At 38.9% G+C, this 576,716-nt stretch overlaps 7 protein-coding genes and 1 non-coding gene across 15 annotated transcripts; 5 read left to right on the top strand and 3 right to left on the bottom strand.

Annotated features, from left to right (window-relative positions):
- Positions 1-21,655: 21,655 nt before the first annotated feature.
- On the top strand, positions 21,656-84,442 carry PDLIM3 (PDZ and LIM domain 3). Of its 3 annotated transcripts, XM_036764917.1 has the most exons (8): positions 21,683-21,943; positions 38,805-38,956; positions 47,233-47,317; positions 63,736-63,803; positions 71,741-72,004; positions 78,402-78,529; positions 81,289-81,400; positions 83,803-84,442. In XM_036764917.1, the coding sequence occupies exons 1-8, from the start codon at positions 21,851-21,853 to the stop codon at positions 83,990-83,992; spliced, it is 1,092 nt and encodes a 363-aa protein (XP_036620812.1). In that variant the 5' UTR covers positions 21,683-21,850; the 3' UTR covers positions 83,993-84,442. The 3 variants fall into 3 exon arrangements, with proteins under 3 accessions (XP_036620813.1, XP_036620812.1, XP_036620814.1); XM_036764918.1 differs by lacking the exons at positions 63,736-63,803; positions 71,741-72,004 and adding an exon at positions 63,129-63,316 and having other exon boundaries at positions 21,656-21,943; XM_036764919.1 differs by lacking the exon at positions 71,741-72,004.
- A 35,675-nt stretch (positions 84,443-120,117) lies between these two features.
- On the top strand, positions 120,118-136,587 carry CCDC110 (coiled-coil domain containing 110). The gene is made up of 7 exons (XM_036762454.1): positions 120,118-120,198; positions 120,692-120,741; positions 125,988-126,043; positions 128,747-128,812; positions 129,681-129,785; positions 129,895-129,954; positions 133,797-136,587. The coding sequence occupies exons 1-7, from the start codon at positions 120,143-120,145 to the stop codon at positions 135,870-135,872; spliced, it is 2,469 nt and encodes an 822-aa protein (XP_036618349.1). The 5' UTR covers positions 120,118-120,142; the 3' UTR covers positions 135,873-136,587.
- Positions 136,588-159,235: 22,648 nt separating this feature from the next.
- C6H4orf47 (chromosome 6 C4orf47 homolog) lies at positions 159,236-211,434 on the bottom strand. The gene is made up of 8 exons (XM_036763619.1): positions 211,237-211,434; positions 202,323-202,520; positions 191,245-191,464; positions 171,636-171,773; positions 171,464-171,539; positions 166,429-166,608; positions 162,509-162,678; positions 159,236-159,388 (listed from the first exon to the last, which is right to left on the bottom strand). The coding sequence occupies exons 2-8, from the start codon at positions 202,420-202,422 to the stop codon at positions 159,340-159,342; spliced, it is 933 nt and encodes a 310-aa protein (XP_036619514.1). The 5' UTR covers positions 202,423-202,520; positions 211,237-211,434; the 3' UTR covers positions 159,236-159,339.
- On the top strand, positions 190,606-190,688 carry LOC118855582. Its single transcript, XR_005010757.1, has one exon. It is a non-coding gene; the product is annotated as a small nucleolar RNA U2-19 (small nucleolar RNA).
- Positions 211,435-211,842: 408 nt separating the features above from the next.
- Positions 211,843-250,422, top strand: UFSP2 (UFM1 specific peptidase 2). 2 transcript variants are annotated; one of them, XM_036763617.1, is made up of 13 exons: positions 211,887-211,921; positions 216,379-216,556; positions 221,112-221,190; positions 224,733-224,916; positions 225,956-226,022; positions 226,337-226,494; positions 226,896-227,088; positions 229,267-229,413; positions 239,145-239,309; positions 239,806-239,930; positions 241,875-241,951; positions 245,381-245,505; positions 248,305-250,403. In XM_036763617.1, the coding sequence occupies exons 3-13, from the start codon at positions 221,127-221,129 to the stop codon at positions 248,389-248,391; spliced, it is 1,392 nt and encodes a 463-aa protein (XP_036619512.1). In that variant the 5' UTR covers positions 211,887-211,921; positions 216,379-216,556; positions 221,112-221,126; the 3' UTR covers positions 248,392-250,403. The 2 variants fall into 2 exon arrangements, with proteins under 2 accessions (XP_036619511.1, XP_036619512.1); XM_036763616.1 differs by lacking the exon at positions 216,379-216,556 and having other exon boundaries at positions 211,843-211,921; positions 248,305-250,422.
- Positions 248,473-252,835, bottom strand: ANKRD37 (ankyrin repeat domain 37). The gene is made up of 5 exons (XM_036763620.1): positions 252,718-252,835; positions 252,411-252,563; positions 251,092-251,183; positions 249,947-250,167; positions 248,473-248,924 (listed from the first exon to the last, which is right to left on the bottom strand). The coding sequence occupies exons 1-5, from the start codon at positions 252,742-252,744 to the stop codon at positions 248,911-248,913; spliced, it is 507 nt and encodes a 168-aa protein (XP_036619515.1). The 5' UTR covers positions 252,745-252,835; the 3' UTR covers positions 248,473-248,910.
- A 4,860-nt stretch (positions 252,836-257,695) lies between these two features.
- LOC118854408 (LRP2 binding protein) lies at positions 257,696-298,266 on the top strand. Of its 5 annotated transcripts, XM_036764770.1 has the most exons (10): positions 257,715-257,764; positions 258,055-258,181; positions 261,027-261,139; positions 272,315-272,428; positions 288,230-288,372; positions 288,459-288,564; positions 291,009-291,232; positions 294,316-294,490; positions 295,630-295,736; positions 297,735-298,266. In XM_036764770.1, exons 2-9 carry the CDS (start codon positions 258,076-258,078, stop codon positions 295,693-295,695), a joined length of 1,047 nt encoding a protein of 348 aa, XP_036620665.1. In that variant the 5' UTR covers positions 257,715-257,764; positions 258,055-258,075; the 3' UTR covers positions 295,696-295,736; positions 297,735-298,266. The 5 variants fall into 5 exon arrangements, with proteins under 5 accessions (XP_036620666.1, XP_036620663.1, XP_036620664.1 ...); XM_036764771.1 differs by lacking the exon at positions 297,735-298,266 and having other exon boundaries at positions 257,696-257,755; positions 295,630-295,731; XM_036764769.1 differs by lacking the exon at positions 297,735-298,266 and having other exon boundaries at positions 257,701-257,775; positions 295,630-296,119.
- A 2,519-nt stretch (positions 298,267-300,785) lies between these two features.
- On the bottom strand, positions 300,786-553,593 carry SNX25 (sorting nexin 25). Its single transcript, XM_036765361.1, has 19 exons — positions 553,312-553,593; positions 506,351-506,435; positions 469,954-470,170; positions 462,779-462,951; positions 460,274-460,460; positions 405,053-405,123; positions 371,822-372,003; positions 358,659-358,790; positions 355,157-355,429; positions 351,407-351,571; positions 343,909-344,040; positions 340,794-340,934; positions 331,259-331,372; positions 327,993-328,157; positions 323,865-323,982; positions 316,778-316,844; positions 305,530-305,711; positions 301,802-301,902; positions 300,786-301,119 (listed from the first exon to the last, which is right to left on the bottom strand). The coding sequence occupies exons 2-19, from the start codon at positions 506,370-506,372 to the stop codon at positions 301,039-301,041; spliced, it is 2,523 nt and encodes an 840-aa protein (XP_036621256.1). The 5' UTR covers positions 506,373-506,435; positions 553,312-553,593; the 3' UTR covers positions 300,786-301,038.
- Between the last annotated feature and the right edge of the window lie 23,123 nt (positions 553,594-576,716).

Genomic DNA, 576,716 nt, shown 5'->3' with positions numbered 1-576,716 from the left:
AAAATATCAATTCCACATTTCTAATAGTTTATTCAAAACAGCAGTCAAACTTCTGTCCTATTTTGAACTGGATAATTAAGTTCATGAGAATCAGACTCTTAAGAATTCATTTGACTATTATTAGAGGAGAATGTTAGAAGGTATTTCCTTTAAAAATCACAACATACCTGACTTTCACTCAAGACATGACTGTAAATCAATGGGACCGTTAAAAAAAATTATGATTCTGACACTAATTAACTATGTGATGTTGGGTAAGTCACTGCTTCCTTCAGGACCTACGTTTCATCTCCTGAAAAATGAGGGGGTCGAGGCAGATAATGTCTCAAGTTCCTTCATATTCAAACAATCTAGGAATCTTTGAATCTATACGACTTCCCTTCAGAACCTTTTTATGAGCTTTATATGAAAGACTCTGTATAGGAGAGTCAATGATTAAAATCAATTTTGTGTTTATAATAGGTTTGCTCGAATGTTAGGGTACAAATATTAACTTCTTTTGATTTTAAAAAAGCATGTAAATAATTGAGAGGCAATATGGAACAGAGGACAGAGAGACCACCTTGAAATCAGGAAAAACGGGGTCCAAGCCCTGCCACTGCCACACATTGCCTGTGTGAATCTGGGCAGGTCATTGAACTTTCAGTGCTTCAAAGTAACACACTAAGGCTAGCTGTCCATCTGCCTTGGTAGAGGAGTGCTTCTGACCAGGCACTCCCTACATGAATGAAATCATAGGTCTAATTTTATTTCTGTTTGTTTACTTTAAGTAAAGGCAATCCTAAGGATGAGTTCCCAAATATTCCAAGTGATATCAGTGTCTCTGAAATGAGTGTACTCAACTATTATAGAGAGGACAACCTTTATTTATATAGATGTAAGTTCTGGACTGTTTATTGAAAAATCAGTCATATTACTTTAGCGTCATACCTTCTATATGTACCAGACAGGTTTATAAAGAATTAATATAGATGACCCATTAGATGACCAAATATATGTTGCCTTTCCCTAAGGATTTTTGGTGCCCTTCAATATAAATTTATTTTGTTTTTTCCAAAGACATTAAATCTATCAGGTAAATTTTTAGCATAGTTCTCTTTGATCTAGCTCAAATCTACTTTTATAACCCAGTACCAAACACTTCCTCTTCATGAACTTTCTGCCCAAGGCCACCTAGAATATTCTGATAACACTCTCTATGTTTTTCTACTTCCATCAATCCACCAATGAATCAACATGCATTTGTTAACCACCTACTAGGTATTGAGGTGGAAGAGTATATAGATTATGTGGTGGTATACGCCTGTTTCTACGGAAGGAAGCTTAGTCTGGCAGATCTCTTGAGTTCTGGGTTCTGAGCTATAGTGGTCTAAAGCTTATTGGGTATCCACACTAAGTCTTGCACCAACATAGGGGTAAGGAGAACCAGGGTGCCTAAAGAGGGACAAACCAGCCAAACAAAATTCTCCTATTTGCGACAAAGCGATTGTGTTTACCAATCTAAGAATATAGCAAATAAAATGGATTGGAAAAAGTGTTGAAACCCAAATGGAAGCTCTTTCAGCTGTTCCTCAGGGACACTAAGGGCAAGAACCTCTCTTCCTCGTCTTCTTTTTCTCCTCCTCCTTCTCCTCCCTCCTCCTCTTCCTCGTCCTTCTTCTTCTTCTTCTTCTTCTTGTCTCTCTCTCTCTCTCTCTCTCTCTCTCTCTCTGCTTCTTTGAAAAGTTATACTACCAAGGAAAGAAAGTATAATTAGATATTTGTTTTACTGGTGAAATGCCAATAAACCTCTGACTTGTTTTTTTTCCAGGAAGCAAACATCAATACAATTTTCAAGATTTGTGGCATCACAGATGAGCTTTCATGTCATTATGGAGTTTAATTTTCAGCACATTTATATAACCTGTAGGTGGGTGCTTAGAGAATGGAACCTAATCAAGTCTAAGCCAGGAGTTGTATATCCACATGGATAGCACTTTCTGGTCACTGGTCTTGTGCCTTAACCCTGTTGGACATCTTACAAATGTATACTTTTGGTCACAGGAATATTGATAATGGAGTGTGGATAGATCAGCAACTCATCACCTCTACTGGAAAAAAAAAAACACTCAAATAACCATTTACATCTATGAAGCCCTTTACAATTTACAAAGGGCTTCCATCCCAACAATCCTTCCATTAGAAGTATTATTTTCCCCATAAAATATGGAAATGGAAACTCAGAGAGGTTAAGTTGCTCACTCATTGTCACATATCTAAGAAATATAGGAGCAAGGATTTCAACCCAGGTCTCCGGCTGCCAATTTTGGAACTAGCTCAATCAATCAATAGACGTTTTTGAAATGCCTGTATGGATTAGGTGCTAGAGATACAAAAACAAAGCAAAATAAAATAATCCCTACTCTCAAGAAGGCAACATGTATAAATATAAGTGTATGTAGAATAAGATATTCAGAATAAAAACAAAATATATCTCCCCTTTGCAGAAAGCTTATCCCAATTATGTATAACTTTTATAATTTTTTGGTATATGATGAATGACATAAACCAGCTCAATTTACTCCAATGACTTCCAGGCAAACAGAAATAAGAAGATATCGCTCAACGAGTGTGAGCAATCAGCAAATCCTCAACGAAGGCTACAAATACCAAATGAATATCACAATCGTAAGTTCACCAAAGACCTGAATGGACTCCAGTTGCCTTGCTGGGCACCTTCTGTAAGTAAAATAAATAAGTAGTGATTTATTGATCCAAATTATCCCATGGGCTAAGCTACTACATGGTAGTAGACACCTTTGGATTCTGTGTAAGCTTTGTCAGCCTTATCCATAAGGAAAGTAGTTTTGCACATATAAGAACCATTGGCAGCATATACATAACCTCTGCTGATATTTATTTTAAATGGTTAAATATTGAGTTTCATGAAGAGTCAATTCTAAGATTTGGGAATTTAGTTGGATGTGAGTAAGTGCATACTTTTTTTGAATTAATGGCTTTTCAACATGTATATGTACTTTCCCTTGGCCAAACAAATATTCAAAGAAGCCAGTTTTGCCCTGAATAACTTGGATCTGCTAGGAATGGGAGCCAGGGATGAGGTATTTGAGTAGGATGGCTAAAAGTGCTCCAAAAAAACAAGTGAGACAGATTTCGTGGAATGGTATGTAAAGTCATAGAATATTCAAATGATGGCTGGTCAGAAGCGAAAGCGTATGTCCCTGTAACCTACAGTAAAAGGGACCATAGAGAGCTTCCTATGTGAGAATGAAAATCAAAATTAAAAAAATAGCCTCTCAGGGTTAGAATCTCTTTCTTAATTTATTTTTTCAATTAACTTGCATTTGTTTTCTCTCTCTCTCCCAAATTGTGTCCCCCTCATTAAACAAAACGAGAAAATAAATTCCAGTACAAATGTCAAGCAAAGCAATATCTCATATTTGCCATGTCCGAGTTGATTAATACTTTGAAACCCCATTTGGGATTTTCTTGGCAAAGATATTGGAGTCGTTTGCTATTTCCTTTGCTAGCTAATTTTACAGATGGGGAAACTGAGGCAAACAGTGTTAAGTGATTTGCCCAGGGTCATAGAGCTAGGAAGTGTCTGATGCTAGATTTGAACTCATAAAGATGAGTTCTCCTGACTCCAGGACCAGCACTCTGTCCACTATGTCACCTAGCCCTAAATGCTTAATAAAAATGCTTGTTAATTAACATCTATGAAGTCAAACTTGCCTGCCCAAATTAATATATCTACTTTACCCTGTTTATTACCCACATGCTGTATATTTGTACATAGATATCTACAACTGTGAACTTAATTGCTGGATCCTTTCTTGGATTTTGTCCTCTGTGAATATTTGTGCATCTTTACTACTATTCACCTTCCTACATCATTGGTTCTTAAAGTGTTGTCCTGCAGGTTCCCAGGACCTTTCTTGCAGTCCACAATGTCAAAACTCTTCAAAATAGTACTAAGGTTTTATTTGCCTTTTTCACCCTCATCTTCTCATGCTTGTATAGTGTTTTTCAGAGACTACATGACCTGTGAGTTAAAGATTTGGCTACAAACATGAAGACTGAGTTAATATCTAGTCTGCAGAACTGTGTACCTGCCTTACAAACTGATGAATCTACAGACTGGACTGGACGTGATGTTTTGTTTGCTATCAGGACCATCCAGTCATCGAAGATCTTCTTTTGTGTGAATGCTTGGCAACAAACACAAGTGCTGCTGAATTATTCAGAGTGTTGAATTACTCTTTTTTGAATTTCACCATTTGTCCTGCAACAACTGTGTTGACATTTGCACCAACGGTAGTGGCTAAAATTAGCATAAGTCAAGGCAGAGGCACCAAATTGTACTTGTAGTCATTGTACTCTTCACCAACACACAGAGACACACACACACACACACATACCACTAGTTTCACTCAAGAATGTCTTGATGAAACAATAAAAATTAATAATCTTATTAAATCTTGACCCTAAATACATATATTTTTAATAATCTGTAGGACAAAATAGGGAGTATACACAATACATTTCTGCTTCATACCAAAGTATGATGGCAGCTTAAAGAAAAACACTTATGTAATAGTTTGTCTTGTGAGCTGAACTAGCCACTTTTTTTCATAGAACATTATTTTTACTTGAAAGAATCATAGACAAACTATGGTTATTCTGACTTTAGTGTCTGACAAATATTTTCTCAAAAATGAAGTAAACTTGTCACTTCAAGGATAACAACCAGCAGTATTTGTTGACAATGATAAAATTCAAGTTTTCAAGTGAAAATTAGAATTTTGGAAAACTTGCATCTGTTGCTATGAGCTTAACAGCTTTACAATACTTAAAGACTTTTGATGATATCAGTGTTGATATTAATGAATGTGATTTTTAATATGGTATAATGAAATATGTCTGGTTTTGGAAGACATGTCTAACTCAGTCAGCCAATATTTTCCAATGACCAATGTATGACAAAATGCATGGATGAAAGATCCATTCAAAGTACAAGACAGACCAATGGATTTTAATGTAACAGAATATGCAAAGTTCATTGATCTGGTTTCAGATTCTATACTGCAACTAACCTTTAAAAAATCTACCATTTTTCGAGGTGTGGTATAGTATTAAAGAAAAATATCCATAATTATCTAAAAAGGCTATGAAAATACTCCTCCCTTTTCCAACTTCATATGTGTGTGAAGCCAGATTTTCTTCATATACTTCAACCAAAATATATCACAACAGACTGAAAGCAGAAGCATATAGGAGTTGTCTTCTACTAAGCCAGACATTTGAGATATTTGCAAAAGTATATAAAACAATGCCACTCTTCTCACTACTTTTTCTTTTGGCAAATATAGTTATTTTTCATTAAAATTATATTTATGTTAAGATGTAATGGGTTTGTTATTATAAATGAAAGAATAAATACATATTTTAAATTTTACCAGTATTAATAACTAATATGGTAAATGTCTATTGGTATAGACATAAACAAAAGCTTTTTGAAGTTCTCGATTTTTCAAGCATACAAAGAGGTCTTAAAACCAAATAGTTTGAAAGCTGCTCCCCTACATCATAGCTTCTTTCTATGGTGATACGGTAAGGATATTTAGTCAACTCTCTCCCTCTACCTTCCTTCTCTGTTAAAAAACCCTTTTGATTAGATTTCCAAAACTCCAAGAAAATACTTCCTTTTGAGCCCTTTGTACATGTACTCCATTCCTGCCCAGGTGCCTGTCATTCCTTTATGTTAAACCATGAACTAGAAATCCAAATCTCATCCTCAGCCACTACCATAACCAGCTGTCCACTTCTCAGCCCTGCCTTTGTCTTCTGACTCCCTTACCCTCAATCAGCAGCAGTCTTGAAAATAACCCATACACCCCTAAGATTTTCAGTTTCCTATCTAAGACTTCATAAACTTCAGCAATGCTTTCTATATTTCTTCTGCCAGGATCATTTATGCCCATATAACTCACCAGAATTGGGCTGTACCTCAAACCTGGAATGTTCTCACTCCTCTTCTCTGCCTGTTGGTTTCTCTGGCTTACCTTAAGTCCCAAACAAAATCCTTTCTTCTACAAGAAGCACCTCCCAACCCCTTTTAATTCTAATGCCTTCTTTCTTTTAAGTCCACCTCCCCCCATTTATTCTGTACACAGGTTTTGTACATATTTGTTTACTTCCCCCTCCCAATTAGATTGTAAGCTTGAGGGCAGGGACTGTCTTTTGCCTTTTTTTTTGTATCCCCAGCTCTTAGCACAGTGCCTGGTACATAGTAGCTATTTAATGTTTATTGACTGACAATTTGACAAGTCTTGGGAGGTTCTCTGCCCAGTCCCAAGGAAATAGTAGACCTCTTCATTGTTATCCAGTGAATAAAAAAATGTCTTAGTACCACTCAACATGGTGTCAACAATTCCTCACCTGTTCTCACCATTCCTCATCTGTTCTTTCTCGAGCTCTCTCTGGATGATCCCTTCTCTGACACCACCTCTAGATCCGCATCAGTATTCCCTGGAGGACAATGAACTGCTTCCTCCTCAGAGGGATAAGTTCTCTCCTCTTTATGAAGTGCCCCATATCTCTTTCTTCCATCCATGTGCTCTGTGACCCTTCTTCCCTTCCCGTCTCCTCTATATCATATTCTTCCACCCTCCAACTTTTTCTCTTCCCTCTGCCTCTTAAGATATCTTTTCTTCTTTGTTTTCTCATTGGAATCCTTCATCTGTTTTTTTGTTAGGAACGTTTTTGTTAGAAACATTAATTTGATTGTCTCTAATGCTCTAGATAGTGGAGAGGCCTTTTTTCACTTTCTTCACCTAATTTTAGGGAGGGAGACAAGTCTGCATTTTGAACATAATTAAGAATCACTTGGTTGAGACAGAAATAGAAATGGAGGTCATTACATAATTCTTCCAGTTTCCATACTTGAAATGAGTGCTACATTTTAGAGTCAAAAGATGCAATTTTGAATCCTAACTCTGTCACTTGCTCCCTGGGTAACATTAGGCAAGTAACAGCCTCATTCTTCCCATCCAGAAAATGAGAAAGGGTTGTACTAGATAACATGAGATCCCTTTTAATTCTAAATCTATGTTCCTGTGATGCTATGAGAAATAAGATCCTGAGTCCCTTACCATCCTTGGAAATGGGAAACCAGTATGACAAAAAACAAGGCAGGTGAAAAGAAAGGACCCCAAGCAATAGCAAAGAGCATGGTACAAACTGTGGAATGGGGCACTTGGAGCAATCTGTTGACCTCCAAACCCATTAAGGGGATCTTCAATAATTAGGACCACCTTGGTTTTGGGGGGAGTTTTGTGCTAGTGTGGGGAGCACACCTGCCTTCAAAATGCCTTTATGACAGGCAGCTGGTACAAGTGATGCCTGCATACCTTCCTATTCCACCCAAACGGCAAGCAGCTGCTTTAAGACCAATGGCAGTAGGTACTAGTGCTGGCTACTAGTTCCCATAGGTGAAAGTCTCCTTCTCCAGAATCGGGCCATCTGTTGTTGTCTCCCAAGACCAGGAGAAAAAAAGAAAACTGAGCAGATGTCACATATAAATAAAATAAATGTCATATAGCAAATTCACTTCCAATAATTATCTCTTTTTTAAAAAGTCTTAAGTAGAAGCTTTTCAGAAAACAAATTGAGGAAAATGTGAATATATGATTTAGTGGGGTTTCTTTTCATTTTTATTGACCACTATTTTATTAAAACTTTGATAAAAACAAAGTCTCGAAAAGTGCCGTATTTTGTCTTTGGGTATATATACAAGGGGTACATTGAGCAGACATCACTTATTTATTTGGGAGATATTCTTTTGCTCCAGTTCTAGAGCAGGTGGAATATTCAGCTATAAAAGGTGGGAGGAAGGTGGAAACACTGTTACAATAATAAAAATTCTAGTTCCACATGGAAAGACTTACATGTACTGATTGTGACTGAAGTAAGCAGAGCCAAGGGAGCAATACACAAAATGACTACAACATTATAAATGAAAAGAACAACCACGAGACAATCAAAAGTGAGTATTTTTAAAATTACATAAAATAAGCTTGATCTCAAAGAAGAGATATGAGAAGAGGCTTCTCCTGCTCATTCACAGAGGTGCCCACAGATGTGGGATGTTGGATATAACATCAGCTTTTTTTCAATATATTAATCAACTTTGCCACTTTTTTCCTTCCTTTTTATTTTTTTTAAATTTTTTGTTATAAAATAGCTGTATGGGAGGAGAAGCCAATCTAGGGGATATACAGAACAAAAAGATATCCATAAAATCCATTAAGAAATTCTAAGTTCACCTATTGAAAGTTAGGCTGACTCAGTGACCCACTGTTCCAAGACCTGCTTGTCAATCAGTGTGGAGAGGAGGGCATTGACCAGTCTGCAGTTTTCTATTACATGATATTCATCAACCAGTACGTCTACGTGTTTGTACTTAGACATTGTCACATACTTGCTACCTTAGGGAGGAACTGAGATGCAATGGCCCATCCACTTTCACTGACATGGATCTATCAGAATTGCCTTTATCTCATTACCAAAGTTATTAATAAAAGCCAGCTCCATCTTGAAGCTATTGCTGATCCTCGCTGATCAGCCTGTCAATGCATTGCTACCTTGATGTATTTAATAAACTCCTTTAATTTTCTTTGTCCTGAGTTTTGCCTCTTTAAATCAGAATTTTCCTTTTAACACACTCTTTCCTTCTATCTTTTATGAGGGATTGACCTGTGGGATTGCACTGTCAAGCCTTAAATTTAGCAACACATGGAAGGAATCTGGGATGTAGAGGCAGGAGACTTTGGGTTTGAACCCTGAGTCCTACACTTATTAACTCAGGACAAATTATTTTACTTTTCTAAGTCTCAGTCTCTTCACTTGTAAAATGGAAAATTGGAATAATAATGGAAAATAAAATAAAATTGAAATTGGAAATACTAACCTTAAAGGGTCAATATAAGGAAAGCACCTGTAAATCTAAATAAGAGCCATTTCTGAGTGTCTCTCCAGTGTTTCTATCTACCTCTGTCCTCCTTCATATTCTTATAGCAATGTTAAGCTAAATCAGATCCACACGGTGTTCTCAATAGATGAAACCAAACAGCATCGAGGAATAACAACTAAATGGAGATAATGACTCAAGCTAAAAATGAATAAAGAGTCAGTAGAATTGATTTCATCACATAGCAAAGGGCAGCAAAAAGTCATTTAATGGGGGAATTTGTTTATGTTGCCTTGAAAATGTTTTCTCTGAGGATGGGCAAAAGGATAATTGTAGCTTATGTCTGGATTTGTGTTGCTGGAGACAAATTGAATGAAGAATTTCACAAGAGTCTCCAATTTAAGAACTGAAAGGGACTTGAGAGGCAATCTTGTAATCCTCTCTATAACACAGAGCCATAGACCTGGAGCTGGAAGAGACCTCACAAGCCATCCAATCCAACCCTTTCTTTTCTTTTTATTTTGGAGGCAATTGGGGTGTGGTTAAGTGACTTTTCCAGGGTCACACAACTAGTAAGTGTCTAAGGCTGAATTTGAACTCAGGTCCTCCTGACTCCAAAGCCTATATTGTCTCCACTGCACCACCTAGCCGCCCCTCTATAAACATCCTTCTTAAAATATGAGGCAGAGGAGTGAGCACAACAGTCCAGATGAGGTTTAATTGGAGCAGAATACAGCAGGCACAGCCACCTCCCTAGTTCTGGCTCCCTTGATACAGCCTCAGATCATGTTAACTTTTTCTTGGCAAACCTATCTCAACATATACTTTGATCCTCAGAGCCTTCTGTGAAAAGGTGGGCAGAAGCGAAGATGATACGTGACGTAATAAAATATGACATGGGATTTAAAAATGGGACAGATCAAAAGTTTGCAGATGGCTCAGATGCCTCATGCCTGTGTCATGAATACTTTGTTTAGGAAGAGAGCTGGGAGGTATTGAACAGGGCAAGAAGGAATAACATCTGCTCCTTCCCCCAACGAAATTAGCTATAGCTTAACAGTCAGGAAATATTTGGCTACCAGTATGGAAATTATTTCAGAATTAGCTGTCTTGTGTGTAGTTAGAACCGAGACGAATCAGAGCAAAGGTCAAAATTAGCACCAGTTTAGAAGATAAAGACGAAAGTTATAATAATTAGCTCCAACATGACCTATTTAAATGAACAATTAATTGCAAAATGGGAAATGGATAAAAATTGACTTTGATCGTTGCTCTTTTTTAAAAGAGAAGCTGAACAGATGTTAAGCAATCACAACAAGGGGACAAATATCCTAGAAACTGACTTCCTCAATAAATGCTTCATCTGCTTGCCAAGCAGAGAACGATAGCAGCTAAGGCCAACGCTGATTTAGAAGACAAGCTCATTTGCAAAAGGTAATGTTGGAAGAATATGGCATCACCTCAGGAAACAAACACAGTGAAAAGCAATGAAGGAGGAATCAAGCTTTCAGAAACCTTAGGATGATGTCCCACAAAGTCAAATCTCCCCAAGAATATTAATAGATAAAACTTAGAAAGTTAACAGGGGAACAGATTTGTCAGGAATTCTATTGCAACGTATCCTCAAGATTAAGAGGACAACAGCTGTACTTGGACAGTTGCACCGGTATCCACAAAATGTTAGAAGATTTAAAGGTGGGCCCCTAGTGCCCTGGGTAATTCTACTACAGAGGATTTATGGAAAGTGATGTTCTTCCAAGAATTGCACAGGATGAAAGGATGTGGATTGATGAAATAATATGTTCATGGAAACATCCAAGACAAGCTAAATCCAAACAGAAACCCAAAGCACAAGTGTACTGTGCTTCCTGTATTGCCCCCCGAAGCACGCACAGATATTCTCTGTCTGTTTCCAGTAGACTATATGAGAAGCTCTTACATAATGGTAGAGCACATAGACTCATAACTGAAAATCCCCTAATTGGGGGCTTAGTTGGAAGAACTTAGTGATGACACTGGGGTACAAGAAGAAGAAACAATATCTGCCTGATTCTCTTGGATGCAACCCTATAGGTGACAAGATGTAAATTTAGAAAGGGGGTAGGGAAGGACTTTCTTTTAGCAAGTTACTCTCAGTAGTTCTTCTGATTGACCAAGCAATTAGAGGACTTCCAGAATACATGGCCAAAAGCTATTCTCCAACCCCACCCCCATATCAAGCTCCCATATTGTCCATTAAAAGCATGAAAAAATTATAAATGTTTTATAAAATGATACATTGTTATACAAAGTTATACACGCTGAAGATGTGTGGTTTGATGCTTGAAGAGACTCTTCACACAAGGAATCTTCTCAAAGAACAAGGTCTGACATTTATTTTATGTAAACATATGCCCCAACTGATCTCTCTGCCCAGAAAAGATATGAAGGTATAGCTCTATGCCCCTAACTTGAACCTGGGTATGTCTGAGGCTTCCTACAAGCATAGTTGAATCGTACGCTCTGAAAAGATTAGGTTTTTCCTGTTGCCCATGGCTCAGTAAGACTAGCAGAGCTATGTAGATAAGTATTATTTGGCAAACACAAATCATGGAATTCAATGTGACTAATTCCCTGAGAAAAGCTACAAGCAGAAACTAGTCTACCAAAATATGAAATTCACATGGACTCTAGAGATTAGTTATAAACATTGCTCTTAACTGAATCAGTCCTAATTAACTATGCACATATAGACGCTGTCTTAGATATCATATGCTGGCATAGCATAGCTGTGCCCCAACGCCAACCTAATGATGTTTGAACAGGGAAACAAAATGACAACTATTTAAAGAAAACCATGACTTTCACACAATGATGGACAATGGAGCTAGCTGTCCAAACAAAACAAAACAAAACAAAACCGCATGAGCTCAGGGAAAGTCTCATTCCTTGGGTATCATACACAGCAGAATAGTCAAAACATTGACAAGGAAGAAAGGAAAGTCCTGCCTGATGATTGGGGAAAGGGAAGAAGCTGCAGTTGCAGAGTCTGAATGGATGATTCATCTGTAGTTGGTATAATCCTGATGGCAGGGGATTCAGGTAGCCCAGCAACTGGCAAGACCTGATGCTGGTGATATGACTTGTAACTTTTCTCCATTCTTTCAGGGCAAGTTAGCATTAAGAAATGCAGGGCAGCTAGGGGGCACAGTGAGTAGAGCACCAGCCCTGGAGTCAGGAGGACCTGATTTCAAATCTGACCTCGGACACTTGACACACTTACTAGTTGTATGACCTTGGGCAAGTCACTTAACCCCAATTGCCCTGCCTTCCCCCCTCCAAAAAAAAAAAGAAATACAGTGATTTCCTCAAGAGAAACATTCACAGAACCATGTGAACCACAGTTCTTACAAATCAGAATATGCCTCAATCTTTCCATTATAATAATATCTTGGTATCTCTAGCAGTCCTGTTCATTTGTATGTCATGGAACCAGCCCATTTAGAGTTATGTTCTCATCATGATATTCCCTGGAAGAGTAGTGATCAGAGCTGGAATTTGTTTGAATCTCACTGTATGTAACTAGAAGAAACTGGAAAGAAGGTTACAGTTGGCCAAACTGAGGGGAGAAATAACCACCTTTCCTGAATTCTGGACCTTGGGATCAACCCTAGTCTAGGCTGGTTTGCCTTTAGTCTGAGATGAAGCTCTTCCTTATTTGTATGGTACCCGGGGAGGGGGTAAAGAAGGAAATAAGCCCCAAAGTGAAAATCTGGAACTAGTTGGAATAGTATGGAATGCACTGGAAGCACAAAAGGAGATGTTATTACCTTTCCCAAACCCTTCTGTGCAGTAGAGCATAGTCAGTAAAGCGCTCTTCTGAAGGTAAAGGAGGTGAAAGGGGCAGCAATGTATGTCACCGAATACACCTCCTAATCAAGTTCATTTTTGTAGGGCAAAGGGAGCAAAGACAGATGGTCAATAGGAAATAAGGAAGAGCCCTTGTAGACTTACTAGTAATAGGAAGATATAAACATCCATCCAACCCAAAGGTCAAGCAGGAGCCATCTCTGCAGGGACAGAGAAGCCCCAGGAAATTCCCTGAAGTGGGATAGCATATCGTAGTGTAGGGAAAGTTTTCAAAGAAAAATATTGTGTAAGGCAAATGGAGATTTTTTTTAAAACCTCAAAGAATAGCCAGGATGTTGCTATTCTCATTTTTAGAAAAGATAGACTTCTCCCCATAGAATTCTGTAAAATGATATGTCTCTCCCCTTTCATCTTCCTGATTCTGCGAATAACCAAAAACAATGGTGGTTTCCCACAGCAGCATAGAGGTACTTTGAAAGAAGGTCCTATTTGGACCCAATATACTCTTCACCCATAATACTAGTCATTCTCTTGTATGGCAACAGTCTATTCATATTGAATGCTGGTGAAAAATTCCAGGATAAACCATAAGAGGAATATACAAGTGAGTTTGATCGGTATGTTCTCATCAGGTTCAAAGACAAGGATCTGGGGAATGAAATAGCGTAGTTCGCTGTGCCAGCACAAAGGGCAGACACAAGAAAAGGAATTTTATATAGCTAATTCCTCAACAAAGCTTTTGCCACAACCCAATCAACCAAAGCATGAAAATCACATGGGCTCTAGAGACAACAAACTTGGCTCTTACCCAAGAGGACGTCAAAACCCAGTGCTTGGAAGGGTTCAGTAGAAATGAATGGATGCTTGCCCAGGAATTATCCAATATGGTCCTCATCAGCAGCGTAACCATACAGAACAGCATCTGCAACATGAAATGAGGTAAATGTTAAGATGAAGGGAATGGACATGATAACAGTTGTCAAAAAGCATACTTCTTGGTTAGCTCAGTGATGAGTGAAGAAAGGAATCAGAAGGAAATAACTCACACTTGCCTAAATTCAAAAGATTAGATTGTTACAACATGCCTATATTAACTGATGTACTCAGAACTGTACTAGGGGTTGTGTAAGAAACAATAGTTGTTTAAGATATGTGCCCTAAGCCTCAAAAAGCTTATAATATGATTGGTAAAATTAACACCAATGTTAAACTTTGGTGATGTGTGGTAATGACAAAACGTAATAGGAATCCAGAGAAAGGATCCTGGATTTAGAACTGGAAAGGGCCCTAGAGGACATCTACTATGTCTAACTCTCATTCTAAAAATGAGGAAATGGGGGCTGGAGAAGTTAAATGACTTAAGATCACACATGTAGTAAGGAACATCCAAATGGGTTGGAACTGTCATGGAAGGCTTCAAGGAGAAAGCGGATAAACACTTCCCTGGTTTCTGTCCATTCATGGAGTCCTCCTACATCTCAACCAATTGAAATCTTTTTTCCTTTAAGGTATAGCTCAAATGGTAGCTCTTTCATATGATGTCCCAAACTAGAAGTAATCTCTTCCTTATCAAAATTTTCTGGAGTTTCTTTGGATTTCTTCTTTGTTCTTATAACATTTACATGTTTACATCCCTTCCTTGTATCCATCTTAATTATCTTAGATAATAAAGAATATCTAAGGGAATAAAATTGATAATTTTGATTATATGAAATTTAAAAGCGTTTGCACAAACAAAACCAATGCAACCAAAATTAGAAGGAAAGCAGACGATTGGGGAAAATATTTACAGTAAATTTCTCTGATAAAGGTCTCACTTCTCAAATACATAGGGACCTGGGCCAAATTTATAAAAATAAGAACCATTCCCCAATTGATAAATGGTCAAAGGCTATGAACAGGTAGTTTTCAGAAGAAAAAAATCAAAGCTATTAAAAGTCACATGAAAAAATGCTCTACATCACTATTGATTAGAGAAACAACTCTGAAGCACCACCTCACATTTATCAGATTAGCTAACATGACAGAAAAGGAAAATGATAAATGCTGGAGAGGATGTAGAAAAATAGGTACATTAATACACTGTTGGTGGAGTTGTGAACTGGTCCAACCATTCTGCAGAACAATTTGGAACTATGTCCAAAGGGCTATAAAATTGTTCATACCCTTTGATCCAGTAATGCCAGCACTAGGTCTATATCCCAAAGAGGTTAAAAAAAGGACCTATTTGTACAAAAATATTTAAAGCAGCAGTTCAAGTATGGCTGAACAAGTTGTAGTATATGATTGTGATGGAATACTACTATTCTATAAGAAATGATGAGCAGAGTGATTTCAGAAAAACCTGGGAAAACTTATATGAACGTGTGGGAGGGGCAGGAAGGAAAATTTGGAATTCAAAAATTTTTTAAAAGAATGTTAAAAATAAATAAGGTTTTGAAAAGTTTGGAAAAAAAGAAAGAATGTAGAATGGGTTTAAGTGTATACAATTCCATAGCAATTAAAACTTTGAAGATTACAAAAGTCAAGTGCGTAATGGGCAAAGCATGCCCATAAACCAATCCTGTTTATTCAGTTAAGAATGTCCTTCCTAATTTCAGAATGCAAATACTTCTTATCTTTAGCATGTACTACTTAGCTGGAGGCCTCAAAACAGATTTTTTAGTGAGCACACATTAAACTAGTGGGGAACAAAAAACAATCTTTATATCCATTTTGTTCTGAAAAGAGCAATAATCAAAAGTTTACAAAGCAATTTCATGATAATGAACTGGTGAGACAAGTAGTCAAACCAAATCAACAAGCATTTATTAACCCCCTACTAGGAGCCTGACCCTGTGCTAAACACGACGCATACAAAGAAAGGCAAAAAGTCATCCCTACTCTGAAGGTAAGTGGGAAAGACAACAGGCAGATAATCATATGCAAAGATAAATTGGAGATAATCAGCAGAGGGAAAGCACTAGAATTAAGGGGATTGTGAAAGACTTCTGGTAGGTTGGATCTCAGTTAACACTTGAAAAAAGAAGCCAGGGAAGCCAGAAGAGAGAGATGAAAAGTGAGAGAGTTCCAAGCATCGAGGATAGCTAGTGAAATGACCAGAGTCAACAGACATAGTGATCTATGGGAGGAACAGCAAGGATCCAGTGTCACTGGATTAAAGAGAACTTAGGGAAGAGTAAAATGTAAGTAGATTAGAAAGACAGAAAGTGACTAGGTTGTGAAGGATTTTAAAATCAAATATAGGATTTTATATTTGATCCTGGAGGTAAAGGGGAACCATTGCAGTTAATTGAATGGGAGGTGAAGGGGGTGTAGGGACATGGTCAGACATATACTTTAAGATCAATTTGCCAACTGAATTGATCATGGGAAAGAGGCAGAGAGGCCAACTAGAAAGCTATTGTAATAGTCCAGGCATGAGGTGATAAGACCTATCACCAAGGTGGCGGCAGTGTCAGGAGAGAAGGGGGAATATATGACAAATGTTATGAAAGTAGAATCAATCAATAAAACTTGGCAATTCATGGGATAAAGAGGGGAGGGGTGAAAGAGAGTGAGATATCATCAATATTTTCTATATTGTAATCCTAAGGGAACTGGGAAGATGGTGGTGCCCTCCAAGGTAATAGGGAAGTTTGGGAGAGGAAAGTTAATGAGTTTGGTTTTGGACATGTTGAGTCTTTGGGACGTCCAATTCAAGACATCCATTAAGCAGCTGGACATAGAAGTAGAAGTCAGGGCCAGATATATGGATTTGAGAATCATCAGCAAAAATCTGATCACCAAGCAAAATAGTATAGAGAAGAGAATAGGACCCAGACAAGAACTCAAGATGGGGAGATGGGGACACCCACAGTTAGCAGGCATGACCTGGATGAAGATGCAACAAAGAAGACTAAGAAATAATGGTCAGACCAGTAGGAAGAGAAGCAGGAGAGACTAGCATCATGAAAATCTGGAGAGAAGAGACCTCAAGGAGAATGATCAATAGTGGAAAAGGCCGAAGAGAAGTCAAGAAGGATGAGGATTGAGAAAAGGCCATTAGACTTGGCAATTAAGAGATCACTAATAACTCTGGAGAGAGCCATTTTGGTTAAATGATGAATTCCAGAGCCAGACTACAAAGAGTTATGAGGAAAGGGAAAGAAAATTAAGTGAGGACATCAATTGTTGGTGGCCTTCTCAAAGACCAGAGCCCCCAAAGGAAGGGGAGATATAGGAAGACAGACAAGATAGAAAGGACAAACATATCAAAGTGGGGCAAGTATTATTCTCCTTGTTTAAAAGATAAGGAAACTGAGGCTCAGAGAAGATAACTGAATCAGGACTTGAACCTGTTATTTGAATCCAGATTTAGTACTTTTCCCATTATATAACAAGTCCTCTCCCATAACACTCAAGTAAAGAGTCAAGATACACCTTCCTATGTATATCCAGATCCTAGAAATGTCTACCTAACCCTAAACTATTTCCTTTGGTTAGTCCTACATGAAATTTTGTCTCTAAAACAGCTTCCACCAGGTATCCCAACGCCAACACAAATTTAAAATCATGGGAACCTAACCATTCATCCATCTACTACATTCTTTCCCTAGTGCAGCCCTTCTCCCAGTGGGCAATGTCACTATACCTTTTGGTGTCTTGGACTGTCCAAATCTATGGACATCATGTTTCTAAATGCATAAGACAGATGGCACGGGAAGCAAAACATTAGTGAAAATGAAGATTTATTTTTTCCCAGTCTAATTCATGGACCTGCTGAAACCTATCCCCAAATCCCCAGGTTAAGAACTCCTTTCATTACAGCTTTGTGACTCTTTTGGTTCATTGCTTCCACCAAGGGAACCTGAAACCCAATAGTATACTAAAACATACTCTCCACTTACAAGCACTGATCATAGTACTGCAAAGGAATTCTACTATAAGAAGGAACACTAAATAGAAATCATGGAATGAGCCACCATTAGTCCCGATGATAAATAGATGTTCCCCAGAATCACTTTTAGTCTCAAACATAACATCCTCTCTGGCCAACACCCTTCCCCATAAGTACTATTATGGCTGGCTGCTTCTTAACTATTACTTTCTGCCACTCAAAGTAGGTAGAGAGCCAGAGGTAAAGTTCATCTCTCTTTTTCTTTCTTTTCTTCCTGCTATTCTAAAAGACTGTGGCGTAATTATCTAGTCCCTAGTTTCTCATGACAAGATGGTAAGTCCTTATAAATGTACACACACACATACACACACACACTCACTCACTCTTTTTTGAGGCTTAGTCTCTCTCTCTCTCTCTCTCTCTCTCTCTCTCTCTCTCTCTCTCTCTCATAGAAACCATTCATGAAACCTGGAAGCATGACCACCATCCATGGAACCAATCCCCCTACTGGTCTGCATGGAAGCATTGACCTACTTTATTTCCAACCTAAGACAGTTTGGTCTCCTTAGGCAGCCCTGTGGCCTCCCACTCCTGGGATTTCACAATACTGTTGTCAGACAATGCAGAAATTCGATAATTTTTAACCCTAGTGTAACTCAAAACTCCCAAACTCAAGCAATCTACCATTCTTTGCCTCCCTAATAGCCAGTATAATAGTTCTACTTCACTATCCCTGGCTAAAAAGTATCCCTCCTAATGTTTCAATGCTAATAGAATGTAAGCATGTTGAGCTCAGGGACTGTCATATTTTTGTATTTGTATCTTCAGTGACTGGCACACAACACTTAATATATGTTTATTAATCATCTGACGTCTCCAAGGAGGGCAAGAATGTCTCCTAAGTCCTCTGCTCTGTGGTCGGTGTGTGTATGTTCTCTATCACCACCAACTTCATCATGCATATCCCTTGGAACAATTTATTTTCACCAATTATTCAAATGGAAGAGGAAAGGGGAGAGAATAACTATTCCAGCCACCCCATTAAGTCTAATCCCATTCCCACTGGACCCTGGAAGTAAGAGAGGGGCATGGCTGGAACCATAGAAAAAAATGTATAATTTAGAGTCAGAGGACCTGAGTTTGAATCCCAGCTCTACTACTTACTAGTCACGTGACCTTGGGAAACTCACCACCACTCTGATTCCTTGATTAGTGAAATGAAAGGGCTTGACTGGACAATCTCTAAAATCCATTGAAACTTTTAATGTATAAGCCTATGATCCAAAGGGCACTCAGGACAGTGACATTTCTGGAAATGCAAGAAGTCACTGGATGACAATAGCAACCCACATTTATGTAATGCTTTATGGTTTACAAAGTACATTTCTTACAATGACTTTGGAGGTAGATAATGTTAATATTCTTACCCCCATTTTATAGATAAGAAAACCGAGGGCCATTGAGGTAAAGTGGTGATATAAGAAAGTGTTGGTGATAAGATAAAAAACTAACTCTAAGTCTCCAAACTCCAAGTGCAGAATTAGTTCTAGTCTATCATGTTCTTTCAGTTTTCTATAATCATCTGGGGATACAGAAATGATGCACACAGTATCCCCTTCCACCAAACCACCTTGGACTTCTTAGTAATGTCTGCAAAGCAGGTCTCCTCTTTCCTCGTGCCTTACCCCCATCACCTCCACACCCTCTTATTTTTTCCATCTACCTGCAACCCCATATTTTCACCCAGCAGCCACATTTGCAGAGAATGTCATTCTTCCCTGATTTATGGCCACAACCTCTCTTTCATTTTTCAGAGACCACCTTAAACCCATTTTTAATGCTTCAACCTGCATTTAGACTCCATCAGTTCTTTCTCTTGGCATGGATAGCATTTTTCATGATAAGTCCTTCCGAGTTGTCTTGGATCACTGTATTGCTGAGAATAGCCAAGTAATTCATAGTTGATCATCTTACCAGATTGCTGTTACTGTGCATGATGTACTCTTGGTTCAATTTATTTCACTTTGCATCCAGTGCAAGTTTTTCTTCAAGTTTTTCTGAGAACATCTAGTTCATCATTTCTTATATTGTAATAGTATTCCATCGTAATCACATACCATAAATTGTTCAGCTATTCCTCAATTGATGGGCACCCCCTCAATGTCCAATTCTTTGCCTCCAGAAAAGAGCTGCTATAAATATTTGGGCATCGTTCCAAATTGCTCTATATAACATAAACTCATTACTTTATAAAATGAGAAAATTAAATTTCACAATTCTCCTTTTGGGGACAGCAAAAGGTTTTGAATAAACAGACTAAGGAATATGGAGCTTGGGTTCAAAAGCTACTTATTATTTGTGTCACCTTGGGCAAATCATAACCTTTCTGGTCCTCCATTCCCTCATATGTAAATGCAAGGACTTGGATTATATGACTTCAAAAAATCCCTTCCAACTTTAAACTTATGATCTTATGGTCCTATTCTCTGACCAGTGACTAACGTCTTAACACTCCGCTCAGGAACCTCTAAAAGAAAGCCGTCAATAGAGCATTAATATCGTTTACTCAAACCAAACCATAGCTCTTGATGGTGTCATCTCTGTCATATTTCACTATTATGTTTTTGTGGGTATATACTCCTATGTTAATAAAGGGCAAGAATCAGGTAGGCTATGCAGAGCGTCTCAAAAGTCTTAGTACAGTTTAAGGGCTTAACAACTTTGGAACACCCTGCGTATAGACACAACCATCATACTTGTGTATGTGTCCTCAATTTTTATTACAATGCCTGGTGTGTAGTTGGCATTTAATAAATCTTTCTTAATTATATGTGTGTATGTATGTGTGCAGAGAAAGGGAGAGACAAGGGGGGGAAGGAGAGAGAGGAAGGGAGGGGGGAGGGAGAAAGAGGGAGGGAGGGAATGGGAGGGGGAGAGAGAGAGAGAGAGAGAGAGAGAGAGAGAGAGAGAGAGAGAGAGAGAGAGAGAGAGGAAGAGAGAGAGAATAGAAAAATACAGACAGAGAAAGAGAATAATAGAGACAGAGAGACACAGGAGGGAGGTAACGGGGGGGGGGGAGAGGACAGCAAAGACAGAAAGAAGAATAACAGCAAAGAGAGAAGCAGAGATAGAAAAAAAAGTAGAGATAGAGAGGAAAACAAAGACAAAGTGACAGATCCAACATCATAGTGAATAGAGAGCTAGCCTTAAAGCCAGAGAAACATGGGTTTCTCTGATATATACTGATATAGCTACAGTATAGAAACATCTATAGCTATATCCGCCTATATGTGTGTATCAGTGTATATCTATGTGTGACTCAAAGCAAATCGCTCAACTTCTCAATGTCCCAGGCAATTCTCTAAAACTGAATCGCTAAGCAATTATCAGTCTGCATGAATAGAGCGAATCTCCCACCCAGGAGTCCTCTATGGTGAAAATATCCATTATACATAATATATATGTATATCATACATATATAGACATATATTATATAGATAAACACATATGTGTGTATATCACACACATATATTATGTATAATGTATACATCTCATATAGATGGATAAACACACAGTTAAATGGACAGAGTTGTTGCCATATGCTCAATAACACATTCTAATTACAATGTCTTTCCCATAAAGCTCTCCAGGATGTGCACCCAGCCCTTCCTACCTTCGCTCGTGCCTAAAGTACCTAGCTGTGTATCAAACAAGGAGGTAAGTAAGGAAAACAACAAGGGGCCAGGTGCTGCTTTAAGAAAGCCCTAGGAAGTGGTAACCTGAAGCCTCCTCCTTTCTGTGCCCAGGAATGGGCAGAGGGAGAGTGCACGGAGCAAATGCATTTCTTGTAAACTCCCTGGCGTCCAGACTTTCTCTTACTACCAAAGTTGGAGCTCTCCTTTCCGGGGGTGGGGGGGGGGGGTAGCGGGGGTGGGGGGGGTAGGGCTTGTGACGTCACTCCCTAACAGGGATAAAGTGGAGAGGCTGCAAGGCTGCCACTGTGGGACGAGAAGGGAAGCTATCTCAAGACTTAGATTGTTAGCTGTCCTTTTGGGAAGAGGTGCTGTTGGCAGGACCTTCTTCCACACCACCCCTATCCATAGGGGGGACAGGAAAGGTGCCACTCGTGGGAGCCCAAACGAAAGGACATCATGCCACAGAATGTCATTCTCCCAGGCCCTGCGCCCTGGGGATTCAGGCTTTCAGGAGGGATAGATTTTAATCAACCTTTAATCATCACCAGGGTAGGTGTTTGTTTCCCTCTCTTACTTTCTCCGCAAGGGAGGCGTTTCTGCTTCACTTCTTGGTCTTTCGGCTTTCTAAGAGCTGCAGAAGTCTGTCCAGTGAGCACTGAATGGAACCTAACCTGGGGAGGGTGGGAGGGAACTATTGTTTCCTGGACATCAGAGCGCAGAGGTAGGAAGATAGTGGAAATCAGGAAAGTTTGGCTTTGGCTGATGACGGAAAAGGGAAGAAGAGCAGGAGCTTGCTAAATAGTTTACACTGTCAGAGTGAAATGATCTCTTCAAACTTGGCTCCTGTTTGCTGGAAGGCAAGGAAGGGAAATTCACTGGTTTGAAGTCAAGACCCTGGGGAGGGACAGTAGTGATGGGGTGGTTTCCCAAAGTTCAGGAAAGGTGAATATGGCAAGTCCAAGAAGCTGTGACGCCCTGCCCCTCACTCCTCAGCCTTTAACTCCCTTTCCTTTTAATTGCATGTTTATGTGATCTCTGACAGGGAGAAAAAAGGGGAGAAAAGAGCAGAGATTTGGCAGCTGTTCCTTTGGGTTAGGCATGTTTATCTTCTCCTGATGTAAATTTCATCTGGGAGATACAGGCAATGCATAGCCTAGGTTGGCCAACTCAAGTTTGGAGAATTATCAGCACAGATAGGAAAGATAATGCTAACGTGTGTTCCTGTTTTTCTAGGCATTTTGAATAATTTTCCAAGACTAAAATTGTTAAGTTGAACTTCCAAGAAAACCTGTCGGATAAGTGATAGTGAGTCAGTAATATGCCTGCCTAATAACATAATATTTTTAAATTTTTTCTATAAAATTCCATCTTTCTTTTGCTTAGAAATACTTCAAGTATTTTCTCATAAGTAAAAGATTTTAGAAGTGGAGAGAGTACTGGACTCAGATCCAGGAAGACCTAGGTTTAAATGCCTCCTCAGACATCCAAGGGGAGAGTCAAACCTGGCATTTCTTCTGCATGGTGAACTCTAAAGCTGGGTGACCCTCAACCAGTCACTTAATGTCCCTTACATCAGTTTCCCTATCTGTACAAGGAAGAAGTTGGTCTCAATGGCTTCTAATGTCCCTTCCAACTCTGCCTCTATGATATTATGACTCATAGCTATGACAAATAATCTAGAACTTATGAATTATAAAATATATCCTGAGCTAATTGGCTTTTTATAACAATATGATGCTTTACCTTACTAGAAAATTATGTGTATATTTTAGTTACAAACTCTTAAAGAAACTTCCTTGAACTCTTGAAACACTAGAAAAACTAGAAACACTGTCTTAGTTTTTGTCTCTATGCATTCTTTATGCTACAAATGTGCTTAACAACTTGGGGATAATTTAATTTGAAATTCATTGCACAGTGCCTTTGTACAAAGAAAAAACTTCTGTGTTCTATTTCTGTCCTATTCATGCGCTTTCCTGAGAGTGAACAAGAAAATGCCTTCCTCAGATATCTTAAAGAAGCAATGTTTTATACAGAAGCATATTAAGGACCATGTTTCACACATTTCAAAAAATATATTAACATGCTAATGCAAGTTTGTGGTACTAAACAAGCAAAGTTGATTGAAACCAAGAAATGTTCTTAAGCAAATTAAGCAGAAAATACTCTGATGCTTTAGGCCAAGCAATGCCTTTTATGGATTTACAAAGGGGGAAAGTTTCCATTATCTCTTCTCAAAGCTATTTTAGTAGTTTCTAAATCAGTTTTCCTTTACTTATATTAATGAAATAGGTTTCTAAACTTAACAAAGGACAAATTATGTTTGCGTTAACTCCTGAAGAAATAAAGGATTGCATCATAGGCATTGCTCTTGACATGAAACTGACAAGTTCCTGCTGGTATGTAAGGTACCAATTCCTTTTATTCATACAGTTGAAAGATTACCATGACGTTATAATATATTTTTTATTCCAAGGAAACATTTCCATTTGGTTGATTTGAAAGGCTAACGGTAAGAGATTACTTTGCCAGTAACAGTAATAATCGTAACTATTCCTATCTTTTCTGAACTCCTATAGAAGTTCATTACTATATATGCCTTTTACTACTGGTATATTATTTTATGTGCATATCTTGTCTTTCTAACTAGAACATAAGTTTCTAAAGGGTAAGACCCACATCTTCCATCTGCTTTGTACCTTCCCCACACCCCTTCTCCCAAAACCAGGGATACCATTGCATAGAGTAGGCAGTAAAGAAATTTTCAATAATTTTTCAAGGCTTAAGTCAACAATTATTTTTGTGTCTATTCCCATTGAAATTATAAGAAAGACTACAACAGCTCCATTGAACTAGCATCTAAACAAGAAAAATTGTTATCCATATATTTCCAAACATTTGGTGTTGTATAGACAAAATCTGGTTTTGTTTTTCGGTTTTTTCATTTTTTCTACATTATGGAATCACAAGGGATAGGGCGGTTTAAGGAAACCTGTTGAGGTTGAAAACTGTTATTAGTTTTTGGGGAGGGGGAAGCCAAATCTATGATTTCACCAGCATAGGGAGCTTTAATGTAGAAATCCCCTCCGTTGTGTATATCAGCAACTTATCTGTAAATTATAATCTCCAATGGCTGCGTGAGGGACTGAGATATTAAGCAATTTGCCCATGGTCATACAGCTAGCATAATTCAGAGGTAAGATTTAAACCAGGTCTTCCTAATTCCATGGTCAACCTTCTGTTCATTATGCCACATTGCCTCTCAGACATGGCTTAAATTGTCAAAAGTATTATCTATTTAAATGGGAATCATTCAGTGACAAGTTTCCTGTTCGTATGTAAGAATTCACTGGAGGTCTGCTTGTCTGGCTCTCAAAAAAGTTGGGCTTTACAATCAGTTTACAGATTCAATTTGGGGCTAGAGACATCTGTATTGTTTGGCAGTTTTTTAGTTGTTGAATTCAGTAACAGCTCAGGGGCAGTTGCATCTATGTGATACCAAATGATTGAACAATTTTCTTTGCCATTTTTCAACTGCTTGTTTTCTGTGATGCCCAGCATAGCCTGAATATTTTGTGGACCTACTTTGACAATCTGGAAAGCCCATGGATCCCTTCTCAGAATAAAGCTTTTAAATAATTGAAGGAAATGCCAAATGTTATTTAGAAGTTCATGAAAATAAAGATGTATTTTTTTTTCTTTTAAGTTCACAGACCCTCTGAAATTTGTCCATGGATACCTTAGATGTCCTTGGACCCTGAGTTAAGAGACCCCTATCCCACTCCCCAATCTAAGACATCTAGGAGTGGGAAAGCACATCCACCTCAAAAGACTCCACGTCTTCACCATTCAAAGACAAAGGGGCAGGTAAAAGAACCAATACACCATTGATATACCAAAAGCCCAGCCCCTGACCAAAATATTTTTACTGCTGCTGTTGCTATTTCTTTGAGCCATGTTGGCTCAGCTATTAACTTGGCTAAAAAATTGTGTAGTCAGTAGATTCACTAAAAGGAAAAGCTGGATGTTTGGGGTGCCTTAGCGATCACACAATCACCAACTCCATAATTGATTTAAACTTTGAAAAGTATTTTGGAACTGCCACACAGATGCAACCACAATAAAATCATTGTCATGAATATTTGCTCTAGACCAAAATTTAATTATTAGAAATACTTCGACACAAAAGCTAAAAAAAAATTTTCCAAGGTTATTTTGATATACTGAATTTACTTGCATACTCGTCACTTTTTTCCCCTCTAAAATGGAGGGAGGAGGACTTATGCAAACAAGTACATGGGTCATGATCCATTCTGATGTAGTGGAAAGAAGATTTGAAATAGACTATCTAAGATATAGTACAGGTGACTTGGCTTCAACCTCCCCTTGTTGAAAAATAAGGGAGTTGGTCTAGTTCAGTGGGGTCAAACTCAAATAGAATCCCTGAAGATTGCATATTGACTCAGAAAACTACATGTTTGTATATTTCTTTTTTATTAATACATGGACACACTAAAATCAGATTGGAACTATCCTTTAATTCTACATTCAAGAATGTTGAGGGCCACATGTTTAATATCTCTGGTCTATGACCTCCAAGGTTCCATCCAGCTCTAAATTTGTGGATGATCTTACACTGGCAGCTAGGTAGCGCAGTGCATGGAGGGCAGGGCCTGGAATCAGGAAGACTCATCTTCCTGAGTTTAAATCTGACCTCAGACATTTACTAATAGTGTGACCCTGTTTGCCTCAGTTTCCTCATTTGTAAAATGATCTGGAAAAGGAAATGGTAAACCACTCCAGTATCTTTGCCAAGAAAACCCCAAATGGGGTCGAGAAAAATCGGACATGAATGAAAAACAACTGAATGATCTTATATGATGATCACCTCCCATGACTTTAAGGTCACTCTCCATGATCTTAAATCTTGAGATTCTTTTCCACCTTCCATTTACAGTGACCAAGAAAATCAGTGGTGAAATTATTCATTGCTACATAGTGCAGCTCTTCTAAAAAGTATTTCTTTCCTCATGTTCCTGAAAAAAACAAGGCTTTCAAGATGGTTTGATTGTATTTTGTAAGGGAAAAGTGAGGAAAACAGAATGGTTTTCAAATAACAAAAAGGTTTGTTTTCATGTAAGATTTCCTTTCCTGCATTAGGTTTGGGATTTAAATGTCTTTGATTCCAGAGGAAGAAGGATCAGGCAGTTGCTTCACCCTCAGTGTGCTAGTGACCTTTCCCTCAACAGATCCAGGGATGCATTTCAAGAAATAGGCAGCTCTACACTTCTCATCCAATGGACAGAGGAAGAAGATAGATCCAGTAGTGAGGGAGAAAGTAACTAAAAATTATCCATTGAGATACAGAAATGAATCATGACTCTCCCTTTCCTTCCCCACTCTAACAGTAGCTGACTGTTCTTTTAATTTAATTCATTATCAGCATGGATAGATGGCAAGAATTCTATTTAGACTGACCTCTGTTTGTAACATGGTTGCTGTTTCAGAGTAGAGGGGGAAAACACTATGGGGACATGCATCACATAGGGAAAATATTTTTCTAAGATTTTCTGCTCAAAATAAGGGAGGAAAAAATAAAAGGGAAAACAGCCCAGTAAATTTAAAAAATCAGGTAAATGAATAAAGCAATATGGAAAGTAATTATTAATATAATATAAATATCAATTATGCATGTTTTTATGCTCGTATGTATTTATTTTAGGGGCCATAAGAAATTAAATAACTCATTTAAATAACCATTCAGGACATGACTGTCACAGAAGAGATTAAAATTCTATCTACACTACTCAAAAGAAACCAAAATTTACATACCTTTCACAAAGATCACCCCACTGCCACCCACTCTAAATCAGGACATTATTTCTTCTCATCTACATTTTTAATTGATTTCCTAACAGTTTTCTCAAGCCCCACCCCTACCCCATCTCAAATCCATATTTCACACTGCTTCCAGTATAATTAATTCCAATATAACTCTCTAATCATGTCACTCCAGAAACTTCATTGACCCCTGAGGCTGATGTTTAAGATTCTTTATTATCTTCGCATCTCTGTGTCCAGCCTCGTCTCATGCCACTCACCTTGATAGGATTGTAAAATTTTAGAGTTGGAAGGAACTTTAAAGTGGTGAACTGACTTGTCAAGGTCACACAGGTAACAATCACGGGACTCTTATCCAGGTCTTCTGATTCCAAAATCTGGTGAGCCTCCGACTACTTCTACTACAAAATAAACTCTATATTCCTCCCTCCCCTCCTTCCTTCCTCCCTGGTCACATGGTATGGAAGAGGGATAATCAATAGACAACCTATATGTTGCATTGGTATCCTTACCGTGTTGAGAGGACCTGAGAAAGGACTCCAGTGCATGAACATGAACAAGAGTTGCCTAGAATAGTCAGTCAAGGATGGGTTGTGTCCCCCATCCTTGGAGAGAATGCCCACATTGACAACATAGATCCATTTGAGAATTTCAGTATTTTGAATCAGCATTCAAAATAATTACCTGACGTCTTTAGCCTGAAAGAAGTCATGTGGAGATTAAAGTAGATGTAAGGAAGAAGGGAATATAGAGTTTATATTCCCCTCTATTCTCTGCTCTCACTCTGCCCGCCTCTTTATCCAAGTTTTCCTGATGCCTGAAATGGATTAATCCCTTACTTTCCCATTGCTAGATTCCTTCCGTTCCTTCAAAAAGCCAGCTCAGGTGACCCTGTTCCACCGAAGGCTTCCTTAGCTCCCCCAGCTAAAAGGCATCTCTTCTCATACTCCTCAGAGTACTTGTACTTGCCACGTGCTCTCTGCTATCACTGGTAGACTTGCCTTTTCCACCACCAGAGTGAAGGTTCCTTGACAGCAGTTTCAGTATTATAAATCTTTTTTGTGTCCTAAGTGCCTTGTAATTTATACATGCTTAGTAAATGTTGAATATTTAATCCCATAATATTTATTATTAGACTATTTAGAGCCAATGTCACTCATCAAAACAAAAAAGAAGAAATGGCTTCCTTAGCACAACGAAAAGGCTTTGTTAAGGAAAGAATAATACTAAGAATTGACACGCACGTAGTGCTTTACACACATTATCTTGCTTGAGTCTCTTCAGCATCCCTGTGAGGGAGGGATAACAGGTATCACTATCCCCATTTTAACTGGAGACTGAGGAAACAGGCTCAGAGAGTTTAACTGCTGTCTCCATGGTTACACAGTTACTGTGTCAAAGGCAGGATTCAAATCCAGCTCTCTCCTGACTCCAATCTAAATTTTTTTTCACTCTACAACACGACTACTTTCAGGCTAAAGATGTCAGGTAATTAGTTTGAATGCTGATTCAAAATACTGAAATTCCCAATGAACCTACGATGTCAATGTGGGCATTCTCTCCAATGATGAGGGACACAAGCCATCCTTGCCTATCTATCCTAGGCAACTCCTGTTCATGTCCTTCTGTGGGTTACAGCCAATGCACTGGAGTCCTTTCCCACCTTCTCTTGACATGGTAAGGATACCAGTGGAACACAGAGGCTGTCTGTTGACTATCCTTCTTTCACATCATGTGACCAGAGAGGAAGAAAAGCAGGATGGAAAGAAAGAAGGAAATCAGGAGGGAAGGAAGGAAACAAGAATTTATTAAGCATCTACTACATACCGGTCAGTATACTAAGCACTTTGTTGTTGTAAGTCGTGTCCAAATCTTCATGACTCTGCGGACTATGTTATCCATGGGTTTTTCTGGCAAAGATACTGGGATGGTTTGCCATTTCCTCCTCCAGTGGATTAAGGCAAACAGAGGTCAAGTGACTTGCCCAGGGTCACACAGCTAGTAAGTGTTTGAGGCTAGATTTGAACTCAGTTCTTCCCGACTCCAGGCCTGGTGCTCTAGCCACAGAGACTTCTAGCTACCCACTTTAATACTGCACTAAGTGATTTACAAATATTATCTCATTTGGTCTTCATAACAATTTCAAGCTAGTGACATCTCTCCTATGTGTTTCTCAAAGACAGTGAGAAACCATCTCCACAATTTATTTCAGGACATAGGTTGTGGTTCATCCAGGCCTTGTGACTTGGACTTTTGGAGGGCAGATAAGAGTGTTCTTACCATCTCCTCATTTATACTAGGCTACAATTCCTTCATGTCTATTTTCAGTCTATCCTCCCCAGTCTATCCTATCCCCTCTGAATATTGTTTTACTTGGGAGAGAAAACAGAAACAAAATAGGGACAAATTAGTTCTTCCTCCTCTCCATTACCATCTTCCCACCCAAGCCACACATGGGTCCAGTTCTTTCCTCGGTCTTTTTCTGGGATCATTGCTGTAAGTGGGGAAGAAAGAGAGACCCAGAGAGGCTAGTTTTCTTAAGGCCCCACTGTAACAGAGATGGTATTTGAATCCCTGTCTTACTCCAGAGCTAGTGTGTGTTTGTGTATGTATATATGTGTATATGTATACATACATACATATATATATACTGCTATAGCATGCCTCTCTCTCTCTCTCTATCTATCTATCTATCTATCTATCTATCTATCTATCTATCTATCTATTCTGCTATACTATGCCTCCTTGTTTTTATTCATCCATCCAAAAACCCTGTTTCAGGCTCTCATCACCTCTGAACTTCTGTAATAATCTCACAGGAGTGGTGGACCTGCAGCGTCAAGGTCACAGTCACATGTGGTCCTCTAGGTCCTTCTGTTAAACTTGAACTCAGTCAAAAGACCTCATCCAAGGACCTGGAAAGCTACATGTGGCCTTGAAGCCGTGGGTCCCCTGCTCCTGTATCTAACAGATCACCTGCTTCCCATTTCCCCCTTTCCAATTCATTTTTAAAGAGTTGCCAATCAGTACAGCTGTTAATTGCCTGTCGTAAGGCAACTGCTTATAGAAAGCCTCATACCCAGTTTTAATTAGTCGTCTTGATGTTGTTCTTACAAAGCTGAGCCACTCGTTTGCATTCGTCTGCAATTACCTGCCTTCGCTTCCACCTATGGTACCTATCCAAATCCATTATTTTAAGATACGAATTAATGGAAATGTTAGCTCTCTGTCCCACCAAACTGGGCTCCACAGACACCCACCTCCTTTACTGCCTCATTGGAACAACTATGTCACTGGTGACTGTGTCACCAAAATTCCATTCTTGAAAATCTCCAGTCCTTCTTTATCTGGCTTCCCTTTGAGAGTCCCTCTAGGCCGTCTCACTGAACTCCTTGAAATCTGCTTTCCCCAAATCTAGAGTACACGTCAGACTCCGTCTGGTGTTTCACTCCTTATCTGTCAAAAATTCTAAGATAACACGGTCGCTGCCTTCAAGTTTTCCATCATCTCTCCTCTGCCAACTCTGCTCTTCCTTACTGGCCAGACCCAGGTCCAGAACAAGATTTTTCTTTGTCATTTCCTCTCTACCTTCCTGGAGATAAAATTTTCAGTGAAGCAAGTCAAGAATGTCTTAGCTGTTCTGCTTTTAGCACAGAGAAAAATTCTCTCCAGCTGATGTCAGGAGAGTTCCCCATCACAATTATTTTGTATGACAGTTATGTCTGTGTGTACTATTGCCCCCTACTAACTCTTAGCAGGGCATAAAAGAGGCAATGTGATATAATGGCAAGAAAACTATAGCTATGTTCAAAGTTCTGCCTCTGACTCACATAGACTGCATGATCCTGGACCAATCATTTAACCTCTTGGTGCTCTATATAACTCTGTAAGATGCCAATTTGTAAAAGTAGGAGTTTCCACATCTGAAAGTTCCCAATACCAATCAAATTACGAGTCTAGTCTCTATCCTACTAAATTGCAATACTGTGAAGGTTGGTTGAGCTATTTTTTACATCTGATATTGATTGCATCAGCCCTGCACAAATAGGCACCTAATTATATTTATAATTGAATAGACTCACCTATTTTTTTCCATTTAATGTGATTTTAGAAAGAGAAACAGAAAGAGAGGGGAAAAAAGAGAGAAGAAGGAAGGAGGAAGAGAAAGGAAGGAAGGAAGGAAGGAAGGAAGGAAGGGGCAAAGCCATCTTTAAATCAGGGAAACAAACATACTATTAACTCTTACCTAACCATTGGAAATAACCAGGTGCCATCACCTATCACAGATGGCTATGGAATTTAGGTACAAGGGAAGTATCTAAAGTGGGGGAGGGGGAGAAATCTTGATGGTAAAAATTGCAAATCAAATGTTTTAAAACATCAAATTCCACAAAAAGAAATGGAAATTATTACATAACTAGAGCACTGAATTGGCATCTGTATTTTTTGATTACAGCACTGATTAAGGCAGTCAACCTTTGCATCTCAATTTCTCTATTTTAACAATGGAAGATGCATTTTACGTATCATAGGATGAGGACTATAACATAATGGCTAAATTATCATTAGTTAATTTTAGGGGTAACTGGTGTGTCAAGTTGAGTAAATCTGACTTGAGATTATGGACACACTGTACCTGTTTTATATTTCCTTCTTCCCTCAGGGAGGGGGAGGTCACTTAGCAATTAATTTCATAGGAATGGGGGGCAGAGTATCCATGACCCAAGAGGTTGCTTGAGGACTGAGTGGTCCTCAGAATAGATAATAGAATTCAAGCCAGACTGTGTGTGTTGTTTGTGAGGGGACTTGTGAAAGGGATTTGGGAATCCCATTCTGGAATGAGGGGGGATAGGTTTCTGTCTGCTGAGAATCTGCCATAAAGGAACTAGGCACTTAGTTTTTAATTATCTATGATATTTTAGATTAGAGAAGGCCTAGATAATTAAAAACCTATCTCATTTTAGCCTTCTGCCTCCAGCACTCCGTTGTACCCAGGAAAAACTGCAAGTATAGATTGTGTCAATGTGTAGCCTACCCACTTATTGGGGGAAAGAAATGACTCTATTCACATAGAGAACATTAGATCTATGAACATTTTTGTACTCAGCTACCTATTTTAAGGTAAGCTGGTAGAAATTATCAATCAATCCACAAGCATTTATTTAGTGCATATTTGTGCCAGGCACTAGGAATATCAGTATGAAAACAGATCAATCCCTTCCCTCAAGGAGCTTATATTCTTTGGGGAGAGACATATATGTAGATATGTTTTATACAAAGTAATTCAGTAGGGGTCTGGAATGCACTAAAAGTTGGTTGAGCTTGAGCTAAGTGTAAGCTAACAAGAAATTCCAACAAGGAATTTTAAATTATGCTGATAATTTCTTCATCTTTCTATTACTCATTTGGCTCATCTGTTGCTATGGCTTAATTTAAGCTTGAATATGTGATGGTCTCATGACAGCCTCATTGCATTACTTTAAAAGCCTTTTTTCTTCAATTTTTAAAACTAGAAGGGACCTTATCTAGTGTGCTCTCTTCATTGTACAGAAGAAAGAGGCTCAGAAAGGTTCAAAAACTTACCCTAAGTAACTCAGTTCATTAGGGATATATTGTATAATAACTGGTACATACTGCACTATATGTCTAAGGTCACTTACTACTAAGCTATAAAGGGAGTTGCTGCATTGTTTACTTCCAACCATTGACATAGTGCTATTAAAATTAGGCAATGTGATGGCCAGCCTTAGATCAAAAGCCAAGAAAAGAAGGGAGCAAGATGATTTTTCCTCCCTCCATCCTCACTCTCTTTCTGAAGCATTTTCTCTTCCCAACCAACAACTCCAATCCTGGAAGAAATGTTCTACTCAATTCCCTAAATGACAAGATAAAATCAAGGCAAAGGTCTCTCCCAACAAACTCCAGTGTCTTCAGAGTCATTCAATAATGAGATTAACAATAAAAGCCACTTAGTGTCAATTTGAGTCACCTGGAGTCAAGATGTTGGATGTTGGTGCCAACTTTCTTCATTTGTCAAAGGATGGTCTTTATGGTCCCTTCCAGCTCTCACATTCTAAGAAAAATCCATATGTCTATCACCAACTCTCCATTTGCACAAATGGATTTATCATTTTCCACAAATTATATATGCAAGCCCAACTGATTTCCAAAATCCGGATTGTATATTTACAATTAGTGTTTGTTTTAAAATGTCAGAAAAGTTAAATATTTAAAAGAGAAAAGATCACACTTTCCCATGTTTAGACTACCAGGAATAAAGGTATACCCTTGCACATTTAAAAATAGAAAAAGCTTACTGTTTCACCAAATATGTCTAAGGAATATCGAAATCTTAGAATTTATTCTTATCCCTATAAAACAGTTTATATCAGAGGTTCTTAACTTGGAGTTCACAGGCAGACAAGGGCACCATGGAAAGATTTTACGAGGTCTGTAAACTTGGATGGGAAAAAAATGACATCATTATTTTCACTGACATCTAACTGGAATTTAGCATTTCCTACAACTACTGAAAAATATTATTCTGAGAAAGGGTCCATAGGCTACCTCAGAACGCCAAGGGTCCATCTAACACTGCGCCCCCCCCCACACACACACACAACTTCTGGTTTTGATCAGAATTGTTCTCCAGGATGTCCTAGACCCAGGAACACGCTGCTATGGATATAAGAAATACCTAGTATGGAAGTAAGAAAGTTTTTCAATGGCAATAGTCAATAAAATAACTTGACTTGCATAAGGAATAAAGTGCTGTCCTTGGAGCAGAAAATCCTCAATTCAAATCTTCCCTCAGTCTTTCGTGATCAATGGGATTCTAGGCAAGTCAATTAACTACTAGTAACCTTGGTTTCCTAGTCTGTAGAACAAGAATAAGAATAGCTTTTGAATCATAATATTGTCTGAAGACCAAATTAAATTATAAATGTAAAGTTCTTTGCAAATCTTAAAGCGCTAATTATTCCCAGAGGTTTAGGAGTACTTATCTTCTCACAGTACGTGCTGATTCTAATGCAAAATGGGAGTACATTTTGGAGAGCAAAATATATTTCATGTTGTAAAGGTTCATATGAGTCACAAGAAAGCATTTCCTTTGCAAGGATGCACAGTTTCATCTGGGTAAGTATTCTTTCTACCTGTGCTAAACACAGTGTCCTGGTAGATGGTCTTCGCAAGCTGCTGTTCAAAAAAAGATCGTAACCTGAGAGCCAACCTTCCGGTCATGAGTCTCTGTGAACTTAACTAGACTTGGGAAAACCATTTATTGCCAGACTCGCTACTGAAGTCTTTCTAAGAAGGGGTCCATAGGCTTCCTCAGGCTGCCAAAGGGGTCCATGAAAATATGCATGTATGTATATACACATATATGTGTATATGTTACGTATCCATATATGTATATATATATATATATGCATATATATATATATTGTTGTGGTCGTTGTGTTTGTCCTTCATTCTCAAAGAGTTCCACGACATCAGGGAAATGATGATGTGACTTGCAGTTGACTTTGATTTGAGTGAGGGAGGGCCATGCAGTGTCACCAGCCCCGCTTTCTACTCCAGAGCCATCTGGGTCCAGTGGTCTGATATTCACCAGGACAGCTGGAGATGGCCGAGGATGCATTGTGAGACCCTGGCCCTTTCAGGCTAAGGCCTTTTCAGGTTCTCACTTTGAGTGAGGTAAAGCTTATTCAGTGAATAGGCTTCTTTAAGAAGTTAATCAAGAGATGGCCCCTTTAATCAAAACTAAAAAAGAATTTAAATAGGTATATATGTGTATATATGTATATATGTATACGTATACATATATACATATGTGAAGAAGCTTTGTTTTTGATAAAAACTTTTGTTCTTCAGAATGTCCTGTACTCAGGAACACACGGCTACGGATATAAGACCCAGGAACACGCTGCTGTGGATATACCAACAGAATGTAAGCCCTTAGTGGGTTTGCATCCTGCTGATATAACCTTCAAGAATCAATTATACTCAACTACAAGCATATATTAAGGGCCTACAACATTCCAGGCACTAGAAAAAGAGAAATGAAACAATCTCTCTCCTCAAGGACCTTTCATTCTATTGATGGATACCATACATAAGTATATGCAAAACTTATGCAAAATATATTTAAAGTAACTTGTTTGGGGGAAGGCACTAGCAGATGGGGAGGGGGGGCGGTCAGGAGGCAGAAGTGAGGGAGGAGGAAGTCCATTCCAGGCACGGTGATAACCAGGGCCAAGATAGCAAAACGGGAGGCGGAGAAGTGACCTCCATCTTCCAGATTCCATATCATTATGAAGGTCCATATGATCATGAGCCATCAGAGTAAAATGTTAATAGAAGAGTTATTGTATGTGAAACTAAAAAATAAGACAAGTGGATGTGATGGAAAGAGCACCAGACTTAGAGTTAACGAGACTGGCTTCAAATGCCTGGTGTCCTTCTTACTGCTTGTGAGAATAGGGACTAGTTTTCGTCCTTCTTTGTTTCACTAGCTCTTAGCACGGTGACTGGCACATAGTAGGTACCTAATAAGTGTTGGATGACTGACTGACAACCTCTTTGGGTCTCAATTTTCTACTCTATGAAATAGGATTAGACTAGATGATGGTTTTAAACTTAGGAATCTAGAAAGAATTACACGGTAATAATAATTAATTATTATAATTAATGTAGATGGTTTCTTTATTCAGTATAACTTAGTTTCAGGATTAGATGGGAACAAATTATCTCCCACTCACTTCATATGTGTCTTTTATGTACCATTGTGCATACATGTTATTCTTCACACACACACCCTCCCCCACCCACGCACACACCATTAGAATGTAAGCTCTCTGAAGATAGGATTTTCCCCCTTTTCTTCATATCCCTAATGCTTACCACTTTTCTAGTAACGTAGTAAGTACTTAATAAATGTTTATAGATTAATGAGTTGATTGATTGTAAGACAATTTGCACAGATGAACATGATAAACTGGTTTCTATAGTCAGTCCTTCATATATCCAAGGACTCATTTCCCAAGAAGTATAGAATTAAAGACAAACCCTATGTATTATTTTGCCCTGATGTAACAGGTATGTCCAGGCACCTACGTACAACCAACTCAAATTGGCATCAATAGCTAGAGGGTGTTTCTATATGGGAACAAGCTTTTATTGTGTCAAGCTATGAATTGGAATACCTATTCAGAGAGAAGATGTCAGTGGGGCAATCATGTGAGTGTGGTGCCATGGCTGATTGCTCAAGTTAAAAAACCAACAGTCTCTACTACTTCTTGTTCTAAAACATTTTATCCCTTGAATCACTACTGCCACACCCCTAAATATAATCCTTTAACTTTATGCAAGATGTGAGTTTTAAAGATAAAGCAGCATCATGCTGACTAAAAGGTTTCAAACAAAACCTGAAAACATTTTTGCACTTGACCTTATATAAATAAGATACTTTCATATAATACAAATTAACGAATCAATCAATAGATAAATAAATGAAGGAAGGAAGGAACTGGGCTAAATGCTGGGAAAGCATACAGAAAGATAATCTCTTCCCTAAAGAAGATTACATTCTTTTAGATTTTGTTTTCATTTTGGGGGGAGGGAGAGTTTCTCATCTCTCCCACCTCCTAAACTTTATACTGGCTGTCTCCCATATTTGAAATACTTTGCCTTCTTACCCCTGCCTCTTTTTTCCTGGCTTCCTTTAAGACTCAGCTCAAGTGATATTTTCTGCAGGGAGCCTTTCTCAGTCCCCCCAAATTATTAGTTCTTAAATCCTCTCAGATTATCTTCCATCTACTCCGTCTGTCTCTCTTTTATGTCTGTCTCTCTCCATCTTCTCTCTCTCTCTCTCTCTCTCACTCTCTCTCTCTCTCTCTCTCTCTGTCTCTCTCGCTCTCTATCTCTCTCCCTCTCTAACAAGGATTTAAAAAAAATCAATTCGTCCCTCTAACTACTCCTCCTTGAGCAAGTTTTTAAAAAATCTTAAAAAAAAATCCTTCAATACATATCCATGTAGTCCGGCAAAACAGATTCCCACATTAACCATGTCCAAAATTATGTTTCTTTCTACGTTTTGAGTTCATCGGGAGGTAAACAGTATGTTTCATCTTCACTCTTTTGGACTTGTGGTTTGTCATGGCATTGATCAAAGTTCCAAAGTGTTTCAAAGTTGTTTTTCTCTATAATTTTGTTATCATTGTATAAATTGTTTTCCTAGATCTACTCATCTCATTCTAGTTGTTCGTAAAGTTCTTTATGAACTTTATCAGGTTTCGTCTGAAAATGTCCATTCCATTATTTATAGTACAATATCCTATTGTATTCACATGCCTGAATTTGTTTAGCCATTCCTCAATATAATGACACTCCCCTAATTTTCAAATTTTGGCTATGTTGGAAAGCACTGATGTATGTGTGCTTGTGTCTATTTGTACATATGGGTACTTTTACTCTTTCTTTCATTTCTTTAGGGTATAGGCCAAATTATAGTATATAGATGGGTCAAGGGGTATGTACAGTTTGGTGATTTTTTTTGGCTATAGTTCCAAATTGCTTTCCAAGATGTCTGTCAGACATATATTACTTATATGACTCTTAGCCACTATAATTATAAATTGCAAAACATTGGGGGATTTGTATTGATAGAGGTACTTTTCTTGTGAGGAGATCCCTACACAGAACAAATCATAGAATCACAGTAATTATCTAATACAATTACTTCATTTTGCAAATGAGGAAACTGAAGTCTGACGTCATTAAATGACTTGCCCAAGGTTGCTCAGCTTGTATATGAGAGCTAGAATTCAGGCCTCCTGAATCCTAGCCCACTGTTAATTACATCTCACCCCATGTCTGCCTTCATACTGAATTGAAATACAAATGCATGCATAAAAGCCTCAACATTACTGAATATTAATTTTTTTCTGAACTGGAACACCAACCCAAAGAAAGCATTTCCATATTCTGATATAACATAAAAAGAGAATTATATATAAAACCATGATTATCCATTTCACACCATTCGCTTGTTTTTAAATATGTTAAACTCCACACATTACTTTCAAAGCTTTCCTGCTTGTCTGTGCTTCCTTCTGAACATTGCTGTGTTCTCTTGCGTAAATTTTTAAAATGTTACAGCAGCCCTCATTGGGTGGGGGTGGGGGGGCATTACTGTTGCTCATACCCACTTGTCCCAACCCCAACCCCTTAAAAACCAAGAAAAAGAGAAGAAAAAAAACTCATTAAAAAAATAAGTACAGTATAAAGTAAAAGAAATCCGCTCTTTGGCTATATCCATTGCCTCACTGCCAGGAGGTTGTCTTCTGTTTCATCATAGGTTCCCGTGGACATTTTTGGTCACTGTATTGATCAGAGTTCTAAAGTCTTACCAAGCTGTTGTTTTCTTCTTTACTATGCTGTGATTGTGTAAATTGTTCTCCTGGTTCTGCTCACTTTACTATGTATCAGTTCATACTATGCAGAATACTCTAATTATTTCTTCCATCACCCTGGATATCAATTTTAAGACTATCGTGATTTCTTACAGATTACTCCAGGAAGCAAGGCCGCAGCCGCCAACCTGTGTCCTGGAGATTTCATTCTGGCCATAGACGGCTTTGGAACAGAGAGCATGACTCATGCTGATGCCCAGGACAGAATTAAGGCAGCAGGCCATCAACTGTGTCTCAAAATTGAAAGGTATCCATTAATAATGGAATCCAAATTTGATCTGTTTCAGGAGAAAATCTGAAATGGACCCATACTTGTGTGTGTGTGTGTGTGTGTGTGTGTGTGTGTGTGTGTGTGTCAGTGTGCAGAGAGAAAGGCCTGGTAGCCAGCTGAGGTAGATGCATGAAAGTGCCATCACTCTAACATTCTAATTAGAAACTTGAGGCTGATTAATTGTATATCTTCCTTTCTACTCAGTACTCTCCCTGCTTCATGCCATGGCTAGCAACATCCTCTGTTCCCCTGCCCCAGCTTATGTCCCAGCCTTCTGCTCACCACATCACCCCCATCATTCAAAACATCACACACACACACACACACACACACACACACACACACACTCCAAAACACGTTAACTGAGGTAACATTTAAATATGAAAAAAAAACAATGGAGAGAGAAAGGAATGTGCCTAGGTATCTAGGCAAAGAAAGGAACTGGGCTTTCTGGGACAGAGAGGGGAAAAGATGTTCCCCAGCCTTCACACAGGAGTATAGGACTGGGGTCCAAGGCTCACCCAGTGAGTTTGCAGTGATACAGCTCCTTCCAGATTTGCCCAAGTAGTTTAGGCAAGTACTGCTATGTAAAGGGCAAGGCCACTTATCCCCCCACTCTTATCCCTAGCTTGGGGATATTTGCTTTTCTTTCCTCCTTCCACTGTAATCTTTAGAAACCTTAAATCAATCAATAAGCATTTATTAAGTGCCTACTATGTGCCAGTCACTGAGATAAGCACTGGGGATACAGAAAGAAACAAAAGATAGTCCTTGCCCTCAAGGAGCTTACAATCTAATACGGAAAACAAAATGCATACAAATATATACAAAGTGAGCTATATACAGGAAAAATAGGAAGTAATCAACAGAGGGAATGCACTAGAATTAATGCCAACAAACTCCCTTCAATCCTCTTACGCTCCTGCTTCTTAGCATCACAGAAAGGGGGCTTTCCTTAAGTGACATTTCTTACCGATCTCTCCAATACTCTCATTCTTTTTCTCCCCTCTCCTCCACCCACTCACTGGGCCAAGAGGGAGAACTGACCTATCTCTTACTCCCCATTGTAACTTCTAGACTAGAATTTCTTAACCTGAGGTCTACAGACCCCAACTGACCTTCAGGGAGTCAAAGTCTGTGAATAGATTTCAGGGTATCCACGAACTTAGATGGAACAAAGTTGTATCTTTATTTTTCATTAACCTTTAACAAAAATTTGGCATTTCCTTAAATTACAAATGATTTTTTAAAAAGGATTATCCTGAGAAGAGATCCATAGGTATGTCCCCAGATTGCCCAAGGACTCTATGACAGAAAAAGTTAAGAACCACTACATTAGACCCTTGCTCCACCACAATTACCTGCCAGTACTTGTGTTTAAAGCCTCAGCTCCACAAGTACAAGATGGAGGAGGCATGATTAGGTAGCCATTCATCTGGAAAAGAATCTGTGGTTCTTAGTGAACTACAAGTTCAATGAGTCAACAGTGTTCTTTGGCAGCTAATGTGAATCTAAACTGTATTAATAGAGGCAAAGCTTCCAAAAACTAATTGATTTTTGTCCTGCTGTACCCTGACTTATTCAGACCACATCTGGAATATTGTGTTGAGTTCCAGGTGTGACATTTTAGGCATGACATTGATATACTCAAGAGTATCCAGAGGAGGGAAATCAGCATGGTAACATCTCAAGTGCGAACCCTATGAGAATCACTTGAAGGAACTAGGGATGCGTAGCCTGGAAGACTTAAGCGGGGACAGGATATCTTTCTCCAAGTATCTGAAGTGCTGTTATAGAGAAGGATTAGATTTATTCTTTTTGATCCCATTGGGCAGAGCTGGGAACAATGAGCGGAAGTTGAAAAGATATAAAATTAAGTTTGATTGAAGGAAAAGCTTCCCTTACAATTAAACCATCCAAAAGAGGACTGGGCTTGCTCAGGAGGTGGTGAGGGCATCCTCAATCTTTAAGCAAAGACTGGATGAGAACTTTGTTGAGTATATAATAGACATTCTTATTCTGGTATAGGATGACTTCAATGATCACTGAGAGCCCTTGTAATCCTGAAATTCTATATTTCTATAACCTCTCTTCTATAGCTCCTTCCAGAATTATCTCCAATTTATCTCGTTTATAGATTAAACATGATTATTTGTGTGTTGTCTTTCCCATTAAATTGTGGTTTTAGATTGGTTTTGGCTTTAATTGTAGCCCTGGCACTTAGCACAGGGCCTGGTACACAGTAGGTGCTTAATACATGCTTGCTGACTTGAAGTTCATGTCATTTGATGCTACAGCCCTCTTTACATGTTGGTGCCTAGCACCTGCTGATTTTTTTTCTACAATGGAAGCTTGAAGCTATATATAGGAGACACGAGACACTTCATTGATTCATGGTTCTTTTAATTGCCCAAAAGGAGAAAAGAGAGAGAGAGAGAGAGAGAGAGAGAGAGAGAGAGAGAGAGAGGGAGGAGAAGAGGAAGAGAAGAGAGGAGAGAAGAGGTCATACCTTAGATCTCATGATCAGAAACTGCTCAGCCCTTAAGATCTTGAATTCTGACATTCCTCTTTCAGACCATGGCTTCCTATCCTTCCATCTTCCCCATATATTCACTCTTCTGAATGTCTCATTTGCCCTAAACCTGACCTCTGACCCCTTGATCCTTTTTTGTTTTCCCCGTTTTCTATTGCCACTTTTCTAGAATTGCTTCCTTTCCCTCACGGTCTTGACCCTCCTGATTTTCCACCTGACTGCCCTACTTTGGGATTTCTCTGACTCTTCTACCATGCCCCAGGAACTTCATCAATTGGAAACTTCATTCTTCAAGATTGTATTAGCCTTGGTTCTCACACTTCATCACTACTCTCTGCCCCTCTGATTGGAAGGCAGAGCCATGAACCCCCAAATCTCCATTCCAGGAGGGAGCTCAGAACAAATATCTCTTCCTTTCCCACCTGGCTGCACTACTCTGGGACCTCTCCGACTTCTCTACCCTCACAGATACCTTCTACCCTCCCATCCCCCACTCTGCAGCTTCTGTGTGTGCACGCGCGCACGCGCACTCGCATACACACATGGGTGCACACCTATGTGTTATCTTCTCTATAAGATTATAAGTTTGTTGAGAGCAGGAACTGTCTTTCTTTTTTCCCATTTCATATTTACATATTACTATCCCCAGTACTCAGCACATTGCCTAGCACATAGTAAGTGCTTAATAACTGATTAAAGTCAACCATTCAATGATGCACTATCCTCCATTTTAAAAATCCCTTTCTCCTTTGACCTTTTGGTGCTCCCACCCTGGTAATCCCCAACCCTGAGTCACCCCCACCATGTTCTTTCTCTACTTCTTTACTCAAGAGGTGAAGCACTGCTAGAGAAAGTCATGAAACTTCCCTCTGAGTCTCCAACAATTTTATGCTGCCAAATGTGAAATGACAAATAGCAATCCTTTTATTCAGCACTGATTAACTCCATACCACATTCCCTCCTGCAGCTGTTCCAAAGCTTCTCAGGTCTCCTCCAGCCCCGAATTCCATCTCCACCCTGATCTCTCTCAAATGATGAGCTTACCTTCTACTTTAATGAAAAGACTGAGGCCATCCTAAATAGGAGGTGTCCTGGAAAAAGCCCTCGATTTGGAATCAGAAAATGACGGTTCAAGTTTTGACTTCATTGTTTACTAGCTCTGTGACCTTGGCCAAGCAACTTAATCTCTCCTGGACCCCTGTAAAGTAAAATATCACAGAATTTAGAAGCTCATTTTGCAAAAGAGGAAACTGGTGATTTCTATAGTCCTTTCTAACTTTAAAGATCTACAATTCTGTGGTCCCAATATTCTTACCTTTCCTTCTCCATACTTCAAAATCTCTGTCTTCTCCCATCTTCTTCACCCTCCATTCAGACTCCAAGGATGACGCAGACATCCTTGTCAAAATAACCCTTCCATCTTGATCTCATCTTCTCCTTCTTATCTTTCTCATCCTCAATTCATTGTCAATCTCTCCCTCTCTAACTGGTTCTTATATTCTGCCTACAAATAAAACCCAATCTTTGACCTTTAAGTTACTCCCCCTTAAGCTATCATCTTATATTTCTCAGCTGGTCACTGACAAATTCTAAAAAGAGTAGCCTCTATCCATTGCCTCCATTTCTTCAACACTCGACCCCTGAGGACTCCACAATGGCTCTGTCCTTACCACTATACTGAGACTACTTTCTCTGAAGTCACCAGTGACTTCTTAATTGACAAATGCAATGACGTAGTCTCAATTTTTGTCCTCTGTGGCCTTTTTATAGCATTTGACGCAGTGGATCACCTTCTCCTTCTTGGTACTGTCTTTGTCCTTAGCTTCCATGTCACCTTCCCTTTCTCCTCCTCCTCCTACCTTTCCTACTTTTCTCTTTGTCCTTCACGAACTCTTCACCTTTTATACATCCCACAAATGTAGGTTCTGCCACTAGCCTTTCCCTCCTTTTCATAATCTCTCTACATTCTTCTCATTAATTATCTCATCACTTTTAATGGCCTTCATCACCATTCCTTCTCCAAATCTATATTTGGCTCCAGCCTTTCCAGAGCTCGGTTTGGCATTCACGTGCCTATAGTCTATGACCATGGGATGTCCTGTTGACATCTCAAACTCAACAGATCCAATCCTGTTGATTAATTGATTGGAGGTTTGATTTACCACTACATATACTTTCCCTCCTTTCTTCTCTATATCATGAAAATTCAAAACCTCAGAATTCATTTCTGAGTCTTTCCTCTTATTTACCTTGTATATCAATTGGTAAGTCCTACTGATTCTCTTTCTGCAATGCCTCTTGAATCTGTGCTATCCTTTCCACTCTCACTACTACCATGACAATTCATATACTAGTTATTAATTCTAACCCGGATTGTAGTCGCCCTAATTTCTATCTCTTTCTCTAGTCTCTAGTCTCTCCTCTCTCCAATTCCTCTTTCACACAGCTGCCATAATAATCTTATGAATGTGTAGGTCCGATTATGTCCCTTGAGAGAAATAATTATTTTTCTCTTGTATTGATAGCCAGTTGTTGAATTGAGACTGGGGTTTTTCCCCTTTCTATTTCATCATTTGGAGATCAGACCTGGTGGGTTGTTTGGCCAGTTTTTGAAGGGCAGGGCTGATGATGAGATGAAATTTTGGGAGAGACTTGCCCAACTGGGAAAGTTTAGATCTGATCAAAAGGTAAAGAGATTTTAGTCTAGGTGAATTCTGGCCCATTGTCTTTTAGTCAGACAGGTCTGAGTGGAAGTGGGTTCTCCCTTTTGTCTAGATTGCCCTAGAAGGCAGTGGTCTGGGTGGAGATAAGTCTATTTGTCCAAGACTGAGTGTTTCAAAGTCCCTCAGCCTCTCATTAGAATAATCCCATCTCTTGTAATATTCATTCTCTCATTACTTGTTAATCAGAGTTGATTGCCACTCTCAGGTACACCTCCTTTTTGAAAGGCTTTATAAGTATTCAAGGTCTCCCCTGAGAGTTCTTTTTGGTCCCCCAGCTCATTTTATTATTTGCTGGCTGTAATTAATAAAATTGATTATAATTTACCCAGAAACTCTGTCTCTCAGAAATTTTCATTTGCCACACCCTTCCCTTGCTGAAAACCTATCAGGGACTGCTGATAAAACAACATTAAGTACTTATTCTGTTATTCATAACTACCTTCTGGGTTCAACCCATTCTTGCAGCCTTATTCCATGGCACTGCCCTTCACCCATTCCACAGGCTGGTCAAACTGGGCTACTAATTATTTCTTGACTTTATCCTTTACTTTTTCACTTTCATACATTCTCACAGGTGTGGGCTATACACAAATCTTGGCCTGTTGAAGTTATTCTTGTCCTTCAAGCTTGAACTCTTCTGTGAAGTCTTTATTAATTCCTTCCAGATAGTAGTGATATCTCCCTCCTCAAGTTTCTCATACTCCTCTGTGTGACTTCTCCTATGCACATGATAATATAACCTGTTACCATAGTTACTTGGGAGGATGGTGGCTTAGTGGGGAGATCATTGGAATTGGAGGAAGGAAGACCTGCCATCTCGTTAATTTGCTGAGTGACCTTGGACAAGTCACTAAACTATCTCCACTTCACTTTCCTCATCTGTGAAACGGAGATAATAGTAATTTACGATCTACTTCACAAGGCTGTATAAGGAAAGTGTTTTTTAAAACCCAAAGTGGGTCAGTCATGGTAGCTTACACCTGCAATCCCTGCTGCTGGGGAGGCTGAGGTTGGTGAATTGCTTAGACTCAGGAGTTCCAAATTTCAGCGGGCTAAAACATCTAGGTATCTACAGTAAGTCTGGCATCAAGATGGTGAGCCCCCAGGAGCAGGGTGGCACCAGGCTGCCTAAGGAATAGCGAACCAGTCCAGGTCAGAGACAGAGAAGGCCAAAGCTTCCATGTACCTCAGCAGTGAGTCCATGATTGGCCACCAGGCCTTCAAGTCTAGGTGAGCCTCCTAGTCTCAGAAATTAAAATAAAATTAAACCTATCTATATATAAATATAAGCTATAATGTCTCTTACCCCACTAATCTATAAATTCTTTGAAATTAGGAATGGCATTGTTCTCCGTCTTCATATTCTCATTGCTTGACAATGTTGAATTCTATTAGTTTGCAGACAAAAAAAAGTTTTCCTTCCAACAAATCTTTTGTCATCTGAGAAATCAATTTGATGTGATTTAATCCAACCAATATTTATTAAGCACAATGTATGCGAGGTACTGGGGGATAAAAACAAAACAATCCTTCCCTGTTAAAGGATCTCTTCATTCTATGGGTGTAGATATGTTCACAAAGAAACATAGTACAAGGAAATTTGAGGTGGAAGAAGGCACTAAAAACAGAAAATGTCAATGAAGGCTTAACAGGGTACATATCACTTGAGCTTGAAGATAAAGATTCTAGGAGCTAAGAGTAAAAAGAGTATTTCAGGAGTGAAGGTGCTAATTATGTGTGTGCATAGAGGCATGAGATGGGATGTAGAATTTAGGGCAAAGGTAGTGAACCAGTTTGACTGGAACTTGGAGATTCTGAAGAGCAGTAGTATGAAATAAGGCTGGAATCACAGGTAGGAGCTGGATTGTAGAGGGCTTTAAATGACAGCTTGAAAAGTTTAATTTTATCCTGTAAGCCAGAGCCGTCCAAAATGCAGCCAGCGGGCCTCATGCCGCCTTCAGTAAGATTTATACGGCCCGCCTACAAGCATAGAAATTTATATAAATGCTTTAGTAAAGGAAGTCGAGCTACCACAGAGGTCTCACTAAAATGGCAAATCGAAATATATTGTCTATTGTTTCAATAAAACCTAAGATTCGACAGCCCTACTGTAAGCAACAGGGAGCAACAGAAGGTCTTTCAGAAGGAGTAGGATAATTCCAGAACTGGAATAATGAATATAATGTGGGCTTGAAGTCATGAAGAGTTCAATTCAAATTCTACCTCTGACATTTATTAGCTGTGTGATAATAGGCAAACCATTTAACTTTTTTGAGCCTTAAGTGGCCTTGAATTTCTCTTCTGGCTGTAAATGTGTGATCTTATAATCTTGCCTTAGGAAAATTATTTTGGCAGCTTTGCAGAGGACAAATTGGAAAAGGTAGAGGCTAGAAGCAAGGAGACAATGAAAAGGCTATTAGAGTAGTCCAAGAAAAATCTGATAGATCCTAGATTAGAGTATTGGCCATTTAAGTAGGACAAGTGATGTATGAAGTGAATAGTAGGGTTAAGCAAGCTCCAGAATGGAGGCCAAGCAAATTCCCATAATGCTAGACCACTAAGCAGTAACTTATCTACTAGCAAATGGTTGAGTGCCCATGCATGGATTCAACTCCAGACCATGAACAACACAACAAGATGAACAATACGGAGGCAGTGTGCACATACCGTTTCAGTGAAAACTCAAGACTTACTCTTCTAGGCCTTTCTATACATCCACACAACTTAAAATGTGCAATTAGTAACTAGTTACCCCAGAATTTACACAAGAGCCTCAAGGGAACTCGATGTATTCCAGATGACAGAAAACAGACGTAGCATTGTTTGTATAGGACTAAACAGAGTGAGGATATAGGGAAAATCATTTTTATTCAATCCTTGGAGGTTATATTGTTCATATTCAACTGTAGGGAAGAAAAACCTGTCTGATCATTGGGCTAGAAGGGGAGATGTAACTTCTAAAAGCTTGAGGTTCAATTATTTCATTTTATTAACAGGGCAGAAGCTCGCTTATGGTCTCCCCAAGTTTCAGAAGATGGGAAAGCACATCCTTTCAAAATCAACCTAGAATCTGAACCCCAGGTATGAACTATAGGATAAATTATTCTAGCATTTTGCTACCCTCCCCACCCCATGTGGTTTTTTATACTTTAAAATTGACATTGTTCATTTGCTATTGGTTTTCCATTTATCTTAAGTTCTTTCCTATAAATCACTTCCTACACTAATACCTGATGACTGATTGTGAGTTTTAACCAAAGTTTGCATGCTTAAAAATGGGTTTTAAATTAAGCATACTCTAAGTATTTTGTCATTAATAGAGTCTATAGGTGTATTCTACTTTCCTTGAAACTGTTTACCTCATTCATGATACTGAATGAGTGAAAATGTTTCCCTTATTTTAAACCTTTCAAATGCTCCCCTCTGATCACATCAATCCATACTGGGGATTCCTTTGAAGTGGAATAAAACATCAGAAACCACCCCCACATCCCACAAAAACCTATTACTCCAATGTTTTGCCATGATATGGAATTGACCTGGGCTTCTTGAAGACTACACCACTAGATGTAAGCTCTGTAAGCTTCAACCAAACTGGAAGGCTTTCAATATAGTACTGGCTATAGACTGCGTCTGTTATCCTAGGATCAGCCTGGCGAAGTACAGAAATGCTCATCACCAGAAGGTCAGCCACTATGGCCACGACAATCTATCAAACACAAAAATACAAATGGCCCAACATTGGATGTGGCCTCCCTCTACTACTACAATAACAAAAAGCAGGGAAGGGGAACACAGAGTGCTAAGAAAATCAATTTTTAAAGTATATATGTGTGTATGTGTGAGTATAGAGAAAGGGAGATGATAAATAGAGACAGAGAAATGATAGATGACAGATGATAGATATTGATGATAGATGGATAGATATAGAAGATGGATATAGATGATAGATAAATAAAGATAGATATAGATGATCGGTTGATAGATAGGTAGAGATGGTAGGTAGATAGATAGATAGATGCAACAGACGGTACTCCACTAAATGTGAGCTTTTTGTCTAACGACCAACAATTCAGCATGCAACTAGAAGAATTACATCAATATCAACATTCTTACTATAAATTAAGTCAGAAGACAAAAGGAAGTTGAAGCTATAGAAAAGAATGGCTTATAAATTCTTCTTGAAAACATCAATAAAGGAGGAGAGTGGAAACAGTAGCCTTTGTAGAGATGATAATTGAAGCCTTTGAAGCAGATGGGAGCACAAGATCCTAGATGGAGACTTGGAATATGCTTTAGAGGTCATCAGTCTACCAAAAGCAAGTGTAGGGAGAAGAGAGAAGACTCACAGCAAAGCCTATAGAGCAGGGTTTCCAATGTGGGTTGCATGAACCTTTTTAAAAAATGCATTTTGATAACCATATTTTAATATATTTGGTTTCCTTTCTAAAACATTAGGTTTTATTGTATGCATTTAAAAACATTATTCTGAGAAGGGAGGGGGGGATCTGTAGGCTTCACCAGACTACCAAGAGTGTCCATGACACACAAAAAAATTTAAAAATCATGGATTAGTTGAATTTGGTTTAATCATTTGCACAAAGACAACAATTAAGAGGAAGTATTTGGTCATCTGGCTGTACAATATTTATTTGGGGAATAATCAAAAAGACCACCATGAAGTCTGAGCACCAACATCTGTTGTAGAGAATGTCAAAGTAGAGAAAGTCTAAAAAAATTTTCAGGAGATCGCCCAAGTCAAGTCAGTGTATATTTTGATACTTGTTAGCTATGAGGTGAAGGTAGGCACATGTTGGAAAATAAGACTCAAAATAAGGAATAAAAAGAGGCCAAAGTTTTATAGACTACCATGGAATATCGTGAATAATTTCCTCAGTTGTAGAGTTAGAAAGTTCCAGATGTGGCAAACACCTAGCAACATCACAACCAAAAAAAGCTAAAATTAAATATATCTGGGTGGTCCAGAAATGACTAATTGGTGATACAGGAGTGGTTTCAGACTCTTTTATCTATGTTCAGTCAGATCATTGTCCAGAATCATAGAATCACAGATCTAGGACTAAAAGGGATCTCAAACACCATCAGTTAGAACAGAAGTGCAAATCAACACCAAAATCGAAGGAAGAAGAAAAATGAAAGGACAATGCATGAAACTATAACAGCCCAAAACCCATATATCCAAGCAAGTCATTGATTTAAAAAATGGGAAATAGACAAAGGTAAAAATATTAGATATTATTATCATCATGTCTTATAGAAGTTTAGACCATGTAAGGAAGAAGTCAAAATGGGATTAGAAGGACCTGAAAATCACTTCAGCCAGCAAATACTTGATCTCCTTATCAAACAGAAAGCTATGGCACCCAAAGGCAGCACTGATTTATAAAACAAACTCATCTGAGAAATATTATAGAGGAGGGTGAAAAAAAAAACAAGACTGGTATGGTTTAACAATTGAAGATAAATAGAAAGAAAATAAGTGCAGAAAACTTTCATAAAACTCAGCCACTCCAGATCATCTCAAGAGCATTTATAAATGAAATTTGGAAGAGGCAATAAGTAGATGCAAAATGGAACACGGGACTGAAATATATTCTCGTAATTGGAGTCAATGGAACCACCATATTTGGACTCAATACCTCATCACTACCTAAGAAAGAGGAAATGGTACTTAAAAAAGAGAAATTCTTGAAGAGAAGTGGAATCAAACAAAATAATCAAAATACAAAACAAACAAAAAAATCAAACAAAATAAAAGAGAAGAAATTCATACTGAAAGCAAACATCCTTTGAAGCAATGAAATGGAATTTTTAAAGACTGAGTGACAGATACCAAAAGAATGGGGGGAAAAATAACAGATGATATTGTCATTCTCCAAAACAGGCAAACATGAAGACATGAGCAACCACTGTATCATATGCCTTCACATCTCTATAAAAAAAATATTTAAAGAATGAATCTATCAAAGGCATTCTTGATGAAAATATGATAGGGAAACAGGTTGGTTTTTGCAGATGATTTTCTACACCGGAAGACTTCTTCACAGTCATGCAATTGGCTGTAAAATACAAAGAATACAAAATCCCATTGCATTTAATATTTGCTGATTTTTTTTTAAAAACCAACCTTTTTGATTCAAGAAAATAAAATGCAGCCTTAAAGGCCTCTTCCAACAGATGTTTCTCATCCATATATTGACTGTACAAGATTCCTTGATACATGCAATCACAGAAGTGATTCAGTCAACCTCTGATTACAAATATTGCATTGTAAAACACTATTAGAGAATAGTCTGTGCAGACTCCAAATGGAAAGGGGATTCCCTAAAGATGATGAGGTCTTCCAGGTATTCGTGTTTGTAAATGACATGCTGATTGCAATACAGTCCCAAGACACTATAAAGTTACTTCAATGAAAGCCAGGGCCACTTAAAAAAGATAAATATAGCAATTTATGTAAGAAAAACCAAGGATACCAACAATGCCTGCCTATAGTCCTGATCTTAAGGTACAACTAGGTAGAAAGCCTACAGAATTATTCCATTAGTTTTTATTCCTTGGACAGGCACAATAGATTAACTACTTTTAAAAATTATATAGATGGACAACAAGGTGGGCTCAGAGTTGAAGACGAAACAAAAAGATTGTATTTAGGAAATTTGTTGTATCTTCAACAATTGCCACCTGCTCCCTCTCCAAACATAAACATTTTCAATCATAATATTCTCCTAGAGATTCCATCTGGCTGAAAATTTTAGAACACCATTCTCCCATAGAATTAAAATTGTGGGTTATCTAAGGGCAATGGGGAGACACATGGTGAGTGTTGAGTTGGTTGTGACTTGCTGCTAATGATCTCATTTATGCACAAAAAAGTATTGTTGTTGTTCAGTCATATCCAACTCTCCATGACCCCATTTTGGGATTTTCTTGGCAAAGACACTGGAATGGTTTGCCATTTCCTGCTCCAACTTATTTTATAGATTAGGAAACTGAGGCAAATGGCATTAAGTACTTCCCAGGGTCAACACAGTTAGCAAGTATCTGAGTCCAGATTTGAACTCAGGAAGGTGTCTTTCTGACTCCAGGTCTGGCTCTCTCTCCCCTGAGCCACCTTGCAAAATATATCAGCAAAGAAATGCATGATCAGAAAGAGTGTTGGGTTGATCATGTACTTAGACTGAAGAAGAACAGATGGACGTTTCTAGTGCTGTGCTGGTATCAAAGAAATGTTAAAAGGTCCCAGCAAGGCTTTCAGTTGGGTAGAGCCTCTTAGGAGGACTTACGAGAGAACATGAACAAGAACCACACAGACATAGGTAGCTTTCCATCTGTACCAGTGGAAGGAGTCCCCCAAGAGCCACTGAAGTAACAAAGTAAGTTTAAAAAAATATTGGAACAAATCATCTAACCAGGAAGCAGGTATCTGTCTTTCCTTTCTGATCTAAACTATCTGTATTTTACCATGTCATACCAGAATGGAGCCTATAGCCACAAAACTGTTCTGGCTAGGAAGTCATCATGTCTACATGTAGCTATATATTTTTAAAATTTATCTAGATTTTTAAGTCGTCTTTAGTTCAATTTAACAAGCATTTATTGATTGTTTATGGTATACAAGACTTGCTGTACAGGGCTTATGAAAAGCAAACTAAAGGAATTTGTGCCTTCAGTGGGCTTCTATTCTGATAGGAGCATAAAATGCATATAAGCTGTGAATATTTTAAAGAAAAAAAGGAGAAAATATCAAATCTACAATTTTATTATGGTGTTTTAAACAGACAATTATAGTTCTTGTGAAGTACAAACATGTAGAGACCTTCAATCAGCTTCTCATTTCACTTTGTAACTCTCATTCCAGGCATTCATGTAGTTACTTAGGTGCAGATGCCAGTAAACATGATTATAAAAATTACATTCTGCCCTTCTCTGTGCAGCTGAATTATAAAAGACAAAGAATTTTCATTTAAATCTACTCTTGCTAAATGGAATAAATGAGTCAAATAATCTGATGCTTATCTGAATATTTCTGTACAGAATTGCCATAACCAAGTGAAATCAACCCAAATCTAGCTTGTAGCATTCTGTATAAATCACATTTAAAAAGATTTTCTGAGCCAGCTCTTCTCAAGCTAGAAAGAAGGGGATAAATATTGCATATCCTTTATTAAAAAATGCTCTCAAAAGGCATTAGTTATTGTCAAAAATTATATAGATTAGCATGTCAGGCTTAGAGATAGGAAGTATCAAGTTCAAATACTACCTTGTCATCTGTAACACCAATGCTACTTGCAGCTGCTGTGAAGGTGTAAGGCCAATAACACCAGCACACAGGAGGACTGCCAGCACAGATTCTTTGGTCTGCTTTTCTAAGGAAAGCAACTTTAAAGGGTTTACAATCTCACTTTAATTAAACATACACGTATCATTCATTTAGTTCAGGGGAAAAAGTCAGTACCCTGAACTTCAGAGAAAACACAAACAGAAATTATAAGCAGAAATTATATGAACAGAGCAAATGACACAAATCAGCAGACAGCTTCTGTCTTTCCATAGCAATACATACATAGTCACCAGAGAGAGAAGCACCAACATCTGGGTTTTCAATGTCAAGGATGGAGGCGGCAGGGCTCCTTAACAGCTACCCAGAGTCTTGTCTGGCAAAATCACAGGAATGCTCTTCCAATGAGTGAGCCCCCCAAAACAAAACACTAACCTCAGAATATATATACACTTCTTTAGGGTCAGCCCACAGAGGGTGTTACAACCATGTGACTCAAACTCATGTGACTTAGGCTTTCTTGTGACTTAAGCAGGTCATCAAAGACTCTTGATTCAATCAAAGACTCTTGATTCAAACAAAGGCAAGGCTCAATCAAAGGCACTTAATTATCTTACTGCTGGGAAGCACTCCAAAAGAAAAAACAGCAAAAAGTCCCCACTTTGCTTGCCATTACATCATCAACAACTCTGTGACCCTGGGAAAGTCATTTCACTATCCTGAACATCAGAAAGCTCCCTAGGACTTATTTGCTAAATCAGACAGAATTCCCTGCACTGACAATAAAAAACAAACAAAAAGGCTTTTACCACAAGGAAACTGATGTGGGGGGTAAATATATATGAATATTCCAGTTCAATACTTTCCTTTGCAGAGCAAATCTCTTAAGACTCAATAACTTCCTTTTCTTTAATTGTCCGGCAAAGCCAAGCTTGGCCTTCCTGTTGAGCACAGGCAGAATGCTATCTGAGTTGTGGGATTTGGGGGAACTAAGGAGGCTAGTCTCAATAAGAGGCAGATGCCTGAAATGTCTCTTTTAAACCTTTATTCCTTAGGCTAAGCCTATGTTTAAATGCAAATACCCCTGGGAGAGGTAACTCTTGCAGCCAAGTGGTACAATGGATAGAGCTCTGGGCTTGAAATCAGAAAGACTCATCTTCATGAGTTCAAACCCAGTCTGAGATACCTCCTTGTTGTGTGACCCTGGGAAAGTCACTTTACTCTGTTTGCCTCAGTTTCCTCATCTGTAAAATAAGCTGGAGAAGGAAATGGCAAACCACCGTAGTGTCTTTGCCCGTCAAACCCCAAATGGAGTCAAAATGAGTCAGCAATGAAGTAACACCTTTTGCTTAATCATTTATTCCTTAGAGCTAATGGATCTATCATATCATTTCCTAATAATAGGTTTTTATATAATGGAGTTAAAAAAACAGTAAGAAGAGTGCTCCTGAGATGAAGGAGGGGCAGAAAGTAGAATGAGCCCCCAAAAGGAGGCTGAAAGCGCTAGCAAGAAACTTTGATCAGTTTACAATTTTGGGAGGGGCTGGTGTTGGCCATGAAATGTTCTAACCCCCACCCCCACCCACCCATCTCCCAAATCAGTGATGTGAAGTTTGTTAAAATAGAATCAGTCTCTAAGAAAAACTGGCCTATTGTTCTACACTGATTTTTTTTCCATACTTTTGTTAGACAATGAAGAGCCTTTTCCAAAAGAGCTGCATAAATAAACTCATCTTTGATGAACAAAGGTGTATCAGTATGAAAAGTGAAGGTCATTAAAATGGGCAGCTTATCAGGTCATTGTGGAACTAGGTCCTCGTGGAGTTCTGTTTCTGGTCACATTTTAAGTCAATCACTTAAATGTCTTTGACTTATTTAAACCAAGTGACCTAGGAATAATTTGGTAAAATTCTTAAGCACGTAGTATGTTGTATTGTGCTTAATCAATTTCCCATCTTTACAATTTTTAAAATCTTTCCACCCTCAAATTTTTCATATCACATTTGCCTAGACTTCTTTGTTTTCATCTTTTTCTATATATCATACCTATATATCATTGTATCTGAGTTATTTTCTCCCTTCTTGCCACATTTAGATTTCAAGTTCCTTGAGGTCAGTGGTACCGAATTTGTTCATTTTTGTATCTCTCTAACACTTCAAACATCATAGATCTAAGGCTAAGAGGGGACTTAGAGGATGCTTAATCCCTCCATTCAGCCATTTTCAGTTATGTCTGGCTCTTCATGACCCCCATTTGGGTTTTTCTTGGCAAAAATACTAGAGTGGTTCGCCATTTCCTTCTCCAGCTCATTTTATAGATGAGGAAACTGAGGCAAACAGGGTTAAGTGACTTGCCCAGGGTCACATAGCCAGTAAGTGTCTGAGACCAGATTTGAACTCGGGAAGATGGGTCTTCCTAACTTCAAGGCTGGCACTCAAACCACTGGACCACCCAGCTGTCCCTAGTCACCTAGCTGCCCCTAGTTAGACTAAAGATAAACTATTAATGGATGAATGTCAACACGATGGGAGATCTCTAAGGTAGTAACCCTCCCTAATGTCCAAATTAGTAGACTTGGTAAACTCTGAGAATTGAGGCTTCCTTTCTAACTGAGGTAAGCCCTGACCTGCTTTCGACATGTTTATACCTGAGATGTTCTGCTGCAACTTCAACCACTGCCATAAACCTAGTCCTAAAGAAATTTCTCTAGACCTCTCCCTTCTCAGGCCAACTGTGATAAAAGAAGCTTTTCAACCAATCAGAAAAACATCAATTAAGTGCCTACTTTGTTCAATCTGTGCTTAGCTCTGTAACGTTTAACATTTTTATCAGTGACTTAGATAAAGACATTGATGACAGATATGCTCATCAAAGTTACAGATGATGCAAAGCTGGGAGGAGTAGCCAACAAACACACTGGAGGATCTAGAATCCAAATGGATCTTGACAGGCTGGAGCATTAGGATTAATCTAATGAACTGGAGTTCATTAGATCTCCTCTGGCTCTTGGGTACCAAAAATAACATTCGCTGGAACAAGATGGAGAGGCCTTGATGGAAAACAATTGTTCTGAAAAATTCTGGAGATTTTCATGGGCTGTGTGTATCAGCAACGTGAAGTGGCAATCCAAAAAACTAATACAATCATGAGCTGCTCTGCAAGGTCTAGCTTCTTAGAATAGAAGAGTGGAAATCCCACTGTATAGCACCCTGCTCACATTTCATCTAGAATGTTTGTGTTCAGTTCTGGGTGCCACAAAATGGTTTCAGGAGGATATTGATAAGCTAGAAAGTCCTGAGAAGAGTAACAAGAATGGTGAAAGGCTTGAGTCCATGACAAGAGAAAATCTGTTGAAGGAGCTGGGCATGTTCAAGGGTAAGACAAGACTCAAGGGAAACATGATAGCTTTCTTTTATTGTCTGAAGGACTGTCATGTGGAAGACAGGTTAGATTTGTTCTGTTTGACCCCAAAGGCAGAACCAAAGACAACAGATGGTAAATTTAGGCTTGATGCCAGGAAAAACTTTCTAAAAATTAGAGCTAAGAGTAGAATGAACTAGTTTAAGAGGTGGTGAGCACTCCCTCTCTGGGAGTCTTCAAGCAGAGGCTGGACAACCACTGTGAGGTATGTTATTATGGGAATTCCTTTCACATATAGGTTGCACTAGATGGCCCCTGAGATTCCTTTGAACACTCTCATTCTGTGGAGATCCAAATCCCTCATTTTATAGATGAAGAAATGGAGGCCATGGGAGGGTAAGGTCACATCTGTAGATAGTTAAGTTTCCAAGATGGAATTTGAACTTGGATCTTTTGACCTTATAACTAATGCTCTTTATACTGTGCCAAACTGCCTCCATATAGCAGGCATTTAATAAATAATGTTTGCTTAATGAATGTGAATGTGATTTAAAATGTCTTACCAATTTACCATGCCTTAGATGACACACCTGATAAACAGAATCACTGTCTTCCTAAAGCTATGCTGCATGCTGGTGAATAATAACCCAGGATCCCCAAACCAAGGCTCTAGCCAGTAGACCTCGTTGCACATTTATTTTTAGGACACATATCTGCAGTCAAAAGAGTGTGATCGATTGCTGTTAAATTAGATTGTTATTGGTTAAAAATCATCATCATCATCATCATCATCGTCACCTAGACAACAAGTAACTGTATTCTAGACTATGAATTGCATCCATGTGCCATCCATCACTACAAAGCAGATTACAGCTCCCTGGCTCTGAGACTCCACAGTGAGCATTCCATTTTCTCCTTGGTTGGTTCCACCGCCCAGCTAAACACAAAGTCCATATATGGGCCAGACCCACATAGGTCCTCCCTAATGTCCAAGTCACTGGGCTTTGTAAGCCCTAGGAATTCAGCCCTCCCTTCAACTGGGGCCAAGCCTTGTCTTCCTTTTGACATGTTTATAACTGAGATGTCCCTGCTCCCTTCTTAACCACTGCCACAAACCTAACACTGAAGAATTAAATTTCTCCAGACCTCTTCATGCTCAGGCCAACTACAGTAATAGGAGTTTTTCAACCAATTAGACAAACATCAATTAAATGCCTACTCTGTACAAGGTTCCCTATGGTGAATTTATGGGAAGACATGTGAGAGGATGAGCAGTCATAGATGGGTCATTATTATGCATCACTGGAGATAATATCCAAACTGATGAGATCCAGATTCATTTGAGTATGTACAAGGGACATAAAGTCCCAGAGGATTCATTAATTAAGGCATTTCTACACAGATAAGAATGCCGATTTTTGAACACTCCAAATCATATACAATTCTTAAGTCTTAAGTGGAAATAAAATGTTCTAGAATGGAACTCCAACCTATCCAGAAATGGTGCCCTGACTTTGGGCACCATCATCAAAATGCCATGGCTGTTAGGTGGTGTAGCGGATAGAACACCAGGCCTGGAGTCAGGAAGACTTGAGTTCAAATCCAATTTCAGACACTAGCTATGCAACCCTGGGCAAGTCACTTAACACTGTTTGGCTTGGTTCCTTCATCATCAAAATGAGCTGGAGAAGAAAACAACAAACCAACTCCAGTATCTTTGCCAAGAAAACCCCAAATGGGGTCACAAAGAGTCAGACGAGACTGAAAATAACCAAACAACAGCAACATTAGGCAAAACATAACCCTAATATGATTCAGCTTGTTTCTCTAGTTATGACCGCTTTTCTTCAATTAGTAGATTAACTACCATTGTAAAGACACTCAAAGTGTGAATCTTAAATTAGAGACATATATTAATTATCTTTCTTTCATAACATTATTGCCCTATAATAATTAGAGAAATGTAATATCAAACATATCTAAGACTTAACATCGGTGGTAAAAAATGTGTTTTAAGCAGACTGAAAATCTTGAAGTTGAAAGAGACCTTATAAAGTCATCTAATCCAACCTCCGACTTAATGAGAAATTCTGTCTAGCAATCCTTGAACATAATCTAATGTTCATTTTCTAAAGCAAGACATTCATGATACAGCCAAAGGATTCTTCCCTCTTTCCCCTACGCTTACATGTCCTTAAATCAAATGGTACTGTTCACATTGTTAGATGTCATTTGAGTGTCTGGAATGCATAATTCACAAGTATAGGAAAGACATTTTTCAGGCACCAAAGCTACTCTTAATTTTGATCCAAGATCAAGTGACAAGAGGATAAACAGCATCAGGAGGAAAACCATATTGATTTATTGGAAGATGATTGCTTAGCAGAGTGCCTGACACATAGTAGGCACTTATATTTTGATCCAAGATCAAATGACAAGAGGCTAAACAGCACCAGGAGGAAAACTCCATTTATTGGAAGATGATTGCTTAGCAGAGTGCCTGACACATAGTAGGCACTTAATAAATGCTAGTCAATAACACTGACTGAAAATGAAGCCAAATGAAATGAAGAACTGAAGCAATTCATCTAAAAAATCCAGCAGAAAGAATCTTTTATTTGAAATAGCATGATACTTTAGGAGTATACCTAGTAAAAGCATCCACAACTATTTTCCCATCATTGTGAACCAAAGAAGATCAGTGAGACAGGACGGCTTGGGAACATTCTTAAACATCCAAATGTGCGGTTGCTTCCATAATGCTATTTGAGCCAATATTTCGAGATCTGCCATCAGGAACCATAATATGCTATTGTAGTCAACCCCAAACCAATTTTCATCATACATGCATTAAGTCAAACAAATTATTCAGGTTGGAATTATTGGGTCATGCTAATTAAAAGTGGGTAACAATGGAGGAGTCTTCTGCCAAATTTGCTCTAGGATGTTAATAAAATGTCATGTTTTCTCCAACACCAAGTCTCTTTTGCTTAGAAAATAAAAGAAAGATTGTGTTTGGGATGGTATTTCATTAGCTCTCCTTTCTGTTTAATGATTTAGTATTTGGAAATTCCAAAATAAAGTAAAAACTTATGGGTTGCTACCAAGAAATAAAAGAACAACTTGAAAAACTTGGTTTAGATTGGACAAACACAAGAGCTGGACTATTTTTCCTGCTGTATGTTTTGCTATTGACATTTTGTGTTACTAATATTTTCCAGGACAAAAGGTATTGAAGTGTAACTAACTATAACATTATATTACACAATTAGTTTGAGTACAGAATGACTTTTTTCATGTGCCTTTTCATTATGAAAGGCAGGGTGTTAGGTAAAAACAGTGCTAGACTTGGATTTAGCAGACCCGGGTTCAAGTATAGCCATTGGATCCTAGTCAATTCACTTAACATCTCCAACCTTCACACCTTCATCTGTAACATGAAGATAGCAATGGTATCTACCTCACCAAGCACTTTAAACCTTATCTGAGGACGAGTTGTTGTTTGTTAACAATAAAGTGAAAAGTAATCAGAATGGTAACCTTTAATGCTAAATTCTTCTATTTTTCCATGATCTAGCCTATTCAATATGCCCTTTGGATAATTCCAGCCCACTTCTCTCAGGAAGCAATGCTTTTAAATATTTCTTTTCGGCAAATAGTCACTCCTTAGGAAATATCTAATTTTAAATACTGATGTTTCAAGTGCAAATTATTTCATAAATTTTAAGGCATGACTATAAAACTTCTTTGTCTTAGTCCTTTGTAATATATATGCAAAAAAAGAAAAGGCTGTTCTCAGAGGCCAGCTTGGGGCTAGCTAATTTCTGTACCCTGGTTTGTGACTCTCCTTAACCAGCTTATGAAATCATAGATCGGTAGCATTACAAGGAACCACAGAAACGAACATGTCTAGGCCTATCTTACAGATGAGGAAACAGACCATGAAAGACAAAATGATTTGGCCAAGGTCACATAGCTAATAAGTGGCAGGGCAGGACTAGAAAGAACCAGGCCTCTTGTATTCCATTCTTGCATTCCAATGCTCTTTCCTTGAAACTGTTCATATTGTTCAAGCTTTAATCTTTTTTTCAAATCAATTTGGCATACTAAAGAGAGGGTTGACCTTGGAATTAGAAAGACCTAGGTTCAAGTATTTCTGGATATGGGCTAGCTGTTAGTTCATGGGCTGGTCACTGTTAGGATCTCAAGTTACAGAGGGTTGCAAATTTACATTAGTAGAAGGAGTTTCTATACTAGAGAGACCATAGGCCCAAGTATTTATATAATTTATTTATTTATATAATTATAAAATTAACTAATTAATTTAACTTTAATTAATTATCATTAATTCTCAGAATTTCCTTTTAAAGTCTTTCATTTCAATAAATTATTCATCTAGCTATGATATTTTTAAAATTTGTCTGGAGGCAGTGTGGCACAATGGAAAGACAGATCCTTGTCTCTAGGAGGTTCTGGAATCAGAGGATCTGGATTCAAATCCTACTGTCGCTTCCTTTATGACCTGGAAAAATTTGCCCTCCCTGGGCTTCAGTTTCCTCATGAGGGTATGGGAATAGATGGTCTCTGGGGTCTCTTCTAACTCGATCTATTACCCTATGAGCTATGGTTTCATCTATGTGGGGGCTTCTGGTGAATAAATTCTCTCCTACATAGAAGCAAGCAAGTTTTCAATCAAGTAAGTCTTACAGAATTGTCTAAAGGTATGGAGTGGTTAAGCCCAGGGTCCTGCAGCCAAGATGTACTATTTAATTTTCAGACTAAGAAGATAAAGAAATGAATTTCATTTTTTCTTAGTAATTCGTGCAGTTCCATGAGTTGGTGAGGACTAGAATGTGACTCAGATTTAAAGCTGGAAGAGGATGTAAAAGCCATCAAATCTACCTTCCTTCATTTTATAGCTAGGAGCAATGAGGTACAAAGGTTACGTGATCTGACCAGGGTAATACATAGTAAGTGTCTGAGGCAGGATTTGAACCCAGGCCTTCATGATTCCAACATTCTTTCTACTTTATTTCACAGTGCCTCTTACATGGGCAGAGTGGAGTGGAGGTCAAGTTCTTTGGAGCTCTATGCTAGAGGGGTTGGGACTCAGAAACGGCCTTAAGCTACATGTAATTATTCATCTTCATTAATGATTTAATATAGTGGCATCATGGCATGATAGATAGAGGTTTGGCCTTGGAGTCAGAAAAAAATGAGTTCAAGTTCTGGCTCCAACACCAACTGACCATGTGACTCTGGACAAGTCACCTAACCTCACAGTGGCCCCAGACAACTCTCCAAGACTAAAAGTTGCTTCAGAGTTACCAGTCTCCACTGGAAAAGGGAGTCACCTCACTGGAAGCTCTGTGCACAGGTGAATTAAGAGGTACAGACCAAAAAGAAAAGTTCAAGTTAGCATACTAGATGCTAGGCAGAGAAAGTCAGAAGCAAAAAATTGTTCATTTCAAGTCCTCTGAACTCCCCACTGTATGGGGTTAGTTATTGGAGAAACCATCTTCTGACTGGCCTCCCACACATAAAGAAAGTACCCTGTCAAAGGGGTGCAGGGGACATTCAGAAATAGCCAGAAGAAGCTACAGCCCAGCTCTGTTCCTATCCCTCCCCTCAGAATTACTTCCATGGTATTTTCAGAGTGAGCACAGTTAAGCCCAGAGAAGGGAAGCTCTCATTTCCAGCAGATAGTCACCATCCCACCCACAGCTATCTGAGAGTCTGGGAGTTTTCAGAGCCTCCCACAGCAAGAGGGAGAATGGAACTTGCTAAGAGTCCCACTGTAGCTTAATGTGACAGCAAAATGATTTTTCTTCCATGATAAAATGTCCTACTTTGGATCAGTCACATATTTTTTTCAAACATTTGGCAGACTTCCGCAACACTTTGCAATATGAAATCAGCACAGAATTAGATGAAGTTACTGTCCATTTAAAATGTATGAATGAAAATATTTTTATAAAGATTTATCTTGTTAATTTTGCCAGAATGGAAAGATTTAGTCATGGGAATTGGCCCCCATCCATTGTTGCATTCCCTTCAGCTTTAACGATTCCCTTCTACTTTGAAGGAAAATAACAACATGGCTCTCAGAGGAAAAAAGAATAAGCCCCCACAAATCAAACTCCTCCTTTGAGGAAATGATTCCAACTCAAATTCCAATTATGGAATTGTCAAAGCAAGACTCATCTGTTTCTTTGTTTAGGGACTGATGCATTGTGGGAAATTCCCTCAGTAATATAGTGTGCTATCTCTGAAGTACAGTCCTTCAGGTGCTACAATAGATGTGCAGTATTTCTCAAAAAATGTTCCAAGGAGGAGCCAAAAGACAAAGCAACTTTAAAAAGGTGGTACCGGAAACTGTAATTTCATTAGACATGAGAACAGAGGGCTGTTGTTGAGATATTAATTTAAACTTTCCATCTCTCTGCACCTCCACCTCTAACTTAAAACCACTAGAGGAAATATCAATTATTCTGAATTAAGAATTTGAATTTATTCTGTTGAGTGTCCAGGAAGCTAAGTCTTATTTAAAATAGAAATTCAGTGAATTTAAATGGCCCATAATTAATAGAATCATAATAATAGAATCATGAAGCTAGAAGGGGCCTTAGTAGATCCAATTCTTTATAAAAATGAAGACACTGAGACCCAGAGTTGACTTAATGGGCAGAACCAGAGCCAGAATTCCAACCCAAATCCTCAGACTCTAAATCCAACAATTCTCCTCCTGAAACCTCTCCTTAGTTTTAAAAAAACCTTCAGTTTCTGCCAATTGATTTTTCATTAGTTAAGTGACTTGAGACTGGGTTTTTACGTATAGGAACGATTATTGGGTCAAGGCCAGATTGCTCTTTCTGACAACAAACTTCACGTAGAATTTCCTTAGAATTGTACATATGAAAGAAGTTCGTACAATGCCAACAAATAACACAGAAGCTGAATGATTTTTGTACCCATGTCACTTCCTTTGTCCTCTAGCCATTAGGTGTCTAAGTGACACTGGATTTTTCCATTTACCAGATGAAATTTTTTGGAAAAGTCACAGAATCTTTTGATGCCTAATTGTTTCTTGAATCAGTAAGTACATGAATGCTATAGTGGATATTAAAGATGCCAAGATTAACAAGCACGGGGCTAATCAATTTTTTGCACATTAACTGCTTCTTTATGTATTTGTGGCTCTGTGTATTTTGTCTGCCCAACACGTACAGGAATTCAAGCCTATTGGTACCGCTCACAACAGAAGGGCACAGCCTTTTGTTGCCGCAGCAAATATCGATGACAAAAGGCAGGTAGTGAGCTCCTCCTATAATTCGCCAATTGGGCTCTATTCTTCAGGCAATATTCAAGATGCACTACATGGACAGCTACGAGGTCTTATTCCTAGTTCACCTCAAAGGTAAGTATTGACTCTTAGCTTCTGTCCATGATGTTTTTGATGGTGATGTTACTGTTCCGTTTGCACCCAAAAGTCCAGCTCTTGCTGTCAATTTTTTTTCTTTTCCTGAAAAATTCAGATCAGATCAGATACTTGAATGGATATTTATCCAAAGCACTGCTCTGTTGTTCAGGTGGCCAAAGCAACTGTACACCTGAACATCTGGATGGGATGAAGAAAAGGCGGTGAGACCATCATCTTTCCCACAGTTACGACAAATTCATGACTTCTCTTCCGTATTTATAATTTTAATAGCAGATAGGTATCTCAAGCAGTTTGGGAGACAATGAACAAAATTTGTATTTACTTGATTGCATCTTAAAATTAATCATTGTTGACTTTGTTTGTGGTGTTGTTTTTTTAATCCTTTGTTTTTACAGGATGTGAACTACTTCGAACACAAGCACAACATTCGGCCCAAACCTTTCATACTCCCAGGCCGAAGCAGGTCATAAGCTTTACCAGTGTGCATTAGGGAACGCATGCTTTTTTTTAACCAATTCTTACTAATTACCAAGAAGTGTGATTTTAGGATGTCTGACATTGTTTTTGAGTGACATGGGCTCATTTTTAAGCTTATGTAAAGGGGGAAAATGCTTGCTTCAAAAACTAGTATAGATATAACCTCCCATTTCAAGAGTAAATACTGACATTTATGGAGCTGTGAAATTTACAGCTATCAACATAGATATTTTTAACTAATGCACTTGTTCATTTGGAGACTGCATCCAGAATACTTTGACCTTCTGAGTCATACAATATGCATGGCACCAGGGCAGAAAATCCTAGCCAAAAACAAAAAGAGAAACATCTCTGAAAGTTGTAAGGAAGCCAGATAATACTCAGTAAGAAATATAAGCCCACCAATTTCCATACCTTCTAACCATATCACCTCAATCCCTAAAAATCACCTAATCCCTATAGGCACATACACCTCAAGGGAGGCCCTTGGCACAGGCCAACTAGCACCTGCTTTAAAAAAACTATTTGCATCCTTCTGGATCATCTAAGCATCCACAATGCTTTGCACATTTTAATACATGCCTAATTAGTGTTTGTTACAATGGATTACTGAACTGAACAGGGGATGGTAGGAGAGGCTCATGACAAGGAATAGGGGAATGTTTTGGGGCTTATACTTCTTTTTTTGTTTGTTTTTGTGGAAGGGGGAAGGCAGGGCAATTGGGGTTAAGTGACTCACCCAAGGTGACACAGCTAGTAAGTGTGTCGAGTGTCTGAGGTTGCATTTGAACTCAGGCCCTCCTGACTTCAAGACCGGTGCTCTACTCACTGCGCCACCTAGCCGCTCCCTGGGCTTATACTTCTAAGTAACTGGGTTGAGGTTAGAGTGAGTGGTAAAGTAATTTTCACATTAACAGGACTGGCCGAATGCCTTGACAGAGATGTCTACCAAACACCGAAATGGACTATTTACAGCTGATACAGTCTTTTCAAACTACCTCCAAAATGGAAACCGCCAGCTCTTTGTTTTAAGGCCTTGAGAAGTGTAGGGAGATTGGTGACACTCATGACCTAGTTTCTTTCCTCTCAATTGCTTTAGCAAGCAACCAGAAACAGGGCTTAGTCTTGACTGGTTCCATGATACCATGGAACCTCTGTGGCTACAGTCAGGATCCCACTACCTCCTCAAAGAGGAAGGTGGATTTTTCCAACACAGGCCAAAAGTCCACTGAGGGAAAGGGGATAGAAATGATTCCTTCTAGGCCAATAAAATTTGAGAGACCCTAACGCAGTGACTGTGGAGAATCGGATCCATTGTCTCCTCCCTATGCTTTTCCAATTTTTCTGATCCCCCTTTGTCCCATTTCCTCTGCCTCCCTGTTTGTTTCCTGAACTCACTTCTGCCAAGCCCTTCTCCATGGTCTGGCTGTTCTCCTTTCTCCTTATTTATCTCTATAGACGATAACTAATATAATTTATTAAAATAGAAAAACAGATTGTACATTTAAACCGGTCTTCAAATAACTTAGCAGTGGTTCTGCAGTAAAAAGAGTACAGACCACAGAATCAGAGCATCTAAGGGTGATGTCTCAGCTCTGTTACTCTGGGCAAGTCACAGCCTCTGTCAAACTCAGCTTCCTCATCGGCAAAATAAAAGAGCTGGAGTAGACGATCTTTGAGGAAGCTGAGTGGCTAGAATACTGGACCTGGAAACAGGAAGACCTGAGTTCAAATTCTGCCTCAGACTTCTTACTAGGTATGTGTCCCTGGGCAAATCGCTTAACCCTCTGTCTGCCTCAGTTAACTCATCTGCAAAATTCACAAGATTCTTGTGAGGATTAAAATGAGATAATACTTGTAAAGTGTTTTGGAAACCTTAAAGCATTATATAAATGGTAGTTATTATTATTATTATTTATTATTACCTTCTCAGTCTATGATCCTCTGAATTTCCTTAATTTACTTGCCAAGACTAGTTTTTTGGATTTATTTTGAGGTCAGCATAGCTGGTACTCCATAGCCCATTAAAATGAAACTTATAACTTTGCTATAGTTGCATAATGCTATGATGCCCTTATTAAATACCTATGCACATTTTATTTTTCATTTTATTACCTTTGTTAAGGTAATACTCAAGAAAATTCATCATAGATGTGTCTCCACCTTATACTTTATATTAAACATGTCTGTAATTGTATAAATTTCACATTCTCACATTTCTACAATTACAAGGTTGTAATCTTCACAAATATCTCATTTGTCCTCAGTTCTCTAGTCAGGTTTAAATTGCACATACTTCACTGTGACTATAATAACTGACTCCCTTGTATTTTGTTGTTTCTTATGATTTAATGTTTTTTTGCCATAATCCAGACATTAAGTTTCCATAGCACATACTAAAAATATATTATAGACTAAGATATGTAGTAGCATATGCTAACATGATAAATTAAAATTTATATAAAGCAATACTTCAACTTTTATAATTTATCACATATAACTTATTATAATAATATAATATATTATAAATACCGGCTATTATAAAACATTGACTTTATTATATTATTATATAATATCATATGAAGTAATTAATGGTGAGAATTATTAGTATATTACAATTTTAACATCATATAGTATCTGGTATTTATACTACTTTATATATTGAATCTCATTCAATTTTCACAAAAATTCTGTGAAGTAGATATTACTATAATTATTATACCATTTTACAGGTGATAAAATTGAGGGTCAGGAAATTCAGTGATATTTCCAATGGTCACAATGCTGAGTGTCTGTGGTGGGATTCAAACTCATGTTGCTCCCAAGTTAAGAACTCTTTTTACTAACCCATACTGCTTCTCATATGCTTAGGTCCTCAATCTAAGAATATCTAAGACTATCTCTACATGAACCAATCATTTTTCAAAATGATCCTGTAGGTTCTTCCCATCCCAACAATTCTCCCCTTCTCTGTATGTAGGTCCAGATATATGTGTGTGTATATATATATATATATATGTATATATATATGTATATGTATATATATGTATGTATGTATATATGCATACAGAGATATAGAAAACATTATATATTTCCATATTATATTCATATTACACATCATATATAATATATTACCTATTTAATATATTTTATATAAAGGTTATATATTAAATATATAATATATCATGCTTCTATAAACATACAGCTATTATAATATAATCTTCGTCCCAGCATAAATATGTAAGCATTGTGTATTAAATATATATTATTACATTTATATAAATTTATGCTGGAACAAAGATTTTTGAATCGTTATTTCCAGATGAATCTCAGAAGACATTCCAAGGAAGCTAGCTCTCCTTCCTTCTAGGGTGAAGAAGACTCATTGCTACATATTTTTCCAGCTCATGAGGTGCTCCTGATGTTTCCATGGGCATACCCAGAAATATTGAAGGCCAATTTCCCACCATCATCACCATTACCCTAGGCATGGATGTTAGGAAGTAGGTAGTGTACTTCATTATCAGTCATTGTCATTGACCAGAGTATTTTTATCTTCTGAATTTGTCTGAAAGATTTTTCAATAAGTTGCAATGACTCTATTTGGCTGGCAAATTTTGCAGTAAACCCACCTCTACTGAATTATTAGCCCCATCTCCCCAATAAATATTTATTAAGCACCTACTATGTGCCAGCCATTGTGCTGGGATACAAAAAAAGGCAAAAAACAGTTCCTGCTCTCAGGGAGCTCATAATCTAATGGGAGAGTCAACATTCAAACAACTATGTAAAAATAAGCTATGTACAGGATAGACTGGAAATAACTAACAGAGGGAAGGCACTGGAATTAACAAGGGGTCTGGAAAGACTTCTTGTAATAGGTGGAATTTGAGATTTGAAGGAATCCAGAAGGCAGAGATGAAAAGGGAGAGAAATCCAGGCATTGGGGTAAAGTCAGTGAAAAGTCACAAGTTTTGGAATATATCTGTTCGTTTCCTAGATTGCTCGATTCATGTAGATATGACTTTAAAGAATCTTCACAGCCTTTTCAGCTTAGGAGAAGCTAACAGAGCTGTCATCCCAAACTATTCTTGGTGAAAGTATAATTAGTTCACTGTTTAGAGCCAGATCTTCCCCGGGGTTAAAACAACTGTTTCAGGCAGCCTTAGCTAACAATTTCGCAAGCTATGGTTTCACTCTGTGATGGCCAAGTCAATATAGCCATGACCGAATCAGACCACAGAAAATCTACCCCAGCTCCTCTTGCAAGTCAGCTCAGGCTGGAGGGGTTTGGACATACCAGTCCTGTTATTTGTTCAGTATTGAGACAGCCCCGGGTACATAGAGTCATTTGGGTTTTAGCGGGTGAGGGAGGGGCTATCACCTTTATCAACAATTTTGTCAACCTTGTTTTAAGCTGTCCCTACATAGAATAAATGAAAGAATTAGATGTTACTTTTTAATTTAAGCTATAAAGAAGATAAAATTGAGGTCAGAGTTCACAACTTATTTATATTTGTTTCTTCATGTGTAGTATATTGTCTTGCTCACGGTAAACATTTAAGAATTATCGTTATTAATTATAATTTTTACACTGGACACATGATTTCTTCAGTAAAGGGAAGTCTTGGGAAGGAAATTCTCCCTCCCAATGCAGATCAACAACTGTTCCACAGCTTGTATCCTTAGAAAATTGTCTGGGGCACTGAGAAATTAAGTGACTTGTCCCCTCAAGGTCACCAGCCAGTGTGTGTCAGAGGCAAGACTTTAACTGACTCCAAAGCTAGCTGTCCATCCACCATGTCATGTTGCCTCTCTGTTAATGTTAATTACCATATTATGGATTCTTTCAATAATATAATTATCCTCATTTTACAGATGAGAAAACTGAGGCTTTAGGAGTTTAAATGGCTTCCTTAAAGTAACACAGTTAATCAATATTACAACCGAGACAAAACACTCATTCTGTGGACCCCTCCAACATACCTCATTCCACTATAAAATTTAATATCTTTACAGAATGAACAAATCTAACTTAAGCTTCCAGATTATCAACATTTATCAAACAATCCAAGACATTTCTTTTTTACTTTATGATTTGTTTGCCGGAATTGAGCAGTATCCTAATAGCTCTAAAGTTAGCAGAGACATCAAAAGCTCCTAACATACTTCCTGGGAGAATGTTGACTGTGAGATACTTGAGGCATATGCATTCCATCGAGCACAGAAATATTTATATTAATAGCGTGCTGATTGTTGCTACTGTGAGTAGACTTCCTTTTGATCCTTTGATAGGATCTTTCTCTTCATAAAATGCTTTCCTGGGAAGCTAGGTGGCACAGTGAATAGAGCATCAGCCCTAGAGTCAGGAGGACCTAAGTTCAAATCTGATCTCAGACACTTGACACTTACTAGCTGTGTGACCTTGGGCAAGTCACTTAACCCCAACTGCCTTGCCTCCCCCCTATCCAAAAAAATAAAATAAATAAAATGCTTTCCTTCAAAAGGCACCTGTCATGCTGCTTTCTGCCAGTTGTTTGCAGGTTTGGGCTGGCCTATTGTCTCACTTGTCCTGAGACTGGCTCTGGACAATAACCAATGCTTAGTTCAGTACTTGGCACATAGTAGATGACTAATAAGTGTTGACTGATTGAGGATTGACTGAATGTGGGATTTCAAATTTACCAGGCTTTTTTCTGGAAGTAGCACACAGCCAGCACTTAATAAATGCTTATTGAATGGAAATTAATTGAGTTAACTGCTGTTTTCTATTGATTTGCATTTGTTTATGAGACGTAAGTTTTATTTGAAATTAGATGATCCTGCATAAATGCCATGTGGGAAAAAACATATATACATATATATATATATATATATATATATATGTATGTGTGTGTGTGTGTGTGTGTGTGTGTGTGTGTATAATCAGTGGAGATAGTACTATATTGGGGGGCCCTGGATTCAAATCCTGGCTCTGTTACCATCCGAGTGATTATTTAACCTCTTTGGACCCAATCCCTCATCTGTAAAAGGATGAAATTGGACTTAGATGGCTTTTAAAAGTCCCTTCCAGCTTTAAATTTATGACTCTGAGTCCTCAAAAGTGTGATATCATGGCAAAAGCACTGGCTTTTGAATTAGAAGACCTGGGTTTAAACTCTGGCTGTACTATTTACTACCATTGTGAACCCTAGGCAAATTGCCTTACTTCCCTTGAAGTTACTTGCCTAACCTGTAAAATGAGTGAAGGGGAGAGGCAATCCCTACAATCCCTACCCACTCTAAACCTTTTCATTTTGTCTGATAGTGAGACTCTTTGTCTTCGAAATGACACTGTAGCCTCAGCAGAAAAGCCTTCAAATTCTCTCCATGGTTGAGGATGGTGATATCTCATATTAAATCTCCCCAAAATTCAGTCTTGGGCTTCCAGACATAGGAAAGGAAAGTTTGGGTCATCCAGGCTGGAACCTTTGGGCCTTTGTTAGAAGTTAGAACATGGGAGCCGGCTGACATCCTATAGGAATGGGGATTTTCTTCTGTACAAGGCATTAATGCAAAAAGTTAGCATTGGCAGAACCAGCTTTTGGATTGAGTATATGGTCTCAAGTTATAAAATTGGCTACCTACATGAAAGCCAATGAACTTAGACAGTTATCTGATTTTTCTGAAGGTTCTCCAGGGTAATTTCTTAAGCTGTTAACACAGTTGTGTTTGTTGAAACATGAGACTTAAGTTATGCGACATCAAGTGTTTGTTTAAAGATCTTTTTTTTTAAAAAATTGCAAAACAACAGCAAACAAAGCCGTATTTTTACAAAACTCTTATCACGAGACATTGCCTTTCTTTAAAGAATCTAAGCAAAAAAATTGTAAAGCAATAGCAAATAAAACTATATTTTGAAAGTTCAAAAATATAGCCCTACCAGAGACAAAAGGTTAAAAAGATACTAGAGACAAATATTACTTCAGAACATCCTAAAATTCAGCAACTAACACCCTAACTGCATCAGAGACTTGCCCAACTAGGGGACAACTTTCTTTCTTTTTTTTTTTTTAAATCGCAGACCAAAATCTAAAACATTTAAACAGATATTCTTGCCTGCTGTGCTTAGTAACTATTTGTGAAAGATTATCTATTTGTTCCTTAAGTGTGGCAATTCAGAATCGCAAAAGAATGTCCAGCCTGCTTGATCTTGCCCACAATTCCTCTTTAGTTTAATTTTCAACAAAGGATTGTTTGAAATGTTTGTCCTAAATGGAAAAAGCAGTTTGGTGGCATTCATTTCTGTTGCCTTTACTCACAATTTTCTCTGAACAGAGGTGTACACTTCTTTTTGAGAAGTTTGTTCGGGAAGACCTGTGTTCAAATCCTGCTTCTGTTACATACTAGCTGTGTGACCATGGGCGAGTTAAAACCTTTCAGTACCAGTCAACTTTCTAAACCTGTAATCCGCGGATGAGTAATAGATCTGCATCTGTGGAGAGAATTTCACCACTGGAAATGCCTCAAACTGAAGAAATCACAGGTCCAACCCCACCCTCCCCGTTCTCCCCAATCCCCCCCCAAAAAAATTCTCCTAAATTCCTGGAACTTTCAATTAACACATTTCATAGCGGAACTGTATAAAAAGATGTGCTCGTAGTCTTCCTCTGATTTAATTTACTTTCTTTTTTCAGTCTTAAATTAAAGGCGTGGGTTTTTTTGCCATTGTTCCTTCTTGTTGCCCCGCCCTTTAAAATAAAAAGTTCCGATTGGGCTGGAATCAATCCTTTTGCTTTTCTGTTTTTTGCTGTAATTCCCCTCTTTCCTTCTCTTTTCAACCCTGTTTAACTTCTTTGCATATGTTCTTTATTTTACCTTGTGTCTGTATACCCTGACTTTCTGGGTCGTCTGTCTTTCTGTAACGGGTTACTATTAACACAGTGGATGCAGCACTCCCTCCGGTATTGACTGTGGCAGCGGACGTAGCACCCCTTCATCTATCAGTGCCGTTAGCTCTATTTGCCCAGGTGACTTGAAAGTTGCTGCCAAGATGGCCCCTAACATTCCCTTGGAAATGGAACTTCCTGGTGTGAAGATTGTTCATGCTCAGTTTAATACACCCATGCAGTTGTACTCAGATGACAATATTATGGAAACCCTCCAGGGTCAGGTTTCTACGGCCCTGGGGGAAACACCCCCGATGAGGTAATCACTAGCAGCACGGACTATGAGCACACTGACTAAAACGCATGAAGGATGTCACATGTGATGGTGTGTTTTAACACTGACTTGTATGAGTTTTCCAAAATTGCAAGATAATTGTGAAATATAATAAAGATAAAGCCAAAACATGTTGCTTAGACATTTGTCTAGGCCAATGCTTGAAAGGCAGTCATTAGAGTAAAGACATTGTCCTGCCTGCTTCTGTACCAGCTGCCTGGCTTTTTAATTAAGAACTTTTATGCCTATTTCAAAGCAAATTCTTTTTACAATATTTTTCTAGATAATAGCTTCATTGCCTCTATAGGATGCCGCTTTTTCTAATGGCAGGTGGTCCTAATCAGACCAGAATTTACCTCTATGTCATTTTACAGAGTATTACAATCAATGAAAGGCATAATTTAAAAAAAAAACTGTGTGCAGCTAGCTAAGCTTTCCTGAGATAATCACTAATGCTGTATTTTTTTTTTCATTTTTGCTTGTCACAGAAATATTTACAAACAGAATTCTAAATAACAGTCATTGTAATGGATGTAAATGATACAAAGAATGGATATTTAAAAAATACAAGCCACATTAATGTAAAATGTACCTGCAATATAAAAACAGCTTAGAAAGTTACACTTGGAGGAGATATCATGAGAATCTCTTTTAAAAACTGGGAAATCATTTATTTATTTATTTATTTATTTATTTAATATTTTTGGTTTTCAGCATCGATTTTCACAAGAGTTTGAATTACAAATTTTCTCCCCATTTCTACCCTCCCCCCAACTCCAAAATGGCAAATATTCTGGTTGCCCCGTTCCCCAGTCAGCCCTCCCATCTGTCACCCCACTCCCCACCCCATCCCCTTTTCCCTTACTTTCTTGTAGGGCAAGATAGATTTCTATGCCTCATTGCCTGTATATCTTATATCCTAGTTGCATGCAAAAACTTTTTTTTGAACATCGGTTTTTAAAACTTTGAGTTCCAAATTCTCTCCCCTCTTCCCTCCCAACCCACCCTCCTAAGAAGGCAAGTAATTCCACATAGGCCACATGCATATCATTATGTAAAATCCTTCCACAATACTCATGTTGTGAAATACTAACTATATTTTGCTCCTTCCTATCCTATCCCCTTTTATTCAGTTTTCTCCCTTGACCCTGTCCCTTTTTGAAAGTATTTGTTTTTGATTACCTCCTCCCCCTATCTGCCCTCCCTTCTATCATCCCCCCTTTTTATCTCCTTCCTCCTTCTTTCCTGTGGGGTAAGATACCCAATTGAGTGTGTATGTTATTTCCTCCTCAGGTCAAATCTGATGAGAGCAAGATTCACTCATTCCCCCTCACCTGCCCCCTCTTCCCTTCCTACAGAACTGCTTTTTCTTGCCGCTTTTATGTGAGATAATTTACCCCATTCTATTTTTCCCTTTCTCCCTCCCTTAATATATATTCCTCTCTTATCCCTTATATTGATGTTATTTTTTAGATATCATCCCTTCATATTCAATTCACCCTGTGCCCTCTGTCTATATATGCTGAAGGGAACACACACACACACACACACACACACACATATACACATATTCATAGGTGTATTCCCTTCGGCTACCCTAATACTGAGGTCTCATGAATTACACACATCATCTTTCCATGTAGCAATGTAAACAAAACAGTTCAACTTTAGTAAGTCCCTTATGATTTCTCTTTCTTGTTTACCTTCTCATGCTTCTCTTGATTCTTGTGTTTGAAAGTCAAATTTTCTATTCAGCTCTGGTCTTTTCACTGGGAAAGCTTGAAAGTCCTCTATTTTATTGAAAATCCATATTTTATCTTGGAGCATGATACTCAGTTTTGCTGGGTAGGTGATTCTAGGTTTTAATCCTAGCTCCATTGACCTATGGAATGTCATATTCCAATCCCTTTGATTCCTTAATGTAGAAGCAGCTAGATCTTGTATTATCCTGATTGTGTTTCCACAATACTCAAATTGCTTCTTTCTGGCTGCTTGCAATATTTTCTCCTTGATCTGGGAGCTCTGGAATTTGGCAACAATATTTCTAGGAGTTTTCTTTTGGGGATCTTTTTCAGGAAGCGATCGGTGGATTCTTTCTATTTTACCCTCTGGCTCTAGACTATCAGAGCAGTTCTCCTTGATAATTTCTTGAAAGATGATATCTAGGCTCTTTTTTTGATCATGGCTTTCAGGTAGTCCAATAATTTTCAAATTAGCTCTCTTGGATCTGTTTTCCAGGTCAGTGGTTTTTCCAATGAGATATTTCACCTTGTCTTCCATTTTTTCATTCCTTTGGTTCTGTTTTATAATATCTTGATTTCTCATCAAGTCACTGGCTTCCACTTGCTCCAATCTAATTTTTAAGGTAGTATTTTCTTTAGTGGTTTTTTGGACCTCCTTTTCCATTTGGCTAATTGTGCCTTTCAAGGCATTCTTCTCCTCATTGGCTTTTTGGAGCTCTTTTGCCATTTGAGTTAGTCTATTTATTAAGGTGTTGTTTTCTTCAATATTTTTTTCCGTATTTTTTTGGGTCTCCTTTAGCAAGTCATTGACTTGTTTTTCATGGTTTTCTCGCATCCTTCTCATTTCTCTTCCCAATTTTTCCTCTACTTCTCTAACTTGCTTTTCCAAATCCTTTTTGAGCTCTTCCATGGCCTGAGACCAGTTCATGTTTTTCTTGGAGGCTTTTGATGCAGGCTTTTTGACTTTGTTGACTTTTTCTTGCTGTCTGTTTTGGTCTTCTTTGTCACCAAAGAAAGATTCCAAAGTCTGAGTCTGAATCTGAGTCTGTTTTCACCGCCTGGCCATGTTCCCAGCCAACTTACTTGACCCTTGAGTTTTTCACCAGGCTATGACTGCTTGTAGAGTATAGAGTACTTTGTCCCAAGCTTGAGGGACTGCGCTGTTGTTTTCAGAACTACACAGCAAGTTCTGCCACACTGGTGCTCCTCCTCCTCCAAGAACCACCAACCCAGACCGCAACTCAGGTCTAGGCTGGCTCTGTACTCCTGCTCAGATCCCACCTGGTGTGCCTGGGGCTGGAAGCAACTGCAGCTGTAGTTCTGCAGCTGCACCTTCTCCACTGCTGCTGGGGTTGTGGCCAAACCTTGAACTCCTTTCACTCTGTTCCAGCAGCTTTTTCCACTAACCTTCTCTGTTGTCTTTAGTGTTTGTGGGTTGAGAAGTCTGGTAACTGCTAAGCTCACTGATTCAGGGTGCTAGGGCCTGTTCCGCCTGGCTCCCGGTCTGGTTGGTCTGCAACGACCCATGCTGGGCTCTGCTCTGCTCCGCTCCCACATCGCTGCAATAGACCCTGTGACCATCCAGGCTGTCCTGGGCTGGGGCCCTGCTTCCCTCTGCTATTTCATGGGTTCTGAAGTTCTAGAATTTGTTCAGAGCCATGTTTTTATCGGTGTTTGGAGGGACCTGTGTGGGAGCTCACGTGAGTCCCTGCTTTCCAGCTGCCATCTTGGCTCCGCCCCACCCAAAACTGGGAAATTAAATATACTCGATGTTTTAAATGGAACAATACTTATTTTTCTCTTTTTAACAGATAGATTTGAGACTCAAGACCTGAAACATTAAATAATGTTCTTTTGTACACAGTCTGCCACAAAGGGTTGTAATTGTGGTAGCCACATGGGCACTATGGTCCTGGGACATGGGTAAGGCCATGATGCCTTAGGTGAATGGAATCACTTCTCTTCAAAGATAACTCCAGGGAGGCAGCAAACATATTGACTTGCATCAGAACCAGATGGTAGGAAAACCATCCACTTCTGGAAGAGCCACATCCAGGCTTGTAATGAACTTGAGTGCTCCAGGAGTCATACAACTGACAAGCTGTTTCCACATGTTCATCACTGGCCCTTCTTGGCTCCTACACTGACCCTTTCATGGCTACCTCTTAGGCTAGCTAAGCATCAACATTTCTGAGCTTCCAGAAAAAAAGAGAAGAGAAGACAAAACACACAGCAGTGTTACAAGTTAGTTTTGGTGACTATCAGCAAAGTAGCAATGAGGGGAAGCCAAGGACCTGAATGTGGGATTAGAACTCAGTTTCCAGGGACAGAACAGACAGTAAGTGACAGGGGAATGGAGACAAACAGGGCAGTGTCAAATCTGGCAATTGTCCTAGTGTCAATTGGGCCAAGGCTCCCTTTCTTCATTGGCACAATGGTAGCGATATAACTGATTATTTTTTAAAATGGAAGGAAGAGAGGGAGGGAGGAAGGAAGGAAGCAAGGAAACAAGGAAGGAAGCAAGGAAGGAAGGAAGGAAGGAACGAACGAAGGCCATCCATCTGCTATTGGTCACAGTTGGTCATGGGAGAAGATAGCAAGAGAATAGGAAAAAAAAGAAAGAAACATGTAGGCAACAAATTTTTTAAAATCAGGAAGGAAATGAAATCTCTGGCTCCAGTTCAGATTAACAAGTCTCAATGTATTCTGTGATGGGTTGATTCTATCTGGAACACAGGGTCCGGTTGTGGAAATATAATGTAAGATGTAACCACATTTTTTTAAAGAATGGTTGGGCCAACTGGGGATGTTTAGCCTAAAGATCTGCCACATGTAAGAGGGAGGAGGCTTATTCTGTGTTGTTCTACAGAACAAAACTAGGACCAGTGAATGATTTCCCTTTCTCCCTAACCAACTCCACTCCACTCACACCCAAAGAGTTTCTAAATGCTATTGCCCTCACTTCAGTGATATCTCTCAAATCCCTTCCTTTTTTCCACTGCCTCTACCCCATTTGTAGGTCCTCATCACTTCTCCTTCTGAATAATCCAAATAACCTCCTCAATCTTTATCATGTTCCAGTTTTCCCTCTATTCAATCCATCTTTCTTACCCCTGCCCAAGTCACTTTTCTAATGGACTACTTTGACGACATCATTGCCCTGCTCTAAAGCTTTGGTAATTCCTTGCCTAAATAAAGTTTAAACTTCTTAGCCTGACATATGGGCCCTATCTCATTCTATTTCCCTTCACACACTCCACATCCCACCAACTGGACTACTCTCCACTCCATTCTTCCCTTTCCTATTACTACACTCATGTTCTCCCCTGCACCTGGAAGATACTCCCTGCCCTGTTCCCTCTCTTCCTGTTGACATCTTTTCTATAAAAGCCTAACTCACAACCCACTACCCCCATGAAACATTCCTGGTTCCCCCAAATGATATCTCCCTTTAAAATTTTTCATGGTACTTTTTAGAAAACTCGCCTATGAACTCATTTTGCCATTTGATTTGTAGCTATTTTTGTACGTGGCATATTTCCTTTCTGGATTTTTAAGGTCTTTGAGGTAGGGAACTGTTTCTGATTTCATCTTTGTATCGAGGGGTATGCAGGGGCCAGCTCTATTTCAGGGTGAGCCTTTACACTTCAGAAGATAAATCAAGGGCTTGATTTATTGTCTCGTTGATTGTCTAGACTTAAGAAAGCAATGGAGAATATGCTAACAATGAAGATTAAACTTTAAAGTTTGCTGTGGGTACTTTTTTTTTCTTCAGAAAGTTTCAGAAAGCAAATATTTACCAGGATACCCCTGGTTATATCCCTGGTACCTTGCACAGTGACCTGCACATAATAATGAATGTTTATGAAATTAAAGCTATCAAGAGGCAGTTTTTAGTTTACCATAAGAAAGAACAATCGGAATTATCCAAAACTAGAATAGTCAGTCTTGGTAGATAGTGAGTTCCCCATCATCAGAAATGTTCAAACATTAATTGAATGTCTATCTGTCAAGGATGTTGTAGAAAGGATCAATAGGCCTAATTAAGTTGAAAGAGATCATCTAGCCTAATTTACCTCAGTTTACAAAAGGGTAGAATCTGAGACCAAAAGAAGTTGTTACTAGGATCATAAGAGGTAACATCAGCTAACTGGAAGCTCCAAACTTAAATCTTCTGACAGCTAACTTCTTATTTTCTCTACTACATCATCCTGTCTCCTCATTGGAAGAGAGATTAGACTAGATAAGCTCTAAGGTCTCTCCAGAGGTCAGATTCTATCAGTTTTTGAGAGCTTTCATTCATGATCAGAAACGTGGTCAGAATTTTGCTGATAAATTTGCAGATGTTTGTGCCTCCATCATGACATTTCCCAGTAATAAAACCTTTCTGACAATGTCTAATCTCCAGAGTTTTGAGGGGAGTGAATAAGTTGTTATTGGATGACATTATTAAGGTAAGTTACGTGAGGTCACATCACATTTTGCTGCTTATGTGGGCTCACTTGGAAGATGATGATTAATATATGCTATTCAAGGATTATTAATGTTGTGATGGTCATTCCTTATTAAAGCATCCCTATGGGTGTGCTGTTTCAGATGCCTAATGCCTCCCTTTACTTCAGTTCCTTTTTTTTCTTTAGTGAATCAACAGCCTCTGTGCCTCCCCAGTCAGATGTATACAGGATGCTTCATGACAATCGAGATGGACCTACTCAGCCTCGCCAATCAGGCTCTTTCAGGGTGCTCCAGGATTTAGTGGACGACCCTGGTGAGCAACCATTTATATGTCTGTCAGTATGCTATTGGTCACAGTTGGTCATAGGAGAAGGTAGCAAGAGAACACGAAAAAAACATATAGGGAATGAACTTTTAAAAATCAGTTTTAATCAACAACTAAGGAAAATCAAAATCTGATTTTTTTCTAAGACATTGTTTATTTGATTATGTCATTTCACTGCTTAAAAAGACCTGAATGACTGTCTACTTTTTTTGGCCAGACCTGTGATTTCATTGTAAATGATAAGGAAACTCCCTCTACCAATACAGTTCTGCAACTGTTCTATAAATTACAGTCTTAAGAGAGTTGTCTAGGGTTCTCAGAGTTTAAATAACCTCCTCAAAATCACAAAATCTCACAAATAGAACCTGAAGCCAGATCTTCCTGACTCCCAACCAGGCTCCCTCTAGCTCAGGGACCCTTTGGCAACCTGGTAAAAGCTATGGGCCCTTTCTCAGAATAATGTTTTTAAATGTATACAATTTAAAATAATTTAAACATAATAATACAATTTAAATATAATTATCCTATAGGATTACAAAGGAAACCAAATGCCTTTAAATACAGTTATATATTTTTAAATTCATGGTCTGTGGCCAATATAATAAAATAGACATGTCATTTAAAGTCCTCTGCTACCTGTTCCTAACTTGCCTTTCCATCCTCACATCACATCACTGACTCCCATGATTTCAGTCAGACTGAACAATAAGTGTTTCTGGATCTTTTCCTGAACTCTCCCACTTCCGAGTATTCTCCCAAGTTCATTGGACAAACGTATCTTTCTTCAAGGTCCATCTTAGGTGCCTCTTCCTTCGTGAAGCATCCCCTGATGCTCCCAGGTGAAAATCATTTCCCTGGAGCATTCCATTAAGATCTCTTTTGTCCCTATTAGCCTATATTATATTTATTGGTGTCTTTATACATTTCCTCTAAAAAAACAATAAGCTACTGTTTAATTTTGGGTCCTAGCCTAGTGTCTTGCATTTTATAAATATTTGTCAGTTTTTTAATTTAAGCTAACTCTGTGAATAATACATTCTGTGAAATTCAGAATCATGTTCCAAAAGATCAGTTTTCTATTTATATAAAAGATTTGTAGCTATTAAGAAAAAAATTATGCTTCATAAGGTCTCAAATAATGATTGCTTAGAAGAACCAGAGATGTAAGACTGATTTTTTTTCAAAGTAGACTATTCTAAAATGCTCTATATAGAAACCCAATAGGTACAAGGCAGATAATTTTAAAAATGGGGAAGCTCAGTTTTATCTACAACTCTGTTCTTGTGGATAATGGTGTCCGCAATCAATTAATCTATGGATAGTTATGGAAAGCCTACTTTAATAAAGGGATGGTAGGAGAACGACAATTTTGTGTTAAATGACCATATTGTGTTAAATAATACCTATGCTCAGTGCCTAGGGAATAGATAAAGTAGGAGGGAATCCAAAAGGTAAGAGGTATTGAGGAGGTCCCCTAACCTGTAATATCTCCCTTTGTCTTCCATAGTGCTTAAATTTCCAAAATTAGAGATCTGCTCCTTTAGAAGAAGTCATTTTGAGGCCGCAATGCCTTATCAGACTGTTAACATCCAAACTGGAATATCCAGATCCTTCCTAAAAATCAGCTGGCTAAGAACTGGGCCCTCAAGTAGGGATGCGAAGGCAGAAAAGGACTAATAAAAGGGATGATTTTTTTTTTATTCAGCCATATTGTTAATACAGTCTTAAAATGTCCATAGAGAAAGACTAAGCCAACTCTTTGCATGACTTACTCCAGTCTCCAATAGTCATTATAGGGTAAATTCCTTACCTTTCCCCCGTATCCTCTACTAGTACAAATTAAATACATTCTCCGGGTGTGTATGTTTATCTGTTTCTGCCTAAATTTAGAGAACGAGCTATTCTGCATGGTTGCACACAGTTGTTTAGAAACGAGTATATGTACAAAACGGGAATTCTTTAGGTTAAAGTGCTCACCTCAAAAATAGCAGCTGGTTGTGAACTGGTTCAGTCATTGTGGAGAGCAATTCGGAACTATACTCAAAGGTCCGTAAAAACTGTGTATACCTTTTGAACCAGCAATACTGCTATTTCGTCTGTATCTCAAAGATAGCAAGGAAAAAAAGGGAAAGAACCCACATGTACAAAAATATGGACAGTAGTTCTTTTTGTGGGAACAAAGAATTAGAAATTGAGGGGGTGTCCATCAAGTAGTATACGGTTGTGATGGAATATTGTTGTGCTATAAGAAATGATGAATGGGATAGTTTCAGAAAAACCTAGGAAGACTTCTATGAACTGATGTAAAGTGCAGTATGTACAACTAGAACATTGTATACGGTAACAGCGATAATGTAACGATGATCAACTGTGAAAGATTTAGTTACTCTGATCGAGACAATGAGTCAAGATAATTCCGAAGGACCCACGGTGAAAAATGCTATCCACCTCCAGAGAGAACCGATGAACACCGATTGCAGATTGAAGCATGTTTTCTTTGACTTTAGTTTTCTTGCCTCCCCGCCTCCACAACATAGCTAATGTGAAAATATGTTTTGCGTGATTTCATACGTATAATGAGTATTGTATTTCTCACCTTTTCAATGGGTGGGGAAAGGGCTAGACGGAGGGAGAGAATTTGGAGCCGAAAATAAAACATTAAAAAAAAAACGCAGCAACTAGAGATTTCAGCAAACAATTTGGACTGCTGCTCCTATATCATAAATGGAAATACTTTGGTTTTTCAGATGACCGTCCTGCTGGGACAAGGAGTGTAAGAGCCCCTGTCACAAAAGCTCATGCTGGCCTCGGGAGTGGACAAAAGATGCCCCTATGCGACAAATGTGGAAGTGGCATTGTGTAAGTCTCCTTTTTTGACCTGGATGTTTACTATATATCTTCACCAAGAAAGGACTTACATGAATTTCGAGGAATTCTTACTTTTTTCTGCCTTACATAATAAGTGATAGCTAATATCTACATAATACCTGAAGGTTTGCAAAGTACTTCACAAATATCTTATTTTATCCTCATGACAACTCTGGCATGTAGGAGCTATTATTATCTAAATTTTACAGTTAAAGAAACTGAGGCAGAGGTTAGGTGACTTCCCCAGCTAGGAAGTAGCCAACGTTGCATTTGAACTCAGGTCTCCCTGTCTCCAGGTCTGACACTCTATGCATTCTATCCACTGCATAACCTAGCTGCCTTATGAATTTATAATGTACATATCCAAGTATCTCCACTACAACCTTCCTCTAATGGTTCATCCTGTCATGGAGGTGACCCTTGGCTCTTGAAGGCTATACACCAGTGGAACAGAAGCTGTGACAGGACTCACGTAAAGTTCAGGATGAAAAATGTACTCATCTGAAGAGCTGCCTGGCCAGGTTCTGCAAAATCGATCACCTAAAGGCTGTGGCCACCAAGTGTTTGGGATTTTTTGTTTGTTTTTGGTTTTAGCCACGGCAACTCATAAGAGTGTTGCTATCTGCATCAGTGGAGGGCATACAGTAACCAGTGTAATTACATCTCATTCAAAGTACCCAAGTATAAGCAAGTATGAAAGGAAACAAATACATTTTACTAGGGTTGTACATTTGAGTTGGGTTGGGTTTTGTTTTGGGTTTTTTGCTTTGTTTTGTTTTATTTTGCTCAGGACCTCTAATTTCATGGGTATAGAGAGCTCTTTGTGAAGAAATTCCTTCCACAAAGCAGATCAGCAACTGTCCTACAGCATCTAATCTTAGAGAATTGTCTGGGACCCTGAGGGACTAAGTGACTTGCCCAGGGTCATTCAGCCAGTAGGTATCAAATATGGCATTTTAACCTTTGTTTTTCTAACTCCAAGATGGCCTCTATCCATTCTGCTGCTGTTCTCCTTCTAAATTCATGATATGTGACTTGAAATCTAAAATCATTGCATAAATAATGAGTACAACCTTACTTCTGCGTGTGAAATGCGTTCCTGAAAAATCACGTAAAATGAATATTTTTCTATCAATCATTTTGACTTGCATTATAATTTGGGGATGAAGTCTCATTTAAAAAGTTGTTTCCAAAGAATTTTTAGCTTCATGTTTCATAATCATAAATTTTACTTCAAGGAGCACTCTGCTTTTGTTAACATAGAGCACGAGAACAAATCCCCTTAGTAAAAGACTCAGTCGAAAGGCCTCACCCAAGGACCTAGAAGACTACGTGTGGTCTTGAGGCTGACGGCTCCTCACCCCATCCTCTTTAATTTTTCTGCATAAACTCCATAAGTTAAGGCAATTACGCTACATCATCCTTTGCACAGGAATGTAAGGAATATATAGATATATATATATATACACATATATAGATATATAAAACAGCATATTTAGATTTCAACAGGAATGTTCATTCTCTCCCATGGGTTTTTAATTTCAAAGTAGCCACTGGTATTGAGCAAATATATTGCTGTAGATAACATATCAACCAGAATCCATTAGCTTCTCTCTCAGATATTATTTCTATCACTTCACCTATTTAACCATTTTGCAATCCATCCACCACTGGGTGATTGTGAGTGGTAGTGGGGAATGAAGGCAACCAGAAATGGGGAGAGGGGAGGTACATAGGGGACAAAAGCAGTGATTACTCCCAGGGCAGGAACAAAAACATGTCAGTGAACTGTTTGCACAGGAGAGAAAAGGTCACTCATGGCAAATACTTTTTGTTGCAATAGTACAATCTATACATCTCATGTGGAAAGGCAGGAGAAAAATAGTTGAGTACCCTCCCTCCACCCCATATAGTATAATTGGAAAGATTTCTGTTTTTGCAGACACACCCTTAGCCAGAAATAGAATCTCATCCAAAGGTGTTTCAGTGTTTTTCTTAGCAATGTCTCACTTTTGAAAGAACTGGAGGTTGGGAAATCCCACAAGGCATCCTTTCGGTCTCTCTAGAAATAATTTCTTTAGCAATCTGAAATGCAGTTATTTAAAAAAAAATTTTTTTAAAGGACAAATTAGTTGATCCCTGTTCAGTGTAATTAATTCCAATGTTTACATCAAACAGAAACCTTAAGCCTGGGTAGGGATTGATCATTTGCTACAGTTATCTTGGGTCTTTACTGAATACGGTATCCAAGTTTCACAGCTGTGTATGATTTTCTCTACAGCTGGAGACCAGTTGTTTCTCTTCTTGTAATAAAAAGAGAACCCACCCTAACTGTAGGGCTCTCCCCACCCCATAATATTTATTTTTTTCTTTTTCTTTGTTTTTATTAACAGCGGGGCTGTCGTGAAGGCACGTGATAAGTATAGGCATCCAGAGTGCTTCGTGTGTGCTGACTGTAACCTTAACCTCAAACAGAAAGGTTACTTCTTTGTGGAAGGACAACTGTACTGTGAAACTCACGCAAGAGCCCGCACAAGCCCACCAGAAGGATATGACGCAATTACTATTTATCCAAAGGCTTAAATGTCTCATGTCGATGCTGAGGGAGCGCGCACACACACTCACCCACACGCATGCACACAGGAAGAAATTTATAGCTTTGGGCAGTCATACAGCGAAATGTTTACTCTAAATCAGAAGTATTGGATTTCAAAAGTTGATTTTATTACCAATTGAGGAATTGGGTTAAGGAAGCAAGTGTCAGCTTGGCGGGGAGTGCGGGGCTGGTGGGGCAGGGAGAGGAACACATATATTTAGTTACATTTTGCAAGTATGTTATCTTTGAGGCTAACAAAGTAACTTGATGGCATTTAAAGCAATAAGATTTTGTATGTTTTACTATTCTATTAAAAATTGCTTTTAGAATGATAGCACATGTAAAGATATAATCAAGACAACATTTTTGTTCAGATTTTGTTTCCTTAACAAGACTATTGCAAATCTATTACATATAAAATAATAATCTTGACATAATGCTATCTGAATTTTTCTTTGTCTCTCAGTTATTATGACATATCTAGGGGGAAAAGACTTTAGATTTCTTTAGGTTTTAAATTTAATTAGTGGATATACATAATAAACACATGCAAATATGATTAAAATAACTAAAGAAGTAAGGCATTCTCATTGAACTCTGGTATAACCAATGTCTCCCCCAAAAGAACTCCGTTATGCATGATGATAGCTACCATCATGCAAATGTGTGGGACTGGAAGGAAATGCCAACTACTTTTTTTTAAGTATTAACTCCCAAAATTGACTCATTTGCCAAAAACTTAGGTATATGCACCTTAGTAAATAAACATTCATGAACAAAAATAGCATTAACAACCACTACAATGAACATTTAAATGCATAGGAACACAGTCTATAATTTATGTATTTAAGGAGTTTATAATTAGTTTGTTATACTATGCAATCAAATCAGCTTTAGAACTCCTTCAGTCAGTGATATCAAAACTAAGCTTCCTGTATATAGAATTCTCACTTTTGATAAAAAAATTAAAATAAACTGTCAAATAAAATGTTAGAATTTCAAAACAATAAAATCTGAAAAACAATTCCAGTGCATTGCAACTGTAAGGTTTGTGCTGTCCATGAAGGACAGGTGAGTTCCCACGGGTTGTCTAAATGCAGTTCCTCAGAGTTATTGATAGATGTGTTCTGAAGTCTGGACTTCTCCCTGAGGAGAGGAGAAAAGCCAGACAAGTGAGAGGTGCCAGTAAGCCCCATCTTACCCGCAGCATACTACAAAGCTAGAAGTTCTTTTTTCCATTTTTTGCAGGGGTAACGTACTGGAATTACATCTATCTACTCCCTGAATATTACTAGTCTAGACACAATAAGTTCAAAACAATAAAGCTATTTCCTTGACTACTCTTAAGGGGAGTTATCGCAAGCTCATACATATAAACTTTTCCCCACCAAATACTGGTTGCACAAAAGAATATAAATATTGAATAAAATCCTTCATCTAAGTAAATAGCAAAAAGAAATTAGAGACATTATACAATTTAAGATAAACCAGAAAATACACAGAGTGAATGAGCTTTTTAGATAGGAGTAAAATGAGACTTTAGCTCAACCAAGAGAGAGGCCCTGTTTTCATCCATGTGAAATTTCCAAAATCTCTACAGAAGTAAGCTGAAGAGGCATCTTGAGAAGCCAGCTTCCCCTACATGTCTGCAATTTCCAAAGTCTATCTGCACCACCCCCTCCCACCTTATCTAGAGTCACTCCCCAAGAGAATCTGGACCACATGTAACTCGCCAACAAAAGAAAATCTGCTTTCCAAAGCTTTTGCACTATCTCTGCCCCTCATATAAGTGCCAAGTCCAAAGTGTCAATTCCTACTCAGCATTCTCTCTGTCAGTCTTGAGTCATATATATATACAACATATTCAGCATAACATCCAAATCTGAGTGGGAAACCTAGGTTACACAATAATATCCAGAAGAGTTAAAGAAATAGTTCAAAATCATGGGATGCTGAAAAAAAAGGTTTGGGAGGGAAGGGGTTGGTTTATTTGTTTGTTTGCTTATCTTCCTTGCTCCTGCAATATTTATCTAATCTCATTTATCCTTCACACTGATGCCAAAGTAACCTTTCTAATGCTCAAGTATGACATTACTGTCCTATTCAAAAAAGTTGCTCCCCAATATTTATGGAATAAAATACTACTATATACTATTACTATGTAATATAATAAAAAGTTCAATTACTTACCTTGACATTTAAGGTCCTTTACAATCTGGTTCTGACTTACATTTCCAACCCTAATTTATATTATTGCTTTTCATATTTTTATTCTATACCAGCCACACTGAAGTACTTCTCTGATTTCAAATTGCCTTTTCCTACCTCCATGCCTTTGCCAAGGAACCCTCTCTTCCCCACACCTAGAACAGACATACATCTCTGGCTACTGATGCTTTTCCTCCAAAGACCATGTGAGGTTTCACCTCCTTCATGAAGACTCCTTTGCTGTGTCCAGCTAGAAGTGATCACTCCTTCCTTGAGACTCTCAGGATACTCTAACACCTAGTAACATCTACCATTAATCTGAATGGTATCCATGACAGGGAGACTAGAAGGTCCCTACTATGCAGTCTAGGTTTCCCTCCCCTCCCCCTACCAAAAGCAATGAAATCAGCTTTCAAACTTAAATGATCTAGAGCAAAAGTTTCAAAGTCAATCTATATTCTATTGTATTTTTATTTATTTTGTTGAATATTTCTCAATTACATTTTAATCCAGTTTTTTCACTTGGGAATGTTGCTACCTAGTGTGGATCCTCAGACTTGAAGGACTTCTCATTTCCATGCAAGTCTATACACCCTTCTAATTAGGAACACCATTTTAGCAAAAAGGCAAGTGGATCTACCTTCAGCTAAACACAGAGCAGATCTTTGCTGAAAGTCTTTTCCATTCTACCATTGACTAACCTTATCTTGTTAAATAATAGATGATCCACAAGTATTTTATTTCATTCTTACCCCAAGCCTGAGTCCCCAAGGCATTGGGTAGGCCTAAGTCAGGCCCCAAACAGTAATCATACATTCGCTAATGTGTGTTAGAGTCATTTGTATATTTAACCTGTGGTGCAGATAAGTTCACTGTTTATATGGATTGGGTTCTCCCAAATCTTTAGCCAACCCTGGGCCTTGGTTCACTTTAAGAAGCTTATAGAATGTAAAACAGTATTATTTCCTTCTCAAAGAAAAGGAGACAGGAAGGGAGGAAGGAAAGAAGGAAGGAAGGAAGGAAGGGAGGAAGGAAGGAAGGAATGGAGGAAGGAAGGGAGGAAGGGAGGAAGGAAGGGAGGAAGGAGGAGGAAGGAAGGAAGGAAGGAAGGAAGGAAGGAAGGGAGGGAGGAAGGAAGGAAGGAAGGAAGGAAGGAAGGAAGGGAGGGAGGAAGGAAGGAAGGAAGGGAGGAAGGGAGGAAGGGAGGAAGGAAGGAAGGAAGGAAGGAAGGAAGGAAGGGAGGAAGGGAGGAAGGAAGGAAGGAAGCATTTATTAAGTGCCTCCTATGTGCTGGCTTGTGACAAGTATAAACAAATCAAGCAAGGCAGAGTTGTTAGAGAGAAGTGATAGACATATCACTGAGGAACTGGAAAGAAAGGGAGAAAGAACTAAGTCAAAAAGAAAAGAGCTCAGAAGACCGTGTCTTGAAGGTTTCTTTTCAGTCAATTCATAGCAACCACTCCAAGTCATATTCCCTCTTATATCTTCCTTGGCCACTTTCTCCTTAAGTTTAGAGAAAGTATCTTAATGTCTACATTCTAGGCTCTTGTTGTTATGCAGTTGTGTCAGTTGTGTCCGACTCTTCATGACCCCATTGGGGTTCTCTTGGCAAAGAGACTGAGTGGTTTGCCATTTCCTTCTCTAGTGCGTACCCATTTTGCCGATGAGGAACTGAGGCAAATAGGGGTTAAGTGACTTGCCCAGGCCACACAGCGAGTACATGTGTGAGATCACATTTGAACTCAGATCTTCCTGTCTCCAAACCCTCCCCCCCCCCCCGCCATGCTCTATCCACTGCATCACCTCACTTTCCAACATTCAAAGCTCTAACAGATTTGCATATTAAAGAGTTATACACATACACAACACATGCACATATGCATATTATTCCAATGAAAAAACTTAGTTTTGAATCAAGAAAGTCCTGTCCTATTCGCAATACTATCTGGGCCTCATTTTTACCAATTTTAAAATGACTACTTTCCATAGTATGAACAGACTATTAATTATTATATATTTATATGGGGCAGGTGTTTTGTTTTTGGTTTTTTTTGAGGAGGGAAGGCAAGGCAACTGTGGTTAAGTGTCTGGCCTGAGGTCACGCAGCTAGTAAGTGCCAAGTCTCTGAGGCCGGATTTGAACTCAGGTCCTCCTGACTCCAAGGGCTGGTGCTATATTCACTGTGCCACTTAGCTGCCCCAATAAATGTAACTTTGAATAAAGAACATTGAAATTGTTTTTACATGTAATTGGGGAAAAATAAAATATTAATTTTTTTAGAAAAGAATAATATGTGTATCTACTTTGATAGGTTAAATCCTACTCCACCATAGCTCTCATGTGTGAATATTTTTCAAGTGATGCGGGCATAGAGTGCCAAGTACTTATTTTGAGATGAAGGATCTGGTACTAAGTATAGACTTTATCCATTTATTTCTTTGATCCTTCAGCTGTTGAACAGGTGTAAAGAGTGTACCCATGCCATCAATTTCTGCTTTAATAGCAAAATTATTTTGGTAGATTGAGAAACTATACCCCTCCCCAGACCATAGTCTTATTTCACATTTCTAACCTAGGTATGGAATTTGTCAAAATATAAAGATATATAAAAATATCCAGAGAGAGATATTTTATACACTTGGAGTATATTTTATCTGTGATCATTTAGAGCAGGCTACAAATAAAGAATAAACAAGGTCACAGGCAGTGGCCAAGTCTAAAAGAATTGTAAAGTAGGTAACGTTGATCAACGGTACACCTCTGCCTCCCATTTCAGTATTCCTATTTTTCTTCTCTAAGCCCCTAACGCAGCCAGTGTCTTTATGTATCTTAACTTCCCCAAATTCCCCGCTATTTCCCCACACCTGGGCCTGCCCTCCCAAAACAGTGCTCCATGCCTCAGAGTTTTCTAGAACTTCCCCACACCTTTGTCCCATTCTCTCTGGTCCCAAAGGAATGATTTTATTGTTAGAAATTTTAAAGATACTGTCAAGGCAGTAGGGGAAATGTGGGTCACTGGGTGCAGCTCACTAAACTTCATCAATTCATAGGCTGGGCCTAGCCATAGACCCAATTCTTGTAGAATTCATTTAATTCAGTTTAATTTAACAAATATTTATCCATTATCTACCACATGTGCAGAACACTAGGCTTCCCTCTATTCCATGATCACAGAACTACACTTGAAACCCAGGCTAGTCTCCTGAAAAATAAGTCACAAGGTTAGGAATTCATTACCACTACAGAAACAACAACTCAAGTTGCATGCCCTATTTATGGTGGAAGTGAGGGAGAGGTCTGACACCAGCACCCTGCTAGTTCAAGTTTGATGCTGGATCAAAACAAGGCACTCATGAATCATTGAACAGTTAACCAATGGAGGCTTATTTAATTCTAACATAACACACATATGTAACAAAGATACAGTGACATTCAGATTGTATAGATACAGTTCCCTTCATCTCAATTGGAAATGATTTAGTTCAAATGTGCAGAGTTTGGTGACTTCCGAAGTGTTCAGATAGCCATTTACTCAAAGACATCCCAACGCCATATGGAGGGAACAGTTACGCCCCTAGGCGACCAAGAAGCCACATTAATATAGCCAGAGACTACCGGGAAGCTGCATTGAAGGAGGCATAGCTCGAGCATTGTGCCCCACTCCTGGGCCAAGCAAGTCCTGGCTTTGTCACCTTTTCCTAAACCATGTTGGAGGGAGCAGGATGTGGGGGAGAGAGGAGCTTTCTGGTAGATACTGATGCTATAGCACTCCTAAAAAATACTCTTTGCTTCTATATCTTCCTAAGCCATGTTTGGGGGGCGGGGCAGGGGGGGGGAGGAAGAGGTAGGGAAGAGAGGAGCTTTCTGGTAGATATTGATCCTGTCACACTCCTAGAAAAATACTCTTTGCTTCTGTATCTTCACTTCCCACTCACTTCTCAATTCCCTGAAATCTGGTTTCTGTCCCCACTACTTGACTGAAATTGTTCTCTCAAAGGCCACCAGTAAGTCAATTAAAGTCCACAAGTATTTATTAAGAACCTACTATGTGCCAGGCACTATGCTAAGGGCTGATGATCTCTTTATCATTAAATTCAATAGCCTTTCATCCATCCTTACCCATCTTGACATCTCTGAGGCATTTGACACCTCTGACTATCTTGTCTCCTCTTGAATACTCTCCTTCTTGGATTTTTGTGATACTGCTCTCTGCTGGTTCTTTTCCTAGCTCTCTAGACATTCCTCAGTCTCCTTTTCTGGATAATCATCCATGTCCAGCTTCATCCTTCCTTATGTCAAATACAGATAATTCAAGAAGCACTTTTGAAGTTTTATCATATTCCTGTAAACATAAGGTCATTGTGAGTAGGGACTGATTCATGATTTGAGCTTATATCTACAATGCCTAGCATGTAATATTTCATAAATACTTGATTATATATTAATCATTTGATTAAGTGATTATAAATAAAGCCTAAGATTGGGGAAAAGGCATAAGACTTTGACACTGGGTGTTAATGAGTATGTAACAGCTAATGAGAGCTATAATAGATGTAATATATATAATAGATGTAATTGCATATTACAGACACATGTACATGCACACCATACATGTTACCTTTTCACCCACTCAGTAAGCATTTATTAAACACCTACTATGTACCAAACACTGTGTTAGGCGCTGGGGACAACAACAGAAAGGTAAAAACAAATGGGTCTTACCTCCGTGGAACTTGTATTTTGGAGAGGCAGATTGTACATAAGTGTTTGTCCAGTTACGGGTAGTAGGTGAGTTTCAGCAAAAATGGATCTCAGTGAAGGGCACTGTATCATAATGGATGTCACTGAGGCAGTGGCAGAATTATGATCTTTGGACAAAGTACGATACATGGACAGAACCACACTGGCTTGACTTCCTTTCTCTTTCTTTTTTTTTTTTTTTATCTTTTGGAGGGGGAAGGCGTGGCAATTGGGATTAAGTGACTTGCCCAATGTCACACAGCTAGCAAATGTGTAAAGTGTCTGAGACCTGATTTGAACTCAGGTCCTCCTGACTTCAGGGTCGGTGCTCTACTCACTACACCACCTAGCTGCCCCTCACTTGCCTTCCTTTCTGCAGAACCGTAACTACTTCTTGCACTGAAGTTACTGATTTGCTGTGACTGACTGCCACTGCTTCAGACTTGTCATTCAGTCATTTCTAACTCTGTGAAAACTCCATTTGGGGTTTTCTTGGCAAAGATACTGCAGTGGTTTGCCATTTCCTTCTCCAGCTCATTTTACAGATGAGGAACTGAGGCAAACAGGGTTAACTCTTGACTTGCCCAGGGTCACACAGCTAGGAAGTGTCTAACTCCAAATTTGAACTCAGGATGACTCATCTTCCTGAATCCAAGCCCTTCACTCTGTCCACTGCACCACCCAGCTGCTCCTTCGTACACCGTCCCATTTCACACTTGTCACCTCCAAAATAACTCAAGCAAGGGTGCACTTAATTTACTCCCTTTAGCCTTATTTACAAAGAAAAAAAAGTTTCTGAAATAACCCAAAGCCAATTCTTCATTGAGTGATACAATTAATCCCCAATTTTGTCTGGGGTAACACTCTCAGAAAATCGTGCAAAAGTCAAAAGCTCAAGTGTTGATGCTTGAATCTATGGGAAATAGGTGGCTATGTTTCCGAGACCACCAAAAACTATAATGTTTCAATAGAGATTGCTGAAAGTACAGTTTTCTGCCTACAACTCTTTATAACAAAACATTACTTCTGATAATAGGCACTTTTCCAAATACAGTAACCATGAAATAACTCATTAAATGCAGGGGAGAAGATAGGCAACACTGAACAGGATTGGCAAGGGCAGTGATGTCAGAAGAACCCAGAGATAAAAAAGGGAGAGGTGCAACCCGTACTCTCTAATTTCCCTTTGCACATTGTGGTTGAATTGTTCTCCAATGAAAAGCACATGAGGCTTGGTCAGACTCAGCCCTGCACTCTCCACCCAGCAGCCATAATACACCTGCATCGGGGGAGGTGCTCATATGCCATGTTGGCACTTGAGAGAGGGTGAGGGGTGACCACCATCTCATTTAAGCACAAACTTAACTTTTTAATTTTTTCAGTTTCCTCATTGAGCTCTTGAGAGGTTACTTTAGCACTTTCAGGAACAGATTCACAAACGCTATTACAAATATTTTCCTCCTTTTTGAGGACATAACAGATCTTTGATTTGTTAAAATTAAACTTGCTGGCGACAGCAGCTATAGACATTCAGGCAAGAAGTTTATCTAACACCTTTATTTTCTCACTAAGCTTCATCACTGACTTTGCAGAGACCAGAGAACTTAACACTACACTTTCAGGGCATAATTGCAACATAAAACTTGAGTTTTAAAGGCAAACAATGAAAATATTCAATGAATATTTAGCTCTTTACAAGGATGGGGTGAACAGGACCAGTGACATGCCTTATAGGATACTAGCTGCTCCACAAAATTGGCCACATCTACTGGGCATAGCCTTGAATGTGCAGATGGCCAACATGAAAGTGAAAAGGAGGTTACTAATAAAATCATGTGAATGCTTAAAGTCCTCAAAGTTAAATGTGTGAATGTTGAGAATTGACTATATATACATATAGGAAATATCTTCTTCTTTCAAATGACAGCTAGAATTTGTCCCTCTAATCATAAATATCCAGGACCTAATTAACTCACAATGATTAATAGCCATTCAAATACATGGATGATTTCTTTTTGTATTACTTTCAGTCCCTTCTATAGACATACATTTCTGAGTTTCTTGTAATATTTGAGTTTGTTTCCTTAATGTTTGAGTTTCTTAATAATGTGTCAGGTTTACAAGAGTTGCCAAAGTGAATGTCATGTGATAACAACAATCCTAATTATTCAATAGCTTGAGCCCTTATATTTTAACATTTATTTCCAATTTTGTTTTATAACTTCCTTCACTCTTAAAAACTTTGAAGTCCCAAATTCTTCCTTTTCTCATTTCCTCCTCTCCCTGAAATTTCACAAGATTTGTAAAATCTTGCTATTTGTAGAATAATAGAATCTTAGAGATGCAAAGGCCCTTCACTATCATCTAACTCCTCTTTCAACCTGGAATGTAAATGCCTTCTACAATAGAGAGAAGTGGTCACTCAGATCCCTACTTGATCATCTGTACTCTTATTCATGCTCTATCAAAGCCCTGCTTGATGCCTTGTTGTGATGACAAGGTCAACCTGGTTCTTGAAGACCATGGCAGAACCTTTGAAGGTGGGAAGTTTTCTGGTATAAACCTGGCGACTATCTAAGACACTATCTAGTTTCCAAGGCCCAAATGCTGGACAGTGATGATTTTCTTATCAGAAGATGAACAGCAATAATTTTTTTTGACCACGGAAACCATGAAGGCTGTCCACTAAGGCTTAGAAAGGTTACAATTTGCAGTGATGGTTTCCACTCCATGAATATCATGCCTCCCTCCAGGATAATAAATCTCATCATCATAGGGAGTCATTCAGCTTCGATATTCAACACTTCCTCAGAGTAAGTCTCCATTTTCCATCAGCAACTCTGCTTGGTTTCCACTCCATGAACATCTTAAGGGCAGGGACAGTGTTTCTTTACCTTATTTGTGTCCTGTAGCCAGAATGGCCTTTGTTTTCTTTGAATGACTCAGCTTACCTCATTGAGCCTCTGGACACTGTGGCTTGCTCTTCCGGGGCAGGAAGCCCAAAGAGCATTCCAGGAAGCAGACAACTTCCTGTGTGATGAGTCATGGGGCTGGCTGAGGGGAGGTGTTAACGGCTACGCTAGGGGGAGGGGCCAAGTCAAGAACCAATCGGCCCTGGTCGTTCAGGCGGTGCTTGATGATGTCAAAAACTCTATAAGAGGGGAGAGGACAGCTTGAAGATCCTCTTTTCCTTTTCCGGTTGGAGCCAGAGACAGTTACAGCGACAGTTACAGAGGCAGTTACGACAGTTACGTCAGTTACAGCCACAGCCACAGACACAGCTGAAGCAGGAGCTGCCAGTAGCAGAGCTGACCTACGGGAGAAAGCTGAACAAAGACTTCAGGCCAGTGGGTAATCTTATTACCATAGAGGGGGAAACATGATTTTGCTTTACGCAATCATGCTTCTCTGTAGCCTCCTGGTTACTCTTTCAAGGCGTACTTATTGGGCCTGGAAGCTTTTGATCAATATATCAAAATGGGGTTGCTGGTTCATGGGTTGGTTACTGTGGAGCCTAAATAAATGTTTTGATTCTTCTGCCTTCTACTTTGAGAGTTTCTTATATCCGGCGATTCCGAACGTTTCAGACATGTTTATGATCCTATTTGAGATTATAAACTCTGCCCTCCTAATACATTTGGCGACCAGGATGGGATCGCTAGGTATAAGATCTCTATTTAGAAGCAGAACAATTCCAGAGAAAGAGATGAATATCCCAGGATGGGAGGATCCATTTTATTCCTCCCTAGCAAAAGAATTGGCTAAAAAAGCTGGACCCTGTGAAAACTGGGAACCAAGGCTACGGAGAGGAGATCCTAGGGATTTGGAAAAGTGTTTACGAGAAGTTGGGATTCAGTCAGGGGCATCACTATCTAGGCAAAGCTGGATGGTGTTATCAGCCTACCGGCTAGTATACGAAAGATTGAGATTAAGTGAAAGACATGGGGGCACTCCTACCCCGCAGGAAGAAGGGGAATCTCAGATAGCAGGAGACCAAACTGACTCAAATGAGAACTTTTCTATTAATGTGGCTAAGAGCAACAGGAGACCAAAAAAGCCCAGAGTGCATTTCAACCCAGCCCAGAAAGAGCCTGACTGCCTGCTTCGTCCTAGCCATGGTGGCAGAGGAAGTGAGTGGGGAGAGAATGAGACAATGTTAGGGGCTGAGGCACAAAACACTACTGGGGTTCAGGATGTGCCTCACACAGAGAATAGGAGATGGTTAAATGATCAGATAAGAGCTCGACCCATACAAAGGAGGAAGACAGAAACCCGAGGTGAAGATTCAGTTACAAGGGAAATTCAGGAAGATTTCTCACCGCAAGAGGTCACAGATATTTTGAGTAGATTCAGCCAAAGAATAGGAGAACCATTGATATCTTGGATGGTAAGACTCAGTGATCAAGGGGCCAGTGGAATATCAGTAGATAGGACAGACTGCATGAGATTCATAGGTATCAGCCATGATCCTCTAGTTCAACAAGCTTTTAGGGAACATCATCAGCAAGGAGATGGTGATAGCAGGACTACTCTGTTGGCATTAGCCGCTGTGGGATGCAATAAGAGATATGCTACTGATTCTATGTGGCCCACTGAGCACAGACCCTGGTATTCACTTAGAGATTGTATCATGAGACTAAAGGAGGAGGTAATGAAGACTGCCATTATGATAGGAACCTCAGACAAATATTACAATGATCCAATGGAACTGCCTCATAGGAATTTAATAATTAGGACAGCTCCCCCTGCTTATAAACAACTAATTTTGAATTTATTACTTGGAGAAGTAGGGAGCCGTCTTACAACAGTGATAAATAAGATTTTACAGTTACATGACTTAGGTGACTGGGGAAGGGATAGATCTCCTCGAGAGAGAAGGGTGAATAACCAGCAAACTTGGCGCCAAAGGAGAGTAACAAGGAAAGAAATGTTTACTGCTTTATTGAGAGCAGGGGTAGGTTTTGAAATGATAGATGGAATTCCAACCAATGAATTATATAGAATGTACAGAGATAAAGGCCTTGATAACAGGAGAGATAGGGAAATAAGAACTGCTCCTGCAAATACTACAGATGTTGAACCTTCAAACCCAAGTGAATCATATGAAAGGGAATACTAGGGAACAGGCCGAGCCCCAGTCCAAATTAAGGAAATACACAGGCTGGATTGTAGACCTCACATTAACTTGACCATATATTGGAAAAATGGGTCAAGTACGGTAACTGAGGCATTAATAGATACTGGGGCCGAGGCCACCCTTATTTATGGAAATCCAGACAAGTTCAGCCATGGAACTCCTATTACCATTACAGGACTAGGAGGGACTGAAATATCAGCCAGACAAGTTAAATTAATGATGAAAATTGGACAGTTGCCCAAGAAAGAATATAGTGTGGTTATTGTGCCTATTCCTGAATACATCATTGGAATAGACATTTTGAAGGGTATGACCTTAAATTTACCTGAAGGGAAATACCAATTTGCTGTGAGGAAAATAGGCATTAATGCAGTCTTAGTGGGGAAAATCAAGATGGATCCAATCACTTTGCCCGAACCTTCTGAAGTAATTACTTTGAGGCAATATCGTGTGCCAGGTGGGCAAGATGAAATTGCCAACACTATAAGAGAATGTGTTGAGGCAGGAGTGTTAGTCCCTACAACTACTCAATGGAACAACCCTGTCTGGCCAGTCCGAAAATCAGATGGAACATGGAGGATGACAGTAGATTATAGACAGCTGAACAAAGTGACTCCTCCCTTGTATGCTGCTGTTCCAGACACGGTTACTTTAATAGAGAGAATACAAAAACATGAAGGGACTTGGTATGCAGTTATTGATTTGGCCAATGCCTTCTTTACGATCCCAATAGACCCCAAGCAATGGAATCAGTTTGCTTTTACTTGGCAAGGCCGACAGTATACATTTACACGCCTGCCGCAAGGATATATTCATAGCCCAACTATTTGCCACAGGATTGTAGCTGAACATTTGGATGAATTAAAGTTACCTGGTGTACAGCTTACACATTACATAGATGACATCATGATACAGGGAAAGAATATAAAGGAGGTGGAGGAGAGTTTAGTATTATTAATTGACCATATGAAAAGCAAAGGATGGGAAATCAACCCCGCAAAGGTTCAAGGGCCAGCTCAAACTGTAAAATTCTTGGGGATACAGTGGAATAGAGGACTGCGAGAAATTCTCCCACAAGCTCGACAAAAAATCCAGGATTTTCCCACCCCTACCAATAAGAAAGAGGCCCAAAAGTTCATAGGGCTGTTTGGTTATTGGAGACACCACATCCCACATTTGGGACAGATTTTAAAACCCTTGTATAAAGTCACCAGAAAGAAATATGAATTTGACTGGGGACTTGAACAAAGTAGAGCTTTTGAGGAAGCAAAGGCTGCTATTCAATTAGCTCTAGACTTATGGCCTATGCAAAATGGGCCAGTGGAGTTACAAGTGACTGTACAAGATGACTATGCAAATTGGAGTCTGTGGCAAAAACAACAAAGCCGAAGTGTACCTTTAGGCTTTTGGTCAAGGAAACTGCCCTCATCTGGAGTGCAATATACACCTTTTGAGAAGCAGCTGTTAGCTGCATATTGGGCTTTAGTAGAAACTGAGCAACTAACTCTGGGTCATGAAGTGGTATTAAGGCCTGGAATTCCAATTATGACTTGGGTAATGAGTACCCCAGCTTCTCACAGAATTGGACATGCACAAGAGGCAAGCATAATCAAATGGAAGTGGTATATTCAGAATAGGTCCAGAGCAGGCAAAAATGGAGTTTCTGCTCTACATGAATCTGTGGCGAACATTGATACTGAGAGCAATGAAAAGCCCCTTGAATCTAAGCAACAGATGGTACCATCCTTAGTGAAATGGAATAATGGATATGACGGACTAAATGAAGAACAGAAGAAACATGCTTGGTTTACTGATGGGACAGCAAAATATTTAGGACAGAAGAGACATTGGAAAGCAGTAGCCTATAACCCCTGTACAAGGAGAACTCTGGAAAGTTCTGGGATAGGTGGAAGTAGCCAATATGCTGAACTGATGGCAGTGCATCAGGCCATCAGAGCAGAGAAAGGAGGACAATGTCATATATTTACTGACTCGTGGGCGGTAGCTAATGGATTAGCTACGTGGATGCCTATATGGAGGAATCAGAATTGGGAGATTCATGGCAAACAAGTTTGGGGTAAAGAGTTATGGGAAAATATATGGACATGTCTTTGGTTACAGATCTGTCAGTTTTTCATGTTGATGCTCATGCAACCCTGACCACACCAGAACGTGAGTACAATGCACATGCGGATCGACTAGCAAAGATTGCTACTGAATGTATTGTCCCTACTCCGACTCCAACTGATGACCCAGCCTTAGCAAGATGGGTCCACCAGACTGCTGGCCATTTAGGGGTCCAGGCCACCCATCGATGGGCACAGGATCGAGGTATCAGTATTTCTCATGCGTTGTTAAAACAAATAACAGAGGAGTGTTGTATATGCCAATTAGAAAAAGAACGAACTCTTCCTAGGATAGTTACTGGAGAAATAGCAAGGGGAAAAGTTCCAGCCCAAATTTGGCAGATAGATTATATTGGCCCACTACCCCAGGATAAAGGATGTAAATATGTATGTACGTGTGTTGACACCTATTCAGGTGTACTAGTGGCTTGTCCTTATAAAGACGCAACTCAGAAAAACACCTGTAAAACTCTAGATATTGTAAGTTTATATTATGGAACCCCAATGCAGATTCAAAGTGACAATGGGTCACATTTCAAGGGCAAAGAAGTGAAAAGATATTGTGTGTTGAATAATATAGAATGGATATATCATATTCCATATTACCCACAAGCATCTGGGCTAATTGAAAGAATGAATGGATTGTTGAAAGAACAGCTGAGAAAATTAAGCTCAAATAATTCATATCGACATTGGAAGGATAATTTGTCTATTGCCTTACGTAATTTGAATAATAGGCCCTTAGGGGGGAGTACACCTCTAGCCAGAATGATGACCCCAAATCTGCAGATCAGAGAACAGCAAACATGTGAGATCCAAAACATTGAATTTTGGACTGTGAGGGAAGATGTCCCACTACCAAGTCCAGGAACACCTGGTTCAGCAGGATATGATTTACATTGTATAGAGAATTTTAGGTTAAATAGGAAAGAGATAAGAAAAACCCCTACTGGAGTATGTATGAGAATCCCCAAGAATCATCTTGGACGGATATTACCTAAACCAGGATTAGCGGCTCAAGGAATACATGTATTGGCTGGAGTGATAGATTCTAATTATCAAAAAGAAATTGTTGTGACACTCCAGAATATGGGTAAAAAACCTGTACAATTTTGTAGAAATGATAGGATGGTTCAAGTCATTATTATCCCCTGTGAAAAAATACCCTTTGTGAAAACTGACCCTCCTCCCAAAATAACTACTAGAGGGGCAAAAGGGTCTTGCTCCATTGATAGAATAAAGTCAGGAGCTAAGGTATGGGTAAAACGGAAGCCAGATGATATTCCAAAGGCTGCAGAAGTTATAGCCCATGGGAAGGACAACACTGTAACAGTTGTCTATTCAGGGGAAAATAATTACCAAATCGTACCCCTGAACCATATATTTTACCGTGAATAGGTTATAATAATAGATTCACAGACTATTCTTTTTGTCCTTTGTTTTGGCTAACCTTGTTGCTAGTTTTGTTTCCTTCAGGCTTAAGCACCCTGCACTTTCCGGTGACTGCCTAAGCATGTAGCATTCTTGGAATTCCTGCCAGCTCGTTAAAGAAATGACCTCTGGAATGGGACTTTTTGGGGGCAGGGCCATCTCTACATCCAATTTCAGCATGAAGAAGCTATGGAAAATGAGACCTTCACCCCTCACCCCAAGATTTTGAGCCCCAATCGTTCAAGGGGGGTGGAAATGATGATAGTGTTCTGTTTACTTATTTTGTGTTATCCTTGCTGTGTTGTTTTATTGTTATGATATTATTGATCCTATGTAATGGATACAAGGATTTAGGGGTGGACATTTGAATTATTAATAATTATTTTGGGGATGATTGATTGAAGAGATTATCTTGCTGGGACCTAGGGGTGGATCACATTTGAATCGTAAACCAATATTTAGGAATGTCACCAAATGATATGTTTTGCTTTATAATGAATGATATGTTTTAGTTTCCTTTGTAATTGGATCACAATGTATGTTCTAGGATACATGGCTGATTAGATTATGTATCCTATAACAAGGGGTGGAGTGTAGCCAGAATGGCCTTTGTTTTCTTTGAATGACTCAGCTTACCTCATTGAGCCTCTGGACACTGTGGCTTGCTCTTCCGGGGCAGGAAGCCCAAAGAGCATTCCAGGAAGCAGACAACTTCCTGTGTGATGAGTCATGGGGCTGGCTGAGGGGAGGTGTTAACGGCTACGCTAGGGGGAGGGGCCAAGTCAAGAACCAATCGGCCCTGGTCGTTCAGGCGGTGCTTGATGATGTCAAAAACTCTATAAGAGGGGAGAGGACAGCTTGAAGATCCTCTTTTCCTTTTCCGGTTGGAGCCAGAGACAGTTACAGCGACAGTTACAGAGGCAGTTACGACAGTTACGTCAGTTACAGCCACAGCCACAGACACAGCTGAAGCAGGAGCTGCCAGTAGCAGAGCTGACCTACGGGAGAAAGCTGAACAAAGACTTCAGGCCAGTGGGTAATCTTATTACCATAGAGGGGGAAACATGATTTTGCTTTACGCAATCATGCTTCTCTGTAGCCTCCTGGTTACTCTTTCAAGGCGTACTTATTGGGCCTGGAAGCTTTTGATCAATATATCAAAATGGGGTTGCTGGTTCATGGGTTGGTTACTGTGGAGCCTAAATAAATGTTTTGATTCTTCTGCCTTCTACTTTGAGAGTTTCTTATATCCGGCGATTCCGAACGTTTCAGACATGTTTATGATCCTATTTGAGATTATAAACTCTGCCCTCCTAATATATTTCCCTACCACTTAGCATAGTGCCTGGCACATACTAGGTGCTTAGTAAGTGTTAATTGAATATTGGTGGCAGGAGTACCCATATCAATTAGATCAGAGATCTTTTAAAGCATTTGAATCCTTCCTAGCCAAGAGCTGTTTTATTCTGATATATTCTTGGTCAGCAATGACCATTTCTAATTTGTTATATTTTACTATATTTTCATATTTACTATAAATCTATATATTTACTATAAATTCATATATTTACTATAAATTTATATATTTATTATATTGTAATCTCATACACACATGTAAGTAGATAGATAGATAGATATACTTCCAACTGATACACGATTTAAAAAAAAACATTTTTCTGGCAAAGCATTTTGAATAATAAGTGTATCACTTCAGTTTTTGTCTTTTTGTATCTCAAATGAATTACAGTCATCTAGAGATGTAAGTGGGCAGCTAGGGGTGCAGAGGATAGAGTGCTAGGCCCGGAGTCAGAAAGGTTCACCTTCTTGAGTTCAGTTCTGGCCTTAGACACTGACTCCTTATGTGATCCCTGGGCAAATCACTTAACCCTGTTTGTCTCTGTTTCCTCATCTGTAAAATGAGCTGGAGAAGGAAATGGTGAACCACTTCGGTATCTTTGCCAAGAAAACCCAAATGGGGTCACAAAGAGTCAGACACAACTGAAATAACTGAACAACAACCACCAAGACCTAAGTGCCTCGTGTAGGAAAATCATGATTTTCCTCTTTTTTCTTGCTCTTTTATCATCATTCACACTACGTCTTTTGAAATCAGGAAATGGAGAAAAAGTTGTTTGGAGATTTTCTTTAGTTATTACATAACTGTGACTGCATATCTGTTCTCCTGAGTTCTAGCACCATCTATCAGTTCTACTGAGAATTCAATTGGATTCTAAAAATATTCATTTCAAAAGTAGAGCCATCCTTTTGGCTTTATCATCTCTTGATAATAAATAATAAATTCTAAGTCTATATAAAAGGAAGAATTAGATATAAAGAATCACTGTAAGAGATGGAGAGTATTTACCAAGCTAATTTGGTTATAGAAAATTTAGGGCATAAATCCAAAAAGGTGGGGGGGCACGCTAAAAGTATGGAATTCCCACCCCCCAGATAAATGGGATTTGAGAAAAAAGAAGTTAGATTTGGGAACAAAAAGAGGGAATTAAGTCATCTTGATAACAAATTTTAAAAAGTTAAAAAGAGTAAAAATGGACATGTTTGATGCACATATAATTTTGTATTTAACATTTTATTATTGAGAAGTATTAGAGAGCCAGTCTTGGAATCAAGATGACTTGGGTTCAATTCTAATCTCTGATACATATTGGCTGTGGCCCTGGTCAAGTCTCTGAAAGATTAAATAATCTTTCAGTATATCAGGTAACTCTTTAAGACTATAAATTGTACACAGTTGTCAATTTGGATTGGTAGAATAAGGGAGCTTCCTTCCTCTCTTTAGTGCTAATGAAATAAAAGATCCAGACCCTCTCCCACAAAAAGAAATCATCTCCAGCAACTAAATTTTCTCACAAAACCATATTTCACATATTAGAGATCATAAACATTCCACAGAATATAATTTAGGAAATGCTGGTAGAGGTTTGACCTCCTCCCATGTTACCTTTCTAGAAGAAACAGGATCACAATGATCCTTTAGCTCTCTTTCTCTTCCTCTAACGAGTCATTGACTCCTAAAAGAAGAAAGAAATCTGTGTAATGTGTGAAGGACTCTGGAGGTAACACAGGAGGATTGCAGATTTAGAGCTGGAAGGCCCCTAGAAATCATCCCAATCTCTTCATTTGGCAAATGCCAAAACTCGGATTTACTGACAATCATCTCTCCCAATAAAATGTAAATTCATTGCAAGGTTGTTTCATTCTTTGTACTTGAAAGAAGGTAAGTTTAATAAATACTTGACTGGTTGGTTGATTGATTAGAATAAGATTAAAACTTATGTTCTCTGACTTCAAATTCAGATCTATTTGCAGTACACCATGTTGCTCTCTCTAGCTAAGCCAGTGTTTAATTGTCATTCCCAAGGTACAAAATGGGGGATTTTGAATTGAAAGTTGACTGCTTCAGGAGTGCTTGGACATTGGTATACTGTTCTCATGCAGGCCACACACTCAAATTGCATACCTATGTAGGAATAAGAAAGAGGAAGCTTCACTACACTGGACCAAAAGGCTGCTTTTTGAAGGATTGAGGAGATTAGACAAGTGGCTAATTGAGGGAATTGGGTGAACCTCACTGATTCCATTTTATCATTCAATTCTGGAGGTAGTTCAGTTCCCTTTCTATTCTGTTGGTCTAGTCCAACTTCTGTCTTGTGAGAAAACTTTATTCAATTGTGGGAATTAGGAGAAAACCTTATTCTATTGTTTGAACCTACCCCTGTGTGGCTGGGAAACTGGACCAACTCTCCCTGCTGTTTAGAGATCCTGAAGCAAGGACCTAAGTTATGCTGATCAGAAACCCCATCAGATCCAAAGATTGATGCAAAGAGTTTTCTCACAATTGTACATCTCAAGCAATCCAAATGTCTTACCTGAAAACTGGCCCCATACTGATCAATCAGTTACTGTTTCCATGTTCCTTTGTTTACAGACACTTGGGTGATAGGGGACACCCCTTTTTCTGCATTGAGGGAATTACACCTGTTTTCTCTCCCCCCCCTCCCAACTTGGAAAGTCCCTAATCTTTTCCTCCAACTAGAAATTGGATTACTTAAGATAATGTTCTTTCCTTTTAATTAATTGGCCTTATTTGATTAATTATTTTTAATGTATAAAAATCTGTCTTCCCTTGTATTTGGGGTCCAGGCCTAAACTGAGGTGGTCTGGTCCTGGTTTGTTGGGCATTTGCAATACATTGCTTAATAAATCAATATGCTTGGAAGATTGAACCTTTGTTTCCTTAATCATTTCATTTTTCACTCGCCACACTCTGATAGTGGATGCTTCCTATCTCAGGCTCCTAATCTATAGTTTGGGGGAAAAATACAAAGACGTTGTGCAGATATATGAAATTCAACCTGAAAAGTGACAGAGCTGAAAGAGGAAAATGAATAAGTTCCAGGGCCAAGTGTCTCTTGTATGAATTGCCTTGCTCTGGGTTGCCTGGCTCTTTTCATGTTCAAGACCAAGGCTAATCCAGATTCTCTGCCTTAACATCCTGGTACACTTATGTGTTGCTGCCCTTTTGGTTCAAAGATGACATTCCTGAAGATTAGTTTGTTCCTGGTGATGACTGGGGCTGGGAAATACAGTGTTAAGGCCTTTCCTTTGATTTTCAGGTACTGCTCCAGCTAGGCGTCACAGTAGATAGATCACTTGACTTGGAATCAGGAAGACCTAAGTTTGAATCCTGTCTCAGACATTTACTACCTGGATTACCCTGGGCAAGTCACCTAACCTATCTCAACCTCAATTTCCTTAGCTCTAAAATGGGAGTGATAACTGCACCCAAAAAGGTCAATGTGATAAACAAACGAGATGACACAAGGAAGGTATTCTGCCTCCTTTAAACACTATATAAATGCTAGCTGTTATTATTATAATACTATTATTATTATCGTTGCAGCTCTGCTGTAACACACATCTTTGCTGTGTCACTTCTTTGGAAGTTGGAGGCACAGCCTCTACACTGTTAGAAGCATTGGCACCAAGTTCAACAGTGATTTCTTACCACCCGGTTGGGGAGGTCCCCTTCAAAAGTAGAGATTAGAGATTCCCCAACTTTTTGTGAGAAAGATTTACTTTTCATTTATCCAAAGTCTCACTGTCCCACATTTGAGGCAGAGAAAGTGAGAGACTTGCTGTTGCCACCAGAGAGGTCCATGGAGGGTGGGGGTAGTGAGGAAGGCAACAATTAGTATGTATTGAAAGAAAAGTCTCATTGCATATACTTTCAACTGATATATTGGTTAGTTTTTGCCTCTCTCTCTCTCTCTCTCTCTCTCTCTCTCTCTCTCTCTCTCTCTCTTTCTCTCTCTCTTTCTCTTTCCCTCCCTCCTTCCTTCCCCCCCTCCCTCCTTCCTCCTACAGTAGATGAGATAGATAGATAAGAGAATCAATTGAATGCAATAAATTGGAGATAGTTGATTGAGGGAAGTCATTCACTTTAAGGGGGATCAAGAAAGGCTTCTTGTAGAAGATGGGATTTTAGCAGGGAGTCCAGGAGGTAAAGATGAAGAAGGAGAACATTGCATGCACTGGGAACAGACAGTGAAAATGTTTGGAGCTGGGATAGGGAGTGTCTTGAGTGAAGAGCTTTAAGGAGACCAGAGACACTGGGTCACAGAGTTCATGGGGGCAGTAAGGTATAAGAAGACTGGAAAGGTAGGAAGGGGCCAGGTTACAAATGGCTTTGAATGCCAAACAAAGAATTTTGTATTTTATCCCAGAGGTGATAGGGGGCTACTGGAGTTTATTAAATGGAGGGGTAGCATGGTCAGATTTATACTTCAGGAAGATTAATTTGATAGCTGAGTGGAAGGATGGACTGGAGTGGAGAGAGATTTGAGGCAGGGATGTCCTAAATTTTTTACATCTTCATAATATACAAAACCTTTGTGGGAATTTTTTTCTCCTGAAACTACAGGGTTAACCCATTTCTGCTCAATACTGCAAGTTCCTTAATACCTTTGAATCTAGCATCATTATGGAGATTTCTTTTCTAAGAGAAAAAAGGCTTCACTAAGGTGTTTTTTATCACCTCCCAAATCTAGTTAAGTAATTGTTTATACATGGCCTGTGTAATAAGCAGGACCATACTGCTGTCTCAGATGCTATTTATAGCATTCTCTCTGTGGCATTGAAGGATGAGGACAAATTTAATGAGCAGTATTGTCTGTAGTCAGGATCCCTCTGTAAAGGTCACAGCACTAGATTCCTCTCCTAGAAGATCCCTGGAGAGTTGACATTTCACACTGAAATTCACCAGGCTTGGGGAGTTTCATTAGGATTTCCTTTCTTTGATGGTGGTACTTATCTAAATTCAGACAGAATGGACTATGATTCTTCCCAGCACCTACCTCTAAACATCTCTTGATATTACAAGGCCCAATATAAGACCATTATTATACACTGGTATAAATAATGACCTAAAACTGGAGGCTCTGAGTTTACATAGAGCAAATTCAATCCTAGAGGCTTCTCCCTCAGATCTGTTTCTTTGAATATTCTCCCTCTCTCCCCTTCCTCTGGCAATATAATAAAATGAGAAGGGTCTTCAGTTCCTGTGTCAGGACTCAGAGCAAAAGAAGGTAGTATGGTGCAAGAACACAGTCCTACAGAGGACCTGCTTTTGGATCTTGCCCCCAACGCTTACTACCTGTGTGCTTTAATTAATCCCAGCAACAACAGAATACAAAGGACCCAAACTCTCAAACAGTCTTTCCCTCTCTGGTGGACTACTACCTTTTCTAGGGAATTAAATATTTATCTTCCAGTACTATCCTGGGGTTAAGGTTCCCTCTCTCAAAGGAAAAGTACTTGGGGAGGAAAACTCATGCCCCCTCCCTCTTTGGAGAACTTCCACTCACCCAGCAACCTATAAAATCCTGCACAAACACAGAGCTATTCTGGGGCTGAGCACCTTCCCATCCCTACTAGGGGAAAGTTTTGGGGGGTCAGTAGAGAGTCAGCTCATTTCATATGCACAGAACACAAAAGCCATGGACCAATGACGGACAAGATCTGAGTTTAGCCTCTCATTGTAGCTCTGTCCTTTGATGTAATCTCTCATAACTGTTCTTCTTCTTAATATCCTGGAGCAAAAGAACAGGTGAAGACAAGGAGGCAAAGCTGGTGGATCCCATGGAGTCACTGGGAATGATTAAGACGCTGCTCAGGTAGTGGAGTAGAGGGAGAAGGAAGAAGAAGACAAGTGAAAATGACCCACTTGTCCCTTCTCCTTGGTCTAGCATTAATGAAAGTTTTGAAGGTCAAACACTCTCTGTTTCCAAACTGGGAGTAATTAATTAGAAGTAATTACTGTTAATTTGCTACCTTTGTCTCATTTTTTTCTTTCAAAGAGCTCTTATTTTGAGTGTATAGCCTATGATAATAGAAGACTTTTATCCAGACCAGTAGGGCATATTGCCCAAGAGGGAAGAAAATCCTTCCTCTCTGATGAACAGATCTGTAAAATTTAACCCTTTAGCTAACAATAGTAGCTTGCCACTTTGGAAAGCACAGAATGTAAAAGATTTGGACACAGACTAGGAAGGGCAGAGCTAGTTTGAGTATCTTAATGCAACATCCTAGAAGGCAGAAAGACCTCAGGCTCCTTGGGAAAGAGAGGAGAAAGGGAGCCAATGGAGCACTGAAAAGTAGAGCACACTAAAGGAGAAATGGAAGACAACCTTCAGAGGCTTTACAATTTTGCCATGGGTCAGTTCTGTTTTCAGTTTCCTTTCAGCACAGTCATTCCTAGATGAGAGAGAGAGGGACCTAGGATCCAAGATAAATCATAATGTACACCCTTCCCCAATCTCTTAACTAATTTTTGCCAAGTTAAATGAAATCTGATGACAAAGGTAACATTTATATAGCACTTCAAGATTTGCAAAGCCCTTTACATATATTACTTCATTTAAACCTCAGAATAATCCTGTGAGGTAGGTGCTGTTGTACAAATGAGTCCAAAAAAGTTCAATGACTTGTCCAAGGCCACACAGTTAATAATGGTCTAAGGTTGGATTCATAATCTAGTCTTCCTGACTCTAGTACTCAGAAAAGTTGAAATAAAATGGTACCAGGTGGGCAAAAGAAGTGGGGCAGAAGATGTGCTATTGGATTTGTTCTGGTGTTAGTGGGTCAGATGGATGGCATATGAGCCTCAGGTCTTTTTTGGCACCAGTTGGTGAAGCTTTCACTATATTTTTACCTACTGCCTCCCTGAGTCTCTCACCATACTCTCAAGAGCTTCATAGGGCCCTAAAGACAATATTGCCCTTGTGTTCATTGTAACCCAGATTATTTTTGATAAATGTCATTCCCTGATTTCAGGAAAACCTAGGAAGACTTATATGAATTGATGCAAAGTAAAGTGAGCAGAATCAGGAGAACAACACAGTAACAGCAATATTGTAACACGGTCAACTGTGAATGACTTAGCTATTCTCAGTAATACAATAATCCAAGACAATTCCAAAGGACTTATGATGAAAAATTCTATCCACCTCCAGAGAAAGGATTGATAGGGTATGAATGCAGATCAACACATGCTTTTTTAAAAAATTTTTTTATTTTTCTTAGTGGGGTTATCTATGTTTTCTTTTGTAACATGGCTAATATGGAAATATGTTTTGCATGGCTGCACATGAATTAAGTTGCTTGCCTTCTCAAGGATGGGGGAGAAGATGGATGGTGAGAGAATTTGGAACTAAAAATTTTTTAAAATACTAAAAATTGTTTTTACATGTAATTGGAAAAAATAAAATATTTTTAAACATAGATCAAGCCTAAAAAAGTCATTCTAGAAATCCCAATCATGACTTGTAGCTTGGTGTAAAAATGTTATCAGGTTAATGAAGCCAGAAACATTTATTTTTGTATGAGGAGTAAGTTACTAAGAATGAGGTTTACTTGTAGATTGTAATGTTCTGGGACTTGGTCCAAATTTTGAGATCTTCAGCTGTCCATGACAGGTGAAAAAAAAAAGCTTCCCTTGAGATCATTACTTAGAAAGAGATTATCTGAAAATTCCAGTACACTAACACGATGGGACTTACTGACTCATGCAGAACTGGGAGTTAAGATTATATCACCCTTTAGCAGTAAACTTTTAAGGCATTAGATGTATGTGAGCTGAGAGGACTTTGTTCCCCTGTCTGTTTATCCCACATTGCTTCAAATGAAATAAAAATTTTGTCAACCGGTAACATGGACATAATGGGAAGTCACCCCTGAAATATAGGAATCCTGGGTTTTCACCCTAAATCTAGCCTTAGTTTACTGTATTAGGTGTATAACTTCTGGCTTTGTAAAACCATATTCATTTGTTTTGACAAGACCTGTATGGGGCTCCTAGCAAGGAACTTTCTGTACCAATGCAGATTGGCACCATTTTTTTTTACATTGGGTCTGCTATTATCTTCCCCACTGGCCACTTCCAGGCTAAGCCCACTGCTGATCATGAAGGAAGCTTTGACCTCTTCTGTTTCCAACCTGGCCCAGATTGTTCTTCCATAGGCAGCCTGGGACTCTCCCATCTCACTTCACTGTATTTGTCCCAGACAAAATGCAGAAACCAGATGGGATTTAGCCAGTGGTACGGCTGGAGCCAGTCTCATACTGGCTTTTGAGAACCAATTGTTGGATTTTCAGAATTAGCAACAGCAAATGCTACAAATCAGGGCTTAAATTATTATTTTGTTGGTTATCTAGATTTAATAAAGTGGTAGAGAAAATTTTAAATCAATATTATACCCGAAATAGTTAGAAAGCCTCCGCTAACAAATGCCTGTGATGCCTCCTCGTGGTACAGAGAATCAAGGGGTTACTAAAGGTTCTACCATCAGAATGTAAGCACTGGCAGGTCCTCCTGACACAGAGAGAGCTTGAGTTTAAACCGAGCAGTACTGAGACTTACTGTGTTTTGTCATCCAAGGATCTGCCTAGCTAAGTTCAAAGTACCTCATCCTCAGAAGACTGGCCACCGAGTGATGATTTTTTTCAGTCACAGCCAATCACAAAAACCATTTACTAAAACTCGGAAGAGTTGTAATCTGTATTGGGAGAAGGAATACCCACATAAATACCATGGGTCTTTCTGAAATGTTGAAGTTCTCTTTATAAGAGTATTATAAAAATATTGTAAAATATTTTGTAAATATTTCACCTTGATTGGTTTCATTTCACCACAGATTGTCTCCTACCATTATAATATAATCTCATGAAGGGCAGAGACTATCTTCCTTTTTACTTCTATTCATATCCCCAGTGCTTAACATGGTGCCTGACACATAGTAGGCACTTAAGAATGCTTGTTGATTTATCCATAGTATAGATGGAATATGTGGCCTTGAGGACACATGTGGCCCTCTGGGTGGCCCTTTGATCAAAGATCCTGGAGGGTGTAAGCTTTGAGCAAGTATTACCGAGGTGGAATGACCTCTGTTAAAGAGAAGGGAAGGGAATAAGCATTCTTAAGCACCTACTATGTGCCAGGCACCGGACTAAGCACCTTTTTTTCAGATATGATCTCTTATGATCCTCACAACCACCTCATAATAACCTTGGGAGGTAGGTGCTACTGTTATTCCCATTTACGGTCAAGGAAACCGAAGCCAACAAAGGTTAAGTAACACAGGTCACACAGCTAGCAAGTATCTGAGACTAGATTTGAATACAGGTTTCCTTGACTCTAGGTCCATTGCATCACCAGCTGCTGCTGGTGGCACATCATGGCCGTGATGGCTAGGAGGGATAGGCTTGTGTTTGGAAGACTAGTCTCTCTAAGTTCAAAGGGTCATCCTCTTCAGAAAGTCATCCTCTAGATGATACGTATTTTGTCATAGAAATTTGAAAACATCTGCACTGGTGTCAACGAAACTGTGACTGCTGCAATGGTTTTCATACTTTCTGGTTTGTATAACTCTTTTCATTAGATAGATAGATGGATAATAGATAGATAGATAGACATAATGATAAATGTATATATATGGATATTTGCTATTTAGGATTTTTGTAATTGTAAGTACCTTTCTTCCTCTATGAATGCTAACAAATTATATTGTTTCCTAGAGAATGTATATATCTCTATGTAGTCACTCTCTTTTCACTATTTATGTGTGGAATACCATGGGAAACTTATAAACAATTTTGTGTAGTCTCTATTATTGTCTCCCTAAGAGCAACCTCATGGTCACTTTCCCTTGAGGGAGAAAAAAAAAGCAATTTTTAAGGCTAAGGAAAATTCCTTAGAATACTTTGATTGCTTGTTTCCTTTATCTATGCAATTTATTATAAGACACTGCTCTGTTTGACACCACTAAATTGTTGGCATCTCTCCCTGTTACTGTGAAAATGAAGTTCAAATGAAGAATTTTTTGTATCATTTTCTTATTGATAGACAACAGACTTATGTATCCTCAACCAAAATAAGAAACATAAACCTTTCAATTCTATTCTCAATTACATCCAGTCAGTTACTCCCTAGAATACCTGGGAGCTAGGAGTTATTGATGGACTTCATAGATGGAATCTATTCTAAATAAAAGGGAAAGCTTGGTGAGTCATATGGAGTGCTTCAGCCCTCAGGTACAGAATATATTTTTGGCTTAGAGGTACTTAAAAAGTGCTTTTTCATTTATTCATTCATATAATCATTGATCTGTGGTCTGCTTCCTATTTTTTTTTTATGGAAACAGAATTCTCAGAGATACCACCCAATTTCCCATTAGCTAATAGAAAATTAGGATTGGTGCCACCAATTATGATGTGTTGCCACCCCAACTAGGCATTTGAGGAGCTTCCTCCCTTTCTTCCTTTACTCACTAACTAATCTAGCCTCTGTTATTATTCAGTTGTTTCAGTCATGTTCAACTCTTTGTGACCCTATTTGGGATTTTCTTGGCAAAGATACTGGAGTGGTTTGCTATTCCCTTTTTCCAGCTCATTTTACAGATGAGGAAACTAAAGCGAACAGGATTAAGTGACTTGCCTGGGGTCACACAGCTAGTAAGTGACTGAGGCCAGATTTGAACTCTCAGGAAGATGAGTCTTTCTGACTCCAGATTCAACACTCTATCCACTACGCCACCTACTTGCCCAATAGTTCTCTGTATTTGCTTACTTAACTCATGGAGACCCAACTTGGAACAGATACTGAGAAATAGCTTTGTCTCATTTCCAGCCCTCCCTCAGGAAATTTGTACTGGCTACAAAGAATACCCTTCATTAAACTTCATTAGGATACTTAAATTCTGTGTCACGGCCTTGTTCTTTCTTCCTTGGGTTTGGCAAATTAATCACAAAATCACTCACTTAGAGGGTAATTGCTGCTAAATGTAGGAAATAATATGAATAGGACATGCTGATGGATTCCTCTTTTCAATTACTTTCTGTAATAAACTCTCCCCTAAATTAACCCTAACTTATTTAGAAAATGGAGATGGGCACTGATTCACAATCTACTGAGGCATATAAGGGTTGCAACCTGTGTTGGTGGAGGGAGTGCCCACAGCAATGATGTCATGAATCACTGAACATCACCAGCTCTCTACTCAGAAGCCAATTTGACTAATGTGGGACTGAATGACTAGACTGTGATTGCTTTGAGAACAGAAGTGTTACATACCTTCAGAAATAAGCTGACTCAGAACGTTACACAAAAATACCCAAAATCATGAAGGGCCGTTCTGAGTGACTGCTTTGGAATGGAGAAGGGGGTGACGAAGGAAGGGACCAGCAATTTGCTCAATGGTCCTGCATGTTCCTCTCATCCTTACTTTCCCCATTTCCCATGAAGACTTGCCCCAAGCCCCAATCCCACCCCACCCTATCCTCTGCCCTGGAGCCAATCTGTTGAAAATTAAGATACAGAAGAATTGTGATAGCCAAGAATTTTTGGAGTACAGGAAGAATGATTTGTAGGCCACAGGAAGGACAAATAGGGAATTTTTTTTCCTCTCCTCACTCTGGACACATTGTTTCTGATACTCCGAACTTAAAGGAAGAATCAGACGCAGTGTTTGCATTAGAAAATTGCCTTGTCCCCTTGGCTAAGTCTGGTTTATGCTTTGGATTAACAAAATAATAGCACTTTCTCTCTTTGGCGAATTAATTTAAAATGGAGTAAAGATGGTTTGGATTAGTTGAAGGTTGAAAGTAAACTGTTCCCTGAGTGACCGTAGAATTCAACTCTATAAATCTTGAGCTGGAACACAGCTCAGACTGGAACCTTTGGGACTAGACCAAAAGGAATCATGCTATGGGTGAGTCATATCTTGCATAGTGTTTCAAGACTAATTGTATTTGGGGGGGAAACTGATGCTCATTTAAATCAAATTTATTGTTAAATATGAAAGAAGGCTGATGGAAACTTTCAACGTCTATAAAATATTTTATATACGAAGAGGTTTTTAAAAGTTGTATTAACAAGAAATTAATATTAGTATGTAATGATAGGGCCAGCTAGGTGGTGCAGTATTTAGAGCACCGGCTTTGGGGACAGGAAGACCTGAATTCAAATCTGGCCTCAGGCAAGTCCTAGCTGTGTGACCTTGGGAAAGTCACTTCACCTTTTTGCTTCAGTTTCCTCATCTGTAAAATGAGATGAAGAAGGAAATGGCATACTGCTCCAGTATCTCTGCCAAGAAAATACCAAATGGTGTCACAAAGAGACTGACATGACTGAAATGACTGAACACCAACAAAGATAGTAATAAGATAAATTCAGAGAAGACAGCACAGTACTGTAGCAAGTTTCTAAGCATTTTCTAATTCCCCCTAATGTCCCTGTAATTCAGCATACATTTATTAAGCATTTGCTATGATCCCAGGCGCTCGGTTAAGTGCTGGGGATACAAACACAAGAAAAAAACCGAAAGAATCCTTGCTCTCAAAAAGTCTACAGCCTTCTGAAGGTGGGGTGGGGGAGGGAACGGAGAAAACTTGTATGCTGCAAGTTTGGAAAAAACATTTTCTCCCCAGAAGAAAGTAATCTTAGAAATGGATAACTGAGTTGTACAAATAGTGAGAGAGCTTTAGTCTGTATTTTATTCAACTAGGTAAGCCCATTGATTCTATCTTGGAGGAGGCTTACATTCTTTCAGAGACACCTCCTGCCCCACCAAGCTTTTATATATATGACTGTATTAACTACAGAGAAAACATCTCCCAATGGAACAAAGCAGATATTTGAGACCTCTAAGACCTCAAGGTTGAGACATTCTCCCCAAAATCACCTGACATGTTGTCTCTGTTACTCAACTTCCCAAATAAAGAAAGTGACCCAACAAGCTCACTTCATGTTCCTTTTGCCACCAGGAATGTTGCTCTCAGGCTCTGCAAAAACCTGTGTATGCATGTATCTCCTTTCATTCCTTGGAGTTGCCAGCTACCTGGCAGTCCCCGTCAGCCGGTACTAATTAAACTTTGTATCTCCTAGCATTGCCTCTTGATTTCCTGACATTCTCTCAAAAGGACCAAGGTGGGAAGGATTACTCTCAGGAGTATATTAAGTCTTCTGGGTTGAGAAATTCCTCCGAAAGATCACATAAAAGGGAGCTGAAAAAGGTAGAGGAAAGGTACCCGTAGAGTTGAATAGTGGCAAAGTCCAGAGAGACAAAAGCAGCTCCTGAAGAGCAATAAAGTATTCCTGGGCTGGGACCCTGCCTTAAATTGGAGGTTCCTGGTGGAATTCACCAGTGGAAGAAAGGATGACACAGAGGCAAAGGGATGTTGAGCTAGAAAAGTTAAGTCCTTTTAGTTCAATTCAATATATCTTTATCAAGTGCCTTAGCACAGTGCCTGGCACACAGTAGGTGCTTAATAAATGTTTGATTGATTGCAAGTCTTGAAAGGCAGTGTGGTATACTGGATGGTGTGCAAAATTTGTAGTCAATTCTCCCTCCGACTCATACCATCTATAGGACCGTGGGTATGGCACTAACTTGGGCACCTAGGTGCTGCTGAATGTTGGAGCTGGATTCAGGAAGATGTGAATGCAAATCCTCCCTCAGACACATATCAGCTGTGTGACTCTAGGCATGTCACTTAACCTCTCTCGGTCTCAATTTCCTCATCTTAAAAAAAGGAGATAAAAACAGAATCTACCTCAAAGGGTTGTTCTAAGGATCAAATGAAATAAATTATGCAAATCCTAAAGCTTTATGTAAATGTTAGTCATTATTATTATTAACTTCTCTGAGACTGTCATCTTTCTAAGATCTATGGACAGGCTGTGTGGGCAAAAAAAATGTTCCCACCTTAAAGAATTTAAGAATCTTTGACAGATTGACACAAATTTAAGGCATTGCGCTAGATGCTGGGGGGATACAAAAAGAGATACAACACAGTCCCAGCACTCAAAGTGTTTACAATCTAATAATTAAAGGTATAATTATTCATAAAGTATCTGGTATAATTCTTCTTTGACTATCCCCCACCCCAATTCTTAGGATAGTTCTCTTTGAGGATGGCTACCCAAGGTTCAAGGTACTTTGTGGATCTGAACTCCAAAAACAGTTTGTGAGCTTTCACCAATGTGTTTACCCTTTAATAGTCAGAGGCAACAAAATGCAAGGAAATTTACTAGAATTGTAGAATATGAAAAGAAACAACAAAACGCATCCCACATAAACCTGGAGGAAACTCTCCTGCAAATACACACAGCATCAATAGGGAGAGTAGAGGTCATAAGTGGAGAAGCAAACACCTAGGGTGTGGCCAAGGTGTCTTAGAGGAGGAGCAGCTCCTGACTTTGAAGCTGCAAAGACGCTGCTCCTGCTCACCTCAGTCTCAGAGTCCCCACTGAGCTCTACTTCATTAGTCACTGCTTGACAAGGCTTGGTTTCAGTCCCCACGACTTCCATTCTCTGGTTCTGCTAAAATCCCAAATGGCTTTGCCTTAAAAGCAAGACATTGTTCAGGAAACGTGTGGATTGTCTTCTTTTTTCCCATGAAGCAGGAAGAAGATTCAGTGCCTGGAACTCAAATTAAAAAATGCCTGGATTCACAGTCACCCATGAAGCAACTCTCAAAGCTTGTGGGGCTGACCTAGAAATGTCTTTTTTCAGCTAGATTCTGAGATCATGTTCTCTAGGATGTTCAGAAACCCCATTCCTCTTCACAGAAGGTTGAGATTCAGGAAGCAATTTTCTGAATTCCTTTTTCAGGCTCTATGCAAACCTCAGGTCTCCAGCTGAGCTTCGGCTGCTATTATCAACGAGAGAAAAGCATTCTCTACCCCTTGCTATGCCTTGCAAGAGGTATAAGAGAAAAGATTAAGAGCAAGTCTTAAGCTTAATAGTTCCTCCCTCCCAGGATTGTTGAGGATCAAATAAGAAAATATATGTAAAAGAAAGGGAAATATGTATTTATATAGGGCCTAACCAAGCAGTGATTTTTACAAATATTATCTCATTTGATCCTCAGGTCAATCCTGCAAGGTAGGTGTTGTTATGATTCTCATTTGACCGTTGAGGAAACTGAAGGGAGGAAGGAAGGAATGGAGGACGGAGGGAAAGAAAATGGAGCAACTTCTCCAAAGGTAATAATAGAGAAATTGGTTTAGAGGATTCCAAGCCCAAAGCTAATACTTCATATATTTTAGCCACTTGAGTGTTACATAGAGAACAGTGAGGGGAGGGGGGAAACATTAGCTGATGAATCAGAAAATAAAATTCAAAATAGACTGGAAGGGAAGAAAAATAATGGAGAACAATTTTTTTTTAAAGAATGGGGCTTGTTAGAAATAAGAGTAGCAAAAGAAAATTAGTTAAAAATAAGAAGTTGGAGGGAAGGAGAGGAGAGATTTTTAACTAACCATTTAGCTGAATGGCAAAAGAAAGGGACAAAAAAGCCGGGGGGAGAGATAGATAACTAGGGAAAAGATGGTCAAATGGAGAGTGGTAGGACTGAAGAACCTAGGGGGGTAGCTAACATCAAAGCAATTTGAGTAAAACTGTTTTCAGGGGGGAAAGTGCTAATTTAAAAGAGCTAAGGCATTAAAGAATGAAAGAAAACAGAATCTTAATAATTATAATGTTTAATGTAAATCTATTAGACAATCCAATGGAATGAAAGAAAATGTGAGAAAATGTAAGAAAATCCAATAATATGGTGTTTGAAAAAAAAAACCCTAAAAAGTAATGATACATTTGGAATTAAAATAAGAGTCTGGAACAGAATTTACTATACATCAAGTAAATTTCAAAAAGCAAGAATTGCAAATGATACTATCAGATACAAAAAAAATAACATCAATAGGAGACTAAATTATGCTTACAGGAACCATAGAAAATAAACCAGTATCAACACTAAACATATAAACATCAAATAGTAGTATAACATCTACATTCATAAGGGAAAAATGAACTTAATTACTACGTGTCTGTATTGTGTGTGTTTGTGGATAAATAAAAATATTAAAATACTTTAATATTACTTTTCCAGAGCTGGAAAATCTAATAGAAATATTTTAATATAAACATAAAAGTAAATTACTGAATTTGATCAAGGACTTAACCCATGATCTGGTACCTCCTTTACAAACAACTATAATACAAGAGTATGACAAATACACACACCCACATACATATATATGTGTGTGACGGATAGATAGATAGATAGATGAAAAATGTTATGAGAAATCTCAAGAGAGAAAAACCACTTTCAGATAGGTGGGAAGAGATGAGGGAGAAGTAAAAGACAACAATAACTATAAAGTCATGAGCTTGAAAATGTGGCATAGAGGTAGCAACATAAATAAGGAAGGCTTCACAGAGGAGGTGGCATCTGAGCTGGGCCTTGAAAGGGAGGGCCAAGATTTCCAAAGATGGAGAGGAGGGAGAGTCCAGCCCAGACATGTCAGATGGAGAAGGTGAGATAATCAGTGTAATTTGGTTTCGCTCAAATATAGAGCATTTAAAGGGAAAAATAGCATGATGTAAGGTTGGAAAGACGAGTTGTGCCTGACAGGAAGATTTTAAAAGTCAGGATCAGCAGTTCATACTTTATTATCAGTAGGAAATGGGAAGCCCCTGTAGGTTTTGTGACTACAGGAGTGATACAATTACAGTGACACAGGGCAAAGAAATAGGAAGACACTGAGGCTGTATTTGAAGGATGGATTGAAGAATGAGTCGGTGGTGCCATTAACAGAAATAGATGTTGGGAGGAGGGGAAGCTGAAGGTAGGGGGGAGATGATGAGTTCAATTTTGAATGTAAGATGTTACTAAAACATTATGTGGAAATAAGTGGCAATATAACCCAGTTGCTCTGGGGACAGGTTAGGGGGAAGATATGTATTTGGGAGTCATCTCAATAGAGGTGATGATGGAAGTCATTGGAGCATAGGGGATCCACAGGGGACAGCAAAGAGGAGGAAGCCAAGGACAGAAACTTAGGTGCCACCTAAATTTAAGGGGCAAGAGAAAGACAGGAAACCTTGCCATCTCTACTGGGAACATGTATGATTCTAGATAGGAATGAGGAAGTAGCTAATCAAGCAGCAAGTATTTATTAAGCTCCTATTATGTTCATTCTTCATACAGATTCATTGCTGGAAGCTAGGAACACAAAGACAAAAAAATTAAAGAAGTACTGCCCACCAGGAGCTGAGGGTGGGGAACACAATATGTACATGCATATATGAAATATTTATATATATATATATATATATATATGTAAGTGTGTGTATATTTAAATATAATAATTTATAAATTTGATAGTTTAAAATTAGTTTTAATAGCTATATAGTGTACATATTTAATAGCTACATATATGTATATGTGTATGCTATTGGGATACACACACTATTGGGGCAGCTAGGTGGTATAGTGCATAGAGGGACTGGGACTGGAGTCAGGAACACTCATCTTCCTGAGTTCAAATCTGGCCTCAGACACTTACTAATTATATGACCTTAGGCAAGTCATTTAACCTTCTTCTGTCTCAGTTTTGTCTTTTGTAAAATGAACTGGAGAAGGAAATGGCAAACCACTCCAGTATCTTTGGCAAGAAAATCCACAATTGGGTCACAAAGAGTCAAGCATAACTGAAAATAAATAAACAACATATACTTTTAAAGCTAAATATAAGCTATCAAAGCTCAAAGTGACATTGCTCTTCTTAGGATGCCCTATACACACAAAATAAATACAAGGCAATTTTTAGAATAATAAAAATAGTACCTGTTAACATTTATTTAGTACCTACTATGTGCCAGGCACCGTGCAATTATTATTTCATTTCTTAGATTAGTTTGTATGTATGTTTTGATTAATAAAGTTTGATTGCCGACATTGAGACTGCTAAGTCTCACTTGTTTCTGGTTAGCCTAGTTAGCTTATGTACTCATAAACTGGCTATGAGCATGCACCAAGTTACAAAACCCAATTCCACTGATTCCAAAGAGGACACAAGCACTGCCTCAGGACCGGGAATGCTTGTTAGTCCTTCATTTTCAAAGAGTACTAAAGACATGACGATGTGATGGTGTTGGCTTGACTTGCTCCTGGATTGGATTTAAGTGAGGCAGAGTTGCACAAAGTCCTTGGCCTACCTCTCCCTTTCAGTCACTGAAGCCCAGTGGCAGGATGGTCAGGACGACAATGGCCCAGGACCTAGAGAATGAATGTGGCATCTTCCATAGCTCACCAAGCTCTAAGTGCTCCAACAGCACGTGTTTCAGTGGCTTTGATGGCCATCCGCACAAATTGTTCTCATCGGGCCATTCCACCAGTGGAGGTCTTCACATGGTTGGGGTAGACGTTCTGTTGAACGGCCCATGGGCTGGCGGCCTGTTGGTCAGCCTTAACCTGATTTAGCCTGCGGCGGAGATGGTGGTTACTTTGAATGTGGTGAGAGGTGAGCGCCAGGTAGATACCAAAGGTGGACGAGCAGCCCTGAAGAGGGCGCAGCAAGCCCTCCCAGCACAAGTGCCAGCCCTCCCTGAGCACCCCATACACCCCAAGGCTGAGACAACGTGGCCCAGAGTGGCCAAGATCCCAGCAAGGTGAGCACTGCACACCTGGGATTCAAACCCACTGCCTAGAGGCCTTCCAACTACCACACCAGCCCCACCACAACGTGTGAACTTGAAGCTGAGCCCCGATCCTCCCCTACCTAAACCCTGAACCATCCCCAGCAGCATGAGACCAACACAAAGGGACCGTGGGGAGAGCATGCGCAGACTGGAAGCTGCGCTCCAATCCTCATACCCCGCCCTGCCCCAAGCCAGCCCAAGGGGGCACAAGGGGCATGCGCAGACTGGAAGCCAACCTCCACGTTCTCGTGCGCAGCTCTCTCGCGGCCTAGTCCCAGACCACGTGGCGTAAGGGGCGCATGCCCAGAGCTGAGGCCCAGCACGCTGTTAGCCCCCCATACCCCCCCCACCCTCCCCCCCCCCATGTCCCGCGAGCTGGTGCCTCATTCCCTTGGCAACGTGCTGCTGTGGGGAAGATACAGAGCGGGAGGAATGCGCGGGGATAGGCGGTTGGGGGGTTGGGCTGGGGGAGACAGAGATGTCCCCGGGTGAGAGGGCTAAGAGGGGGCGGCTCGGGGAGGGGTGGGTCGCGGGGCAGTTAGGACTGGACGAGCATCCCCCATCCCTCCCCCCCCCCAGCCTCCCAGGGGTTTCCGCGGGAGGAGGCCCGAAAGGGGGGGCGGGCGGGCTGGGTAGGAGGATCATCCTTGGCTGTCCCCGCCCAGCCCCGGGACACACTGGAGGGCCGGAGGCGGCCTGGCCTCTTGCTGGACCACCTCCGAGCCCGGCGTCGCTCCCCCGGTCCCCTTAGAGAGTGAGCCGCCTACCGGTTGGGGCGCCCGCTGCCGCCGCTGTCACCACCTTCTGGCGGCCCCACAGCGCCCTCCAGTGGCGGCTTAGCGCGCTGGCTGCTGGGATTCCCCCGCCCCTCCCCCGCTCACCTCCCCGCAGTGAAAAGTCTCGTTTTCCGTAAACCGCTTAGCGGACTGCGGTTCTGTTCCAGAAAAGGGAAGTTGCGTCTCTTCTCCTTTCTGTGTCTAGGCTCCTAAATCATTCTGAGGGGGTAAAGGAGAGCAGTGGACAAACAAAAGGTAAAAATCAGCCCTCCCTGGACTTTTTTGAGGCCGCGCCCCCTCCCCTAATGTCTTTGCAAGGTGGCAGGAGCCGCTGCGAGCCTCCCAGTTCCAGGATGGATGCTCTGCATCCTTTCCACCTGGATTTCCTGGGAATTCCCAGTCCATCCGCCCCGAAGCCAGGTAGGAACGGGCAGCGGTAGAAGGTAATATGAGTGCCTCCTCCCCTTCTTACCTGTCTTTGCCTGCTTGAACTAAGCTGCCCTTTGATCAGCCAGCCACCATTCCTTTGAAGGCTTGCCATCAAACACCTGATGTAAAGCAGCGAACCCGAAACAAGGGCCAGGACTCGGGTGTCTTTTGGTTTCTGGTGTTTTTACCTTGGTACCCCCACTATCTCTTACAATAGCAGGACTTAGTGGATTTCCCCCCCAGACAACCAAAGTACTCATTTCCGCTTTTGTATCCCCAATACCTATTAAACTTAGTTTGAGGTTTTGTGGTTTGGTGTTTTGTTGTTTGGTGGGTTTTTCTTGTTACCTTGGTAATCCCCAGTACCCGGTAGACCTTTATAAGTGTATGCTTAAGTGAGTTGAATTGAGATGAATTAATGGCCCACCCCACCCTCTGCATTCTTGGGGGATCTCTGTGACATCTTCCCAGATACAACTTTCTAAAGCCTTTAGATAAAGTACAAATTTTCTTCTCCACCTCCCCCTCCCAGCAAGCATCAGCAGCATAAGCAGTCTTGTCTTTGTTTTTCCCTTTGTATCCCCAGTTTTCATAAAAATAGGTTCAAGTGAGTTAAAGTGAATGAAGTGGTGTACCTTACTCCTTGCATCACTGAAAGGACCTCGAGAACATCTTCCCAAACACAGCTTTCCTAGAGTCTTAAGTGAAGTACACCTTACTCTCTGTTCAGTGCCTTGAGTTGCCTAAGAAGGGATCCTAGAGGTTGGTTGCATTGCAATACTCTAGTCCAAACTGGGAAGGCTTGGTCAGAGCCTACAACAGGGTGGGGAACCTTCAGCCTCGAGGCTACATGTGGCTGTCTCGGTCCTCAAGTGTGGCCCCTTGACTGAATCCAGACTTCACAGAACAAATCCCTGTCATAAGAGGATTTATTCTGTAAAACTTGGACACGGTCAAAAGTCCAAACGCAAGGACCTAGAAGGCCGCATGTGGCCTCGAGGCTGTAGGTCCCCACCCCGGCCTACAAAGAGGTCATACATCATACATGGTATCGGCTATAGGCTTCTTACGGGCATATCCCTAAGGGCTCAGATTCATCTTTCTGGAGTGCTGAGTTGGTAGTTAAGAACAGAAAGCAGGGATCAGAAGGAACTATTTTCAAAAATAGTTCTACCTTCTTGTGCCCGATGAGAGGCACAAAGATCTGAGTACTTCTGTGGATGTTTTCCTTGTCAGTCACTGTTGATACTATAGTCAGCTTTTGCATTGGAAACCATAGATAATAAACACCACTTTCAGTCATGTGTGTAAAGTCACACTCCCACAAAGGCAAATATAGAGTATTCCTGAAGGTAGAAGCCATGAGTTTTTAATGTCATAGTTACAAAGTTTTTTTTTTATTTGTTCAGTGTCTCCACAACTACCTAACATTTATTTATTACACTTGAGATATTAAGCAGTGACTGAAGAAGCAACCAAGTATTGTGAAAAGCATGCTGGATTTAGGGTCAGAGCATCTGAGTTTACATTCTGACTGCTGCCTATTGCTTTGTGATACACTTAGGCGAGTCATTTAACTTCTATGGACCTTAATTTATTCCTCTGTAAAATGAGGGGGATAGACTAGATCAGAGATTCTCAACCTGGGGTCCATAGGTGTGGAAAGATTTCAAGGGGTCTGTGAACTTGGATGGGAAAAAATACATATTTCACAAGCCTTTGGTTTCTGTTATGTATTTTTTTTGGTAAAAAAATTTATTCCAAGAATTGGCCCACAGGCTTCACTAGAATGCTAAAGGGGTGCATGATAAAGATGAAGAACCCCTGGATTAGATGTTCTCCAATGCCCTTTCCAGCTCTGATTCTATGAAATAGAGGTGTTCCTTACCATAAGCAAATCTTAAAGAAAAATTTAAAATAATTAATTTATACTTGAATTTATACAGTTATTTACAATGTGATTTCTTTTTTTAAAAAAATTTCTAATGTATTTAAAGTATTGATTTAATTGATCTAACTTCAATTTACACATTATTTTTTAGGAATTTATTGATTTTACAAAGTAAAATTTTTTTTCAGACTTAATTTGAATTGGCCTTTCCTAAATTAATCTAAATTAGTGCTTTTAACATAATGTTAAGTATTGAAATATGAGGCATCTGGTGGATTCAAGAAGACCTGATTTCAGAATCCAGTCTCAGACACTTACTATCTATGTGACCCTGGGCAACTTACTTAATCCCTGTTTGACTGAGTTTGTACAACTTTAAAATAGGGTAAAACTGTAAAACTCAACAATATGATTGCTGTGAGAATAAGATGACATATGTGTAAAAGCATTTAAAAGTGCCTGGCACATAGTAGGCACTATATGAATGCTTACTCCCTTCTCTCTGCCCCTTCTCCTAAAGAAAGATAGTATTAAATAAAAACACAGAAGGCTTTCAGCATTCAAGACAGCATTTGTTTAAATTTTCCCTCAAATACTGATAATAAAGGCGAGTGAGAGAGATAGTGTGTATACATGTATCTCATTTCTCTTCCTTTTTCTCTCTTCCCTTCCTTTCCTTCAGTAGAGTAAATGCAGGTAATAGATGGAGAGACATGGCTGGACTGGACTAGTCTAAACTGGGGAAACTGAATTGGCCTGGGAAAAGTAGGAGTTTGCACGTTTCCAATACTGCAATGATCTGTGCCTTTATCCTGCCCTTTGATGATCTAAAGTACCCTGTTCTACCATTCAAGCAATGTTTTTATTCTATGCTGACCCCCAGAGTTATTTAATTAGATTCTCTTATGCCAAGGTGTGTGAGGCTTATTGCCCTTCAAGGGTGAATCTTCTTTCAGAAGAGGCTGGTTTTTAACCCCCAAGAATTTCTTAGTGTCCTAGGCTGGACAACTCACTCCTCTTGTTTGTAGGCCATGTAATCCATCTTTCTACCCTTATCCAGTTTAGGAAGAAACAAAATAAATGGACTCAACGGTGGAAGCATATACCATCCACCATCTACTTCATGTTTGTCAGGTATAAATATACCATGAGGGTTCAGTAAAAATTATCTCTGAAAAAGAAAGTGTGAGTCAGTAGAACAAACCTCAGGCATTTGAAACTTAAAATCACAGAGGGTTTTCTGCATGCTGTCCTATGTCATTATAAATCATTAACTTAAAAACTTTATTAGCTACAAGAATTCCATCTCAATATTTTCTGGTACAGTTTAGACTCCTGGTGAAAGGCAGACAGTATACTTAGTCATGGAAGGGTAGAGTAAGGGCATCTGAGAGTGTGTTTTAGGGCTTGGAAAGGGCAGATATCTCCTGCCTGTAACAGCTGGCTGGAGAAATTGCAAGACCCTGGGAGCTACTGCTAGTCTCCCAGATAGAAGTTTAGAGTGTAGGGATCCTGCTGACACTCTCTGACATCTTGTGAGAGGAGCGATAATCTTCTGAGTCCCGTGATAGTTTCTTCGTGGGGGAAAGAGAGAAACCAATATGCCAGAGCTTGGTTAGTGGCAAGCATTAAGGTGCTTGGGAGCATGTATGAGTGGGTCTTTGTCATTTTCTTTTTAACTTAAATATAAAACACATGGCTGTGAATCATGGAAAACCACCATCTTTGAAAAACATTAAAGGGTAGAATCACCTAAAAGGCCGTTGAAACGTACCTGGCAGGGATCAACAGTCTGCAGCACGTTACAGTGGAAGAATTCTATAGGAGAAGCAGTGTTAGAGTTATCCTCAGAATCTATGTGACTGGAACAAAACTGGGCTCATTGTAGGGTGGACAGACACTCAACACGAACTGTGCAGGATACACAGGCATTGACAGGCTATGATCTGCAGCTGCTATGGGGATTTCCCTGTCACTAACACAGATTTTTTGACTTTCTGAACACTTAAAATATTTCCTCTTCATTTTCTCAGAATCTTCCCTGCACCAATCACCCTGTTGTTTTCTGCTTTGTTGTCAACACATTAAATTTTATTTTTGTTTTACAACTGTATATTTTCTCTAGATGTGCTTTTCAATACCTCCAATTCATCACTATATATATGTATATATACACATATATTTGTATATATGCATATACATATGTATATATTGTATATCTATATAAATCTATAGATCTATATCTTGTTTGTGTGTATGTTGTCTCCCTGATTCACTATGAACTCCATGAGGGCAGAAACTTGGGTGGGGGAAGTTGCCTTTGTTTGCATCCCCAGCATTTAGCACTGCGCCCAGCATGTCCACTTAACATGTTTGTTGACTTTTTGTTCACTTTTTTTCTACCTAGATTGTAAGCTCCTTAAGGATAGAGACTGTGTCCACTACTTCCCTACAGTGCCTAGTTTGGGGTTGTACACGTGATTGACAATAAAGAATGAATATTGCTTAAATATGTCCTAGGACTCTTTGAGATACTGTATGATCTCCAAGAGCTGCTTTAGCTTCAGGGGTCTACAATTGTTATTATGTATTTCTGAATACAGACATGTTTTCTCTAGGCAGAAGTAGGTGGCTAACCTTTCTGCAACTTGTGAGACAGCTCTTGAAATCAATGAAGTGACTGAAACTTTAGAATATTTTAAATATACCAAAAGAATTTTTTAAAAAAATTTGAGTTAAGTTCCCAACTATTCTAGTTGTGTTTTTGTGATGTCTCCAATCGATTATACATATTTATTGTCAAAATAGAAAATACTACTAAAAACTCAAGTAGTTTTTCTGTTATGCTCTTTTTTTTTTTGGGCAGGGCAAATGGGGTTAAAGTGACTTGCCCAAGGTAACACATGTAAGTACATGTATCAAGTGTCTGAGGTCGGATTTGAACTCAGGTCCTCCTGACTCCAGGGCCGGTGTGCTACTCACTGTGCCACCTAGCTGCCCCTGTTATGCTCTTTTAAAGCTGTCATGTAACAAGTGTATTATGTACCTACCACAGGGCTCTTTATTCTCTCTTCAAGTTTATCATGATCCCTAGGTCATTCATTAGATTATTCCCTGTCACACATGCAGTGAAATACAGTATAAGAGCGAGATTACAGAGTTTGTCATTTTTGCTTTGTAGAACATGCCTCTATAGCAGAAACAGAAAATCAAAACCAGCCACAGTCAGCATTAAAAGTGAGTCAATTTCACACTATTATTTCAAAACTCAATCTTTTTTCAAGATTTGCATCAGATATTTTATAGATAGCTCTATTTATATGTATCATTTTATTATTTTTTGCTTCAGACACATGGAAGTCTTAATCTTGCCATCACTCATAAATGTTCCACTTCTAGGATCGTGAATACCAAACTTAATCATCTGTCCTCATTCATCTCTCCCCATTCTTTACTCCTAAATTTATTCCTTGTCCTAACATGACCTCTAATCTCTGCATCTCCCAGTTTTTTACAGGCTATGGCCCCTATTCTGGCTGTATTCTCCACCTTTCCTAATCCTGTTTAGTGAACCAGTTCAATCCTATGCTATATTCTATTCTCAGATCATTTGCTCCACTATCATATTGCCAATCACAACTCAGTAATCCCCAACCCTGTAACACCTCCACTATCTGCCTTCTCTGCTCCTTTTCATGGGCTGCTGAATGGTGCTTGAAGAACTCGTGCAGCCACCATAGGTCCACCATAAATTTGTTATCTGATCTCAAGACTGTGCCTTCTTTGTCGCAAACCAGTCCTTTTGTTCTTTGCTAATTGATCCATATCCTATTTACCAGTCTTTTTCAGACATTCTACCAAACTCACACAGAACTCCTGTTTTTTTTTTTAATCTCATGGTTGAGAACCTTGTCTCATACTTTAGAGAAAAATGTTATTCTTTGAGAACTTTCTCTTTTTCTGTCCTTCTTACCTCACAACCCCTTGACTGGATCCACCGCTATTTCTCTCTTTACTTTGATAGCCCTTTTCCTTCTCAAGGCCAGACTCTCATCATGTATACCCTTGATCCCATCCACTCCCACCCTTTCCAGTAGATAGCCTCCTCTATCATTCTTCTTTTTTTTCTTTCTAATCTTCAATCTGGTTCATTCTCTGCGGACTACAAACACTTGAGTCTGCCCCACCCTTAAGAAAACCATTTTAGATCCTACCATCCCCATTAGATAATACCCTATATCGCATTTTCATCTTCATCTAAACTCCTCAGTTAACATTCAGTGCCTCTACGTCTTACTTTCTTAATGCTCTGCAGTCTGGCTTCTGGAATCATTACTGAGCTGAAACAGCTTTCTCCAATGATCTCTTGAATGCCTTTTACCTGTTTTCCTTGACCTCTGCAACATTAAATACTATTGTCCACTTTCTCCACTTGTGTACTCTTCCCTCCCTAGGTTTTCATGACGCAGCTCTCTCTATGGTTTCTTTTTTCCCCCTACATGTCTGTCTATACCTTCTTATTCTTCTTTACTGGATATTGTCCATGTCACACCTGCTTATTGTAGGTGTTCTCCAAGGCTCTGTCCTGGGCCCTTAGCTTCTCTTTTCTCTCTATACTCTTTCACACTTGGTGATCTCTTCAGTGACTAAGGATTCATTTATTATCTGAGCGGAAGGTTCTCAGATTTATATATACATCACTATATATCCTGAGCTCCAGTCCCACTTCACAAACTACCTGAAACTGAATGTCCCACATCAATCATGATCTTTCCTCACAAACCCTCATTTCCAAACTCATCTGTCACTGGGAAGTGTACCATAATTCTTCTAGTCACTTAGTTATGCAACCTTGATGTCATCTTTGAGTCTGTATTCTCATTCACCTCACATAGTTCATCAGTTGCCAAATCTTGTCATTTATATCTCCACAATCTCTAATACACCTGTTTCCATCTGTTCATGCAGCCACCACCTTCATTTAGGTCCTCACTGTTAGTCTCCTGTGGGGTGTCTCAGCCCTCAAGTCTTCGGTCTGTTGTCCCCATCCCCCTCATCCAGCCTCCACAAAATTGCCAGGGTGAATATATTCCAGCTGCTCCCCACTCCTCCTAGGACCAAATATAAACTACTCTGGCATTTGAAGCTCCTTACAACCTTTCCCCCATCTAACCTTTGCAATATTTCCCATTACTCCCTTCCATGCTGTCTATGTTCCAGCCACACTGGCAGATCTTTAATTGCTGCCCTACAACACTCCATCACCTATCTGTCTCCAAACTTTTTCGTTGGCCGTCCTCCATTCTAGAATGTTCTGCTCATTACTCCTGCTTCTTGGAGTCCTTGGTTGTCTTTGTACCACTTGGTTGCTTAAGTACCACTTAGAGTGGGAGGCTTTTCCTGGTGACTCCCTCCAAGGTTACTTTATATTTGATTTGCATTATTTTTTTGTATGATTTAGGTTCTTTAAGGGTAGAGATGTTTTGTTTGTGTCTTTGTATTTCTGGTACTAACCACAGGGCCTGACATACAGTAAGCCCCTAAAATGTGCTTAATGATCAGTTAATCATGGTTATAGAGTCCCAGTGGCCTGAGTGTTGTCCCTGACCCACCAATAGACAACTTTTAGCCCTGGCTCATATATCAATATAAATGATTTGTATAAATACTATACAAATAGATGATCAGTATAAATAAACAAATCACTCCTAGCCCTGGAAAGTATACTAGGCTTGGAGTCAGAAGAACCTGGATTTAAATTCCAGCTCTGCTCTTCACTCCCAGGTGACCTTGAACTATGCACTTACCCTCAGTGAGATTCAGGTTCCGTGTTAAGTGGCAGAGTTGAACTGGATCACCTCAAATCTCTCCTCTAGCTTCAACTCTGTGGTTTATATCTAGAAGAAATTTAATTTTAATCCTAATTTTAATTAATTACAGGCCCTGCAACATCAACTGGAATCATTTCAGGCTCTCCGCATGCAAACTTTACAAAATGTTAGCATGGTAATTTTTTCTATTTTTTTCCCTAATTTTCTAAGTCTTGTATTATTTTGTTCAGATATAAAACATCGTCAGTGTGCTATAGTGGGAAGAGAGCTGGACCTGGATATAGAATCCAACTCTCCCTCTTATAACTTGTATGACCTTGGGCAAGTCATCTAACTACTCTGAACCTCAGTTTTCTTATGTATACAATGGGTGTGGGAGGTTTAGACTAGGCAACCTCTAAGACCCTTTGCAGCTCTAAATATGTCCCTCTCATTGTCTGAGCACATGAGACCCTTCTAGCTTCTAAATGGGATAATCATCAAGTTAGAAATAAATGTCCAAAATAAATTGTGGCATCTGGAGCCTACACCACAATTCTTCTCTTAAATTTTCTGGATTACAATGAAATTAGCTCTTATGTCACTTTTCTATTGAGACCACAGATATTCTGGCATTTTTATAAAAACATGTTCATGATGCTACCTTGGTCCTAAGATCTCATTAAAGAGGACATCAATGATAGGGGATAGAAGAATGCTTAGTTTAATCCAGTGCTAAATTGTGCCTTTAACATATTTATTCTAAAGCTATAAAAACATTTTCTAAAAAACTGAACATCCAAAAATATTTGACTTGATAAAAATTTAACATTGTACAAATTAAGTCTTACTCATTTTGTGAACAAATCACTTAAGAGAAAAGTAAGTAACTTGGAAATTGCTTTGTAATTTATATATGTTCTTTCATATGAAGGGAATAATTGTTTATGAACTACAATTTTAAAGATGCTGTTCAAAACTGTAATTATAAACAGTATTCTTACATAGCTATAATTGTCTGAATCTGAATTAAAACTCAAAAATTTCCTATTTACCTTTTTAAGGTACAATCTGAAATTAGTGAAATATTGAATAAAAGTATTGTTGATGTAGAGAGTCCCCAGTTTGGCACAGAAAAGGCCACCAAGAAACCTGTTGAGAAAGTTACGGTAGGCTTTTACTTCAAATAATTTCTGTACACTTATTGGAATTTCTGAAAATTGTCTGCCAACATTGTTCCACTGGTCACGTTCACCTTGATTCTCCCCTTCTCAATAGGAAGAACAAACTGTCAGAATACTACATAAGGACAGTCAAGGCCAAAAGACCTTAAAGCAGGTGAGTCCGTTCTTAGATACAACTTTGCCAGCCCAGAGGATCAGACTTGGTTTTTATATGAGTAGCTAGGAACCCAAGAATGAATCCTATAATCAAGTGTCTAATAGTCCTGTTATGTGCAAGGCATTGTGCTGCATGCTAGGGATATAAAGACAAAACAGTCCTTGCCCTCAAGGAGTTTACTGAGGGTATTTATTTGAGAGTTTTCCCAATCTGAAGATTTATTTACTCATCTTCTCTATCCTTTGTGGAGGTCCTAACCCCCTTCCAATTAGGAAATATGACCTTAGCATATTCTTGAAGCCATGGTCTTTGTTATATCTTGGCATATAGGTCGAGAAACAGCTTACCAAATATGTGACTGAGTCTAATGAGAATTTAGATCGTGAGTAGATACCCAGGGCGGTTCCAAACTCACCTGCCCTGATGTGGGAATAATCTTCTATATGACTGTGTTGTTGTTGAGTCATTTCAGTGGTGTCTAGCTCTCCATGACCCCGTTTGGAGTTTTCTTGGCAAAGATACTGGAGTGATTTGCTGTTTCCTTCTCCAGCTCATTTTACAGAGGAGGAACTGAAGCAAACAAGGTTAAGTGACTTGTCCAGGGTCACACAGCTAGAGGATTTGAACTCATCTTCCTGACTCCAGGCCCTGTATTCTATCGACTGTGCCACTTAACTTCCCTTCTATGACTGTAGTATCTCTCAAGGTCAGCAGCTGGCAGTTTCATTTTACAATTTTCATTAATCTCGGTCACAGATTTGACCAGATGCTTTTATAACTAGACACAAAAAAAGACCATGACCTATGAAGGCCAAAGTCATATTTCCCAAACTGAAGGGTTGGTGGTGGGAGGGGTAAACTCTCAGCTATTCAAAGTTAGCTGGCCTCTACTTCCTGGAAACACTTTCCTAATGTTCATTTCCTTTATTGCCTTTAATGTTGAGTATGATGCCAAATGGTAGCAAAGACTGTCTTTACAGATGCAGAAGTAAAATATTTCCAAGGACAGATTGTAACAGTTATTTTCAGTTAATTCAGTTTACGTGGTATATCTAAATGGTGGCATAATCTGAGCAATGATTGCTTTACAGCATAACTAGAATGTTCTGATCTGTCTGGCAAGAAGCAATATTAAGAGTAGTCCTTGGAGTCTTTGTGTATGTAAACACAATCAAAATTGATGGCAGTTTTATTTAATAATTTTCATTAATCTCACTCACAGATTTGACCAGCTGCTTTTTTATAACTAGATATAAAAAATTGAGGGTTTTGGTTTGTTGGGTTTGTGTGCATGTATGTGTGTGTGTTATGAACATAGTGATCACCTGAATAATCCATGCAAGGTTTAAGAAACCCCAAGTGAAAAATTTGGAAATTACTCCAGAGGTAGCTTTCAACTTATTCTCAACTGCTATTAAGTCAATAATAATAATTTTCAGTCTTTAAGACTCCACAAAACATTTCATTTACATAGAAGGTCTTCTTCAGTTAAACACAAAGTTGCAGGAATCACCTACTACTAAAGATCAGTCACTCAAATTATTGAGATTTATTTGGATCTCATCTGTATTGGAAAAATGGAAAAACAAAGCAGACAGATCTATGGCAAAATAGGATATTGCCTTTACCCATTTTATTTTGTCTCGTTATAAATGTAAATACAATGTAGACCCTAAATTTTGCTAGCAGTCTCTTTTTCAAATGAAAGATTTGGTTTTCTGATTATTTTATTCCTGAACCCAAACATTTTAGTTGTGTTATTATAGAACATTGTTGAGGAATGGGCAATAGAAGAAAAATATTGATGATTGCTTTCCTAAATAATGCAAATCAAAAATTCACCATTTATTCAGTGCCTACTAATATGTTCAAAGCACTGACAGTACAAAAATAAAGTGATAGATTACTTGCCTTCAAGAAAGTTGCATTTTGCTTGGGGAAAATGACAGGTATGCAAATGAAGGTAATAAAGGAAAGACTGAGACAATATTTGGGGGGCACTGTGAGGAAGAGTGAGAATGTTTTCACCTATACAGTCAGGCAGAGCTTCATGGAGGAAGAAGTACTAGGCTCCTGAAAAGAAGAGATGAGTAGGCATTGAATTTCAGGGATAGCTGGCCTTCATGAACACATTGAGGTTATACGGATAGTACGTTGGTTTGGGGTTACAGCTAGCTAGTTCCAGTTTGGCTGGAATATTAAGGGATATGGAGGAAAGTGTGGTGAAATAGAGTTGGAAAAGTAGGTTGGGATTGAACTGTGGAGGAGCTGGAGCTGAGAATTTGTATTCTATTCTATGGGCAATAGGGAACTACTGAACATTTTTGAGAAAAGAAGTAACATGATCACCCTTAGGAGGGATATTTTGTCAGATTAAAGAGAGAAGAGCCTGGAGGCAGGGAGACCACTTAGCAAGCTATTAGAGGAGTCTAGATAAGAGGTGATAAAGGCCTAGCCAGGAGTGGTGGCACTATTAGTGGTGGGTGGGTGCATAAAAGAAATATAGAAAAATTGAATGATTTGATATCTGATTAAAAAGAGGGCTCAGTGATGGAGAATAAAAGTCATCAGGAGGTTTCGAGCCTGGATGAAGCTGCCAACATAAATGGGGAAGCTGGGAGGTTTAGGGAAGAGGATGTTGGACAAACCGAGTCTAAGGTACCAGCAGGACATCAAACAGTTGGAGATGCAAAGCTTTGCAATTCTGAAAAATTCCATATCCTTTTTCAGATCCCTAATGTATTAGGACTTGTTACTGACCAGAAATCTTTCCTTAAACTCAACTCTTTATTACACTTCAATTTAAATTCGTTTCCTCTTGTTTTAGTCTCAGGTAAAATAGAAATCAGGTAGTCATCATTCTCCTTTAAGGAAATTTTTTGTAGGTGAAGAAAAAAATTAAAGCATCATTGAAACTGCCCTTTTCTATATCAATCCTAAATAATTTTCTCCTTCCTCCTTCTGTTCTCTATCACTAACATTTATATAGTGCATTAAGGTTTGCAGCAGCCCTGGGACATGGGTACTAATTCTTATCCCCATTTTTAAGAGAAAGAAACTGAAGCTCAGAAAAATGACGTGACGTTCTCAGAGCTACACAGCTAATCCAGTGTACAAAGGGAACCCAGCTTCAAAGCAGCGCTCCTCTTGCCATGTGCTGTTTCTTGTGATTGTCATCATCATCTAGTAGCAAATACCGATTCACACAGTAAACACCAAACATTCCTTTTTCCTAGGCAAGTAATTATTCCCATTGCTCTTCTCTGCACTCACATTCCAAAAGCAAGCACAATAATAACAATCCATTCCTTTTAGCTTTAGTGTGAGGCAATAAGATTAAGCAGGCAACAGTCAATTTATTCTTCCGTGCTTTAGGATCTTCCAAAAAGCCAGGGCAAGGAGAGTTTCCATTGCTTAAGGAAATGCTTGACCTTTCCCTGTTTTCGATCCCCCTTGTTAGATGGAGAACATTTTCTAGTGGATGGAGAATTTGCAAAGTGTTTTGAATAAAGAAAGGGAGGTAGTTGGGCTGATACGAAGTGGGAAGCTATTTGAATCAGTGCACAGCATAAAGGAAATAATGGTTTCTTGTTTGTCTCTGTCATATCAGTAAGCTATTAAGACGTCCACAAAAATTAAGCTTCTATAATATTGTTCCTCGCCTTTTCTAGATTAGTTAGGTCAGTTTTCGATTAGGCTTTTATGCTATAAGAATAAAATTGAGGAATTGGATAAAATAGACTATATTTGTTTTCCACACAAATTCCCCACAAAGTACTGTCTTGTATCATCAATCATGCAACAAGTGATAGCCCTTCATAGCATGCTCTTTCTATCAGTCTACAGAGAATACAGAAGAAAGCTTTTCTAAGGAGAAAATTAATCTTTTTGAGGAGTCCAGCACTATTCATTCTGTGGGGGAAAAATCCAGTTATGTCACTGTCAGTAGTGTCTCCCAAGATGTAACTACTCCATCCCATGTGACTTCCAAGAACATATCACCTGTGAAAAATCAAACAAATAGATCAACTTCGAGCCCAAATATGAGCACTTTGGAAAACTCAAACTTGCTCAAGACATGCAGTGACTTTTGTAGTTTTCTACCTTACATAAATCAAAGTCTGTCTTCTGCCAACACAGCTTTTCCAGTTGAATCTAAAAGTACCATGCTTTTTCTCAAAGAAGAATTTGGTGGAAACTTGGAAGATGTTTGCCATTCTATCAAAAAAATGAAAGGTGAGCTTCAAAGATCACATGAAAGGGAACTAGCTCTTGCAAATGAACTTCACATGCTAAAGATTGCTACAGATGCTCAAGGTAATGGTTCAAATATCCCATTTTCTTCAAAATTGGAAAAAAATGAATCTACTAAGAAAGAAAATATAGATGGCGAATTAAATGAGGAGATAAAATCAAGCAGAATTTCAGAATTAGAGGCATTAGTAAACAAATTGATTCCACTAGGGGAAACAATATCAAAATTTTGTACTAATTATTGTCAGAACTGTCAGAGCTTATCTGAGAATGACGCTACAGCAGATCTGAACCACGTCACTACACAAAGTGAAGTAAAGAGTGAGGAAAATAATAGGGAAATTCCCAACACCGACATTATTGAATATTTACAATTGGATTCCAGCAATCCAAAAGATACATCATCTTTAATCGACCAAACCGAACGTGAAATGAAAGATAAAGAAAAACAACTATTTGAGTTATACCAGGGATCACTAAAGCTTGAAAATGAGAAGTCATCAAAAATCAACCCTGTAACGGATCAGTATGTTGCGAAAATTCAGTATTTACAGAATTATCTAAAAGAATCTGTGGAAGTACAGAAGAAAGTACTAGAATTAGAAAATGAAAATCTTGACCTAAAGACAAAAATAAAACCCATGGTTTATACCATACAGTCTCTGATGCAGAAAAATTCAACATATCAAAATCAACTTAAAGATTTGGTTGAAGACAAGAAAACCATCCAAGCTAAGTTAAATAAAACAGAAGAAGATAATAAAGAATGTATTATTGAATTGAAAAGAATAATACAGAAGTATACTGAACTCCAAAATGCAAATAAAATTCTAGAAGAAAATAATGGCCAACTCTGTTTGGAGATACAACGCATGATTGACTTAATAAATCAGTTAAAAATTAGAGAAGAGAAAACTCAAAATGATAGAGTTCTTGTCAGTCATGAAGTAAATCGATTGAGAGTGGAACTAGAATCTCTGAAAACAAGTAATTCAATGTTACAAAATGAAAAACAGATGCTGGAAAGAAAAGCATGCCAACTTCAAAAAGAAAATAGCTCACTTGAAAATGAACTAAAAGGAAGTCATTTGGAGATACTGCAACTAAAAGAAAAAGAGAGATTAACAAAATCTGATCAAGAGTCTCTTCTTCAAATGATACAGAGTGCTAAAAATGAAAAGCTTAATCTTGAAGCCACATTACAGGAATCTGCAGCTGCCAGACAGATAATAGAGAAAGAGGTTGAAAAAATCCAGTCCTACCAATGTGATGCAAAAGAGAAGTTTCAAGCAGAACTTCAAAATGCAAAATCCAAAGTCAGCTTTTTTAAGAATGGCATGTCTGAAATGGGCAAGGAATGTGACAAACTATCCAAAATGGTCAAAGGTCTTCAGGCAGATAATCAAGTACTAAAAGAAGAACTAGAGAAGCATACTCAAGAAAATCTAAAATTTGCAAAGAGCATCAGTAGGCTAACTGAAGACAAGGTGCTTTTAGAAAACTATTTAAGAACAGTAAAAAATGAAAGGGATAGTTTGCAATTTGAGGTACAGCGTCAACGAGATTACTTTACCTCAGGTAAAGTATTTTCAAATAAACATCGTGAGCTGACTCAACTGACTTACATAGCAAGAAATGAACATTGTCATTTTGATGACTAATGATACTTATGGAAAATTTAATTTCAGGAATAATATTTTAGAGCATGATCTATAAGGTATGTATATTGTATTAGGTTAATATAGTTACATTTAAGTTTGATTTACGAAATTGAGCATTAATTTAGAGCAATAACAGTAACATACTGGATTACAAACTGCTTTATAAACTAAACATTGGATAAACATCATCCAATAGGATCCTAACAACAATCCCATCATGCAATCAAGGCAGGACTTCTTCTTGTTTTGCAGATAACTGAGGCTGAGAGTGGTTCAATGACCTGCCCAAGATCACATGTCTCATATTTGGTAGAACTCAGACTCTGATCATGCTGCATTGTGCTCTTCCACTAACACAACATGATAAGAGGACAATTTCTAGATGAGGGCAATATATTTTAAGAATTAACTTAGGATATAGTACATTAACTTAAGAATTTTACCATTCTGATCAAATCCATGTTACTTTACTTACATCATATACATGCAAAGGATCTTTGGCATGTTGCATTCAGGTTCTTTTTCTTTAAATTGTCCTAAAATGTAATCTCTAAAGAACTCCCACTTTAAAAGAAAACTCTTTTTTTTTCCTCTCAGGCATATCACCTAAACTTCATCACTCTCATCCTCCCAAGATATGTTAATAAATATTTGTGACCAATAAAAACAAAACCTTTGTCTATGTGCTTTGTTCCCCCAATAAATTTGATCAAATTAAATTTGGGAGTTTTTTGGGGTTTTTCTGTTTATAGTATTTTATTTTTCCATTTATATGTACAGGCAATCTTTAACATTCATTTTTACAAAATTTTGAGTTCTAAATTTTTCTCCCTCCCTCCTTCCCGTCCCCTCTTCCCAAAATAGTGAGCAATTTGATATAGGTTATACATGTGCAATCATGTAAAATATTTCCATATTAATCATGTTGTGAAAGAAGAAATGGACTAAAAGAAAAAAAATAAAGTAAAAATAGTATGCTTCAATTTGTACTCAGAGTCTATCAGTTTTTTCTCTGGATGAGGATAGTGTTTTCCATCTCGAGTCCTTTGGAATTATCTTGGATTATTGTATTGCTGTAAGGCATTCATAGTTGATCATCACACAATGTTGCTGTTACTGTGTACAATGCTCTTCTGCATCATTTTGCATCAGTTCATGTAAGTCTTTCTAGGTTTTTCTGAAATCTGCTTGCTTATCATTCCTTACAGCACAACAGTATTCCATTACATCCATATACCACAGTTTGTTTAGCCATTCCCCAACTGATGGGCATCCCCTCAGTTTCTTTTTTGCTACTTCAAAAAGAGCTGCTACACATATTTTTGTACCTGTAGGTCCTTTTCCCTTTTTTATGATCTCTTTGGGATACAGACCTAGTAATGGTATTGCTGGATGAAAGGATATATTAATGAAAGGATATGGATGAAAGGCACAGTTTGGTTGCCCTTTGGGCACAGGTACAAATTACTCTCTAGAATGGTTGAATCAGTTCACAACTCCACCAGCAATGCATTGGTGTCCTGGTTTGCCCACATCCTCTCCAACTTCTATCATTTTCCTTTCCTGTCACATTAGCTAATCTGATAGGTATGAGGTGGTACCTCAGAGTTGTTTTAATTTGTATTTCTCTAATCAAAAACTATTTAGAGCATTTCTTCATATAATTATAGATAGCTTTGATTTCTTTATCTGGAAACCATGTGTTCATATCCTTTGACCATTTATCAATTGGGGAATGGCTTGTATTCTTATAAATTTTACTCAGTTCTCTATATATTTGAGAAATGAGGGTTTTATCAGAGACACTTGCAGTAAAGATTGTTTCCCAGCTTTCAACTTTACTTCTAATTCTGGTTCATTGGTCTTGTTTGTGCAAAAGCTTTTTAATTGAATATAATCAAAATTATCTACAGGATGTTCCTAAAGTCTGGACACATAGGCAAAATGCATATTTTCAAGAAGTGAAATGAATGAAATTTTCAACAACATTGTATTTAATTGGAATATTAACAAATAATATCTTCGATATGATTTCCATCATTTGTGATGCAAAGGTTGATGTGCTTTGCAAGATTCATGTGAACTCGCTGCAATAACTCCACATTGCCGTCAGTTTTCCTATGTGTCCAGACTTTAGGGACACCCTGTATTTCATATTTCATGATGCTCTCTATCTCGTTTGGTCATGTATTCTTTCCTTCTCCATAGAGCTGACAGTTTACCTATTCCTTGCTTTCCTAATTTACTTATGGCAGGGCTGTCCAAAACACGGGCTGTGCGCCCCCACGCAGGCTGCCTGTGTCCACCACAAGCACAGAAATCGACACGAATGCTTTAGTTAAAGCATTTGTCAATTTCCACTTCCGTAGTAAACACAGGCGGGCCACATAAAATCGCACTGCAGGTCACATATGGCCTGCAGACCGCACTTTGGACAGCCCTGACATATGGTATTGCCCTTTATCTGTAAACCTGTATACTCATTTTGACCTTATCTTGGTATGCGATATAAGATGTTGGTCTAGACCTAGCTTCTGCCATGCTGTTTTCCAATTTCCCTGGAAGTTTTCGTCAGAGAGTGAGTTTTTATCCCAGAGGCTGGGGTCTTTGGGTTTACCAAATACCAGGTTACTATAGTCATTTACTACTGTGTTTTGTGTACCTACTCTATTCCACTGATCTACCATTCTATTTCTTAGCCAGTACCAGTTCATTTTGATATTTATATTATAGTTTGAGATCTGGGACTGTTAGGCCACCTTCCTTTGCATTGTTTTTCCATTAATTCTCTTAATATTCTTGACATTTTGTTCTTCCAGATGAATTTTATTATTTTTTCTAGCTCTATAAAATTTTTTGGTAGTTTGATTGGTATGGCACTGAAGAAGTAAATTAGGCAGACTTGCCATTTTTATTAAATTGGCTCAGCATACTCATGAGCAGTTAACATTTTTTTAATTGTTTAGATCTGACTCTATTTGCGTGAAATTTTGTAATTATATTCATACAATTCCTGGGTTTATCTTGGCAGGTAGACTCCCAAATATTTTATAATATTTACAGTAAATTTATCTCTTGCTGTTTGGCTTTGTTAGTAATACATAGAAATGCCAATGATTTATGTGGGCTTATTTTATATCCTATAACTTTGCTAAAGTTGTTACTTATTTCAAATAGTTTTTAGTTGATTCTCTAGAATTCTCTAAGTATACCATCATATCATGTGCAAAGAGTGCTAGTTTTGTTTCCTCATTGCCTCTTCTGATTCCTTCAACTTCTTTTTCTCTTCTTATATGTAATCTCCTCTATAGCTAACATTTCTAATACAATATTAAATAATAGTGGTGATAATAAGCATCCTTGCTTTACCCCTGAGCTTATTGGGAAGGTTTCTAGCTTATCCTCATTACAGATAATGCTTGCTAATAGTTTTAGATAGAAACTACTTATCATTTTAAGGAAAGTTCCTTTAATTCCTGTTCTCTCTAGTTTTTTTTTTAAATAGGAATGGGTTTTGTATTTTGTCAAAAGTTTTTTCTGTGCTAATTGAGATAATCATATGATTTCTGTTGGTTTTGTTATTGATGTGGTCAACTGTGCTGATAGTTTCCCTAATATTGAACCAACCCTGCATTCCTGGTATAAATCCTAGCTGGTCATACTATGCGATTCTTGTGATATATTGCCATTATCTCATTGCTAGTATTTTATTTAAAATTTTTGTATCAATATTCATTAGGGATATTGGTCTGTTGTTTTCTTTCTCTGTTTTTGTTCTTCTTAGTTTAGATATCAGCACCATATCTGTGTCATAAAAGGAATTTGGTAGGACTTGTTTACCTGTTTTTACAAATGGTTTATATAGTATTGGAACTAATTGTTCTTTAAATTGTTGGTAGAATTCTCTTGTGAATCCATCTGGCCCTGAGAATTTTTTCTTAGGCAGTTCATTGATGGATTATTAATTTTTTTTTCTAAGATGGGATTATTTCTATATTCTGTTTCCTCTTCTGGTAATCTAGGCAATTTATATTTTAGTAAATATTCATCAAGTGTGCTCAGATTGTCAGATTGATTGGCATACAATCAGGCAAAATATTTCCTAATAATTACTTTAATTTCCTCTTCATTTGAATTCATCCTTTTCATTTTTGATATTGGATATGTGGTTTTCTTTCTTTTTTTAAATCAAATTAACCAATGGCATATCTATCTTATTGGTTTTTTCATAAAACCAGTTCCTAGTTTTATTTATTAACTCAATAGTTTTCTTCCTTTCAATTTTATTAATCTCACCTTTGGTTTTCAGGATTTCCAATTTGGTGCTCAATTGCAGATTTTTAATTTGTTCTTTTTCTAGCTTTTTAGTTGCATGCCCAATTCACTGATCTGTTCTTTCTCTATTTTACACATGTGAGAATTTAGAAAAATAAATTTTCCCCTAAGTACTGCTTTGGCTGCATCTCATAAATTTTGGCATGTTGCCTCATTGTTGTCACTCTCTTTAATGAAACTATTGTTTCTGTGATTTGATGTTTGACTCATTCTTTAGGATTAGATTATTTAGTTTCTAATTGATTTTTAATCTATCTTTCCACTACCCTTTATTGAATGCAATTTTTGTTGTGTTATGATCTGAAAAGAATGATTTAATATTTCTCCCTTTCTACATTTGATTTTGAGGTTTTATGCCCTAATACATAGTCAGTTTTTGTGTAGGTGCCATGCACTTCTGAGAAAAAGGTATATTCTTTTCTATCCCCATTCAATTTTCTCCCAAGGTCTGTCATTTTTAACTTTCCTAAAATTCTATTCACCTCCTTAACTTCTTTCCTGTTTATTTTGTGTTTGGATTTATCTAGTTCTGAGATAGGAAAGCTGAGTTCCACCACTAGTATAGTTTTGCTATTTCCTCCTGTAACTCACTTAACTTCTTTAAGAATTTGGATGCTATACCACTTGGTGCATATGTTTAGTATTGATATTGCTTCATTGTCTGTGGTACTTTTTAGCAAGATTTTGTTTTCTTTATCTCTTTTAATCAGATCTATTTTTGATTTTGCTTTGTCTGAGATCATGATTGCTACTCCTGCTTTTTTTTAACTTCAGCTGAAGCATTATTATGCTCCTTTCCTTTACCTTTACTCTGCATGTGTCTCTCTGCTTCAAGTGTGTTTCTTGTAAACAACATATTATAGGATTATGGTTTTTAATCCACTCTGCTATCTGCTTCCATTTTATGGGAGAGTTCATTTCGTTCTCATTCATGGTTATGATTACTGTGTATTTCCCTCCATCCTCTTTTTCCTCCTGTTAATCCTTCTCCTTCATCTTTTTCCTCTTTACTACTGTTTTGCTTCTGACCATTACCTCCCTGAATCTGCCCTCCCTTCTGCCAGTTGTTCCCCCTTTACTTAATCCCCTCCCTTCCTACTTCCCTGTAGGGTAAGATAGATTTCTATGCCCAACTGTATATGTTATTCCCTCTTTGAGTTACAAGTATCATCTTTCCATGTAGGAATGTAAACAGTTCAACCTTAGTAAATCCCTTGTGATTTCGAATATTTCCTGTTTACTTTTTCATTCTTCTCTAGAGTCTTGTATTTGAAAGTCAGATTTTCTATTGAGCTCTGGTCTTTTCATCAAGAATCCTTGAAAGTCTTCTATTTCATTGAATGTTGATTTTTCCCCCTGAATGATTATACTCATTTTTACTGGGTAGGTGATTCTTGGTTTTAATCCTAGCTCCTTTGATCTCTGGAATATCATATTCCAAGTCTTCTGATCCCTTAATGTAGAAGCTGCTGAATCTTGTGTTATCTTGATTGTGTTTCCACAATACTTAAATTGCTTCTTTCTGGCTGCTTTTGCAGTATTTTCTCCTTGATCTGGGAACTCCTTCCAATTCTTTAATGCTGCAGCTGCTTAAGTCCTGTATAATCCTGACTGTGACTCCCTGATATTTGAATTGTTTCTTTCTGGATGCTTGCAGTATTTTTTTCTTTACCTGTAAGTTCTGGAATTTGGCTATAATGCTCCTGGGAGTTTTCATTTTGGGATCTCTATCTTTTTTACCCTGCCCCCGCCCCCCACGCCGCCCCCCCCCCCCCCCCGCCCCGTTCTTGGATATCAGGTAAGTTTTCTTTGATAATTTCTTAAGTATGATGTCCAGGTCCTTCTTTTGATTGTGGCTTTCAGGTATTCTAATGATTCTTAAACTATCTTTCCTAGTTCTGTTTTCCAGTTCAGTTGTTTTTCCAATGAGATATTTTGCATTTTTTTCCTTCTTTTTATTTTGTTTGATTGATTCTTGATGTCTCATAAAGTCATTAGCTTCCACTTGTCCAATTCTAATTTTTAAGGAATTATCTTCTTCAGTTAGCTTTTTTTTAACCTCCTTTTCCATTTAGTTAATTGTACATTTCAGGGAGTTGTTTTCTTCAGTAAATTTTTGTGCCTTTCCCCCCCATCTTTTGTGCTTCTTTTAGCTAATTGTTGACTTATTTTTCCATAACTTGTCATAAAATTTGACTTATTTTCCATTTCTCTTGCATTACTCTCATTTCTTTTCCCATTTTTTCTTCTACCTCTCTAATTTTTAAACTCCTTTTTGAGCTTTTCTGGGAGTTCTTTTTGGGCTTGAGTATAATACACATTTTTCTTTGGACATATGTGTTTTGACATTTGTTGTCCTGAGTTTGTCTCTTGATCTTCCCTGTCATCATAATAACTTTGTATGGTCAGATTTGGTTTTTGGTTTTTTTGCTCATCTTTTACAGATTTTCCCCTTACTTTTAAATTTGAGTTCTGCTCCTGGGGTGGAAGGGTTATCCCAAACTTCTTGTGCCCAGAGCTCCAGGCCCTCTCTGTTTGCCTAGTGCTGCCCTGAGGCCCATGCTGAATCCTCATGCTGTGGGTCTGCAGGTGTCCAGGGGCTTGCTTGGCGGTCTGTTGAGGGGATAGGGTGAGGCGGGTGGTGGCTGGCACTGCGTGGGGCTGCAGGGATCTGGCCTGGTGCTGTGCAGTGCCACAGGGGTCTGGCAGCTCACCTGGTGCTGCAATCAGTAATGGGTTTCAGCATTGTGTTGAGGCATACAGCAGTCCTGTGTGTTGGGATTTGCCTACTTGCATGGAGCTGCACTGGGGCCCCAGGCCTCCCACTGGCTTACTTAGTAAGGGGCTCACTGCTGGCTTCCCAGGATGCTTCCTATCCTGGACTGCACTCCCCTTTTACCCAAGTAAGACAGACTTTTCCTGTGGACTTTCCAGTTTGCTTAGGCTAGAAGATTGTTTCACCCCATCTTTTTGCTGGTTCTGCCATTTCAGAATTCATTTTGGCGTGCAATTGGAGTTTGGAGGTAAATATGGTTAGAATTCAGGCGATTTCCTGCTTACTCTGTCATCTTGGCTCCCAAAAGTCAATTTTTTGGTTTTTTTAAAAGTACATTTTGTCATGATTAGGATGACCTCGTAAAAAAAAAACTATTAGCAGATTAGTGGTTTTTTAAAATGACAATTATAAACAATAGGGGTAGCAACGGTGTCTATGTATATGTATATATTATAATCCAACCTAAGGGTGGTCATTAATGTCAAAGCCACCTTGGAGAATGATCACTGATAAGAATGCCCCAAGGATCTATCCTTAGCCTTTCCCTTATAACATTTTTTAGCAATGACTAGATGAAGAAATAGAAGGCATTCTAGTTAGATTTGCAAATGACATGAAGTTAGAAGGTATAGCTTATCATATTGGAAAACCAAGTCAAGATCCAAGGGCAAAGGGCCAAATCTAATAAAATAAAATTTAATAAGTGTAAAATAATAAATGTAAAGTTATACGCTCGAGTTCAAAAATTCAACTTTACAAGTATAGGACGAGAAAGATAATGCTAGTAGTTTTTCAGGAAGAAAAATCACCAGAGGTGTTTAGTGGGTGTCACAATAAAAATCTGCAGCAAAGAGAAACTGAGGCACAAAGTTCCAACCATGATCAACTTATTAGTATGGCTAGCAAATACCAATAAATTGGATCTAAGACTCCTCAGGAGCCAAGGATCAAACTAACAGGCAGAACAACTCTCTTATGGCATTGACACAGTGACAATACAGACCTCACTCCTGCTTGGTTGGTGCTGCTTACATCAGTTCCTCACCAGATGGACCAAAATCCTATGACTAGCATCCTCCAGAAAGTCTCGTGATGGACAAACATCTTATCACCACATTGACTCATCGCCCCCCATGTTCAGCAAAAGTTCACAGATTAGAATTTTTGTGGTTGGACTTTTAGCCCATAGGAATAGGGAAGTTAAACTATTCTACTACTAGGACCTATACAATCAAGTCTGAATGTGGTTTACAAATATTGAGTCTGATTAGATAAACTGACTAGATACAATTCTCCATCAATAATTAATCACAGAATATCAATTTTCAGCTTTCACAATGGGCAACTGAAGTTACAGGCTTAAGAGAGCTCAAACTCATATAATGAGGCCAATCAATACATAGTGGCTTGATCATTAATACATAATAAATTAAAAATAATACAAAATAAAGTGGGGTATCAGTTTTCAATTCCATGTGGGCTTCAGGGGTAATATGAACCAATATATGACAACAAAAAGACCTAATGTGGGAAAAAAAAGTAGGTATTTGTAGTTGGAGAGGTATGAACCTTTGATTGCAGCGAGGAACTGTGTGGAAACTCTACCTATTCAGATCACAACTGCTGCTCTCCCACTCAGATTCTTAAGTTATCTGGAAGCAGAAAAAGTTTAAATGACCAATCCAGGCTGGCACAGCCACTGTGTGCCTGGGGTAGGACTTGCACCAAATTGATTCTTTAATCCACTGTACTACATTGCTCCTCAATACTAGTGAAGGTGGTTAGTGTTTGAAATGAGGAAGCAAGTAGTTTTGTTTTCTTCTGCCCTGCTCGGACTGCATCTGGAGTAATGGATGCTACATTTTAGGAAGAACATGATAAAGATCCTCCGGAAAGCATCCAGAAAAGGGTGTTCAGGGTTATGAGAGAAGCAGAGGACACTTTAAGTGGATGTTTAGCCTAAGGAAGAAGTTATTATTAAGCAGGACCATGATAGCAGTCTTAAAACATTTGAAAGATTATTACATAGTGGAGGGATTATGTGTTTTCTTTAACTCCAGAGAGCAGAGCAATGAATGCACATTGCAGATTTAGGTTTAATGTATAGCGAAACTTCCTAATAATTAAAGCTGAAGTTGAACAGGTCACCTCTGGAGACAGCAGGATCTTTCTCTCAAAGGATGTCTTCAAGTAGGGACAAAATTACCCTTTGCCAGCAATATTGTAGAAGGAATTCTTGGTCAGGAACAAGTAGTTTCTGAGGTTCCTACCAATCTTTAGATTACTTCATTAGCATTTGTATACAGAGAGGTTGGTATAAATAACCAAACGTGGGATGTTTATAGATGCTTCTGAGTGGGACTTTGCCGTATACACATGCATATACACCCACACCCACACTCAAAATAAGTAAGCAATTCTAAACACTGCTATATTGTCTAGACCACATATTTCTTGTTTATATTATTGACAATATTAAAGATGAGGTAAGATGTTAACCTGACAACCAATAACAGGTTAAAGCAATGTGTTTAAACCTTGTCTCGAACAGTTAGTTTTGTAAAGAAAAACTGCATACAGGTATACTTTATATTAGTTTGTCCCAGCCAGCACTGTTTTATAGCAACACCATTAAAATATTATAGCCAAATCCCACCATAAATTTTCAAAATCCTGCTGTAACTGTCCCATGATATCTTTTTGTTTGTTTGTTTAACATCTTATTTTTGTAGATCCACTTAACAATATTAGGCATGGAAGCAGTGGAGAGAGTGCTATTTGGATTTAGAGAACTTGCATTTGAGTCTTAGCCACTTTATAAGTTCTGTGACTTTCGACAAGTCACTTCACCTCTCTGGCCTCAGTTTACTCATCTGTAGAATGAGACAGTTGGACTAGATGACTTCTAAGCTCCCAGTGCCGAATCTATAATCATTTCATCATACCTGTATTTCCCTCATTTATATTAGCTTACTCTGGTCTTTGATTTTCCAAATAAAATCCCCAAAGAGTTTGTAGTAAGTTAATGTAATAACAATGAAACATATATGTATATATGCACACACATATATACACATAAGTATGTGTATGTATATATATTTTATATATGATATATTCATTCAAGGAATGAATGCTTGATAAGACCTTATCATGTCTTTCTTCTAAGGATTCATTTGAAATAATCAAAAGAGGTAACCCTGAGTTAGGTTTGATATGAGAGAACAAGTCTAGAGTTACCTCCCTTATAAATATTATTTCAAGATATCCTAGGGAAATGGCTTACTTGTGTATTTTAAGAAAGAGTTATTGATAACAGCTAAATACAAGTTCAGGAAGGTTTAAGTTGGAGATATGCACTAATTGTTAGCCTCTTGTATTCTGTACCATTATGCATTAGTCTTCTATTCCTTTAGCAAAACTTCTTAATTTAGAGATAAAAAAGAACCTTGGGTATTTCTTCAGTGTCTTGATTTGTAATTACTACCCTCTTGAGTAGGGGAACTAAAGAGAAATCTCCTGTAAGCATCATAAGTAAATAAAGACAGTTGCTTACATTATATATCACATTTTAGTTTACAGATCACTTTACATTCATTATCTCATTTGATCCTCACAGAATCTTTGGGTATTGCAAGTATTGTTATCCAAATTTTCAGACAAAATGGACTAAGAGAAGTAACTTGCTGAAGTTCAAACAGCAATACCAGGACCCAAATCTAGGTCTTCTGACTCTAATGTAAATCCAGTATTTTCCCAATACATTAAAGCTTCTTTTTATAAATGAAAAAAAGGACTGCGTGTGACCTGATTGATAAAAATTGTCTCCACAAAAGTCCATATTCTAAGTCCATAACAATAGTAAATGTAGTATTTTGGTTAGGAAACCAATATGAATGATATATCTATCCTCCCTTTCATATGACCTCTGAAATATCTTCTAACTGTAGAATAACATGAATTTAGGATTTAGAGCTGAAAGGAACCTTTGGGGTCATCTAATCTAACTAAATGATTATTTACAAATGAGGAAATGAGGCCTAAGGAGAGTAACTTGTTCAAGGTTACACCACAAGTAAACAGTAAAGCTGAGATGTGACTCAAAATCTGACTCCAAATCTAGTGTTCTCTTCTGGGCTCTATATTTTTTAATTTTTGTTCAATTCAAAGAAAATGGCACTGCAGTCTATTTTTTAATCTTAACAAACAGCTAGCTCAAGGAATAAACTACTAGCTCAGGAATAAAATTTGATTCTGTGATGTCTGGCTAAGATGTTGATATGAAAGATTCTAAGCAAACACAGCTACCCCAAGAAATACCTTTCTTAAAAAATTTTTTATTAAGATTTTTTATTTTTAGTTTACAACACTCAGTTCTGCATGATTTTGAGTTCCAGATTTTCTTCCCCTCCCTCTCCTCCCCGCCAAGATGGCATGGAATCTGATATATCTTCTACACATAACTTCACATTGAACTTATTTACACAATAGTCGAGTTGTAAAAAAGAATTATGACTATTGGAATGAATCATGAGAAAGAAGAAACAAAAGAGAGAAAAAAAAAAGGAGAGAAAACAGTTTGCCTCAATCTGCATTCCATCTCCACAGTTCTTTCTCTGGATGTAGATAGCTCTCTCCATCATAAGTCCTTTGGAGTTGTCTTTAAACCTTGTATTGCTGAGAAGAGCGAGGTCTATCAAGGTTAGTCATCACAGAATCCATATATCTGTGGTTGTGTATAACATTTTCCTAGTTCTGCTCCATTCACTCAGCATTAGAGCACTTAAGAAGAATAGCAGAAAAATTCCACTCAGCTCCTCCATCCAATAAAATACAGCACAAGATGAAACCTGAAATAAGGTCCTCTTCAGGTCTGGAGGCTTCTCCGGAGGTTAAGGTGCAAGGAAAGTGGGCTATGGCCAACGTATCCATATTGTGGAGACACTAGGAGACCAACCTAAAACCAACACCTTCTCCTTGGAGTCACTCCAAGAGATGAAGCCTAGTGGCTCCAATCTCAGGGCAGAGACAGTGAATGAATCAGGCCAAGACCAGCCAACGCCCTAAGAAACTGGATTGAAATCAGTACCCTAGCTTGGGCCATCAGTAGGTAACAACAAAGAAATAGATAAGGCGAGTGTGGACTAGACTTAGGGGAAACTTCAGAAGACTCAGAAGCTGCAGACTCAGCACATGGCTGGGCAACATGCCCAGTCCCCAGCTCAAGCTGGGGATTCTGTGCCCATTCCTCAGCCCAAACTGGGACTATGATTCTAGACTAGTGCTGTGATAGATGCTAGAGGGCTTGGCCCTAGGAAGTTTACCATCTAGGAACTACAAGTCAGTAGCTTCCAGACAGTGGTAGACACAGCACCTAGTACCTGGTATAAAGTTGAGTGTCAGCCTAGATATGTTTCCGGATACCTTAACTAGATGAGAACACATTTCAGTTGTTCACTAGGTATAAATGAGACCTGGAAACTTCTGTCAACCAATCAACCAATCAATAATACTTTTTAGACTAAGTTTGGGGAAAGTATTTGAACAATTTAGATATTTTTGGAAGCACTTGGAAGAACTAGAGTGAAAGGGCACAGGATGTGTGTTCAGATTGATTGAGAAAACTCAGTCACACTGGGTGAGTCACTTACAGAAGAGTGGACCAGTTCAGAAATACAGAACTTGTGTATCTGGCAGAAGGGCGACACTTCCAACCATGCCTCATTGGTATCCTCCCCTCTTCCCCTGTGGTCGTAGATAAACCTTGTGAGCTTGTAAATTTTAGAAGACAGAGGATTTGGACTTTTTCTTCGACATCCTAGCAATGTCCTTAGGACTGTAACAGTGGAAGGCAATGAGGACAGAATAGATATGATAAGGAAGGACAAATTCAAGACTCTACAAGTAGCCCATCAGAAAAGCTAAGTCATACTTAAAGAGAATATCTTGTGGATTCCAAAAGCAAGACTTCTAGGAGCTAAGAGTTACCCCTTTGCCATATGTGCTCTCTAAGCTTGAGCTCACTTTCTCTTGGACTCTACGGACTGGTGGGAGAGTATGTTATAGACTTTTAAGAAGGGGAATTACTTTTAGCCACTGTAACAAAATACCCTTTTCTAAAAGCTGATTAAGTTTGACTGACTAATTGATGTCAAATGACAATGGAGGGGAAAGATACTGATGGGAGCTTGTGAGACATAGCAATAGAAAGGACACCCCCACCCTTCTGCATTAACCCCTAGAACACTGAGGTTGGGGATGTAGCAGGTGTGCTGTGGAAATCTAGGCTGCCTATGCAAATGGAAGTTTGGGAAAGTATCGCCATACATGTGCTACAATGGTACAATATCACCACACTTTGGGAATGTAATGGGAGATAGGACCTAGGCTTAGCCATCCCATCGGACAGTGCACAATGTTCTTATCCAAGAACTCATGTTGGAGACATGAGCAAACAGGGAAATGCTACGAGTTAAAAGAATACCAAACCAAGGTCTAAGAAGAAAGAAATGACTGAAATAACTAGGACCTCGGCAGAGGGAGGAGGGGGAAATAATAATTCTAGGAGTGGATCAATAAATTAAATATGAGCTGAAACAAGATAGAAATGAAATTAGAGCACTTGGAAAGATAATAAATAGCTTATAGAAAAAAGTAGACAACCTTTCCCAGGTAGTCATCAGCCTGAAAAACAAAATGAAGCTAACAGAATTCAGTGCTTCAATGAGGCAATAAGAATTATTAGAACAAAATCAAAAGACTGAAAAAATTAGAACACATGACATACGTACTACCTAAAAACAACTGACCTGGAAAACAGGAGGGAGAGGTGACTTAAAGATACTGGGCTCCTTGAAAAACATGATCAAACAAAAATGCGAAGATATCATATTTGAAGAAATCATAAAGAAACACTGCTCCCAAATTCAGAATTATTAGAGGGAGAGGGCAAAGTGAAAAGAGAAAGGCATTGTCAGTACCTTCTTGATAGAGATCTCAAGTTGAACATATCCAGAAATGTGGTAGCCAAAATCCAAAGTTTTCAGGTAAGAGACAACAAAAAATACTAAGGAATTGCAATAAGAATCACATAAGTGTTAGTAGCAACTACAAAAAAGGAAAGGAAACATTGTAATGTAGTATATCAAAAGACAGAAAAGGCTTACAACCAAAAATAAATAATTCTGCAAAAATGAGTATTGTTCTACAACAGAAGAATTAGTCCTTTCATAGAATAGAGAACTTTCAAGAATTCTTCTTAAGAAAAACCAGAGCTGAGTGGAATCTTTGAGATACAAACACAGGAGATACAAAACCTAGAAGGTAATTATATTTGAGCAAGTTGAAGGGCTAAATGACAATACTCACATCCTAATAGGAAAAGAGGCCACTGAACCTCCAATATCTCACTGTCTCCAAGAGTCAGAAAGGGAGCAGTAAAAGACAAACAGCTCAGGTACAGCTGTGTGCTGTTTAGCTTGATTTAAGAGAGCGGGGAGAAGACTATAATAGAGAGGGAATAAGGAAGTGAGAGTAACATACTTTGTCTCATAATTGCAGTCCATCAGAAGAAGAATATAAATGCACTGAGGCAGAGGTGGAGAAGCTAGCATCTGACATCTAATGTCGTACTAACCTGAACTGAAAGGATAAACGTTGATTACACAGAGTTCAATGGAGAAATAAGTGGAGATGGGGGGAGGGTAGAATTGGGGAGAGAACAGTTGTAAGAAATAGAAATTTCAACTACAGGGATGATTTATAAAGGGACTGAAAGGAAAGAAACTCTTGAGTCAGAGCTAAGTGAAGAGAAGTCCAAAGGAGTAGGATAAAACCATTCCAACTGTAGACAGTCAATCCAAATGCCTTTTTTCATTATCTTTTTCTGTGTAAAAGAAAAGAGGGGAAAAGGAAGTGAAAAGGCATTTGTTAAGTACCTTCTATGTGCCAGGCACTAAGTGCTTTACGTATATCTTATTTGAGTCTCACAACAACCCTGGGAAGGTAGGTGCTACTAGTATCCCCATTTTATTGTTGTGGAAATTAAGACAGACAAGTTAATAACTTGCCCTGGGGTCACACAGTGTATGAAGCCAAATTTGAACTGACTGAAGGCTCAGTGTTCCATTCACTGCACCATTTAGCTGCCTCTAGAAGAAACTTAATAGTAGGAAGGAAAAACACACTAAACAGTCATGAATGTGAATGTGAATGGGACAGAATCATCCACAAAACAGAAGAGGATGGGAGAATGATGAGAACTCAAAATTCAATAATATGTTGTTTACAAGAAACCTACTTGAAGAAAAAAGAAAACCAAATTACCAGTATCAAAAATGAAGAGTGAATTAACCACCAATGAAGATGAAATTAAAGTTAATCATTAGAAGCCATTTTAATCAATTATATGCCAGGAAAAATCACAGTCTAGGTAAAATGGATGGATACTTACAAATATCTAAACTGCCCATATTAAAAGAAGAGGGAACTGAATACTTAAATAACCCTATCTTAGAAAAAAATTAAACAAAACACAAATGAGCTACCTAAGAAAAAGATCCCTAGGACCAGATGGATTTGCAAGTGATTCCTACCAAACATTTAACAAACAATTCCAATACTACATAAATTACCTGAAAAAAAACAGATAAAGGCATCCTACCAAACTCCTTCTATGACACAAATATAGTTTTTATATCTAAAGGAGGGACAGCAAAAACAGAAAAAAACTACAGACCAATTTCCCTAATGAATACTAGTGCAAAAATTATAAATAAAATACTAGCAAGGAGATTATGGCAATACATCCAAAAGGTCGTACACTATGACCAGGTAGGATTTGTAGCAAAAATGCAGGACTGGTTCAATATTAGAAAAACTGTAAGTATAATTAAGCACATCAACAACAAAAATCATGATTACATCAATAATTGCAGAAAAGGATTTTGATAAAATACAATACTCATTCCTATTAAAAACACTAGAAAGCATAGGAATACATGGAACTTTTCTTTAAATAATATCTATATAATACCAAGATCAATATCTATATCAATAGATATAGATAATCCGCTTGTGGCAAAATGGATTCTATTCCAAACTTTTAACTCTGTAAATCTTTTTTTGTGTGTTTCTTTTTAAAAAGATCAATATCTATTATCTATATCAATATCTATATAATACCAAGATCAATACCAAAATCCCAGTGTAATAGGGATAAGCCAGAAGCCTTCCCAGTATGATCAGGGGTGAAACAAGATTGTCCATTATTACCATTATTCAATATTGTCCTACAAATGTAAGCTATAGGAATAAGACAAGAAAAAGAAATTGAAGGAATAAGAGTAGGCAACAAGGAAACAGAATGATCACCTTTGGTAGATGATATTTAGAGAATCCTAGAGGATCAACTAAAAAAAACTAGTTGAAATAATAACTTTAGCAAAGTTGCAGGATATACAATAAACCCACATAAATCATCAGTGTATGTGTGTATATATATGTATATACATGTATATATATGTATATACGTATAGCCAACAATTCCAACAGGAAGATAGAGGATTTCCATTTAAAATAACTGGAGACATTATATAATACTTGGACATCTGCCTGCCAAGACACACCTAGGAACTATATAAACTCAACTACAGAATGATTTTCACACAAATAAAAGACATCTCAACAATCGGAGAAATATTAATTGCTCATGGGTAGGCGAAGCCAGTAAAATAAAAATGAGAATTCTATCTAAATTAATTTATTCAGTGCTATACCAACCAAACTACAGGGTGTCCCTAAAGTCTGGACACATAGGAAAACTGATGGCAATGTGGAGTTATTGCATTGATTTCACATGAATCTTGCAAAGCACCTCAACCTTTGCATCACAAATGATGGAAATCATATTGAAGATGTTATTTGTTAATATTCCAATTGAATAAAATGTGGTTGAAAATTCCCTTCATTTCATTTCTTGAAAATATGCATTTTGCCTATGTGTCCAGACTTTAGGAACACTCTTACTAAAGAATTATTTTCTACAGCTAGAAAAAAAAATAACAAAATTCATCTGGAAGAACAAAAGGTCAAAAAATATCAAGGGAATCAATGAAAAAGTGAAGGAAGGTAACCTACCAGTACCAAATTTCAAACTATACTAGAAAGCAGTAATCATCAAAACAATCTGGTACTGGCAAAGAAATAGAGTGATTGATCAGTGCAAGAGATTAGGTATACAATATACAGAAGTAAATGACCACACTGCATCTGATGTTTGGTAAACCCAAATATCTAAGCTTTTAAGGCAAGAACTCACTATTCGTTAAAAACTCCTGGGAAAGCTGGAAAGCAGTCTGGCATAAACTAGGGACAGACCAACAACTCACACCATATACCAAGACAAGGTCAAAATGAATATATGATTTAGATACAAAGGGTGATATGGGGCAAATTAGGAGAGCATGGAAAAAACTACCTGTCAGACCTATGGAGTAGGGAAGAGTTTATGACCAAATGAGATAGAGAAAGATCACAGGAGGTAAAATGGATAATTTTGATTACATGAAATTAAAAGATTTTTGCAAAACAAAACCAATGCAGCCAAAATTAGAAGGAAAACAGGAAATGGGAAAATTTTTTACAGCAAGTTTCTTTCAGGGAACTGAGCCGAATTTATTTAAAAAATAATAAAAGCAATTCCCAAATTGTTAAATGGTCAAAGGATATGAACAAGCAGTTTTCAGAAGAAATCAAAGCTATCAATGAAAAAATGTTTTAAGTCGCAAATAATTAGAGAAGTGTAAATTAAAACAACCTCATGCGTATCAGATTGGCCAATATGACAGAAAAGGGAAATGACAAATTTTGGAAGGGATGTAGAAGAACAGGTACACTAATGTACTGCTGGTAGAATTGTGAACTGGTCCAACCATTCTAGAGAACAATTTGAAACTATACCAAAAGTGCTATCAAACAGCATGAAACACCATTACTAGGTGTGTATCCCAAAGAGATCAAAGAAAAAAGGAAAAGGATCCATATGTACAAAAATATTTGTATAAGCTCTTCTCGTGGTGGCAAAGAACTGGAAATTGAGGAGTAGCTAAACAGTTGAGGTATATAACTGTGATGGAATATTATTGTGCTGTTAGAAATGACAAAGGGAATGGTTTCAGAAAAACCTGAGAAGTCCTATGAATTGATACAAAGTTTAAAAGAAGGCTAAATCTCTAGAATATTGGTGCACAGCAATGCACCTAGAACTTCTGTGTATAGGAGTTCCTTAAAGAAGGATATACTGGGAGAAGTGGGAAGGGAGAGGTACAGTGGGATAAATTATCACACGTAAAAGATATATGAAAGAGCTACTGAAGTGGAGGTGAAGATGGAGGGTGGGGTGGCAGGCAACACCTGAACCTTCCTTATGTTGACCATAGGTTCTCTGAAGTTGATTGGTCACTTTATTGATCAGAGTTCTAATGTCTTTTTTTTTTTACCTGGCCCAGATGGAAATATAGTGGCCACTCATGGGCCCAACTGGTAAGGAAGCTTTAACCTCTCTTTTTCCAACATGGATTTCCCTTCCTTAACCTGGTGGCATTCCACTCCTAAAGGCTCAGTATATTGGTTATGGAATTGATGGGGATGCTTGGGTGCTTGTGCTTGGATCCTAACTCTAACATCACATTTCTCCTTAGCCTCTGCTTGGGTGCCTGTGCCTGGACCCCAATTCCAAAACCACATCCAGTTGTAAAATCACATCTCTCCCTAGCCTCAAAATACTGTCTCAGGCAGTTCCTCTCCAGTTAAAGGACAGCATGCCTTAGCAAAACACTTATCTCTCCTCCTGATACTGCGGCCAGCTGTACTTATAGAATTTATTGGTTTCGACTCCCTGTGTATGAGCTGAACTGGCCATGTACTAGGTCATAAAGATATTCACTACTCATTGGCCTATCATATGCATGCTAGACCCAGACATACGTATACTCTCTTACATTCATCTCATCTAACAAGACATTTGATGGAAGCAGCCTGGACATTTCCAGCCAGTCCTAAGCATTAGTTGACTTAGTGATGTTTCAAGGCTAAAACCATACCTCCAATTAGCCCCACCTTGGGCTATTTCCCAGTGAACTCTGGGTAAGATACCTGCACAGTAGATACAAAAAGTGCATGTTCCTTTAAGAGCTGACCACTTCTTAACCATTCACTAAACCCACCCCAAAACTCCTAATTGACATGTTTCACCCAAAAATCTCTTATAAAAACTTTTCCTGCACCCCATGTAAGGTTGCAGGTTCCCTAAGAACTCTTTTCCACTGAAAAGCATAATAAATTTTTGCCACTTTGACTTAAAGAATGCTTGAGATCATGAATTCATTCCAGATGGCCATGACCCTCTCCAAGGACCCTACTCGGGTCCTTGAGGGGTACTCCCCCTCAACTACCCTGTCTGGGAACTCCAGTCTTGGGGTTCCTGGATCTCATCTCTCCCAACCCTCAACAGAATTAAGATTGGCTTTATCCTTACTGAAATTCAGAACACTAACTTTAGCTTCCCCCAGTAGCAAGGATAACAGGTGTGTGCTACCACTCCTGGTCTCTAATATCTTTTAATTCTGTTTTGCCTTTACGTTACAGTCACTGTATGAATCGTTTGCATGGTTCTTCATACTCTCTGCATTTACAAGTCTCCCTGAGTTTCTCTGAATTCTTTACAGTTTCTTAAGATGGAATAATATACCATTACATTTACATGCAAAGATCTGTTTAGCCATTTCTTGATTGACGGGCACCAAGTATTTCTCCAGTTTTCAGCTGCTACAAAAATTGCTGCTATAAATATCTTTGGATAAATGGAGCCTTTCCTTCTGTCTTTGGCCTCTTTGGGCTATGTGTCCTTTAGTAGTATACTGGGGAAAAAACATATGTAAGATCTAATGACTTTTCTAGTATAGTTCCCAATTATTTTCCTGAATGGTTGGACCAAGTAACAGCTGAACCCACAGTGTGCTGGATTTGTCATCTGTCACCTTTGCCAATCTAAGGGTATAAGGTAAAAATTTCAGAGTTGTTTTAATTTGTATTTCTCTTAATAATTTAGAACATTCCTTGTAGTTGATAATAGTTTACATTTTTTCTTTTGAAAATGCCTTTGTATATTCTTTGACTACTCCTCTGTTGAGGAATGGTGCTTGTTCTCGTATATTTGTATTAGTTCCCTATATATCTTGTGTAGCAAGCCTTAGAGATACTGGCTTCAAATATTTTCCCCCCAGTTATCAGTTTCTCTTATTTTAGCTGCATTAACTTTGTACATCTAAAAGTTTTTCTAAGAAAAAAAAACCTTATGTAATAGAAATGATCTATTTCCTTTTTAACGATCATTTCTCATCCTTCTATGAGAGTGCTCCCTCTAGCCATAGTGGTAAGACGTATCTCTTTCAATTCTCATTGATTTTTGTGATGGATCCTTTTATATTTAGGTCTTGTATCCATCTGGGGCTCACTGGAGTATGTGGTATAGGATATTTGTCTAAACCTTATTCTTGCCAAACTGCTTTCCTGTCTTCCCAGCAGTCACTATTGACTAAGAACTTGTTTGTATTTTTGGATTTTGCTTACCTATTTATGTCCCTTTGACCTTCCAGTGTTTTTTTTAACCAATTATTTTTTATGATTAGTACTTTATAATATAGTGTGAGGTATAGAAGTACAAGGCCCCATTCATTTGTACTTTTAAAAATTATTTCCTTTGGGAACTTGACATTTCCTTCCTCCAGGTGAGTTTTGTTATTATTTTGCAAAGATCAATAAAGTAACCCCTTGGGTAATTTTATTGGTATGGAGCTAAATCTATAAATTAATTTAGGTCACATAGTTATTTTCATTATATTGACACAACCCAACCAATACCTATATAGTGACATGACATCTCTAATTATTAGGAAATCTCTGCTTATCCCAAGAATTTTTTTATCCATTTTCAGTACTCTTAGTTTTGCCTTCTGAGGCCAAGCTTGGCCTTATCAAAGTCCTTCCTAAAATTGGGATCCTAAAAGTGGGATTCAGAACTGAACACAGTAAACACTACTAATGTTGTGTGACTAGGGCAGATGAACCTGTCTCTGTCCAGAGAGTCCTGAATATTTAGGCCTCTTAATGCAGACTCAAGTCATATTATTTTTTTTGCATAGATATTGAACTTGTTTCACTAAAACCCCAAGATCTTTTTCAGATGAACTAATATCTAGCCATGTCTCCCTCATCTTTTATTTGTGAAGTGGATATTTTGAACCATTTCTAAGACTTTACAATTATGCCTATTCATCTGATTAGATTCTGCCCAGTGTTCCAGGATGCTGAAATCCTTTTGGATCTTGTTTTTTCCACATATGTCAGATATCCTTCCTAGCTATAGATGATATCCATCTATACTTTTAGCCAAGTCACTGATACAAATGTCTGAGGCCAAGCAATGCCTAGGTCACTCCACTAGAGCCCTCCTTCCAAGTGAACACTAAACCGTTACTCTTCGGATGTGGCCATTCACCAAATTCCAAATTCTTCTAAATACGCAGCTATTTAGCCCTCGTGTCTCCATATTCTCCTCAAGAGTAATACAAGAGCCTTTGTCCAATGTCTTGCAGAAATCAAGGTTAACTATCTATAAACTTCCCTGATTTATAGTTTGTTCTCAGTGAAGCCATGCTGGCTTTACAGTCTGCTTCCTTTTCTGAATGTTCAATAAACATCCTTTTAATAATACATTCTGGAATTCTACCAAGAATTACAGTGGAGCTTACTTGATTTATCTAGATCTATGTTCTTCACATTCTTCCTTGTTTTGGACATGACATTTGCCTTTCTCCACTCATGCAACTTCACAGCTGGTCTCTCTGTGCCTGTCTTTCCTGAGGTAACTGCTATTGGCTCAGCAATCACGGCCACCAGTTCTTTCAGTACACTGGGATAGAGTTAAATCAGTTCTGGTGCCTTGAACTCATGAAGAGTGATAAACTGCTGTCTGAATATACCCCTAATTAGCTTCCATTTCAATTCTGATCAGCCATTTCTGCCTTGTCCTTTCCAACCTAAAGGTCATTTTCCTTGGCAGAGAAACCAAGCAAAATGCAAGTTGAGTAGTTCTACCTTTTCTCTGCCATTATCCCCTTTGTCCTAAGCAGAAATCCAATCCCATCTTTTTCCAGAAAAGCTTAAAAAGACCCCCAAGAAGCCAGAGTAACAGACCTGCAAGTCACTGTGTGGCCAACTGAATGGTCTTTTCCTGGTCCTGGGACTTCTTCCTGTACCATTCAGACTAGGAGGAGTGGGATATGCACAACTAAGCAGAGTGAAATTTTACTTATATCTCTAAGATTCTGATGAAAAAGCATTTACTGATAAGGGTACATGATCAAAAAGTTGGAAGACCCCTAGTCTAGCAGAGTTCCCAGCTTTTTCCCAAACTGTTTGTTTAGAACCTGCAAATCTCTCTGGGCCTAATGGAAAGGGGTTATTCAAATTGCCTGAGACTGATTCCTGTACCATTTAGACTGGAGAGAATAGGAATACACATCCCAGACAGAATAACCGAGAGGCATTTTGTATATACCATAACCAACAGCTTCCTCACCTAATGACCAATCAATTGGTGATGAGCCTCTCTATCCTTAGCTGGTTTGGTACTTGGGCCATCAGACACAGAATGTAGCCGTGGCTCTTTCTCAATATTTTTCCAGCTTGGTAGAGCCTGTCAGAACATGTATTCTACTGGTTTAGCCTTTGAGAATCCAGGATTACCTCCATGCCATAAAATAACATTGAATAACTCATAGCAGAAGACACGTGTAAATTGTGTAAATTCAAGTATTTTACACAATTAAATGAAAAAATAAGTACCTAAAGTCATAGAATTACATGACAGGGTAGAATCACATGAAATCATCTAACCTTTCCTATTTGTAAACTCTTAACTTTCAAGAAGGCATTTAAAAATTCTTTTCTTGAACATTTTCAGGAAGGAAGAGCAAAACATAAGGGCTTAGAAAAAATTTTACACTAATTTCTCAACTCAGAGAATTCTGAATAACTTCAAAATTTATAAATGTAGCTGGCTAAGATGTCTAAATAAGAAAAATAAATAAAATAAATCATAGTAACCACACCAAATCATTCATACTATTTAATTATAAAACTTATCTTCAAGACATTAAAATAATAAAAGATTAAAATTTGTCATATATATCTGAATTGCCACTTCCATAGACATTGCATAATGTTATTTTATTTAAAAATGATTGCTAAAGAATTGCTGATACTTAGGTGGTCAGAGGAAATTTCTTCTCTCAGGTACTAGTAGGACTGTACAGATGCAGTCAGGTAATTTTTTGCATTTAATGACCTAAAATTGGGAAGAAAGAGACATTTAATTTTTAAATACATGCAGATCATAACAGCAGATACACCTTTTTACTTGAAAAAATATTTTCAAGTTTTCAATCTCCTTTCAAGTTTTCTGCATTTTTATGACAAATTTATTCCACTAAATTCAAAACAAAGTATTTTATCTTCATTATGTAAACCCAATTAATTAGAAAAAATGAAGGCCTATTTTAGGCTTTAAGGACACAAATTTTGGACCACAGATTCTAATGCTATTGTTTTGGGATTTGTTAACTTAAAAGGTTTTAAAAATACATAAAAATAAATAATACATAAAATATATATATACATAATATAAAAATACATTAAAAATACATAATTCTAGGTTGGCAAAATGTTCATAAAATCTTGAAATCAAACAGAATTCAGTGAGTTGAAAATTATGACAGTGTAATATAACAAGAATGAGTACAGTGACCTGGGAGACCTGACTTGGAGCTCTGGGCTGCTGCTTAAAAACTATCATGAGGAAGTATCGACTTCCTCATTTTTAAAATAAGAATAATCCTATTTGTAGTGCCTACCTTACAGGGTTGTGCTTTGTAAGCATATACAATATATATAAACATATATATGTACTTTGTAAACATATATAATAAACAGCATATGTGAGCAGCTAATTTATTTGATTTGACAGCTAATTAAAAGAGAAAATAAATTTTTTGCTTTCCAGAGAGAAGGCAGCAACTTCTTCCTCCCCACACTGATAACATAGTGTGTCTTCATACTGTTTTGTTTCTCGAGATTAAAGAACAACAAAAAGAACTCCTGTTTTTACTTTGGAAGAGGCATTACCAATTTAACTGCCTATTTTGTTTTATGAAGGAGAAAATCTGGGCTGAGGGAGACCAAGTGGTTTGTCATTTGTCACCTATCAAAGAACTATTGGGTGAAATTCCAGGATTCCCCCCTTTCTTACCAAGGCTACATGGTCTCTCTTCTATAGAGACAGTGACCAAGTCACAAATGGCTTGTATTCTGACAGTCTGTTAACAGGATCAAGAGCTGGCAGGGGGCTCAACTATTTGAAAAGTTATCTCATGGAAGCAAGCTTGCCAGACCCCAGAGAAAAGGACTAGGAGCCCTGGGCAAAAGTTGCAAATATACAAATTTCAGCTACATATGAAACAAAACATCCTAAAATTCAAATTGAAACAAGCTGCCTCAGGAGGCACTGGGTTCCTTCTTTGGGAGTGCTGGTAAATGTTTAACAACAGGCTCCCCCTCCCCCCCCCTCCAAAAGCAATGATGCCTTTGTTTTTGGCTTTAGTTCTGACATTAAATTTACAAGGTCATGCCACACACAGGATTATAAATTTAGAGCTGGAAAGGACCTCAGAAGCCCTGTAGTCCAATGCTTGTCATTCTATAGTTCAGGAAACTGAGGCCCAGGGGAATTAAATGAGTTGTCTGAGACCACACAGGTACTAAGCATCAGAGGAAGGATTTGAACCCAGGACTTCTTTTGTATTCATACTTAGTTGCCTACACTTTCTTCCACATTCTCTCTTTTGGACATCTTTGAAAAGTATGAACTGGTTGATGCTTTGTTGCCACCACAACAGTCTCATTAGATAGTTCTACTTCATTTGTGCTTGTATTATCAGAATTCTGTTCTTGAAAAATCTGCCTTCCCTCTTGAGCAATCTTTCCTGGAAAGCATAGGCCAGGGTGGGGAACTTGCGGCCTCTATCCACTCTATTCGCTATGTCACCGAGCTGCCCCCACCCCATATGGTAGTACAGTTATTTTTGTGGTATAGTAGAAAAAGAATTGCATTTGGACTTTTGGGACCTTGGGGAAATTTCAGCCTCCTCAGGACTCTGTTTCTTTGTCTGTAAAATAAAAAAGTTGTAGTCTAAGGGCCCTTTCAGCTTTAAATACTATGAGTCCATAAAATAAACAGGCAGAAAGAAGGGAGATAAATAATCTAACTTCGTGAGGGATAGCTTCCACAAAATTCAGAAAGAAGCCTTCTGAATCTAATTTAGATTCTGAACACCTAAGAACCTACCTCTTTGTTTTGTTAAATGTTCAACACATTAAGTTGATTTTCGAATAGTATCTCTAATCAATCTATCTCTAATGCTATGTTTTCATGGAAAATTATTACAGAAGTACTGATAGAAAATATAATTTTGTACTTTTATGTTATCCATGAATGACAATTTCTCAGAACAAAACTCAATGATAACACTTGAAAAAGAATTATATGTTGCTTGGCTATAGAAAGCCTTTAATGAATGCTAATAAAGTATTTTTACTTTGCCCTGAAATCACAGCTAAGTAAGAAGAATAGTTTAGTAGAGTCAACTTAACCTCAATCAATCAAGGATTGCAAGACACCGAATGGTTCTAACTTTTGTAGGGGGTGGGGTGCAAGAATGGAGATTTTAAAATGGCAAAGATATATCACCCACCCTTTTCAGCACAGGAGGGAAAATCATCATTAAGAGCCTATACAACATGAACATTCTGAGGAATACTTAAAAACAATTTAGTGTGGACTAATGAGTTAAATTTCCACTCAAGTTCTATTCTGTGCTTCATTACAGCATGGAAAGGACCTTCAGTTGTCAAAAGCTATGGCAGTGTAAAAGTAAGCTCTAACAGGTTCTATCAAGCTGGGAAGAGGGCTGGCAACTGAGCACTTGTCTGCTGTCCAAGCATCAGTCTAGATAAGTTTGAAGAGGCTCATAGATAATCAGGGTGGCAACACAGAGGTGAATTGTGTGGCTGAGTATATTCTGAGACGGTTTACTAAGTTTTAAGAAGATTGCAATCTGCATGGGTGGGCACACCCTGAGGTGAATATGAGTAAATGAGCTCTACTTAGGCAGCTGGGGCACAGCAGACAGAGAGGCAGTCTAGAAGGCAGGAAGACCTGGATTCAAGTTCCACCTCTGATTCCTATGTAAATTTACTTGACCTCTCAGTGCCCAAGATTTTTTAAATGAGAAGTTGCAGAGGAGAGGCTGATTTCATCAGTAGAGTGAGTTTCCATACCCGGAGTTCTAAAAATTAAATCATAGGTCCAATCCAAAAGAAACCAAAACAAAAAATAAAAAGCTATTCTTACTTTTTGACATTGGCAGATATTATACTTGAAACTGGCCGGCTCTTTGGTCCACTGCTTGGATGGAAAATCCTGTCTGTTTTAGTGACAACTTTATCCGCAATTTTTCTCCCATATAGGTCATTGCTATATGGAGGGAAAGGGTCGAATGTTCCTGCTTTCATACCACCTGCCTATAAAAGTTTTAGATATAAACATTTTACAGATGTTCTAAATGCAATTGTCCTTATACATAGTCAGGGCACACTGAATAGAATTAAGGTGCCTCACTAAACGACTACAGATACTCACCAGCTCCACTATAAACACATTCCCTTTGGTCAAGGATTTGGAGCTCAGGAAGCCCACTATTAAAATACTTTCCTGACATTTCAATGAAGCTATGATCTCACTAATGTGAGCTCTACCTCCAAGGATAGAGACTGCAAACCCCTAATGCCTTCTCATCCTGTGGGAATCTGACCCATATCATCCCTTCAGTCCTCCACAGAATCCAATATGCTGGATCCCTTCATCTAGATCTCTTGACCTGGATACAAGTGTAGCACATGGGAAGGCAATAAACATTTATTAAGCATGTACTGCTGGCCTGTGCTAAGCACTCTGCAAAAGTTATCTCATCTATTGTGCCATCCTTACCCTTCTCTCTCACTAAGTGACTGGGCTCCCTACTTTTTGGGCCATGTGTATCATTGACGATGCTCTTTATGCCTTTCTTGGTAATAAGTTGCAGTGTACTTGCAACCTACCACTGCCCTACGGGCAACCCACAACTTTAATTCTTGAGAGGCCATGGCATTCCACAACTAACAGACTGATGTTAAAAAAAAAGAAGGAAAAGAAAGAATGGTCCTCATTTCCGAGAGAAGCCTGAAGGCCTTAAGACCACTTTGTAATTTCCCAAATGAAATGCAGCATAGTTTTCTCCTGCTGTTCAATTTTACACCTAGTTTATATTGTCCATTTACAATATCAGCCCAAGGTATAGGTACCATATCTATGAGCTGTCCATCTACTTATATATTAGGGTCTGAACATTAGGCATTCTTTGTTTAGTTGTTTCTTTCTTGTGTGTATGTATAGTTAGGCTGGATTCTTTTATCTAATTTAGGAAGTTCTGCAGTATTCCAGAGGAAAATCTCTAGATTTGTAGTCAAAAGGACCTTAGTTCAAATCCTGTCTTTGCTCCTTCTAACCTCTGTGACCCTGGACAAGACACATAACCTCTCTAGGCCTTGGTTTTCTCACCTGTAAAATGAAAGAGTGGGATTAGCTGACCTCTTTCAGTTCTGATGCTGTGAATGTGAGTGATCTCTGATTTGTAAACAGCAGCACCTTGGGAACCTCACCACCTACAGGGAACATCTCCTCCATCTGAACACCCAACTGCCCAGGACGGTAGCAAACAACACTAATAAACACATTCTTCATGGGTTTAGGCCTAATTGAAGGATTTGCTGAACAAAGTGATCTCTATTATCATATCTTTTAAGGAACCTTGAATGAGTTTAAATCATCAATGTTGCCCTTGGCAACTATACCTTTTCACTTTCATAGAAATCAAATGTATACTGCCTAACATCGTTTATAAGCTCTTTTTGTATCCTTGTCATGACAACTGATATGAGTTAAACTTCATAAGGAAACACTGAAAATCTATATCAATGTCTGTTTTTTTCTTAATTCATCTCTCAGTTCAGGAGTATCAATAACTTGTTTATGTAGGTCTGTCTACAGATGGTATATTCTCTTATTTTTATTTTATTCTAATTTTTTTGATTAGAAATAATTCCTTTATCGTTAGCCAATAAATTCCTGTCAGAATTTAATCAATTTCATTTTTGGGATGGTATTTAATCCTTGCCTTCCTGACTCTATTTTTTGAGTAAAGCATTCATCATGTATAGGCATGAGGTTTCTATACATTTCTGTCATTTCTTACACCTAAACAATGTTTTCCAATATATTTGTCACCATCAGCCCCTTGGCCTAACTTTGCAATGAAGTAATTGAGTATTAAAGTGTATATGGATTTAATTTGGAAAATCTTTTTTAGTTCTTCCCGGAATTTATCTATTTCCTCATTCTTCACTACAGAAGCTGGCACATAAGCGACAATTATTTTCATGGGAGTCTTTTTGAAACTGTTTATCATGGCCACTGCAATACAAAATGACCAAGAGTCACATGAAATAGTTTCTTTTTGCCTTTAGATATAAAATAAAGCCAACTCAGCCAATTCCTTCATTTGTCTAAGAACCATTGAACCATCTTTCCATTTAGGAAAACTTCCATTTGTCTCCCAGTTTTAAAAACAATAAGAATGTCATGGTAGATATGATTCTAGGGCTATGGGCTGGACCTATGATTTCACTGGTACTGGGGATTTCCCTATGAGAAACTCCTCCTCTCAAAGCAGACTGGCACCTTCTCTTGCAACTTGTAGTCTTAGAGAGTGCCCTAGGGCTGAGAAATTTAAGGCCTTGCCCAGGAGCACACAGCCAATATGTGTCAGGGACAGGACTTGAAACTGGATATCCTTGGCTTCAAGGCCAGCTCTCTAGCCACTAGAATATAGATGCCACAATCAGTCATTAACAGCTTGGTAGGGGTTGGTTTCAGAAAGCCAGTCATCTAAGTAAGGACTTAAGGAAAATGGGAAAAAGACAATGTAGTTTGGCTAGAAGGGTGAAAATTAGGTCCAGAGCATGAAGTGTTGTCTTAAAAGTACTAGGGGAAAAAGATGTCATAGGGAATGGTTTATAGGCCACACAGTATGCTTGCAAAGATTTGGGGTAGGTGAATGCTACAAAGAGGAAAGCGAAGATAGAGGAGAAGTTGAAAGTAAAGGAGACAAATTTCACTTGCTTAATGGAAGTCAATCCAAACATATACCAATACCTATTCAAATAACTGACTGAATTCTTCACTCGCTGGATTGGACATATTGGCTTCATTGTATATAAAGTCACCGAGGTGATTCTAGGAGATCATAAGATCATAGAATTAGAGCTCGAGAGAACCTTAGAGACAGATCATTGAGTTCAGTCCCTTCTTTTTCTGTTGTTTTTTTTTTTTTTTGAGGAAGGAAGGCAGGGCAATTGGGGTTAAGTGACTTGCCCAAGGTCACAAGGCTAGTATGGCAAGTGTCTGAGGCCAAATTTGAACTCAGGTCCTCCTGACTCCAGGGCCAGTGCTCTACTCACTGTGCCACCTAGCTGGCCCTAGTGCAGTCCCTTCTTGATAGTTGAGTCCTGCTGACTAATTAAACCAGGTGCCCTTTCTCTGATAATGAAATCAACATGATAGTTTTCCTACAGAAACATTTGGTCTGGTTAAGAATCAATTTTCTAAAATAAATACAGAAATTACTAATCAAGCTAGTATGCTGGTTCTGGAATATGGGTTTTAATGGGCTGCTTTGAATTTTAAAGAATATTTAAAAAATCATTGTTTTTTTAATTTCTTGTCACTCTTAAAAAAATAAAAACTAAGGGACGTTGGGACTCTCTACAACATATAAAATTAATATATTTTTTACAAACATTGTAGAATAGTATGGCTGGTGGAAACCCTGAGCACCATTTACTTCATTCACCTGCTTTCAAAAGGATTGAACCTAAACCACGCCGAACAGATGCCTGTCTTTTTTTACATATATCTTCAGGAGAGTAGAACCTAATATTTTCTGATGTGTATATATATATATATATATAAATTAATTAATTAATGAATAAATAAATAAATAGATGTGTGTGTGTGTGTGTGTGTATATATACACACACACACTCAATATATTTATTCATTTAAATTATACTAAATTTCTTTTACCCCAACCATCTCTTTTGAATTCTGGCTGCTGTAAGAATATCTAACCTATTTCTTATTTTTCCTATCTGGCTTATTTGTAACTATAAATTTACCTTTTTAGGAGGAGAAGGTGGCTTAAAAGGTGTTCCAATTGCTTTTGGATGCTCTGGTTTCTTAAGTGGTGGCAAAGTTTTTTCAAAGGAATAAGGATTACTATCAAAATAATCTTTTGGAAAGAGATTTAACTTGAACGGTGTTCCTTTAACTAACCGATGGTGATCCTCGGTTTCTTTCTGTAAATTAAGTAGTGGTAAAAGTTCATAAATTTGGAATTTCCCTTCACAAATTATTAAAATCAGAAGAAAAGCACCTTGGATTCAAGATTAAGTAGAAGGGTATTTTTTTTAGAAGTTAACAGGTTCTCAGAGTATGGTTCAGGAGCCTTTCAGGGTCCCCAAGTCCCTTGATCTGAATGTCAAAACTATTTTCACAAAAGTACTCTAATATTGTAATGCCAGGACATTTCAATTTCTAATAATTAAATTCTAAAATATCAATAGTGATACACACATAAACAATAGCTCTTTGAGGGGGTCCTCAGTAATTTTTAAGAATACAAAGAAAATAAGCAAAAAGTTTGGGAACTACTGATCTAGACTACAATAGCTGAAAGGACCTCAGAGTCCAATGAGTTCAGTCCAATGAATATGCCATCTGATCAGTAATTCTCTCAAAAGTATCAATGACAAGTGGTCATCTAATCTTTACTCAAATACCTTCAAAGTGTTCAACTCAGGGTCTTATAGGGAAGTCCTTTCTATGCTTTGAAAACTCGTAATTGTTTTTTCTTGTATTAAGCTAATCTCTGTGTCCCCAAAGCTTCAATCCACTGATTCTAGTTCTGCCCTCCTGGGAGGGCATGACAACCATGTCCACTAGCTTTTCCACCTAACTTCAAGAGAGAGCTAATCATGTTAAACAACCTAATAAAATTTCAGAATTAGAAGGAATGTCAGTAACTATGTGGTCCAATGAATACTTAAGAAGAATTTTTACTTTCTACTTCTATTCTCCCTACAATATACCTGACTGATGGTCTTTGCTCGAAGACCTCCAAAGACAGGGAAGCCACCACTTCCTGAAGCAGCCCATTCCACTCTTGGATGGCTCAAATTGTTAGGAAATTTCTCCTTATATCAAGCCTAATTTTGCCTTATTTCAAGTTCTACAACTTTTTCCTAATTCTGTCCTCCAGAGTCAGAGTAGAACAAGTCCAATCATTCTTCTACATGACAATTCTTCAAATATTTGAAGAGTGCTATCAAATCTCTCTCTGAGTCTTCCCTTCTTCAGGCTAAATATCCCCAGTTCCTTCAACCATTTCTTATATGGAATGAACTCGAGGCTTTTTAGCATCCTGGTTATTCTTCTCTAGATACCCTCCATCATAACAATGGGCTTAAAATGTCACCCAGACCCAAACACAACACTCCAGATGTAGAATACAAAAGGACTATGGTTTCCGTATTCCTGGATGCTTGTCTCTTAATGCAGCTTAAGATTACATTAGTTTTTTGACTGTCATAGTACCCTTTTGACAGAAATTGAGCTTTTCAGTCAACTAAAATACCCATGATTTCTTTCAGCTGAAATATTATCTAGCCATGACTTCCACATCCTGTGCTGAATTGTAATTTTTTAACTCAAGTATAAGATTCAACATTTCTCTCCTTTAAATTTCATCTTAATTAGATTCAACCCAACATTCTAGCATGTCAGGATCTTTTTGGATCTCAATGTTGTTATCCAATTGGATGCTATCCCTCTCAACTTTGAATCACTGGCACAGTTGATAATATCATCTTATTCAATGACAAAAAAATGCTGACAAAGATAAATCCTTGTAGCACTTAACTAGACCTTTCCCTCTGGGCTGGTATCTTTCTATTGATCTCTTCAAGAAACCTCCTTCTGTTTTGTTGCTGCTCATTCACATGGTTCTGAATCTATCTCCATTTTGAAGGTGGACATATTTCTCCATGTTGACCACTGGGGTAACATGAAAATCTGCTAAATACTTCACTGAAATCTAGGTATACCATGCCTACTGCATCCCCTTGTTTGACTCTGACAAAAAAATGGAAATTAGGTTAGTCTGGTATGGCTTGTTATTAATGAATCACCCAGGTTCTTAATGATTCCTGCTTCTCGTTCTAAAGGCTTATTTTAAAATCCCTTTACTAAATATGTTCTAGAATCTTGACAGGAATTGAAGTAAAGCTCAGTGGCCAATAATGACTCTGCCTTCTTCCATTTTTGAAAATCCCTTGTCCTTCCTGGTCTTGCTGTACTTTTCCCATTCTTAAAGGTCTTTTTAAAGATCACCAACAATCAGCTCTGCCTGTTTTGGTGACTTAACCTCTTATTACCTCCTTTCATCTTTGCTTTCAGTTTCCCACTGAACATTTTGCTTCTATCCTGCCCAGAGTGCTAAGCAATCAATAATTATAGAGATAATTAGTTTAAAGGACAAGGAGAAAGTAAGTACATAATTAGATCTAATTAGATAATTGGATTCCAGCTTTCAGAATGTCTGCTCATTGGGCTAGGACATAGAAGGAATGTACTAATTTGCAAAGGCTTTTGGAAAACTAACCTATAAATAGATACATCCGACACAGCTACAAAGGTTTGACAAAAAATTACCAAAAACAGGACAAAGGAGTAAGAATTGGTCTCTAGTCTAAAAAATATGAGAGTGCTGGAGGAATACATCTCTATTCTCCAGATTATTGGAAGGAATGAAGTGGGCTTTGAAAGACTGGAAGAAATGCTTCAAGGAGAAAAAAATGGATATGAAAAAGGAGGGAACATGTCAGGAAATTGGAGAATGTCAAGAAGGGAAGAAGGACCTTTGACTATTTGAAGGTAAGTAATAGCTTTTCTGATGAGAGGTGGGAGCAGTATTATCTGCTGCAAGGAATGATAATGTACATCCACAGGCACCATCCAATAATGGTTAGAAGACAGGACACTTTGTGGCAATTGGTGACTTCTACTGAGAGATTCCTGAGACAGCCATTTGTAGCCCTGACATAAACAACAGAGAGGTCAGCTGTTTGGCTGGGGCATGACTGAGGTTATGATAGGCAGCCTCTCAAGATTTGTCAGACCTTAAGACCACTACCCACTCCTAGAGATTCATATGGGGACAAATGATACCACAAGGAACAGGGAAAACATTGCTAAATGTTGTGAAGTCCTGAAGCAAAAATTGAGGATGTGAAGGGCATAAATGGTATTTTCATTACACTTCTAACTGAAGGTAGGGGATTCAGGAGAGAGATTAGATGCAGAATGGGAAGAGATCTAGACTTCTTGCTCTTATAAGCCCCCATGGCACTTTGTACTTTTTCCTAGTACAGGAATTCATTAGAAAAGTTAATGAAAATAAAAATGATTTTTTTCCTATCCAACTTCAAAGACCCCCTGAAATCTTTTCCTTGACCTCTTTGCAGTCTGTGGACGCCAGGTTAAATATACTTGTCTTAGTGCTTATCCTATTCTGCTTTGTATTATATCCATATCTACACATCTTAGCTCCCCTACTAGATTCTAAGTTCCAAAAAAGTAGGGACTATGTTTTATACTTCTTTTTTATTCCTCCATAACATCTAGCATGAAGGCATTCAAATTTTTTTAATGAATGGAATAAATGAATGAATATGCCTATTTATGGATTAACTGGTTTCTGAACTTGATTAAAGGGTTCTAAGTAGATGAAGATACAACATCTGACCTGTAGACAACAAAGATATGGGAGCTCAGGCTCCATTGTGATATTAATCAGAATAATGATGGTGTTCTTTTCTAAGACAAAATGGAATTACTGTTGTATGCCATTTAGCAAAGTCAGAATGTAAAACTATAAAAATCTTGCTACAGGGAGACTAAAGCACACCAAGTCCATTGAATTCAGTAATGAAAAAGCATTTATTAAGCTACTAACAAAATTACGTTTATGGAAATAATAGTTATGGTAATCCAATCTGAAATGTACCACTTTGAGGGTACTAGGTGATGCAGTGGTTAGAGCAACATTATAGTTCAACTGCACAAAAAAAATGTTAACAGTCCTCACATGGCCACATGGATCTGCCCAAGTTGGTCATGCTTCCCAAATATAAATTGATCTCATTGCCTTTCAGTGTCATTGCAGCACCATTCTAGAAGTATCCTTGTAGCACCGTACATCTCACAATAGGTACAGTGCTTGATTAATTCAGGGCAGCTCAAGTCAAAGGCAACTTTACATTTTCCCTGCTCCCAATTTCTCTGAGTAGTTTGACAGGGCAGGCCATTCAGAATGGCTCTACATGGCTTGCTCAAGCTGAGTGAAGCTCCATCCTTTCATTCATAGGAAGGCTATCTGTCATTATATTTTAAAAACTGAATCTAACAGGATATATGCTGATGTCATGACTATAGTATATTTTAATGTACAGACATTAAATAAACTGACAAGTGTTTCTTCACTTCTCTTTTCCATGGGTATAATCTGTTTTCTACCCATGTCACTCCTATATACAGTACTGGTAGCAACTACCTGGGCTTCTTTGATAGTTCCTAAATGGAAGGTAAGGCCAAAACAGGGCAAGTGGCAGGACAAGCTGGATAAGAGCAGTTAGGATGGAGTTAGAAAGTTTCAAGTATAGCATGGAGTAAAATCAGATCCTTTGAAAGGATGGGGAAAAAAAAAGGTAGTTTGATAAGGACCACAGGGGCAAAGGATTTTAGAGACATGAAAGATCATCTCAATTTACATGTCAGAAAATGAAGGCCCAGAAAAGGACCTTTAAGGTCACACAGGTAGCAAATGGCAGAGCCAGGACTGCAAGGCAGATCTTCTCACCCCATTCTACCTGTTGTCTGAAAATGAGCTAGGGAGTGAAAGAGGTTTTTTTGTTTGTTTTTTGCGTAACTGGATGCCCATCAATCGATGAGAATCTGTATATTATTGTCCAAGAATACACAGGTGGACACAAAATGTATCTAGCAAAATATAATTTAAAAGGGTAAAAATACTGTGAGGACATGAGGCTAAACAAGATAAACCTGAGAGAAGGGGAATTTTCCTAAAAAATTTACCTGAAGATTTACTTTTGCTGTGTCGTAGACATCAACGGAGTGCGAGAGCTGTTTACCTATGGTAATATTTGCGTAGCTATGGAAGAAAAATTAGTAATGGTAATTAAGGTTATTCTAATTTTATGAACGTGATAGACAGCAAAAGCTTGAGGATGAATATTAAGTGTCTTACCCATATCCTGTCCCTTTCTTTCCTGGGTTTGTGAACATATTCTTTCCAGGAGCAACATATTTCTCTTTGGGTTTTACTTGGGCACTGAAGAATGGAATTGGGCCACCTATTGTTCCAAAGTAGCTGCCCAATCCACATCTTAAATGTATTTAAAAAAGAACATTAAGTCAGATATATGCAAAGAAATTTACTTTCCTAACTTTCTAAAGAAAGATGGATAAGCCCTCGATAATCCTAAAATCTTTAATTCTATTTTCCCCTTTAGTAAGTTTTCGGGTGAAGGATGATCGAGTCTTAAGTTATTATTTGGATTTTACTGTGATCATTTAAAATATTTCACACAAGATAAAACACTCATAATCCCCTAGGAAGTTAATATGGTTCCTATTAATAGCACTGACATGAAGATCTTTAAAGCAAAACAGCACAGAAAAATCACAAAGGACCGAAATCTGTTTTCTAGCACTGTATTTTGCATATTCACTCACCAATATAAGTGCCATCTGAAAAAGCTGAACAAATGGTACTTTTGTACTCAACAGTGCTTATCAATGACAGCATCAGTCACTCATATTTGAAACCCTGGTGTTGTCTTTGACTTTTTCTTCTCCCTCACTCCAGATGCCCTGCTGTTTGGTTACCAAGCCCTAATGATTCTGTTAACAATATTCTTGCATCTGCCCATTCCTCTGTATTTCCTATGAACATCACCCTCAAATAGGCTCTGGTTACTACCGTCTATGGATTATTACAATGAACATTACTGCCTTTAATCTGTCCTTTACCCCACAGCCTGACCCACTTTTATACAAAGGGAGGTCTGTTCTTATCTCAGAAGTCTTTAGGAGCCCCTCCCTACTACCTATGAAGTAAGATTTAAGTTCCTTTGCAATGACACTTGAAGACCCTTCAAAATGTGAACTCTAGCTTTCCTGCCCAAATTTTATTTAAAAAAAAGTTTTTAAGCTTTTAAACGTGACAGTTTTTTATAAAACAGACACTTCTGAATGGTCCCTCCTGTAGAACCCTCCTTTGTCAGAAAGAAACAGTAAAACAAAAGCAACACACATGAGAATATTGAGGCACAAAGAGATTAAGTGACTTTGTCACAACGTCTAAACATTTAAGCTCTGATCTTCTTGACTTCAGGCCCACCCCTCTATTGTAGCATTGCCCCAGAGGGAAGAAAACTAAAATCAGCTGTTAGAATTATAACTTCGTTCAGGCAACTGGAATGGCATCAAGGGAGAATAAAAGAGTTCAAGCAGAAGAAAAAGGCAGACCAGAAAGCAGTGGCCATCAAAGCAACAATCTGACTTGCAGTATTTTTCCTTGGCAGTGTCCTTTTCTCAGGAAGGATGCAATGATCATATTTTCTCCTCTATACCCTTCTGTTTGAAACAGTACACTATCCCTCCTCCAAGGGCACCACTTTGGCCCTTAGTCTGTTAGACATGTTGGTATGAAAACCTCCTCAAGGTCTAGGAAGTGAGTGAACTTCTGTGAATTCTTCAAGCCCCTCCCAATCTACAAGACATTCCAAGATTCCAAATACATCTTCAACTACTCCCCAGGTCTATTAAGCATCTGTGAGAGTCAGGCCAGGACAGGTATAAATCTTGTTCCAGCCATGCTTGCAGGCCAGGAAGCTCTATCATCATCATCATCACCATCACTGATGGTAGACTACAGGATTTATCATTCTTGTCATGAGAATGATCCAGTCAATTTGGATGCTATCAGGTGGTTTCAGGGGGCCAGCCAGACCCAGTCCCTGACATAAAGAGCCTCTCCAAGTGCAAGTGGTAAAGGCACATACAATACAAAGAGGCTTCCATTGCTCCGTTATCTACTGGAAACACTAGTGTTTAAGGACAGAGAGAAACAGCCATAGTGAAGAACACAATTTGCAAGGCAGGGCTTGTCTAGGCTAGACCCATAAACTGAGTTTGTAAAACCTTCTGATGTGGATAACAATCGTTACCAGTTCTTTCAATGAAAGCGGATACAGAATTAGAAGTTCTGTTCCAGGGCTTAACTTCCTTTGACATCTCAAACTAATTGTCAATAGCTCCCTGTATCCTGGCTGTTACAAATATGCCCGTGTCACCCTACCCTCAAAAACCCCTCACTTGATCTATCCTAACTACTGTCCTATATCTCTTTTCCCTCTTGTGAATAAATTCCTTGAGAAGGCCATCTACAGGGTGTCCCTAAAGTCTGGACACAGGAAAATTGATGGCAATGTGGAGTTATTGCATCAAGTTCATGTGAATCTTGCAAAGCACATCAACCTTTGCATCACAAATGATGGAAATCATATTGAAGATGTTATTTGTTAATATTCTGATTAAATAAAATCTTGAAAATATGCATTTTTTTCCTATGTGTCCAGACTTTAGGGACACCTGTATAGTAGGTGCATCTACCTCCTTTCTTCTCACTCTTAACTCTGCAGTCCGGCTTGCAACCTCACCTTTCAATTCTAAGTGCTTTCTCTATTCTTGGAATCACCAAAACCAGTGGCATTTTTCCAGTCATCTTTCTTGACCTTTCTGCAGCCTCTTCTCCTCGATACTTTTTTCTATAGGTCTTTGTGACACTGTTCTCTCTGGCTTTCTTCCTGTCTGACTACTCTTTCTTAGTCCCCTTTGCTGGCTCTTGATTCAGGGCATGCCCGCTAAGCATGGATATCCTCCAGGCTCTGCCCTGGGCCCTCTTCTCTTTTCCCTCTCTACCATTTCACTTGGCAGTCAGTTGCAAGAGTTTCAATTATCAGATCTATGCAGATGACTCATAGATTTATTTGTTCCCTCCTATCCTCTCTCCTGACTTCCAAATTTGTACCTTAAGGAAGCTAGATGGCACAGTGGATAGAGTGCTAAGCCTGGACTTAGGAAGGCCTGAGTTCAAGTCCAGCCTCAGACACTTAGTAGTTCTATGATCCTGGGCAAGTCACTTAACCTCTATTTGCCTTAGTTTCTTCAAGTGTAAAATAGGGATAATATTAGCACCTGCTTCCCAGGTTCTTGTAAGATCAAATGAGATAATACTTATAAAGTACTTAGTACAGAGCCTGGCACATAGTAGGTACTACATAAATGCCAACTATCGTTACTATTATCTACAACTGCCCATTGCCTATCTCACCTTGGATGTCCTGCAGAAATCTTACACTCAACATGTCCCAAACTGCATTGATTATCCCTCCCCTCTTCTTAACTTCACTGTAACTACCGAGGGTATGACCACCTTCCCAGTCACCCAGGCTCCCAACCTAGGGATTGATCTAGACTCTCTCTCACCCCCATACCCAGTCTGTTGCTAAGGTATTACCTTTGTTACATTTCTTACACATGCCCCCTTCTCTCCTCTGACACTGGCACCATCCTGGTAAAGCTCTCATCATCTCACACCTGGACTACTGTGACAGCCTTCTAGTTGGTCTCCCTGTTTCAAGCTTCTTCCTACCCCAAACCATTCGCCATTCCTCTGCTGTCTTTCTAAAGTGTAGGTCTGACCATATCATGCCCCTACCTTCTCCCTACTCAACCCCAGTGGCTCCCTATTACCTCCAGATCAAATATAACGTCCGCTGTTGGACTTTTAAAGTCCTTCATAACCTAAGCCCTTCCTACCTTTGAGCCTCCTTACACCCTACTCCTCTCCAAAGATTCTGAGATCCAGTGACAGTGGCCTTTCTGTTTCTCACACAGGGCACTCCATCTCTCAGCTCTGAGCATTTCCGCTGACTGTCCCTCAAGCCTGCAGCACTCTCCCTCATTTTCACATCCCTTGCTTCATATTTTCATATTTCCCGGCTTCCCTTCAGCTGAAGTTCTGCCTTCTACATGAAGCCATTCCTAGTCCTCCTTAATATTAATGCCTTCCCTCTGAGATTATTTATCCTTAATAGATCTTGTTTGCATGTAGTTCTTTGTATGCCATCTCTCCCAACAGACTGTGAACTACTTGAGCGTAGGGATAGTGTTTGGCCTTTCTTTGTATCTGCAACACCTGGCACAGTGCCTGGTGCAGAGCAGGGGCTAAATAAATGATGTCGGAGTTGATATTTTCCTTAATATAACTGACAAATCACATAGTAGGCAGCTTTGACCAAAAACAAAACAAAAAAGACACGAAAAACCAAAGCAAAGAACCACTGTCTTTGATTCCTCTAATGATGGATTTTTATTTTCAGTATCCACATACATATACACCACACTTGAACTGATCTGTTAGTCATTTTAATCCATTAATCAACTGATTAATCCATCATTAATGTGGATATTCTCTCCTTTGCTGCAGATTGCAACACATACACTCTCATCCTGTGAGATTTTTTACTACATTTTTTCACAGATCCTACATAAAGGATCATACCCAACATACTAGCTATCTCTAGGGAATTCTTCTCCCATTTGGACCTGACACAAGTCATCCTCCATGGCAATGGCACATATCTTTAGAGAGCATTCATCTCCCAATTTATGCCTCACTTGACATAAATAATCAGAGGACCACTGAACAAAGTTATCTTTAACATGCAGGAAAGATTCTTGGTTGGAAGAGAGCCTTTAAGGTTGTGTTTTGTTCTCTTAAGTCTGACACAGTGGAATCTTCTATCCTCAATGTACCTTTCAGTTAATGGTATGACTAAAAAATTATCAAGAATCATTTGGGAAGACTATCTTTTCCCTTCTCATATTTTTAAGGATACCATCAACATACACATAGATCATCTTCATAAAGACGAGAAAGTAGGCATACGATCAGGAGTTACTGACGTTCTGTCATTTTTGTGGGGTATTAATACAGTCTTTTCCATTCTATTATTATCTTCCCCTCTTAGTGAGATCACTTACAGCAGCCACTCTATGCTTTCAAGATTACATCACCTCTAGCATGGATTTCCTCAGGGTATACTTGGTCTGGTCCAGCTGCTTTTTCCAAATTTGTCCTCCTTGGCGCCATTTCCATTTCTTCATACATATTCCATCAAGGACTGAGACAGTAAGGCCCAAATGTGATGATTTCTTGGTCAACCATGATGAACCTAATTTATTATAGAACTGCTGGCAAATCTGTTCCATTTAACATCTCTGTGTTGCCTTCCTATCGTTTTCCTGTATGAATGCTCTTGGGATGATGTGATTCATGAATCTCACACTGAGCTTTCAACAGATTAAAAAACACCAACCTCCATTGCTCTTTGCTATTTTGTAAGGCACTGATATAGGAGGTTATGGTATAGTAACTCCTTCCATGGATATCATTTACCTCTAATTTAGATTCTTAAAGTTGCCTAGGGTGCTGAAAGATTAAGTGACTTGCCTTATATCACATATCTAGTTTTAGTAACAAACAGGGACTTGAATCCAGGTCTTCCTGACTCTAAGACCAGTTCTTTGTTCACTCTGCCATGTTGCCTCTTATAAATATCTATAACAAAATGTCAAATGTTGGAGGGAATGTGGAAAATTTGAGATGTAAATAGACTGATAATGGAACTGTGAACTGATCCAACCATTATGGAGAGCAACCTGGAACTGTCCCCAAAGAATTGTAAAACTGTGTTACAAAGTGTTACAGAACCCTTTGACCTAGGTCTGTTTCCCAAGGTAATCTGAGAAAAATGAAAAGAACTTGTATATTCTACAATATTTATAGTAGCTCTCTTTGTGGTGGCAAAGAACTGGAAATTGCAGGGATGCCCATCAATGGGGAATGGCTGACCACACTGTGGTATATGATTGTGATGGAATTCTACTGTGCCATAAGAAACGATGAGCTGGTTGATTTTAGAAGAACATGGAAAGACTTACATGAAATAATGAAGACTGAAATGAGCAGACCCAAGAGACTGTTATATGTAGTAACAACAATAATGTTCAAAGAATAGCTGTGAAAAATGAAGTTATCCTGAGTATTATAGATACTCAAACCAACTTGAAAAAGCCTATAAAGGAAGATGCCATCCACTTTCAGAGAAAGAACTGATAAACAGAAGTATATGTAGTATGGTTTTACATAAATCTGTATCAAATGGTGGCCTTCTCTAGTGTGGGGTAGGGAGGGGAGGCAGGGCCAGAGTTCAGGACTTAAAATGTAACAAAAAAATTAAATTAAAAAATAAAATAAATATCTATGACAATAAAAAATCCACATGCTAAATATTCTAAAAAATCCTAAGTTCTATAAAATCATGATTTTATAGCAAAAGTAAACTTTTCATGGTTGCTATCAAATGCAAATACATCATCATGTTTAATATTTTTAAATCTCCATGTTGATATTTTCATGAGAAGACATTTAATAATAATTAAACAAAATGGCAAGTGTGTGAAGTAGAGAAAATCATAGGGACTAAAAAAAAACAGGATGGTCACCAATGTGGCTATTGAAGACTTAAAGAATAATAACAGGGGAGAGGGATGCACAGGAAGACTAAGGCAGGTGCCAGAGTTACCACAGATGGTAGGAGAGTATGATAGAGATGGAGAATAGCAACAAAGATTGGGAGAGGATAGAATAATCTAATAGGTCAGTAGGTCAAAGGCAAAGCAAAGATTTGGTGCTGGGAGGGACCAGGAGGTACAGAGTACACCTCCAAACTCTGTAAAAAAGGAAACAGGTAAAGAACTCCTAATATGGAAGAAGATAGTGAGAGGTATGGAATCCCCAGGGTTTGAATGACAGATTGCAGCCGATATAAAGTGGAAATGTAGAATTATAACTCAGTTCTATATTATGCATTCTCTTTTATTGTACTTGAATCCTAAATAACATGAATTTTGTCACTTTTGTATAAACCTAAAGAAGAAAAATGACAGTAGTGCTATTTCTCTATTTTCAGTTTTATTATTTCTTTCAGAGGCTTAAATAAGCCAAAGTGTCCAATCTACTAAAAGAGTGATTCACAACAGTTAACACAAGAGGTCAGTATTCACAACAGTAACTTCATCAACTCCCATTCAATGATCATCTCTATTCAGATGGTTTTCTCACACACACACACAAATACGTGTACATATACATACATATATTTGCATATATACATATCAATACACACATGTGTGTTTATGTATATATATTCAGCCCTAACCTCTCTCCTGACCACTACTCTCCTGTCACCAAGCTTCTTAGACAACTCCACATTCAACCAGGACATTTCTAACCCCTTTCAGATAAGTCAATTTACAAAAGCACATGTAAAATTTATATAAATTATATTAAAACTTATATATAAAAAATCTTTGCTTTAAGTTGAGCACTTACTTGACATCCAAATCCACAAGAAATTAACATTTAAAAGAATAAGACCCATTATATTAAAACGTATAAATAAAATTCCCTATATTCTTATATATAAAAAGAGAATGGGGCTTCCCAAGGCAGTGTGATACGATTAAATAAGCATCAGGGCAAAAGTCATTACTTGACTCCAGTCAGAATGATGAAATCAGAAAAATCATCATCAAAGTAAACTGATTTCTCTTTGTGTTTTCTAAGCCTTCTGCCATTTGATTTCTGAATGATGTAGGTTCCATTTTATCATAATATGTTCTGAGTAGAATAGAATCTTTGATCTTGATCTGGCTACAATAAGTAGTCCTGGTAGATTTTTTTAAAATGAAAGCTCAATTTATGTATTAGGTAACATTTTCTTTGGCTGTCTTCAGGTACTCTCCATAACCTCTTAAATATGCATTCATCAATAGATATTCTTATTCATTCCCCTATTTCTTTAAAAAAATTCTAAACTTAGTAATGATTAACAAAAAATTCAAAGACAAATAAAAAGTTTAAAAGACCATAAATAAAATTCCATTGTTAATTCCACTGTTTAGGTTGGTAGTTCCTATTGCCTTTGACAGACTTGCAAAAAGAAAAAGTTCTACTCATCTGTAAGCTATTTTTCTCTCGTACATTTCCCCCAGATTTTGTTGTTGCTGCTATCAAAGTATTCGTGTATTTCTTTGCATTATTACAAAGATATGACAGAATGGTATTCCATTACATTTCTGTGCCAACACTTATTTATTTATCTATTCCCCAATGATTGGGCACATGAATTGTTTTGTTTTGTTTTTTCTTACAAATAAAGCTGCTTATGAATGTCTTCATATAGATTGATATTATTTTCATGTCAAAAATGTATCAAATAGAATTCTAATAATGAAATTACTGAACAAAAGGCACAATTTATGGCACATATTATGTAATGCAAAATTACTTCTCAAAAGTATCACATACATTCACAATGTATTTGTTTCTCCACAGCCAAACTAACATTGAATTTTATCCTTTTGTCTGCAAATTTAAGGAAGCATCTTAGAATACTTTTAATTTTCCCATCCTCAGATTAGTGGAGAATAAGCAATTTTCAGGTGGTTATTAATAATTTGTTTCTTTCAAGCACTGTCAAATTGAAACATTTCTTTAAATACTTATACACTAGAGAATGGGTCTTATTCTTATAAATTTGTGTCCATTTCTTATGGGGTTTACAAGTCAAGTTTTTATAGAAATATTTAAGGCAAAGATATTTTTGCAATGTTTTATTCATTAATAATCAATCTGTTTTGTCACCTATAATTTATTCTACTTGTTGGATAACAATTTTCTTCCACTTCACTAAAGTTATAGTTTAACCATTCCATTTCTTCTAATAGTTCACGGTTTTTAAAAGTATTTAAATCATTGACCCAGTTGGAATTTATTATGGTATACGGTGTGAGACAGAAAACATATTATAGTAGAGAAAAGGCCAGCTTTGGTATCAGGAAGACCTGGGTTCAAGTTTTGCCTCTGGGAAGCTGTGTAGCCATGGGACCGTCACTCACCATCTCAATACTCCAGACACTCTCTAAGTTTATATAGAAAAGTTGTCAAAATATAACAAAATTTTTGGCACAAACTTGCCAATTTTCCCTAAAGTTTAACTGAATAATGATTTTCCTTCCAAGTTTTCTGATATCGGATTTATGAAACACTGAAAGCCTCTGGTTGAAATTCTAGATTCTATAGCATTGATCTAGTTTCTTATTGTTTTAAATCCAGTACCTAATAATTTTAACAATTACCACTCTGTAGAATAATCTGAGCTCTGGTAGTGTTAGTCCTCATTTCTCCTTTTTATCCCCCCATTAGTCTCCTTAATATTCTTCAACCAGTTATTTAATAGGCATTCACTAAGGGCCTATTAAATTTCAGGTCCCTGGCTAGCTGGGAATATAAAACAATGCTTAACTTCATAAAGTTTGTATTTGGGAGGAGGGAGAGCAGAAAGGGAGCATTGACCACAGCCTTCTCACAAAAAGGAAAAGAGCTATGGGATGAGAGCTAGTGGGATGGATGGATCAATTGAAGGTTTTGAGAGGACAAGGGAGATGTGGGCATGGTTGTACATAGTAAGGAAGCAGCCATTAGAAAAGAAGAGATAGAAGAGAAGTGCGAGGATAGAAATGATGGAAGGGGAAATCTGCTGGAGAAGACAGGAGAGAATAGAATTTTGTGCAGGTAGAGGGGTTTGCCTTCACCAAGAGAAGGGCCATCTCTTCATGGGGACAGGGATGAAAGAGAAGATAGCTGAAGGCATCTGGGTGATGTGAGATGAGGAAGAAGGGAAAAGAGAAAGATCTCTGTGAAATGGCCTTATTTTTTTTTCAGTAAAAACAGGCAAGGTCCTTAGCTGAGTGGGTGGGGAGACAGGAAGCCATGGGAAGTCTGAGGATGAAAAGGTTTGGAGCTGCTGTGGTGAGACAGCGAGTAGACTGCTGTTGTTTCAATTGTGTCTGACTTTGTGACCCTATTTGGGATTTTCTTGGCAGAGTTTTTGGAATCATTTGCCATTTCCTTCTCCAACTCATTTTACAGAGGAGAAAACTTAAGCAAATGAAGTTAAGTGACTAGCCTAGAGTCACATAGCTACTAAGTGTCTGAGACCAGATTTGAAATTAGGTCTTCCCGATTCCAGGCCTACTGCTCTATCCACCATGCCACCTAGCTGCCCTCTGTGAGTTGTTAATTAGGAAAGTGTAAAAGGATTGCTTTGTCATAATGAAGGCCCAGTTACGTAATATAAATCTGTAGTGGACGCAGGCAGTATGATTTCGTTTTTTCTCCAGCTTCATTCAGTAGCACATGTGTAGGAGTGAAGGCAGGAAAGGGGTGATCCAAGGTTGGGATTTACAGGGAAACCTCAGTGATATACGGGGGCAAGCACTCAGGAGCTGAATTGATTCACCAAAGTGGTCAAGGTAGAAAAGGGAGGAGAATAGGCAGTGCAGGTTGATAGCCTGGGAACCGGGACACATTCCCATTTGCCCTACTGGCTTGCCCTGGCAACTGGGTCATATTACCATCTACCCTATTTGTTTGCCCTGTTTATGTTGTCTGTCTCCCCAATGATTTAATTCTTCCTTTCTTTTAGCTAAAATTATTTTATAGTCTTTATAATAGAGGCCTGTGTGTCTTAGTGAAAATTGGTGCCCAAGCATTTCATACATTTTGTTGGTATTTTTAATGGTGTGCCATCAATTTCTATTAGGTCTTCTTCAAGTGATATATGGAAATGCTCCTAATACTTGTGATAGTTCTCAAAATTGGGGCACACAAGAAGCCTACACATGGAGGAAGGGGAAAATTCCGACAAACTTCACTTTTATCTGAACCAAAGAAAGAAGAACTGAAAACATGCACACAGGCGCATACAGGTGCTTGCATACACACAGACACAGACTGACAGACACACACACACAAGGAGTGAGTGTAGAAATACATCGAACTCAACAGGGAAACAGGATAGGGAAGGGGGGGAAAGAGGGAGCATAATTAATAATAAAAATAATACTCAGAAGGGAAATAACAGTCACAAGCAAAACACACTTCCTTATACTGAAAGGAGGATTAAAAAAGTATTACAAGAAAAGACCTGGAAACTAAGGGAATAACCATCAGTTGTTGAATGGCTACAAAAATTGTGGTATGCTAAGATCTCAGCAATGGGTCCCATCACTGCCTGGCAAACAGAAGGGGAAGCAATGCAAGCAGAGTCAGATTTTACATTCTTGGGCTCAAAGATCACTGTAGATGGAGACTGAAGCCAGGAAATTAAAAGACGCCTCCTCCTTGGAAGAACAGCTATGGCAAATCTGGACAGCACACTAAAGCAGAGATCGCTGTGCTGACAAACGTCCATACTGTGAGAGTTGGACCATAAGGAAAGCTGAGCACCATGGAACTGAGGCTTTCAAACTGTGGTACTGGAGAAGACTTTGGAGAGTCCCTTGGACGGTGAAGAGGTCAAATCAATACTTAAATTAGTTTAGATAGTTCACTGGAAGGTCAAGTACTGAAAATGAACTTCAAATACTCTGACCACATAATGAGAAGATGGGACTCCCTGGAGAAGATCCAGATGTTGGGATGGATGGAAGGCAAAAGGAAAAGGAGACAGCAGGGGATGAGATGAATAGTGTCATCGAAACAATGAACATGAACTTGGACAGACTGAGAGATAGTGGAAGACAGAAGGGCATGGTGTGCTATGATTCATGAGGTCACAAAGAGGCAGACATGACTCAACGACATGACCCTAATGAAATATTATTCTGCATTTTAAAAAAAAGATGAAAGAGAGAATTTCAGAGAATCCTGAAAAGCAGGAACAGATGCAGAGTCAAGTGAGCAGAACCTGGAGATCAATTTATATAAGGATAACATTGTAAAGAAAAACAACTCTGAAAATCTTAATGTATTCTCATTAAAGTTTGCAGCAAGTTTCTCTGATAAATGTTTCATTTTCATGATATATAAGGGACTGATTCAAATTTATAAGAAAAAAAGCCATTGCTGGAGGCAGAGAAAAGGCAGGGACTCACCTGAGCTGTCCCCCAAACTCCTCCGAATACCTTAAAATAATGACTCTTAAACAAATTCTAGAGCAGCAGGACAAAAAGATGGGAATGAAACAATTTTCCAGCCCAAGACAAGTTAAAGAGTCAGCAGGGTGAGAGAGGACAGCAGTTCAGTGCAGGCTGCACCAATGCAGATCAGGTCCCAGCAAACCAGGAGCAGGCCTTGGAAGCCACCGAATCAGCAGCAGCCGGGGCAGCTCTCCACCCAGAGAGGATGCGGGGGTAACACAACTGGTCAGAAGGAGATCACAGGGGTCCTTTTGCCAGCACTGAGGCAGGATTCTGTTGCTTTGCCCATACTGGGGTCCAGGTTGAGCTTGGAGCCACAGTGGAGCATGGACCCCTCTCACAGTTCCAAGGCAGAGAAGAGTGCTTATGGTCACTCACAGACCAGGGCACAGGCCAGGAGGGTAGTAAACACCTTCCCTTAAATCATACTGCCTTGGAAGAACTGAAAACTTACAAGTATGTAGAAGTATCTCTGACAGCAGCTGCACAAAACCCCTGAAGCTTGGGACAGTGCACCCTCCACCCTGGAAGCAGAGCCCTACTTTAACAAAGAGTTACAAATCAGGTAATAGGCTAGGAAAAGGAGCAAACAACAGGAAAAAAAATTCTGACCATAGAAAGTTACTATGGTGACAAGGAAGTTCAAAACACACACTCTGAAGAAGATAACAAAGTCAAAGTTCCTACATCCAAAGCCTCCAAGAAAAATATGAATTGGTCTCAGGCCATGGAAGAGCTCAAAAAGGATTTTGAAAAGAGAGGTAGAGGAAAAATTGAAAAGAGACATGGAGTGATGCGAGAAAATCATGGAAAATGAGTCAACAACTTGATAAAGGAAACACAAAAAAATATTGAAGAAACTGACACCTTAAAAACAGACTAGGTCAAATGGTAAAAGAGGTACAAAAAGCCAATGAAGAGAAGAATGCCTTAAAAAGCAAAATTAGCCAAATGGGAAAAGAGGCACAATAAATCACTGAAGAAAAAAACTCCTTAAAAAGTAGAATTGGCCAAATGGAAAAGGAGGTACAAAAGCTAAATGAAGAAAATAATTCCTTAAAAATTAGAATTGAACAAATGGAAACTAATGATTTTATGAAAAATTAAGAAACAATAAAACCAAAAGCATGGAAAAAAAAAATAGAAGACAATGTGAAATATCTCATTAGAAAAATAAATGACCTGGAAAATAGACCCAGGAGAGATAATTTAAAAATTATTGAACTGCCTGAAAGCCATGATCAAAAAAGAGCCTAGACATCATTGTTCAAGAAATTATCAAGGAAAATTGCACTGATATTCTAGAACCAGAAGGTAAAATAGAAATTGAAGGAATCCGCTGATCACCTTCTGAAAGAGACCCAAAATGAAAACTTTACAGGAATATTATAGTCAAATTTCAGGTCAAGGAGAAAATATTGCAAGGAGCCAGAAAGAAACAATTCAAGTACTGTGGAGCCATAGTCAGGATAACACAAGATTTAGCAGTTTCTACATTAATGGATTGGAGGGCTTGGAATATACTTTTCCAGAAGGCAAAAGAGCCAGGATTACAACCAAGAAGCACCTACCCAACAAAACTGAATATAATCCTTCAGGGGGAAAAAAATGTAATTCAATGAAATAGAGGACTTTTGAGCATTCTTGATGAAAAGACCATAATTGAATAGAAAATATGACTTTCAAATACAAGACTCAAGAGAAGCATGAAAAGGTACACAGGAAAGAGAAATCATAAGGGACATACTGAAGTTGAACTGTTTACATTCCTACACAGGAAGATGATACTTGTAACTCCTAAAAACCTTCTCATTAGGGCAGAGAGATAGAGTATATATAGACAGAGGGTGCAGGTGTGAGTTGAATATGAAGGGATGATATCTAAAAAATAAAATTAAGGGGTGAGATAGGAAAGTACTGGGAGAAAGGAAGAGGTAGAATGGGGTAAATTATCTCACATAAAAGTGCCAAGAAAAAGCTTTTGCAGTGGAGGGGAAGAGGGGGGAGGTAAAGGGGAGTGAGTGAACCTTATTTTCTTCAGAAGAGAGAGATACATACACACCCAATGGGGTATAAAAATATATCTTACCCTACAGAAAAGTAGGAGGAGAAGGGGATAAGAGAAGGGTGGGTTCTAGGGGGGAGATAGGAGGTGTGATAGAAGGGAGGGCAGACTGGGGGAGGGGTAATCAGAAGCAAAACACTTTTGAGGAGGGACAGGGTGAAAGGAGAGAGAGAACAGAATAAATGGGGGGAAAAGGATGTAGGGAAGTATAATTAGCAATAGTAACTATGAAAAAAATTTGAAGCAAGTTTCTCTAATAAAGGCCTCATTTCTCAAATATATAGAGAACTGAGTCAAATTTATAAAAATATGAGCCATTCCCCAATTGATAAATGATCAAAAGATATGAACAGTTTTCATATGAAGTAATCAAAACTAGATCTTTTGGGAAAAAAATGCTCCAACTCACTAATGATTAGAGAAATGCAAATCAAAACGATTCTGAGGTACAACCTCATACCTCTTAGATTGGCTAACAGGACAGAAAAGGAAAATGACAAATTGTGGAGGGGATGTGGGAAAAATGAGCCATTAATGCACTATTGGTGGAGCTGTGAACAGAGCTAACCATTCTGTAGAACAATTTGGAACTATGTCCAAAGAGCTATAAAACCATGCATACTCTTTGACCTAGCAATACCACTATTAAGTCTGTATCCCAAAAGAGATTAAAAAAAAACAAAGGAAAAGGACCTATATGAACAAAAATATTTATAGCAGCTCTTTTCTGGTGGCAAAGAATTGGAAATTGAGGATATGCCCATCAATTGGGGAATATCTGAACAAATTGTGGTATGTGATTATGATGGAATACTTTTGTGCTATGAGAAATGATGAACAGGATTAGATGATGATCAGAAAATGATGATCAGAAAAACCTGCAAAGACTTACATGAGCTGATAAAACGTGAAATGTACTGTGTACAAAGTAACAGCAATATTGTAAGATGATCACCTGTGAATGACTTAGCTATTCTCAGTAATACAATGATCCAAGACAACTCTGAAGGATTTATGATGAAAAATACTGTCCACCCCCAGAGAAAGAACTGATGGTGTCTGAATACAGAATGAAATATATTTAACTTTATTTTTCTTGAGGTTTTTTTTTTTGGTCCATGTTTTCTTTCACAACATGACTATTATGGAAATTTTTGCATGATTACACATGTATAACTTATATCGAACTGCTTGCCTCATGGTGGTGGGGAAGGAGGAAGGGAAAGAATTTGGAATTCAAAGTTTTTAAAAAGAATGTAAAAAATTGTTTTTACATGTAGCTGGGGAAAAATAAAAATAAATAACAATATAATAAAAAGAAAAGATATAGGGAAAAAAAGAGCCATTCTCCCAATTTTTAAAGATATAAACAGACAATTCTGCAAAAAAGGAAACCCTGGTTATTATAACTATATGAAAAAATGCTTCAAATCACTATTAACTAGAGAAATGTAAATCAAAGAAATTCTGAAATCCTCCTTCAGAAACATCAGAGTGGCAAAGATAACCTAAAGAAAAAAAGATAAAATGTTGGAGGGGCTGTGAGAAAAGAGGCATATTGACATTAATGGACCTGTGAATGGGGACAACCATTCTTGAAACCAATTTGAACTTATACACAAAAAGGTACTAAGCATTGCTTGTCTTCAACCCACATATACCATTATTAGGCCTATACTCAAAAGAAAACAAAAAAAAAATAAAGAGAAAAGTCCTTTATGGTCAAAAAAATTTATAGCAGTTTGAAACTCAAATGATGACCATTAATTGAGGAATGGCTGAACAAGTTGCAGTATATGAATGTGATGGAGTACTCATGCTAGAAGAAATGAATAGATGATTTCAAAAAGACATGGAAAGACATTTTTAGAAAGAAAGTGGTATAGAATGACTACCTATACAATTCTCTTTTTATGTTCTTTGTACTTGGAAATACTCATTTTGGTGTGTTTGATAAGTTCAGGATAAAATAACGAAATAAACAAATTAGAAGAAACAGAAAATAAAAAAGTCAATTCAACTTATTTTTAAAATATTTCCTATGGTTACTGCATTGAGATTAAACTGTTAAGTATTCATCGATGATCTGTTCCTGAGGTTTCACAGATTCTTTCTCTCTGTCTCTCAAAATCTAATACTTCTTGCCTCCCTAATTTCTTCATGTATATCTTTTGTCTTTTAAAAGAATTCCTACCTGTGCTGAAAATTAATTTGGAAACAAAGTCTCCTATCTCTTACCAATGGATATGTAATATTCCAACTTTCACTGTCTCTTATTTTTATAGAAAATACTGCAAAAAATGAAGAGATTTTAACCTGTGATTTTCTTCTAGGACACTTGTAAATGTATCGCCTTGTAGCTGGTTTTCAAAATTAATAATGATGTATCTTAGCTCACCACTCTTGAAGTCTTGTTCATTATATTTATAATTTTTCCCATGTTTCAACATTCTCAGGAAATTTTACAATTTGTAAAACATTCTTCATGAGTTTCAGGAAATTCAGTCACTCAATTGTTTTTTATTTGGACCTTCCAAAAATTACTTTTGTCATTTTTTTTATCCAGTTACTGAGTTGCTGATTTTTCCTTCTTCCTCTGTTCCTTCTCCTATTTTGCTGTCCACTACAATAATTTCATAGCATGTTTTATTTATATCTTACATTAATATTCCTCAACTATTGGATTTCATCATCTTGTCTTGGAATCGCACCAATTCCTAAGAAATAAGAATTTCATCTCATGCTATTTTTGCTAATTTCATGTCTTTTTAATTCCATTTTGTTGTCCTAAGAAAATTCCAGCTTTGTTTCCAACTCTATAATTGATATTTTTTCCATGTGCTATTTTCTTTCTGGAATATTTCCCTTACCTTCTTTCCCCCAAGTTTTTCTTTGTTATGCTTTCTTTTTTAAGGTATTTTAAATTTACTTTTAAGGATTTCTTGCATTTTTGTTTGTTTCTGACATTTCTACATCTGTTTTTGAGGTAAATATTAAGGGGATATATTCCCTCAGAGCTTCTCACTCCATTATCTGCCTGAGGCTCTCCCTTATTCATGAAAATCCTTTCTGGTTTGATGAATAGGACTGGTATATTAATAACTAATTAATTGCATTTTTTAAAGTTTTGTACTACTATAAATTGAAATTACAAGTCTAAAATTTATCATTATTTTCCACTGTAATATAATGGGGGAAAAAAACTAGAAATCAACAAAATCAACAAACTATTTAGAAGGAAAAAGACAGGAGTTAAGCAAGAGGAATAGGACATGTAAATCTGAATTTTCATCTGAAGAAAAAGTAAAATGGCTTAAGAACTAAAGATTAATAAAGGAAATAGAAAATTCAAATTAATTTTGAACTTGGAAGAACAGAGTAATTTAATAGGTAAGATTTATGACCAAAGAAAAGGAAACTTGTTCTCCTTAATTCTCATGAATAAAGTTGCAAAACCACAAAAATTTGGACTAATTATGGAGAGGACAAGAAATGAAATATTTAAACTAATTAGCAGAAAATCTCTGATAGCATAATGTTAAAGAAATAGTTTCAATACTTTCAAGTACCTATAATAACTAGAAAAGTGTTTCTAAATCTAGTTGGTATTTTTTCCATAGTATAAGTGTAATCCACCTTATACTTTCTGAGCAATCCTAATTTTAGAATTAATATAGATCAAATGTAAAAGCAGCTAGGTGGCACAGTGGATAGCGGCTTGGATTCAGAAAGACTCATCTTCCTTTGTTCAAATCCAGCCTCACTAACCAGCTGTGTGACTCTAGGCACATCACTTAACCCTGTTTGCCTCAGTTCCCTCATCTTTAAAATGGGCTGGAGAAGGAAGTGGCAAACCACTCCAGTATCTCTACCAAGAAGACTCGGACACAATGAAACAACTGAACGTGAACGCAAATGTAAAAGAATGAACGTCTTACTGGTACATCAGTTATGCAGCATCCATAGTTTTGGAGGTCATTTGGTCCAATCCCCCTCATTTTACTTATGAGGAAACTGAGGGCCAGAGAAATAAAGTGACTACCAAGGCCACATAGGTAGTCGTGGCACAACAGGGATCTGAATGCAAACCCCATCCCTAAATTCAGCTCACTTTCTACAGCATCACACTGTCACTACTGCTTTAGGTTTATGTATTAAAAGTTAAACATATGTTACTCTTTGAATAAATAGTTTTTCCAGATAAATTAAGTGTTTAAAAAATCTTACAATAGCTCTAATGTTACTGCAAAATACACTACATTTTAAAATAAATTTTTTTTTCCCAGAAATAGTTGGTTTTTCTTTCCCTTTCACACATTTTTATTCTTTATTTTAAAAACTTTAATAAACTATACAGAGATGAAACAAAGCAGGTAATTTTCCTTTCTAACAATTTGATTTTTACAAGATTCCAAACCACCTCATTTATGTCAGTGATGCTAGAGCCAGGGGTGGGGAACCTGCAGTCCCAAGGCCACATGTCCTCAAGTGTGGCCCTTTCACTGAATCCAAACTTCACAGAACAAAGGATTTGTTCCCTACCCCTGTTCAACTATCCACATTGACAAAAGATGGATCCATGTGAAAGATAATCCAAATATGATTACTACTTTGAATTGTTGTATATGGAGGTTCTGTGCATAATTCTCCAAACTATGTCCAACTGACCATCTTTTAAGGATGCTGAGCAGAAGGGCAAAGTCGGGTTAGAATTTTTTTTTTGTGGATAACTGGCTTTCTGGCTCCTTAGACATTTATCTCATATTTTACAATAAAGTCAAATGCAAATAACGTTATGTATTAGATTTGTTTTGTGTGGTTATGGGGCTGAAGGGGAAAGAGAAATTCACCAGTAGTTTTTTATAGCCTCCCTAAGATGTATTCTCATTTCGACTGTCCTTTTCCCTTAAGGTTCAACTGCTTCCTCTTGGTTCTTCCTAGAAACTGGACACCTCTTAGATCCACTCTCGAGGTACATCAGTGATCAAAAATAGCCAAACATGTGCATCGGGAGACTCTCTGGTGGTTGTGGTACATGATCTGTATGTGTTTCTGAGAAGTAATAGGCGTGAGAAGGCTTGTGAGAAGAGTGTGGGTTGGTGAGTGTGAGTGAGATTGTATGTAAAGCGGGACAAGTGAGAATGTGAGACTTCGTGGGTGGGTGTTTGCGTGTGTGTATAAGGTTCCTCAATGCTGTGTAGTGATGAAAACACCTTTTCTGCTGACCGTTTAGTTGTGAAGGTTTCTACACCTGAACTGAGCAAAAAAAACAAAACGAAGTAAGAAAAACCTCAAGTCTGTTTACACATAGCAGTTATCGGAATAGTTCAAACCCCAACCTATCCAAATATTTGTTGTGTCTGAATTGCTTAGATAACGAAGAGAAAGGATGAATGTGAGTTCTTGATTATTCAAACTGTCTCCCTGTCCAAACAATTAAGATCTATTTCATCTGGACTGATATGAACCTGGAATCAATAAGTTGCAAAAATCAAATTAATTTAAGAATTATATTTAGAAACAAAAAAATGCATAAGCAAGTCTTAGGAAAAAAAATAACTGAGCAAAAAATAAATATGTAATTTCATTTAAGATTTCCCCTCCCAATACTTACGCTTTTTTTTCTCCATTACTGGGAAGGAAGGGTTTGCTTAAATTTTTTTTGGCTTCTTGTAACATATATCGCCTCCTTACTTGATTCAGATTTACGTAGCCCTCACCTTCAAATATCCTCAAAAACTGAGGTTCAAAGAAACCTTGTTGTAGAGCTGACATCATTTTACTACCCCCAGGCAGCATCTGTCTATTTTTGCCAGCAGATTCATTATAAGGTCCTTTAAAAAGAAGTTGTAACATATTAATTATATACTTAATAGAAATTTAAATGTTTTTAAGATTCTCAAATAGTAAAATACAAAATTATAAACTTCAAATTCAGATTCAGAACAATTGGTAGTTTAAACCTTTAGAAAAGTGTTTGAAATGCACATAACTAAAAGTAGTTTTTTGAAAATTGAGTGTTATAGAATAAATGACCCTAAGACCCCAAGAAGCTCTCATCAATAAACCTAACATATAAAGGCTCTGATAGAACTGTACCTTTTTAGAGCTGAAAAAGATTATTAGGGGTTACAGCCTAAACTACTCATTTTATAGGTGTTGAAACTATGGCCCACAGATTTGTCACTTATCCAAGGTCACCAAGGTAATAGAGCAAAGCAAGAAAGGCCTAGAATCAACACTGGACTGTCAGTTCAATGTCCTTTCTACTAACTGGCAAGTTTGCCAAATCCCACCAAACAGATAATATAGGTGACAATTTATATAAGGATTGTTTTTCTTAATTATATGATAAAGTGGACAGGAGGTGGCAATACAGGAAGGAAAGGAAAGAAAAAACCACTTAGACTTGTTTATGATGTGGCAATTATTATGTAAACTGGGAAAACCATGACATTTAAAGACTTAAAGGCAGATTTTTAAAAATTATATGGTGGTATAAATGAAACAGGCAATTCAGGACATGTTACAAATATAATACCAATGATTTTCTTTATATGTTCATACTTTTTCATATAGTTATACATCTAACATACTTCAAAAGTCTGTGATGGTACCATATGGGCATCATAGGTCAATCAGCCAGTCAATAAACATTCATTAAGCATAAACTATGTGCTAGGCATTGTGCTAAATGCTGGATAGTTCTTAGATTTCTCTTAAGAGAGTCTGTGGCTTAAAAAAAGTGATACAGATCTCTGAAGTGAGCTTGGCTGATATTCAGGTAATGAGTCCTTTGCTGGGTCTGCACCTCAAGAATTTAAACTTGGTTCAATGGTCTGCTGGAATTGCTTTTGAGAACCTAGAGCCACCCCCATCCACACCATTAAACTGGGGACTTTGGCAGAGTTTTCTTTACATATATAGAAAAAAGGGTTTTAACTGTGACTTAAATATTTTCAGTTCCAATTAAAAATTTCTTATATTACATAAGCATGCCTTTATAGTATTTTCTCAATGAAGTATTTATATTGCTTTAATATCATTTTATTATGTAAGTATGTTTTCAATTTGACAAACTTATTTTTTAAATTTTTAAATATTTTTCCAATTACATGCAAAAACAATTTTTAACATTCATTTAAAAAATATCTCTCCATTCTTCCCTATCTCCCCCTCTCCTTGAGAAGGCAAGCAATTGGATATAGATTATACTTCTACAGTCATGCAAAACATTTCCATATTAGCCTTTCAACAAGTACTTATTAAACTACTCCTATGTACAAGGTATTATGCTAGGTCTGGGAACAAATAAAGAAAAAAACAACACTGGCCCTGCCTGCAATTTACATTCTAGTGGGGAAGTTGAAATAATTATACAAATCTAGTCCTATAACCTTGACTGAAAAAACTCTTCATACTTCATAAAGGAGTAAAAGTATAGACACTTCTTTGTACTTTAAGGCTATAATATCTTCTTATCTCTGTTATCTGCCCCTTACTTTCTGCAATTTCATCAGCTGTGAAGGGGAAAATCAATAGACATGGGGCATTTTGATCAACTTCCCAACCTTCATTACAACATTATCATTACCACACTGAATTGTTTGACATGTTCTTTTGCATTTTTCCTATGTGTCATTTTGGGAGGCACAGATCTCTGTAAATTTATGGTATTAGAGAACTTCTGACTTGGAACTCTTTTCATAAATGCAGATCAGTATCTGTTCTGCAACCTCTAGTCTCAGAGGTCCTGAAAAATTAAGTCATACAGGATACATATGTGAGGGGGCAAAACTTAGGCCTAGCTTCCTAACCCAAGGAAAGCCACTTTATATCCTATTCCAGATTGCCTTTCATAAAATTTATAACTGTACAAAAATATTCTATTTTTTCATATACTACAATGTGTCCAGTTATTCTCTAATTTCTGGAAACTGTCTTTCAGTTTTTCAGAGGGCATGGATATTTTTGTACAGATGGACCTTCTATCACTTTTCTTAATCCTAATTTATATAATCTTAGTAGTAAAGTCATCCTGTCAGAAAGACCAATTTCGTCACTTTTTTGCATGCTGTCCTTTTGCTTTCTAAAGATGTTGTTTCAGTAAATGTTTTATTGATGCTGATTTTTGTATCTTTGGCACTTCCCAATGACTGCCATCACTCTAAAAAATGATGATGCTAATTTACACATGCTCTATCACTAGTGTGTAATAGTGTACCTATTTCTCTCTAACGATACAAAATTAGAATTTAATCATGTCTGCAGTTATTTTAATTTACATTTCCCTAATTAATAGTTTGTGAAGTATTCAGGCAGTTTCTGAGAATTTTCAATAGCTACAATATGTTCCTCCCTCAGATTACCTCTCAGGTGCATTCTCCCACAAGTACATAGTGTCTACAGGATGAGTGGGCACAAACATCGGTAATGAAGGATACATGTAGGGAAAACATGTGGCCAGGCTACTCCTTCCAATCCTATTTTTGTAGTTTATTGTCTTAATAGAAATAAAAGGTATGTGCTTTCATGATCTCGAGCCAATATGATCCATTTGGTTTGACTTGAGTTTTAGTATCTTTGAGTGTTGTCCTCATTTACACTTTTGTATCTGCTTTCTAAACTTCACAACAGTTCATACAAATCTTCTTACACTTCTATAAATTCTTTATATTTATCACTCCTTGCTCAGATGGATCTGTGAGCTTCTTAATTTGTAAGTTCCCTCATAACCCATCCATATTTGTCCCTTCTATGTAACACTTAGCCATGTACTTCCACAAATTTATCCAAAGGGGTCTACTCAACATACTGGAGGCCTTCCTTAAGTCATAAAAATTTTCCATTAAATACACTTCATTTTGTTCAGCTATGGGGGGTGGAGTCAAGATGGCAGCTGGAAAGCAGGGACTAGCATGAGCTCCCGCTGAGTCCCTCCAAAAACCTATAAAAAATGGCTCTGAACCAACTCTAGAACTGCAAAACCCACAAAATAGCGGAGGGAAGCAGGGCTCCAGCCCAGGAGAGCCTGGATGGTCTCTGGGTGAGGTCTATCCCGCATGAAGCTAGGAGTGGAGAGGAACATAGCCCAGTGTGGGTGGCAGGACCAACCAGACCAGGAGCCAGGTGGAGCGTGCCCTAGAGACCTGAATCAGTGAGCTGCAGCAGTTACCAGACTTCTCAACCCACAAACACCAAAGGCAACAGAGAAGGTTAGTGGGAAAAGCTGCTGGGGACAGAGTGAAAAAAGGAGTTCTCAGTTTGGCCACCGCCCCCAGGGCAGCGGAGGTGGGGCAGCCACAAAACTATAGCTGCAGTTGCTTCTGGCCCCAGGCCCACCTGGTGGGAGGAATTAAGTGGAGGATCAGAGCAGGAGTGCACAGCCTGCTGAAGATCTAAACCCAGTCCGGGTTGGTGGTCCTTGGGGAAGGAGGAGTGCTGGTGTGGCAGAGCAGGCACATCCCCCCAAGCTTGGAACGTAGTTCTCTTCACTCTACAAGCAGTCATACCCTGCTGAAAAACTCAAGGGTCAAGTTAGTTGGCTGGGAATATGGCCAGGCAGTGAAAACACACTGAGATGCAGTCTCAGACTTTGGAATCTTCCTTTGGTGACAAAGAAGACCAAAACATACAGCCTAAAGAAGACAACAAAGTCATAGAGCCTACAACAAAAGCCTCCAAGAAAAACATGAACTGGCCCCAGGCCATAGAAGAACTCAAAAAGGAGTTGGAAAAGCAAGTTAGAGAAGTAGAGGAAAAATTGGGAAGAGAAATGAGAAGGATGCGAGAAAACCATGAAAAACAAGTCAATGACTTGCTAAAGGAGACCCAAAAAAATACTGAAAAAATATACATTTTGTTCAGCTATTTCCCAACTATTGGACACAGACTTTGTATGCAGCATTTTTACTAGAGGCACCTAGATGGCACAGAGGACTGGACCTGGAGCCAGTTAGACCTCAGTACAAATTTGGTCGCACACACGTACTAGCCAGAAGATGTCACTTAACCTCTGTTTGTCTGCATTTCCTCAACTATAAAATGGGGTTAATAATACCACCTACCTCCTAGGGTTGTTGTGAAGATAAGATGTAAAAATATTTGTGAAGCACTTAGTACGGGGCACATGGCAGGTGCTCTATAAATGCTGGATATTATTATTACTACTATTAGAAATAATGCTGTTATCAATATTTTGGTACACCATAGTTTAGTATTTTGGCTTGCTGGCATTGTAAAATCCTTGTTGACTGGCTGACTGGAATAGAAATCCAGTAGTGGGATCAAATGGTATAAACAATTTAGTAATTTTTTTTCAAAATTAATTTTTTAATTAACAAGAATCTGCCTTTCTCCCCTCTCTTCTCCCCATGCCCCCAATCCAAATGGGAAAGAAAAATAAAACCACTGTTATAAACATCTACAGTCAAGTAAAATCAAGTCCCGCATAAGCTGTGACTGAAAAAATACACCTCAATCTTCTGAGTTTAACACTGCTCTCTTAGGAGGTAGGTACCATGTTTCTTCATGAGTCCTCTGATATCCATGGCTGGTTATTCCACTGGTCAAATTCCAAAGTCTTTCAAATTTTTTTATCTTTATAATATTTTTGTCACTGTATGTAAACTGTTCTCCTGGTTCTGCTTGCCTCTGTCTGCACCAGTTCATACAAGTCTTCCCAGATTTGCCTAAAAAACTCCCTTCATCATTTCTTATATAATAATAAATACAATAGTATTCTACTAAAGTGATACACAACAACTTGTTCGGACATTCCCCAACTGGTGGGCACTCTCTCGGTATCCAGTCCTTTCCCACTGCAAAAAAGATGTCACAAATATTTTTGTACATCCTTAGATTTTCTTTGGCTCAGGACCAATACCCCCTTTAATCTACTCTTCTTATTCTCTACTTCCCGACCTTCTCCCCTTTCCCTCCTATTTCCCTGTTGAGTGAAATTTATTTTTGTATCCAACTTGTGTTTATGTATTTCTCTCTCACTTTGGCTAGTTCAGATGAGAATATGGTACAAGATTCACATGCTTCCCTGACCCCTTCCTCTGTTTTTAGACTTCTATTTATGCATTCCAATTTTGAGATATTCCCCATCTTCTCTCTCCCCACAAGTGTATTCTTCTCCCCCTCTTTTTCCATTGTTCTTTTAAGATCATCAGAATGCAACAGAACCACTCCCAGGCCTTGACTGATTAGACCCCCACTTTGTGATCCCTGATGAGAATATGGTTCAGAAGGCACACATGTCATTCCTCTACATTAGAATGCAAGTACTTTATCGTTGTTTAGTCCTTTACCTGCCTCACGCATGTTTGTCTTTTTATTCCTCTTGCTGTTTGTACCTAAAAGTTTCCATGTAGCTGTAGTCTTTTCATCAGGAATGCCTAGAAATCCTCAATTACATTAAAGGTTCAACTCCCCCCCCACCCCCCATTATTCCTGGTTATAAGGTTATATCCTTTGCTTTCTGGAATAAAGTATTCCAAGTTTTCTGCTCCTTAATGGTGGCAGCTGCTAAATCTTGTGTGATCCTGACTGTGGTGCCTTAATACCTAAATAAATTTTTCTTTCTGCCTGCTTGCAGCAATTTTTCTTTAACTTGCAAGCTCTGGACTTTGGTTATGATGTTCCTAGGAGTTTTAATTTTGGGGTTTCTTTCAAAAAGTAAGAAGTAGATTTTTCTGTTTTTACTTTATCCTTTAAGTTCTAAGAGATGTGGGTACTTTCATAATTTTTTGGAAATGAGATGTATAGGCTTTTCCTTCTTTTTTTGGTGATGGTATACAGGTAGTCTAATCAAACTTTTCTTCAATATGTTTTCCAGATCAGTTGTTTTTGCTATGAGATAACTTTTCTTCTATTTTTAAAAGTCTTTTGACTCTAATATTTCTTGTTTCTCATGGAGTCATTGATTTCTATTTGGTCCATAATTTTTTGGGAGTTTGTTACTTGGGCAAGTTTTTGCATCTCTCATATCAAGCTGTTAATTCCCTTTCCAATTCTTTGTTCCAGAACTCTCATCTTTTCCAATATTTTTCCTCTAGTACTCTCATTTAATTGATAAAAAGGCATCAAATGCAGACTCATCAGATTAAAATATAATTGAGACCACCCAAGTGATAAACAATCGAAGGATATGAACAGGCAGTTTTCCAATGAAGAAATCAAAACGATTTATTGTTATATCAAAAAAATGCCCTAAATTATTATTGATTAGAGAAATGCAAATTAAAACAACCTTGAGATATCATTTTACAACTCTCAGATTAGCTAAAATGACAGAAGTGGAAAGCAACAAATGTTGGAGAGGATATGGAAAAATTGGGACACATTCACTGCCGGTGGAACTGTGAACTACGCCAACCATTTTGGAAAGCAATATGGAATTAGGTCCAAGGAGTCATTAAACTGTCTTCCCACTGAACCAGCAACGCCATTATTTGGTCTGTTTCCCAAAGAACTTATATGTTCTTAAATGTTTACGGCAGCTCTCTTTGTGGTAGCAAAGAACCGGAAATTGCAGGGATACCCGTCAATGGGGAATGATTGGGATGGAATATTACTGCTATAAGAGTTGATTGTAGAAAAACAAAGACTTGCATGAAATAATGAAGTGAAATGAGCAGACCAAGAGAATGTTGTTTACAGTAACAGCAATATTGTTTTAAGAACAACTTTGAGAAACTACATCATTTTGAGTATTATGAATACTTAAATCAACAACAAAGGATCTATGAAGGAAGATGTTATCTGCCTCCAGAAAAAGAACTGATAAACAGAAGTATGTACAGTATGGTTTTACATACATATACATATACATATACATATACATATACATATACATATACAGATGTGTCTAATGGTAGCCATTCTAGGGCGGGGAGGAGAAGGAGGGAAAAAATATTAAAAGTATACATCAGAAAACACAATATAGAAGCACAGAAAACAGAGTAGCTTTGAAAACAATTTGTAGTACTTATTATGCAGTTTTTCAAAAAAGTAAATAGTGTGAAATGTAAATTTATGGTTTTATGGTGAATCCTCTTTTTATGTTGTGCTGTGAATATGGAAAATTTCTTTTTTTGCCTTTATGTATTTAAATTCAAAATGAATTAAAAAAATTTTAATGTAATTGGGAAATGTTTAACAAAAGTAAAATGCAACATAACATAGATAATTTTAACTTATTTTCTAAGTCAATATGCATATCAGGGTTCTGATTCTATTTGAGTTTGATGCCAATGACTTAAATCTTAAAAAACAAAAAACCAACCTTTTTCTTTATCTCCTCCTACAATTCCAGTTGAAGTGCGCAAGTTGTATTCTTCTTTAAGGCTAATTCTGTATATGTTTTGGAGTCATGCTCTTCTTCTGGGTTTGTATCTTGAGCAACTTTGTCACTATCAAACATTTTTATGGTGGGATTTGTGTGCTCATTCTTCCAACCTACTTCCTAACTTCAAACCTGAAGTTAGAGCCAAGCTCTGTGTTCTGGAGGGAAGGTCTGGACTTGTCCTGCTGCTGTTTTTTGCAGGGTATTGAGTATTATGTTATTCCAGGATCTCAGGAACAGCTCAGGTTGAGGATCTGCAAACTTTCAGACCCTCAAAGTGGTCTGTTGTAGGGCAAAGTCTGATGGCTGCCCCTTGGTCTGAGCTCTGCAAGTTCATGCCATGGTTCTGAGACTGAGCTCTATGGGAAGCTTTGCTGGTTCAGAGTGACAGAACTGCAGGTCTGTGATTCCTGCACTGGTTATTCCTCTGTAAACTGCAGACAGTGCTAGAAGCACAGTCTTCCCCTTCACTGGAATGTTCCTTGTGGCGATTTCATATCCCCAGTGTCCACAGACCTTTCTGACTCCCTATGCCAACCTGGGCTGGAAAAATATCTCCTTGATTTTTTTTTCTTGGATTTCCTGATCAAGACTCAAACTGATATGTTTTCTAGATCTGTTTGAAAGAGGAATTATGAGGGAGAGATAACCAGACTTCTTGCTACTCTACCATCTTGGCTCCACCCAAATTAGTAACTTTTCTCATATAATTCCAAATTGTTTTTTAGACTCAATGGACTAATTCACAGCTCCTCTAGATGTGAATTAGTATGGCTGTCTTGAGGTATTCCTCAACAGCATTTATTGTATTAATTATTTTCCTAAAATTGAAAGCCAACCTTAGATTTCTGGTACAAATCATAGTGTATCATCAAAAATAATTTTAAAATATATTGCTGCATTTGATTTGCAAACATTTTATTTACTATTTTCATTAATATTCACTACTGAAACTAAGCTTTTTCCATTTTATCTTTGTCAGTTTTGAGATTCAGAGTAATAATAGTTATAGGCAGTATTTACATAGTGTTTTAAAGTTTGCAAAGTTGTTTACATAAATTATCTCTATTGTTCATCTCTACTACCCTATCCTGCCATGTTCCATTGGTCACTATTCAATGTCCAGAGATCTGAAAGAATGACACTAGCATATGTAGTGGATTCCTCTGGAAAAATGAATGGGAAGAAATGGAAAAAAGTCCAACAGGCTAAGAGATAGCATGGCAGACACAAGTCTAAAATAAGGGATAGTTTGTTTACAACAGAACAAGGGTTCCAGCAGGAATTCACTAGAGATAAGCATAAAAACCATATATAAGGGCTCAAAAAATTAACTTCAAAAAGTACAGGAATTAAGAAACATAGTTAGACAGCCCTTTAAAAAAGATCTGGGGGTTTTAGAGGACCATTATCTCAAGATGAGTAGGCCGTGTGATGTGGTAGCCAAAGAAGATGAGCTCTTCAGCCAAATAACCTTGCACAGCTTTTAGGAACAGGGAGATCATAAGCCCTCTTGTAATATGCCCTTGTCAGACCACATCAGAGTATTGTGTTCATCTCAGAGTACCAAAGTTTAGGAAGGGTATTGATAATACAAACAGTGTCCAGAAGAGGGTGACTAACGTGGTAAAAGGCATTTACCCCAATATCTACCAAGAGCCTGGGGATGTTTACTCTGCAGGATAGAAGACTTGGGTGGGGAACACATTAGCTGCTTTTGAGTATCTGAAGGACTGTTAAGTAGAAGAGGGATTAGATTTGTTCTGATTGGCCCCCAGAGGGCAATCAGGAACAATAAGGAGCAAGGGGAAGAAGCTACAATGAGGTAAATATAGGCTTGAAGGCCGACAAAAACCCAACAACTTCCTAACGATTAGAACTGTCCAAAATGTGGCCTGGACTGCCTAGGGAGATAGTGAGCTCCGCCTTCCTGAACGTCTTCAAGTGGAGGCTGGACGACCAGCTGGTGGGCTTGTTATACTGGGCCTCCTTCTGTGGGCATGGATTGGACTCAGTGGTCACTGCAGGCTCTTTCAACTGGAAGATGCTGATCCTGTGACTGCAGCCTCCATTCAACTCTAATTCTCTAGTTTTGTTTTTGCTTCTCTTTATCAGTAATGGACACAATCAGATCATTCATGTTACCTTCTCTCATCAATCCTGAAGTCATTAATCGGAACATTAATTCTTGCTTTATAATAACTAATCTCAGTTTTTATCTCTTTACTGATAAAAGCACTCAGCTTGACAACCTGGGTCATTTCTAGAGGCTCTCAGTTCTCAATGATTTTGGAATTCAAAATCTTCTCTGACCTGGGCCTTTTCTATTGAATTGTAGCAGAATGCTGCCAATGGCAAGGGTTTGGAACCTGGAGTTAGGGGAGACTTCCAGTCAAATTCTTCTTCTGTGGCTTCCTAACTGTGGTTAGGGGCAAGGTGCTTAATATCTTTGAGGTTTAGGTTCCTCCTTCCTAACACGGGCTGACAACAGGCAGCTGGACTGTTCAGTGGATAGAGCACCAGACCTGGAGTCAGGCAGACCTGAGTTCAAATCCAGCCTCAGACACTTGCTAGCTAGGGGATGCTGGACGAGTCACTGAACCTCTGTTTGCCTTAGTTTCCTCACCTGTAAAATGGAGATAATAGCAACTACTTTGCATGGTTGGTGAGGACCAAATGAGACAGTATTTGTAAAGCACCTTGCAAACCTTAACATGCTATATAAATTATAATATATTATGTATTATATGATATAATCATATTGAATCATTTATATTGTATATATACATATATATTGTATATATACATACATAAATAAGTAAACAAATATTATTATTATGCATGTATTACCTATCTCACAGGGTGGTTGTGAGGATACAATGACTTAATGTATGTCAAAGGGAAACAGGTAAGAATAAAACAGCCCCACTCTTTCAAGTCTTAAGTTTAAATAAGATCAGAATGTATTCTTTAAAATACTTGTTAATTTGTGTGAATATTCATTAGAGGTGTAAAACATGTGGACCACAGACCAAATGCTGCCCACAACACTCCTGAGTGTCCTTACAACCAAATTAAAATATGATTAAGAAATCTTTAACAAAATAAATAAAACTATAATAGAACATAGATAATGTTAATATGTGGTTTTCTAAGTTAATATGTAACCCACTGGGTTACATTTATTTATGGTTAAATGGCCTCCATTTCTGTTTGAGTTTAGCACTACTGGTTTAAAACACTTATTACTCCTAACCTCAACCATTAAATCTGAAACTTTTATGTAAAAAAAAAAAATACCACTTATTTATTTAACAATGAATGAAATAAAATATACTTACGATTATATGATGACACATATTTGTCCCCAATAGTAACATATTCCATTTCACTAAACAAGCCAAGTCGGTCCATATCTGATTTTCCTCCTTCTGCAGGCATGGTTGCTTCTTGTGGTAGTGATGTTCTCTATTCTAAGAAGTTTAAAAGTTTCTTAGGATTACTTCTGTTATGTAAAATGCCTAGTGTATTGATAATATCTGAAACAAAAATTAAGGGGAAAATGGTTATTATTTAGTGAAATTCAAATTTTGATTAAAAAGATTTTCATTCTGATAGGTTTGATCACAATAATAATGTACCCCTTGTCACAAACAATAATCTCCAACTTGTTTTCAAAAGACAACCTAATTTGTACTTCCTTAACATAAAAGTTGAGGGAGAGGGGTATGGAAGGATTAAGAAATGAAAGCTAATCCATTGCCCTTCCTTTTGACTTGCCACTTAACATGCTGATGGGCACAGAGATGTGGCTAAATCTGCTGTCTCATATGTAAACTATCAGTGACCCCTATTTTAAAATGTGTAAGTGCATAATAATATAATTACCTTAACATCATTTGAGGATAATTAGCTTCTCATAACAAGTTAAAAGAACATTTCAAAATTATGGATCTAGAGCTGGAAGGGACCTCAAAGAACATCTAGTTTAACTCCTTCATAATACAAATAAGGAAACTGAGGCAGACAGAGGTTAAGTATCTTATGCAGGGTCACACGACCAGTAAGTATCAGAGGCAGGATTTGAACCCATATCTTCCTAACTCCAAGTCCAGTGCTCTGTCTATTACATCTTGCTGCTTCCTCTAAAATCTTAACCACATAATCAGCCACTTTAGTAAAAAATAAAAAAGATTATTTTAATTTATATACATATTAGAACTCAACACAAACTCATAATTTTCATGAGTATACAAGTAACAATATATGTTGTTAAATTTAAATTAGGATTAAGAAATATATGATAATATAGGTTTTTTAGAACCAAAGTCCTCCCCCACAAAGTCATCTGATACTTCATTATGGCACAGAGGTGACTCTGGGGTAATAAAGGTTATGCCAGTAGAGTATAAGGTTTGGTTAATGCTATCAAGCTAAAAAAGGATTCAAATACAGACCAGGAATATAATTCTGCAGCAGGATTTAAATTCAGGTGCTCCTAATCTCAAATCCCACACTCTATTTACTGTACCTCTAGCTGCCAGATGTTAAAAGTAAGTGTCAGAGGTTGATGCCTCTCCCAGATTGTGGCCTTGTCATGGCAGAGGGGCTTGTGTATCTCAATGAAACTATGAGCTATGCTGTGTAAGGCTACCCAAGATGGACACATCATAGTGGAGAGTTCTGACCCACTAGAGAAGGAGATGGAAAACCACTCTAGTATCTTGTCAAGAAAACCCTATGGACAATATTAAAATATAAAAGAGATGACATTGGCAGATGAGCCCCTCAAGTTGGAAGGTGTCCAATATGCTAATGGGGAAGAGCCAGAGGACAACTACCAGTAGCTCAAGTACTAATGAAGTGGCTGGGCCAAAGCTGAAAGGAAGCTCAAGCACAGATGTGTCTGATAGCAAAAGGAGAGTGTGATGATATAAAGACTGCACAGGAACCTGGAACGTAAGACCTATGAAACAAGGCAAACTGGATATGATCAAATAGGAGACAGAATAATCAAATATCAACATCTTGGGTATCGGTGAACTTGAATGGATGAATTTATTTCAGGCGATTTCGAAGAAATGGAGTAGCCCTCATAGTCAGTAAAAAGGTGAGAAAAGCTGTACTGGGGCATAATCTCAAAAATCACAGAATTAGATCTATTCAAATCCAAGGCAAACCATTCAACATCACCAAAAAAAGATGTCACTTTTACCACAGGGGACTGAAATGCTAAATAAAGTACGAAATCAAAAGATAATTGGAATAACAGCAAGTTTGGCCTCGGAGTACAAAATGAAGCAAGGCAAAAACTAAAAAAGTTTCATCAAGATAGTCACTGGTCATAGCAAACACTCTTTTTCAACAACGCAAAAGGGGACTCTACACACAGACATCACGAGACGATCAAAATAGAAATCAGATGGATTACATACACATGGCAGCCAAAAGTAGAGACAATCTGTACCGTCACTTAAAACAAGGCCTGGGGCTAACTATGGCTCAGATCATGAGCTTCTTACTACAAAATTTAGGTTTAAATTGAAGAAAGTAAAAACCATCAGACAGAGCTACGACCTAAATAACATCCCTCATGAATACAGAGTGGAGGTGATGACTAGATTTAAGGGATTAGATCCGGTAAACAGAGTGCCTGAAGAACTGTGGATAGAGGTTGGCGATATTGTGCAGGAGGTGGCAACAAAAAATATGCCAAAGAAAAAGAAGAGCAAGAAAGCCAAATGGCTTCTGATGAGGTTTTACAAATAGCGGAGGAAAGAAGGAAACAAAAGGTGAAGGAGAAAGGGAAAGATACACCCAACTGAACGCAGAATTCCAGAGAATAACAAGGAGAGAGGTAAATAGAAGAAACTGATGAAAAAACAAGATCTCTTCAAGAAAATTTTTGTTGTTGAGTCGTTTCAATTGTGTCTGACCCATGATCCTATTTGGGACTTTCTTGGCAAAGATATTGGAGTGGTTTGCTATTTCCTTCTCCAGCTCAACTTACAGATGAGGAAACTGAGGCAAACAGGGCTAAGCGATTTGCCCAGGGTCACATAGCTAATAAGTGTCTGAGCCCAGAACTGAACTCAGGAAGATGAGTCTTCCTGACTCCAAGCCTAGTACTCTACCCAATGTACCAAGAAAATTAGAGATATCCAACTATATAGAGAACTCAGTCAAATTTAAAGAATATAAGTCATTCCCCAATTGATAAATGGTCAAAAGATATGAACAGGTAGTTTTCAGATGAAGAAATCAAATCTATGTATAATCATATAAAAAATGCTCTAAATCACCATTGATTAGAGAAACGCAAATTAAAACAACTCTGAGGTACCACCTCTCACCTATCAGATTGGCTTATATGATAGAAAAGGAGTATTATAAATGTTGGAGAAGATGTGGGAAAATTGGGGCACTAATACACTATTGATAGAGTTGTGAACTGATCCAACCATTCTGGAGAGCAGTTTGGAAGTATACCCAAAAGGCTGTCAAGCCATGCATGCCCTTTGATCCAGCAATACCACTACTAGGCCCGTATCCCAAAGAGGTTTTTTAAAAGGGAGAAGGACCTGCAGGTACAAAGATATTTATAGCAGCCCTTTTTGTGGCGGCAAAATATTGGAAATTGAGGGGATATCCATCAATTGGGAAATGGCTGAATAAGATTGGAAAAGGAATACATCAAGGCTGTATGTGATTGTGATGAAATACTACTGTGCTAATAAATGATGTGCAGGATGAGTTCAGAAAAACCTGGAAAGACTTACATGAACTGATGCAAAGTGAAATGAGCAGAACCAGGAGAACACTGTACACAGTAACTGCAACACTGTATGATGATCAACTGTGAGTGACTTAGCTATTCTCAGCGATCCAAGACAATTCACAAGGACTCATGATGGAAAATGTTATCCACCTCCAGAGAAAGAACTGATGGAGCCTGAATGAAGACTGAAGCATATTATTTTTCACTTTATTTTCTGTGGGGTTTTTTTGGTCTGTTTTCTTTCACAACATGACCAATATGGAAATATGTTTTACATGAGTTCACATGTATAAACTATATAAAATTGTTTACCACCTCATGGGGTGGGGGGATGGAAGAGGGGCAGAAAGAATTTGAAAGTCAAAATTTTAAAAAACTAATATTTAAAAATTGTTTTTATGTGTAATTAGGAAAAAAATAAAATACTCATTTAAAAAATAAAGAAAATTAGAGATACCAAGGGAACATTTCATGCAAAAATGGACATGACAAAAGACAAAAATGGTAAGGACTTAACAGAAGCAGAAGAGATTAAGAAGTGTCGGCAAGAACTATACAAGAAAGATCTTAACATCACCAGTAGCCACAATGGTGTGGTTACTTACATAAAGCCTTCATCCAAGAGAATGAAATCAAATGGGCCTTAGGAAGCCTGGCTAACAATGATGCTGGTGGAAGAGATGGAATTCCAGCTGAGCTATTTAAAATCCTAAAAGATGATGATGCTAAAGTCCTGCACTCAATACGCCAGCAAAGTTGGAAAGCTCAGTTGGAAAAAATCAGTTTATGCTCCAACCCTAAAGAAGGGCAATGCCAAGAAACGTTCCAATTACCAAACATCTGCACTCATTTCACACACCAGCAAGGTTAGGCTTAAGATTCTGCAAGCTCAGCTTCGGCAATATGTGAACTGAGAACGACCAGAAGAGCAGGCTGGTTTTCAAAAAGGAACTAGAGACCAAACTGCCAACATTCACTTGACAATTTATGGAGAAGGCAAGAGAGTTCCAGAAAAACACCTAGTTCTGCTTCACTGACTACACTAAAGCCTTGAACTATATGAATCACAACAAAATGTGGTCAAGTCCTCAAAGAGATGAAAGTAACAGATCATCTTACCGCTCGCCTGAGGAATCTGTACACAGGTCAAGAAGCAACAGTTAGAATAGAACATGGAATGACTGATTGGATTAAGATTGGAAAAGGAGTACACCAAGGCTGTATACTGTCATCTCAATCATTTAACTTAGATGCAGAGGACATCCTGTGGAATGCCAGGCTAGACAAATCAAAAGCCAGAATTAAGGCTGTCGGGAGAAATATTAACAATCTCAGATATGCAGTGTAGAACATTTTATACCATTTTATATCACTTTTGTAATTTCAGTCAAGGGCCAGGGCCTGAAGTAATGATCAGCTGGAAGAGCCTGGACCTGGGCTTCTCTGTTCTCTAAAGTTTGCTCAGAGAGTATCTTTTCTCTGTCAGCAAGGCCAGATCCGGCTGACCTAAGAACATTCTTTCCCTGTTAACCATTAAAGGATGAGACCCTCCCTAATCCTGAGGGACGACGTCGCTTAATATTTTACGGGCACATGTTACGGAATATTAATGAAACACAGAAACGCTGGGTTGTAGTTTCAACTGACCCTTGTCAACACTCTTATCTTATTGTATTTACAAATCTATTCCATTGAGGAAAATCCTCTTCTTGTATCATGGTTAAACATACATGGGGATCATAAAAGTGAGGTAACACAGGCTTGCTGAGTCTGCTAAAAATAACGTATATAAGTTTTCTCATTTCTTTGTTCAGACAGCCAGAGCTTATGCTCTGACTCCTTGTATGTACAAGTAAGCTAGCTTAGCTATGCTTTAGGGGAAAGTAATAAACAACATGGATTTTTCTATCACCTAGCTTGTTTGCCTTCTATAACCAAACTTTCAGGATTAACAGCAGACAATACCACTCTGATGGCAGAAAGTGAAGAAGAATTAAGAAGCCTCTTGATGAGGGTGAAAGAGGAGAGTGTAAAAGATGGCTTGAAGCTTAACATCAAAAAAGCTAAGATCTTGGCAACTGGTCCCATCACTTCCTAGCAAATAAAGAGAAAAGAAATGGAAGCACTGTCAGATTTTGTGTTCTTGGGCTCTTAAGATCACTTCAGACAACATCTGCAGCCATGAAATTAAAAGATATCCCTTAGGAGAAGAGTTATGGCAAATCTGTACAGCATACTAAAAAGCAGAGACATCACCTTGCTGTCTGCATAGCCAAAGCTATGATTCTTCCAGTTGTAATGGGCTGTGAGAGGAAAGAAAACTGAGCACCACAGAATCAAAGACTTTTGGCAGTCCCCTGGACCAGAAGGAGCTCACTGGAAGGTGAAACACTGAAACTGAAGCTTAAATACTTTGGCCACATAATGAGAAGACAGCACTCATTGGAAAAGGACCTGATGCTGAAAAAGATGAAAGGATGAATGAATGAATGAACGAATGAACGAATAAATAAATAAATAAATAAATAAATAAATGGGTATGGCTGAGGGTGAGATAGTGTCAGGGAAACCAGTGAACATGACCTTGAACAGACTTTGAGAGATAGTGGAGGATAGAAGGGCTTGTCATGCGATGGTCCATGGGGTCCCAAAGAATCAGACATGATTGAATGACTGGACAAAGTCAGAGGTTGGAGCTCTAAGTCCAGAAACAGGACTATCAGATCTTAAACCTCATATGGATAAGGACCACATCTTATCTAGAGAACAAAAATGCCCCACCCAGGCTACCCTTGTATTAATTAGGCTGCATAAACAAGGGTATTCCTTTGCACTGACCTCGTTTACTGAATACTGAAAAAGAAAAATTAGATTAAAATACCTCCTCTTAAGAAGCAGTTGTGTTAAATGAATGAGATTCATTTTTTCAACTAATAGCAAGGAACTAAGGACTCTGATTTCATTGGACCTGATTTTCTATCAGTCAACAAATACATTTACATCAAGTAATCGATAATCCTGATATGTGCCAGACATAACACTGGGTTCTGGGACTAAAATTACAAAACTGAGATACATCCTGCCCTGGAGCAGCTTACATTCTACTAGGGAGAAACACTACACTCGTGTATTAGTAAATACAAATAGAATAGGCATTAGATCTGTGATTCCACTGATATAGGGAAATCCCAGATGAGGAAACTCCTTCTACCAATTCAGCTAGGCAATTTGTTTATAACAACTCAAGCTGCAGATTGAGACATTCATTATTGGACAAGAGAAGAAAGGCCACTATCAACTAGGGAGACTGAAGGCTTCCTTAAGGAGGTGCCTTTTGACTTGGACTTCAATGGACCGGTAAGATTTTTTAAAATCTTAGGGCAGGAAGGACAAAGAAATTGGTTTTCCAGGTTTAGTAACAGTGTGAGTAAATGCATAGAGGCAGCAAACCGAAGGAGAAAAAGTCTAAAAAGTCCATTTTGGCTGAAATTGTAAGAAGGGGAAAATATGAGATAAGGCTGGAAAAGGTAAGTTGGCTCCAGATTATAGAAGATCCTGAACATCTGTGGGTAGCTGTGGTAGCCACCGAATGGTTCTGAGAGAAGTGACATAATCAAATCTTTGAATAAGTAAGATTACTCCATCATCAGTATAAAGGACAGTAGGAGAGAAGAGTAGATTTAGAAAGGCCCACCAAAAGGCTACTGTAATAGTTCTGAGGGGTGCTGATAAGAGACTTTACTGCAGAATAGGCAGGGGAAAGAAAATGAGATAGAAGGCAGTAACACCACGAGGCAGAAGCTTTAGGACTTGTTAGCAGAATTTTAACTGTAGTTCAGACAGGAACCAGTCTCTAACCCATGAACGGCAGGAGCCACACAAAGCAGGTCAAAGGCAGGCATGCCAGGAAATGAGTAGCAGTTTAATTAATTACTTTCAGAGCAGTTTAATTAACTACTTTCTGACCTTCTGAAGTTCTCCTGAGGAGAGCTCCACATGCTGGAGGAAAGGCACAGTTTATATACATATTTCAGAGTGGGGAAAAAGAGGGAAAGGTGAATTACAACACAATCATTTCCAGGGCCTTAGTGGCTTCCCAGGATAAGGCCACGAGTACAGGAAAATACAGGTGTTCTGGAATCCTGTGGGAACAGTTCAGGTTGATTGTTTCAAGTCTTGGGGGTTGTTACTTGGTGGGGCACAGGACCAGAGTTCTGTAACTGGAACAGGTTCTGCATTCTTTGATTCACTTCACTTAAGGTACACAGGCACAGGAATGTAGTGATTGTGAGAATGTTGTCAGGGGTTTGATTGATCATTTCAAGCTGCATTGTGAGTTTCTGGTTCCCAAGCCAGAAAAGGCAGCTCTGAGAAATCTAAATTATTAGTACATTCGTTACACATGTCATACTGATTAATATGAAAATCATAATTCGCCCCACAGACTCATGGGACAGTTGAGGAAGAAAAATTAAAAGTTTTAAAAACACGAGACTGGATGAGTAGAATGATGTGAATGTACCATTGAGAGAAGGAGTAAACTGAGCTGGGCCAGGCATTGAGCAGATGATGAACTCTGACTAGGAGGTGCCAAGTTTGAAGTGCCAGGGAGACCTCCAGATGGAAGTGTCCAATCAGCAGCTAGAGATGCGGGGTCTGAAGTTCAGGTGACAGGTCACGGCCAGAGATTTGGATTAGCATCATCTGAAGAGACGTCTCTCTAGACTCATCTCAACCCATTCTATATAAAGTTGATCACAAGGAAGCTTTTCTGAACTTGTCATCATTAATGTTCGACTTGAAGGGATCTCACACAATTTACATCAATGCACAAGCCTTCTCATTTTCGACTCCTCCCTCCTGCATCACAGAAGTAAAGTCAATCTAATTTAACGTGATTCTTGAGGAGTCTCGGTACTTGGCAACCAGGAGAGTGGTGTCAACAGAAACAGGGAAAGGAAGGAGGAAGGATTTTTAAGTTCAGTCGTGAATGTGTGGCGGTCAGCAGGCTGAAGTGTGGACAGATCCAGCCAGCAATTAAAAGATGGAGACAGATAAATTTGGGGATCGTCTGCAAAGAATTGCTGGAGTCTTTTTTTAAAACCTGTTTTTTTTTAAATTTCTTTTTTGGTAACCTTATCTCAAGATAACTGGTTTCCCTGGTGATGCTACGTATTTTATTTTATGCATATAAAAACCTTGTTCTAAGAAGGGATCCAGACTGCCAAAGGGGTCCATGACACAAAACGTGGGATAGAGAACTGAACCCCAGGGAGCGGACTGGTCAAGCTGGGAGGGGCTGACGAGGGGCCAAGGTCCCGTCCTGGGCAGCTGCCTCCACCTGGGGGGTGCCAGCGGGGGGAGGGGTCGATGGAGACCCAGAAGGTCAGTTTATACAGACAAGAGAGAATCACTAACCTAAATGTTGCTCAGAGTTTGGGCAAAGCAGAGCCTGGAGCCCGTGGGACGTCACTTACCGTGAACTCCCGCTCGCCAATCAAAAAAAAATTTTAAAAAATGATATTTAAAACTGCCTGATTCACAGGTATGGGAAACGGAGGCATAAGGCAAGCAGGTGGGGGTCCGGGCTGGGAGGCTCCCGGGGAACCCTTCCCTTCTGCGAGCGGTGTCCCGTAACCTAGGTGGAGCGCGGCTCCGGCGGCAGCGCAGCTAGCGACGCCCGCCCGCCCACCACGAGATGGAAGCCCCAGAGGCGGTGTCAGCATGGGCTCGGTGGTCCCGCTGCCACTCCAGACCGCGCCTGTCTAGCCCCGCGCTGTCCCCGGACTAAGGGAGCGCAAGACTCCACTCTTTGTTGCGCGGAGTTACCCGAGATCTGGGAGAGTCCATCCCGAGGGGGCCGAAGACAGGACCCGCCGCTCTAGGCCCGGACCTGAGAAACAGCGTGGGAAATCGAGGGACTTTGAAAAGCCGCGACGTAAAGAAGCCCCACGGCCCGAGAGACTCGGGGCTCCCCGCGCGGAAATCTGCGCACAGTCGGGGGCCGCCCCCGCGGCGGCAGGAAGGATGGAATGGTCCTCCGAAGTGTATCTTGGGAGTTGTAGTCTTTCCCCTCCGTGTCCGCCTCTTTCTTCCTATTTCCGGCCCCTTCTTACCTGCACGGTCCCTGGGCTTCGTCCCTTATACTCTTCGCCCGACATGGTGAGTCACCTGTGCCGAGCTCCCCAGCCCGGCCGGAGAGGGGCGGCGAGGACAGTGTCCGGGGTCTCGAGGCGCGGCTGCGCGGCCACCACGTCAGTCCTCCACGCGCCCGTGTCTGCCCCGGGGGAGCCGGGGGCTGGGAGAGAGAGCAGCAGCTGGTGCCCGCCCCACCCCCTCCGCGCCCCGCCGGGCGGGGGCGGGGGGAGGAGACCTTAGAGACCCGGAGGAACAGCCCTTGCCCTCGAGGAGCTTCCGTTTTACTGGGGGTGGCATGGGGCGGGGGGCGTCCAACGCTAAACCATGGATGGGGCAGAGGGTGGAGCTCTGGACCTGGGATCGGGGGTACCAGAGCCCGAACCCAGCTTCAGACCCCTGGCAACTCACTGCTCCTTTCTCTGCCTCAGTTTCTTCCTCTGTGCAATGGGCATAAATAATAGCACAGATAGCTCCCGGGGTGGTTGTGAGGACCCAAGTAGATAGCTATAGAGATACATACCGAAACCTCTATATGTGTGGATGGATGGATGGATGGATGGATGTGGGTGTACGTATATGCACATACATAGAGAACTTGTTACAGTTTGTAAAGCGGTGCGGTATGCGTGCGTATGCGTACAGGTGTGGTGTGCACATTATACACATGTGTATGTAAATGCGTGCAGGTACGTGTACCCATACACATGCCCCCACATATGCGTGTCTGTGTACACGTATGTATGTGTATGTGTGCTGCATATATGCATAAAGAGGTGCCTGCCTGTACAGATACATATATAGACATATACACAAGCACACACTCATGTATGTGCTTATATGTGTGCATGCATATCCGTATATACACATATTCATACACATATTCATACACATTCACACATATATGATATATAATTTACATATATAATTTTACAAACCTTAAACCACTCTCTGTAATGTTAGCCATTACAGTTCTACGTGAGGACCCCTTCCAATTCTTGGCAATCTTGTGGTGACCCAAATTCTGATTCTTTTTTTTTTTTTAATGCAATTTATTTATTTAACATATTTGGTTTTCAGCATTGATTTTCACAACATTTTGAATTGCAAATTTTCTCCCCATTTCTACCCTCCCCCCCACTCCAAGATGGCTTATATTCTGGTTGCCCTGTTCCCCAGTCAGCCCTCCCCTCTATCACCCCCCTCCCCTCTCATCCCCTTTTCCCTTCCTTTCTTGTAGGGCAAGATAAATTTCTACGCCCCATTGCCTGTGTATCTTATTTTTTAGTTGCATACAAAAACTTTTTTTGTTTTTGAACATCTGATTTTAAAACTTTGAGTTCCAAATTCCCTTCCCTCTTCCCTTCCCACCCACCCTCCCTAAGAAGTTGAGCAATTCAACCTAGGCCACACATGTATTATTATGTATAACCCTTCCACAATACTCATGTTGTGAAAGGCTAACTACATTTTGCTCCTTCCCAACCCATCCCGCTTTATTGAATTTTCTCCCTTGACCCTGTCCCCTTTCCAAAGTGTTTGTTTTGATTACCTCCACCCCCATCTGCCCTCCACTCCATCATCCCCCCGCCTTTTATTTTTTTTTTTTTATCTTCCTCCCTCTTCTTTCCTGTGGGGTAAGATACCCAACTGAGTATGTATGGTATTCCCCCTCAGGCCAAATCTGATGAGAGCAAGGTTCACTCATTCCCCCCTCACCTGCCCTCTCCCCTCCTCCCATAGAACTGCTTCCTCTTGCCACCTTTATGCGAGATAATCCACCCCATTCTATCTCTCCCTATCTCCCTCTCTCAGTATGTTACTCTCTCATCCCTTAATTTCATTTTATTTCTTTTAGCTATCTTCCCTTCATCCTCAACTCACCCTGTGTCTGCTCTCTCTCTTTTACATATATATATATATATATATATATATATATATATATATATATATATATATATATATATATAAAAACACATATATATATAAAAACACACATATATATATATACACATACATACATATACACATAGATATATACATACATACACATTCACATATATATACATAAACATATATATACATATATATATATATATATATATATATATATATATACACATGCATATTCCCTTCAACTACCCTAATACTGAGGTCTCATGAATCATACTCATCATCTTTCCATGTAGGAATGTAAACAAAACAGTTCAACTTTAGTAAGTCCCTTGCAATTTCCGTTTCTTGATTACCTTTTCATGCTTCTCTTGATTCTTGTGTTTGAAAGTCAAATTTTCTATTCAGTTCTGGTCTTTTCACTGAGAAAGCTTGAAAGTCCTCTATTTTATTGAAACTCCATATTTTGCCTTGGAACATGATACTCAGTTTTGCTGGGTAGGTGATTCTAGGTTTTAATCCTAGCTCCATTAACCTCCGGAATATCGCATTCCAAGCCCTTCGATCTCTTAATGTAGAAGCTGCCAGATCTTGGGTTATTCTGATTGGGTTTCCACAATACTCAAATTGTTTCTTTCTGGCTGCTTGCAGTATTTTCTCCTTGATCTGGGAGCTCTGGAATTTGGCAACAATATTCCTAGGAGATTTCTTTTTGGGATCTATTTGAGGAGGCGATCGATGGATTCTTTCAATTTCTATTTTGCCCTGTGGCTCTAGAATATCAGGGCAGTTCTCCTTGATAATTTCCTGAAAGATGGTATCTAGGCTCTTTTTCTGATCATGGCTTTCAGGTAGTCCAATAATTTTTAAATTATCTCTCATGGATCTATTTTCCAGGTCAGTGGTTTTTCCAAGGAGATATTTCACATTGTCTTCCATTTTTTCATTCCTTTGGTTCTGTTTTATAATATCCTGATTTCTCATAAAGTCACTAGCTTCCACTTGCTCCAATCTAATTTTTAAAGTATTATTTTCTTCAGTGGTCTTTTGGACCTCCTTTTCCATCTGGCTAATTCTGCCTTTCAAGGCATTCTTCTCCTCATTGGCTTTTTGGAGCTCTTTTGCCATTTGAGTTAGTCTGTTTTTTAATGTGTTGTTTTCTTCAGTGTATTTTTCAGTATTTTTTTGGGTCTCCTTTAGCAAGTCATTGACTTGTTTTTCATGGTTTTCTCGCATCCTTCTCATTTCTCTTCCCAATTTTTCCTCTACTTCTCTAACTTGCTTTTCCAAATCCTTTTTGAGTTCTTCTATGGCCTGGGGCCAGTTCATGTTTTTCTTGGAGGCTTTGGTTGTAGGTCTGTAGAGACTTTGTTGTCTTCTTTAGGCTGTATGTTTTGGTCTTCTTTGTCACCAAAGAAAGAATCCAAAGTCTGAGACTGAATCTGGGCGCGTTTTCGCTGCCTGGCCATATTCCCAACCAACTAACTTGACCCTTGAGTTTTTCAGTGGGGTATGACTGCTTGTAGACTAACGAGTTCTATGTTCTACGTTTGGGGTGGGGTGCCAGCTCTGTCAGAGCCGCACTCCTCCTTCCCCAAGGACCCCCAGTCCAGACTGGGCTTAGATCTTCAGCAGGCTGTTGCACTCCTGCTCTGATCCGCCACTTAATTCCTCCCACCAGGTGGGCCTGGAGCCAGAAGTAACAACAGCTGTAGCTGCCCCACCTCCACTGCCCCTGGGGCTGGAAGCCTAACCGCAAACTCTTTCCACTCCAGCAGCTTTTCCCACTAACCTTCTCCGCAGTCTTTGGTGTTTGTGGGTCGAGGGGTCTGGTAACTGCCGCAGCTCACATATTCAGGGCGCTAGGGCCCCCTCCGCCCGGCTTCTGGTCTGGATCGTCCACGCCGCTCAGGCTGGGCTCTGCTCCACTCCGTTCCCAGCTCCCAGCTCCATGTGGAAGACCATCCAGGCTGTCCTGGGCTGGAGCCCTGCTTCCCTCTGCTGTTCTGTGTGTTCTGCCGTTCTAGAATTGGTTCAGAGCCATTTTTATAGGTTTTTGGAGGGACTCGGGTACGGAGCTCACTCTAGTCCGTGCTTACCAGCCGCCATCTTCCCAGATTCTGATTCTTAACCTCAGTTTCCCCTTACCAGCTGTGTGGCCCTGGCCAAAAATCGCTTAACTCTCTTTAAGCCTCAAAATTCTTTATCCGTAAAATGAAGATAAGAATCGCACCTATCTCCCAGGGTTGTTTTGAGGATCAAAGGAGATAATATTTGTAAAGTGCTTAGCACAGTGCCTGGCTATGTAAATGTTAGTGATAATGGTGGTGGTGGTGGTGAGGGTCAAAGGAGATGATAGACATAGAGAGCTTTGCAGATCTTAATGTGTTATATCAATGCTAGCTGTTACTATGTTGTTATAATAATAATAACCAACATTTACGTACCACCTGCTAGGTGCTAGGCACTGTGCTAAGTTTTGTACAGTTTTACAGTCACAGTTACAATCTTTCCTTATACACGAGTCCTCCCTATTTGCCTTCGAGCCTCAAAGCTTACTTTAAGCTTCACTAAAATTAATTTTATCATAGATTCCTTGAAATCTCAGAAGATCTTGGAAGAAGTCTCGGTCAGTCAATAAAATATTTATTAAGAACCTACTACCCATGTGCCTGGATATATGCTAAAGCCTAGAGCTACAAATAAAGGCATGAGATAGTCTCGGAGATTAAGACATAGCTGAGTAGAATCTTCTCTACAACAGCCTTGGTAAGTGGCAACCTAGTTGCTGTTTGAACTTCTCCAGTGATTATCTTCTAAGACAGCACATTCCACATCTTGGCAATTTAAACTGTTAGGAAGATTTTCCTGACAGTAATCCCAAATCTGCATTTCTCCCATATCCACCCCTTGGACCTAGTTCTGCCCCTCCTGGAGCCAAGCTAAACAAGCCTGATCCCTCTATCACACTACAGTCTTTCACATTTTTAAGACAGCTATGGTTTTGTCATTAAATCACCTTTCCTACCAAACATACCCAGTTCCTTTCAAACGGTTCTCATAGGGCATGGTTTTTAGTCCATTTGACATTCTGTTCAATCTCCAAAGAAACCATTCTAGCTTATCTCTCCTTCCTAAAGTGTAGAGCCCACAACTGGACACAAGATTCTGACTAGTCTGTCCAGGGCAGAGGATACTTCTGGTTGCTTCAGTCATGCATCATCGCTTGCCTATTAGAGATTTCAGACTGGGTGCCCTGAAACATCTTAAACTCTGTAAAACATCAAAATCTGAACTCATTCTCTTTCCCCCCAACCTTCCCCTCTTCCAAACTTCCCTATTTCCATCAAAGGCAACACCATCCTTCTAGGATCATAACATCTATATTAGCCTCATTCTTCCTCACCCAGTCAGTTGCCAGATATTGCTGTTGCTACCCTCATAACATCTCCTTCTTCCACTCACATGGCTTCCCTCTTATTTCAGGCCCCTCCCCACCTCTCACACCAGCCTTCCAGTTGATCTCTCTGCCTCCAGTCTCTTACCATTCCAGACTACCTTACAATCTGATGCCAAAGTGATTTTACCCAAGTCTGGATCTGACCATGTGGCTCCCTTACTCAACCAACCCCAGTGGGATCCCACTGTCTTTGGGATAAAATACCAAGTCTTTTATTTAGCTTTTAAAGCCTGTCACAATCTGACTCCATCCTATCTTTGCAACCTCATTAGGCATGTATTACTTTTCCCACACTCGTTGATTCAGCCCAATTGGCCTTCTCTCTGTTCTTCACAAACAACATTCTATGCCTGTCTCCAAGTCTTTGCAAGGGCCCTGTTATATGCCTAGAAGGTACTCTTTCCTTACCACCACCCCACAGGGAGCTTCTTCCTTGAAGACCAAGTTCAAATACCATCTTCTCCATGAGGACTTTCCTGATCTCCACAAAAGCTAGTACCATCTGTCTCCTAAACTCCTTTGTATATACAGAATATAGATGTTGTCTTCTTGGATTTTTCTACCTCATTGGAATAAGAGTTGAAGCATTGCACAGATTATTTTCTGTAATATTTTATTAAGTTTTCCAAACTCCAAAGCTTTAGGACATCTCTAGAAATAGAGGAAAAAAAATATATGGTATGTTAATAATGAATCAACAAAGATGCAGAATATGAGACTTCTCTGAAGACCAAAAACTAGAGGTTTGGGAGTACTCGATGAGAAGAGATATGTAGGAATTTATGTAGTTGGCAGACATGCCATGTTTGGCATTTTTAGCCTTTCCCATATGAACTTCTCAGCTGCTCTTTCATTCTTCTCCCTTCTCAATGTCCTTATCCGACCTTGGTTCTTTCCCCTATAATCTCAGGGAAAGCAATGACACTTCCTTGCTGAAGCTAACCAATCCATCTACACCTTTGATCCTACCTTGTCTGTCTCTGCCTCCTCTATGACCTTGCTCCACTGAGAATTCTCTCTCTCTCCCTTTCTCTGTCTCTCTCTCACACACACAAACACAGATCTTTAATCTCTTTGAGAAACAAAAGCCTTTGCTTCTCTCTACCAAAACCCCCAAGCCATCACTCTATCTAGTCTTCCCCATTCCTTTTTGTCAGACTCCTAGAAAAAGTAGTCTATATTCATTCACTGCTTCCCCACAGTTCCTCAGTCCTTTGCAATCTGACTTTCATCCCCACCATTGTCCTGAAACAGCTCTTTCCCAAGGTTGTCTATGACCCCCTAAACCTAGGGAGGGCTTTTTTTGTGTCCTCATCCTCCTTAGGCCCTCCATGGCACTGATGCTGTGGACCACTCCTTCCTTCTTGAGCCCCTCTCTTCCCTTGGCTTCTGTGACGTTCTTGGTTCTCTCTCCACCTCTTCAACTGATCCTTCTGTGTTTCATTTGCCGATGTTTCCTCTTTTTGCTCCTTCCATGCAGATAGTGCCCAGGGTTCTGTCTTAGGCATCCTTTGTATAGACAGTCTCCTTTCTGGTCTTTTCCATTTCTATGACTTTAATTATATATACACAGATGATTCTCAGTTCCGTCCTCTCCTCCATCTCTTCTCAGAACTCTAGACCCATCTTTTCAGTTGCCTGTAATTCATTCATGGCTTCCTGACATTTCAAATTAAACATATTTCATCATCTGAACTGAACTCATCATCTAAGTTTGCCCCTCACTCTAATATCTCTGTATCTGTTGAAGAAGCCACCGCCCCTGCAGTCTGACGGCTTGTAAACTTTGAGTCATCTTTGACTTTTGTTTGTCTCTGTCTCAACACATGCCAACGTTCACTTGCCACGTCCTGTCATTTTTACCTCTATAGTATTCTTTGTATCTGGACCTGCCTCCACTCCAACTGCATCCACCCTACTCCCTTAACTCATGTTTTCCTGCAAAATCTACTGTGATAGCTTCCTCACTGGTCCTTTCTCTCTAGTCTGTTCTTTCTCTAATTCACCATCTCCAGCCCTACCTGAGAAATATTCTCAATGTACTACTCTGATCATTCCTTTCCACTACTCACCCTCTTTCACTGGTTCCTCCATTACCTACAGAATAAAGTATAAAATTCTGACCCTGGCCTTGAATAAAATTCAAGGCCCTCACACCCATCATTGTTTTTATATTATATTTTATATTGTGTGTTATATATTTTATATTTATATTGTTTATATTTAATTTATTATATGATAGATTTATATGTAAGTATTTACATATATAAATATATTTATATCTTATTTTATATTATGGTAATGTTGCAGGCAAATTGATTTTCATCCCTCATTCTTCAGGTCATGTATCTAAGGCTGAAAGGGACCTGTCTAGTCCAATTCTCCAATTTTACAGATGGAGAAACAGGCCCCGGGAGGTTGTGACTTGGCCACAGTCACATACATAGGAATTTGAATCAAAATTCTTCAAAGACAGCGTTCTTTCCTCTGTACCAGGCTGTCTTGTCCTAATTCCTGTCTCTGTGTCTTTGCTTATGCTCTCCCCTATACTTGAAATAAATACTCCCTTCCCCATCTTTTTGAATGGTGTTTGGGAAGCAAAGATCTGACTGGTTTATTAATGCTACCCTTCTTTGAAAAATTCAGCCCTGCAATTTGGGAACATGGGTAAGCATTCCTAGAATTTTTTTTTAAAAATTATTTTCATTCATAATAATGATAGCTGACATTTATATACTTCCTTAAGATGTGCAAAGCATTTCACATACATTATCTCATTTGAATCTTAAAACCACCTTCATGATAGGTGCTGCAAGTATTATCATCTCCATTTTACAAATGAGGAAACTGACTCAAGAAAGCAACATGATAGGTGCATGGTCATAGACCTAATAATACGTATTAGAAACCTAGATCTTGGTGATTCCAAGTCCAGAGCCCATTCTTGCTAAACCACACTGCTTCTTATCCAAAGCTTGGGACATCCAGCAGGATACCCACTGTATCTCATTTTCCAATCCACTAGCAAGCATTTACTAAGTACCTACTGTGTGCCAGCCTCTGTGGTGAATGCTGGGAATATAAAAATGTAAGTGATATAATTCATGCCTTCATGGGGCTTATATTCTAACAGGAGAGACGTCAACTTATGTAGGTCTGTGCAAGCTACGTACAGAGTCGTGCCTTAGAAGGGAAAGCACTAGATCTAAGCGGACCAGGATAGGTAGGTCTCCATTAGAGACAATGATTGAGTTAAGTCTTGAAGAAAACTAGGGATTCTAAAAAGTAGAGATGAGGAAGAAGAGCGTATCAGGCTTAGGGGAGAGCCAGGGCAAAGGAATGGAGAGATGAAAAGACAAAGAGAGGAGAGCCAGAATGTCATATCCATGAAACAGAAAGGAGGTCAGCATCATTGGACTGTAGAGTATTGGGGACAGATCTTGATGCTAGAAAATGGGAGCTATATCTTCATGTTGACCAGGAGTTCTCTTTCACCTGCTAACATCTCCCTCAGCTGCTGCCTTGGACAGCATAGGTTTATGCCTCCAAAGACTTTTAAGGCAGGTCTTATAGTGGCCACATTTCACATTTACTGAAATTTGGGTTTCTGCTTACCACACTGGAAAAGTTTAGGGACCACTAATGATACTCTCTAAAAGAACTGTTTCTCCTAACTGCTGCTTTAAGGCAAATGAACAAAATTTACTGAGGTTACACAAAGTTGGATTTTTTTAAATAGTTCTCATGTTTTGGGGGACTTTACTTTAGAAAGTAGTAGATTAGAGCATTCATGGTTCACTACATAAGGTTGCGAGGGCGTTTTTCTTTTTGGGTATTCTATAATGATTTTTATTTTTATTCCAGGTGATTTCAGATAAAATGGATCTGCTTTTCAGAATAAGAGGAGGCCTTGATCTAGCGTTTCAGCTAGCTTCTGCTGATGGTATGTCTGGAAAAACTCACTACCACATTATGATTAGAAAAAAGGTGATGAAATACTCTTGGCAGAATCTTCCTTGCTATGCAGTATAACTACCCCCAGGAGTATCCTACTCTTCAGTCAGTCAACAAGCATTTATTAAATGTTTACTATGTTCAAGGTACTCTGGAGAAAAGAAGAAAAGCCTTGTCTTTATTGCTGTGCCTGTGTCATCAGGGCATAAGTTCTGGGAAGTGCTATCATCCTGTAAAGGGATTGTACTGGATGTCTTTTGTCTAAGCACCAGCCTAACTAATTTTATGGAGAATCGTCATCAGAAGTCTGGTTACTGGCTGATTGTTTTTTGTTTTTTTTTTTTTTTTCTTTAAACCACAGCAACTCATGAAAATTATCTACTAAAATATGGAGTTGCACTCAGTGTTGGTAGAGGCAATATCCATATAGATGAAATTACAGATCCTTAAAATATTGATGTATTGCAAACATTTGAATTTTCTCTAACATGTGAGAAGCTCCCTTTGGTTCCCTGAACTCAGATGTTTCCTCATTTTGCTGTGGAGTCAGAAAGCCCTACCTTTATTGAAGTCCTACTTTAGGCACATCCTTTTCATGTGACCCTGGACATGCTTAACTTCTCATTGCCCCCCACCCCAGGCGACTCTCTAAGACTATAAATTGCCAATCTGCATTAGTGGAAGGAGTTTCCATACTGGGAGTTTCATACTCTGATGAAATCACGTCTGAGCCTCCCCACCCCACAAAATCTGAATATGTTCCAAGAACTGTTTAATGAACAGTGAGGATAATATAAATATTAGCTAAAATAACAGGTACAATAGAGCTTAAATATGTACTTAGGAGTCTCAGGGTACAAGGAGGAGAGCCCAGAGATTGTGGAGATTGGTCAAAGGACAGAGAGACAAGATAGGCCAAAAAGGAGGGAGCCCGTTGGCTGACCTCTGCCAGGTCTGCTTTGGAAATTACCAGGCACTAGAAGAGGGTGGTAATAAAAGGTTTAAAAGTTTATCTGCTTCTGGCCGTTCTCAAAACTCGGTCTTTAACTAGCCTGTGCTCTCCTCGGCAGAGAAAAAGAGACACGATGTGCACTCCCGTCTGACCCCAATCCCAACAAATGGCCCGAATTAAGATTTACCCTCAGGCCTGGCAAGTGGAGCTTCAGAGGCTTCCTGTCTCCCTTGGAAAGCTCTCTGCCTGCTTGTTGATGTTCATGATTTCTTTATGAGGGTAAAATTCTTTCATTCCTGGGAGAGATAAAAGGCTTAAATGCAAAAACCTTGCAACAGCGTTACTTTAGATCGTATTTTCAGAGCATTTTACAGTTTGCAAAGTGCTTAGCTACCTAAAACCTGGTGAAGTAAGTAGTGCAGATGTTAACCTCACTTCACAGATGAGGAAACTGTGACTCTGAAAGTTAACTCGCTTGTCCAGGATCACCCGGCTTGGTCAGAGCCAGGATTCAAATAGTCTCTGACTCCAGCTTTCAGTTCTCTTTACACTCTAGTAAAAAGATAATCAGTCATTCAGTATAAGGTGATCAATAGTAGATCATTCCACGCTTTGATAGGATGAGGAGAGTGAAGAAAAGAGGGCGTGCATTTAGTACCTAAATCACGGGAAAGGTCATTATTGAGAGAGCGGAAAGGGGCTGGAGACTCAACTTTACAGACTTGCCCTGGGACCTCATGTTTTTTGTTGGTAGCAATCAACTGAAGCTGTTCACAGAAGTATTCCTCTCTTTAGAAAAAAGACTAACTTTCTGCTTCCTTTCCGTGGGCTTTATCAGCCGAGGATCTCCCCTGCTACTTTCCAGAGTCTGTTCATCATGATCTCTCCCAGAGCCCCTCTTCATCCTTCCCCTTTCCGAGGCTCTGGATCTCACTCCCACCAGTCTCTTCCATGAGCTCGCCTCCTCAGTCATTCCTTCTCTTTTATGTTCAATCTTTGTATACTAGCTCCTTCCTGACAATCTATACACGTGTCCTGGTCTTCCCCCATTCTTAAAAACTGTTCACTTGATCCTGTTACCCTCTCAAGCTGTCACCCTCCATAAGCTTCTCCTTTTCACAGCCAGACTCTCAGGCAGGGTCATTCACATTCCTGGCCTCCATTTGCTCCCCTCCCACTCCCTTCTCTATCCCTTTATAATCTGCCTTCTGACTCCATCACTTGATTAAAATGGTTCTCTCCAGGGTTGCCAGCTGTCTTTTTTAAAATGATGCCTTTGTTTTGTATGCCGTGGTTATTTCTCTGCATACTCCCTATTCCTAATCCTACCCCAGAATTGAACTTCCTTTGTAACAATAAAAGTTAAAGACAACGGAACAGCGACTGCATTTCAGTGTGTAGAAGTTTCTGCTCCCGTGGTTCCCCACTTCTCTACTAAGAGGAGAAAGGTTCAGAGATCGAGAGTTGGAAGGCCAGCTAGCCTAAGTAGCCCTTTCATTTAGTAACTGAGGAAAGTCAGACCCAGAGAGTTAGAGTGACCATACAGGGAGTAAAGTGGCCTGACCAGACTCAAAGCCAGCTCCTCTGACTCCAAGGGCAGCCATTGTCCCGCTGTTTACCATTCCACATTCCATGCTGGAGGTGAGAGTTGAAACCAGGCCTCTCCACCATGCTACGCTCCCTACCACATGTATACTCCTACACTCCCCAGAGCATGGAGAACACAGTGCCCTTGTCCCCTTTGTCATACTGCCATGAAATTAGGACTCTTGTTCTCTCAGGTTTGCAAATGTCCCCTTGAATTCCGAGGACATTCTCCTTTGCCATGCGTGCTTATATAAATCCCACTTCCGTTTACTCTTCCAGATTATCTTGCTGAAGGCAAGAGAGCCCTCAGGTGGCCCTCCCAAAGATGCCTCCTGCACACGGGTTCTCCTGTTAGTGTGTTGACCTTCCCGGGACAGTGATTGGATTTAATCATACTACCATCGTGGAGATAGATAGATAGATAGATAGATAGATAGATAGATAGATAGATAGATAAGGCGAGCATTTATTAAGCACTTACTATGTGCCAAGTACTGTGCTAAGTGCTGGGGATGCAAATATTAGCAAAAAAGATGGTCTTTACCCCGCAATGAACTTTATTCCTATGAGTGAAGACAACCAGGGAGCTAGAAAGAGGGGAATGCAGAGAAGGAAGCGCTTGTGCAGGAGAAAAGTGGAAAAGTCCAGAGAGTGAGGAGCAAAGCCAGGGGTGAAAGAAAGAGAGAAACTGAGGCTGGAGTCTTAGAGTCTCCCAGTGCAGATAGTTCATTGTTTTGTAGACACTTTGTATTTACTTACCTGTGTCTATGTTGTACCCCACCAGCAGAACATATGCTCCTTGAGGTCAGGGGCTGCTTCTTTCTTGTCTTTCTATCCCCTCAGACCTAGTGTAGTTTCTTGTATGTAGTAGATGTTTAATAAGTATTGAATTGTTGAAGTTATCACTGTAATAGTTTTCCCTTAGGGTTATAGTGATAGGAAAATCATCAGAGAATTATCTTAATAATAGCAGGTATATTCTTTTAATTCAGATATTTCTACAAAAAAGGCATTAAAATACGTATTGAGTGACCTTTCAACCAAACTTTCATCAAATGCCCTTGTGTTCAAAATTTGCCACAGTTCAGTGTACATTTGGCCTAACAGCAACATGAACACAGTTCCAGCAGAACTAAATGACGATTCTGCTTGTAAGGAAATACTACGCTTTATTCAGTGAGTATGCTCTAAATTTCTCTATTGATGTCTTTTGTTTTTATATCATGTTCATTCCTGAATATATCTCCTCCCTCCCTATGCTGCTATCCTTCCCTTTTAGTCAAGGTGAAAAAAAAAGACAAAAAGTTCAGTAAAACAAACCATTTGACTGTGTTTAACAGTGTTCTGCACCCATAGGCCCCCAGTTCTGCAGTGAAGGGAAATACGTACATGTTCTTCCCTCTCCCCCAGGGGTAATCATGGTCCTCATAATTACACAGTTCTGTTAAATTTTATTGTTCTTTCTATTTACATTGTATGCGTTATGTATACGGTTTCCTAATTCTCTTTATTCCTAGGTCAGTATGTATCAGTTCATATAGGTATTCTCAGGGTTTGTTTTTTTTTTTCAGTTTCTCCTTCTGTCATTTCTAATGACCTAGTAATAATCCATTATATTCCTTTACCACAATTTATTTAGCCATTCTGTAGTCAGTAAGTAATTACTTTGTTACCTGTTCTTCACTTTTACAAAAAGTGTTACAGTGAATATTTTGGAAGAGATGGGGCATTTCTTTCTACTTTTTACTTCCTTAGAATATGTGGCTAGGATGTTTTAATCACTTATTAATCATAATTCCAGATTGCTTTCCTGAATGATTGGACCAATTCACAGTTCCACCAAAAGCGTATTGGTGTTCTTGCCTTCTCACTACCCCTCCAGTGTTGACAATTTCCATCTTTTGTTATAGTTGCCAAATTTCTAGGTGTGAATTGAAATTCACCTCAGTTTTGATTGGCACTCTTCCTGTGATTCGTGATTTGGAAGCAGTAACCATGGTTATTAAGAGTTTGCAAGCCTTCTTTTGAAAACTGGTTGTTCATATTCTTTGACCATCAATCCAAAGAATGACCCCCATTCTTACATATTTGTGTATCTTTTGTATCAGACCCCTGTCAAAGATACTTGATGCAGGAAGTGAGTATGTTTTAAAACTTAGCAGGAATAGTTTTAAATGCTAAATGCCATAAAGTTCTTTGTATATTAAAATTTTAGCTTTGACCAAGAAGAGGATACAAAGCGGAAATTCACCAAAAAAAAAGATAAAAAGTTACAAGGACAGGTAAGCTTGTCACCCATACTAATTGGGAATCACAAATTTTTCAGTTTCTTCTATGTAATTGTTAGATTTCTTGAGTCACTTGCTTACTAGAATGTTTTATCTTATAATTTAATGTCCCCCATGTTTTGGACTTTTAGCTCACAAGAATACATATCAGGAAGTTAGCTCACTTTGGTTTGCTTTTATGTTAACCCAAAAAGTCTTAAATGTGATAGTGATCACCTACAAATAGAAAGGAGCTGAAAAATGAATCTGTGTTCTGACATATATTTAATGGTGTTACTTAAATTAATTGTAATTCTTTGTCTTTGTAGCTTCAGATAATAAATATAGATCTCATGTTGGAAATGTCAACTTCTGTACCTGCTGTAGCTCCCATCATTGAAAGAGAAAGTGGAGGTCACCACTACGTTAACATGACTTTGCCAGTTGATACTGTTATATCTGCAGATCCAGAAGAATCATGGGGAATGTAAGTCTTTTTGCCTCATTTTTATAAACATTACCCCTCCCCACTTCCTGCATTAATCATGGACACGTATGGATTGTTTTAAAAACAAGAATAGTGTAATAAATATTAGTTTTACTTTTGATTAGAGACTAGCCCAGGAGCCTTGGTTAAAAGAAAAATATCTGTTCCTACTTTTCTCATTGCTTAAATATTGTATAAAAGTCTGTAGGTAAATAGAAATCAGTTAGCTAGGTCATGTGTCACCGTGTTTAGCCCACTCCTTATTTATAGCCCCTGGAAGTCCCAACAAATGCTTCCTGATTTGGGCTGTAAGAAATATTGATGTTACCTAACTCTAGCTATTTTTTTATCATGGCTACTGTACCTTTTGTTATACTTAAATATTTTTCTTCATTTGACAGAGTTCGAAGTCGTCTAGTAAATTCAATTCACAATCAACTAACTGACATGGAGAAATGCATTTTGAAATACATGAAAGGAACTTCTATAGTAGTCCCTGAGCCACTGCACTTTTTGTTACCAGGAGAGAAAAATCTTGTAACAATTTCCTATCCATCAGGAGTTCCAGATGGTCAGCTACAATCTTACAGAAAGGTAAAAATCTATTAATTAGGTCTTGGGAACAGATGCAAGTAGTCCCTCATTTAGTTAGGGCTGCATAGAGGTAACAAGTGGAAACAATTTGTATGTCATTAATACCATTTCAAAAACAATGACTGGACCAATAGAAAGTTGTCAAATAATTTAATACATAAAACACTGATATTCTAATTTTCAACTAAAGTACTAATCGATGTACTAAATCCATAATAACAAATTCATTGTCATTTTACTTTTTCATATTTAATGTGGTCTACATATCATACATTCGGTTTGTGAACTGAATGGAAATGACAGTGTCAAGTAATAACGTTATCAGATGTCTTCACCCTTCATATCCCTCTAGTAAGTTTCTAGTAGAGAAAAAAATCAGGGAAGGCCCTAGGCAAAATTTATCCCATTTCTACTAATGCCCACTAGATTATTAGTTGATATTACCCTCCTAGAAGTATTTGCATTTTAGTAAATAACTCATGAGTATTAAAAGAATGAACATATAATTGTGCAATGATAGGAAATTTAGTTTATATTTTTTACCAAGTGGTCTTGCCTGGCTGGAACTTCCTCATGTCTTGCAACAGAAGCAGCTGCCTGTTTGATGGCAGCCCCAGGGAAGAAGGGCTCAGCCCTGACTCTGTGCTTCTTTCTTCTTTCCAGACCTTAGGCAATGCAGTCTGTAACTTCTGGATTCTACTTCCTAGTACAGGCGGCTGGAGCATAGTTATTTTTTACATATGTTCCTATGGATGCAATTAGAAGGGCTTCAGACTTTAAAAGTGAACTATTGTGTCAACTCTCCGCAGGCTTTGTATACAAAAGATCCAGTGGCTATACACAAGGCAGATTTGTATTCTCTTGCCACAGAGTGGCCTTTTGAAAATAACTTTTTCTGTGACATTTATTATACTTCATATTTTTATTTATCTTTATAAAGCTTTTCAGATTAGTCCTATATATATTATTCTCCTCCACCCCCACCTTTTTTTCTTTCAGTTGTGTGCCTTTGTAAAACTAAGTTAAAAACATCCAGCACATGTTAAAAAGACTTTCTTACAGAACAATGATATTCTGTTACCTTCACGTAACACATTTTTTTCAACCATTCTTTAAACCATGCAATTTCCAGTTCTTTGCTACCACAAGGACTGCTGCTATAAATGGGGGTGTGTGTGTGTGTGTGTGTGTGTGTGTGTGTGTGTTAGACCTTGTCTTTGACTTCCTTGGGGCATGTGCCTAGTAGTGTATTACCACGTTTGTACAGTTTAGTGATTTTTTTAAAACTATATATAGAAATTATTTTCAAGAATTTGGACCAGTTCACAGTTCTACCACCAGTGCCATGATGAATCTGTCTTCCCACAGTTCCTCTAACAATTTTCCACTTTTATTTTTTCCCGTCTTTGCCAATCAAGATCAGTCAATCAAGAAACTTCAGAGTTGTTTGCTTCTCTTATGAATGATTCGAAGCATTATTTCATATGGCTATTGATAGTTGCTTTTTTTCTTTAGAAATATCCTTTGATCACTTACACTGATTAATTGTAAATGAGTAGTTTTAAAATTATCTCTAAATGTCTCCTAGTAATAACTCTTAGGAATCATTTAACTAGATAATATTTGGATGCCTTATAAACTCCCTGAGGGCATGAACCAAGTATTAATTTGACCTTGTTTCTTCCTCTTTCCTTAGCATTGTTCTTTTATTCACAGTAAATATTCTTATTGGTTTTCATTGAATTTAAACTTAAAATCCCTAAATGTTTTAGAATAAGTTTCTTTTTTCACTTATGAAAATATGCCAATAAAATATATGTTGCATAATATCTAGTCTCTTTGTGTCAATCATTTTAACATTTTCTTAGAATTTATTTGAAGCCCCTTTTTATATTTTATGTCTATTATGTAATTACTCTGTGGGTGCTTTTAAAGTCACATTATGATTCTTATTTAAAGGATTTTTCATTTTTTTATTTATGAAATACTTAGGAAAATAGTGTTCATTTAAAATATTTTTTGTGGTTTTAAGAGCGCATATTTTTAAAATCTTTCTAAATAGTTTATAACAAACTTTTCATATTAAATATCATTTTGGATTTCATTTTATTTAGTGGATTAAATTTAAAGATTTATCTATTATCTCTGTTTCTTAATATTTAATCCCCTTTCATTTAGGAATTGCATGACCTGTACCACCTACCTCATGATAGACCTTACTTCAAAAGAGCTAATGCATATCACTTTCCAGATGAACCATATAAAGATGGGTATGTCAGGAATCCACATAGTCACCTAAATCCACTGGGAGCAGAATCTGGTATGGTGAGTTAATTTATGGAAATACAATTATTATTAAAATTTTAATAATTTTTTAAAAGATCATTAATGGAATGATAGCATCCTGTCAGTATCTAAAACAAATCAACCTTTGTAATACTTTCTATCCGTAAACGCTATCACTCTTATCAGCTAGCAGTAATGTACAAGGACCAAAAGGTATTTTTTTAAAAGAGTTTTCTCAATCACATTTGCTGTTATTTGAATTCTTATCTATGCCATTATGTTTTCTGGGCTGGATATAGAAGAAATCACAAGTCTGTGACATAACCCTGGAATATTTTTTGCTAAATGAGGAAAGTCTTAAGAGATGTTATGATTTAAAAGTCTTTTCTGTCCTATGGCTTTTCCACAGCACTTTTCATCTGGACCATATACTAGAGCACTTGATTATTTTCTGCCCAATATTACTCTCATCACTTCATGTATGTACCACAATGACATTGTAAGCTTTTCCAGAGCAGTGTCTTATATTTTGTAGTCAACATAGCACTCATGCATACAGTAGGTAATTGATAAATGCTTTTTGATTGTTAACTGTGATATATTCCATGCTTTGGAAGGGATTTTGAAGAAAAGAGACTGATTCATTTTCAATTTCACTTCTCAAAGGAGCATGTATATATACAAAAAAGTTTTTGTAAATATTAATTCCTTTGTGGTATCTATGGGTCCTCTAAAATAATTCATTAAATATTAGTATCATCATAAAATATGTATTACTAAGTAGTATGTATGTTTATGCTAAAAGGGACGTAGAATGTTTACAGTATTGAATATTAAATAGTAACACCAGCACATATATAGGGCTCTTTTGATGGGAGCTGTACAGAGCAAAGTATATATCCTTTTGCCTACAGCTGCTTATAGTCTCAACAAAGCAACACAGACATATTCTCTTTCATTTCTATAGTTCCTTTGTCCTCCAGAGATGTTTAATTTCAATGTTTAAATTCAATCTGTCTTTGGATTGTATTTCATGCTATCTATCAGGCAATCAGATGTCAAATTAACTTTGAATATATTTGTGTTACTGGAAATTAATCAGAAGTGAAAAAAGAATATAGAATCATTGGGGCCATAATGAACTTTACCCTGTTCGGAAAATTCAATCATAATTTTAGTAGTTGTTCTTGATTTTATATTAGTAGCATTTTCACATGCATGAAATTGGGCTAACAGGTTATCATCAAGACAGTTATCTAGGAATTCACATACCTTAGAAGCAATGAAGATGGTTGAAGTAGTCGTGAGTAGGGGGAAAACAGCAGATCTTTGGCATTTCTTAAAAAATATCCAGTTATCAAAATGTTGAAGTTCATTAAATCATAAATGGCATGCCCCAGGTGGATTCACAAGAACACATGATCCTTTTTTTTAACATACATTATAAATACAGAGAAAGATCAAACATTATTCAGTGCCTTTTATGAGCAAATATGGCATTGATTTTTAACACTAGGTAGGGACAACACTGAAAAAGAAACTAATAGGCCAATTTCACAAAAGATTCTAAGTGCAAAATAATATTACATTTTAGCTAATAGTTTACATCAGTACACTATGAAAATTTTTCATCATAATCAAGCAAGGTTTATGACAATCATAGAACTGAGATGATCAACATAATAAAATAAACTCCCCCAAACCATATAATTATTACAATGCAGAAAAAGCCTTAATAAGAATAATAGAAATACAATCTTCATTCATGATTTAAAAAAAAAAACTAAAAAGAATAGATACAGAGACTTTTTTCCTTAACACAATAAAAAGCAGGAGTTAAGAGTCAACATAGTATGCAACCCAGAATTATTGGAAGCATTCTACATGTACAAAGCAAGAATGCCCACTTTCACCCCATAATTTTTTACAAAGCATTGGAAGTCATACAACTGCTGTAAGACGAGAAAACATGGGGCAGCTAGGTGGCGCAGTGAGTAGAGCACTGGCCCTGGAGTCAGGAGGACCTGAGTTCAAATCCAGCCTCAGACATTTGACACGCTTACTAGCTGTGTGACCTTGGGCAAGTCACTTAACCCCAATTGCCCTGCTTTCCTCCCTCCAAAATAAAAAGACAAGAAAACATATCAAAGCAATTAACACTAGAAAAAAGTTAATTGCAGATAACATGATGGTATAGCTAGCAGATACACAACCAAAACCTTAATGGAGATGATAAGTTCAGCAAACTCTCAGAGTCCAAGAGTAACATGCAGAAATATCTGCATTTTTATCTACTAGTTAATAATAAAGAGGGGGAAAAAAGTTTAAAACAAAAACCATAAAGTATTTGAGAATTAACCTACCTAGCCATAAGTGGGACTTTTATATAAGAATAAGTATAAAGTATAATGACTGAAATAAAGACAGACCAGCATAACTACATGAACAGCCAATATTCACGAATGAGTAGTAATCATTTAATAAAAATGACAGTATTTCCAAAATTAATTTAGGTCTTTAATACATTATGTGAATACATGAAAAATCTGATTTTGTCAGCATGATGAATCCTTGTATGGAAACTTCACCAGTGCTGATAGCAACCTGTATATGATTTAGTAAGTAAAAGACCTAAAGAGTTACTTGGAACACACAACATTGATTTACCCAAGGGTCACAAGACTGCTAAATGTGAGACAGAATTGTGCCCAGCTCTTTGTGATTCAGCACCCTACATTTAATATAATACCACTCAAGTTACCCAGAGATTTCTTTATAGAACCAGACAAATAATAATGAAAATTTTTTTAAATGTGCGTAACAATATCAAGAGAGACACTGAAAAGAAGAGCTGGTGAAGGGTGGTCTTTCACTCCCTGACTTTAAAACTTATTATATAGCAGTTATCATCAAAACTATCTGGTTTTGACAACCAAACCAAGTGTATACAATATTGTTGCCTGACTAACCTATAGAAAATGAAAACTGAATGAAGCATTCATCATTTGATATATTTGGGAAAATTAGTTGGCAGTTTGATTAGAAAGGAATTGAGATACACATCTTATAATATTTGAATGGCAGTTGGATTAGAGACTTAAAAAGAACTATAACTCAGTTGGAAAGAGTTGTTTGAATTGTAAAAGATGAATGAATTTTTTTTCTCTTCAACAAATAAGAAGGATTTTTAGGAACAAGATAGATGTTCTTGACTACATTAAAATATAAGATTCTGTACAACAAAAAGTTAGAAAAATAAATTGGAAAATATGGCAAATGTGATGGATTAAAAACAGAGACTATATAAAGAATTGTTAAGAAAAAAGGTCACAGTAGTAGTTCCTTTGCAGTGGATAAATGGTCTATTTCAATACAACTAGTTTCATCTGAAGATTTTACTTATGTATTTAAATGCATTATTCTAAAAATGTTTTCATAGGCTTTAGCAAATTCCCATGACACAAAAAGTTAATATACACTGATTTGTTGCTGGTGAAAGTATTATTAAAAATGAAAGTTATCTATTGAAAAATTAGCAGCATTATGTACATAGGACTAGGAATAACTTAAAGGTCCAACGATAGGGGAATGGTTAATTTGTGGTGAATTTATATGGTGGAATTCAATATTGAAATTAAGATCCACAAGTAAGAGGAAATAAAAGCTGGGAGGCAGAGTCAAGATGGCACAGAAAAGCCAGGACATTGCCTGAGCTCTCCCCAGTTTCCCTTGGAAACAGTGTTAAATCAAGCCTCTAAACAGATTCTGGAGTCACAGAACCTACAAAAAGATGGAGTAAAACAGTGTTTCAGTGTAAGATAACTTAAAAGGACTTCAGGAAAGGTCTGTCTCACTTGGGTAAAAGGGGAGTGCAGCTGAGTGTAGATGATGTCTGGGCAAGCCAGTGGGAGGCTCTTAGCCACAACACAGATCAGAAACCAAGTCCCCTCAGTCCTGCCTCAGCAGAGCAGTGACACAGAAGGCCAGCTGTGAGGCCTCCAGCTCCAGCACAGAAGGTAAACTGCTGGCCCCAGAACCCTGGCATGACTAGGCTGGGCCAGCCCGGTGCAGTGGGCAAGCTGCCTGCACCTGAGGCCCCGGTGCAGAAAGCCAGTGACCAGGCCCCTGGCCCCCAGCACAAGAAGCTTGGGACAGCGCTCCCAGTACCCCAGGAGTAGAGCTCAACTTTTAAAGTCATGAAATAGACGAGAAAATGATCAAAAACCAGAAAAGAGCTCTGACCATAGAAAGCTACTACGGCTACAGGGAAGAGCAAACACAAACTCAGAAGAGGACAACAATGTTAAAATTCCCATATGTGAAGCCTTAAAGGGGAATATGGATTGGTCTCAAGCCCAAAGAGCCTTCATGGAAGAGTTCAAAAAGGATTTTCAAAATCAAAGAGGTAGAAGAAAAAATGGGAAAAGAAATGAGAGTTATGCAAAAGAGAGTCAGCAGCTCGGTAAAGGAAGGACAAAAATTAACTGAAGAAAACAATTCCTTAAGAAATACAATAGGCCAAATTAAAAAAAAAAACTACTGAAGAAAACAACTTCTTAAAAAGTAGAATTAGCCAAGTAGAAATTAGCCAAATACAAAAGTTAACTGAAGAAAATAATTCCTTAAAAATTAGAATTGAGCAAGTGGAAGCTAATGACTCTATGAGACATTAAAAATCAGTCAAACAAAATGAAAATGAAGAATTAGCGTTTACCTCATTGGAAAAACAATTGACCTGGGAAACAGATCAGGGAGAGACAATGTCAGATTTATTGGACTACCTGAAAAGCCTGGAGAGCATCTTTCAAGAAATTATCAAGGAAAACTGCCCTGATGTCCTAGAATCACAGGTAAAATAGCATTGAAAGAACCCACTGATCACCTCCTGAAAGAGATCCCAAAATGATAACTTCGAGGAATAGTGTAGCCAGATTCCAGAATTATCAGATCAAGGAGAAAATACTACAAGCAGCCAGAAGGAAACAATTCAAATAACAAGGAGCTGCAGTCAGGATTACACAGGATTTAGCAGCTTCTAAATTAAAGGATCAGGGGCTTGGAATATTATATTCTGGAAGGCAAAGGAGCTTGGATTACAACCAAGAATTAACTGCCCAGAAAAACTGAGCATAGTCTTTCAGGGGAAAGGGGAAGAGATAGCCATTTGATGAAATAGGGGACTTTTAAAATTTCCTGATGAAAAGACCAGAGCTGAACAGAAAATTCAATCTTAAATACAGGACTCAAAAGAAGCATAAAAAGGTAAACAGGAAAGGCAGAAAAAGCCTTATCATTCAATAAGGTTGTACAGGAAGTATTATAATACTTGTAACTCTTAAGAATTCTATCTCTATTAGAGCAGTTAGGAGTATACATAAACAGCGTGTGTGCATATAAGTTGACTTTGATGTGATGATATAAAAAAAATTAAGGGATCAAAAAAAAGGATTGTACTGGGAGAAGAGGAAAGGGGGAAGCAGAATAGAGTAAATTATATCACATGAAAAGGCACATTTTACAGCAGAGGGAAAGAAGGGAGGGGGTGAGCATTGTTTGAACCTTACACTCATCTGATTTGGCTCAAAGAGGGAATAATATACACAGTTGGTTGGGTAGAGAAATCTATGTTACCCTATAGGGAAGTAGGAGGGGAAAGGGGAAAGAAAAGGGGGGAGGGGAGGGGAGGCTGTTAGAAGGGAGGACAGAAGTAGAAGGGGAAAGGAAAGCAAGGGAGAACTGATAGAAGGGTGGGCAGATGGATGGAGGTGGTGGTCAGAAGCAAAACACTGGTGAGGAGGGACAGGGTGAAAGAGAAAAAAAGTATAAGCAGGGAAAAATAGGATAGAGGGAAATACACAGTATTCATAAGTGTGAATGTGAATAGGGTGAACTTGCCCATAAAAATGGAAGAACACAACATGGTATGTTATTTACAAGAAATACACACAGAGTAAAGGTAAAAGGCTGGAGCAAAATATATTATGTTTCATCTAAAGTATAAAAAAAAAAGCAGGGGTAGCAATCCTGATCTCAGACAAAGCAAAAGCAAAAATAGATCTAATTAAAAGAGATAAGGAAGGAAACTATATTTTGCTAAAAGGTACCATAGACAATGAAGTAATATCAATACTAAACATATATGCACCAAGTAATATGGCATCCAGATTCATAGAGGAGAAGTTAAGTGAATTACAGGAAGAAATAGAAAGCAAAACTATACTAGTGGGGAACCTCAGTCTCCCCCTCTCAAAACTCGATAAATCTAACCACCAAATAAACAAAAAAGAAGTTAAGGAGGTGAATTTAATTTTAGGAAAGTTATATATGATAGACCTCTGGAAAAAATTGAATGGGGATAGAAAGAAATATACCTTTTTCTCAGTGGTACATGGCACCTAAACAAAAACTGATCATGTATTAAGGCATAAGAACCTCACAATCAAGTGCAGGAAGGCAGATATATTAAATGCATCCTTTTTAGATCATGATGCAATAAAAATTACGTGTAATAAAGGGCCATGGAAAGATAGACTAAAAATTAATTGGAAACTAAATAATCTAATCCTAAAGAATGGGTGGATAAAAAAAAATGGATCAAAGAACAAATCATAGAAACAATCAATAATTTTATCAAAGAGAACAACAGTAATGAGATAACATGCCAAAATTTATGGGATGCAGTCAAAGCAGTTTTTAGGGGAAATTTTATATCTCTAAATGCTTATTTGAATAAAATAGAAAAAGAGCAGATCAGTGAATTGGGCATTCAAATAAAAGTGGTAGAAAAAGAACAAATTTAAAATGGCCAACTAGATACCAAATTAGAAATTCTGAACATCAAAGATTAATAAAATTGAAAGTGAAAAACAATTGAACTAATAAATAAAGCTTAAGAGCTGGCTTTATGAAAAAAATCAGTAAAATAGATCAACCTTTGGTTAATTTGATTTTTAAAAGAAGAAAACTAAATTACCAGTATTAAAGATGAAATGAGTAAATTTACCACCAATGAAGAAGAAATTAAAGCAATAATTAGGACTTGTTTAATTATATGCCAATAAGTCTGAAAATCTAAGTGAGATAGATGAATATTTACAAAAATATAAATTGCCCAGATTAATTGAAGAGGAAATAAAATACTTAAATATCCCCATTTTAGAAAAAAGAAATTGAACAAGCCATCAATGAACTCCTTAAGAAAAAATCTCCAGGGACAGATGGATTTACAAGTGAATTCTACCAAACATTTAAAGAACAATTAATTCTGTTATATAAACTTCTTGGGAAAATAGGCAAAGGAGTCCTACCAAAATCCTTTTCTGACACAAATAAAGTATTGATAACTAAACCAAAGAGCCAAAACAGAGAAAGAAAATTGTAGACCAATTTCCCTAATGTATATTGATGTAAAAATTTTAAATAAAATATTAACAAAGAGATTACAGCAATTTATCATGAGGATAATATGCTATGCCTAGGTGGGATTTATTCCAGGAATGCAGGACTGATTCGGTATCAGGAAAACTATGAGCATAATTGACTATATCTGTAACAAAACCAACAAATCATGTGATTATCTCCATAGATGCAGAAAACGCTTTTGGTGAAACACAGCATTCATTCCTATTAAAAACACTAGAGAACATTGGAATCAATGGAGTTTTCCTTAAAATGATAAGTAGCATCTATCTAAAACCATCAGCAAGCATTATATATAATGGGGATAAGCTAGAAGCTTTCCCAGTAAGATCAAGGGTAAAACAAGGATGTCCATTAGCCCCACTATTATTCAATATTGTACTAGAAATGTTAGCTTTAGCAATAAGAGAAAAAAAAAGAAATTGAAACAATTAGAATGGGCAATAAGGAAACAAAATTGTCACTCTTTGCAGAAGATATTATGATATGTTAGAGAATCAACTAAAAAACTACCTGAAACAATGAATAACTTTAATAAAGTTGCCAGATATAAATAAATCCATACAACTTCTCAGCATTTCTGTATATTACTGACAAAGCCTAGCAGCAAGAGATAGAAAGAGAAATTCCATTTAAAATAACTATAGATAATGTAAAATATTTGGGCATCTACCTGCCAAGACAAATGCAGGAACTATATGAACACAATTATAAAATGCTTTTCACACAAATAAAATCAGATCTAACCAGTTGGAAAAATATCAATTGCTCATGGGTTCACTGAGCTAATATAATAAAAATGACCATTCTACCTAAATTAATTTACTTATTCAGTGCCATACCAACCAAACTATCAAAAATTTATTTTATAGAGCTAGAAAAAAATAGTAACAAAATTAATGCGGAAGAACAAAAGGTCAAGAATATCAAGGGAATTAACGGTGGAAAAAAATGCTAAGGAAGGTGGCCCAGTGATACCAGATCTAAAACTATATTATAAAGCAACTATCAAAACTATTTGGTACTGTCTAAGAAAATAGTATGGTAGGAACTAGGCATAGACCAACATCTCACACCTTATACCAAGAAAAAGTCGAAATGGGTACATGATTTAGACATTAATGGTGAAACTATAAGCCAGATCTATGGAGAACAGAAGAATTTATGACCAAACGAGATAGAGAACATTATGAAATGCAAAATGGATAATTTTGCTTACATTAAATTAAAAAGGTTTTGCATAAACAAAGCCAATGCAAACAAGATTAGAAGGGAAGCAGAAAGCTGGGAAACAATTTTTACAGTGTTGTTTACAGTGTCTCCAATAAAGGCCTTATTTCTAAAATATATAGAGAATTGAGTCACATCTATAAGAATAAAAGTCATTCCCCAATTAATAAATGGCCAAAGACTATAAGCAGGCAGTTTTTGGATGAAGAAACTAAAGCTAGTTATATGAAAAAAATGCTCTAAATCACTATTGATTAAAGAAATGCAAATTAAAACAGCTCTGAGGTACCACATCACACCTATCAGATTGGCTAACCTGACAAAACAGGAAAATAATAAATGTTGGAGAACATGTGGGAAAATTGGAACACTAATGCATTGTTGAGTTGTGAACTGATCCAACCATTCTGGAGAACAATTTTGAACTACACCCAAAAGGTAACCAAACTCTGCATACCCTTTGATCCATCAATACCACTACTAGGGCTATATCCCAAAGAGATCTTAGAAAACCTGGAAAGACTTACATGAACTTATCCTGAGAGAAGTGAGTTGAACTAGAAGAACGCTGTACACAGTAACAGCAACATTGTGCGATGACCAACTATGAATGACTTAGCTCTTCTCAGCAATAAAATGATCCAAGACTCTTCCAAAAGATTCATGTTGGAAAATGCTCCCCACATCCAGAGAGAGAACTATGGAGTCTGAATGCAGATCAAAGCATATGATTTTCTTTTTTTTTTTCTTTCTCATGGTTTTTCCCTTTTGTTCTGATTCTTCTTTCACAATGTGAAAGTTCCCTCCTTCTTCTGTCTCCTCCTTAAGAAGGCAAGCAATTTGATATAGATTATATGTGCAGTATAGATACATGTGCAGCCATCATGTGGGCAAGTGATTTCAACTCTGGGCTTGAGTCTCCTTGTCTATAAAGTGGGTGGGGGGGTTGGGGAAGGAGGGGCAGAATTGGACAAGACCATGTGGTCTCTATCTTATTACTCATTCCTGTCTAGAAATGCTCTACAGCTCATCTTGGACATCGTGAGTTTCAGTTTGAAATGGTACTTAATGTAGTGGTGCTGAGATGGCATTTTGCTCTATTTTCTTTTTCTTCTGCACAGATTTCCACAGTGCAGGGCATATATGGTTATCATCATTACATGCAGGATCGGTTCGATGACAGCGGTTGGGGCTGTGCTTATCGGTCTCTACAGACTATTTGCTCTTGGTTCAAACATCAAGGATACACCGACAGGTCCATTCCAACCCACCAGGAGATTCAGCAGGTACAGAGCCACTGGTTTCAAGTTGTGCCTTTCAGGCACCCTGAGGACCCTGGCATTAATTCATACCATCTCCTTGTGGTAGATACTCATTTCTCTTTGGAAGAAATCTAATCCTTGATAACCTTTTCAGATGAAGAATAGAAATTAGGAGAGGTAGAAAAGGAAACAAGTGCCCTAACTTTAAAGCTTAGAGACAGCAGGGTGGTGCAGTGGGTAGAGCAGTAGACCTGAAGTCAGGAAAACCTGAGTCCACATCTAATATTAGACACTTCCTATCTATGCAGCCCCACACAAGTCACGTAAACTTCTGTCTGCTTCATTTTCCTCATCTGTAAGATGGGAGTGGTAATAGTATTTAACCTCCCAAGATTGTCTTGAAGGTAAAATGAAATAATATTTACAAAATGCTTTGTAAACCTTAAAGTGCTATATCAATGCTGACTATTATTATTTTTAATATTTGATTATTTTTTTCATCTGACCGGGCACAATAAAGGCTCTTGTTGATGTGGGAGACAAACCAGTGTCATTTGTAGGATCGCGACAGTGGATTGGTTCTATTGAGGTACAGCTAGTTCTGAACCATTTGATGGGGATAACTTCAAAAATACTCTTTGTCAGGTAAGGACATTGCATTCATTCTTTGGTAATGGTATTTTTTCTAAAGGACAGTTTATGAGCTATAATTTATCTTTAATCTGTAGGAAGATTAAGTTTTTGTTTCCTTTCCTTTTCCCTGCCACTTTTTTTTGTCTTCTGAATCTTTTTTCTCTTTTATTAATCCTTCCTATTTCCTTTTGATTAGGTTTAATGGGATTTTGTGCTTAGGAGAAATATGTGTATCTTTTTGGCCTGTGTCTGGGAGAAATTGGAAAAATGTTAACCTAGAGTGGAGTGATAGAGAATTTGGCATCTTTTTGGGGCTGGATTCACTAAAAAAAATCTTAAAAGGGAAAATATTCATCATTGATCTATGACTCATCTATGGTGTAAATATACATCTTTGCTGCTCATTTTGTCAAAATATTCATAAATATATTTATAATGTGGCTAAATATATTGATAATAAAAATTTAAATATTCATATATTATTTTATATACAGTATAATGTCATTTATTTTAATATATACTTATAAACGTCATATTAGTACATATTTTTCCTTCAGATTCTTTTAACTATGGTGGCAGCTTTTGGTGGTAATATTAAATATCTTGATTCTATAAATATCTATATTCTGTAAATTCTCATATTCTAATCTTACTGTGTTTGCTACTTAGACTGGTTAAGATGACTCATGCAAATAAGTCATAGCATTCCTAGTGATTCACATGTGACAATTCTTTGAAGTGCTACTATATTAAAATACAAGAAAGCTTTTTGTCACATTGCCCTGACCTGTGTCATTTTGTGATGTCATAGGATCATAGATTTAGAGTTGAGATGATCTTATAAGGTCATCTTCTTTAACCTCCTCATTTAACAGTTTATAGTGCATTACTACATTATTGTCAAACTCTGCTGTAACATTGTTCAGCTGATTAACCAATGATCATATCATTTCTGTGGAATTTACGCCTCCTTGTAAACATGATGTTTTCACAGAACTTGTTAAGCACCTTAAGATAGGTGTAACATTAAGATGGCTTATAGCTAAAGTTAAAAAAAAAAAAAGCAAGGTTAAGTCCTCATCAATCTTAAACACCAAAGTAAAAATTCCCTCTTGATACCTCCCCTTTAAAAGAACATGCTTTGTGTTGCCAGAAGAAAAAGAAATCCATCCACGGTTCAAAATGGGGACCTCCAAAGCAGGAATATGAGTCCCATGGGCCCAGAAGTGAGGGTCTCTAAACTCATTCATAAAATCTTGTTCTATTGCAGATGATGCTTGGAACAAAGAATCCAGAGTTTCTTGTCATTTCATCAACACATGCCCTCAGGAAGTTTTACTTTTATAAATGTTTTAAATCTTTCTTTGCTAGGCAGATAAACTCAATCTCTGCCACCATCAGGATGAGCTAGAATTCTCATAATCCAGCATGGCTATTTCAAGATTCAACTCTATGGGTGGAGAAATAGAAAGTTCCTTTCTTAGACTGCCACATAAATTGACTACCCAACACCAGCCTGTATGTATCTTCTCCCAAATACCACTCTTTGGCTAGAATGCCATGTATTAGGTGGGTAGAATATTTTCACATCTGTACTTATGCTGTCCTAGAATTTTTCCCTTGTCCTTTATTTAATGAAAGGCAGCATGGTACATTCTGGATGTGTAGTCAGAGGACCCGCCCCTTGTGACCTCTGACCTCTGGCACATCACTTAACCACTCTGCCTGGGCCTGTTTATGAAGCCATAGACTCTACCTTTTGTGGTGGTTCTCACTTAGAACTAAAAGGTATTACTGCAGATGATGCTTTTCTTAAATGTTAACCAAAGCTTCTTCCAAATAGCTTTTAGATTTGCCAGCTACATTTTTTTTTCACAAATAAATTATTAAAACAGCTTATTATCCAAACATGGAATTGAAGCTTAGAAATCTCATGCAAAACTGTCTCTTTCCTAGCCAAGGTTCTGAATTAGCCTCTCAAGGAAGGGAACTTGCCAATCATTTCCAGAGTGAAGGAACTCCAGTAATGATCGGTAAGGTTTTTGGGAAGTGTGGGGTGCATGGGGTATAAGAAAGAAGTCAATATTAAGCATATTTAATTATAAGAGAATTTAAAATAAAGGTACATGATTATCCTCTGTAAAACTCTTTTTTGAGGGTAACACTTTCTTGTGGTAGTAATATGAAAATTCTTAATTCTGAATGCTTAGACTATATCTCTGGTAGTAAATAAACATGTATGTATGGCTATCCACAAATTAGATTACAGTGACTAGGATGGCTTTAAGGAAATACATGTCCCAGTGTTTGGCAGTAGAGTGTCTCAGTGAGTTCAAGTCATTTGTGTGATCTGGTGGTCAAAATAGCTAATGTTCTCTTGGGCAAGTCATAGTTCCCAGAACAAGAGAAGTGATGGTTCTGCTCTCCTCTGCCCTGGCCAAAGCCTGTCTGGAATACTATCTTCAGTTCTCAGCATCCCATCTTAGGAAAGGTATAGACAAACTGTTTCAATTGATCAACAAGCTTTTATTAAGCGCTTACACACAACAGGCCAGGCACTGTGCTAGATACAGAGATACAAGTACAGGAATTTACATTCTAATGGGGAAGACAGCACACTTACAAGTATATAAGGACATACAGAATGAATATAAAAGGAATAAATGCAAAGTAGTTAAATATAGTGTAGTTTGGGAGGGAGGGCCAAACGGTAGAGGGATCAGAAAAGACTTCCTGTTGAAGGTGGTGCTTGAACCACATCTTGAAGAAGACAAGGATGATATGAGGAAGACAGAGCGTATTCCAAGCATAGGGGATTAATGGCCAGTGCCCAGGCATAAAGACAGGAGACAGTGCATTGGGTGTGAGGACCAGAGTGGAGGAGGAGGAGTATTCAGAGAGGCTGGAAAGATAGTGTGGGGCCACTAGGTTGTGAAGAACTTTAAAAGCTAACCCAAGGAAATGACATGTTAGCCTAGAGATCATTCCCACTGGAGTTGATTGAATAGGGGATTGATGGCAGCCAGGTCTGGTTGAAAAAAATCACTCAGGGCATGGTGTAGCAAGAGACCTTTAGCTGGGGGATCAGTCAAGAGGCTGTCACAGTAATTTAGAGGAGGTGTTGCAAGTCTCTCTCACACACACACACACACACACACACACACACACACACACACACACACTCTGCTGGGGATACAAAGACATAAAACAATTCCTGCCCTCATGGAGCTTATATTCTACTGGAGTGTGGGGAGGAGGGAGGGGAATTATGTGTGTAGATAACTAGAATATGCTGATTTGAAGAAGCAGAGATCATTGGTAAATCTCAGACATTGTGACCTGAGATGAATCTCGAAAGCAGATCAGAATTCTAACCCTTGGGTATGAGAAATTCCAGACATAGGGGTCTGCCTGTACAAAGGCCCAGAAGCAAGAGGTGTTTGTTGTGTTCAGGGGAACAGCTAGGCTCCGGTGAAACATGGAGTGTGTGAAAGCATATACTTGGCTACAGGTGTTTTCTCAGGCTGTCTTCCGTGCGTGGAATGCTCTCCCTCCTCTGCTCCAACTACTGACCTCCCTGGCTTCCCTTAAGGCCCCACTAAATCCCACCTTCTTTAGGAGACCTTCTACAGCCCCTCTTAATACCAGTGTCTTCCCCCTGGCAATTATTTCCCACTTGTTCTGTATGTAATAAAGCGTGCTTTGTATGTATTTGTTTGCATAGTTTCCTCCATGAGATGGCAAGCTGCTTGAAGGCAGAGACTGTCTTTCACCCCTTTTTGTGTCCCCAGCACTTAGCAAAAAGCCTGACACATAGTAGGTACTTGAGTATCATACATATGTGTGCGTGCATGTGCATGTGCGTGTGTGTGCGTGCGTGTTTTACAGCCTTCTGGAGACATGTTTCTATGAATCCTTGGTGATAAGAGTGACTCCAGAACATTGAGTAAATAAAGTAGTCCTTACTCAGAGACCTAAGGACAAAGTTGTCCTGTACTCGTCCTCTATCCAGATAAAACCTAATTTATAACACATTCTGACATATATAAATCCACCCACCAGTGCCCTCTAGCGTATCCCTCCATTCACATTACGGAAATGTAAACACAACTTTTATTAACCTACATTGAGCAGCATCTGCCTTGGTGTATGGAGTGTTGAACTTGGACTCAGAGAGCCCTGTTTCAAATCCCACCTAACATTTACTAGATGTTAGACTGAGCAAATCACCTAACACCTCCATTTATTAGTTTCTTCATTTATAAAATGTAAATTAACATAGAGATGTACATATTGTTAGATACCCGGATGGAATATACAGTTCCCTCATATCATGTAAAAATATATTCAAAGTCACACAACTACACAAAAACACATAAATATATATGTACATATATCTATATGTACATAAGTATTTTATACACATATGTATATATACACACATATATGAATGAGTGAACAAATGTTTATTAAGTACTTACCATCTACCAAGGTCTGTGCTAAGCTTCAGGTGTACAAATATATGCAAGATCCCTGCCCTTAAGGAATTTATATTTTTATATTCTAATAAAGATAACACATATAAGGGAATGAGAATTGGGAGAGGGAGTGTAGATGTGTTGAATGGGTTCATATTAGAGTTAGAAAGGATAGTATTTTGGTAGTGAAGAGGAGGAATGGTTATTTGACTGAACCATGGGATACTTATAGGCCAGTAAATTCCCCAGACTTTCTTACCCAACATTCAGAATGTAAAGCAAGATAATCTTCTACATCCATTCATTCTTTTACTGTTTCAACTAGTGAAATAGCCTCTTTCCTATAATTGCTGTATGAAGCAGAGAGGTAAGGGCATAAATCTGCTTCTAGATGCAAAGAAATGTCAGTGGGAAGAATGATTTCAATTAAAATGATAATTACAGAGAGAAGACCAAAGGGGAAATGAGAGCTGTCTTTAAATATTTAAGATGTTACCTAGCAGTAGACTTGTCATATGGTATTTCAGAAGGCAAAACTATAAACAAGATGAACGTTACAAGAATATACATTTTAGCTAAACCTAAGAAAGGACTGTCTAGCTCTCTGAGCCATTCATGGTGGGACAGGTTGTATTACAGCAGACAGACAGTCAGGCAGGGTCTTAACCATTTGTCTGAAAACATTGTGGAAGATTTCTGAGCTAGCTGTGATGACCTGAGACCCCTTCAACATCTGAATTCTTTGTGTTAACAAAAATAATTAAAGACAGACATAGGAGAACATCAAGTTAGCTCTGAATTTTAATAAAATAAATGTATCATTTTTAAGTATGCCTCCCAATGTTTCTGTAGTCTGAACGTGTAGATTCTGTGCTTCAAAGCTGTTTTGGATAACTTAAAAAACAACACAACTCTTTAGTTTGAGTGTAAAGTTTGAGATGTAATTGTCAGTTTATTTCAAATCCTATGTTTCCTTTTCTATAGGTGGAGGAGTCTTGGCTCATACAATACTAGGAGTGGCCTGGAATGAGATGACTGGGCAGGTAAAGTACCTGATTCTGGATCCTCATTACACAGGCCCGGAGGACCTGCACGCCATCTTGGAAAAGGTAGATGTTGTAAATGAAGATAATTCTAAAGCAGCACAAATCAGATGGCTAGGACTTGTGGTGAAACATAAGCCTCCTACATACTAAAAGGCACAATGAAGCATGTGCTGTCCTACTTTGTTTCAAGGGAAGATTCTATTTGGGAGCAGGGAATTGGGTATCAGGAAATGATAGTAAAGGAGGAAAAAAAAACTTTAAACATTTTTCAAAATAGAAATTAGGTATCTATTTAGAAGTAATTTAGTCTTCAAGAGAATCTAGAGGCAAGAAAAAAAAGTTATTTAAGAAAAATTGGGCTTTAAAAATTGATGATGTTTCTGCTGTTTGTAATGTTACTGCTGGGGGTGACCAGCTTCAAATATAAGAGTTTTTTTATATCAAAGGAATAAAACTTAGTTCAAAAACAGAAAATTAGACAGTTATGAACACTTGGGTTGTTAAGAGTTATTGAGGGATAGGAACAGAAGGTACTGAATCCTATCCTTTAAAAATTTTGAAGATTAGAATAGCTAGAATTTTTCAGGAATATTTTAGGTCATGCCCAAATTACAACATTCATTAATTGCTGTCTAAACTTTAGAGCTTGTCCATCTGTATTTATACCTGACACAGACAATACAGGCAGATGACGAATCAGGCCCAGAATTGAATGGGCAGGAGGAATGCAGGCTGGTTTGGCTTTGGCAAACTGCCAGGCTCCCTTATGACCGCAAGACCTGACTTCCCGTGAAAGCAAAGGCCCGTCTTTTTGATACCAACAGTCAGCTAGTGTTGCTTAATGGCCACAAATGTGGAATACAACAGCCTCTATAGGGTTAAAAATTAGTATCATGCAGATATTACAGGATTAAGAGCTGGAAGCTGTTAGATCTCAATCTTCCCTTTCCCCCCCAGCCTCTTACTCATTTTAGTTCCTTAATTTGGTGGTAAGAGCCTCTTCAGTGATTATGCCTGTACTAAAGGGAAAAGAAGGAAGCACACATGAGCCTTAGGTGTCCAAAAGATATTTAGTCAACAAAATTCTTCAGTGGTGGCTGGAAATGGCAGTACGACAGTGCTGTGTCCAGATGGGATAATGGTATGGCAGTTTCCCAGAATGGGGTGATATAGCATCTCTAACATTGGCTTCCCAGCTTTTCTTTTTTGTACGGGCCACGTCACAATGCTGCTGTGTCAGAGATGCATCCTTCTTTCAAGGGATCCCAGGATGGTGATTGTTAGGGAACAAGATGTTATCTGCTGCCTTCATAACCAGATCCATTCTTTGGGATCTTTGAATGTCAAGTGGTGAAAGGGGAAAGAAGAAATGAGCATGTGAAACTGGAATGTTCCCTGATTTACCCAGTTGGTTAATAGGAAGGTCCTGTTTAGGATGCCAGGTGCTATATGGGGTTGTCTGGGTACCATGAGTACTTTATGAGGTTATTATGGGGGAAAGACCTTCCAGGATGATTTTGTAAGGGAAAGAAAAATGCAAAGCACAACTAAAATATACTAAACTATATACGACTAAAATATATAAAAAAGACCAAGGATGTAACAACTTAGGCCACCTGTTGTATGGGACCTATAGGAAAGGATTACTCTAGGTGATATTAATAGCAAATTACATTTAGTATATCTCTAGTGACTTTACAGTGTTATCAGTGCTTTAAACATATCAACTCATTTTGTTCTGTGAAGAGTCCTATGAGGGTCAGAGCAATTATTTGTTCAAGGTCACACAGCTAAGTGGCAAACATGACCTCAGGATGACATGTTGTTCTGGTCCACTGGATCTATGGGACCATTTTTTTCCTTTTTATGTGAACTTTTCAGAGTCCATGGCACATGCCAGGCAACGCAAGAAATGAGAGATCATGGCACTCATGTTTTTGCAGTCAGCTACCAGGATTCCTATTATGTAGGTTGATGAGATTGTAAAAGGATTGCATACCTAGAACATATGCCTTTTAAACTATTTGGAAAACATAAAGATGGGCTATGTTGGAGAAAAGATGAGTAAATTTTGTTTTAAGGTTAAAGATAAATGTAGCAAGAGGATTTAGATTTTAATTTCTGCAAAAAACAAATGTCAACTTTAGTTTTAAGGTTAAAATGTCTATTAGGATAAGGAATAAGATCATTATTCACTTTCAGTTTTTCACTTAATATCTGCCTAGTATGTAAAGAGGGTCCTGGGTGTAGGTCCGTCCTACACATGCTCCATGGGATGACCACTGTTGCAAGTGAAACGCCAGAACCTACTGTACTACCCAACTAGATCGAGGGTTGTTTTTTTCCTGAATAAATTTTAACTTTATAAGAAATAATGAATATTAACTACTGAGGGCCTTTTAAAAAAAAATCAAGCAGCAGAGTGAGTAAACTCTTTTTAGTGCTTTCCAGTTTGCATAGAATCATGTCTGTGAGGGATACTTTTGGCTGGGAACACTAGTCTTAGTTTACCAACAGAAGGAATAGTTCGACTTAAGTCATGGTACTAGTGAATGAGGATGAGAGAAATATTGAACAAGTACATATTAGTTCGATATATAACAGATCACTATAAAATTCTAAATATTGTTAATAATTATTTACAAGTACATTTTGATTTATTTCCTCTGGAAACTATTTTGTAATTAAGAAAAATACTCTAAAACTTCAATGAAATTTAGGTAACCATTACCCTGAGTAGAAGTTTGCTGATGATGGTAAATCCACAAACATCTGGATGTTTCCTGGGATTTAGGGGGTGCGGGGAGGTACTGGAGCTTTTAAGTGTGTGACAAGGCTTATTTTTTTTATCCTTTTATCTAGGGTTTCTGTGGATGGAAAGGTTCAGATTTTTGGAAAAAGGATGCCTACTATAATCTCTGCCTTCCTCAGAGACCAAAGATGATTTGAAGAATCCGAGTAGAACCAATATTTATAAGTGTAGGGTGCATGATAGTTATGCAAAAACAAGGCACAAACTTCATATAAAAACATAAGGAAGGCAAATGTATATAGTAGCAATTTCAAATGCAGCCGTTTAGTTGGAACATCAGGCATATACTATGTGCAAGGTACTCTGGTTAACAATAGTGTGTCAATGCTACAATAATTGAAGAATGATTAAAACTGATTTTTCTTCATTATCGTTGGAGTCTTTAGAAGAGGTTTAAAAAAAACACCCCAACGAAATATTTGTATTTAGCTTAAAGATATAAAGTTGAAACACATACAACCAGATGCAGCATACCAAAACTATATGAATACATATATTCTTAAAATGATCTTCACTCAGAAGAAATTTTAATCTCTCTCACTCCTTCTTAGAAGAAGATGAGAACATTTTATGGATCAGTCCAGTAGCTTGTGGCCCAGAAAGAGATCGTCAATCTGAGGATCTGCTCCAAACTTCTTTTCAGTCAGCTTCCCATTTTAACACAAATGACCTATTTTAAAAAAAAATGCAGCAGCTATTTCCTTTGTGACATTTTCCATTGGCACCTTTACAGTGAGGGAAATACTGAATGCTGCAAGTACATGCTAGTTTGTGTGATATATAACAAACCACTATACAATTCTAAATATGTTTGGATAACTATTTATAAATACATTTTGATTTTGCTTCCCCTGGAAATTATTACTAATTTGTAATTAAGAAAAATAAGACTAATGAAGCTTAGGTAACTATTACCCTAAATAGCCACTAGTTACTATTAGAATCTAAATAGTCAATCCTCAACGTTCCTTAAAAAACGGCACAATAAGTTTAAAAAAAAAAAAGAGAGAGAGATTGTTTATACATTCAATCTATGGGAAATGGAGCAAGGTTCAGTTGACCACAAAAATTGTCATCTTTCGCTAGAGATTGCTCAAAATAGACTTTTCTGCATACAAGTCTTTATTTTAAAAAAATTCTGAAAATACACACGTTTCCTAACACAGTAACCATAAAATAACCTATAAAATGCAGAGAAGAGAGACGGGCAAGGCCAGCAATGTCACAAGAACCCCAAGGTTAAAAAAAAGGGGGGGCAGGGCAACACCTGCCATCTCTAATCTCACTTTTGGCTCCTTGGTCGAACTGTTCCTCATGAAAAGCCACATGCCTGGGGTGAGTCTTGGCAGGGGCATCAGGCCCAACACTTCTGAGAAGGTGGGGGTGAACACCATATCTTAATTCACCCACAAACTCAACCACTTTGGGAATAGTTTTTCGAATACTTTCCTCCTTTAGCAGATACAAACTTGTGCATCACAGTTGCCAACTTGAAAGTGAAAATGAGGTTATTATCACGAGAATCCTTAAAGTTTAGAAAGTATTCTAATGGGAATACAATATTACAAGCAGTTCAAAACTAAAGACAGATGGAGCCTTACTGAATTATTAAATATGAATAAGGTTTCAGTATCATAATGAGCTTAATTCTAATATTTATATAGAAATCTTCACAATCTACCTGCTACCTACCATCTGATCGTTGCTTCTTCCCATTTGAGTTGTCCACATTTCTGTGAGCTCGTTTATTTTTAAGCAGCAAACCACAGTTGTCAGTGTTGAATGAACATTTGGATTGTTCACTTAACTTCATACTCTGTATATGTTTAACTGTTGTGAGAAATTTGGCACATTCCAGAAATCCACAAGACCATGCCAGGTCTTCTGCAGTCTGCCCATTCATGTTACGTAAGCTACAGTTCAATCACAGAATTGGAGAACAATTAAATAAAAATGAATTGCTGTTTCTAAGATTTAAATTTTTTAAAAAATTTTTTATTCTATGCTTAATAAGCCCATCCAAGTAAACAATATTTCAAAAGACATCTACTTTCATCAATATATTTACTCCCTCTGCCACCCAAAAAGGAAAGAAAAAATGATTGTATGTACAATAAATTCAAAATTATTTATGTTATTAAACGTATATTAAAATTTAAGAAAATAGTAAAAAGTCCTTTTTGTTTGTTGTGTCTTCTTCTGATCTCTCTTTTTTGTATTTTTTTCTGATTTTCTTGTTACCACTTAACAATTATTCTGATGATCACAAAAAAGACCACTGTTATCAAAATAATTTGACTCTGCCAGAAAAAAAGTTGTTTCAGGGTAAAGAAAGGGCAGGAAGAGGTGTCCAATTCTGGCGGTCAACATTTTAAAGAGAAAATAACTACTTCTACAGAGGGCTGTTTCCTACAACAAGCAAGTTCTGCAGTGAGATTTCAAACGTTAATTAAAATGGAATGGGTTTTCCTCTGCCAAAACTGAAGGAGAACATTTCTGTAGTTATTGACATAAAATGGTCGTAACTGTAGAACATTCTGATTCAGAATGTCAGAGTGATAGGAGTTATGAATAAATGGAACTACATCGAGTTAACATGTAAATTGTCTTAACATTTCTGTGCAGGTCACGAATAAAGCATTAAATGCCAATGAAATCTGTACACCTCTGACTCTTACCTTCCTATTCCTGGTGTTTCCAAGAAAAGGGCAAAATTGAAGCAGTCATTTGATTTTCTGCTTTACTGAGTTAAAGGGATTGATTACATGAAATAACTTACATAAAGGCACTCAGGAAACTGTAGCATACCAAACCCGTAAGGTGGTGTCATTACTTACTCAAGTAGGGCATCACCAGCTACAAGCAGACTGAGGCATTCCAAGCTCCCGACTTTAGCCGCTTTATGTATTGGGGCTTCTCCAAAAGCATCCTGGTTAAAAACAGGAAGAGAAAGAAATTCAGATTCTCCGCACAAAAACCTCTCCTCCCAGCAGCTTTCTCACTGGAAGGCAATGAGGTGAGTCTAAATGATCTGAAATATGAGAACTGTACTGTTCTAGTTGCTTGCCACCATAATTTCTCCCAGAATTATGATTTGCAGCAGAGGGGTCAAAACATTCCTGAGTGCGGCCTCAACCAGATTAAAATATAACTGGGAAATATTTAACAAAATAAAAAATAAAATAGTTAATATTACATTTTAAAAATAAGTCAATATATTAGTAGCCCCTCTTTCTGACTTGACACCACTGATTTAAAGCATTTGGACACAACTGGCCTTTTGCCAAATATATACAAAAGGACTTCATCCCACAGGCACCTTTTGGGTATATAATGGAATCTCTAACACCAAGGATAGTGTTTTCATGATTAAGAGTAGAAAAAAGTTCATTCTACATTCTTCTTAGAAGAAATAAGCAAATCAGATACAAGCTACACTTATCCTAACAGGGCAATTACAACTTAAAAAGATCAAAGGGTAACTTAATTTTACTATCTTCAGTGGAAACGAATTGCAGGTAAACAGTTGAAGCAGTCTTCAGAAAATCTCTCCAGAACTTTAGAAGAAAGTAATCATAGCAGTCATGGTACCAGGGCCACATAAAGTGAGGGCAGCATGGCAAAAAGCCACTGGCTCTGGCTGTCCAAGGACCCATGTTCAAATCCCACCAGCGGAGTCTGTTTTCCTCAGGTTAGATTTCAGCGGCCTCCCATATCTGTTCCAGCTTTAGTTCTGACCAAGAGGGGGTGAAGCTTTTACATTTGGGACATTTTAGAGCTGGAAGGGACTTGATTATTTAATTCAATTCCCTCAACCCATTTTTCTGGCCTGGAGTGGACACACCCACCACCAACTTCTCTGGGACACTGAAAAGCTAAGTTAAAGTGTCAGACACAGAATTCGAACGCAGATCTTCGTGATTCTTACGGCCCACATGCTATGTTATAACCTGCCTTCTCTTCTAATTTATCAAATGAGGAAATGGAGAACCCAGAGAGGTTAGGTGGCATAGCACGATCGGGGGCAAACTCAAGGATGGATCTCTCCCAGGTGAGTCCAATATTCTTTGCAAAACACCAATGCAAAAGGCCGTGGTTTTCGCACCTGGCACTGCGGTGTTTGTGCAGCCCGGCCCTCCTCCGGTTACCTAGTTACCTGTTGATTGAGGTCGGCTCCCGCCTGCAGCTGCCAGAGCAGAAAGAAGGGATGTCCGGCCTGGGCAGCCAGGTGTGCTGGAGACTGACCGCAGGCGTCTCGAGGGGCGTTCACGGCGCTGCCCGGCTCCAGCAAACGCTTCAGGCTGTCAACCTGGGAGGAGGGAGGGGTGAGGCATTGGGGAGGTCAAACGGGTCAGCCAGGTAAGGAGCCCCTCTACTGTGCGCGCTCGCTCTGGACTGGCCCCCAGACCCCGGGGTGCCCTCCTCCCCCAGCACCGGATGGGCGGACGGACGGACGGACGCACCTCGGCCCCGCAGTCCAGCAGCAGCATCACCCCGTGAGCTACTGCAGGCAAAAGGTAGCAGTGGCTCTGCCTGGAGCTCCGCGTTCAGCGCGGCTGGGGGGCCTCTCCTCCGGGTCTCCCTTTTTCCTCTTGTTACTCCTTTCTCCTCCTCCTCGATCTCCTCGCTTCTCCTCCTGTTACTCCTCTTTTCTCTCTCCTTCTCCCTCTTTTCCTCTTCCTCCTCCCCCTTTCCATTCTCCCGTTCCCCTTTCACCCCCTCCTCTCCTTGCCCGCCCATTGCCCCACTAAAGACCTCCGGGTCTGGGCAGCACGTACACAAACATCACCACGTGGAGACGGGGCCCGGGCCGGGGGTGGGGGGTGGGCGGGGAAGAAACCAGCGGGAAGTCCTGGGAGTTGATTGGCTGGAGCTTGTGGGCGGGGAAATCTGGAAAGGAGCGCCCCGCGAAGTGCGCAGGCGCGGTAAGGCCTGAGGGGCCGGGCGGAGGTGGGGCGGGGATGGGAGGCCCAGGGGCGGAGGCTGCCATTAGGTACAGCGTGGCCTGGCACGTAGCACACCCGCTCGCCCGGCCTTGGGAGGGGGTGGAGGTCGCTGTGGCTTTGCGTTCCTGCTTCCCTGCACGTAAGCAGGAAGCGGCGAGGGGCCAGGGCCTCTCGGTGGCCAGGCGAGGAACATCACACCTGGCACCATAAAGAGTAGGCGGGGAGACGCAGGGACCGGGCCTCCTGGGGGTGGGTGCGTGTCAGGGCCCAGGCCCCTAGATTAGAGAAGGACCTGGGGAACCGAGCCTAGGCCAACCTAACCCCCCAGCCGGCTGCTTCCAGTCACCTGTAGGGCATGATGACCGTTTTGGAGCATTCCCATTCAGGAGCCTGGGCGAGCTGGGCGAGTGTCTATCTGCACGCGTTCCCCACTGTGGTTGCATTATCTGAATGAATGGGGCAGGCCAAGGTGGAAGAGAAGTTAGGAAGTTTAATTCACTAGGTTGGATCCAATGATTTCAAGGTGGGAGGGACCCAAGAAATCAGGTGGCTTAGTTAGTGAACGATTGGAAGGTCCTGGAGAGCAGGGACTATCTTTTTCTTTCTTTCCTCAGTGCTTCGCACATGCCTGGCATGTAGCAGGTGCTTTTTGTCCTTTCGACTCTGTGACCCCATTTGGGTTTTTTTTTTTTTTGGCAAAGATATTGGAGTGGTTTGCCATTTCCTTCTCCAGCTCATTTTACAGATGAGGAAAACAGGCTGAAGTGCTTTGCCCAAGGACACACAGTTAGTGTCTGAGGCCAGATTTGAACTGAGGAAAAGGAGTCTTTCTGACTCAAGAACTGGCACACTATCCAATGTGCCATCTAGCTTCCCTAGGAGAGAGGTTAGGCCTGGATAAGTAGATCTGAGAATCATCTGCATAGAAAAGATGATTCAGTGGGAACTGATGAGATCACCAAGCAAAAAATGGTGTTGGGGAAGAAAGAAGAGGGCACAGGACAGAACTTTGGGGGTTTACCCATGGTTAGCAGATGTGGTTTGGATGAAGATTCAGCAAAGGAGACTGAGGAGTGGTTAGACAAGTAGGAGGAGATAAGGTGTAAGGGAGAAGAAAATGATCATAACTGTCGAAGTCTGCAGAAAAGTCAAGAAGGATGAGGACTAGTGATTGAAAGATAATTGCTAACTTTGGAGAGAGCCATTGAATGGTGAAGTCATTCAGTTGAATATAAGGTCAGGAGCCGGACTGAAGAGAATTAAAAAAAAAAAAAAAGGAATCACAGGCACCAAATGTCACAGGTTTCTATTAAAAACCTAGTTGTGAATAGCTTACTATTTTTCTCAGGTGCAGATTAATAGTGACTACCTCAAAAGCTAAACCATTTATACAAAATTTTTATTAAAGCACCTTTTTCAGAGTCTTTTGTATAATATCATTAATAATAATATTTCTCAGCTTCAATAAAAATGGTCATTCATACTGCCAGTGATATTTTTGTGTCCATGGAAGCCATGTTTTAGAAAAAACTGGAGATGGAAATCTCATTTTCATTTTTAAGAGGGGTTAGAGGATAGAGCAAGGGAGAACAACAATTATTTTGGGAAAGCAGAATGAATTTCAATTCAACAAGAAATACATCAAGTACTCTCTGTGCAAAAGAAGCAGGTAGGTGGCACAGCGGAGAGATGCCACACCTGGAGTCAGGGACACACATCTTCCTGAGTTCAAACCTGGCCTCCGAAGCCAGCTGTGTAATGCTGGGCAAGTCACTTAACTGCATTTGCCTCAGTTTCCTCATCTGTTAGATGAGCTGGAGAAGGAAATAGCAAACCACTCCAGTGTCTTTGCCAAGAAAATCCCGAATGGGGTCACGAAGAGTCGGATATTACTGAAATGGCTCAACAACAAATTTGAAGGAACTCTGCTAGATATGGAGGACAGTACATAGTTTACATTCTAACATGCTCTCTTCAGCCTTAGAGCCTACATTCTAAGTAGGTATTTGTTTCACAAATAACTCACAGGAGGCGCTGGGGGTTTCAGACTCCAGCCTCTAACAAGTTCACTCTTGATCTGGTCAGACAGGCAGATACCTTTGGAGGGGTTAATAGTCTTACTTTATTCTAGTCTAGTCTTTTCAGAAGGTTGCTGATAATGAAAGAACCAGCACCTACAACATTCCCTAACAATCCTCTCAGGGTCCCTCAAGAAGGCAGGGTGGGCAACCACCCCATGTCTCGATGGGGTCAGTGGAGACAGACACAGCTTGTGCACTCCCCTAAATCCTCTCAAGCCTTGATGGGGGCCAGTCGAGGCACACACAGATTCCCTGTGCTTTATCCTACTCACTGACCAGTGCCCACTTGCTTTACAGGGCAACAGAAAAAGAAGGCATCTTGCCAACATTAAGCTCACAGGTCAACTTTAGCAATATTGTCATTTGGTGCAAGCGTAGTAAATATCAATTATGTCACCCCTTATCTCAAGGTGAAACCTCAGTAGGACTGCCTATTACTATGATTCAGGGAATTACTATCTAGGCTCCTTGCAGCTATTCTGGGAGTTATTATCTAACACCTGGAAACTAGACATTGCCATGGCCATGGATCCTGAAAAACTGAACTCTAAAAAGGATAACAAAATCCTCCTTGCATAGATAAGATGCATACTCATAACATTAATGCATGATAAATAGATTAGAGAGGTACCAGTCAATTGCTAGGTGAGACCTAAGGTGAAATTGCTCATTATTTACTAGAAGGGGAATCGGAAGGTTTTCTAAAAGTAGTATTTGAGTTCAGCTTTATAGAATGGTTTGTAAATTCAAAAGGCGGAGGATGACAAAGACATTCTAGACCAGAGGTTCACATACCCCTTGGCTTACAGTGAACCTCTTCATACCCTCTAGTCAATATGTAAAGAAATGAATTCTAGAATTTATCATGCTTAAAATAGAGATTACTTTTAAAAGATAATGTACTAATTTATGAACTATTCCCTGTACCCTTTGTTTTTCCCATCAAAATTTAAGCTCCTTGAAAATAGGAGCCATCTTTGCTTTTTATTTGTATTCCTGGTCCCTACCACAGTGCTTGGCACATAGTAAATAAGCAGGTGTACACTGATACTGAGCCCAAACTGGATTGCCCCGTGACCATCCGACAGAAACGTAAGACATCAGTGATGCTTCCCTAGCAGCTGTACGAGATCGTCTACCTCCTCCTCCCCTCCCATTTCATGCATTTCATGTGTTTTGCCCCAGATCAGGGGCCTTGGTCATTGACTAGCATATAATATGTTGATTCAGTTGGTTCAGTTATATGTGGTCCCTGGAGAGTGGGGTGTTATTACTATTGTGGGGCTTTGTAGGGTAAGTGTACTTCTGTGAGCTGGCAGTCCTCATAGGGTAGCCCTGTGTTAGCAAAACTGCTGCCAAGATCAAGTCTGTGATGAGACTCAGCTCACAGACTCTTGTCTGAGAAAGACCAAGATGAACTTCTACCGCTACCATTGTACCAGAATAAGTACAAGTGAAATGGGACTGATTGCCAGCTGGCTATGATGCTGTGGAGCTAGGACCTTAGGACCAATCACAGGATCTTAGAACTGGAACTTAATGATAATCACAAGCTTTTTTTTTTTTTTTAACATTTTACTGTTCACAAAGTGCTTTGCAAGTATTCTCATTTTAACCTCACAACAACCCTAGGAGGTAGGGGTTATTATCCCTGTTTTACAGATGAGAAAACTGAAGCAGAGAGAGATTAAGTGATTGGCCCGGGGTCACACAGATAGTATCTAAGGCTGGATTTGAATTCATATCTGACTCCTAGTCCAGCACTTTTCCCATCATGGCACCAGACTGCCTCTTACTGTCTTAGAGGTCATCCACTCAACTACAGCATTTTACTGTAAAGCCGTAAAGGAGGCAGGCCTAAAACTGAGACCTGCAGACTCCTAGTCCAGTGTGCTTTTCAGTATATCACCCTGCTCCCCTTCCTGCAGTTTAGTGCATCAATCTGACATTTCATTATCTAAAATAACTGGTGTCATAGTCACATAGATGTAATCTCACTGGGTCTACCCTTTCCTACCAATAAGGTCTTGTCCCATGCTGATGAGAATGAGTTTTAACAGTAGAATTTTGGAAAAGAACTAGTATTTGAGGGAAAAGAATAACCACTGTTAGGTTTGCTTTCCCATATCTTTAAACCTCCAAGTAGCCTGGCCTCCTACATCCTAAGTAGAGAGAGTGGCCTCACTCTTTTCAGTGCAGTCACCGCCCCGCCCCCCCAACAACTATAATCAATTTTAGATCGTAGCACTTTAATTAAGACAAGGAAAAGATAAAAAAAAATGGCTGTGCACTCAACTAAGATAGAAAAGAAGCGGCAATTTGAAATCGAAGAGGCAGATCCTATTCTGGTCATTCTGATGAGCTGTTTATCATAAAGCTGCTTTTTGATCACTAGGCAACTGGAAGGTTCTGTTGAAGAGGAATTCTGGCTGTGGGTAGTGTCAGCAGGACCCAGCAGTATCAGCAAGTGCGGTGTGGGTAACGTAAATCATCAGTATGTGAATTTGTGAATTAACAACTAGATAGATCACAAGTGATTCCTTGGAGATACAAAATGATACTGGTGGTATTGATTTGATGAGAATTGTCCCTTTCCCTTTATGCTCACCTTTTTGTTGATAGCTATAGTCCTATTGACCTAAATGGTAAGGTTGTTGGGGGGAGGGATGGTTGAGGGGGCTCGATGTGACAGATAATAGTGGGGAATGGGATTATTTTTTCTTCCCTCTAGAAAAATTTTTCTACTCATTCTATCTGTATTTGTTATTTACAGACTATCCACTGAAGAAACAGAATGAAGTTAATCAGTGAAAAACTTCCCACGCGTCCCCAAAATACTACGTTCCCATGTGCTGCCAACACTCAGAAATTCACCCAATGGAAAAAGGATAATAAGCAAGGTGCAAGTCTTGTTACTAGTCCTCCTTTACAAGTGGCTTTCTAAAGTTTCATAATTGAATAATAGTATCAGAGATGGGAAGTTTCTTATTCTTTTCAAGGTATTAGTGTTGTGTCTATGGGCTAAATTACTGAGCTTCAACTTTCCTATTTTTAAGAGAAGGATAATTATTAATATACTCTACCTCACAGGGTTGTTATAAAGAAAGTGCTTTATATGTAAATCTTAAAACAGTACATAAATATGGGGGGTTCTTTCCCAATTTACCCACAAGACAGAGTTCTAGAATTTACAACACTTTGAGAGCTCCGCTCCATTTATGTTTAGTAGAGTTTCTAGTTCTGTTATTAAATGACTGTATAAGGTAAGAAAAGTCAAACTTTCCTTACATTGAATTTATTTGGGATTAATATTTAAAGCTGCACATTTATTTGTTTGTTTTTCCTGAAGACATTTTTTTATTTTACGTATCATCGAGAAAGGTCAGCTCATTAGAAGATTTTAGAGCATGATTTCATATTTTAGTTTTACACAAGACAGTTTAATCCAATACAAGATGAGAAGCAGAATAAAACACTATTCTTTGGCGAAAGATTGCATGGCTAACCCCAGTTAGCCACATTGCAGGTGTTATTAACATATTTACACAGTCCCATAATGTTCCTGTGGATAAAAAAAAAAAAGTGTGAATTAGATGATCTTCATCAGATTTCAAACCTGGTTGAATGACCAGAACCAAAGAGTAGTCATTTATAGATCAGTGTCACTTTGGAAGGAAGTTTCTAGTGATCTTGCCTTTTCACCCTTCAGTCTTTAACGTTTTTATTGGATAAAGGTCATAAATAGCTTGAGCTCATCAAATCTGCAGAAGATCTATTTCAGAGCCATGATCCAAAAAAGATGTTTATATATACATTTTTGAACATGGCCAGAATGGGAATTTGTTTTGGTTGATTATGTTTATTTGTTACAAGAGTTTTGGTTTTCTTTTTTCCCCCAGTAGGGCAAGGTGGGAGGGAGAAAAACATAAATGCTTGTTAATTGGAACAAGAAAATAAAATTTCAAATGATTTTGATAAGTTAAACCATTGGGTCAAATCTAATAAAGTAGCATTTAATAGTGATAAAAGCCAAATTCTATTATGTGTGGGTTCAAAAAATAATTAACTTCACAGGTACAAGGTAGGGCGCTGGCGTTGTAGCAGTTCACATGAAAAAGTGCTAAGAGCTTCAGTGGCTAATATAAGGAAGGAGGATGTGGGGCATGGCCTCTAGGGTTGCTGCATGACAGGAAATAGAATCCAGGATGAAGGAGGTGATAGTCATGCCCTCATTCTGCCACTGCTAAAGTACTCTATTCAGTTCTGGGTACACATTTTAAGGATATACTTGAGCTGCAGCACACCCAGCTAAGGGCTGGCAAGATGGCAAGGGGCCTTAAGGTTATGCCTAGACTAGAGTTGGAGGGAAGTGGAGAGAAGTAGACCTAATAGCTGTCTTCAAGTATTTAGCTGCCATACAGAAGTTTGAGGTTAGATTTCTGCTTCCCAGAAGACAGAGTGAGTGAAATAAGAATGGGTGGAAGTTTCATAGAGGAAGATTTTCTTTTAGAGTAAGGGAAAAACTTTCTAACAATTCTAACTATCTAAAAACGGAATAGAATGCCTCAAAGAGGCATAGAGTGTGTTACATTTCACTGGAGATCTTTAAGGGAAGGCTAGGTGATGCCTTGTTGAGATATTCTGGAGAGAATTCTTGTTCAGATGCAGAATATTCTCTGTACTTTGATTTACATTTAAGTATTAATTTACCTGCTGTGTTCAAAAGACTCCAATGTGTAGAACCATAGAGTGAGACTATTAGAGTTGGAAAGGATCTTAGAGCTTACTCAGTTCGGTACCTTCATCTCAAGGAGAGATAATGATTTGTCCTACAGGACACATAGCTAGTTTAGTGGCTGATTTGGGGCTAGAAGATAGGCAGGATCTCCTCATTTTCAATATTGGGGTTTCTACATCAGCCTAGGAGTCAGAACTTCGAGTATGAAAAGTTAAATATTACCGCAAAGTAATGCAATCATATTCACACTCACAGTTGCCTCCTAGCAAAGGAAGCTGGTTTCACCCTACTTATATCCTCTAAGATTGCTCAACAAATACTTACTGAAAGCCTAGTGTATGTTGTAAAGCACTGCTTTGGTGATATTGGGAATACAGAGATGCATAAAAATAGCTCAAATCCTCACCCTGTTTACAATCTAGTTAAAAGAGTAATAATATATATGCGATCAATGAAAAATGAGATAATTAATGGTGTAAGCACTCAAAAGAGAGAGATCTCTGTGGGTTAAGGTGGTATATAATAAGGAGATGGGATGTAAGCCGAACTTTGTAGGAATGGTAGAATTTGGCTAGGTTAAGTGGCAGGAGGAGAAAAGAGGAGTATGCCAGGCCAACGTAATAGTAAAAGCAAGTGTCAAGTCAAGAATGAGCCAAGCATGGTTAAGCAATAGTAACTAGACTAGCCTTCTCGAATTGGTGAGGCTTTGTGTTGGGGACCTAGTGACTAAAAAAGAGTTAAATCCTCCTTAGAGAGAGAAAAGCGCTCCATGCTGGGTGCTAGAGGATGACTAGGAGGCAGTTTCCTCCTTTTGTGCTGCTGATTATTCTCATATACGTAAGTGCCAGTTTTAGAATGTGGTCTACAGCAGGAGTCGGGGCGGGGCGGGGAATGGGTCAGGAGGGATGGGTGTCTCTGTCACTGTATTTTTTCAAAAGATAGATCTTATGAACTTATAGGATTGTAATATTATAAGGTAGTATTCATTGAAAAACTTTTTTCATCAGATTATCACGATCACTCCAAGTTAGTGGAAAAAGCATTACAATTACTGAAGGAAAGAATAAGAAAAGGAGATCCTCTGGCACGTTTCCTGAGAGGTCAACTATACTTTGAAGAGGTAGCTTTAAAAACTTTTATTTTTAAAAATATTAAACTCAGGGGCAGCTAGGTGGCACAGTGAATAGAACAACGCCCCTGGAGTCAGGAGGACCTGAGTTCAAATGCGGCCTCAGACACTTGATACTTACTAGCTGTGTGACCTTGGGCAAGTCACTTAACCCCAATTGTCTTGCCTCCCCCCTCCAAAAAAGTATTTTAAAAAATTAAAAAAATATTAAACTCAGAGGATTGCCAGGAAAAAAAAAACATTAGTTGGAAATAATTCTGTTGTGGTATTCTCATATCCACTTTTCCTACATGAATTCATTAGGGAATGATTTAAAATAGAATAAACTGGAAATGAATTTTTAAAAATCGACCATTCCACCTTTGCCCTTATTTTTTTTTTTGGAGGGAGGAAGGCAAGGCAATTGGGGTTAAATGACTTGCCCAAGGTCACACAGCTAGTAAAGTGTTAAGTGTCTGAGGCAGGATTTGAACTCAGGTCCTCCTGACTCTAGGACTGGTGCTCTACTCACTGTGTCACCTAGCCGCCCCCACCTTTGCCCTTATGAATGGATGTGACCAGCAAGACTGTTTCTACTACAGAATCTTTCCCAATGTAAGTTAGAATCTTATCCTTTGTATAATAGTTAAGATCACTGTTTTGGTAGTTTTCTCTAGACCTGTGATTTCAGTGGTGTAGGAAACTCCTCCACAAAAGCACATCAGTAACAGATCAGGTCTGTGACTTGTGAATTGGGCTGATTCTTCACGCAGTATACTAAAGATTTCTTTAGCACGAGGATGTATCTTTCACATGTGAAAGGTAGATTCTGATATGTATACTTACGTATTTCTATTTGTGTGCATATAAATGTCTTTGTGACATATACATGTTATATAAAGAGCATACACATGTATAACATGCATGTATATGCACACTTTATATTTGTTTATATTCTATCTATGTATCAGTAATATACATACATTATATGCCTATGCATTAGGATTACATGCATAGAGACGTATGTATATTTTAAAGTTAATGACTGAATAACACATCCTAATTTATGACATTGATTACTCTTGAGTATATTGTAATATTAGCACCAACAAAATACCAATCTTTAGCTTTGATCACCATTTCCTCTTAAACTGGAGTGTAGACAGCCCAGGACCCCGAGCCCAATACCCCCAGGAAGAACAGTACCTTCCAAACTACTAGCCCTGCTTCCAGCCCAACTCCTACAGCCATCATTAAGGGAAGCAGCCCTTAGGAAGAAGGGGCCCACCATCAACACTGCCGAACAACAGCCACTAAAGGGGCAGACAGCCTAGCCAGGCTGAAGCAGTAAGTCACCCTGAAAGAGAGACAGAAGGAGCCATGTGCCAGGCAGTTATCACCACTCACCACCCACCACCTCCTCTTAAGCTGTGGTAGAGACATAGAGGTAGCCCAGCACCCTGATTTCAAAGAGCCCTTAGAATTCTAACTCTCTCAGACTGCTGGCGTTGCTTCTAGCTCAAAATCCTGCAACTGTTGTCAAAAGAAATAAGCCTTTTGGGGATGCAAAGTGCTAACCTCTTCTTATAGGCAGTGCAGCCTTGGCTCCTGAGCAGCCACAGCTAATGAAGAACTGGAAAAGAAAGTTTTCTTCATAATGTTCTTGACACTGTTGAATGTTTCATCACAAATGGATCTGTGATTTTATTAAAGAACATGCATTAGCATTAGCCCCATGGCACTTCTCCATCTTACTTGCAACTGAAACCTCCTATTTGTGTTTTCTCCCCCTGATTAGAATGTGAGCTCCTTGCTGTTGTATTGTATTCACAATGCTTTGCATTTAGTAAGTGCTTATTACATACTTTTAAATTAAATCATTATATGTGCCTCTGTATCTGGACCTGTAATTTCATTGGTATAGGAAAGTTCTAGTCTGGAAACTTCTATCAACATTATAGATCTGCAACACACACACACACACATATATGTATGTATGTATATATGTATATATATGTGTATGTATGTATGTATATGTATATATATATATATGTATATATACTTTATAGGACTAGAAAAGTGGCTGCGGACACTTGGATGTCTGTGTCAGAGACAGAACTGAAATCTAGCTCATCCTGATTCCAAGGTCCCTCTGTCCCATCGCATTGTCTCTCATGTATACATATATTAACATATATACATTTGTATGTACACATATATTAACTATATGGATATGTGTGTATATATGTGATAAAAAATAATGGATGAGGATCAATATTTTGTTAGCAACAACATTAACCAATTTATTACCAATCTTGACATTAATCATAGTTAGTTAATAATGTTTAGCACATCATCACCAAATTAGCATTGCAGACTTCAGTGAATTGTCAACATCAGCCAGCTGGATTTTGAGTCACAGACCTTGGGTTCATATGATGGCAGTGCCACTTGGTACTTGTGTGCCCCAAGGCAATTCACTTAATCTTTCTTGTCTTCAGTTTCTTCATTTGTAACACCAGGGATGGTCTATGTCATTTTGTTCTATGATGTTCGGATTCAGTCAAAGGGCCTTGAGGACCTTTGGATCTGTGGACCACATGTGGCCTCGAGGCTACAGGTTCCCCAGCCCTGGTTATGACCTCTAAGTTCTCTTCCATCACTAACCCAATTACCTTATTAATTGGGTTAATTATTATTAAAAATGAATTAATTATTAATAATTAATTAATAATAATGAATAATAATTATTCTTGATCTGGCTAGTACTTTGTAATTCTAATAGTAACTAAATATTTATAGGTTGAACACCTTTTTGTTCAGTTATCTAGCTATTCCTAACTCCTCTTCCCCAAGTCCCACTCACTAAACGCTCCCCAGAGTATCCAAAAATAAAATACATCCCAGACTACTTCCCAAATCTCATGTATCCTCTTCAAAGCCAACCCTGGCATGAAGCAGGTACAGGAACCTTAGCATGATAAGGAGTACCCCTGTTGACAGCCATTTCAGGACACAAAAAATGTAATCTTGTTAAACCTCCCCATTGAAAATATACAGAATTTTTTAAAACTATCAACATTTTGAAACCATTGTCATTCTTTTATACTTGAAATGATAACAATTGCTATTCTTTCATAGTGTTAGTTTCTATTTTTGTCTAAACTTACTAAAATTTAATATTAGCTAGAATTATGTCTATGGTGGAATTTATCCAGATAACATTAGAAAATTGTCTCTCGTATATTTTGAAGACTAACATTTTGTATTCACATAATGTCAACGTAGGCCCAATTGCAACTTGTCCTCAATGTATTTGTGATTTGTGGAAATCTCTAAGATAGGTAGCTGTCTTCCCTATTTTGGAGAGCTCCTTAGGGTGAGTCAAGCCTATTAGCTCTGTGTTTGACTTGAGATAAACAGAATAAACAAACCCCTCCCCCAATGGTAATCTGTTATGTTGTCTTTAAAAGTAAGCAAAACAAAGTTTTCAAAGTCTCTCACTGTCCTGAGTGCCATAAATTAGCTGCTGTATGGCACTCAAGGAATTCTTGTTTGCTGTCATAGTAGCAGTTGAGAAAGACCATCAATAAAGTGCAGATCAAAGAAGAGATTTTGTCATTTTATGATAAATCTGGCTCCCAAAATGCAAAAAAGATACTGTGATTGGTCAGGATTATTGCTATGAAGAAATACGGAGAGTCAGGACAAATGAAAAACACTGAAGCCTTGACATTGTAGTGAAGACTTATGGAGAAACTGGAGAACTAAAGACATAAAGAAGACATACAGCAGATGGCTGAACAAAACTCTGCAAAAGAGAAACAGAGGAAGATGGATGAGAGGAGAAGAATGACTGATGAGAGCAGAGAACCATAAGGGAAATAAGAAGTTAGTTTAGTATGTTATAATAGTTTGAAAGTTGGCATCCAATATGGTATGTATGGCACCTCACTGTTAACCCAAATGTTTTTCATAAATCAGAACATGCTGCTAACAGTTTAGGGGACTTCTAATGGGTTCATTATTATGTCTACTAAAAGCAATCACTAAATTGTGATTCACATTACTAACAGCCTTGTTTTAGAATATATTGGCATTTATTTTTGAATGGTCCAAGAAGGTTTTCCAGGAGACATATTCCTATGGATGGACGAAACAGGCAAGCCTCTATCATCTCTACTCCGGAGTGGGAGTGATAATACAGAACAGCAAACACCACCAGAATCACTTTTGTTTGACCTTTACTGTCATCAGGAAGTAGTATTGAAAAGGAATCTATTCAGTGAAATTCCACAGTTTCAGAAAGCAGGATACTTTATTGCCAGGTGCAGGAACTTTATAGAGGTAGCCAGAAATGATCACTTTAACTGAGTAAAAGTCAAGTCTATTTGAAAGGTCTTCAAAGGAGCCATTCCTCAATTGATAAATGATCAAAGGATATGAACAGGCAGTTTTCAGATGAAAAAATCCGATCTATCTATCATCATATAAAGAAATGTTCTAAATCAGTTTTGATTAGAGAAATGCAAATTAAAACAACTCTGAGGTACCAATTCATTCCTATCAGATTGGCTAATATGACAGAAAAGGGAAATGATAAATGTTGGAGGGGATGTGGGAAAACTGGGACACTAATGCATTGTTGGTGGAGTTGTGAATTGATCCAGCCATTCTGGAGAGCAATTTGGAACTATGCCCCAAGGGCAACCAAACTGTGCATACCCTTTGATCCAACAATACATACCATTACTAGGTCTGTATCAAAGAAGTCATGAAAAAGGGAAAAGGACCTACATTCACAAAAATATTTATAGCAGCTCTTTTTGTGGTGGCAAAAAATTGGAAACTGAGGGGATGTCCATCAATTGGGGAATAGGTAAACAGGCTGAGATATAGGAATATAGTGGAATACTATTCTGCAATAAGAAATGATGATTAGGCAGATTTCAGAAAAATTTATATGAACTGATGCAAAGTGAAATGAGCAGAAACAAGAGAACATTGTATACAGTAACAGCAATATTGTGTGATGATCGATATGAATGACTTAGCTCTTCTCAGCAAAACAATAATCCAAGACAATTCCAAAGGACTAATGATGGAAAATGCTATTCACATCCAGGGAAAAAACTGATGAGATCTGAATGTGGATCAAAGGATACTATTTTCACTTTATTTTTTTTCCTGGCTTTTTCCTTTTGGTCTGTTTCTTCTTTTGCAACATGACTAATATGCAAACTTGTTTTACATGATTGCACATATATAGATATAGATAGATATGCATCTGTCTATCTATCTATATATAAAATCTATGTCAAATTGCTTACCATTTTAGAAAGAGGGGAGGGGAAGAAGGGAGAAAATTTGGAAACTCAAAATTTTGTAAAAATGAATCTTAAAATTTTTCTTTACATATAATTGGAAAAAATAAAATTCTGTTAAAAGGGGGGAGGGTGCAACCTAGAAAGGGATAGCTGAAGAAAATTTGTTCAAGCAGACAGAAAGTGCCAATAGTTAGAAAGAGTGATTCAAGGATTTTTCTGTGAGTTAAAGACTGGAGGAGTATTGCTACTCAACATACTGAGTGCACTGCTCACATTGTAGTCCAGCTCGAACGCAAAAGTAAGTCAGGAGCTTGCCGGTTTACTTATCAGGGAAGGTAAGAGAGCTGTAGGCTGGATGTCAGGTAATTCAGATGACAAAAACTGGGAGCCCGAGAGATGTACAGGTACTCTTGTATCCATGGCACTCTGACCTCTGCTGGCCCCCTTCTCTGAGTGACTGTCACACTACTCTGTGTGGCTCCATTTCCTGTCAGATTAAACAACTTGCATTTACAAAATAGTCACTGCTCAAAGATCTGTTTTCCTTTCCATAACTGGATGCACTATCTTTTCACATATTAAGATGTATATCAACCTTTTGGGAAAGGGAGCTAAGCTAATGAGTATGGAGATGTAGAACTAAGAATGCTGTTCTTTGGAGCAGGGAAAAATAGTTTGAGAGCCAACTGAGGATGACAGTGCTGGAACATGAGGGCTATGAATGAATAGGAAAAATTAGCCCTAGAACAAGAAAACTGAAGGATTCTAAATAACTCAGATGGCCAGTCAGAGTGACTTTTAAGGATTTTATCCCCTCCTTGACCAGAGAAAACACTTTTCTTTCTCCAACTTGGAGATAGTAGTACAGACCTGGCAGAGGAAAAGTATAGGAAATTCTGTCCCAAGCTACTAACATGTTGGTCCACATATCACAGGGTGCTTTGGTTCACTTGAAAATGTCTGCCTGTATCCCCAGACATGATTTGGGATATCTGGAGTATAATGAAGCCATTTATGGAAGCTTTAAATACAATCAATTAGTCCTACCATGTGCCAGATACTGTATGAGGGGCTAGGGATGCAAAGATAAAAATGACAGTACTTAAGTTCTAATAGGGGAGAGAGTTATGAAGTGACTTAAATTGCAAAAATAGGACTTTGTGTTTGACCCAAGAGGAAATATATTAGGAGTTGCTGGAACTTATTTAAAGAATTGGGGGGAGGAGGGAATGATATAGTTAAATCCATGCTTTAGGAAAATCACTTCAGCAGCTGTGTCCATGGACTAGAGAGGGCCAGAGTTCCTACAGGGAGACCAATTAGAAGGCTGTTGTGATAGTCTGAGAGGGAGGTGATGAGAGGTTGAAAGAGGGTGGTTGGTCAGTGGGTGCAGAAAAGAAATGCAGAGATTAGGTTTAGAAGCAAAGATAATGAGTTCTGATTTAAACTTTTTCAGTTTGAGATGCCTGCAGGACATCTGGTTTGAAATGCCCTATGGTGATTTGGGACTGAAGCTCAGGAGAGTGGCTTTAGTGAGCTCATTACTTTGGACTCAAATGCCAGAATCTCAAGTGGCAAAAAGATCAATCCTGTGTCTAAATTAATTAGACTTATTAATGAGTGGGTACAGAAAGAAGCTTAGAGCATAGGCAAACAAAAAAGGTAACAGAGTTCATGAGGTTAGGCCCCTTCTACTAATAGCTTCCTTGGGAGATCATACAACTAAAAATTACAGATCATTTCCTGAATTATCTGAAATTGGTTTGCTATGAATTGTTAGAGTCGTTGGGAGTAAGTACCTATACTCTAGAATACGACAAGTATATACCTACAAGAGAAAAGGAAATCATTTTAAAGAGAACAACAGAAATTCAGTCTCCCCAAGACACAGAGAAAATTAAAGTATTAATGTGATTAACTATGAAAGTAAATGCTTTTCTAGGGGTCAGAGAGAGTATATTTTTATATATAAATGAATAGCCAATCTTTGCCTTCAGCTCTAAGTCTCAGGAATGTTGACACACTGAACGAATGGGATCTGCTGAATCTGTGTATGAAGCTACCAATGATTTTTTTTGAGGGGGGAGGGAGGTTTGGCCACAGAGGATCTCCCTGAAATGGGTAAAAATGAAGGAGCCAGGAAAAAAAAGAGGAGAGCTTTCTTCTTCTTGCTAGAGCAGCAGTGGACTATAATGCCTTGTTTCACAAATAATACATGGGAAGCACTGGAGTTTCTGGACTCCAGCCTCTAACAGGTCCACTCTTGATCTGGTCAGACAGGAAGACAGCTTCGAAGGGGTTAATAATCTTTAGTCTAGTCTAGTCTTCTCAGAAGTGTTGCTGATAATGCTGAGAGAGAGACCTACAGCATTCCCTAATCACCCTTTTTGCAGGGGCCGGCGTGAAGGGGGGGCACCTACCCCTATGTCTCAATGGGGTCAGTTGAGATAGGCACAGCTTGTGTACTCCCCTCAAGCCTTGATGGGGGCCAATCAAGGCACACACAGCATTACATTGTCATATTTCCCTATGAGTTCCCCACTGACTGACCAATGCCCACTTTCTTTATAGAGCAACAGACAAAGGAGGCATTTTGCCAGCAATAGCCTCACAGGTTAACTTTAGCAGTATTGTCATTCAGCACAAGCATAGTAAAAGTCACATTATGTCACCCCTGCATCTTACTACACAACCGCGGTGGAGATGTTTGTAAGTCAGGCCTGGGAAATATCTGACATCTGGAAACTAGAGATTGTCATGGTCATGGAGCCTGGGAAACTAAATTCTAAGAAAGAATGACAAAATCCTCCTTACTTACATGTCTAATGAGAGGCATATTATACATTGTTGGTTGAGTTTCAGTGGTTTGTTTTGCTAAAGTAGTATCAAAAACAATAAACCTTTTTATCAAAAAGTTAATGGCAGGCTCTCCCTTGTGAACTAGAATCAAGGTATCCTTAGTTAAGGGATGATTTTTGCCTTGTTAGGTGAGATTGGATTTGGGAAAGAAATGTAGATTAAAAGGAGGAGCTGAGACCACTTAGGCTCCCCATGGCTAAAGGCACGGTATGAAAGTTAGAATTACCCATAATTTGCAAAGAGGTTATTTTAGGGTCAGATTGTCAACTTCAAGCTGCATCTCCAGAAGCCGACGTGCCCTAATGTGTGGTAAGACAGGCAAGCAGCTAGTTAAAACCAGAAATCCCAGGGGAAGAGAGGCCCTGCACTGATTAGCAGCAAATGGCATTTCCAGCAAAAGGAAAAATTTATACTGATTCATGGAGTAGTTAGTGTAAAGACTTTTCTAAAAAAAAAAAAAGTGTGACCCTAATCCAGGTTCTGGACCTGGGCAACTTGCAGAGTTGAAGCAAGAAATGCTTTGAGGAACACTGTTTTACAGACCAAAAATTATACAGAAAGTAAAATATGAGGTTATATTCTCTTCTAAACTAGTTTCTCCTTGAACCTAAAAAGAAAGTAGATTTTTGTTGTTCTTTAATATGCATTGAGCATCTAAATTAGTTTTCCACAAATTATCTTTGTTTTTAGTGAAGTTTTTATAGTCATATTATGAGGTAGAGACCATGTAAATACTCTTAGGAAAAAATAGCATTTCATCTCTGCACCGTTGAATCTACGTTTAAAGAAAGCTGCTTTTTACTAGATTAAAGCTGGTGCAACCTTTGGGTACAGTAGGTGACTGATGGTGTGGTATGATTAGAGGTGTTTTAGAAAGATGCCTCCTTTAATATTCTCAGCTGCTGTTCTACTACTAAAGACAGATTCTCTGGGAATAAATTATTGCACATGTTGAAATGCATCTACCCTTTAAAGGGATAGCATATTAATGTGTTTATAAGTTATTCATACCCTAGTGTGAATGTCAGCTGTTAATAAATTGACTCGTAAAAGAATAGGGCAAATAATAATAGATGGGAAGGGGAGAGATAATTCCCCAGCATGGGGTTTTTCATACTAAAATAGAGTAAAGCCTGGTTGGGTTAAGGAGTGGTGGGGAGGGAAGCATTTGGATACAGCAATGTTTGGGCATTGGTATATATTATATATATGTATATGTGTATATATTATATATGTATATATACACATATACATATACGTACATACATACATATATATATATATATATATATATATATATGTAGAGAGAGAGAGAGACCTAGCTCAGCATTTTACTGACCTTTGCTTGATTAGCCTCCTATGGGAAGATGTCTTTCCTTACGTCTTTCCCAGCACTCTGAATAATACCCCTGCTTTATGTTAATATAGCATTTTCACATCTGTGATGTCACTCTGTGAGGAAGGCAGACAACAGCTGCCAAAGACTTGGAAAAAAAGTTCTCACCTCCAAAGTCCTTGACACTGTCAAATGGTTCAGCACCAGAAACAGAGTTTTACCAGCGGAAGTGACATTAAAGAAGATCACCACCTGTTTTGCCACTATACGTAAAGACCATGGGACCTTTCCATCTGAAAACCTTCTAGATGTGTGTGTGTGTTAGAGGCATCTAAAAGGCAGAGTAGAGTGCCAGACGTGGCATCAGGAAGACCTCGGTTTGAATCTTTTCTCAACTGCGTGACTGTAAAATGGTGATAACATTACCACCTACCTCACAGGATTGTTGTGAGGATTTAACAGAGTAACATGCAAAGTGCTTTGCAAATCTGAAAGCTCTATGTAAATGTTAGATGATTATTATTACAGTAAACATTTAATAAATGCCGTATTTCACCGCATAATCGTCACCACTGTATAATCATTTCACCCCATTTTTTCAGTCCAAAAATTGGTTTATAACCTTTCATCGCATAATCATAATTAAAAGGTAAACAGAGCAGCAATGTATTCACCATGTGGATTCGCATTTATCTCTCACACGTGGCGAGCCTAGGATTCTCAGGACTCGCATTGTCAGTATATTTCTGAAATCCAGCTTGCATAGTTTGTTTAGAGAGCTGCAGTACTAACGGTGTTGTCACTCAACCCAATGAAGAGCCATAGGCACAAGTGGAGGGGGCAGGCAGGCGAAGCTGCCGTGAGTAAGTCACCTGATCTGGTAAGCATTTTAACAGATATTCTCAAGTATTCCATGCATCCTAATCTTGCACCAAAGACAGTTTAGGAATAAATGATTTTTAAGTAATACCAGCACCCTACTTTTTTTTTAAATTTTGCCGTAAAATCTGCAACGATTATGCAGTGAAATATTGTACTCTTTCCATTCATTTGTCCCATCTTCTAAACTAGAACACTAAGGCTCAGAAAAGTGAAATATCTTGTTCAAACTGCATTAAGTGGTCAAGACAGCACTCTGGCTCTTTTGCTAATTACATTTCCTGGAGGAAATTTGGTCCCAGCTCTGAAGTTTTCCAAACTAAGTGACAAGGGTGAAATGGCAGTCTGGATGAAGTAACCTTGATGACTAAAACTGGAAGGGCAGCCATTATTATTGTTGTGGGTCAAGGCTCAAGGGCTAGCAGCAGAAATAGAAGAAAATGAAAATGGAAAGCTTACCCAGAATCGTCCTAGTTATCGACCTTCCCCACCTCCCACACTTATAGCTGACTTTGCAGTGAATTGATTACAATTGATGCAGGCTTATGTTGTCATTGTGTTATAATATACAATAATACTATATATAACATAAAATAATAATAATGTTACATGATATGTCATTATTATGTTGGTGAATCCTCCAAAAATATTTATCATGTTGGTAGGAGGAAGGGAAGACGAGGGTTACTACCTCAGATTTAGCTGACCTTTGGCAATAAAATAACAAGGCAGGGTGTTTGCTTATACATATAACAATAACATATGTGTTTTCTGGCACTTTTATAGGGATGGTATGAGGAAGCATTAGATCAATTTGAAGAAATTCAGGAGAGTGATCATCAAGCTGTTTACCAGTTGGGAGTTATGTATTATGATGGGCTGGGGACAGAAGCAAATCCTGTAAGTTGTCACTCTGCTTGAATTGGGAGATGGGTAGAGGGTAAATGTTGTTGTTAATAAACACCATGTTTCTATTTAATCTGAGCTCAAAAACCTTCACTGATGAGGAATTAAGCACCTTATAAAACAACCTATTTCACTTCAAACAGCTCTAATTATTCTCTGTTCCTATAAACAATGCAGAAGTCTCTCTCTCTACGATTTCCACTCAGTTCTCTAAAGTCAAGGAACAAAGAGAAGTCTAAGCCCTTATCTCTATGTTATGTATGTCTTCAAAGATTCTGAAAAGTAATTCTCTTATCCTGCCAAATCTTCTCTTCCTCCAGCTAAACATCCCTAGTTTCTTTGGTCTGTCCTCATATGGCATGGTTTTGAGTTCCTTTATCATCTTGTATCACTTGATCTCTTCCTTTGTTTGTACTCATATTTCCATCCATGCTTCCTCAGTTGTTACTTCATGTCCAGGCCAGGCTCTGCACAGTTCTGGAAGGAATCGTGGAGCCTTGTTTGGTCCTGGTCTTTGTTATCTGTGGTCTTTCATGAGGTACTGAGCACTGTTCTTTGAAGGACATCAGGGGTGGCTAAGATCAGCAAGGCTCCTGGTGTCTCTGGCTCACCTGATCCATTCTCCGGTCTTCCTCCTTCTCTCTTCCCATCCCATTCTCCCTGCTCCAACACCACTGCTAACTTCAAATGTCCTTGGATCACCCTTAGTTTTGGTGCTAGAAGAATTCTGTGTGTAGAGCTCCTGGGTTGGGCTCTTCTGGTTGGAAACCCTTCCTGAGTGCCAGAAGGCTTCTGGCTCTCGCTCTGTTGGCCTGGGCTGGAAAAGGCACTTACCGTAGTTTCTTAGATTTTCGGATCATTACTCGGTTGAGTACACTTTAAAATCTTTATTAGAACAACATGATAGTACAATTATTTTACTCCCGTTTATTCCCCTTTCTAAGCTGGAAGTCTCCTCCAAACTTTCACCTTCTTTAGCAGGGCATCCGCAAACAGTATATATACAAATTGTTACTAATTGGCTCTGGATGAAACACAAACAGGCCCGTTTGTGGAGGTCATTAGATTACTCTCTTTTTCCTCCATACATGCTAAATGGAAATCCTTAGCTCTCTGCTGTTCTTGCTGTTAGCTGGTAATCTGTCCACAGGAGCACTTTGTAATGTAGGTATTTGTACTTTCTAAGAAAGCAGACCTCCTGGCTTTTCATAAGTCATTTGGTGCTAGTTGTCCAGGTGCATTTAGGGAACCCTTGCCAATGCTAATGTAAATAGTTGCTTCACCTGTTATTTGTGAGAATGTCTTTCGAAGAAAGTCAGAGTTGTTGCCTCTTCTTTTCTCATCTAACCTTTCACAGTTGCAGTGTTGTTTTTTAGTGAACTTACCTCTTTTCTGTGCATTGTGAGTTTTGCAGAATACAGAAATGTATACTTCTTGCCATGATAAGAGATTTTCCCCAAAGAAATGATAGCCAAATTAGCATTTTAATGCTAAATGTGTTACTGATACTATAAAAACCACAAAAATAGCCAGAATATTTTATTATTATTATAGTACTAGTAGTATTACCACTGTAGTCGTACAAAAATAGTTGTATTATTCAGATATATATCTCATATTTATGCGCCAGCTTGGTACTCTACCCAACATTTATAACATAGCTTCTGTAGGAAAATGTATTCTCAGTTCGAAATCATTGAGTTGCAGATGAAGAACTCCTTTGTAAATTAGGAACTTCCTGTGTACTGTGTAATCTGAAAAAATTGAGTTCACTGATGAATCCCTTTAACCTTAGAGAAATGTGCAATCAGCCAATTCATAGGCTAAACAAAAACTTCAATGCCAAATCAACTTTTAAAAATCAATATCTCTGTAAGCATGCCCTCCAGATTTGCATTTGGGAACAACTGTGGTATTTATTGCTTAAATGATATGTATTGCTTAAATAATAAATATTTATAGTTTAAATAATATTTTAAATAATATTTATTTATATGATATATGTAGTCAGTCTAAGAACTGTTGCATCCTTCTTTTCCAACCCTACTGAACTACAACTAAATTTATCCTTGGAAAATAGACACAAAAGTCTGTTTCTGGGCTCATATTCAAAGCCTTTCAAGCTTCCTGATGGCTTTTGAGATGCTACCTAGATTCATTTCCATACTATATCAAGATATTGGATTGGACTTTTGTGGAGGGAGTTTATGTGCCTTTTCTCTTTGCACAGAATAGAAAAATGGAGATTGTATGAAGAACTTAGTGAGATCCTCCAAAATAAGTGAACATATATTTGATATGTGGTAACTTCAGTGAGAAGGTTGGCACAGAGGACAGCAAAAAGAAATATAAGAAACCAGAGGTTTATAAAGTATTCAGAAGCCTCGCACCTAGGTATGATAAATACTTATTTCAAAAAAAACACAGAACATAGTCATCCCAGAATGATAAATTAAAGATGAAATTGACTGCATCTTGACAAACAGAAAGTGAGTGGTTGGTCTGTGGACAGACATCAGGGTATATGCAATGAAAACATGTGGAAGCGATAGACTTTTTTTTTTTTTGCCAGTAATCAAGTAATCATTTAATTAATTAGTTTCATTAGGAGAAACAGATTTGCAAATCAGGAATTCTCCTGATCAGAATTCCACCTTGCTGAAGTTATGACAGAGATTATATACATAAATCACTATGGGAAAGGAGAAGGGAAGGTGGATTACAAACAATTATTTCCCTGGGCATGAAGGGTTTTCCATCACAAGCCCATAAGTGGAAGACAATACAACAGTTTTGGAGTCAAGTCTTTGGGGGTCGTGACCACCCCACCGGAGGGGACAGACTTTTGCAGAGATTAGCAGTGGACTGTATCTTTATGCACAACTGAATGAAAAGGTATAAAGTGTATAGATACACACATGTATGTGTGTATATATCTGTATCTCCATTAATTACCTCAATATAACTAACAAGATGATATTTGCCCTGATAACCTTTATCAGGTAGGAGGCCTCTTTGGTCAAGTTACAGAATCAGTAAATAAAGGTGTGAATAATTCTTGGAGACTTCTCACTGCAGTCAGCCTGTTCTCTTCCTCTTCTGCCCTCCTAGGCCCAGATCAGGGTCATCCTGTGGGGTCTACTCAAGAGAAGAGGTACTGTTGGAATCCCCTCAACAAGGGGACCGTCCAACTAAATGTCATAGTCTAGACCAGGTAGTCTTAACTTGGGGATCTGTGAACTTCAAAAGAAATAAACAAACAAATAAATAGTATGTAAATATAATTGGCTTCCTTAATAATCCTATGTATCTATTTTATGAATTTTAAAACATTATTTTGAAGTGTTGATAGTTTTCATCAGATTGTCCAAAGGGGTCCATGACATAAAATGGTAAGGATTTCTAGTCTGAACGTTAGGCATTCTTTACCTCTTTGATTTTTCTCATGCTGATCCTTAGGTGAGTCTCTTTTGAGTGATCATAGATCTCCTTGAGTAATATAGGGACTTGATATAGCCAGCACAATGTCATCTGCAAACAGGAGTATCTGCAAGACTTACCATTTACAGGGATTCCTTCTGTCTGTGTTTTGCTGAGTATTTCCTCCATGACTAGAGCAAGTACTTTTGCTCTACAGCTCTGGTTTACTCTTACTTGCTATTGATAATTAAAGAACCTTTGAATAAAGTTAGGAGTTGTATTTATCAAAGAATCTTATACTGATCTTAAAATATGCATAAGAAATACTTCATTGAGGGAGAGCTTTGAAGGCTCCTTTTTTCCCCTTTTCTAAGTTAAATGCTTAAAAAATAGTAGATGTAATAGAATTGCATATTCTCTGTACCTTTCAAGTCAATTGTAATTATGAAGATAGGGGTCTGCCATATACATAAATTGTAAAAGCTTCCCTTTTCCCCTCTTATGTTTTTCTGAAGATTACCCCAATATATGTGTAAGCATCCTTATAAGGCTTCTATTGAGATAATCATTATATGGAATATAATGTAATAATTGAATATGAGAGGTACAGAATTTTATGAGAGATCCAAGGAATGAGAGATCACCTCTTGCCAGGGGGAACGGGGCAAGCTTTGTAGTAGACAGCATTTCAACAGATGGACATGAGAATATCCACTCCAGGTGTCAGAGAAAATGTGAGAGTATTTTCAGAGACTGGGACAGTATGAGTGAAGACTGTTTTCCCATGTCCCTATAACAGCAGCCATACTGGCACACCCAGGATGGCTGCTAGCACAGGTTCTTTGATCTGCTTCTCTAGGAAAGACTGCTCAAAAAGGGGTTAACAATCCTACTTTTAATTACATTCACTAGTTCAGGGGAAGGGTCAATACCTTGAAGGTCAGAGAAAATACAAGCAGAGAAATTACAAGCAAAGACCAACAGACAGGGCTCTTAACTGCCTGAAACAAAGCAATATTGCTATACACTTTACATACAGCACTGGATTGAGAGAGCCTTTATATCTGAGTATTCGGGGGTCTGAACATATGGCTACTCAGAGTCTCAACTAGGGAATCACAAGGTCCTTCTCATAAGCAAACCCCCAAAGCAAAATACCAACTCAGAGTATGTATACACTTCCCAGAGCCAGAAGGCATCACAATCCTTGTGACTCAGTGCTTAATCAACTTAGTACCAAAAGGTGTGAAAGCCTTCCTAAGAGCAAGTGTCCCCTAAGCAAGCTTCCCTTAATGGGCTCCATGCAAGGCCTGTTAATGGATAGGGAAGATCTTCATATCCCATTAACATTACAGTCCCCGAGGGAATAATGAGTAGTCCAGTTTGCAAAAGGATAGAATACATGAAGGTAAGAAGTATGGAATAACTCTAATATAGTTTGAAGTCAGATTATAGAAAGCCTCAGAGGTTGGGCCGAGGAGGTGAGATTTTGTTTAGTAGGCACTGGGAAACCGTGGGAGGCATCCAAGCAGAGAAGTGACTATCTATATTCAAAAGCTGTGCATTTTCAACAACTTGAAAACCTTTCTCTTTGTTCATTTATAAAATTATCCTGTTCAGACTCAGCTCTAGTTCACCTTATATAAGGAAAGCAAAACTGGACTATTCAGAACTTATTTTAGATTATAATCTTTAAAGTCATTGATTTTTACTCTGATTATAATAAAAAAACAGTGGAGGATGATAGTAGACTCAGGGTGCTCCTTGGAGTGGTCTAAAGTGGAGGTGTCAAACACAGTTGTGGCCCACAATGCTCCTGAGTGGGCCCAAACCAGATTAAAATATAATTGGGAAATAGTTAACAAAATAAATCAAAATACAATAAAGCACAGATAATGTTACATTTTAAAACCAAGTCAGCATGTGGCCTGCAGTGTCCTTATATAGGTCTGGTTTAGTGGGCCCCATTTCTGAGTTGACACCACTGGTCTAGAACATAGAAAGCTATCCATAGCTCATATAGCTAGAGCACCTGATAAGAACATTAGAATGTGAATTGCATTAAGTTTTAACCTTCTGTATTCCTTATTCTTTAATTTCAAAGATTAGGCATGTACTCTGGCAGTTCTTATCAAGCTGGAAAGACTTGAAAGATGGGTCTGGCAACACAATCCCAAGATCTGCCCAGCTAAATTGGATAGGCTCATCATAACAAGGTTGGCCACAGGGTGCTTCATTTTTTTTTAGGCCCAGCAACTTATGAAGAATCTACTAAAGTGTAGAGGTGCTCTAGTCAGTCAGTCAATAGCCACTTCTTAAGTGCCTACTATGTGCCAGGCAGTGTACCAAGTGCTGAGGATTTAAGACAAAAAAACGACAGTCCCTTCTCTCAAATGGGGGAGACAACATGCAAAAAGCTATATTCAGGGAGAATTGAAAATAATCAGCAGAGGGAAGAATTATGGGAGAATGGGAAAGGCTTTCTGTAGATGGTAGGATTATAACTGGAAATTAAAGGAAGCCAGGAGGCAGGGAGAAGGAGGGAGAGCATTTCTAGCAAGGTAGACAGCCTGAGAAAATACAGGGAGCTGAGAGATGGAGTCTCTTTTCAAGGCACATCAAAGAGGCCAATATCACTGGATCACAGAGTATGTCAGGGAAGGGAGATATAAAGTATAAGAAGACTAGAAAGGTGCATGTAGGGGGACCTTCCAGTCCATGTCACTTCAGTGATGGGGAAATCAGAAATCCGTATTGAAAGGAAAATTTTTCCTTGGGCTTTTCACCCTGATTGTAATGAGGCAAAACTCAAGACAAAGAGAATTAAAAGGAGTTTATTATAAGCATGTCAAAGTAGCAACTGATGGGCTGATCACTGAAGATCAGTGATGGCTTCAAGGTAGGGCCAGCTTTTATAAGACAATTCAGATAGGTCTGCCTCAGCAGAAGAGGTTGGGCCCATGCATCTCAGTTCCTCCCCAAGGTAGCAGCAACATGACAATTTGCAGGTAGGGGTACAGAGATCACAGGTAGGGGATGACTTGGCTTCCTGACCAAAATCAGGGGCCTTGGTGACAACTCCCCCAACACTGATTGACAGGTAGGACTGGAAACAATGGGATACTGAGTGAACATAACTTTAAATACAGATGCTTAGAAGTACTGAGGAAGTGCATCATCTGGGCCGTATGAGTCTCTTTCAAATCAAAAAGGATTCTCACCCCCACCCCCCACTGTTTATTGAAAATTTCACTGAGGCTAAAACTGTCACGTTAATTTTCTCACATTTATCTGATGGGACTAAAGTTTGACATTGAAACAAATGACCCTTCTGTCAAAATGCTTAAAAGCCCACAGGAGCCTCCCTTCCACTAATGGGGAAGGACTTTATTGGAGGAACATTTGCATGATAGTTAAACGAATGATACCCTTTGGAGCAAATTGAAAGCACCATCTAGTAGGTACAATTTCTCACTCCATTTTAGCTATCAAGCACTGCTTAATCCTGGCTTGTGCTTTTAAAGAGAAACTAATTTTTCTTTTTATCCGTGGAGATGCTGATGTGGAGAGCCCCCAAGTTGTAGCCAGTTCTTACCCCTGTAGAACTAAAAACAGCTTTTTCAATTCTTTTCTTGTTAATGCGGATTAAAATGCCCCAGGGGAGGAAGAGAAAAAAAAAAACCTTCCCTGTGACTGCTTTCTGCTAATTCTAGAAACCTTTTGTTCTATTCTGTATTAAAAGACTGGGGTGGGGTGGGGGGGACGATGACATGGTTTTATAAAGGACTCATCTAATATAAAGTTCATCTAATCCAATACCATCTTATAGATAAGCAAACTAAGGTAGAGGGGAGTGAAATGCCTTGCCAGATGTCATGGGCTTCGTAGAAGTGGGGGAGCCGGGACGTGAGCCCAGGTCTCCTCAGTCCATTCCAGTATCCCTTCTGTGACATCTCTGATTGATTAGGATCCACTCCATGGAGGGAGGAACCCCATCAATCCATCTATCTACAGATATTTTCTTTTCTCTTACATTTCTGAAGCCTAAAACAATACTTGATAGAGGCCGTGCCTCCCCTCTGCCTGCTCTCGTAGAATTGAGTTGATTGTCTCATATTTGTTCCATATTTCTTAAGACATGAAAGCTTAGCCTGGTATAAAATAGCAATTAGCTTTAAGTGGTTCAGGTTATTCATTAACCACTGCATCAAGGTCTTGGATCTTTCAAACCAGCTTCTAACTTTTTAAAGGGGTTGATTCCATTTTTTGAACATTAAAAAACTTACTTTACAAGAAAAATGACAATTTACAATAATGTCTTCAAAGAGGCCACCGTTGCTTTTAAATAGTATATCGCAATGCTTAGACCTGATGTCATAGTCGTGAATTGCTCTGGCTCTGACTCTAACCCTTTAAATTAGTGAAGATTCTGACTGGCCTCTAGGGGGCAAACAAGTCACATAATAACCTAGAAAACAAAGTAAATGCAGTATGTTCCTTCTCAAATAAGGGGCCCTGAACTGAAGTTCAATCCATTTTTTTATAGAGTGATAGAATTATAGAATTAGAAGGAATCTCAGATGTCACCTGAAGCAAAACATAAATCCTGTCTACACCATCACCCCAAATTGGTCAGTGGTTCCAACCTCTACTGGGTGATTTAGTGATAGAGTGTTCATTACTTCCTGAGGTTTCTGTCACCATATGAGGGCATCTTTAATTATTGGAAACACTTTCCTTATATGGAACCTAAATCAGATTTGTCGTCATTTTTGTCTATCTGTCCTAGTTCCACTTTCTGTGACCAAGCAGAGGAAGTCTAATTTCAATCAAACATGTATTAAGCTCCTATGTGCCAAGAACTATGCTAGACACTGAAAGGTGCTGTCCACATAAAAGCCTTTAAATGGACAGCTAGGTGGCGCGGTGAGTAGAGCACCGGCCCTGGAATCAGGAGGACCTGAGTTCAAATCCGACCTCAGACACTTGACACTTGTACTAGCTGTGTGACCTTGGGCAAGTCACTTAACCCCGATTGCCCTGCCAAAAAGCAACAAAAAAAAAGCCTTTAAATATATATAAAGACAATTATGTCTTCAAAAGTTCTCTCTCTACTAAGATAAACATCCCTAATTCCTTTAATCATAGCATGGTTTAGATTTCCTTCATCATCCTGGTCCCAGAACCTAAGAGCTGAAAGTAACCTCAAAGGGTCAATGGGTTCTTTACTGAGAATTCTCTGTAATATCCTCAAACCAGTGGTTATCCAGTGATCACTAGAAGTGCCCAGGTGAGGGTGAACCTTATAATTTCCATGACATCCCATTTTACATTTGGCTAGCAGTGGCTGGAGGTTGTCCTTCTTTGGACACATTCTAACTTGTCAATACCTCTACTAAATGTAGAGAACGCAATACTCCAGATATATGCCACAGTATAATAGAGTTGGACACTTTCTATTAATGCAGCCTAAAATTAAATGAGCTTTTGGTTGTCGTATCAGAGCATTCATAATGAAGTCTTAGTTAACTAAAGCATGTTTATTGCATATGAGCAACTTTCTAGAAACATCTCCCACATCCTGAACCAACCCACGTGCGATGACTTTAAACTTATTTCACTTAAATTCCTTCTTTCCATCTTGTTAACTTCAGCCTTTTATAAGTCTTTTAAGATTTTTTTACATTCCTCTCATGTCATCTTATATGAGCCATCTTTCTAGCTTCATACTAACTGTAAATTCATTTAGCATTTCATCTATGTCACCTTCCAAGACACTGATAAAATGTCAAATGGAACAGAGCTATAGACCAAACTTTCCACTAGATACTCCTCTCCAAGTTGACATCAATTTAGTAATAAATAGTCTTTCAGTCTAGTTTGTCACCAGTTTTGAATCTATCATCCAGTTTTTATCTTTCCACCTTAATTACCCTGCTGAAATAAAGATACAGGCAATGAGATCTTCCCTGCCCTTGAGAATAAAATATGCAAAGTATTAATTCTAGTGCAAGATAGAACCTCATTAAGAGCATAGTCAAAAAGAATGGCTTAAGTGAATCAAAAACATCTTTATATGTATGTTTACTATAAAGTCCATGAATGTATATCTTTAGGTCGTTTCCATCTGTGAGATTTTATTGTGTTAACTTTTAAAAAATTTTTTATCTTTTTACTCAGACTTTACTTAAGCTTACCTTAAAACTATTCCTTTTCAGTATTTCAACATTTTCCTACAGGATAAAGAAAACAATGAAGTGAGTAGAATGTTTAGAAATTGCCAGGTGCTGATTTATAAGTATACTTTCCTTAGGAAATTAAGCAGAAAAACACTGTCCCAACTATCTATTTGGTACCCCTTGGATAATATCCTGAGCTGACAGTAGCCACCTTTGTCCATTTTTACCTAGGATCTGAGACAAACAGTACCACATAATTAAAATCAGGAATCCATTGGAATGTGATGTTTTATATCCATTTGTTATCTCCTCCTATTTTAATAATATCATGACTCTCAGTTTGCTTGGGGAAATACAACTTGACATCTATAGATAAAGGTTGAGAATTTAGTGAGAGATTGTAGCATTATCAGATATTAAAAATTGTTTTATAGATTCATTCATTACTCATTCTAATCTCCAATTGAGATGAGCCTTTCTGAATAATGCAGATGTCTCAAGGTTTATGTTGATATTTAAGAGAATACTGCCAGTAAAGCCAGAGAAGCCTTAAAATGTCATGAATCTTCCAGTGGGTTGATTTTCTTGACTTCTGCTGATATACTGGTGGACATTTTGAAGTTGCGTATTTGCCTTTAGATTCAACCTGAATTCAAAAACTTTTCAAGCTTGGGGTACTTTTCTCTTTTAATAAAACTTATGCCATCTGAGAAGTTGAGAACTTTTTTAGCCATTTGCTTGAATCACCATCTCACTCATATCTCAGGCATTCAACTACCCTGACTAGAAATAGGGGGTTTAGAGGGACAAACAAATGTAGCATTGACAGGCAGCCAAGAGAACAAATAGGAGGGCATATGAAGACAGTGGAATCATTTTTCTGTCCAGGAGAGCAACTCAGTCAACAAGTGATATTGATGTGCCAGGCACTGTGCTAGACACTGTGGGGATACAAATTCAGAGAATGAAACCTAATTAATACAGGCATCCTGTTTTCGTGGAATTTACGTGAAATGTCCATTTGTTATTCAGTTGTGTTTGACTCGTGACCCCATTTGGGGTTTTCTTGGCAAAGGTATGAAGTGGTTGGTCATTTCCTTTTCCAGCTCATTTTACAGGTGAAGAAACTGAAGCAGACAAGGTTAAGTGACTTGCCGAGGGTCACATAGGTGGTAAATGTCTGAGAACAGGTTTGAACTCAGGAAGATAAGTCTTCTTGACTCCAGGCCTGATACTGTAAACACTTTGCCACCTAGCTGCCTGAAATGTTCCCATACAGAGGTCTAAATCACTCCAGAAAGGCTTGTGTGAAAATGTTCATTTTCTTACCTGTGGGTTTACTCAGTTCTTCTCATTTAAGATGTGTATGGAGTCAAGATTACACGATCATTTGGCTACTGCATTATTAGATTCAGAATTTAAAATTAAAAGATTATTGAAGGAAAATGTGAGGTCTCCAATTCTATGAATATTTCCAGGTTAGAGTGGCTTAAATGTAATTCTGTCTGGAGGCAGAGAGGTTGTAAACTCTTTGAGGCCAGAGGCCTTGTCTTATTCCCTGGGGGAGGTGATCTCCACTTGGAGGTTCCTTCCAACCTAGCATCGAATTATTCTGCATTTCCCAGAGATGAATCCAAAGATTACTATATTTACAGTCAGAAGACATGAATGTGAGTGAGTGTTGCTACTTGCAGTCTGTGTGAATGTGGGTCAAGTCATTTTCTCTCTCTAGGTCTCAGTTTCCTTTTCTGTAAGACAAGAGAATTGGATCAGAGGTGTAAAACCTGAAACGGCAAGTAGTCCCTAAAACTTCCCACCATGACCCTGAGTCAGACCAAGCCATAACTGAGAAATGTTTCACAAAATAAATAAAAATACAATACAACAAAGATAATGCTAATTTGTGGTTTTCTAAGCCAATATGTGGCCTGCAGGAATCCATTTCCTCATTTGGAGGGGATGTGCCAGCTCTGCCACACCAGCACTCCTCCTTCCCCAAGAACCCCCAACCCGGACTGGGCTTAGATCTTCAGCAGGCTGTGCACTCCTGCTCTGATCCGCCACTGAACTCCTCCCACCAGGTGGGCCTGGGGCCAGAAGCAACTGCAGCTGTACTTCTGTAGCTGCCCCACCTCCGCTGCCCCGGGGGGGCAGTGGCCGAACCGTGAACTCCTTCCACTCCCGCAGCTTTTCCCACTAACCTTCTCTGTTGTCTTTGGTGTTTGTGGGTTGAGAAGTCTGGTTAACTGCTGCAGCTCACTGATTCAGGGCGCTAGGGCCTGCTCCTCCTGGCTCCTGGTCTGGTTGGTCCGTGCTGCTCACACTGGGCTCTGCTGCACTCCACTCCCAGCTCCGTGCGGGATAGACTTTACCCAGAGACCATCCAGGCTGTCCTGGGCTAGAGCCCTGCTTCCCTCTGCTATTTTGTGGCTTCTGCAGTTCTTCTCTGTTGTCTTTGGTGTTTGTGGGTTGAGAAGTCTGGCAACTGCCACAGGTCACTGATTCAGGGAGCTAGGGCCCGCTCTGCCCGGCTCCTGGTCTGGTTGGTCTGCATGGCCCACGCTGGGCTCTGCTCCGCTACCAGCTCCGTGCTCGAAAGACCTCACCCAGCAGCTATCCAGGCTGTCCTGGGCTGGAGCCCTGCTTCCCTCTGCTATTTTGTGTGTTCTGCAGTTCTAGAATTGGTTCAGAGCCATTTTTTATAGGTTTTTGGAGGGACTTGGTGGGGAGCTCAAGCTAGTCCCTGCTTTCCAGCTGCCATCTTGGCTCTGTCCTCTGTTAAGATATTTTGAATCTTGATTGTAACAACACATTGTTAGCTATCCTTCCTGGGTTCATATCATCTATGAATTTGTTGAACATGCCATCTATGCTTATCCAAGTCATTTGTAAAAATGTTGGACATGATACCAAGGACAGATATCTGTCTACTACAATTGTCAGGAGGAACCTCAAAGGCCCAACCCCCTCGTTTCACAGATGAAGAAACTAAGGCCAGGGAAGTTAAATGATTTGTTCAGTACCTAAGAGTTGACGCTAGTCTATTAATGACTACTTTTTGGATCTAGAGAGTTGGCCAATTCTGCATCTACCTGTGTCATTATACATAGTCTGCATCTCTCCATCTTTTCTATAACAGTAGCATGGAATGCTCTGGCAAACACCTTTGCTGAAATCTATACATTCGGTGTCTGTGGCATTATTCTGGCCTACCAGTCAAGTGATTCTGGCATGGCCTTTTTAAAATGAAATCATGCTTTGCAAATCTTAAAATACTATTAAAAATGCTAGCTGTTCTTGTTATAATGGAGAAAAAACACCTCTTTCACAATACATTTAAGAATTTTGTTAGGAGGAATTGAAGATAATTGATCTATAATATTAAGACTCAATGTTTGTTTTTTGGAAGCATGACTATATTTTCATTTCAAGTATTATGGCTCCTCTCCCTTGTTTTCTCTGATTTTCGGCAGATTATTGATAGCTGATCAATTTATGTGAAAGGCAGAATAATCTAATGGGGACAGAGCTGGCCATAAAACCAGAAAGGGCTGGGTTCAGGTATACCATAGACACCTATTGGTTATGTAACTGGACAGCGCTCAAGGTATTTCTATAAGACTATGTTCCTGAGAAGGTTCTAGTCTCCATTGTTGTTTGGGGTTCCCTCATCTGTTATTTCTCTGTGGTAACGAAATCACAAACCTAGCCCCTATCAGTTTATATTATTCAGACTTTCCTTGCTCTCAAACGTAGTTTATCTAGATGTAAGGATGCTATCTCCCCACTTATTCTCTCTAAGATAATCTCTCATCATGAAATAAGGAAATAAGAACCTTGACGGCTACATTTTAATCCATCACCTAGTAATGCTTACTTCTGAAACTGACTCTGAAGCTCATTCTCTTTTTTAACTTAAAGCAGAATTTATTTTTAGTATGGTTTTTATCTTAGCTAACAGTTCGTCTATGTTGATGGAAGTGTTTGGAGATATAAATTTTCCTCCAAGGACTCTTTTGGATCATCTCAGGAGTTTTAGTATGTTGTCTTACTGTCATCATTGTAATGGATGGAGTTATCTTTGATTCTATCATTTGTCCTTGGACCCACTAATACTTCAGGGGTTAAATTATTTAGTTTCCATTTGTTTAAATCCTTTCTTCAAAGACTCTTTATTGGTCATAATTTTTATTGCATTGTAGTCAGTAACAGATGTTTAATATTTCTGTTTTTCTTTGTTTATGAGGTTTTTCTGTGTCCCCCATTCTTTTGACCTGGTATGCATTCAGCAATCACCAGAGATCTAGCATATCTAACTTTTCTTAAATTCCACACAAGGCCTTAACTCATTCCTTCTTTTATCTTTTTCTTAGCTTTGTAGGTCTGAAAAGGCCCAACCCCAGATCTCTGATCATAATTTTACTTTTTCCTCACCATTATTTAATTAGCTTTTCTCTTAAGTACTTAGATGCTGTGTTCTCACATATTATGCATTTGAGTATAATTTAATTTCCTTGCTGATATCTTTTAACCATAACTATTCTTATTGTTGCCTTCTTTGAGATTGATTGACTCCTCTGCTTTTTGTAATTTGCCTGAAGCATAATAGATTCATCTTGTCTCTTGTTTTAATTGTGTAAATCTTTAACAGGGCTTCTTATAAACAATATATTGCTGGATTCTGCTTTCTAATCCGTTCTGCTACCCTTCTCTTTTTTGTAGGTGTGTTAATTTCATTTATATTTATAGTTATGATCATAATTATATATTTCCTTCCATAATATCCTTTTATATGTTTTCATCTCTCTTCTCCCTTCCCAATTTTTACCAAAAGAAAGAAAGAAGGTCGGGAAAAAAAGATTAGGATTAATACAGATATTTTATAGTAAAATTGTCTGATCCCACTCCTTTGCTAAGGCAGAACTAAGAGAAGTGGGGTTGTTTTTTTTTTTTTTTTGTAACATTGTGCTTTAGCATTTAAAAATGAGTTGATTGCAGTATTGCAGGAGATTTTACTGATTTATGTTTTTAATTGGGTATAGTTTTATCATACTGAAAGATCTACTCACTTTATTCAAGGCCCCTGATTTCTACAGCTTTGGTGTTAAATGCATTTTACTTGTAATCACGGAGGCATTAAATGAGAAGCTCCAATTTTCGAAATCACTTAGTCAACACATTTGGTAACATTTGACAGATGGAAGAATTGTAACAAAGGTGGTTAACTTCTGTCTACCCTATGTATGTTGCATGTTCCTACATATATGAATGTTGCATCCCTCTATTGGAATATAAGCTCCATGAGGGTAAGGATTGGTTTTCTTTTTTATACTTTTTTTTAAAAAATCCCTACCGCTTAGCTCAGGGCCTGACACATAATGCTTAAATAGATGCTCACTGATAGATCAGTTGATTTCTACCCTCCACACCTGAGAACTGTTCATTTCTTACACAGAATTTTGAACACTTGTGCCCTTTACATTTATTTATTAAGGCAACCCTTTTGTGGACAGTGGTTAATTTTTTTCTTACCGTTTCCCTCCAGGTATTTTGAAAAGCTAAATATGTTTTATATAAATTATGAGCAGTATATTTATTTTAATACACTTGAGGGAAGTGGAAAGGCAGGTATTATTGCTATAGTGTAGGACTAATTATTCTGGTACCTGGGGTGAGTTTCCAAGAACTGTGTCATGTCACATCAGGAGAGGTGGGGAGAGGAAAAGAATGTGCGTGCGTGCGTGCGTGTGTGTGTGTGTGTGTGTGTGTGTGTGGATTTGAGATGCAGAGTTGGAAGCATCAGAAAAGGAGATAAATCTAACACTGACTCTGAAGTTCATTCTCTTTTCTATCTTAAGGCAGAATTTATTTTTAGTATGGCTTTCGTCTTAACTAACAATTTGTCTATGTTGATGAAAGTGTTTGGAGATATAAATTTCCCCATAAGGACTATTTTTGATCTTCCCTATCCGACCTTTGTTCTGTGAGCTCTGGGTCAGGACAAATATTTTCACCTCTAATTTTTGTCCCATATCCTCCATTCCTACTGGGACTGCAGATGCCTCATTGTTCTGTGCTTTTGTTCAGACAAATGTAGACCACAATCTAAAATGCTGATAGGAGAGTAAATTTATTTGGGCCAAAACTAAGAATATGTTTTTTTGGGGGGGTATGCTTTTTTTTTCCTTTGTGGAAGGAAAAAGGAGTGGAATATATGAAGAAAATTCTTGAATCTCCATGCCCCAAAGCAAGGCATTTAAAATATGCGGCTGCATACAACTTGGGAAGAGCTTTTCATGAAGGACAAGGTGTTCCGCACAATGATGAGGAAGCTGAAAGGTAATCCAAACTCAGAGTGAAATTTTGTTTTTATGGGCTATTGATTTTTCATGTCATATGACTATGATTTTTGGTTTTTTATCCAGACTATGGCTTTTTGCTGCAGACAACGGGAATCCAAAAGCTAGTGTCAAAGCGCAGAGTATCTTGGGAATGTACTATTCTACAAAAGAGCCTAAAGACTTGGAGAAGGTGTGTTACCTGCCTTATTTTTTTTAATGTAATGTTACCTTGAGATTAATGAGTAAGTCATTCTTTTCTTTTTTTCCCGTCCTTTTGGGTGTGTGCTTTGGGAGAGAGCCAAACCTAGTAACAGTTCAGTTTGGAACCCTTAACATCCCTTTTTTTCATTCAACAAAGTGCCAGATTTCTTCAAGGGAAAATTGCCTTTTAAAACAAGTTGAGATACAAGACTTTTTGGCAGAAATTTTGACAAGATCATTAGTAATAGGATATTTTAAAGCCTAAGAGAAGACATGAGAAGAATCCTGAAATTAATTTTTTTAAAATATAAAAGGATTGACTACATTATAATAGATAATAGAATAATTTAGTAACAATAATAAATATGATAATGTAATAGATTCTGTATTATGTTCTTGAGCCCAGTTTCGTCAGCTATTAAATAAGGTTAGGCACTAGATGATCTCTAAGGTCTCCAAATAACTCTAATGGCCTATGAGTCCAGGGGTAGAATTGCTTAAGTAAACCAGTAGCCCCACTTCCCCCTTAGAGTAAGCGATGATGCCAATGATGCCGTGATACCTTAAAGAGGTGAGAACAAGTCTCAGTCAATCAAACATTTTAGATTAAGTGCAAAATCTCCATGGGGGAATTAGCCTGACATTGATAGGAAAGGTATGCTCAGTAATGCTCTGTAGGTTTTCTTATGTTATTAAAAAAGAAAAAAAAAACTTTAAAACTCCAGAAGAAACATGGTCTCTCCTATTTATGGCTGGCAGTAGAAACATCAACTGGAAAATACTGGAAGGGAGAAAACATTATTGTTCCTGATCTTATTAGTGAGAAGTAATAGAAAATCTTTTTTATTCTCTTTTTTTTTTTTTTGGCAAAAATTAAGTCTTTCAGGGTACCTACCACTAAACCAAGGCCATCCAAGAGGAATTATTGTTAGTCACTTAGAAGTATCTAGATATAAACCACAATTCAAAATTACTCAATATGCTGTTCAAGCATTTTTCATTCTCACTAATTAGCTCACTCCCTGCTTTGTCTGCATGAAGGAACCCAGATTAAAGGAATGAATCTACTATTGTCTGCCATCTTTTTATCTCCAACTTGAGCTAACTTCCACTTAAACTTTTCATCTCCTCCTTCTCTTTTTAGTTTTTTAAACATTCCTCTGAAATCTCCTTGGCAAACTCTTCACTCTGTATTCACTGTTTCATTATAAGTATCTCCAGGGCTCACCCTCTTTCTCCATTCCTTTTGGGGAAGATTACAGGAAAACATGGAAAGATTAGGCCCCTTGGTGACTGGTAGTGATGAGGGAAATGACTGAAGACTAATACAAATCTGGAAAAGATAATCCTCTCTTTATCATTACATAATGTTTTAAGTAAAAGAGGTAAGAACATTTCTGCAGTCTATCATAGGAATGCATATCAGTGCACTGCTAGGCAAAAATGTGCATGGAAGGTACTAATGTGCTCCTAAATGAATGACATTGCCTGTTTCTGTTCAGTCCTGTTGGACTCTCCGTGACCCCACTTGGGGTTTTCTTGGCAACGTTGCTAGAGTGGTTTGCTGTTTCCTTCTCCAGCTCATTTTACAAATGAGGAAACAGAGGTAAATAGGGTTAAGTGACTTGCCCAGGGTCACGCAGCTAGTGTCTGAAGCCAGATTTGAACTCAGGAAGATGAATCTTCCTGACTTCGGCCTGGCATTTATCCACTGTACCACCTAGCTGCCCTCCATGACAGTGATACTTAACATTTTAGTACTTTGGCCACCTGTGATTTCATTGGTGTGGATACTCCTTTTCCCCAAGGCAGAAGATGCACTCCTCTGTGTCTGCTAGACTTGATGAAGCCCCAAGGCCGAAGCCTTTCTTGTGATGAGGCCATTCTCTAGTTTGACAATTTACAATGTGCAGCTGTTGCTCATGTTTTACAGATGTGGGATCTGAGGGACAGAAAGGGTAAGAATTTTTTTTTCCTCAAGGTCACAAAGCTATTTAGTGATAAAGCTGACATCAATCCGACGTCACCTGATTCCAGATCTGCTGTTCTTTCTCCTATACCAGTCAGTCAACAAGTATTTACAAAGCACCTGCCAGATTCTGTGTGTGTGTGTGTGTGTGTGTGTGTGTGTATGTATACACACGCACGCGTATATACACACACTCCCTAACCACTGGGACAAAGACAAAAATTAATTAGTTCCTATCCAGAGAGAGTTTCTATTTTAATGGAGAAGAAATTTCTCTCTCTAGGTACATGCAAGACATATACATTAACTGATCACAGATGATCTTAGAGGGGAAGCCAGTAGTAGCTGGGGGAAGGGGCCAAGAAAAGGCCTCTTTACACCCGCACCCCCACCACATACTTCACTTAAAGTATTAGCTCCAAAGTTATTTTTTAATGGCAAGTTGTGATTGTACTTTTCTTTAGGCATTTTTTTGGCATTCAGAAGCTTGTGGCAATGGAAACCTGGAGTCCCAGGGCGCGCTTGGTCTGATGTACTTTTATGGACAAGGTATCCCTCAAAATACTGATGCTGCCCTTCAGTGCTTGAGGCAAGCCGCCAACCGTGGGAATGTCTATGCTCAAGGCCATCTTGTCGAATATTACTATAAAATGAAGTTTTTTACAAAATGTGTCACCTTCTCAAAAAGGTAAATAATTTGAATGAAAACATTTCAGAGAATATTTGCTAATGATCTTCGTTCAATCAGCGTCCTTGTAGCTCATGTTCTGTAGCACTTGACAGCTCACAAGCACCAGTGGAGACAGGTAGTACAGGTATTTGTATTCCCATTTTACAGAACAGCCCAACAAATTGTCCAAGGTCACATGGGTGGTAAGTGGCCAAGCCCAGGACTGGGCCGTGGGGCTTCTGATCCCAGAGCTAGTCTCTGTCCACTGTGGTACCCTGGTGGATGCTTTGTTGTGACTGTGGAATGGTGAGGTCTCCAGCAGGCCAGCATCCATTTCTGAACCAGGGACAGTGGTTGGCCCATAAAAGCTTCACCTCTATAGTTTTGCACACCACATATCAGGAATTCACTTACTTCTAAGACGACAAAATTCCTTATTTTTTTCTGTGGAATTTGGCTCCAGATAGAGACCTGAATGCTGTGTGTTCTCTAAGTGTGTCTTGGCCTAGGGTGGTGGGGGAGGAGAGGGGAGGGTGCAATAACATTACCTCTGTTCAACAGAGGATATGTTGGAAAGTCAGTTTAGTGTTGGGTCTGCCCGTTCATCTGCAGAACATGGAGACCTAATATTCCCTTCTTCCACATGCAAGAGCTGTAGGTAACTGGACGTTTGCAGACAGATCCACAAGATAGCTTTAAAGGCAGCCTCTGGAGAGATGCCTTTATCCCAACATGCCATATTCATCACTGCCAGCAGGAGTAGCAAGAGAAAATCAAACAGCCATCCATTTGGGGATATTAGTCATTTTCTGTGGTGAAGGCAGTTAAAACCAGTGGTGGTCCTGATGCTTTTCAGCTGGTATGGATCCCCACCAGCTCATCTGGCAGTAGAGCCCTGGTGTGATAGGAATGGGGCTCTGCCTCAGGAAGGAAAGAAGTGAAGCTGTTTGTGGCCACTTAGTTTAACTGCCACTCGTTCTAAAGCAGGGGCTCTTAAGTTGAGGTCCATGAACTTGTGTGTGCGTGTACATGTGTACGTGTGTGTGTATGTATATATATATATATATATATATATATATATATATATATATATATATATATATGTAATTACAAAGGAAAATATATTTAAAGTTATAAATATATATGTATATACATATGTACATACATATACGCACATATATATGTGGGGTCCATGAACTTGTTATATACATGCACGCACATACAACTTGTTATATGTTATATATAGGTGTGTGTATATACACATATACAAGTTCATGGATCCCACATGTGTATATGTTTGTATGTATATGTATGTATATACATATGTTTATAACTATTTCAATATGATTGTTTCCTTTGTAATCCTATGTATTTTATTTAAAAACGTTATTCTGAGAAGGGGTCTTTAGACTGTCAAAGGCTGTCAAAGGGGTGGTCCATAATACACACAAACACACAAAACCCTCTTCTAAGGTAAGGGCTATCACTGGTTAAAAATAGTAGTTAAGGGGTTTTTTTTGTTATTGTTGTTGAGACATTTCAGTCATGTCAGACTCTTCATTGTCTTATTTGGGGTTTTCTTGGCAGAGATACTAGAGTGGGTTGCCATTTCCTTCCCCAGCTCATTTTCAGATGAGGAAACTGAGGCAAACAGGGTTAAGTGACTTGCCCAGGGTCACACAAATAGTAAGTGTTTGAGGAAGGATTTGAACTCAGGAAGATGGGACTTCCTGACTTTAGGCCTGGTGCTCTATTATTCACTGTGCCACCTAGCTGCCCCATGAAGGGAGTATAGGGGGCCAAATTCCCATTATCAATCCTAAACTTGTCCCCTGGACCATGAAGTTGCCTGTACCCAGCTCATTCCAGCTCTAGCACCCCTAATCTAGGTCCACATTTCAAAGGAAAACTTCCAAACTTTTTTGGTCCTGTATGTCCTAAGTCTTAGTATAAGTCAAAAAGATTCTATAAAGATATAATTACAGTAAAGAGATGAAAGGTAGGTGCTTTTTAATTGATTTAAAAAAAAAACAAAACCATTTATCAGGAAATGTTAGACCTGAGAAGTGAGAGCCTTTGGAATTTAAAATGTTAATAGGACATTTGTGAGGGAAAAAGAAAACGTATTTTTCCCTTTCAAAGTATTTCTTGAAGAAATCTGTCATTATTGATAGTGAAGAGCTGATCCGGTACGAATTTGAGCAGAAAATCCTGATTCTTTTGTAGATGAGGGCAGTTTGAACAGCTGTGTTCAGACAATGATTCAGATGACGCCTTTGGTCGAATTTTGGAACTGCTTTTACCTCAGTGGCCCCCACAGTTGGAAAGAGAGTTATTAAGTATCAGCATTTCCCCCTGAGCAAACAACAGTGTCAGGCAAAGGTCAGTTGGACCTTTCAGATACAAAATCATTTACATTTAAAAGGCTTGGGGACATCTAACTCTCTTAAAACAATTTTCTGGTGCGTGTGGACCGGGCTTGTGACCCCTCCTGGGTGAGGAAGCTCCCCCTACCATTGCAAGGTGGGGTTTTCTTTGCAGTCTGTGAGCTCAATGCAAGGGCAGCTGTGCCCAGGTTTACGCAATATCAAAGGCAGGGCAGCTTTGAGGCCAGTTCTCTCTCCACACCACCCTGCCTCGAATGTTCTTTTCTAGTATTCCTACTTTGTAGAGCTTAGTCTGGTAATACCAAGCAGGGCGGCGGGGGAGGGTGGGGATAACAATAGTAGATCTGACGTGTGTTTGTTTATTGTTCCCTCGTGACAGCCTTGTGAGTTGCCTAGTACGAAAAGTAGTATCTACATTTTACAAATGAGGCAACTAATGCTTAAGGAGGTTAGGTGACCTGCCTGTGGTTACCCAGTTAATAAATACCAGAACTGGAATGCAGACTCCCCACTATAGCACCTCATCGCTTAGACGTCCCGCTCCCCCAGGTACATAAAATCAGTCCTGTTTCTGAAGAGAGGTGGATATGCAGGAAGTTCCTTCCATGTGGAACTTGATTTGTGCAAAAGGTCTTCATCCGCAGGGTGCTTCTAATGCTTAAATGAGAAGTGAACACTTTAGACTTCATTCTAATTTTGCCATTTCCGTAACAGGATTTCTGGATATGATGTCAGCTATGATGTTCCCACAATAGCCCAAATAACTGACTGTCTTCCTGAATACATAACCAAAGGCATAGCGATGGCTTCCTTCTACTATGCGAGATGTCTTCAGCTTGGCTTGGGTGTCCCAAAGGATGAAGCGGAAGCCAGAAATTACTATTCCAAGGCATGCATCAGAACAAATGGGAAACTGCCCCCAAATATTTTTCTTTTTCTAGTTAAGACTTTAAAGCCTTGGATTTGGGTGTGGGTGGTGTTATATTACTGTTAAACTTCCAGCTGTCTACAAGAAAATTCTGAGTTGTGCAGTGTTGAAAATCAGTCATCATTAAAATTATAAAGCAGAGTAGATGAGGTTCTATAGTGATTATTTTCTATGCAATTGGAAGCCCTCAGGGTGACTTTATAAAACAAAACTTTCATTTCTTTCTCTCAAAAAATTTGACCTACACAGCTCGGCTTAAACTGATCATTTCTATGGGTCTGAAGGTGATATTCTGTATGTGAGAATGAAGGGGGAGGGCTTAGCTTCCTTCTTAGATTTTGTCTCATGTGGTTCCCTGGGCATCCCTGCAGAGGTTGTTTTTCCTGCATTGTAGCTGCTATTGTACCTAATATGGGATATATATCTATATCTATATCTATCTATCTATCTATCTATCTATCTATCTATCTATCTATCTATCTATAAAGAGAGAGAGAGAGAGAGAGAGAGAGAGAGAGAGAGAGAGAGAGAGAGAGGGAGGCAGGCAGGCAGTTTTCTCCCTTCCCCTTCCTTTTCAGTTTAAAGTCCAACTGCCTCCTTATTTACAAGCAAGGAAACAGGCCCGGAAATGTCCAATGACTGGTTCAAGGTCACAAAGAAAGTTAGTAGGAGAAACTAGATTCAAGCTCAGGTCCTCTAACTCTTAAATCCATTGCTCTTTTCACTGTTGTCCATGTTTCAGGTCAAAAAGCCCAGTGTTTCCGTTTTCATTTATTTTAATATATCATAATTTAAAAGAACATCACCCTGGGTTTGACAGTTACTTTTATCTTGGCCCTGGTGTGACTTCCCTGTCTTAGATGACTCACAGGTTTATTGAACACTTAGTCTTTTGAAGCTGAAATATTCCTTGTCAGTCAGGATTGGATTTTGAGTTTGCCCTGTTCCTTTGGAGAAATAGTATAGAAATAAATCTGTATTAAGAAATTACTTTGAAATTTAATGTATTTTAATAAAATTATATAAAATTTAAATGTAAAATACTAGTTCAAGAATTTTCAGCCAAACAATACACTATTCCCTTGTCTGTTTTATTTTAGGCATGCCGTCTGTGTCCTGCACTAGCTGATGAACTTTACTCTTTGGTTATTCGTCAGAAAATTTAAGCCGTGATACATAATAGCAAAGATGAGCAACTCCTAACTATGTGTGTACTTTTTTTGTAGTAGTTTATATTTCATTTTTCTGCGTATCTAATTATAGGAGTTTAACTCACCTGGGCATGTTACTTATGACACCATCTGTGTTCTTCAATTCAAACACTCTTTCACAATATAAAACACAAATTAATGTCATGAAGTCCTTGGGAGACCCCAAGAGATGTACCACCTGGGACTAGACAGAAACCATTCCATGTAGAAAAACACATTCTACATAGAGAAGTAACCTCCTGTGTTCTTTGAAATTACTATTAACTGTTGGGTTTTTAAAAAAAAATATTATTGCTTGCAACCTTCTGTATATTGTTATTTTAAGATGGTAATTAAAATAGATAAAAATAAAATTCTGTTTTCTGGTGCATTCTACTGCAGACAGCTGCCACTTTATGAAGAGTTGGAGGTAATCAAATGAAGCAAGATTTTTTTCCTTTGTATTTTAACCAAATGCACTAAATTCCAAATGCACTAAATTACTATTTAAAAACTATTGACAACAGGTGGAGTTAGTAACAAACACAGGGGCAAATATGGGATTAAAATGAGTCAAATCATTCAACAATAAAAACTGAAAGTAAATGCTGTTTTGTAAAGTAGCTCTAATAGAGCATAAGCATGCTCTATTTCAGTGACAGAGGAGGAAAAAAAAATCTCACAATCATCAATTTCCAAAAATAATTGCTTTAGAAGATTGGATAAAACTCTTTGTGTTGAAGAACAAATGAAGAAACATACTTTCTCTCCCCTTGGTAGAGTTTTGGAAGGTTATAAAGTGGAAAGAACGCAATGTCAAAAGCAAATCTTTTAAACTTTTCTTTGATAAAAGATGGAATTCATGGCACAGCCAAGGAATTACTACTATAAAAGCATAAGGTTTCCATAAAACTTGTGGAGAAAAGGAGTGACAAAAAGATAAATATTTCTAAAAACTGAAGTAATGTAAATGATGTGATCCCAATGGAAATGACAAATATGCCATCTCTGGCAAGACTATAGCAAAACTATAGCTATCCTAATGCCTAGATGATTTTAATGAAGAATGAATTTCATCTTTGGGATGGACTAAAAGTACTGGCTGGTATTTGACAGTAAAAAAATGGTTTGTTTTACAGTTTAATTATTCAATACTTCAATATTAAATATTTCCTTAAGGGATGAAAAGGATTTTTAATATTGAGACTAATGGATGTTTTCAAGTGGTCATCCTGCTACCTCTGGGCAAAACCACATTCAAACTACTCCTGAAAATGAGTTGTCTCCCTTCTTTAAAAATCTCATTTAATATTCCACAGTTTCTTTAGTTACATGCTCCAATATCTCAAAAACCAATTATTCAAAGAGCTTTTCTTAGTTAAATGCATTTCATTTTCAAATAATATGCCTTAAAATATTTTAAAGGTCTACATTCCACCAGGCTTCTCTTCCTTCCCAAGACTTTATAAACCCAGTTCCCTTACCCAACATAACAAAAAACTCAGTCAATATTAATAAGTGTCTCAGTTATGTCTCAAAAATCCACATATAGTCTAATTTTTAATGCCCACTAATAAAATAGTTTATATTTCAGTTAACAGTCTTAGGCAGCAATATCCACATGCCCTCAGGGAATGAGGCCCTGAATTATAGATAACTCAGTGAATCTAGGTTCTCATGATTTCTCAAAAGCTGAGTAAGGGTCAAAATGAAACTTCTTGGTCTCAGCTTTGGAGCTCCACCAAAACAGAATGACCAAATATTTTAACGGTCTTGTTCTAGCTGACTAGGCAAGAGCTAAGTCCATTCCACTAGCACATTTGCCTTGTGGTTGGAGATTGTCAGATTATAAAGTTAGGCCAAAAGATTTTCAAAGCTTCTACAAGAATATTTGCAGTTCTCTATGGAAAGGTGAGCACTTATTTCAAAGAAATAGTAACACTTTTAATAGCTAGTAATGTTGTGAAACATATATCATGTATATATAATGTTATGAAACATAATATATTCCCCAGAATGCTGCCTGATAATGTAGAAATGGGACTGAATTAGAGATGAAAAAGCCCGCAGATCAAGGACACAAAGAAGTCTATGCTGGAGGTGACAGAATCAAAATTCCATCATAATTCCTCAAAAGGGCACTGATTTTCATGGGAGTTGAAAGAAGAAAAGAAATGAAAGGCATAAAGAAGAACCTTCTTGCCAAAAAGAGGGGACTAAGAAAATATAAACTTCTGGACACAAACATTTCCAGTGCTACTAAATTTTTATGAGAATAATCTACATAGACTGATGTCATCCTTGATAAAGGCAGGAAAGAGGAACAAGCAGGATTTTCCCAAAATTCTCTTCTGTTCTACATATTTATAGTCAACACAGTTGACTGAAGGATCCAGAGAAAAGAAGATCTCACTGTGCTTACTGACTATAAAAATATTTGAAGGGAAATTCTGCTCTAAAGACTTTTCAACAAACTGTCTCCCATGTGTCACAATCATCCAAGATAATTTGAAATATGGAACAATAAAAATTTTTTCAACAACTCTTATGAAATATCAAGCAAAGTGAATAACACAAAAACATATCTTCAAGAAAATTGTTCATCATTGTCATAGAAAAGGTCTCAGACAGAGTCTAAGATAAATAGCGGGTTCTCAAGATGCTCCTGTTTACGAATGACATGATACATACTGCATCAGAGTCTAAAAAGGGGTTCTAAAAAGCTTGCTTTTGTGTTCTGGGCCTCTCTGGAAGTCTGGAAAGCCCATGGACCCCTTCTCAAAACACCGTTTCTTTTAAATGCATAGCTAGTCTTAAAAATTACAAATGTATCACTATGTAATACATAATATCACAAAAGAAACAAATTATATTGAAACACAGTAACCAAAACATTTTTTTAAAAGTTCACAGGTGGAAGAACCCCTGGGACAGAACATTTCAGAGCATTGTGAGATCCATGCTCTTTCAAAGAGGTTTGGTTTGACTATGTACTCGTGAAAACCAGGTGGATGAAGAACGCCTGTGGAGGATAATTTGCTGCTGGCAGTACAACCCACAGAACTGGTTTATTAGTACATACGTCTTGTCAGACACTGGAAATGGATAAGTTGGGCCCAGAACTGAATAAGGGGGAAAGACAGGTTGGAATGCTTTGGGGAAGCCACAAGGTTATTTTAATGACCATGAATTTCTCCTTGAAAAAGAGACCCATCTTTTTAACACTAATATTGATCTGGTCATGTTACATGGCTGTGAATCTCAGAAGAATGAAGTATCACCCAAAGGACAATGAAGAGGCACATAGTAGGTAAAAGCAGATCACACACATAATCAAGGAATTACCCAGGAAAAGTGGGGTAAAGGCTGTCTCCAAAGACATATGACTGAAAGTCATATAGAGAAAGAGAGTACCAAGAGAGATGCTCTGTGCTCCCTTGGTATCCACTTAGTATTAATAACTGGGTAGATGGACCCCTGTGATGGACTTGTGGGAGGACAAAGAGGAGAGTTACACTTATTGGGTAGGCACGGATGAGTAGTGCCATACATTGCTGGAAGGAATAGCGACACAAATGAGATTGTAGTTCCATTAGAAAACACTAGAGAATATAAGGGGCTTTCTGATTTATACAACAAGCCTGTTATGTGGAAAAGGCAAGTGTTATTCCCAATGTATAGATGAGGAAAGTGAGGTGTTAAGGAAGCATCAAGGCTATGACTTGAATCGAGGTCTTTTGGAATTAGAAAGATAAACCAATTTTGATGAAATCTAATTTGTAGGATTCAACTTAACAGCCATAGGTTAAATCAAAGGATAGCAATTAAGCCAGGGACTGGACCGGTGATCATTGGTATGACCAACTTCAAACTTCCAGATAAAGATGTTCCCACTGCCAACGCAAGGTGGTAATTTCTTTGTAACTTGTAGTATTAGAGAATTGCCTGGAGTCCCCAACAAAAAGGATTTGTTCTGTGAAGTTTGGATTCAATCAAAGGGCCGCACTTGAGGTCCTAGCGGGCCACATGTGGTCTTGAGGCCACGAGTTCCCCATCCTTGGCCCTAGACCCTTTAGAGGTTAAGTGAATGGCCCTGGATCACACAGGATGCATCAGAAGCAAGACTTCAACTCAGGTCACTGGAACATATTTTGAAGTTGTACTTTGTCTTTGATATATCCAAATCCTTGCAACTCTCTGAAGTATTCTCTACCTAGGATGACCTAATCCTTTCATATCCTACTCATTTTTAAGGTATAATTCACATCCTCCTTCCTCCAGGAAGGCTTCCCTAACCACATCAACTAGAAGCCACTAGACTTCAATGACTTTGATGACTCTGGAGGAGAGAGTGAAGCTGATGATAATTCACATGCAAGTCAAGGCATCACTCTCATGAGGACATCGGTCCCCTTCAAGAATGAAGGATGAATAACAACCAGAAGTGACTGCTCCCTTCTCTGTTTCCACAGCGTGGCTTACCCCAAGCACTCCTTGGTTCTTGCAATTTCCAACCTTGTATTGCTACATACAATTATATATTATCCTTAGAGAACGAGCCTAGTTAATTTTGGAGAGGCTTAACATGAGTTTTGCTACAAGGCGATGAATTTTTCAACTGCAGAAACTTTGGAGAATGAGGGTCAGATATTTTTGAAGTACCATTCCCCACTAGACTGCAAACTCTTTGACAGCAGGGACTGGGATTTTTTTTTATTTTTGGTATTCTCTATAGCACCCACTTAAGAAATACTTATTGATTGGTTAAAGTGTTGGGACTCTGTAGCTCTGTAGGGTCCTTTTCATTATTTATTGCTTACAAATGCTTCAAACTATGGGAAATCTTTGGTAAAAATAAAAACAATAGCTTTCACATAAAGTATCGCACAACGATGCTCTCTGATACATAGGAAAGGAGAAAGGAATGTTTAGAATCCTTAGTGAGGAGATGACCTAAATAGCATTCATTGGCTTTTGCCATTTGAAGCAAAACCATCTCCATAAATGTTTAAAATATTTCCTAGATTTTTATCACTTACATCGACAATCATGATGTTCAACCAGAATTTTGAAATTTAAGGTATTTATATAGCTGTTTATTTAAATAAAAACCAATAATTACACAGTGGCGTATTTTCTATCTGACTACGGCATCAAATCTTTTCAAGTCTGTTTACTTCACATAAAACTAAGAGAAAAAAAACTGAAAATAAAAACCAATATAGTTCTCAATCAGCCCTCTATGGAAAAGAGGAAAATAATTGTCATGTCTATTATTACACAGACATTTCTCTAGCGGCTTTTTGTGTTTTTGGAGCCTCAAACTTGACTGGCTTTCAGTTGATCTAAGTGAATTCTCAGCTCAGGACACAACTCAATTAGCAGCAGTTCCATCAGCACCTGAAACAGGAAAAGAAGAAAAATAGGTCGCTGAGGTTTTCCAGGAACTTGATGAAATTCCAATTTTTTCATCTAAATAGGGGGGCCACAGAGAACAGGAAATGATCAGAATTCAGCATAGGGCTGAGTTCTTTCTTTGAACTGCTAATAATGATCAAATTATTGTAAAATATCTCATAACCAAAAATCTTTTAAATTTTTTTTTTTTGAAATTAAAAATCTATTTTCTCTGCCTCTAACTCCAGCGGGAAAGAAAAAGGCAAAAACAGAAACAAAATCCTCATAACAAATATGTATGGACAAGCACAATAAAATTCCCTCATTGGTCATATTCCAAAAAAATGTGTCTCTTCTGCACTCTGAGTCTAACATAATCATAATTCTCAGGATGGGTGGGGGAGAAGAGGTTGGCGATTGAATACAATAGACCAAATGTGAAAGTCTGACACTTATTTTAAGATGTCTTGAAATTGAATCACAAAAATTTTTTAAAAAACAATAAATGGATTGAATTCAACAAATATTCACTTAATGCCTGTTACATGTAATGCACTCTACTGGATGGTCACATGAGAAGCTAGGGATGGAAGGAAGGGGTACGGTGTAATTAAAATGAGCAAATCTCAGGCATTCAAATGGGAACTGTGGAATCCCTGACTTACTTATACTTTAATTTACTCACATATAATAGATGCTTATTGGCTCTTGTCTCTTGCAGTGCATTGAATATTTTTATTATACCATGACGGGCATTTTGCTGTCCAACTAGGCTCTGGAGCATATCTGAAAAAAAATTATATTTTAGACTTCTGCTGATAACAAAGCACATAATTATTAGTGAGTAGCAAATACATAATAAGATGTTAAAATTGTATGTGTTATGTATATAAACATTGAGAAATGGGGCTAACCTATGATCAGCCCATCTGGAAATGTCTCAAAATTATAGTAAACTGCATTTTAAAAGTTTTCAGTATAAAATATATAAAATAAAATACATGAAATTACAAAGGAAACCAATTATATGTTGAAATATATTTAACAAAATATTTTTCTAAAAAAAAAACCCACCAAGTTCATCAACCCCAAGTTAAGAACTGCTGCTTTAAATTCGCTAGAAAAGAGGGCTGGAGCCCAGATGACTGCTTGAAAACAAGGACTCGCTTAAGCTCTCCCCCAAGCCCTTCCGAACACCGGCAAAAAATGACTGTAAACAAATTCTAGAGCTACAGAACCCACGAAATAACAGAGGGAAGCAGGTCTCCAGTCCAGGACAGCCTGGATGGTCACTGGGAAGGCACTGTGCTGGGAGCAGAGCACAGCCCAATGTGGGCCACTCCAGGACAGACCAGGGGCGGAGTAGGCCACTGGGAGGAGCAGGCCTAAGGGCCCTGAATCACTGAGCTGTGGCAGTTACCAGACTTCTCAACCTACAAATGCCAAAGACAATGAAGCAGGTCAGTGGGAAAACTACTGGATCTGAGTGAGAAAACGATGCTGTCTGGCCCCAGCCCCAGGGGCAGCGGGCGGCAGCAGCAGGAAGCTCCAGCAGCTGCTTCCAGAGTTCCAGTGGCAGCTGCTTCCGAAATCCCTGGCCCACACAGTGGGAGGAATCAAGCGGCTGATCAGAGCAGGAGTGCAGGGAGCACTTTGCTGGCACTGAGGCAGGGTTCTCTTGCTTTGCCCTGCTTAGATCTGGGTCGTGGTCCTGATTAGTGGTTCTTGGGGGAGTAGGAGCGCTGGTGTGGCAGAGCTTGTGGTGACTAGAAGTAGCTCTGAAAACAGCAGCACAAAAACCCCTGAGGCTTGGGACAAAGCACTCTCCATTCTGAAAGCAGTCATATGCTGACTAAAAGCTCAAAAGTCAAGTAACTGGCTGGGAAAATGAGCAAGCAGCGTAAAAGGACTCAGACTCAGACTACAGAATCTTTTTTTGGTAACAAAGAAGATCGAAACATACAACCAAAAGTCAACAAAGTCGAAGATTCTACATCAAAAGCCTTCCAGAAAAATATGAATTGGTCTCAATGATTGGAAAATCAAGTAAGAGGAGTAGAGGAAAAATTGCTAGAAAAGCCATGAAAAAATTTTAAGATCAAAATTTATCCATATTTAATTTCCAAAATGCAGTTTTGATTTTCATCACCTATAAATTAAGTTCCTAAATGTAGCACTGATCCCCAACTAATGGCCCCCTCTGAACCCTCATCACAACACAAAGGGAATGATGCTAAACTCTAGCCATTTAATTTGATTAAGCTCAACAACCATTTAAGTGCCTCCTACGTGCCAGAGGTAGCAGATTCTACCAAGTTGGAAAGGCACTATTTATGCATAGTCTTGGCAACATACTATGTGTCCACCTTCCAAAGCCTAGCCTGGCTAATTGAGAGGCCCACCAACAGAAGGAGGTCCATTGTTTGGTCACAACTAATCAGTCCGGCAACAAGCATTTATTAGGCACTTGCTGTGTGTAAGGCACTGTGATAAGCACCAAGGATACCAAGAAAGGCCAAAACACAATCATTTCCCTGAAGGCTTTCGCTCACATTCTAATGGGGAAGACAACATATAAGCGACTATATGCATACAAGACACATATAATGTAAATGGGAGATAATTTCTGAGGGAAAGCATAAGAAACAGGGGAGAGAAAGTTGGTGAGGAGGAGGGAGAAGGAGGGAGGATTTGGGCAATCTTGAAGGGTGTGAAGGAAGCTAAGAGGCAGAGGTGAGGAGGAAGAGCATGGCAGGTATAGGGTATAGCCAATGAGAAGGCATGGAGTCAAGAGATGGAGTGCTGGATTCTAGGGAAATCAAAGATGTTGTTGGATCATAAAGTAACATGTAAGAAGACTGGAAAAGTAGAAAAGGACCAGGTTGTGAAAGACTTTAAATGCCAAATAGCATTTTATATTGGATCCTGGCACCAACAGGGAGCCACTGGAGTTTACTGAGGAGAAGAATGGAATGAAGTGTGGCAAGACCCTAGGCAAGGAGACCAAGTCATTGTAGTTCTCCAGGCATGAGGTGGTAGGGATGTGGATTTGGGTGGTGGCTACATGAGTGCAGAGAAGTATATGAGAGATGTTGTGAAGGCAGAAATGATGGTACACGGTGAAAGACTCGATATGTGAGTGTGAGTAAGAAATCAAGGGTGACACCCTACTAGAATGGTGGGTAACAGGAAAGTTCAGAAGAGGGGAAGGTTTGGGGAGAAAGATAAGTTCTGCTTTGGATCCGTTGAGTTGGAGACATGCAGTAACTCACAAAAATACTGTCTACTAAGATTTAAAGGGGTTATTGTCTGGTTGGTTGAGGGAGAACTCACACTGCCAAAATCATGGATGCTTGATAAATTTTATATATATAAAATATATATGTGTGTATATATATAATATATGTGTATATATAAAGAGAGAGATATATAGATAGAATTGTATATGTATATATGTATGTGCGTATGTATGTGTATTTTTGTGTATGTATATATGTGTGTGTATCCATATACACACAAATATACAAACACACACACACAATAAAAGAGACAGCTAGGTGGCACAATGGATAGAACACTGGGCTTGGAACCAGGAAGACTCATCTTCCTGAGTTCAAATCTACCTCAGACACTTACTAGCTATGTGACCTTGGGCAAGTCACTTCACCCTTTTTGCCTGAGTTTCCTCATGTATAAAATGAGCTGGAGAAGGAAATGGCAAACCACTCCAGTATCTTTGCCCAGAAATCCCCAAATGGGGTCACCAAGAATTGAATATGACTGAAAACAACAAAACAACAATGGACATACATATGCATATTTTCAGGAGAAATAATTCAATACATTGGCCAAGTCTGAAAATGTCTGCCTTATTCTACACCTCTACTCCATCACCGATTTTCCAAGAAGATAGTGGCATAGTTCATTAATCTGCTAAAGTTATGATTGGCAATGTATTGATCATAATTTTTTAGTCAACTCTTTCATTTTACAAATGGGGAGACTGAGGCCCAAGAAAGTTAAGTAAGTTGCCCAAAATCCTACTGGTGGTATTAGATGATGAATTTCAACCTAGATATTCTGACTTCAGAGACAGTTCTTGAAGACTGATAACCTGCTTCCCCTAAGTTTTTTTTTTTTTCCTAAACTAGGATGACCTTCTTTAGAAAGATTTCTATGCCTGCATCCTCTTGGCCACCTTTCTCTGGACGCTTTCTTAAGGGTGATATCACAGAGACCAAAATTTAATGCAAATTTTTTCCTATTTAGTTCTCTGTTATTCTTTTCTCTGACTGTGTATATGTATATATACATATGTGTATATAGATGTATATACAAACATATGTGCACGCATATATATGCATGCATGCATGCATACACACACACACACACACACACACACACAAGACTCACCTGGAATGTTTTCAAGTAGTTTTTGCTGTGCTCTCTGTTTAGTTTCCTGACTTTGCTCCTCACTCCTGGGTGGTGTTGGTGGGGCTAGCTTTCCATTTGGCCAAAATGCATCCCGAAAAACATTGATATAATAAACCAACATTGGCTCACTGAAGATCCAGTTCACTGTGTCTCGTATTTGTCTTGTAAGAGAAAAAGTGAATATCATCAGTCAGTTATTCAGATTTTTATAAAACACTTCTTTACCCTCATGTCCTTTCAGAAAGGTTTTGAAAGCAGTTAATTGTCTGACAGATCAGAGCTCTCCTGAACTAAATGACCACAGAAGGAGATGGACTCTGGCTTGACTTTGGCTCCAGAATCAACTTGTTATTTATTTGTTTCTTTTTCTCAGTCCAGACTTGTGATTTCATTGGCACGGGGAGTTCTTGGTAAGAAAACTCCCTGTATCAAGTGTATAAGTGCATATCCATGACCGTTGCCCATTTGGGTCACCTGAGGGCACCAAGAAGTTAATGGCTTGTCCAAGGTGACAAAGCATGCCAGAAATAGGACTTGAACTCAGATCTCCTGGTCTCTCAGGTCAACTCCCTTTCCACTACTACGACTCTATTAATGTGATAATGGATTTTGATTCTTCGCTGGTGTTAACAATCTACAATTGTCTCATGGCTTCTGGTTTCTCTTAATCAGGGGTTCTTAACCTTTTTGGGCTGTTGGTGAAGCCTATGGATCTGTTCTCAGAAGAACAATGGCTGCCTAGCTTGATAACTGAAAGAAATGCTAAATTTCAATTAGAGGTTAGTGAAAATAAAGATGTGATTTTTCATTTCCCCATCTAAGTCCGTAGATACTTGAAATCCAGGCTCATAGATCCCAAGTCAAGAATCTTCCCTGTAAATGTTTACACCTCTTTAATGTACAAAGACAATGGCTGAGAGTTTATACAGGTTTATAAGGAGTGTTTTGTAGTGTTTTATACTACACTATTTAAGGAATGGGGTGACTAGGTGGCACAGGGGATAGAGTGCCAGGCCTAAAGTCAGAAAGACTCATCCTTCTGAGTTCAAATCTAGCTTCAGACACTTACTAGCTAGGCAAGTCTTTTAACTCAGTTTGCCTCAGTTCCTCCTCAGTAAAATGACTTAGAAAAGGAAACAGCAAACCACTTCAGTATCTTTGCCAAGAAAACCCCAAATGAGGTCACAAATTTGGACATGTCTGAGAAGGAGTGAACAACAAAATTTAAGTAACTCATTGGACCAAGAAATGCTACAGATTGAAAATAGAAACAGGTTTAAGAATGATAGCTCCCTACTGGATCATGAAGGGATGTTTAGGAGCACATATCTTTAATTTTTTGCAATTAAAAAGGAAACAGAGGCACTTGTACTCTAGGTCCCTTGGTGCTGCTATGAGAGATACAATATTAGGATGTATGGATCATTGTTCTTAACCAGCATGGTCTACATTCCTTCTGTAATACGAACAGCTCCGATTTCTTTAACACTCTTAGGATTACAGGGTGCTATCTTCTCCACAGATCTGTGAGTCACGTGGTATAAATACCACGATCTCCATTCTACAGATAGGAAAATGGAATCGGAGTAAGAAAAATGACTTGCTTGAGTTCACACCCAAGCCTAGATTGGACAGAGCTTTCTATTCCACCTGCTACCTCTCAGAAATGGAAGAAAAAGTATACTACAAATGGAAGGCCTGAGAAAACAGGCCAATTTTCAATGATGCAGATAAGTAACATTCACAGTTAAGCTACCCTTTGGGCCAATAATTTCAGAACTAGAATACAGTTGGACTGGAATAACTTCAAACTCTTCCCCATCTTGTCTCATAGCCACTAACAAGAAAGTTCACCGATCAATCAACAAGCAGTTATTAAGGGCTCACCATGTGCCAAATATGTTAGGTACTAGAAATACAAAGACAAAAACCAGTCTGATATCAAGAAGTTTGCATTTAACAGGGGAATCAACAAAGACACTATTTTTTTTTGGACTGGTCCTGTGATTTCAATGGAATAGAGAATTCCCTCTACCAATTCAGGTCAGCACCTGTTTGGCAACTTAAGAGTCTCAGAGAGTTGTGGGGGCCACGTAGAAGTTAAGTGACCTATGCAAGGTTACATAGGATGTACCAGAGGGAGGGTTTGAAACCTGGTTCCTAACTCTAAGGCCAGTTTGCTGTTTCTTTATGCCATGTTACCCATCATAAATAAAATATCAGAGCTGCCATGGAGATGGAGATGCTTTCCTAAAATCAACCAGCCATAGACATCATGGGACTGGAGCAGGGAGGATCTTAGGAAGGAGAAGAAGCCCGGGGTCAAAAGGTAGAGAGTTTGAACTTCATATTCCACCTTGGCACCATGTAGACTTCTTCCATAGCTGAATATGTATGTGGTTATTAATCTGTGCTCCTCTGGCTTTCCCTACAAATCCACTGAGAGGAAACAGTGAAGTTGATGCCGGCCCTGAAAGGGACTATGACCATTAGGCTAACTGGACAAGGTTTAGTGAGTTCCTGTCCCTTAAAGACAATTTCCCTTTTCCAGGACTGCGAGTCACAGAAAGAATCAAATGCCTCCACCCACCTCTGTGAGAAAAAGGAGTTAACACAGTCAATTTTCTGTTGCCATCAGCAATGTCTATGCTGCCTGTATAAGCCCATAGACTGCTCCCCCCCCTCACTGATGAGCTACTCTTTCCTTCAGCACCGTCAACGCTATTATCACATAAAGAAATTAGTGGCTACTAACAGTTGTGGTGTGGTCATGGAGATGGCAAATGGGAGGGAAGGGCAGCTGGAAAAGAGTGGAGGGCCTATCTGGTACCTAACATGAGACATGGGATGGGAGCTGATGGAGTAATGATTTCTTCTATAGAAGATAACAAACCTCCTCAGTTACTCTGCTATAGAATTCTTTATCCAGGTGGAGATGATAAACAGTTGAAAAAGAAAAGAAAAAGGGAAAGGGGAAGGGGGGGAGAGAGATACAGAGAGAGACAGACAGAGAGAGAGAGACAGAGAGAAAGAGAGAGATTTCTAATCCCCCAGACTAGAGATATTTGATGAGCCTTCCTAGGATGAAGAGGCAGAGGGGAATGCCTTCTGTGTGGACCTTATAGTCCTGTTTAAATGCTTCACTGGAGCACACCTGGGCTCTCCTCCAGTATCCAATATCCAATATCTAGCCCCATTTTCAGCAGCTGCTTACACTGGGTAGAGATAGTTGAAGAATGAGGACTCTTCCCCTCCCCCCCTCCTTAATTAGTGCCAATACCCATCACTGGAAAGTGGCTGAAATCAATTCTGATGCAGGGTTATAAACAGTAAATACAAGGCAATTTTGTGGGAAACACCGGGGTGGGGTCGGAGGAGGGCAATGGAGGCAGCGAGGGAAGGAAGAGGGGGAGGCAGGCATAGATCAGGAAGGGTTTGGTGTAGGAGGCAGCATCTAGGCTGAGCTTGGAAAGAATCATGGATTCTATGATGTGGAATTGAGGAGAGAGTGTATTCTAGGCATGGAGAATACAAAAGCAGAGAGATGGGAGATAAAGTTATTTGTGAGAACCATCATAAAAACCAGTTTTATTGTAGTGTAGAATGTGTGATGGGGAGTGGAGTAATGTGCATGAAGCCTGAAAGAGGAGGCTGGACTAGGTGGGGAAGGAATTTACAGGCTAAATAGACAGTCACTGGTACTCATTGAGAAGGAAAATAACCAGGTCAGATCTGTGCTTTAGGGATATCACTTTGGTGGATGTTTGGAAAGATTACTGTAAAAGAGAGAGAATTGAGGCAAGGAGACCAGTTAAGCAGCTACTGCAAAGATCCAGGTGGGACATGCAGAGAAAGAATTATGGAGTCAGAATGCAGATGGAAGCATACGATTTGCTCTCTCTTTTTTGTTTTGTTTCTTCTTTCTCATAGTTCATCCCATTGGTTCTAATTCTTCTTTGCAACATGACTAACAATGTGAAAAAATGTGAATGTATATGTAGAGCTTATATCAACTTGCATGCAGTTTTGGGGAGGGTGAAGGGGAGGAAGGGGGAGAAAATTTGGAACTCAAAAGCTTGTTTTCATTGTCCTACCCTTCCCCTGTGGCCCAGTATAATGGACTCATGATTTGGAGTCGGGGGAGCTAGCTCTGCCATTTAGCATCACAGTATCAGAGAAGGGACCTCTAGGGTTTCTTAAATCATTTTAGTGCCATGGACCCCCTTAGGCATTCTAGTGAAGCCAGTGTACCCCTTTTCAGAAAGGTGTTTTTAAATGCATAAAATAAAATATGTAGGATTATAAAGGAAACCATTACAATATAGTTATCAATATTTAAAAAAAGTTCATGGACCTGAAATTAAGGACCTTGGTCTAGTATAACCCACCTCATTTCATGTTTGAAGAAACAGAGGTTTAGAAGTGATGGGACTTGTATAAGGTCACATAAATTAATGTCAGTGGTGTATTTTAAGCCCGTGTCTGATTTCTCCTGAGCCAGCCCTCTCTTGACTGTACCAAGCTGCTTTCTAGCTGCCTATCTGACCTATATAACTACCTATAGTCCCTTCATTTCTCTAGTCCTGTTACACCCTCTGTAAAATGAGAGGGTTAGATTTGATGACAGTAAGTTCCCTTCCAGCTCTAAATCTAAAATCCTTTGCCTTGGCTTACAGTCTGATGGTATTAATGAAAGGTAGAAAGCCAAGTAGGGATCATCAACAAACAGGAGGCAGACCGGTGCTGGGCATATCACAGTAGACTTCGGGACACGAAAACCCAAGTTCTAATCCTGCCTCCAACAGTTACTAGCTGTCTAACTCTGGGCAACAGACTCAGTTTCTTCAATCCCAAATCTTATTTTTCATCTTCATTGTGACCTCCAATCCCTCAGTTCTTTACCAGGCTTTGACCCCCATTGTGGCTAAAAACTCTCTTCCCTTCCTGTTCTTGACCCCTTGATAAACCCTATGCTGTCCTCTTCTCTCACGTTCCTTGTCTCTTTGTCCTATGGCCAGTGTAGCCCTACCCCTGCCTCAGATTCAAATCACTCCCACTTTCCCTATTATTTGTTCAGCTAATTATAATGGGCCCGGTCAACACAGTTTTGTGATTTCCCTCCCCTCCTCCCCAGCTTTGTTGTTGTTTATCCTTCAAAACTAGGGGGTGGGAATCACAAAACTGTGTTGACTGGGCCCATTACAAATTGATGTTCCATAGTCTCTGCAGCAAGGCCATCCTTTTCTGTCTCCCCAATCAATTCACTCTCCCTCTCACCACAGTGGTTTTTCCAAACCTTTTCATCCCTCCTCAAATCTCCCATAGCCCTCTCTGGCTTTGACCAGAGTTACTAGTTGCTCATTTGATCCCTGGACAGGGTATCATGCTTAGACAATGCGTGCCCATCTCTGCAGAGCTTAATGACTCCAAATCCCTGGAAAGGATAGGGGCTGTGGACCCACATATGAGTCAGGACCCACACTTCCTGGCTTTTCTTCTCTGCCATGTCAAGTTCCAATGTTCATCTATTCAAATACTCATTTTAAAACAAAGATGTGTTTGAAGATTAAAAAAAAAAAGAACCCGTATAAACAGTCCAAAAATACTGTTAAAACTTATATCCTCCCCACTCCCTACCTGGCTCATTCATATGCACCATGCAAACAAATGAGAATAGAAAATATCAATTTAAACAACTTAAATTTTGATAAGAGGCTCTCCTCAAATGCCATGATCACAGTGTTCTCCATCCCTTTTGATCTGACTTCTCATTTAGACAAAACCCGTAGGAGGCCATTAGCTCAATTCTAGCTGATAGAATTAGAGTGGCCTACACAGTGGGAGGCCCAGATGGAACCTGCTGCCTCCTTACCCACTTCTCTAATAGCAGCAGAGCAAAGAGCAAAGAAGCAGAGACCTAAATCCTCAACAGCCCTCAGCCATCTCCATGAAATAAAAGTCTCTGGATGATGCCTCTTCTCTAACCTCAATTCAAATTGCTATCAGATGTCTGATCTACTCATAAGCCACAGTGACTTATTTTAATACTTAAGAAAATAAAGCTCTCAATAGGAACATTTCATTCATTTATGAGTTGATGGTCTAGTGCAAAGGTCCCCAAAGTGGATGATACTGCCCCTTGAAGGATGCTGGAAACGATCCAGGAGGTGGTAGAAGCCTAAGGCGTGACTGGGGGGTGGGGCATTGAATAAAAATAAGGGGGCAATGGAAGCAGAAGGAAAGAAGAAAAGATAAAATTTTGAAAAACCATTCACACACGTCATTGGTTGTATAGTAGAGTTAAAGTCACAGTGATTACATTATTTTCCAAATAAACACATAAAACACAAGTTATACTCAATCAGTGATCAAGTCCACCAACAGGTCTTAACAAGCAAGTGTTGGCAAGTGAGCTTGTTGCACATTGTTGGGAAGTCCAGCACGCGCAGGCAGGAATATGTGCGAGTAATGACTTGTTTACAATATGATAATATGCATAGGGAAATACTGTGTCATCAAAATTTCAATGCAGGAAAAAAAAACCAAGAATTTATAATAAATTACTAAATTTAAGATGTCATTTAAAAAAATTATATTTTTTTTGAAATGATACAAATTTCAAAAGAAAAAACACTGTTAAAGGGTTAAAGAAAGTAACTTTCCAGCGGGGTGCTCAGTAGTTTCTTTAAAGGGGGCAGTAGGCCAAATAAATTTGGGAACCTCTTCTAGGGGAAGGAGAGATCTGGGTTCACATCTCATGTCTGAGACTTACTAGCTATGGGATGATATGCAAGTCCATTAACCTCAATGTAAAAGTTTCCTAATCTCTAAAATGGGAATAATAAGCCCTGTAGTAACAACATCAGAGGACTCTTAGGTGGCTTAGGTGGCTTCACTGAGATGAGGGAGGCTGTGAACGTTAAAGCTGTGTATAAGCATTAGCTATTAATATCATTGTTTATTTGTGCTTCTGTTGTATACTTAGATTCACAGAAAATTAGGCCAGGAGAACAAAAGGGGTACTTGCAGTAGTTAAAATATCACAAGAGGAACTGAAGCTAGAATTAAAAATGGCTTACGGTGATCAGGAGAAAATAACGGGGAAAATTGCCAATATAAACAATAAAGTTGGAAGCCAACAAATAGCAACAGAAGTAATTAGCAAGAAATTTAACATAGTCAAAGGCCTCCCAGGCTTCAAAATATATTACAGAATAATAATTATGAAAGCTATTTATGATGGGAAATACAGAAAAAAGTCAACGGAACAGAAGACAGAACCCAGAAATAGACCCCCATGGTATGAGGGAGATTGGTACCAAGAAGAAAAAAAATGGGGAACAGAATCATTATTTAATCAAAACTATTGGGATGATTAGCTAGATCCACACTACACAATGTACTCCAATAAATTCTAATTGGACCAATTATATAAATATGAAAAAAAAATTACTGATTTTAGCATCACAAGGACTGAAATAGAGACCTGGTATACTTACTAACCGTGTGAATTCAGACCAATCATTTAACCTTTAAATTCAGTTTTTTCATCTGTAAAATAAGGAGAAAGTTACCCTTGCCCACTACCCACTTTATGAGGTTGCTTGTTGGGAGAAAAACACTTTGTAAACCTGATAATGCCCTAAGAATGTGTGAACCATTATTTGGTGTTTGAACTAGTTGTGTTTTGTCATTTACTAAAGCTAAAATGGGAAGAGAAATGGGCAGCTTCCAAAGGCTTAGAAAAAGAAATATCTTTAATTGAAGTAAAATGGTTTGCCCCAGCAGACTGAAAGCAGAAGCAATGAAGAATACTTTCTGAGAGGCGGGCAAATCTTTTCATAGTCCCAACACTGAGATTTTTCTACTATAGAGATACGAGAACCCCCCAAATATAATTAAATCACTAATTAAATCAATTCCCTCCTCCTGTCCCCACAGAGCAGAGGTAATCCTAGGTCCTTGACGGCTATACCAGTGGGGCACAGGTTTTGAAGAGTCCTACTAAGGTGGAAAGGCTTCAAGCCTCAGACTTGATTTAAACGTCTTAGGTGTTATGGATCCATCTTACACTTCAAGAGATAGTTAGTCCACACACTTCAAGATCCTACACCATGACTGGTCTGTCACCCATGGACCAATCTAGCAGATGTGGGGACACTTATCATCAGAGAACTGGCCACCAGGTGATGATTATTGAGAGTGGGGGCAGGGGTTAACAAACTCCTGAAACTACTACGGTAAGACAGGGTTATGTCATTGGAGAAAGTAACCACACTGATGCATTCATGACTTTTTTTTTTTGAAGCATTATAGGATAAAATAGAATGTAAACTCCTTTAGAGCAGGTACCATTTTCTGTTATTGTATTCCTAAAACTTAGATGCATATTAAATTCATGCATAAATGAATCAAGCATGCTCAATGCAATATAACGAAGAGAAAATGTCCTTTTCTGCTCCTAAGTTTCAATACATAAAAATTTGCCATATTTCTTCTAATTACATGCATATATTTAAGTAGCAAGTATGAATTAACATTTAACTGGAAATAATTAATTTTATCACAAAATACCATTTTATTTTAAGATTATAAAAAAAGTATATATTTCCCCTTCAGATTCAATCCTATTGTATTTTTGGCATCTGAATGATATTTTCAAGTCTCATGAAAGATCTAAATTTTGAATATAGAGGCACTTGAAAAAAAGACCTTTTACTAAAGCATCATAAATAGATGTCATCTAGAGCAAGGTATTTTATTCAAACTATCCTCTCCTCTTACATAATATCAAAATTATACTTAATGCAGTTATATTCCAGGAATAAAGATTAATTATGACAGAGATCTCTGGGGACACTGAAGAATAGGAAGATAGAGCCCTCCAAAAGCTGCCTCTTTGACTAACATTATAGGAGGCCAAAATGGAGCTAACCTTTGATTAAAGCACCTCGATGTTTTCCCCATAAAATAAAACTAAATGAAATATGTACTTTTAAATTCTATTAGATGGTAACTCCATTAGGACAGAGGCTATGTGTTAGCTAAAATTTGTGTCTCCCCAGCACACAAAATAGGAATAAATGAATGTGGAACAGGTGAGTGAACCATATACACAATAGCTTATCAAATATGCAAATTACATTGAAAAGATGAAAGTATCATCAAATATTTCTAGGAACTCAGTGAGTGCTGAATAAAAACAGTTGATTGTAGAGATGACTGTTTTCAACAGTGTGTTCTCCCACCACTTAACCATATCACAATCCCTCCATGATGTAGACATAGATCACAACCCCTTCAAGATCAAATATTTTAAGAGTTACTTTAGTACAAGAAGGGTAGCTATGTCGCACAGTGGATCGAGGTCCAGGCATGGAGTCAGGAAGACTCATCTTCATGAGTTCAGATATGGCCTTAGCTGTGTAACCCTGGACAAATCACTTGACCCCGTTTGTCTCAGTTTACTTATCTGCAAAATGAGCTAGAGAAAGAAACGTCAAATCATTCCAGTGTCTGCCAAGAAAACCGCAAATGGGGTCACAAAGAGTTGGACGCCACTGAAAAACAACTGAACACTTAAAAGAATCAAACCAACCCAAACCAAATCAAACAACACATGTCATTTCAGGGATACATGCAGACTACACCATGGGGAAAGCAAAGCATATCTTGGGTTTCCATTCCAGTCTGTTCTGAGGTTCACTCACTGTAGCTTGGAGGGTGTCAACTGAATATCTCTTAAGGTATGAGGTAGAACAATGATACATAAGATGTTCAAATTTGTGCTGTGACTGGGAAACAACTTCTCCAGAGAGTCCTTTGACCTTGGCAGCTGAGTTAATTTGATCTTTCATGGCCTCTGACCACTAAGAGGATAACCAAGTCACTCATAAGAGCAGAAATGAGAGGAAATTCTCCTACGGATGTGAATCTCTATTTTACCACTGTAGCCAACTGAAGAAGCAAAGCTGAGCCTGGCTCAAGGCCAGTCCATTGGTCATTTAGGTCTGAGAGTGAAACAGAGTGAGACACTTGTAGGTCATTCAACAGTTAATGAAAAGAGATTTACTTAGCCATGGCAGGATAAGGATATTCAAAAAGGCTATATATTGGCATCTCAATTGATTATACTGTGAATCACCAGTCAAGAATCAGACCTTCTCTGGTGCTCTTCATGGAGGCTTTGTTCATAGAAAACAAGGAAGTGATGTCAACAGTCTGAGCCCTGAGTCCTCTGAATTAACCAAGTCTTGAGCAACATCCTAATACCTTCTAAGCAAAAACTAGCCTAACCTGCATGAGGGCAGGGAATAGGATGTTGTTCCCATTATAAAAGGTGACCACTGTCATAGTGGACAGAGAAATGATGAAATCACTGGACACGAGTGAATGACCTTGGGCACTCTTAGACTGTCTTCTCTAGAAAATAAGTCATACTGCTCTGGTTGGGTGACATCTGGACTACGGGGTTCAGCTCTGGGTCCAATATTTTCAGAAATGACCCTTGTACATACAAGTTGGAACAGGCAACTAGGGTAGCAAGCGAACTTAAAACCATAGCACATGAGGATAGGTTAAAGAATTGAGGACACTTGGCTCAGAGGAAAGTAGAGATAATGACAGCAGCCTTAATGAATCTGAAGTGCTTTGAGGCAGAAGAAAGACTAGACTTGTCCTACTTGGCACCAGAGGGCAGAATGAGGGTCAAGGGTGGAAGTTACAGAGAGGCAAATTTTGGCTTCATATAACGAAAGATTTCTTAACATTTAGAGCTGTCCAAAAGTGGAATGGGCTTCCTTGGGGAAAAATGAGCCCCCATCAGTGGAGGTACTCAAGTAAAGACAGGATATCTACTTGTTGAGGCTGCTATAGAAAAGGAAGGACTAGCTGATTTCTAAGGTCCTTTCTAAGTCTGACATTATATCAGTGCCTGGGGCCATATACGACTGTCTGGTAAATTAAGTGACCCGTGTAGGCACAGAACAGGGCATCACAGGATCATAAGATCTTAGATTTAGAATTGGAAGAGATCTCAGAGACTCTCAACTTTAACTCCTTATCTTCACTGATGGGGAAACAGACAGTTTAAGTGACTTGTCCAGGGTTACTTAGGCAGCAAGCAGGCTTTGAACCTGGCCCTCTGACTCCAGAGTCAGTGCCCCTTCCACTGTACCATGCTGATCTCATAAATTTCATAACCATATTAAAAACAGCTGCTACTCACTTGTTGATCGTTCTTCCAAAAGTGACTTGGACTAGCGCAATTAGTGTCCTTCTCACCCACTTAAACACTGGAAGAAAAATCAAGATAAGAGCATCATCACAAGATGGTATCACCCTCATGCATTTCCAACAACAACGTAGATTCTGGATCTGTTCACCTCCTTCCCTGTTATCTCAACCTAGCCTAGATATTCCACCATCAAAGTGAGACAAAGCAAGTCAATTAATAAATGCTGCAATTTTTGTGGCACCTTAAAGTCTTTTCCTTACAACAATGTTTTGTATTACATACCCACCTATGTTGGCACCTTATCCTCTGATTAGACTGTAAGTTCTATGAGGGCAGGGCCTGTGTCTTATTTAAACTTTATGCCTATTAAAATATCTATACAGACTCTTGATGTTTGTTGAATGTTACTACAGAAAAAAATGTGTACACACACAAATATATAAGCTCACTTTCCAGGTCTCTCTTTTTGCCCATCTTGCTTCATGTGACACTTACTGTCTGTGTATGTGTAAATAAATAAATAATTAAGTACCTACTATATGCAAAGCACTGAGAATCGAAATAAAAAATGTAGACAGTCTCTGCCCTCAAGAAGCTCACATTCTAATGGTGGAGATAACAGATATGGAAGGTTTCAGCTATGAGTCAGGTGGAAAAGTCACATGATCCTTGGGAGACTGTGGAAAAACAGATGTTACTATCTCTTTTTAATTTTTTTTTTTTGTGCAGAGCAATTGGGGTTAAGTGACTTGCCCAAGGTCACACAGCTAGTACATGTGTCAAGTGTCTGAGGCCAGATTTGAACTCAGATCCTCCTGACTCCAGGGCCAGTGCTCTACTCACTGCGCCACCTAGCTGCCCCAATATCTCTTTTTTAAATGTCATTTCCACTGAAAGAATCATATCAGTTTCTAATGTCGAACCATTTGTTAGTACCAAGGACTTTGATGGTTAAGAACTTTCCTTTTTGGGTCTTCAGTAGCTTTGGTTATAGCATCTGCAGGAGCAGTTTCCAGGCTGTATCTGCAAAGGGGGCACTTCCCAGGATGATGCATGAGGACACTGGGCTGGAAGCATCACTATTCCCAAGGCTCTAGGTTCAGGGTCTTAGGCGTTTCCATGAGGGTTTGAGGGATTATGGCAGTCAAGGTGTTAGTAGAGGTTTGACTCGTCTGGCACATGCTTCCTCCTCTCTCTCCCTCAAAAATATGTATATGGATACATATATTATATACAGCACATATCATATATACGTATACATACACACTGTACACATATTATATATGTGTAAGACGTCCCCCCGTGGAATGGGAAGACGAGAACAATTTGTTCCAGCAGCTACAAAAGTGGCCAAAGCAGGTGCCGTATAGAGCTTAGAGGCTGGTCAGACATGAAGACACTGTATCCCAGGCTATCACCGGTCATGTTGACTTTTATCTTGCCATTGGACTTTGATGAATCAGGAAGAGAGATTAAGACTGATGACTTTGTGCAACTCTGCTTCAATTAAATCCAGTTCACACATGAGTTAAGATATCACCCTGTGGTGTCACTGGTCCTCTTCAAAAATGAAGGACAAACAATCACTGGTCCTCTTCAAAAATGAAGGACAAACAACAATCATATATGTGTATGTCATATAAAACTTGTATAACCTTGTATCAAAGGTTATGATGTGAATATGAAAGGTGAGAGAAGTAAAGAATTCAGAGGATGGAATGATCACTTCTGGCTGGTGAATTAAGGAAACCTTTCACAGCAGAGGTGGCATTTCTTTCACAGAGAAATCTGGGACCATTAAAAGACCTTTGCAGTTTCCTGAAGGCAATCCCACTCTCTTCTTTCCTTTTAATTCTGGGCCCAACTCATTGGCAATTTGCAGTATCTGTCCAAGGTATATACACTGAGTGATGATTCTTCTAATTGACTGTTTATCATAGTCCAAACAAGAGCCAGTCTTCATCCCCTTGGTTCCTTTTGGGTGCATAGTTAGGTTCCAACTTTATTGAGCAGTTAGGGGTCTTATTCAGCAGACTCTGCTGTGGTTCCACAGTTGGGTGCAAGCAGCAATTTAAATACAACATTTATGAACACAACCTTCCATTTCACTTCCATTTTTTCACAAGTAGAGTATAAACAAGGGCTGACCATCCAGTTCTCATTACACCTTGGTCTAGGGAAGGACTGTCTTGCTACTATTCCAATTCGCATAGTGAAGCTAGGGGAAAAAAATTACAAAATCAAGTGCCTGCAACTGTAGAAGCCCTGGATGAAATTACTGTGAAACATTTTCTATATGTGTTTTACTCCATAAAATTCAAAAAGCTCAAGTGAAGAATCGGCTCTGGCTTTCTCTAATCAAGGCCACATAAGACCTTCTTCCACCATGAAACCAGAGCATAGCACAAATTTAATAAGGCCCATATACCCCTTCTCCCATAGCTAACCCTAGTTTTCCTTACATTGAAGAAAGGTCTGCCAAATGGTGTGTGTGTGTGTGTGTGTGTGTGTGTGTGTGTGTGTGTGTGTGTGTTCTTAAGATGTGGACAGGGTATGTTTCATAGACTCTACTATCCCAGAGTCACAGGCAAACTCCTCAAGAGGGAGTAAGTTTCAACTCTGAAAGATATATAAACTCTGATCAATGCAACGACCATCTATGATTCCAGATGACTCATGATGAAACCTGCTACCCACCTTCTGAGAGATGGATGATGGACTCAGGAGTGCAGATGAGACAGAAATTTTTTTGGACATGACCAATATGGGGATTTAGTTTGCTTGACTATACACACTTGTACTAGGGGTTTTGTTTGTTTTTTTTTTCTTTTCTAAAGGGGACAGGGAGCTGGGAAGGAGAGAACACAGATTTTCATTGATTATTAGGTTTTCTTGCACTAGAATTCTTAAGGGTGGAAGCTGGATAACCACTTGTCTGGATTGCTATGAAGAGATTCCCTCTTCAGGTAGGGATTGAGTTAGAGAATGTTGGGTCCTAGGGTGCCTCTCAATTGAGGGCCATGGGCTTCTTGTGTCCCCTGAGTTTTTGTACCTACTATATATCATCCCTTATGACACCCACCTGCTTACCTGATGCCTGGATTTCTGTATCTAAGAAATAGGCAGTTTTATTATTATTAATAATAGATCACTCAGGAAGTGTTCCAACTGTTTTTACCGATGTGTTCAAGGGCATTTCAAGGATGAAATCAGGTGGGTTTTTTTTATCAACCCCCATTTTTTTTAAAAGCTTTCTATAGGATTTGAGGCTGCAGACCACTTATTCCTTCTTTAGCACGTAGCCATAAAATTAATTACACGGTAGAATCAATACAGTAGAAACTCAAGATAATGTTAATTTGATCTTCTCCTATGTATACTGGAATAGTGAAGGATTTGGAGTTAGAGAAGCCAGGTAACTATTGCATGTTACCTGTGTGACATAGGAAAGTATTTAGCTTTTAATTCCCTGATGTGTAAAATATTGGGGTTGGACTAAGTGGCTTCTAAGCCCTCCCCAGTTCTGATTCTTATGATCCCATGAATTTGAATCCTGGCTCTGCTACCTATGTGACCTTGGGTGATTGACTTCTATGGGTCTTTACCTTCCCATCTCTAAAACAAGAAAGCTGGACAAGGTGATTAAAATTTCCTTCCAGCTCTAAATCTTAGGCTCTTAAGCTTCTGAGTCCATTTTCAATTCTGCAGTTTAGTAGATTCATGAAGATTTTGTACTAAGATCTTAAGATTGGGGGAAGGAGTAAAAGGTGGGAAGTAATGGGTGACTATATCATATAAAAAATCTGCAATAAAAATGACTTTTTTGTATAAAAGCCCAGTCTCCCAGACAATTGTGTTCTTCAAAAATACCAGAAAACTGGCTAGCATTCAGAAATAGACTGGCATTATAGAGATCTTCTCATTTTGGGGGATGGCATGGGGCCATGAAGGTACAGCTAGATGGTACCGTGCTTACAGGGTTGGCCCTGGAGTTGGGAAGATCTGAGTTCAAATTTGACCTCAGACACTAGCTGTGTGACCCTGGACAAATCACTGAACCCTGTTTGCTTCATTTTCCTGATCTGTCAAATGAGCTGGAGAAGGAAATGGCAAACCAATATCTCTGCCAATATCTCTGCCAAGAAAATCCCAAATGCAGTCACAAGGAGTTGGACATGACTAAATTGACAAAAACAAAAAAAAAAACAACAAATGGGGCCATGTGAGGTACATGTCTGTCTGTGACTCGCAACCAAGTCCACCCAATATTCCAGAGGCCTTCTTAATTTTATTTTCTCCTCACACTATGAGGTCAACAGTGGTACCCTTTGGACATCTGTCACTTGTCATTCTTAATACACAAGTAGCCTATCTTCTCTTTATGTCATACTTTGCTTTGATGAATCTTTGCTTTTTGTTTACTACTGTTGTTCTCTGAAGTTCTTCTTTGGTTTTATGTTAGGATCTGCTTATCTCCTTCCGGGGCTTTTCCTCTGCCCTCTGGGTGATGCTCTGAGGGACAGTGGTATTCCAAGTCTCATTGCTACACAGTAAAACCATTAAGATGCCAGTATTGAAAAGATGGTCCTTTACGGTTATCAACAGGATCAATTGCTTGGGGTCAGGAAACAATTTGAAATTTCCTAAAAAGAATCCAGCCCTTTCATCAACTCAACTCCTTTTCAACTCTGGCCCTGACTCTTATTGTCCATCCTAAATGTGCATACTGTTGGGTTGAAGTCTCTATAGGGTTGAAATCTGACATTCTCCATCCATTTGGTCTTTCTTGTGTGAATGGTTGGGCCAACCTCCATTGAGCGATTATGGATCTCTTCCAGGGCACTCTACAGTATCTTTGGGCTTAATGTAATCAACACAACGTCATCCACATCTGACCAGCCATAGAGAATCTCTCTTTGAGCTGGACTCCATGCTGCTACTCCTCCATCACTGTAGTGAATACTTTTGGTGAGCGTACATCTCCCTAATTTATGTCTCACTTGGTGTTTATTATCAGCAGGTCATCAAACAGTCAGTCAATAAACACCTATTACGTGCCAGGAACTGTTCATAATCACTGAGAATACAAAGAAAGGTTGTTTCTGTTATGCCTTCCAAATAATCCTGATTGATGGTGATATAGAGGTGGGAGATATCCTGGTGTAAAAGAGGCTGTAAGTTAGGGTTTTGTCCCGACTGAGTCACATGAACGCTTTTTCATAATCAACAAACAAGCACAATGGGATCTTATACTTTCTACATCTTTCAGTCAGTTGTGAGGTGTTCCACTATTGAATACAGTTCCCAAAAGCCTGCTTGTTCCTTAAAAATGCCCTCATCAAAGATGCTCTCAATTTGTGTATGAATAACATTTAAAATTTCTGTAAAGACGGAACAGAAGACATTTGGGTCTTTAACTGTTATCGTTTGCTCAGTCACTTTTGGGGGATAAATAAGGTTTAACATTTTTTCATGCCTTTGATATCTTCTCCTTCTTTTGCTACCTTGTCATTGGTACCTTGGTGCTCCATTAATTGAATCATATCCATCACAACTCTTCTCTATACATACCTGATCCAATCTGACCACTTTTCCCATCATTATTCTCTTCAGGGCCATATGAATGTTCATTGTCATCTTTATTTTGGTTTTGACCCTACTGTGATTTAATTGGACTAACTCCCAGTGTACCTCTGCCAAACATTACCCTGCCCTTCCCTCTCATCCTTACACTGAATGGAATGTAAGTTCCTTAAGGGCAGGAACAACTTCTTTTTGCCTATATCCCCAACACCTAGTATAATTCCTGTTCTACAGAAATATAGCAGGCACAAAACAAGTTCTTGTTAAGACTAACCAATTGACCCGACACCCTTTTAAACCCCGTGAAGTCACAACACTGTCCTACGTCTTTTAGTCTATGCTGATCTTTCATCTCTTTGAACCCATGCATTGCTGTCATTGTAATGTTTGTATCACACAGTTGAACACTTCTTTGTTCTCTCAGTATTTCACATACGTTGGCTTTATCTCTTCTGCTTGGACTTGGTATCCCTCTTATGTCCCGCTCTTCTAATGTACTATTTGACATTATGGTTATTCTTGTCTACATCTTTCCACCTCCCAGACTGTATCATCTATATCCTTAGGGAACAAGGCTTATTTATTATTGCATCTCCCCCCAGACTGAATCCAGTGCAGTGCACAGGAAAGGCATTTAATAAAAAGGCTGTTGAATTAAATGAAATCAGCTGAATTTGAATGGAATTGATTGTTCCTACAAGGCAAGGGCTATACAATTCATATTCCATCTTATCCTCCATTGTGCCCATAATTATGCTGTGCACATCTGCTCAGTATTTACCAGCTCTTTTATCTGTAGGATGCTCTGTCTTGCTTAGAGATTGACAATTTTGTTTGCATGGGTCCTGTCTCCACATTACAGTCTGTCTACCCTTCGGTGGGTGGTTTTCATGAATTGCTGGGACCAAAGAAAGCTATTACTCTATGGCCTCCTCTTGGTGCTGAGTTTTGCCATTTTCAGCTAGATGGGCCCTCAAATAACAGATACAGTCTATCTTGGAGCCCACAATCAAAGCCCTTTTAGCTTGGTAGGGCCTCCTAGAGCTTAGGTTCCTTTGACATAGCATTTGAGGATTCAAGGTCACCTTCATGTCACAGTGGGACATCAGAGAAGGACTTTAGTGTCTTGGACATTTCACAGAGTAAGAATAAAAAAAATCATTATTCAATAAAATATCAACTTCAGACCCTACAGCCCTAGAAAACTTTACATTAATTTAAAAAGAAATTTTAGTGGATATGTATCTGTATCCTATGTTGTGTATTATTGATCTTCACATAACCCAGAAAAAACCTCTCTACTTATAGCCCTGAAAACCAAAGTACCCTTTTGTTTCTGCCATTCAGACTAAGGTTCTAAGGAAATCAGAGCTTCTTGGTGCAAAAAAAGTTCACTAGTTTCATCCAAGAATCAACGTATTTTTTGATTTTTTTTTATTTTAAAATTATCTCAACTACCAACATCTACTACGTATCAAGCAAGAAAGAGGCTTACTTCCTCGAAGTTCAAATATCTCCCCGATCAGCATGAAACACGGCTCAGCCAAAGCATCCTTCTTCCCATCTACATCATCACCATAATCTGACAGGTCACTGTCTTCTTCTGCCTCCTCCTGGGGATATAGTAAGATCATAAGTAAACAGTTACTCACAGATGGAAATAAATATATCAGCGTAGCTTCCTTCATTTTGAATTCCTTACTGTTGGCCCATATTTTATTATGTAGCTTCCACTAAAGCAGAGACAAAAGTAGCACAGTGTAGTGTAATGGGAAAGGAAACTGGAGTTAGTGTTGGAAGGGCTGGGTTTGAGTCCTGGCTCTGCTACTCACGACTTCCACAACATTGAACAAATTCCTTCATGTCTCCGGCTTCAATTTCCTCATCTCTAAAGTGACGGGGATCAAACCAGATGATCGATTCTGTGGACGTCTTCCTCCCCTGCCTCATGGTGGCATGCATGGAGATAACCCTCAATTCTCTAGAGCCAGGCCAGGAGAGAGAAAGCTCTCAGGGGTCCTACAAAGCTGAAAAGCCTTCGGGGATAGATGAAATAACAGGATTTGGAGCTGAGGACCAGCCTGGCTAAGTTGAGCAAGGCTCATCAGGAGGAATATGGACCCTGGGGGAGGAATTCTTTTGGCCATGACAAGTCACAAAGGGCATCCAGCGAGGCACAGAAGGGTTAGGATCTGCACCAGTAGAAAGACCACTCACTTCTAGGGATAAAAATCATAATCTTTGAGGTACCGAAGGGGAAGCTCTCCAGAAAAGAAGCCTCTCTTTTTCACACTGGCAGAAACTTGCTAATTTGCAAATGGGTAGGCAGGCAGATAGGACAGAGCAGGAGACCTAGAGTCAGAAAGACCCAAGTTCAGATCTTGCCACACTTACTTGTTGTGTGTTGTCATTGCTGTTCAGTCATTTCAGTTGTGCCCAATTCTTTGCAACCCCACTCGGGATTTCCTTGGCAAAGATACCGGAGTGGTTTGCCATTTCCTCCTGCAGCTCATTTTTACAGATGAGAAACTGAGGCAAACAGGGTTAGGTGATTTGCCCAGGGTCACACACCTAGTTCTACCTGAGGCCGGATTTGAACTCAGGAAGATGAGTCTTCTTCACGTCAGGCACAGTGTTCTATCCACTGTACCACCTAGCTGCCCCAGCTGTGTGACCCGGGTCAAATCGTCTAACCTCAGTCTGCTTCAGTACCCTCATCTATAGACAATGGGGATAAGCACTTGCCTCCCGGTTGCTGTGAGGACCAGGCGAAATAAAATTAGTCAAGGACTGTAGAAATGCCGGTTCTTATTATGATTTTTTTAAAAAAAATTTGATTTAAGGATCAAAATAATTAAGGTAATTTAAAAAGTCTTTCTATGGAATTATTAAGTCAGGGGATTAATAACAATAAAATTAAAAATTACTTTCATGGAATTGAGGTTATAAGCACCGTGAGATTTTTGAAAACTTAACTGGTTTTGAACTCACTGTTTTTTCAACTCAATACAAAGTGTTTTCAAATTAACTTCATTGTTTTTAAAGCCATGACTCAAGCTTTCCCAGCACCAGAGGCTATGTTCATTTATAGGCACAAGGGCTGGCTTCTACATATGGGCCCGAACACATGTGTGTACACTTTCGAACGCCATACTGTGAATTTTTCTCGGAGATCATAAAATTACTGCGTGAGAACTGCTTCTCACTTCCAGATCTTTCCGTCCAAACAGATTCAGTCCAGCCTGATGGCAGAAAGGGAAGGGAGGAAGGAGGGACAGCTTTGAGAAGAGATGCCACATGGCTTATCTACTATAGTAAGAACTGGGGGTGGTGGAAGGGAAGTGCTTCATTGGCTTAAACACATGGCCAGTAATTTACTGAAGGAACAAACCTAGTAACTAGACTGTGTAGTACCTGGTGTCCCTGACTCTAGTCTCTTCCCATCATAACGATAACAAGTACATCTTATTTGGTCTTTACAACAATCCTGGGAGGTTGGTGCTATTATTACCCATGGATGGGAAAACTAAGGCAGACAAAGGTTAAATGGTTTGCTCAGGGTCACATACCTCCTAAGGGGCTAAGGATAGATTTGAATTCAGGTCTTCTTCACTCCAGGTCCAGGCCTCTCTCCACTGTACCACCTAATGTCAGACCTGTCTTTACAAAGCACCGTTTTACATGTGCTGACCTTTGTCTCCTTTCTACTTGCAAGTTTTCAATACCTTCCTGTTACAGCATAAAATTTATATGCCATAGTCTGGTGTTCTCTACTCCACTCCATATCTGCTGCTCTGCCTGGTTTCAACTCCATGGAATAAGAAGCTGTTCCGGGATAAGCTTAGCACTTCTAATATCATCACCAGGCTGGCAACTCAAGCACTGAATGACACCACCTCCCTCATCCCCCTCGTCCCTCTGACTGGAGGCCAGAGTACCAAACGTCTCCCAATGCTTTCCTTTACAGAGGACAGAAATTGGGTTTCTTGGCCCACTTCTATCTACACTTGTTTCTTTTCTGGTTTCAACCCCACAGAAAAAGATGCTTCTGTGCTGGGTACCCTCCTGGTCTCTCCCCTCTACTGCTTGCCTCCTTCTTTTTGTGTGCTGTCTCTCTCCTTCCCACCATTAGATTATAAGCTCTTTGAGGGTGGGGACTATATTTCTTGTTATTAATTGTATCCCCAGTGCTTAGAACAGTGCCTGGCACATAGCAGTTACTTAATAAATATTTAGTGGATGGATTGGATCCCTGTGCTATATAACATTTTTTCCCTACTAATTCCCTATATGGACTCCAGTCAAAATAACTCATTATTCCCTGAATATCCCATGTGCAGGCTTACTTCCATATCTTTGCCTGCTTGGAGTGTGATCTACTTTCCTTTCCATTTGGTCTAGATTTTATCATACTTCGAAGAATAGTTTAAGTTCTCCCTTCTCCATGAAAGACTTTCCTGATAATTCTGGGTCCTCAGTAATAACTCCCTACCCTAAATTCCTAAAGTATATGTTTTTATATACTACTCATCTGTACTTTTTTTTTAAAAACACTGGATTTGTTATCTTATTGGCATAGGGAATCGACTGTGGGGAAATTCCTTCTACCAATGTAGATAGTCACTGAGGAGGTAAATTACTGGCACGGAATCATACAACCAATATATGTCAAAGGTGGGACTTGAACCCAGGTCTTCCTGAACCTAAGACCAACTCTCTAACACCATGCTAGGTCCCTCATCTGATATACAACATAACAACAACTCACATTTCCATAATTTTCTACACAGTACTTTTCTCACACTTACTTTAAGAAATACATAGTGTAAGCATCATTATATTCATTTCTAAAACGAGGAAACTAAATCCCAAAGTAATTATAGGGCTGTATCAAGACCACATGGCTAGGTTAGTGGTCATGCCAAGTCGGTCTTTTTCTTAGTCTGTTGATCTTTCCCTAATACCTAGGGTGGTGCTGACCACAAGTTGGTGCTGAACAAGTGGTTGTTGCTGTTGCTGCTTGGTAAAAAAGGTCATGTTTGTCTAAGTCATAACACCAGTAAATTCTCCCTGTTGTTAAAACTCTTCCCAACAGGTAGCATCAACATTTCTCAGTAATAGGGTATCTTTGATGGAGTTTTATTACTTCAGATATATCTCTACAAATGAACTGGGTCCTAGTGTTGTTCAATCATTTTGGTCTTGTCTGACTCTTCGTGACCCCATTTGGGGTTTTCTTGGCAGAGACCCTGGAGTGGTTCACCATTTCCTTCTCCAGTTTATTTTACAGATGAGGAAACTAAGGCAAACAGGGTTGAGTGACTTGCCCAGAGTTACACAGCTAGTAAGTGTCTGAAGCCACATTTGAACTCAGGAAGATGAGTCTTCCTGACTCCAGGCACAGCACCCTATCTACTACATCACCAGCTGCCCATCTGGGCAGAACTGGGACTGCCTCATCTAATTTACTTAAAATGTGAGCTCTCTGAAGGTTGGAAATGATTGTCTAATGCAACAGAAAGCCACAAGCCGAGGGAAAGAGTCATTCAATTTAACCCTGCCTTTTGAAAGGTCAACCAGGGTTCTATGTGAAGAAGCATTCAGATGTGCTCCCAGTACTCACCTCCTGGTGGGAGAAGAAGTCACGAGGAAGCCTTTCTAGGAAGGAGGACAATGAAAATGTGGACTTCTTCCCCTGCACATCAATAACCTTGAGGTAGTCAGGAGAAGGGCTCAAGAAGGCATAAAGTGCTTCGCTCTGACAGAGCCTTTCATCTGAGAGCAGTTTCTGCAAGAAAAAGAGAGTCACTCCCATGTAATTATATGTATTTTATATAGATATCTAATATGTTCATGTTTGTCATGTCACGAAGGTACTTGTGAGAGAAAGCAAATAGGTACAACTGAGGCAGGGAAGGTTAGGGAAAGCAGCACTGGACTGAGCATCAGAGAAAATGGGTTTGAATCTCAGCCCTATTGTTTCTTATGTGAGTCTGCACAAGTCACTGAATGTCTTTTGACTTCAGTTTCCTCATCTATGAATACGGAGGTTGGACCAGTTGGCCAGTTCTAAATCCATGGTCCTGTCCATGATTTCTTTCTCCTAAATCTAAAGTCCTGTGTTCTTCTCTGAAAAAAAAATGCCCTCCATACAAGTCCCAGTTATTTGAATCTGGGTTATCCAAGGTAAATGATGCCTTCCTTTTTTAAGGACTGCACAGTATCCTTGCCTCATCCCCATATGGACAATTAGAATCCTCACTGCTGAATCACAACTCCAACTATTCTGCTGGCATTGCAAAAATCTCTTCTCCTATTTTTGCACACAGCCAATGTTCTGAAGGGGATGCGTTCTGAGACCCAAATACCTCACCCTGTTCCAAGGGAGGATTTACAGGATAACCCTTTTGGTCCATTGCTTTTTATTTGGGAGATGATCTCTGTGTTCCCTTCACACTAAAGGAGGAAGTGGGCAAGGATCAGGAGGGAGAAAATGGAGCACATTCTCAGACCCTTCTGTGAATTGTCTTCCCACTAAGTATGGCTGTTATGTTAAAAGTGAATTCTTAGAATGTCTGTTCTATACCTATTGAAGCATCAGTACACACACACACACACACACACACTCTCTCTCTCTCTCTCTCTCTCTCTCTCTCTCTCTCTCTCCACAGACAAATATAACAGTCTTCCATTTGGAGCTTTGCATACTTCTGAGTCTTTTCAATCACTCACTTTAGACTTTAAAAGACTGGTGGTTTCAATGGCATGAATGCTCCAAGCCCTAAAACAGATTATGACTCCAACACACCTTAACAGATAGTCTTCATGGGTTTCTATGACAGAAAATAATTACTTATCACTTATATTGGATTGCATGCCATTTTGTGGGGGAGTGGGGAGGAGAGGCAGGGGGAGAAATCTGGATCTCAGAAGTTTGTGGAACTGAATGTTGTAAACTAAAAATAAATAAATTTAAAAGGAAAAAAAAATCTAAATTGACACCGACAAAAAAGACCACTGAATCAGAAGTTGAGAGTCCTGAGTTCTAAATCCCAGTCACTGCCATCATATAGCTGTGTGAATGCAGGCAAGCCTCTTTCTTCATCTGTAAAATGAGAGGATTGGGCTTGGTGATCCCAAAGGTCTCTCCAAGTTCTGACATTTTATAGGTCTATGATCTATCTTATTTGAGCTCTTACAGATCATAGAACTCCACAAGGTTAAAGGGACCTGGTCCAATCTCACCATTTTAAAGGAAAAAACTAGACTCTGAAGAAGTAAAATGACTCTTTCCAAGGTCATTTTGGCTTTGCCAAAGTCTCCCAACACCAAAACATCCTTTTTGCTTACCCCTGTAATAGAGAATTGACAACTACTACTCCAGCTGTTCACTAGCTTCATAAAGGTTCTATGCCCCAATAATTCGTGGATTTGGCCTGTAGTGGGACACAATGGATACTGAGGACTGTAAGATCATAGGGCTGAAGCTGGACCTCAGAGGCCACCTCGTCCAACCTCTTCATTTTATAGATGAGGAAACGAAGACCCAGGGAGGCTACGTAATTTGGTCAAGGTCACACGGGGAATAAGGAAGAGAAACAAGATTTGAGCCGTGGTCTTCTGACTCCAGGGCCATTCTACAAGGTGCTGAATTTGAATCCTGTCTCACACCCTTAGTACCTGTGTGATCTAGAGCAAGTCACATAACCTTCGCTTGCCTCAGTTTCCTTTCCCACAAAATAAGAGCACCAGACTCGATGAGTTCTAAGGTTCGTTCCAAACCTAGATCTATGAAGTTACCATTTAGAGCTGGAAGGGATCCCAGAATTCATCCATTAAAAGCCTCTAATTTTACAGAGGAAGTCACTGAGGTCCCACAGACATTACATCAATTGTCCATTTTCACAGAGAATTATTAAGATTTGGCCCCAGACTGAAAGACTCCAAATCCAGGACTCTTTTCTCCACACTATGATTATAATTGCTTTATCCCCTGAGTAAAATATATGCATTCAAAAAAAAAATAAAAAAAAATATATGCATTCGCACTTTATGACAACTTTAGATTGTACAATCATTACTATTAAAAAAAATAGTAGACTCTCTACAGGGGCTGGATAGAGCACCAGGCGTGGAGTGAGGAAGACTCATCTTGCTGAGTTCAAATCCAGTCTCAGACACGAGCTGTATGACCCTGGGCAAGTCACTTAACCCTGTTTGCCTCAGTTTCCTCATCTGTAAAATTGGCTGGAGAAGGAAAGGGCAAATCACTCCAGTATCTTTGCCAAAAAAAAACCCCAGATGGGGTCATGAAGAGTCAAACACGACTGAATAACAACTTAATAATAACCATAGTGGTAAATATCCATGGGTCTGTAAAGGTATCATCATTATCATTCTCTGAAGCACTTCCATCCATCCAATTTTTCCATGCTCGATATTTCTAAGTCAATGAAAATGTTTCAACATGGTAATTAACATTGATTTGCTAAAGCACATCATTAAATGCAGGCATCCCAAGATTTCATTGTGCTGCTGCATGGAGATAAAGACTATTGTACTTCCCCTGGCAAAATGCCATCCCTCTGTGAGCAGTAACAGTGCGTCCTTCCTAAGGCTTGGACAGCTGGGCACACTGAGTTACACAGACCTCCAAAAGGAGCTGATCCAGCTAAGGATAATACAAACAGGGGCTGCTGGGAGCTCACACAAGGGACAGAATTTGGGCCAACATTTTTTAAAGGTGGGATTTTTGATAAGTGACAGACCAAAGATATTTTTAGGATGACTGAGAACAAGAAACAAATTACTGGGTTCTAGATTCAAGAAAGCTGGGAATCAAAAGAACACATGCTTTCTCTAGAGCCAATAGGGGTTTAGTTTTCTTACCTGTAAAAATGTATTTAACTGATTCTTAGATTTTTCCATAAATTTATGATCCACAGATTTGAAGGGCAGCTTGCTAAGAGAAGGCAACTGGACTTTTTTTAGTGAAGGGAAACACTGTAGGAGAGGGAAAAAAATGGAGATTTTAATCCTTTGAAAATGCTTTTTACGTCCATACCTTTTTATCTAGTGCTCTCACATCTAGGCATATACCCAAGGAGGTCAAAGACAGAGAGAAAGGTCCAATATACAACAAAACATTCATAGCCAAATTTTTTTTTGTAAGAGCTGTCCACAAGGTAAGCAAGCTAGCCTAGCTGAAGCAGCAAGACGCCTTTAGGGAGAGCCAGGTGAAGACATGTGCCAAGCAAGTCAAATCGCTATCTCCCCTCAGACCAGGGTGGAGGCAACCAAGATCTGAAAGCCAAGAAACTTGGGAATAACAGTATGCCCCAGATCACCAAACCTGCTTCCAGCCTGGTCCTCTTAACTACCCTCGAGGGAAGCAACCCATGTACAGATGTAACCTGGCAACTCCCTTTGTAAGTATTGCTTCCTCAGCAGCCACAACTACTGAAACTCCACATTCCCCCTCCAAAAAAGGTTCTTGACACCAAAATCCTCAGTACCGTCATATGTTTCAACAACAAAAATTGATATAGTTTCATCAGTGGGAATACTATCGAAGAATATGCCTTAGTATCTGCTCTTCTGCTGCACTCTAAGAGCCATGGGACTTGCAGCTGAAACTTCTTATGTTTGTCTCCCGTTTTTAGAAAATTAGTTTCTTGGGAGTAGGGACTTTCTTACTTTTCTATTTGTAACGCTGGTGCTTAACACAGTATTTTGCACAATGGTAGATGCTTAATATATAGTTTTTCATTCATTCATCTATCCAAAGAACTTGAAACAGAGCAGCTATCCATCAACTAGAGAATGGCTAAACCAGTTACGGCACATGAGCTTTATGGAATATTATTGGTCTGTAAGAAACAATGACCATGATCAGACCAAAGGTCATGAAAGACTGACATGAACTGCAAAGTGAGGTGAGCAGAGCCAGAGTATACAAGGACTGCGATGATGTAAATGAAAGAATCACCACCAGCAGAATCAAAGGAGCCCTTTGTGTGACTCTAATCAATTAAATTTGGCCCCAAGCATGGGCGGAAGCCAGCTCCAAGTAGACAGCTGGCTGTTAAATCTTCAGTGTGTGTTTACATCTTGGGTGCTGACAAACACTGCCAAACAAAAATCAGGGTTTGATTTATTGTTCCATTGATTGTCTAGATTTAAGAAAGTGATGGGGTAGAACCATGGTGCGGTGGATACAATGCTGGGTCTGAAATCAGGAAGACTATCTTACTGAGTTCAAATCTGCCCTCAGATACTTGCTAGCTGTGTGTGACCCTGGGCAAATTACTTAACTTGTTTGGCTCAGTTTCCTCGTCTGTAAAATGATCTAGGGAAGGAAATGGCAAACCATTCCAATATCTTTGCCAAGAAATCCTCAAATGGGGTCATGAAGAGTTGGATACGACTGAAACAACTACACAACAAGAAGAAAGTGATAGATAAAATGCTAACAATGCCAATTAAACTTAGAACCAGTCTGCCCTGTTTTGCCCCAATGAAGAGACATGAGGATGCACCTCCTTTAGTTTTTCTCAACTGCTTTTTTTCCTCTTTTTTTTCCTTCTTTGTTGTAAAGGATGTCTCTCTGGATGAAGAGAGGAGGGAAGAGTGATATTGGTAAATAAAGATGAAGGAAAAACAAAAGGAATCAACAAAAATTTTTTAAAAAAAAGAAAATGCCTTTTAACAAAGATTTGTGATCTTAGAACAAACCAAACATTTTCCCCATATAAGTTTTGTTTGGAGCAGAGACTCAGGGATCCAACAAAATCAACTTAACCTGAGTTCCTGTAGAATATGACACTCAATAGGTAAGAAGCAAGGCTCCTCCTTGGCACTGTCTGAAAGCTCGGGGACAGAGAAGCTAAGCTGGCAAAAAAGATTCATTTATCCTCCACAGCTGCATAACATGCTTACTCTGGAAAACTGGGTCAGCTTCATAAGGGTCTGAAGATACTTTATTAAAAAAGGAGTCTATTTACAGCTCCTCAGCAGTCAGTGGGCAGAGTCTGTTAAGAGAGTGGATGGAAAACAAAGAGCTACTCAGAACCCAGTTCTTTCACTGGCCCCAAATGCAAAAAGGCTTTGGCTGCAGGTTTCTTGGTCAGAAAAAGGGCTGTGGGTTTTAGCTGCATCCATTTTAGCCTCTCCCTTCCTCAACCCCCTCCAAAAAGCCCCTCCCCCCCAATCAAAACGCCTCTTTCATGCAAGGGCTGAGTTTATCTTACAATTCAACTGATTTTCCCTCTCTCTCTTTCTCTCTCTCTCTCTCTCTCTCCACACATACATATATACACATACATATGTTTATATGTAAAAATTACCTTGATTGTATATTCTATATATTTGATTATATTGATATATGATACAGAGATAATGTATTACACATAGCCTTTCTTCTCTGTATTGAAATCTATCATTTATGTGACTATATCATTCTATGTATTATGATTATATGTGATATATGCCACATGTATAATAACTTTTCATCTCATCTCATATATCCTATCATATAGACTATGTGATCGATCTATCTATATATTTATCAATCAATCATGAAAAGTAATCCTTTTAGCTGGTTCCAGCTCTCTCTTCCTATTTTGATCCTTTCACATCTTGGCACAGCAGGGCTGGATTTGAAATAGCAAGGAATCATGTAAACAAGGTGGGTGTGGATCCTTTAGTTGGGTGCAAAATGAAAACTGGTACTGGCCCTTACAGACAGAGAAGGGAGAATTCTAGATGTGTTGGAACCAACTGAATCAGCACAAAAGGGGCATTTAAGCATGGAGGACTCAGGGGCAGTTGGGGTTCAGCATCACGCTGGCATTTTAGAGAAATGAAACAAACAGTAGGATCCAGAACAAAGGTGGAAGCCACTAGGGATTCCAAAAGGTGCTTCCTGTCAGTTACTTGTAGGAAGGGAGATTTCAAAAGCTGAGAACAGCAGAAGGACCAGAAGCTCACCTGGCTGGAGGTTAAGTGGTCGAATAAAACAAAGAGGGAGGCATAGAAAAAATGATCTATTTTTTTTTCTTCTAAGTCTTCAATTAATTCATTTTTTTTTGGCCTTTTCTCAATCTTTCCCAAATCCATAGCATTTCCTGGCCCATATTTGCATTTCTAAAGCAGACAGCAATTCCCTTACTTGGTCTCTCTTTCTTATCCTTTTCAAATCAGTTTAGTTTAATAAATAATTATTTGCAGATTGGTCTTTTCTTTCTTTACTTTTTTCTTTATTGGGTGGGGGGGAGATATTTTTGTCTGTGTTTTCTTTCACAGCATGACTTACGTGGAAATGTGTTTTGCATGACTACATATGTATTACCTATATGAAATTGCTTGCCTTCTCAATGTGGGGGGGGTGTGATAATTTGGAACTCAAAATTTGGAAAAAAAAATGTTAAAATTGTTTTTACATTTAATTGAGAGGAAAATAAAATATTAAGTTTTTTTAAAAAATTATTAAAACAGCTCATTTGTATAAAGCACTATATTAGGTGCTAGGAGTAAAAAACCAAACAAACAGCCCCTTCCCTCACAAAGTTGATTATCTATTAGGGTAGAAAGGACACCCCCCCCCCGCCCCCCGCACAAGTAACTATGACATAAGGGAAAGCAGACTGATTAAAAAAAAGAGAGAGGCTGGGCAAGTTGCTGGGAGAAATTTGAGGCAGGGAGGTCTCACTTTTACCTAGTGCATGGGGAATGAAGAGAAAGGGGAAGGGGGATGTCAAAGAAAGCTTCAGGAATATGCTAATACTTGGATTGAACCTTGAAGGAAAGATCAGACTTTAAGTAGCTAGGTGGCGCCGTAGTGCTAAGAGCATTGAGCCTAGAGTAAGGAAGACCTGAGTCCAGCCCCAGACACTTACTAGCTGTGGGATCCTGGGCAAGGCACTTGACCTCTGTCTAACTCAGTTTCCTCATCTGTAAAATCTCAGAGTCGTAAGAATCAAGTGAGATAATATTTGTAGAGTGCTCAGCACAGCCCTATATAAATGTTAACTCATATTATTAAGAGGTGGAGGCAAGGGAAGAGCAAAGTATGTAGAGTTTTCTCTTTTGGCTGGACAACACAGGACCTTAGGGGAAGTAGTATGTGATAAAGGCTGGAGAGACAGGCTGGAGTCGTATCATGAAGAGGACTGGATGCCAAGCTCAGGAGGTCAAACTTTATTCAATAGGCAACAAGAAGTCACTAAAAGCTTTGTTCTTGTTTTTGTTTTTTTTGGTAGAGGAATAGCAGGAAAAGACTTTTGCTTTATTCAAAGCACTTGAACAATGGTAGGAAAAAGGAACCGGGGAAAGGTCAGACTAGAGACCAAGAAGGGGGCAGGTGAGGAGGGTCTGAGTAAGAACGGTTATATTAGGACTATGACTGATGCTGAATTGTTGCTCCTCTACAGAATTTCTCCAAATCTCAGCCCCAGCTTCAAGAGATTCCCAACTCCCATCTGAGTGTCTTTGTCTTCCTCTATTATCCCATGCCTACAATTTATATTCGCTTTTCTCATACTTGAGAACCATTCTTTCGTTTCTGTCTATTCATGATTTGAGTACTTAGGCAGTGACTGGAAGCAAACCAAACAGGCAGCTTCCCGACTCCAAGGCCAATGGACATGGACAATCAATACCAATTATGACTAAAGCTATCAAGGCATTTTTGTAAAGCAGCCAAGGAAATGAGGAAAGCTGGAATCTTCAAAGTTTAGAAGCCAGAGTACATGACCAGGTCACTCATTGCAATACTTCCAGCTTCATTAGTTTTATCGGGCTGAACACTTCTTCTAATAATGGTGCTTGGCACAACTTCATTAATTGACACAAACATTGAAGTAGTAACCATTTTGCACTCTATCCAGACTTGGTACTGGTTAAAATAGTCAGTGGTTGGCAGTAAACTTTATGGTGATAGGACTCCCAGACCAAGTAAGGATGGACTTTGGATAAATATATTGGGTCCATACTCAAAGCATTTCCAGACTGGTAGAAACTGACAGAGCTTGTATTCTGCTGGAACAGCCTTCACCTAAAACACCATGACGAGGCAACAGAGTAGGACTCTGACACTCAGGCCAGCTATTGGAGAAGCTTGTCTGAATGCTCATTTTGTAAAAAACAAAACAAACAAACAAAAAAACATTCTAGCACTTAAACAGTAAAACAGCTGGGTGGTGCAGTGGATAGAGAACTGGACTTGGAGTCAGGAAGACCCGAGTTCAAATCCTGCCTCAGGATTTGACTTACTATGTAACCCTGGGCAAGTCACTTCAACTCTCTAGAAACTGTTTCCTCATGTGCAAAATGCGAAGAATATTAGCATCATTTGCGAGGAACAAATGCAGTAATGGGCCAAGCACTTTTGCAAAACTTTAAAGCTCTATAAAAATGCCAGCTAGTATTATTCTAAAAAACTATTTTCAATTTGTCAAAATGCAAAGCAAGGGTGGTTAAAGAGAAATCCACAAAAAGGAGATGTTTGCTTTGATGATTTAGGTATCAAATACACCGATTGAGCATCCCAGCTTTTGAGTCAGAGGACCTGGGTTCAAGTCCTGTCTCCAAAATTGACTATCTACATGACCTTGGCCAAGTCACTTAAACTCCTTAAGCTTTCCTCATTTGTAAAATGAAGAGGTTGGACTAAGTGGCCTCTGAGATCACTGCCTGTTCTAGATTGATGATCCCCAAGTCAAAAACCGAACTCATTATCTGTGCAATGTTACATGAAGAAGCCTAATCCCAACAAACACAAAGAGGAGAAAGGACTGAGAGCACAAAAACAGAAGAAAAACTCCAGCTAAATACCAGACATTTGTTGGGAAGACCTCTGAGTATGACACCTACAAAACTGGCTATGCCAAAAAAAAATCTTCTATGAAGTACTACTTCCATGCCTCCCTGAGGCACAGAGGGATCCCCGGACTGCTAAAGGTTATGCCAAGTCATTGCACACTCTGATAGATTCTACTCTGCTGGAGAGCACCAGCACTCAGAGAGGCATAGCATATGAAGTTTGGTCACTTTTTTATGAATCTTTTTAGCCACAGGAATCCACCAAGACCATCTGATAAGGGAAAGAGAAGGTATCGTCTGTACGGGGGGGGGTGAGTATTATTTGGACTTGACAGGTAGACGGACTTGAAGATAGGTATGTATGTATGTATGTATACATATATATGCACACATAGACATACATGTGTGTGCATTGTTCAGCTGTTTTCAGTTGTGTCCCACTCTCCATGACCCCATTTGGAGTTTTCTTGGCAAAAATAATGGAGTGTTTTGCCATTTCCTTCTCCAGCTCATTTTACAGATGAGAAACTGAGGCAAACAGGGTTAAGGGATTTGCCCAGGGTCACACAGCTAATAAGTGTCCAAGGCCAGATTTTGAACTCAGGTCTTCCAGAATCCAGGCCTGGTGCTACATTCGTAGAGATCCATGAAGTAGTATAGGGAACTCCCAGATGAGGAAACGCTCTACCAAAGCAGATCCATACTGTCTCTGGAAATTATATTCCTAGAAGTCTTCCAGACTACAGAGAAGTCAAATGATTTATCCAGGGTCACACAGCCAGTATGGGTCAGAATCCAAGTGTTCCCAGTTCCAAGGCTATTATTTCCTGCTGCCTCTTATCACTGTGACTCAAACCCATGAGAATCATCATGAGGACATGTACTCTACATTAATGAAAGAACTTACTGCAGTCCCATAAGCCATTGCTCTTCAGAAAAAGATGAAGGATTAAGAGTCCCTGTGTCTCATAAACGGGCGCTTCTTAAAGTTCCACAAACACAACGTGCTCTCATCCACCTCGGAGTCTTCCATCCACCATCTGGTCTGGGAGGGGACTCCCATTTCCTCTTCATCTCTTAGATTCCTGATCTCCCTTCAATGTGTCCCCTCCACCCCCAAATGACTCAGAACTTAGTCTGTCTACATTTTATAGTTGCTTATCTGTGTACATTTTGTGTTCCCCACCCCCCACCTGCCCCAGGTAGAATGTAAGCTCCAGAGGGCAGAGACTGCTTCAATTGTGTCTCTGCACGCCCCCCCCCCCCAATGCATGTCGCAGTGTCTGGGACACAGTTGCATTTAAACGTTTTTTTGAATTGAAATATGCTCATCTTTAAAAAGTGGAGGGGAGGACACACTACACAGGTCAGGCTGGTCAGGGTCACAGCAAGAACTGGTGAGATATTATGAGAAAAATCAATCCATTTGCAGCCACACCAAAGAAAACAGGATTTCCACGGCAGTCAGCTTGGATTTATATAAATAGGGACTTCTGGCAGACCAGTTTCATTTCCTCCTATGGCAGAATAACAGACTCTAAAAGACGATGAACAGATGTAATTTATTTTCAATTCAATTAAACTTGACTGAACAAACATGTGTAGTAGGCATCCATTGTGTGCATGGCACTGTGGGTACCTCTGTTCTGAGAACAGAAAGAGGAAAAGTAAGACAATCCCTGACCTGAAGGAGACATGAGTCAGGTTCGACTATAAAGCGAAAAGGAGAGAACCAAAGTTCTCTGTGAGAGTTTGAATGGAGAGATCGTTTTCATTTGATGGGACGCAAGGAAGGTTTGGAACAGCTGGGTGGTGCAATGAGTAGAACAGCCTGGAGTCAGGAAGACCTGAGTTCAAATCCAGCCTCAGACACTTACTAGCTGTATGACCCTGGGCAAGTCACTTAACCCCTATTTGCCTCAGTTTTTCATCTGTAAAATAGGAGCATGGTAGAGAAGGAAATGGCAAACCAGTCTAGTATCTTTGTCAAGAAAATACAATGGACAAAGTCCATGATGTCAGGTAGAGTCAGACACGACCGAACAACAGTCACCAATCTCATGGGGCTGTAGTCAAGAGAAGGCTTTACCAATGTAAAGCACTATTTATTATTACAATTATGCCCGCAGAGGTCTAAATCCATTTAAGGTTATCTTGGCAAGATACTGGAATTGTCTGCCATTTCCTTCTCTAACTCATTTTACAGACGAGGAAACTGAGGCAAACAAGGTTAAGTGATTGCCCAGGATACACAACTAGTAAGTGTCTGAGGCCAGATTTGAACTCAGGAAGATGAGTCTTCCGGACTCCAGGCCTGGCCCTCTATGCACTATGGCTCCATCTGGCTGCCCTACGTGTGTTTAGGGCTTCACCTAAAGCAGGAGAGATTGCAACTGGATATATGGAGGAAGAATGTTTTAGGGGGGTGATAAGAGCTCGGCTTAAGAAGCACAATAAATAGAGCGCATCTCCCAGAGTTCAGATCCGGCCTCTGACACTTCCTAGCTGTGCGACGTCCCTTAACCTCTGTGCGCCTCAGTTTGCACCTACCTCCCAGGGCAGTGGTGAAGATGAAGTAAGATATTAATTGTAAAGGGCTTCACCAACTGTAATAAATGCCAGTTATTAGCAGTATTACGATCATTATTGTTATTATGCGCTCCTAAGGGAAATGAAAGGGCTTTTGTCTTTGCAAACCTTGAAGCAAAAAAGAGGTCCTGCGTAGTTCAGTTTTGAAAATGAAGATCGCCTGAGTGGTCTCAAAGTCCCCAAATCACATGCATCTCAGAAGCTTTCCTTTCAATACCAAATTTCCTAAATGTTGCAGTGAAAATACCACATTTCCAGGGCATTTAATATAAGGAGAAAGGTTAATTTCTCTCAGTCTCAGTTTCCCCACCCATAGAGTGAAGGGGATGGGATCGGATGCTATCGGAGGTCTTCCCCCCGCCCCCATTCCAGAACTCAAAGTCCCACAGGAATTATATTGGTAATTAGGGTGGCACTTTTTTTTTTTTTTTACTGTTTTCTCTTTTGGAGCACTGAGGTAATCAAGCGCCTTTGATGAGTCTGGCCTTTGTTCTTAGATTAAGTAGGGAGTCTTTGATGACCTGCTTACCTCGAGAGAAAGCCTAGTTCACACAGGTTTGAGTCACATGATTGTGAAGCCCTTTAAACTCAGAGGTTAGCATTTTGTTTTGGGGCTCACTCACTGGAAGATTGTCGTGTGATCTGACCAGACAAGACTCTGGGTAGCCATTGTTCAGGAGTACCCCCAGCTTTGGAAAACCCAGATGTTGGTGCTTCTCTGGTAACTATGTAGATTGTGATTTGGTTAGACAGAAATGTTGCTCTGTTTATATTGTCTCTGTTTGTAATTTCTGTTTGTATTTCCTCTGAAGTTCAGGGTGCTGGCTTTTCCCCTTGAACTAAGTGAATGATATGTGTATGTTTGATTAAAGTGAGATTGTAAACCCCTTAAAGTTGCTTTCCTTAGAAAAGCAGATCAAAGAACCTCTGCTAGCAGCCCTCCTGTGTGCTGTTGTTTTTGGTCTTTCACCCTCACAATGGCTGCTAGCAACACTGTTAATACAGGAATCCATACCTCGCTAAGCTTCCGGTGCAAATTCTGAAACTCACTGAGCCTCCTGGGGACCGTCCAGTTCTTTGGTTCAACCCCTCCGACTTCTTGCAAGCTGACCATGACAAAGTAGCAGGGCATTTGCTCCCCATTTTCTTCTAAAACCTTGAAGGAAACAAAAATGTAAATCACATCCCTTTGGATAGTTATCTTAAAAAAAAAAAAGAAATAGTAAAACCATTGGCTTTATTTGCATGTGTGTCAAACTGGTTTGCCAAGGGCTTCACCCATTTGACTTCACGAGTCAAAAACACATGACTTCCAGCCTCATGAAATCATTTTTTCATTAGTTGGCATGCTTCCCAGCCCAGAGTCAACAGCTTATTTCCACAAATGTTCCATCTGTATCATGGACCAACATGCCCTGTGTTACATGCATGACAATATGATACATATTATACATAAGAATAAGGAGGCCTAAAGCAATATTCTAAATACTGTTCAAAATGGTAATGGGTCAAAATGTTTGATAGAATCCCATCTCTGATGAATTGTCAAGTGACTTGGCCATGGATTCATAGGCAAATAACTTTTATTCTTAGTCCCTTCATGTGGTCAATGAGGTAACTTCTAACCATGCTCCCTGACAAGTTACAAGAACTGACCAGTTCAAAAAAAAAAAAAAGGAAAAAAGTGCATTTTATGAATAACTGCCTGGTGTCAACATTGGGAGAGGGACAGGACTGGCCCTGAGATTTCAATGATATAAGAGGGATCTCCCAGATGAGGAAATGTCCTCCCCTACTGTAGGCCAGCACCTCTGTAACTTATACTATCAGAACTGGGGGGTCTTAACCTGGGTTCCATGAAATTCTCTTTTAAAAACATTTTTATAATTATTTTTCAATATAATTGGTTTCCTTTGTAATCCTATATATTTAATTTAATGACTATAAGAACAGTATTCTGAGAGGCGTTTCTGTAGGCTTAATCAGACTCAAAGGGCTCCGTGTCACAAAAGGTGAAGAATCTCTATCTCAGAAACAAGCCTCTCTGCTGAAGGTTCCCATAGCCAGGAGTCCCGTAGCCCATGTTTGTCAGAGGTGAGACTAGAACTCAGACCTTCCTGGTTCAAAGGCCAGCTCTGTATTCACTGCCTCATGCATATGAAATTTATTTTAGCAAGATGACAAGGGAGTGAGCTAGGAGAAAATGTTTGGGGGATAGTACAAAGAACCCTAGATTCAGCTGCTGCTAGGATTTAACAGCTGTGTGAACTTGGGTATACCCCCTTAACCTCTCTGAGTCTCCGTTTCTTCATCTGTAAGATGCAGAGAATAATTCCTCTTAGTATTAAACCTTACTAGATTGTTGTGAAGATCTAATAAGATAACGTATGTAAAGGGCTTTGTAAACCCTAAAACACTACACGAACACCAGGGAGTGTTTCTAGGATTATTTCTTCATCTGTAAAACAGGAGGAAAATGTGCCCTACCCACTATAGAAGATTGCTGTAAGGTCCATATCCAAGCCAATTATTATTGTTCTCCACACCCCCCCACACACACATGCACACACTCATGGGGAACCCCTGTTTTAGCATCCTATAAGACCGATCTTCTTGGCCTAGCAAGGTCAAGAGCTTTCCACCACAAAATGCAAAAGGCTTTCTGGGTCCCCTGGTCCTGAAACTCCACTGTGTCCCATCTCGTGGTGCTGCAGAAGGATCGCTAGCTGCTTCAAATCCCACCTCTGGCACTTATTACTTACATGACTTTGGGAAAGTTGATCAATCTCTCTGGGCCTTTCCTCCTTGGTAACATAAAGGAGATGGAATACATGGCCTCTTAGGTCCCTTTCAACTTGGGATGTTTGAATCTATGGTAAGCTCTGGGTTTCCCCTGGTTTTCCAAAGGATTAAAGAGATAATCAGATAGTCTCCTTTATTATTTAAACTTTCCAACATAAGACAGTAGAGCCAGGGAGAGGATTCCAATGCCCAGTTAATACATATATGCATTTCTAGGATAGACTTCTGGAGACCAGTCATCCAACCCAGATGTATAGCTCTAATGGTGGGGTTTTCAGGTCAGGTAAAGGGAGGGTGGTGGACCACTGGACACCATTATCTAGGGCAGGCAGGAACTTAAGGCCCACTTCAAATCACAAGATACTGGCAGCCACCAGAATGACCAGCCCTGTGATAAGTAAAAATGGTGGCGCACAACCACAGTTGACTTTCCCTGAAACAAAATCTTGTCTCTCTGTGTGCTGATGAATAGCTGAACAGATGGGAAGGAGAATCTGTCAGCGGTAATTGCACAGGGACCTAGAAATGTCTTTCCCTCTAAACTGAACAGAGTGTTAATGGAGAAAAAAAAAAGATACCATGCATTCCCCAGTCTGTTTTCCCTATTTCACCAGAGAAAAGTAATAGATTTAAAACATGCGCACACAAACACACACACACACACACACACACACACTCCCTCTCTCCCTCCTCCCTGTCTCTGTCTCTCTCTCTCTCTCTCTCTCTCTCTCTCTCTCTCTCACACACACACACACACACACACAAATCAGATTTCAGGCCCAGGATTAGAGACAAGAAATCTAAAGATTTTGTCTAGTCTCCCCATAAGGAAGGATGGAACAACCAGAGGACATTTTGTGGTTTTTTGTGCCTTCAACCTGAAATGCTAACGTATTACATGCAACCAAGAGGCCTCTTTCTATCCCATTCTACGGCCTATTCTCTTTTTCCTCTTGTGGCTACAAGTGACTCAGTCCACCATATTTCAGTCTTTAATAAGGAGAGGAAAACAAATTGATGTTTTCAAGGATATTAATGGGTAGATTCCTGGCAACACTGGCGATAGATTCCAACACCCTGCCCTCTGCTGTGGGGTGAAAGGCAGATCAGGGCCCTGTAGGTGCTCCAATGACCAACTCAGGGTTTATACGAGAAAAAGGAATGAACAAAATAGATAAAATATGGAAGAATAGAGTGAACTTGAGTGTTTATATGTTTCTCAAATGCAAACAATCCTCCAAAATAACAAGGATGGTTTAAAAACAACAAATCTCTTCCTCTAAATAAAAAATTTAAACCTGGGCGAGAGTGCAAGTCACCTCACCTACCTCCCCACTGTTGATGAAGGCTTTCCACATGCCGAGATTCTCGCACCACCAATCCGTCCTTGCTATGTGTAGCTGAAGGTCATTTCGTTCTTTTTCTATGAGAATGATTTCTTCCTTCAACTTAGAAACAATCTGCCATAGGAAAGAGAGTGTAGTGTTTAGGAAACATTTTCAGTGGCCTCAATCTACTTGATGGCAATGTAGGCAGGGTCATCATGATCCAAAGCATCATGCCATTCCTGACCAATAGCAAGATATCCCTCTTCCATATTCCCAAAGCAAGGAGGCAGTGTGGTACATTGGAAAGTGTACTGGCTCAGGAGTCAGAGGATCTGAGTTCAAATCCCACTTCAGACCTTTGATACAGCAAGATAGCATGGGGAAAAGAGTCCTAGACTTGGAGTAAGGAAGACAGGAGATCGAAGCCCACCTCAGACACTTACTAGCTCTTATAACCCTAGGCAAGTCACTGAAAGAAGGAAAGAAAAAATCATCTATTAAGTACCTACTATGTGCTAAGGGTTTTACAAATATTATCTCATTTGATCCTGCCAACAACCCTGGGAGGCAGGCCCTATTATTATCCTCGTTAGAGTTAAGGAAGCTTGAGGCAAACAGAGCATGTGCTCAGGGTCACACAGCCAGTGAGTGGTGGAGGCTAGATCTGAACTCCTCTTCCTGACCCAGGCCCAGCGCTCTATTTACTGTGCTACCTTGATGTCTCTCAGTCTCAGTTTCCTCAACAGTAAAATGAAGATATAAAATGAAGATAGGACCTACCTCAGGGGGTTGTTGTGAGGGTCGAATGAAATAACGTGTGTAAAGTGATTGGCAAACTTTAATATGTAATATTAAATAATTAATAATTAAATTAATTATTATTAGTGGAAGAGGGAAGGGAGTAAGCATTTCTATAGTGCCTACTATGTGCCAGGCCCTATGCTAAGAGCTTTTAACAAATATTCTCTCATTTGACCCTCACAACAACCCTACAAAGTAGGTGCTATTAGCTCTATTTTGCTGTTGAGGAAACTAAGATAAACAGAGATTAAGTGACTTGCCCAGGGTCACAGAGCTAGTAAGTATCTGAGGTCACATTTGAATTCATGTCTTACTGACTCTAGGCCCAATGTGCCACCAACTGCCTCTAGGCACCCTCCTCATAATAGCCCTGTGAAAACATGACTAACATGGAAATGTCTTTTACATGATTGCACATATATAACCTGTATCAAATTGCTTACCATCCTAGGAAGGAGAGGAAGGGAGGGAAAAATTTGGAACTCAAAAATTTTATATAAAAAAGTAATGTGAAAAGTTGTCTTTATGTGTAATTGGAAAAAAAATAAAATACTACTTAAAAGGAAAAAAACAATCCTGTGAAGTGGGTAAGGTCAATGGGGAATCAGATCTTCCCCACCCATCAATAGGTCTCATGTGGAGCCCATTAAGGGAAGCTTGCTTGCTTGTAGGAAGGCTTACAAACCTTTCATTAATTTCTAATTAGGCACTGAGCCTAAAGAGTGTGTATTCTGAGAGGTGGGCTTTTGTTTTGGGGGCTGGCTTATGAGAGAGATGTCGTGATTCCCTGGTCGAGACTCTGAGTGGCCGTATGTTCAGAGCTCCCCCACTCCTCAGAGGTAAAGGCTCTCTCAATTTAGTGGTAGATATAAAGCTTTGATTCAGGCAGTAGAACCCTGTCTGTTGGTCTTTATTTCTCTTCTCTGTATTTTTTTTATGTAATTAAAGGTCATTGATCCCTTTGTAAAGCAGATCTAAGAACCTGCACTAGCAGCCATCCTGGGTATGCCAGTGTGGCTGCTGTTACAGTAATACAAGTATTGCTTTCTCCATTTTACAGATGAGAGGATTTGGGAAATACAGCAGCATGGTATAGTGGACAGAGCACTGGGCTTGGAATTAGGAATAAGTGGTTTCAAACCCTCCCCTTAGTTACCAGCTGTGTGTTCCTGGGCAAGTCATGCAACCTCTCCGAGCCTCAGTTTTTCTTCTTCAGTAAAATGAGAATGCTGGTCTCAAGGACCTTTAAAATCTTTTCGGGCTTTAAATGAATAATCCTAAAATCCTATGACCTGACTATAGTCACCAGGGCGTAAACATCAGTGCCACATTTGAACCCAGGGGTCTTTTCACTCCAAGACCAGTTCCCTACCCACTACTCAATAAATTCTGTAACATAAATATCTAAATTTCTTTAGATAGAACTAATTATTGCTTTACCCTAAGTAAAAGTTAAAAAACTTCAGTAAATGATTTGAAGAACTTTTCAATGTTTATAATTCAAAATGAAATCCACCCCTATGTTTTAGCTTAAAGTTCTTTTAAGAAAGGAAAAATAAGGAAACAGTGAAGTTTTTATCATAAATAGAGTAGCAAAGCAAGGATCTCCCACGCCCTTCCTGGTTATTTGACACATAAGATGGTAATGACAGCAATAAGACAAGAGAAAGAAATTAAAGGCATAAACACTGGCAAAAGGAAGACTACCCCCATCTGCTGATGACTCAAGAATCTACTTAGCCTCAGATAATCAGCAAAGAAACTAATTGAGACAATAACTTCAGTAAAACAGCAGAAAACAAAACAAACACCAATATTGTTGGCATGTCTATATAGCCATAACAAAACTGGAGAACCCATTTAAAATAATGACAAAATATCTAACGTATCTGGGAGTCAATCTGAGAAGGTTATACTCAAGACACATTTAAATATAATTATAAAACAGTCTTCACACAACTAAGTGAGAACTTACATAATTAGACAGACCATCCAGTAGTCATTCTCGAGCCATACTGTGATTACAAAAATGGTGATACTACCTAAATTAATTTACAGATTTAGCACTACATCAATCAAACTACCCAGAAGATACGTTACAGTTAGACAAAATAATAGTAAGATTAATTTAGAGGAACAAAAGATTTATAACCTTAAGGGAAATATAATGGTTAGGTGGGCGTAGAGAGCAGAAATTAAGCTCTCTATATAAACATTAGTTAGATCTGTGGAGAATCCACCAACATGACATATTTCAAAGAAGACAAAAACTGTCTTATTGTTTCATTTAATTTCCAGGTAACAACAGGATAATCTTTATTTATAATTCGATTATTTGAATAAACAGATGTTCTCTTCAAGTTCTCTCTTCTTCCTTAATTTTCCCATTACTATGGAGGGTACCACCATCTTCCCAATCACCCATGCTTATAACCCTAAGGGTGATTCTCAATTCCTCACCCTTTCACCTGGTCATTCATTTCTGACTCTTCATGACTCCAATTGGGGGTTTCTTGGCAAAGATACTGGAGTGGTTAGCCATTTCCTTCTCCAGCTCATTTTACAGATGAGGCAACTGAGGTGAACAGGGTTAAATGACTTGCCCAGGGTCACACAGCTAGTGTCTGAAGCCAGATTCCAACCCATGTCTTCTCAACTTCAGGCTCCATCCACTGTGCTACCTAACTGTCCCAGTTCACTTTCTATTCAGTAATCAGTGATTTCTTAAAGCTCAGGTCTGACCATGTCACCCCAACCCCATTCAATAAACTCCAGTGGTTCCTTCTAGGAACAATTATGAAATCCTCTCTTTGGCATTTAAAGTCCTTCATGACCTGGTCCCCTCTGCTTTTTCAGTCTCTTACATCTTACTTCTCTCCACGTATTCTGTTATTCACCTTGCTATTCCTTGAACAAGACACTGCACCTTCCTACTCTGTACATTTTCACTGGCTGTCCCTTAAACTTGAAAATTTCTCCCTCCTCTTCTGCTTCTCCTGGCTTCCTTCCAGTCCCAGATAAAAGCCTTCCTACTCTGTACATTTTCACTGGCTGTCCCTTAAACTTGAAAATTTCTCCCTCCTCTTCTGCTTCTCCTGGCTTCCTTCCAGTCCCAGATAAAAGCCCACCTTCTACAAGAAGCCCTTCTGTCCCCCCTTAATTTGAGGGCCCTTTCTCCCTTGATGAGCCCCAATTGATCCCGTCTAGACCTTGTTGGTCTACAGCCGTGTTTGCATATTGTCTCTCAGAGACAGTCTTATGCATTTCCTTGTTTTCCAGTGTTTAACACAGTGCCTGATACATAGGTGCTTAAAAAATGTTTTTTGACTTATTTCTTTTGTTTGTTTTCTATGTGTATGTGTGTGTGTGTGTGTGTGTGTGTGTGTGTGTGTGTTTTGCAAGGCAATTAGGGTTAAGTGACTTGCCCAGAGTCACACAGCTAGTAAATGTGTCAAGTGTCTGAGGCCAGATTTGAACTCAGGTCCTCCTGACTCCAGAGCTGGTGCTCTATCTACTGTGCCACCTAGCTGCCCCTGACTTGACTATTTCTAAAGATTTTATTCCACTGCCAACTCTGACTATGGGATAGTTTTACAGAGAAATGACTCCCTTTGTTTTTATAATCGAACTGGTCCTCTGGTAACCTGGAAGACTGAACGAACATGACCCCCACGAGTGCCAGACTGATTACCAGGCAGTGACTCATCCATGAAAAAGAATATGAGACTCAGTGTTCTTATGGCGACACAGGAAGCCTGGCTGTTTTAATTCTCTGCTTAACTCGGACTGTTTATTATTAAATTATATTTAATTCACCTCTCTTTTCTGGTCCTGGGTGAATGCTACAATGCAGAGTTAGGCCAACATACTGTTTCTCTAGACTATAGCATTGAATTATCTATGAAAAGACATAAATTATTGGCTGTAAATTGTTGATGGAGGTTTTAATGAGAGGTTTTAGAGATCTCCTAATTATATTACATCTATTTTTAGGCAAGCCCAGCAAATGCCAAAGCATCCATTCCCCATGTGTATGAAGGAGGAGTATGGCCTCACAGATAGAAGATGAGGACTGGAGCTAAAACATTTAAGTCTGACCTCTACCACATATTAATTATGGGAAAGTTCTCTTAACCTCCTAGCTAATTTCCTTTTTTAAAAAATTTTAATATTTTATTTTTTCCCGATTACATGTAAAAACAATTTTAAAGTTTTTTTTTTAATTTTGAGTTCCAAATTCTCTCCCTCCCCCCTCTCATTGAGAAGGCAAGCAATTTGACCTAGGTTAGACATGTGTAGTCATGCAAAAGAAAACACACACACACAAAAAAAACCAAGAAAAATGCAAAAAGTAAAGAAAAAGTATCTTTGACCTGCATTCAGGCTTCACTAGTTCTTTCTCTGGAAAGAGACAGCACCTTTCATCAAAAATCCTTCAGAATTGTCTTGGATCATTGTACTGCTGAGAATAGTTAAATTATTCATAGTAGATCATCATACAATATTCCAGCTAATTTTCTAAGACTCTAAATTAAAAATGAATTTCTGATTTGCAATAGTAACAGGAATTTCTATACTTGGAATTCCACTCACCAATGAAATTATGGGTCCAGGCCAAAAGATAAAAATAAAAACACCAGTGGTGATTTACATATGCCTCCTGTTCAAAAACATAGAGATTGATGCATACATTCACAGAAGGCCTAAAATGATTCATAAAAATATACTATGAAAAAGAAAACTCCTTCAGGACACAGGCTATTTAATTTCTGCCTTTGTATCTCCACATCTAACACAGTGTTTGGCATACAGTAGGCACTTCATAAATGCTTGCTGGTTGCTTGGTAATGGTTTCACATTCAAAGTTGGCTTTCCCTATTTCCTAGAACAGACGGGACTCAAAAAGATAATTCCAGAAGCAAAGAGGGCCAGTGTGGAAGGAAGGTCTATGAAATGCTTTAACCCGCGAAAACTCACTATTTCAATTAAGCACAAGGAAAAGGTCAGACTTCATCCTGGATCAGATGGCTTATGCTCTGGTGTGGTAGAGGTTTGCCTGCTGATTAATTCTTAATCTCCGAAACTTCATAAGCTTCTGACAAAGTAGTTTCTTTCTAGAAAAGCAGCGTGGCATAGGGAGGAAAAGCACTGATCTTGTATTCAGAAGCTCCCTTGTATAAGAGGGATACAGAGGGATTAGCATCCCTCTGAATAATAGGGATGATAATTTATACCATCTCCCTGGTTGGATTGTTGTGAGGAAATGCACTTTGCAAATCTTAGTGTGACATAATGGTAATGATTCTAGGTGGTGCACCGAGTGGTAACCCAAGCCACCAGAAGGAAGGAATAGAACCTAACTTACTACCAAGAGATGATTTAGGTGGGGGCAGCAAACAGACAAAGGAGGAGAGCTTATGACAAGAAGAACAGACAGACGAAGTATCATCAAGGAGACAATGTGTGAAAAGCTCCTCATGCCCGGAAAGGCTCCATATAAATATTGCTAGCATTTCTATAGCGCTTCGAGGTTGGCAAAATGCTTTACAAATATTATCTCAATTATACAATACATATATGAATGCAAGTTAATCTATCTGAAAAATTAAAAATATATAAATATATATATATAAAAGATATAAAATATCATGACATAAAAACGAAATCTTCAAGAGTCTCAAACAAAATTGATGTGATAAACTGATCACAATAAAAAAAAATTTATGGAATGAGGCAATGTTACAACTGAGAAGAAACTTGGGTTCAAATTCTACTTCTGTTGCTGACTAGATATGTGAATATAATCAAGTTATTTAGTCCTCCTGAGGTCCAATTTCCTCATCTGTAAGATAAGATACTAATACCTAGAATACCAAACTTTGTAAGACTGTTGTGAGACTCAGATAAGATAATAAATGCAAAGGGGTTTATGAACCTTAAAATGTTATGTAAAGGAAAGCTTTTATTATTATTGTCAGCTATTGATATCAGTCAGTCAACAAATATTTATTAAGTGCCTACTGTGTGCCAGACACTAGGGATGCAAAGACAGAAGTTTATCCATCTCTCCCCTTGAGGTGTTTACATTTAGCAGGATAGACGATGTGTAAACATAGCGTGTTTAAAAAGTAGCAGTGCAGTTTTAAACTATTAATGGCACAAAGCTTTAAAGTTTTAAGCGATTGAAAACTTAATTAAAGCTTTATGCTATTAGTACCTTAAAACTACACTAAGACTTTTGGGACACCTCTGTATTATAAATACAAAACATGCGCACATCTCCCCTGCTAGATTGTAAGCTTGAGGGCTGGCACTTTCTCATTTTTACCTTTGTTCCCAGTGCCTAGTATACAATAGGGACTTAATAAATGTTGGTTGATTGATAAAAATAGCTGACAAAAATAACAGCTCATAGTTATATAGAACTTTAAGGTTAAAACATTTTGTGTGTTTTAACATATACACACATGTATATATGCATATACATATATATACACAGGCATGTAATATGTATGTGTGTATGTATGTATGTGTATATGAATATATCTGACAACAACCCCGGGAGGTAGGAACTCCAGATCCTACTCATTAGCACGGGCTAGGAAAGGCTTCCTGTTAGCATGAGCTATCAACTTTTGCTTAGCTACCAAAACAGATGGGAAATTCTAAAGAGGAAATTGAAAACTAAATTGTGTACCTTCTTATCAGGTTTGGGTGCGTTTTGAATAGAATGCAGAGCTTGCTTTTTATAATCCAGTTTCTCGTTTAATTCCCGTAGTTTGTTCACAGCGTAACTGGCTTGCTCGTTGATCCCATCATTGGCTTCCTCCATGTTTTCCTCTCCAGCTTCACCTCCTTGGCTCTGGAAAAGAAGTCATCAGAGTTTTAAATTCCAGCCGGCCATGTTGTTTAATTAACACAGCAGATCCATTCCAGGATTATCTACCAACGTTACTCCAAATGCTCAGTCGCTAGTACTACGGCAAGACAATGCCCATCAGCATCAGCAAAACATTTTTCTTCTGTAACTGAAAGTGAGAAATGCTTCAGAGCCTTAGTATTCACAGTCTCATAAAAGATGTAAATATTGTATCATGGCCTGAAGGGATGGGAGAATAATTGCTCATAGGACTTGCCTTGGTATTGTCTGCTTCTCCAAGGTTTGAAGCAAGGGAGCCTTGCTAGGCATGGAACCAGAGGGCTGGATGGCTCCTGCAGTGGGCTCTCTTACTAACTGAACAGAAATTTTCTATGACTCATATTTAATATGAGAATATAGAGAACTGCCATCTTTCTGAGAGAAACATCAGGGGAACTGTTAGAATTTTAAATAAAATTCCCAAATCTCCTGTAGTAAGCGCTCTTCCTGAATGAATCTGCTAAATTACATCTTAATAACATGCAGTTTGCAACATGATTAGTGGGGCATTTTACAACCAAATTAGCAGGTAGATATTTGGAATATGCCCTGCACTGGCAGGGGCCTAATTCTGTTTCTCTAAGTAATGTCTGCCCATCTGGTAGATTTTGAAACTTCACATAAACCTGCCTTATGACTAATGACACACGGCAGAGCCCAAGGCAAAGCTGCCTAGAATGCCTTCTGTGGTTGTCTGGTCCTAGCCGTGGCTTGATCGCTGCATTTGATACAGCACAAAGAGTGCTGGGTTTGGAGCCAGAGGGACCTGGGTTTAGATCCTAGCCCTGACATTTACTAGCTGTGAGACCATGGGCAAGCCAAATCAAGTCTCTGAGCTCCGGCTTCTCCACTTACCATATGAGGTTAGTAATACCAACCTGGTATAGTTATTGTGAGAAAAGGGCCTTGTAATCTTTTTTTTTTTTGAGGGGGAAAGGCAGGGCAATTGGGGTTAAGTGATTTGCCCAAGGTCACACAGCTAGTAAGTGTGTCAAGTGTCTGAGGTTGCATTTGAACTCAGATCCTCCTGACTCCAGGGCTGGTGCCCTACTCACTGCGCCACCTAGCTGCCCCAAGGGCCTCGTAATCTTAAAGCTCCACGTTAACATATTTTCTTCCCCATGGAATCCCAAAATCTCATATTTGAGAAGTCCTCTAATCTACTTTCTACCTGAGTAGGAATTTCTTCTACAATATCCAGCCTTCTGAGGATCTCCTGGGAGGGGGGACATACTAACTCCTTTAAAAGCCAATTCCAATTTTGGCCAATTCTAATTTTTAGCAAGATATTTTGGAGCCTAAACTAGCCTCTCTGTAACTTCTGACTAATTCTCTTGGTTCTGTCCTCCAAAGCCAAGAAGAAGATGCCTAGCTCCTCTTCCATAAGACAGCCCTTCAAAGATTTGAAGACAGCCACTCCCCCTCCTCCCTGTAATTCGTTCTCACCTCTTCATATGGCATTGGGTCAAGGTTCTTCATCATTTTATTGTTGTCCTAGGAACACACCAGAATTGAACACAATACTACAAATGTGATCTAACCAGGGAAGAGTACAGTGGGACAAGTGTCGTTCCCTTTCTGGACACTTAATGGAACCTAAGATTACATTAGCTTTTGAGCTGTCATGTTCTACAATTGACTTATATTAAGTTTGCTGTCCAGATCATTTTTTTTGGTCCAGATCATTTTCATGTGAACTTCTGCCTAGTCATCCTTCCCACCCTCCCAACCCCTCCACATTGTCAACTTGTGGTACTGATGTCTGGATCCCAAGTCCAAGACTTTATATAGTTATCTGTATTCAATTTCATCTTAGATTCAATCCATCATTCTAGCTTGTTAAGAAGGTTTTTTTTCTTTTTTTGATACTGATACATACACTCATCTAACAAACAAAGTTATTCCTTTTAGTTTTGTGTTATCTGCAAATTTGATAATCATGCTGCCTGTGGCTACTTTCAAGTCACTCATAAAAATGCTGAATAAAATTATACCAGGCACAGTTCCCTCTGGCACTCCACTAGACACCCCTCTCCAAGCTGACATAAAGGCATTAGTGATTCTGTGAGTCTGGTAATTCAAGTTGGGAATCCATCTAACTGTGCTGTCCTTTGGCACCTAGATCTTCACCTTGTCCATAAGGGCAGAAAATGAAAGACTTGGTCAAGCTACATCTAATTACTTTGATATGATACTGGTTTTTAGGGATGAGTATCCATCTTTTAAAATGTTTACAAAATGTCTTTTGAATTTTAAGTTCTAGCATTTTGCCCAGAATTGAAATCATGTTTACTGTCCTATAGTTTGCATGCTATAGGTTAAGAATCAAGAAGCATTTATTAAGCACCTACTATATGCCAGGCAGGGCAGCTAGGTGGAGCCATGGATAGAGAGCTAGGCCTGGAGTAAGGAAGATTCATCTTCCTGAGTTCAAATCTGGCCTCAGACATTTATTAGCTGTGTGATGCTGGGCAAGTCACTTAACCCTCTTTGAGCTGGAGAAGGAAATGCCAAATCACTCCACTATCTTTACCAAGAAACGGGGTCATGAAGAATGACAAGAAGGACACGATGAAAAACAAATAAACAACAAGAAATATGCCAGGCACAATGTTGCTAGCAGCTGTTGTGGAAGTGAAAGACCAACAACAAGACCAACAAAGAGGGCTGCTAGCTCAGATCTGCTTTTCTAAGGAAAGCAACTTTAAGGGGTTAACAATCTTACTTTAAACATATATATATGTCATATATACAAATATATATGACATATATATAAACATCTATCTATCTATCTGTCTATCTATATCTCATTCATTTAGTTCCGGGGGGAAAAGTCAGCACCCTGAACTTCAGAGCAAACACAAACAGAAATTACAAACACTTTACCTTGATTCAAACAAAGGCAAGACTCATTAAAGTCACTTGATGGCCTTAGCATTCCAAAAGAGAAAACAGTAAAAAAGGCCCACCCGGCTTAACATTACAGCATTCAAAGACCTTCATGACCTGGTCCCCTCCTACCTTCCTATCATCTTATACCTTACACCCCATCCTCTCCCACATATTCTGCAATCCAGTGAGACTGATCTCCTTGTGGTTCTTCAAACAAGACAATCCATCTCCAATCTCCATAGCTATCCCTGACGCCTAGAATGCTCTTCCTCCTTGAATCTACCTCCTGGCTTCCCTGAGGTCTCAGTTAAAGTCCTACCTTCTACAGAAAGCCTTTCTTAATTCTAGTGTCTTCCCTCTGTGGCAATCTCTAGTTTATCCTGAATCTAGGTTGTTTGTACTTCACTGTTTGCTGCTGTTTGTCTCTCCTCTTAGTCTGTGAGTTCCGTGAGAGCAGAGACTATCTTTTGGCTTTCTTTGTATCCATGGCACTTAGAGTAAGGCCTAGCACATAGTAGGTGCATAATGCATGTTTTACTGACTGCGTGCCAGACTGAAAATTTGACTTTGTATAGGATTTGTTGTCATGGTTTGTTCACTGCAAAGCACATCAGAAAGATGAACTGTGATACTCACCGCTTCATCCTTGTCAGAAATCAGTTGTGAAACACTCTTGTCTTCTTCTTTCTTGATCAGTCTCTCATACAGGTCACTGACAATAAATGAGGGGTAATACCTGTCCTTCAGGCTCTCATAAACATCTTCCTGGATTTTGTAGAACACTTCAATGCCCTTATTTCCTACGAGGCTTTGCTGGATTTCTTTGTAAAGTGACTTTTCCACAGATATTTCCCTGCTTTCCACAAAGAAATTCTGATAAATTTCGCCAACTAACTGCGGTATTTCATTCTATAAAGAAGGAAAAAGGGAGCTGAAGTCAAGAGAAAAGAAATTAAAATCATTAAGGCCAAATTATTTCCTTTAAGTCTCTTGCATTTAAAAAGAAAGGAAAATGATCAGTAAATAAATAAAAATAATAATGAAGATGATGATGATAACAGTGATCTCTGACACTATGGAGCTGAATTCAGAGTTAGAAAAGAAGACTGGTCTCTGGCAATGCCATTTACGTGACCCCAGACAACTCACTTAATCTCTCGATGTCCCAGATGATTTTCTGAGACTATAAATTATAAAACAGCTGCCACTCTGCATTGGTAAAGGGAATTTCTTAATCAGGAATTCTCTCTGCCAATGAAATCATGGGTCTATTTCAAATGATAATAATTATAAGTAATGATAACTCATTTCTATAGCATGTTCAGGCTTAAGGAGCTTTCTCACAATAATCCAGAGAGGTCAGAAATCAGTAGCTCTGTTTTGCAAATGAAAACAGTGAAGCTTAGAAGAAGCTAAATGACTCAGAAAAGAGAAGACAATTTTCTTTTATTAAATAACTTGATAAAATGAAAACAAGAGACATTTCAGGATAACTGCATACTACTGTTTAACATTAATCTGGGATATCGCTAGTTTCTACTTTTAAAAGTGTAACTGTGCGTGTGTGTGCGTGTGCATATGTGTGTGAACATAACATTAATACTCTCAGGGACATTCAATTAAGAAATAGAGAATAGTAGAAAAGAAGGAGAAGAAATTCTCTGAAGGTTCACTCACATATGGCAGGGATGTTTGCACACCTATACCTACTATTTTTACAAATATACCATTATGTTTACATCCAATTGTGCCATCCAAAGTGACCTTGTACAATGTCATACTAGTGCTGAACAGCTGGCAATTGTCTTCAGAGCCTGAGGTGGATTCTTTTCAAAATTCTCAATATTCATAGTTCTCAGAGCTGAGAGGGAACCTTGAAAGTCCAGAATTCTTAAGCTTTTTTGAATCGTGGACCCCTCTGGCAGCCTGATCAAACCAGCAGTCAAACACTTCTCAGAATAATGCTTTAAATGCATAAAATAAAATACATAATATTACAAAGAAAGCCAATCATACCAAAATGGAGTTATCAAAATATTTTAAAAACAAGTTTATAGAACTCAGGTTAAGGGCCCCTGGGATAGACCAACTCATAACTAAACAAGAATCCTCTTAGAAGGAGGTTATCCATGGTCATCCAGAAGACTTCCTGATGGGGAACTCACCACCTGTACCTATTTATCCCTTCATTTATCTATCTATCTATTTATGAATGTATTTATGTATTCATTTATTCATTCATTTTTAACTTTTTTTAAGAACTCAGCAACCTTTTAAAAATTATTTATCTTTAACTTTTTTATTTTATTTTTTTTGGCCAGGGGAGGAAGGAAAGGAGGAACTCACTATCTATTGAGACAGCCCAGACCTATTTAAGGTAACTTTAATTGTTAGGAGACTTTTCCTCGTGGGCGGCTGAAATCTGCTTCTCTGTAATTCCCACTCAGTTCCAGATTCTGTGTTCTAAGGCAGAAACAAGCCAAACCAATCTCTTTTTCACATGGCAGCCTCCTCGAAGCTTAAAGACTGAGACTGTGGGCCTTTAAAAAGTCAACTCTTCTTCAGACTAAACATCTCTCTTCCTTCAACAGACATTCATTTGCGATAGCTTCTGGTCTCTTAATTACCCTAGTTGCCATTAGATTTTTGGAACTGGCCAGAAGTCACTTAGAGGGAAGGAACTCACCTCACATAATGTAAAATTTTTTAAAAAAATTATAATTGGGTTAGAATTAGCTTTTCAATGTAAAATTTTAATTGGATTAATATTTCATATTTTTAAATGGCCTGGTTATTTAAATAGATAACAAGTATAATGAGCCTTCATTGTAATGTGGTAGCCATTAACACTAATTCAATCATAGATAGCATTAATAGAAGTATAGAGTCTAGAATAATGGGATATCATGGTGCCATTTTACTCTGCTCAGGTCAGATAATGATAATGATGAATGATAACTAGCATTTATGTAGCATTTCAAAGTTTGTAGGAGCAGCCAGGTGGTGCAGTGGATAGAACACCTGAGTTGGAGCAAGGAAGACCTGACTTCAAATCTGGTCTCAGATATTTACTAGCTGTGTGACCCTGGGCAAGTCAATTTACCCTGTTTGCTTCCTCAGTTTCCTCGTCTGTAAAATGAGCTGGAGAAGGAAATGGCAAACTTCTCCAGTATCTTTGCCAAGAAAACCCCAGATAGAGTCATGGAGAGTTGGACAGGACTGAAGAAGAACAATTAAGTTTTGTAAAGCAACTTATGTATATTATCGCATTTTGTCATTAAAACTACCCTGGAAGATAGGTGTCATTTCATAGATAACTGAGGCAGGATTTGAATTTGGGTCTTCCTGACTCCAGGTCCAGTATTCTATCCACTGTACCACTTAGCTCCCTCTATTAAATCACCTCTTGTTTTAATAAGGGCAAGCTGGCATGGATCCAGTCTAGATAATGAAAGGATTTCAAAGGATTTCATTAAAATAATAACTAATGTTTATATAGTATTACCCTTTATAAATCTTATTTTATCTTCACAACTATACTAGGAAGATTATTATGGTGATTTGACAAATGAGAAAGCTGAAGCAAATAAGGTTAAGTGACTTGCCCAGGTCACATAGCTAGTGTCTGAGGTCAGAATGGAACTCCAGGCCTGGTACTCTATCCACTGCACCACCTAGCTGCCAGGCAAGTTGAAAGGACTGAAGATGTTTAAATTAGAAAGACTAGGAAGAGGCAGGATAGCTCTTTAGGTTTTCAAAAGGCTTTCCTGTAAGAAAGGTTAGATCAATTCTGGTCCTTAAAGGGTAGAATCAGGTGGAAACAGGTAGAAAAACAGAAGCAGGTAGGAAATTCTACATAAGAAAGAACTTATAATCAGAGCTGTCCTAAAATGGAATGGATGAGTTCCCTGTCACGGAAGGTTTCCAAGCAAAGGCTGGATGACAGCTTGCCAGGGATTTTATAGCAGTAGTTTATGCTTCAGGTAAGGATTAAACCAGAGTCCCTTTAACTCTAGGAATTTTGGATTCTATGTACAATGTTTCAGTGTTTGCTTTAAATAATTCTTCACTAGGAAACATGGGAATATATTAACACTCGAACTGAGACCAAAGAGAAGTTCCCATTTCCAGCAATTACCTTGTTAGCATTTTTCAGACACTCCACCGACTCCCAAAAGCTAATCAGAGCTCTCTTGTCCATCCTTTCCATATATATTCGAAAATGTTCTCGATAGGATGGATTTGCCAAAATATCCTCAAATTGAAGAATCTGTTGGTAAGGAAAAGTCAAGAGCAGAGCCGTGAATACATGATGCTATCTGCCTTCTGCTTCCAGTGTCCCCACTTAGCCCAAACCTCGCTCAGCAAACAAGATATCAGTGACCCATCCAAAGTGACACAATTACATACGTAACAAATCAGAATATAGTATGTTCACTTCTCTAAGTCTGGTGAAAAATCAGTGAATATTCAAGCTGGATTTGTTCTAATTTTTAATAACTAAGAACAAATATGGCTTTTTAAAAAATTATTTTATTTTTAATTAACAGAACAAAGCAAGTATTTTCATAACAGTACAATAAAAATGCTGATTGCACATGAAACTGCTAATCTACCACATACAATTTACTGTTCCCTCCAAATATACAACAAAATTATCATGAAAAAATTGTTTCTTCCCCCCTGCCCTAGAGATGGCCACCATTAGACAAAATAGCTATATATATATTTATTATATATATGTATGTATATGAATGTATATATATATATATGTATATAAAATAATTCTACACATACTTCTACTTATCAATTCTTTCTCTGGATGCAGATAGCATCTTTCTTCATATGTCCTTTATTTTTAATTTATGTATTTATAATAGTCAAAATGACTTAATTGCTCAAAGCTGTTCTTAAAATTATATTGTTGTTCCTGTATACAGTGTTCTCTTGGTTCTGTTCACTTCACTCTTCATCATTTTGTGCAAGTCTTTCTACACCCTTCTAAGATCATTAAGCTCATCATTTCTTATAGCACAGTAGTATTCCATCACAACCATACACCACACCCTGTTCAGCCATTCCCCAGTTGATGGGGATCGCTCCAATTTCCAGTTCTTTGCCACCACAATCCCTGTTTAATCTTCTCCCCCCAACCTTCCCAAAATTTCCCATAGCACTTCATCTGAACATCTTCTCTGCTCGTATCTCCATCCCTCTTGTATCACCAGCTCTTTGGGCACATCTTTCCCTAACATGAGAATGTAAGCCACATAAAAGCAGAATCTGTGCTAAATCTCACTTTATGTCTCTAAACATTTACTTAACAATGTTTGTTGAATATGTATGATGAATGATTTTTTAAGTAGCATAACAGATCTTGAGCTGGAAAGGACCTCAGAAGCCATCTAGTCAAACCCCCTCATTTTATAAATGGGGAGACTGAGGAAAGGAAGTCAAATGATTTACCCAAGATCACACAGATGTAACAAGTATCATAGGCAAGATTTGAACCCAGGGCTTCTGACTAGAACATCTGGGTTCTTTCCTCTGTACCCTACTGCTGCCTAAGTGATATTTATTTTTCTTTTATGATGCCCAGAGAGAAATAAAAAGAGAACTATTTTGTTGATGATATCCCACAAACAAACACAAGGTAAAACTAGTAAATTATGAGAAAACAAATGTAGTTTATTATGGATCAATTCATTAGAAGAAATTTCTCAAATAAATCTTCACATCTCATATCCCCATCTCTGAATTAGTAACAGGGAAACGTTTATTTCATCTAGTGTACCAAGTCAATTAGCTAAACGAATCTATGTTTGACAATTGTTTTGTTAATATTTTAGCAGTTAACAAATCATCTTAAAATACTTCCAATATGATCTTCCTGAAGGCAATTATGAGATGACAGAATGAATATAATCAACTCTTTTCAACCACTGCCAATTAAGTGAGCTCTTGCCTGATAATACTTGCTTTGTTGGAGGAAAAGAAATGGACAACTCCAACCTTCCACAAAGCATCCAGATTATTAATACTCCTAAAACACAGGCTTGACCATGTTACTCCCCTGCTCAAAAATCTTCAGGAGCTCCCTATGATTTCTAGATAAAAATATCAAACTTCTTAGCTTGAATATCTAAAGCTCTCCAAAATCTGACTCCTCATCTACCTTTTTGCCATAATTTCACATTATTCTTCTTTGCTTACTTTATGTTATAGTTAATGTTATGTTGTAGTAATACTGGTCCCCTAGCTGTTATTCCAACTCTGTATTTCATTTCCCACTTTTTTGACTTGGTCCAAGCTGTGCCCCATACCTGGAATGCTCTCCTTCCTCACCTTATCTTCCTTCAAGTTTCAACTCCATTACACACACACACACACAAACACACACACACACATGTAGAGAGAGAGAGATAGACATAGATAAGTATAGATAGATAAATATCTATATCTATCATCCATCTATCTCTCTCTCCATCTCTCTATCTATCTTCAACTTCATTCTATAGGAAGCCTCCCACTCCTAGTTTTTAGTGGTCTCTCCCTTCATACCGTATCCCCCAAGTAGAATGTAAGCTTCTTAAGAGCATTAATCATTTAATTTTTGTCTCTGTACTCCCAGAATGGCAGTTAGGTGGCCCAGTGGAGAGAGCACTGGGTCTAGAGTCAGGAAGAAATGAGTTCAAATCCAGCCTCAGACACTTACTAGCTGTATGACTCTGGGCAAGTCACTTAACCCTGTTTACCTCAGTTTCCTCATCTGTAAAACGAGCTAGAGAAGGAAATGACAAACCACTCCTGTATCTCTGCCCTAAATAGGGTCACAAAGAATTGGGACACTACTGAAAAGACTGAACAACAAAACTTCTAGAACCCCCAATATCTAGTACAATGAACACAGTTGTGTTTAATGCATGTTGCACAATGCCCATAGTTGATGTTTAATAAATAATCATCGAATTTAGTAAACTGCATTTAAAAATTTTTTTGTCTCAGCTTCTACCAACCTTTAGTGACAAAGCCAGTAGGTACTTTTAAAAAATTTTTTCATGACTCTTATTTTCTCTATAAGTGTAAGTAATCATGAATGGACTTTTGGGATACTTTGTTAAATGTGTGATCTCATGGATGTTGGTACACACTCCTCTGGTACAGGGAGGAATAGCTTGGGAGCACCAACGAATACACAGCCTAGGCTCTCCATTGCTACCATTCTTTAGCTAAAGGACTTGCCCATCTCACTTTCTCAAGAAAAATAAAACTTCTAATTGATCTGGTTGATGAATTATTCAAGCCTCTGCTTTTTCCCCCTCCATCTGTTTTACTGAGTAATTCAGCAATCATATTAGCATCTGAACTAAGAATATGTCAGTGAGAGAAGGATGAGAGAAGAAAATTAATCTCCAAAACAAACTGGGGTGTGGGGTGGAGGAGAAAGTGCTTGACTCTCCAGTTGAAGTTAACGGCTACAGTAAAGCTTCTGAATGATGTAATTTTGATGGTTTGGCAACTTCAATTATTCATTTTACTCCTACTTACTCTTATTGTCAATAATAGGAACTCATTTATATAGAGCTTTAAGATTTTAAAAAATTGGGTCTCTCTCTCTCTTGCCTGGGATGGTAGTAAAGTGGCTGTTCATAAACATGAACACCATTATCACAGCATTTATATACCACCTACTGTGTGCCAGGCATTGTGCTAAACTCTTTACAAATACTATCTCATTTGATCCTCAGTACAACCCTGGAGGTAAGTGCTATTATCATCCATTTTACAGTTGAAGAAACTGAAGCAAACAGTGGTTAAGTGACTTGTGACAAAGACCACACAGTTGGTTAGTTTCTAAGGCTGGATTTGAACTCAAGTCTTTTGGACTCCAGGCTCAGCACTCTATCCACTGTGGTACCTGGCTGCTTCACAGACCCAATTGGTACAGGAACTTTGACTTGCTCTATTTCCAACCTAGGCTAAGAACTGTCATCCCAAGAGGCTTACTATATTGATGTTGTTGGTGGTGTTTGTCCTTTGTTCTCGAGGAGGACCAAGATATCATGGAGATGATGGACATCAATCAGTTTTAGCTCACTGCATCTCCCAAGCTCAAGGGACCCAGCGGGCTCAGTCTCCCCAGAAGCAGAGATCATGGGCAGGTACCTCAATACCTGGCCCATTTAAAATTGATGAATGCTTATAAGGACTGCTTCACAAGTTGCTGTAGCTAAAGACCCTGGTGGCTAAGGAATGGTGGGCTTCTCTAGACTCGCCCTTCAGCATCAGACTTTTATAGACTTAATATTTCTTATTATATTATTACTCATCATTATTTGTGGCAAAGGAGGACAGTTGTGACATGTGAGCTTTCTCCATTATCCCCTTGGGAAATACAGAATACATATATTGCAATCCCACTTTATAAATGAAGAAACTGGAATTTAGAGCAGCACCAAATATATTGCCACTAAACACAAGGTATTGGCTTTCCCCAGGTCACAAATGGAGTGTATGTTGCAGTTGGGACACAAACTTGGGTTTTTAGACTTCAAGACTAAAATTTATTAGAGGGAGGCATGGTGTAATAGGAAGACTTGGGTTCAAATCTTGTGTTTATTTATCTGACTAGGCAAGTGACTTGACCCTTCTGAGACTTAATTATCTCATCTATAAAATGGGCCTAGTAAGTCCTGATAATAAACCTCGTAGGGCTGGTGTGAGATTCAAATGAGATAATGTATATGATGTGCTTTGAAAATTCTAATGTGCTAAAATGTCATTTTAAAAATGCATTGCTCTACACTGCTATGTGTTACAGTCCATCCAACCACCCACCATAGCCATCTCATCATCTATCCTGACACCGCCATGTTTCTCCCCAGTTTTGAACTGGGATCCTAGAAAAACCAACCAACCAACCCCTGTCCTTAGGGGACTTAATCCACTCAGCTTTGGAGCTGCTTGTTGGTGAATAAATGTTAGCTTGACTATAACTTAGCTGTCCCCAGTCCTACAGGCCAGGCTATGCCTCATAACTCATCCAGATATCCAGCCATCCTGCCATCCATTCTGCTACCATTATGCATTCCATTAATCTCTGTTCTGTCATATTCTCTCCCTCCCCATTGCCACCTAATCTCGCCCCCTTTCCACTTCTTGCCCTGGGTTCAATAATCAAATCAATACTACCACATTGCCATTGTTCCTGGAAAAGGCATGTTAACTGACTATTCTATGATTCGACTGTCCATCATCTCTCTGATTCCCCAGACATTCCCTTCCCTGACCACCAATTTCCTATATGTGTTGTCTCCCCGCATTTAAATATGAGCTTTCTGAGGCAGGGACACTGACTTTTGTATTATATCCCTGGTGTTTAGCAGAGTGCTGGGCAGTCAATCAGCAAGCATTTATTAATTACCTACTGTTAAGTAAGCAATCAGTCAACAATTATTGATCGAGCGTTTACTACGTAGGTAGGCAGGGAAGATACAAATGTGGAAAACGAACAATTTTTACTTGTGTAACATAAATACACACATAAAGATAAAGTGAATAAATACAAGTACATACAAGGAAATTAAAGACAAGGTAGTTTGGGAGGGAGGGTACTAGCATTTGGGGGATCAAGAAAGGCTTCATGATACTACTGTTCTATAGGAAATGATGAACAGGTAAATTTCAGAAAAATCAGGAAAGACTTATATGAACTGATGTGAGTGAAGTGAGAAGAACCAGGAGGAACACTGTATACAGTAACAGCAACATTGTGTGATGACCAACTTTGAATGACCAGAAAAGGAGTGGCAGCTCAGCATGCAAGCGGTGGCTTCTGCCTAGACCTCATAAAACTTGGAGAGAAACAAAGAGAATATTGTGCACCTTTATTACATTAGCTGGGAGGATCAAGAGCCATAGGGACAGCTGGGAGGTGCCGGGGAACCGGGTTCCACAGACAATCAAAGCAGGAAGTAACAACTACAGAATAGTAGGGGAGTGAAGAAACCAGGATCAATAGGGAGCACCCCAGCCCTTTCTCAGGCTCAGCTATAGAAGTCAGGCCTGCCAGGCTGCTCTCAGATCCACGTAAAGTCAGCTTCAGCTGCCTGGAAAGCACCAGTGACATCAATGGTTTGCTGTGTGCAGAGCTCCCAAAGACAACAGCAGGAGCTGCTGCCCTTGTTTGCCAAGGATGTGATTATCTTCCTTTATTATTTTATTCCATAGGTTTCCTTCTTATAAATGTGTTCTCAATTTTTAGCACATTTTATTTCTCCCCAACTACAATAGCATGTGGGCATGTGTTTATATGTATGTATGTATACATGTGTGTACACATAGGTTTCTGAGATGCTGTCCTCACAACAACCTGGGGAGGGTCTAGGTGAGTATTATCTCCCCCATTTGTAGAAAAGGAAACAGAGGCTTAAAGGTCTTGCCCAGGACCACACAACTACTAAGTGCCAGCCCTGGGCTCTCTAACAGTGTCTGGCCCCCTTGCAATAATCATGTCATTCACATGGGAGGTTGCATGGTATCATGGCAGGATATAAGCAGAAATCAAGTAAGGCTAGTAGAGAAGTCAGGACTGGGTTTTTGGCTTGATAGGGTAGGAATCCAGTAGGTGCCAAGCAAATAAGAACTCAAATTCTGGGACAGATCGGTCTGGAAGAATCAAGTGGAATACTACAAGTGTAGGTAGGTAAGACATGACATCATTAGAGAAATGAGGATCAGTCATTTTGACCTACTGAGTAAATTGACTTTATCAGTCAATATCAGACCATACTATCCCACCAGACAACCACTCCAGCCATCTCTTCACCCTCCACTCTGTTACCTTGCATGGACTCCTCCACTCCTCTCTGCCCCCACTTTCCATCTCTTGTTCTAGGAACCATATTCAAATCAATGCTAACATTGCTAATGGAAAGGGGATGTCAATCAATTCTTCCATGTCTCCACTTTCCATTGAAGACCAAAATACCCTTTCCCCTGATGGAATAAGAGCTTGAGGGCAAATAGTGTTTCACTTTTGTATGTATACAGTACTTACCACAGTGCTTGAGATATATATAGTAAACATTTAATCAATGTTTTCATTCATTCATTCTCCTTTACCCGGCATTCAAGGCCTTCCACAACATGGCACTAGCACATGACTTATTTCGCACTACTCTCTTCACCTAATCTATGTTCCAGTCAAATCAGACTACTCACTAAACACACATTTGGTACTCATATAGTTACCTATGGCTGTACTAGCTTCCCTCTCTTTCTTCTATTGAATTCATGCCTATACTTTAAAACCACATCTTCAAGGAAGCCTTCTCTGATCAGACCTTTCCCCCTTGAGGCCTAAAATGGTATTTACTTTGCATAGCATCTTTCTAATCCATTTATAGAACATTGTGCGCTATAATTATCTGCATAGCGATGACAGATAGATAGCTTGGGTGTTCACCCATGAAAGGGAAAAGATAAGTTGAGTGGATCTTCCATGGAGGATTTATTTTTTTTCTCTTTTAAAATTTAATACTTTATTTTTCCCCAACTACATGTAAAAACAATTTTTAACAACTGCTTCTTAAAATTTTTGAGTTCCAAATTCTCTTCCTCCTTCTCTCCCCCACCCTCTCATTGAGAAGGAAAGCAATTTGATATAGGTTCTAAATATGTAGTCATGCAAAACATATTTCCATATTAGTCATGTTGTGAAAGAAAACACTGACAAACCCCTCACCCAAAAAAATAAAGAAAAAGTATGCTTCAATCTGCATTCAGACTCCATCAGTTCTTTCTCTGAAGATGGACCACAGTTTTCATCATAAGTTCTTCAGAGTTGTCTTGGATCATTGCATTGCTGAGAATAGCTAAGTCATTCACAATTGATCATCATACAATATTGCTGTCACTATATACAATGTTCTATTGGTTCTGCTCATTTCACTTTGCATCAGTTCATATAAGTCTTGCCAGGTTTTCCTGAGAGCATCCTGCTCATCATTTCTTATAGCGTAATAGTATACCATCACAATCATATACAACAATATATAACTTGTTCAGCCATTCCCCAACTCATAGACATCTCCTCAATTTCCAATTCTTTGCCACTACTAAAAGAGATGTTTTTGTACCTATGGGTCCTTTTCCTTTTTGTTTTTTATCTCTTTTGGATACAAAGCTAGTAGTGGTATTGCTGGATCAAAGGGTATGTGTGATTTTATGGCCCTTTGGCTACAGTTCCAAATTGCTCTACAGAATGGAAGAATCAGTATACCACTTCACCAATAGTGCATTAGCGTCTCAATTTCCCCATATCCTCTTCGACATTTGTCATTTTCTTTTTGTCATATTAGCTAATCTGAGAGGTATGGGGTGGTACCTCAAAGTTGTTTTAATTTGCATTTCTCTAATCAACAGTGATTTAGGACATTTTTTCATATGAATATGGATAACTTTGATTACTTTGTCTGAAAACTATGTATTTCCCTCCATCTTATTTTCTTCTTGTTTATCCTACTCTCTCTCTCCTTTTACGCTGTCCATTCTCAAAAGTGCTTTGCTTCTGACTTTTTCCCTCATCCCCTTCCTCTCCTAATTTCCTATACAGTAAGCTAGATTTCTATACCCAACTGAGTATGTATGCTATTCCCTCTATGAGCCAATTCCAAAGAGAGTAAGGTTCATGTGCTTCCCCCCACCCCACCTCTCTCATCTTCCGTTCCCCATGGAGGATTTATGAGAGGACATAGACAAGAGTCTGACAGGATGAACAAATATCAATAGGTTTTGAACTGCATCACTGGATGTATTCAACATGGAGCCACTGAAGTCTTGAAGTATGATCATTTGTACCTTATCTTCCTCCTGTAATGGAAACTCCATGAGGGCATGGACAACGTCTCACCCAAACTTTGTATCTCACCAAGCACCAATCCAGTGCTCTATACATGGTAGGAAGTTAGTGTTTAAACTAAACTGGAATCAATTAACAAGCATTTATTAAGTGTCTGTTATGCCCTAGGCACTGTCCTGGATGCTAGGCATACAAAGACAAAAATGAAACAGTCTTTCATTCCTTCAAGGATCTTACATTCTATTCTGAAAAGAAAATAAGGTTGATGTGAATTCAATCAACCTAGACAAGAGCCTATCCATGTGACAATCATGCAACCAAGTGAATACAGATCATGCTTATAGTACGGAATTTCCCTTTAAACTGGACCACAGCAATCATGGGATTCTCAAACTCTGCTTTGCAACACACACACCCTTACACATTCAGCTGCCACCATTCATATCAATGTCAACCTTTTATTTCTGTTTTGGAAATCTGAATTTGCTGTGGCCACCTGAAGCATCCCTTCCTCAAGCCTGTCCCCCTGACTTTACCAAACATTTTATCTGGAACACATTCGTTAAGAGCAGACTGACAAAGAATAGAGCTGATGACGTGAAGGTGGAGAATTTAGGGAATGACTCAAAGAAAAGAGATCAACCAGCAGGGGTCAGATAAAAACTTCAAGGAAATCATTCTAGGCAATGCTGAAGGACTCAAAGCTTGAGCCTAAAAAGGGCTGTTTAGATATCTGGTAGGACTCAACAGCAAAACATCACACAGAAATGCCATTTTATTGTATGAATCTCAATCTTTTTCTTAGGGGGAGAGAGGAAGAGGGAATTGGTTTTGGATAAGGGAGAGGGGCTGGGACTTTGGATCTCTTTCCTGCATTTTTACTTAGCTAAAATATTATTCTAATGCAACATGACTAATGTGAAAATGTGTTTAACAGGAATGTATGTGTAGAGCCCATATCAGATTGCATGCAGCCTTGGGTAGGGAGGGGATTGGGAGGGGGAGAAAATTTAAAACTTATGGAAGTAAATGTTGAAAACTGAAAATATATATTAAAAATAAATAAAATATTATTCTAAAAAAGAAGAATTGAATTCACATCAGTCGTGACCAAAGGATTGTATTTAAGAAGCTAGGTTAAAAGTAGGTAAAGCTAAAGGACTGTATTTATAAAGATAATTAACCCCCAATAAGCCACAGTTACATTAAAAGGGTGTGTGTTCATATAAAAACTCTTTCTTTTTTTTAACCTATGATCCTAAAAATTCCTGGAGAGCACATACTGTGTTTTCATGAACTCTCTGTAGAAGTATGGATCATCCTACTGGACACTGCACATTTGTTAATGACATTTTTAAAAACTTACAATAGACCAACAATAAAACCCCCACTCAAGAATAACAGAAAAGACTAAGAACTTTAGAGATGAAAGAGAACTCAACAGAACAATTAGCCCAAGCTCTTGCTGAACAAATAAGGGGAAATGCCTTAGCTAGATTCATAAAGCTAATTCAGAGAGAGATAGGTAGGACTAGAATCCAGGTCTCCTGTTTGCTAGGCCAGTGAATCTCTGCTATACCATGACAAAGAGGGTGTTTGTTGTCTGTCATATTCAATTGATGGACCCACTTGAGCAAATTCAAGTGTCTAATTTATTCTTCTCATAGTAGCATTGGGTCTACAGTGAGTGATAGATTCAGCTCTACTGTTTGCCTAAGGTCCCTTGTGTCCAGCAAGGAGGAGACTGGGGAATAGGGACTGGACATGTGATTTCATTTGCTTAGGGAACACCTGTGTGATGAAACTCCATCTATCGATGCAGACCAGCATCATCTCTGCATCTTGGGACATTGTGAGGTCAAATGACTGGCTCAGGGCAACACAGTCAGTACATCTCCCAGGTGGGCCCAGGTTTTCTCGGCTTCAAGTCTAGTTCTCTATGCTTACCTCAAAGTGCTAGATACATAATTGGTCTGAGAAAGGGGTCAAGGATGTTTTCCTTTATGCAAAAATAACTCACCATACGTGTGCTAAATATGTAATGGTGGCAACGGACTACAGTGGAAAGAGAGGTCACAGTATGGGGCCAGAGGACTTGGATGACAATTACTTGTGTGACTTTGGACAAATTACTTCTCTTTCCTAGGCCTCTTCATCTTACAGATAAGAAGATGAACTAGAGTCTAGACCATAGCACCATCAATTATCAACTAGAAAAAAACCTTAGGGATCATAGATGACCTCTTAAGTGCCTTCCAGATCTAAATCTAGGATTCTATTATCTAGTCCAGAAATGTCACACATACAGCTAATGGGCCATATGCAGCCCACAAGACTCCTGAATGTGGCCTGAACCAGATTAAAATGTATTGGGAGGCAAGTCACTTAATCCCAATTGCCCTGTCTTGCCCCCTCCAAAAACAAACAAACAAAAAAACACAAGACAAGACCAAAAAAATGTAATTGGGAAATATTTAACAAAATTAATACAAATACAATAAATCATAGATAATATCAGTACTGTATGTGATTTTCTAAGACCAAGTCAATATGTCCCTCAAGGGATCCCATCTAGCACCAAATCCTATGAGTTTATAATTCTGGAAGGGTTTTCTTCTAATTAAATTCAAATAAGGAAACATTTGCGCTATGCTTACAGAAGAGCTTAACAGTCTGAAATATTTAGATAAAGGAAAAGAGGAAATAAGGACTGTGTTGGCCTCCAAGATTAACTAGTATGTCCATATAACTGACAACACGAGAAAAAACTTGTCAAGATGATTTTGAGAGCATCCTTACCCATCTCCTCCTCTACTGCTCCCCATTTCCATGTGTCACCAGCTGATGTGAAACCTTCTTAAAACCAGTGCTTCAGGAATGGAACTCTTTCCTTCCTTTTGAGCTAAAATACCTGTTTCTTAGTGTACAGAAATGTCTTCAGGGTGACCCACTGAAGTTATGCCGTGTTTTCAAGATCTCGAATGAAGAAATTGATGAGCCCACTGGGTCCAGTAAAAGCAGATTAAGAGCTCTGCCCGAATCGCTTTGCCTGACATTGAAGCTTCCAGACACTTTTCTTTGAGGGCTCCTAAACAAATCAATTGACATCTTGATCTTTTCAACAGCAAACTACTTAGAAATTGAAAGTACAACTACCATCTTTGCCAGGCTCCCTGAGAGGAAGGGGAAAGGGAAGGGAATAAATATTTATATAAGACCTACAATATGCCAGGCACTTTACAGATATTATCTCATTAGATCTTCACAACACCCCTGGGAGGTGGGTACTATCATTATTCCTATTGTATAGTTGAGGAAACTGAAGCAGACAGTAGTTAAATGACTTGTCCAAGGTCACACAGCTAGTAAGTGTCTAAAGCCAGATTTGAACTCAGGTCTTCCTGACTCCAGGCCCAGCACTCTATCCACCCTGTTCCCTTAACGGGGCCGGATCAACAACATTCATTCATTCATTCAGCAAAACATTTATTAAGCATCTACTAAGTAGAACACACTGTGATAGGTGTTAGGAATATAAAGATAAAAAGCAAAGATAGGCCTTGAGCTCAAAAATGCTGAAATTATGTATAGTCCTCTAAGAAAACAACAACAGCTTTTCAGTTTTCCCATTTACTTTAAAGGAAATATTTTAAAATATTTTGATAACTGTATTTCAGTATGATACGTTTCCTTTGTAATCTTGAGAATCCATATATTAGACTTCACCCGACTGCCAAAGGAGTCCACGACACAACAAAAGTTAAGGACCTCAGATCATCCTTGTCCCACTCCACAACAACACAAACAGCAAAAACACGCACAAGCATCACTTGCTGGACTCTTCTGACCAGGTATCACATGGACATGGCAGGAAGAGAACCTTGACTCTGGATACATAACAGTCAGATAAGAGGGTAGGCATCCTGTCTATGAGGTCACCTACATATAATTAGGCTGTATAGACCCAAAGGCCTTAAACCGACATTTTTAGCCCCAAACCCAAACATCCCAAATGAACCTTCTTCTGTTTTCCTACCTGTTGTCACTAATTAATACATCTTTTCAAATTCTTGGCTCTCAGGAAACTGGCTTGTTACCTATTAGAATCAATATGTTTCCACCGGGGGTAGGACTCTTCTGCAATGTAAGAGCTGCTTGAGAATATATTTATGTCTGTGATCCACAAAGAGGGACTGAGAAAGGAAAATGTGCATAAAATTTCCATCATGCCTGCTACTTCATCAGAAAGGGGGGAAGCCAGGCAACGCTGTCAGTTGGGTCGAAGGAAAAATGGGGATGGTCTAGAATCAATTTGGGGCATCAGAACTTCTACGTTCTGTATTCTATGCTAATCATCACAATCTAAGGACATCTGCATTCATAACCACCTGAAAGTGAAACAGGATACACATCAAAACTGAGTCCAATCAAAGTTTTACCTTTTGGCCCTGGGGCCCTTCTCCCTCATCGGAGGCACTGTCTTCTTGCTGATCGTAAGCGGGACCTCCCAAAAGTCGAATTCTCTTCTCACACTGTTTCTTTGCCACAGTCAGCTGGTTAATATACCTTTTCATATTCCTGGCTCTCAGGAGGTCAGCCTTCATTGCAGCAGTCTCTTTGCCTGTTGGTGGAGTGACAGACAGCGTCCAATTAAAGGAGATATGGTACCAAAGGACAGACTGCAGAGCATCGCCAGCTCAGACCCATCTAGGCAGGCGGACGCAGCATTTCAGAATCACATTTCCATTTGGTATCCTCAACTAGTGTGAATTCATCCAACAAGGTAACTCAAGGATCTACCATTCACTGAAATGGAAGCTCATTTTAGATCAGAACCCCTCTGTGCCTTCCTGGGCAGTCTTCAGCAATTACTGTAGTCAAAAATATTCTTTTCCTAACGGTCAATGAACTTTTTTTTTTAAATTATAAGCCTCTGAATTTAGATACAGTGGTCCTCTGATATTAAGACTAGGGATCTACTTCAAGGTCTTTATTCAGAAAAAGCAAAAGTCTTGCTAAAATGCCAACTTTGAAATATTTTTCCTTGGTTACTGAAACAATGATCTTAAATGGCTCTGACTCCCTGGAAGTAAGTGGCCAACTCTAAGACTCTAAGCTACAGCTTTAATTCTTTCTGGTGAAATGATCAGATTGATTCTGTGGTGGCTTGTTGTTTTTTTTTTTTTCATTAATCCTATTTACAATTATTTGATTGTATCCGATCACTGCCCAAGATACGGTACTTTGTCTCTGAACTCAGCTCAGAAATTCAGCTGGCCTGAGTTAAGTTTAGAAATCCAGCTCCCCTAATCACTGTTCTATTCTTACCTGAAGGAGATTTGTCATCCCTCAGGGAAGCAGGTGGATAGCCAGGAGTCTAGCTCACTATCTATCCACCACAGAGATATCCTGGATATCTGGTTTGTTACTGTCTCTCACCTAGCAGATGGACCCAAACAACGAACAATTCTTAGTCAGAGGAGAGAAGAAGGAGGTTTTTGCTAGCCCCACATTCCCAATTTCCAACCAATCATATTATCCCTCACACCTCAACTCTGGCATTGTCGTCCAGTTGTTTCTGTCGTGTCTGACTCTACAGGATCCCATATAGGGTTTTCTTGGCAGAGATACTGGAGTAGTTTGCCATTTCCTTCTCCAGCTTGTTTTATAGATGAAGAAACTGAGGCAAACAGGGTTAAGTGGCCTGCCCAGGGCCACACAGCTAGTAAGTGCCTGAGGCTAGATGTGAACTCATGAAGATGAGTTTTCCTGACTTCAGGCCTGGTACTCTATCCACTGCACCACAGAGCTGCCCTCAGCTCTGAAACCAATCACAATGATTTCATCATTCATAATGTAGAGCTCTTTTAACCAATTTTAACTTGTTCCCTAACTGTGAAGTCCTGCTCTTTGTTCTGTATACCCCAAAACTATCTAAGAGAACAGCTCCACCCCACATTTGGGATCTAAGCTTTGCTAAAAAAAAAAAAAAGCTGAGATTTCATTTATTGGTAAATTTGTGCTTTACTAATAAATCAAACTTTGTGCTCAGAACTTAGTGCCTCAGCTCACCTTATTTTAACTTATACTGGTAAACATTTGTTCATATATTCAGAATATGTCCTTCAGACTCCTTGGGGGATCAGCCCTAGGAAACACTGAGCACAACTCTGACCAATTCTAATTCAACTCTGACCAACATATATTAAGTAACTCTCATGTACAAAGCCCTATGCTTGGAACTGGGGTGGGGGTGGGGGTGGTTAGATGAGGCAACATCCTGCTTTTATGCAATTAATAGTCTAGCAGGAGAAAATACAGATAACTATAAGAATAATAACAACAGCAGCAATTAATAATAGTAACTAACATTTCATGTAATTAAAGCTTTGCAAAGTGCTTTACATAGAGTATCTTCTGATATTCTTTGATCCTTCCTCACTACAACCCTGTGTACTTTTGTTGTTCGGTAGTTTTGAGTTTGGGGTTTTCTTGGCAAAGATATTGGAGTGGTTTGCCATTTCCTTCTCCAGTTCATCTTACAGATGAGGAAACTGAGGCAAACGGGGTGAAGTGACTTGCCCAGGGTCACATAGCTAATGAAGTGTCTGAGGTCAGATTTGAACTCATGAAGATGACTTTTCCTGGCTCCAGGCCCAGTGATCTATCCACTGTGCTACCTGGCCGCTCCCAAATCCCCTATGAGATAGGTATTATTATGATTGTTAACATTTTACAGGTGAAGAAACTGAAGCTGAGAAAGATAAGCCCCAGGGACTTTCAAAAGGTAAGTGTCCAAAGTGGGCGAAAACCCACTTTGAACTCAACACTGCCTTCCCATACACAATGATACTATGTAAAGGCATTAAAGGAGTGAAAACACGTGACTCTAAAACCCTTGCATGGAGAGGGCAAAATCATAATTAACAGGCGGAATCAGGGAAGACTTCCTGGAAATGGTGTGACTGGACTTGTGATTCAAAAGCTGAGTAAGGATTCTACACGAGAAGATGAAAGAGGACGAGTCCGATTCAAGGCAAGGGGACAAAAGTGGCTGGAGTGTGTGGGCAATGTGGAGCAGTTCAACGTGGCTGGAGTTTAGAGTGAGTGAGGAGCAGTGCAAGAGAATCTTGGAAAGGAGGGTGGCCCCCAGCTGTGGAGGAAACCATCGGGGCACTGAAGATTTCTGAGCAAAGGACTGACAGGCTTTGATTGATACATGAAGAGGACTAGTCCGGCCTCAGGCTAGAAGGCTGGTGTAACCACCCTAGTCAGGTCACAAAGGATATGGGAATGAGGGGACAGAGGGGAGAGATGTTATGTAGGAAGCGTCAATAGAATACTACTGTGCTTTAAGAAATGATGAGCAGGTGAATTTCAGAAAAACCTAGAAAGACTTATACGAACTAATGCTGAATGAAATGAGCAGAACCAGGAGTTACCAGTTACCAGCAGTAACAGCAACATAGAGCTCGTCTCAGCAATACAATGATTCAAGAAAATTCCAAAAGACTCATGATGGAAAATGCTATCCAGATGCAGAGAAAGAATTATGGAGTCTGAATACAGATCAAAGCATATTATTTTCTCTTTTTTTTCTTTCTCATGGTCTTTTCCCTTTTGCTTTCATTCTTCTTTTACAGCATGACTAATGTGGTAATATGTGCAATATGATTGTACATGTATAGTCTATGTCAGATTGCATGTTGCCTTGGGGAGGGGAGACTCAAGGGAGGGAGAAAAAAATTTAGAACTCAAAATTTTATAAAAGTGAAAAGTTAAAAATAAAAAGCATCAAGCACCTACCTCAGACTATAGATGGCCACCTTTGGAGTCAGAGAATATAGGTTTGAATCCTGACTCTGCTGCTGATTGCCTCTTAGACCCTGGGCAAAATACTTAACTTCTCTGGGCCTTACTTTCCTGATCTGTGAAATGAAAGGGTTGAACTCAGTTTTTCAACCCTAAGCTTTCCTGTGTCAATATGCAGGGCATCCCAAAAATCTTTGTGCAGTTTTAAGCAATTTAACATTTTAATATTTAATATTTTACTATTATTAATATTATAACATAATAATATTATTAATATTTTAATAATTTAAGCAATTATTTAAAGCCGTACCAAGACATCAGAAACAGTCTTTATGATTCCCTTAAGGGGTTCATGGATTGCTCTTAGTCCACTGGATAAGCTGCCATGTCTAAGAGTATGCTGGTGAATCACTTTTTTTTTTTTAAAGGCAATCTGGGTTAAGTGACTTGCCCACGGTGACACAGCTAGTAAGCATCTGAGGCTGGATTTGAATTCAGATTCTCCTGACTCCAGGGCCAGTGCTCTACCCACTGTACCACCTAGCTTCCCCAAAACACTTTCTCTGGTCTCCATACTGGTATCTCAACTTTTAGAATATTTGGCTGAGGGACACTGATAAAGGAATCCATTATCTTCAGCCTCCACCTTTAGGATAAAACAAAAACCTAGCCTTGTCAAATTTGTGCAGAAAGCCAATTCAGCTTTCCAAAGGCACGAATCTAGCCCCGACTTCAACGTTACCTGAGCTTCTGTCTGTCCATGCATAAGCTTCTGTCACTAGAGATCATTGGAGAAGCAGAACTCACAAATTTCCTCTCCTCGAAATCTCAAAGTCTATTTCATGGATGACACTCAATCCAAGTTGAATTTCATAAAACGCAAACACCTTAGACTTCAATTTCAAGCTCAGTGCTAGACGTTCCATGTGGTGAGCATGCCGACAAGATTTCAATTTAGATGAACGGGGAGGTTATGGGAGTATAGAGCAGCCATTTTTCATCACACACATTCCTCCTTTCCCAAGGATGGCTTAAGATCCCTTCTATAAGAACAAAGACCAGAAGCAGTTTCATAAAAGGAGGAGGGAGGGGGAAAAGGCAAAAGAAAAGACCCCACAACCCAGCTGCAGAGCCGAGGGGAATGTTTTCCTGTTGGAGAGCCTGAATGTAGAGGGCTCACGTGAATCTGCTGTGTTTGTTCATGAGCAATACAATGCCATTGTTGGGTCACAAAGCTTCTTGCTCTCCCGAAAGAGCAGCTTGTCGCTCAGACAATTCCATGTATTTTTGCCTCGGAAAATTAATCCCACGTTCGGCAATGAATGCCTACCACGGTGCCCTGCCCGCCCATATTTCTGACTAGTGAAAATCCTAGCAAATCCAATGATCCCAATGAATACGCCGCTTTGTGACCTTAAAACCCATTCAGCTGAGAAATATCCACACGTCGAGAAGATTGTCAGAGAACGTGTGCACAACCACACTTTACATTACATTATCACTGAGCTCAAACCCAATTCACTCTGCAGTTGTTCTATAGGGTCTTAAGGATTCAAGGTAAATGGGACCCATGGTAATGTGGATTGTCAAAATCCTTTTGAATGCAGAATGCTCAATCCGGCTTAGGAAGGCAGGTCTGGTGGACAGTGAGCCAAGGGAATGACTTCCTAAAGCTAGCGTGAGGATAAAAATAAGTAGGGTGAGATAATCCAAAGAAATGACAAGTGTCTTGACATTCTCCCTCCACCTGATACAATTTCCATTCTACTGAGGACGGATGTTGGGAAACAAGCGTAGCCTAGAGCGTAGATGGAAACCAGGATGACGAGAGGACCAGAGACCATCCAATCCACAAGGACTGATTGAAGAAACTGGAGAAAAGAAAAATGAGGGAAAGTAGCGGTTTTGGACAGTTGCCTTCAAGTTTGTGAAATGCTATTTTCAGAGATCAGACATGTTCTGTGTAGCCCCCAAACAGAATGAGGGAACTGAGCTATCCAACAATGAAATGCGCTTCTTTGGAAGGTAGTGATAGCCTCTCAACTGGGGGACTTTAAGAGTAGGTTGAAGAATTATTTTGTTAGGGATAATTGGATTTTAGAGCTCGAAGGGATCTTAGAGGCTATTGATTCTATTTTAGAAACGAGGAAACTGAGGCATAGAGAAATTCAGTGGGTTCCCCCAGATCACATAGTTATTAGGTCTCCAAAGTGGAATTTGAACCCAGGTCTTAATAATAACAAGTCCAGCACCCAAGCCACTACATCTCACCGATCAAGTCTGGGGGGCACTGGAGGGTCTCTGAGAATCTGAAAGTTTATGATTTTGTCAGAAAAGGAAAATAGGCTGAATTGTAAAGAGACACATTCAGGTAAAACATCAGGAAAAGCATTCTGACTATAAAGGTGTGGGAAGCAGTAATAGGTTAAGGAAGGCCACTGCAGAAGATCATTGGAGATTTTTAAGGGCAGAATCAATATCCAGATAACTCGAAGGGTAGAAATTTAGCCTTTATTTGAGAAAGGGGGAGAAAGATTGAGCGACCTTACGGGGAAGTGTTTTTAAATTAAAAAAAAAATACTAAAGGACAACTGTCCATTTCTAGGGCAACTACATGGCGCAGTGGATGGAATGCCAGACCTGGAGTCAGGAAGACTCATCTTACCTTCATGAGTTCAGATCTGACCTCAGACACGTATTAGCTGTGTGACCCTGGGTAAGTCACTTAACCCTGTTTGCCTCAGTTTCCTCATCTGTAAAAACGTGCAAGAGAAGGAAGTGGCAAACCACTCCAGTATCTTTGCCAGGAAAACCTAAAAGGCTCATAAAGGGTGGGACATGACTGAAAACATCTGAATAACAGTAGGACACGACTGAAAATGTCCAAACAACAACATCCATTTCTACTTTCATCATGACAACTACAGAGATATTAATAATGGATCAAACATTATGAACAGCTTTGAAAAGAACTTCAGATTATAAATGGTCAGATGAAAATGTGCTCCCAATAATGAAAAGAAACAGAAAAGCACATTAAACAACTCTAAGATGATACCTCATATCCTACAAACTGACAAAGATAGGGGGAAAAAAAGGAAACAGTCCATGTTGGAGGGGCTGTGCGTAGACAGGCATATAAATAAATTGTTGTAACAGCTGTGAATTGTTGACCCATTCTGGACATCAATTTGTAATTAGGCAAGAAAACTAATGAAACTATTCATTTTGAGCTGTAATCTTTGACCAGTAATTTTGACCTTTGACCAGTAATCTCATTACTATATTGCACATGTTGCAAAGAAATCAAAGGCGGAAAAATAAATTCTAATATATACCAAGATGCTCATAGCAGTACTTTTTGGGGCAGCCAAAGACTAGAAACAAATTAGAGAAGAGTTGGGGAAAAAGACATGGTATTGGAATGTGATAGAATATTATTGTGCAACAAGAAATGAGGAATATGAGACATTCAGAAAAACACGAGACTATGTTTATGAATGAATGCAGAGTAAAATAAGTTGTACCGAAAGATCAATATGAACTACAACAAGGGAAATGAAAAAGCTCTTGAAAAGAAAGCTGAACTCAGGGTAACCAAAGAAATAAGTAATAGTCACACCAGAGAATGCAATGAAACTCATAGCTCCCTCTTCTTGGCACAGAAACAGAGGACTATCAGAGTAAATGTGGCATATATTGTCAAAAGCTGTCATTGAATCAGGTGCGTTTTCTACACTTTTCTTCTTTGTTACAAGGCAAGATTTAATTTAGGGGCGAGACAGGATGGTACTCTGGCCAGCCAAGTCTTCATTCCTCTCCAGGCTATACTATGGCCTTCTTTACCATGCCCAAGAAAACTCTCCATCCCAGAAGATTGTTCCAGCTCTAGAATTCACACAATTAAGTACCCTCTGAACCTTTGATGTCTCCTACTGGATGGATCCTAGCAGGTCCTCCATTGTGAACTGCTTCATAAACTAATGCAGTAGGTAATTTTTAGCTATTATTAATAAAAACAAAATATTAAATCTATTTTTAAATAGTTTACCATAACAAATTACAAAATAAAGTACAGGCACTTGGAGATATTGTGGGTTCTGTTCCAGACCACCACAACAAAGCAAATATCACAATAAAGTAAGTTACATGAATTTTTTTGCCTCCTAATACATATAAAAGTTATGTTTACACTATATTGTAGCCTATTAAGTGTGCAATAATATTATGTCTAAAAAAACCCAATGTACATACCTTAATTAAAAATATTTTATTGCTAAAAAATGCTAACCATCATTTCAGCTTTCAGGGAGTTGTAATCTTTTCACTGGTAGAGGGTTTTGCCTTGATGTTGATGGCTGCTGACTGATCAAGGTGGTGGATGCTAAAGGCTGGGATGGCTGGGACAATTTCTTAAAATAAGACAACTGGGAAATGTGCCGCATCAACTGACTCTTCCTTTCACTTAAACACTTAGAGGCCATTGTAGTGTTATTACTTAGCCTAATTTCAATCTTGTTGGGAGGCCCAAGGAGAGGGAGAGAGACAGGGGAACGAGCAGTTAGTGGAGGAGTCAAAACACGCACAATGATTATCAAATAAATTTGCTGTCTGGGGCAGCTAGGTGGCGCAGTGAGTAGAGCACCTGAGTTCAAATCCAGCCTCAGAAACTTGACACACTTACTAGCTGTGTGACCTTGGGCAAGTCACTTAACCCCAATTGCCCTGCCTTCCCCCTGCAAAAATAAAAAAAAAAATAAAAAAAAAGAATTCATCCGTTATCTTCAACTCATTAAAAAAAAATAAATTTGCTGTCTTAGAAGGGCATGGTTCATGGCATTCCAAAATAATCCCAACAGTAACAAAAAGATCACTCATCCTAGATCACCATAACAAATATAATAATATTGAAAAAGTTTGAAATATTTGAGAATTAGCAAAATGTGACACAGAGACACAATGTGAGCATGTACTGTTGGAAAAATGGCACAGAAAGACTCGCTCGATGTAGGGCTGCCACAAACCTTAAATTTGTAAAAAAAAAAAATGTTATATCTGTGAAGCATTTAAAGCAAAATGCAATAAAATGAGGCACACCTGTATCTTTGAATCAGAAATATGATGTGAATATCACAAGTAATCCAATTGAACTATCACTGTATTTTATAGACTTAGGGAAAATGAAACAGTAATAGAATATTTTCCTCCTCCTACATTTACTCCATAGAATTCCAAGGATAAACCATATTGCAGGGATCTCCAATATGACCAATGAGGCCCCTGATCTGGTCTATCAAGGAGCCCCCAGCCTTTTGCCACGCACTCTTCCTCAACTTCCAAAGGCCTGGGAGGATTTGGGAGCTCAGTTGGAAGTACTGGGGAAGGTCTTGTGGCAGAGTGAGGTTGAAGCTGACTGGAAGCCTCCATTCCTGTTCTAAAGGCCCTCAAGATGGATTTCAAGAGTTTGGGGTGGAAAGCAGAGTAGTCCATTGGGCAATCTTACTCTTATACCTAAATCAACAGTGACAGACCTTAAGGACTTCCCCTAAATATGGTGTCAGAAACTTTACACTAAACTCCCTCATTATAAGAGTTCAGTGAGTTTCAGTGAATGTGTTTACTTTGGGACAAGTTAAAGATCTGTTCTCAGAAACAGTCTTTAAATTTTTACAGTGAAGGCTGGCAGTGGTCCTTGGGGTTTACCGAAAATCATAAAGCTCTTCAAAGCTATCAACAACCATCTCCAAAAGCTGCCTCGGCACTAAATATTACTTTTCAATTTGAGGCCAGTGTGTACTTCTAAAAGAGAGGAAATGGAATTCTTTTGTCAAGATAAATACTTAAAATACCCAAGTTAAAAATTTAGTCTTTTCTGTTTCATATGAATAGAAACCAAGGTAATAAAGTTGAAGACATTATTCCATGCTTTATCAGGAGCTAAGCAGACATGTACAAGTATGAGGAGGGTAGGAATATATCACACAATTTAGAATGAGACAGACAATAGATAGGCCTGGTGCTCACAATGAATGCTTTGTTTTCTAATTTGAAATATCACAGGTAGCAGAATTTCTATAACTTCTATCAAAAAAACCTCAAAAAGGAAATATGTTAAAAAGGAATGGCGATACATAATTTTAGTATGTTCATAAAATTCTAGAGATAGTACATGTCCTCGAGAAGCTTACAGTCTAATGAGAGAGACAACATGATGATAACTATACATAAAGCACATATAGACAGGATAAATTGGAGAACATCAAAAGAGGGAAGACACTAGAATTAAGGGGGATTTCAGACATCTTCTCGTAGGAGGAGTATTTTAGCTTAGTCCTTTTTTTAGGAGGGGGGAGGCAGGGCATTTGGGGTTAAGTGGCTTGTCCAAGGTCACACAGCTAGCATGTCAAGTGTCTGAGACCAGATTTGAACTCAGGCCTTCCCAACTCCAGGGCCGGTGCTCTACTCCCTGTGCCACCTAGCTGCCCCTACTTTAGCTTAGTCTTGAGGGAAGCCATGGGAGCCGGTAGTGGAACTGAGGAGGAAAAGAATTCTAGGCATGAGAATAGCAAATGAAAGTACCTGAGGACAGGTACAAGGCAGCAAGAAAGCTAATGCCACTGGGTCAGTGTGTGTGTGTGTGTGTGTGTGTGTGTGTGAGAGAGAGAGAAAGAGAGAGAGAGAGAGAGAGAGAGAGAGAGAGAGAGAGAGAGAGAGGAGAAGAAGAAGAAGAAGAAGAAGAAGAAGAAGAAGAAGAAGAAGAAGAAGAAGAAGAAGAAGAAGAAGAAGAAGAAGAAGAAGAAGAAGAAATGAAAACAAAGGCGGAGGAGAAAGAGGAAGAAGAGGAGGAAGAGGAAAAGAAGGAGGAAGAGAAAATAGGAAGGAAAGGTGGGATGGGTCTATGTTATGAAAACACAGGATTTTATATTTGATCATGAAGCTAACAGAGAACCACTGAGGGTGACAGATCTGAACTTTCAGAAGAGCAGCTTGATAGCCAAGTAGAGACTAGACTAGAACGGGAAGAGACCTTAGGCAGTGAGACCATAGATAAGGCTATTATAACAATCCAGGGGGCCTGAACAAGGGTGACCGCAGTGTCAGAGAGAGAAAGGGGTGTATACAGAAGACAGAAATGACGACTTGTAACTTATTAGATCAGGGCAGGAATGGGAGGGAGGAGGCGAGGAATGAGGAATCAGGGATGACACATAGGTTTTGAGCCTGTGTGACTAGGAGGATAGTGGTATCTTTGACAAAAATAGGAAAATTAAGAAGGGAAGACTTTGGGGAGGGGGGATAATAAGTTCAATTTTGAATATATTAAATATACTGAGTTTAAGATATCTATAGGACATCCAACTCAAGATGTCCAAAAGGCATTTGTAGATGTGAGGATGGAGTCAGGAGTGAGGGTAGGACAGGATAAGCAGATCCGGAAATCATCAGCACAGAGGTGATAATCATTGGAGCTGATGAAACCATCAAAGAAAAATAATAGAGAAGGAGAAGAGAAGAGCCCTGGGACAAAGCCCTGGGGAACATCTACCATTAGTAAATATGGTCTGGATGAAGATCCAGCAGGAGACTGAGGAGCGGACAGTCAGGTGCGAGAAGAACCAGGCAAGAGTAGCGCTGCTTCATGAATTAGTATGAAGAAGAAAAGGGTGATTGACAATATCAAAGGCTGCATAAAGGTCAAAGAGAATAAGGATTGAGGAAAGACCATTTGACTTGGCAATTAATTAAGAGATCACCGGTAACTTTGGAGAGAGCCGTTTCAGTTGAATGATGAGGTTGGGAGCTGGACAGAAGAGTTAAGAAGAGAGTAAGAGGAAGTTAATTGAAGTCACCTATTATAAATGCCTTTTCAAGGAGTTTTGAGCTACAAGGGAGGAGAGACAGAACAAAAGATATCAGGAATGAAAGGATCAAGTGAGGATTTTTTTTAAGGGATTTTTTTTCATGAGTATGTTTATAGGTAGTAGGGAAGCATCCAGTAGACCAGGAGAGGTTGAAAATTAGTGGAGATGATAGAAGCAGCAATCTGTGGAAGAACACAAGATGGAAATGGGATCCCTTGTAAAGGGCATGTAAAGGAGTTTGCCTTGACAAAGAGAAGGGCCACTTCTTTATATAAGAACATAAAAGAGGAAGGCATCTGAAGTGAGATGAGGAGGAAGACAGAAGAAAGAGCTCTTAGTGAATGACTTCATTTTTTTTCCAGTGAAATATGAGATCAGGTTCTTAGCTGAGGGTGGGAGAAAGAGGAGTCATGGGAAGTTTAAGAAAACACGGAAAAGGCCTGGAAAAACCATTGGAGTGACTGGGACAGTAAATGCATTAGGGAAGTATAAAAAGAGTATCTTGTTATGATGGGGCGCTTAAGAACAAGTTGACCTCTGAAGAAATTCTCTTGTAAAAACACGACTATCTTATAACCACAGAATTATCACATATTGATTTCCAAAGTTATCATATTCAATCCTGAGGTCAAGCTATAGACGTCAACTCTCAAAGCTATCTTGGTACAGACATAACAGACCTTACTGAGAAACCCCTTCCCCTGGTTTCCAAGTAGTGAATGAAGCCAGTGACAAAGTTTGTAGTTTATCACGTAGTTAGCACATCTGCCAGACAATCCACTCCTTTTCTTATATACGCTTTAGCATCATTCCTGTTAAGTTGCGAGTTCCTCAAGGAGATCTGACCACTGTAATAGTGTAACAACAAACCTATGCTAACTTGACTTACAGACTGCTCGAGTCCTTAAATTCATTCCAGACGACCCTCTCCTGTACTTCAGTCCTCGAGGGGTCCCTGGACCTCTCAAATCCCCCTCAAACTTCATCAGTTACAGTGATAATATAAAAAAAATTTGCCAAGTTCTTTGTCTGTCTGAGAAGAATTTGTAATCTAAGCCATAATTCTGTTTATCTGTAATTTCCTTTTGTATTCTGGTTTCTGGTAAACATTGATACAGTTGAGTTCCATTGGGTCTCTGGACAAGAATGACATATTTAGAGTTACCAGCAACTATGTTAGAGTTTATAGATGGTTGAAAAAAAGGGTGTGACTCATCAGTCCCTGTCATCTACTTTTTTACCTGTCTCCTTCTGTCACTTTATCAGCAGAACTCTGAAGGGGATTAAGAGTTATTTTGTGTTTTTCTTTAATTCATGAGTTGGATTCAAACCCATGTTTCATAGCCAAAAAACCCATGTCTAAACGGTCAGCCTCCTGGTAATGAACCTCTCTGTACCTACCTAGGCTGGCCCTTAGCAAGTAGTCACAATCTGCTGCCAGGACCAATCACTCCCCAATACACCCTTGTAAGAAATGATTATTAATAACCAATATCTTGGGGAGATTCAGAAGCTCTCCCCTTTTTCTAAATTCCTCATTTTAAAAGATTCCCTTTTCTAGAAGGACATCACTGATAATGAGATTTCATGGACTCTCCTTTCTTGGTCAGATCCCACCCAATCTAACAAGGAATTTAATATAGGGTAGGGAAGCATATGGCTCAGGTTTGGGTGGGGTATTAATTCTTTGAATTGACAGTCTAAAGCTAAGGGTAGTCTGGTATACTTTCCCAATCCAAGAGATAGGCCTTCATTTTAATATAGCTCACCTCTAATTAACCAATTAGATTTCATTACTGTTTGATGGGTATATAAACTGTGAGTTGCTGGCCATAGTTGTCTTTGGTCTAAAAGAGACAAATGACTTTTATTAATAACCTTTTATTAACCTTCAATTATTAATTAATCAATTATGGAAGACAGATAACTAATTAACAATTAGTTAATCTTTAATTAATAACCTTTTATTAATAACCTATTGGGCTTACTAATAAAATGATTAAATTACCCAGAAGCTGTCTCTTGCACCTTTTTAAATATCACGATTACGGTGCCCAGACAAGGGACTTTAGAGGAAAAGAGATAGATTTGACTTAAGGTCTCCCCAGAAACTGCTCCATTGGAGTGCTCATGGTGAGATTTCTTCACCTAGAGAGAAGCCCTTTCCTGAGAATCTCTAAGTTGAGATTTTGACCCTTCCTCAACCTAAAACTTCTGATTATAACCTTCAACCATTTCTAGGTAAGCATATGTATCTATATGTCTGTTGTAAGTGTTTGAACCAAATTTTTTACTCTCAACAGTAAGGGGTGGTCTCCTTGGCACAGGTACAGAGACATAATGGTATTGGGCACAGAAATTTTTGGAGAAGCCACTGGGAGATTTGGATACACTGTGGAGTAAGGGCCTATACACAGTTTCATTCTTGTTGAGCAAGTATGGTGCACAGTCTCTTGCAGGGGAATTCAGATAGAAGAGCCCTAGACTTCTGGAAGGAGATATGGTATTCTGGCCAAAGAGCTTTTGAGACTTCTGTTTAACAGTTCTCCATATTGAAACTAAGGTCATTATGGGTCATTGTGAGAGTGCCCTATATGTTCTTGTCTGTCCTTGTCTTTCTCAACTTTTTACTTTCTGGGTCACTAAGGTTAGTTTCCCTTTGTCTCAGTTTGTGTGAGGTTTTCTAAGATTAGCTTTAGGTTAAGTAAGAGAATTGAAAAAGCAGGGTTACATTCTCCCAGGAGTTAGTTTAGGAGGGGGAATCAGAGAAGGGATCTTTCTCTCAGTAAAAACTCCAAGTTTTTTGTTTTGGTTTGGTTTGATTTTTGGTGGGACTTTAACTTGCTCTCCAAGATGATACTATCTCCAACCAAACAGCCTTGGCTGTAGCCTGCAAGAGCTGATTCTAGGGAGCAAACCCATTGTCTCAAGTGAGGTTAATGAACAAGCCATTTAAAGTAGGTTTAGGAAGTTTAAATTAAATCTAGAAACTGTCTTTGCTTCCCCCCTCTCTCCCCATCCCCACCCCAATATCTGACAACAGAGCAATGTGTTTATAACTTCAAAAATAAGTTTTTATTGTTTTAAGATAATACGATGAGCCTTAAATGCAATCACTTTAGGATTTCAGTAAAGATGCATATTAACATTGTGAAAGCTGTTTTTTATAAGTGATGTTGGTGAAGGGTATGAGAGAAATACAGCTATCTCAATTTGTAAACTAAGTGTTAACTCTGTCCAGATTCTAAAAGGCAAAGAGAAGCAGGACCAAAAAAAGGGTAAGTATGATTTTTAATTTGTAAAACAATGTTAAATAGGCAGTTAAGCCTTTTGTAATCTGTTAACCCGGTTTGGGAGTAGCCAGAACCCCACTCTTGTGTTTCAACAGGAATATAAGCCACCGCAGTAAAAGTTTTTGTAATCACTAAAAACAACTTCATGGATTTTTTTTTAAAGGATTTGTCCCATAAGCCTTTTCCTAGTATTGGGACTAGAAATAGACAGTGCAAGTTTCTCTTAACAACAGGATGTGCAGTCTGGGGTATGGCTGAAAGGGAAAGGAAAGTGGGGTAGCATGAGTAATGAGTTTGAAAGATTTAGAAAGAGAAATGAAGGCTTCAGCAAAACTATGGAAGGCAGATAAGAAGGTTTGGGGACATAGAGGGCAGCAGCAAGCCCACATGTTCCAAGCTCCTCTTTCTCCCTGGAGACTTGCTCTGGAGGCCCTTGTGCCAGCTTCAGATGGTTTAAAGGTGTTGAGAGGGTGGGAGGAAGTTTGACTTTGTTTTAAGTAGAAAGATTGAGAAAGAAAATTTTGTAGCTTGATTTCAAAGTCAATAAACGAAGTTATAAAGGGTTAGAAGGAATCAAAATGGAGGACACCCTCCAGTTATATACTAGCACTTTAAAATCTTTTGTCAGTAGATTAGCTGGAATAGTGAATCCCATTATATAAAATGCTTGGAATAAATAATCCTTGTGTAAAATATAATACTAAATAACTGAACTTACAAATCAATGTGTGATAACATTTGGAAAATAGATCCAGGTGTAACTGAATTAATTCTAGTTTCATTTTAAGTGAAATTTATTATTTATTATTATTATACTTTATTGGGAAGCTGTTTGGTTTTAAGCCAAGTTATCCTAGTTATGTGATTTGTAATGTGTATATAGATAATGCCTAACATTAATGTGATAATTTATTGTATTTGAAAAATTATTAAAAATGTAAATTCTTTTGGGTTATGGATTTAATTGTTAAAAAACTGATTAAAAAATAAGAAATTAGCAGCAGATTAGCAACTGAGTTAAGGTGTCACAGTATTTTAAGGTTTCAGGATCTAGCTGCATGCTTAGGTGGTTAAAATGCAATGATTTGACTTCAATTAAGAACTAGAAATTTCAAAGGAAAGGATTTTTAGAAACCAGTTTGTAACCAGGGATGATAGTCTAAAAGTAAGGTTAGATAATCATCTGATTAATAATGTCCACCCACCTTTCAGGATAAACCTGTAGGAAGGTCTTATTAAATCTAACATTACATAAATATTGGATATGGTAAAGATACTGGTTATTGTGATTATTATATAAAATCTTAAATGTTTCCTTGTATTCTTCAATTATTTAATTATTATTTAAGTAACTCTGAAAGCTCAGGTTTCTGCCTGGGAAACTGGCCACACCCTGCTAGGATTAAATCAAATTCCTTAGGTGTTTTTCGCCTGGGCCAAAAAGCCACAGCTCAACTTAGAATCTTGGGATATTTTAGCCCAGCACATTTTAAGCTAACCTGATGGTAACAGGTGTGATATGAAGCTGTTTGCAAAATTTTATGTATATTTCCCAGTACATACAGCTTGAAATTCAGAGGAGGATGGGAATGGGGAGCTGTAAAGCGGTTCTTTATCTGATAAGTCTAAGAGGTAAAAGCTGGGTATTGTAGCTCTTTAAGGAAAAGTTTATAAGGATCTAAGGGTGGAAGCTGGGAACTGTTACCATATATCTTTTTTAAAAAGGGAAATATATTAATTTATGGATAATATTTTTTTAAAAGTGCTAAGAATATTAGGCCTTAGATATTAAAATGTTACCATTAGCAATTATAAATCTGGATTTGATTTAGGCCAAAATCTGTCCTGAAGGAAATAATTATTGCAGTAAATTACAACCTAATATTTGTTATTTGACATTAAGAAATTTATGGCCCCAAGAAAGTTCTATTTACCTCTGTCTTTAAGGGAATAATAGTAGAACCCACCTCCCAGGGTTGCTATGAAGATCATATGATTGTAAAGTGCCTGGCATAGGGCAAACTCTGTCTGAATGTTAACTGTGTTTATTATCTTTCTATTTAGATGTAATTGTTTTATACTTGATAACGTTATATGGATTTTTAGATGTGATCAGTATACAATGCCAATTTTGAGATGAAGGATTTTCTGTGTAAGGTAATTTGGAAGTGCGTTAAACTAAACTGAGGCCACCTGAATTGGTAATGAGTTTGTTTTAAATTTTAAACATATGATATTGTTTGTGGTGTTGTTATGTTTCTAAATTTTCTCATATTGTGTAATCTGGTAAAAATTTGTATCAGATGTTGTTAGAAAAGCAATTTCTCTTATAATCTAGATGTTGTTAGACTAAGAATTGTACTGTTTAAAAAAAAATGAATGGGTTAGGAAGCTGTTAAGTCATTCTACCAGCTCTGCTGACCACTCTTCTGAAGTACTGTATGTATTCTGAAGTACTGTAATTTAAGGGCTTGGAAGTTTTGTCTATATTTAAAAGAAAGGCCACCTAAAATTATTTGACTATTACTTGGGAAAATTATGAGACTTTTAACTAAGTTACTTGGAGCTATTGTTTTAATTATTTACATAGGTATTTTAAAAAGGGAAAATTGGTAATTGTACAAAGAAAAGTCCTAGTAAAATCTCCTTTGTAAGCACACAAGGATTTTTAGAACCATCTAGTCATAAATTCTTATCAACCCTGTGGAAGAGTTTGAACTTACCATACATATAAGATTCAATTCCTGGTATCTCATTCTTTCAGAATTATATGAGTATAATAAGTAAACAAACTTGTGAAACAAATGCAAATCTATTAAGTTGTGAGATTAAAGTCAGGAATCTCTTGGTTTTTTGGGGGGTGGGGGGGGTTGTTGTTTTTTTAAAGGAATGTCACTGCAGTTAGTTATGTTAGTGAAGAGTAGTAACTTATGAGCTATCTTGTGTCACCCTAATGGGAAATCTGATTTTACGTATGTTTGTTATTTAATTTAGGATTAGAACATGTGTAGAAATGCATGCAAACTACTTAAGAGTCAAATTATAGATGTTCCCATTGCTAGGGGAATATGTTTCACTATAGATAATGTTTCAAATAAGATGTTCTCTGTATACAGTTTATTATTATATTCACATGTCTCATCCCAAGTCTTTTGCTGTTTGTTAAAGCACCTTAAAACAAAATCATTTGTGTAATGTTGAATTTAGGAATGAAAACAAACCTACTTAGCATGAATACTAGTTATAGCAAGATAAGTTGTGATTTTCTGGAATGAATCTCTTACTGTTACTGTTACTGTGAGACTACAGTCAATACTTGTTATCTAGGATACGTAACCCAGTTCTGATTATTGGAATTTGCTATTTAAGACCTTATGAAATTATTAACTGACATTATTCCGAGTCTGGCTCCAAGGATGATCATCAAGGAATGCTACTGAGTCAATGACCCATCATATCAGCAACCTTATGTGGTTTTGCATGCATAAAGTGCAGGTGTGGTTTTCATGGGAAAGGCTGGGAGAACAACTATTGGTATGGGCTGAAGTAGTATTATCCTGACTCAACTTCCCCAACGTGACATTTCTTGAATGGACAATATCTCAGCTAGCTGACTTTAAGCCTGGCTCAATGCAACTGGCCAACTATATAACTTTTGCCTGGAATTGACATCAAAATAGGGGAACACTTTCTCTTACGTCCCTATTCTTTTATGGGAAATTTCTATAATCATGCCAGATAATCAGTGTGAACACACTATTAAATCTTTACCTTATAGGTTAACACTAGAGTATATCTGAATTACTATAATAAGATGCAGGTATAAGATTTTTAGTCTAGAATTTTAGTCCTTTCTATATTGTAAACAACTAAGTATTCAGCTTTGACATCTGTTACTTGCTATATATTCCCATGTAAGTGAAGATCCTTCACAATGGTATGGGGATTTGTGGAACCAGGAGATAATTTTGCCATTTAGCAATAACTGTTTTGGTTCTGTGTTAAGGAAAGGAATATAAGTACAATGAGTTATCTGCTTTTGTTAGGGGTTATTCATTTGAACATGGCTAGAAGTTGATAATGTTTTTATTATAAATGCTTACTTGATATGCACTGTTTTGAAATTAATTATTCAATGTACTTAACCTTTTGTGGCAATTGAAATTAATCTTGCAACTTTGAAATGAATTCATTTTTGTGTTAGAGTCCATCTTCTTATAAAAATTGTTTTGTTATTAATTCCTTAGCAGAATCTTTTCCAGAAGGGGGATGAATATGCCAAGTATAAAAATTGGGTTCTAATTTTCCTGTTTGAATTGGAGTTTCACACATACACACACACACACACATACATATATATGCATGTATATATATATGTATGTATCTTATATATGTATATATATATGTATGTGTGTATATACATATGTTTTTATCATACATATTGGATATGTGTGTATATGTGTGTGTATCTCTACATGACAATTAGACAACCTAAACTTGTAAATTCCCTGGTCTGAAATCCAAATTTGATTTTCTAATGATAGACACATAAAGTTTGACCTAACTATAGAATTAAGTGATTTTACAACGGAACTATAGTAGTACTCAAATTACAAAATTACATTTACCGCAACATTCATTTTTCAGCATTCAAAATTCATTTTCTAAAGAAACAATATTATAAAATGACTGGTTTCCCAGGCTAATCTTATGTAACTAATAATATGGCTGAAATCATGAGTTGCTCTCAATCCTCAGTCTGAGAAGGATCAGTATAATCCTCACTGCTGTATGAGGGCAGTATAATACTCGCTCTAGGGTAGGAGTTTCCAGAATGAGCTGGTAACGGGGCTGGAAGTGGGGATCAAAAAGACTCTGGCACAGACAGTCCCCACAGGAATTCAAGGATTCAATACAGCAACCAATGATTAAGGACCTATGGAATGAAGAATACTGTGCTTGGCCTGGGGGCCAAGTTTGGAGAAGACATGAAGGAGTCTTGGGGATGCTAGGTCTAGCTAGGCCTAATACAAGGGTCAGGATGGTGCTAAGGGAGAGTCTTCCACATGTACAATTTTTTCACAATTTAAGTGCCTTCCTTGGGTACTAATGAAATGCTAAAGGATGGTATAAATCATAGGGATCATGTGAGGTTACATACATACATACATACATATATACATATATATATATATATATGTTAGTATGATATTGAGGAAAAAGCATGGTTTCAATGGCACATAATAGGTGCTTAATCCCTACTCTTCACTTTATTCTTTGTATTTCTACCTCCATCCTGGTGGATTTAAAATCAGGGAGGAGCCTGGGTTCGACCTGAGTAAACAATTTTCTCAGTTTTGTCATCTTTAAGCTGATACATTTGGGGCATCTCTAATGCCCCTCCTAGCTCTAAATTCAATGATCTTATAACAGAGCAGATTAATTTTTTTAAGCCCTGAAATATGGAGACATCGTAAGGTTCCTTAGTACTCAGAGCCTACAAACCAGGAATGAAAAAATCACAACAAAGATTATTACAGCATGAGTAAAGGTCCGTGTGTTTTTTGGGGCTCTCGGAACTTAACGTTGATTGACTGATCTCATTTGGCAGGTGCAATCCCAAACAGCTCATTTGTACTGTGGAGGAAATGAAGATTTTATGAAAAAAAAAAAAAGAAACCTTCCAGTCCACACTACACTCACATTGCCATTTAGGTTTTCTTCTGTCCAGCTGATTCAAATGGACTTTAGGTTCCCTACTGAGCTCAGTTAAATGAAGCTTTGCTATGTGATTACCTTAACAGATTCCAAAAACACTCCACAACTCAGAACAGCATGAGAATGTGAGCCGAAAATCTTGGTATTCTTAATGTCTCACTTCAGGACAGCTTTAGCCCATGTTTTAAGTCCTTGACCCTTATTCAATCACAAGTATTACCATTATAGACAATTTATTTTTTTCTTTTTCTTTTTTTGGAGGGGGGAAGGCAGAGCAATTTGGGGTTAAGTGACTTACCCAAGGTCACACAGCTAGCAAGTGTGTCAAGTATCTGAGGCTGGATTCGAACGTAGGTCTTCCTGACTCCAAGGCCAGGGCTCTACTCACTGTGCCACTTAGCCACCCCAATAGCCAATTTATTTAGAAAGGCCATTTCTTAACTCTTTTGGCCCATTCTATGAGGTTGGAATTATGAAGTCACACTGTTGATGACAGAACTACAACTATACCTTGTGGGGTTTTTTTGCGTAAATTTTCTTTTTTGTGATTGTACACTGCTAGTCCTATACCCCAAAGAGATCAAAGAAAAAGAAGAAGGTGCATTATGTACAGAAACAGCACTTTTTGTCATGGCAAAAAACTGGAAATTAAGTTGAATGTGCTATGGTATATGAATGTAACAGGATGCCGTAAGAAATGAGAAAATAGGTGATTTCAAAGAGACAAGCAAAGATTTATGTGAACTGATGCAACTTAAATTCAGTAAGTTGAAACAGCAGAATAATTTATACTATAACATAAATATGATAAAAAAACTTTTTTCAAACTTTTATAAACTGATGAAGAGTGAAATAGGCAGAAACAGGAGAACAATTTATACAATGATAACAACACTGTAAAAACCAACAACTTTGTAAGCTAAACAATGACCATTTATGAATCCATAGTGATGGGGTGCTTGGGTACCTGTGCTTAGATCCCAATTCCAAAATCACATCTCTCCCTAGCCTCAAAACACTGTCCCCGGCAGTTTCTCTCCAGCCCAAGGACAACATGCCCTGGCAAAACATTTATGTCTCTTCTTGATATAGTAACCAGCTCCACCTATAGAATTTATTAATTTGACCTGGCTATGTACTGGCTGAAGTGACTCATAGAGATATTTTTTACTACTCACTGGACTATCATATGCATCCTGGACTCCTCATTATGTGTATCCTAGACTTAGATGTATGTATACTCCCTTATGTTTATCTTGTCTAACAAGACCTTGATGGAGGGCAGCCTGGGTATTTCTCAGGCAGCTCTGATTGTTAGTTGACTTAGTGATGTTTGAGGCCTAAAATCATACCTCCATGTAGCACCTCCACCCCAGGCTATTTCCCAGTGAATTCTGGATAAAATACCTCCACAGTAGACACAAAAAGTGCATGTTCCTTTAAGAACTGACCACTCCTTAACCACTCCCTAATCCTGCCCTGAATCACCTAGGTAGCATATTTGGCACATGTTTTACTATAGTTTATATAAACTTTAACTGTACCCCTCTAAGGTTGCTGGTTCCCTAAGAACTCTTGCCCACTGAAAAGCATAACAATAAATTGTTGCCACCTTGACTTAAAGAATGCTTGAGTCCATGAATTCATTCCAGACAACCTGGTCTGGAAACTCCAGTCTTAGGGTTCCTGTATCTCTCTAACCCTCATCAATAGGGCTGGTGACAAAACAAGCTATCCATGAAGGAGATGGATTTCATGATTGAGGGAATTTGTTTTACTTGGCTTTGCATATTTGTTACAAGAAATTTGTTGTTGTAGATAGAAGGAAGAGAAAATAGATTCATTTTTAAAAAAGTAAAATACTGTGTGCACTTTCAAATAAGATTTATATCACCTTTGTTACAGGAGATCCATCTAGTGGGAGCAATCTGTATATATGTAAGGTAAAAACAAAACATCGACAAAATTGAAAAGGAAAAAAAAACTGTGAACTTATGTTATATGAATTTCATTTTTAAAAATAAAATCTGAACAACCAGGTAAAAGTAAGATATAGAATCTAGGATTTCCACTTTCTATTATTTCATTTGATCCTTGCAACATGAAATTATTGAGGACGCAGTTGGCTTGTGTCCCCTTCTTAATGTTTTTGTTTTCTTCTGTGTCTTTTAAATGCTGATACTCTTTCCTTTTTTCCCCCTCCAATACTGCCACCTCCACAATAGAAGCTCTAAAATGAAACTTCACTAAAGCAAAACAAATCCACATTTGACCACAATTTTAATTCTCAGTCATCAACAGTATGACTTCACAATCCCAACCTCATAGATGTGTCTCATTTCACCTTCAGTCCCTCTACCAAGAGGCAGAAGAGAATCTTTTCATCCATCTTCTAAATCAGGATCAGTTCAGATCAATCAACCAAATTCCTGCTTTTGGCTAATTAGCCCTTCCCCATTATGATGGTAAGCAGTGTGGGACTTTTTGCTTTGTTTTTTCCTCAGGAGTCCTTCTCAAAATGAAGGCAGTCAAGTTACCTTTGATGAGTCTTGCCTTTCAAATGTAATGGCAAGCAAAGCTGGACTTATTGTTATCTTTTGTTTGAGTACTTCTCAACACTGAGGTAATCAAGTGCCTTTGAGTCTTGCCTTTGTTTCAATCAAGAGTCTGATTGAATTCAGAGTCTTTGATGACCTGCTTAAGGCACAAGAAAGCCTAGTTCATGTGGGTTTGAGTCACATGGTTGTGATGCCCTCTGACCCTGAATAAGTATGTACATATACTCGGAGGTTAGCATTTTGTTTGGGGGCACACTCATTGGAAGAGTGTTGGTGTGGAGACTCTGGGTAGCTGTCAAGGAGGGGTTCTAACAGATGATGCTGGGAGCATATAGGAACAAGCTTCCACTGAATATTGAATATTATTTGGAAAAGCCAACATTTTTGCTTTTCCTTCTATAATTCCAATGAGGATTCAGAAATAAGTTTTTTTTTTAAATGTAGGATCTAAATCTAAATTTAGATACAAATGTGGTGAAGATATGTCTCTTTCAAGTAAAACTAACAACTCCTACCTATAGCACTTTGAGTTTACAAAGATTTTCCTCCCAATAACCTTGTGAGTGATGTATTAAAAGTACTGTTTTCCCCATTTCACAGATGATACTTAGGTTTTAGAGACAGAAACTATTTAAGAGATAGAATAAATAAATGCTGATACATCTTGTTTATGATTTTGTGATAAGTAGAGTACAGCTTGAATAAAAATCAATGGCTTTCTTTCAACTGAGGTGAGGTGAGGTGAGATGAGATTTTATAGAAAGACCAGCTCTGCAACTTCCTACCTATATAACCTAAGGCAAGTCACCTAACCCTGGGCAACGAGGTGGCCCAGTGAGTAGAGTACTGGACCTACGGCCACGAATACCTGAGTTCAAATCCACAGCTTCAGACACAAAATAGCTGTGTGACACTTCATGTCTGTTTGCTCAGTTTCCTTAACTGCAAAATGCAGACAAAAATAGTGTTCTCCCAGGATTGTTGAGTGGAGAGTAAATTATGGCTGAATGACCCATGGTCTTTCGGCCTTAGGAGTAAAGAGGAATCTGAAATATGCACTGAGATACTATTTTAAGCAACAAGTCTAACAGGTTTAAGCAACAGGTCAGCAAATCTGATCAGGCTAAAGCATATATTCTGTTACTTTAATGGCTATGGCCTCAACATTTTTATGAGGGAAGGATCTTTTACCCAATTTACAGATTGAAAATTCATTCATCAGACTGGACTGCAACACACTGAACGGGGCCAGGAGATTTGGCTCTGGAGACATCCATGTGGGGCATCAAAGGAAACCCTCCTACACATCCTCTGCCACTGTGGTCCTCAGATGAATGAAGCTATTATACAACAGCATGATGCTATTTTCAATAGACTTGTGAAAGCTACCAAAGCACCAGAAAAATTGGAGATTTAGGCAAATTAAGGAGTGGGAGAGGCCTTAAGACCAGACCTTGTAATCTTGGACTATACCACTACTATCAGAGATGCTACCTTACCCTTTGAAAATAGATATTCTGTCTTCAAATCAGCAGGGGCTGGTAAGATTAGGAAATAACAACTAGTCTATCAGCAGCTGGTAATAGGAAAGTTACAGGGTATACTGTAGTTCCCAAGCCCCCATAGAATTGCATTTCCCATTGATATCAATTGGTAGACAGACTGAGCTTTTCTAAATGAGTAATTACAAAGAATAGCTGGTAGAAACATACCCCCAAAGCACAAAGTCCAGGGGAATGGGGGCTGGAATTTAGAGCACATGTGACAGAGTAATTCACAGCTCCTGCAAATCCTTTTGCTATAAATTCTTTTCTCTTCTTTGTGAGGCCCTCTCAGGGATGTCATAGCTTTTTTTTGGGCTCCTTATAGAGTCCTGAAGTTGTCTAGTAGACCCTACCATCAGTTATTCCAGAGATGCTGGGAGGATGATGATGAGAAGTGAAAATTCTCTAAAGCTTTGGAAGTCTGCACGGTCTTCCTTTGGTCAAGGTGGGCAGGGGGAGGTGGAGAGGGGGAGGAAACAGAAGCTCTTCTTCTCTCTCTCCAAGTGGTTCCATCTCACTTGCCTTAAGCTTAAGTTTGAACTTGTTTGTGTATTTTATACATAAAACACACATGCAATGACTGAATTTCTTCAGCTAACCTCAATATACTTTTCATGTAGCATCATTTCATTTCATCCAATGGCTAGAAACATTCTGTTGTTATTGTTGTTAAGCCATTTTTCAGTTGTGTCCAACTCTTTGTGAACCCATTTAGAGTTTTCTTAGCAAAGATACTGGAGTGATTTGCCATTTCCTTCTCCAGCTCATTTGACAGATGAGGAAACTGAAGCAAACAGGGTTAAGTGACTTGCCCAGGGTCACACAGCTAGTAAGTGTTTGAGGCCAGATTTAAACTCAGATTCTCTTGACTCCAGGCCTGTTACTCTATCCTCTGCTACACCTAGCTGCCTGAGAAGCATTCTATTCTTTCCCACCTTGATTTATCTATTCAATGACCTTGGTTGATTAATTCAATAGCCACATTCTTACTTTTCTTTTCTATTTTATAGTATTTTATTTTCTTCCCAATTATATGTAAAGATAATTTTTAGCATTCATTTTAACAAGATTTTGAGTTCTAAATTTTTTTCCCTCCTCTCCTCTTTTCCTAAAATGGTAAACAATTTGATATATAGTCATGTGCCTACTGACAAAGGTCCCAGAGCTAGAGGATTTTATTACTTCCTTTAAAGGAGATGGATTAATTCAATCTATGTCCATCTAAGAATTTATATTCTTATAAAGGTTTAGGGTCACATAGCCAGTATATATCAGATAAAGAACTCAAACCTTTTTCCCCTGACTCCAAGTCTAGCTCCCCATGCCATGCCAATGAAGTCACAGATCCAATCCAAAAGAAAAAAGTTGCTGTGACCAAAAAGTTTATCATTGCTGATGAATGAGACCCTCCTGGTGATGAGATGACCCAAGCTTAGCTAGGTTGGTCCTCTGATGGCAGATGTACAGGTTACTTGGTGGTGCTCAATGATCATGTCTATGCTGATGATTCCAAAATTGCATGTGTCTGTGTATGAGTATGTGTGTGTATGCTCCCTTTCACTTATGCCATCTTACTTCTCTAAACATATATATGTGTGTAGATGTAAATAGCTGTATGTTCTATTAAAGGAAAGATAATGAACACCGCTTAGATAAAGGGAAACTCAGCCCTGATTTTAACCAAAAACATTTCTGCCTCCAAACCAGGACTAGAACCATAGACTCCTAATTCTTAATCTAATCACTTAATCTTTCTCACTATAAGATACTGCCTCTCAATGTAGAATGACTTTGAAATGCTAAAGGAGAGACGTAAAACTTGGAGGAAAAAACTGCTTCAAATGAGTTTATTCTTTAAAGGTAGGAAATATTTTGATTCTAAGAGGCTAGGAAAATATTTCTTAGCAATTTGCCTTCTTTCTCAAAATTTCCTCTCCCTTGTCAATACCTACAAAAATGTATTTTACAATTTAGAGTGCATATTAGCTGTTCACTGAAGATGTTTTATTTTTTAAATGTTACATATAAATGAGCTTGAATCATAATGGTACATGTAATTCAACAAAACTAGAGATAATTAACACACATTAAGATGTGAGTCTTCCTTAGTGAGAAATTAATTTTGTATGAGATCTTAGAAACATAGTATCTCAAATGAGAAATGATCCATAGAGGTCAGCAAATATAACACCTACCTGCCAGAGAATTCATTTTAAATAAGCCCTGGATGATGGTCATTCAGGCTCTATTTAAAGACCCACTGTGATGGGGAATAGATTGCCTCCTGAGGCATCCCATTACACTTTTGGACAGCTCCAGTTCTTAGGTATAGTTTTCTTACACTTAAACTCAATTCTTTTTCCAATTTCTGCCCACCTGACCAAAAATAAACCCAATCCTTATTCTACATGACAGCCCTCTCAATACCTGAAGATATTTATCATGTGCCTCTTCTCCAGGTTAGTCAGACCAAGTTCCTTTAACAAATTTTCATGATACATAATTTTGAGTCCCCTCATTACCCTGGCTGTTCTCTGCTGGATATGTTCCTGGTTATTAATTATGTATCCCAAAATGTGGGACCCAGAAATAAACACAAGACTTAGAATGTGGTCTCTAGCTCGGGCAGAGTTTTATTGTTATTCATTCATTTTGGTCATGTCTGATTCTTTGTGAACTCATTTGGGGTTTTCTTGGCAAAGATGTTGGGGTGGTTTGCCATTTCCTCCTCTAGTTCATTTGACAAATGAGAAAACTGAGGCAAACAGGGTTAAGTGACTTGCCTGGGGTCCCACAATTAGTAAGTTTCAGAGGCTAGATTTGAACTCTGGTCTTACTGACTACAGGCCCACCATTCTATACACTGTACCACCTAATTACCCTAGGGCAGAGTACAACTGAGCTATTGCCTACCTTGTTTTCTAGATACTAATAATAATCATAATTGGTATTTTTAAATTTTAAGGATTGGAAAGGGATTTACATACAATAGCTCATACAATTTACATACAATATCATTTGATCCTTACAGTATCCCTATGAGGTAACTGCTATTGTCAGCCTCCTTTTATATTAAATATTATATTTAATAAAATTTCTTTCTAGAAAAATATTTCTTAGCTAACCTTTTTTCTTGAAATTTCCTCTCCCCTGCCAATCACCAATAAAACTACATTTTATAATTTATTATTCCTATTGTTCAGAATTAGAGTGCACATCAGCTGTTCATTGAAAAGTTGTTTTGGTTTGATTTTTTTATATTACATAAATGGGCACATGGCATTGCTAGATGGCACAGTGAAAAGAGCCCAGCCCAAAGTTAGGAAGACTCATCTTCCTAAGTTCAAATCTGGCCTCAGACATTTACTAGCTATGTGACCCTGGGCAAGTCCTTAACCTTGTTTGCTTCGGTTTCCTCTTCTGCCTGATGAGCTGGAGAAGGAAATGGCAAATGACTACAGTATCTGTGCCAAGAAAACCCACATGGGGTCATGGAGAGTTGGACATGACTGAAAGGACTCAACAAGAAGTTTACATTAGTTTTTTTCATGTCCCATGTCATGCAACATACAAGATACAACATATGACATGTCCCATGTCATACAACTGACTCAGTTTAAGCTGGCGGTCCATTAAAACCCTCTTTTTATCACAACCTCTTGTGTAGTTGATTTTTTTTTTGACTCATAGGTAGGATTTTACATTTATGTCTATCTCATCTTTGACTTGGCCCAGTGTTTGTTCTAGGCTTCAAGGTCTGTTCTGATCCCAAAAGTATACCCTAACACATCCACTTTCGCTCTCAGCTTTAAGTCATGTAAAATTGGATAAGCGTGATATCTATGCCTTTAACCAATTTTTGATAAAAATGTGGTCCAGAACACCAGTAACTCAAGTAATTCAAAAAGAAATCACTTTCTTCTAAATCATTCAATGAACTTAGGGGACATGTGAAAATACCAGGGTAGAAACCTCCCATCAATCTCCTGATTTAGGAAAAACTGAATAAAAGGCCCTAGACTGACGAATGAGGAATCTTTAGGTTTCCCTGAACAATTCCCTTCAATTCATCATACTCATTCTTCCCTAATCATTAAAACCCAAGAATAAGCAACAGCACAGCACTTTGTTGATTTGAGGAAAAGCCCCACCTGGATCTCTCCAAAAGCATATCCCCAAGCATCCACTTGTTGAATATGCTGGACTGTCATGGGCCTCTGAGCTTAACGGGAAAATTAATATTAGGTGAAAGATGTCCAGTGACCTTTGTTTCACTTGCCCATTCCCAGAGGTCTGTCGGCCCTCATCATGTCAAGAAAACTCACATTTCCTGTTTATGTTTGTAAATTATTCCTATTTCTATTTAGGTCTGCATGTAATCATGACTCAACCTTGTTTGTGATTTTATGGTTTTTAAACATTTAACATTTTTACATTTTTAATGTAAAATTAACTTCAAACAAGGATGGTAATATTATGAGAAGTTGGTTTAGGTAATTTCTGTCAAGAAAATGCTTGTAGAAGCATCTGGTTTAGTGGAGAGTGTGCTGGGTTTGGAGTCAAGAGGACATGAGTTCAAATCCTGTCTGTGATACTTGGTAGCTATTTTGGGCAAGATTATGAACAGAAAATGTTGGAACAGGCATCGCAAATGTTAGCATCTACAGGGTTTATCAAATGGTAGAATGTAGACGTTCAGAGATAAGGTTGTGTCAAAGATGACTTTGACAATTCAACTAGTGCAATTAACAGAAATCAGGAAGCCAGAAGGGGGCCAAAAAAGGAGGAGAGGACCATTAGTTCATTTAAAGTTACTGGAAAATTGAGATTTACATCAAGTAGTTGGAGATGTAGGCCTGGAGCTAAGAGGAGACAGAAAGAGAAGGAGAGGGACGGAGAGGGGGTCACGTTTACTCCCCTCTCTGTGCTCTAATGAAAAAGGAACCAGCTCCATTCTGACTCTGAGTCAGGGTCAGAGTAAAGGTGATGACTTAGGGAAATGTCATCCACCTCCCCAAGAAAGTAATGGAGAAACAATGGTTCTACCTACCCATAGGAAGGTGGGATCCAGCTTCTTAACTAGAGCAGTTTGTTTTCCTATTGGACTAACTACATGAAACCACACACACACACTGCCGTATGTATCTTTGTAGATCCTCCAGTCTTGGATAGTCCGTATGCTCCATTGGTATCTATGTGATGTCAAGAGAAAGGCCCCCATCATTGTGGTGGAGTCTCAGGAGGACATGGATAAGAGTTTCACAGGTTGGGCAGGCATGGATGGGTGGGGATTTTCCTTCACTACAGGGCAAAGACTGGCCATCTGCATCGGTGGAATGAGTGTGCACACCAATGAAATTTTAGTTCCTTTTACTGGAAGATATAAAAGCGTTAAAATGTTTTTTCCTGTGCATAGAACGGGGAATTGTAAATATCTAGACCTGAATAAATGCTTGTTGGATGAACAGCATTTATCTCTTGGTACATGGCATTTTTGTGGTTACCACTTCAGCTATAATTAATTACACGGTTTCAGCTTCCCATCCATTTTGATGGAGTTTTATTTCTCACTCTAATTTCTACTCTGGATTAATTTAGAAAAGTCTAACAGTACCAAAATTAGACTGGACTTGGGAAGAGTCATATAGTCACTTTTAATGTACTCATATGACCTACCACAAATGGGAATTTTGAGGACTTCTATTTTTAAAAGCTGCAAAGCAACACTGTATACCTATGTAGTATGACAGAGCATAGTTTTGAACCATGCTTAAAAACCAGAATCTCTTATTTTCAGTTAATCTGAGAATGCCCTAAAGTACATACTGTTTGAATAAATTTGCATGTTAAAGTACAGAGAGAGATCATGCAAGCATGGGCAGCTAGGCGGCACAATGGATAGAACACCAGACCCAGAGTCGGAAAGATCTGAGTTTAAATCCGGCCTCAGAAACCTACAAATGAGATGGAGAAGGAAATGGCAAACCACTCCAGTATCTCTGCCAAGACAACCCCAAATGGGTCATGGGGAGTTAGACACAACTGAACAACAACAACAAAATCCAAGCATGTAAGTTAAAATAAAATTAACTTTAATAATGTATTTTGTCAGGATATATCCAAGATAATCAGACATACTCGATTCTGCTGAATTGGTTATCAGGAAGACCTAGAGGCACCTGCTAGCTGGGTAGACCTGGGTATATCACTTAACTTCTCTGATCGTGAGGTATCCTTTTAAGGGTTAATTGTAGATGCATTGCTACCCCACATAAAAGGAATTATACTTGAAATACATTGGCTCCTTAAACTAAGAAGATAAGAAGACTAGTCAAGGTTATTCGAAGTTAGTATTCAAGGTTATTCAGAGGCTCCTTACATCACCCCTCATCCCATCCCTAGGCCAAAAACATCCCAGGTGACCAAGAGTGTTTACTAAGCAACTTGTCTTCCAAGTGTTAGCTGAAAGAAGTGGGGGTCAGTTTACAAGGAGCATTTCTGAGAACTTTCAGCTGGAACGGGAGTGGGATGTTTTGATAGATCTGTGAGCTTCCTCCAGTGAAGGAAAACCCCCATACATCCATGCCTGCCCAACTGCTGAAACTCTTATTCATGCCCTACTGTAAATCTACCACAACGATGGGGGCCTTTCTCTTGACATCACAACAGATATCAATGGAGCTTATGGATTATCCATCAATTATCCCCCCCTCCTAGCCCCTTGACTGGCCCATGTCAGCTGGGGATACAGGGAAGAAAACAGAAATTGTGTCTTAAAAGTGGGACAAGCTAGTTCCACAATCTCAATTCAATTCAAATACCTCCTGTGCTAGGCACTAGACAAATTGAAAATCTTACTGTTAAAAGTAGTTAAGTTTGCACAATTTGTACTCTGAAAATTGTAAGCTAAGGAAAATTTTCCATCAAACCAGAAAAACTGAAGTATGGATAAATTTCCTGTGAGCTAATACTGGTAATTAGGTTGACAAAGCTCTCCAGAGACATTACACATGATTACATCTTTGTTCATTTTATAGGTACATCCATAATCGAGGACCAAAGATAGTCACATGTGAGTTGTTTCCCCCTCCCCCCCCACTAAAGTTGTACAAAAGAATGTGTTTTATAATTTGAACAAGAATCATAACCCAGAAGTAAAATTTTAAAAGGAGTCAGCCAGGTGGATAGAGTGCTGGGCCTAGAGTCAGGAAGACTCATCCTCTTGAGTTTAAATCTGGCCTCAGACACTTCCTAGCTGTGTGACCCTGGGCAAGCCACTTAACCCTATTTGCCCAAGCTCCTCACTTGCAAAATGAGCTGGAGAAGGAAATGGCAGACCATTTTAGTATCTTTGCCAAGAAAACTCTAAATGGGGTCATGAAGAGTCAGACACAACTGAATACCACCACCAATAACAAAAAATTAAAAATGACAGGAAGCAAAAAGAGAAGAAGCAATAATACAATCGTAGACATAAATTTATAGCTCTTTATGGTTTGCAAAGTATTTTCCATACATTATCCTTAGATCTCCATAACACCCCTGGGAAGTAGGTACTATTACTATTACCACTTTACAGATAAAGAAACTGAGTCCAAGAGAGGTTAAGTGATATACCTATAATCACACATCTAGTAAATGTCTAAGACTGGATTTGAACTCATGTCTCCTTGATCCCAAGTCTCAATCCCTTTTACAGTAGGACAGAAAAAAAAATCCTGACAAAATCTGTTCAAGTAATAATTTGTACAACTATAGTCATGCCCACCCCACTCCGATTCTGGCCTTTTATTTTCCAGACTTGTAATTTACTTAATATAGGGAGCGCCTCAGGAGGAAAACTCCTAGCAATTCAAGACAGCACCTGTTCTAAAAATGACAGTCTCAGGAAGTTGCCCTGGGCACCGAGAGGCTAGGTGACTTGTATTTGCACAGCCATGAGTGTCAGAGGCAGGACATGAACAGTGACCACACATCCCGGATTTCCTGGGATTTTCAATTATTCTATTCCTGTGTTCTCATAAAGTATCGAAAATGTCCTGGCAGCTTCCTTATTTCAGCAAACAGCAGCTGAATGAATCAAGTCAATAAGCCTTTCGATAATGAGACACATTAGTCACAGAAGAATAAAAGCCAAGAAAGACAGACAATAATAGGCTGAAGAAACAGCAGGCCTGTTTTCTGAACTGGGGCAGAGTGTATGCGATGTGGTACATGAGGTGCGGGGAGCCCCGGGACAACTAGTCTCTAATTTTAAAGTTGTAAAGCCAATCAATGCCACATTCTGTGCTCACAGAGGCACCCTGCAAATTTCCTGATTTGGAGGGAGGGAAGACGCTGACAACAAAATGTAGCTTTTCGAAAGATGACGCATCCTGATGCCCCCTACTTTCAGCCAACAGAATCATGAGTGGTGAGAATGAAAACAGCATGAGGTCAACTGGGCCATCATAGGAGGCTTGTGTACACTTCAACTTCTTGGGTTCTAAGACCGTGGAAGCTGGAATATGAATGCTCTTTGGAAGGGTGTGAACCTGACCATCCGAAATGTAAGGAGAGCAGAGTTGTCACACCACAGGACGTACACGGCTGTCAACTTTTGATGGCTCGAACTGGAGCCTTTGAAACATAGAATGTATTAAGATATTATGTTAAGTTAATATCGTGTTAAAATATGTGTATTAGGGAAGCTAGTGGCACAGTGAATAGAGCACCGGCCCCGGAGTCAGGTGGACCTGAAGTCAAAGCCAGCCTCAGACACTTCACACTTAGTAGCTGTGGACCTTGGGCAAGTCACTTAACCCCAAATGCCCTGCCTCCCCACCTCCAAAAAAAAAAGAAAAAAGAGAAAAAGATGTGTATTAAAGTAAAATTATTTCTTACCTTTGTGCCTTTTCAGCTGGGGGAAGCTGCTGATTGCTGTTGCTTGAATTATTTCTACTACAATCTGATACCTGATTTAAGGAAAGAAAAGAGAAAGGCTGACTAGGAAGGAACAGACCTTTTCTTCTGCAGCACTTTTAGCTGACATTTACGTAAGTCACGAATAGCACGGCGTGTTTGGATATAGTACAAATGTCATCTCTAGAACCTTGTCAAGGACCCTCAACCACAGGGTACTTGGGATCGCTGCTACTCATAAAACCAGAACAGGTCAAAGAGGTTCAAATAAAATGAAACAGTAATGACGACTGTATATTCTGAATTAAATATGGGTATTCCCTAAGAAATTGTTTCTTTTCTGCATATTGCACGTAAGAATTTCAAAGAAGCTAGTTTTTGGAGGCAGAGTTCCATAAAAAGAGGGCTGGGACTCAGACCAGTGTTGTAATCTGGGGTCTGCCAATAATGAGCCGTCTAACACTTCTGGGCAAATTACTTTACTTTTCTAGGCTTGAGTGTTCTTCTCATATGTCAAATTGGGGGTGAGGGGGTGTACTGGAGTAAGATGAACTCTAAGGTGTCACCGAAAACATGCTCTGGCTTTATAATCTGCGACCTCAATATTCTTCAGCTCCACTGCCGGCGGATAAGCTAACATTCTTTCTTATGTTTTTCCTTGTCAATGTTTATCGATTGGCTGACTGACTGGACATTCTATCCTTTCTATTCCTCCCGGGGAGCAGGGCTGGTATTATTGGGATATGCCACAAAAGATGGATTTTATATGGCAGCTAGGTGGTGCAGTGGATAGCGCACTTGGCTTCGAATCAGGAAGATTCATCTTCATGAGTTCAAATCTGGCCTCAGACACCTAACTAGCCTGTGGCCCTGAGCAAGTTACTTAGCCCTGTTTGTCTCAGTTTCCTCATCTGTCAAATGAGCTGGAGAAGGAAATGGCAAACCATTCTAGCATCTTTGCCAAGAAAACCCCCAAAGGGGAAGGAAGGGTTACAAAGAGTCAGATATGACTGAAACAACAACAAAGTTGCCTATGTTATTAGAATGCATGCTCCTTTAGGGCAGGGGTTCTTTTTACTTTTCTTTGTATCCCAATGTAACACCATATTGGCACGTGATAAGCACTTAATTAAAGCTTGTTACTGGGTTGGCTGATTTTTTTTCCTTCAAAGGATCCCATAATTAGAGACAGAAGAGACCTTAATAGCCATCAAGTCTAGCCCTCTCACTTTACATGTGGGGAAACTGAGGCACAAAGATGTTAAGCGGCTTGCACAGGATCACACACTAGTTAAGTGAACTACTGAATTAATTTGCCTAGACAGAGACTTGATTGTACCACTCCCCTACTCAAGTACCTTTAGTGTCCCAAAGCAAGCTCTTTCATCTTATATTTGTCACCAAATGAATTAAGATGAGTCAAGTTTTAGCCATTATTAAAACCCCTCCTACCTGGCCCCCTCCTCCTTTTCTAGCTTTATTTCCCATTACTCCTCTTCCCAAGGCTCAATCTCAGCCGGACCAGATTAATCTCTCTCTAATCTCATCCTGCTCTGACCCATCTGGGAACGGTGACCATCTCCCACACACCAAAAACCCACATACGCTCTCTGCATCTCAGCTCCCTGGCTTCCCTGACTTTCTTTAAGTCCAAGGTAAAATCCTGTCTTTTACAAGAAGCCTTTCCCAATTCTTCTTAATTCTAGCGTCCTCCCATTTTAATTATTTCCTATTTATGCTGTATACAGCTTCTTTGTACGTATTTGTTTGCTTATTGTCTCCCCCATTAGAACGTAAGCTCCTTGAGGGGAGAGGCTGCCTTTTGGCTCTTTTTGCACCCCCTCACTTAGCACTATGGCTGGCACACAATAAGCGCTTAAAAAATATTTATTGACTAGCTGACTGTTGTCACACTTCAGAATTCTGCTAAGATACCGCATCTTCCAAGAACACTTACCTGACTCTTCTCCCTTTGCCCGCCATCCTCACCGCTCCCCAACCCCCACCCCAGGTGAAAGTTTTCTCTCCATCCACAAATTTTCCTACAGCCTCTTGTCTGGCTCCTTCCGTTATCCTCAGCACACACTATCTATGTTGCATCAATTCAATCCAACAAACCTAAGTCAGGCCAGTCTGTAATTCACAGACTAGAACTTGTCACAACGAATTCCACAAAACATTCCCCACAGAGAGCTCCTTGATCTCTTTTACTGAGAGTTTTTCTGGTCCTTGAAGAGGACACTGAACTAATGAAGTCATTACTTGATCACTATCTTTTGTGCAGCCGGTTAACTTGTTGTTGTTCATCCTTCATTTTTAAAGAGGACCAATTCACCTAACTTGCTTACATAGGAATATAAAAACTGCTCCCAAGAACACTAAAGACGCACAAAGAGTATAACAGGAAGAATATATAACACTTCTAATGTTTCTTTACCAGTGGAGAGTAAGGCGTGTCAATATATCTAAATATTGGGTAGTTTTCAAATTTCAAAGTTATATACATACCCACACACATATAATTTAAAGTGTTTTACATATATAATTTTATATATACATATATCTAATTTAAAGTTTTCTATATGTAATATAGTATATATAGTAATACAATGAAAATAAGGTATATATGTGTATATATATACATATATATATATTTAATTCAGGAAAATGCTAAGAATAGTCACATTTTGAAGTTTTGTAGGCATATGTTAGAGCCAGACACCGATAATCATGTCCATAGTATATAAGTGCTGTCCCTGACACCTGATTTTGAGTCAACCAAAATGTCTTATTTGTTAATCACACTACAAAGTGGTACAGAAATGAACATGGCTGAACCTATCTTTTTTAATTTTTTTTATTCATTTTAAACTTAAATACAAAACAAGAAAATAAAAAGGAACATTTCCATGTACACAGCAGAATATGAGAGGCTTCAATATAAAATAACAAATTTTCTATTTCAAGAAAACCTATGTAATAAATACTACACAATATTTTCAAAGCTACCCAGCTTCTCTGTGCTTCTTCTAGGTTTTCTTTTGTTCTCTGCTGTGCATTTTTTATTTTATTTTTTTCCTCCCCAGAAGGTTACAATTAAATGAAAAGATATATATATATATATATATGTGTGTGTGTGTGTAATATACATATATGTATATATACTTCTATAAACACACATACATATATATGTACACATAGATAATATACATATGTGTAAGACCTTACTATGCATATTTCTATTTGTCAGTCCTTCCTCTGGTGGTGGATAGTATCTTTCTTCATAGGTCCAAGATTTTCCATGTTTTTCTAAATCACAGGAGAAGGATACCCTCTGACTCTGATAAAGTGTATGTATACACTGAGGCTAGCATTTTGCTTAGGGCTCCCACTCACTGGAAGAGTGTCATATGATTTGACCAGATGAGACTCTGGGTAGCCATCATGGAGCCCTGCAGCTTTGAAAACCCAGATGCTGGTGCCTTTCTCTCTGGCAACTATGTATGTATTGCTATGGACAGAGAGTTAGAAGCCCTGTCTGCTGATTTGCGTTATTTGCTCTGTTTATATAATTTCTGCTTGTAATTTCTGTTTGTATTTGCTCTGAAATTCAGGGGCCTGACTATTTCCCCTGAACTAAGTGAATGATATGTGTAGGTTTAACTAAAGTGATATTGTAAACCCCTTAAAGTTGCTTTCCTTAGAAAAGCAGATCAAAGAACCTGTACTAGCAGCCCTCCTGTGTGCTGTTGTTGTTGGTCTTTCATCTCCACAGCAGCTGCTAGCAACATTGTTGTTACATCAGGCCAAATCCATAGACTGATAGATTCTTAGTGTTGAAAGAGACCTTGAAGGTCATTTGGTTCAACCCTTACCGAAATCATAAATTCTGTCTCTAATATTCCTTACATCTAGCTTTGATTTGAATTCAATTCCATTCATTAACTATGTGTTAGGTCTTTAATGCAAGGCACTACGCTATCTATGTATTAAGGAATCAAAGACAAAAACAGAACTGCTTTGAAGGGGCCTGTGCTCTACTACGGAGAAGGCAACATATACCCAGATAAATAAATAACATATATAGTATGTGTATATTTTGAGAGAAATGATTATTTCTTATATTAATAACCAATTATTGAATTAGGACTAAAGGATCTTCTGCTTCCTTATCCAGAAAACAACCATTGTAAGAAATCTTGAGAAAAACTTACCCAACCAGGCTGAGAAAAATTCCTGTTCATTGAGTTTGATCAGACAGGTCTAGGGTAGAAGTGGAATCTCTCTTTGATATGTATATTAATAAGTCTCTTTGACCAAGATCTGGGTGATCCAAGTCATATACCCCCAAGATCCTCATTAGAATGAGCCCATATTCATTATAATATTCATTTTCTCATTAATTGTTAACCAATTAAAACTGATTGCCACCCTCAGGAACACCGACTTTTCCAAGGGCATATAAGTTGTGAGCCCACCACCATGAGGGTGTTTGGCATTCAAGAGTGCTACTGACCTCTTTTATTAATAACACGCTAGCATTATTAATAAAATGATTAATGACCCAGAAACTATGTCTCTTGAACTTTTCAAACATCACTATGTGTGCACGCGTGTGTGTGCTATATAGGTAAATACTATGTATATTTATGTACACACACACACAACATCAACCTCCAGAGTTCAATCTAAGAAAGACAAACAGAATTAGGATGTATGCATGTTTGTTTTCCTCAAAGCAGTAGGCATGTATGCATAGGAGCTGCAGTCAGAACTGAGCTCACTTTGGAGTTAGGCTGTACAGATTATAAAGCCATGAAGCAAGGAGGAGCCCTTGACTTAGGATATCTGGCCTTCTGTCAGCTAAGATTACAGTACTGAATAAGCAAGAAAGTACCCCAGCTCAGGACATCTGTCCTAGTTAGCCAAAATTACAGTTTCCATAAAGCAAGGAAGTACCCCTGACTCAGGATGTTGGTGTAAACTTAAGCTGGTTTGTGATATAGCAGGAGGATTTGGGGTTCACTCAGAAAGCGACATATATTAATATGTCAGTCCAGAAGGGCTCAAATCATCCTTTTGATTGGCTAGTCCAGGTTTTTGGCCTTCTCCAGGTAATGAGGGACTTAAGCAGATCTCACTCTCTGTATGTGTATATTTGAATTCATTTTTTAAAGTAATTGTGGGGGAGAACAAAATAAATGGGAGAGAGGGGATTAGAATAGGTGGCTCCAGACCTAAGCTTGAAGGGTGTTGGGGATTCTAAGAGGCAGAGATAGAGAGAATTCCAGGCATGAAGGATGACCCATATAAAGACATGGGAAGTGGGATAGCATTGAATGTCACATACAGAAAATGACAAGAAGGAGAGTTTGGTTGTAATGTAACAAGCGTGATGAGTAGCAATGGAAAATCAGTATGGAAATAGGTTGGAGCCAGATGGTGAAGGGTTTTAAATGGCAAAAATAGAAGTTTATTGTTGGTTTTTAACCTAGCGATAAGAGTGCCTTAGTGATGGGGGAGTGTTATCTCCCCCCACCCCTATCCCCCAAAAAAACCTAGCCTATACTCTTTTCAGACAATACTCACTGTACAGAACATGTTTTTCTTCTGTTGAGCTGAGATTGCCTCACAACAAGCAACTCATACAAATTGGAACTAGTTCAGACCTCCAAGGACTCATACTCCCACACAAGAGCTCTTCAGACCTTTGAAGATTTCTTTTGTGACTGCCACCCCGCCAAATCTTCTCTTCTTGGGCTAAACAACTTGAGTTCTTTCAACTGCTCCTCACAGGACATGGTCAAGGAAACTGGGATTGCTTCCCTACCCTAGTCCTTGGCATCCTCTGGATACAATCTGCCTTGTTAGCATACTGGTTAAAAAATAGACCTCAGCAATGAATAACTGTCTCCCTGGACTTTCTCTCCCGTGCCCCAGAAATCTCTTCATCTTGAAGCCTCACTCCAGCCCCTGGATTCTACACGTGGGACACACAGACTGTGCTGGCAAATGTTTAACAACCAACTCTCCAGGGGGAAAACACATTTTTAATAACATGCATTATAAATATTTTTTCCCAACACTTTCTTACATCTAGACAACAAAATGATAAATCAACCCCTGGTTTGTAGAGTTTGCTGGTTTCATTCTTTCCTCTGTCTATGGCCATTAAGGATGAGACCCTTAACCTGAGATACTTTCTTGAATAATGTGACTTTTTCTTATCTTTTTTAAAAAAATTTTTATTTATTTTTTTAACATTTAATTTATTTAATATATTTAGTTTTCAGCATTGATTTTCACAAGAGTTTGAATTACAAATTTTCTCCCCATTTCTACCCTCCTGCCCACTCCAAGATGGCATATATTCTGGTTGCCCTGTTCCCCAGTCAGCCCTCCCTTCTGTCACCCCATTCCCCTCCCATCCCTCTTTCCTTTCTTCTCTTGTAGGGCAAGATAAACTTCTATGCCCCATTGCCTCTGTATCTTATTTGCTGGTTGCATGCAAAAACTTTTTTTATTGTTGTTTTTGAACATCTGTTTTTAAAACTTTGAGTTCCAAATTCTCTCCCCTCTTCCTTCCCCCCACCACCCTTCCTAAGAAGGCAAGCAATTCAACACAGGCCACATGCATATCATTATGTAAAACCCTTCCACAATACTCATGTTGTGAAAGATTAATTTTGCTCCTTCCTAACCTATCCCACTTTACTGAATTTTCTCCCTTGACCCTGTCCCTTTTCAAAAGTGTTTGTTTTTGATTACCTCCTCCCCCTGTCTGCCCTCTCTTCTATCATCCCCCCTTTTTTATCTTCTTCCTCCTTCTTTCCTGTGGGGTAAGATACCCAACTGAGTGTGTATGGTATTCCCTTCTCAGGTCAAATCCGATGAGAGTAAGATTTACTCATTCCCCCTCACCTGCCCCCTCTTCCCTTCCTTCAGAACTGTTTTTTCTTGCCACTTTTATGTGAGATAATTTACCCCATTCTATCTCTCCCTTTCTCCCTCTCTCAATATATTCCTCTCTTATCCCTTAATTTGATTTTTTTTAGATATCATCCCTTCATATTCAACTCACCCTGTGCCCTCTGTCTATACACATACACACACACATGTATATACACACCTACATATATACATACATAGACACACACATATGTATATATATGCATATACATATATATGCATATTCCTTTCAGCTACTATGATACTGAGGTCTCATGAATCATACACATCATCTTTCCACGTTAGAATGTAAACAAAACAGTTCAACTTTAGTAAGTCCCTTATGATTTCTCTTTCTTGTTTACCTTTTCATGCTTCTCTTGATTCTTGTGTTTGAAAGTCAAATTTTCTATTCAGCTCTGGTCTTTTCACTGAGAAACCTTGAAAGTCCTCTATTTTATTGAAAATCCATATTTTGCCTTGGAGCATGATACTCAGTTTTGCTGGGTAGGTGATTCTTGGTTTTAATCCTAGCTCCATTGACCTCTGGAATATCATATTCCAAGCCCTTCAGTCCCTTAATGTGGAATCTGCTAGATCCTGTGTTATCCTGATTGAAAAACAATACTCAAATTGCTTCTTTCCGGCTGCTTGCAGTATTTTCTCCTTGATCTGGGAGCTCTGGAATTTGGCAATAATGTTCCTAGGAGTTTTCTTTTTGGGATCCTTTTGAGGAGGTGATCTGTGGATTCTTTCAATTTCTATTTTACCCTCGGGCTGTAGAATATCAGGGCAGTTCTCCTTGATAATTTCTTGAAAGATGATATCTAGGCTCTTTTTTTGATCATGGCTTTCAGGTAGTTCAATAATTTTTAAATTATCTCTCCTGGATCTATTTTCCAGGTCAGTGGTTTTTCCAATGAGATATTTCACATTGTCTTCCACTTTTTCATTCCTTTGGTTCTGTTTTACAATATCTTGATTTCTCATCAAGTCACTAGCTTCCACTTGCTCCAATCTAATTTTTAAGGTAGTATTTTCTTCAGTGGTCTTTTGGACCTCCTTTTCCATTTGGCTAATTCTTCCTTTCAAGGCATTCTTCTCCTCATTGGCTTTTTGGAGTTCTTTTGCCATTTGAGTTAGTCTATTTTTTAAGGTGTTGTTTTCTTCAATATTTTTTTCAGTATTTTTTTTGGGGTCTCTTTTAGCAAGTCATTGACTTGTTTTTCATGGTTTTCTTGCATGCTTCTCATTTCTCTTCCCAATTTTTCCTCTACTTCTCTAACTTGCTTTTCCAAATCCTTTTTGAGCTCTTCCATGGCCTGAGACCAGTTCATGTTTTTCTTGGAGGCTTTTGATGTAGGCTCTGACTTTGTTGACTTCTTCAGGCTGTATGTTTTGGTCTTCTTTGTCACCAAAGAAAGATTCCAAAGTCTGAGAGTGAATCTGGGTACGTTTTATCTGCCTGACCATGTTCCTAGCCAACTTACTTGACTCTTGAGTTTTTTGTCAGGGTATAATTGCTTGTAGAGCAAAGAGTACTTTGTTCCAAGCTTGAGGGGATGTGCCATTGATTTCAGAGCTATTTCTATACAGCCACCTCTGCCACACAAGCACTCCTCCTTCCCCAAGAACCACCAACTTGGACCTGATGCAAATCTTAAGCAGGCTCTGCACTCCTGCTCTGATCCACCACTTAATTCCTCCCACCAGGTGGGCCTGGGGTCTGAAGTAACTGCAGCTGTAATTCTGTAGCTGCACCATGCCCTGGGGCAGTGGCTGAAGCGCAAACTCTGTCCCCAGCAGCTTTTCCCACTAACCTTCTCTGTTGTCTTTGGTGTTTGTGGGTTGAGAAGTCTGGTAACTGCCACAGCTCACTGATTCAGGGTGCTAGGGCCTGTTCTGCCCACCTCCTGGTCTGGCTGGTCCTGCTGCTGCCCACACTGAGGTCTCTGCCCTCCGCTCCGTGTGCGATAGACCTCACCCAGCAACCATCCAGGCTGTCCTGGGCTGGATCCCTGCCTCCCTCTGCTATTTTGTGGATTCTGCAGTTCTAGAATTTGTTCACAGCCATTTTTTATAGGTTTTTTGGAGGGACCTGGCAGGGAGCTCACGCAAGTCCCTGCTTTCCAGCTGCCATCTTGGCTCTGCCCCCCAACTTTTTCTTATCTTAATATTTTATGGACATATACTATGTTAGGGCATGTTAACACTAAATTAAACACAGAGATCCTGGGTTGTAATTTCAACTGACACTTTGTCAACACTTTGTCAATCTTAATTATTCAATTAAGAAAAGTCCTTTTCTTTTATCATAGTTAAACACACATGGAGATCATAAAATTTAAGTTAACACAGACATGCTGAGTTGAGACTGTTCTAAAAATGTATTTAAGCCTTCTCATTCTTTGTTCAGACAGATTTCATCTGGCTCCATACATGTATGTATGCTGCTAGCTTTAAGGGAATAAACAATATGAATTTACATATCACCTAGCCTGTTTGCCTCCTTTAACCAAACTTTCAGGTTGACATTGTCTATTCTGCCCCTATCCTCCTTCACTATTGCCCATAGATGACTAAGCACGTCTCCTATTCTTCTCTCCTATTTCATAGATGTTACCTTCTATGGTATCTGGTTTAGCAGCTGGATCTGGGCATTTTTCTCCTTCCCTCTCCCTTTTAGTTAAAAGCCCTTTGAATCAGATAAACCAGAGTCCAGGAAAATGCATTCTTTTCAGCTTTCATTAGACTGACTCTGTCCCCTGGATCAAAGTCCATTGTTTTTCCTGTATTTTTTAAACTATAGGGTCCAGAAAATCGAATACTGATCTCTAACTCCATCTTCTTGGATAGCTATTCACTTTCCATATGATGAACCCAAAGTCAACCGCAAATCATGTCACCATCTCCCTGAGGTCATCATTCTCTTCAAGAATGAAGGACAAGCACAATGATGACAACGCCATGGAAACTAAAACCAAAATCAGATCATATCATCAAACACTTATTAATGTCCCTAGCTTCCTTTAGCATAGCTCAAATGCCATCTCTTACACAGGGCCTTTCTTGGTACATTAGCACTTTTTCTCCCTCTTGAAATTACTTTGTATTCACTTACTTTCATACTTACATCTCCCCAGTGTAATGTAAAATCCTTTGAGGGCAGGGACTGTTTTGGTTTTTGCCTTGATTTCCCCAGCACAGAGTAGAAATGTGATTAAATGAATTCAGTGTTTACTGGATGCATAGCACCCCCAGGGAGATACAAATTTAAATGTGACATGGCTTCCACCCTCAAGGGCTGTGGCTGGTAAAAGATGAAATGACTGAGAAAACAAAGATTAGATCATCCGAGCATATTGATTTATTAAGCAACGCATGGCGAATTGCTTAACAAAGAGGGACCAGACCTCCTCAGCTTAAGCCTGCATCCCAAATATAGGGGAAGACGGACATTAAAAATAATTAATTGAATAAGGTCAATTAATTAAAAGGAAACATTACAACATTAGGTAATGTGATTTCTGACTGGAGGAAAGATTAGAGACTTTCCAAGTTTGGAGGGGGACAGCAAACAAGTATAATTCCCTGAATTCAAAAAAAGAGGTGTCCCACTCCCCCAAGTAACTGTAATAATCAAAGGAACATGGAAACAACTAATTGATCAGTATGGGGCCAGTTTTCAGATAAGACATAAAAGCTGTTTGAGATGTACAGTTGTGTGAAAACTCTTTGTACCAATCTTTGGACCTAACTGAGTTTCTGGTCTGCATAACCTAGGTCCTTGGTTAAGGGTCTCTAGACAGCAGAGTGAGGTGGTCCAGTTTCCCAGCCACACAGTACTAGGTTCCAATGATGCAATAAGGTTTTCTCCCAATTCCCACAAATGAATAAAGCTTTCTCATGAAACAAAAGTTGGACCTATAATTGAATAGAAATATAATACAACATAACATAATATAATACAGAATAATATAATTATAATTTATTATATTTATATTTTATTTATTTATATTTATTCATTCATTTTTATTATAATTAATGTAATATAATTAAATTATAATTGAATAGAAACTAAGCTAGCTAGCTTCAGAATTGAGTCACAAGATGGAGTCAGTGTGGTTCCTGAGGTTCCTGTAATGAAACACTTGCTATCCTAATCCCCTCAATTCCCTCAATTTCCTCAGGGCTTTCATTCTAGTAAGAGGATAATATACCAACAACAGCAAAAAAGAAATTAAACTAAAAATGAAACTTTTTCAGTAGCATCTCTTACACAAGAATTCCTAATGGATTGTAATGGATCATCATGTGATCATAAATTTAGACTTACAGGGACGTTAGTAGTCATGAAGTCCAGCCCCTTCGTTTATAGATGAGGAAAGCCTGGAGTGGTTGGATGATATGCCCAGAGTTACACTATTAGTCTGAGGTAGAACAGAACCCAGGTTTCCCCAAATCCACATTCAACATTCTAATATGTCACACATCTTTGGACAATGACTGATATCATGGAGGTAATCAGTGATTGATCTTATTAGATTGGATTCTAAAGTCCTTGACTACGTAATTAAATGAAATAAAAAACAGGCAACAATATCACGAATGTTTATAGCTACCACTTGATTGTCCAGCATTGTACAAGAGAAAAGTAGGACATAACCAACACAAGGACAATCCTTCCCAGCCCCCAATTCCATTTTATCCATGAATGCTACAAGAGTTGCTTGGATACAGCAGGTCACCGAAGAGGTAGCTACCTGAAGCAATGACCAACCACAGTCAGAAGGGCAGAAAAAAAAAAAAACTTAAAGGATTTACCGGAACACCACTTTAAAAACAGGACAAAGCCACAGAAATTAAAAAAAAGATAGCAGAGTATCTCAAGAACAGAAACTGTCTCCTGGTGCTTCCCACTTGTGTGACCTTGGACGAGTCACTGGAAGTCCACGAGTTTTAATTCGCTCTTATGTAAAGTGAAGGGGGTCATATTAAATGATGAACTTACTCCAACAAACATACATCTTTCACAATCTCTCCTCTTCTCCAAGCTACACACAATAGGTAGAAGAGCAAAGAGAAGTGGAATGGGAGTCAGGAAACCTGGACTTTAGATCTCCCTCTGACATTAATTAACGATGTGATGTTGTTGCTGCTGTTTGGTTGTTTTCAGTCGTGTCCAATTTTTTGTGAATTTGGGGCTATCTTGGCAGAGATACTGGAGTCATTCGCCATTTCCTTCTCCAGCTCATTTTGCAGATGAGGAAACTAAGACAAACAGAATTAAGTGACTTGCCCAGGGTCACACGGCTAGTAAGTGTCAGAGTTTGGATTTGAACTCACAAAGATGGGTCTTCCTGACTCCAGGTCTGGCACTCTATCCGTTGCAATTAGCTGTGCCCCCTAGATGCGATCTTGAGCAATTCACAAACTCTTTGCTTTAGTTTCCTCATCAGTAAAAGTGGGACAACTTTGCCTGTTCTTACAGATAGGCAATACAGTATAGCAAATCAAGAGCTGGCCGTGGAGCTAGAAAGACTTGAGTTTGAATTCTGCCCGTGACCCAGGCAAGTCACGTCTCAGTGCTCTAGAAGGCTCTTTGTAAGACTACATGTTCCAGGGATGTTGCTAACCTATGTTGGTAGAGGAAATGTCCTTTTCCAGTGGTTCCTTAGATCAATTCAGTCGTAGCTTTGGTTCCTATCTTAACTACCCTTGCATAGTAATGAGGACAATAGATGTACAAGAATCATGACAAGTAGAAGGTTCCACATGAGCTGTTATTAATAATAGAGATTTAGTAATTTTTTTAATGCCAGTATCGATGGAACACCCTGGCCTCCAGCAAACTGAAACTGACTCCTTAGGGTTGTCCTGGCCTTCTATGCCTCCAGCACAACTGAATAAGAAGGAGACGTGACTGCTATATGATCACTACATGATTCTGCTACTAGGCTGGTGCCCCCAAGAGACCAAAGAAAGAGGAAAAGGGTGTATATGTACAAAAGATATTTGTAACAGCTCTTTTTTCATGATGGCAAAGAACTAGAAGGTAAACAAGTGCCCATCAGTTAGGAAAAGGCTGAACAAATTAAGGTATATGAACATAAAGGAATATTATTGTGCTGTAAGACATGACAAAAACAGGGTCACCTAGGTGGCAAACTGGATAGAGCATCAGCCCTGAAATCAGGAGGACCTGAGTTCAAATCCGGCCTCAAACACTTACTAGCTGTGTGATCTTGGACAAGTCATTTGACCCCAACTGTCTCAAAAAAAATGACAAAAAGGGATGGTTTGAGAGAAACCTGCAAAGATCTATAAAAACTGATGCATGGTGAAGTAAGCAGAAGCAGGAAGACGATTTATACAATAACAACACTGTAAAGACAAAGGACTTTGAAAGACTCTGACCAACAGTGACTCAAGAAGACCAATGATGAAATAATACTCCCAACTTTCTGACCGTAAGGTGAGGAACTCAAGGTGCAAAATGAGGCACAGTTTGAGACATGGTTAATGTGAGAATTTGTTTTGCTCAAGTAGGTATTTTGATGCAAGAATTTTGTCTGTCTTTCAAATTGTAAAGGGGTAGGAGAGTGGGGCTGTAGGGAGACAGCTAATGATAGTTATTGAAATGGGGGGGAAGTAAGAAAAGAGGGGTGCGGAAACATTTTTTAAAATATGCAGAAGGGAATGGAAGGAAGGTCAATAAGAAACACAGACAAGTAAGACTTATGAAAATGAAGTGTTAAATTTGTTATAAATTTGAATTGAGGAAAAAGTAGATTCACAATCGCCATTGCAATCTCTTTTTCTCTGGTCTGCTTGGTGAACATGCTCATTTTATTTGGGGTTTGTCAAGTTCAGAATAAAAAAATAAAGTTCCAAAAAAAATTTTAAAGTTTAGAATAAAAAAATTAAGCAAACAGTACTTTAAAATATCACTCTCTTGGGCAGAGATACTGCATGGAAACACTGCTTTGCTGATGCTTACTGCCGTTCACCTGCAGGCTCCAAACTGACCTCCCTCTGGCCTTGACCCACTTCTTTGAACACCTTTATGACTCCTGCATCACTCCCTAGGTATGATTAGGTCAAGAACTTTGGACTGACCTGTCCTGCTGACAAAAGTAGAACATGACATTTTCTCCCAGGAGGGTTCATGAGATAACGAAAGGACCTTAGAGACCATTCTAGCCCATTCTAGCTCATTTTACAAATAAGTAAACTGAGGCACAATAAGGTTAAATAATTTGACCATGGTCATACAGCTATTAAGTAGTCTGAACCAGGATTTGAACCATCCAAGTCCAGTGCCCTCTCCACTAGGAAACACTGCCTCTCTCTCCTCTGAGCTATGTTGATAACCCCTAATTATCGGACAAGGGTGAGGGAAGGGATTAAGTATTTATATGACACTACTATGTGCCAGATACTATGTTGAGAACTTTACAAATATGCCTCATTTGAACTTTACAACAGCCCTGTGAGGTAGGTGCTGTCATCCTCATTTTACAGTTGAGGATGCAGAGAAAATAGAGGGTAAGTGACTTGCCCAAAGTCACACAGCTTCTCTTAAGGCAATCAGACTTTTCTCCATTCTTCCCTTTTGGAATGCTAAGACTATCAAGTCTCCCTTTTGTTTGAATTGGTGGGAAACCTTTTGCTGTCTTTGTTTTGGAGTATTTCTCAGCACTGAGGCAATCTGGAGTCATTGACTCACATATGATGTGATATTGGGAATGGGGTCAGGTCAGGGCCCTCAGGGCTCTGAACAGGATATAATTGAGGGGAGCTTGGTGTTTGACTTTTGGGGCTCTCACTCATGGAAGGAGTGTTGAGATTCTGGGCAAGCTGTTGTAACTGCTCTCCCCTCCCCAGCTTTGCTAACCCAGACCCATTGGTTCTTCTCTGGTAACTATGAATTGTGTTTTGAATTAGACAAGGTCTGTCTGTTGATGTTTGCAATTTCTCTTTGTATTTGCCTTGAAGTTCAGGGGGCTGATCTTTTCCCCCTGAGCTAAATGAATGATGTATGTATGTTTGATTAAACTGAGATTGTTAACCCCTTACAGCTTCTTTCCTTAGAAAAGCAGATCAAAGAACCTGTGTTAGCAGCCCTTCTGTATGCTGATGTTATTGGCCTTACACAGCCATAGTAGCTGCTAGCCCCCTTGTTGTTACAGCTTTTGAGGCTACATCTGAACTCAGGTCTTCCTGACTATACACCCAGCACTCTATCCACTGCACCACCAAGCTGCCATCTATAAATCTGCCCCACTCCTTTAAGGGACAGCGATCCCTGCCCTGAAACCAAAGGCAGACTTTAAATCTAAGACACAAAGCCCCAAAAAGCAGGTTAGATGAATGGTCTAGGAAGGAATATGTAGATACCACTCATATTTCTAGCCACTTCCACAGATGATGATAAGACTCATAAGGCATCAGATGAGGGCTTCAAATGTTCAAATTGCTGTCCAGAAGACCTGGGTAAAAATCCTGCCTGGGACACTTTGCTTCCTGTGACTAGATAAATCACCTAACCTGTTTGAGCTTTAGTTTCTTAGCTGTAAAATGGGAATGTTGGATTGGGTGACCTTTGAGATTACTCCTACCTTAAAATCTACAATCCTATGATCCCTTAAGATCAGAAACAAAGAACTATAGCTCTTCGTCAATTAAACCAGAGCCGATAAGTAGCAAAGCTTATCTAAACTGTTGTTATTTAGTAATTTCAGTCACGTCCAACTCTTTGTAACCCCATTTGGGGTTTTCTTGGCAAAGATACTGGAGTGTGGTTTGCCATTTCCTCTTCCAGTACATTTTACAGATGAAGAAACTGAGGGAAATAGGGTTAAGTGACTTGCCCAGGGTCACACAGCTACTGAATATCTGAGGCTGGATTTGAACTCAGGTCTTCCTGACTCCAGGCCTGGCATTCTATCCACTGCATTGCCTAGATGTCTATCTGTGCCAGCTAGCATCTGACCTAAGAGTTACCTTTAATAGTTATCTCAAAGTTACCTAAATCAGAAGGCAAACAGCCAGAGGGAGAAGGGACCTAGACAGTACCCAGCCTCTTAATGATAAAACACTGACCATCAGGTTCAAAACCCTAATAAAGAGGATGTATGTTTCCAAACGGTCATACTGTTTTCTCTTATAGTTTGTTCACCTACCAAGTCCTTACCCATTTAGCTCTCCCTCCTCCCACCATCTCACACCACCAGGTGTGTGCCATCACTAGCTACTACTTATCCACTCTAAAAATTGTTAAATTTTCAGTGAGTTAAATTTTAATTTACACCTTGAAAATCAGTGAATGCTAAAAATCAGAATTTGACTTAACTGTTTTGTTGATTGCTTAGACTGAAGAAAGTGACAGAGAAAATATAATGCAGATGAAACTCCAAAGTGTGACAACACCCTTTCCCCCCTTGAGACCTAATTATTAAACATTTACCAGCAAACTCCATATCCCAATAAAAAAAAACCAAGGAAGATATCTATCAGCGAATCATGGGAAAGAGGGATTTGGAAGTTATGACCAGATATTTACTATGGATTTCACATTATAAGGAATACTAAAGTATGAAAGCAAGCTCTCCACCATGATGGAATTTATAATGAGATCAGGGATCAAAACTAATATACAGGAAGCAACAGGAAACAATATGAGACAAAACACAATTACTTGCTCACTTCTGTGGCCTAGATTTCCCCATAGCCCAGGAAATAAGCACTGTCAGAGTTCAGAACAATGAAGGATAAAGGATAGAGTGACCAAGGGAAGCTTCCTCAAGGCAATGTAACTTAAGCTGGGTTGGATTTGATGAAGTGAAGGGGAGAAAACAGAGCATTCTGGATAAGGAAGGGGCTGCCACGAAAGCTAGCACAGTAAATTCACTAGTTACCAAGGAAAGTGTCCTGACTGGAATGGAGCATGTACATTAGGTAGTGGAGTTTTCTTGTGTCATGGACACCTTTGGCAGTCCGGGAAGCCTAGAGACCCTTTCTCAGAAGAATGTTTCTAAGTACATAAAATACAGAGGATTATAAAAGAAACCAATTATACTGAAATATAGTCATAAAAATATTTTTTTAAAAGCAAGTTTACAGACCCCAAGTTAAAAATCCCTGGAGTAGAGGGAAGTAAAGTTGGCTGGATAGAATATGGACATGACTTTGGAGGGTCCTGAAAACCTGAAAGAACAGTTCAGATACATACATACGTACATACATATATACATATATATATATATACACACACATACATATATACATATACACACACATATACATATATATATATCATATATCATATATATCTGACATATAACAGTGTATAGTTAAGACAATACTGAATTTGGAGTCAAAAGCTTGGTCATAGGGTTACAGGATCTCATGGGGCCTCAATTTCTTCATGTGTAAAATGAGAGTTTAAACTAAATTATCTTCAACATGCCTTGTAGCCCTTAACATTCTATGATACTCCCTTGTGTGGAACATTGCCCACTATAACACAGGAGCTCCTCAGCTCCAGCCTTTAGCAGGTTCACTCTGGATCCAGGCATATAGAGGGACAGCAGCGGAGACATGATAAGGGGTTAATTTACTTTATTCTTCTCTCTTCAGTTGATGAGACAGGGTAAAGGCACCCACCCCTACAGCATCCCCCTAATTACTTTTCTCGGTGGTGGCAGGTTGAGACAAGCACGGCTTTCTGCCTTCACATTTCACTTTTAATATTCTGTGCTTACTAACCAGGGCTTGTCTGATTTATAGAGAAACAGACAAAAGAATGCACCATGCCAGCAGTAGGCTCATAAGTTTACATTAACTTTGGCTACTTCATGGTGACTTAGCATAGAGTAAGAGCAGTGTGCTTTTTACAATTAAGCTCAAATGTTTATATTACTTATATGATGCACAAGTGCGATGAGATTGTTTATGGCTATGGATCCTGGGAACTTGCATTGAATTGGATCCATGCTACCTCGCATACATATATTTAAATTTCTTCAATATATTAATCAGTTTTTCTGACTTTTTTCTCTTTCTTTCTTTTTTCTTTAATGTTATTTATTTGTGACAATGGAAAAGATATTTGCAAAATATTGGTGATAGTAAAAAGCAGAAGATACCAGGAAAAAATTTATTTTGAAAAAATTTTGTGATGTTCTTTTTTCTTAAAAAGTTAATTCATTCCTTGGGAAAGATAGGCATGTGAGTATACTTTTGGTGGGGATATGAACTGCTAAAACCATTCTAAAAAGCACTCTGGAATTACACTTTTTTGTTTTTAGTGACTAAAATATCCATATTATTTAGCCCACAGATCTTGCAGCTAGGCATTTATAAACCAAGGCAGTTAAAGATAGAAAGTCCCATATACATCAAAATATTCACAGCAGCATTTTTCTGTGGTAGCAAAACACTGGAAAGACAAAAGCATAGGCTTATAGATCAGAGAACAAAACAGTTTCCAGTATTTTGTATATCTGGATTCTGTTTAGGATAAAAATTAATCTGAGAAAAACTCCTATCTTTCCTAAGAGTTTCCTAATCCAACCTCTCAGGTTTCACACCAATAGGTTTCTCTAATAGGAGAGTTCCCAAGTTAGTTCTCTAGGGCTTTTGAAGATTAAGCTCTGATCTGAAAGTGAGGGCTCTTCAAGCCCTGCCAGCATTTCTCAGAAATGGAATGGCTCTTGGCTTTGAATAACCACTCCAAATGTCCTCCTCCCCGCCACCCCCCCCCCCACCAGCTTCCTTCTATTGACCACCTAGTTTCTCAGCGTAAATGTCACTAACAAAGTCATCTCTACAGGCTCTTGAAAGGAACTACTAAATCTCTTCTCTAGTGTGAGTGTGTAGGGTTTATGGTTTTATTTTTGCCTTTATTTGTTGTGACTAATTTCCTTACAAATGTTCTCAAACGTTTAAAATCAGTTTCCTAAGATTGTTGTAAATTTTTTAAATTCTTCTTTTTTGTTATAAAAATAAGCTCTGTAAATCACTCCTTTGTCACTAATTACTAAGGGATTAATTGACCTGACTTAATGGTAACCAGTTAACCCTTACTATTAAATCATTATTTATTTACTCAGAAACTTTATATTCAGGTGGGGCTTCAGGTGGGGCCCACAAAGGGAGGCCCACACCCTTTCACTAATTAGATGTGAGGCCCCAGGCTGGTTAGCAAACTAGTTTGAGAGAGGCGGGAAACCCTCAGGGCTCTAAGGGGAGTTGCTAAGACCAGAGCCAATGGTATGTGCCAGAGTTCTAGTCAATCAGATGATGTCTAAGGACTGTATAAAAAGAGAGAACAGAGCTTAGAAATGGCAGAAGGTGCAGAAACTGAGAAACAGAGAGCAGCAGGATTCAGGAGCCAAGGGCCAGCTTCCAGAGCTTGCAGAGGGGAGAGTGCTGAACACAAGAGGGAGTTTCAGAACTTGGAGTCAGGGGAGCTGCAGGAGAGAGAGGGCTGAGCAGGGAGTTAGGATTTGTGAGTGACCTTCTTATGGGAAGGCCCTAACATTGAGAGAAAGCACAAGTGTGGTCTGACTTGCTGCAGTATTTTGTTGTAACTTTCTTGTTACCATAGTGAGGTGGGCTTATTGGTTTTGGGATGTTGTTGCCACGATATCGAATTGGGGGCATTGGTCCTTGGGTCTGATTCTTTGGAATCTAAATAATTATACTTCCTCTGCCTTCTACCTAGAGAAGTCATTATATTCTGCAATTCTGAACCATTCTGCCATGCTCATGGTCCTCTTTGAGGTCATGAATTTTGCCTTAATGATATATCTCCATGTCTCGGTTTTTACAGCTTCTTGCTTCTAGTCATCCATTTCTCGGTTTCTGCAGCTTCTGATTGGCTTTTACTGATTGGCACTTACTGATTGGCTTTACAACTTCAGAATTATTTTCTATTTTAGATTATTAATTTTAACAATATGCTCTCTGATACAGTTTATATTTTGGTTGGTTTTACAGAATTGCTTTTTTTTCCTTTTTCTTTTTTACTCTTTGTTGTACGGAATGACTCTCTGTGCAGGGGGTTGTAAATTACACAATCTTAAATTAAGATGATGCGGAAACAAAAGATAACCATAAAATTAATACCAAAAGAAATCATTAACATGTATTTTAATGTATAGCAAGAGAATCTTTTCTAAAACCTGAGTTAGTACAACTGAAAGGAAAACTAGACTCAATAAGCTTTTACCATTTCATTTTGTTGGGTTTTTTTTCCTTTTGTGGAGACTTAAAACCTGTATTTAGGATTCCTGAAGATAAAAACTTTGTCCACTGCTATAGTTCAGCACCTCATCAGAGAACTAGGTAATAAAAGGTTAAAGCAATTTGACCATGGTCACACCAGAACGTGTCAAAGGAAGAACTTGAACCCAAGTCTTCCTGCCACCCCAGCCATTCCTCTAGCCACTCCCCATCCTGTGGCGCTTTGTTCTTTTCTTCTCGCTCTCCTTCACTCCTCTCCCAGCTTGGCTCCAGACTCTCTGGGCTTCTTTCTCTACCTTGCCCTTCTGAGGGCACCTTCTCTTCCTTTTAAGTGTTGTTGCCTTCCCTCATTAGAATGTAAGCTCTTTGAAGGGATGGATTATTTTTCTTTTTGCTCGAATTTGTATCCGTAGCCCTTAACATAATGCCTGATGCATGATAAATGCTTAATAAAAAATGCTGAACTTGACTCGTCATGTATGACTTCCACTGAAAAGAAATATTATGCTTGGAGGATTCATTGCTTTAAAAATGAATACTATACGCCGCAGGACTCTACTAGACCTAAAAAATCAGATACTGGGAAAGATCATTCAAAATTAATTATTCCCTAAGATTTTCATGAATGATTTAGACTACATTTCAATCTATTACTAAAACTTCCAGTGCCAAATATCTTTTAGGTTTCTTCTTTCGTTTACCTAGTGCTACCCTGGATGCAACTTCCCAGGCTAAAGAACAAACATCCCAGTCCTGAAGCAGCTGTCCAGAGTGGTTTCATAGTGCAACATTCAGTGAACAACCTACTAACTGTAATTGGTTTGTGCCTTATAAATCTTCCACTTAGGTAGGCTCTGAGCCTGAGGCTCCAAGTTTCTAATAATAGTTGCAACTGGAGCACAGGCTAATATTAGCTGAAATTCAATGGATTTTAATTTAATTCAACTGAAATTTGAGTGCCTATTACATGTCCCATAGTCCACAGGGGTGGGGAACCTGTAGCCACTTGAGGACCTAGAGGGCCACAGCCCTGAGGCCCGTACTATGCTAATGCTTGGGTGTTTTCGAAGAGGGCTATGACATCAGGGAAATGATGACACGACTTGCAGTTGACAGCCTCACTTTCTCCTCCAGAGCCATCTAGGCCCAGTGGCCTGATATTCACCAGGACGACTGGAGATGGCCAGGATGCATTGGGAGACCCTGGCCCTTTTAGGCTAAGGCCTTTTCATGTACTCACTAGTGCTATAGGAGTTACAAAGCAATGTAAGACATTCCTGCCTACAGGAGGTTTATAGTCACCACAAAGGGGAGGGACACATCCCTAACCCAATCTCCAGAATTCTGTGATTCTCTGATCAAATGATAAAAATTGCTGTATGAATAATATGTGCTAAAGAAATAATTCTTGGATTAAGCAAAATGCTGCAAGTTCTTTCTCCCTCTTCTCATCTCCTAAAGACTTTGTACCTTTCTTGACACGTTGATATTGTGTTACATTCTCATACATATCTTAGATCAGAGGTTTCAAACACGCAGCCCAAGGGCCACATACAGCTTACTATTCTCCTGAGAGCAGTGTGAACTAGATCACAATGTTGTTCCTTTCTGATTTTAACGCGTTGATATATTCGTAAAAAAAGAAATGTATACACAAGTATGGTTCTCTAAATTACTAATCTGGCCAGCAGTGGTCCACAGGTACATTTAGAGGCCCCAGGATCTCTTTGAGTTTGACATCACTGTCTTAGATCTTTTATGAGATTAGGAGACCCTTAGGAGCAGTGGTTGCACCCTATTCAGACCTGCTGAGGATTGTACCTCCGCAGCTCCCAACCACACTGTCTTACAAGCAGCAGGTACTAAGTATTTGCTGAATAAATAAACAATATTTCTAAACCACTTAGCACATTGCCCAGCACATAGTAGGCACTTAATAAATGCTTATTTCTTTCCTTCCCCCCCATTCCTTTTTCGTTTATTGACCTCTCCTTCCTCTGAACCTCAAAGCACTTTATTTATAATTCTTTTATAGTAGTTACTATATTCTGCCTTGTATTTTAGTAATAAGTACTTACTCTTATAAGATTGCAGGATCATGGGGTAAAAGGTCATAAATTTAGAGCTAGAAGAGACGCTGGAGGCCACTGAGTTCAGGATGGAGCAATTCAGCAATGTGCTGGAGGTCACCAAGCAAGCTAAGTGTCTGAGGCAGGATTAGAACCTAAGTCTTCCTCACTCCAAATCTAGGGTCCTGTTCACTATGCCCTATTCCCCTATCAATTTTAAATTCCTTGATTCATGAGTATAGTAATTACCAAAACGCCTTCCATATAGTAGGCACCATATAAATACCTGATGAATGAGTGAAAATGTGAAAGGAATTATGCTGTTAATCGAGATAGTGGGATGACCATGCTAATAATTTAGATTCATCAGAATTGCCTCTTCCGGCTTGTGAGTCAGAAGCTCACAATGCATCTTGAAATGATCATTCAAAACCTTGACAACGCAAAATCTCACAATCACAGCATTCTCCTGCTTGTGTACCTTCAGCAAAGCAAATCAAAGATTGTAGAACCTGTTCCCATCACAGAACTCAGTTCCTGCAACTCACTTAAGTAATGACCTCCAAAGACTTGACCAGAATTTGCTGTATTGTCTTCCGTCTGTGGGCTTGTCACGGGAAACCACTCAAGCCCTGGTTCGTAATCCACCTTCCCCCGCCCTTTCCACATGAGATCGATGATGCATATAATCTCTGCCTTCACTTCGGCAAGGTGGAATTCTGATCAGGAGAATTCCTGATTTGCAAATCTGTTCCTCAGAATGAAACTAATTAATTAACCTGCCACCTGATGCTGGCACGTTCTCTCTGGCCTGCTGTTCCGTCATTCTCAGGTTAAAGGCTGGCTCGGGTAAAATCCTGTTAACGGGATGAACAATCGAATGCACGGATGTACTTGTTGCTGTTGTTCAGGTGCTTTTAGTCGAGTCCCGCTCTTCGTAACCCCATTCAGGGTTGTCTTGGCAGAGATACTGGAGTGGTTTGTGCCATTTCCTTCTCCAGCCCATTTTACAGATTAGGAAGCTAAGGCAAACGGGGTAAAATTATTTTTGGGCATCATAGTACTAGTAAGTGTCTGAGGCCGGTTTTGAGCTCAGGTCTGCCTGACTCTAGGCCCAGCACTGTATCCTTTGCACCACTAGCTGCCTTTGAATGAATGTGGTAACACACTGATATACGCATTATATAGACATGGTTTTTTTAATCAAAATAATTCTATTCCAAGGTAAAATGAGCCCTAACATGCAGAAAATACTTTCATCATGCATCATATTTATAGTCCACCCACATTATATAACATTACATTATATTATAATACATTTACATTACATAACAACTACTATTGTGTTGGTGTTTTTGAGGGGAGATGGGAAATACAAATACATTCCTCTAAAGGCACTAAAATATTCTTTAGCAAGTCATGATGGAAGAAAATATATAACGGGTGTCTAATTTAACTTTATTTAACTAGCACTAGTTTTGTAATGGTTATAGTCTAGGTAAAAAAACAACAACCAAACACCTCTGTGCCAAATGGTGGGGTAATTGTACTCGGTCAACAATAATCAGAGAGCCAGAAGCTAGACCTTTATCAGTGATCCATTCCCTTTGTAGCCTGGTGGTTTATCGGATCAGATGGCAAACCTGGGAAAAGGTTGCTGTCGGTTTTAGATTCCATCTCCCCACCACCACAGACACAATTTGTTGGAGCAGCGCCATGAAACAAAAGCAGTACCAGGAGACAAGTAAGGAGATATTTGAGCTCTTGTCTAGTTCAATAGCTATCTACCTGTCTTCTGCCAGAAAGTTACTCACATTTTTTCTGTGCCCTGGTACCCACCGTGCTCATCAGTTAAAGGAGAAGGGAGGTGATTTTTAACATTCTTTACATGCAGCGAATAAAGCGACAGCCCTGGAATCAGGAAGACATGAGTTCAAATATGGCCTCAGATACTAGCTGTGTGACCCTAGGCAAGTCGCTTAACCCTGTTTGCCTCAGTTTCCTCATCTGTAAAATGAGTTGGAGATAGAAATGGCAAACCACTCTGGTATCTTTGCCAAGAAAACTCCAAAGAGGAATCACAGAGTCAGACACGATTGAAAACTACTAACCAATGCCAACAAAGCAGCTCTTACATCCTATAATTTTAGAGGCAGAGGAGAAAAGGGGGAATTTACCTAATCAGAACAGTCAAATGAGAATGCCTGTAAAGCCACTGATATTATGGTCATCATCTTAGAGAGGATTATAGGCACTCATAATAATAACTCATATTTATAGGGCATTTAAAATGTCCCATAGTCCTTTCCTCATAACACAGTGACCTAGACAAGGGAAAATGGTTGTTTTTCATCAGTATAGGGAGCTCCAGGGGAGCAAACTCCCTTCACCAAGGAAAGTTAGCTACTGCTCTGTAACATATAGTCCTAGAAAGAGCATATGTCAAGGTGGGGGACTCCGAACCCAGGTCATCTTAACTCTGAAGCAGTCCAGGCTGCCCATTGGCAGATAAAGAAACAAACAGCTTCAGGGAGGTGAAAGGATTTGCCCGGTTATTTGGAAAGTGTTGATGCGATCTAAACATACTGGAGAACAATTTGGAACTACACCCAAAGGGCAATCAAACTGTGCATAGCCTTTGATCCAACAATACTACTACTAGGTCTGTATCCCAAAAAGATATCATAAAAAGAGGGAAAAGACCCACAAGTACAAATGTATCTACAGCAGCTCTTTTTGTGGAGACAAAGAACTGGAAATTGACGGGATGCCCATAAATTTGGGAATGGCCGAACAAAAGGTGTGGTATATGAATGTAATGAAATACTATAGTGCCATAAGAAATGATGAACGGGGATGATTCAGAAAAACCTGCAAAGACTTGTATGAACTGATGGTGAATGACGTGAGCAGAACCAGGAGAACATTGTATATAAATAGTAACACAGCAGCACTGGGCGATGATCAACTATGATTGACTTCGCTCTTCTCAGCAATTCAATACAAGGTAATTCCAAAGGACTGATGATGAAAACACTATCCACATCCAGAGAGAGAACTATGGAGTTTGAATGTAGTTTGAAGCATAGTATTTTCACTTTGTTTTGTGGGTTTTTTCCTTTTGTTCTGTTTCTTCTTTCACAACACGACAAATATGGAAATGTGTTTTACATGATTGCACATATATAACCTACATAAGATTGCTTGCTGCCTTGGAGGGAGGAAGGAGGGGAAAGGCAAAAAGAAATTTGCTACTCAAAATATTATAAAAAATGAATGTTGAAAATTGTCTTTACACATAATTTGAAAAAATAAAATAGTATTTACATTTTAAAAAAGAAAGAAAGGTGTCAGTACAATGACTTGAACCCAGGCCTTCTGATTCCAAAAAGGAGGCTCACACCATGTAGCCTCCCATTTAAAAAGTTTAAAGAGAAAGGATACTACAGTCAGCTCAAGCATAACAGATGGATCCTTATGAAATGAGTCTCTTATTCTACAAGCTCAAATCTCCTTGTAAGTCTTCCTTCTGAGAAACAGACCCTTATGTGTTCAAAATACAAACCAAAAGGTTTATACAAACACACATGGAGTTTCATTTCAGCCTTGAACAATAAAGGATTAGATCACTGTCTATCTACATCAGTGAACGTGGAACAGCCTGGGGCATAAAGGAATCTAGGTCTAGAAATTGAACCAAAGTCATAATCTCAGTTCTGAGGATAAATCAAGAGTCAACAAACTGAATCACAGGAAAAAAGTACATTATATATATATATGTGTGTGTGTGTGTGTGTATACACACACACACACACACACACACACACATATATATATATATATATACATACACACATATTTCAACTTCCTGAACAGTGAGGATTGTCAGGCATTGGAATTAACTCTATAGACACCTATTCTCATCAAATTTAAATTTCTCCTTTGCTTAGCTCTTTTGTGTGCATGGTTTTAAAACTCTTAATGTTCTTTTTTAATTTTTAAATTTTGAGTTCTAAATTCTCTCTTTCCCTCCCATGGAGAAGGCAAGCAATGTATCAATTATACGTGTGAAATGAGACAAATGCTTGGTTCTTCTCCGCTTCTGTCTCATCAACTCATTTCTCATGGCTTCCCCACATGGACTCAATAGCTTAGCTTAGCAAATTGGTGAGTTGTATCACAAGCACAAAACTTCCTGTGTCCAGGTTTCTATTTACATCATTCCCCCCTCATCATAGTGAGAGGCAGCCAGATGATACAGCGGGTAGAACATTGGATTTGGAATCATGAAGACCTGAGTTCAAATCTGACCTCACAACCTTATTAGCTGCGTGAACCTATACAAATCACTTAATCTCCCCCTGCCACAGATTCCTCATATGTAAAATGGGGATACTACTGGCACCCACCTCCCAGGGTGGAGAATATGAGAATAAAATGTTAATATTTGTAAAGCAATTTACAAACTTTAAAATTCCATATAAATGCTAGCTATTATTTGTCACAATTATCTCCTTCATACCAGAAGCTCCTACCTGTGAGCTTTGGAAGCCTGGGAATTACCACATGATAGCATAGTTAATACCATGTGGAAATCCACAGATATTTTGAATGTTAAAATGGCTTGGAAAGGTGGGAAACCACCACTTTCTCCCATCCCCTGTCCCTCCTCTTCTCCAAAGCCTCCTTTACAGCTTATCTCCAAGAAGCCTTTCTTAGCAGAATCCTACCAACACCAATCACTCCCTCACTTAGCTGTACCCATCTAACGCTAATTAGCACCCCCCTGAATGTTCTGTGTTCTTCTGCCCCAACCAGACAAGAGGGTGGCAACAATGTCTTGTCTTTCTTAGATCACTCCCTGCTTCACCCACTCCCCCTCCAAGAAAGGAAGGGTTCCCTGAAGATAAAGGATTGAGTGATAGACAAGAGAAGTTGCTGAGCTCACATCTCTGGAGCTTTTCACAATCGATGAGATTGTCAACTCCATATTCCTAGGCTTTCCCTGAGGAAAAATGCTAGGATACATTCTTAAACATTCTGGGCCTCCATTTCCTTCTCTATTAAAAAAAAATTGAGGTGTTAGACAGACCTCCTTATCTACCTGGATCTGGGCAGACTTCAGAAGGGTGACAGTGGAGATCACAGATGGCGGGGGGAGGGGGTCATATTACTTTATTCTCTTGTCTCATGGCTGCTGCCAAGAAAGGGGAATGAGGGCATCTGCCCCTACACAACACCCCACCATTCCCTATTCCCTATTCCTCAAATCGGCGCTTACTGACCAAGGCTCATTTGACTTATAGAGGAGCAGACAAAGAAGACAACATGCCAACAAGAAGTTCATAAGTTTACATTAATTTCAGCATATAGCAGGCACAGTGTGGTGTTTACAGGTTAAACACAAATGTTTATATTATCAATGGTTATGTAATGATGTGCAAGCTCAAGTGGGAACTTATATCTTTAAAAAAAAAAAACAGATCCATATTACCTTATGCACATGAGATCTACCTGAACATGGAATTTTAAATGAAAATTTGAAATCCTTTTTGGTCAAACTTTTTTTTTGGCTTCTTTTGTCTATTTTATTTTTTACATTGAAGAACATTATTCTCCAAAAAAGTCCATAGGCTTCACCAGACACAAAAAAGGTTAAGAGTCCCTGATCTAGAACCAGCATCTCTCCTGCCCATCCCCTCTGCTCTGTCTTCATTGCCACCACCCTAATTCAGATACACATTTCCCTCTGGAATACTCCAATAGCCTCCTTACATATTCTGTCCCTATTCTCTTTGCCCTTCAATCCTTTCTGTATATCCCATACATCTATCCATCCAAGACAATCTTTCTTCCTCATAGATCCATCTATTCACATCATTCCCTGCGTCAAGAACTTTCTTTTCAAAAATTTTAAGTACTATTTTATTCTTTTCCAATTACATGTAAAGTTAGTTTTCAACCTTTTTTTTTTGAAGTATACTTTTTAGCTTTATTTTTCTTGTGTTCTTTTTATGGCTAATAGGAAAATGTCTTACATGATTTCGCGTGTATAATTGATATCATATTGCTTGCCTTGTCAGTGGGTGGGAGAGGGGTCAGAGGGAGGGACAGAATTTGGAACTCAAAATTTAAAAAGAAAAGAATGTTAAAAATAAATAAATAATAAAATGTTAAAAGGAAGTGTATTAGAGAGAGGGACATAAATGGGTTTCAATGTCCTGAGGTCTTACCTGCATTAAACCCAATTTTTTTTTAAAAAGTAGACTATAATTAAGATTCAATTTAGAAAAAAAAAAAGATGGTTGGTTAAAGGTATACTTAATGTCCAATGTCTTAAAGTATGGTTCTATGATGAATTAAAGAATAGGTGTCAAAAACTCTTAAACTTAATCAACATATTATCCTTCATTTTCTGGGTCTCCTGTTGTTTACCTGTTTTTTTTCTTTGGTCAAACTTTTAATGAAACTCTTATAGTTTACTATTTCTAGACTATGGTAAGCTAGATGGTCAGTCCACTGGGCTAACCCATCAGTACATACAGTTAGGGCAGTCCATGCTAATGGACAATGGGCTATGCCAATGGACAATGGGCTGTGTCCAGAGTCCTACAGTGTCTTATGCCATCGATGTCAAACCCCCACCAATGCTGCCTGAACCAGATTAAAATATAATTGGGAAATGTTTAACAAAATGAGTAAAAATACAAAACAATATAGATATCAATTTGTGATTTCCTAAGTCAATATACATCCCACAGGGATCCATTTCTATGAGTTTGATACCACTGTCTTACATTATGTGCCACAATAAGCTCTATTACTTGACAAATATAAAAGGTCATATCACACAGAAAATTAAAGGGTAACAGAAAAGGGTGTCATTTAGAACTAGGTTTAGAGGAGAAACTCTTAAACAAACAAGGGACAGAGGAGATCACAAAAGATGAGGGAATTTTGATTATGTAAAATCAAAAATATTTTTAAGAACAAATTCAATGAAGCTAGAGGAAGGGATTGGACTAGATAACCTCAAAGGTCCCTTCCAGATTTATAATTCTATGTGCTATGACTATAAATCAGAAGAGAAACTGTAGAGTTTTTTTAAAAAAAATCTTATCTCTGATAAAGGTTGATAAATATATCTGATAAAAGCCTAATATTCAAGATATTAAAAGATTTGACATTAATGTAGAAGAACAAGGGGCAGCTAGTTGGCACAGTGTGTAGAATGCCGGGCTTGCAGATAGGAAGACTCATCTTCCTGAGTTCAAATCTGGCCTCAGATATTAACTAGTTGTGTGACCGAGGGCAAGTCACTTCACCCAGTTTGCCTCAGTTTCCTCATCTGTAAAATGAGCTGGAGAAGGAAATGGAAAACCTCTCCAATATCTTTGCCAAGAAAACCCCATACAGGGTCAGAAAAAGTCAGACTGAAAACAACAACAAAAACAATAGAAAAAACAAGAGCCATTCCTCAATTGATACATAATTAAAAAGCTATTAAGAGAAATGACTGTAATGTTAGAACAAAAAGGCATCAATAAATAAACATTTTTTTCAGAAAATGATTTGAACGGAAAGAGAAAAGCATCCTGGATTACATCTGAGAGCTTGCACAATGCTTTCAACACTCCCAAGCTGTTCTCTGAACACACACACACACACACGCACACATAAAAAGCCCATCTTGTTAATGCTAGCATTCTCCCATGGCGCTATGTGTCTGGGAATTACAGAACAGTAGAATCTTTAAAAAATGAAAACTGAAGGTGACCCAAATGGCAGTAGAGAAATACACAATGCATGCAAAAAGTGGTAGAAAATTTATCATCTAAAATAAGCATGATTGGAAAAGCAGGTGGGTTGTGTAGTGAGAATGAAATAGACAACACCTGGGTCTTGTTGGGGCCAGTGGAATGTTCAAAGAGCTAGAAGATCACCAAACTTTCTAGGAAGCAGGCAGGGGAGGCTTTGGATAAGAACAGCAAGGGGTAAGGAGGCATGGATGGTTTCTGTTCTACATCACTGTATGAATGAGATCATGAATTAAGGGAAATGCTGAAAAAAAAACATTCTATTTTGCTACAAACCATGGACGTACAATATAATTTAGTAGAGGAATAGCAAACCATCTCCCTGTTGGGTCTTGACTAACCCAAGGGGTTTTGTGACCCTGGGCAAGTCACTTAACCCTGTTTGCCTCAGTTTCCTCATCTGTAAAATGAGTTAGAGAAGGAAATGGCAAACCACTAGAGTATCTTTACTAAGAAAACCCCAAAATGGGGTCACAAAGAATCTGAAATGACTGAACAACATTAATAAGGCCTGGATGATGATTTCTGAGTGTGACTCTTGGTATTGCCTTGATCAAACCGGATAAGCCTGTGTTTTCAACATTTAATCATCTGCATTTAATGAATGCTTATGACACCTTAATGGAATAAGGCTGCTTCACTGTGATTTGGGGTCCAGACTCTAAACCTTTGATTTTGTATCTTCCTCCTCCTGCTCCCAAACCAGAGATTTACTGATTAAATTCTGCTCAAAAAAATTTTTTTTTAAAAACAACTTCATCATCAGCCTGGTTAGCTGCTTCAAGGGATTTTTGGAGCCTGACATGACACAGAACCTTTTGTCTTTCAGCTTATACAATAGACCCAGAGATGATAAGAGAGAGTATTTAGGAGGAACATGGGCAGAATTAATCACAGTGATGCCTATTCATAGCCACCTTTCACTCAGCTTTGTTCTCTCCATTCCCTCATTTGTATAATGGAAATGGAAATGCCCACCCCTTGCCATCTCCAGAGATGGGGAGAATTAATGAAGTAATGTCAGAATGTCATTTGGAATTCTCTGAAAAATAATATCTCACAAAAGAAGATATTTTTAGATAGAAGATACATCAGGGAAGCATGTCTTCTTCAAACAGGGAAGAGAAGGAGGGGTAGGAAAGAGGCCCCATGAAACCATACGTTAAAACCCACTAAAACCAGGAGCAGATGTTGAATGGACTGTTTTTTTAATTTTTTTTTAAAGAATCTGTTTAGTTGAGTAGATAGCCCGTGGGAAAACTCTCAGGCAAGCCTAGCACTGTGAGGACTTTTATTTTTTTACTAGACAGAGTAATGAAGTAGATTAGAAATAGCATTCTGCCTCCTAAACTGACCAAGGCAAAATCCCTGTGACTTTGGTAGCCCTTGCCAGCTGGGTGATGCTAGGTAGGGATGAGTTTACTTAGACCTCATACAGCAACTTGGAGGTTTTTGCAAGCCATAAATGCATTAAAATAAACCCCATTCGGAAGAGTGCCCATACATTCCCTGAAGTATGGGCAAAGCACTCAGGTAAGTGCTCAGGTAAGGGTACAAAGATGTAAGCCTGCTCTGAAGGTGGGACAAATGAAGGCAAAGAATGCTGGATGAAGAGTCAGGGGACCTAGGTTTGAACCTTGGCTCTGATGCTTAAAATCTTAACTCATTTTATCCTCACTATTGTGAGGGAGGAAGATGCTATTACTTTGTTGTTCAGCCATGTCCAACTCTTCACAACCCCATGGACCGCAGCATGCCAGGCCCTTATACCCTCCACCAACTCCCAAAGTCTGTCCAAGTTCATGTTCATCGTTTCCATGATACTATCTATCCATCTCATCCTCTGCCAACCCCTTTTCCTTTTGCCTTCAATCCTTCCCAACATCAGGGTCTTTTCCAATGGAGGTGCTATGATTACACACTTTCTCCAGTTTACAGATGACGAGACAAACAGCTGTCAAGTGACGTACCCATGGTCATAAAGCCACTAAATGTCTAAGGATAGATTTGAATTCAGATCTTCCTTAATACCAGGTCCAGTGCTCTATCCACTGTGGCACCTAGCTGGGTTATAAACTGGGTTATAATAAGTGGGGAATCATATGAGAAAAGGCTTGAAATGTAGTTTTCATAAACATTGCATATGTAGCTAATGTTTGTTATATTGCCAAGTTTCTTTAAGGGGAAAAAATATCAACACGCTAAGTAATCCTTAGGAAGTCATAATGAAAAAGAGTACGTAATGGATATCTGATTTAATTGTATTTAAGTAGCAATCATGGAAATCACAGTGCATGGGCAGTGTATTATCTTGCTTTGTAATGATTATTGCCTAATTCCACCAAAGGGGGGGAAATCCTGTCTATCAAGCAATGCCATACAGAATTGGCTCTGGCTGTCATGTAAATGGCAAAAAAATAACAAAATATTGAAACTGAATATAGTATAATTATAATGACCCACTTTGTCCCCGAAAAAGAAATTAGGAAATTGACCTCCTTTAGTCATTCACAAAAGTGAGGAGTTATGGTATAAAACACTGCTTATAAAGTCCCACTGATATGTGTTGATTACTTTTATCAAACCATGTTATTTTTCTCTTTTTCTGCTTTGTTATAAGGGATGGATCTCTGGGTGAATGACAGGAACAGATATATTTAGAAATAAAGTAAAAGCAAAGGATAGCAATTTCTTTTTTAAAGAAACATAGACCAGAGTCAGATTGTGGAGGGTCTTGAATGCCAAGGTCAGAATTTTATGTTTCATTCAGTAGGGAATGAGTAGCCACTAAAGATTATTAGTAACAATTAAAGAATAAATATGAATTAGAGTAATTAAGCAGCTAGGTGGACCTTCAGTCAGGAAAACCTGAGTCCAAATATTACTTTAGACACTAGCTCTGTGACCTTGCTAATTTGCTGGCTGCCTCAGTATTCTCAACTGAAAAACGGGGATACTAACAGCACCTACATCTCATGGATGCTGTGAGGATCAAATTAGATAACGTTTGTAAAGCTCTCTGTAAACCTTAAAGCCCTATATAAATGCTAGTGATGATGCGGATGATGATACAGGGCAGTAGTGTCAAACTCAAATAGAAAGAGATCCCTATGGTCTTAGAAAACCACAAATTAACATTATCTATGTTAGGTTGTATTTTTAGGAGCAACTAGGTGGCTCAGTGGATAGAACACTCTGGAATCAGGAAGACATGAGCTCAAATCCAGCCTCAGACACTCGCTAGCTGTCTGACCTGGGCAAGTCATTTAATTGTTTGCCTCAGTTTCCTCATCCGTAAAATGAGCCAGATAAGGAAATGCCAAACCACTCCAGTGTCTTTGCCATGAAAACCCCACATAGGGTCACAAAGAGTCAGGTATGACCGAAACAAATGAACAACAATGTTGTGTTTTTATTCATCTTGTTAAACATTTGCCAATGGCATGTTAATCTGGTTCCTGGCCCATGGAGGAGTTTTGCGGACCTCCTTTGACTCTGACCTCTCTGATGCAGAGGACCAACACAAATGAGATACTCGGCTCCTCTATTTGGGCCATTTTTTGACCTCCCACCACGTATATCATTCCTTGCTTTCCAGCTCTTTCTTTGATAACTGTTCATCAATTCACTGCTACCGTTGCTTCTGGAAATAGTATACTAATGGACCACTCTGCTGTTCCACTCACCATCTTTGTGACTACCTTCCTTTGCAATTCCCTTCCTTTCAGCTCTGTGTTATCTCCCTCATCAGAAGGTAAGCTCCTTGAGGGCAGGGTCTTCCGTAGAGGTAACCCCAAAGCATAGCACAGTGCTTCACAGAGAATAAGAACTTAATAAATACTCCTTATTCATTCATTGGGGGTGGAGAGGATGTGGATATTAAGAGGAATAAAAACCCTCACCATTAACTGGAAAAACAAATCCAGCATGGGGGGCTACAGAGAGCAAGTCTCCAAAGTCTCACGGAAGGTGGTTGGCCATGAGAGGAGCCCTTTGGAGAGACAGCAACGCCATCCAGAAGCATCCCGGCCAATCAGCCCATTGCGCCGTATCATACGCAGTACAACGGGAGCTTTCAACACTACTGAGCACAAATCTCAGATGGTCCTTCGGGAGTAATTGACCTTCCATGGTGTCGAGCAAAGATGGTTCCAAAAGCCATTCCAAAAAGGGGCTTCCCAGAATGGCAACGGCAACAACACCAGAACACGTGTCGTCTCCCAAGACTCGAGGAGTGACGTAAGAATAGCTAGCACTTATAAAGTGTTTTAAGGTTTTCAAAGGGCTTGACAACTATTATCTCATTTTATCCTCACGGGTAGGTGTTATAATTATTCTGATTTTACAGATAAAGAAACTGAGGCAGACAGAAGCTAAGTGACTCATAATAACCCTAGGGGGTAGGTGTTATTATTCTGATTTTACAGATGTGGAAACTGAGGCAGACAGCAATTAAGTGACTTGCCTTGTATCATGCAGCTAGGAAGTGTCTGAGGCTGGATTTGAACTCAAATTTTCTTGACTCCAGGTCCCATGCTCTTAAGTACTTAGCCTCCTCATTGCCTACACGTGGAACATTAAATATAGTGGAAAGAATGAGGAACTTAGGGTCAGAAAACCTAGCTTCAAATCTTGGCTGGATTACTTGCTAGTTATGTGTCCTGAGGCAAACCAATTCACATCTCCCAACCTCAGTTTCCCGAAATGTAAAGAGAGGGAACTGGACAAGATGGCTTCAAGATGGTCCCTTCCAGCTCTAAATCTAGGATTCAATAAAGAGAGAGAATGGAGGTGGGAAGATCTCTAACGTGATTGCGATATGATCACAGAGGTGGTTAGGTGGTGCCACAGTGTACTCACAGAGTGCTGGCCCTAGAGTCAGGAAGACTTATCTTCAATACTTCAAATCTGGCATCTGACACTTACTAGCTGTGTGACCCTGGACAAGTCATTTAACTCTGTTTGCCTCAGTTTCCTCATCTGCAAAATAAGCTGGAGAAAGAAATAGCAAACCACTGTTGTAGTAATCTGTGCCAAGAGGAGTTCATGACTGAACAGCAATGATGTATGATCACAGATGTCAAAATATGAGACTTTAGAGATCAACAGGCCCAACCCACTTCCTCTTACAAAGGAAAGAAACTGAGATCCATAGAGGTGAAATGATTTGCCCAAGGTCTCACAACTAGGAAGTAACTGAGCCAGAATTTGAACCCAGGTCCTCAGACTCCAGATTAAGTACTTTTTTTTCCATCTATACTACACTGGGCCATGATGAAAACCTGCACTAAATTTCTGGCAGCCAAAGAGAATACCTACTTTGAAGGCAATCTGGTGAGATAATATTTGCTAAGCACTTAGCATACAGTAGGTGCCACATAAATGCTTATTCCATTTCCTTCCTAACCCTCCCGTTTTGAAAAGCTATGGGGCATGATAGAAAAGATGCTGGGTTATAAATCAGCAGAGACCTGCTTTCCTATCCCATCCTGATATTTTCCAGCAGTGTGTGTGTGTGTGTGTATGTGTGTGTGTGTGTGTGTGTGGGCACGGGTGCATGTGTATGTACATACTCATGCTCAGGGATAAGGTGCTTCACCTCCCTGAGAAATTATATAATAATGCTTAAGGTTATAAGATCATAGTTTTAAAGCTGGAAAGGACCTTGCAGGCTATGGAGCCCGCCTCCTGCATTTCACAAGAGAGGAAGCCTTAAGCCCGTGGTCACAATGTCTGAGGTACAATGTGATCCCAAGCCCCCCACTCTATACCACCTACCTTTCCTGACTATCATCAGGAAAGACTTGTGGAAACCCTTTTTAAGACCCTATCTGTTATTTCAGTGGCATAGAGAACTTCCAGTGAGGAAACTCTCTCTACCAATGGACCTTTCCTGCAGCTATAGTTATTGAGGGTTACCCAGGGCACTGAAGGGTTAAATCACTGGCCCAGGAGTCCTACCAGTCCCAGCTAAAATCTTTCCTTCCACAGGACACCTTTCCCAATCCTTCTTAATTCCTGTGCCTTCACTCCATTAATTATTTCCTATTTATCCTGGATATAGCTTGTCTGAACATGGTTGATTGCATGCTGTCTCCTCCATGGGATGTGACCTCCTCGAGGACAAGGACTCTCTTTTTGTCTTTGTTTGTATCCCAAATACTTGGCACTGTGGCTTGTACCCCTGGTAGATGTTTAATAAATGTTTATTGACTAAATGACTGACATAGGAAGTCTTCCTGAATCTAAGGCCGACTCTTTTTCATTAGACTATGCTCTTTATAAATCTTTACCTACCACAAACATGAGTTACTATTGAATAAACTCCAGTGCAGTTTGTATTTTGTAATCAGGCATATCTGCATGCCAGTCACCCCTTTTCTGTGCAGTTTGCTTGGAGCAGATCTGCCTAATGACAAGCAAGCAATCATGCAATGATTTGCAAGGTAAATTGAGTGTTGTTCTTGGGAGCTGAAGTACAAGCCAATACCTGGAATCATACACCTGGCTAAAAGAACTGGGGCAGGAGAGAAGAGAAATCTCTGCTGCTTAGACCCCCATGTCCTCCAGGCCCTCTGGGAGACTTAAAGGGTGAGCCTTGTGGAAAAAGGGCAACAAAAGCCATGTCACCAGGGGTCTGCTGATTCTATCACAAATCACAATTCTATCACTCCTTAATGCAGCGGAGATCTTCTGTGGGCTCTTTGGCACCTGCTATTTTCAGCCCTCAGTGCAGCTAGGCGGTAAGGTAGATACGGCATCAGGCCTGGAGTCAGAAGGACCTGAGTTCAAATCCAGCCTCAGACACTTACTAGCTTTGTGACCCTGAGCAAATCACTTAACACTGTTTGCCTCAGTTTCCTCATCTGTAAAATGAGCTGGAGAAGGAAATGGCAAAACTACTCCAGCATCTTTGCCAAGAAAACCCAAAATGGGGACACTACTGAAAAAACTCAACCACAAATAATTTTTAGCCCTAATTGAAAGTTTTAAGGTTGCATCTACCACAGCTAAGATGTTTCCCCATCCATTTTTTTTATTCAGAATTTTGTTCGGTGTTTGCATAGAGGATGAATTCTCTGGTGTCATCGCCTACGTTGAAAAAGCTGTTGAAAGAATTGTCTGATTTTTAAGTGAAGATTTATAAAAGCAGCCCAACTCAGGGAGGGAAGAGAAAAGGAGGAACAGGGAAAAAGAAGGAAAGAAGGAGAGAAGAAAGGATGGAGAAAGGAAGGTGAGAGACAGAGAGAGAAAGACAGGGAGAGAAGGAAGAAAAGGGGGAAGGTGAGAAAGAAGGAAGGAAGGAAGGACACATTTATTAAGTGCTTGCTATATGGCAGGCAATATTATCTCATCTGATCCACAAAATAACCCTGGGAGGTAGGTGCTACTGCTATCTTCATTCCTTCCTTCCTTCCTTCTCTCTCTCTCTCTCTCTCTCTCTCTCTCTCTCTCTCTCTCTCTCTCACATACACACACACACACACACACACACACACGTATGTATGTATAATATATATGTATATATAATATGTGCTATTATTATCTTAATTATGTTATATTTATATATACATACATGTTTATGCATATGCGTATACATACACACACATATAGTTGAGGAAACTGAGGCAAAGAGAGGTTAAGTGACTGGCCCAGATTTACACAATTATTAAACATCTAAGCCTAGATTTGAACTCCGATCTTCCCGACACCAGTGCTCTATCCACGGCACAACCTAGCAACCTCTCTTTACATAGAAACATAGAATATCAGAGTTGGAAAGGATCTTAGAAGCCACCCAGTCTGACATCTCATTTTATAGATGTGAATACTAAGGCATAGAAAAATCAAGAGACTTCCAAAAACACACAGAAGTCAGTGTCAGAGCCATGATGAGAACCCAATTTTTCTGCCTCTGAGTGCAGTGTTCTTTCCATGGACCAGTCTCTAAGCATTTTGGTGGCATGTTTACAGGTTTTTTATTTGTCATCATAAAGAAATTGTGTGATAGGAATAGAAAATGGCCTGGACATATGGCATTGCTGGTTTTGCGGCAAGAACAAGGGATCATGGGGGACAGCCAGATGTCCCACTGGTAGGTTCCCTCTTGTTTCAGGAGAAAACAAGGAAGCATGTTTGGCAGGAACTCCTGGGGTGAACTTTGGGGAGGATACAGACAAGAGCTGGATGGCACAGGTAGGCATGGGATGGGCTTAACTCTGATCTGTTTAAGACAACTCCCAAATCAATGAAATCACAGACTCATTTCAGTGAACTGATTTATCATGATTTCAAGTTGATGACCTTCACCCATTTTGACAGGGAGGGGAAGAAGTGGGAGAAGTATATCTATATCTATAGAAGTTGTCCAACACCTGCCATTTATAAATGAGGCACGGATTACTGGTAGTCTTGGAACCTTCTTAATTGAGTAAACAATCATCTGGAATTTCAGAGAGCTCTTAAATTTCCTTAGCATCTTTTCTCCTCTGGGAAATACATCTTATGTTTCTACCATTAATCCATTATCTTTCCTACCAAATGAAAATAATTTGCCCTGTTATCTCCAACAAATCTATTCATTTCCTCTGCTGCTTCTCAGACAGTATTATTTCTGAAGTCAATGCCCTTTTATTTCTCATAAAATAAAGATTTCATTTTTACCATGTTTTAACCTTTGAGGCTGTTTCTCATACTATATATTTTTTTATTTCCAAGATCAATATTCTTTTCCTCCCATAAAATCCTCCTTGAATGTCTTGTTGTGATGTGGAAATGACTGGGTTCTCTAAGGCTATACTAGCTTGGGACAAAATGGCAGCTCCCCTGAAGAATTTCTTGGCCACAGAAATCCATAACTCAGTCTACTAAGTCATGAAGTGTTTGTGATTGCCTTCTGTAGATGGAATGCACCCAACGGCTAAATCATCAATCTTGTGAATTATTTGAGTACATTCATTTATTCCTTTCATAAAAACTTTGCTAGGCTTCTCTTTGTTTTATGCTGCATGATTTCCTATCTCCTTGTCCGCCCACACTAACCTTCTCCTTAGAAGTGTCTGTGTACTCAAACTGAGTGTTGGTTTGTCTGGGAACCTGATGTTTCCTCCTTCATGGTTTAATTCTAGTTTATTTCATGTAGTGGCTCAATGGATTTTTCTAAAAATCCTCTACAATAATGACATTTCCAATCATTTTTCTTTTTAAAAAAATGAATAGGATTTTAAGACACCTTAAGAGGTTCTCTATTTTATCCCCTTATTTGCAGGCAGAACTATCCCTAAGCCTTCCTTTATAGACAAAAGTCCAGGATCTTTTTAATCGTATCTGAAGGAGATTCCACAAATCCCCTTGATAAAACATCACATTCATTCTAATCTATGAAATAAACCATCCCTACTTTTGCACCTGGCATATTCTCCATCTTACCCCCCCCTTTCCAGCATCCTTAAGGACTTCACTCCTCAGATTGATATTCCCTAACCAAAGAATTCTTCAACACCATCCTCTCTCAAAATGTCCTTCTGATTATCCCTTCCCCCCACTGTCCTCATCCCTATATGGTCAGAGTTTACACCTCACTGTCTCACAAAACAACCACTTCCAAGATCCTGAGCTCAAAAATTCTGCTCTCCAAACACAACTTCCTATACTTCTCTCTCCCCTCTCCCTCACTCATAATAAACCAGCTCTTTGACCTCCAGTATCTCAGATAATTTTCATAGACTAATCTGGCTTCACTTCTAAACCAGCCTTGACCCAACTGTACATATCTGTTTGCATGTCATCTCCTCCATCAGAATAATGAGCTCCTTGAATTCGTGTATTTTCCTTTAACATTTTTCTTAGCACAATCCCTGGAACACACTATTTTGTTGTTGTTGTTGAGTTGTATCCGACTCTTCTTGACCCCATCTTTGGGGTTTTCTGGGCAGAAAAACTAAAGTGGTTTGCCATTTCCTTCTCTATCTCACCTAACAGATGAGGAAACTGAGGCAAACAGGGTAAAGTGACTTGCCCAGGGTCATACAGCTAGTAAATGTCTGAGACCAGGTTTGAACTCAGGAAGATGAGTCTTCCTGACTCCAGGCTCCGGGCTCTCTCCACAATACCACCTAGCTACCCCAGAACACACTAAGTGGGCACTTAACAAATACTAGGGGAATGGCTTAACAAATTGTGGTACATGAATGTAATGGGATATCACTGTGCTGAAAGAAATGGTAAATGTGATGAATATGGAGAAGCATTTACATGAACAGATGCATAGTGGAGTAAGCAGAACCAAGAAAATAATGTACACAGAAACTATAACAATGTAAACAGAAAGAACAGCACTGTTTAATTTTGAAGACTAATCTTTAGCTCTAAGAATTGTTCAGGTCAAACAAACATTGTATAATAACTGCATTTTAATGAATTGAAGGAACCATAATTTCAATGGTTTTAAGTATTTCTTCATTGTATGTAGATCGCAATCCCCTGTATTCATGAATTGCTATGACTCCCCCCAAAAGAAACGCAAATGATTACTGGCCAACCTTGTAACCTCTCCAGACTTAGCTAAATTGGTCTTTGGATGACAGATATGCAATGTGTTGCTGGTCTTGGGTCATCGGCTTTTCCCACTTGGTTAAGAACTTGTGTTAGCATAACCTTCAACAATTCAAGGTCATCTCCAAACCATGATGGGACATGAATTTTAGCATCCATAATAATGAGATTAAAAATATATAATATTGAACACATTGAAAATATTCTTTACATTACTAATGACATGCCTAGCAATGCAAATTTCAGGATAAATATTAATATAGTGAGCAAGTTCCTTTTTTCCCATGTCTGTTCTTATCTACAGGAGACTATTAAAATCATAGTAAGTGAAGTCAACAAACCTTTATTAAGTACCTACCAAGCGGCGGGCACTGTGCCAAGTCCTGGGGATACAAAGAAAAACAAAACATGGTCCCTGACCTTAAGGAGCTCACAATCTAATGAAAGCGACAACACAAAAATAACTATGCACCAAACACACACACACACACACACACACAAACTGGAGATATTCTCAGAGGGAAGGTGCTAGCATGAAGGAGGAGTGGGAAAGTCTTCTTGAAGAAGGTGGGATTTTAATTGAGACAAAGGAAACCAGAGAAGACAGGAAGCAGAACACAGCGAGACTGCCTAGTTATGTGATTAAAATGTCCATATTTTTATGGTGAAAAATACTAACCACCTCCAGAGAAAGAACTGATGGAGTCTGAATAGATATCAAGGCATACTTTTTAAAAATATTTTGTTTATTTTTCTTTATTTTTGTCTATGTTTTCTTCCACAACATGACTATTATGGAAATATGTTTTGCATAACTGCACAGGTATAGCTTAGGTCAAATTCTTTGATTTCTCACTGAGGGGGAACGGGAGGGAGGAGGGGAAAGAATTTGGAACTCAAAATTTTTAAAAATGAGTGTTAAAAATTTTTTTACATGTAATTGGAAAAAAGTAAAATATTTGAAAATAGAAAAATGAAATGTCCATACCCTTTGAACCAGAAACTCAATGACTGACTTATACCCAAGAAAGTCATCAATAAGAAGAGTCCCCATATACTCCAAAACATTTACGGCAGTACTTTTTGTGACAGCTAAGAATAAGAATTCCTTAGGGTGGTTATGCGGGGCAGTGGATAGAGCATGGAGCTTCGAATTGGGAAGATTCATCTTCATGATTTCAAATCATGCTTCAGACACTTACTAGCTGTGTGACCCTGGACAAGTCACTTAACCCTGTTTGCCTCAGTTTCTTCACCTCTAAAGTGAGGAAAAGCCCTGGCATCCTTTGCAGTGCCTATTTACTAGTTTGTATGGCAAAAGTCTCGGATACATGACAATAAAAGTTCCCTTGAGATTCTAGCTCACAAAGGACAACATCAATAAACCATTTCCAGTATAGACCAATAGACCAAAACACAAACCAAACTCCTGACAGATTTCTGCAGCCAAACCTAGAGTTGAATGGACTGTAATCGTTACTATTACAGGAAGGCCCAGGATAACCTTAAGATTATTTGCAGTTGGGCAGTGCATGGCCTAAGAATTCTGAATTCAGTTTTTATGTATTCAGGTACATGTTGTTCTCATTGACACTATTACTCACATCACACAAGTATTTAATAAAATATCTTGACCTCAGCATCACAGTGAGAACAAATGTGGTTATCTAATTGGATGAGAAAAGAACTCTGAGGCTGGTATGAAGCTTGATAGAATGTAAGACTGGATCACCTCATCAAGCAGGGAATAGCTAAAAAATCTGGGCTCTATGAATAGAATGGGATATTACTGTGCCATAACATAAATATGAAGAATACAAGGAAGATTTAGATGAACTGATACAAAGTAAAGCAGAACCAGAAAAATAATATCTGCAACCACTACAAGGATGTAAATGGAGAGAAGAAGGAATTGAAAATAAATGATATGCAATTCTAATGACCAAGCATGCATGAGGAAGAAATGAACCTCCCATCCCTCCTTTGTAAAGTGGTGGATTATGGGTTGGGAACACTGCATGCATTGTCAGAAGGTCTGAAGTGCAGATAAGTTTTGTCTTTTTTCTCTTTTTTATTCTTAATGAAAAAGGGTGGCTCTCTGAGTAGGGGAGGTAGATTACATCCTTTGGGAAACGAAGGTGATATAAAAACAAAAGATATAGATATACGCATACATGCACGTAATGTGTGTGTGTGCATATACACATCCATATATACGTGTATATGTGAGTGCATACACGTGTGTATATATACATATGCGTGTGTGTGCCTATACGTACTCAGATATGGTCCTATATACACATACATGTATACGCCTACGTAATACAAACACATACACACATATATATGTGTGCATATATGCATCTGTGTGTATATATATATATACATATATATATAATATAGAAATACACACTCACACACACACACACTCAGATGAATGAATACATCATCCAAGAAAAGCTGACTTCTTAAAATTAGCTCACCTAAATGGAAAAGGGTAGGACCAGGGGCTAGAAATATTCTCTAGCACTAGCATTAGTCAATTAATACAACCTGAAGGCCAGTCCAAAAAAAAAAATTAAAATCTTCAAATATAAGGCTTAATTGAGCTGTCAGAATACTATGAAAACCTCTTCTAGATCCATTAGGCTCGCATAAGACTCCTACCACATAATAGAAGATAATTGTGTCAACATAGTTTCAATGAAATTGATAAATAGCATACTTTGGCACAGTTCGTCTGTTTCCTGGTTTGTAGAAGGAAGAAAACAGAGACAGATGGAATCTGAGGGATGTCTCAGTCTTGAACCAGCCCAGGACAGACAATTCAGCAGCTGGCACAATACTTATGTGATATAGCTGTTCAGAAATCTGGGATCTTTATTTTTCAATAAGTCAACACCTAGTAAGAAAAAGGTGACATCTCCCAGGATCAAGAAACTTGGCTTCTTTTCTCAAAATCACCCAATATGTTAAATTCTACGTCATCCCATTTGGTGCTTTTGTTGCTCATTATCAGGGTTGAAACAGATGAGAAGTCTGTGAGATACAGGATCGATCTTCGCAAAGTAAGAAGGAAGGAATGAAACAAGCATTTGCTTTACAAATATTTTTTTTTATCTTGACAACAACCTTGAGAGGTAGATACTATCATTACCCCTACTTTACAGTAGAGGAAACTGAAGCAGATAGAAGTTAAGTGACTTACCCAGCTAGTAAATGTCTGTGGCTGGATTTGAATTGGTCATTACTGACCCCAGGCTCACCCTCTATCCTCGGCACTATCTAATTGCCTCAAGTAGAATAAAACAACAGAGACTCTACTTAGCAGCCTTATCCCTAAGGCCATTTAAAAAACACATACCATTTGATCATACCATGGCAGATAGTTTCCCAACATCTTAGACTCCAGTGCCTATCCTGGATTTCCTACCAGGATGGATACTCTTTGAACCCCGATTGCCCCCTTCCTTGACCAACTGAATCATGGGTCCGCCAGAATGGGCCAGAATGGAATTCTCCCCTATTATCAGTTCAGGGCAAGTGCTGGGGCCTGAGAAAACCTACTTATCTTTATTAGCCATGGATAATTAGTTGAACTATGGAAATGAATGAGAGATATGTTAAGTAAACTTTTCAAGGTGCCATCATTTTCACTGAGTCGTTAGGACCATGACCAAGTGGAAGAAAAGGAAGGGGAAGATAAGGGAAGGATGATGGTAGGGTGCCTCTGACTGTCCAAGAGGGCAGGGCTTGGGCATGCCAAATACTAAAGACAAGGATCATTCAAGCTGGACAACTGAAAACTTCCCTTCACCTATTGACCATTCAATGTTTTGCTACCATCCTATGGTTTCTGGTGAAGAAGTTGCTTTGTAAAGGAGGTGTCTGAGACAAAAACTACAAGTATAAATGCATGTCAGTGAGGCACATGCAAAAAGGTTATAGCAAGAACAGTGGTATTGATGAAAGCAGTTTGAATGTGGACTTTAAAAAAATAAGGCTCTAGAATATTGAATGGATCCTCTACAAAGGCTCTTTGAGACAACTTGGAAAAGAATCACACAGGATAAGAAGTCAATTCCAGAAGTATTTATTAAGTGCCTACTGTATGCCAGACCTGGGTTGGATGTCACCTGGCACCAACAAAGAAAACAGCCACATTAATAAGATTAGGAAATCACTTTATTTTTTTAATATATTTTTAATAATGGTACGTTTCCATAGCAATGAAATCCTAGCTAATTTCAAGCCTCTGCTTTGAGATTATGCCAGGTCAAATGACTCTCATGCATCTGAAAGAACTGGTTGTGACTTTTAAAATATAAAAAAAAAAAATGAAGTGTCCTTGGTACAAAGCAATCAACTGTTATCCTGTATGATCTACTAATGGGATGTTCTGTTAATCAAATATTCTGGTTAATGGAAAAACCATCACTTATGTCAGGCATGGGTTCCCAATTTTCAACCATCCAGAAGAGAAAAAAAAAAGAAGGGAAGATAAAGTGCTGGGCCTGGAGCAGGAAGACTTATCTTTCTGAGTTCAAATCTGGCCTTAGATACTTCCTAGCTGTGTGACCCTGGGCAAGTCACTTAACCCTGTTTGCCTCAGTTTCTTCATCTGTAAAATGAGCTGGAGAAGAAAATGGTAAACACTCTAGTATCTTTATTAAGAAAACCCCAAATAGGGTCACAAAGAGTTGGACATGATGGAAATGACTGAACAACATATGACAGTCACCATGCTAAACACTTAACAAATATCTCATTTGGTCCTCACAAACAACCGCTGTGAGGTCCCTATAGATCCGTATTTTACAGAAGAGAAAACTGATGCAAATGGGGTTAAGTCATTTGCCCAGGGTCACACAGCTATTAAGTGTTTCAAGTCAGACCTTCCTGACTCCAGGCCCAGGGTGGAGACCCACTGTGCCACCTAATGCTTCAGAAGGGGCTGGAGTCATACTCCTGTGCCTTAGTATAGCCTGGAGAATTCTCAAAGGCTACATCAGCAAAGGACAAAGTCTACCGGATCTTATCCAAGTGGGAAGGCTGAGAATACGACCCCGGAAGTAATTCCACGAAGTCTGGAGCCATGTCATGTCATATCTTAACTTTGTACCTTTCCCAGGGCCCAGAAGATTATTCTTTATAAAGCGAAAGTTGTGTTGAATCCAATTAAACTGTATGAGGCAGGAGGGAAATTATAATTTGCTTTGGTGGAGAGAGTATCCATGCTGATTCGATCACACATCTTTCAAAGTATCAACAAAGTACACTCAACATTAAAACATTTTTTTTGGCCTAGATCTATAATTCCATCAGTGCGGGGAACTCCCATTGTGGAAACTCCTCCCTTCCCCCCAATCAAATCAGTAACTCATTTGTATCCATAACCTTAGGTAGTTGTCTGGGACATCAAATGGGGCCATCATTAAGTGTCTTGCCTACAATAATAGCGCCAGTATGTTTCAGAGGCCAGACTTGAACTGAGGTCTTCATGACTCCAAGGATAACCTTCAACCCACTACAACATGTTGCTTTTCACAAAAATTATGTGGAATATAATTCATTGTTTCTTTTATGAATTAGAAGCAGTACAATGACATAACTACCTCTGACACTTACTGTCCGGACAATACAGTTCATCTCTCAGTTCCCTAGGCAACTTTTGACTTTTTGAGTTGCAGAGAAGATGCCAACCTGCATTGTTACAGTGGATTTCCTCATCTGGGAATTCCCTATTCCAGTGAAGACAGAGGTCTGGGCCCAGGCCCTGGCCCTAGCCCTTTATGATTTAGAGGGCACTTCATTATCTTGTAACACCACTTTGTTGTTGGTCATTCATTTCAGTCCTGTCCAATTCTGTGTGACCCCATTTGGGGTTTTCTTGGCAAAGATATTGGACTGGTTCGCCATTTCCTTCTCCAGCTCATTTGACAGATGAGGAAACTGAGGCAAACAGGGTCAAGTGACTTGCCCAGGGTCACACAGATAGTAAGTGTCTGAGGAAGGATTTGAACTCAGGAAGATGGGACTTCCTGACTCCAGGTGTGGTACCTGTCCTGAAATTCCAATGTTCTATCCCAACATTACAGACATCATATCTCAGCTAGCATCCCGCCTTCTACGGGAAGCCCTTCTTGACTCCCCTAATACTAGTGCCTTCCCTCTGTCAATTTCCTCCAATTTATTCTGTATATAGCTCATCTGGATATAATTATTTGTCTGTTGCCTTCCCCATTAGACTGTCAGCCTCTTGAGAACAGAGATTGTCTTTCACATTTCTTTGCCTCTCCAGCACTTAGCACAGTGCCTGGCCCATTTCTGTTACTGTTTAGTCATTTAGTCAATTATTCATGACCCCTTTCGGGTTGTCTTGGAAAAGTATTGGAGTGATTTGCCATTTCCTTCTCCAGCCCAAATGACAAATGGGGAAACTGAGGCAAAACAGGGTTAAGTAGGCTTTGCCAAGGGTCACGAAATTAGTAAGCATCTGAGGCCAGATTTGAACTCAGGTCTTCCTGACTCCAAGCCTAGAGTTCTATCCACTGTGCCACCTAGCTGCCTCCTGGACCTTAGTAGGTGCTTAATAAATGTTTATGGATTGACTGACATCAATTATCCCTCATAGTAGCAAGGCCTGGAAATGTCAGCCAACAGAGACGCCAGATATCTGGAGTGTTGAATGACCCACAGATAACTTAGGATCCTGGAAAGCTCCATAACCTTAGAGCAGAACCCCCAGATCCTGACTCAGGATGCGAAAGGACCATCTGACAGACTGCAAGTATACAAGGTCTTCCTTGAAAAGGTCCCCATCAAGCACAAACGTGAATGACCTTGTTAAGCTCCCAACACATGCTTATTTCCCAAGTGAGCAATGCTTGAAGAGTGGATTGTTTCAGCATCTCCAAATGACCGTACAAATTTAATTAAAAACACACACACCTTGTAGCTAGTCAGCCTGTCCCCTTAATTTTATAGGTTGCAATTTAAAGAGATCCAAGGAATCAGTAATGCTAGGCAACAGTATACACCAACAATTACAGAAGAAAAAGACCCTAGTAAGGACAAGTCCAATCGTACCTGAAGCGAGCAGTGCTATTGGTGCTATGAGGATGATTAACATCCTATCAATTTGGGCTTTAGACAGGAATCTAATAAAAGCTAATTTTGTCTGTTTGTAACAGTGATCAGCCCTGGCCCTTGAGTAGGGAGCAATTCTTTATTTCAGATGAACAGCAAGTAGCCAGGCAACAGAATAATTTTATACACTATCACCTATTTCTTTTTAGAGACAAAGGTCTGTCTGTGTGATCGTTTGAGTGGGTCATTGGGCTTCTTTCTATACTCACTTTGGAAACAAGGAGAAACCCAAGCAGAGCCCCCAGTGACCTCTAGGAGATGACGAATGGAGATGGTGCCTAGGGAAAGACACCCCAGTGACAGGGTAAATAGAAGGCTTTGAGACTGTGTGACGGCGAAAGGAAAGAGGAAAGGCCAGTGTGAGCCTGCAGTGTCACTCATGGAGGGTACCGGTCACGATGGCGGGGAGGGCAGTGGCAAGGGGCCTGCAGTCTGGACAAGCTCTGGAAGGAGCCATGCTTACTCTGTGCTAGAAGATCAGAGGGATAAACACTACCTCACTGGCTAGTGAGTGGACAGTGGCTGAGTCACTGTCCTGCAGGCTCAGTTTAATCATCTGTTAAAATGAGAAGACTGGATGCAATGATCTCTAAATTCCCTCTAACAGTCAATGATTCTATGTTCTAATGGCAGAGGTAATCATTCTTTTAAAAAAATTGTAGGATTCTGGTGGGTTTTAGAATAATAATTAAATCAGAATAATAATAAAATATAAAACAAAATTGTATAAAACATTTTTCAGTTTCACCTACTCCGAGGGTGTAAAATTCAACATGCTCATCGGATCCCAGAATCTCAGAGCTGGAAAGGATTGGAGACACCATCCGTATTGAGTACGGACCCAACCCCACTTCTGAGCCTGGCTCATCACCCCATCAGCTGCCTCACTGTGTTCTTCCCCCTCCTCACCTTTGCTTGCCCTGTTCCCCATGTCTGAAATGCCTGGTCTCTCCTTCATTACCTGTAGGATTCTTTTCATGACTTTTAAAGCCCAATTCAAACGCTACTTCCTCAAAGAACGTAAGTGATGCAGTGAATGGAGTGCTAGGCCTGGAGTCAGGACCACATGATTTCAAATCCAACCTCAAAACGCTTCCTACCTGGAGGCAAGTCACAACCTCTGGCTGCCTCAGTTTCCTCCACAGTAAAATAGGGATAATAATGGCACCACCCCACAGGGTTGTTGCGAGGATCAAGTATTTGCAAAGTTCTTAATAGAATGCTTGGCACACAGAAGGTGCTTAATAAATGCTTGCTCTCTGCCCCTTCCCTGATCTCCCCAGTTAGTAAAGACCTTTTTCATCTTTGGCCTTACAAACATAGCCACAGAGCTTTTCTGCATCACTAAGTACTTATTTGCAGATTGTGTGTGTGTGTGTGTGTGTGTGTGTGTGTGTGTGTATCTATGTGTGTGTGCAATATTCCCCTACTCAACTATAAGTTACATGAGGGCAGGGACCATGTCTTGGCAAAATTTTGTACTTCATACAGTTTCTAGCACCGTTATCTGCACATAGAAAGTGTTTCACAACATTTGTTGAATTGAACCTGAGAAAATAAGCAAAGTTTAACCACCACAACAAAAAATCATTATGTATTATGGCAAGAACATAGGGTTTGAAGTTAAGATCACCTGGGTCTGAGTCCTGGGTCTGTCACCTATGACCTTTTAGACCCAAGCCAATTCACTTTACCTGTTTGGCCTTCATTTGCCCATCTGCAAAATGAAAAGTTTGAGCTAAGTCAAGGCTAACTCGGGATCTGTAAACTTCTTTATAAAAGTATTTTGGGTGAGATCCAGGACTCTCTCTTGGTTGAGCTGAGTTACCTCTCTCTCAATGGGAGCAATCCTTCACTCTGTATCATCTGGTACATATTCTCATATGTGTACTTTCTCTGAGCTCTGTTTTGCTATGATTTGGATAAACAGCTTATACACACACACATACATGCATATATATTCATACGTACACATATGCACACATATATTCATATATAAACATGTGCACAGTGTTCATATATACATACACACATATATGTCCATACACACAAATATGTACACACATTTGTATCTATATACATGTACATGTATATAGATACATATGTATATTAAAAAACTGTATTTTAATACAGATTTACTTTGCAATCTTGTGTATTTTATGCATTTAAAAACATTTTCTTGAGAAAGGCTCCAAAGGCTTCACTAGACTTCCCAAGGGGTTCAGGACACAAAAGAGGTAGGCTATTTGATCTCTAAGTTTCCATCCAAATCTGGCCCTTCACTGATTCTGTGAAATACCAGGGAGGCAGCTCCCAAGAAGGAAGCAGACAAGAATCTGAATCTTGATATCTGACCCTGTGACCCAAAGACAGGGAGTTCAATGGAAACCCCTCAGCGTGAGCTCTAACTGCTCCCACAAGAATCTCAATAGCAGCAGGCCCAGAAAGAGCAGCAGTAGCAGAAGCACCCAGATTCAGAGTATTTTTGCCTCTGGCCAGCAAAGCAGAGCAGGGAAAGAAAGCCATTAGGCAGCGTGTGTTCAAGCAACTTCTGCAAGAGCATGTAATCAGTTTTATAGCCTTGGCATTTAAAGCTCTCGGCAATCTGATTACAGCCTCTCTTCCTAGGCTCATTACATATTTGTCTTTTTCACACAGTCTAGGTCTAGCCAAACTGGACCTCCTTGCTATTTCTCGTAAACAGCACTCAAGTCCTGTCTAAATGCTTTTGTACAGGCTATCTTCCCCATGCCTGGAATGTGATTGCTCCTTCCCGCCACCTTTTTGTAGTAAAGATAGACTAGACAGAAAGATAGATACAAGCATACATAGATTCATAAATAGATAGATACATGCATACATATATGCATAAGTAGATAGATGCATAGATAAATAGACAAATAAATGGCTACATAAACAAACATTTATTAATCATCTACTATGTGCCAGGTATTGTGCTAAGCTCTGAGGATACAATAAGAGGCAAAAAACAGTCCCTGCCCTCAAGGATCTTCCAATCTAATGGATCCTTAGGCCCTTGCAAAGTTTGGCTTATGTGTCACATTGAGGATCTCCTGACACCTCCCCAAAATTATTAGTTTCATTGCATTTAATACCTTATATATAGTTTGTAGGAGTATGGAATGGGGGAAACATCATAGGCTCTGGAGTCAAAGAACCTAGAGTTAAATTCCAAATCAGACATATATTACATGTGTGACCTTGAACAAGTAAGTCATTTAATTTCCCCAAGCTTCAATTTCCTCAAAGAATAAAATCAGGAGGTAAATTCAGAGATGTCAGACTCACAGCCCTCAGACCACAAGCTGCCTCAAAAATAGAATAAAATGTAATTGGGAAATATTTAACAAAATAGGTAAAAATTACAATATAAACAAAAACTAATGATAAATTGTGGTTTTCTAAGAATATCTGGCCCCCAGGTATCCTTTTATCTGAGTCTGACACCAATAAAGTGGATGACCTCTGAAGCATCTTTGAAGTCTAGAGCTATGATTCTTAGCTACTAGTGTTTTTTTCCCTGGTAGAACAGAAGCTCCTTGAGGGCAGGAACTGCTTCACTTTTGCTTTAATATTCCCAATGCATGGCACATAGCTCATTGTTTGACTAATTAATCAGTTTTAACAATATCATTTCCCCTCCCATACATTGCAATCCAGTCAAACTAACTTTCTTTCTGGTCCTCATATATAACGTTCCATCTCTGGTCTTCACTCTTTTGTACTCTCTGTTTCTGATGTTTGGGATGAATTCTCTCCTCACCCCCACCTCATTACACATCTTAACTATGTATTTCATATGCCACTTTCCCCATAAAGCCCTTCTTGATTTCTCCAAATGCTAGTGCCTTCTCCCCATGTTTATTCTCCTTAGATTTATTTTGCATGTATTTATACACATAATTATTGTCTCCCTCATTTGAATGCAAGCTCTCTAAGAACAGAAATTCACTGTCTTTGTAACTCCAGCCTTGCCCCAGTGCCTAGCACACTGTCTGGCACATAGTAAATACTTAATAAATTATCTTAATAAAAGTAGTAGATACTCAATAAATTATCAGTCCCTACTCAATAAACTCTAATGATTCCCTATTGCTCCCAGGATCAAATAGAAAATCCTCCATTTGGAATAACTTGGGCATGCTCCTTAATTTAAATTAATTAAGCTAAATTAATTTAACTTAATTTTTCTACCCTAGGTCACAGCGGGGAGTTCTGGCAAAAGAAGGAGAAGGAAAACGCAAACCACTCCATTATCTTTGTCAAGAAAACCCCACGGATGGCCCACGGGGTCATGAATTGTCTAACATGACTAAACAACAAAAAATAGACCATTTCCAATAGATCATTTGGAAAGAAAACAATGAAATCAAGCCTATTTCAATCACTATAAATATATGGTATCCAATCTCAGCCAGTCTGTCACTTCTACTTAGCAGTTAATTTTTCTACTGTCCCCTTGTTGATTCCCCGCAGCAATTAGAAAACAAAACAAATTTTTTTGGAGACTTCTCTCAAGTCATCAACTCCAATCCCCAACACACAGAGCTGAAGTCCTGGTTGTCTGCTTCTCTATGACAACAAGTCATTAGACCAGATTTCTTTCAACTCCTCTTCCATTTAGGCTTATATCATCCATTCTTTCCTTCCAGTCTTGGAGAAAGTGGTATACTGACTCCTTGCTGGAGCCAGTTCTTCTCATGACTGATGTGGATACTTCTTCCACCAAAAAGATTATAAGCCCCTCCATACCTCATCGTGTATAATTCTTATCCATATTTTCCCTCATAGGTCTGTAAACAGTTATTAAGCACCTACCACATAAGCGGTGAAGGGAAAAAAAGAGACAAAAGACAGTCCCTGCTCCCAAGTTGCTCACAATGTAATTGGGGAGACAGAGAGCAAACACATATGCGAATAAGCTATTTACAGAATAAATAGGAAATAATTAAGAGAGGGAAGGCTTCCTGTAGAAGATGGGATTTTAATTGGGACTTAAACAAAGCCAGGGAAGTGAGAAGGCAGAGGTGGGAAAAGAGAGTATTCCAGGCATGGAGGGACAGGCAGAGAAAAGGCTCCCCGCAGAGACAGAGTGTCTCATTCATGGGGCAGCTGGAAGGCCAGTGTCACTGGATCAAAGGGTACCTGATAGAGAAAAAAGTGTAGGAACATTGGAGAGGTGGGAAGGGGGTAGGTTATGAAGGGCTGAGCAATACCTAATCTGGAACAGCAAAAGTGGGGAGAGGGGAGGGTAGTTTAGAAGTAGGAAGAGGAGAGGAATTGTAAGGTGATGGTTAAAATGATTTAAGTGGCAGCCCATGGAATCAAGTCTGGGTATGAAGGCAAGCGAAGCCAGATGGAGGGAAATGTGTTGGGAGAATTTTTGGGAGCAAGGTAATAGAGGTTATCATGAGTTAAAGGGCAGATTTAGTGAGAGCGAGTAGCACAAAAAGAGGAGTGGAAAAATCATTCAGGGCTGTAATTTGGCAAGGCACGAATGGCGACAGGGCAGAGGGGCAAGGCATTCAAGGAAAGAGGCCAATGTATAACTGAAATCATTAGCTAGAGGGTCAAGAAAATGAAATGGAAGTCGGAAGAGGGGTGATGAATTGAGAGAACAAGGACGAGTGGAAAAACTAGAGTTTACGATGAGGATGAAGAAGAGATTTAGGAGAAATGAGGGAGAGAGAAAAAGAAGGGAGGAGCCAGGGAGTTAAGAATCATGAAGGTAGCAATGCTTTAGATAACGGTGAGATCTTGGGTAGGAACATTTTCTAAGACAGAGTGAGAATGTAAGTCATGGGGGTGGAGGAAGTCAATGGACTGAGACCCAAGAGTGGTCAAGGAGATATCAAGAGGTACACTGAGGTTACTGAAAAGGAGAGAAGGGGCTGGGGGTGCAGGGAAAGATGTGAGACTGACAAGTGCAGGAAGAAAGGGAAATTTCTCAGAGGCCAGTAAATGACTACATTAAAGGTGATTTACAGATAAATGGAGCAAACCCCAAGGAGAGGCTGCTGAGTGATGGAAACGGGTTAGACTCCATTCCTCACACTACGGCCCCATCGTGCAAAAGGGTTCTCATGGTTTGGTTGGTGGTTGTTTTCTCTTCACTACTTGGGGCTGAGTTGATCATTTCTACTGCTGAGCCCAAGCGTCCTCAAAATAACAGCTCTAATGATGAGGAGCAACAGAAGTTATTAATGCAGGGCATCACAACGTCATTGGAAGAGAGAGAGCCCAAAGAGGGCCATTCCCTGTCAATGCATGTCAGCACCTTGTCCTATGATACTCAGAGGTTAAGAGACCTGGCCAGATCACACAGCCAGCACTGAGAGGCGGAAGTTGGGTCTTCCTGACTTCACCACCAACTCTCTATTCACTGGCAGCATCCTGGGCCATCTCCAATGGCCCTGAAGAATATCTGGCCACTGGACCCAGATGGCTCTAAAGGAGAAAGTGAGGCTGGTAACCTTGCACACCCCAACCCCCCCAAATCAAAGTCAACCGCAAGTCATGTCATCATCTCCCTGATGTCACCGCCCTCTTGGAGAAGGACACGCACACACAACAATTCATTGGCAGCTAGGTGGCACTGTGGAAACAGCACAGGTGATAGAGTCAGGAAGACCTGAGTTTGAATCCAGCCTCTGACTCTGACTAGTTGTGTTACCCTGGGCAAGTCACTTAACTGCTATTTAACTTGATTTCCTCATCTGTAAAATGAGGATGATGATACTATCTACTTCCCAGGGTTGTTGCAAGGATCGAATGAAACAATAATCATACAGTGCTTACCACAGTGCCTGGTACACAGTAAGCACTATACATGTGAGCTAGTCTTATTACTGCTTTGGGGCATTGCTTCTCAAACACAAACCACAGGTATCAACTATTTAGAGCTAGAAGGGGACCTCAGAGGACATGGAACCCACAACTTTGATTTTACAAGTGAAGAAACTGAGGTCTAAAGAGGCCTAGGGATTTTACCCCAAATCCCAATGGCATTAAATAGCAGAGGTCAAATTTTAACCCAGGTCCTCTGGCATCAAATCCTGTACCCTGTCCACTGTGCCACGCTGGATGTTTTATTTTAAGGAGAAAGCAGAGCCGCCCCTTCTCCCCACCTCTTCAAACAATCCCTCACCTCTGGGCACCAGAGAAAGCAAGCAGGTGCCCTTAATAACCAAGTAGCTTTCAATCTGCACTCATCAGATATAATGGAAAAATTAACCATTCCAGCTGCCTCAAGGGAGAGCTGATTTAATTTAGACTTCATTAAATAACAAGATTGATAGACTTCCCTCAAATCACCTAGCTGGGCCCGGTCTGGTAACCAGCCACGGTCCCAAGCAAGTTGGGCATTTACCGCGCTACGAGTGAATGTCAGGTACCTTAGCTGCTTCAGGAACTCAACGTCAGAGTTGCTGTTAATGAGCTTGATGAACTCCTCGTAAGAAGGAGCGTATGTGTAGGCTTTCTTGTGATGTTCATTCACCTGTTCTCTGTACTCCAGCTGGGCCAGTAGCATCTGGTTAATATAATCAGGGTCACTCAGCAGCTCCACCACGGGCTGTAAGACTGAAGGAAACAGAAGAAGGCATTGAACAGCCACCCCTTTTTATTTCCAGTTTGTTTTGTTTCTTAAGCCACACATAAACCAACATGAACATTTCAGGCTGCATTTTGGACACACGAATAACCTAAAAGTTTATTTTTGGCAGGGACTAGACCAATGATTTCATTAACTTAGAGCAAACTCCCCTCACCAATGCAAATTGGGCACCTGTTCTGCAAGTTATATGGGTCACAGAGAATTTAAACAACTTACCCAAGGTCCCACAGCCAGTACGTGTCAGAGGCAGGACCTAAACCCAGGCCTTTCTGACTGACTCTATCCATTGTACCAGGCTGTCTCTTCTAACATAGCTAAGCAAAGCAATCTTTTTGTTTGTCTAAAATTAATAGATGCTGCTTTAAAATAACTAGCATCTAAAATGAAAAGATGCTGTTTTAAAATAGATTAATTAATAGCATCTAAAATGAATAGATGCTGTTTCAAGATAGATTAATTAACAGTATCTAAAATGAATAGATGCTGTTTTATAAAATCCTCACAAACAGGCTCCCACCCATCCAATGAAACGGTCCAGGGTGATCTGTCCATCTCTGGATGTGCTGCCAAACACTGACATATCACTTTCTCCATTAGGAAACAAAGATAAGGGTGGGGGAGCGAGGAAAGGAAGTCACCAGGATCCCATGCTCCTCTGCTAAAATGTTCTTCCTCTGAAATCCATACACTGAAGTCTTCGATTACGCCTTGAAGGAAGGTTCCAGATATTTTAACCAGTCTAGTGTGCCAAAACATAAGGGCCAACACTCTTATGACACACCAGCAGAGACTCCAGGCTACTTTTGTTTGTGACTCCAGAACGAGAGAAAAGATCAAATATTACTTAGGTACAGCAGTTCTCTCTACTGCTCTCAGATGCAAAAATGTCCCTTACTTTTTAAAGGTGCTGTTGGTGGATTACCAGAACACAGGGAAAATGATGCACCTCAAACCAAGCTGTCTGCAAATGCATAGTTAAACATTTCTTTTATCTGCAAAGTTCCAGGTTGGTCACTGGCTGGCTTTTCAACCATCTGTCTCTGTGTCACTGATCCTGGCAGAAACCAATATACACAATGGGAAAAACACTGCATACAGAAACAGTGCCTTGACCAGTGAGGCTTCACAGGTCTGACAGCAAAGGATGCCTCCCTCGCTTAGTGCACACAAGTAAGGGCACATAGGCATGAGAGGATTTATTGTCAAAAGCGGTTAGTTTTACTTAGATGTGCTTCTGCTGGGGGGTAGAGGAGGGTCAATAATTATTTTTTAAAGAGAAAGGGCATTGATTGAAGAAAGAAAACTAAAAAGTTTTCCTTCTAATTAGTTGTGTGGCCATTTCTCTGAGACTCAGTTTCTTCGTTTGTAAAATTATAGGACTATAATGCTCTTTCCTACTTCAAAATGCTAACACAACATAACTGGAATCTTTTGGAATTGTACCCAAAGACCACAGAGTGGCATCTCTCTTCTCTAAGACTCCTGCCTTTTAGTACTGAATCTTTTCTCACCTAAAAGTGAATTTAAGCAAACAACAATTTAGCTGTCTACTGAAATTCTGGGTTAGGACTTGTTTTTCTTAAGTCAGGTTACTTTAAGGTTTTGCTTTATTTTTTCCTTTCAGGCCGAGCATTTTGCTGTGCACAGCTATTTATTCTATTCCTTTTAGAGCGTCCTCAAAGGGCTGCAATGTACTTGCTCTTTAAATTTGTATAAACCATGGAAATAAATTAAGAAGCCCCAAGCCCCACCAACACCACTAAAGAAATTCTAAATCTCACGGTACTTAAATCCTCCATCAGGGTTTGACTCACGTGGATTTCCTTACCCTGACATTTATGTCTGTATGACCCAGGACAAATCACTTAACCTCTGTAGGCCTCCCTTTCCTCTTCTGAAAATGAGAGTTAGATTGGATGCCCTCTGAGGTCCCTTCCCTAAGTCTATGATTCTGTGTTAATTAATGCCCCAGCGGACACAAAGGCTATCAAGAACGGCTGCTTCCCTATGGAGGGCAGAAGGAACAGCTCTCTCATTTCAAAATGAAGAGGATGGATTGTTCATCCGGCCATCTGTCACCATCTATTTTTATGTTTCTCATGGATGTCCAAAGGATGCTCTCTTTGCTGCTCTACTTCCGCATGAAATTTTCTTGAAATTTTGATTTTCACACTTCCAAAACAAAAGTACAAAGTGAGCGTATGCGCCACAAAAAGTGTTATCAACACATCAGTACGCACAGAAATCTAGTCATCTAAAAGCAATCTCAATTTTATAAGTCTACCTTTTCTTGCGAGAATTTCTGCAAGGACTATGCGCAAGCTGAGAGATTGGACATCCTTTGAGGGGAGGAGACAAAACACCAGAACCCGAGAACATGTTTGTAGGAACCTTACTTCTTCATCCGAGTTCCTTAAGCATGCATGTAATAAAAAGGGCCTCGGCTGTTCTTCTTGTCTAAAAATAAAAGGAAAAGGGGGAGTGGGGTGGGAGAAAATTGTGGAAGTGAGTCATCTAAAAGGACAATTTGTTATTTGTGCATAATTAAATAGAAGCTGCCCAAATGAGCAAAACAGAAACACGTTTGAAAAAGTATTTTTCAACATGTGACATTTTACCACTTCTGTCACTTACCACCAGCATGACCTTGGGCCAATACTTTAACCTTCCTGAAATTCAGTATCTTATTCTGTAAAATGAGGGGATTAGATTAGAGAGCCTCCTGGGAAACTCATCTAAGGAGAGACTCCCTCAGATACTCTATCCTCAAGTAACTTTAAATTTTATTTTTAATTCCAAATTCTCTCCCTCCCACCTCTACCTCCCCAACTTATTCAGAAAGCAAGAAAAACAAAACCCATTATTGATATGTACAGTCAGACAAAATTAATGGAATAGAGAGGAGACAGGAAAGGAGAGAGGAGAGGGGAGGACAGGGGAGGGGGGAGGAGAGAAGAAAGGAGGAAGGAAGGAAAAGGAGAGAGGGGGAGGGAGAGGAAGAAGGAAGGGAAGGAGAGAAGAGAAAAAAATAAGCTTCAGTCTGCACTCTTGAGTTCACCACCTCTCTTCCATCTGGTGGGCAGCATGTTTCATCATAAGACTTTTGGAATTACAGTTATTGATCAGAGTTTCTAAGTTTTACAAAATCTTTACAATATTTTTGTTATTGTATAAATTATTCTCCTGGTTTTTCTCACTCCGTGTTGGATCAGTTCATAAATATCTTCCCAGGATTTTCTGAAACCATCCTCTTCCCATCATTTCTTTTATAGCACAATAGTATTCCGTCATATTTATTTACCATGAATATAATAACTTATTCGGTCATGCCCCAATTGATGGGTACCCTCAATTTCCAATTCTTTGCTACCAGAAAAAGAGCTGCTGTGAATGTTCTTGTACACACGGGCCCTTTTCTTCTTTCTTACATCACTGGAGTCAGGATATGGATTGTTCTGATTCCGCTTGCTTCATTTTGCATCATTTCAAACATATTTTCCCATGTCTTTTTGAAGTCTTCCTGCTTTTAATTTCTCATAGAATAATGGTAGCCTGCAGTGTTTATATTCCACAATTTGTTCAGCTATTCTCTAATTGGTGGAAATGAGTTTGTCTCTAATTGCTTGCTAACATAAACAGTATTGCTATGAATGTTTAGGCCTTCTTTTCCTTTCAATAACATCTTTAGAGTATAAAAGTGGCTTCACTAGGAGGCAGTTAGGTGGCTCAATGGATAGAGTGCTGGGCCTGGAGTCAGGAGGACTCAAGTTAAAATGGCCTCAGTAGCTGTGTGACCCTGGGCATGTCACTTAACCTCTGTTGGCTTTAATCTACCAGAGAAGGAAATGGCAAACTGCTCCAGTATCTTAGCCAAGAAAACCCCATGGAAAGTATAGTCCACAGGGTCATGAAGAATTTGATGCAACTGAACATCAACAAAGTAGATTCACTGGGTCAAAGTTTGTGAACAGCTTAGAAGCTCCTGTATCTTGCTACACTACTAGACAAAAAATCTATCAATTCACAGTGTCCCTACCCACCCCACCCCTGAACAGTGCCTGTTTCTTCAAAGACCTGCCAAACATGGGATATCATCATTCTTAACTATCTTTCACAATTTAATGGGCACAAGGTGGTACCTTCAAGTTGTTTTCATTTGGATTCCTCTGATTATTACAGAGTTTAAACATTTTTTCCAGATGGTTTATGATATTGGTGTATCTTCTTTTGAGAACAGTCTGTTCATAGCCCATCCTCAACCACTAGGAAATCAGGATCTAACCTAAGCATCTTGTCATCTGCACTCTTTTCCTCACAGTGGCCCTCCATATTGGCCATCCAAAGAGCTTCCTGTGTTCTGACATTCCTTGTCCCACTCAGCTTTGGAACTCCGAACTCTGTCCTGGGGCTGAGCTCTCTTGATTGGTATAGGGAATGAATGTAAATTCATCTAACCTACTAGATCTTTGGACTGGCCCAGGCTATACTTCAAATCCCATTCAGTCACCCACTGGGAAACTGGAGCCTTTCCAAGCATCTTGCTATCTGCCTTGCCACCATAGATATATATACACATATATATGTGTATATATATATATATATATGTATATATACACACACATATATATGTGTGTGTATATATATGTATATGTATATATGTATATGTATATGTATATGTGTGTATATATATGTATATATATGTATATATACACACACATATATACATGCATACATACATACACATACATACATATATACACATATACATACACACATACATATATACATACATACATATACATATATACATTATATACGTATATTCTGCCCCTCTTTCTTCTTTCACCGGGAATAGTTATCCTAAGTCAATGCCACCATCACTGCAGGAAAGGGCTTGACAATCTACTGCTCTATGGCTCTACTCATAATCCCTATGACTCCTCAGACCAAAACACCCTTCCCTGGCCATCATTGTCCTCCTACATGTGCTTTTGGAGACTCTAAACATGTCATCATACCTTCTGCAAATCAAATATTTTAACCTCTTCTTTGCCTATGAATATTCATTTTTCCACTCTGTTTATTGCTAGCATTCCTAAATGCTAAAAACCAATTTTGAATTACATTTCCATTTTGAAGCTATAGGTTGATAAGTGGCCCTCTTTCTTTCCAAAGACGTCAATTTATCAATATGAGTAATCTTCCCACTAATGCAGATCATAATTCAACCGTGTCTTAGCAGATGGCTTCCTGAGTTATTGTGGCCAAACCTGGTGACCGACCTTCTGGTGATGAAGCTCAGCCAAGTTCAGCTAAGCCCACCCTCAGAGGACAGAAACACAACCTATTCCTGGGAAGTAAATGAAACATTTTGAGTTTTGGAGAATATTTGAAAGCTTGCGCTCCACAGTCCCCTTCACACCCCCATGAGGCAATGGAAAATGACTTTAGTAGAAGCTGATAAATGTTTTCAAAAATGGAAATTAATTGAGTATCTTGAAATTCCAACATGCCAAGACATAGTCCTTCCAGTTGAAGCCTTTTAACAATAGCTGAACAAACACTATTTGCTCCAAATGATACAGCTGGAAGGCACATACCCAGAAAAGTAATCAGTACAGGATGGCCTTGATTTTCAAAAAGAAAAAAAAAATTTCTTCTCATTTCTAGAGGGAAAGAATTGTTCCCAGGAGTTCAATGAATAAGAGAGAAAACGTTAAACTTCCATTTCTCTATACTTCATTGCTCAAAAAACCTCCAAAATCATAAAAGCTCTTTTTTCCCCTGGAAATATATCCAATAGTAAAATTTTCTCATATCTGAAATGAGTGGGTTAGACCACATGATCTCTGAAGTTCTCTCCAGAACTAGCATTCTGTGACTCATGTGCGTGGGATGCTTCTGAGTGGGAGTGGGTGAGCAAACACCACCAAGAGGATTTCCATCACCCCCTCTGCACCTAGAACACCTGAAAACCAGCCCTGCAGAAAGCCAATTAAGCCAACAGTGAAAGTTTGTTAAGGTCACACAATGCATCAGGCACTATACTAGACACTGTGCCCTTTAGAAGCTTATAAAACGTCTTGGCAATACAGCAAATTGAAATTCACTTCACAAACTGAAAGTACATGGAAAACAGAAGTAAAGAAAAATTAGGTTGAATTTTTTGCCAGATTCATTAATGAAAAAGTAATTATGTAGTGAGAGACAATGCAAAACATTTACCAAATTGCTTCAGGTATATTGAAAAACATCTTCGCTCTCTAAATTCTAGTGAGGTTGTTGGTTAATTATACACATGCTGGAAAAGTTTATGAATTTGTGATTGGTTTGCATTAAATTTTTAGAAATTTAAAAATTTTGGCTTCTCGGAGCAGCATGGGGTAGTTTAAAAAGTGCAATGGATTTAGAGTCAGGAGTTGTTCAATCACGTCTGACTTCATGACCCCTTTCGGAGTTTTCTTGGCAAAGATTCTGGGGTGGTTTGCCATTTCCTTCTCCAGCTCATTTGACGGATGAGGAAATGGAGGCAAATGGGGTTAAGTGACTTGCCCAGGGTCACGCAGCTAGTCAGTGTCTCAGCCAGATATGAACTAAGAAAGAGGAATCTTCCTGACTCCAGGCCTGGCGCTCTATGCACTATGGCACCACATATCTACCCAAGTCAAGAGACCTGGGTTCAAATTCTGTTTACTACCTATGTGATGATGGGCAATTCATTTAACTCAGCAAGAGTGATACACGACCCTGCAGGGTTGTTAATGAGGAGAGAACATTAAACATGTAAGTAACATACACACAGATCCCCATGTTGTAGCCAAGATTTAGAACTGGAAGGAACATCACAAATCATCTAGTCATAGACTCATGAAGATTACAAGATCATAGGCCTACAACTGGAAGGAGCCTTAGAGGTCATCTTGTCCAATGCTCCTCATTTTACAGTAGAGGAAACAGGCCCACAGAGATTAAAATAACTTCCCCAAGGTAACACAGGTAGTAAGTAGCAAAGACAGGATGTGAACTCAGGACTGATGACTCCAATCACTGCCCTTCCCACTGTACCATCTTATATCCCCAAACCTTATTTTATAAATGAAGAAATTAAGGCCCTGACAATTTTTATTTTACTTTTTTTTTGTTTTTTCAAGTTTTTTTCTTTTTTTAAATTTTTTTAAATTCTTTTTTTGGGCCCTGAAAATTTGAATGATTTGTCCAAGTCACATGAGTGATATAATAGCAGAAACAGAGTTTGAATAGTACTACCTACAAATCCATAACTTTATGTTTCACCAAATTACCAATTGTTACCCTTCCTTGCCTATTAAATTTTCATTCAGCCTTTAAAATTTAACTTAGAGTCTATCTTCTCTCCTCCAAGAATCATTCCCTGAAACCTCCAAATCAAAAACAACTTTTTCCCCTTTGCATCATACAAAGCACTCAGTTTTTCACATTCCTGGTGCCTTTATATATTGTTTTGCACAATAGCTATCAGTCCCTGTGGGACAGTCCAGTACTAATCCCATCATGAATAATGCTGCCTATGGAAACTTGGTATCTTCTCCAGTATCTAGGCCAGTGCTCCACTAGTGGTAGGTGTTTAATGAATGTTTGTTAATTAAAATGAAGCCAGGACAGCTGAACTATGAGGGCAGCAAGCAATCCTATTGAGAGCCCTGCTGTCCGCACCAACCTCTGTCCATTCCAAGGCTAACTGTAGGTAGCTCATAAAAGTGGACAGGTAGAAATAGACACCTTAGCCTGGTGCTCTAGAATGACCCATTACACCACTCCTTTTGAAGCTGGTTTTCCAAAAGAAGGGAAAGTAAGAGAGGGTAAGACTTCTTCATAGTTGGACACCTACATTTCTCAGGTGGCTAACCCTGTATGCCTGGTTTGGTGTGTTCCCTAGATGGAGTCTTAAACATTGGACCAGGATGCCCTGGGTCTTAGGCACAAAAAACACTTGTGGCATTCTGAACCCTTCTCTCTTTCTCTCTAGAGTACCTGTGTAACAGGTAGCAACAGAATCTTGCAGCAAAAGGCCAAAGGACTCACTATCCAGAAAACATTGGCAGTAGACCCAAGAAAGAATGAATTCCATAAGTCTGAGAGATGTGGCTTCTGGGTAATTAGTTATTTTATAAATAATGTTAGCATTTTATTAATAAAAGAGGTCAATGGCACTTGCGAATGCCAAAAACCCTCATGGTGGTGTGTTCACAACTCATATGCCCTTGGAAAAGTGGGTGTTCCTGATGGTGGCAGTCACTGGTTAATAATTAATGAGAAAATTAATATTACAATGAGGGGCTGGGCTATAGTCCAATGAGAGTCTTGGGGTATGTGACACTGATCATCCAAATCTTGGTCAAAGGGATCTATCAACTTCCATATCATCCATCTGACAAAAGAGAGAATCCACACTTTGCCAGATTAGTCTGAGTAAACACAATGAGCAGAAATGCACTCATTCACCTAAACCATGGGTGGGGAACCCACAGCCTCAAGGCCACATGTGGCCTATTAGGTCCTTGGGTGCAGCCTTTTGACTGAGTCCAAGTTTTACAAAATAAATCCTTTTATTAAAGGGATTTGTTCTGTGAAGTTTGGATTCATTCAAAGGAACACCCTTGAGGATCTAGAGGGCCACATGTGCCCTTGAGGCCACAGGTTCCCTACCCCTGGCCTAAACTTAGGATTTTTTTTACTGTCTTATATCATTAGATCTTAGCCTAGGTAAGTTTTTGAACAAGATTTCCCACATTGATTGATTTCTAGGTGAGGAAGTAGAAAAGAGGAAATGCCTTGGTCCTAATTCAGTAATTAGTTATTAATAAAAGAATCATTTCTCTCAATGGTAAGTATGATAGCTTGAGCTCCCTTCTTCAAAATGCACATTCATTTAAACCTACCCAAGGAAGCTCTCTCTGTTACAATAGCAAAGGATGCATTTTTACTATGTGCCCAAATAGTAACTCTTGGTATCTTTTTTACATTCTCACATTTAAATGCCATCTCTAAATATCACACACAATTTCTCTAAATCAGTTTTCAAGGTGTTATAATGCTAAGCAGTTCTTAATACAGTATTCTATAAGAAGAAACAGGAACTATATTTAACTAAAAATTGCAAAGTGTTCAATGATAGTTGTAAAAACTGATTTTTCTCATAATAAGTAACTATGATGCTGAGAATATTTTCATGTGAAAAGCATCTGCTATAGAAAACCAATCCCGTTTTTAAAACTGATTTGGAAACTGTCATAAAATTAGAGACAAAATACACCCATACAATGTACACCCACCCCTAGACCAACACGCATTCTTATTCTGAAACCAAGTACAAAGAGAGGCACGGTGACCTATTTGAACATTTTGATTCCCAACCCAACAAGAAGAAATGGAAAACAAAGACCCTGGATATCTTTTTTTTTTCCAACTCAAAGGTATTACCTGGCACGTGCAGCTTTGAGGTCACAGAAATGGGTGAGCAAAGTCTTGACAACATCACTACATACAACTTTCACCACATCCACATGACTCAGTCTGTGGCGCAGCTGTTTGGCGACTTCCCAGAAATCTTCCGAGAGCAGGTGGTATAGCTGCCCCTCATCTCTGCTGAGGTTCCCGTACCAGGACAGAATGTAATCCCTATAACTGTAGTCGAACACTACCGAAGGAAAAAAACAAAACCGTAAATGAAACTTGGATGATGAAACTTGGCAATGCATACACAGCAGACTCACAATGACCATTTCTAGAGGTGTCCTATCACCTGTGGAACAGTTGCTGCTTACAACACACGGATAGTCTAAAGCAATGATGCTTCATCTTCTTCTGTATTCTAGATCCTTGGGCAATCTGGAGAAGTCTATGGGCCACTTCTCAGAATATTTTTTTTAAAACATGAAATAAAATCCATAGGATTACAAAAGAAACATTGTATGGAGATATGGTTATCAAAACATTTTAAAAACATTTTAAAAAATTTCACAGATCCCAGGTTAAGAATTCCTGGTCTGAAACCATATTAGAGGGAAAACTCCGATTGTTTCCTTATAGGTCTTTCAAAATAAGAGAGTTTAGGAAAGCCTGGTGGTATAAAGTAAGTCAAGAGATCTGACTCTCTCAGGAGAAACTAATTACATCTGTTATCTTAGACAAGGTTTGCTTCTCTTTGGGCCTCAGTGTCTCTGAAATGAAGGATTTGCATTATAGGACTATAGGATCATAGATTTTATAGCTGGAAGGGATCTTGGAACTCATCCAGTCCTCTTATTTTATAAATGGGTGAACTGTGACTTGCCCAAGGTCACGTAGTTGGCAAGCAGCAGAGTTGAGATATGAATCCCAGTACCTGATTCTAAATCCTGCACTCTTTCAACTAAATAATAATAATAAAAAATTGTTAACACTTACGTGGTGCCTACTATGTGCCTGGCACTGTGCTAAGTGCTTTATAGATATTATCTCATTTAATCCTCACAACACTGGGAGGTAGGTGCTGTTATTATCCCCGTTCTACAGACGGGGAAGCTGAGACAGACACAGACTAAGGACTTGACCAGGGTCACATAGCCGGTAAGGTTAAATGTGTGAGGAGGTATGATAAGCCTGTACTGAAGGACCAAGCCCATTGTCATTTTATGTCTTCTCCAGTATCTAACACAACGCTCCACGGTGATCCCTTTCAGCTACAACACTCCATGACTTGCCTAAGGAGTGATGCTCTTGGTGTAGACCACAGTCTCAGGATGTTACCGAGAACTCCTTCCTTCTCACTTTCTCTAGCAGAAAACAGATCCCCATTTCCTCTTGTCTTTCTCACAGTTTCACTCCAGTTTCTCGGCTAGAGTGTCAGTCAATTAACAAACAATTAATTAAGCACCTTCTCTGCTTGCCAGGCACTATGCTAAGGGCTGGAGATACAAAGAAAGGCAAAAGACAGCCCTTGCCCTCAAGGAACTTACAATCTAATGGGGCAGACAACATACAAATAATCATATACAAACAAGATATATACAGGCTAAATTGAATGTAATAAATCAAGGAATGGCATTAGAATTCAGAGAGATCAGGAAAGACTTCCTGCAGAAGGTGGGACTTTATGTGGGATTTTGAAGGGAGTCAGGGAAGCTAAACAAAAATGGAAGAAGGGGCATCGAAGGCTACCGGCTCTGCTGATAGCTGACCCAAGAGGCTGTGGGTGAGCAAACCAGAGAAGCTAATAGAAGGGTGAAATTCAGGACTGAACGTTAGAGCGTGTGATCCTGTCAGCGCTCAGGAATACATCAAGACACAATCCTTCATGGAGCACAAGACAAGCAATCTGGCTTATTATTCTAGTCCCAGGAGTTGTGGGACACCAGGGATTAACTGAAGTCACTGAAAAGGAAACTTTGTGATGAATAAAACTTTGTGATTCAGAATTATGTGTCTGTTGGTGTCTGCCTGTCCCAGCTGTACCTTCGCAGAAACTCACACTGCAAAATAGAATCAGGGTCTTTCTAAGCTCAAGACCAGGTGGAGCCTGACCACCAAAGCCCTCTGCTCTGAGGGTCCCAGAAGAGGAGTCAATGAGGTTCTCTTCTTGCCTGGCCAATGGACATAGCCTGGACAGGGTCCAACACAGGCTGGGGTACAGGGAGAGGTTACTGGTAGGGAGTGGGGGAAAGAGAAAGGGAAGATCTTTGCTCAGAAGTATCAAATTGGTTTTCAGAGACCATCACCCCTACCTCACACGGCCAGGAAAGCAGCTTCACTTCAGACAGAGAGTTTTTTGTTTTGGACTCCCTGCATTTCCATTCCCTGGTCTTAAACAGACTCTGTTGGCTCTGAACTGTGGCAGTTGGCCAAGCCTCTCACCTTAGTCTTGGCCTCTTGGATATTAACTAGATAATGGTGGACTGCAGACTATTTAATAATGGACCTTAGGATGCTGGCTTCTCTCCTCCTGGCTCCAGGCTTGTCTCACTATGCACCAGTCCAGAGGTTTCCCTAATTACTGGCGTGAACCAGTCCTGCATTATCTCATCACCTTTACGGTTCCAATTCCAGACAGATAGCTTACAGTGGCCATGACAGGGCTACTTGACCCCCCAGAAGGCTCCAAAGACATTACAACTGTGGTAACTGTTAGCTCATCCTTTCAAACAACCCCATAAGAAACATGGAAGACACTAAAAAGCACAAATTTCTGGGTGAGACTGTCCTTGGAAGGGAGGCACAGAAACCCAGATGGCATCTGGGTGCCCCAGACCTTTTCTCCAGGCAAATGGAGACCCTCCTGGGGCTCCTGGCACAATGAAAGTTGTTTATGGTTCTCTCTCCACCAGGATTCCTCACAGACTGAGGCCCTGCCTCATGGAACTACTGGAAGACTTTAGCAATCTCCTCCCCAGAACCCAGCTGGCTAGCCGGCAGATCAATGGGCTCCTGCAAGGGAATGTGGCTACAACAGACCAGTTTCTTCTGTATTTGGCATGGAATCCACTTGCTCTGGTAGATTCATTTTTGGGAGACTTATTTACACCCATTTGGAATGAATTAGTGAAAAATGAAACTAATCTTCCCACACTGATTTGACAAGAGATGCACAATGACTTGTACCTTGGGTCACAGCCAGCATTGTGGACCTTTCTAGCACTTTCCCAACCCACCAGGAGGACAATGCTCTTTCCCTCTGCCATGGCCAACCAGCAGCAGGCTACAGACATGACCCATGTTCATCCATGACTTCTGGTAGACATGACTGAAACATGGAATGTCCAGTGATACAGAAGATGTGCCTAGGTCAAGTACCCAAGGCTTGCTAGAAAACTCTCAGCAAACCCACCCCATCCTCCCCAAAATGGTTACATTAGACTCCATCACTGGCCTATTTCCTTTGCTAGAGATAAAACTTAAGTAAGACAGCTCACATACACCTGTATACTAGCTTCCCAAAATGATTGGGACCACCAGTATGTATCTGAAAGATATTTTCACGCTCTGCGGTCTCCTTCTCTGATCTTCCCTCCTCTAATTCTAATCAGAAACCCTAGTTCTTACCACATTTATGGACTGCTGATTATTCTTGAGGCTTCTGGTACAGATTTATAATGTCATGGCTTATCACTCCACCCTCCCTCCCCTAGTCCACTGGAGAGACTAGGCACATAAACCAAACCCTGAAACGATATCTTAATAGCCATGCCTTCTACCATCAGAATGACTGGGCTGCTCTATTGCCCAGTAAAAAAGTCTGTTATGCCAAATCTGTTTTCCAATCAGAGCACTATGAATAATAACTTCCAACTATTTTTTTCTCTCACTTTTTTCCTACTCTTTAAAGTTCCTGTTGTCCAGAAGTTCTTAAATTTTTTGTCTTGTAAAACTCTCAGACAGTCAAGTAAAAACCTCTGGACCCTTTCTCAAAATACTGATTGGCATCTACATCCACAACTGAAGGAAGTGCTAAATTTCAGTGAAAGGTTAGAGGAAATAAAGACATAATTCCCCACCCCACCTCCAAGACACACACACACACACACACACAATGATTGCCCAGAAATATATCCGTAGACTCATGGACTCCATGCTAAGAACTCCTGCTATGTAGTCAGTGAAAGATCAGAAGGAAAAAAATAAGAGCAATCCAAGGAAATCAAAAAAATTGTGAAAAGAGAGTCAACTAACTGGACATAGAGAATCAAAAACTTAAGAAAGAAAACAATTCCTTAAAAACTAGAACTGGGCAAGGGGAAGCTAATGACATTATAATAGACCAAGAAATAATAAAACAAAATCAAAGTAATGAAAAACTAGAAGAGAACGCGAAACATCTCATCAGAAAAACCACTGATCTGGAGAACAGACTGAGGAGAAATAATAAAAGAATAGTCAGACTACTCGAAAATTAAGATTAAAAAAAAAGAATCTTGATACAATTTAGCAAAAAATTATCACGGAAAATTGCCTTGAAGTTCTAGAACAAGAAGACACAGCAGAAATAGAAAAATTTACCAATCACCACCTGAAAGAAATCCCAGGAGGAAAACTTACAAGAATATCATTGTCAAGTTTCGAAGCTCCCAGGTTTAGGAGGAAATATTGGAAGCAACAAGAAAAAAAAATTAAGTTTCATAAAGCTACAATAAGGATTGTGCAAGACCTAGCACCTATTACGTTGAAGGACCATAGGTCTTGGAATACCGCATTTCATAGAGCAAAAGAGCTAGGGTTACAACCAAGGGAACCTTACCCAGCAAAGTTAAGTATAATCCTGAATTTAAAAAAAGACATTGAATGAACTCAAAGACTATCAGGTATTTGTGACAAAAACCCTAGAACTTAAGGGAAAATTCAACATATAACATTCAGGAGAAATATAAGGTAAACATTAAAGACCAATTATAAGGGACTCAATAAGGTCAAATTGTTTACTTCTTATATGTGAAGATGGTATCAGTACTCTTATGATTGTCATCATTATTTGGGGAGTTGAAAGAAAGGCTTGGGCTGAGCTGAGAATGATGGAAAGATTCTAAAAAAATAAATAAAACTGTAGGAAGAGACAAAAAGGAGTAATTATCTCATACAAATGAGGCATAAAAGGAAAAACTGATACAGAAAAAGCTAGTAGGAGGAAGGGCGAGTAGTGCTGGAACCTTACTCTCATCAAGAATGGGTTAAAGAAGGAACAACATATACACACACACATACATCCATAAACACATATATGCATATATACATATATATATGTATAAAAGTCTTCTAAATTCAGAAAGAAAAAAGAGAGCAAGGGGATAGGTTGGGGGGAGACGACAAGGGAGGGACTCTTAGAGGAGTGGGTAGGTTAAGAAATAGGAGGGCAAGGCAGTTGGTAGAAGTAAAGTAGAGGAGTAAGGAAGGGTGATTGTTAACCCCTTAAAGTCACTTTCTTTAGAAAAGCAGATCAAAGAACCTGTGCTGGCAGCTCTTCTTGCTAGTGTTGTTGGGTCTTACACCCCTACAGCAGCTGCTAGCCACGTAGTTGTTACAGTCTTCTATGTCCTTCACCTGACCAATGAAGAAAACCAACCAATGACAGGGTTTTGGGTCTAATCACTGAGTCTTTAGGCTCTTTTCAGCTAGGTTTTTCCTCTCACTGCTTCCTGCTCAAAGCCTCTTCATTTGTTCTTTAACTTCTTGGCTTGGTCCCTTCTTGGATTCTTGAGGTGACGGCCAAGCTGACTTCTGGATTACTGAAATGTTACTGAATATTGTTCATTAGTATTAACTAATAGGCAGTTATAAGTTTTGGTTTTGTTTAATCTCTAGGAATCCTGAAGAAAATCCTGAAGAAAAAAGAGGCCTACATTTATCACATACTTAGCATTTTAAGTGATAAATCCAGCTGTACTATGGATCCAAAATCATTTGTTGATCATAAACCAAAGAATGTGAGAGCCAGAAGGCACCTAGGGATAACCCAATCCAACAACCTCATTTAACAGATGAGCAAATACCCTCCATCTACAAATCTAAGTTTATATCAACTGGTCCTTGAGTCACTGCTTCAGAAGCTTAAGAGGAAGAGTAATTTCAGGTTTAAAGGGATGGGAAGGCGGTGACAGGGAATCAAAGTGGTTAAGCCACTACTCAGGATTTAAGCTAAACTTAAGAAGAATTCACATCCCTAGTACAAAGCAAGTATTATCCTTGCTGTAATATTCTTTGGTTGTTTTTTCTTTCATGCATATCAACCATCAAGGTAAATCCGGGGAATTTGTAACTTCCTAGAATTTCCAAAGTGATAGACATACATCCTCAACAACCATTTCCAAATTATTATCTCACAGCCTGATCTCACAGCTTACCACATATTTTTTATTGTTGTTGTGGAGCCATTTCAGTAGTGTCCAACTCTCCATGACCCCATTTGGGGTTTCCTTGGCACACAGTATCAAATTAATAGTCATACACATATAGAATTCTGGAAGGATTAATACCTTTCCTGTCAGGAGAAATGCATAGAGAAAAATAACAGACCCTGCCTGCTCAGAGTACCTCCTACTACAGACACTAGATAGGCACACACTCAGGAATAACTGGACAAAGCCGACATTTCAATTATATTTTCACTTATTTTACCGCTATTTATTGAGATACTGTTAGCAAATTGATCCTGTACTTTACACAGTCTGTATACAAAGTATTGACCTCATTATTCACTGGACAAAGGCAGAATATGAAGCCCAACAATAACAAAAATAAGGATGAGAATGAGATTAATAATGATACAACAATACTAGTCAATATTTATAATATAGAACAAAATCTTTTTAAAAAATCTTTAACTACAAGCCCTATGCAATCTGGCTCTCACCTACCTTTCCAGTCTTATTTTATATTGCTTCCTATCACATACTCTCTATTCTAGTCAAATTAGCCTGTTGGTGGTTTCCTCATACACAACATTATATCTCCCACCTCCATGTCTTTGTATACTCAGTCCCTCATTTCTAAAATCCACTTCCTTCTCAATTCTGCCTTAGAGAATCCCTGGCTTCCTTCAAAGTATAGCTCAGGTTCCAACTCCCACCTAAAATCTTTCCTGATTGTCCCACGTGATATATGAAAAGTTTGAGAGATATAGTTTTTGGGTAATTTTATTAATCATGCTAGCATATAATTAATAAAAGCAGCCAGGGGCACTCTTGAATGACAAAGACCCTTCATGAACTCACTCTATGCTTATATGTCCTTGGGAGAGTGAGTGTTTCTGAGGGTGGCAATCAACTCTGTTTGGTTAACAAATAAAAAGAAGAATGAATATTATAATGAGAGTGGACCCATTCTAATGAGGGACTGGGGTACAGGAATTTGATCATTCTTCCTTCTAGACACCTCTAGCCTTGGGCATTCTAGACAAAAGACCTACCTCTACTCAGACCTGGGTGAGTGGAACACAACGGGCCAGAATTCACCTTAGATTAAATTCTTTATAAGGTTCTCTTAGTTGGGTGAGGTAACATTTCCAAGATTTCATCCCATCGACCACTCTGCCTTTCAGAAAACTAAGCTTTGACCTAATTTCCAAATGAGGAAGGGAAAACATCCTGGATCTCCCCAATATTTGGTTATTTAATAATGATTTCACATTATAACCCATATGTTAAGATCCTCTTTGTCTTGAAATTCCTTTGTATTACTTTGCATTTACTTAATTGTGTACATGTTATATCCAATTTTCCTTCCTCAATAGAAGGGAAGATCCTTGAGAGCTGATTTTGCTCTCCCATCCTCATCTTCAGTACTTAGCAATGTAGATACTTAATAAATGTTCCTTGAATGTAATTCAATAGGTTCATCATGGCTTACATATAGACCCCAATGTGAATGGAATACATAAGTTGTCTAATTTTTACATAGGGTTGCCAAACCTTGAATGTGCAATCTGGATAGAAGTTGAAAGGATCATAGATGGAGACATGTAAGAGTGATAGGAAGTAATGGGAATGGTTTTTTTCCAGCATTTGGTTTAGACAAGCACAGTAAGGAAAAGTGCTCCAAATATAAATAATATACAAGATATTCTTCAATGTGTAGAATGTAGATATGGATGTGGCTAGACTGTTCTAGGATTTATGGCACCTTAAACTATTCTTCAAATAGCTTTGATAAAACTGAATTAAGTGATATTTTAAAACAGAGCTTTCTTCCCAGTGTCTGTGTCTCTTTCTGATAACCAGAAGATTAAACACACAAAGGGAATTCAAAACTCTCTGAGAACACTCGGATACAAAATGTGACCTTGAGAAAGTCTCATGCTCCCTGAACCTCCATATCTATAAAATGAAGGAGACAGAGAATTCAATTCAATTCCAACATTTTTAAAAATACCTACTATGTCCAAGTCATAAGTCTGGGTGCTGGAAACACTGCTAAAAATGAAACAGTACGTGGCCTCAGGGAGCTGGGGGGGAGGGGCAGGTGCAGGACAGACATAGTGAACAAGAGCATGCCCTGTCTAAATCTATAGTCCTGTGTTCCTAGCCAGTACATTAATTTTAATCTTTTGGAAGGTTTAATGTTTTAATTAGTTCAAATTAATTTAATTCTTAAATTTAATTCTTCTACTTATTAACTAATAATTGCAATGCAAATTCAGCAATGATACAGCAGTTTATTTTTTTAAAAATACTTTACATATATATCTGATTTGCTCTTCATAACAATCCAAGGTAATACAGATAGATCCTACATTGATCCTGTATTCGGACACAAATATATGTTTAGTTTAATTAATCATTGTGGTATGCTGGATAGGGGGCAGCTAGGAGGCACAGTGGATAGAGTACTGGACAGGGAGTCAGGAAGACTCACCTTTCTGAGTTCAAATCTTGCCTTAGATATTTACTAGCTGTGTGACCCTGGGTAAGCTACTTAACCCTGTTTGCCTCAGTTTCCTCATCTGTCAAATGAGTTGGAGAAGGAAATGGCAAACCACTCCAGTATTTTTGCAAAAAAAATCCCAAAACCCCAAATGGGGTCACAAAGACTGAGACATGACTGAAACTACTGAACATACTGGATAGAGAGCCAGGAAGGCCTAGGTTCAAAACCTGAATTTGATAAATACTGTCTATATGGACCTGGACAAGGCAGTGAACCCTTCGGTGCCCTCAGGCAGCTATCTAAGAAGGAACTGATCTACATTAGTAGAGTTTCCTATACCAATGAAATAACAGGTCTAGAACCTATCCCTATCCCATAATCAAATCTTTCAAATGAAATATTTGGGAGCATGGCCAGATATTACTGATATGTGCAAGCAAATATTCGAATACTTGAATGTTATAAACACATCAATACTAGAAAAGTAATGGAAAATGGCTTCTTAGAGACCTTTCCTAAAAGACACCTTTACCTGATAAAACTTCATGAACGGGGAACTTAGTCTGGGCACCTGGATTTCAATGAGCAGTGATAATCATCTCCTCTCTAAATTAGACAAATATATAGGTTATTGAGAAACTGCGTGTAAACTACTCAAAGACATGTAGGGTACCCTTTTACGATACACAAATATAATGTATATCTTAATATTATTTTTTTATTTTAAAATTATCATTTATTATTATTGTTGATAAAATATTAATATAACACTTATGTTATATGTATATGAAACTCTAAATGGTCAAGTCATCAGGTCACAGGTCCTTTCCTAAAATCCTAGCATCTCAAAGTTCAAAGAGATGTCAATGGGCATCAAGTACTACCCGTACAGAAATGAGCATCCCCATATATTATCCATGCTCTGCCGAACTACCCATTGGAATAAGGAGCTTATTATTATTACTTCATGGAGTAGCATATCACTTTGGGACAGCTCCCATTATTAGGAAAATTTTAATGGAACAAAGCCCAAATCTGACAATCTGTAACTTCTACTTATTGAGCCCCAGTTTTGCCTTCTAAGTGTCAAACAAAAGAAGTCTATTTCTTCTCCCATGGGACACATGGACTGGAATATAAATTTTAAAGTCCTGTCTGGTTATATGATCTCTTTATACAGACATAATGAGATCTGCTCAGTTGAGTTCAGCTTCTTTTTCTCCAAAGATTCTATTTGAGGTCTACATGTCATGATCCCACTTGCTATTAAACTAAAACAATTATCATCCACTAGCATTTATAATAAGCAGGAAATCAAATAACCCTGAAAAATATTTTGAAAGTGGAAATATCTGTCTCTATCTATCTTGCTCTCTTCTTCCCTTTCTCTCTCAGATGATAAAACCTACTATCCATTATATAGAAGCAATGGATTTAGGGTATAGAATTTAGATAGATAGGTATGTATAAATATATATTTGTGCATGTGTATGTATGTGGCCATTGAGGGGATTTGTTTTTGCTTGACTACACAAGAAAATTGTTACAAGAAATTTATTCTTTTTTTCCCAATGAGACAGAAGACAGACAAAAAAGAAAAAAGATTTCTTTTGTTTTGCAAAGGAGAGATGGAAGGGATGCTACAGATATAATATATTATATACATTTTCAGATGATTTTCTGATAATTTTAGTTTTACTTAACTATTTTACTTTGCTACAAGAGACCTCTCACAAAGTAGGAGTATACTGTGAATGCTTGGTATGTAAAAACAAGACACTTCCCTAAAAATGTAATTGCATGTGATAAGAGACATTGTAATGGCAAGCAAAGTGGGACTTTTTGCTGTTTTTTTCTTTTGGAGTGTTTCTCAGCACTAAGGCAACCAAGTGCCTTTGACTGAGTCTTGCCTTTGTTTGAATCAAGAGTCTTTGATTGAATAAAGAGTCATTGGTTGGAAACAGTACACACACACACACACACTCTGAGGTTAGCATTTTGTTTTGGGGCTCACACATTGGAAGAGTGTGTGATTTGGCCAGATGAGACTCTGGGTAGCCATTAAGGAGACCTGTGACTTTAAAAACCCAGATGTTGGTGCTTCTCTCTCTGGTAACTATGTATGTATTGCTATCATCAGACAGTTAGAAGCCTCCCTGTTGATTTGTGTTATTTTCTCTGTTTGTAATTTCTACTTGTATTTGCTCTTAAGTTTGGGGTGCTGACTTTTGCCCCTGAACTAAGTGAATGATATATGTATGTTTAATTAAAGTAAGATTGTTAATCTGCTAGCAGCCCTCCCGTGTGCTGGTGTTATTGGCCCTACACCTCCACAGTAGCTGCAAGTAACGTTGTTACAGACATTTTGGTGTAATGGAAATAGAATTGTACTGGCAATCTTTACTTTTCCTTATATTTAGAATGAGGATTTGAGCCTAGCATTAAATGATCCCAAACTATAGTCCCTTTGAGTTCAAAACTTTTATAACACAATGCTTACAGCATGCTGAGCTGGATTCCAAGCCAATGTTAATGTTTAAAAAAATAAAAGGTTTGCTCTAAAGGATAATGTCTTACATATGTAATTCTGTACATAGGATCCCAGGTTTAGAGTTGGAAAGAACCTTAGAGACCATTTACCAACTCTTTCATTTTATAGATGAGCAAATGAAGACTCAGGATGATTAAATGTCTGGGCCTGGGTCACACAGGGAGTAACAGGGCTCAGATTTGAATATTTTCCTCTGAGTCCAAACCCAGATATCTGTGTCCCTATGAACTCAAAATAAAAACTCTTTGTTAAAAGCAAGGACTTTATTTGTATATCCCCAACATCGAGCTTAGGATCTTGGACATAGAAGATGTTTTAATAGTAGTTTGTTGAATTGCAGACATACTGGAATGCCATTTCCTTCTGCAGCTCATTTTTACAGGTGAGAAAACTGAGGCAAACAGGGTTGTGTGACTTGCCCAGAGTCCCACACAGCTAGTAAGTATGTGAGGCCAGATTTGAATTCAGGAAGATGAGTCTTCCTGTCTCCAGGCCTGACATTCTATCCACTGTGCCACCTAGCTGCCCACACCTGAGCGCAACCACTCTCAATACCAGGCACCAAACTTTTTAAATACTACTTCTCCCACTGACCCTTCATTCAATCTCTAGATTTTATCCTAGATTCAGCCTTCAACTTCCAGCATGTCTCCTCTCAAATCCATCCTCCCAACACCAATCAAAATCATCTTCCTAAAGTAGGCATTACCATGCCACTCCCTTGCTCAAGAATGTTTAGTATTTTCCTATTGCCTCTAAGATAAAGTACCAAGTTCCCCTTTTTGCCATTAAAAGTCCCTCTCAATTTGCTTCTGCCTACCCTTCCAGGCTCACTGCACATTATTCCCCCATTCATGCATTCTCCAGTTCAGCTTAAAGAGCCTCCCTAATTGTTTCCAGAGTTGGCACTACATCTCTGACCTCTTTCTCTATACAGGCACTGCCCCTATGCCTGGAATGCACTCCTTCCTTAAGTCTGCCTCTTGAAAACCCCTAGTTTCCTTCAAGGCTTAGCTAATATGCTAAGGGGGTCTGCCTTTCCTGAATCCCTGAATTATTTTAAGGCCTTCTCAATTTATTGTACATGCAAGTATCTGCTTACATGTTATATCTTATCAATAGAATGTAAGCCCTTTGAGGGCAGGGACTGCTTTTCATTCCATCTTTACATCTCCATGTCTTGCAAATAGTAGTCTCCTAACAATACTTGTTGTATTCAATAGCAATCATTATTTCAACAGCATCCTCCCTTCCCCCTCAAAGCAATTCACATTCTGAATAGCATCAATATAAAAGAAAACAAAAAGAAGTCTTGATTCTGGAGATGCATTATGTAAATAAGCCCAGAAACACAAACACATCTGTGAATAAGAAGTTTAAAATAAAAATCTAACCCCCTTGGGTCAGTACTTGGGGACTGCAATAGAATTTCATAATCCCAAATGATTTTATAGTCCTTTCTTTGTTAAATGAAATACATATGACCATACATACACACATACACAATATGAAGTAGAACCTAAAATAAAAGGACCACTTACCAACCAAGTGAAGCAATGGATCTTTCTTCTAAAGACACAATAACCGGCTGTCAATAGACACCCAAGTGATGCTGCCACTCAAACAAGTCTATGTTCTCCTGCCTTGATCCCAGAGATACTGAGAGGTCACCCAGGGCATAACCACAAGTACCCCAGTATGAAATGCTGAATCACTTTCTCTTTTGGAAAACACTCACATCTCACATCTGCTCTCTGAAAAAGTAAATGCCAGCCAAACTCTACTATTCATATGCAGATTTCAATGAATTTCTGTCCTTGTGGATAGAGATTTTTACAGTCTCTGAGATCCCATTCCCTTGTCATCCGCTCTTCTGATGCTATACGCTCTTAGATGCAGGGGAAAATCAGCAGGATGCAATGCAATCTGAAAAGGGAATGAGGGTCTGCCTATAAATGCCGACAATCAACCACAATCTTGAAACCTGGAGGTAGGGAGGTATGACATAAAAAAGTTTGAGAGACTTTTCACTGTTCTTTGTTTGAGTGCTTCTCAGCACTGAGACAATCAAGTGCGCCAGGGCCCTGAGACAGGTATATGGGATCTCAGATTGGTGTCTGACTTTGGGGGCTCACTCATGGAAGGAGAATTGAGAATCTGGGCAAGCCGTTGTAACTGCCCTCCGGCTTTGCTAACCCAGATCTATGGGTTCTTCTCTGGTAACTATGTATTGTGATTTGATCAGACAAGATCTGTCTGTTGATGTTTCTGCTTGTATTTGCTTTGAAGTTCAAGGGGCTGATCTTTTCCCCCTGAACTAAGTGAATGATACATGTCTGTTTGATTAAAGTGAGATTGTTAACCTCTTAAAATCGCTTTCCTTAGAAAAGCAGATCAAAGAACCTGTGTTAGCAGCCCTTCTGTGTGCTGGCTGTTATTGGTCTTACAAAGCCACAGTAGCTTCTAACAGATTGTTGTTATAACATAACAATATACTAGTACCAGACTCACAAGTAACTTTTCCCATACTTTAAAGAAATAAATTCTTTATTATAGAAACTATTTCTAAAGATGACATGTTCCCTAATTCATTTTCTGTATGATTTCTACCCCCAGTTTAGGCAAAGATAACACAAAAAATGAAAATTATAAGACCATCTCATTAATGAATAAACAAAAAAATTAAACAAATGTTTGCAAATACACTAGTATAGGAGAAAGACAACCAGTTCCAGAGGAATTGGTTTCAAATTCTGGCTCTGCTTCTCATAACTTATGTGACTTTGGACAGGTCATTTAACTCTCTGGACATTATCTATAAAATAAGGAGTATGGACTAGGTGGCCCCAAAGTCTCATCCGGTCTTTGAGCCTATGAGTCTATGATCCTAACACTAGAGCGATATATCACAAAATTTGACCACATTGCAATAATATCAGGGAGGTAAAACATAAAGATAGGGCAGCTAGGAGGCACAGTGGATAGAGGCCTGAAGTCAGGAAGACTCATCTTTGGGAGTTCAAATCTGGCCTCAGACACTTACTGTGTGACCCTAGGCAACTCACTTAATCCTGTTTGCCTCAGTTCCTTATATGTCCAACGAGCTAGAGAAGGAAATGGCAAACTGGCAAATTACTCCAGTTTCTTTGCCAAGAAACCTCCCAACACCCTTCCCCTCTAAAAGAGGATCATGGAGAGTCAAACATGACTGAATAACAACCACAAAATAACATCAAGATGGCCTTAAATTTTTGTTTAAAAAAAAAGGAAAAAAAATAAATATAATAAATCACACCAACATAAAAAATAAAAAATAAATTAAAAAAAATAACTTACTTTTATAGTTGGCAACATGCTCTCCCTAGAGCCACCCTCTAAGGAAGGTAGTAGAAGTAATGGCATAGGATTGAGAGTTGGAAAAGGGGTTGGAGATGATCTCATTTTAGTGATAGAGATCCAGAATCATTCAATACAAAGCAGAGCCTACATTCAGACTCAAATCTTTTGAACCCCATTTTGGTCACACAGCTTCTAGTGCCAGAGTTGGAATTTGAACCCAGATTTCCCATCTTCAAGTCCAATGCTTCCTGCTACACTGGGCTGCTTTTCAAATCATATGGTTACAACAAAAGATGCAGAGGAAGCTTTAAAGAAAATGTAGCACCTATTTGCTAGTAAACATACAAACATGAAAAAGTATAGGAAAACAAGAATTTTTCCTGAGTGTAATAAAAGCACTTATTTGAAAGTACAGTAAAGGCCTGAGATTATGTGAAATAGAGAAACATTAGAAGTACTTAAAAGAGGAACAAAGTGGTGTTGCCCACTCTGAGTGACTTATATCCAATATAGCTTTAGAAAGGTGGATTGATGCTATAATAGCATGAAAAAAGAAATTTTTAAAAATAAGCATTGGCAATGAAATATAAAATATCTTCATTTTTATATCCTCCCCAAAAAACTAAAAAAATTTACATGAAAGGAAATGCCATCTGTTGTGATAAAAAGAAGCAGCAAGTATTTAGCATTTACCTATTTGTGACATTTGAGACTCCTATAAACAAAACATTTAAATAGTTTTAACAGAAATAAAGACCAAAGGGATAATGCCTACATATCATTACAAGACTTTAATATAGTTAAAGTGTCAATATTTCCCAAATTAATTTGTAGCTATAATATAGTTTTAACCAACATGATTTATAAAATTAGAACAAGAAAGTATATGAGGAGAAAAATTGATGAGCCCAGTGTTTGATAAACCCAAAGATCCCTACTCTTGAAGTAAGAACTGATTATCTTACAAAAGCTGTTGGGAAAACTGGGAAACAGTCCAGTGGAAGCTAGGTATAGGGCATTATATCCCACTATATCAAGATAAGCTCCAAATGGATAGAAAACAGACATAAAAGGTAACATCATAAATAAATAAGAAGAAGGAAAAGATCACTTGTCAAGTCTGTGGATAGGGGAAGAGAGATAAAGGAACAGAAAATATAGAAGATCATAGAGGGCAAAATGGACAATTTCAAGTGCATAAAATTTAAAAGTTTCTTCACAAACAAAAAGAAGACAGCTAAAATTAGAAGCAGGTAAATGGAAAAACCTTTGCAACAAATGTCTCATTTCTAATATAAAGAGAGAAAATGGAATCAAATTTATAAGAATAAGAGCCATACACTGATCAATAAATGATCAAAGATTATGAATGGGCAGTTTTCAGAGGAAGAAATACATGCTCCCAATATCCATATAAAAATGTTCTAAATCACTAATAATTAGAAAAATGAAAATTAAAATAACTCTGATATTCCACCTCACACTCATTAGACTGGTAATGTTGAAAAAGAAGAAACTGACGAATTCTGAGGGGCTGTGGAAAAATGTGTATTAATGCACTGTTGGTATTGCTATGAATTGGTCTGGCCAATCTGGAAAGCAATTCAGTACTATGACCAAAAAACTATTCATCTGTGCATGTCCTTTGGCCCAGTAATGCTACTATTAGGTCTATATCCCAAGGAGATCAAAGAAAGGGAGAAAAAGGATCCATCCATACAAAAATATTTATAGCAGCTCTTTTTGTGGTGACAGAGAACTGGAAACTGAGTTGGTATCCATCAGCAGGAGAATAATTGAACAAATTATGGCATATGAATGTGATGGAATATTATTATGCTGTAAGAAATGATGATGAAGGTAACAATTTCAGAGAAACCTGGGGAAACCTGTATGAATTGATGCAGAGTGTGGTGAGCAGAACCAGGAGAACAATTTATATAATGACAATAATATTGTAAAGACAAACAACTTTCAAAGACTTAGGAACTTTGATCAACACAATAGCCAAACAACTCCAGAGGACTCAGGGTGAAACATAATGCTTACTTCCTGATAGAGAGGTGATAGACTCAAAGTACAGATAGAGAATTATAATTTTTGGACGTGGCCAAAACAGGAATTTGTTTTGCTTGACTACAGATGTTTGTAATGGGGATTTTATTTTTCTTACTTTCTCAATAGTGGGGAGGGGTGACTGAGAGGGAAAGAAGGATTATTTTCATTTGGAAATAAAATAAAATTTAATTAAAGAAAAATAAGTTAGCAAGAATATCAAGAGGAACTTCCACAAAAAAAATGTATGATGTTGGAGTTATCTTTCCAGCTTTGAAAATATTGTATAAAGTGGTTATTAGCAAAACTATTTTATGCTGGTTTTAAAAACAGAAAAATAGATCAATGGCACAAAATACATAATTCAAAACCAAATTTGTACAAGACATTAATGTTTGATAAACCTCAGATTAGGAAAGGAACCATTAATCAGTTAAAATGGAGTAGGGATGAATGGTATTACAAGAAATGAGTTTTTATTCACACCACACCATAAATTCCAGTTGGATAGATGCACTAAAAATTTTTTTTAAATCATATAAAAATTAGAATCACAACTAGCAAGTATAGTAGAAAGGCAAAATTTTTATTTATAAAATAGGAGAAATTATTGATAACAAAATGAAGGCTCTATTGTAGAAAAATAAAAGGATTTTGCACAACTAAAAACAGTAATATTTAAAATAAAAAAAGCAGGTGAGAAAAAATGCCCTATGATTAACAAAACAAAAAAAAATCTGACATTCAGAAATCCATAAGGAAATTATATAAATCTATGAGAGTGATAACCATTCCCCAATGAATAAATAACAAAAAGATAATAATTTTAGTAGGAAATTGCAAATAATTGGCAAATAATTAGATAAAATAGGATTCAAACTCTAATAATCAAATGCAGGGTCAAACAATTTTTGAAATACTGCCTTGCACTCATCAACTGGCAAAAAGCTTTAAGTTGCAAAATTTACTCTTGGACAGAAGCTTGGTAAAACCAATATGCTATCATATCCCACAAAATACTGTGGGAGATCTATGCAGCAAAATCTTTTGGGGGGAACATTCATGTACCTTTAGGGTCACAAATATGATCAATTTCTTTCATATGGACTATGCTAAAGCTAATACTAACAAATATTTAAGACCTGTTCATGGAAATATATTGTCTGCTTTATGTTAATGGAGGAAATCTAAGAGCAATCTTGATATCCAGTGACAAGATAATGGCAGAATAGATTGTGGTTGCCTCAATGTAATGGAATATTACTGTAAGATTTAAGATGCTAAATATGAATATTACAAAATAAAATATGGAATGACTCATGAGAAATGATACAATGTCTCAACATTTGCTTTCTCAAAAGGAAAATTAGAAAAGCAAACACATTGGCTAAAACCATATAAGAACAACAAAAACCAAAAAAATTTTATTTTGTTTAAGTTTATTTTTTTCTTTTAAAAATTTAGATCTCATCATGTAGCTTTATTTATAGTTTTATTCTTTGTTGTTTGTATTGTAGAGGAGAGATTTATTCTTGACTCATCACTCTTCCTCTGATATATCCAGTTGGTCAACCAAATATTGTCAAGTCTACCTCCACAACATCAATCTTATCCTTACTCTTCTCTCTACTCATAAAACCATCAGACTCTAGCTCAATAACTCATCACCTCTTACCTGGGTGATTATAACAGCCTCCTAATTGGTCTTCCTATTTCAAGTCTCACCCTTTTCTAACAACTGCCAAAGTGATATTCCTAAAGCAGAGTGACCCTGTTACCCCCTAGCTCATAAAACTCAAATGGTTGAGCACCGGCCCGGCCCTGGAGTTAGGAGGACCTGAGTTCAAATCCAGCCTCAGACACTTAACGCTTAACAGTACCGTGACCCTGGGCAAGTCACTTAACCCCAACTGCCCCACCCCAAAATAAAAAATTTTTTTAAAAAAACTCAGATGGCTCCTATTTCCTCTATAACAAAATACAAACCCCTCTATTTGGCATTTAAAGCTGTTCACAGTCCATACCCAAATTACCTTCACAGACATATTTTACTTTATAGGATCACAGACTTAGAGATAGAGATGTTGGAGGGTATCAAGTGAATACACTTGGTCTCATGAAATGGTGATCCAGGCTCACCAATCAAGAGAGTGTGCCTCATGGAAACAAACGTTTGACTGTGTACAGAGTGATGGTGAGGTTGTCCAAAAAGCAAATCTTTTTGCCATCTTTTACGTTCTCCACAATACCTAGTGGGCAGCTACACGGCACAGTGGATATAGCACAGACCCTAAAGTCAAGAGTATCTGAATCCACAACAGTCTTCAGACATTTACTAGCCACGTGGCTTTGGGGAAGTCTCTTAACCCTACATGCCTCAATTTCCTCATCTGTAAAACGAGCTGAACAAAGGAATGGCAAAGCACCCCAATATCTCTGCCAAGAAAACCCCAAATGGGGTTGATGGGGTGCCTGCGCTCAGACCCCAATTCAAAAACCATATTTCTCTCTAGCCTCAAAACATTATCTCTGACAGCTTCCCCGTAGCCCAAGGACATTATGCCAAGCAATTACTCATGAATGGGTCCCAGCAGAACACTTATCTCTCTCCCTGGTACAGCAACTACTATCTTTGTGAGCCAACGCAAAGCTAGTTCAAACCAATCTACCATCTATACCAACTCCCTACCCCATTATATGCATCCTGGACTCAAGACATATGTATTCTCCCTAGATCCATCTTGTCAATCAAGACATTAATTGGTAGCAGACTGGACAATCCTCAGTTGGCTCTGACCACTAGTTATTAGTGATGTAGCAAATCTAAAAACCATACCTCTCTGTGCCCTCCACCACCACTCTCTAATCCCACCCTGAATCAGCTAATTAGTATACCTGGCATGTATTTTACTATACTTTTTCCTATATAAACTTTAACTATACCCCTCTAAGGTCACAGGTTCCTTAAGAACTTTTGCCCACTGAATAGTGTAACAATAAACCCTTGCCAACTTCTCTTAAAGATTGCTTGAGTTCGTGAATTCTTTCCAGATGACTCTGTCCTGCTCCCTGGTCCTTGAGGGGTCCCCTTAACCCCCCAAAACCTCATCAGGGTCACAAAGAGTTGGACACAACTAAACAACACCTAATACGACCCTTTCACCTTTTGGAAAAGTGACTATAACAACACAGTTGGTGGAAGCAGTTCTAGTACCAATGGACATAACCTCACCATTGATGATGGAGAAAAGATACCACTAAATATACTGGACCTGAAAAATACACAGTGTCCTTAAAAGTAGCCTAGTTTGAGGTAGACTTTAGAAAAACCTGGAAAGACTTATATGAACCAATGCTGAGTGAAGTGAGCAGAATCAGGAGAACATTGTACACAGTAACAGCCACAGTGTGTGATGACTGACTTTGATAGACTTAGCCCTTCTCAGCAATGCAAGAACCTAAAACAATTCCAAAAGACTCATGATGGAAAATGCCATCCACATCTAGAGAAAGAACTATGGAGTCTAAATACAGAGTGAAGCAGACTATTCTCTCTTTTTGTTTTGTTTTCTTTTTCATGTTTTTCCCATTCATCATAATTCTTCTATACAACATGTCTAATGTGAAAATATGTTTAATAGGAATATATGTGTAGAGCCCGTATCAGATTGCAGGCTACCTTAGGGAGGGAAGGGGAAAAATTTTAAAACTTTTTGAAGTGAATGTTGAAAACTAAAAATAAATACTTTTTAAAAAAATAGTATAGTTTGATTACTGGGGAAAAATGGTGATATAAAAACAAAAAAAATTATTTAAAAAAAGATAAAAGAAAGCAGTCTAAATTTGATTAGTACATAATTAATGTAGCAAAAGTACTCAAGTTCCCAGTCATTACATAAACTCTACCTGGAATGCATTGAAATGAAAAAAGAAAAAAAAAACCAACCCTCTTCCCTTTTACCCAAGGCCCATAAAAATTCAGCACATAAATCAGAAAAATATTTGGTCTAAGAATGTGATAGAAACAAACTTTTAAAATGCTGCTGTAAAAGCAAAGCAGGGTTAAGGTGCCACATCAGTGTGAGCTGATTCACCGGCTTTGAACATTTAAAAGTACAGTGTAAACAAAAGTTATCTCACTTCCTCAAGTCTTGGAAGTCAAGGGCACCTGCTATCTAAATGTGCTGCATCTGCAAGATTCTTAGGACACAGAATGAAAGACAAGCCACAAGCACAGCATATCAAGTATTGCATTATGAGATTTGCTTTAAAAACGTGCCCTGATCCAAATGGTATACTGGATGACATGGGAGTAATGTCTCTATTTTCATCCTAAAAGCAAAGGATTATACCTGCATGTTGGATTTTCTTTTTTCTATTGGAAGAAAACACAGACACAAACACAGATACAGACACAGACAGACAGACACAGACACACACACAATCCCAAAAGATCTGTATTTTCCATCAGTACAGTTTATCTATTAGGGATAGGGGTACAGGAGGAAAGACATCTTTAACTGCAGAGACAATTCTAGGCACAAACCTAGGTGAAAGAGAAGGAATTATCCTAGCAAAAGGTGGTGGACTACAGATAAAAAAATAGGACATTTATCTTCAGACATGATCAATATGTTGCTTAGGTTTGCTTGACCATACTTACTTGTTATAAGGGAGGGATCTATGGCAGAGATGGAGGGGAATCAGCTAGAGTTGTGGCATTATGTAAGTTCCAGAGTCAATTTCTAGATAATTAGCCATTTTATTAATAATTAGCATTTTAATAAAAGAGGTCAGTGGCTCTCTCAAATACCAAAGATAAACATCATGGCACAGCTGGCTCAAAGCTTATATGGCCCTGGAAAAGTGAGTGTGCGTGTGGGGAGAGGGACGGGGAGGGGGTTTACAATCAGACTCTGATTGGTTAAGAGTAATGAGAGAGAATGAATACTACAATGAGGCGTTGGACTTATTCTAATGAACTTTGATGATGTCATTTACTTCTCAATTGCACAGCCTTGGACAATCTATTCAAAGAATTTATCCCTACTCAAACCTGATTAGAAGGTTGCATGGGGTCTTACCAAGACTGAAGGGAATTCATTTAATTTCATTTATCGGTAATGTCCTTCCAGAGACTTAACTTTGAAATGAAGACTATAGAAAAAAAAAGAGAACTTTGAATCTCTCCAAATCATTTGTTATTAGTAATCATTTCTCTCATAATGATACAAAAAAAGAAAAACATAATAAAACATTTTTCTAAAAAGACAGAAGTAGAAGGCGTTGCCTTTATTAAGGACTTAGTGAAATGTGGGAAAAGTGGGACATAGTTAATGGGGAAAGAGGAAAGAGAATTATCTAAAATACCATAATAGGGAAAAAAAACCAAACCAACTACTCCAATACCCTGATGCACATGGAAAAATGTCAACCAGATCATTAGGGGTAGCTTATGCAACACTTCTGGGCAGCTAGGCCTGATTAGCACAAATAATGAAACCCATTAAGTGCTCATAAGTATTTCATTTCAAAATATTTGAAGTTATAATTATGTAAACTATAGCAATTGTGTCCAGATCAATGGGAATGTGTAGGATGAATTCAAATAGTGGGATCACTTTAGGGGGGATTCATTATTTGTACTAATCAGGACCTGGCTGAATTAATAAGTTAATAAATATTTTCTGAATATCTACTTCATTTGAAAAGCTGTGTTAGGTTCTCCAGGGGAATCTTAATATTCTGATTTACAGGTACCCTGCAGATTATTTTTATCACATAAAGCTGTGTTGCATATTATTTTTGCAGTATTTTATCTATTTTCCAGTATTTCTATTTAATATTTCTTGTATTTCAATGCAACATTTGTTCATTTATTCACTGTTCTTCTTACATGACTACCTTCCCCTCCATTTCTGGCTCTACATGTCTTTAGGCCACTTCTTGTACCTAAATTTTCATTGGTAATTTGTTACAATCTTTTCCCACCCCCATCATTGTCTTTTCATCATTGTTTTGATGGGGTACAGGCTCTGGGAACCCCCTTGAACCCACCTTGAATCTTCCCACTTGATCTGGCTTTTCATGCCCAAATAGCAGAGCCTAGCACTCCATCAGGTGATTACCTCCTGCCATTTCCTACCCTTGATCCTATCAAAATATCTACACCCAAATTTGTTACCTTAGCCCTCCACTGTCTGTCATCTCCAGGTAGCCTTCAGCTATTTCCTACCCTTAATCCCATTCCTGGAGTCTGACCTCTAGTCACCCCAGTCCCATCAAGATCCTCCTTAGACCCCTCCTCAAGACCCTCCCTAAACCCCTCCTCCCCTCACCCCAGAACCACCCCTAGATCTCTCCCACAGTCTTTCTGTATATAAGATCCATCTTGCCTCCATGAAGGTGCTCAAATTCAGTCTAGCTCAGCTCAGATTGTTCTGTCCAGCTTGTATCAATGCAAGCGTCACAAAATGGTGAGATTTCTTAAGAGTCTACCCAATATGGCGAATCTTTAATAAACTTTGTTTTTCTTTGGCTGCAAGAAGTCTTGGGTCGAATTCATTCAACAGGACCCGGGGTGTTGGTATTTTGGGATCCTGAGCACCCCTAATCCCCAAACCTCAATTTATGGTTCCCTGACCTCAACACATTGGCTGGCTTATAATATTGATTCTTCTGTGACCCTAAATCCATGACTCATGAGCATATACAGTAATATCAGAATATTGCAGAAGAAAATATGGAATTTTGAAGAAGGAAGCAGTCTAGAATCATTTATAGCTGCTTTAATATTATTCCCTTCTATTAAGAAAAAGTACACTTATTTTTTATGATGGTGTTTGCTATTCTTCATGTCTAATGCTTTCCAACTCTTTTCTTGATGAAAGTATTTATAACATAAGGGCATGAGTCTTCTGAGCAATCAATCCTCTATGTTACAAATACTTGTTTGATAAAATGGTTCAGGATTAAGAAAAAGTCTTTAGTTTCTTTTATTCTTAATCCTGAATCATTTTGCCAAGTATTTTTCCATATCATTCCTCCATGCTCCACAGTTGTTTTAAGTCCTCAAATATAAAACTATTTATTACCATAGTTTTGAAAATTTTCTAAAACTCCTTGCAGAATTTTTCCCACTTTATCCTCCATAGAATATAAAAACTTCAAAAAAAAATCAAGTAGGTCTGTTAGTTCATTGGTCATATCTACTCTAAGCTTCTTATTTTACAGATAAAGAGATTTAGATCTAGAAAGACTAAATAATTTGCCCAAGATCATGGAGGTAAGAAACAGCAGAATCAAGATTTGCTCCTTATTCCAAAAGCAAATCTCTTGCTAGTATTAAACACTTATATCTGTAAGAATGACATGCCCCAGTGAGACTTCAGAAAAACCCTAAAGATACAGAGATAATGAAATGTAAAGAAAAAGCTTCCAGATGTAAAATAGAGATCTCCCACTTTAGAAAGGGTCCAAAGGCTTGAATGTCAATTCGATATGAAGAGGCAAACAAGACAGTAAACTTACCACCTCCAGACCACTCATCTACATAAAATTCCCAAAACAGTATGGGAGGTAGAAATGACAGATTTTAAATACATCACCCTAAGGCAACCATGGAGTGGCTTAGCTAGGGAAAGGGCTTTTGAGCTCAGGACTGTCAATTAGGGCAGGCAAGGCTTTTTCCTATCTCCAACCCAGAGGTGATAAAGAACCACAGTGCTGGGGACTCTGAGACAGTAAGGGGAGCATGTCTAAATCAAGGGTCACAGCCTTAGCAAAAAGAGCTCCATTTAAAGAACACATAGTACCACCCCAGCACATGTGCTGATGGCTAAGAAGTAGAGAAGACCACAGCTGCCAACAAAACCTGGAGAGTCCAAGCAGATGCCCACCCTGAAAAGTACCCAGCGGCCAGCAACCTGCCTGGCAAAGCCTAGCAGCAATTGCCCAACAGTAGAGAGGTCATCCTGGCCCCCTTCTATAGCCACGGCTGTGGTCTGCCACAGCAGATGAGACAGCCTGACAAAAAGCCAGCCCAGCTGAACAGCAGAGTGACTCACCATCACCACCACCACATCCCACAGGAAACATCAGGAGGAATGGCCGCATGTATTTTGTACATGTGTGCCTCACTACTACTATACTTTTAACTTCTTACTCATTCTCCTCCCACATCTACTCTGACTCTGGGGGCATTTTTAGGAAAACATACCACTGGTATTCGGAGAAATACTTTGTAACTACTGTTCTTGCTATACTATTTGAGTAACTGAGTCTAATGGCTTATTGCTAAGGGGAAACATGGTGGGGGCTAGAGTGCTAGGGTTAGGAACATAGCTATCCACCAGGATAGCAGTAACATCCACTCTTTTTTAGACCCATCCTGCTAGCATCAGTGTGAACTGGGTAAAGAAACCAATAGAGGCACTAAATATTTTTTTACATACTCCATGAGTTGTGCTAGGCAAGATGGTCAGGTGTTGCACCAAATGATATTTTTTGGTGCCTTGGGACACAAAATGAAAACAACCTGCCAATTCCTTTATGTGCCAGTCTCTCATTAAACTGACATTATTTTCTGTGTTCTGGTTTCATTTCTGATGAAAACTTTAATATGAAATGGTCCAGTTCCTTCCATCTATAAACTTGCTATTCACTAGACAAAGATCCACATATATAGTATTAACAGTTAAATTCACTAAAGAAGAACACACCATAGCATTTTTGGTACCTTATGCCACTTTTTTCCATCCCTCTGCTACCATCATTGTTGAATGAAAGGGAGTCAGGAGCCACCAAGGACCATGGGCCATTTTGTATTTTTATTTGTTCCAAAAGTTGCCATAGAAAAACAATTAGTCACTTACTGGCAAACCTGGTAAGTTTCTCCATACTTAGCTAGGCTGGTCTTTGGGCCATGCCTGCTAGAGTTTGTGTTTCCTTTGGTGTAGCTTTTGAGAATCCTCACAAGGCAATGGAGTAGGGATATTTTGGAGGCCTATGGTGTTCACACACACACACACACACACACACACGCTCTCTCTCTCTCTCTCTCTCTCTCTCTCTCTCTCTCTCTCTCTCCCCCTCCCCCAGAACTGCGTGTATCTTTCCAGCTTCCTTCATCTGAGAATATTCCTGGGTTGACTGTCTATTCCAATACTTTCTCACTTGATTGCTATATAAGCAAATTTTTACCTTGCCCCCAAGGAAAAGCGAATGCTGGACTCACAGACTTGATAAGAAGACCTATAAAGACCCTGCCCCACTCTTTTGTCATACCATTAAACTAAAAAGTCAGTATTGTATTTACAAGATTTTTAAATTTTTTGGTGAGAATATATAGGATCCTGTGGGGCTTTGTTACAAAGAAATTCATGACAACCTAACCCAGGGGCTCTTAACCTTTTTTGGGTTCTGGACCCTTCTAGCAGGTGAGTAAAATCTATATATAGACTCCCTCCTCAGAATAATGTTTTTAAATGCATGAAATAAATATGTAGGATTATAAAGGAAACCAATTTTATTAAAATAAAGTTAACAAAATTATTTTAAAAACCAAGTTCATGACTCAGATTAAGAACTCCTGAATCCAAATACTAGTACTTATTTACAAAGTATTTCAATCTCCTTGCTTTAATGTAGTCTTTTATTTTGAGACTATATCAGATCTACAATGTTTTATGAAACATTAACATTCAATGAAATTGTTAGTCTCTATATAGGCAGGGGCCCCCAACACACCAAGAAGGAAACTAGGGGGAAAGTTATAGCATAGGCATAGAAGCCAACCAAGGGTTAGTCAGAGCTAGAGTCAATTAGAATTCAGATCAGCACAGATAAAAGACATCTGGGAGTGCCAGAGCAGACTCAGCTGGAATAGCCAAATGTGTTACCAGTGAGATAAGGGATTCTTACCCTCAGGAGACTTTGCTATTTGTATCTTCAATGAGAAAATTATACAATCATAGACCTTAAGGTCTATGGGAGGGAACTTGGAAGTCGTCTAATCCAGAGGTGTCAAACTCATCCCAAGCAGGCCCTTCTGAGTACAATTTGAACCAAATTAAAATGCAAATGGGAAAAATTTAACAAAATAAATAAAAATATAATAAACCATTGATAGTATTACAACTATGTCAATATGCAGGCAGCATAGATCTTTATATATAAATGAGTGGCCCCTATTTCTATTTCAGTTTGACACTACTGATCTAGATGGTACAGTGGATAGAACATTGGACCTAGAGGGAGGAAGATCTGAATTCAAACCCAGTTTCAGACACATACTAGCTGTGTGACCCTGGACAAGTCACTTAACCTCTGTTTACTTCAGTTACCTCATTTATAAAGGCGGGGACAATGATGGTATCTACCTTTCGGGTCTGTTATGAGGTTCAGATTAGGTAATATTTTTAAAGTGCTATATAAATACTTTTATTAACAGACTGTAAAGCACTGTGGGCATTATAAGGGCTATGGATACCACTGGGAAAAATGTTCTGAAGGGCACTGAGGCATACTGGGAATGCAGCATCCTCTCCTCCCATCTCCTCCAACCCAGAAGAAGATGGCGGGGAGAAATGGGAACTACAATTCCCAAGACGCTCAGCTATCACTTAAAACATTTGCCTATGTAAAGTCGCTAGCCTGTAATTAAGGGAAGATTACCAAACAAAGGTATCTCTGTTGTTGCATCTATCAAGGAAGTTTATTATGATCTTGACATACAAATGAAAGCTATGTTTTTGCAAAGAGCCTTTAAAGTTGCATTTTGTCATATAGATTCCAATGGTTTTTCAAAATAGTCAATTAACAATAAGCTCAGTGAGACCTTGTATTCTCTGCACCTTCCAATTACGTGACTGAAAATATGGTCAATTTTATATGGGTCTCAAAAGCCTGCCTCTTCCTTTCTCATATTTTTATCAAGGATGCCTTCATATGTGCACAGACCATTCCTGGAGAAAATGAGTACAGATAAGAAAGTATATATATGGGTCGGAATTATTTATATTTTCTTAGTCACCCATTTTCAAATGTAATACTGTTCTAAGTCTCTTCCAGTTGTAAAATTCCTTCCCCTCTTTCATATATCTTGAGAACATACTATTCAACATCCTTAAATTGTGTCACCTCACACATATATCCTCTGTGTATGCTTGATCGTATCCAGATGCTTTTTCTAGGGTAATTATTTCCAAAGAGAAGGAGTACTTACATAAATATAACTGGTAAGGTTCACGTAATCAAAAAGGCACCATTCTAAAAGGATCGACTCAGCACAGAAAAAAATGGTTTCCAAATTTACTTCACTATTCTATCTAGCTAGGTGACATAATGGATGGAGTGCCAAACCTGGAATCAGGAAGACTCATCTTGCTGAGTTCAAATCTGGCCTCAGATACTTACCAGCTGTTTGCCTCAGTTTCCTCATCTGTAAAATGAGCTAGAGAAGGAAATGGCAAATGACTCCAACATCTTTGCCAAGAAAACTCCAAATGGGGTGATGAAGAGCAAACTACAAAATGAGTAAATGCACATAAAATATTTCTCTGGTTTAACCAGTCCACCAAGACTTCTCTGAGGTCCCTAGGGAATTCTATTCTCTGTCAATTCACCCAAAACACTAAAATGATTCCTTCCCTTCCCTTCCCTTACCCAGAGTTGTAATCCTAGGCTCACTCTGAAGCAATCAGAAAGTATGATCAAAAGCTGGCTCTGCATACTCTAACCAAGCCTTCCCACAGTCTTATTGATTTCTGGAAAAAGCATCGCCTGATACATGATTCAGCATCATAAGCACAAACAGCAAATAATTCCAAATCAGCAAAAGCCATTCTCAAATAGTCAGCAAGGATTCCTCCTCCCTTTCATCGTATCACTGGACTAGTACAGACTAACTGCACTAAAAATTTAGGGACAGCCCATAGCAGCCTAAGGCCCGGGTTTGCAACCTTTAGGTTTCTTAACTACAGCATCTATAAAAAGACACTATCAGGGCAATCCAGGACAGGAAGCATCCCAGCAAACCAGTGGAAGATCCTGAGCCCCAGTGTGGTGGAGCAGGCAAACACCAACACCAGGAGCCCCCACATGCCTCAGCATAGCCAGGGGAACAGGCAGACTCCAAGTCTGAGAGCTGCATCTTGCTTCAGCATAACCCTGGGCAAACAGGCAACCTCCAAAGGCTAGATGGCCAGGTGCTTCAGTGCAGCTCCTGGGAAATACAGAACCGGCCCCAACACACACCAGATACCAGCATTAGGACCCCGGCTCAGCACTAGGTAAGCTGCCAGACCCCTACAATCTCCAGCAGCACCAGCTACCCCCTGCCCCAGCTCCTCAGCTCAGCACCAGATAGGAGGGTCCCCTGTGGGCCACAGGGCAATATCAGTGCAGCACCAAGTAAACAGCCAGGGCCTTGTAATAGCAACCACACTGGCATACCCAGGATGGCTGCTAGTGCAGGTTCTTTACTAAGGAAAGATAGCTGTTTCAGGAGTCAGTCTTTTTTAATTAAACAGAAAAAGTACAGAAAAGAGAAATAAAATACAACAGACAGGGCTCTACCGCCTGAATCAAAGCTTTACATCCATCACTGAATCAAAAGAGCCTTTACCTCTGAGGAGTCAGGGAGCTCTGAACATACACCCACTTAGAGTCTCGACGAGGGAATCACAACATCTTTCTCATGAGCGAGCCCCCAAAGCAAAAGCTCACCTCTCACAATATATATTCTTTCAGCTAATAGGCTGAGCCAGAAGGCAACACAACCTGACTCGTTGTCTAATTACCTTATTAACAAAAAGGTGTGCAAGCCTTCCTATAAGCAAGCTTCCCTTAATGGGCTCCACACGAGGCCTATTAATGGGCAGAGAAGATCTTACACCTCCCTCCCCCCCCCATTAACATTACAGGCCTGCAATCCATGGCACAAGAGGTCTGAGACAGTGCCCTTCCATGCCAGGAGCAGAACTCAAATTTAAAATAAAGGAAAAAGCCCAAAAAGATGAGCAAAAAAACAACAAAAAAAGAATCTGACAAAAGAAAGTTATCCTGGTGACAGGGAAGATCGAGACACAAACTCAGAAGAGGACAGCAATGTCAAAACACCAAGAAGTAAAACCCCAAAGAAAAATGGGAAGTGGTCTCAGGTCCAGAAAGAACTCGTGGAAAAGCACAAAAAAGGAGTTTAAAAATCATATAAAAGAGGTAGAAGGAAAATTGGGAAAAGAAATCAGTGATGCAAGAGAATTATGAAAAAAAGAGTCAATAACTTGGAAAAAGAAAACAAATGTTTAAAAAGTAGAATTGGCCAAATGGGAAAGGAAATACAAAAATCCATTAAAGAAAATACCTCCTTAAAAAGTACAATTGGCCAAATGGAAAAGGGAAGTACAAAAGCTAACTGAGGAAAACAACTCCTTAACAGTTAGAATTGGGCAAGTAAAAGCTAATAACTCTATAAGACATCAAAGATCAATCAAATGAATTCAAAAGAATAAAAAAGGAGAAAAGGTAAAATACTTCATTGGGAAAACAACTTATCTCGAAAATAGACCCAGGAAAGACAATGTCAGAATCATTGGACTACTTGAAAGCCATAATCAAAAGGAGGACCTGGACAACATCTTTCAAGAAATTATCAAGGAAAACTACTCTGAAATCCTGCAAGCAGAGGGCAAAATAGGCATGGAAAGAATCCACTGATCACCTCAGAAAAGAGATCACAAATAAAAACTCCAACAAACATTATGGCCAAATCACAGAACTATCAGGTCAAGGAAAAATACTGCAAGTAGCCAGAAAGAAACAATTCAAATATTAGAATTACACAGGACTTAGCAGCTGTAACATTAAAGAATTGGAGGTCATGGAACATGATATTCCGGAAGGCAAAGGAGCTAGGACTACAACCAAGAATCACCAAGCTGGAGAAATTAAGCATAATACTTCAAGGGAAGAAATGGTCATTCAATGAAATAAAAGGATTTCAAGCTTTCATAAGGAGAAGACTAGAATTGAACAAAAAATTTTATTTCCAATTCCAAGACCCAAGAGAAGCCTAAAAAGGGGAAAAGGGAAAAGAAAATATAACAGATTCAATGGAGCTGAACTGTTTACATCCCTACATGGGAAATGATACTTACAAGTATCATTTCTATCATTCCTAAAAGTTGTACCATTAATAGTACAGTTAGAAGAAAAGTATATAGACAGAGGTACAGGTATAAGGTGAATTTGAGGGAATGACATAAAAAAATTAAAGGATGAGAAAGAGGACTACATTGGCTGCAGAAGGAAGGGAGAGTTAGAAAGGGGTAAATTACTTCATATGAAGAGGCACAAAAGACCTATTACAGTGGAAGGGAAGATGGGAAGGGTGGGTGATGGGCACTGCTTAAATCTTACTCTCATTAGTATTGAATCTTACTCTCACTAGTATTGGCTCAAAGAGGGAATAATATACACAATCAGTTGGATACAGAAATCTGTCTTAACTGACAGGAAAGTTGGAGAAGAGGAGATTGAGGAAAGGGGGGTGGGGAGGTTTCGACTAAACTGACAGAAGAAAAGGCAGACAAGGGAGGTGGTAGACAGAAGCAAAACACTACTGAGGAGGGAAAAGGTGAAAGGAGAGAGGACAAATGGGAGGAAAAATAGGATAGAGAGAAATACACAGTTAATAATCATAATTGTGAATGTGAATGGGATGAACTCTTCCATACAATGGAAACAGATAGCAGAGGGGAGCAAAAACCAGAATCCTATGATATGTTGTATACAAGAAACACACTTGAAGCAGAGAGACACCCATGGAGTAAAGGCAAGGGGCTGGAACAGAATCTACTATGCTTCTGGTGAAGTTAAAAAAAAAAAGCAAGGGTAGCAATCCTGATCTGAAGCAAAAATAGACCTAATTAAAAGAGATAAGGAAGGAAACTACATCTTGCTAAAAGGTACAATAGACAATGAAGTAATATCAATACTAAAGATACATATGCGCTAAGTAGTATAGCATCAAAATGCTTAAAGGAAAAGTTAAGGGAGTTACAGGTTCGTGACCAAACAAGAGATATAGAACATAACAAAATGTAAAATATATGATTTTGATTATATTAAATTAAAAAGCTTTTGCTCAAACAAAACCAATGCAACCAATATTAGAAGGAAAGCTGGGAAACAATGTTTATAACCAGTGTCTCTGATAAAGGCCTCATTTCTCAAATATATAGAGACCTGAGTCAAATTTATAAGAATACAAGCCATTCCCCAAATGATAAATGGTCCAAGGATATGAACAAGCAGTTTTCAGATGAAGAAATTAGACCCATCTATAGGCATATGAAGAAGTGCTCTGAATCACTTTTGATTAGAGAAATACAAATTAAAACAATTCGAAGGTACCACCTCACAACTATCAGATTGGCTAACATGTCAAAAAGGGAAAGTGATAAATGTTGGAGAGGTAGTGGGAAAATTCGGACACTAACAAACTGCACTGTTGGTGGAGTTGTGAACTGATCCAACCATTCTGGAGAGCAATTTAGAACTATGCTCAAAGGGCAACCAAACTGTGTTACCCTTTGATCCAGCAATACCATTACTAGGTCTATAACCTAAAGAGATCATAAAAAAGAAAAAAGACCTACATGTATAAAAATATTTATAGTAGCCCTTTTCATGGTGGCAAAATATTGGAAATTGAGGGAATGCCCATCAATTGGGGAATGGCTGAACAAGCTGTGGTATATGAATGTAATGGAATATTACTGTGCAATAAGAAATGATAAACAGGCAGATTTCAGAAAAACTTTGCAGAGACTTGTATGAACTGATAGAAAGTGAAATGAGCAGAACCAGGAAAACATCATACACAATATCATCAACATTGTGTAATGATCAGCTATGAATGACTCAGCTTGTCTCAGCAATAAAATGATCCAAGACAAGTACAGTGTACTCACGAAGGAAAATTCTATCCAGAGAAAGAACTGATGGGCTCTGAATGCAGATCAAAGTATACTTTTTTCACTTTATTCTTTTTCGTGTTTTTTTCCCTTTTGCTCTGTTTCTTCTTTCACAACTGTGACTAACATGGAAATATGTTTTACATGATAGCACATGTATAACCTATATCAAATTGCCCACCATTTTAGAAAGAGGGGAGGGAAAGGGGTAGAAAAATTTGGAACTCAAAATCTTGTAAAAATGAATGGTAAAAAGTGTCTTCAAATGTAATTAGGAAAAAATAGGATACTATTTTTTAAAAAGATATTATCAGGATCCCTGTTATGATGAGTTACAGAAAGCTTTACAATACAAAATATTTTTTGATATTTTAAGTTTTTTTAAGTTTTAGCTTTAAGCTAAGTAGCTTAAAACCACACTAAGACTTTTGGGACACCATTTATAAATGTCCCCAGGCAACAAGGGCCATTTCAAACCAAACAAATGTCAACAATAAGAACAAAGAACAAAATAATAAAACCTATTAGTTAGGTTTGTAGCTCATTATCTAGAAGATACTTGTTAGAGATTGAGACCATTTCTGAATGGCAGAATAATGATTAATATTCAAAATGACTCTAAAAGGATAAAATTTAGAAAGTGTTAACATTTTCAAATTCATTCTTAAGGTTACATTTGAATATTTGTTGAGTAAAAAAAGAATTACTATAACCTAAAATAAAACAATGAGAGTATGGGGTCATGGAGAGAGGATCAGCTTTTCAGAGAAGAAAACCTTGGTTCAGTCTTAGACGCAGACTTGTGTGAAGCTGGGCAAGTTATTTAACTTCACTGTGGCTCTAAACAGGTCTCTGTATCAGTGGAAGGAAATTTTAAAAATGGTGAGATAATAGATATGAAATCATAGGTCTAGACCTAAATAAATAAACAAATGAATAGCCAAATGAAAATTAGGGAGCAGATCTTGTGAAAGGCTAACAGAAGGTCCAATAGAACCATAATACTCCTTTTTTTTTAATCATTTAACATATCTTATGGAAATGTAAGTATAGAAGGTTCCTGGGATTCTATTTCAGGCAGAAACTTAGAATGTTTGTTATGGGTAGAGGAGGTTACTGAGTTTTCTCTGACATAAATATGAGTAGATATAAAAACATCTCATGATTCTGAGTTTCTAATACTCAGTCTTTCACACTTTAAAATGATAACACATCAATATCCCTAATACCACATATAATGGAAAAGTATAATCTTTATTCATCCCATGCAGACGTGTTTGCTTGAAATATCTGGAGTCCTACCCACTCTGGTTACTCCCACAGAAAAAATAGCTCTATTATTTCCTTCAATATTTCTGACTTAATACCATTTTGATGCTTTATAATTCAATCAGCTAAGATTCAAGAAAATGAATCCTATGGAAAGACTACTTGAAATTCCATTTAAAAAAAAAAACCTAACTTGGCATAGTGGTAAATGCCTACATGCCCTGCTGCTAGGGAGGCAAGGCTGGTAAATGGCTTCAGCTCTGGAGTTCTGAGCTGCAGTAGGAATAAAGTTAATGAGATGTGCTTGCTAAATCTGGCACCAAGATGGTGAGCCCTTTGGAGCAGAAGACCACCAGACTGCCTAAGGAAAAGACAAAAGGAGATCCTGATGATCAGTATTTAGAGCGAGGGAAGGGATGAGGAAAAGTTACCTTTTAAAACTATATGCTCTAAATGGGGGAGGAGGAGTTCAGTAAGGAAAAACACAAAAACCAACTTATTTCAGTTTCAACTTGTTTGATCCTTTCAAGTACCAAAAATAAGGCCATGCTTGATCATTTCCGTTCAACAGAATTCAATCACAGGGGCCTTACAGTGTTAGCTTTTTGTTTGCATACCGTTGACCTAAAAATGAAATGCCAGTTTTAGAAGAAATAAACAGAAGCTTATAAAAGTTAGATAACAATATTCTGAGTGTCTAATTCAATAGAAAGTCCTGACTGCCTAGATTTAGAAAAGTAGGTTATATAAAACAGTCATGTGTAATTTTACCCACTATTTTAAATTTCTAAAAATTCTTTTTAAAAAATCTTTCAAAATAAATGTATGGACTATAGATAATAATCCCATCAGGCTAAAAGGTTAACATTTTTTTCACAGTAAGAGTCCTCTAATTTTTATTTCTAATTTTGTTATACCAAACACTAAATTTATTTTCCCTCTCAATCCCCAACTTTGTTGACTATTACACTATTTGGCATAAATGTTCCCCATTAACAATAGACTCAAGATTTCTGAGGAGTACGTCAATACCACTAAAGGGTAAAGTAAACATTTTATGATCAAATGTTCAAGGCCTAAGGATAGTTCTCATTCAAAGGGGAAGGGGAAGGGGAAGGGGAGGTTCAGTGACTTTCCCAAAGTCACAGGGGCACAGTGTAAGAGAAAGGATTTGAACATCCCAGAGCCAGCATTCTTTCCACTGTAAGATGTTAATTCCTTGACATGTTCCAAAAATGTGTCAATGTATGTTCAAAAGATGAGTCACTGGGCAATAGAAGGATAATTATGAGCAGGGTCGCCTCATGAAACAAGGAAAAGCAATTGAGAGGAAACTAACGCTTCCAAAAAGCTTGGCAAGAGGATACCCGACTAAGTCAGGTCATGCCAAGAGCATTTATACATGAAACCGGAAGACAGCAAACAGATAGGGAATAGATTTACCAGAACTTCTATGGCAATCTGTTCTCAGGAGACTAAACAAATTTTTAAAAATTTAACCATGGAATGAAATGTGATTGTTGTGTATTATACATCTCTAAGTTGCGTATATATTTTTTGTGTATGTATAGATATGTGCACACAACCATGTGTGCAAGCAGTTGTGTGTATATTAATATGAATATAATTAGTGTATGTATACATATATAGGCTATACTGTCTAACCAAAGTTCCCTCAAATGGAGAGGCTTTAATATATGTATGTTCTATAATCACCAAGAAAGTTGCTGCCAGGCAAATTTTAAAAATAATTTAAAACAATCCCACTGAGAACAAATGAATGATAAAGCATACCAGTCAAGGGGGTGGGAGTAGGGGAATTTCTGGATTTATTTTCTCACCATTTACCATGATGCTCACTAAACACTTCTAAACATGATTCTGCCATTATTAATTCAAGAACTCGGCCTTGCATAGGAATTATCACTGAAGTGCAATGTTTCTTACGGCGAACTAAAACAAATCAGGTTCAAGAGTCTAGGATGACACTGATAACACTCATCCTTTTCTGTTTGCTTGTTTTTCCATCCGTCTGGTAAAACAAACAGGGACTCAAATGAACCCAGGAAAGCAGAGGGTAGAACTATTCGATATTACTATGTGAAACTGGTATGAAAATTTTAATACGAATGCCCCCAAGGAAAAAGTACTCAGTGCTCTGGATGAATTACAGAAATCTTCATCAATTCCCTGCATCTTATTTGAATTTCAGAATATAATGGCCTGCTTTATACTGAAATATGTGTGAATAGATAGATGCCTGTCTACCCATAAATACATATCTATATAAAATCCTTACCTTCTTTTAGAGCTTTATCCATGTTATGAGAAATCACTACTCTTCTGGACTGGATAGACTCATGTGAATTTCCAGATAAAGGGCTCTGAAATATAAATAGAGTATGTGTTAATAAAGCAATAAATTACATCATGAAAAATACCACCTGGTTTCAAATCCACACAGAAGACTTGAAGAAATAGCACTGTACAGCGGGATCTGGGCTGAACCTGGAGACAGGAAGATCGAGATCTGAATCTTCCCTATGGAAGCTAGGGTTCCAGAGACAAATCACATGGCCTTACAGAGCTTCCATTTCTTTGTCTATAAAATGCGGACAATAATACCTGTAATGTCTACATCACAGGGTTGTTTTTATTCCAGGAGATGAGATCATGTATACAAAGCATTAGAAAGAGCCAGAACTAAGTATATCTTTATCTGTGTCCAAAAGAGTTAGGAGGTGGAGATCAGTGGCTCAGAAGATAGTCTGACCAGAGGTGGGATTACTTTGGAAGAAGGGTTGGTGTATCCATTTCCTATGCAAGGACTGGGAGGAAGGGGAGACCATGAGAGGGTATGACAGGGATAGTGAGGGGTGATCAAGGGGCAGCTATACCATGTGGTGTTGAAGGTCAGAAGAAGTCCTCAAGGACAGGCCTAAAGACAGTGGAGGGGTGAGGGGGGAAGGGAAGAAAGAAGGGAGGAGGAAGAGGAGGAGGAGAAGAAAGAGAGAGAGAGAGAATACTAGCAATGGAGGAGGCAGAGAGTTTGTGATTGAGAAAGCTGTTGCTTGAACTTTGACTTTCTATGATTCTACCCTATTCTACCTCATTCTACCCTATAAGGAAATCAATTACCATCTTGTCCAACCCTTTGGTTTTATATAAATGAGCAAACTAAGACCCAATGAAGGGAAATGAATGAAAGGCTATGTCTCTTAATGAAGGGAATAGGAGGTAGGTTTTTTGTTGTTGTTTTTTAAGAGAAGAGACCACTGAAATTGTATGTTCCTGGCAGCAGCCTACTCAATTCAATTCAAATCAATGAGCATTTATTACACACATCCTTTGTGTCAGGCACTGAGCTAGGTTCTGAGAATACAAAGATGAGACCTGTCCAACCTATGACTAGGATTTCCTGGCTGTCCCTGAGTCCCTCTTTCCTGAGTACTCATAGAATAATTCTCATCAGAAGTTCATATAACATCAACCTAACCTTTAGTTAATGAGGTTTATTTTAAGCAACAGAAAGAACTGATTTTTTTTCTTACCTCTGTCAGGCAAAGGAAAGTACAAAGTACTAGGCAATGGAAGGAATTTGCAAGGGCCAATCAGACAAAGAGGCAGCTAAAAAGAGATGTGGAGGCCCTAATGTTTTTATACTTTAAGATGCTCTGGGGAGGCGATTAATCTCTTGAGAGTACACTTAACAATGAAAGGAAACGCTGCTCTTTGATATACTTTGCAAAGCAGCTTGCTGACAATAAGCAGGTACAATCACTAGAATTATGACAGCTGATGTTTATATACTGTTTGACCATCTGCAAAGTGCTTTACATATATTATTTCATTTGATCTCCCAATGACCCAATGAGATAAGTACTTAATTATTTTCTTTTTTTCAAATCAACAAAAATCTGCCTTCTCTCCCTCCTACTCCAACCACTCCCCCAATTGAGAATGAAAAAACAAAACCCTTACTATAAACATTAGAAGCCAAACAAAATTTCCATGCTGGCCTTGTCCAAAAAATATTTGGAGTCTTTCACCTCTCTGTCAGGAGGTGAACAGAATGTCCCATCATTATACCATGTAAGAATGTCAGAATTTTCAGATTTCGGCTAAATTTCACTTGGTGGCAGGCTGGCCAGCCTTAGACAAAAATTAAGAACCAACGGAACTAAAAGCAGTCCATGGGCCACCCACCATCCCTTTTCCAGGAAGAGCCTCCTCCACTTCTAGGTTACCAGGTTTATTTTTTCCCCATTGATCTACTCCAAGGAGTGAGACGACAACAGGAAACCCTCCATGGAATTGGCTGTGACTCTAGCAAGGCAGCCTGGTGTAGGCAGGGTCATGGACATTAGTATTGGCTGTGGTAGTGAAGGGCCAGAAGCAAGATGAAAGTTATACAAGGGCAAATGATTAGTTACTATACAGAAGCAAGCAGGTAGGGAGCAGGGTATGTCCAAAGTAAAGAGATGTCCAAAGGTGTGTCCAAAGTAAAGAAATATGGGTAGATAACAAAGGGGCATCAGAATCCCTAAGGCAGGACAAGACAGCATGATTGGGCACATAGTAGGAGCTTGATAAATGCTAGTTAACTGATTGACCGATGGCAAGATAAGCATAGAATTAAGGGCAAGACTTAAGTTTTTGCTGATATAAGGAAATTCCAGATGAGGAAACCCCCCTACCCCTCAATGCAGGTCAGCACCTTCTGCAATTTATAGTCTTAAAGAGATGCCCAGGATAGGGACTTTGGCTTGCTCAAAGTTGTGGTCTCCACTTTTTGGTTAACAATATCTGGATGGTCACCCACCCACTCCCAGAACTGATCTGCATTAGTTTCAGCTGTAGAAAGCTCTCCACTGCGTATAACATTTCCTGCATTGAAAACAATCAAGTTTATTTGGCAGCAGACTCTGGAAACTGTTCTCCCCCCAAATCAATGAAGTATAGAGAAAGTCTCAGTTCCATCTGAACTTCCTAGCCCTATACCCATACCTAGGACTATTGGAACAAATCTGGAGTATGAGAATAGAAGACAATTGCTCCTGCCAGTTCCAGATTGCCATCTAGGGGAACCCAGTTCAATACAGTACCATATTCAATCAATCCATAAGCATTTATATGCTCTGTTAATCTCCTAACAAAACTGTAAGGTCAACTACACACCATCCTCCATCCCTGAATATATTACAAACCCCATTTACAGATGACAAAACTGAGAGATCAAATGATACAAAGACAAAGTAAAATATTCCCCCAACTCAAGGAATTTGTATTCGAAGGGGGAAGACAACATGTACATATAAAGGCATATATAAGATGCATGAAAAGCATACACAAGGTAAATTTGGGCAGAAAGACACTAGCCTCCTGTAGAACATGGTTCTTAAGGTGGCTGGAAAGCAGGGACCTGCGTGAGCTCCCTGCCAGGTCCCTCCAAAAGCCTATAAAAAATGGCACTGAACAAATTCTAGAACTGCAGGACCCACAAGATAGTAGAGGGAAGCACGGATCCAGCCCAGGACAGCCTGGATGGTTGCTGGGTGAGGTCTATCATGCACAGAGCTGGGAGCAGAGGGGAGAGGAACCCAGCATGGGTGGCAGCAGAACCAACCAGACCAGGAACCAGGCGGTACAGGTCCTAGCTCCCTGAATCAGTGAGCTGTGACAGTTACCAGACTTCTCAACCCACAAACACCAAAGACAACAGAGAAGGTGTGTTGGTAAGCAAAATGGGCTTCTTAGCACTTAGTTCAACCAAATACACTGGTGGCACGTGACTCTGGGCCAGCCCTTGTTCTGAGTTCCTGGGCTGAACCTAGATGTTGGTAACTATGAATCGTATTGGGTCTGTCTGTTGATGTTTGTAATTTGTTTATATTTTGCTCTGAAGTTCCGGGTGCTGGTCTTTTTCCCCCTGAACTAAGTGAATGATATTTGTGTGCTGAATTAAAGTAAGCTTGTCAACCCTTTAACCTTGCTTTCCTTAGTTAAGCAGATCAAAAGAACCTGTGCTTCTGCAGCATGCTGATAGCATTCTTGTTGTTTGGCTTTCACACCCACAACAGCTGCTAGTCGGATTGTTGAAACAAACGGCGTAGTTGTGGACAGGATCTGCCTTTAACAGGAAAGCATGGCGTTTTGTGGTACTGTGTTGGTTGAATATTTCCCTGTTTTTGGACTGCTCTGTGTTCTTGGGGTGGCTATGGTTCTGTGCAGCCTCAGGAGCAACAAAGTCATGAAGGAAAACAGGCCAGTGGAAGTTCTGGCCGTGGTTTCCCAGGGGCCCAGAGCAGAAGATAATCCTTTCTTCCCAGGGCTTAAGCTGATAAGCCTGGCCCAGGAGGGCTGTACTGAAAGGGTGAATGTCTTGAGATTATATTGTATAAGGAGTTTTGAAACAGGAACGGAGAATGGCCTTCCTACAGATTTGGCAGGACGGGCTGGTAAGAAAAAAGAAGAAGTAGACAGCAGCTGCTGAAATACTGACCCAGACAGAGCAGAAGACTGCCTGCATAAGAACTTTGGAAAGGTGAGAGCAGTGAGCTGCCTTCCAGCTGACTTTGGTGAGGTGAGCACAAAGATGGGGAACCACCTACATCGAGATTCCAGAAGAAGCCAGGTGAGGCCAGCTGGAGTTGGAACCCAGGAGCCTGGAGTCCAGCCCTGGAGCAAGATGGAAACTTTGCAGCAAGATGCTGAGTGTGCTTTTTCCCCTACCTTCCCCAGACAGAGCAGAGAACTTTGAGGTGAGCAAAAAGGTGGAGAATCACCTACATTGCAATCCAGATTCCAGCAGAAGCCAGAAGAGGCCAGCTGGAACTAGACAACCAGGAGCCCAGGGGCTTGGAATTCAGCCCTGGGACAAGACGGAAACTTTGCAGCAAGGCACTGAGTCTGCCTTTTTGGTCCCTTCAGCTTGGGCTGCTTGGGATCCAGGAGGGAGACATGGATTTGTTTTTCTTGGGGTGGGAGAAGTGCCTTGGACCCCCAAGAACCCCACCCCATTGGCTTTTATCACCCAGTTGCCCCTCAGGACTTGGAACCAGGGACTGGAACATAACGGGGAGAACAAAGCGTAAAAGAACTTTCTTTGGACTCTTTCTTTGAAATTGGAACTTTGGGTGCCAAGTAGAAGCCTGCAATGGCAGTGTGCTGCTGAAGAAGTACTTTATTTGGACACTTTGTATTAGCTAAAGAGATTAACTTGATTTGACCTAGGGATGGACATTTGAATTGTAAACAAGTATTTTGGGAATGATTGATTGAAGAGATTATCTTGCTGGGACCTGGGGGTGGGTCATGTTTGTATTGTAAACAAATATTTGGGAATGTCACTGAATGATATGTTTTGCTTTGTTGTGAATATGTTTTAGTTTCCTGCGTAATTGGATCACAATGTATGATGGGTCAATGTATGTTCCAGGATGCATGGCTGATTAGATTAAGTATCCTGTAACAAGGGGTGGAGTGTGTTGGTAAGCAAAATGGGCTCCTTAGCACTTAGTTCAACCAAGTACCCTTGATGAGTTTGGCTTTTGTTCCCTTTGAGGAATTCAGTGTATTTCATTGAACCTTACTAGGTGCTAAGTCCCAGGCCCAAACCCCTATTAGCTGCAAAACCTATGTGGGTGTGGATTGGCAACTAAGGTGGGGCCCAAGGTGGGGCTAACTCCAGGGAGGGCCTAGTTTACATGTCTGGGACAGCAGAGGCTTTTAGACCACGTGGGTTTAAGTCGCCTCTTTGTGACAATTCTAGGTCACGTGGGTGAGTTGCATGTGTGACTCACCCCTGAAAAAGATATAAAACCAGGGGTTGGCTTTCTCTTCTTTGGAGCTCTTACCCACAGCACTGGTGGTGCGTGACTCTGGGCCAGCCCTTGTTCTGAGCTCCCAGGCTAAACCTAGATGTTTGAATTGTATTGGGTCTGTCTGCTGATGTTTGTAATTTGTATTTTGCTCTGAAGTTCAGGGTGCTGGTCTTTTTACCCCTGAACTAAGTGAGTGATATTTGTATGCTGAATTAAAAGTAAGCTTGTCAACCCCTTAACCTTGCTTTCCTTAGTTAAGCAGATCAAAAGAACCTGTGCCTTGGCAGCATGCTGGTAGCATTCTTGTTGTTGGGCTTTCACCCCCACAACAGCTGCTAGCTGGATTGCTGAAACTGAAGGTTAGTGGAAAAAGCTGCGGGGGACAGAGTGAAAAGAGTCCATGGTTCAGCCACCACTCTGGGGACAGTGGGGGTGCTGCAGCTACAGAACTACAGCTGCAGTTGCTTCTGGCCCCAGGCCCACCTGGTGGGAAGAATTAAGTGGCAGATCAGAGCAGGACTGCAGAGCCTGCTGAAGATCTGAGTCAGGTCCAGGTTGGTGGTTCTTGGGGAGGGAGAAGTGCTGGTGTGGCAGAGCTGGCCGTATAGAAATAGCTCTGAAAACAACAGCACATCCCCTTAAGTTTGGAACAAGGTACTCTTTACTCTACAAGCAGTCATACCCCACTGAAAAACTCAAGGGTCAAGTAAGTTGGCTGGGAACATGACCAGGCAGCAAAAACACACCCAGATTCACTCTCAGACTTTGGAATCTTTCTTTGGTGACAAAGAAGACCAAAACATACAGCCTGAAGAAGTCAACAAAGTCAAAGAGCCTACATCAGAAGCCTCCAAGAAAAACATGAACTGGTCTCAGGCCATGGAAGAGCTCAAAAAGGAGTCAGAAAAGCAAGTTAGAGAAGTAGAGGAAAAATTGGGAAGAGAAATGAGAATGATGCAAGAAAACCATGAAAAACAAGTCAATGACTTGCTAAAGGAGACCCAAAAAAATACTGAAAAAAATATTGAAGAAACCAACACCTTAAAAAATAGACGAACTCGAATGGCAAAAGCTCCAAAAAGCCAATGACAAGAAGAATGCTTTGAAAGGCAGAATTAGCCAAATGGAAAAGGAGGTCCAAAAGACCACTGAAGAAAATACTACCTTAAAAATGAGATTGGAGCAAGTGGAAGCTAGTGACTTGATGAGAAATCAAGATATTATAAAACAGAACCAAAGGAATGAAAAAGTGGAAGACAATGTGAAATATCTCATTGGAAAAACCACTGACCTGGAGAATAGATCCAGGAGAGCTAATTTAAAAATTATTGGACTACTTGAAAGCCATGATCAAAAAAAGAGCCTAGATGTCATCTTTCAAGAAATTATCAAGGAGAACTTCCCTGATATTCTAGAGCCACAGGGCAAAATAGAAATTGAAAGAATCTACCCATCACCTCCTCAAAAGGATCCCAAAAAGAAAACTCCTAGGAATGTTGTCACCAAATTCCAGAGCTCCCAGGTCAAGAAGAAAATACTACAAGCAGCCAGAAAGAAACAATTTGAGTATTGTAGAAAAATAATCAGGATAACGCAAGATGTAGCAGCTTCTACATTAAGAGATTGAAGGGCTTTGAATATGATATTCTGGGGGTCAATGGAGCTAGGATTAAAACCAAGAATCATTTAAAACCAGCAAAACTGAGCATCATGCTCCAAGGCAAAATATGGATTTTCAATAAAATAGAGGACTTTCAAACTTTCTCAGTGAAAAGATCAGAGCTGAATAGAAAATTTGACTTTCAAACACAAGAATCAAGAGAAGCATGAAAAGGTAAACCAGAAAGAGAAATCACAAGTGACTTACTAAAGTTGAACTGTTTTGTTTACATTCCTACATGGAAAGATGATGTGTATGATTCATGAGACCTCAGTATTAGAGTAGCTGAAAGGAATATGCATATATATGTACATATATGTGTATGTATATGTGTGTATATATACATGTAGGTGTATATATATACATATATACACATATATACATATACATATATATACACACATACACACACAAACACACACACACACACACACACACACACACAAAGGGCAAAAGGGATGATATCCAAAAAAATAAAATCAAATTAAGGGATGAGAGAGGAATATATTGAGAGAGGGAGAAAGGGAGAGATAGAATGGGGTAAATTATCTCACATAAAAGTGGCAAGAAAAAGCAGTTCTGAAGGAAGGGAAGAGGGGGCAGGTGAGGGGGAATGAGTAAATCTTGCTCTTATCGGATTTGACCTGAGGAGGGAATACCATACACACTCAATTGGGTATCTTACCCCACAGGAAAGAAGGGGGAAGAAGATAAAAAAGGGGGGACAATAGAAGGTAGGGCAGATAGGGGGAGGAGGTAATCAAAAACAAACACTTTCAAAAAGGGACAGGGTCAAGGGAGAAAATTGAATAAAGGGGGATAGGTTAGGAAGGAGAAAATATAGTTAGTCTTTCACAACATGAGTATTTTGGAAGGGTTTTACATATTGATACGCATATGGCCTATGCTGAATTGCTTGCCTTCTTAGGAAGGGTGGAGCGGGGGGAGGGAAGAGGGGAGAGAATTTGGAACTCAAAGTTTTAAAAACAGATGTTCAAAAAAAAAAAGGTTTTGCATGCAACTAGGAAATAAGATACACAGGCAATGGGGCATAGAAATTTATCTTGCCCTACAAGAGAAGAAGGGAAAAGGGGATGGGAGGAGAATGGGGTGACCGAAGGGAGGGCTGACTGGGGAATGGGGCAACCAGAATATACACCATCTTGGAGTGGGCGGGAGGGTAGAAATGGGGAGAAAATTAGTAATTCAAACTCTTGTGAAAATCAGTGCTGAAAACTAAATACATTAAATAAATTAAATAAAATTAAATAAAATAAAAAAAAGAACATGGTTCTTAAGCCTTGTCCCTACTCCCCACCAATATTCCACAGATAAGTGAACATCAGTGTGGGGTTTCCCCAATCACCATGAAGGACTAATAATAAGAATAATATGATTTATGGCTAAAAAGGACCTTGGAGGTTAGTACAAGTCTTTCATTTTACTCATTTTTAAAGTGACTTGCCCAAGATCACCCAAGTAGTAAACAGCGGGAATTCAAGACCCAGGGCTTCATATTCAGAGCAGCTGTCTGCCAAGATTAAAAACAAACAAAAAAATCTCTTTTCATCTGCTACTCTCTGGATCATTCTCCAGTCATCCTTACTCCATTCTAGTGCCTCTGAGAAGCTGCTGCTCCATTGTCAACAAATGCCGTTTCTAGGTGCAATCATCTTTACACTCTATCTTTGGGCACTCACAGAAACCTGGACCTCTCCAGATACAGCATCCCTGGACATTCTCTTCAGCTCACTTATCTATCCATCTGTAGCAGCAACTGCACTCTCACATCCAGGATGGCTGTTAGCCCAGGTTCTTAGATCCGCTTTGCTAGGAAAGACTGCTCAAAAAGGGGTTAACAATCCTCTTTAATTACATTCGCTAGATCAGAGGAAAAGTCAGCCCCCTGAATGTCAGAGAAAATACAAGCAGAGAAATTAGCATAAAGACCAAAAGACAGGGCTCTTAACTGCCTGAACCAAAGCAATGTTGCTATATACTTTACATACACCACTGGATGGAGAGAGCCTTTACATCTGAGCAGTCAGGGTGTCTGAACATACGGCTACCAGGAAATCACAAGGTCCTTCTCATAATCAACCCCCAAAGCAAAATACCAACTCAGAGTTATACACTTCTCAGAGCCAGAAAGCCTCACAACTCCCGTGACTCAGTGCCTAATTAGAAATTGGCAAAAAGTGTGGGAGCCTTCCTACAAGCAAGCTTCCCCTAGGCAAGCTTCCCTTAATGGGCTCCATGTGAGGCCTATTAATGGGTAGGGAAGATCTTATCCCATTAACATTACACCACCCCATTTCTTAGATACACTAAGTCAGGAGGAGGAATCCTCCTACTCTCTGCTTCCCATTCTCACTTCTGTACCTTCCCTCTACCACCCATCAACCAGCAGTTTATTTCCTTGGAGGGTCTCTGCATCTTCTACATCACCATGTCCAGATATCCATTGCAGTCAGTTTCCACCCACTGGTCCTAGTTCTGAACCACATAGAGATTATACGCCACTCTTCCTCAAGGATGTCAGGACCTGGCTCATGGTTTTTATTTTTAAAGTTTTTTTCAATGAACAAGTGTTAATTTTCTCTCCCTCCTTTCTCTACCCACTCCCCTCAACTGGGAAAGAAAAAGAAAAAGACAAAATTCTTGTAACAAGGACACATAGTCAAGCAAAAAAATTGCTATGTTGGTCATATACAAAAATGTGTCTCATTCTGCATATTCATTCCACTGCCTCTGTGTCAGAAAGTGGGTAGCATCCTTTATTATTACTCCTCTGGAATCATGGTTGATCATTCTATGAGTCAGAGTTGTTAAGTCTTTCAAAGTTTGTCATTTAAAAAATGTTACTGTATAAACTGTTCTCCTTGTTTTACTCACTTCATTCTACATCAGTTCATATAAGGCTTCTCAGGATTCTCCAAAAACATTCCCTTTATCCATTTCTTATAGCACAATAGAATCCATTACATTAATATACCATAATTTATTTGTTCTCCCCTCATACTTGGGGATTTCTGTAGTCAGGTGGATATTCCCTGAAACATCCTTGACTCCCAACTCATCAGCCTCAATGCGCATGACTGACATCTTCACTCTCCCACATCACAGAGGCGACTATGACTATTGAGTGGTAGTTAAAAAGACAACTTCACTCTACCACAGCCACCCAAAGGGTGATCACATCCTAGATCTTACCTTCAAGAATAACTGTGCTAACTCCAATTTTAAACTCTGAAAGTCCCTTTTCCAATTGTAATTTTTTGTCTTTCCTCTTCTATTTACCTCATTCCTGCAAAACCCATATTTCATCCTCACTGTTGCTATTTATTTCTCTGTCTCTCTCTGTTTTCCCAATCCATTACCCCTCTTTCCTTTTTACAATCTTGACCCAATAGTTGAAAGGTCAACTACACACCATCTTCCATCCTTGAATCCCTCATCACCTTACCAACTGCTGCTGTCCACACCCTGCCAGTCCTTCACCCTGGATCACCCCTTACATTCACCCTCTCTGCTTCCATTTCCATGCTGCTACAAGCCCCTGGATAAAGTCACATAACTGTGATGTTCCACTATAACTTCATGTTCTCTAACCTGAATTGGGTCATAGAAATCCTTCTATTCTCCCTTGATTGACTCACTCTCTCACCCCCTCAGTGATTTTTCCACAACTTTTCTCCTCTCCTGAAGGAATGTCCTTACCACATAATTTCCACCCTTTCTTTCTCAGTAGATATAATCTCTTACTTTAATTTTTAAAATAAGTAAGGCCATTCATCATGAGCTCCCTTATCTATCTTTACCTGTTCTCTCTTCCTTTAATCCAATTTCTGAGGAAGAAATGACTCTTTTCTTCATCAAGGCTTGATCCTATCCCCTCTTGTCTCTTGGAGGTACTTGCCCCAATAATCATTTCCTCCCTCTCTCACTTTCAACCTCCCCCTTTCTACTGGCACCTATACGACCCACAAATTTATTCAGGTCTCTATCACCATTTAAAATATTTCCAATTGACTTTGCCATCTTATATCACATCTGCTGCCAGACTGCTAGAAAGAGTTGTCTGCTCCCGCTGTTCTCACCTTCTTCACCCAGTTTGATTTCTGATCCCATCACTTGACTAAAACTCTATCAAGGATTTCTTAACTGCCAAATTCTGTAGTCTTTCTGCAGTGATCATTGTGTTTGACTCGTCTGTAGCTTTTGACACTCTCACCTCCTTTGGTTTTCTTCTGTTTTATTTTCCAACTGTTTGACTGCTCTTTCTCAGTCTCCTTTTCTAGATCATCATACATAATTGACTTCCAGGGTCTCTCTAAACCCCCTTTTTGTTTCTCTCTGCACTCTCTCCCTTCATTAATTTCATAAGCTCCTAGGGGTTCCATTATGACCTGTATGCAGATGACTCCTAAATCTACAAATCTGCCCCAAATCTCTTTCCCAATATCTAGTCTCACACTTTCAACTGTCAACTGGATACCTCTACCTCAAGTTCCATCAGAAACTCAAACTCAACATGACCAAAGTAGAACTGATTATCTTTCTCCCTAAACCACTCCCTTCCTGTCTTATTTCTGTTAAGGATACCACCATCTTTCTATTTCCCAGGTTCATAAACTCATAATTATTTTCCACTCCTCACTCTTCCTCATCTTTCATATCCAATCAGTTGCTAAGTATGGTAGATTATTCCTCCACAACACATCGTACAGGGATTCCCTCCTCTTCTACAAATTCAGACCTTTAGTATCTCTTGCCTGAATTATTATGTCTCCATCCAGTCTCTCTTCTCTCCAACCCATCCTCCATATAACCACCAAATTGAAATTCCTCAGGCATAGGTGAGACCATGTCACTCTTCTGTTCAAGAAGCTTTACTTGGGCCCTGTGGTCCCCAGGATAAAATACAAATTTCTCTGCTTGGTATTTAAAGTACCCCCCCCCACCACACCCCCTTAAACCTTCTCTTTGCATAATGATTCCACATTACTCCACACTCAGGCACTCAATGTTCCAGCCAACCTGGCCCCCATGTTGTTTCCCATTCTGTCTCCTATCTCTGTGCCTTTGCGAAGGCTGTATCTAAGAGCCATTTCTACTTTTCCAGGCTCTCCCAGTTTTTCATGGTCCCTTCCACATATCCCCTCCACTGAAATAATACATACTCCCCCATTAGAATATAGTCTCCCTGAAAGTAGGGGTTGTTTCATTCATCATATGCGTATCTGCAACTATGAATCTGGCCCCTAGTAGATACTTAATAAATGCTTGAAGACTGATTGATTACTTTGTAAATATTTTATATCCAATTATATGTGTACATGTTGTTTGCTACCCATAAATTAGAACTCCCTGAAAGAAGGAACTATTTTGGTTGTATCTCTGTATTCCCAATACCTGGCTCATAGCAGGCAACTTGTTATTTCCAAAGGAATTCAGACTTAATAAGTTCTTGCTGAATTGAACTTCTCTATTTCTACAGAGGAGGGCTACTACCATCCACCAGTCTCCCAGACTCACACTTTCAGTCATGCTCTGTTCTTCCCTCTCTTTCCACCCTCCATATCCTATCACAAGGTCATAGATGTAGAGCTGGAACAAACTTTCATCTTAGAGATTAGGAAACCAAGGCCCACAAATCACATAGATGGTAAATGACCTAAGTAGGGTTTGGAACCAGGTCCACTTTCTTTCCCTGTACCATAACACTCTAGCTCTGCAGAGCCATAGCTAGGCTAACTGTGCCTGTGATCAACTCAACTAGGGGAGAGGTGCAGGTGCTAAGGCATTGTTTCAGAGAACAAGCTCACTCTTGGAAGGGGTTACCCCAAACCTCCCTCATGCTGTGCCTGGCTAAGCAGATCTTTTGAAGGTAAATGCAAGACTTTCTATTCATCCCTGTTAAATTGCATCTTGTTACTTTCAGCCTTTCTACTCTGCTCAGATAATTTTGCATATTGATTCTGTTGTCAACATTCTGTTACAAAAACCTGTGAAATTCTGAAGAAAAATTCTATAAAGGATTTGACATATAAGCTAAATGGGAATTTATGGGGAAGGGAAAAGAGAATTCCCCTTGCATCACAGCCTTCCAAATATAGGGCAAAACCTAAAAGCCTCCCCCTCCACGTCAGTATATATCATTTATCAAGAAAAAGCTTTGTGCTTATCAGCTTTCTGTTCTGCTCCTAAATAACATCAGCTTGGAATCTACTGCCATGTCAAATTAAGATCTACTTTGTTTGCTTAATAGCTAGCTAAAGGCATCCTCTCTTGGGAAGGCAATATCCAAAGAAAATGCATGCATAAGGCCTGAGTACTCTGGCACCATTAGCAACTGGGCAAGCAGGAACTACCTGGAACCCAGCCACATATATACAAGGCATTCAATGTCCATTGTGTTTAAGTCTGACATTGCTGACTATGTTCCTTCTCCTGAGTACAGGTCAATCAACTTGAGGCAGGGCTTGCCATCTCTTTCATGGTGATTACATGAACTATCCAGAGCACAATTCATAAGCAAAAAATCCTTCTCCTGATTTAAAAAAATAAAATAGGCCACAAAATATTTCTCTTTTAATGAATGCTAACCATGTAAGTCTATGTCACATCTTTCAAAATACTGTCAACATCTAAACATCTGCTGGGCACAAGAAACATAAGAAAGCAACTTAGCATAGTGCAAATAGCCTTGGGTTTGGAGTCAAAAGATTTGTGTTCAAATCTTAGCTTTGCAAGTCAACTCAACAAGGATTTATTAAGCTCCTATGATATGCAAGGTATTTTGCTAAGCACTAGGGATACAAAGAAAGGCAAAAATAGTCCCTGCCTTCAAGGAGCCTACAATCTACCAATGTAATATTAGGCAAGTCACTTAGGCAAGACTCTAGGATTTATTTTCCTCGTGTGAAATAAGGAGGTTGGATTAGATGACCCAGATCTCTTCTGGCTCTGCTATCTTATGATTCTCAATATATATCTCTTTTTTTTCTTTTTTTTAACTATGGTCCCTAGCAAATGAACTAAACAGATTAACAATGAACAGGAAGAGAAGGACTTATTCAGAAACAAAGCCACAATTAAAGAAACCATATTTTTTTTCTTTCTCTGGAAAATTAAAAAGTCACAAAGAAAACTTAAAAGGGAGTTTTGACAGATTCATAAAATCTTGGAGTTACAAGGAACTTTAGGGGTCATCTACTCCAACCTTGTCCTTAACAAGTCATCCAGACTCTGCTTGAATACTTCTAGTCATAGGGATCATTCTGAATAGTGGAAAGTCATCTTTATAGTGAACCAAAACATTCCTCTCTACAACTTCCAACCACATTCCTGGTTCTGAGAAGCACAGAATGTCTTCCATGTGACCATTTGTCAGACACAAACAGCTATCATGTCTATCTATATTTTCTATTCTCCAAACTAAACGCTTTTATTTCTTTCAACTAATCCTCATCTGACATAAAAACACTTGAGTTATGATAGCAGAAAAAAACCCCCAAAATATTAATAACTTAACAGCCAGGGTCATCATGAAAGCTTTCACAAAGAACAATATTCTAAGCTTACACTTTTTCTACATTGAGAGTCTTAAAAAATTACTATTTTCCATAGATAAGGAAGACAGCTTTGAAAGTCATATGCAAAATTTATTATATATTTGAAAAGAAAAGCAAGCAATATGTAACAGAGATTTGTAGTTCTACTTTGTATATGGAAATGCTCATTTTTTTGTTTATTGCATCCAGAATAAGAAATAATAATTATTTTTAATGCTTGGTAACTGAAAAATAAAATTAAAAAAAAAAACATGTCACTGTGGTACAGTGCAAAAAACAAAATGACCATGACTCCTATAGTTTTATAAAATGAAATGATTTGGAGGGTGAGTAGGAACTTATTTCAATTCAAACCAACATACACTGATAAATCCTTTACTATGGGTAGCATGGTTTAGATGGACTTGGAGCCAGGAAGACTTGGGTTTCTGACCTCTCTCTGACCCATACTAGCTATGTAAACATAGCTAATCCCCTAATCTCTGAGTGCTCCAGACACCTCTCTAAAACTATAAATTAAAGCCAAACTGTTCACCCAAAGAGCTCTGGTAGAAGGAATTTCTACACTAGGAATTTTCTATATCAATGAACACACAAATCTGGACCAACCTCCCCATTCAAAAAATATTTAAGGCAGATATCTCTAGGTACTGGAGCTATAAAGATACAATGGCAAAATGGAGGGCAAACCAACTAGTGAAGGCATCAGCATGAAGGACATATATGTTTATTCTGCCTTAAAAATAAGTTGGCTTAGATCTGTAGGATATGTTCTACTGTCCTGGTCCCTTTTATCCTTTTCTCCAACAGAGACAGTTTCCACAACAGTGGCTCCAAGCCCCACAACTAAATCAAGATTTGGAAAAGCCAGATTCCTGGTTTGTGTTTTTATAGTTTTAACTATAAATGGCACAGGGCAACTTTTTATTTAGTTTCAAGGATGACAAGCATCCATCCACAGGCTGAAAATTCTTCATGCAGAGAGACACACAACTGATAGGGTGCCATGTTGTTGGTTTTTTTTAGATCAGGAAATGAGAGAAGCTGCCCTTTGGAATTCAAACCAACAATTTTTCTGAAGGAGTTATTTTCTTGAAATTCAAGTATGCAATTGCCTTCAAGGAAGAATACTACCATATACTTTGAGGCTTAACGATAAGTTATTTTGAAAGAAATTATTGGTGTTTGGACATTGCACCCTTGTGCATCGGGCAGCTGTGTGTCTTAAGCAAGGCCTCTTATCTGAATATTTATAGCCAACAGGGATTAGCCCAACTACTTCCAATCCCCACAACTCACCTCCATTCCTGTTTTACAGAGGATTCAATTCAGACACCCGAGAGGCTAAATGAGTTTCCCAACATCATACAGATAGCAAATAACAGAACCAGAATCTGAACCCAAATCCTTTGACTCTAAATATGGAATTTGTTCTAGATGCAGACATGAAACCACTGTGCCCACTGTTTACAACTTCCAAAGCATTAAAGAAATCCAACAGCAAGATATCAAACTGCAATAGCAAAAATTCACCTCCCTAAATTATGACAGTCTACCACCAAATGGCTTTGTGGGACTGTATTGAAGTACTTGAGAGGAGTCCATGAGGTGGTAGAGATAAAATGGAAATAACAGACATTAAGTGGAAAGTAGGTTGGACCTTTCCTATCCTTCCTTATCTTATAATACATTCAAGCCAAAATAAGCCATGCTATTCTGCAAGAAGTACTAATACTGCCTCAAAATAATACACCTGACAGAGGGACTATGGAAAGTTAGTAACACTAATACCCTGCTGCTGGAGTTATGTAAAATAACAAACCATCTAGAGAGCTACGTGGACTTATTCTAGAAGAATTACTAAACTGCTTATATTCTTTGACCCTGTGATCCTAATACTGGGCATATACCTCAAGGAGGTCAAAGGCAAAAAGGCTCATATAAGCTAAAGTACTGATAGCAGCATTTTTCATGCTAGCAAAGAACTGGAGTCCAAACTGGCATTTATCAGTTTAGGAATGGCTGTACAAACTGTGATATATCAATCTATTTAAACATCTATATTCACAGAAAGCGATGAGTAGTAGGTGAGGTAATCAGTATGTCGCCTAATTTATTAATCTGTTTATAAATATTTGTGCTATGTCAGGGATAATGCCCAAAAGTCCAACAGTAGCTGTAGCAAGGAATAGTCATTATCAAATTCTGCAGTTAGGGAAACCATGGCAAATAATCATGTGTTAGACCCCATGGTATAAACCCCATGCTAGATGTCACTGTGTGAAATTCATGATACACTGGGTTTCTTTTAAAAGGTAAGAGGTCATTCCAACATATGATGTTTGCTCCTGGACACGGGCAGTTTTGATGAAAACAAATAGAACTGAAACTAGGGAGAGTGACCAATGCTTTGTCTCAGGGCACTGAATTAAAAAAGTATGAATAGTATTTGACAGTCCTTTAGCCCTCAAGGAGCTGACATTCTAATAAGGGAAGAAAAAACACATAAAAGTTCACAAATGGTAGCTTGGCTGGAGGAGTCCAGAAAGTGCTGTGGAGGCATGGAACTGAGCAAGAGAAGACCAGAGCTGGCCTATCGAAGCCCAGGGTAGCTGGGAGCAGGGGGAGCCCAATTTTCTAGTGGGGAGGGAGTAGAGGTGATAATCCACATGGACTGGAGATGTCTGGAAATGGAGACAGCATGACTAGAGATGACAATGTCAAGCTTTTATAATCAAATTAGTAACAGCAAACTAATGAATTCAGTTGTTCTTTCATGTGATAGAAAACATTCCCCTATGACGATGCTATAAATCAGTTTCTAAATTTGAAAGCAGTTATAACTTTCTACAAGAATGATGTTTATTGTATTATAGGGAATTTCTTACGGGGCCTTTTAGGCTTCCAAATTTTACTATCACAAATAGATTAGGAAATATAGTGTAGTGGAAAGATCATTGGTTTTGGAGTAAAGAGTTACTTTTAAGTCTCAGTTCACTCTCTGGGCCTCAGTTTCTTCACTGGCAAAATGAGCGGCTAACGTGACAAACGCTAAGTTTCCTTCTTGCTCTAAATCTGTGATTTTTTCAGGTGAACAATAATGCAATGTTTCCAAAGGTTTAGAAAATTTAAGGTTCTTTTATCCTTTTGATCTAAAAAATAAAGAAATACTTGAAATCAGTTTGAAAAATTTCAAATCTAGAGACTGGTGTTAGGAGAAGCATTCCAATTTCCTAAGTGTTATTTCTAATGTGACTAGATTTCAAATCAGATGGGGATTTGGACACTAATATCCTAACGCTACACTTGAAAGCATAGATTTTATACAAAAAGCAAGGGAAGCACAAAGTAGCAATGGGAAGGAGGGATAGAAAGAAATGGGTACAGGAGAAGTAACTAGAAAACATATCATTAGCTTAATGCATTGTATTTATGCTTGGAAAGGTCTGTCTGCCTCCAACTTTTGTCATAACAACTGATGCTTCTAAAGGGCTTCAAAATACCTTTCTCGAAGTGACCCTGGAAGGCAGGTACTTACTCTAAGTATAACTATCTCTACTTTGAAGATGGAGGAACTGGAACACAGAGCAATCAGGTGTCCTGCCCATGGTCACACAGCAAGTAAATATTAAACTTGAGTCTTTTGTCTCATCTCTATACAAACCAAGTCTTTATTTTCACTATATATACTACTCTCAATTTACTATTTATCCCCTATTATAATTTCGTAGGCATTGTCCCGCTTTTCCAGAGATAATTTCTTCACTGAGGAGTTTCCCTGTATTGATGGTCCTCAAAGTTTGGTCCGCAAAACCCTGGAAGTCCCTGAGGTCACAAACTATTCTCACAAAAATACTAAAACATTATTAAAGTACTCTTTCTTTTCCCAACCACATATCTCTGTGAGGCTAGATTTTCTTTGTATACTTCAAACAAAACAATATTATGAGAAGATGATGAATTCTGAAGGAGTATATTAGAATCCAACTGTTTTCTATTGAGCCAGACAATAAAGAGATTTGCAAAAATATGTAAAATAATGCCACTAACCTATTTAAAAAATTTTTTCATTAAAATGTTATATATGTAAATGTTATGGTTCATTATTATTATTTTAAATGAATTAATAAAAAATTTAAATTTATCAGATTTAATTTCTAATATAGTAAATATCAATAGATACAACCCACATAAATAAAAGCTCTTTGAGAGATTTTAAAAAAACAGAAAGGAGGACTTATATGTACAAAAATAATAGCAGCTCTTTTAGTGGCGGCAAAGAATTGGAAATTAAGGAGATGTCCATCAACCGGTGAATAACTGAACAAGGTGTTGTATATGATTATGATGGAATATTATTGTGCTATAAGAAATGACAAGCAGGATTCTCTTAGAAAAACCTGGAAAGATATACATGAGCTGATGCAAAGTGAAATGAGCAGAACCTGGAGAACAATGTACACAGCAACACCAATGCAATGATCTACTGTGAATTATGTCCCTCTTCACAGCAATACAATGATCCAAGACATTTCTGAAGGAAAGATGCTGGTCATCTCTAGAGAAAGAACTGGTGGAGCCTGAATGCAGATTGAAGATACTTTTTCTTTACTTTCTTTTTTTGGGGCTGTCTTTTTTTTTTTGTTCGTGTTTTCTTTCACTTTCTTTTCACTTACATGGAAATGTATTTTGCATGACTATACATGTGTAACCTATGCCAAATTGTTTACCTTTTCAACGAGGGAGGGGGGAGAGAGGGAGAATCTGAAACTCAAAATTTGAAGAAAAAAAGAAGAATGTTAAAATTGCTTTCACATATAATTGGGGAAAATAAAATAAAAGTTCTTTGAGGTCCTCAGTAATTTTTAAGAATTTTTGAGACCAAAAAGGCTGAGAACTGCTGGTGTAGTCCACAGAAATGACAGGTCCAATCCCAATACCCTAGATAGAATTGTATATTCTCATTTCATAATAAAGTTCTCACTGGACTCCTCTGGACCTAAGGAATCAGACTGACTCTGTTCCTGCTTTAAACATTCAGGAAAACCCACAAGGTATTCCAAATCACTAATAATAAGAGAAATGCACATCAATACAACTCTAAGGTTTTACCTCCCACCTAATTGGCAAAGATGACAAAAGATGGGAATGGTTAATGCTGGAGGGGTCGTGGGAAGCCAAACACACTAATAATGAACGCTTATGGCTGGAGTGGTAAAATAGTCCAACCATTCCGGAAAGCAATTTTAAATGCTTTGGAAATGCATTCCCTCTGACCCAGACATTCCACTGCTAGGACTATCTCCCCTCCCTCAAGGAGGTCAATGATAAAAACTAAGGTTCTCTATACACCAAAAGATTTACAGCAGCATTATTTGTAATAACAAAGAACTGGCAACAAAATAGATGCCCGTTGATGGGGGAAAGGCTAAACCAGTTATGATATGGAGGCAATAGAATATTACTCTGCTATAAAAACTGATGAATATAATGAATACAGAAAAAGAGAATCTGGGAGGAGAAGAGAAGTGATGCAAGAAAAAAAGATGTCAGTATAGTATTTTGTTTATTTGAAAAACCAACTCATTATCTAGAGGAGCAACCCAAAGAGATGTTATGAAATGAGACTATACAGTTACATCACAGGTATTGGGACTGGACCTGTCATTTCTGTGGACTACATCAGCAGTTCTTAACCTTTTTGTTCTCAGGACCCTTCTACATTCTTAAAAATTATTGAAGCTCCCAAAGAACTTTTACTTTATTTTATTTTAATATTTTATTTTTTCCCAATTACATGTGAAAGTCCCTTTTTAGAGGGACCTCACACAAAGAAAGAATTCTTGTTCTTATACTTTTAGTGTCCCACAAATCCCACTCAGTTTTCCTCATTAAATTTCTGTTCACACTGATTGCCAACAGAGAGCTAATTGAGAACATATTACCTGCTTAGGAAAATATTTGAAATGTTGATTAACTTGGCAGATTTTGGAACTGTTTTTGTAGTTACTTTGAAGCCAAAGTACAGGCAAGTCCTTGTCCCTATAATGCATATCCTTGAAACGTCCGGACAGATAAAACAGATTCACTGCCATCAATTTTAAGTGGCGGAAGTTCACAAATGTACTAAGTGAAGATACTCAAAGAGATATTTGCCTATACACCTTCTCTAGTGAGCAAATGCTGTTTTAATGGCCTAAAACTAAGTAACAAGTGTTCAGCAATAGAAAATGGCAGGATTGGAAACTGGGGTGCTGAAGGGTGAAAATTGAGTGGGTGGCAGTGAAGTGGAGACATTCAGGTGACATGATCTTTCACGAAATTGAATAGCAAAGGGAAAGAGAGGAGAAAATGATAAATTGAAGGAGTAAGAGGGTCAAAGGAAAGTCTAGGTCATTTTATTTCATTTGGCGTTTTTGAGCATGTATATGGAGGCAGAAGGAAAGGATCCAATGGAGAGAAAAGGAACGATCAATGAAGCAAAGTCCTACAGGTGGAAGGAGATGAAATCAACCACAAGAGAGGTGGGGTAATGAGCTCTGTCAGTGAAGAATGCCATTTCTCATCCTCTGAGATCAGAAGAAGGATGAAACAATAAAGGGATTTTGAGATCGTAGAGGGGAGCGGGAAACAGGGACATTTGAAAGGGATCATAAAGATATTCTACTTAAGACAGCAGACCGGGTTCTCTCTGAGAGGCAGCTCAGTGGCACAGTGGACAGAGAGTTGGATCTGGAGTCAGGAAGACCTGAGGTCAAATCCTGCCTCAGATACATACTGGCTATGTGACCCTCTGCAAGGTACTTAAAACTCTCTATCCCTCAGAGACCCATCTGTAAAACGGGGATAATAACAGCACCTTCCTCCCAGGGTTGTTGTGCGTTTCCAATGAGATAACATTTGTAAAGCACTGGCAAAGTTTAAAGCACAATATAAATAAATGCTAGCTAGTCTTCTGAAAAAGGGATTGTTGGGGACAGGAGTAAAGGAAAGATGAAGAGATGGAGGATAAAGAGATGTGTGTTAACAATAGAGGAAGGATTCTAAAGGCCAGCAGCAGAATACCAACTGGAGAAAGATAAAGACTGGGTCTGGGTAGGAGTAAGATGGATGGGAAGGAGGGCACACAGAGAAAATATCAAGGATGAAAATTAAAGACAAAATAAAGTCCAAAGAGAGGATAAGACTGATCCTTGGGGTACCTAGAGCTAGAGAACGAAAAGAGAACAGAGGGAAAAGGTAAAACTATTCAATTTTTTATTTTTCTCCTCATCTACAACAACAGGAAAGATCTTCAGAATGGAAAAGATAAAACAAAATCAGTTAATAAGAATTTGAAACCCAAACCAAATGGCTGCTAATTTGGACAAACAATGCACCTTTAAAACATGGTTTTAATGTCTAAATCCTCAGCTGATTTGGGAGTATATAACTGCCCTGAATAATTTCAAGTCAAACCAATTTCATACCAGGACACAGAATGACCTTTGGAATATAATTATTAAATCACTATTCCTGAAAAAGAAAAATTGTAAAGAATTGGAAATGGACAAGCATTCCAATTTTCAAATGCTAAAAAGAGGTAGAGTCTTTAAACCCTAGGTCTCTGAGATGGACTTGAATTCTTGGCAAAATTCCAGAGCCTATAAATGGAGAACCTTGTTCCAAGGTTCTGCTTTGTGATTAGCGTTCACAAGTCTAAGCTCTTAGGATATTGATAAGAGCTAAACTGCAGCTTAGAGAGGAGCTATCGGGAGAGGGCCTAGGGGATGAAAAGGAGCCATTACAATTGCTTACTCCCAGGCAATTTCTTGCACACTTGACGGCATAGTAGCTATGATGGGAAGAACCATGACATTGCTATGCTTGCCTTTGAAATTAAAGGAGAGAAGGAAGCAAAAAGTGAGAAGACAGAAGAGTAGACAAAGTGACAATAATACTTAAAAATAATAATAGCTCAGACTCTTCCACTCAGGTTTTATGAGCTACCTGACAAAAAAGAAAAGTTTATGACAATTATATTAACACAAATGAGAAAATGAATTGTAAGGATAAAGCTACACCCATAGAACAAAATGTTTTCTTCCTTTCTTTTTTGGAGACAATCAGGGTTAAGTGACTCGCCCAAGGTCACATAGCTAGTATCTGAGGCTGGATTTGAACTCAGGTCCTTCTGACTCCAGAGCCAGTGATCTATCCACTGGGCCAGCTACCTGCCCCTAAAATGTTGTCTTTTAAAGGCAGTTCAGAGGAGAGAGGAAGCATGATGGAAGGACAACATTCTGGATCTAGAACTAGAGGATGAGGATTTGAAATATGATTCCCGAGATCTATAAATCTGTGTGTCCATGTCACCTCATTGGTAAAGTGAGGAAGGCTGGACAGACAAATGCTAAGGTCTCTTCCAGCTCTAAATCTACCTACAATCCTGAGAACTTTTATTTATAGTGATTTATTTCCTTAACCAAATTTAACATATATGATCAGAGAACTGATGGGAAGGGAACATGAGCATAATTGTCCCCCCATTCCCTCCATGCCAGGCAAATTGGTATACATCACTCCACTGTGCTATGTATGCTGAATTCTTGAATGAAGAGTGTCTGTCCATTTCATCAATGATCCACTAAGTTCTCCAGGAAGAAAAGGCATGATTCCAAAAGTATGGGCAAGAACAATGGATGATTTGTTGGGAGGAAAAGTAGGACCATGCACACAATCATTTCATACTCACATTCTTTTCCCTTTCCTTTCCCACCCCCCCTCCTATGAATGTGAAGAGGAAAGAAGGGCAGGCAATGTTGGGAGCCAAAAGGTTTAACAATCATCCAGGAGATTCTGGTGAATTGCTTAAATATAACATAATTATATTTTATTTGTGCTTTTTTCTCCCCAAATGAAAGAAAGCATGTTGTATTAATGTACAAGTCATAAGAGGCTTTCTCTGTAGGATTTCTATCCCACAGTGTTATTAACAAATCTTGGACTTCTCTAACAGATGACAGGTTTCTCCTAAATCAAGGAATCAGACAATTTTAAATACAGCGCTGAAGTTTTTCAAGGTGTGCATAATCTGTGAGTTCTCTGCTCTATGTAACCGCATGCTGATATCACTCTTGCAGGGTCTCATATGGTGAAGAAAATATACTTTACTGCAGAAAACGACCATCATAGGGTTTTTTAACTCAGCTTTTGCCTCCTTTGACTCCATGTGTCGGTAGAATTGTTCATTGTACACACCATATTGGTTTCAGAAAATAAATTTCAGAAAATCTCTGCGCCCTTGGCCAGGCCTGACCCTGAGCGAAACAACGCTCCAATTTTCTCTCATTTTCCTCCTCAGCAATGTGACCATGAGTGGCAAAGAGTTAATCTGCCTCCTTTTCTCTAATCACATTTATATTTTCACAAAGACCTCTATGCCTTATTCTCAAGGAGTAACTCCAGGTAAGAATGAGTCACCTTCCACATACCCTTTCAGTTCATGATATCCCCACACACACTGTCCACATTTGCTTATGGCCAAGGCACACCCACTAAAAATAAGAAGAGATGCCCAAATTAAGTTTCAAACTAGGATGGTGTTGGCATAGTAGAGAGAACAGTAGGTAGATAGAGAAAAATGTTGGCTCTCCCCATCACTATGCCCTCCATTCCAAGGACCCTGGACCATGAATTCAAGGCCTTATTAGCACCTAGCTAGCAAAAGTAAATAATTAAAATAAAAATAAGAAGCTACCAGATGGTCCCTTACCACCCCTATTGTCCAATGGTTTCAGCCTCTCCACTCTCACTTGAACTGGGGGTGCCTTCATCCCCTCTTGCCCCCAGTAGAAGACAACCAGATCACACTCTGCTCTTTGAGCCCTCTGCTCTCTAGCTAACTGGGACTACAAACTGCTCCCCTCATTTTATTCTGCATTCCCCTATCTTGATCCATGCATTTGCTCAGAATGCCTGTCCCCCATGCCACTCTTTCCACACCTCCACCAGATATGGTTTTTCTCATCCATCAATTCTTCCTTGATCCACTGTAAGGCCAATCAGTAAGTGAAAGATCTTTCTTGCCCATTGAATAGGCCTCAGGTGGGGCTAACAAAGGGAGGCCTGATTAGAGGCAGGCCCACACCCTTTCACTAACTAGATGTGAGGCCCCAGGCCCACACCTTTTTTCTAGTTAAGCTGATGTGGGCACGAAGCCCTCAGGGCCCTAAAGGAGTTGCTAAGACCAGAGCCAATCATAGGTGCACTGAGTTCTAGTCAATCAGATGCCGGCAAGAGCGTAGAACTGAGAGAAGTGGAACTGAGAGTGGCAGGATTCAGAAGTAGACATCAAGAGAACACTGAGGCAGTGAGAGCTACAGGAATCGGAATTCAGCCCAAGGAGAAGGAGCAAGGAACTCCGAGTCTACAGAGCTGCAGAAGAGAATGCTGAAGGGAGAGTTAGGATTCATGAGTGATTGTTTACAGGAAGGCCCTAGCAAGGGGGAAGGTTAGAGGATGACTTGGCTCCTTGCTATAACATTGTGTTATAATTTCCTTGTTGCTACATTGAGGTGAACTTATTGGCTTTGGAATATTATTATTGGGAATATTATTATTGCTACTACATGGAATTGGAATTACTGGTCCTGGGATTGGGTCCTCTCAGGTCTAAATAAATGTTATACTTCCTCTGCCTTCTACCTAGAGAATTTCTTATACTTCAAGTTTCGGAACCATTCAGGCATGTTCATGGTCCTCTTTGAGATTATGAATCTTGCCTTACTGATATATCCACCCACCAGATAATGGCCTCCTTCCTCAAATTTTCCTAAGGCTCTATGTCTGAGTCTCTTCTTTACCCCTCTTAGTCACTACTGTTGCATTAGAAATTAAGGTAAACTGAGAGACAAGATTCCCAGAGTGATCAATTTGTTAGGCTAACAGTAAGCAACAAATTGGGTCAACAGCCTCTCCCAATGACAAAAGACCCTAAATGAGGGCTGACCGGGTCTTTTAAACCTATGGGCATCTTCCTTCTGATTGGCCTAACAGTACAACATTTGGACCTCCCCAGGCATAGGTAAAACAATCCCAATTAGTAGACATTTTAATGAGGAGGTGAGTTAAGAGTCACCTCAGCTTCCCCATTAAGTCATCTTTGGAAGATGGGAGTAATCCTCAGGTGACAGGATCTACAGACTGGAGTGGAGTCTTAAATTTGAGTTAAGTGCATGGTGGGTGTCTACAAGACACACGTAGACTCAAGGTGGAGATTCAATTCACAACAGAACTGAGCTGAGTGGAGGTAATTACACAAGACAAAAGCTTAGCTTTTAGGCAAGTTCTTTCAGAATGTAGGTGAAGGGTAAAGTTGACGCACAATGCTGACAGACTTCTCCAGGCAACCAAATTTTGCCATAATTTTCCAATAAGCCCTCACAACTGACAGTATCAAAGGCCTTGGTCAGACCTACAAATGTTGCATACAGATCTTTGTTCTGCTCCTGGCATTTCTCCTGGAGCTGTCAGGCAACAAACACCATATTGACTGTTCCTTGGTCCTTTCTGAAGCCACACTGGCTCTCAGGTAGAGGACCATCTTCCAAGTGAAAAATCAGCCTGTTAAGGAGGCCTCTGGCAAGAATCTTGCCAGCAATGACTAACAGAGAGACACCCCTGTGATTGTCACAGGACAATCTATATCCTTTACCTTTATAGAGATGGACAATGGAGGCATTCTTGAACTTCTGGGGGATAACCTCCTCTTGCCATACAACCTGGAAAATTTCAATCAGCTTTTGTATGAGCAATGGACTCCCTACCTTGTAAATCTCAGCTGGAATAGAATTAGCACCAGGTGCCCAGCCTGTAGTAGGACATTCCGAGCTCATAATGGCCTAATCAGCCGTAGTTGGACACACTCAATCTTGACTCAAGCATAGTGCTGTCATTTTGGTCCTCTTCGAGAATGATGGACAACAACCAACCAATCAAAGAAGGGTGAAGTTATAAAGGTAAGGAATTTGGATTTATAAAGGTACTAGAGAGTATTAAAAATCTATGCCAGCTTGACTAAGTCTTAAAAATGGAATTAAAATCCATTTTCAATATTATACTCCCTTGTATTATATTTATCTGGATACATGTCAAGTTATGTTTATTAGACTGAACACTCCTTGAGGGAGTGTTTGGGGCAATTGTGGGACTGAGAAGGAAAAGGGAAGAAGCAGGTAAGCCCCGGCCAAAGAATGCACATACCTACAATTCCACGGGACTAGATAAGAGCCTTAAGAAGCCAGCCTCAACTTAGAGTTGGTCAATTTGGAGGCCTGGGAATAGTGTCTGAGGAACCAGGGCCTTCGAGGAGATTATACTGCTGTGGTGAAAGCACGTTCTAGTTTTAGGCTGCAGTGAGTTTGAAGAGTAAGACTGAATAGAGTTCAGAGTAAGGATGGTTTTGACAGGGTACAGTCTCTGGAAACCTCCTTGAACTCTCCTGGAATCTTCCCACTTGATCTGGCATTCACCCGAGGCATCCCAGGAATCCTTTCAGCTGGCCTTTTATTGTCTGGCCCCACCCTAGACCTCCAAGCCTTGATCCCATCTAGACCCCAGCATCACTTGGCTGCATGATCCAGGTCCCTGGCACTCCAGGCCCTTCCCTATCACCTCATAGTCGTCCCAGCCTATGGACCATTCCCATTCAGATCCTCCCTAGGCCCCTCCTCTAGTCACCCCAGACTACTCAGCCACTCCTAGATCTTTCTTATAGTTCTTCTGCATATAAGACACATCTTGTTTCCATGAAGGTGCTCAGATTCAATCTGGCCCACTTACATTAGTGACACAAATGCTCAGATTCCTTAAGAGTCTGACCAATGCTTAGATTCCTTAAGGGTCTGGCCAATCTGGCAGATTTTTAGAATCACACCCACCCTGGAGGGTGTCTTAATAAACCTTGCTTCTCTTTGGCTGAAAGAAGGCTTGGGTCAAATTCATTTGGGCAGAACCCAGGTGTCTCTGTTTCAGGGTCCCAGTACCCCTAAACCTCAACAGTTTCAGCGGCTACATGTAGGAGAGGGAGAATAAGTGTTAGCCTCTTAGGAAAACAGTGAAACTTGGAACTCCTTACTCTGCATTGGGCCCGAGTGTGACAAAGACTGTTTAGAAATGGACCCTCGATAGCTCATTCTCCGCAGGCTTTGAGCATATGGTTATTACCCCTTCCAGATCTCGACTTTCCCCATCAAGGTTTTAATATATCACGGGTTGGCAAAAGAAATTAAATGGGACTTTTTTTTGAAGGTTTGCAAAGCCGCAGACGACACACAAAGGCCAGCAGATAACACAGAGCCCATGACCAAATACTTAACCCAAATTTTACAACAAGGTACTGTAAACACCCCATAAAAATAAAAAAAAAGAAAAAGTTCAGACTTCTTCTCTGGTATAAAGGGAGGGCCAAAAAATTTTAAGAGGATTTTCCAGATTGAGGAGGCACCACACCCCTAACCACCATGATGTGGAAGGGATAACCATAATAGAGCAAACTGTGACCAAAAAAAGGCTGTAAGATCAGATTCCATCTTATAGAGGCTGTATTAAATTCTAGCTCCCAAGCTCCTGAGTTCCTGTTCCAAAAGAGATTCAAACAGGTTGAAGGAACATAGTAAGATGGTTTCATGACAGGCTATGACACAGGACAAGGACTGTGTGGATCCTCACCCTTGGTGACCTTCACCTGTGTTGATCTAGCATTTAGCATGATATGTAGTCGGTGCTTAACCAATATTGAACTGTAGCTCTCTACCTCTAATCATGCCAATTAAGAATTTGAACTGATGATGGTGAAAAAAAGAAAAATGAAGTTCCAACTTCGCATATCCTGAAAGAGATTTAGAAGCAAAATAAAGCTGGAGGGATGAAGGGTTGAGGGAATAAAGCTCAGGACATTTGCAAACAACTGTGTGAACAATCGTAGCTCTTGAAAGTACAGTTACTTTACTTTTGACACTATTTGTTGAAACCAATTCATCTTTTTGCTATTTCCACACATTTAGTTAAGAGATGGGTCTAACTAGGAGATCTTAATGAAATGAGAAATGAGAGAGAGACAGAGACAGAGACAGAGAGACAGAGAGAGAGACAGAGAGAATGAGGTGATGATCCCTACGATAGCATCTGGCATGCTTCTCACCCCTAAGGTAACACAAAAAGTGAGAGAGAAAGAAATGGATGAATATTTGGGATCAGAATTTAGGCTGCTCTTTACGGGGAATGTTTAAGTTTGTAAGTGTTTGGGTATAACTCTTGGTTAAGGAGTAGAATGCTGCAATGTCAGAGTGCTTTATTAATAATAATAATACCTAGCATTTATGTAGTGCTATACGATTCATAAAGCGCTTGACAAATATTATCTCATTTAATCTTCACAACAACGCTGAGAGGCAGGTGCTATTATGACCCTGATTTTACAGAAGAAGAAATGGAGGTAGACCTTTATTAAGTGACTCACCTGGGATCACACAGCTAGTAAGTATCTGAGGTTAAATTTGAACTCAGATCTTTCTTAAGTCCAAGTCTAGTGCCCTTTCTACTCTGCCACTAAGCTACCTTTTTTTTTTAATTAAAAATAATGTTAACATATAGTGGTTGATTTCCTTAATATCTGATATTTGGAAAGACTGTTTCTTGAACATGATTTCACTAGGCTTCTGAAAAAATTGCCACATCACAATAAGAAAAGCCATAAATTTCAAGTCAAAAAATCTGAGTTCCAATCCTGATTCTGAGTGACGGTTGCTTCACTTCCCTGAGACTTGGTTTCCTCATCTGTAAAAAGAAGGGGCTGTGTGGCTGAGAAGATCTCTAAGATTCCCTCCAGATGTAAATATGACAATAATAAGACTCTGAATCAAAGGGTGAGTTAACCAGCCAAGGACAAGTCAAGTGCCCCAGATAAAACGAAAGAAGATAGACCAGGCAGCCAGCAGAATCGTACAAAAACAAGTTAAAGAGGGGCAGCCGGGTGGCCCAGTGAGCAGAGCCCCGGCCCTGGAGTCAGGAGGAACTGAGCTCCAATCTGGCCTCAGACACTTGACACACTGACTGGCCGTGTGACCTTGGGCAAATCACTTAACCCCAATTGCCCTGCCTTCCCCCCTCCAAAAAAAAAACCCCCAAATTAAAGACAGCATCACAAACAGGTTATGGCTTCAAAGGTCTGCCTGCTCTACTGAAACAGGGTATATAGGAAAATGTGTGATGGGGACCAGCACGCATTTAGGGTTAGAAAGAGCTTGCCCCAAAAATGTCCCACACTGATTGAATAGTTGCTTACGGCAGACTTGCAGTCAATCCTTCTCTGTCAGGCACTTAGAAGTGGGGACCATTCCTGATACAATATGTGTCTGTAGGCTAGCCACCACTTATAAACATCATTCCCACAGGAAAAAGAATTTTGAGTTAGAAGTGAGGACAATACACAAGGTACATCTACGTTTCTCCTCTTTTCCTCTCCTTGCTAGTTAGTACCCAGTCCTGGGTAGAGTTAGAGACACATAAGATTCCCTTCTCATCAGCCCAGCAAGAGAAATTTCCCCTGTAGCCAGGAACAGACACCACCTCAGTACAAGGCAGCCCAACCCTGGCCAATGCAAAGGTTTCATTTCTATGAAAGTTACTTTCTTGTATAAAGACTCTTTGGTTCCAGGTTCAACTTAATTTGGGTTTGGCTAGATCATGGGGAGAGCATGAGGCCCTTTTAAATTATGTGGCTCCTGTAGCAAAATAAAAGTATTCAGCAGTATTTATTGTCTTCTCAAGACAAAAATAATACCCCAGAAACTGAGAGAGCAGAAACACAGCTTCACAGACAGATTTGTATACACATGTGCCTTCCGTTGGGAAAAAAAAAGTATTGCCAAAGCCAACTGCAAGTTCCCCTCATAAATTGTGCTACAGTTCCTGTGTTTACCATGACTGTTTTATTTATAAGTTTTTTTATGCATTTATAGTAAGTTGTTCCTTGCTATTTTGATTTGGTTGCCATCATTCAAAAAAACTTCATCATGTCTTTAGTAAACATAAGATGTTAGTGCATATATTGTCAGATTTTTTTTCTATGCAACGATCAGTTCTGCTGATTTTTTTTTCCTTTTTCTCTTTTTACTTTTTCTTTAAGACAAAAACTTTGTTATAAGTTATGGGTCTTTAGGTGAAGGAGGGAGAGGGTGAATGGCCCTCCTAAATGGCACTGCTGGACACAAGTATATCAAGACATAAGAGGTTTCAAGAAATTTTATTCTGAGATGCCCAAAAACTGAATCATGAAAGTAAGAATATTTAAGTCAAATCAACTCCTAAACACCCATAAAGAGCAATGGAGGAATCCAAGGCCAGTCTATGGTGGTGAGGTTAGTAGGCTCCCAAAAGTCCATGCTGACCAAAACCCTTTCTTCCTATTTGCCTTTCTAGAAGAAAGCCCTCCTTATAAGGCAAATGAATTGCAGATTATTATGTCATTAATAATAATAACAACTCACATTTATACCAAGCTCTATCACAGATTAGCTTATGGTGCAAGCAAAAACTACGGGGAAGCCACAGATAAGAGCAAATAGTTTTTAATCCCATCACATCATATTTTATTTGCTTTCTCCCTTCTAATTCCCACAGCTCTTTCCCCCCTCTCTAGATCCCATGTTACTAGTCCCAGTCTATTATACCCTAGGTAGTTTTACATTAAAAAAAAGAACTCCTTTTGGTTGCTATGAAGTCTGATCTAATTCAAGTATAGTTTTTGATTCTTATTCTCTTTATTCATTCATTTTTTTTTTCTCTCTGTAAGCATCAACCGTCTTATCCAAACTGTCCTTCTGAAAGGAGATTAACACATTATCTGGGCCATCTGTTCCTTACGCTGGTTGCTAATTCATTCCAGGAATTGGAGGATCTGACCCTTCTTTATCTTATGGACCCATACTTGAAATTGAAAGCCTGAGGAAATCGGCTAGAGCCTTAGATTTGTTTCTTTATAAGGAGATACGCACCTAGCGCCAGAATAGCATTAGGAGAAATAAGAGAATGAAATTACGTGTCAAGATCACAATTCTGGGCATAGATTTGGGACTCAATAAAAACTGGTTCCTTTAAGTGTTCCAAGGAACTTCCTGAGCTTTTAAAATGAACCTTGGCTGAACCTCGATGAAGGCCGTCTTCCATTCCTCAACGCCTTCTTGCGAGGAGGCTCACTTGCAGTTTTCCCTAAGCTAACTATCTTAGAGTTCTTCTTCCAATCCTCCTGTTGTTGTTGACTCATTTCAGTCATGTCTAACTCTTTGTGACCCCATTTGGCAAAGATACAGGAGGGGTTTTGCATTTCCTTCTCCAGCTTGTTTTACAGATGAGGAAACTGAGGCAACAAGGTTAAGTGACTTGTCCGGGGTCACACAGCTAGTAAGTGTCTGAGGCCAGATTTGAACTCAGACCCATGAGTCTTCCAGAATTCAGGCCAAGTACTCTGTCTACTTCATCATCTAGCTGCCCCCCCTCTATACTCCTATACCTGTAACTAATTTGTCTTTTGTACTCATGACACCAATGTATACATGTTTAAAGCACTAAGGAAAACAGTCCTTGGAAGAGATAGTTTAAGGACAAAGGAACATAGTTTTTCTTATCTTTTAGGCAGACTTGTCAAAATAGAGAGATTTTATATGGTGTCCTTCATATAAAATTATAATATTTTTCTCTTTTCTACAACTAAAAGGACACACACTGAGTTGTTTGGTTTTTTTTTTCTCAAAAGTGATAGGGGGCAGGTAGGTGGCACAGTGAGTACAGCACCGGCCCTGGAGTCAGGACCTGAGTTCAAATCCAGCCTCAGACGCTTGACACACTTACTAGCTGTGTGACCTTGGGCAAGTCACTTAACTCCAATTGCCCTGCCTTCCTCCCTCCAAAAAAAATAAAAAAGTGATAAAGGATTTTAGCTAAGCCACTTTTCTTGTCCATTTTTTCTTAGAGTCAGGTATTAGAATTGTATTGTTCTTGGCTTCTATATTAAGCTCTCTATATACTCATAGACAGGTCAAATCTTAATTTGAATGAGTCTCTCTAATGGGGTGATCTAAAGCTCTTACTAGGAACAGATCATATGTGAGTACACATCTGTAAAGTGAACTGTAGGGAAAGAGAACCCTAGAGTGGTGAGATCCCCAACGCACCAGCTACGGTAGGCAAGCCTACATCTTCCCAAGAGACATAAGCAGGAGAAATCAAATGAGCTCAGCCTTAACCACAGACAGATTCTGAGGAAGAAACCAAGAGGAAAATTTATAAAAGCAATGCAAGCATCTAATTGTCAATTTTACACAAGGGCAGAGCTAAAAATCTTCAATCGTTAGAATCTGTGAGGGAGACAAGGTAGCTTTTCCATCTTGGAAAAAGTCCCAACCTCTTGAGGCCTAAGATTCCTCATGTATAAAATGAGGCTGTGGGGATACTAAAAATCTACTGACTACATGGGGCTACATCCAGTTCCAGATCTATGAGCCCACAATCCCCCTCAGTACCTCTGCCAACAGAATTTTACTTTTCATGCTGAGCCTAAGAGTTTAGAGTAACTCTTCACCATTATCCTAATTTTTCCATCTATCTTAGTGCTAAACAGCTTCCCTCTCTATATGTTAAATAAGCATAAAAATAATGAGTGGCAGAACACACGAAACGATTAAAACCGAAGAATGGATCCAAAAGGTAACATCCACACAAGCTCAACTGGTATGTCAACAAAGAAATGATGAACAAATCCTTCAGCCAACTGAGTTTGTTTCCAGAAATAAAGGAGTTTATACTCTAGATAGAAGAGCAAGCCATTACTTCCAAAAAACTATAGAAAGTTCATTCTCAAGGAGCCTGGCCTTATGGACCAATGCAGGCCTTGCAAGGAAGCATTAGAAACCATCCATGTCGTATCATTGCACGTCACAGCAGGTGGCAAAAATTTAACACCTAACAAACATTTAAAGAGACAGTTGCTAGGATTATACACCCAAAACTTGCCACTCTTCATAAACTTGCAGAGGACAAATGAGTATAGTACTATGTACTGTAATTTAAAAGCTCATTTATAGGAAAACTGAAAATATTAAGGAACAAAATCTTTCTCTACAACATTTTCCAGACTCTTAGGAAAAGCCCTTCGGTGACAGGTCAGGATGAAAGGGGGAAGGGCTCTTCATCAGGTGACGAGATTAAGAGTAATAACCAAACCTACCTTGTCTTATTCACTACTACCTCTCTACCGCCTTGAAGATTTCTGATACAGTATGGGTGAAAGAGGTACTTGTGGGCTGGACTTCTCCACAGAAAAATGATGAGGATATCAATGGGAAGGAAGAGAAAGTCCTTTGATTTAATTTGAGGAATGAGAGGAGTTGTACAGGAATAGCAGGATGATGATTTGGTTGCACAGTTCTGGAAGGCTAACGGAGGCTGTATTTTTAAGTTATCTTTTTCTTTTTCAAGATTCTTCTAGGGACAGAGTCACCTTGGAGGGCATGAAGGGCTATGCTAATTTGGACATCTATCTGTCCGTCTCAGTCTGTCTGTCTGTCTCTCAGCTAGAAATGGTTTGGATCTAGATGGATTTTCTGTCTTCATTGATCTCCTATGATCCCCACAACAACCCTGAGAGGCAGGTGCTACTTTTTGTCATTTAGTGGTTTCAGTCGTGTCTGACTTTCTGTGACCCAATTTGGGGTTTTCTTGACAGAGACACTCAAGTGGTTTCCCATTTCTTTGTCCAGCTCATTTTACAGATGAGGAAACTGAGGCAAACTGGATTAAGTGACTTGCCCAAGGTCACACAACTAGTGGGTGTCTGAGGCCAGACTTGAACTCCAAATCTAGGAAACTATCCACTCCTTCATCTGGGTTTCTATTTCTGTTGGCGGCACTACCATTCCTCTGGTCCCCTACCTTTTAGAGCCCATTTCACATGCTAACTCCTCCATGCAGCTTTCTCTGAGTCTCCCAGCTAGTACTGACCTTTCTTTCCTCAGACTTCATGTAACTTTTACTTGTACCTTTTGTGAACTTACTGCATAATATTTTATATTAACATTATTTGGTTTTTGGCAAGCAGCTTTCTTTTAATACTACAAAATTAAATTTTCTTTTCACACTATCAGCATATAAAGCAAATTTACTGACTCATCTAATCAACCAAGCTGAATTCTAGGCCAGAGGATCAACTCAACAGCCATCCAGGTACTCTGCATGGCGCAGTCTATCCCCACCTGCTCAGTACCAAATGTCACTACAGTGATTTGAGGAACAAAACAAATGTGTGGGCAGAGCCTGCAATTTTTACATTTTTACATTTTAAACATACCAACATCTTTTCTAATGATTTGAGAAGTCTGTAGAACAGGATCCCTCCCTATACTTTTTTGTATCACAGACCTTTTGCTAGATCTGTGAAAAAAATGGTCTATGAAAAATGGTCTACACTTATAATTGAAGGAAATGCAAATTTTCATTTAAAGGATAGTAAAAATAAAGATATATCTCTTTTTTCCATCCAAGTTCATAGACCCCCCCCCTAAAATCTATCTACAGATTCTTTGGGAGACTAAGAGCCCCAGACTAAGAACACCTGCTCCTGGAAAAGAGTACAGCAGAAATTAGGCATAGCCCAACATCTTACCCCATATACCAAGATAAGGTCAAAATGGGCACACAATTTAGACATAAAGGGTGATACTGTAAGCAAATTAGGAGACCAAGGAATGGTTTACCTGTCAGATCTATGGAGAACAAGAGATAGAGAATATTATGGAATGCAAAATGGATCATTTGATTACATTAAATTAAAAAGGGTTTGCACAAACAAAGCCAACACAAGCAAGATTAGAAGAGAAGCAGAAAGCTGGGAAACAATTTTTATAGCCAGTGTCTCTGCAAAAGGCCTCATTTCTAAAATATATGGAGAACTGAGTCAAATCCATAAGAATAACGAAGTCATTCCCCAATTGACAAATAGTCAAAGAATATGAACAGGTAGTTTTCAGAGGAAGAAATTAAAGCTATTTATATTCATATGAAAAAATGCTCTAAATCACTATTGATTAGAGAAATGCAAATGAAAACAACTCTGAGGTACCACATCACACCTATCAGCTAACATGACAAGACAGGAGAATGATAAATGCTAGAGAAGATGTAGAAAAATTGGAACACTAATGAATTGTTGGTGGAGTTGTGAATGGATCCAACCATTCTAGAGAACAATTTGCAACTATGCCCAAGGAACTGTGAAACTGTGTATACCCTTTGATGCAGCAATACCACTACAAGGTCTGTATCCCAAAGAGATCATAAAAAAGGGAAAAGGACCCACATGTACAAAAATATTTACAGCAGCTCTTTTTGTGGTGAGAAAGAACTGGAAATTGAGGGGATGCCCATCAACTGAGGAATGGCTGAACAAGTTGTGGTATATGAGTGTAATGGAATACTATTGTTCCATAAGAAACGATGAGCAGGCAGATTTCAGAAAAACCTGTAAAGATTTGGATGAAATGATGCAGAGTGAAGTGAGCAGAACCAAGAGAACACTGTACACAGTGACAGCAACACTGTGCAATGACTAACTTTGATAAACTTAGCTCTTCTGAACAATGCAACCATTCAAGACAATTCTGAAAGAAATGCTATCCACATCCAGAGAAAGAACTATGAGGTCTGAATGCAAATAGAAGCAGACTACTTTCTCTTTTTTTTTCCTTCCCTGTGGCTTTTCACCCTTTTGTTCTGATTCTTCTTTCACAACATGACAAGGTAGAAATATGTTTAATACGATTATACATGTATAGCCCATATCACATAGCATGCCATCTTGGGGAGGAGGGGGGAAATATTTACAACTCAAAATCTTGTAAAAATGGATATTGAAAACTGAAAGTAAATTTTATAAAAAGAACCCCTGCTCCAAGATACGTAGTACCAAAAGGCAGTTGCGATCTCCTGTGTAAGGTTGACATCTTGGCACCTTTAGTGATTCCACCCTGGGCTATCAGCTAGGTAGGAGCAATGGATAGAGCACCGGACCTGGAGTCAGAAAGATCTGCGTTCAAATCTGCCTCAGACATATGACCCTGGGTAAGTCATTTTCCCTCTGTCTGCCTCAGTTTCTTCATTTGTAAAATTGGAATAATAATACCACCTACCTCCCAGGGATGTTGTAAGGGATGAAATGAGAAAATATTTGTAAAGAGATTTGTAAACTATATAAATGCTAGCTATTATTAACATCCCATAAGTGTCCCATAAGGCCACAATTCTACAAATAAAACAAAGTCGTTGGGCTGCTCAACCAAAGAAAAAAATAATCAAAGGAGGTATAAGGGGTGGGCCCTGTGTCACAAAGCAACTGAATTTCACAGTGGGAAGGGACCTTACAGATCATCTCAGCTCACCCTTAGGGAAGCTAGCTGTTGCACTAGATAGAGCACCAAGCCTGGAGTCAGGAATATCTGTGCTCAAATCTGGCCTCAGACACTTACTAGCTGTATGACCCTGGGCAAGTCACTTAATCTTGTTTGCCTCAGTTTCCTCACCTATAAAATGAGTCAGAGGAGGAAATGGCAAACCCCTCCAGCATCTTTACCAAGAAAACTCTAAATGGGATCATGAAGAATTAGACACAACTGAAAACCTGACAATCTCACCCTTAGGTTTTACAGGGGGTCCTCACCACTGCCCAGCACTGCCTCTACTGCTAGTACCTTCCTTCTGAGGTCATCTTCAATTTACACTGTACATATCTTGTATGTACTTTTTTTTCAGGATGTCTCCCCAGTTAAAATGTGAGTTCCTTGAAACCAGTCTGCTTTCTTTGTATCCTTGGTACCTAGCACCAGTAAGCCTCAATAAATGCTTGTTGATTGACAGAAAGGTCCTGCCCAAGACCACCCAGGCAGAGCTGGGCATTTCTCCCTGCTCCTGGTTCTAGCAGGGAGCTCCCTCCACATCAAGTCCTCGCCGCTTGGCTTAATGAGCATCCAGACTGTTCCAAGTTGGCACCCGTCTCTGGCAATGGTCCTTCAAGACCTGGCTCAACCAGTATCCACCTCTATCTCCAGATTCAGAAAGCACTAACCAATCAGGGGCATGGGATGTTGTAATGGTAATCAGGGCAGGATTTTTTGCTGTTCTTCCCTTAAGTGCCTTTGATGAGTCTGGCCTTTGTTTGAATGGGGCAGGTAAAGTGGGATCTTTTTTGTCTTGGAATGTTTCTCGGCACTAAGACAAACCGAGAGTCATTGAACTGTATATAATGGTTGGAGCTTTCCCACACTCTGGTTTCTCACACTCTAAATGATGAACCTCGAGCCCTCAGGGTCCTGAACAGGGTATATGTAATGGAAGGTTAGCAGTTCACTTTTGGGGGTATACTCATTGAAAGAGTGACAAGACTCTGGGAAAGCTGTAGAAATAGCCCCACTGGCTTTGTAACCCAGACAGATAGATGTTGGTGTTTTTCTGGTAACTATGAATTGCTATGGACAGACTGGTTTGTGTTATTTGCTCTGTTTATAATGTATGCTTGTAATTTCTGTTTTTATTTGCCTTGAAGTTCAGGGGGCTGATCTTTTCCCCCCGAACTAAGTGAATGATAAGTGTATGTTTGATTAAACTGAGATTGTTAAGCCCTTAAAGTTGCTTTCCTTGGAAAAGCAAATCAAAGAAACTGTGTTGGCAGCCCTTCCTGTGTGCTGGTGTTGTTGGTTTCACACAGCCACGGTAGCTACCAGCAACATTGTTGTTACAGATGTTTAGGCTGAGATAGAACTTTGTAGTAGGGCCATGACAGTGCATTGCCAGAGGCTGGACCACGGTACAACAGTGTAGGTTATCTGTGCTAGACAAAGTCCTCACCCCCAGCTCGAGTGCTGGCCCAGGCCTGGAGTGGTGGGTGTAGGTCTCTCAAAGACTCAAACCTCACCACCTGCCAAAGCCTGGCTGCCCAGGCTTAGAAAGCAGAGCTCATTCTGACCTATTGCTCTAATTTTTTATGTCATCTATCTCTAAAATGCTTTAAGCTAATTAGCTAGCATTTATACAGTACTTTAAAAATTGATTTTTATTTGTGTTATTTATTTTACTTGCACTATTTTACTTGTGTTGTTTATTTTACTTGCATTATTTTACTTGTATTATTTATTTTGCTTGTGTTATTTTACTTGTTTTTTATTTTACTTGTGTTATTTTACTTGTTTTTTATTTTATTTGTGTTATTTTACTTGTGTTATTTTCTTGTGTGATTTCATCCTCACAAACACTCTGGGGGGGGTATATTATTATTCCTCTTTTACAGATGAGTAAACTGAGTCACAGAGAGGTTAAGTGGCTCTTGAATCAATAAAAAATAATAACCAGCACTTATTAAGCATCTACTATGTGCCAGGCACTATGCTAAGCACTTTACCAATATTATCTCATTTGATCCTCACAAAAACATAGGTAGGTGCTATTATTTTCCTCATTTTACAGAGAAGCAAACTGAGGCATAGACGGGTAGAATGGCTCTTGAGTCATTACTAATAATAATATTTATAAAGCACTTTCTATGTGCTAAGCAAACATTACCTCATTTGATCTTCACAGCAAACCTCAGAGGCAGGTGCTATTATGATCCCAATTTTACAGTTGAGGAAACCAAGGCACAGAGTAAAGTGACCTGCTGAGGAAACCAAGGCAGAGAATGCTTAAGTGACTTGTCCAAAATCACACAGCTAGTTGTGACTCCAGGCTCAAGGCTCTAGCCACTGTACCACCTAGCTGCCTGACAAAAGTCACAAAGCTAGTAAGAGTCTAAGGCTGAATTTGAATTTGGGTCTTCCTGACTCCAAGTTCAACATTCTATGTACTACACTTTGGCCAAGATCAGGTGTTGTATTTAATCTCACAGTGTTTTGCACACAAAAAGCACTTAGAAAATACATATTTGTGGAATTTGTTGTTGTTGTTCAACTTCTGATTTTCCCTCTTTCCTTAATTTTCCACCTTGGATCAGTTATCAAGTCTTGTCGATTGTCCATTTGTAGTATTTGTCTTTGCAGTTCCACTATCCAGAACAGGCAAAAACAGAAGTCTTCACTGTCAGTTTCCTGGACTATTCTATCTATTACCGCACTAAGGAAGCTGGGCAGCCTAGCTGAGGATGGAAAGCAGCAGCTTCGGATAACAGCATTTAGAACTTCAGTCTCCTCTTCTCTTAACTCTGGTATTTCCTACAAGTAAGCAGATAATAGCAAACCTCTGGCCCAGGTCGTTGCTCTTAGTGGATTCTCTTAGAGTAATGGAGAGAGAGAGAGGATGATAGAGCTCTTTGAGGTGGCACAGTGTGGTTTTGGGAGTGGAGGAGCCCACTGTTCCTAGATGATAATCTGTGTGTCTGAGTTCTCTCATATTATGTACGTCCTTGGGAAAGTCATGTGCAAGCCCCCTGAGAGGTTCCAGGCACAAGGGACATAGCAGAATGTTAGATCTGTCCTGCAAGATGTCTGACAGCTGCATCACTGATGATACCTTCTAAGCCCTTCCCTTTTCCTTCAAAGACTACAGAACTCTGATAGAAGTTTGGGGCTCCTAAGTCTTTTCCCATTTCTTCCCCTTCCAACATCATTCTTTACAGCTGCCAAATGAGTCTTTCTTATTCACAGATAATGATTAAAATAGCAATAATATTAACAATTATAACCATGCTATTCCTCTCTTCAACACATTTAAACGGTGCTTGGCACATAGAAAGGACTTAATAAATATTATTATTAATGACTCAAGAACCACTTAATCTCTCTGTGACTCAGTTTACTCATCTGTAAAAGAGGAATAATACTAGCACCCTCCCCAGGGTTGTTGTGAGGATGAAATAATGCGAGTAGACAACTCCCCATTGTCTACTGAATTCCATATGTGATTCCATTCAGCAAGCATTCACAGAATCAGAGAACAGCAGATCTGGAAAAGAGCTTGAAGATTGACGTTGGTGATCCTTCAATCCAAGGGTTATTAATCCGGGGTCCATGAACCCTTTTCATGAAGACATATCAAGGAGCCCATGAACTTGGATGTGGAAAAAAATTGCATTTTTATTTTCACTAAACTCTGATTTCCTTTGGGAGCCTGTGTATTTTATTTTATGCATTTGAAAACATGATTCTGAGAGAGGGTCCATAGGTCTCACCAGACCGCTAACAGAGCCTATGACATAAAAAAGGGTTAAGAAACCCTGCTCTAATTCAATATTCTCATTTTACCAATGAGAAAAATAACTTGCCTGGGGTCATAGAACTAACAGTCGGTAACTGGCTGGTGGCAAATTAAACAAGATCCCACACCAGTCACACCATGAAGCCAACCATCTGCTTCCCCGCTTTTGGGCTGCCCATAGACATGCCACCCTCCTCACCAGACTGGGCACTTGTTCCTTCGATAGCTTCTAACTGCTTTATTCCAAACCAGTCAATAAATACCTATAGAACACCTACTACGTGCTAAGTAGTGCCTGCTGTGTGTCTAGGACACTGTGTTAGGTGTTGGGGATGCATTCACCTCAGAGATAATGATAGCAACAGTAGTGATGGCACTTACGTAGCACTTCAAGCACCTGATATATGTTAACTCATTTAATGCTCATCACAACTCTGTGTGGTAGACACCGTTATTACACCCATTTTACAGATGAGAGGTAAAGTAACTTGCCCAACGAGATGACACAGTGAACAGAGTGCTAAGCCTACAGTCAGGAAGACCTCAATTCAAATCTAACCTCAGACACCTGCTGCCCAAGGAGGTCATGATAGGCTAGGTGACCACTTGTCTAGGACATTGTAGAAGGAATTCCAGCTTCGGAAGAGGTTGGACCAGATGGCACTTTCACCTCTGGAATTCTGGGATGCTGCGATCTTGATTCTATAAAAAACAACACAGAAGCAATGTACAAATAAATATCTGCACTGTGTATTACTAACCATTCTCATAGAGCTGGCACCTGGCTTGCACCCTCCAGCGACCTTTTATGACAGCAGGTACTTCCAATTTTGCTACTTCATCTCGAAATGATAGTCTTGTTAGGCTCAGAAATAGATTTAAATCCTGCAACTCATATATTGTTAGATGTGTGACCCTAGGCACATCATTTAACCACTATCAATTTCCTCAACTATAAAATGGAGCCCTTTTTTTTTGGAAGGAGGAAGGCAGGGCAATTGGGGTTAAGTGACTTGCCCAAGGTTACACAGCTAGTAAGAGTGTCAAGTGTCTGAGGCTGGATTTGAACTCAGGTCCTCCTGACTCCAGGGCAGGTGCTCTACTCACTGTGCCACCTAGCTGCCCCTTATAAAATGGAGATCTTAATAGAACCCACCTAACAGGGTTGTTGTGAGTATTAAATGAGATAATATTTGTAAAGCACTTAGCATTCTGCCTGGTACATAGTAGGTACCTAATAAATACTTGTTCCTTTCCCCTTTCTGACCTTTCTCTCTTCTAGCTGAAAGTATTCCCTCACATCTCATTTTTTTCTGGACTATGACTTTTTCTGGACTATTCTGGAAAATGTATATATTCTAGGTATTTATATATGATAGATAAAGCATACATATATGTGATGTACTGCTTGTTGATTGGAAGGCTTGGTTGTTGTGTACACACATGCATATATAGAAATATACGCATATAGATATAAAGCCCAGTTTTCTAGCTAGACCGTGGGCGTTTTGCATGACACTCTCCTAACTGGTAGAGAGAATGTTGATACAATACTATGTGACTCTGAGGGTAAAGTGTATGCTAGAACTTTAGAGAGGCATTCTTTATGCTGTCTTAGGCTATGTATGATACTAGACTTTCTTAGGGACTGATTCCAGACACACAAAGAGATATATAGACTTTGGAAACAGTAACAAGAGGAATAGAAGATATGGAAGAATACCCTCAACATGTCCCAGATTTGTAGCTTGCCTCCTTAAAGACTTTGGGGAATCTGTCTGGCTGTGTGTTTCTCAGTTTAGATATCTTTGTTCCCTGTGAGATACCTCAAAAAATTATGTTCTAATTTTCCCCCTTTTTAAGAATAGAGAAAGATATATTTCTCTAGAGCTTTGTGAATTGAGACCTTTACAACATTCTTTTGATGTAGTCAGTGCAGATAAGAAAACTGAAGCTCAAAGATCTCATAGGAGGTCATACTCATCACATAGTTGCCAAGTGGGAGAGCTAAGCCTGGAACTCAGAGCTTCTGGCTCCAAGTTCAGAGTTCGCTTTCTTCCAAATCCCTTAAAAATCATATTTCTGGGCAACTGTCCAATTCCATCTGCCCAAAGGCACAAGTGAGCTTGCCCTAAGGTTTTTGTTATTGTTTGTTTTGGGACTTTTTTTTTTTGGAACCTGACTTTCCAGGCAACAGAGTGATTACCCATAACATAAGGCTTCTGGGCACACAGCCAGAAAATGGGTTGGTCTGTTTAGCAGACCAGAATACATTGGTTATAATTTCTTCCAACATTCTAAAGAAGCAGGGTTTGTCTTACAGGTACCATTTTTGACATGGTAGTATTGATTATTGACTGGTAATTTTAAAAGGGGAGCGAGAGGAGATACTAGCAAACAAACTACCTCACACTTTCTATGCTCAGCTTCACAGAAAATGCTAAAGTCAGCCCTGAGCTAGATATGAAAATTCTATCGATTCTGAGGTTTTATTCATTTCCAAAAGCAAGGCACTGAACTTAAGCAAGAATGGAACTGAGGTACTGCACACTCAATTCTAGATGCATTTCAAGATACCATTGTATTGATCTGGACTCATGCCTTACATACACTTTCCAATCCATTACATGAGACATTTTTGGAATCCTGACAGGCGGTACACAGATAACATTTTGACTTTTTTTCAGAGTAGTAAACTCTCGTGCCAAATTGGCAGAAATAATTGGGAGGCATGGCCAGACAAAGTACACCACAAAGTGCTGAAAGAGCTAGGAGATACAATTGTAGAACTGGTGTTGGCGATCTTTGAAAATTCACGGAGCAGGGGAAAGGCACCTAGAGGACTAGAGACAAGTGGCCAATTTTCCAAAAGTGGAAGAAGGTAGATTCTTCAAACCATAGACAAGTGGACTTAACAAATTTTCAGAATGTATTATTACAAGAATGTTTTTTGAAAACTTGGACAGGGATAGAAGGGTCACTACCAGCCAGCATGAGTTTGTCAAGAATATGTCAAATAAGTTAATTTCCCTTTTAGAGAAGGACTGATAGGAGAGGAAAGATACAGACCTAGTATACTTGGCTTTTAGTGAGGCATCTGATGAAGACTCCTCATCTGTAAAAATGGTAATTAAAAATAGCATCTACCTAATGAGGTTGTTGTAAGGTTTATAAATGAAAATATTTGTAAAGTGTTTTACCAATCTTAAAGTGTATATGTTCTAGTTATCATCATCATCATCATGATTATCTTCATTATACCCTTGTGGGGAAAATGGAGTGGTGTAGGCAGGATGGATGGATGGATAGCTGGATAGACAGATAGATAGACAGACAGACAGGTAGACAGATAAACGGATTCAGAACTGGTTCAATCATCAAACACAAGGGTCAGTCTGGAGGCAAGGAGGTTCTAAATGGAGAGCTTCAGGGCTTTGTTTAACATTTTTATCAATGACTTAGATGAAGTTATAGGTAGTAACCTTAGCAGATTTGCAACTGACACAAAGCTGGGAGGAATAACTAATATATTGGATACCAAAGGTGGTATCCAAAAATATCAAGACAGTCTGGAAGAATGGATAGGATATAATATATGAAATTTAATAGGTATAAACATGAAGCTCAACTTCTTAAAAAATCCACTATAGAGATACAGGAAGGGTCTGGGAAAGGGAAGCATGACTAAACCATATTTCATATGAAAAGATTCTTGAGATTTTGTAAGAGCAGTTCATATCTATAAACAGTTTTAAGGCATATGTCACACAATAACCCTGGGAGACAAGCAGTGTAAAGATTATCATCACCATTTCATGGATAAGGAAATAGTCTCAAGAAAGTTAAATAATACACCCAAGATCATATACCTCAGTAAGTGTTAGATCCAGAATTCAAACTCAGGCCTCTCCAGACTCCAAGTCTGATACTCTTTGGATTATACCAAGCTGCCATTCACGATGTTGGCTCAAAATGAGTCGAGAGGGTTAAATTGTATCAATCTTACTTCAGGAAGCAATATTCTGTCAGTGGTTTTTTACAACCCCTACATAACTCAGATGATCATCGAGAGTTGCCCTGGTCAGAATATCCATCATCCTGCAGTCAACCTGGTGAGTTGCTCCAAATTTAGCTGGGATGGTCCTCAGACAACATATAGTCCAACACTCAGTCTGTACGTGAGGCCTTCCAGTTTGGTCCAACCTACCTAGTAGAGCTTGCACCCCACTAGAGTAGCTTGCCAGAATCCAGGGTTTGCTCCAAATTGTAAATGAGGCTTCAGAACAAGACTTTAGTCAGTCCATCAATAAGCATTTGTTAAGTACTTACTACGTGCCAGGGAGTATGCCAAGAGCTGGGGATACAAAGAAAGTCAAAAAGACAGTCCCTGCTCTTCAGCAGCTTACTTTTAGTTGAGTCATACCATCTTAGGGTGCTTCAAAATCAGAGTACCCCGAACAAGGAAGATTAGAGTCCCTCTCTGCTTAGCTCTAGTCAGATCACACTGGAAGACTTTGCTTAATCATAAGCTCCACATTTTAGGAAAGAAATGGACAAGCTGGAATTCAGACAGAGGAAGGCAATAAGAAGAGAGAGGAGACCTGAACCCCCAATATCCAAGGATCATGTGAAGCAACTGGAAGTGTTTAGCCTGAAGTAGATCAGACTTAGGCAAGACATAGCTGGCTGTCTTCTAATATCTTAAGCCAGAGTCAACAGAGAGAAGTGGAGTGAAGCTTGTACTTCTAGGCCCCAGAGGGCAGGCTAGATACAAGTTGTAGGGGTGCAGGGTAATATAAGGAAAATTATCCTAACATCACTGTCCACCAATGGAATGGGATGCTTTAGGAGGTAATGAGATTCCCAGTATTCTTCCCATTAGTATATTGTGGAGGGAATTCCTTCTTCAGAATGGGTTGGACTAGATAGTCCATCTCTGAGATTCTGGGGTGCTATGATTTAGACGACATAGAAAATAACACAGAGGAACTGTACAAATTACTGGCCTGCTTATTGCTAACCATTTTGCATAAAGCTAGGTTGGCCCTATTTTGTTTGTTATTTCACCTTTAAATGAGAGTTTGATTAGGCTCATAAATAGATTTAAATCATACAACTCACATATACAGAATGTCCCAAAAGTCTCAGGGCAGCTTTAAGAGAACTTAAATAGCTTTAAGCTATTAAAGCTGCCCTGAGACTTTTGGGACACCTTATATATAAATGCAAATCCTTTTTAACCAATTTCAAAAATATATATATATAGAATGGGAGGGGGAAGAGAGTAGTAAATAGAGAACCTAAGGTAGAAGATGTGAAATAGGATACTTTCCTAAATCCTTCTCCTCCAGTCTAGGAATGCTTCATTCCTAGATGGAAACAGCTTTCCATCTATTGCAAAACATTAATTTCTGGCATGCCCTTTAAAAGTATTAGAAACTGGAAGGTCTTAGTAACAACAGGGTTGGCTGCTCATGCACTATAATGTTAACGGGTGAGAAACTAAGAAATCCTTAAGTGCTGAGACAATTATCCAATTACTTGCCTAACACGGTTCCGGTTGGAACCGTTTGCCTATTTGCAGAAGCCCACCCTTCCCAACGATTTGTATTTGGATAAAATTCCAGTACTGAACCGTAGAGCTTATACTCCAGTGCCAGGAAATCAGGTACAAGGAGTTGGGGGTGAGAGAGACAGAACATCTCCGAATTTCCAAGGCACCTGCCCCGGTGCTTTTAGCAGGGGGAGTGGGGAGAGGATGTGGATGGTCATCCTTGGGGTACTTGGGGCCAAAGGCGCCACCCGGGACAATCGGAGAAGACAGCCTGTGTCCCCAGAAAGTGAAGAAAGAGAAAGCACGCCAGCCCGCCAGCTCCCACCTCCCCCAACCCCGCCATACACACAGTAAGGAGAGGGCAGCCCTGCTACTCACCCCGGGAAGCGGTCGGGTGGCTGCACCCCCAGCCCGGGCGGCGATGCCGGTCAGCCGGCCCCCGGGGCGGAGGAAGTGGGGCTGCGGGGCGCTGCGGCTGTGGCCCAGAAGCGCGACGAGGGCACCCAGGAGGAAAGCGGCTGCCGCGCAGCCCAGGTAGAGGCAGAGCCGGAGCAGGACCAAACAGAGCCCGCTCTCCCCGGGCTCCCAGCCCCCGCCTCCTCCGGGCCCCAGCCAGGACAGCGCCAGCGCCAGCGCCACGAGCCCGAGCGCCGCGGCAGCCGAGGCGGCCGGCGGCGAGCGGGTAGCGGCGCGAGGCGCCGGCGGCAGCTCATGGGCTCCGGCTGCGCCTCGGCGCGGGGCCGAGGGCGCTCTCCGCTCGGGGACTGCGGCAGCCACGGGCTCCGGCTGCCGGCCGAGGCTGAGGCCGGGCGCGCCGCGGTCGGTGGCATCAGGGTGCATGGTGCTCCTTGTGCCGCTGGGGACAGGCACATCTCCCGCCCTGCTGTCCCCCAGAGCTCGGTCGGAAGGCGGCCGCTCCCCAGCTCCTTCTCGGGCTGCTCCCGCGGCTCCGGCCGCCGCTGCACGAGAGCGACGAGCAGTCCCAGCTCATACCCTGATCTCCGGCAGCCTGCGGGAGACACCGGCCCAAGCGCGGAGCCTCCGGGCTGGGCTGGACGGCGCCTCCCTTGCCACGCCTGGCCGCTGAGTCCACTCAGGTAGCCCTCAAGACTACGGACGCACCGACGCGGGGGTGCGGGGGGGGTGGTGGTTTTTTAATATGTCAATGCATCGGGTGGAGCAGAGCGGACCAGCGGAGGAGGAGGAGACGGAGGAGGAGGAAGAGGAGGAGGCGGCCCCGACGTGCGTGTCAAGCCGAGGGGGAGGAGTGCAGGCAGTGGCCGGTGGGTGAGTGACAGCTGCGAAGAGCGAGCAGCCTTTGCCGCCAAGCCCGAGCTTTACGGGGTGGCCCGGGAGAGAGCCCGCTCAAGGGCCAGGCTTCCCCCTCCGAGCCCTCCGGAATGATTCTGGCTCCGGGTTCATCCCCGATTAAAAACTTGTTATTCTCAGGCACTCAGACTTGGCCCAGGGACCAAGTGGGGGGAGGGGGAAAAGGGAGGGGAGCTTCCAGGGAGGGGGGCTCACCTAGGTATCTTAAAGGTGCGAGACAACCTAAGATGCCAGCTGAGTTTTTCATACTCTTCCCCATCCCAAGAGAACTTCAGCAACCCCGACTCGCCACCTGCCCCAAAGGAAAATTTTTCAATTGCCCAAGGTATTGATAATACCACTCTGCCAGTCACTCAGTGCTCTCAATGAGCTCCCTGGATACGTTTATGCATTTGTCAAGCCCCAGCTTTCTTCCTATTTACAGGTTCAGCACCGACAACTAATACCCCTACTCTGAATCCTTGTATCTTCGTCTTTTTCTTATTACATATGTATAGAATTTACATATTTCTGTATTTACGGCTTTTCTAATATGTGGGTAAAAGAGGCTGGTAATTCTTTATGAAAACACAGTAAATGTCCTCATTTCTAAACTCCACTTTTGAGATTCTTTGGTTATGTTTTGAAAAAATTACTCTCCCCGCCCTCTCCCTTCTTTCCTTAGATAGCAAATGGGCAGAATGTTAGGGTTTGGAGGAGTCCAAGGAAGCAAGATTGGTACCAGAGGGTGGACACAGCTGTGATTACCACTTTGGCTTCCGTTTCTTGTTCTCACCAGAGTTTCTGTTTTCTGTGGCAACTATCCAGCACAAATGCTTTTACCAAAGCAAAGCGGCATTAGTACAAAGAATTTTTTAAGTACATATTTTTTCTCATCTCCTAACAAAGCCTCAGCAAAGGACATAAATGGAAAACAAGCATGAGTATAGTATCTACCTATAGATGTGTCTGTTGGCCTTAGTAACACTCACCTTAAAAATGACTTTCTATGGAAGGGGAGAATGGGGAAGGAGATGAGCATATTTATACAACGTACTAAGCACTTTACAAAGACTTAACTAATTCCTGACTCCATTTGGGGTTTTTCTGACAGATATTGGAGTGATTTGCAATTTCCTTCTCCAGCTCATTTTACAGGTGAAGAAACTGAAGCAACGAATTAAGACTTGCCCAGGGTCACACAGCTAGTCAGTATCTGAGGCCATGTTTGAACTCAGAAAGATGTGTCTTCTAACTCCAGGCCTGGTACTCTAACAACTTCACCATCTAGCTGCTTCATTTACTTGTGTACAGTAAATTTTTTAACTTCATACCCCCTCCCATAGAATATAAGCTCCTTGAGGAAAAGGACTGGTTTCTTTTTTCTTTATATTCTCAGTACCTAGCACATAGTAGTGTAAACTCCTAGGAAATTGTGGGCCCCTACCCTGCTCTGACTAGAAGTTTCTAACTGCCGGAAGAAGACCCCCACATACCCCAGCAGTTTCTGACCACCTTTGTTCCTGAACAGAGGACTTTTCTGAGCCTTTGTTTTTGTAACCCTTCAACACTTTCCTGCAGCTTGGCTGTTTTGTGTATCCAGACTACACCCTCCTACTGTTTCCTACAATGATGTCCTATAAGAATCTCCTTCTGGGGGCAGCTAGGTGTCGAAATGAGTAGAGTACCAGCTGTGGAGTCAGGAGGACCTGAGTTCAAATCCAGCCTCAGACACTTGACACACTTACTAGCTGTGTGACCTTGGGCCAGTCACTTAACCCCAATTTCCCTGCCTTCCCCCCTCCAAAAAAAGAAAAAAGAATCTCTTCTTCTTCTCAGTCATCCCTGTTAGAAACATACTCATGTAAGAAATGGGAGGAGGAGTTTTGTTTCCACAGAACTGAAGGTGTACTTCCCCCCTCCCCCACCCCAGCTTTAGCAGAAACCAGGCCTCAGGTCAGTCAGGTGAAAGGTCAGAGGCTCGTACCCTTGCTTAAATGAGCCATTTGAAGAGAGCATGATGTAGGCAGTCAGGGGAACTAGAGAGGCCAAACCAGTGGAACCAGTTCAAGTTTATCGAGGGCCTGGTCTTGGTCAGGAGTCCAGGCCTACTGATTTGCATAATTTGCATATGTTAAAGAGGGAAGGTAAGGGAAATAAAGAATGTAGATTAATCCTAAACTCAGACAAGGAAGATCTAATTAACTTCACTTCTGCTTCTGTATCCTTATTACCCTACGTATATAAACTATATAACCTAGGAAAACTACGTAAAAAGTAAAGAATATAAACTAACCATAACTCAAGCAGCAGTGGAGGTGATGGTTACCGTCACTCCTGCAGCTCTATCAGCGTGAGTGTTCCCTTTAAGTAAATATGGGAAGGATTAATTGACTGCATTGACAAATCAAAGGAGGCAGGCCCCTTTGTAAAATACAGATACAAAGACCCAAAAGAAAATGATAATGCAATTGTCCCTTTAAGATTCAAAAGTCTTTTCCTATAAGGCTGTCTGGCAGGGAACAACATCAGTGAAGTCTTCTGGTCCTTGGTATTTGTTCCAGCCATCTCCAGCTTCTTCTTCTTGCCTTCTTGTAGGAACCAGCTTTCTTTCCATTCTCCTACAAAAACTACCTTAGCACAATTTTAAGTTACCATTTCTAATCCTTGTACCCTGATCATTTTTACAAATTCAAAATTAGAACTTTGGCCAATTGTCATGTTTAAGAAATTCACATCAGAGCCCAGTTTCTTATACTTTACATTAACTCATTATTAATTTCCTCACCAGGAGGATGATATCTCATTTAAGGAGTTAACAATGGGCTCCAGTACATACATAAACACATTAAATAACCAACTCTTAACATTGTACATATAACATCATAAACTTTTAGTCATGCCATGTTTCTATGATGACATTTACAAAATAAACCACAAGCCATTCTTCTTTTAACATTACTAATTGTAACAAAGCTTTAGATAAGCTCAATATTAACCAAATAACAAAATAATATTCTCACAAGCCCTTGACCTAATTGCCTCCATACCATTACCAAGAAAAAACCTAACTTGTACAAGGACCTATACAAAAACACTACTCCCAGTCCTATAGTAATCTAAGATTTCCATAATCAATTATTTTAATAGAGTTGTTACTGTACTTACAAAACCTTCAGATTATAGAAATTTGCCACCAAGAGAGTAGGAACTTAGAGTAAGGGGACCATATTTTCCCCAGCTTCCTATCAACTCCAGGCAGAAGCTATGTCAAACTTCCAGTTTCAGTTAAGGGGATCAAGTCAAGAAGGTCCCACTTCAGCACATGCTGAACAGTTGCCCTCTCAACTTTACCATGAACTCATACCTCCATCTCATGCCTGCCCTCCCACAGGGCTGCTGGCATCTTGGGTCAGCCTTCCTTGATACTCACACCCAGAGTTAGACTCAGAAAAACAGTCAGTTAACAGTCCCATTAAGTCTTTGAATGGCAAGTTCCAGTGATCAGTGACTATAATCTCACATTGCTTAAGGAACATCCTTAAAGCTAGCTCTAAATAGCTTGCATGCATTTCTTCCCTTGTTCATAAAATCTTCCCATTAAGATTCTAAGTTATTGCTCTAACACATTTGCATCAGTTTCTCCTCTATTTTTCTATTCTTCTCTGAGGTGATCTTCTGGTCTTCTCTGATCTCTACCTGATCTGAAAGAATTGAACCAAAGAACTTTATGTTTTAGATGATGGAATGAATTCAAATCCACATTTAACTTTTCCCATCAATACAAAAATATTCTACAACTTATCTGTCTTAAAGAGACTTACACTGAAATTCTTTTCCCTAAACTGAAGATGTCTCTGATTTAGTTCCAGTGATTAATTACACTATTTGTATTAATACTTAATTGCTTTTATATAACTTTAAAACACCTAAGGACCCTATCCCACATAGATACAATATGACTTTAAATCCCAGCCTTAGTCTATGGGATGATGATTCAACCTTACATTTGCACCTTCCTTCACAAACCTCTCTTCCCCCTGTCCAAACTACTCCCACCAATATCCAAAAACAACACTATCTTTCATTTGACTATACAAGAGTACCAATGTAACCAGTCATTTGATTAAAAACAACAAGATTTCACATATTTGTATTTATCCAATTTTCCATTTCTCCCCATAAACCCTTCTACATATGTAGGTATATACCTTTCCTTTTATCACTACTTGCTTATTTCTGATTACAGAGATCTGCCATAAAAAAGCATCATATCATCTCCCCCTGACAGTGGGTTCTTTTACATCAGATAGCAAATTTCACTGATGAAAACTACCAAACCAAACCCCATCTCAAATCTAATCTTATCAGTTCTGCTAACTTTAAGAAGCCAGGTTTGGACCCCCACTGTTCTCTTTCTTTCAGTAAAAACTCAAATCCCAGTACTGCTGCTCCTCCCCCTTCCTTCCCTTCTACCAGGTGGGCATAGATCAAGCTCTCTAAGAAGAGACCAAAGGAGAGGAGGGGAAGTGGGGGAAGGGACTAGCTTTTAAACACAGTCCCCACTTTTTAAACTTTAACTCCTTTAGAATTCCTGTCTCTGCCTTATCTTCTATCCCTGGGGAGTCTTCTATCCAGGGAGTCATAAAATTCAAGAATTTAAGTCCAAAATCCTTGTTTTAGTTAACAGCCTCAATTTCTTGATTAAGTACAATTCTTAATCTAACAACATCTAGATTATAAGAAAAAATGCTTTTTCATAAATTCCTGCAACTCAATTCTTTGTTATTACAGAATTTCTAAAACCTCTTGTACACAACAATTACAACAGGCGATTCTCTCAAAGTCTTAATTAATAATCTCACAAATGCTATTAAGTAATAGCAAAGCAATTTTAACTGAATAATAACAGCTTTTTAACCCATTCATCATTTTTCTCTCTGATAGTACAATTTTAACAACATTTAAACCATATAAATGTATGTTTGAACCACATAAATTTAATGCTTTAAACATTTTTATGTATTTAGAAACTTGCATAACCAAATACAAGTTTCAAACTATTACATTTTTATCACACCCTTTTTTAAAAGATCAGTTCATATATAACAAAATTCAGACCTCACAAGGGTCTCTCAAATTTTACAGCCTAAACAATTTAGAAATAAGATGACTTCAATTACATTTTCAGATTATCACATATTGAAATTATTGATCCTATTACTTCTGGTATTTATATATTAATACATTAATACCTTAAATACATTTTATTTATTTAGCTGTATATTCCTCAGCACTGAACAGTTCTTCCTAGCCAACTGTTGCCTCTGGCCCAGGTATTAGGAATATTTGCCTGGCTATGAATGAACTTACAAAAAAAGAAAACTTTATTTCATATCATTATTTGCTTTAAGAACCATCAAGATTTGAATTTGGCACCCTGACCCTCATTGGTCAGCTTTCACCAAACTCCACTTTAGGCATTCCAATCCCTGACTCCAATTCTTCAGAGTTTTTACAAAAAGGTTTGAATTAACAAAAGGCCTAAGGAATTTGGAAAAGGTGAGCCACTTCCCTTTCAAGCAAAACAACCAAGCTAAAACAATTTTAGTTTCCCCTCCCTTTGTCTGCCTCAACATGAGAGGAGGATCCCTTTCATTTGCTGAGGAGGACTGACAAAGGTGAGTTGAAGAGGAACACAGGATTATCCATAATACAGATCTCAGCCATAGGTAAATTACTTTGGGCCTGGCAGTCCCTTTGAGGACAAAGGAGCCTGCCTATGCTAATTTCCAGGTGGCCAGCTTCCTGAACTGATTTGGAATGCAGTTTAATTTCTGCTACTAGCCAACAGTAAGATTTCATATTTTTATATAATCTCTGTGAAAATGATAATCTTATACTACATGCTGTTGTAAAGAAAGTAAATTTAACGGTTTATAAATCTTGAAGAACTATATATAAATGGGTTATTACTAATAATAGAAATGCAAAAACCATTTGCATAAGCATAGGAGGAGGGAACTAGATTAAATACTAGGGTGTTAATAATACCAATAATAATAACTAGTATTTACATAGTGCTTTAAGGTTTTCTAAGCACTTTACAAATATTGTCTCATTTGGTCCTCATAAAAACTCTGGGAGTTAGGTGTTATTATTAAGCTTCCATTCAACAGATGAGGAAGTTAAGGATTTATAAATTCAGAGTACAAATTTACTACCATATCCTAATCGGATAGTTACAAAACCCAAATAAAGCAACAGTGTGAGACTGCAGCCAAAAAAACCCCACCACACCGCATTCTAGCTTAATCAGCAATAATAGAAGCACAACTGTGGCCAGAATGATAACTTTGTTGCAATAACCTGCCCAGCCCAAATCTGGAGTATTGTTTCCTGTTATTGGCCTATATTTTATGAGGGGATTGATAAATTGGAGTGCCTACAGAAGAGGACAGTCAGGATGGCAGGGGCAATGGAGACCATGTCTTAGGAGGAGTCCTTGAAGGAACTAGAGATGTTTAGCCTGGGGGCAAGATTTAGGTGGTACATAATTGTGGTTTTCAAATATCCTTAAGTCTTATCTTCATAGAATCACAGATGTAGAACCAGAAGAGACCTTAGAGGTCATCTATTCTAACCCTCTTCATTTTACCAATGTCACAATTGAAAATAAGGTAAACTAAAGCAAAAAGTTCTGAGCACTTCAGTTTATTCATAAGGCTAGCAATTTCCAATAGAAAGGGTCTCTCAGCTCTAAAAGACCATGATGTAGAGCTTACTACCATTCATATATTTTGGGGAGGTACAAGAGAAGAAAGACCAGGGAGTATCATAGATGGAAAAAAATATGATTGGATGGAAGTGTGGAATGCAGGACTAGCAATAACTCCTCCATCCATCTTGTTGCTATGGAAAGCTCATTGGTAGCATCCACCTGCATGGCTAGTTAGTGTCACAGTAATGACAGACCAGACTTTCTTGAAAGAGCACTACAGGTGGGTATCCTTGCCTAGGAAATGTTGAAGGGACAACCTTGGTATGTATTAAGGTAGAATCCTCTTGACTTTTTTTCCCCATTGTGTTATTTCCTTTCTGAACAGAAATGTTTCCCACCTGATTAATCCCGAGCCTGGCTATCATACTTTGTGAATGATGTGGAACTTTGCTATGTGATTGGCTGTTCCAAATAGTAACTCCAACTCTTGCCTGAAATCAAACAGAACTAAGCATGCTTTATCCTCTTCTCCCTATGTTGAGTTATTCTCTGCCCTTAGGCTTAAGCATGAAGGCCTGGTCTTGATGGTGTTACAGCCATATCTCTGCTTCTTCCTTTCATAGCAAATCTCAAAATCTCATTTAAGGTTTTCTTGATACTGGATATGGCTTGCCAGATACTGAAGTGGCTTGCCATTTCCTTCTGCAGCTTGAAGGAATCCTAATAAAGCTGTCCCTAGCCCCAATATTCTAACTTCCTTATGAACTCCACTGAACGGTAGGCATGTCCTGATTTAACTACTTAATCTGGCTTTAACCACACCACAGCCCCCAGACTCAATACAGCCACTGCCCCTAGCTAGCCACTGCCCCCAGATACAATTCACATATTTGAACAGGTGTGTTCTTATACTCAACCACAATCACATCATCCATTTAGCCCAAGATAGGACTACAATACCTAACTATCCACCTTGACCAGACAGGACCACAAGAGCTAGCCAATTAGAGGCCAGCATAACCAAGATGTTTGACCACCAAACCATAGAAGGGACCCCTCCCTATTACCTAATCCCTTAACAAATCCCTCCTGCCTTTTTAATATTCATAATTTCTGTTATGCAATTACATCTTTGAAGCTTCCGAAGGGCATCAATCCTCAATAAATGTCTATACTTGGATTAGAAGCTATCTGACTCTGAATTCTTTGAGATGGGGCTGCTACAACACACCATGAAACCACAGCAGTTTTTGGTGTCCGTGGATGGGCCAAGTCTCTGACTCTGACCCCCACTCCAAATGGAGCAGAATCTCTGATTTGAAGCCCCTCTAATCCAAAGGTAAGTCTATCTTTTTCTCCTGTCTTAGCTGGAAGGTCCTTCAAGCTCCTAGGATGTGGCTATAGGGGGATTTCCAAAGGCTTATTGTCATTCAGTGCTTGGATTAGAAGTGGTCTGACTCTGAAATTTTTGAGACGGTGCTGCCACAACACACCATGAAGCCATAAGAAGCTCACTTTATAGATGAATTTGAATGGTGAAATTTGAACTCAGGAAAATGAATCTTCCCAATTTCCTATGCACTATGCCACCTAGCTGCCCTGGACTTTGATGAAAGCCCCTTAAAACACAACCTTTCTAGTCCTGCTTTCATATTCTGACCCGACAATACTCCCTTACTTCATTCTATCTGCTCAATTCCTGTAATCTTTATTTCCCAATCGTATCCCAGACTATCTATAGAATTAATCTTCAGTCTACTGAATTTTTCCTTATCAATTTTAGCACAGGGTATTATAACACCAATCAATTGCAATACTGTTGCCATTGGGGATCTTAAAAGTTTACAAACACATGTTTTATTCAAATACCTTTTGGTGACTTCTAATTTACCCAAATGATGAAGTTCTGTCATATTATTTGCAGAAGCAACACAAAGCATTTTCCCAAATTAAATTTCACTCACATTTAAGTTGCTCCCTTAAATAAGTTTCTTTTTCTGTGGGCAAAAGGCAACACAGTTCTTAAAATTCAAATTATAAACTGGCTTTGAAATTTAGCCCAAACTGATTTCCCTTTCTTTAACATGCAGTTTTGTGATGTTGAGTAGCAATCAGGATCACAGTCACCCTGGGGAATGGGGTGGAGATATTGGCTCAGATTTTCCCTTCCTTTGTTCTTTTTCTCATATATATGAGTGGTAATCCTCCTAAGTTCATCTATACCTTTGCCATGCCATCTAGGGAAGAAAACATAGATATCCATTTAATTTCTGGCAGGAATTGATTAACAAAAACAGAGTTGATCATTTCTGCATCACATGGTTTAAGTGGATCTAAACCCAAATCCCACCTATGTAATTTATTATCAAAATATGACAAATTCTTTGAAATCTACTAGAATTAATATCCATACCTGAATTGTGGAATCTAATATAATTTACAGCAAAAATTCTAATTTTAAAACACACACAACAATTCAAAATTTTCTTTCTAAATTGATTTGTACTTAACATTAATTTGTTAAAAGTCCAAAGTATCTAATTAGATGTTCTAAGAAAATATGTTTACTTTTTAGTTATTCCCTGATTTACAAAAACTTTTCTCTTTTTTATGAACCATGAATGAGTTAATAACAGGCAATTCCTAAGAGTCACAGCTATTTAAACTGCAAACTGCAACCTATTTTTTCCCCTTAACTTTCACGTTTTACTGATAGTACTTTCAAACTACCTTCACTTTCCTTTTCTCTAATCAGTGAAATTACCTTCCCCCTGCACTAAAACAATGTATCTGTCACTTTCCAGGTGAAGAATAATAAGAGATCTAAGTGTTGTTTCCCTGCAATTTTCACAATTTTAATTCTCTTTTTCCTTAAAGCAAATTCTACAGAGAGTTAAAACTCACTAAAACATTTCAGCATTTATAAAAACATTCCCACTATAATTTGGAAATCCACAGTAGAGAACTTATATTTTAGTATTTGATTAGTTTGCAATGCCAAAAATTTCTGCTGATTGGGGAAAAGATCCCTGTCCCTCTTATATGTGTCTCTCTTGTCTACCTCCCTGACTTGGCCAAAGTTAGAGACAGAAAGAGGGAGTCTCTCAAGAAAAAAAAAATTTTAATTCTCATTTGGCTGACAAGGCCCCAGGAAAAAGCTAGTTTGATTTTCAAACATAGACAATACAACAAGACAGACTCAAAGATACTAAATCAGTGAGTACAAAGGAAAGTCCCCTTTTTAGGTCAAATTCTGGAACATATGTGTGTGTCTATGTAATTTTGTATTAATATTAGTGACCCCCTTTTTACTACTGGGAAGATCCCTTATTTCCATGTTTCCTCAACCCCTTCTTAATTATTCTTCCTGGCTTGGACCAAGAGTCCCCTTGAAGGAAGAAAATATTCCTCCAAGGGTTCAGTTTCCCTCCTAGCATGAACCAGGGCCTCACTTTGAAGAGAGAAATCTCCAAGGATTCAATTTCCCTCCTAGCACAAACCAGGAGCCTCCCTTAAAGATAAAAATTCTCCAAGAGTTCAGCATTGCTTGAAGGGGCATTGATCCCTTGGGGGGATTTCCTGTATTTTCTATTATCAAACACACTTAAACATAGATAGGACACCAAGACAAACAAACACAGTTGCAATTTCCCCAACAATGTGGAGTCTCCAGTGAGAAAAAAATCCCTCCCAGTGAAAATTCCACCCAAGGACTCTGAAAGGGGCTCCACTAATATGTTGCTCGGAAGACTAGTGTTCCACATGCAGTTACTTTGTGGTTGCCACTTGTTGTGATGAAAATAAGGTAAGCTGCTACATGGTACTGGCTAAGAAATAGAGTGGTAAGTCAGTAGAATAGGTTCAGTACACAAGACGCAGTAGTCAATGACCATGGTAATCTACTGTTTGATAAATGCAAAGACTCCAGCTTCTGGGATAAAAACTCACTATTAGATAAAACCTGCTGGGAAAACTGGAAAACAGTATGGCAGAAACTAGGTATAGACCAACATCTTACACTGTATGCCAAAATAAGGTCAATATGGGTACACAATTTAGGCATAAAGAGTGACACAAATTAAGAGAGCAAGGAATAGTTTACCTATCAGACCTATGGAGAAGGAAAGAATTTATGACAAAACAAGAGATAGAGAACATTATGAAATGCAAAATGGATCATTTTGATTACATTAAATTAAAAAAGGTTTTGCACAAACAAAGCCAACACAAGCAAGATTAGAAGAGAAGCAGAAAGGTGGGAAACAACTTTTACAGCCAGTGTCTCTGATAAAGGCCTCATTTCTAAAATATATGGAGAACTGAGTCAAATCTATAAGAGTACAAGTCATTCCCCAATTGATAAATGGTCAAAGGATATGAACAGGCAGTTTTCAGATGAAGAAATTAAAGCTATCTATAGCCATATGAAAAAATTCTCTAAATCACTATTGATTAGAGAAATGCAAATGAAAACAACTCTGAGGTACCACATCACACCTATCAGATTGGCTAACATGACAAGACAGGAAAATGATAAATGCTGGAGAAGATGTGGGGAAATTGGAACGCTAATGCATTGTTGGGGAGTTGTAAACTGATCCAACCATTCTAGAGAACAATTTTGAACTATGCCCAAAGGGCTATAAAACTGTGCATACCCTTTGATGCAGCAACACCACTACTAGGTTTGTGTCCCAAAGAGATCATAAAAAAGGAAAAAAAGACCCACATGTACAAAAAAATATTTATGGCAGCTCCTTTTGTGGTGGCAAAGAATTGGGAATTGAGGGGATGCCCATCCATTGAGGAATGACTGAACAAGTTGTAGTATATGAATGTAATGCAATACTATTGTTCTATAAGAATTGATGTGCAGGCCAACTTCAGAAAAACCTGGAAAGACTTGCATGAATTGATGCTGAGTGAAGTGAGCAGAACCAGGAGAACACTCTACACAGTAATAGCAACATTGTGTGATTACTGACTTTGTTAGACTTAGCTCTTCTGAGCAATACAATGATCTAAGACAGTTCCAAAAAACTAATGATGGAAAATGCTATCCTCATTCAGAGAAAGAACTGTCGAGTCTGAATGAAGATCGAAGCATGCTCTTTTCTCTTTCTTTTGTTGTTTTTTTGTTTTTTCTTCATCATGGGTTTTCTCTTTTGTTCTGATTCTTCTTTCATAACATGACTAATGTGGAAATATGTTTAATATGTTTAATACATGTATAGCCTATTTCAGATTGCATGCCATCTTGAGGAGGGGGGAAGGAAGAGAGAGGCAAATTTTGGAACTCAAAATCTTATAAAAGTGAGTGTTGAAAGCTAAAAATATGTAAATAAATATTTTTTAAAAAAGAAAATAAAGTAAACTGAGGCACAAAATTCCAAACATGCTCAACAAGCTAGCAATAAATTACCAATAAAAGGGATTTCTCAGTTCCTCAGCCAGCCAAAAGACCATGAGGTGAAGCCTACCTTTCATACAATTTTGGGAAGTACAAGAGAAGAAAGATTAGGAAGTATCACAGATGGCAAACAATATGATTGGTTACAAAGTCTGAAGTGTCATAGATGATGGAAAACAATATGATTGGAAGGAAGTTTGGAATTCAGGGCTAGCAACAATCCCTCCTTCCATCTTGTTGCTATGGAATTCTCATTGGTGGTGTCTACCAGCATGGCCTAGTTAGTGTCACGACAATGATAAACCCTATTTCTTGAAGAACAGCCAATGTTGCAGAGATTACAGACATCTTATCACCCACTTGCATCTTGCAAGACTTATTATTGAGATAACAGATCTCCCTTAATTGTAGAGGGGTATGCAAGGCTCATTAGTAAGAAATCAGGTCTCCTTTAATTGCACATGCACAGTAAGATATGTAAAGATAATATATTTCTTTGAATTAAGGTGGTTTGTAAGACAGCCAAACTTTTAAACTTAGCTCAGAGAGGGAGACTGAACTTCCAAACTTCTCAAAAACAAAGAAATGTGACAGGCAATTTTACGAGATTGTGGTGATACAGCACAGAATCAATTACAAAATGGAATCAGACATCAATTCAATTTTTTCACCAACAATGAAATTAAGGCCCGGAGAGGTTAAATTACTTGTCCAAGGTTTACCAGCTAACAAGTGACTAAGGTAGGATTTTGACCCCAGTCTTCTGATTCCATAGCCATTGTAATGTATACTGTCTAGTACATTATCTCTCTTTCTAGAAATATTAGACTTATTCTACATGGCTTAAAACCATAGCTAAGACCAGTGTATGAAAATTAAAATGAGATAGATTTCAATTTAATTCAAAATAAGAAAGTATTTCTTAACAATTAGAGCAATCCAAAATTGGGGTAGGCTGCCTTTGTTAGATAAAGAGTTTCTCATTATTGGCTATGTTGAAATAGAGGCTGGATGAGCAGTTGTTGGTTATTTTGTAGATCGAATTACTGCTTCAGGTTTGAATTGTGCTAGATATTTCTAAGGTATCATCTAACTCTTAATATTCCTAATATTTTGATCAGAGTAAAAAGATACGGGTTTGAATCTCAGCTCCAATATTTATAAGCCATGTGACCATGGGCAATCATTTATCCTTTCTGAATTTCAGTAAATTGGGGGTTAATGGGAATTCACATTTGTAGGATGTTTGAAGGTTTACAAAAGCTCACAGCTCTTCAAGGGTGGTAGTAACTCAAAGAGTATTGTTAGGAAATGCTTTTTAAACTTTAAAGCACTGTGCAAATAGGAACTTTTTTTTTTAAAAGATGGGGTCTCCATATCTATACCAGGCCAGAAATGCAGGGGCTACTCACTGGCCTTATCCCACTTAATGATTAGCAGAGGAGCTCTAATCTGCTCCATTTTTCTGGCCAAAGTGAGTTAGTCTCTTCCTTAGGCAACTTGGTGGACCTCTTCTTCCTGGGGCTCACCACATTAATGCAAAATTTAGTGTGGACACCAATTGGAACAGCCCACTGAAACTCAGATTCATCCTCCAAGTTCAAAAGATCAGCCAGCCTCAGCCTCCCAGGTGGGATCACAGGCCTGTGACACCATATTCAACATAAATAGAAACTATTAATGACAATATTAATACAAACAGGAAACAAAGGAAGCAATGGACAGAAAGGGAAAGGAAAGGAGACAGATGACTAGTTTAGAGAAGCAATGAGAAATAAAAAGTTAGGCATAAAATTAAAGTTTGAAAGAAAACAAATAGCTTATGAATTCCAGTAATACGTGCTTGATTAAAAGTAGAGATTTCAATATTTAAAATATTTATTTAAAATTAATTCATTAAATTCATTAAATTAAAATTAATTTAAAATATTTAAAAGTACAAATTTATTACATCCTCTTAATCAGATAAATACTAAGTCTTAAATGGAGTTATAACATGATTGTAGAAGACATAGCCCAGGAAACACAGCATCTGATGGATTGGGTTTTAAAGCACGGGTTTTTTTCTTTTTTAAATAGTATTTTATTTTTTTCCAATTACATGTAAAGACAAATGTTTAATATCCATTTAAAATTTTTTTTGAGTTCCAAGTTTTCTCCCTTCTTTCTCTCCTCCCTAAAAAGGTAAGAATTTTAAATAGGTTATATACGTACACTCATGTAAAACATATTTTCATATTAGTCATATAAAACATATTTTCTTTTTTTCCTACTAACACTGTTTTTTAAAATTTTAATTTAATTTTATTTTACCAGACCACAAATACAGAATAGAGAAAAGAAACAAAAACATATCATTAACTTAAATATTGAAACCTAAATACAAAGAAAAAAAAAGCATGTTATATGCATAGCAGAACATAAGAGAGGATTCAAAATATGTAAAAATAAATTTTCATTTCAAGAAGGCCTGTATGATAAATAATACACCTTGTGTTAAGAATTGTCCATCTTTTCTTTGCTTCCTTGTGTTTTCTTTTGTTCTCTGCTGTGCATTTTTAAACTTTGTTCTTTTTTCCCTTCCCCCACCCCTCCAGAAGGCTACAATATAGTTTAGATATGTTTCTCAATATATACATACACATACAGCTATATACATACACTTATACATATATACATGCATATATAGACATATACTTTCCCACACATACTCTACTACTTATCTTTGTTTTTATGTTTGTACATATCTCTTGTTTCCTATCCCTCCTGCCTCCTCTACTTTACTTCTACCCACTACATCGCCCTCCTGTTACATGCCTTCACCCCTCCAAAGATCCCTCCCCTATCCTCCCATTCCCATTGATCTAAATACTCTTTACCTATCCCCTCATTCTCCCCTCTAAAAATCCCTCTTGTCCTAATCCCTCTCTTGTCCTCTCCCCCCTCACTAAACCCCTACCATTTTATTTCTTCTAAATTTAGAAGACGTTTACACTCTTCTAAATATATATGTATTGTTCCCTCTTAAACCCATTCCTGATGAAAGTAGGTTACCAGAACTGCCAGCCCTACTCCCGCATCTAAATCCTCTGTATACTTTCTTCTTCTTGCACCTCTCTTGTATAAAATAGTTACTCTTTTTAGCTATTTCTAAATGGTTTTACTTTATAAATTCATATCATAGTCATAAAACATATTTTCAAGCTGCCATCTGATTAAGGTCCCATTTATGTCCATTTTAACATTCAGTTAAATATTCAACACATGCCCACATTTAATTTCCCATCAATCACTTATTCTGTCAAAGAATATATTTTGTTACAGTATCAAGAAAAAAAGGAACATAAAGATCATACAGAAAAAAACTAAAATATTAAGTGGAGGTTGAATTTTTTAAAATGAATCAGTTTTTATTACCTAATCATAAAGGCCAAGTATTGACTTTTTGAGAAATAATAATATTATTGATCACTGACACATTAAGTCCATATATGAGCTAAAAGGGAAATTAGAAATTATCTAAGCCATCATGTTAATTTACTGAAGAGGAAACTGAGGCCTAAAAAAGGAATTCATAGAATATCCAAGTCTCTTAATTCTTGCCCTCAGAATTCTTCCCATTATATGCTATTACCTCCCTAATTCATAAATTCATGTATTCATTCCATTAATGCACAGTGTACCCCAAAGAATCTTACATGTAGCATTTATATTGTCATTTATTTTGTCTTTTATATTTTCATTTATATTGTGTTTAATGTAGCATATTATTACTTTATAATTTCCCCTTTTGCCCCAGTCTTATTAAACAAATAATTTTTGTTAGATTCCATGGGTGCCTTTACATTTTGCATAAATTTTAATCATTTCCTTCTTCATTTATCTCATTCTACTCCATATTTACTCCTTTGCTAGCAGGCATAAAAGTGACCCTGGCTTCTGGAAGGCTTTGCCAGCAAAGAACAAGTCTTGACAGAGCCTGCCAAGCTATAAAGGGTTTGAATATGGGCCCAATGATGTGTACTATGTTGTCCAAAGCCAGCCTAGCTAACTAAGCAAGTCGAGTCAACGAGCTTTTATGGAGTGCTTACTATGGGCCAGACACCATGACACTTATCACCAAGTTCACCTCACTATTGAATTTTTTGACCATGGTAACTCCTGAAAAGTATCTCCTAAGTCAAAGAAGAGTTGAAGTCTATCTGTGTCAGTCGATAGCACTGATGAAATCATAAATCCTTGAAGTGTACTGTATGAATCAATCTTGTGTATATTCCACGTGTACTTGAAGGAAAAAGTATTCTTGCTTTTTTATTAAGTTTTTATAAGATATGTAATATAATATAATATTATCCATTAACTTCAACTATCTTCTCAACTGTTTTGCTCAACAATCTTCTTGGGTTTACAAGAGCTTTTCTGTTTATCTTTTTGTTGAGATATCCTTGATAGTAGGCTTTGAAATCACCTACTAGTATTGTTTTCCATATACTTTTTCTAATAATACCTTAATCTTTTTTCTTTACTCATTTTAATACAATATCATTAGATTCATACATATTGAAATTGACATGCTTTCACTCTGTTAAATTTAACATACTTCACTTTTAATCTTTCCTTATCAATGTCACTCCTGATTTTTCTTGAGATAACTATATCACAACAGTATATGTAATATATGCATACCCATTTGATATATGAGCATGACCACCCGGGTTGACCAAATATACAGATACAGCATAGGGATGGCATGGATAGATATGATCTGAATTTGTTTTTCTTTGCTTAAACTGTGTTACAATACAATATATTATAACCTTACCAACACCTTCCTCTATATGATTTTGCAGATAAAATTATCTTACTGAGTTAAAAAATGATAACAAAGTTTATTTGGAAGAACAAAGGGTTAGAAACTTCAAAGAGACCAGGACAAGGGTGGGGAACCTGCATACAGGTCCTTGCATACAGCCTTCTGACTGAGTCCAAGTTTTACAGAACAAACGCTTTTATTAAGGGATTTGTTCTGTAAAGTTTGGATTCAGTCAAAGGGCTGAACTTGAGGACCTAGAGGGCTACCTGTGGCCATAAGGCCACAGGTTACCCACCCTAATAATCTAAACCATTGTTGCTCTTGGCTGCTATATCTCTCTGCTTGGAAAAGAGATCAAATATTTGCTAGCTAAGATTCTTCTGACCTCTTTGTTATGGAGATTGATTTTCATCAGTTAAATTTCCCTAGTGAATGGCGATAGTCTGTATTGCTGCCTTCCTTTTTTTACCATTTCCCATTTTTTCTTAGAACCATTAGCTTGCTTATTAAATAGATCCATCTGGAGTTGCCTCAATTATATATGCCATGTCTTCTCATTTTTTTTTCCGTTTTAAAACTGATTTTGATCTTTGCTCTAACAAGTTAATATCTGATCACACATGGTGGATTCAGAAATGACAGCTGCATGAGTAACTAGTCATTTCTTATCCACTGAAATATGATCATATTTAAGTTTATTCAATAAGAATTTTATCTCAATGCAATATTTGATGTATAATGATAATTTTATAATGAAAATTTAATATAGTATTTTAAAATAACATGCTTATTTTATAGTATTAGTTTTAAATTAACATTTAATTAATAATTTAGATATAATCATTTATGATGTTATTTGATATTTGTTAAGTTTCATGTTTCCTGTCTTCTTAAAGAAAGTATTCATCATAAAAAAGAAAATATACTATTTTGACTGCATAAAATTAAAAAGGTTTGTCATCAACAAAATAAGTGCAACTAAGATAAGTTAGTAGAGAAAAAAAAACTTTGCATCTCTGATAAAGTTGATAGATATATAGAGAATTTACATAAAATATAAGACTGAGTAACAAAGGACATGAACACGGTTTTCTGATGAATTGCAAACTATCAACAGTCATTTGAGAGATTGCTCCAAATCATTAAAAAGAAAAATATAAATTAAAATAACCATGGGATCTTACCTCATGCTTAGCAAACTACATAGAAAGGAAAGACAGAAATAGTAAATGTTGCAAGGGCTACAGGATGAAAGACATCCTAATACAATTTTGGTGGAACTGTGAGTTTGGTCCAAGCTTTCTGTAAAACAATATGGAATTACGCCAGAAAAGATACTAACTATTCATAATCTCTGACCCAGAGACCCACAATTGGGCATATACTGCAAGGAGTTCAAAAACAAAAAGACCCCATATTTCTAGCAGCACTTTTTATGGTAGCAAAACTCTGGAAACTAAGTATGTGCCCCTTTGAGGGGGGAATGCCTGAAGATATGGTGACTTATGAATGTAATGTTTTGACTTTTTTCTTTGAATCCCTAGCATTTAACATAGTACCTGATAACATAGTAAGTACTTTATTATTGCTTATTGATTTATGATTGATTAACATGCCAAATGAAATAATGAATATGAGGGATTCAGAGAAACATCAGATTTATACAAGGGTTAGGGTTTCTACCTCTATTCCAATTAATATTATTGCAGAGGAACCAAAAAGCTCAATTTATCAAACAAAAATATAAGCTAGGTATGAACAAATATTTAATCAATTTAAGAATATTACAGTGCCCTGATCATTGGATAAAAACCGATGGCATCATATGGGAAATGAAAGAACCAAACATACCTCTGGGCCTATGTATAAAACAAGCCAGTTTGGATTGTGGCAGTCTAGGGGTGGAAGGGCTCTAGCCAAGACCTTGAAAGGGAGTCACTTGATGAAAGGAGGGAATGTCTTTCTCTAATCCCATCTCAGGTAATCATGTATGTTCTAGAAATCCTGAGGTTTCACCAGAGATCCCACCAGTGACCTAAGCTTGCAAAAGTGTCCACAAGAGTTAGGAGCATCAGTCATTAGATTTGTGAGGCAACTAAACAATAACCTTGAGATGGATGTGCTCAGGCAGCACTATTATAATTATTATGTGGTCTGGGGAGAGTAGAAGGTAGGAAGAAAGTGCCCGAAGCATCAGAAAAGTGGTCTGGCCCAGCAGTGAATTAACCCATCCAGCATCATTGACAGCATACCCTGAAACAAACTTCATGAGAACTCCATGAAGGGAGAAAAGACTTCCAGAACAGAAGTAAAGAGGTACCCCCTTGTTACATATGTTCTCTATATGTGTCTTACTAACATTGTACTTTAAATTTAAGGCCACTCTCTCCAAGGATCTTGTGTATGTAAGAGAAGAGTACACCTCCATGGGGGGGGGGGGATGTTTTTGATACCAACAGTTACTACTATTACTTAGTAAATAATTTTTTTCTAAGAGCTAATTGAAGTATGACTGACTGATATTGATGGGAAGCACACTAGTGGGGGCTCATATACAACAGTGTTAGAAATCACAACTCTGAACACTGTAGTAATTAGCCCTACCTAACCTATTAGTGTGGATGAGAACTGAGGAAAATAGCCTGGGCTGGGGTGCTACACTTGTAAGAACTGATGCATCATGAAATAAACAGAAAGAAGAAAAGAACGTACACAATAACTATAACATTGTAAACAAAAAGAACACTATTGCAATGACCAATCTTGGCACTAGAAAAGAGACTAGGTAATGTATCTCTCTCCATCTTTAAGAGAGGTGGGGAATGGATGAGAAGTACTGTGTTCACTGACAGGCACGGTCACTGTTAGTTGGTTTTGCTTAATTACTTCCTCAGTTACAAGAGAAATTTTAGTGAGTGGTAGTGGTAGACAGTATTGCTAGAAATGACTGTTGAAAAGACAAAAGGTCAGGATAAATCTTTAAAAATTAAAGTAAATAAATAAAACAAAAACTATGAGAGAATATGAGAGAATTCATGACAAATAATAATGACCAGCATTATTTGTTGCTTTAAGATCTGCAAAGTGCTTTACAAATATTATATCATTTGACCATTGTAACTCTGACCCTGTAAGATAGTAGCTATTATTGTCTCTATTTTACAGATAGGCAGACAAAGGTTAAATGACTTTCCCAGAGTCACACAGCTAGTAAGTATCTGAGGCAGGATTTGAACCTGGGTCTCCCTGACTCCAGGTCTATCATGAGGCTTCAATGTAGTCTATGGGCTTTTGGTCTTTTTCTTATTCCTAAACAGTTTCTCAGCAGCCTTTTTCACTATCTTTTTCTATTTCCACCTTTGCATTAAAATCATTGTCTCCAATAGAAGTTGGCAGATTAACAATTTTTCTGTGTCAAGTGCTCTGGCATCACTCCTTTAGAGCAAGGATAGCTACTTCTCTCCCTGAATAGTTGAAATATCACCTTTTAAAATATATATATATATGTATATATATATATTATTTTTAAATTTTGACTGCCAAATCCTCTCCTTCCCTTTGGCCCCTCCCCCACCCATTGAGAAGGTAAGAAATATGATACCCATTATACATGTGAGGTCATGCAAAACACTTCCACATTAGCTGTGTTGCAAAGAAAAGACCAAAAATAAAGTGAAAAAATGTTTCACTATACCTTCAGGGTTCATTAGTTCTCTCTTTGAAGGTGGATAGCATTTTACATTATGGGTCCTTTGGAATTTTCTTGGATCATTATATTGATCAGAGTAGCCAATCAATGCTCTCCAACTCTAACACCACCACCACTTTGCCAATTGGTTATTGTTATAATGCTGCTGTTACTATGTACAATGTTTTCCTGGTTCTGCTCACTTCACTTTGGATCAGTTCATGTAAGTCTTCCTAAGTTTTTCTAAAACCATCCTGCTAGTATTCCATCACAATTATTCAACAATTCCCCAATTGATGGGCATCCCCTCAATTTCCAGTTTGCCACCACAAAAAAAGCTGCTATAAATATTTTTGCAGATTTGGTCCTTTCCTTTTTCTTTGATCTTTTTAGGTGCAGACTTAGTAGTAGTATTACTGGGTCAAAAGGTATGTACAGTTTCATAGCCCTTTGGGCATAGTTCCAAATTCTCCAGAATAGTTTGACCAATTCACAATTCCACCAACAGTGCATTAGCTTGCCTATTTTTCCATATTGGAGTTGGGGTATCATCTTGAGACCTCTCCTGGTATCGTTCCTCCCATTGCTGACTACTAGCAACTAGGAGTCTAATTCCATTTAATAAATTAACCTGATCATTTTTTTTTACAAAGGCATATTTGAAGATATAACAAGATCAAAAGTTCAAACATCCCTTCTTCTAACAACTGAGAATACACTCTTGTAATGAGCAATCCTGGCCCTGGAAAAGAGATTAGGTCTGTATACCACTTTGGTCTTAGAAGAATTTCTAAATAGCATTAATTATGTCCAAATGCGACCTCACCGCTGGATAAGTCCCTGTCTCAAATACTTAGGACCAAGGTCCTAAAGGTCATTCTTCCCTACCCAGGGCATCAAGAGTAATAAGCCAGCTGGATGAAAAACCCAGCATGACTTTGACTCCCGGTCATCTTCAATCTCTTTCACCCAAAATGAAAGAACCAAGGCAGTTAACTGGTGTCTGAATTCATGAACCATATGTTGGCCTCAGGTGGGGAAGCCTCTCTTTCTGCAGTATCATCTCTCTTCTCTCAGTAGAACACCTGCCTGCAAAAGGAAGTCAAACCAAGAGAAAAAGAGGTTTTGGTTGACTGATGTCTTGACCAGTGTCACCTTCCTGGAGCCAATCAAAGAAGCTCCCCTTCACCATGTGGTTAGCAGATCTTACCAATTACAGAATGACTGTGCATACTCCAAAGTCCGTGGAGAGACTGCATCATCAAATTACATACTCCGTATACTCTGTGCAGGCTCATAGATAATGGCCATTTCTTCTGTTACAATTACCATGAAGGTCTTCTTGCAAATGCTAATCCTGAGCACTGCAACAAAAGACAACCAAATGTTCCATAAATATGTCTTGTTACCTTTGAATGAACCATAAAACCAACTTTATCAGCTCTCTCCAAGGAGAAACTGTGAGCAATCCTGCTAATTAGCTGCAACTCCCTTTCATCTTCTGGTTTTGTTTTTTAGTGAGAATGTTGAGGTTGTTATAGTTCAGTTCTTCCAATAATATATCCACTCAGGCACAGGTAAGTAAATGTTTATTATAGAGATGTTGTATAATCTGTATGATTCTTAGCACCCTCTGCACCCTTTTCTGCCACTATCATTGCAAAAGCCTAGAGGGGCCTGCACAGGACTGAGTGACATTTAATATTTTTCTTTGTTTCTTGGATGCTGTCTGCTAAGAATTCATTACCAACTGGCCAGCCTATTGGTAATGAGATTCTCTTTCCTTAGGTAAGCTGGTCCTTGGAGAGCAACAGACTTCGGGGCATGGACTACACTCAAAGCC

This window comes from Trichosurus vulpecula, chromosome 6 (assembly GCF_011100635.1).
Source record: "Trichosurus vulpecula isolate mTriVul1 chromosome 6, mTriVul1.pri, whole genome shotgun sequence".
NCBI classification, from domain to species: domain Eukaryota; kingdom Metazoa; phylum Chordata; class Mammalia; order Diprotodontia; family Phalangeridae; genus Trichosurus; species Trichosurus vulpecula.
The sequence above is the reverse complement of the archived record's forward strand: the minus strand, read 5'-3'. Positions and strand labels throughout refer to the sequence as shown.

Coding starts and splice junctions, on each gene's coding strand:
- PDLIM3 (XM_036764917.1), top strand. CDS start 21,851: ATGCCACAGAATGTCATTCTCCCAGGCCCTGCGCCCTGGGGATTCAGG. Junction 47,318..63,735: donor ACCTAGAATCTGAACCCCAG/GTATGAACTATA, acceptor TTGTTTTTACAG/GATGTGAACTACTTCGAACA. Junction 81,401..83,802: donor AAATGTGGAAGTGGCATTGT/GTAAGTCTCCTT, acceptor TTTTATTAACAG/CGGGGCTGTCGTGAAGGCAC.
- LOC118854408 (XM_036764768.1), top strand. CDS start 258,076: ATGAAGTTAATCAGTGAAAAACTTCCCACGCGTCCCCAAAATACTACG. Junction 261,140..272,314: donor GTCAACTATACTTTGAAGAG/GTAGCTTTAAAA, acceptor GCACTTTTATAG/GGATGGTATGAGGAAGCATT. Junction 288,565..291,008: donor AGCCTAAAGACTTGGAGAAG/GTGTGTTACCTG, acceptor ACTTTTCTTTAG/GCATTTTTTTGGCATTCAGA.
- UFSP2 (XM_036763616.1), top strand. Junction 224,917..225,955: donor GAAATACTACGCTTTATTCA/GTGAGTATGCTC, acceptor TTAAAATTTTAG/CTTTGACCAAGAAGAGGATA. Junction 239,310..239,805: donor CCCACCAGGAGATTCAGCAG/GTACAGAGCCAC, acceptor GGCACAATAAAG/GCTCTTGTTGATGTGGGAGA.
- ANKRD37 (XM_036763620.1), bottom strand. CDS start 252,744: ATGCTGCTGCTGGACTGCGGGGCCGAG. Junction 252,564..252,717: donor TGCTGGACTGCGGGGCCGAG/GTGCGTCCGTCC, acceptor CCCTCCTCCCAG/GTTGACAGCCTGAAGCGTTT. Junction 251,184..252,410: donor GAGCCGACCTCAATCAACAG/GTAACTAGGTAA, acceptor GTTTTTAACCAG/GATGCTTTTGGAGAAGCCCC.
- SNX25 (XM_036765361.1), bottom strand. CDS start 506,372: ATGGATAAAGCTCTAAAAGAAG. Junction 372,004..405,052: donor CCAGCTGAAAAGGCACAAAG/GTAAGAAATAAT, acceptor CTCCACCAACAG/GCAAAGAGACTGCTGCAATG. Junction 344,041..351,406: donor CACCCAAACCTGATAAGAAG/GTACACAATTTA, acceptor TTCCTATGGCAG/ATTGTTTCTAAGTTGAAGGA.
- C6H4orf47 (XM_036763619.1), bottom strand. CDS start 202,422: ATGCCTGCAGAAGGAGGAAAATCAGATATGGACCGACTTGGCTTGTTT. Junction 171,774..191,244: donor AGTAATGGAGAAAAAAAAGC/GTAAGTATTGGG, acceptor AATACATTTAAG/ATGTGGATTGGGCAGCTACT. Junction 171,540..171,635: donor AAGAAAGGGACAGGATATGG/GTAAGACACTTA, acceptor TTTCTTCCATAG/CTACGCAAATATTACCATAG.
- CCDC110 (XM_036762454.1), top strand. CDS start 120,143: ATGCGCGGGGATAGGCGGTTGGGGGGTTGGGCTGGGGGAGACAGAGAT. Junction 120,742..125,987: donor GAGCAGTGGACAAACAAAAG/GTAAAAATCAGC, acceptor TTTGCTTTGTAG/AACATGCCTCTATAGCAGAA. Junction 129,955..133,796: donor GCCAAAAGACCTTAAAGCAG/GTGAGTCCGTTC, acceptor TCTTTCTATCAG/TCTACAGAGAATACAGAAGA.